Here is a 569,563-nt window from a genome sequence, read left to right on the forward strand (position 1 = left end):
AGTTAACTCTGTGCAGTCCATTGCAGCCCCCGCAGTCCTCCACAACAGTAGGTGAGACCCTGGCCTGCTGAAATCTGGGAAGTTTGCCACCAGCTTCATATAGTTAGATAGAGGCTAGGATTTCACCTGGGAAGACTGAAGGAACTGTCTCTTCTTGACAGCACAACATTTCCAGCTTTGCAGCTAGCCTTGCAATGGCTTAAATTTTTTGGAGTGCATTTTCCCTCAGTGTGGTCAAAGCTATTCATGCGTTTCATAAAACACATGCTCAGCTTTTAGAGCAGAATCCTCTGCTAGCCCCTAGCAGATACCCTTGTGCCCAGATTGAATTCCCTGGCGGGAAGAAAGGGGCTACAAAAATGCAGCATTTGCCAAAAGCTTTTTGAAAGTAGTTTCCAGGGGTTAAAAAGAAACCAGTCACCTCTGAACTATTTTCACCAGCAGAGATAATCTGTTGAAATGTATTCACAGATCAGGGAATAAATATGTGGTTAAGCAGATTCATAATGTGATCACTAGGCAAGAACAAAGTTGGCTTTTGCTGGATCTTCTTATTGGCAAACAGAGCTAGGGGGAACGCACACTGACTGGCAGTGTTTTCTACTACCATATCCGTTTCCATGGTGTAAAGCAAAATTCATCTGCCAACCCACTGACAAACTTTCTCCACTTCTAATTCAATTGAACCTGCTCTCCTTCCAGACACTGCAGCTGGAGAGTTAACCTGATGGAACAGAGCAGGAACCAGCCGTATCTGGTTCTGGATCACCTTTCCTTGCCCCCTTTCAGCTCACCAGCAGGAATGTGAGCAGGGAACAAACCCGAGATTGCTCTAAGTGATGTTACATGCCAAACAGCCCTTGGCTCAGCCCTGGGAAACAGGCAGTTACAATCCAGCTTTTCACTGAACATCAAAGGACATAGTAAAAGTGGAATAGGTATGGGAGAGAATGGCTGGAGATCTTCTGTGAGAGAAATCATTAAATGGGCTATGTTGCTGGAAGGTGGAAGACAGATACGTTCAAGGTCTATAAAACTACAAGGGGCATGGAGCGGGCTGTGAGGGGCAGGCAGTCCCGTGCAGGGCTCTGAGAGCTGCAAGACATCAGCTGGGATCGGCTGGAGGTGGGTTCAGAGGAGGAGAAGGGAGACAGGTCCTCACACATCTGCAGACACGGCTGAACTATGGAGCTCTGCCACGTGTCAGCCATTGACATGGGTTCAGAAGTAAGTTAGACAAAAACATGGAAGAAAAATCAATTGCAGGGCTATTAAAACACAACAGATACCACTTCTGGCTCAGTCTCTGAACCACAATTTTCCAGAGGTTGAGAGTGAACACCCTGAGGAAGTATTTATATCATCTGCCTTGTCTTTATACTTTTTCCTGGACATCTGCTATAAACTACCGGCGCAGACAGGATCCTTAAGGAACTGGGTATAAGAGCACATGAGCTATCATCCTGGGTCAGCCCAAAGATCCTCCCTAGTGGGAAGGAAATCCACCTATACTTTTAGCCTTTACATGAGGTCGGGCTGCTTTAGCATCTCTGTCTTCCTGTCCACCTCCCTTCTGATGCAGCCCGACTCAAGGAAGCAGAGATGGAGAGCTCAGTGGTGTTAGACATCAGAGAATCCACGCAGGGTGGGATGTATGGGGAAGGGGGCAACATGTGTTCTGCCCTCACACGGGGATTGCTTTTGTTGTCAAGTCAGCAGCAGAGGCCTGCTCCCTTTCCCCAGTTCAACCCACGCAGCTCCAAAGCCCTGTTTATGAAGACAAAAACGGGGACGTGGCGGCTGCCATGCAAATGTCACATTTTATGAGCAAGACAATTGCTCTAAGAAGGGCTTTTTTCTTTTTTTTTTTTTTTTTTTGGCAGGCTCTCAACCCATGGCCTGGGTCTCTGTGCCCCCCGGCTCCTCCACCACACAGCACAGAAATGGACCCTGCAAATTTCTGTCGGAGGCCAGCCTTGGCAACGCAGCCAACGAGAAGAGAAACAGCCTGTGCTCTAATAAGTAAAATATTTATGTCTTGCTTTGGCTAACATACCCTCTCTCAATAAAATATTTTTCCCAGGAGGAAATCTATGAAAGGGAGGGGGCTCCTTTATTATGTCCCCAAATCACTCTTTTCTGCTCCCCTTCAAAAGCCTCGAAATCAAAAGACGCTGTGCTCTGAAGCTTTTTGTTGCCATTCTTGACTTTGTTATCATTAGTTATTACAATCATTACATTGATTACCGTTATGAGTTCTCAAGGGGCCCTGGCTAATCAGCACCCCATTCCAGGAAACGCTCTGACAAATCTCTCGCAGCATATGCATACACAAAGCTTGTAGTCTAAAAAGACCAGCTTAAATGCCGTTAACCCGTTCCCATGCCAGGGAACTGCAGTACAGAAAACGCAAACTGCAGCTATGGTTGAAGTCTTTGTCAGAGGGAGCGAAGCTCTTAACTCTGGTCCTAAAGTGAAGAGCCTGGTCCTTTCTTGCTGGAGTCTCAGAAGACCTTTCTGCCCCAGGAAGAGATCCCAGAGATACTCCTCACCTGCTGAGGGTTCACTGATGATGCCATGCCCTTTGGCTCACCACTAACCTCGACAACCATCTCGACAAGTTCCTTCCCCCAGTTTTGCTGTCAGGAGATTAACATGAAGGGAAGCAGCAGACACCCCTGCTGTTGTAGAGATGCCTCTTCCTCAGAATGCTTTTTGTTCACTGCTTACATGGATTTCAGGCCAGGCTCACGTGCACTTCCATATAATTCTTCTTAGCCATCTATCTCGGGATCCTCATTTCCGTAACACCAGAAATCAGGTTTTTTATATGTTTATAACACTTATGTGAGATTGCATGAAGCTGTGTTCTTGAGAAAAACACCTGAAACCTCTTCCCTTTACTTGTCTCAGGCTTTTTCTGCAAAGCTATTGCACCTTGGTCTTCCAAATTTCCAAAAGGTAGATGTGGGACAGTCCAGGAGGCACAGCCGTGATCTGAGCTGGCCCTGATTATCTTCCCAAAAGTGTAGATGTGACAGAGATAGCAGGAACATCTCAGCCTTGCAGAAGGTTTCCATGGGGACTCACCTTATTATGTCCCAGAGAATCCAACGCAGTCATAAATCCCTACTGCCCCACGGCATGATATTTTGTGACAGGAAATCAGCTACAGCTCTCAGATGGCAAACCCCCGCGGATGTCACTTCCTTTGGCTCCATTTGAACTAATGACCTCAATGCAAAGGGATCCGCGCTTCCCTCCTAATCCGCAGCCTCGCTCAGGTTCTTCTCCTAGGTCACCGGCCTCACAGAAACCACAGTGGGGTGGGGAGGAGGAGAGGAGAACAACACAAAAAACAACCCCAGACTCTGTTAGGGAACGACAACGGTAAAAGTCACATGGATATCAATGGCAAAAACACACATAAACGGCAAGGGAAAGAGGAAAGAAAACCCTATTTGGGATTTTAAAAGAAAAGCTGAGCACGCATACACAATACCCTTTGGCAAAGGAGCCCGGGCCGGAAAGTGTTGCAACTCCAACATGCTGTGCTCAGAGAAGGTGTTAATGGTCCAGCCATCCTGCAGTATTGCACACAAACAGGAGAGGCCCTGCAGAGCCGTAGGGGTCTTTAAGATCCCCACCCAGATGGAAAGAGCAGAGAGAGTTATGTAGGATTAACGAGGGAAGAGGAAGGAAAGGGGTGAAGGAAAGGTAATGTCCCAAGCACTGGAGAGCTCTGAGCTAATGAGGCAGGTTTGCTGTGTCTCATGCCTTGGGATGGGGATGCTGTGCCTGCCCCTCTCCCACACCTTGGGGTCTGCTTCTCGCACTCAGGGCAGGACACCAGGGCTCCCCTCCTCTCCAGGACTCTGCGGGCCAGACCTGTGATTTATTGACCAGCTGCATTTAGGGTCACCAGTCCCAAACTCCTATGAGCTCCCAGTACGAGCCAAAAGCTTCAGGCGCTCTGCTCAGAAGGCACATGCATCACGTATTTGCAGCTGATGCCTGTTGCTGAGGTCTCGTCCTAATGTGGTCGGAGATCCTGGCTCTAACACGTGGGGAAAGAGATATTGGAAAGTTCATGACACTAGACTATGAATGTTTCCTTAATAAGAGCTAGCAAAATCCTCACACGTGCCAACCTTCCTGGCCCTACAAGCCACACACCGAAATCGTCACATGGCTACGGGCTCCCAGGCACAAAGCTCTGGGTGACAGCCAGGAGTGTACGTGCTTGTGGTTTGGGAATTTACATGCTGCACGGAATGGGTGGTATCTTCCCCAAAGCCTGCCACCACAAACACAATGGGATACCCAAGAGCTCCTTTGCTTTGCCAGTGATGCCGTAACAAGATCTCATGTCCAGAGAAAAGAATTGGTCATATCCCAGTACAGGCTACAGCTTTCTGGGTGTTAGTAGTGAGGGAGAGACGTTACTGGCTTGCACAGGACCACAGGGTGTAGCTGATTCTTCGTTGTCCAGAGGGTTTAATAAAGACCGAAGTTTTCCAAATCGGCCACAGATTAAAAGGGCTTACATGAGGGAGACGCTCAATGAAATTCTGCTAGCTAACCTCTCCGAAAGCCATTTGTGATAGTATTGAACACTCATCAATCTCTTCTGCAGCACATAAAGCCCAGGCATAACCTGGTAACCAGCTTCTCTGAGAGGTATTTCATGTCCAGAATAAAGCACAGCAGACAATTCTGACAGTGAGCTGGACTTCTGGAGAGGCCAGCACTGGCTTTCACATTTGCAGACATGATTCACCACTGCCATCTCCACAAGCATTCTCATCAGAAATATTTGGAGACCATTTTTAACTGGTCATTTGAGGGGCAGCTCCATGATTATAATCAACTGCACACTACTAGGCAAAGTGCTGGACTGTTGAACTCGTGTACAATTTTCCTGTGGATCAGATCAAATTCCTGATGTAGGAAAAACTATTAGGGCCTCCGTTCTGTTTTCACTTCTGAGAGCTTAACACACATGTTACTGACTTCAACCAAGTGATTTCCAACATATACCTGTGAGAATGCAGGATCAAACCACAATGTGTTATGTTTCAAAATATTTTTTCACAATAAGCTGGTTTAGTGAACTCACTTTTAACCCCTGGAGAGCTGACGGTAATGAGATCATGCAGAGAAAGGATATGGAGTTTCACCCCAATCTCCAGGAGACAACAGGCCATATCCAAAAATCCTCCCTCAAATCAGTAGTACGTTTGGCCATGGAGCAATACCATCTGTGGAGATAATTCGAAGAAAGGAGCAAGGTCAGATTTTCAGCTGTCAGAGAAAGATCTGAAGCATACCTATCTGGGATGCTGTACGGATATGCTTGCTCCAACACGGGAAGTGCTTTCAGCCTGTGCTTTTCCTAAAGCCTCACCTCCTGGAGTCCTGTGAATATCTGAGACATTTTTCCTATAGTCCTTTTTCTCACCTCTTTTATTTGAAAAAAAAAAAAAAGAAAATAATGCTATTTGGAAGTATATTTTCTAATAGGAACAGCTTCAGAATGAGTCATGAAGGTGGGACCACATTAAATATCGTACTTTGGATAACTCTGCTGTGACTTTTGCTTTAGCAACAGAAAGCATGACAGGTTGATTTGAGGCACCAGCTAGATCAAATCTGAGCTGTGTTGCTATAAGGAAATGAGACTCATAAAAGTTGCTCCCATAAAATCACGCAGCAAATTAGTGAGATCAGAATCCTGATCTTCCAGATCCTAGTCCAACACTGTAGTAACAAATCTGCAAGGGGAAATGTTTGTCCCTGCCCCATCTGCATCACGCCAGGATTTAACTGGTGTATTTAATCCTTCATTTTCAGCGCTAACATTTGACATTCAAGAAAAAAAGAAAAAAGTGGTGTTTGTCAGTTCTAATTAAATTATATGTTCTATTTTTTTAATTAAATAGCCTAAAAGGAAATAAACTGGAAGAAATATCCTAACAAATGATTTAGAAATATTTCATATGTATCTAAGAAGAGAGCCAAATATAAATTGACAACTTAGTGCAAGAGAACTTCAGTCTGGGTTTTATTGCAATAACAAAAGTGCGTATTTAAAAGCCTTCACACAGAGCATCTATTCAGAAACAAGCCCGAAGACAGTCAGGGAATTAAAAGGAGGATAGTGTTTTGAATTAATCTAGAACATTTTTGCGGATTAGTTTACAAGCACAGAATGCCTCAGGGGGCTAGGGAGAGCGCAGAGCACTGAAGTCAGAAGGATCTGTCTTTTTCCTGTTGCTAGTGATTAGTTCATATCTCTTTGACACCATGTTTACAAGCCCCTAATTGCCTCATTAATACCTCATTATTACTTAGAAAGTGAAGAAGCTTTTAGCTTTGAAGCTGCTTTGCTGCACTTGAAGGCAAATATAGGGTGAATTTTGAATGTGTTGGTACTAATTAAAGTTGAAGTCTGTTTCCTGTTGCTTGTGGGTGGGTGTTAATAGCTTCAAAGAAAAAAAATTAGTCTTCAATTTATATTATACACCTCCTAACTTACACACAGAGGAATAAGAGCAAGTAAGAAGCCCAGTGCCACAAACTGGATTTACAAGGGGACACATACCCAAACATCTACTTTCTTTTTGTGCTTTTTACAAGCAGACCAGACTCTATGAGCACTCCTTAACACCATGTTAGAAAGCCTGCAGCAGGCTGAAGATGGCCAGTACAGTCCATGCAGATGCAGCATGCAACCTCCTGTGCTGTCACACGTGTGCAGGGCACCACAGTTACTTTTTGCACCAGAACGAGAAAAAGAAACAGATTAACCACTGCATAAAATGGGCCCAGGTTCCTCTGCCTCTTACACAGGATGGTCACTGTTCCCAGGGTGAAGTCTGTTAGAAAGCAAAGCTAAAATCAGGCACAAAATGTGCATCCCATGACCTTTCACTTCCAACCATACGTACATATTACATATATATTCAAATATAGTACAAATGTGTACACGTAATGCACAGTGCTGCAACCACTAAGTGCATTTTTTCTGACTTGAGCCTTAAGCTGTGAGATCTTTGACCAATTTTCAGTTTTCAAATCGCTGTTGAAACACCTATTACAGCACACAAATTGCAACCAAACCAGCGACCACAACTATGGTTACTGGATTATTGCATAAATGAATACATGAGATGTTTAGAAGCTGACTTGGGCTATAGAGATGCACTAGCTGATAATGATTTTGAGGAATTTTCTTCCAGTTCCAAACAGAAGAGAGACAGAACAGACATTAACCACAACAAAATCATTTCCATGGGAAATTTTTAACAGAAATGTGCTTTCTTTCAATTATCTTGTTTTCAGGGGTCTGGGGGGTGTTGTGTATGGAGAAGGGGGGTGAAGGAGAAGGAAAAGATGCCCATTTTTGGTAAAAGCATTCAGTTTTTCAATAAGAATTTTGGACAAGAAAAAGAGTGAAAAATAGCCTTTGCGAAAAGCAAATGGAAAACCCTACATAGACTGGAAGATTTGGATACAAAAATAAAATGCTTTTCATACAAATTAAATTCCCAAAGAGGCGTTTTTCACCAGTATTGTTTTTCAGTGGTGGGGGCAGAGGGTGGGTGCAGGAAAAAATCAAGTTGATTAGGTTGAACATTCCCGAACGGAGTAGTCAGGACTTGGCTACCAGTCCCCAAGGCTCAGGATTTAGCCCAAAGGGCTCAGTGTCACCACTGATTTTCAGACCTTCTTCTTGCCATGGCCTGGGACAGCAGGGTCTTGGCTATCAGCACTCGCAAGGCACAGCTCAGAGCAACGCAGCCTCTCACGTTCCCCTCACACCTTGCATCTCCTCTAAGAGGACGTGAGTTAATACAATTCTGACATCATTTCATTTTTATATTAAAAACAATCTACGAATGTCAATGACACTAAATTACATTCTGAACTTGACAGCATCCCTTTACATACAGGACCGTAAAGAATACACGTATGAAACAGGAAATTCACCTAAAATTATTGGTCAGGAACCTGGCCTACAAAACGGCTGAGGGAGGACCCCCCTCCTCCCGAATTGTATTTACAATATCTTTGATTTATATCAAACATTTTAAAAAGTATTAAAACAAAAATAATTAAGGCAAGCCAAATCCTTTTCTTGCCAGCATGCAAGGCTTGTCCGACTGGACATATTGAGGCTATCAAAACGTGGTGTGTATTTATAACCTAGCGCTCAGACAGCTTGGAACGACAAACGCAAACAGCCACAAAGAAGTCACTTTGTTCGCTTGGCACAAACAAATCCCCAAGATGAAAAGCAGCCTGGCGTTTATTTTGGGCCAAGCTTCCTCATCTGGCAATCCCCGACGTGGCACGACAAGGGCAGTGTTACCAAAGGACACACAGCACATGGAGATGCATCATCAGAGCAAACACAGGCCAGAGTGCCAGATCTTGGTATTCCCGCTTCTTCCTTCCCAGAAAGGATGTCACTTTCCCTTCCTTCTCCTTCTCCTCCTTTTTTTTTTTTTTTTTTTTTTTTTTAAGGGCCAGGCCTGTCAGCACAGCCTGAAAGGCTCTAGCAGCTATAATTTAAAGCTGAATTGTGTTGATTGAAAACATGGCCAGCATCTGACTGCAGACATGTCTGAAGACTTCCACATGCGTAGCCAAATGAGGACTGGTGAAGACATGGTGAGATTTGCCAAAAACATTAAAGCAAGCTTAGTGGGAGACATGATCCACAACTGTGAAGCGGTAGTAAACAGCCTGGGAAATGCCAGTTCACAGATCTGGTAGGTTCCCTAAACCAGAGAGCCATGGAGACCCAAGACGCCTGGGAGATGCAAGGAAAAAAAGGACAGTATGGTAACAAATCTTTCTCAAGAGGTTTTTCAGAACACTGAATCCAAATCCAAGACAGGAGGAGGAAATCTCAGTGTGCTCTGTGTTGGTTTGATATTGGTTTCTCATTTATCCTTCCATGAACATGACCAAGGCAGAAGAGGTGCAACCGAGGAGAACAGGAGGGGTAAAAGAAACCCAGCAGAGGAGCTATCCAGGGGATATGCAGCCTATGGGATGAGTAACACATTTTTGGGGGGCACCAACCTGAAAACTACCAAAAGGTATTGAACAGTTTGCAGGAGACCAGGTGCAGTTTGGTTTCAGGAGTGCTGATATGTGTTGCCTCAATTCAAAGCGAGTATCTTACCATCTCCCATGGCTCCTTCAGGGGAGGAGCTGGTAAGGTTTGTAGTCCTCATCTCAGCACGGACACTGGGCCTTGAGTCACATTGCCCCATGCATGGGTAGCATGGGAGCTCAGATAGCTAAAGGCTTTAGAAAGTCTTTATAAAGCCTTAACCTTCTGGTGACTTTCAGGATTTGAAAGGAGGGTCTTAGGTGATCTTGGGTACTTCTCTCTCTTGCCACTTAAAAAAAAAGCATTTCCCACAGCTCCTTAAACACCGGAATAGATATGTGTGTATTTTTCAGTATACGGATTCAAATCCTTGGTTTCTTTGGCAAAAGGCCATATACATTCTCATGGATTTGTTATTGCCTGCTATAAATTTACTACTCAGAAAGAATAATATTTCATTTGCTTTATTGTCGGTGCCTCTAAAGAGGGTGAAAATAGATTTAAGTCTTTCACTGGTCACCTTGATGAGGGCAGAGAAGGAACAGAAAAAGAACCATTAAAAGGACGAGTTAAGAATTGATGTAAGGCTCCATCATTTACAATACAGTTGATAAACTTAGGTCTCCTTTGTAATGAGTTACAATGCCAAGAGATTTGTTCTGTAAATTCTGTCCAGAACTTGGCAACACCATTTCTAAGAAGGAAAACAATCTCCTAGGTCTAGCTCATGTAACCCTGGGGACTTGGGCAATACTTTCCATCTGAATAAGCAGAGGGTTTGATCTCACTCACGTTGGCTCTGGTGCTTTTCCGATTTTACACAGAGGAATATGGGCAGCAGAGAGAATTCACCAGCACAGGTGGGAACAGGACCTCAAACTCATGTTCAGTTTACATATTCATGATACATATAACTCAACTTTGTGGAGTTAAATCTATCAAGCTAAAGCCATTCCCCAGGCAGCTCTACTTACCCCATGATCCTTTACAGCCTCCACAGTGACCTCGTTTAGAGAATGCAGGGCAGTGATCTTATCTCCCTGTATCAGACCCCGAATGAGGTAGGCTTGGGATGCACAGACCAGGACCTGGACTCAAGCAGGGATTGCTCCAAGCACCCAGAAAAGTGTGCTTGGTTTGGGTGATGGTGTCAAGTGAAACCAAGCGTTCACCCTGTTTGTACTCTGGAGCTTGTCCCGAACTTACGTTCAGACCCAGGCTTGCCTCCGTTTATCAAGATGTTAGGCAAGCTTGAAAAGCCTGACCACATGGCTACCGTTATATTAGTATCTGAGTTATATTAAGTTTATATTACTGAACAAATTTATGACTTGAAAGCCTGACCCTTGTCATTGGGGATCCAAGATGTGGACAGATGAAGCAATTTGCACAAAGTAAAGCAAAGGGTGGGTTACGAAGCTGAGGATCAAAGCACAACTCCTGAATCCCACATGGCTGGCCAGCTCCCAGGGTGATCCTTTCTCCAGTGATTGAAAGATCAGTAAATTACTCTCTAAATGCTTCCAGCATGAACTCTCCAAAACACAGCAAATGGGATTTTTCACACTTTGACTAATGAAAACTTGGCACATGGCATGAAAAATAAAATCCTCACTGCCAGCAGTACATGTATATAAAATAATGTTTATTTCTACGGGGCTTGTGAATAAGCAAGACATTTTTCATCTGTGAAAGGCAGTTTCTGTGTGTATGTGTAAGTCAGCAACAACAACAAAAAGTGTGACTGACGATCCCAATGAACATTATCCTAGTGAGACTCAGTCATAACTTCTTGCTTCTGAAAAGAAAGTCTCTTTTTTTTTTTTTTTTTTATTTCACCCTGCAAACTTTTGGGTTTATTGTAGCTATATTTCTCTACTTTTGGCAAAAATACATACATAACCAGTCCTTTTGTCTCACCGCGGGGCTATGTACCAGGGCAAGGCATTTATAGGTAGAGATTCAATGAAAGGATGTGCCCAGAAAGCACAGCTCAGTTTTCACATTACCTGCAAGATCTACTTCCATATGAAAGCAAGGCTAGTTTCTGAAAAAGTGGGGATAGCTCACTCTTCTTGACAGTTTCTGATATTTTCCTTAATCTGTTATTTTTTTTTCCTGCTTTCTTGGTGCTCTCCAGATGACCAGTGCAAACATCAGAGAGATTAACCTAACTCCTCACACAGACAGACTGAAAGTGAGTAGCACAAATTGGGAGCAACGGTACACTGTAAACACCCTTTCAAAACAAAGTCAGTATTGTCTCTTTGTCTGCTGAAAAGGTTTTGAAAAAAACAAACAAAAAAAAAAAAAAACCACTGAAAATCATACCATCTGAGATAAACTGATATTGGTACCCTATTGGCACACGGATAAAAGGTGACCCAGCCGCAAACAGTCCTCCAGCTCACAGCTAACATTTGATACTCATAAGGACAGAGCTTAGTAGAGAAGCCCTTGTAGACTTTTTAGGGACTTGCAGAAGTGGGAAAGGTTTACTTTTTCTCAAGTGCAAAGGGATTACTGGGGCTATTGTAAATTTACTTCAAAGAAACAAAAAAAGAGTGTTACAGTTCTGCAATATTCAGAAGACATGTAAGAAGAGATAGGTAAGTTGTGATATGCTTTAGCATAGCAGAGCATCAGGTTTTATTTGATTAATTCTTCCCTACAGCTTGTAATGGATATACACAGTGTGATTTCAGGGCAGAAGTAGCTTCAAAGTACAGTCTGAGTATCACAGATTCAAGCAAGCACAGCTGGATCTCAAATATATAAACCACTTTGAGTTATGCAGGAGGAAGGAAAGGGGAAGATTACTATGATCTGAAATGTTAAAGCTTCTTTCTTGTGATTAAGTGCATTTACATGTTTTACTCAAACCAGCAGAAGCTGTTTCCAGTTGGCAGAAAGAATCAAGTACAAAAATTTTGCCACTCTACGTGTGTGGGTGTACAACACATGCATGGCCTGCTCCTCACCTGAAGCTTCACAAAGATAGTGCAAAACCCATGCTCGTTGATTTGGATAGAGAACTGGCAGTGTTACAAGGAAAATACAGGTATTGAAAAATGTCTTATGGGAGAGGAGAAGGGAGACAGTATGGAGAGGGGTAGGATTGCCTTCTAACAACCACCACCAGCTTTCATTGTAAGGGAGGCAGCCAAATTTCTCCTGCAGCAGATGTTCTAGATGACTAGGTACACAGAAGGTAATGCATACTGGCTGTGGTAGCTCCAGTAGCCCATTTGTCAGAAAACATTGCCACAGGCTGTGATTTACCCTGGAGAGAATACCATGCCCATGCTGACCCTGCAAACACCTTTTTGCAGTGCTGGCACAAACTAGCAGCCAGCTAGTTTAAACTCTCACCTCTCCCAGAAGTTTGGCCTAAAGCAGAGTCCTTCTTCTAGTCTAGTGATCTCACTATCCTTCTTTAACTTCTTAGGCAAATGTGTCATTCACCATTTTTAGCAGGCTTAGGATAATGTGAAGGTCTCATCAAGTATTTATGTAAAGGTCCAGAGGAGCACAAGTACACTTTGTTCTGGACCAGAATTAAAAAACAGTATGCAGATGACCAGATCCAAAAAGGCATCTATCTGGTGCCTGTGCAAGAGGCAGCCTGGCAGGAGTGCTCCTTTCTGTGTTATTTTATAAACAGGTACAGTCTCGACCATAGTCTCACTCAGGGTGGATCTTGGACTCCACTGTACTCTTGGAAGCATTGGCTGTTCTTGATTTGAAACAGCAGGGAGTCTGAATGACCCTTCTTTGAAGACACGAAAGCTTCTTAGTGAAACTTGGCAGCTGAAGAGTCCAGTCACCCTCATGGGGAGATCAGCTAGACCATCTCTGAGGAACTCCACAGATCAGGAAGGGAAAATGGCCATTACCTGAACAACTTTCCTAGAACCTGGCCATAGGCCCAGTCTTCTGCTCAGAAAAATGGGGACAGGGCATGAAAAAACGACCTGACGACCACAGGAAATATTCATATATATAATTGTATATTATTATATACAGTATACAGTTATATGCACTATGTTATGTATAGCATTATGATACATACTATATATTATGCATTTATAATAATATTTCCCATGTGTATATATATGGGAATTGTATCAGAAAGAATAATGTGGACACAGAGTTCCAGAAATGAGCTCAGTGGCTATTACTGAGCTCTAGCCATAGCCCCCACTCCTTGGTGGGACGGGGATCTGTTTGGGATGATAGTTGTCCCTCTGACCTAATTCTAGTCAGGCTAGATGAGATCCCTTCTAAATCAACTTGTCTATGATTCATGAAGCCAAGCACACGGACCCATATGGCACTTTGAGATTAGGGAAGCTGAGATCCTGGACAGTTTGTATTGTTGAGCTCACAAAACACTAAGATAAATAATGGAAAATGCTTCAGCTGCTATTTATTTAGGGCAGTTTTGCCATGTGACATCAGAAAATATTCCATGGTGGAATTTATTAACAAAAAAATGGACTTGGTGAGACTTTGTGATCTATTAAACTTCCAGCTAACGAGACTTTTGTTTATCCAATCGACAGATGGTGTTTTTCTGAACCAGTTATGTTGATTCACAGCACTGAAGTGGTTACTGGAAAAAAAAGGACCATGAGTTTAATAAGGAGCAGGCCCATACACAGGCAACAAATATGAGACGTGTTTCACCAGCTCCAAAAGAAAAAAAAAAAAAGTGGTTTTTAAACCAAATCACCAGAATATTTGCATGCCCACTATGCATGTTCAATGATCCTGGAACAGGAATGCCGTGGGTAAACCAGCTATTTCAGACACACGCACCAAGTTAATTGAATTTCCTTGGAATATTCTGCTCTGGGTTAGAAAAATGACAGTCATACATAGTCATACATACTCCTCCTTCAGAAGTGCTGTCTTGGAAGGCTGGTTTATCTGTTTTATAATAAAGACTCATCCCACTTATGAAACTCAGACTTCTCACTAATAAACACTAACAAATATAAAAAATATAAAGGCTGTAGAAAGCAATGGCAATCTAAAAACCAGGAAAAGAAAAACAAAGTGAAGGACAATAAAGAGTGGAACCTTTAAAGGACTCTGGAGCAGCTGAATTCCCAATCATTCTACAAAAATGAAGCGATTTGAACTGTTTATGAAATTAAGTGGAGCTTCTGGAACTGCACACTGAAGTATGCTGAACAGGAAGAAAACTCTTTGCTTACTAGGCCTCAAGGAAAAAAAAATCTGTTGTGCTACAGAAAAGAGATACTGCTTTTGTTGGGCAGCAGGGCGCTTACTCCTGCATGGGTAGATGAGTTGTTTTCGGACCTTTCTTTCACCATCTCTCTAACTTAATATGTTTAAGGAATGGAGTGGTAATGCCAGGGCTTAAGGTGCACACGGAAGGTCTCCAACAGTCAGGATTCACTGTGCTTGTAGTAGAAGAACAGCACTGAAGGGCAGGTGTCTTCCACCTCTACCTGCTCAAACCCAGAATATGTTTGGGAGAATAGGAGAAAAAAAAGCTAAAAAGCATTAACTGGAGTACTAATAGCACTCACCTATCCCATCGTTTTGTGCATGTGTAGGTGTATTATATATGTAAACACACTGATATATAGAAACACACACACACAGTTTCATATCCCTTCCTAGGTGTGTGCACATGTAATATTATATACATACACAAATTCAGACTAAACTTTATACAGAGGGAGAATACATACCAGAATCTGACACTGGGAAAGGTTTTCTTCAGCATATTTACACGCCTAGTCTCAGGCAGGATGTGGTCTGTCATTGCAGAGGCCACAGCACAAGGTGAGACTTCGCAAAATGTAATACAAGCTATTAATGCTAGTAGGGCTGCAAAATTCATACCCAGTCCTTAGAAGGGAGGATGTTAGGATTGAGAGGGGATTTTCTTCAAGAACTAGGTTGGTTGTTTCTGGGACGCTGAGACAAAAGGCGCTGAATTGGACACATGAGGACAAACAGGCAAGGAAATATAAGACTGAGTACAATGACTACATCATATTGGTTGCAATACACAGGGAAAAAAAAAAAAAAAGAAAAAAGAAAAAAAAAAAGATGTAAAACATGTTAAAACAGTTGTGATAATTGAGCAGTTTCAGTGTGACAGCCTTAATAAGCAGAGTGCTGTTCCTCTAGCAACTGCATGTTTTGAATCATGAATTGTATGACTGAACAATGATGTTATACACAAATACAACTGCTACCATCAAAATCAATCTTCGGTGGGAAAATCTGTATTTGCTAGACACATCACAGCACAGGTGTCATGGCAAATAACAGGTCGTGACATGATAGCTAGCAGTGCAACTGCTTTAGGCTTGTTACTTTCCAAGTCCAGGACAGCTACGTATAATGCCACCTGTGCATAGGACAGCAGAGAAATCTAATTAGGATTCTTACTTGGACCTCAGCAACCTGATCTGAGATTGCAGTTAACCCTGCTCTGAGTGAGGCCAGTTGGGCCAGAAAGCTCATGACATTCTTTACAACATGTATGATCTGCAGCATACAAAAAGAGGGATTCTCATTTGCCTTCTCTGGTTGGAGCAGAAGACACTTTCAGCTTCATTCATGAAAAAAAGACAAAGGAAAAGCTGGGTTCTGACTTCCAGTTTTGCCATAGGACAGCTTTTGGGAGAGCCTGTGGGTCAGCCATTGTCCTTTGTTAAAGGAAAGGCCTAAGAAATACAGAGACTGTGCTTTGAAATCCTTCAAATGAAAGTACAGCATGGCAGAGACAGAGAAATACAGATATGGCACAGGTTAACGGTATGAAATTTTTCCTGGTAGGAAGGTGGGAGGAGATGAAGAGACAAAAGGGTAGCTAGCCCTGTAAGGAGCATGTTCTGATAAAAGTGCTACACCTCCCTGCGTGCAAATACTGATCCTTCACAAGCTGTTTCCTCCAAGATCTAATGATCTTTACCTGTTGGAAACTCTCTGTAATCACAAGTTCCAATGCCAGTTTCTCATTAACAAAGAAACCTACCATGAGTTTTTGCTCTTGATGATTAAAGATATTGTTAAAGCCTCCACAAATATTTTTTGTGCCCACACGGGCTCCTTATTGAATCTGGCTGTTCTCGCTTCCTGTCTCAGTACAACTTACTTGTTAGTTGCTGCCTCACCGCACCCCTGAAGTGGTTGCCTTTAAGTGGCTGGTGAAATGATTAATATTTATTTAGGAAAGCTCTTTGAAGATGATACATGACATAAATATCAGCCAACGCTATTATGCTTCCAAAAAACAATACTGCTTTTGTAAGATTAAAAGCCTGTTCCCCCATTAGATTTCTTGAAATTTGTAAAAACAAAATAACGTAACCTTCCCTTTGCAGTTTATCCCTCTTATCTCTTCACAGTTTTTAATAGTCAGTATTTCCCATCTGATTACTGCTAATCACATTGTTATACTGCTTTTACAGCCTTGGAGTTTATTACAAAGCTTCTCCCTTACTCCATATAGGAACAAAACAGTAGCAGGTAGACAGCAGTATCCATTTTCCAAAGATCAGAACCATTATTTAATGTTTTTGTAAATATTTACTTTAGAAGCAGGCTAAACGTTACTTAAGATTCGTTCTAAACTGCTGTGTTTAAAGAAAAAAAAAATCAAGAGGACATATGGAACTCATCTGAGGGAGAAAAAAAATGTAACAATTACACAAAAGAATTAATTTCCCTTGCTGTTACCAAAGTGTTATCTTCATAAAAGCTTGTGGCATGCTTTTGAATCTTTGGTTGAACATTGTGATACATATCATGTGGTTTGTGGTCTCTGCTTCCTAATGCTTGAAGCTCTGGCTGGAGTTTCCCCAACCTGACTGTCCCACCAAATCGGTACACACCCACATCGCGCTCCCACTGGGATTTCTGCTCCTGTTCCTTTTTTTTTTTTTTTTTTTTTTTTTTTTTCCTTCTTCTTCTTAGTCATCTTACCCACAAGCAGCATAAATCAAGGCGAGGCTGTGTTTTCACAGCTAGGCAGTTCTTGCAACATCAGGGCTGAGTTCAGGGAAATGGCTGGAAAACTTGCTGTACCCCCCCACACCTGCCTTTTGGCTAAAGGAAGATGAGCACAGTGCCAAAGATGTTTGTTTATTCTTGCCCTGGGTGCTTTGATATGTATGTCATTGATGAGGGTAATCGCCCTACCTCACAACACGGCACCCACGACTGAACAGGGCCTCGCATCGCCTTACAGACCTCTTGGGCGTCTTCTCCGGTGTGTGAGATGTTGGGTCACGTCACTGGAGGTGTTCCTGCCAGATTTCTGATGAGGCCCCTCTGTGCTTCCACAGCTTTGGAAGAGGTTTGGGAAGGAGCCCGAAAGGGGACGACTGAGTCAAGGCCACACAGCCAGACAAAAGCACCCGTGTCCCATGGGAAGCTGCTGTGAACACGTGCAGCAGCCCCCCCATGCTATAGTATCACGACAGCATCAAGCTTATAGCTTCTAACAGGCTTGTGGCAGCTTTCTAGGGAAAGACCGTGTACTGTGTTGTGACTGGACATTTAGCCCTTGCGACACCACATTTGCTGGGACACGGATTCATCCAGACATCGTCTGAGCTGGGGGCTTGGCCACGTACGGTGACCACCCAGCACCCTGCATGCCCCTGAGTGGGCTGGAGGTGAACGCTGAGGCACGTTTGGGAGAAAGGTGGGGCTGCAGGAGAGAGTCATGGCGTGGGCACATCCAGCTGGGCCTGAGTCGTCGTCAGCAGCACGAACTGGGGGGCCCAAAGGCCCCAGGGTGAGTGGTGCAGGTGTGAGCTTGCTGCTGACAAGATGGCCTCGCTGGACTCCATGCCACAGTGAGGAGGCAGAGGGAGAAGCAAATGCAAGTCCACATTTCAACTGTGCTATCTGGTGCTGATGCTGTGGTTAGGAGTGTGCTCCTGAGTTTCTGGAGCCCAAGAGCAGAGTTGTGGCGATGCACATGTGGTGCTGCCAAAGCCTCTCCTCATGGCGGCCCGTGGCTGTGGCTGTTTACGGCAGCCCCAGCCCTCGGTGTGCCTCTCACACTGTTCAGGAAGCCACATCTCAGCCAGCCAGGCCCTGGCAGAATCCCTCTCGACTTTGCCCTGAGTTTTGCTACAGCAAGGGCCTTGCCTTGTACCAGCAATTAATACTTCTAATAAAAAGGAAACCTAGTGGCTTTGATTGTTCTCAATACAGCAAGGAACTTCCCAGTTTGGGGAAGGTTTTAGTCCTGGAGGTGGTGGACAGGCTGGGATCCCATCTCTGCAGTGTGCAGCGCCCTGAGAAGACGCTGAGGCAGCTCCTGCAAGCAGTGGCCGCCAGCCATTGTCAGCCTGTCCTTGCCTCAGAAATCCTCACAGCTTTAACAGAGATGGGCATTTGGGAGGAGGCTCGAGGTGCAGCTGACAGACTTGAGCACCTGTGGCAGTGACCTCCAAAGAAAGTTCCAGGCTCAGTGGTCATGGATGTGCCCTGGTCAGCAAGGACCAGCCAGGAGAAGGGCACTTTCTCCTGAGGCGTGACTGGGAGCGGGGCAGATCACCAGTGATAGCACTAGAGGGAACAACCTCAAGTTGCACCAGAGGAGGTTTAGGTTGGAAATTTGGATAAATTTATTCTCAGAAAGAGTAGTCAGGTATTGGAACAGGTTGCCCAGGGAGGTGGTGGAGTCACCGCCCCTGGGGGTGTTCGAGGAAACGTTGGACCTGGTGCTTTAGCATCATGGTTTAGTGGGTGATATTGGTGGTAGAGGGATGGTTGGGCCAGATGATCTTGGAGGTCTTTTCCAACCTTAACGATTCTATGATTTTATATCTAACCACCCAAGCACCCTTCAGAGGGGTTTTCTTCAGCCTTCCTGAGCTACTGAGGTGACAGCGGATGCCCAGGGTGGTGATGGCAGTGAAGATGGCTGAGGCCAGCTCCATGTGGTGCCCATGCTCTTGACCTGCCCTCCACCACGACCTCATCCAGGCTTCGCTGCCCCTGCTGTGAGAGGTCCATGAGGAGGGCAGCACCCATGAGGAGCGCGCACCCCAACCCCTCAGCGCCGAGCTCTCAGGAGCCAGCCCCGTTGTTTGAGCACTTCGGGGACATTTTGCGGAGCGGCAGCGCCAGAACTCCCCCGAGTGCCTCCATCGGGCTTTTTGCTGGGCTGAGCCCAGCGCCACGCAGGTGCCGCCGCAGCCCAGGGGTCGCCGCCCTCAGCCCGGTCCCAGCCGCCGCTGCTCTGGGGCGCGATCGCCCCCTGGCGGCGGTCCCGGCCCCGTCCCCGTCCCGGCCGCGGCGGCAGCGGGAGGCGCGGGGCGGCCCGGGGCGGCTGCGCGAAACTTTGCAGCGGAGCCCGAGCTCGGCCTCCCCGGCGCGGTGTGCAGCACCCGCCGGGTCCCGGGGCTCCGCGGGAGCTTCTCTTCTTCTCCGCCGAAATTTAGAAAAAAAAAAAAAAAAGAAATTTTTATTTTTATTTTTTTTTTAATTGTTGGAGCTATTTCTCTCCCCTCCACCGCACTCCCTTCCAAACCTCCTCCCGAACCGGCGGGGAGGGAAGGGAGCTTCTCCGGTCTGCAAAAATCAAAGCATGGCGGAGGCTGGCGATGAGAAGCGTCCTGCCCCGAGCATCCAGCGGCTCTGACAAGCCCGCAGCCAGCGCGGGTGGGGGTGGGAGAGGGCGGGAGGGGGGAGAGCATGGGAGGGAGGGGGCGGCCAGTCCTTCCCCCTGCACTTGTCAGATGCAGATGGGACTGGCAAAGTTTGTTTGAATAATAAAAAAAAAAAAAAAGCCAAAAAAAAAAAAAAAAAAGGGGGAAGAGCAGGAGGAGGGGGAGGGAAAAAAAAAAAAAAAAAAAAAAAAAGATCCTAGAAATCCAAAAAGGCTCATCTGGGAAAGGAGAGAGAGAGGAGGAGAGCGAGAGGAAGCGGGATGCAACTCAACCTGACGCTGATCTGCTTCGTCTTCGGGGGGTTCCTGCCCGACGCCGCGGCCCGGCGGGAGCAGATGGACACGGGGCAGTGCGACCTGCCCCGCTCGGTGAGCCGAGCCGAGCCGAGCCGAGCCGGGCCGGGCCGGGCCGGGGGATGCGCGGGGGGAGCCGGCGCCGGGAGGGCGAGGGGGGCGCGGAGCGGGGGGCGAGCGGGGCCGGGGGGGACACGCGTGGCCCCGCAGGTGTGGCGCTGCCCCCGCGGGACCCCCGGCACGGGAGCGCGGCAGCGGCCGGGGGAGGGAGAGGGGAGAAGGGGGGGACACCCTGGTTGTTGCCACGCCGCTGCCCGCGGCACCCGAGGGTCCCCGTGGGGGTCCCCTCGTGGGGCTGTGCTGTGGTTGTGTGCTCGCCGTGGGTGTCTGCTTGCTGGGAGCTGTGCTGTGGGGTGTGTTGGAAGGTGCCCCCCCCCCCCTACACTGCTCCGTCCCCACGGGCCACCCATGGGTGGTTTGCCCATGGGTGGCTGCCACCGGCACTGACCATCTGTCCCCTGCTTTCCTCCCGCCAGCAAGGAGAGCTCAACTCCTTCCTCTGGACCATCCGCCGCGACCCCCCCGCCTATCTCTTCGGCACCATCCACGTGCCCTACACGCGGGTGTGGGACTTCATCCCCGACAACTCCAAGGCCGCCTTCCAGGCCAGCTCCAGCGTCTACTTCGAGCTGGACCTCACCGACCCCTACACCATCTCGGGGCTGGCCAGCTGCCAGATGCTGCCCCACGGGGAGAACCTGCAGGACGTGCTGCCCCGTGAGCTCTACCGCCGCCTCAAGCGCCACCTGGACTACATCAAGCTGATGCTGCCCCACTGGATGACCCCGGACCAGCGGGGCAAAGGGCTCTACGCCGACTACCTCTTCAACGCCATCGCCGGCAACTGGGAGCGCAAGAGGCCCGTCTGGGTGATGCTCATGGTGAACTCCTTGACGGAGACCGACATCCGCTCCAGAGGGGTGCCGGTGCTCGATCTCTACCTTGCCCAGGAGGCCGAGAGGATGAAGAAGACGACGGGTGCGGTGGAGAGGGTGGAGGAGCAGTGTCACCCGCTGAACGGGCTCAACTTCTCCCAGGTAAGGAGGCTGCTGGGCCTCGTGGCTTATCCCAGGAGCTGGGAGCCATTCTCCTCAAATTTTAGTCAGTTTACCATAGCGAAATTGAAGCCTGTTGCAGTGGGGTGGGATGCTCGAAGGCTTCAGTGGCCTTTGCACTGGTCTGTCTGTTCCATCACACTGGTCCATGCTGCGTGAAAGAAAACAACTGTGATGTGCACAGTGAGCACTATGAGTTTATCATGTGTATTATTTATTTGAGAGGCAAATGTCCAGGGTGTGAATGTGTGTGTCTGCTGGCTTGTCACTTGTGAGGGAAACTTAAACGCCTCTGGTCAGTTTCTGGAGCTGGGTAAAAAGTGTTTTTTTGTTTGTTTGTTTTTAAATAAAGCAGCTCTGTGGTACTTGTCACGAAGGGGATAAAGCATGAACAATGAAAAAAGAAATTCAACATTGTTCAAATAGATTTAAGTATGTGCAAACTGTTGGTCGTCTTTTAGTAGTTACTCTGGGTCAAAACAAACTGGCTCGAGTTGTCCTCGTGGTCTGGGGGAAATTAAGTGTGTAATCTGCAATCTAAAGTTCAGAAAAAAAGAAAAGGATGTAGATTAAGAAAAAAAAGTTATTGGTGTAACTGAACTCCAGAATTCTTTCAGTGGATTTAGCTTTAAACAACCAAATACTAAGCCATGAGGTCTATTTCATTTCAGTGGATTAATCAGGAACACAGTCACAGCTATTGACTTTGCTTTGTGAAACTGTTTATGTGAAATCAGATTTACTAGAAATTCAGGAAATGAATGTGTGTGGAAGAAAACAAATAATCCAGGGGAAATTTAAGACGGTGTCAGTTACTGCTACGATATTTCATTTTTAACCTTCTTTTCGGCATTAATTTTAGATCAGTTATTTCCAGCTGTACCTTACTGTCCTAGTTTTAGCAAAAAATTGTTGGTGATGTGTGAGTAAGGATTAAAGGACTGATCTTTGGTGTGATTAAAATGTCCTTGGAGTGCCTTCAGCCCGTTCTTCCCTGAAGTCTTGTGGGAGCTGTCTTAAGAGCAAAAAGTCTAGCTTTCACTAAGAGTTGGTCCATCTGATGTCCTCCGCTAGAAGACTAACTCTGCATTCAGACTTCACAGGAGAAGATTGGTCATATACACTTTTTTTTTGGGGGGGAGGGGTTGTTTTTCAACAAAAATAATAAAAATTAAAAGCCCCCTGGACATTTTCATTAGTTGAGATACATGAAAAACATGGAATTTGTTTTTCCTTCTTCTTTTCAAAGTGCTTAAGTGCCTGTCCTTGCTATTGAACCGCTTCTTTAAGGTGAGGTAAAAATAATTAATCATTGCAGAGCTCTAGTAGCATTTGGTTGTGTTAGGTCAAACATGGAAGTTAGAATCGAGCATGTGCAAGCAGTTGGTTAAAGACGTACCTCTTGGAAGCCTTTTAAATATGAATCATATTGCATTCTTTTTATTTTTAGAGAGAGAGAGAAGGAGTGAGAGAGACAGGAAAAGGGACAGAGCATAAAACTCACTGCTGTGCTTACCCTAAGTCTGGTTTTCGCTCAGTCACTACCCTCTAAATAGTAGCAAAAATTTCCCCTTCATTTTGCTACATTAGTAAACTAAAAAAAGAACAGTGTTACCGCCATAGGCAAGTAAAGGACAATCATTCCTACAGGAAGTTTGAGTTGATTAAAAAATACATTTTAATTATTGCAGAGAACTGATATTACTACTTATACACATAAGTGTACATGAGGATTTTTCCTAGATTGAAGCTTTTTCTGGGAACGAGGCCACCAGAACAACATGAGACAAAATTAAATAAAACAAACCAGATATTTATTTTCTTGCTTCCTCTAGATTTCATGCATCCTGACACCTGGCTAGTTGTTTAACAATAGTAATTTGTAATGTTATCACACCGTCTGGCAGTCCTACTGCTTGGTGTATTTCTGTGCTAATTTAGTGGAGTGGATTACTATTGCTAGGTTTCACCTCCTAATTCCAGGTCTTAGAGCCTTCCTTAAGCAACACATAATTAAACCACACTAAAATGGAAATCAGAAATTGAGCAGCTTTTGTCTTGTGGGGTGTTTGCACAGTTTGATGAGAACATCTGTGATAAATTACAGTCCCGAATCTGCTAAGGGCATCAGCAGTTTTTACCTGTTTTCAGCATTACTGTTACAGGAATACTGCATGTAATTCCAGCATTTGGAGTTCAGGTTTTCAAACTGCGCCTCGCTGAATCATGTCAATGCTTTTGTTCCCTCTGTCCCCAAAGTCCAGTATTTTTGCCCTTAGCAAATTAAAAAAGAAAAAGGCTTTTTTTACTTCCCCTCAAAGGCAGCTTTGTGCTACTGCAAATATTTAATCTGACTACATGCACCAAATCTGTTAATCTGATACCGTGAGGAGGAGGAAATCTAGGAGTGGTCCCGGTGTGGTACTTGGTTTTGATCTGCTCTGAAAGAAAGCGGATACACTTGCATTTTTGACCAAGAACGATCTTTGAAACGTTCTGTGCGTCACTTTGAAATGTTGATTGTCTTAGCCGGATGAAAAGATTAAGGTGGCTCATATAATTGGCTGCTTCCTGGAGAGCTAGCTCTTGCAGGTAAGAGCACAGCACATTGTTTTGTTGTGTGGTGCGTGTGGTGCGTTTTTTCTTTCTTTTTTTTTTTTTTTTTTATTGTAAGCTCAAAAACTTTGTAGTTTGAGACCCTGTTTGCCCTGGAATTTCTGGTCAGTGTTTTGTGCAGCTTTCCCAGCTCCATTCCTTTGCCCTGCCTTCCTACCGCCTGGCTGCACAGCTCTCGGAGCATCCTTGCTTCTCCTGTGGCTCTGGCAGCTGCTGGGGACACAAAATCCATGTGTGGGCCCTAGGTCTTAAATAGCTGGTGGCAGGACTTCTAAGGTATAGGTAAGGGCTGGGATGGGAACCTGACAACAAGGGAATTCAGATCAGATTTAGGCCAGGTTGAAGTTTCATAGGTCCTTGGTTTAAGTAGATTCAGGGTTTCACTGAAGGCAAGACCAAAAAAGCTAAAAAACGCACAGAGAAGAAGCAGCAGACAACTTTTCTATCTGACAAGACAGACGTTTATTTATAGAGTGACCAGAAAAGTGCCACATCAAATGTCCCAGGACGGAGAAGAGCTGATAGAGGACAGAAGGAGTTCCGGGCCTTGTCTGTTTGGGATCCTGGCCACGCAGGCTGGCCTATGCATCCTACAAGGCCTAGATAGGGGAGGGCTTTCACCTCCTCTCTAGGACCCTCTCCCCAGACTGAAATATACTTTTTGGGCCAGGGGGATGCTGAAGGTAACTGCTGCAGCTGCTCAGTGTCCTCTGACAGCCCTGTCCCGTTGCAGAGGGCAGGTACTGGGCTGTGAGTGCTGTGGGGAGCTCCTGCTCATCACCCTGGCTGTGTCTGTCCTCGGGCCACAGCTCGTCCACACCAAGAGCCAGCGAGGCCAGCAGCAGCTCCACACAAACTGCTCGGCCCTGGGGAGCTGTGTGTAGTTCTTGTTTCACAGCTCAGGCCTACCTCTCAGCTGGGTTCCCGAACTGAGAATGTAAAGGTGTACGTGTCCCTTACCCAAAGCTGAAAATAAAACCTTCCTCCCGTCCCATCAGACTTCTCACTGCAGGGAGAATCTGCATGCAGCCGTGCCAGATGCCCTTAATCCCAAGCTTTGTAAGGGGAATTTGGCGTAGGGATCTGACTTTATCCTTACCAATCTGTCAGGGAAGTTGTTAGGCCAAAGGGGAGCCATGAGCAGCCCCTTTTCTCTTCCTCTGGTCGAGGTTTTCTAAGCTGTGACTGAGTATTCTCTGGCTGGTATCATTTCAAACTGCAGGGGGAGATGTTAAATATCAAACCGGTGTTGATTGGATCAGAGACTGCCTCAAAGAAAGAAACCTTAGACTGTGCCAGATTAAACTTCACACTTCACCATTCTTCCCCTTTCATTTCTTTGCCGCCTCATTCTCTGCACAAATAAACCTTGTCTCCCTACTTTCTACCAATGAGACAGCATTCAAGGGGCAGAAATTACTTTGTTAACAAAATCAGTCTTCATTTCCCAGGTCCTGCTGTTCCATCAAACCCTGGGACATAGCAGCTTTGATTACTCTGGTGATAGGATTAGAGGAGGAACAAGTGCTGTTTAATAAAAGGCCAATGGGTGGTCCATCAAGTTTGGTCACTGACAGATCTGCAGTCTTGAAGCTAGACCTTCAATGGCAAAACAGCATGACATTAATATATAGACAGGCCCACGGCTGTGGACTTGCTATTCCATCTCCCCTGTTCCCTCAAAAAAATTAAACATTTCTGTAATCCCAAAGCTGAGGTTCTGGGAGCTGACAGGAACTGGCATAACTCACTTCATGGGGAATTTGCCTGTTTGCATGAATGAAAGATCCAGGCTCCAAGTTTGCAGAACCAGATTAAAGGGCTCAGTTTCAGAGCTATCTGGCTTTTGACAGCCTGTGTAATTTAGTTGAGAGAATATTCTTGTTTTGTTTTATTTTATTTTACTTTATTTGTTAGGAAATATGGTATATGCCTAATAAAAACTATACCTTTTTGCTTTCAAAACATTTCAGTCCTTATCAAAAGGGCAAGAGAATCAAAAATAGTTTTCTATCATCTGTTTAGATTGCTGATTATTGTTGGAAGAAATGTTGTTAAAAGGCTTGATTATGCATGCGTGCACATAATTTTCAGCTTGCTGGCTCTAATTTAATTATCACCCCCTTCACCTCCCTCCCCAACCCCAGAGTAAAAAACAAATACAAAAATTCCCCACTAAAATCAAACTTGGGGTAGAAGTTTATCCAGCAGAACCAGAAATCTTTCCTCTGAGTACTAACGGTGCTGTTTTATGTCTGTGCCAGGGAACTGCTGAGGGTGAAACTGTGCAGGTATTAAAACAGGGGTAGCTGCAGAAACACCTGAAAGGATCAGCAGCTGGCGTTTTGTAGGCGTAAGGGGCTGTACGTGCTGCTCTTTACAGCCAGTTGCTGTGCACTTCTTCACCATAGTACCCTTGAAAGGCTCACCCTGGAGTTTGAGGCCTATCAAGAAAATAGCCAGTGAGTCAATGATGACTTGATCTGGCAGTTCATCTCCTGTAATTGTTGGGTATATACAAGAGGTGCATACAGAGCAGGTGAGGTATGAGCCCTTCCTCTCCCCTGATCCTTCACACCTCTCTTGGGAAGATTCAATTCTGCCGGCCTTCCACAAGGAGGCCCGAAGAGATCTTTGCTGGTTGATTTGTTTGCAAAATTATGGGTGCTGCTAGTAAGAGATTTTAGGCAGGAAGTGTATCTTTGTAAGGTGGGCTTTGAAAGGAATATACCCCAGAAAGCCATGGTGAACAAGGTGTGTTTGAGGCAGCTGAACGTTACCAATGTATACGAGCAAATTAGCAGGATTTGGGCATTTTTTTCCTGTGTGTGTGGTGAGAGATGAGTTGGGATCAGAGCATGGTCTGCCTCTCCACTGCAGTGGGGAGCCCTGAGGAGCACAGGGGACACCAGGGCACATGCTTTGCTCCCTGGGGGAGATCTACTCCCCAGGTTATGCTCAGGGAAGCGATCGGAAGAGTACTGATGGCCTGAATCCATCCCTGTCCTCAGGCACTAATGCTGCTTTCGTACTCCTGTGGGATCTTCCCTGGATAGTTTGTCACCTTCAAACTGCTCCCCCAGTGAGTGCAAAATACACCCCTTTTCAGTAAATGATATTCCTATGATGATTTTCTGTCCGTTTGTTGTTTGTTTTCTGTTTCTGATGCTCTTGCAAGAGCAGTCAGGATCCTGCCCTGGGCCCAGAGTGCTTTACTTATAAACAGAACGAACCATTGACCTTAAAAACCTCAACTTGAAGTATAGTGCAACCTACAGTCCTCAGAAAGTCTTTAACAGCCTCCCCTCAGCTCCCTGGTGAGTAGCAATCCACGTTATAAAGCCAGCCCACATCATTCAGGCTTGTCGGAGGTTCCTGTATTGAAAAGGCCAGAAATGATCTTAAGCAAGGGCACTCATTCACCTTGCACTCCTGTGGAGACAGAGATCAGTGGCAGGGCTCCTGGCAAAGCATATTTGGGAACTTCAGAGGGACATACTGTAAAATAACAGGTTTCCCCTGTGCTAGGCCTTACACTCCAAAACCATTAATTTCTTCACTGTCGTTAGGAGTTGATGAGACAGGTAAAAAACAGAAGGAATCAGAGAGTTGCTGCTTGAGCCACATGAAATTTCTTGTTATTTCTTTCATCTTTTGGTCCTGATTAAGGAGTTCCCTGCATGCTTGGATAAGGGATTTTAAGGTATTGTCCCCAGGGCACATACCATTTAGGATAGTACCAAACCTGAGTTTTTCATCAAGGACTGGTGTTCGGGAACTTCATTTTTTAACTTTCAAGAGTTAACATTATAAGAGCCTTATTTTGCAGGGAAACTTGTCTGCTTCATGCCCACATGCTTTCCCAGGTTTCTGTTTCAAACCTATAAACAATTCAGATCCTAGATGCTTCTAGATTTAAAATCCACAGAAAGCACTGCAGGGTGGCCACAAAGCTTCAATATCTTCCTGAACTTCTCGAATTATTTATGTGTGGAAGCCTCTTAAGACATTTTTCTGAATATTGTAACAATTTGTGGACCTAACATTCTTTCTCTAATCCATAAAGCATTATGGGTTCCAGCTTGCTTGAGATACCAGAAATTAAACTGGTGCATACAGAGCTTAAAATTGCAGATATCACTGTTTGAATGTAACATCCCAGTTCTTGGACTGGGAGTGGAACAAGGCTGTACTCTCTGCAGACTGGGAACAGACGTGCAACTCAAACGCATGGCTGGTTGTACCCACCACAACTAGTAATTATGGCATCTCGCTCATCTCCGCAGATTTGCTTTCTCTACTGTTTAAGAGCACAGTGTATCTGTCTTCTGTTACTGTTGTTTATTGGATCTAGTTGTCATTTAAATGCACAGACAATTAGAAGTGACACGGTTAATACCTGTATCAGAAACTCCAGCAGGAGTTAGTACAGATGACTGCTACTTTTATCACCAGTTATTCCAACAGCAGTGCTTGCCATTTGACTTTCCAGTTTTTAGAGCTTCTTCTGCAAGTCATTTCAGGACTTGTAGCACAATATAAATGAAAGTTGCTAAAAACTGTAAATTAAAACCATGTGTTCAGCATTTTGGGATGGATGTTGTGTGACTTGAGGAGGCTCATTAGCAGAAGTATTTTTAGTTTGAATAAGATCAAAGACCCGAGATTTTCCACTCTGAGGGTCATTTGACATAGGCCGAGACACCCCATTTCTCATCATACATAGATTCCCATAGCCAGTTTTGCCTGAAGAAATCATCATCCCTCAAATACTGTAATTATATTTATTATCAGTGAGTCACTGCTGATCACCTCTGTCCGGGCACTGCAGCAACAGTGAGGGTTGAAGAGTCCTGCAGATGTCAAAAGGGAGTTTTATTATTGACTTTTTTCAGAATCAGGATTGCAGTCCACAGCTTTGAATAGCAGTTAGATGTGGAAGACCACTGGGTATGGACCAGATCCTATATGTTGCACTCATTCCAGAGTGTCCCTTGAAGCCAGAGCTAACAGTGAACCATTCCCAGAAATTCCTGTTAGCGAACAGAGGAAAAGATTGTACAAAAAGAAAGCATCCTGATTTCTTCTTTTCCTAGGCTCTGTTAACATGGAAGTTATGGAGCCTTTCAAGTATGTTCCAGTCTAGAGGTTCTTCATGCTTGGTTATCCCTGCAGAATCACCGAGTCCACTGAGATGCTGATTCAGGCTGCTAAGCACAGCTCAGAAAAGCTAGCAATGCCAAAATGCTAGCTTAACAACACAATTAAGGGAGTAACACTAAATGCTTTATGTTTTCCCCAGCTTCATCAAACTTGCTTTTTTTACCCTAATTCTTGTATTGGGGTACCCACTGGGAGACATGAATATCCCCAGTACAGAAAATGGAGAAGGAGCTGCCTGTGTGGAGCAGAGCAAAATTCATCAGGCCCACCTCCTGAGCCAAGCAATGAGAAAAAGGAAACAGAAACCTTCAAGTTATTTTCAAACCTCTTTCCATTTTAATAAAAGTCAACTTATGAGGAACACAGGGAAAATATTTCTTTAAAGTAGGAGCTTCTATGCCTTGAAAGTACCCCCTCAATATTTTAGAGACTTTATTAAATCCAAGGTCTCCATTAGGCTCCCTCACTTTTGTTAACAATCACAATGAAGACTGATTATTCTCTGTACACTTTCTGCCACCACACAAATTTTGCTTTCCTTTGATTTCTTGCAGGCTTTTCCTATTACAGGTGACAGCATAATAGTGATGGGGAATATTTATTTAAATGTGAGACAGAATGCTCCCACTACAGGAGTTTGCAGAGTCAGCAGAGGGGGAGAGGGCAGAAGGGTGATTTGAGAGACATGCCCAACTTTTTGAAGGTCTTTGTATTTCTGGCATGTGATTGATTTACAGTTTTAGAAATAATCATCGAGATTAATGTTATTCCAGCAGTGAAGTATGATGAGATACATCCCAGTGTGTCCCATTGGCTCTATAGCACTGGTAAAATCATCACAGTACAGTTAATTGCAAAAGTGTTAAGCCTTACAGCACATGCAGAGCTGGTTCTAATATAGAAAAGACCACTGGGATCCAACTGGATGCTAACTTCGGTGGTTTGTTTTCAAGCTCAGGTAATGTTTTATTTTTGGGACATCACAGGAAGAAGAGGGGGCATGTATGCCAAAGGGTCTCAAAATGATTGTTTTTATGAGAGTTGGCTGTACAAAAAAAAGGCCTTTCTTTCTCATAATGACTTTCTTTCCTGATTAGTACAGGAAAAAGCCAGAATGAACATCCTCAAAAAATCTCATTATTTGCTTGCTGAAGGAAATAACTCATTAACACATAGAATTGAGCAAAACTGAGTTTCTAGTACCAAGTTATGGCCAAACCAGTTTTAATACAGCCAGGCCTTCAGACACTGGGATGCTCTATTGGTTGACAGCTGCAAGCAAACTGCAGTTCAGTGCCTTTGTCGTTTCTCCTTTCAGTTTGCAGAACAACAGGAAGATATTTTCTTTCCTCGAGGCTCTGAAAGTCAGGCCGTGAAACCAGGTTATACCAACCTGAAATAATCCTGTTCTTGTGGTGGCGAGGTGAAGTTCAGAGGGTCACAGCAGCAGGTATTCGCAGGCATGAAACAGTGTTCGACTTTATGGATTGACTTGTGGCTGTATGCAGACTTGTGCTGACTAGCTTTTTACCCAGCTAATTGTGTGAGGCCAGGGAGGATTTTCTTTATTAACTCAAGTGGCTTGGCTGTGAAATGAGACATACTGTACAGTATATAATTCAGCTCACTTTCAAAGGCGTTTTTGTTGGAGCTGGGTATCCAGAGAGACCCGAGCCTTCAACATATATGCATCTGAAACAGAAATTTAAGAATTTAAAGTCAGCTTTTACACTGGTTCATGTTCCAGCAATGGAATAGTGCTTGCTTTAAAAAATACCCTATGTTTTAGTGCAAAACAGTTGTTGGTGGTAGATTTTATTTATTTATGTTATTTTTGTTATTTTTGTTATTTTTTTATTTTTTTTTCTGATGCACTCCTGCCACTCTGATTATTTTCTGTGTGTTACTAGGGCCGGACAAGTTTGTAAGTGACTTAGTATGTAGGCTCTTCAGCAAATTATGGCTCTGCAGTTGAAAGGAAGCATGGGTGCTCACTGCAGTACTTGATGTACATTCTCAAGCCTCCTGAAGTACAAGTTGTTGAGAATCACTTGTGTATCCTTTTGTGTTTTGGGAAGTGCAAACAGCTATAATCTCCCAAAAGGTGTCATATTTTGGCATATTTTGGATGGATTTTGTCATTACTGACAAAGAGATCCCAGTGGAAGATATCCGTAGGAATGCAAAACACAATCACCCAAACCCACACAAGATCCCTTATCGTGCTCTCTCTAAAGCTGTTGCAGATTCATTTGAATTACACTGGAAAGATTTATCTCTTATTAATGGAGCGCTCTTCATTTTTTAAAATTGAGTTGTTGTGCAACACATCAAGTAACAATGTCATAACACATCATAAATCAGTTTGTTCTCTGAAGGATTCTAGATGAGTTAATCTAACATCCTGGACACAGTTCATGAGCAGTTAATTTTAGCAGTTCTCTTTGATATATATCAGTTAAAGCAAAGCAACTCCAGCCATTACGGGGAGTCAAAACTGGTTAACGGCAAAGCAAGTACAGACAAAGATTGTTCAGAGATAAAGCCTCTGGCAGATCATTCAAGGGATCTTTGCTTTTTATAGAACAATTGTAGCTCTAATACCAGCAGCGCAGACACTCTGGGACAAAGAGAAAACACACACACACACCAAACCACAGAATAAACCACACACACCACTTGGTAGTCGCATCGAACAAGAAAGTCAAGCTAAAGTTCACCAACCCTGACGTAGTTACCAAAGAACTCCATGGCAGGCAATGAGATGGGAAGAAATACCCTAAAAAAGGCATTCAGGAATTATTCCCATTGTTAGGGGGAGAAACTGAGAACGTTTGATTTGAAACACAAAGTCATCCGGCAGCCTGCCAGATGCCATTTATCTCAAGGTCATGCAATATAAATAACCCCAAGAGTTAGCTCTAAAGCGGAGGAGCAGGAGGTAGCTAAACAAAAATAGAGGAAGGGATTCCTCTCTCTTTCCTGTGGATGTTCGGCATGCTACTGACAAGGTTTCAAGGCCTGGCACTTGCAACGAGTGTAAAATATTAAGAGCAGTAACACACGCTCCAAACAGGGAGTATAGTTGAGCAGGGCATTGTGGAAGGGCCTGCGGTCTGACACCAAGCCACTAAACTGTCACACATTTCTGCAAGAATTAGTCAGGGAGCCTAATTAAAAAGGAAAAGTCAGCCAGAAAAAATTCCTCTTGGAAGTTTAAGTCTGAAAACATTGATCCCTGTTACACAGTAGAGACAACAAGTATTTATTTACTGTTTAGATTGGATGGCCATGTGCATTTTCCCCTTCTTCCAACACACCAAAGTGTCAGAGCCTTCCTACAATTTTTAAGAGAAAAATAGGCTTAACAACTATCAGGTTCTGTAATCCATCATCACTACCAGTCAAGGAAGGAAAGGATGTGCTTTGCAGTGATCTCTTGCACCTGAGAATATAGCTTTGAAAATACCAGTGCAACACTCCCCAGAAGGCTTGGCAGCCATTCTTCCATTCTCTGGAGCAAAGCTCGGTGTGGTTCCTGTTAAAATAAATAAGACAAGTATGTGGTCCTTAGATCTCTGGAGCTCAAAACCATATCCCTGTGCTCCTCAAAACTAGGCAACGTGCCTCCTACTGGTTTATACAGAAAAGGGTTTTGTGTAGCTAAATAATTCATGAAGATAACTAGGAAGAAAAAAATAGTCAATATTTGGCTAATTTATTTGTGATACAGTTAAGCTTAAAAAGCAGGCTGAGTGAAGTTACCTGTGGTTTCATGCTGAGTTGTTGATGCAATGAAAAAGTGACCTAAACCAAGTAAGCTGTCAGAAGGACAGTTTTAAACTGGAAGTGTTTTGGTTCATGTATCTCTTGCCTTGTTCAGCCAGCAATGGTAGAGATCACTATACCGAGCCCTTTGTATGGTCTGAGCTCTGGTCCTTCAGAACAGAAAGCAAGCAAGCTGGCAATCTGGTTAAGACTAATTTCAGACTAAAAACTAATTTCAGCAGGATTGGGGAACCCTGATCACTTTTATATTTATATCTGTATCTATATTTATATCTATACCTTACAATTTTATATCTATAGACTTTACATAATGAGTTGGAAACTGAAGTATGACCTCAGAAGCAGAAACATCCCATTATTATGCCTTGGGCTAAGACTGTGATTTATCCATCTATAAACTTCTCTTTTCAACTTACTTATGTCTCTTAGAAAAAGGTTACTTGTATGTGGCAGGATTGCAGTCAGTGAAGCAGTGATGTGAAGGGCCACTTACAGAAGTCCAGGCTGGTTGCCATCTCTGGAGCCCTGTAGTTCTGGCAGGAGTTGGAGGGACACTTCTACATCCTTTGGCAAATAGACCATCTCCACCCATCTTTGCACCTCATTTTAGTTCCTACTGAAACTGATTTTCTCAAACCCAAATGTTCTTTAAAAATGGCAGACAGCGAAGAATTGCATCATTAGCAATGAACCAAGGACTTTTGTGTTGCAACAACTTTTGTTGAGGGATTATTGTGTTGAAAATCCACAGATTTTGGCACAGGCTGGAGAACTCAGCAGCTCCACTATGCATGTCCTGCCATCATTCAACAAGCGGACTTTGTTGCTCGACGTCGCAGTAGGGCAGCCAGTTGGCTTCTCCCAACCTCTTTAGGTTTCCAGATGTCATAACAAAATGAGAGAGAGAGACTTAGCCATCTTTCATTTGTTTACGCTGGAGCTGCTAGGCAGAGACCAAGCCACAACACTGCACAGCTTTTCAAAAAGGACTTAATAGGCCTCTCTGTAAACAGATCTAAATATTTGCTCCAGTGACATTTATCGCATCACACGTCTGGCGCGAGTGTTTCGTCCTTGTTTTGCTTGCATGTTTGGATTCTCTTATAAACATTAATGAAGTGCTTGAATACAAATGAATAACCCCCCCCTTCTTCCCACCCTGAAGGGGAGGGGAATAGAAGGGCATGAAGTAATGATAGTTCAACCTTCAACCCGTAATTGTTCAGTACGTTTTGATGACAGCTTTTGTTCTCACATGCTTTAAAAGACTTTATTCGGCATGTACATCCATGCAGAAGGCATTGCACCTTTCTTCAAAGGCAGCTGCAGCTGGGGTTGGGCTGGGGGGCAGTCAGCACACAGCACTCTGTAGTTTGATGTTCGGTTGGTCTTAGCAGGTTGCCCCGCGGCTGGGTTGCCAACAGGCAGCATTGTGCCCCATTAAAACGCATTTAGTAGAGGATATATTTAATATAGTCATCTTGACATCTGTTTTTGGCTTTTGGCTGGACAGAATAATGGGCCTGAAACACCTCAGGGTTCATCTACCTCACGCTGGAGAGCTGAGGTGCGAGGTGCCTCTTTGCTGATCATAAGAGGGACGAAGTTCAGGCTGAGAAAACATTGAATATCTCATTCCTGCGTGGGAGCAGTTACAACACTATTCCTTCTCCTTGCCTAGTTCAAAATGTCACAATATCTTCCATGCACAAGGAATTAGCATCACCTTCTGCCAGGTCACGCAGTACTTTGCTCAGGACCTTGCTGAGCATCTTTAGTTTCCAGAGCTGGCCTTGTAGCAGTGGTGGTTTGGTTACTTTGGAAGCTGGTAGAAAAAGAAATTCTGTGTTAGCCAGGGGACTTTCTTCAGAAATTCCCTAAACCCATGCAACTAAGCTCTCAGTTCTTTGTTAAGAGCAAAACTGCTGCATTTATTCTGTGGGACATAAAAAAAGTCGTAAATGCCTAGAAAGTAATCAGGAGTTTATTCTTGAGATGATCTTTAAGAAAAACATCATGCTGTACAAGAAATCTGCGGGTTAGCTGTCTGCAAGAGTACTAAGTGGGAAGGATTTATTTCCCAATAATCAGGCTTTGGGAGGTCAAGATTAGTACCCAAGGAAAAAAAAAAAAAAAAACGTGTTTCCTTCATCTGAATGATTAGGTACAAAATGGGTTAAAAATAGTCCTGCCTTTGGATCAGTATGTATATGTAACCATTCAGTTTGCACATACTTGTGTAGTATTAGAAAGTGCCTGTCAACTCCATTAATTACCAAATTGCTTATTCATCCTATACATTCCTTGCATAAATCCATATCAGCTTGGCCTTTCGTAACAGTATTTGTTTATATGAACCGGAACTCTCGATCCTGAGGAGTCTTAAAACGCCTCTCGAAAGAATTTCTTCCTCCGCCCCTACAGGGACCCAGGCTAAGTGCTATTGAGAGGATGCTCTGTGGGGTGATTTACTGTTGGGTGGGTGGGAGCAGCGAAATTGTGTGCAGAGGTGTTCCCTTGTCACTTCTGTCCTGTCGGTAGTTGAAATGGAGAGCTGATTTTTACAGTCCTCAGCAGCTGGGAAGTGCACACCAGAAAAAGGAAAAGCTGGGGGAAAAGGACCAAAAAAAGAATTTGCTGATATTTTTGTCATCCTCTGCCTGATGTGCCAACACTAATGGAGGCTTTTTTTTTTTTCTCCTGATTTATAGTCCAGTGCACTCCAGGGTCCCTGTCACTCAAGCATTCTGCCTTTCGCTCATTTGCTGGAGCACAAACATGGAAGTGTATTTGGAGCTTTAAAAAAAAAAAAAAAAATAAGGCAAGCTGCCAGATCAGAACCTAATACACAACATATGTTTACAGGGTTATAGTCTCTTGCCATGCCGGCTTTAGCGGCGTTCCAGTATGAAATAGAGTAAATGCTTTCCAAGACCTTTTATCATCCATCGTGCTTATCAAAACAGTAAAAATATTGTTTTTATTTCAGAAAACGTGCCTTTCCTCTTGTCTGAAGCCTTTTGAATTCCCTCCTGCATTTGGGATCAATGGAAGAGCACGCCCTTGGTCTTGTTTCTCTAGTTCTCCTCTTCACAAGAGCTCATCTGCCTCGGAGCTGGCCGGGTTCATCCACCAGCTTTGCCAGTGTCCCTGCATGGGACCCCTGGTCTGTAAGGAGAGGATTCTGCCTTGTGCGTCTGTAGTGTGAATCATGGCACTCTACAAAGAGTCTGTGAAAAAGAAGGGGTTGTGCAAGTGTAAGGCACAGAGGGCTGAAGTGAGGGAGGTGCTTTAAGCCAGCTTGGGTAACCTCAGCTGGTCCAGGTGCAGGGGGTGCCACTGGTTAGCACTTAGTTCAGGCCACAGCCTACCAAGAATTAGCCAGCAGTGATTCAGTTTACCTTTCATCACCTTTTTTGTATCTTGAGCTCTGTGGTTCCCTCCTGGGCTCTGCTATCTGTGCCTTGCACGGTGCTGGTAGCTCCTCGTGGGGCACTGCCCTCCCTCAGTCCAGGGAAGACAGGAACATTGAGAATGAAATCTGCTGCACGGGGGAGCTGCAAGCTCACACCAAGGGCTCCTGTGACTGCCCCAGATTTAGGAATGGGGTGAAATGGACCGTGCACAGGGAATGGAAAACAGGGACTGTTACTCCAGGCTGCTGTCACCTCCTGTGGCTGCTCTGCCTGGCGTGCAGTGGCTGCAAAGCTGCTGGAGCAGCGGCTGGACAAGGCCTGCAGAATGGGTAATGAGTAACAGTACACAGAGCCCAGGAAAATTCAGCTTGAAGTGTCTGAAAATGTTGTGGCATAAGTCAAAGTCTTTTCTTGATGGGTATATACAGCTCTGAAAGAGCAGCAGCCAAAGCAGCGATAAGCCCATCGCTTTTTATTCTCCCGCTCATTCTTCTCATGTCAGATATGCCTCACACGATTTATGAAGCATGCTAGGCCACCTGAACCCATGGGATCTGCATGCACTCCTCCAGGCTAACCAAGGGCTGTGCTAGCACGCTGGATGCCTTAGCAGGAGGCAAGACTCGTCTGGAGCCTCAGACACAATCCTGATGCGGCTCTTTGTGTGCGTGAGAGATGGGCAAGATAGTAGAGCTATTTATTTTTGGAAAATCCTTTTTTTTTTTTCTTTTTTTTTTTTTTTTTTTTTTTTTTTTTTTTAACAGAAACAGTGCTCATGTAATTATTTGTATTTTGAGGAAAAAAATGTTACTTCAAACGTCTCAATTTCAAACTTGAAGTGTAGCTAGAAACACCCAAGAGCCTCATCAGCAAATCAACAGTCTGATGATTGACCCAAATGGACATTTTTGTGCCGTTAGTTCATAAAAACACAATCAAGACAGAAAAGACTGAATTCTTAACTTTTATCTGCGGGTACAATTATTGTTCCCTGCTGAACTGTGGAAAGCAACAGAGAGGTGAAAGTCTCTAGGCAGCTTTGAATGAGTATGTTAAGAGAGGAGAAAGTTCGTCGGGTGCTTCCTTCATGGGAGGTCTCTAATACAACCCCAGGATACCTCACTAGCAGGTCATTTGACATAGGGCAACTCCACCTCTACAGCTGTGTTCTCTGCTGACATTGGTAGAGTTACAGTGCTTTACATCTTGTGAGTTGTTCTTGCCCACAGGAAATTTCATGTGTATTTTTCATTGGATTTCCAGCAGGTCGGATTTCTCTAGCTCTGCTAACATTTAGTAGTGTCCTACGCTGTGAGCAGGCATTGTTCTTGAAGTAGTTTTGGATCAAAAATGGGAGGCAGGATGTGGCAGTTCCACCTCGACATCTTATCAGGGACGTCTCTCCTAGGTTGTCTTAACTAAAAGTTCATTTCAGAAATATAAATCATACGTATGGAAGTCACATAGACAAAAGTATAAATACAGATGTTGCGTCTCTTGCAGCTCAGGTGACCCAGATCTCTCACCTTTACCCCCAGCCACAGCCAGGCAGCTACTGGTTTTGTTTTAGGAGAGGTTGAAGAGGTGGTCATGGACTGGACTTTGAGTCCCTCATCTCTGTCTTTGCTCCCCAGAATTCTCCTCTTTCCATCACCAAGGAAATGAGCTACCTGTGTGCTTGGTTCAGCTTTTGAGTCAAACGTTTAGCCTTCTGCCTGAAATTCTTATTTGTCTTTGCTGCTTGGTTTTAAAGGAATTTCTGTATCTGTTCCCCATTCCATTTCAGTTATGCATAGTTTTATGTGACTGGTAGGCGCAGAGCAAAGTTTAAAGGACTCAGCCAGTAAAAGTCCATATTGGGTAATTCCTTGAACATGGTGAATGCTGGGACAGTGACGTTGCTTGGACATAGGCTCAGTTTCCTATATTTCAACAGTATTCTAGCTCCTAATCACTTGTTCTGTGCAGAAAGCTTTTACTGTATGCTCTGCTGCTGCCCAAATGCAGTGTAGGTTGCAGATTATGAGATTTCAGGTTCGGTGTATCAGCACGGGTTTTAGTCCTCCGGTGACACAGCCAAATACTGTTGTTATGATAAAATTCAGAATTCGTCTCCGAAGCACCTCTTGCTATTGTTGCCTCATGCATTCTCAACCAGCAACGTATTCCTTTGTCTAAGTGACTTCCAGTGTTGGAACTTTTTCCTAGCATATTTAAGGTTTTTCTTTACTACTTCCAGATGTAGTCTCTTGTTTTACCATTCTCTGACTCTGTAAATATATTTTCTCTGGTGTTAGTACCGCTCGGTTATTTGGACAGAGCTGTCGTGATGTACAAGATGTCTCCATTAGGAGATTTCTTTATTAAAGCATTTTTGCATAACTACGGTCAAACAAACAGGCTTCTCCAGAGACTGGATTTCAGTTTTCTTGTGTTTGTTTACCAACACTCACACACTCTCTGGGACAGTTCATAGAGACACCTCGTGGCTGTCAGGAGCTCTACAGAGCGCATCACAATCACATCAGGTTGATTTATACAAAGCCATCACGTGCAGAGACATTTGTGGAAGAGTTACAAGAGAGAAATTATCTAACCTGCAAATCTGTAAGGACTAGAAATGTTTTAAATTCTGTTTTGATGTAAACAAGTAGGCAAATCTGTTCTAAAGTAGAACTATACCCCCATCACCACCTGAAACAACACAACATATTGAGTGCAATTAGAATTATCAAAGAAAGTTTTCTATTTAAACCTAAAAAAAAGTTGGTTAGTTTCTCAATTTGTTTGTCCCAGTTTATCCTCCCACTCTTTCCATTCTGTACAAGTAATGCAGACAGCCCAGACTGCATGAATGCAATTTTTTGGTGTGATTCTTAGCTTTTTCGTGAAAAGCCACACTAGTCACTGTGAGAAAAGCAAAAAAACAAGCCCCATTCTCTTCAAACACAAGTCAAGAAGAGTGAATTAGACAGTAAGCTTTATGCAAGAGAAACCCAGACTGACTTCTTTAAGTTTCAGGTCATCCATTAATGTAGATAATTTAAACAAGGGAGTCCTGGTAAGATTGTTCACCAGGCAATAAGTCTTTCAAATGTTAAATGAGCAAGACTTTGTATCTGCTATCTCCCTGACTTGGCAAAGTATACAGCTTTTCTTGTTTGATAGAAACTCTTCCATGAAAGTGGTACTTTCAAGAACAGAAGCCCTTAGAGGAATAAAGTATATAACCAAGTAGTTTTACTGGATGTAATTGCTCTAGATCTGGCTGAATAGAGGCTTTGTGATTTTATTGATCCAATTATTCAAAATCATATCATATCAAAATCAAATTACAATGATGTACATATATGTGTTGAAAGGACAAGAAGGGAAGTAGAAATAGTCATGAACTGTTTGTCATTTCTGTTACTGATCCATTTCTCATTGAAAACTGAATCTTGTGAAATGTTGGAAACCGTCTTTCCATAACAAAGGAGAACGAAGTCCTTCGTGTTCTTTGCACAAGGCAGAAAGAGGCTTTTCCTGGAGAAATTAGTCTAAAGGTCCAAAGATTTCCTCAGAATTCAGGGGTTAGTTCCTACTCTCAGCTTGAGTAGAGAGGCAGAACAGAAACAAGATGTACAGAGGAATGGAAAGTATGAATTCAGAGCATTTTGATGGTAAGAGTCAATCCCCATCCTCACGAATATATAAACATCAGAACAAGAAGTGCCAGTCCACCTTTAAGATTTCTAGAGCATCTCGGGGGAGTAGGAGAGTGCCATTACAGAAAATGACAACTCCAAGTCAGTAGAAGGACTTTACAAAAACTTTTTAGCCTTAATCAGAATTTAAGACCACCTAATTGATTAGAGCTAGGTGTGTGTGTTGAGCATCATGCTTGAGCTGAGACCATATCCATATCTACGGGTACTTCCACACATTTTCTCTAAATGCCCATGTAGACTTCTCAGGTTGGGTGCAGCTAACTCTTCTTTCTATTCTGTGAAAAGCGTACGCTATGTAGGGTAACATTAAGGTCTTCCAAGCATTAAAGCTTAAAAAATTCACCATGTTTACTTCAACTTTCCCTTTCTGAATTGCTTTGACAGCCCTGTGCTTTTCTAACTCGTTTCAGGGAATATCCAGTCTGCCATTGGAATTATTTGAATTGTACAGAAAGAAAGGAGGGCCTGTTTTGCTCCGAATTCCATATATTGTGTCGCTGGAGCTTTTCATGTTCCATAAACAATGCTCTCTTTTTCTAACCCTCTCCCCCTCCTGCTCATAGCCTGACTTTCTATAATTTTCTTGACATGGACAACTCAGCATTTTTGTGAAAAGCTATGACTGATTTTCTGCAGCTTTACAAACAGGAGCTTGCTAGTGATTTCAGGAGGATCAGGTAGTTTGATGCAAGTGAGATTGGCTGGAGTCGCTGGAACTTCAAACACGTCTCAGCAGTGCATCTGGTTGTGAGTGATTGTTTTCCCATAAAACATTCACCGTCTCCCATTGGCACGTCTCCTCTCATAACTAAGGAGACATTTGGAAGAAGGTTGGTATTTTTAAATGTCTTCTTAATCCCTGTAGATCCCTGTCCGCATGCAAGCTAGTGGCTTCATTTTTCCACACACCACTTTTTTTTTTAGTTAATAATTCAGTTATTATCCAAGTGAAATCCCCAGAGGTACTCAAAGTTGTTGGAGCTCTGGAATTTAAGTTCATTTCAAGCTTCCTATGAATCTTTTAATATTTGAATGGTGTTTCATGGTCTGTCTTTCTTTGGTGACTTATGAAGTTGGATCCCAAGAGAAAAATCACAGCCTAGATAAGTTGCCATGGTAGATATTGCAAAACCAGTAGTGCTTCTGTAGCTCTTCAGTGGCTTGATACTTCAGTATTTTTTTTTCTTTCTTTACAAGGAAGATGGATAATTTTCCATCTTGCCAACCACACATGGGAGAGATGAATAACCAGGATTTGGGAAGGGTGTCTGACTGGTAACACTGCCATCTGGCTACACTTACCAGTGCATTTTGCATACCACTTCTGGGATACTTGTGCAGTAGTGAAGGGGTTATTGCAGCATTTGATTTCAACCTTATGAAGGCTTTAAAAGAAGTGCCAAGCTCCTGTAGGCTGGAAGCGGCAACACTGATCGTGTGCCATGTCACGAAGGGGAAAAAAAATCCCTTTCAGTGTTTGCTCTGAACATGAGTGTCACTTTAAAGCTCTAAGTTGCTTTTAAAACTGCCTTGCAGCCCAACTGCTTTGCGGTGGACCTGAAAGGTCTTGGGTTAATGTCATCTAATGCATCCTAATGGGTAGTCTAATTGTAACTGCCATTCCAGCTGTCCCTCGTGTGTTTAACTCATGTAAATGAAAAACACAGCTTTCCAATTTACTCCTCAGCTTGAAATATTATCTTCTCCGTAAGTAATGTGTTTTAATTGCAGAAGCAAGATACATTATATATGGGAAGAGTGGATGAGAGCATGAAGATCATATATAAATAGCAAGGCTTCTTAGCTGTTTCTTTTCTTCACCATTGACCTGTCTCAGCTGACTGCCAACTAAACAGACACCAAATGGGTGACCCAGCTGATCGAGAGGGAGGATAAAAGGGCAGGTAGAGATGTGCCATCAGTATCCCAGCTCCCATCTGCTGCAGGATGTCCAGACAGGTAGAGAGCAACAGCAACATACTGAAGCATGCACATGCCCACTTGATGTCAGTCCGGAGTGATTCTCCTGATTTACAGAGGCAGAGAAGATCAAAACCTGGCTTAAAAATTAGGTGGCAGAGGCAGAGACAAAAAAAAAAAAAAAAAAAGTCAGCAGACACTCGGAGGCTGGGAAAGGCTGCCAAACAAGCATTCCTGCCCTTGCTTACGATTCTCCCCCACATATAACTGGCTGTGTGCGTCTTGGAGCAGCCAGCATAGTGATCTATTCATAAAGGGCCAAATTCAGGAACCGACCTGCAAGGCTTGAGTACACTGACTACACACAGGGAAGGTGGAGAGAGGGCTCAGAGGGGCTTCTTGGAGTTGTGCGGGACAAAAATCCCCTTCTTTCCAGCTAGCTGAAAAGCCTGCACACCAGAGGGAAAGGCTGGTGTAGTGGTTAGGGGTTTAACCTGGGACTTGGGACAGCTCTCTAGTCCATCAGAGACTAGGTCAAATTTAACTTCTGGGTTATTTTCTTTCTGTCAGGACAGGGGAAGTATGGTTCAGCTCTCTCTTGGCTTAATATTGGCAGCATTAGGAGAAAACTTACGGTGTGTTGGGCTCGCAGCAGGAATGTGATGGCTGGGAGAAGCAGCCTGGGCACAGCCCCTGCCCCACAAATGGAGGCAGCACTGTGCAGAGCACCAGCTCCTTGTGCCCCCTGCACCCTTGCAGCACCCAAACCAGCTCGAGGCAGGGCTTTGCCTGGTCCCTGAGAGAAGAGACATGAGGGGTGTAGGCCGAGCTTGGCAGGTCGCTAGCAGACACTAGAGAATGTTTTCTCAGAGCATTTTGGTTTGCAGTGTTTTGCAGCAAGCAGGTAAAGATTAATGCTGTCCTGAAATGGGCTCCTGGCTCTCCTATCACCTGGGCAGTGCTCTCAAAATTGAGACGGGATTATTCCATTTAGTCATTCAGGGAGAGGCGTCTAGGCTTGGAAAGCAAAACAAAACCTAACCCCTGTTGGCATTTCACAGTGTGCACCTGGGCTGAGCTTCTTGAGTCATCCAGCCCTCCAAAAACCAGAAGGTACCAGCACTTCCAAACAGACAAGCCGGGGAATGACCTTAAAAGCTCCTGTCTGTGTTTGTGTGTCCTTTGACTGGAGCTGGAGGTGTCCAACAGGCAAATCACTGGGTGGTCCTAAAATGGTGGCTGTGGACACAGTGGGGCTGAAGGAGTAACCCAGTGACCTGAGATGCTTCTTGATTGCTCCCATCTGCTGAGAGGAGAGACAGCGTCCTGTCATCCCACAGGGGTTAGGAGGAATCTGGGAACAAGCCATGGAAGAATTCATGCACCCCCTTCCATATTATAAACATAAAGGAAGTTAAAAGGAGAAGGATATCAAAACACGAAACATTTCAGGAGATTTTGAATATACTGCTCTGGTTGAAATTGAATTAATGATGAGGACCAGCTGCTGGGCTTTGCACAGACACTTTAAAAGAGATAAAAAAATGAGATGCTGGTTCCACCCCATTTATGCAAGGTAGGAACCACCGTTCCCTATTTGCGTGGGGAACAGAAGGTGCTCACTGACGGTGGCTTGTTTGTGCGGACACACAGACAGCCTGAGCTGCCCAGGGTCAAAGAGAGGAAGGGGGCAAGCTCCTGTCACTTACAGGTTAATAGAGTAAAAGGGAGCAGCGCTTTCATTTTCCTGTGATCTGCAGCCACCTGGGTTTTTGTGATGTAGGTTAGAGCTCCTGCAGGGGTGCTCTAATCCAAATACTGCCCCACACGCACTGCAGATCTGTGGTTTGGTCCTCCCTGTGCTTGACTGCTTGGCCTGTCACAGGCATGGTCCCAGCAGGGCACGCTGTGGAAAAGTAGATTTGTAGAGCACATGCTGTCACCTAATGACAACTCTTTCTCTGTGCCATTTTGCAGGATTGCTTTGAGACCTGGTGTTGCCTTGATGTAGAGCCCCGGAGGTGGAAGGGTAGAGGTTGTGAAGGAGACAGGATTCTTCTCCAGATGTGCAGCTAGCTGGCTTAGCTGTCCTGGTCAGGGCAAGGGTTTGTGTTTTCTCGTTATGGGCTGTGTGTTCTTTGTCTCCCATCGTCCAGGTCATGCCAAGGGAAAACCGTTTGCAGTGCCACATGTTTCTGTGTCTTTTTTCAAGGCCTGGTACATATTTCCATCTGTAACACATACCAAGGCAGAAAGTTATAACATGGAGAGAAGGAGATTTGGGTAAAACTTTGCTATAAGTGCAGAAACAACACATGGCTCCTGGAATGAGATTTGTCTGGTTTTTAAACTCCTTTGTTAGACATGGAGAAGTGCAGGTAATACCACTGCACTAATGGTTGCAGACGGAGGGGGGAGATTTGTGAGTAGTTTGATAACCTGAAATGTGGGCAGGAAAGAGAGAGACATGTTCCTCCTTGTATGCATTTATTTCAAGCTATCTGCCTTTTATGTTTTGTTTTGTTTTGTTTAATCCCTGCTGTTAAATACAACGTGATCAGAAGTACTTTGCATCCCCTACAAACCAGTATGGTGAGGAAAAGCAGTCAAAGCCTAATCACATCCCCAAAACTGCCATACACTACAGAAGACCCTAAGAGTGTATATCGAGGAAACGGGTCCTTTTTTAGAGTTGTAACCTCCAAAATTGACATCCTCTGCACCTTAACAAGACTCTCTTGGGATTTGGGGTTCAGGCATGCCTGAAAAGGAAGAGAACACACCTTGTCCACACACATGGTAGCTTTAATCTCTTTGGCCATACTAGTAGCTTTTAGTGGCAACTGTACTGCAGAGGCAGGGAAGGATTTCACTGTGGTGAGAATTTTATAGCTGCAAGTGTGAGGTTTGAGACCATGCACTGTCCTCCTTGGGACCATAGGAGCCCCTAGGGAAGGACTGCACAAGCTCTAGGAGAGAGGCTCAGCCTGAGCATTTATAAGCTGTGCTTATAAAAGTTAAGAAAACATAGCCCTGCTCTACGGCATTTCACCATCAGGAGGAGGGGAATTAAGGCAGTTTCTTCCTTCTTTCAGCACTTTAGGCACAAACTGAGGTGAGTTTATTTGTGATCCAAACTGGACTGCCCTTATCCAATATTTAGACATCCCTAGCAGGGCTTCTGAATCAGCTGTGGCTTGAAAAGAATGTTTATTGGGAGTTCCAGCCTGTTTTGCTGCTCTGTTCGAGACCTAAAAGAGATAGCAAATCTGATTTCTGTGACTTGTGAGCTGTGTTAAGAAGAGACTTTAACATTTGGAGCTCATTCAGGAAATGTTTAATTTCTCCTGTTATTAGTTAGTGGTGTGTAATTGGTAACTGGTCACAGTGGGAACACCTCTAATTTGATTAGTTCCTACAAAGGGACAGAAGGACCAGGTGTGAATGACATTTTTTGCATGTGCCTGAAGAGTGCTTCCACTGTCCATGTCCCAGTTTAGGCCTGGCAACGTTGCTCATCTCAGATAGCTTCTCTTTGGTCACTTCTTCAGCAAAAGGGCTGCGGATGACCAGATCAGCACCTGAACATGAAAAAGCAGTTACCAGTGGTAATGTTCCACTGAAAACTTACTTGCCTTAGCTCAGTATTGGCATGTCCTCTTCTGTGTTTTACCGTGCATTTTGCTTGGGAAGAACGGCCAGTCATTGCACTGAGCAGGTGCTTCCTTGTATTTCAGCTGCTGGCTCTCCTATGCACAGGTATGAGTTCTCACAGGGTTATAGGGCTTTGCTTACAGCAGAGGAAGCCGACCATTTTTCCCGAGTGCTGTCAGCCGGGGCACTGCAGGTTTAATAAGGGAGATAATCACAAGGCACAAACGCTTCAGAAAGGAATTTCTTTGGTGAAAGATCCTGTGTATGTGTGCCTGGCTAAGCTGGATTTCTCCACGTGCTCCGTACAGAAATACCTTTCCTTACGCTCTCTCTGCCTGCATTTGTGACCCCCCTCTGTGGCTCCAAAGGGTTTCAGACAACCTGGATGCTTGGGGGCTACTCTCGCTTCTCTCATATGGTACAGCACTTCCCAGTACTTCCCATTTGGTCCTAGTAATAAGATGAAGACTTTTTGTAAGAGTTTTTTTCCTTAGGTGGCAGTTGCTGTGTAGGACCGTGCAGTGACTGGACTCCGTGCTGCAGGCAGTGCATCCTATTGCATCTGCACTGGTAGGTTCCACTTGAAAGTACAATCTTGTCTCAGGGTTTGCACACAGTATATTTAAGAAAAAGCCCACAAAATAGACAGGCTGCTTCAAATGCACGTGTTCACAAAATGTCCTGAGTTTCAGATCCCTAGAGTATGTCAGGCTCTGCCAGGCTTTAACTCTGGATGATATGAAATTAAGAAGTCAGTTCCTAACAGCTACAGCTTGATCACATCTGTACGCACAGAAGCACACATGCTGAGGGAAACTGGAAAAACAGAGCTACAAAAGAAGCGATTTATCCCGTTCGTTGTTTTCCTCCTTCGGCATGTGAGCACAGCTGGGAACTGTGCTCTGCTGGGTGTTTACAAGGGGGCAGGCAGTTCGTGGAAAACCCTCTGCTGAAGGTGAGCAGGGAGTTCGGATCTCAACTCCTCCACTCAGTGTGAGGAGCAGAGCTCGACTGACCTCACAACATGAGAAAATGAGGCTCCCTAAGCAATTCTGCTAAGAAGAATGGCAGAAGAAATGAAAGTAAAGAAAGCCTCTTCCGAGAGGAGCAGAATTTCAGTGGCCTGTTTTCTGCTCATTGTTAGAAGATTAACTACCGGTCATGTTCTCAGTTAGGCACTCTCAGAGCTTATTTGATCCTGGACAACAGGTTTATTTGCCTAATTTATTATTGCTCTTAGACTTTTAAACTCAAATATAAATTAAAAGTTTTTGTTCTGTGCAATTTAAAAGCATGTCCAGGATGGGGGAGCCCAATATTTGGCTTGGCTTCATGTTCTGAGATCTATTTCAAGAACTTCTGGGCATTAGTAGAAAGGTTTTGGAGATGGTGTTTGTTTTCTGAAGTATTTTGGTCCTTAGAGTTTCTGTATTAAAGGTCACTGCCAGCTGCTGAGGACTGAGGAAGAGCAATTGTTGGAAGGAGGCTGCCTGGCAAGCCACTTGTTGGGGGATAGCTTATGAAACGTGACAAGGTTAGGAGCTTTTATGCTATCACAGATAATTTTTGCAGGCATTAGGGATAATACACCTCTTTGGAAAGAAACATTTCCAGAGGGGTGATGAGTGAGTAAACCTCGTGAGTTACAGCTAAAAAGATCTGCTGATTATTCCCTAAGACAACTCAGAATGTTGCTGCATCCAAGAAACTGTGAATCCTTCAATAAGCTTAATAAATGTATGGGCAATGTGAACAGGCTGGCCCTCTGAATGACCTAAGATAAAGATACCTCCAGCAAAAAAAAATGTTAGTGTAATCCACACTGACGGAAGAGAAACAAGAATAAAATGCTGAACTGAGGTTCGGTACAAAATTAAGTTTTATTTTGGTAGTGAAAGCGTACTTTTTTCAGAGTTCCCATCATTAAAACAAGGAGGGTCTTACTTTGTACTTAATCCTGTCTTGGATGGGAGCATTGTGGGTCTAGTGGATCAAATGCTGAGCTAGGACTTAACCAGTTCATCCGTGGTTCATCATTGTCCTTGGCGTGCTGGATGACCCAGGGCAATTTCAACTCACAAATTTTGTTGGCTTACTGAAGAACACTGATTTTTTATGGATGGTATTTATATCCCCATTATGTGGGGAGATTGTGGGCAAGGAGATCACAGCTTTGAATCACTTCCACCCAACTGCATCTACCAGATTTGCTGAACTCTTCAGGGTACCGTGCCTCTTCTCTCTTTGAAGCTCGTCAAGATATCCTATCCCGCCAAAAAGATATGTTTGGGATGTCAGTTATTGGAATATATTGTTCTTGGCCCACAGGGAGTCTGACGCAGCAGCCCTAGCTTAAATATAGCGATCAGCCTGCAAAAGCCAACAAAATCCCACAGACCAAGTGATAACAACTGTTTCACTTTCTTAAAGCTCCCAGTAATCTGTGGGATGAATGAGCTTCGTAGCTGAGAATTGTTCTTACGTACAATTTACTGGGGTTTGTTTCTTAATAACCATATTTATTACATTTTTTTTTTTTTTAAAGAAAGTCTTTTCACAAGATTTGCCAAAGAACATAAAGGTTTGTCATAACGGATCAGATCACTTATCCCTCTAAGTCCGGTACCCCATATCTGCCACTGGTGACTTGGCTCAGCTTGAAAAATCAGCTTGTACTGTACAGCTGGGTGCAGGCGTGGATTTACTGCCGGGCTAAAGGCCTCCTTCCTTCCATCTCCTGTTAGACTGACCGTGGTAGCCTGGTGTCAGCATCCCTCTCTTGAGATTGCCGAGGATGCACTGCCTGTGGTTGGGAAAGGCTCGGGGAAGGCCAGTAATCTCCAGAGGAGCAGAAGTGTTGGGAAAGAGAAAAATAAAATATGAAATGCACTGGGCAGATCACAACTGTGCATAATAACTGCCAAGAATAATAGGATGGGTCTTGTTCTTTGAGTAATCTACAGGAAAAACAGATTGACTAAGAACTGCAGCAGTGATCAAAGGCTTTGAGCTGTTTCTGGTGTGGGTTGGTGTCGCAGGTGCTTCCTCCACTTCCCAGATGAAGCTACAGCAGCTAAAAGAAGGTATCACAAGCTGAAGGGACAACCTCACGCTGCTGTTCCTAAGGTTGCAAAAAGCCTGGAAAGTAGTTCTGTGCTAGAAATGTTTTTTTTTTTTTTTTTTTTTTTTCCTATGTGTTATCATTACAGTGCTATGCCATTATGGAAAACTAAGGTTGCTGTTCCAGCAAGGGACTATCTAAGTGCGTCTGTCCTGGTGCAGTCGGTGCCGTGCACGCTGGTGGGTGAAGGACCATTCTGAGGGAGGACATCCAGCTGCTCCCTGCTGTGCGTGGGCCACATAACCTTGGGCAGTAGTGCTCTTGTTTTCCTTCTTGCCTTTATCTGTATTCCACCATGCCGCTGCCCGTTGAAGGAGGCAGCTTAGCTTGCCATCCCAGGGAGATGCGGGAGGAGGAAAGAAAAAATGAAAATCCCACATGTATTGGATAGGAAAAAACATCCCAGTTGTGATCTACTGCTGCATGCATAGGTCAGGGAAAGATTACACTGCGGTTAAGGAAGAGGATTGTGTCAAGGGACAAGTCCTGTTCCCAGTTCAGCCACAGACTTCCTTTCGGACACTAACACTTAATTCTTTGTGACTTTGTTTACTCACCTGTCTGAAGGGAATAATACTGCCTACATCAGAGGCACATTGTGCTACTCTTTATGTTGATGCACGTGGTATTAGTTAGAGACATTAAAATGCTTTGAGATCGATAGAATCATAAAAATTAAGTATTAATGGCCAGGGCTGATGCTTGAGACTTAATTTCCAAGCACTCACAAATCAAAGCATCACCTTTTATTTCTCATTGTGGAGGGTTACGAAGCATCCAGTGGGCATAAGGCAACATTTACCTACAGAGAGCAAGTGCAAATTTTGGACATCCCAACTAAAATCTAGTTTTATTTTTTAAACTTTGTATATGTTCTAGTTTCCATAGCAATTTATTATGTTACTTTAACTTGATATTTACTTACAAAATGCTCCTTTGAGTTTATTATTGTTAGTTTGTTAGGTTTACTTATTTGTTGTCCAGTACCATTTGGTTCCATATGTGGTATTTCAAGACTTACATTACATCTCCCTTAGCTTTGGAGAACTAAATTATTTCCGTGCTAGTGAGATGAAATTTAGAAGGAACTTCAGATTTATTTATTCATTAAGAACATGTTTTTGTTACAGGCTTCACTAGCTCGTGTAAAAATCCTTTAAGGAAGGCACCAAACAAGAAGGTCATAGAATCATGGAATATCTTGAGTAGGAGGGGACCCACAAGGGTCATTGAGTCTAACTTCTGTCAAGCAGCAATTCATTAATTCTGCCTGATCTCAAGTCGTCTGATATTGGAGGTCAACTACAGAATATAACCATGTTCAGGGGTCTTCCTATTGTGTAAAAGGTGCAAGGTTTATAGGCTGTAAAGGTATATAAAAAAAGACAACTTTGGGACAGGTTGTCTAAGGTCATTAGGAGGGCTGTAGGTTTAGGGCCCCTGATTTAAACAACCTCCATAGTTTTAGAGCAGGGAGCGAGCCCTTTGCCCCTGACAGCAGCAGGGCATTGAGTTGCAGCCGCACCAGCCAAGCTCTGCAGGCAGCCATGCCTTGGGAGCAGCGAGTGCTTCACTCCATGTGCTGGGAGATGGGACACTGGGCTAGCCAGAAATTAGGCCAGCCTGTCTCGGGGCCACAGGGTGGTAACTTTGCATGAGCCTATGGCTGATAAAAGAAGCCCAGAGCTGGAGACAAAGCCCTGTTCACATCTTCACTGGAGATGGACAGCTGCATGGGGATTAACTGCTATTAATTGTAATTTCTCTTGCTGTGTTGACCATCGGAGGCCTAAGAAGGCAATGTGTTCGGTTTGCTTTCTCCAAAGATGACTTCCTGACATTTGGCTTTCTGTTACAGAGGCAGTATCTGTAATTTTTGTCCTACTGCATAAAGAACAGGGCATACAGATACTGGGGGGTAGGGTCAGGAATGATGCACTGAAAGGGGAAAAAGGTATATGTGCTTCAAATGGGTATGTTATAAAGCATGATTTGAATCATGTAAAGAGGGGATTAGCTGTAAAAGCTGTAGCAAAAAAAAAAAAATAGTTTGAACCTCTCATGTCTTTTTTTTTCACATCCTGGTGTAAAACTTTGGTTTCTTACAAATCTTTACTTCTAGGCTAAGCTGTTTAATTTCAATTCATTTTTCTTATCAGTTATCTTTGTGGATGTGAAATCGAGATTTCTGGGATAACACGTTGTCCCTTTCCTATCCCTCTAGCCAGCCTTGTGGGCTGTAAGCAGGGCTCACCTCTTCTACTTCAGCAGTCTCAGGGGTCTTTGCTGGCACTCACCAGGATCCTGCTGGAATTTCATACCACTGTTATCTGCTGCCTGTGTAAAATTAGTCAAATTTTTGCATGCTACCCTTGTATATAAGAGATACTTCCTTGGGAGTGGGGACAGGAAAATGGGGGAGGGACTGCGAGGGAGCGGGGGTCCATCCCTGTGGTGTGCCTGTCTGGATGCAGAGGAAAGCGATGAGGGAAGGGGGGAGGCATAGTTTATTGTGCTAAAGGCAAACAGAGAGGACATTCTGCCGGTGATTATTGACACAAGCCTCAGCAGTCACTCCAGGCTTCCCCTCCGGCTGTGAGTGACGGGCAGAACAGGCCGCTGCCTTGTTCAGCCGGGCCTGGCGCAGACAGGCTGCTGGATCCTCCTAGGGGCTGGGGGACACCACAGAAAGGCAGGGTCCTTGGGCTGGCCTTCTGGGCAGACATTTTAGAAAGGCCACTGCTGTTAAATTGGGGGCATCTTCTCCAAGGAGGCACCTTTGGGTTCTCCTCTAAGCCTGCCATTCTGGTGCTCAAAATTAGAGTTATTTCTGTCAGGGTTGGCCTTTTGGGACGCATCCAGCCTGTCACTGTGGTTCCTCACTCAAGCTCACCTCCATGGCCAGTGCCCCCAGCGCCTGGTTGCCTCCCGCTCAGCTGATGCTGTCACTGTTAGGAGTGACAGAAGTGGGCCTCTAACGCAGAGCAGCTCACGCACAAGGCAGAAAATGGATCATCCCTGACGTGCTGCTTCGATCTGTGGTCCTGCAGAGCCGCACCTCGAGGGCTGGGAATCCTCGTTCGAGGGAACCTAAACCACAGCCATGGATGTGGCACATCCTTGGTGCGTGCTGTGCCTGGACGTACAGCCAGAGAGTGCTGTTGTGCATTTAATTGTGGTTTGTTCTGTGCTCAGAAAAGCCCCCTGAACAACCCTGTGTGCCCTGGCAATCTATCTTGGCTGTTGTGAGCAATAAACATCCCGTTATAGATCAAGAAGGCTGTATGAAAATCTTACGGTGCTTGTTGTAGGACAGTCTTGTTGTAGGACTTTCCCTTGAGTGAATGGCTTCTGCAGAATGGGTAGAAGACTGTTTTGGCTTTACATGTACATCCACACATACCTTCAGCAGGCGTAAAATACATAGGGAGATAGGGAAGAATGGGGAATTAAGGAAGTCAAGATAAAGGAAGAAATGTAGGAGAAAGCACTTGCTGTGGCACTGACCAGTATTCAGGACTGTATTAATTGCATAGTGCTAAAAGAAAGTCACGGGGATGCTGAAAAATGAGATGTAGATCAGCTGGAAAAGATTTTGCCATTGAGTGGTACTTTGCTGGCTGGGCAGGTATATTTGGAGATGTGAGGAGCTCTGATTACAGATCTTTGTGTGCGGCAAGGTTCCTACATTCAGAGTTCACAGCCTGGAAGGACCATTAAATCAGCAAGTCCAACCTCTTGTTTTTCACAGGTCCCTGTGAGCATCAGTCAATTATTTCAGTGGAGAGGCCCACAGTGGTTGGGTGGCTGAAGCACATTTTCCAGAGAGGTGGCCAGTTTTGATTTTGATGAGATGAAAAGATGATCCACCTTTTTTTCTTGGGAACTTGTCTTAATGGTTAATCACACCCTCGTTTTAAAATTTGCACTTACCCTTGTGCAGATTTTTCAGGTGTTAGAAGCTACGGGGTGACTTATAGGTATCTCAGACAAGAAAAGGCAGGATGAGGGCAGCTGATGGCATGGAGAACTTCCTCAAAAGTGGAAAAATACAGGCAGCTGCCTTTCAAAGAGAACGGGTCCTTTATTAGAGGTAAACTCTGGCGCTGTCATTTCTGTGAACTTCAGCTGTGTGAGTCAAGACCAGTAAATACATTGCTCTGCCAAGGTCTGAGCTAATTGAGGGAATGCCCAATGTTTTTAGCTGACCTTGAGGGAACACAAGTCCCTTTCGGTTAGCAGAGTGCTATAGGTAGATGAGATCTGGGGGTAACTGAGGCTTTGCTGTAACCAACTTGGAGCTCATGAATGTGTTAAAACATCACCCTGAAGCCGCAGACATGTGGAGAAAAAACCCATTGTATCAAAGCTGTGGTTAGACAGGACAGTCAGTGAAGGTCAGTGGAATATAAGGCAAATAGTGTGTTCAGGAAAAAACATATTTTCTTGCTATTTGAAGCCAAGACCAGGGTGTTTGTTTTTGGAGAGGGCCATTTGCAAACAGGGAAGGGCTGCCAGAGATAGGAGAAGCATTTTTGATGCATAGCAGGTGCTCCTCGGACCTGAGCAAAGAAGAAGCCAACTGGGAGGATGTTTTTTTCTGAACATTGTGAACTAAAAGAAGATAAACAAGTTTCTAGTTCTGTAGAAAGTAACAGGAAAACAATGATTGCTGTGCTGGAATAGGTGAAAAGTTTGAGCCACATGATATGGGGTATTTAGCTGGGGCGTCCAGGGGTCGTGCAGTGGGAATGTGTACAGGGAGTTGTGTAATGAGCATGGGACTGATCTTCAGCTGAAAGAAGAAGCTGCAGAGCAAGGATTTTTAGAAGGGCTTCTCTGGGTGTGCGTGTTTGGGGTCATAACTTTTCCACCGCATCCTACCCACCAAATAAATTTTGTCTAGTTGAGGGTGCTTCATGCTGCACTGCTTAACAACTGGATTTTTCCTTTCATGGAGAATATCAGTATTTCTAAATAACTTTCCAAACAGGAGTGGGAAATCAAAATGCTTGCCAAGGAGGCAGAAGATTCAAAGAAATTAAAATTTCAGGAGAGTTTTGAGTTAGAAAAGTTGCCATTGGAAAGGGTTTAGTGTTTCAACGTAAATAAAATGCTTAGCTTTGTCAGGATAACATTACTCTTACATGGACATCAATTCCTAATGAAACATGCCAGTGTGCTAGAATCAGTCAATTTTGAACTATTTCAGTTTCAGTGCTGTGGACAGGAAAATAAATTAAAAGAAATGTGATTTGGAAATATATGTTTTTCCTGCTTGCTTACACTAGGTGAGAATTTGGCTCAGACAGCAGGTCACCGTCTAGTCTTATTGGGGGATTTAGGACTGAATGTCTCAGAGCACTGGACATATTTGAATCGAGGCCACTTGTGGCCTAAACCTTGAATTCAGTAGTGCTTTGCAGCTGCAGATAAGGATGAGGTCATACGCCAGATTGTGGTCTCCACAATACATCATTACCAGGATAATCACATCTGCAAGAAGGACCGTTAGCGTCATGCATTATTGAATGAGATCAGGTACTTGTATTTCTGAAATAAGTCCAAGACTATGTAATTTGCCTGCTTATTAGTTTTCAGGGTGAAGCTGCCAAGAGACCATTACCAGGAGTTATGTGAATTGACAAGGAAGGCTCAGAGGACAGTTTGAACCCTGTGATGGACAGGCGGAGGTTTTGCAGGCAGTAGGCTATCAGTCTAGTTTAAAAAAAAATAAATCATAGTCAACAGACGTTCAGTTTCTGGTATATTTGCTCTATCTTTTTCTTTCCTTCATTGCCTGATTTCCAAAGGCAGCTTTCTCTGATACCGACATTGAGGTTCAAATCCAACTGGTTTAATTGGATGCTGTTCATTCAGGACAAACAATTTTGGTGCTGAGAGAATTTCGTGTTTTAAAATGTCCGCTGCCTATTGAGCTCTTTGGCATCACTGGGGTCTGCCTAGAGGCAGGCCAGCTCACTTTGTCATTCTGCACGCAGATGCCAGCTCTTCTGACTGTGTTTGTACTGAACAGATGTTGTATAGCCGTATTAACTCCACTGCGAGTTTGAGACAATGTGTGATGGCTTTCAGCATGGTACACCCAGCTATATACTCACAGCCAGCATTTGTTTTGGAGCTGGCTCATGTCTAACAAATTTGGAGCATAAAGGAAGTGCAAGCCCACATCTGCTGCAAAATCCTTCTAGACATGCCTTGAGACAACAGGATTTCATAGATTGTGACACTGCACCTGAAAAGTAGGGTTTGGCATTTACTCTTTGTGCCAGGCATGCAAAGGATAACAGACCAGAACAGGAGGCTGCAATTTGGATGCCCAAGCCTAGGCAGTTGAAGCCAGGACTGCCAGAAATGGCTGCTTGTCCTGGTTGTTCCAGCTGCAATGGATGATGTGAATCCTCCTTAGGAAAGTCCTGACTTTTTTTTTTTTTTTTTCAGGCTGATTTCCAGCTCTTTTAAATCAGGACTTCTGAGGCATCCTAAAGGGAGCACTTCAAAATGGCTAGACTCTTTCCAGGAATGTAGTCCTAAATCCATTCTGTGGGTCCTAAATGAGTGGTTGGAGCAGCACAAATTCATGGGTTTTATAATCCTTAAAGATGTCTCTGGTTTAGCCTTCTGCATAAATGGTGAACCCTACTGAGGAATTAAGCCCGTAGCTTCTCTTCAAGCTACAGCAGAATGGAAAGACTGACGTCTTGATTTGAAACACTTCACTAGAAAGAGGATACGCCCTGGTTCCAGGGACAGCAGCGATGTCTTTGATCTCCTCCACTTCCTTCTCCTGGCATGTTGCAGTTGTGACATTTGGTGTCTCAACAGTGCCTCAAAGTGTATGTTTTTGGGTGCTGTTTTGTGGCTGGGGAGAGGGGGTGGCATATGGAACAAATGTTCTGCATTCAATCACTCCCCTGGGCTTCAATGCAGGCTCAGCACACTAGCAGATCTAGACAAAGGAACATGGTATTTCTAAATTCTGGGATTTGAAAAACTATTAAAGTCATTTTCCCACTATAATGTACAAGGATTCTTGAAACAGAAATAAGTTCCTGTCTCTGCCACTTACCCAGAGCTCTAGAGATGCAATCAACCCAGCAGTCGTCCCCTCGCCAGAAATAAAAATATCCATGATGGGGTTTTTATTTCCTTCTTCTGGAGACCTGGGATAAGCAACACATGATTTGGTGCTGCTGACATCTGGCAGCATCGTTCCTATTTACTGTAAACACGAGTCATCGCCCATGGAGTATTTTATTGCTTGTGGTTTCCATCTTGTTGTATGCAGCAATTATGCACATGGCGCAATCTTTCCGTCTCAATAAAAATGTTTCATTCTCAGCAAGGAACATAAGAATAAACCCAGCAATTCTGATGGGCTACTGTGCTGCGTTAAAGGCGATGTGACGGGGAGGGCAGGGGGTTTTTCTCCTGCTGGGTCTCTAGGTGGAACCCACGCGCTCAGGGGCAGCAGAGGAGGGCTGCTGTGTGCGGTCGCTTCTCCGGCCGGCGGCGGAGTCGGGGCCTCGCAGCCTTGCTTTGTGTCCTTGGCAAGGTGCTGTGCAGCAGGATGCCTCGCGAGTGCTGCTGGAGACATCCCCTCATGTTAATTTCTATTTCTGTCCTTATAAGTTCTTTTTTTCTGGTTATTCAGGAGTTTAGAGAAGTTTTTTGGTGAAGGATTCATGAGAGAATCTTTAAAAGGGACCACAGCCAGGGGAAAGTTGTAAGGATGAGTGGAAAAGCAGTGTTTTAAATTAGCGTGAAAACTTGGAGGAAGTCACTTCGGCCCAAATCCACATGCTGATTTGAGCCTCTTATTCCTGCTGAGGTATCCTGCTTTCCCTTTGGAGCTAGGCATCTACAGGTCTTTACGATCAAGCACTTACTCTTCATTCTTCCCTTGGCTTAATGGGAAACTGAGTACAACATTTGCCTGCTTTGGTGGGAGGTGTAGGTCTGGGGCTCCAGACACCGGAGCTAGTCTTAGCAAGTCACCCAGCCTCTCTGCAGTCGCTGGGGAGGGACAGGCTCTTCTGGGGTGATTCATCTCCACCGCAGAAAGGTGGCTGAGATACGTGGGAAGCATCGCTCCCTGGAGGTGCCAGCCTCTCTCCACTGGCTGTCAGTGGAGCCTAGCCAACGAGTTTAGGCTAGGCGCCTACGTTTTAGACAGCTAATGGTATGGGAGGTGAATTTCACCCCCAGGAGCTTTGGGTGGAATTTAGGCTGTCTGAAAATGACAGTTGTGCAAGCAATAATAAACAGTCTGTAGTTCCACGTCTGGAATCTCCTTATAAACAGGGGCATGCAAATCAATTAGATAAAAATCTGAACATTTTTTAATCTCCTGCCCAAACTTGAACAGAATCTTCTCTTGGATTTGATGAGAATCCCCTTCACTCTTCAAACCCTACGTATCTCTTGTTCTCCCACACGAGGAACCTTCTCCTTGGCTCACAGAGGGTGAGGAAACAGGAGCCTTGGGTTGCTGTCAGATCCTCTTCTCTCTGGACATCCCTGGCGTGGCCAGTACGGTGAGGCTCGGTGCTGGGAACCTTCTGGGAAGAGACGAAGATCACACTCTGGCGTGATTCCTGGCTGTGCTGCTGATCGAAGCGCTCCAGATAAGCTGGCTGAGATGTAGATAAGCACCCCAACTCCCAAGTGCTTATCCAAACCAAACCTTTCAGCGTTTATCCACCTTGACTGTACATGATTTTGCCCTTAGCAACAGAGATTACACCCACTTTTTTCTCCTCTGTTTCCAGCAGAGGAGCAAGAACCTACATGACGACAAGTAAAACACCTTAGGCTTTTAGGTTCCCACACCTTTCTTCTTTCTTTTTCAGAAACCAGTCTGTTATGTATTCCTTTCTCATTGTAGTCACTACCTGTGAAACTGCAAATTCTGGTAGAGGTGCTAGGGAACTCACTGCGAAGGTGGCCGCTTCCGAACTCCACTAAAATGGGGCAGGCCACTGCATGTGGGTCTCGTTTTCATCAGCATCAGTAACCAGTTCCTGGGGACAGGCCTGTAGGCTCATGGCAGCAGTGCACATCTTGTACACATCTGATGCTCATTGGATCTTCTGGCTGTCTACAAAGGGGGGACTTTTATTTACTTATTATTATTTTGTTTCTTCTTCCTTCCTAACTCGGAATGTTTTGTTGCTCTTGGTATTTTCCCACCTTCCCTTGAGATCATGGAGATAAGTGAATAGAAATGACCACAGGTCATGCATTGCTCCATTTGGTGTCTTAAAAATGCTCCGATGCCTTGTGGCTTTGTGGTGCTCGTGCACTCAGTATAAAAGCACCCATTTTACTTAGCGTCAGGAAGTTTTCCCAAAGTTAGTGACAGAAGCTATTCTTTTCCTTTTTCCTTTTTATTTTTTTTTCCTTTTTATTTTTTTTTTTAGTGTTTCCAAAGTAGCGTGGGGTATAGGCCACTTTCTGTGACCACTAGGCATTATCGCCTAACAAATTACCTGTTCTTGCAGAGACTTAGGGTTTCTTCTTTCTGCCTGTAGTGCATTGTATTTTTTTGTGGCTTTTGGTTTTTCAAATTAAAGATTTTAAGTTGTTATAGATTACGTGGAAGTGTTTTGTGGCTTGTGGTGTGTAGAGTTATGTGGAGTCAAGTTTGGTGGACCTTTCTGAATAAAGGTTGTTATACATCGACTGAGAGGGGCTGCATGTGATGAACCAAGAGATTTCTGTGCTCGGGTCTGGGAGTTCTTTGGCTCCTCCATTCATTTGGGTACATATAGTAAATGCACTGCACTTTCTTTCAAAAACTGCCTTAATCTTTACATTTATGGGGAATTCAAACTGTCTAGAGGTGTGAACTCACCAGGCAGCCTTAGACATTCATGCTCTCTCATTCCTTATTCATAGATCAAGCAACTCATTGGCAACAGTATAAGAAGCTTCAGTTCTTACCTGGAAGGTCATTTCTGAAAAGAGGCCTTTCTTTTTCCCATGTATCTCTCCCCTCAGCCTTTCAGTTAAGGAGGACTGGTTCAAGAACACATGTTTTTCACAGAAAACTGGAGTAGAAGTACTTATGTTCATAGAAAAAGATAGTTTTGTTTATTAACTAGTTAAAATATATTTTTGTATTGTATTTGTGGGATGTTTTATGTGCATTCTATGACAAATATTGAAAAGTTTCCATTCTGCATCCCCCTTTTTCTTTACAGTAAATGTTGTGGTTTCAGGCCCTTTTTTGATGTATTGGACAATTCTGATGCAAATGGTTTCTTTAATCCCATGAAGTGTTAATTTTTGTCAAAAGCCCACTTTTCATCAAGCGTATTTTGATTAAAAACATTTCAGCTATTCCTACTGTCAAGACTCCAGGCACAGATGCTAATTGGTATAAATTGTGGCAAGGCTGCGTATGTACAGCAGCTTATTTCCTGGAATCCTTTGAATGGGCATCAGATGGAAAAAGCCTTTAACCACAGCAACGTGACCTGCATTTGACCATGGTATCTAGAACCAGTGGGTCCATATCCTATGGGTTATCCAAGTTGGTTATATTTTCTTTTAAAATATTGAAACAGTCTCCTGAGTAAGTGAAAACTCTCACTGGCAGAATGTGCTGAAACACATGTGAATATCAGAGTACTGGACGTACACCTTAAAAATTAAAAGTGCAGTTGAATGCTTCATTTCGCTTTTGCCCAGAAACACAACCAGACCTGCTGAGAAAGGTTAAAGAGGGAAGGTACAAAGAATGTTTACAACAACAGCCTAAGAAACATCACAGACTACCCATGTCATGTCACTCTGAGCTTGCTTCTGGCTCCCTGCTTACAGCAGGGCTGTAACGTCAGGGCCTGCTCCAGGTGAGTGTTGGAAACCTCCAGTAGTGAATCCTTTCGTGAGTCCATTCCTCCGTGTTTTTAATGCACGTTCCAAACCAAAAGAGGTTTAAACATTCCCTAATACTCATCCTAACCACACAGAAGCTCTGGCCTCTTAAAGCTGTGACCTCTAAGGGCAATATTTGCAAAACAAAACTGTCTGACCAGGGCGGGTGTTGGTAAATGTTGGTGGTTTCTTGGCCTTGCAGACATTGACCAGGTCTCTCTCTCAGACAGTTTTGGTTGCAGGAAGCTTGCTTGAGTTGCTGTCTTAAGGATGATGGCAAAATGAGAGCATCTGGAAGTCAACAGAGTGGCCCTTCTTCGAGGGATGAGCCTGCAGAAAGCCAACACATGCTTGGGGCTGTGCATGGAAAACGTGTACGGCACTCGGGTGCTTGTGAGGTTGCAGCGAGAGGAACCGAAGCAGCCCTGCCAGATGCTTGCACAGCTGTGGGTGGGTTGGGGGGGATGTCTGACCACCAGCACATCCTGCTGTGTAATGTCTGCATTTATGTGCATGTATCTTCTCTATGTGGACTTCAGCCTTCAGCCTGGAGTGGTCAGGTCATCCTCAGCTGATGTGTGTGCCTGCCAGCCCCACAGAAATCAGAGGGGAATTTGTCCTTGTATTTTCTATTTTCTTGCCATGGGGTGAGAGCAACTCTTTCTTAGGCATAAAATTGAGCATCGAGGATAACTTGTGCACTCAGGAAAGCTACAAATGGCCTCTGCAAGTGCAGCTGGATGGCAGTCAGAAGGATCTATTTTTACTTGACTTGCATTTGCACAGAGGCATCCATGCACGACTTTCTGTTGTTCCTGAAGTCTTTCAAGCGTATGGTAAATAAAGTTTCAATGGGTTGGAACCTATTGCTTCAGGAAATGTTACAAATTGTTTTTCCACTGCAGTGCATGGAGGGTTTTTCATGCCACCCCCGACATGTGCAGCGAAATCCAAGTGGTCACCAGAAGGGAGTGACCAAGAGGGTTTTAGGTGAGGTGAAACCCATCAGGCTTGCAGAGAAAGTCATAAAGGCATCACAAAACATATCTTAGTGTAGAGGAGCAATGCTCAGAATGCAGTGAAAGCATGTTTCTCTAACTAGATTAGCTTACATCTTGTGGTACATAAAGAAATAAAAATTCCTTAGATTGCAGTGAGCCATGTTTTTCTAGCAAAATAGATTGACTTAAATCTTGTGGCAGGAGGGGAAAAAAAAAACTGCCTGTAAGACTTATATTTATTTAGTCCCACTTGCCAGGCTGGATTTTTTTGATGCCTGTGTTGTTTAGTGATAATCTTTGGCTATAGCTGTCTTTGGGGCCCCTTCTTTTTTGGTTAGCTGTTTTCCTTATATGCTTGTTGAAGAGAAGTTACCCATAAAACCTACAGGCAAAACATTTTTCTATACTGATCACCCTTACAACTGTTCTCCATCTCTCTCAAACCTTTGCCTCACAGGAACCTGTCTATTATGTAGGACATCTCTTGACCATGAAACATATGGAGACACAGGAAAAAACACTTTTTTCTGCCACATGAAATGTTCTCACCAATTTTTCCTAGAAAAGCTTTGTATCTGTTTTGAGAATGTCTTTCACGCTGCACACCCTTCAAGATGTCAAGGTCTTATCCAGTTTTCTTCTCAAATTAAAGAAGTTGATGTATATGGCAGAGATCCAAGGATTCCAACGTGTTTTCCATTTATACCATTTAGCAGATCTCATTTGGTGAGTTGAAAATGTGAGAAATTAAGCTGAATGCCCAGCACAGCAGACTGTTGTAGGTAGGACTGACGTGAAGGCTGGATGGAAAAGATGGACAGGTTTGCTGCTTATGGGAGACATGCAGAGACGTTGAACAGAAATAGGTTCTCACTTCATGGAAAATCTGAAGTAGGAAATCACAGCATTGAACTTTGATTACAAATTTTGGGGGGCAGTCTCCCTTCTGCTAGACCAAACCATCCATCAGCTTTTGTGGCATCACGCTTGTGGTCTGGGTTTGGAGGTAGGCAGTCAGTGGCCTGTTGGAGAATTAAAGGTTGGGTTCAGATCACAGACTGGCTGTTAACTGAGCACCACAGAAATCTCTGCATTGTCCTCTGAAGCAGCTGATAATCCTCATTGCCTATGATGAGATACTGGATGTAGGACTAATGTTGTGGTATTATCAGTCAATTCTGTTGTTTTGATAGCTAGAAATAGACAAAAACAAGAGAAAAAAGTTCTCTCCTGCAGTGGGTGTAGACTCAGAAATAATTACCTTCTGGCAAATTGTGGTGCCTCCAAATCCTTCTCTGCAGTTTGTTGGAATCCCATCTCCTGGGAGTCACCTTCGTATTGATGGGGTGTGTGCTGGATGTTAACTTCTGTTGAACATGGTAGGATGTGTAGAGACTAGCCAAATTCGTGAAACTCCAGAAAGTAAGTGCTCAACTTGTACCTGAAATGAAGACTGGGCAGAATAAAGCCGGAACAGCAAGGTATCTGTGTGGGTGAAATAATTAAACAGAAAAATCCATCTACCTTGAAAGCCTTCTTGAGACAAATAGAAAGCAGATGGAAGGCGGTTAGAAGAAATTCGGACTGTCTGAATTGCACTGAGTCAGATAAAAGACTTTACTAAAGAATATATCTTCCACTTAACTTAGAGAGGAAGTCCTACAACTCATGTGGGCTCCAAGTGCTGACATATGGTTCAAGTATCATGGTCCTCTTCTGAGCAAACAGCACAAAGGCTTGTCACCACCCTGGTGAAACATTCAGAAGGCTGTGACAGGACTGAGTCTATTCTCTTGGAACAGAAAACAGAGCCAAGGACTCTGATGACAGCAGATGAACAGAGATGATTTTTTTTTTTAAGGGAAACAGCGTGTATTTAGAGGCCTTGAACCCCTCAACCGTAAAGGATTTGCCCTTATATTGCATAGATACATGGCGGGTATTTCCAAATATTGACGTCTCTCTGTCGTCTCTGAGCTTCACAAAGGAAAAATTGGCCACGTACATCTTCTTCAGATCCCTGTTCTGTGGTGTGAAACGGCCTCCTTCATAAACACACGCAGCAAAATAAACCACATCTATGAGGAAATCTTTTATTTTATGGATTGCTTTTGTGAGGCTGTAAAAAGTACATGTCCTCTTGTTACAGCTGCAGTTTAACTCGTCTGAGTATGTGGATTGTTTTGGGGTTCACTGTGGCTACCAGCACGTCTCTTTGTTAAAACAGCAAGTCTGCGACAGTGTCCAAGTGCGTATGGATAACTGCTTTCAGGTTTGAAATGACACCTGTTGGTCTTGAAATTTGAGCCAAATTGGGACAATCATTTCTCACCTCAGTGCAGAAATACAGCACATAACCTGCCCGTTGAGAAATCTCAACTTTTGAAGATAAAATGAGCCCCCCAAACCGCCTGAAAGCAAGCCTCTGCCCCCGTTATCCCTGGCCCTAATTACTAAGGAAGAAATTTTAAGTACACGCAAGGCAGTTGAGGGTGTGTGTTAGTCACCCAAAAATAAACAGAGAAATTAACTAAAATAAAATGATTCATTATAAATTATTCTCCCAGCTACATTCATAATGATGTGAGAAATATTCCAAATAGTATTAGAAAAGCACTCCCTCCGCCCCTAGTATTTCTGGCACCTCTAGAAACAGCAAGTGCTGAAACTCCCACGTGAGGGATGTTTCCTGTGAGCTGCACTGCCAGATTGTACCTGTATTTTTGGATAAGTATTTGAACATTTGCCTGCTTATGGAAAAAGAGCCTGAAGCCTAAACTTTTCTGAGGGTAGCTGTTACCAGGTGGATCCCCACATTTCTGTGCTGGGGCCGAGCACAAGTAGATAATAGGAACGAATGCGGAGTAATGCCTAGAAAAGGTGAAACGTGAGCTAAGGCAGGATGAGGCTCTGGAGGACCACGATCGCGTGGTTGCAGCCCTGTTTAACTCCTGGAGATCAGAGTCCTCGCATTGATTTGACCTCTGGCTTTTTTAAAGGGCAGTGACATCTTCCTTCCCACTGGGCTTCCAGCGATGCGGCACTGCCCGTCACATCAGATCCTTTTACTTGCTCGTTGTAAAAAACAAGACATGCCTCCTTCCTCCCCCCAAAAAACAACCCAAAGCCCCCAGCCTGGTACGTGTCAGGGTCTCCTAAGGTGCTCTGAGTGAGTGTGTGTGTGTCTGTGTTACACATGTGTTTAATTCACATATTTTCTACTGGAAGGGATGTGAAAGTGTGAGTTTAGAATTTGAAACAGAACAGTTTGGGGTTATAAAAATTTAGCTTGGCTCAGAAAACCTGTGTGTAAGCAAAGGCTTAATTGACTTCTGCTGCCTCCGATGGGTCTCTGCCAGTCATTCAGGCTAGATCGACGGGCTGTCACGTAATCTGTGCACTGGGGGAGTTAGACCAATACTTCCACAAACCGGGCATTTATTTTAGGCATCCCAAGGGACCCCTGGAGGACCAGCCCCCAGGTCTGCAGCCTCTCTCGGGGCGCTGTTTGTGAGCAAGAAATTCACCTGCTCTGTGCCGCTGACTTTGTTGCTGATGTTTAATTTGCAGGTGTTGCCTTGCCTCTTTTTCCTTCTGCTGTTGTGTCTTGCAATCTCTTCTGAAACTGCTAAACAAACACTCTATTGCAATCTTAGAAGTTCCTGAAGAGCAAGCCTACCAAGTGCTCTGGAAGGAGAGGCTCACAGTGCTGCTTGAGGTGGAAAACAGCGCTCAGTAATTTCAAATTGGCTTAAGCAATAAAAAGGAATTCAATGGAGAAGCCTGATGAGTAATCACCATTGAATTCATAAGGCAAGTTTTATGATACCCCAGCTCTGTTTAGCAATACCTTCCCATAGTCTTTTTCTGCTTACGGTGGTCCTCATGTCATCAAACCCTTCAGACCTTCTGGTCCGGCATTAATGCCATAAAAATCCTAAATCCCTCCCAGCAGGGAGAGCCTGAGAAGTAATTTCAAGACAAACTCTAGGTCTCGGCTGGGCTGCGTATCTGGAGAGGAATCTCTCTAAGTTTACTGAAACAGTTTTTGCCATTCACTGAAACACAGCATTCATTGAAAAACAATGTTCCACCAAAACACTGAGGGGGAAGTTTTATTTTGTTTCATTTGTTTAAGACCAGGGATTTGGCCTGGGAGTTTTGTTTATTGAAATATCGAAGGAAAGTCTGTCTGGCCCCATCTTTGTAGTATCTGAACTCTTTCCAAGTTTTTGAGGGTGGGGATGCAAACTCAGTCTTCTCAAGCCCTTTATAATTTCTCACCCTAAAAGTACTATGACAGTATTTTTGCTGTGTCTTCGCTAGCATAATGGGGCGTGTTTTTACCCGGTGGTAACTCACACATCGTGATTACGTGCAACAAAAGTACATTGCAGCAGGGTAACTCACCTAGATCAGATAAGGACACGGAGTGTACAGAGCTCAGTATATCATGGGGAAAAAGGGCAAACAGCCTGGTCTTAGTTTAGGGGCTGTCATAGGTATGTATTATATATTAACAATCTCAGAGTACATTAATAGAATATCACAATCTGTGGAAAGGTGAAATTTTCATCACTATTTCTCCATATTGTGGAGGAAAGCCTTAGTATTTATATAGCATTTGGAAACTGCATGTTGAAAATAAATCATGGATGTGTGAAGAAGTGATCAGAGGGGAGCAGAAGGGTGAACTTCTGTACTTAATCTTGAAAATGGTGAAATCTGATACCATCTATGACAGCTGAGAATACAGATAACCAAAAAAAATCTAATTTTTTCAACTACTCATGAAAGATATTATATATATTTTTATTTGCTCTAAAATATTGCTATTTAAATTGAGAAAATGTTTTTGTTTTAATTTTATCTTTTTAGTTTAAAAAGGGTCTTCCATTTGCTTTTCTTTTAAACTTAATTGATTTATAATGATGAAAGCCCAAAACATTTTAGAAAATTTGTTTTCCATTACTGATTTTAATTGTCATAGTAACATTTTCATTATGTGTGTGTCTTTGCTGAAGATGACCCATTTCATTGAAACATTTCAGTGAAAATACTTTGATTGGCATCTCCTTGGCTCATCAGTGCTTGTGCCAGATGTAATTTCATGATCGCAAGATTGCTAGATAGCTAAGATATGTGGGGTGGGATCTTGTTTTAAAGCTGTTAGGGAGTTTGTTACTCAACTTCTTTGAAATTAATGAGAAAAATGTGGACTTTGAAAAGCACAAACACCAGTTTCCTTGCACTTTATTTTGACACTTGGTGGGAGGGATGCAGCCTTCATTTACTTCAACTGGAAAAGTGTTTCCATTGCATGAAGAGGATTTCCTGATCCAAAATCAGGCAAGAATAGTGAAAACAGTGTTAGGAAAAGAAAAATCTTCTTGGTCAAGAAATGAGGAGACATTCACTTCTCCTTTCACTAATTAATACAGATTTTTAGGTGCGTTACAACAGGGAAATCCTCTCTTGCAAACCTGAATCTCAGGCGAGGTTCCTTAGGGCCCCATGACCCTCTCAGCAAACCTGAGGCCATTTGGACACATGCTGGAAGGAGCTTGACCTGCAGTTGGCCTGGAATGAGTTACCTCTCCAGCTGGAAACTGTGCAAAATGTGATGGTTTCATATAGCTAGACATAACCCTAATCCAGAAGGATTGCTTAGGCTAAAATAAGCAACTGGAGATGTGGATGTTTCCTCCAAACCACCTTCCCGTGCTTCCTGAAGCTCATCCATCATTGTTGAGGTGTAAATATTCAAAACGCAGTAAATTGGTGATCTTGATGAAGAACAGAGATGGAGTTTGATATAAGTTGATACAATTCCAGTTGGTAGAACTCAGTTTGATTCACTTGACTGAATTTAACCAGAGTTAAGCTCCTTTGGAGGTTACAGTGATAAATCAGAGGAATTGATGATCCCAAAGATAGAGTTCCCCAGGTGAAGGAGAGGGAGTAAACCTGACTTGCCCATGGTAGAGGTCAGTAAGAGTGAATTTATATTGGGTTGCATCACTCAATCCCTTCTGGTCTGGTGCACAATATTTCTGTGAATACGTTGTGAATGAAACAAAAGCCTATCAGCATCTTGATGTGGAGACAGAGCAAATGGTAAATACAACTGTGTTTAAAGGGTCACACATCACTGAGACGAGTGGAGCTGCAGGTGGCAAACAACGCGGTGCAATGGAGGCTGGGCTAGAGCTACGTGGGAGCCAGCATAGGAAATGTGGGCTAAAAGCAACAGTCAGGAAATGAATGTGGAAATTATTGTTGAAACAGCCCAGGGCAAAGCTGCAGAACAGAAATGGCTGCTGACCTCCTAGGGTAGGTTGTAAGAGCCTGAATGAGTAAGCAGAGGAAAATACCTAGTCTGAAGATCAGAAACTGGTGCTTGCTCTGCCAGATAATTCAAGGACAAGGGGACATTTGATAAAAATGGAAAGGCGATGAAAGAAAACACATCTTCACAGGGTATGTAATTAAAAAGGGGAACCCGTTGCTTCAAGGTGTCTTTGAGATCAGGAACTTAGCAGGAAAAAAAAAAAAAAAGCAGCAAGACAAAACACAGCCCCCCCAAACCTGTGCTATTTCCATGGATAACAACAATATCCAGTTTTGTCAGCAGTTCTGCTTCATTGCATAAAGTCACCTCTGACTTGGCAGGGTTAATTCTCTCTTCCTATGAGACTGATACTCAGACTCCTTGCTGTTGGCTTTGTTGCTCTGGAAGTGCTGGCACCACCAGGAGTCAGGCACAGAGCGGGACCAGGCTGACTACTGATTTGGTGCAATATCCCCGGGTGATGCTTTTAAGGCGTCTGGCTCTCTGTCTATCCCAGTAAGGAACATTGTTCCGACTGGGGCCGCCGGACCACAGACAGGCATTATTGCTCTTGGAAGCCGCTGTCTGGGATAATGAGGTGATAGACAGTCTCCTCGAGGAATGCTTAAAAGATGTTAATCTCACCTAGTGAGAAGGGACTGCAAAACTGTGGCACATATCACGTAATTAAATAGCTCATTGCTACAGGATATTGTGGAGGCCAAGAGTGCAGATGGATCTGAGAGGGGAGCAGACATGTTCATGGAAGGCCGTGAGCACCTCCCAGTCCTGATGCGACCCCCAGTTCAGGCAGTCCTTAAAGCGACGATTTCCAGGCACCGGGAGGACATACCATGGAAAGTGCCCATTTTCTGTGCCACTTTTTCTTTTATGCTCTTTCCCTTTCAGTCAGTATGGAAGACAGAACAGTTAACTAGAGGGATGCACACCTCGATTCTTCCTTTGTTTTTATCTTTACTTGCTTAAGAGGGCTTAGAAATTCCTGAAGGGCAGATGACTCACGTTGGCAAGGGGCTCAGAAATCAGAGGATAGTCTAAAAACGCTGCGAAGCTAGATGGGAACGAGGCAGACGTACTATGCTCAAAGAGTGCTTAAGCATATGGAATAAGTTACTGGGGAATGGCAAGCGCTGTAAAGACATTATATTAAGACTTTAAGATGATACTTCAAGGCAGCACTTTCTAAGTTCAAGGGACACCTCCATCTCTCTCTTGAGGAGGAGCTTGGGAAAGGAGCAGCCTTACGGAAAGGAGTAGGATTAAGAAGATTGCTGGGAAATGGCAGGCGGATCGTGCTGGATGCCCTTTCCCTGTTCCTAAAATTTCTACCGTCCTCCTGAGAGGAAGAGAAAATAAACCGAGGAATGGTAATGCTCGGGGTTACATAATCAGGGTCGGAGGCTGCCGACCTTGCCGCTAATGGTTTATGGGCAGCCACAGGCGTCCGCCGCTGCCCCGTGTTTTTGTTACACATTATCTCGCTGTTGCCAAATGACTCTGTCCCAATATGCAGGAAATTACTCGAGAGCTATATTTAGCAAGATGAGCCCATATCTTGATTTGGCTGGAAGCTGAGGCAGATTGAATTAATCTAGGGGAAAGATGGAGCGTGTGGGGTCCCGGCAGAACGTTTTCCCCCAAGTTTCCTGAGGTCCTTTGGCCTCCACGGGGTTTCTATTGTGGACTAGCCCGAGTGCCATCTCTGTGAAGGTTGAAGAAAGGGGTGGGTTTGTGGGCTCCTGGTGCCTCAAGGAGGCCAGTCCCAGCCCTGCAGTACACTGGGGACAGCCGTGGTGAGAGTGAGTCCTCCCAGGGGACCCCTGGACATGGTCCCCCCGTTAGCCACGATGCTTCCTAGCACTCTGCCACCTCCAGCTCCTTGCTCTCGTGCTGCTCTGGTTCCTCAGCCTCTTCCTAAACACAGGGATCGAGGTCCCTGCTCTTCATGGTCACCATGAAGATAAAGCCGGCTACAAGGCTGGTCCTCCAGGAGCAGGCCTTGTCCCTCCCTGTCCCACCTGCCGGGGCACTGCCTCAGTCCCAAGAGAGAAGGCACCCATGAGGCCTGAAATCTGCACGTGGAAGGTTTCTCCCCGTGTTTCTGCCTCCCCAGAGCCATGCAGGTTGCCTGCCCTTCCTGCGGTTGTCTTCTTGAAGGTGTGTGGGGAGCTGTTTGCAGTGGGCCTGATTCACAGCCCGCAAGATCAGATCGGTTTGGGATCAGACCCCGTAAGGGGTTTGTGTTGTGTTTCGGCACACGGGAACACAAAAGAGTGGAGCCCGGTTATTTGCTCGGTAATTAGCAGCTTTGTCCCCTAAGGGAAGACAGATCAGTGCCGGGATGAGTCTCCAGCCGAGCTGCCTGACATTCCCCTGCAGCTACCGTGCGGCAGCCAGGTGTTGTGGTGAGGAGGGATTTTATCAGCACTGCGCCGCATTAATGGCATTTACTGTGCAGGAAGCTTCCAGGGTGTTACGCTGGATACAGGCTCGTGTGAGGCAAGGAAGGTGATCTCTGGGCTAATGCAGAGTCCTGATTTTATTGAACATATTGAGGTGTTTTGTGTGGCCTTCCGCACCGTGGTGTGTAGCTGACAGGAGGGAAACAGCAGGACACATACTCAGGGAGACAAGTGCCAGGGAGAAAAGATAAAGGAAAGCTTCTGGCTTAAAGAGTTACCTTGAAATGTCCCCATTTCTCTCCCTCGAGGGAACTTGAGGGAGACTTCAGTGAAACCTGAACTTGGGTGCTTTTGTGAGTCAGGGCTTTCGCTGCTTTCTTTCTTACCAAATTAATTGCTGAGATTCTTTACAGATGTCCCGTCGTTTTGGGGCATCTGCCCCTTGAAGCCGGCGGCGCAGGGGCTGCTCAGAGAGGTTGGATCTGTGTGTCCCCTGCAGGAAGCTGCAGCAGGCGGTGCCACCACGGCGCTGGGAAAGCCCACCCTGTGAGGACGTGGGTGGCTGCTGGCATCCGCAGGCGCCAGCTCACAGGCAGCCCGTGCTGCCTCCCGCCGTCAAAAACACACTCTTGGTTTCGGCAATCATCACCATTCGTCTCGTGTAATTCCGTTTTCCTGAGCACTAAAATTAAATCAGCAGTGACAGAATCTTTACAGCTCAGAAATATTCTGGACGGTTTCTAGAGAAGCTGTTTCCAGTTTGGTTATTTATGTTCTTTTATCATGGGTTTTATAGTGGGAATGGGGAACTAAACGGCAGAAAAACACATGAAACATGCAAAATGATTTCCTTCTTGAGCCAACCCTACGTTTGTGCTAGGCAAAAAGCTGCCGGTCTGCGTGCGTGCCGTTCGGAGCACCAGGACCATGGCCGGTGCTTTAGCTCATAGTCACGGTTTGCGGAGAGACGCCGACTGGATCCTCGCTGCAGCTCAGCTCTTCTGGCACGTTTTCTTCGTTTGGAGGTCACCACCATTTGCTGGAGAAAGGTGAACTTTGGCTTTGTTGAATTCAAAGACTTTGATAATTTTCCTCCCCAGTAATTTTGCCAATATCAGCATCCCTCTGAGGAACATTCTTATATTGGTATTTTATCACATAAAACTGTTCCTTATGCAAAGCCGACTATTCTCAGTGATAAAATCTCTTTACGGTTCCTATCCCGGTTTCAGTCTTAGCCTCTCCGTGTTACTGTAACTTTTTTATCGTGTGCTATAAATAAATAGTAATCATGTACAGAAGGAGTCTTGATCTCGCGAGGGCGTGTCACGATCTAGCCATGACGATGATGTATTGCCGGCTGAACTGATGACCCCGGTACTGATTGCAATTTCGCGCATGGCTTGCATCAGGCCTAGAGATACAGCCAGCCTGCCTTCCTGCGGGATTCCCAAATTTTCACATGGCAGTGAGCCATGGGACGAACTGTGTGCCTCGAAGGGCAGAGGGATGGAGCAGCTGTGGGGCTGGTTCGGCAGCCAGTGGAGGCAGCGATTCCCTGGGTACCCCCCTGCACCCACAACAGAGGCACTGGGGAGGCAGGTGATGCTCTGGCCATAGCCTCCTGCTGCATCCTTTCCTTGTGCCACCATCACTTTTCTTTTTTAAGGAGCCGCAGCCCCAGCACAAGCTTGCAGGAGGTGGTTTTTAGGTGCTGTCTGTGGCTCAGGAGGGCTGCAGATGCAAGGACTGACCGTGGCGTCTTTGCATTCTCCTTTATAAAGAACAAAGCAATCCAATGCTGATGATCCTTTTCAGGTTTTCCTCTTGATGGTTTTTGTAGCTAAAGCTGATTTTCAGGCCTGTCCTTTCCTGAGGTCCAAACAGCTATCCCTGAGATATTGTAAAGGAATCCTGTGCAGCAAACAGCACAGCGAGGGAGGCAGGGAGGGAGAAATAAATAATAATAAAAAGAAATTAAAAGGAGGACCTTTGTCTGCCTTTAATAGTCCAAGTGTTTCCTCAGACATTGCAGGCAGTCTGCCCTTCCTGCAGGCTGGCTGGCTGCAGCACAGGAGATAATGGCATATCTTTTTATAGGATGTTACAGACTGTAGGTGGAGAGCCCAGTTCAAAGTGCAGGTCACTGAGCTCCTATAAATCGTCCCTGACGTCCCTGATAAAACCCGTGCTCTCCCTTCCCCGTTGCGTCTTCTTTCGGCAAGGGGAAAGGGCTGGTAGTAAAGATATTATGTTTCCACTTCAGTCAATACTTTGATGTTTAAAGCTGTTTAATATTCATTAAAACTGCTCTTCAAATGTAATTGCAAGAATTACGCTTCCCTTTTTACGATTGTCTGTAAACGTTACGGGTCGGGCTGTTAAAACCATGCCCGTGACAGAGGCGTTCTGGGGAATGGTGCATCCAGCACAGAGCTTCCCCCCTCACCTCTCCTGCAGGGAAGCTGGATCAGGCCTGAGGTCCCCCTGCTCCCCTAATAAAGGTCAGATGTATGGGGCAAATAGATTATTTCCTGCAAAAAGCCTTTTTTGAGTTAATGGAGAGTATTTGGAAATCTGCGCTGAGTGCTGTCATCCCCGCCCTCCTCTCGCACACTTCATTCCTACCAAAAGTTTCCATTTTAATCTTTTCGGAAAGAAACATTTTGATTTCTTGTTTCACCACAAAATTCAGTTTGAAATTTGTTGAAAAGTTGTGTATACCTTCTTGTCTTTGAAAGGGTTTTGTTTAGGGGATGGAGAAACTCTGAGAGATGAAGCGAGACACTTAACAATCCCCAAAACAGAACTTTTACGTGACTAAAACTAAGAAAACTGGAAGGAATAATAAAAAAAAAACGGTCTTTTCTTGGCAACCTAATGCAATATTTCCCATTACTGCTGACTGGGAGTTTTTTTAAAAAAAATCTGCTGTTCCCCCACCTTGGAATGAGCTATTGGGTATCTTTGTCAAGATCTTTCTGCAGCTCCTGCAATTGCAGATCTGTCGCCCGAAGAACATCTCTGAAGATCCTTTCATGCCTCGCTGTGACAACGCATCTAAGCGTTTCACAACGCTTTCATCAGGACACACTCACAGGGAAGCGCTAATATCTCCATTGTTTGGATGAAGGAACGATGAGAGACTGATTTATCCCATCTAATTTTAGTTACCTAAGTGTTAGACATCTCGTCTAAGCTGCTTGTCTGAGGGCTCATTAGAGTTGACTTTCTCCCACTGCTAGATCTTCTCGCGGGGGCTGTGGAATGTGGCAGGGAGAACAGTTTTGCCTTTAGGAAATTTCTGAGCCGTATTATCCAGGGAGGAAGAAAAGTCAGGAACTGATCTATTTCTTCTGTGGTAGCATCATGCTCCAAATGTCTTCGGAGATGAGAATTTGGACTTGGTGATGCAGCTGGGAGAAACGCTGCTCCTCCGGCCATCTGCTCTTAGTGATGATTTGGCTGACGAGGCTGGGGAGACATCGCTGCTGGAAGGGAAGGTAACCGCTTGCTGTCTTCATCCTGGGCTGGGAGACATTTACTGAGGTGACCAGGAGACCTGAGAGGCTCGGATGGCCCTTGCACTATGGCTACATTTAAGAGAGAAGTTTGCTTACCAATGCGAAAGCTTTGAGACATTTAGACTCAGCAATTAGAGCAGGTGGCAACAGCTTTCAGGAGAGTATTTCCACCTGTGATGTTAAGCTCCCATTGGGATTTCTTTGCAGTCCGGCTCCTTGCTTCAAGAACTGTCATTCAGCTCCAAATACACTCCAAGAGCTACAAAAGAGCCACTGTCCTCTGCTTAATCCATGGATAGTATGTCTCTATTGGTGCCTGGCTGCAGTATAGTACACACAGCACTAATAGAAGCAATTAATGTCAATCAAATGATACCTCCTCCCACACACCATTTGAACTAATACAGCCATCTTAATTGCCTGAGTTTCTTTGCTTTCAGAAGTACGCTCCACTTAATGATGCCTTTTCTAACACTGCTGGTCTGTTGCAGCAGTCCTGTTTCTACCAGAAATACTTTTCAGCAACAATTCTCTCTCCCTGCTCCCTTTCAGTCCCTTAACTTTTGCTTCCTTCATCCCTGAGCTATGCACAGACCCGTTGGCTCCAGCCAGTGCTAATTTCCTTCGTTGTCCTAGAGAAGCACTTGCATAAAGGCTCTGACATTTGACAGGGTGGTATTGTTCTGCTTGTGTTAGCAAAGCTTCTGAGTTGTACAACAGCGTTTGGAAATGCTCTTCTTAGCAAAGGGAGACGTCCTGAGAAAGGAAAAGCGAATTGGCACGCAAGGAAAGAGCAATTGCTCAGGCACATTAAAGCTGAGGCAAAATGTTTCTTTTTAAAGAGCTTTAAAATAGTCCCTAATGTAAAAGCTTAGCAGCTGCAGCAACACAGAACCTGAATAATTTCCATGCATTTGCTGCAGCAACACGGAGCCCGAATAATTTCCATGTATTTATGTATGTGTGTGCCCACATGTGTGTGTATTTTTTTTCCAATCCGCTGCGCCAGAGCTGCACCGGGCGGCACAACATCACATGCTCTCAGGTTGACGCTGATTTGTTTGCCACTCAGGTGTGAAGAACAACCCGTTGGGTTGTGTCAGGCTGAAGTGGGCCATCTGATTTCAATTCCAGCTCCCAACAATTAATGCCTTGCACACTATTTCGGCACAATACCCAGCTTACAGCCTATTATGTTTATCATCAGACCATGAAGTATTAGTTACAGCAAGCCAAAATATGTCAGATACCCCTGGCTTTCTCTAGCATTCTTGAGAGAGAGTTAAAAAGAAAATGTTTGTTCTGTGAGCAGGAAAGTGAAGCTTTGAAACCCTTAAACGCACATGGTCAGCCTGTGAAATCTAGCTTCGATTCTCCTTGCCAAACTGGCTGTAATGGATTTCCAAAAGAAATTAAACTCCAGCACTGAATTAGAAGAAGGAGAATGATGTATTCTGTGCGCTAGATGGAAACAGGTGGATATCTAGGCGTAAGATAGGAATCACCAGGGAATTGGTTCATTCTTTTAAGCATGGCAATGCAGAATTCTCTAGGCAAAAAATAGGTTTCACTGTGTTCTGCAAAAAGGTGGTTATTTTCTTAATCTTGCACGTTAAATAACAGTACAAGGAGTGCATCCTGGCATCGTGGCCCAGTTGGAGGGGGGAGTTAGCATCATGTCTGTGAGAGCTGTAAAGAAGAACGGGGACATTCATCATAGGGACTTACATTGTGACAGTGAATTTTGCCCAAAGTTCCTTCTTGGATGTATGTAGTTACTCTTTTTATCCTAGACTTGCTTTTGGTATTTCTGGGAACTTGTGAACTAAAAAGTCTTGATTTATTGATCTGCAAGTTTAGCACTCTGCTCTCTGAACTGAGATAAAGTGTTGTCTAAAATATTCAGCACTATAGCACCGCTTTTTCCACATTTCATTCCAGGAAACGCAGAAGTATCGTACAAACTCAGCCTGAGCTCGTACTGAGTCTACAAGTGATCCCATGACTGTAAGAGAAGTGTTGAAGTATAGGTGGGTAGATGGATATGTTCATATGATGTTAGTGGAATGGGAGGAAAGCAGGTAGGTGATGGGATGCTGCAAGCCCACAGTGCAGAAAGTTTGTCATGCCCCTTAAAGCAAGTGTGAAGAGCCAAAGTCCTGTCCTCCTATTTGCTTGCTGACCTTTCAGTGTGGTGCTGCTGCTGCAGGACCTGAACACCTCCACGTGAAAGCAATGCAAAGTGCTGCCTCTGTGGGTTTGGGACTCTTTGATGAGACACTGGCACCCACAGGGTGCCTCCTGAGCTTCCCTTGTACATGGAGGAGCCCAGGTGTGGTAACATCTCACCACATGCAGCTTTTAATCTGTCTGTCCTTCAAAGAATTAGCTAAGAAATTGCTTTAAGTAATTTCTTTTATATATATATATATATAAAAAAAAGGAAGCTGAAGACATAAATCCTTGAAGTATCCTGTTCTGGATGGGACAAGATATACTCAAGATGTGCATATATTCACTTTATAAATGTGTATGTTTTAATCTCCACATATAAGAAAGAAATTCAAATAAATAAATAAATAAATAAAGTTATGTCCCATTCAGTAAGGAAAGAGTACATCTTACCAGGGCTAAGTATTTGTCTTGTCATTTGGTGGAAGTGGAGGAGGATTTCTCAGACACTGTCATGATACTAAGTATTAAGAGTTATTTAATAACAGATATTTTAGCAATAGTGTGGGCAATCCCAGCAATGTGTGTAGGGCACAAAGCTCTCATCAAATCAAGAGGATGCTTTGCAAGTAGATGACTAGTAGGAGACTTAAGGAGTTTTACCAGCAGTACTCTTCATTTTATCACATGGATTTTTGTTCCATCCGTATGTGTAAATAACCTTTGAATAAGCTATGTCTGCTTGGGGGGCTTATGGCTCTTTAACTCAGCTTGACGCGTTCATGCCTGTAGCTATGGATCTACCAATCCCCAGTTTTCCACTCAAGGTGGAGGCTATCATCTTGTAAAGAGATTGTGTGCTATGCGTCGGGTAATAGATCTCGAATGAGTCATTACCATGAAAAAGTGCTCTCTTGCCAATGTGCTGATTACTGGTGCTGCACAGAAGAATTTCAAGATCCTTGTCTGTGTTTTTTTAATTCCTAAAGTGCTCATCAATTCTATCTTAGCAAACATACACAAGCAGATCAGAGAAATGTTTGTAGGACCAGAACTGAGCCCTTACTGAAACAAAGCTCCTTGTGTCTGCAAAAGTGGATGTAACACTCACGGCAGCAGGGAATTGTAATCCTCCCCGTGTGCCCACAGGAACAGACTAACCATAGAATGATGGGGTAGCCGAGGTTGGGAGGCACCTCTGGAGGTCACCTAGTCCAGTTCTCCATCCAAACGAAGACCAACTCCAAAGCTAGATGGAAGCTAAGGTTGCTCAGGCTGCTCCTTGGTAAGGAGTTCCAAGAATGAAACCGAAGCTTCCTGCATCCTAGTGTGGAGCCCCTCAATTTCACCTCTACCCCGTGTTTTGTAAGTGGTTTAAAATGGCAGTTTAAGAACCAGGCTAACCTAGTCTGGGTTATGGGTTGGTAGCATCAGCTATTCACGAGTAAAGGGAGCAGTCAGGGAGAGGACACCAAGTCAAAAGAGTGAGTAATAGAAGGAGCAGAAGAAAAAATAGGTGTTTCACTTTGAATGCATCGGGAAAAAAGGTTTTAGAAAAATGCTGAAGGTTTTAGAAAGGCACCCAAATGCTTTCATTTTACACAGCTGATTACCTAATGCAGTGCTCCAAAGTTCAGGTTTTTACTAGCTGACTAATATCTAAAGACGTTTTCTGCTTGTTTTCTCTGCAAACCTCATGGCACTGACAAGAAATACATTGTCCATATGGGGTGAAGAATGGCATTTAAGTATCGTGTGTTGAAATCCCACTCACTTTTACACATTATGCTTCAAAGCCCTGCTTCCTGGATACAAAAGTAGTTGTGTTTCCAGCAGAACGTTTACATAGTTTAGCATGAAGTGAAAGCACCAGGGTATGAAGCCAGCCATGTATATAAACCATTAAACAATTTCAGCGCAAAGCTGCACAAAATGTCTATTAAATTTAACAGTACTATTAAAAATCCACATTTAAGCTTTCTTTGTTTCTAGCAAAGAGGCTTTGAAACATGGAAAAGTTGGTTAAAAAATCCCCAACAATAAACAACCCAAACCCAGCCTTTGCCTGGTACTTAATTTCATAGCAAAGACGAAACGTCCTGGTCCCATGCTTCCCAATTGGTCTTGCTCCAATCCTGAGCTGACTTTTAAGTTTTCTGCTGTGTAAATGTTCCCTTTATGAAGTGGGCTATAACCAATGCCCATGGAAGCCTCTCCTAAGGAGGTGTTATTTTAATATATGAAGGGCAGTCATTTCATTTCATAAAGATAGCTTGTTCCACGGAGGAAATAAACATCACACTTGACAGATGCAGGGACGCTCAAAGATCCTCAGCTCCTTGGGGGCAGGGAAAGGCCTATAAAGCTTTTCTGTATTCCCCGCATTATGGTGCATGGGGCTTTAGATGTCTTCTCTGAAAACCGACTCTGTGGTATTACTGCAACCACCTAATAATTTTATTTTTGCTTTAAAATACTACGCACGAGTGCTGTAGAATTCAAGGAGAAGCTTGATGTAATGTGGAAGGGTGCTGATAGTGAATGGAGAAGGGTCCCTGAGTGACTACACAGCCTCCTCTACATTCAGCTGTAGGGAACTTACTGGGAACTTGCACCAGCAAGGCTTGAGGTGCTCAAAACCAGCTTATGCCTCATCGGTGCCTGGGAGCAGCATCCCTGTTGGCTGATGGGCCTCTGCAAAGCTGGATTTTGCTCTCAGCAGTTTGTCTTGCCTTCTCTAATGATGGCACAGGAGTGGCAGATTGGAAAAAAACAACTGCTGCTACAAATTCCCCCCTTCTGAAGACGTATTGTCCCAGCATGTTGTGGATGACTGCCCCTTTCCGATACAGGCACAGATAAGTGTTTTTCAGATAATTTTTTTTTGGATCTTGCATTTGCTCTGGGCTGATCAACAACTCCTTCTGACTCCAGGTCTAGAGGCCAAAAAGCTGGCTTGGCAATGGGAGGGAAGAGTTCAGATGAAAGGGATGAGAAACCTCCTGCCTTATCTGTTAATCCAGTGCTGCATTTGTTATCCAGAAATTACGGGGAGCTGGCTGCTGAGCAGAGGAGAGGCTTATCCACAGCTATTCCAACCGCATTTCTCAACGTCATGTTTGTTGTGCTTGGAAGGAGCTGGCTAGCTCTGTCGTCTCTCTCCCTCACTCCCTCGTCCTGAACATAGTAGCTATACTATATTCTTACCGGAGACCTGTGGCACTTAATGGGGAACCAAAGTTGCTTCATTTTTCGCTTACTTGATGAATGAAGCTGGGGGTGAGGTGATGTGGGGGGAAGCAAGGAGAGAGGAAAATTCACCTTGAGAAAACCCAGGTTTCCTTAGTGATCCGAAAAATGTTACGCTGAGGACAACATATTTCGCAGGAAGTTTGACCAAAAAAGGGAAAAATGCTCCGACTTTTTACAGTGCTTACAACCTTTCTGCTCAATGCAAGCAAAGTATATTGGAGAAAAGAAAACTCTTGGAGAGTGAGCTTAGGTAAAATTCCCTCTGTGTCACCGCAGGAACCTATCTGCGTGCCATGCTGTCACTTGGCATCACTGCTGCTTGAATGAGTGCAAAAGAGAGAGGCTGTGCTGAAATCCACAGTGCTTTCTAAATAGAACTTATGCTATAGGAAAACGTCGTTTAATTCCCAGGGTAAATAGCTCAGATATGGAGGATTTTATTTTTATTTTTTTTTTGTGGGCAATGTATTACTTCCCTTGTAATAGAAATAATAATTTCGTTATCAGCAAATGCTGTTGTTGGCAGTGGTTTACCACTGCAGTAATGGTTCTGTGATAAAACAGTTTGTTATTTCTTTCTTTTTTCATTTATTTATTTATTTATTTAATGGTTCATAATATGTCGTGCACAAGCAATTGATTTTACCGGTAAAGAATGCAGGGGAAATGATGTCTCAAAATAATGTTGTGTGATGTATCCACTGGTGCCAGGGAATTCGTTATGGAAGTGCTGCCATTTTTACCTGCTTGAAGGAAACGCCACAAAATTAATTACGTAAAGTTTCAATTAGACTTCTATTTCCTTTTTTAAAAGCTTGCAGGAATGGCAGCATCCACTGTGTGTTTTTTTTCTCGCAAATTTTTATTTCCTCTTTAGATTTTGCTTTTCAAAAGTTTGTGTTTTTATCTAAATTGGTTCAAGCTGTCACCAATATGTATGTGCTTTTCATTTTTTTTTCTTCACACAGCCGTTTTCCCTAAGAAAACAATGCTTACTTCACTGCTGTGCATTTTTCATATAGATATTGCGTGCGTTATATCCCATGCTGTATTTCAGCAGCAGCCAGACAATACTACCACAGAAAAGTTTCTTTGTGATAGAGGACTTTTTCTGAGTTTGGGAAAAAATCTGGGGAGAAACCAGCCAGTGCGATTTGGCAGTTCCATTCTTCTTGCTTTTGTTCTCCTTGGACTAGATGATGGGTTTCTTACTCACTGGTTTCACTGGGGCTTCTTGTGGGGTACAGTACTACACAACATCAGTAAAATCATGACAATCTGTCCCTTCCAGTGCAAAGAGTTATTAAAAGTCCACTCCTCCAGGGGCTAAGAGAATTAGAGAATCTGCTAAATAAGGGCTTTGAAATGCTTTTTTCCTACTTATACATACTTGTTTTTAACAGGGAACTGAATTTCCTAGACTCTGGCGGTGATATGAAGGAAGGGAGGTGATGGGCCAGCTTTGCTTTCTGTCCCTATCCAGTCTGGGAAGTCCATTGTGGGTTAGGGTCTACACAACCCAAATGGGTCTGCTCTCAGGCATCACAGCCTGGCTCCTTGGTCATTCGTAACTGTGAAAAGTAAGGGCAAGGTGGGGGCACAAAGTTCTCGTTTTGGCCTAGTGGCATGTTTTTAGCAACCTATGTTTATTTTGCTCAGACATAAACAACAACACGAGATGTAGGGCACAGTGAAGCAATGCTAGGGGATTTTGATAGTGATGTTCCCGGTGTCGGTCTCTAATCCCTTTCCAACAAAGGCGAGATGATGCAGCAGCAAAATGGCTGCCCACACTGAGAGACACACCAGGACCATTCACAGTTGCCGAGACAGTGAAACAGTATTTTGGGGAAGAAAAAAAAAAAAAAAGAAAAAGCTCATTCCTTAATATATGGTCTTATAGGGTAAATATTTATCCAGCCATCTAAAGGCAGGAGTAATCGCTGCAGTTTTCCCTTCACTCAGAGACTGGAGATTTTCCCTGACTGCAGAAAAAAAAAAAAAAGTCCAATTTTGTGTATGTGAAGAAATCAAAGCATTACCCTTGAAATGGGTTTTTCAGCTGTCTCCTGGGTATTCTGGGGTTAGTTTTCACCACGTGAGGTTCTGAAGTGCATACTCAAAGGTTCAAACACAGGAAAATTGGCTATCACTGCCAGCTCTGTTGGGTGGGGAGAAAGCAGTTCCTTTATAGAAAAAGGAAAAAAAAAAAAAAAAAAGGAAAGACTTTTTTCTTCTTCTTCTTCCAAGGGACTATACGAGAATGAGCTGGAAGAAGTCTTGACTTTTATTATATCCTGTAATCAAATTTGAGCATCTTATTTGCTTCTTTTCTCCAAGACCACCCTGGTGGTAACAGTCCACACACACACAATTTTGGTATGCATAAACCCATAAATTTCATAACAAAATATAGGAGCTGAGGTTGTAGGAGGACTGTAAGGCAGAAGGTGCTGAAATGTAAAGTCTGTGTATGTTTGAAGGGATGTCATTTATTACATACTTCTGCCTTTAAAAAAAAAAAACAACCTTGCTGTTACCACACAGACTGTATAAATATATATTGCCTAACACAAGATGGTGTGGTGTAAAGATTTTATTGGCATGCAGTAGCTTAGCCTGAGCACTGAGGGCCTGAGCAAGCTCTGTATCACCTCAGATGTCTGCCAAGAAAACACGTCCTTGGCGTGGGCAAGAAGAACATCCCCAGTGAGGCTGCATAGGTGTAAATCTAATGAGGATAATAACCCGTGTGCTTCAGGGCATCGGCCCATTACTAGCTGCCTGGGATTTGGAAGGAATTTCTCTTCTGGTCGTGTGATTTTGAAGGCGTTGATGGTGGGGCTCCGCACACTGCTCTCCGAAGTCTCTGCCGTAGGGTCTGGGTGATGGCTGGAAGGGCCCGGCCTGGCAATTTGTGTGTTCCTCTGTGCCGCCACCTGCTTCATGTGGTTTGGGATACGTTCGGATGGGGCACCTGGTGCACATCTCTGCAGTGCCAGCTCCTATAAAGCTTCTTTCATAAATGCCTGGAATGAGTTAGGCTGGAAGGATCTGCAGATCTCCAGGCCAGCTCCCTGCTCAAAGCAGGATTGACTTCAAAGGCAGGTCAGGTTGCTCAGGGCCTTGCCCAGTCAGGCTCTTAAAATCTCTGAGGGTAAGAAGTTTGCTGCTTCCCTGTCTGTTCCGCCACGGGCGCCTTCCAGCATCTCTATCAGGAGTGGCAGGGGTACTTGTAGGTACATCTTACCCTGCTGGAGTTTCTCTCATCCTCACAGAAGCGTTTGAGAGCACCCTTGGCCCAAATTGTTTCTGGCAAGGTCTGTCTTTCTGCAGTGACCCTGGGAGGTGCACAGATGTCCCCATGAGATTTGAGAACTGTGTAGTAGGCAGCAAAGGTGCCTGAAAGCAGTCTCAGCCTGTGTCCAAATACAAAGTTGTCCAAGGAAATAGTGACAGCTTATGGCAGTGATCTCCTTTAATGTGGTGTTCTGTGCTGGCTGGTAAAAAAGCACACAAATACTGGAGGAGGCAGTTTCCTGGATTTCTAATGTCAAAAAACTCCAATTCCTGTCCTTTGCCTGAGTCTTGAAGGCAGCAAGTTGTAGATATGACTTCAAAACTGACCTACTGTTGTACACCTAAAATCAGTAAAGATTTATCCTATTGAAAACGGCCTTGGATTCCAACAATGTCAGCTGATATATGAAGCTTGAAGGTTTGATGTGGGCAGTCCTTATTCCAGCTGGTAGAAAAATGCAGACTATTGCTGTTTCTTAGGGCTGGAGAAACACATTTCAAATAAAAAGTTGGGAAAAGCACATCTGTCTATTAGGTGGCAAGGAAAAAAAAAAATGGGAGGAAATATTAGGAAATTCCATCTAATAGAAAAAAGAAAAAAAAAAGTCAAACAAAATCCCAAAATCTTCTAAAAGATTCTGGCAAGAAATCATTGGCAGCTGCTAAAATACCACCAAATTCTGGACTTCACTGATAAAATTTGCTTCCCTGGAACTGCTCTTGGAAAGTCCCTAGCCATGGTGCTTGCCAACAGAAAACAAAAACAGGGGTGATACCACTTGGGGAGAAGAGATCGCAAGATTTTGGATGATATTATTCCATTTCACTTCTCCATGCACTGCTGTTTCATTCCTTCTTTACTTTATGGATAGAGGCCTAATGGTTACATGCTTCTTTTGGTTTTGTGTATCTCAATAAGTCCCAGAGAATTTTGTGAGAATGAGTAAGGTTTTCCTATTCCAGCCTAAAGAGAATTAAAAAAATAAAGTCAAGAACAATTCCAAAAATCACTTTTTATTCCCATCTATGAAGCTTCTCTACATTTTATTAGGAAATCTAATTGAAGTTTTTCCTGCAGGGTAAACCCTCTGCACAGTGTCTTATTTTCAGGAGGCCAGTGGAATAAGTGGAGTGATGGAATCTGGAAAGGTCTCGCTGCAATTCAAAAAGCAACTTTCTCCTTCCTCCCCCACCCCACCTACCACTGCAGCAGGGGAAAAGTACGGGAGTAAGAAAAACAAAGCTCCTGTGATGCTAAAACTTGCTGCTCTGACACATAAAACATGCTCTATTTTTCTTTGAATTATACCCCCCCCAAAAAAGGGAAAAAAAGGAAAAGAACCAAAAGATTCATGTGTAATTATGCTGCCCAAATGGTGTGCCAAAACGGCATGGGCAGCCCATGCTGTGCTCTGCAGTTTTGGCTCCCCTGGGCTGGGTACAGGCCAGTGGGGCCATGGCTGTTGCCTGGTGGGCAGTGCCTGGTGCAGGGTGCTTTCTGCTCACCCCAGGCCTTTTTCTTTCTCAGAAATGGGGAAATTAAACAGGGGACAGGTCGCTTTTTAGTGTGGGAAGGGGTCTGCTTCTTGAAAGAGGTGTGAAAAAGGGTTGCTTGTCTTAGAAACCCTGGAAAGGAGGATGTTTCAGAAAAAAAAAAAAAAAAAAAAAAGTAGTGTTTCTATTTGGGTACATTTATATAATATTCCCTTTGGAGATGTAGCTTGGTTAACCTCTGTGGGACGAGCTCCCAGCTACAGAAACCTCTCCTTGGGCACACTGGCCAGAGAGCCTCGGCAAACAGCCACCCCCGCGTGCTTTGTGGAAGGTGCAAGCAGAGATTTGGGTTTGTGGGGAAAAGGGAACACAGCACGCCCAAACAATGACTGCGCCGAGAACTTTGCTTGTTTATTTTACTATATTTTTGCTGTGTTTTGTTGTTTTTTTTCCTTTTTTTATTTTTTTATTATTATTATTTTTAAAAGAAAACTATTCTTTTCCAATTAACTATATGGAATTAATATTCTCTTCCTCTATTTGATCCCCAGGCCAGTGCAACTGTGTTTTGCCTCTTTTTTAGAGGGACTGAAATACGGGGTTAAGGTGAATGTGCTCATGTAGTTTCTAACTGGAAGGGTGTTCAGTACTCTGCCTGAAAATTCTCCTCGTTAGAAAAACATTGCCTGAAGTCTCCAGATTGTCCTGCAGAGCCTGTCTTGGTGCTGCTGGTGATTTCTACGGTGTGTAACATGTGTGCATGTCTACAAGCTGTGGTCTTGGTCAAGGAGGCAGCTGGCTGGTGAATCTCCTTCACAACACGTGAGATGTCCCTGGTCACGTCTAATAACTAGGACACTGGGGTTGTGTGTGCAGTCCCCCATGGACATTCTTTGGTGGCCCTGGGTAAATCACCTCTAGTCTGCTATGGGGAGAAAGCCACTGATTTTCCTCATAAAAGTGCTTTAAGATGAACAGCACAATTTGAGAGCTAGGAAATGATGGTAATAACTGCAATAAGAGTTGAGGTTGGACTTGTCATTGAGGAATTTTAGGGATAGATCAGCTGGGGAGTGAATACCAAGTTTTAACACTATTTGATTTAAATCTGAGTTCTCAGGCTGTTAATGGGTGCTGTATCTGTTCAGCCCCTTTTGTCTGCCCTGTCTGTCAGTTATCTGGAACCTTCTGTAGAGCAGCAGACTGTGGTAATCTCTTTCAGATGCTCCCATTTCTGTCTGTCAATATCTCGTCCAGATCACGAGTGGAAAGGGTATCATCAAAACCAGAATTAAACAACACAGCAGCCATCCAGTGTCAAGTGCTGGAAATCTGAGGGTGAGAGAAGCTGAGTTTCTACTCGCTGTGGTGGTTTGTTTGTAAATGCAGAGGGCAAGTTGCTGCTTCTCAGCTGTGATTTGCTAGGTCACAGCGATCTGTGGCTCCAGAAAGCTGTGATGTAAGTAGGACGGGGAAGGAAATATTTTGTCAATTGCTGAAACTGGCCATATGTTGCAATCAGATGTGCAGGAATTAGGAAAACAGGAACAAGGAAACTTTGTGTACAGCATCAAAGGCAGAGTTGGCTCACACTTTGAAGAGTGGAAGCATGGCCCACAATTGTTTGTTGACTTTCTCCCAGTTTGCGTGCTTGAAGCACTTGAGCTCATGGGCATGTTAAGGGTGTGTTGACACTGGAAGGCAAAACCTGCGTCTCATGGGTGCAGCGAGCCTGTTGGGCAGCTGAGCTATCAGAAACGGGTTCAGAGTGCCTGGAGTCATGGCAAGGATACGTCTGGATAAAAAAGGTGACGTTTCAATGGGTGATACAGAACCAGGCCTGATACTTGGAGCCATGTGGCTACTGCAGGTTGTTACGGGCTCTCCCCTGGGCATGGCCTGTCTGTACACAGCCACGCAGGGCTCGGTTTGTAGATGCTGAGCAGGCTCCTTATCACCTTTTTGTTCTGTATCAAGCTTTTGTTGTTCTGTCAATACTTGACCTACAGTGACCACGTTTCTACTGGAAGTTATTTTTGGCTGGTTTCTGATTGTCTAGTAAGGCTTGATTCTGTGCTGCAGCCATGCTGTTTGGTTAGTGATTTTTAGCAGACTTCTTCTTCCCTTGTCTGGTTATTTCTCATCAAGAAAGACGTACAAGTTAGTGGCCTTACTCTCCCATTATTTTGATGAAAACTGCCTGGGTGTTTAAAAGTTATTGGAGAGCTACTGAGACAGGTAGACTTGAAGGGAGCACAGCTAGTTAGGACAAAAGAACTTAGGCTACAAAGAGCATTAAATGAGACATGCAAGTTGTCTGAGAAAAAACACTTGCACAAAAAAAAAATCTAATATGATTAAAAGTTGGCAAAGCATTTCCAAAAGATGATCAAGGTCTTACGCTGGGACGTGTCTGACAATGTTGACTATTGACAGTAGGTGGATGCAACATCCATGGATGTGTGTTAGGAATACAGACAGGTCCAGTATGCACTCCACCTCTCTTTCTACTTATTGATTCACATGTACTATTTCAAACTTCCCTGTTTTTCAAAGAGTCTGTAACGAAATGTCTTCTCCAAAGAATGGATTTTGTCTTTTGTGCTCATGAGTACACTCTCCGGAGTCCATGGAAGCTTGTGCTCTGGGGCACTCTAGACTGTGTGTTACCAGACAGTCTCCAAATATTTGCATGGATTGCAAACACCTCCCAGAGTCTATCAGATATGACCCTGCAAGTAACGGCAGCAGGGAAGGAGCACAACATGCATGGGCTGGGTTTACTGACACTCTTGAAGGTGCTTGAAGTGATGAAGATGGAGCTGCTAGGTCTCTAAAACCATGGTCATCAGTGATCTCAGATTGATGGCTGTGACTGAAAGCACTGTCTGTCTGTATTTTCTGAAGTTACACAGGAAAAAATGGGTAAGGTGGGGAGAAGGAAGGAAGGGGCACATGTTGCTTTCAATTTTCTTTTTAAAGAATCATCAGTTTTATTTAAGACTAAAAAAAAAAGAGATTTGTATCTATCAAAAGCAACATTGCTGCACAGCTAGATAATTAACATAATCATGTACAATTTCAGTATAATTAGCACCCTGTAATTAGAACAGTAGTTAGTATAATAAGAACAAGAATAAAATTAGTACAAAGCTATTTTAGAGAGAGGATCTGTTGCCCTGTTGGTTAATCTGACCTGGTCAGTAAGGCTGTTGCTGTCATTTTGTGTTTCGGGTGACTTCTGGTGCTTGTGCAGTTGCATGGCAGAGGAACTGGTGGAGGGTGGCAGGGGATGTGACAGAGCTGCTGCTCTCTGCTCTGGAGGCTTTGCCGGAGAGCATGGTGTCCGGGCTAATCATGTTCATGGGAGGATGCCCAAGTGTATAAATTAGCCCTGGGTGGATCAGCAAGATTTTCCTGCCTGCGTCCATCAGAGCGCACATTTTGGGGCAGGGTGTGTTGTGCTTCTCTGGATAAAAATTGTCCTGGATCCTGTGGTTCTTGTCAGGGATGTGTCGGTTTTCACCAGCTGAAGGCGTGACGGCCTTTAGAAAGGAGGCTGGACATTCGTTATTGGAGAGGTTAAGCTGCGTGAGAGCTATTTAATTACAGCCCCATGATGGCTTCTGCATGCTTTCCCTGGAATTGATTGTACATTCAGGAAGGTGTGTAAATCAAACAACCGGCACATCAAGCGGGGGGGCTGAGCAGGAGGAATTATTGGATGCCCTCATAAAACTTTAAAAGGCTTGAATGTCAAGTTTAAACTCTTGGGGCCTTAAAACTTGAGTCTCAAGGCACTTCTACCTGCTGTTTCATCACATAAGCTTTTCACTGTTCATGAGCTGCAAACCCAAGATGATTATGACTTCTATTTCCCTGCAGTGTATTTAATTTCCCTTTACTGTTGTCATCATACCCATGTCTGAACCACCTTTCATCTCCTCCTACCACTCATCATCCTTTCAGTTGTAGCCAGTGATGCATAGGCTTTTTAAATAGAGTGTTCCTTGTAGGCTCTTATATCAAAATCTGTTTAACCTCTGGTGCTTTCAAGCTTAAGGCAAAATCACTGCGTATTAGCAGTTCTAATGCCTAACTGCACTCAACAGGAGAGTTAGCAAATCTGCAGCGTGATAGCGCGGCGTGGAGGGGCTGAGCGTGCCGCCAGCTGCGCCTGGCTGCTCGGCTGCGCTCGGGCTGCTGGGGCCACCCATGCCCTCCTGCTGGATGCCACAGCCACCGGGCACCTCCTGTGGCCCCCTCGCTGTGGGTGCCCGCCCCGGTGGACCAGTCCTTGAGGTGGAAGGGCTGGAGGAGGTCCTGAACCCATTGGATAGAGTGAGGAAGGCAGTGGTCTTGTCCACCCTAACACCAAAGACAGGGTTTCTTTCTTTTTCATTTCCTTGCAATGCATTTTTCTGGGGAAACACCAAGTTTCTCGTCCTCTGTTGTTCCTGTGTTCCAGGAAGCCCCCTGCAGCCTCCCTGCTTGATCTGTACCTCCGTGTGTGCTCTCACCAGGGTGGTTTTAGATGTTGGGCCTCGGGAGTAGTATTTGATAGTAAGCGTATCATCCAAAATGTTTTACGTGATACTGTAAGCGATACGGAGATTTGCAATCAGATAAAAGTAGTGGCATCCACAGCAATAGATTAAATTGACAATGTAGTGGCCCAAATTTTAATTTAGAGAAAGGTTAGAGTCATACGTGGTTGAATCTCCCTTTCGTTTAGGGTTAGCTGGAGCACAGCAACAACATGTGACAGTTCCTAATGTCCCTGCCAGGAGCTAGCTAGTTAGTTCCTCCAGTTAGCTCAGATATTTCTTGGGTCAAAGCAGCAAGACCTGTGACAACACAACTTGCCGGTGATGGTTCAGTTTACAAAGTGTTCCATAAAATGCCCGCTCGGTGCACAATTCTTCAGTGAGCACTGAAGTCCAGGGAGAATCCTATCATTTGGTCATTATGCAAGAGGGAGAAAAATTCCATGCTAGACCTATACAATGCTCATTTCCTACAGTAAGGGAGCCTCTTGGCTCTGTTTAAGGTTTCTTGCCTATTTCCAGCCCACATATTTATTCTATCAGTCCAGTTTTATAACATCCTAGAAATAATTCACTCAATTTTCTTTCAAAGAGTCAGAAACCATTGCTAGGCATTGGATTGCAAAGTATCAGGATGCTTTGCTAATGAGAAATGGGCAAATGAATCTAAGGAAATAACTCCACTTTCCCTGAATATTTCCTCATGCCTGGGACCAAACCCAAAGTCAAACTGAGCCTTACTACTAGGATGGATTTGTGTTTTTCCAATGTTGTTTTTGATTGCTTCTCACATCCCATCCCTGCTTTGGAGCTTGGGTTTGGATGGAAGCAGCCGTGCTGAAAGGTTTTGAGATGGTTGTTTCCGTCCTGTCCCTGGCCCAGTCAGCCACAGAATTAGTCAGAAATTTTCGTGGAGCCTCTGAAAATTCATTTTCAGCCATGAACTTTGGGGAAGTCTTTGGATGGCCTTGGAGAGGCTGTGTTTGGGGGCTTTCAAAGCCAAGCAGCAAGGTTATCGCTTTGGCAAAGCAAACCCTAAACTGGAGATCACAGAGATACATCTTCATTTGATTGTATTTCAGCACTGCTGCTGAGGTGCGAGGAGTAAAAGGTTGAAGGAAGGTTCCTCATCACAGCCCATCACTGTGAGGAGAAAACGGGATGCTTTGATTCGGCAAAACCTCACCAGTTGTTATGATTTGGTTTTGCAGACCTCAAGCCTGGGAGCTTGGGGTCTGGCTTCCATTATATTCCAACCAGAAAGTTCCTGGAGAAGAGGCACTCTGCTCAAACCATCTTGAACTTGTCCTAAACTTCAGTTTAATCCCAGTAAAACCTGAACTCTCAGCTGGTTAAGGATCTGTTTGTCACTGTCATTAATGTGTTTCAAAATGCTGTGTAGGGTTTGATAGGCAAAGGAACTCTTGTAGGATATTTATCATACACACACACGCACGCACACAAATGTATGTATATTGCAGTATTATGAGGCTCTCTTTCATTTGACCACAGTGGTTTCTACTTAGCCACAGAAATCTCATGCATATACTGGCCAGCTCCTATTTTCACTTGTGCTGGGGTGAAATCAAAATCTGCTCTACGTGCATAGGATGCAGGCAGACAGTGTGGCAGCACCGTGCCACCAGGGGAGAGCTCTGCGCTGAATTTTGTCCTGTCTCTCTCTAGTCCTTGGTGAGCTGCAGGCTAAAATGGGCCAGAACGAGCAAAATGAGCATGGTGATTGTGTGCTAGATGTGCTGGATGGCAGCAATACAGAGAAATTTAAGCTGCATCCTTCTAAGTGCTCTTACAGTTTATGCACATGACTAAATTAATAGCAGGCATAACTCTTTTAAAAGTCACTTGACTTTAATTGACATATCAATATAATTGGCAATTATCTTAATTGATATACATGGCATAAATATTGTGCTCTGGAAACCTTCCAGTCCTTCTTTATTAGACTATTAAGCCACAACATATGCAGATTACATGGAAATACCACTGAGGCATTTGTTAAAAGAAATTCCTTTCTTATGTCTCTTTCTTATGTTTTGTATATATATATATATATACGTATGTATGTATATGTGCAGAAAACAGTTGTAAGGACATACTGAGCATTGTCAATACAGTCTTTTAAACAATTTCAAATGATTCCACTAAAGGGTTTCTACAAGTTTCACACTCTGCTTTTGTGGAAATCAGCTTTCAAGTCAGTCAGGCTAGAGATTAGATCCAAAGATTTAAAACCCCTATAGATCAAAAGCAGATGCTCTTAGAAGACATTTCAGCCAAGACAAGCCGTCTGGGGACATTGTTACAGCGGGAGAAGACAATTTATCATTAAAACATGAAAGCCTCTGTTCAATAATAACCAGATGTATTAAAAAAAAAAAAAAAAAAAAAAAAAAGGAAGAAAAAGAAAAAAGAGAGAAAGAAAAAAATAGGGGTGTCAAGGTCTTGATTCATTTGTCTCCCACTAGAAATCATCTTTATCCCATACTTAGGAAACGAGTGCAGATTCTTTGATGCCAAGACATAATATAAGAAAAATTGAAACATTTCACATTGTAAATCCTTGGCAATTGTCAAGGAAATTTTAATTATATAAAAATCTGTGATGCCCTAGGTAAAGATAAGGAGCAATCAAGTTAAAGAGCTGTTTCCGTGACTTATAGCAAAAAGGGGGAAAGATCCAATAGAAGCTTTTCAGACTCTTCTCTCTTTCTTTGTACTGGTTTTCACCTTTTCCCATCAACTGATCTTTCATTCAGAGCTCATGCAACTCGGTGATAGCACTTAACTTTAACCTCAAACTTCCCCTCCAAATATTTCGCAAATTTTGTTTCAGCCATCGCCGTATAGAAGAGGGATTACTGCGAGCCATAGACATGTAGGGAAACCAAGGCACAGAGAAATGGGATGACTTGCCTCTTAATATGCACCATGCTGATAGGAGAGACAGGAAGTGAAATTTTTAAGATTTTGTTTTTCCAGCCTCATTCTCTAACCACTAGAGAGCATCCCTTCCCAGTGAAATAAATGTATAGCTCTGCAAGGCAGGAAATGCATTTGCTGCCAGTATATGGGAAGTGGGAAGTCCTCTTCACTCCCTATGCTTGTTTTACAGGCCATGCTATAAGGGAGTGGGTGTGATTAACAACATTTGTTATAATATATTTAAAATCACTTCCAGGTCTGTGGTTAGATGTTTCAGGCAAAAGTTCTCTGGAGAACAAGTACATCTAAGGACTCCAAGCGAGCGATGTGAAGTCGGGACGTGTTCGTTGGCATTGCCACCAAGCAGGACACAGAGCAATCTACTGAGCTCCCTGAGCCACCCGCGAAGTGAGACACAAGCCTTACTGCTTTCTCGTTGGGATACAGTGAAACTTTCTGAGAGGCGTGTGACGTGTGCGTATCGCCAGATAGGTGGGAGGGAACTTGTGGAAACAGGTTCAGAAACAAAATTTTGGTCAGTCCAAAGGGGAGAACTGTCCATCCTCCACAAACCCAGAGAGGAACACACAGCTTCAAGGGTGTTTTAATACCTGCTCTGAGCCAGGCAGGTTTGAACTGAGGTCTCTGATTCCCTGGGTATCCCAAGGGATGGGTTCCTCTGTCTATGACTGTGAATAAAACCTTTGTCCTGGACTTGAGGAATCTTCCCAATAAAAGTGTTGTCAAAACTAATAAAGAGAGAGACTGCCAGGTTGGATAAAAATATGTGAACCTCTTTTATCACATTGAGTACCTTAGTGTATAATCATCTGCTTTCTGTCTAGCTTCTGCTTGTGGTGTCTTGATAGGGGGTTGGGAGAAGGAACCAACTGGTCAGACAGAAAATGTGATGATAAGCCATTATCATCAAACAGCAGTATTCGAGAGGGGAGGGAAGACAATTCAGAGAGCAGCACCCAGACTCTGTCACCAGAAACCTGGAAGATGTGGGACGTGGTAGTGTGTGGATTTCTGCTGCTCATGGAGCGCACAGCACAAGGCACAAGTCTTTTGTCTGGAGGTGGCCTACGGGTTTGATGGAGCCGTGCTTATGGGGTTCAAAATCAGGAGAACAAAAATGTTTTCCAGGGAAAGCATAAGGAGACTGTGCCAAGGTCTGGAAAGCATATCAGCATGCCTGCCCTCTAGGAACTGGAAGCCTTTAACAAACTAATTGCATTCCTTTTTCTTTGGATGAGAAAAGAAAGACATTACCATCCTCTAGTCCAACCAGAACAGCTCTGGTAGAAAGCCCTCAGCCTTCCAGAAAACTCAGCTTGGGTTAGCTGGAGAACTGTCACCATGGGAAAAAAAAAATAAATTCATTGTATTTTTGTTTCTTCTCTGTGTGCCAAGCACCATTCATTTCAAACAAATCTGTTTACTGTGCTTAGCATAGTAACATTGATGTAAAGTATCGGGAAAGCGTGAGGTAGGTGCCAGCTTTTGACTGTTCTGTTGATGTCTCTGAAGGCAGATGTGGTGGTTCAGAGAGCAGAGCAGACCTGCAGCCCCGGGGGATGACAGCGCTTCAGTGACACGTTTGCAACATGCAGCTATTGGCTGAAGGTATAGGGTCTGGTGTTGGGATTTCTGCTGTTTTGAGTGGGGTTCATCTCTTCATTCAGGAAAAAAACCCTGCGCATCTGCCTTGGAAGGCACGTGTTCGTTAGCAGAGCAGGATAAAGGAGAGAAATCAGGCCCAGGGCCAGATTTACAGCACCGCTGTCATCAGAAGGCTGAGCACTGAACTTCTTGTTCTGATTCACCACAGAAGATCTGACTTAATTGGATCCAGGCTGGGTCTGTACAAGGATTTGGAAACCCCAAAAGTCTGTGAGTTCACATCTGGGGTTCCTGCAGGAAAAACTGGAGAGAAGGGGGTCTTTGGCAGCGAGGGGAAGAGAAGATTTTTGAAAACAGGGCTGACAAAAGGGAATCACAAGTAGAAATATTTATCCCTTCATGGCCACATGATGTTTCTGTTGTACCTGTACGTTCTGGACACGTACAAGCTCACCTGTGCTGCTCTCGTGCCGGCGCCCTGCACAGCCCGTGGTGATCCCAGCGCCTGTTTGTGAGAAGGCAGAGATCCGCCAACATGTGGTTGTTGATGGCCCTGACACTGTGGTTGTTGTAGCTGTGCCTAAACAGAAGTTGCTCAAGGCACACCAAGTGGTTCGTGTGGCCACATACACCATTTACACAGTGTGGGAGATCACACACATAAAAGTTTAGTGCAGAAGTGCACAAGCACAGGCTCACACAACCCTCGGGCCTTTTCTGTTAACAATCAGACCCATAAAGTGCATTAAAATAAACCTATTTTTACAGCTCTGCACTGCTGTTCAACCAAGCATTTCAAGAAGCAAACAAAAGCACCCACTACTCTGGAAATATGAGACTTCATTCCTATCCAGGAGCACAAACTGTACTCAGGAGGGAGTTATGAAACCCTGTTTAAGTTCAGATTTGTATTCAGTTTTACATACCTTTGATTCACCCTTCTGTAGGAGGTGTTTTTACCTTTGATAGCTCTATACTTTTGTTGACAAACCATTTCCAAACAGTTTTTCCTCAGGCTTACGAGAACGTGTGGCAGAAACAAGTGAGTTTTTTTCTTTCCCCTTTTTCCAACATAAATAGATACAAGAGAACAGCATGTTCAAGCGCAGAGACCCTTCTTGCCAGCAATTTTCCAGCTGCCTACCCGCTGAATTACAGAGGGCATGAGAAGCCAGCTCCCTGCCCCAGCCCAAGACACACGCAGCACCCTTGGGCAAAACCCCTCCACATCTCATCCCTCCTGGTCACGCAGCCAGGGACTGAATTTCTCTTCAGGCACCCAAAACTCCATGTCTGGAGAGCTCCCATTTGCAGCTAGGGCCGCCTCGTAGCACAGGCTTCAGGATTTGGAGCCTAGCAAGAGGTGGCATTGGGCTGGAGAAGCAGCTACACTCAGAGAGGCATCCTCTGAGTCTCAGTTCCTAGCTCTAACACAAAAAATAGTAATTCTTTACGTCTTCAAAGCTGTGTCTTACAGCATCCAGAACAAAAGGGTCTTGATTCTATTCAGAGATCCAAATGCAAAACAAAAGAGCCTTTATAAGAATTGATTGTAAATGTAGAATTGTTTCTTCTTCTACTTTTTCTTTGATTTCCCTGCAATCCTTTCAAATAACATCCCAAATCCTTTTGTGTCTGTTGAGCTAAGTGAACCACTTATTTTTCCCAAACTTTGCTTGGCTGTAAGAGCTTTAAATATTGCAACACTTGACATAAAACAAAGGTTTTTGCTGATAAGCGTGTGTAATGGTTCAAATCTGTTCCAGCGAGCAAATCTGGTTTCTCAAAGGTAAATGATACAAAAAAAAACTGGCCTTTGATTAAATATTCCAATCATTGCACGCTAATGGTGCATGAAGCTGTGATTTATCAGCCAAAACAATGTGCTGGAAAATGAACATAATTCATTAAGCTTGAACCAAACTCCACTTGAGCTTTCCACTCGCAATAATTCTTAGGAGAGGGAGGCCGGTGTCATGCAGCAGAGGCCTGTTTGGAGGAGGGAGCCTTCCTCGTTTTTCATCCTGCCCTGCCATTGCGATGAGCACTTTGCCGCCCGAGCCGTGCTCGGCAGAAAGCAAACACCCAAGCGTCCTGAGCACAACGCAGCTCTTCCAACCATGAATGGAGATGACGAGGAGTTGTTTTAACTCATGCTGTGCAAGCGGAGAGCTAAGCATTACTGCACAGCATCAGTGGAGCCGGGCATGGCCCTCCTGTGGCTGCCTGCGGGAGGAGGCCCTGGTGGCAGATCCCCTTGCCTTGGCCTGCTGCCTCTGCCTTGCGAGAGCAGCGCAGTGCACGAGGGAGATAATTACTTGTCAGGCCACAACATGTTTATTTTAGGCACGCCGGTGTGAGCCGGGGACATGGCTTGATCAGAAGCAGTTTCATGCTCTTTGCTACCTCCGAAGGGTGTTTGACAATGCTCGAACGCAGGGCTGGAGCTGGTGGGGCTGCTGCTAGCAACACGTGCTGCTCTGTTTTGGGAACATCCTGGGGCTGGTTATCATGGAATAACAAGGGCCTAGGTCTGTTTATTAAAAAAACATGCTTGTTTTGTTACTGGGCCTTTACTACAAAAGTGGTTGCGGGAAGGAGAGGAGATGATGCCAAACTGATAGTTGGTGTAGCTCCGGAGGTTTGTGATACCGCTGAGGTATTTGTGCCATTAGATTCAACTCTTAGTGTAAATCAGGGTCAGGAAGCAGTTTAGTCTGTTCCCCATAGTCTCAAAACCTCAAAACCACCGTGATTAAGCTCCTTCTCACCCACTTTGCACATCCAGCCCAACAGCGAGGACGTAAACCAGAAGAATTTCCTGCCCTTCACATCACTTTATTTCTGTGTTCACACACACGGAAGAGAAAATAACAAAATGATTTATAAAGTTTAACCAAAACCGACTTGTCAAGCCCACGAAGCTTTAAAAGGAGACAAGGGGAGAAGGAGGAAGATATTTTTGGCAAGAGAGGTGTATACAAGCAAGAGGAATTCACGCCCCGGCTGATAGGTGGTCACGAGGCTGAAGCAGCAGCAGGGCTCGCTGGCTGCACTGCCCCAGAGGGCAGCCGGGTCGTTGCTGCTCCAAATGAAGCCAGAAGCCCATTAATGATGGGAAAAGCCCAGAAATGCTCGGGAATGTTGCCTGAAGTAGCATACGTGTGATAACATAGCTGCATGGTTGCTGTGTTTTGCCCACGTTGCTGCAGCACAGGATTCCCCAACTCCAGCCTGCCCCTGCCCTCCAGGGCTGAGGAAACAAACGTGGTGGTGGGGCATCACATCTACTGTGGTGTTTCTGCTCCAGAGCTGGCACGAAGGGGCCTCTTTGTCTACGCTTGACGATTTCCATCAGGGATGATGGATTGCCCTGCCTGTAGAAGTAGGTTACACCTGCGGTTAGCTGGCAGGGTGCACATAGCTGTTCTGGGAAGCTGGCGTGCCACCGCTGCATTAGCTCAATCAGACTGTGGTGTGATTGACTAATTTGCTTCTCCCTTGATGTAGCAGAAAGCACTTGACAATTTTGGAAGAGGGAAGAAGGGAAAATCCCTCTCACCTCTGCTGCGTTGTGTAAGCAGAGCGCTGTGGGCTGTGCTGATGGTGTTAGACCATGACCGAGTCCTGCCTCTTGGAAATGGATCAAAGCTGGCCTCTGCGGCTGGAAAACAAAGCGTGGTGCTAGTCAGGGAGTGGGACAGGTGAGCTCCTTGTTCAGCTTGGTTCAGGGAAATCAAAGGATGCTGCGGGCTGTGAAGGCACACCAGCAAATCGTTGCCGATTGAGGAGTTCATGGCACTGTAGACTCGAGGAGCACAGAGGTGGGGAGCGGGTTGTGCTCATGGAAAGCTGAAGTGGGTGGGTGGCCTGTAGCTGTTGTGTGGACACCGGTGTTCCCCTGCCTGCTGCGTTCCCTCTACTGCTGGCTCCCTTTGAGACTGGAATTAGATCCCAGGGTAAGAGCTGTGACCATAAGACGAGCCTGCTGTTTTTAGGGACAAGACCTCTATAAGTGGACAGAGTGCTCAAGAGGGAGGCATGAATATAGGGAAAATTATGATTAAACACTCTGGAGATCTAGGAGTCTTTCCAAGCTCTGGAAAACTCACACTCTCTATAAAACCTTTGGAAACTCCTGCATCATCTTGGCCCACCTTGAGCAGACTGAGTGCACTTCCTTTCATCCGCTCTTTATTTACATTATCAGATCTTCTGAGCAGATACCATTTTCTGTCAGGGTTTCTACAGTACCTCCCAATAGATACAGTGCCGTAGCGAGTTGCAAGCAGAGGCACGGGTCTTCCAAGGTGCTCAGGTGCCTCATTCCTGTTTAGTTAGATCAGCTCCTGTTCACTTTGGAGACTTGGGCTTAAGTCACAATGGACCACAAATGATCCTCCTGGCACGCTGCAGACTTCTGCAAAATAATAAAATATTTTTTTAACATTTAAAATCCACGTGCCTGCATTGCTAACCTCTCAGACACATTTTGATTTATTGGAGGACACAAATTTTAACCTTCAGCTTCCTTCTCAATATTCATTCATTACTTTTTCCATTGTAGTTTACATTCCCTGTTGCTAAAACTAACAAAATGTTCATGTTAACAGAATGCCTTCTCCCTGCTGGGCCCCAAATTAAACATTCCTGGAGAGGCAGGAGGCAGTTGCTTTATTCTGCGTCGCGAATTAACATGTTTGCATAACTTAATGGTCAGCGCATCAGACAGGAATTCCAGAACAGATCAATCTTCAGCGCCGTGTTTGACTTCATGGGCCAAGCATCCTTCCCTCTGTACGGCAGCGCTGCGTGGCCTGCTGGAATGGCCCCGTGGTACGGGGCTATCCATCACTGGCTTTGCGTCTGGTTTCTGTGAGGAAACCACAGAGGAGGAAAATACGTCAAGTGGCCTACTGAAAAGCAGACTTATCACTTCGCAGAGCGGTGTGCAAGTGGCAGCACATCCCATTGAGAAAAACAGCTCCCACTTGTGCAGAAGAGGACTGAATTCTTCCACCTTCGGTGGACGGACCTTGAGAAACCCTCTTTGCTTTGAGCTGCAGCACTCAGCACTGCGATACCCCAGCGGAGGGGTCTGGGAAACTCCACTCTGGTTCTGCCATCTCAGCTGCTGTTGTCTCAGCTGCAGCGTGTGAGCTGCTTTGGAGGAGGAAACCGCCCATGAGCACATTATTTCCTGCCCTGTGCTCTGAAGCATTTTCTTCTTTAAGAAAACATGTCAGGATTCTTCCTAAACGTACCCTTTTTTTTTTTCTCTCTCCATTTCCCTTGCCAAGTTGAGGCCCGATCCACCCTCAGTCAGATAAATGGAAAATACTCCCCAAAGGGCAAAGGTCTAAAGGACGGTTTGGATTTGAGAGAAGAGGAGGGGAGGTTACTGTGCTTACCCTTTTGACTGATGCACAAATTGCACGGAGTACCAAGTAGCATCACCAATATTTCCGAAATCCTGGGTGGTGCTACCAAGCTTGCAAGGTGCTGACTGAAATCATTACTACATACCTCGCTATTACTATTTATTTGTGTTAACAAATTGCTGAGGCAATCATGGGCAGAGATCCCAATATCTTAGCTGCTATACAAGCAAAAAGCTAAAAAAAATATAGCACAGAGTGCATAGTCTCTGAGCTAGGTTTATGCATATTTATTGCCCATGAGCACAGTCTCACACTACTTCTAGTTTCACTAAAGTCTCTGTGAGGGTGTGACAATGTCGTGGATATTATGTGCAGGGGATATTTGGGTTGGTAATTAAAATATGAACACTCTTAGGATCTGAAGCATATATTCCAATTGATGGAGCCCACACTTCATGTTGCCACGTAGATCTACCCAAAAATGCATGACACAATTTTTCATAAGATTTTGTAGCAATCTGGGAATAGAAAAGACTGATTTCCTGAAGAACTGATAGGGCAGAGTTATTAAATGGCCTCTTTCCTTCTTTGCTAGCAGATTTTCTTCAAAAGTTTAGGATTTAAAAAATTCCTGGAACTCACTGAACACACATTTTTTTGCCCCAGAAATATTCACACCGGTATCTTAGAACTGATAATAACTGCTCCAGAAAAATGCAACAATTCACAGGATGGTAAGATTTGAAACATTTTTACTAGTTCTGCTTCTTAGAAAAATTTCATTTTTTTCATATTTATCTTATATCCCCTGCATTATTTCTTAGATCAAGCTATTTCTGATCTATCCATCACATTCAATTTCATCCTAGTGTCATTTCAGTATTTATTTCCAGCTGGACCTCTCTCGCTTTTATCTCTGTGTCCAGTCACCTCTCGCAGCCAATCAAGTTAAAATACCAGGCATTTATCACTCTCTGGTAGTATTTTCTTACTGCTTTTTGCTCAACACCTTGTGTTTTTTCATGTGTAAGGAACAATGGTAGGCTTCACAGGCAGGCAGTAAACATTCTTCTTTTATTGTTCAAGTCCATTTAAAATCATCGCAATATGCTTAAAGTTTTTTTATTATTATTATTATTTTTATGTACATCAAAAAAAATTAAAGAATATATTGAAATTTGCAGGTAGGCAGTTATCCTGTAAAACTTGCATTGTCCTTAATCAAGTATTGGAGTTGACAGTTTAAGTTAACAAAATCCTCAAATATCCGGGATGTGCCTTTAAAAACCAGATACCCCATTTTCTGAAATTTACTGCAGAGGACTGAATTTTTTTAGTATATGATCATATATTTTCACTTTGTGTATTTAGGAAATATGAAACGAATACATGTTATCAGTGTGGAAGAGCTCTCTAAGTTCTCCTTTTTAATAAATTCCCTCTTATGCTACAAGAAATTGTTTTGTTTGGATGGATAACCACTAACTCCTCTCTGCCATATTGTAAATTATGAAGTGGTTTTGGATGTCTGCTTTCTAAATGAGTGTATTTGATGTAATAAATGCCCAGACATAACTGTTGTCTTAAACTGGTCAGATTATTCATTACAAAAAATATTGTTTCATAACAACATTAATTCTGCTCATAACTGTTCAGTGGACGATTTATGGGAATGCAGGCCGTGCCACAGATTAATTTATAAACTGTTAGCACACGCTTTTCATTATTTATTAATTTGTTATTAGTTGTTTTAATCATCTGATGTAGACTCTGTTATTTGATTGGACAACAAAAGTGTGATGAATAGGATAAAAATGAATCGTAAATTCAGATTTGTAATGCAGTAGTGTCAGGCACAAATTTATAGAAAAGGTGAGCTTTGCTCCAGAGGTCTTCCATTTGCCCACATTATGGGTGCATGCAGAGGAAGAACAGGAAAATGGACTTCATCACTGCACTGCTTTTAGTGTCCTGGCAGCCAAGCCTCTCGCCAGTTTTATTTCATGTGAAGAAAAGTTGTAAGACAATGACAGAAGACAATGATGTGTAAGAGAGACAGGAGAGACAAATTAATTAGTTTGTTTGAAAATGTAGTCAAAAGGTATCATGAGACAACTGAAAATATAAATTAACCTTTTGATACCAAATAAGAGATAGAGAATGTTCCTGAAGAGTCCTGGAGGTGAAGAAAATCAATAGCTAAAGAGAAGAAGACAGCAAAATAGAGGCATGGGCAAGCCCATGAGCATGATGAGTCTCATAGCAACAGTCTGGAGAATCATTGTTTAACTCAAGCTCTGAAAAAAAAAAGATGTTGTAATGACTCCAACATGAGATGAAGAGAGACAGGATTTGTAAATGTCTGTATGGAAGAGAAGGCTATGTCTTACAGATACTTTGCTGGGAAAATCTGGAAGATTTTGACTTAAGTTGGATGTGAAGACCTACAGAGTGGTCCAATAGATGAGGACACCCACTCATGCTGTGAGCCTGAAGGATGGGCAGGGGACATGTTGCTTACAGTGATAAAAGGAGAATGGAGAGGGCCTGACAGAAAAAGACAGCAAGCTGTGTCTAACCATAGTGAGCCTGACGCTGGTGATTGGACATCCTTAAGGAAATGCAGGAGAATTGGGCCAGAACTTCTCATAGCACAGGAAGGAATTACTCTCACCTACAGGACCCATGATTTTCCCCAGAAGGGAGGCGGTGGAACTGGTGTCTGCAGGTTGAGTAACATCTATTACAGGTGTTGTACTGACTAAGGGAGAAGGGAGACTTTTACAGGAATTTGGTGAGTCTGGTGGTGTAAGGTCAATTTTGTCTTAACTAAAGCTGGTCATGTCCTCAGCAGCCATCTGCTTGAATCTGATCTGTAGTGTGTGCATAATGCAGAGGTGTGTGAGGTTGCAAGTTGTATAGGCTTTCTTTCTCTGTTTACTTTCATCCTATCTATAAGTATGGGATGAAATACAGAAAATATATAAGTTAAATTTTGGATGTACACCTTGCAGTGCATGCAGTGAAAATAAAAGTATTTGTCCTAGGAAACAGCACTTGATTTTGTAGCAGCAATTGGGTTCTTCAGTTTGGAGATGCACACCCAAGCCAGCACAGACAGCAAAATATTCATTGTATCTGCTGGTCAGCCAGCAATGCAGGGGAAGGTTCAAGCCATTCAACAATATCTGTCATGAAGCTGCTATTTATTCATCTTTATTATTCTGAAGTTCCATGTGTTTTTGCTATTCTGTGAATATGCTGGTCTGGCAAAGTTCTTACAGATCCCTAAAAAGGTGACTGTTTTTAGAATTATGTGTTGTTTCTGGTTTCTTTTTTTTTTTTTTTTTTCTTTTTAATTTTATTTTATTTTTAAATAGCTAGAAATCAATTGATCTTTTTGTAACTGGCAAGCAGGGCTAAAGCATACTTAGAGAAAGCTATATCCCGTGGAATTCTTGGCTAGCTTTCTTAAACTGTGGCAGGACATCCTGATGCTATGAAATTACATGGAAAAAAAAAGTCTTGGAAGAAAAGGTTGGGATTAGTAGCTTTGTTACTGAATGGATTTGATGAGTTCCTGCTTTGATAGGAACATTATGATGTTGAAAAGTAACAAAATCTTTGAAGAGCTCTGGCAGATTTTGAAATGAAAATTGAATGCAAAACTCTGGAACGCTTTAAAGAATAGGCACTTCATGTTTATTAAGCCCCCTCCATGACTTACAGGTACAGAGCTTGTCTTTACAACAGAAACATCTGGCTTCTTTGCTGTCTTTATTAAATTATTCCAGTGATTCAGGGGGGAAAAACAGCACTGAGAGAAGGGGGAAGTAAAGCAAACAAGATACATTTATGGAGAGGGACAATGAATAATGCCGTAATTTCCCTCTAGTTGCACCCCAAATATTGCATGGGGTGAGCCTGACACGAGGGGGAAGGAGAGGGAAAGGGAGAGAACGGACATCTGGACAAGCAGTTTTTCAGATTACCAGAAATTTGTGACATGTTACTTGGAAAAGATGTAATTAAGATTTATTTATTTTTTGAATGCTCTGCTCTTTTGTATTGTTTTAGCACACATGGCATTCATATAAATCAATTATAATAATAATAGCCTATGAATATAGCGTCTCATCCACAGCCCACTGCAGTCTATGTGAGGCTTTCCATTGACTTCACTCGGCACCGAGTCAGGCTGAGAGCCTTTGATCAAGCAGCAACAGCCATCAAATTCCCCCACATCCCTCTGTGTGGGAGAGGTGGCAGTTCTCATTGCACATTTTGTTGTTGGACACGGCGGGGAAGAGTGTGTGTGGGTGACTGGTGGGGCAGAAGCTCAGCTTTTCCGTCACCTCTCCTTCACCATCGACCTTGCCCAGTGGTCAGGTTTATGTTGCTGGGCTTCGCAGATTCATTTGGCTGCTAAGGGGGTTGTGTCAAGGAAATCTTCAAAGGTGGGTCATGCTGACACAAGGGAGTGGGAGATACTGAAATATCTGATGGATCTTTCCTGAGGAAAACACCGCATCCTTAACCTTAACTCCAATCCTGACTCCCAGTTTTGGCATGGCCTAAGGCCCACCAAAGAACTGCTGAGGCCTCCTGAGGGCCTGCAGCTTTGGAGGAGCCCAGCAGAACATATGTGCAGCCAAAAAGGATCCAAAAGCTGCCAAAAAGCTGAGTTGAGTTACCACCAGAAAGGTTTGGCCACCAGAAACAGTTCTGAAGCAACACACCCAGCTTCCCAGTTGTGCTAAGGGCACATACAGCCTGCTATGGCAGCTCAGCTGACAGGCCATAATTGCTTTCTCTATGAGAGTACATTTGTTTCTGAATGTGGGACCATGTGTAAGATAAACATGGGGACTGGGAAAGCAGTGTTACAAAAGCGACATTATATTCTTGGTTTCAGCCAATCGGAAAAGCAATCAACTCATCTTTAGCTCAGCTATGACTTCTATAACTCATTCATTTAGCTACTGTCATTTCCCCAGTAAATGTTTTCTGAATGTAGAACTAGGAAAAAAAATCTATTGTTTAAAGCAAACAATTCCATGCCACATTAAACACAGTGGTTTTCTCTTCATTATCTGTTGATGAAAAGGGAAAGATGTCTCCCTAAGAAAAATACTATTACATTAAAATAAGAAATGATGGTAAAGGAGTAAATCACATTCCCTATGTAACCACACACCAGAAAAGAGTCCTCATTTCTTAGTGTCTTTCCATCATTAGTGAAATCCAGACTGCTTGGAATTACTTTTAAGCATATGCATTCATAAGTAGAGTAGGAATAATTCATTTTGTTTTGAACAATTGTGTTCCAAATAAATTCCATTCCACGGAGCTAGTAGTGGCTATTTGGTAAAAGAGAAGAGACAAAAAAAGAGACAGGCCTTGCTCAGGCTATGGGAATTTGGATTCATTTTCTAAAGGGTAAAGTTGTTTTGTGCTCTGTATTTGAGCCTGGAACAAACAAACTCAGACATGTTTAATGGAAAAGATATTACACTAGTAATTTTTACACTATTGATATGCCAGCAAAGCCCTAATCCAATGTCTGTTAATGCTGGTTCATGAGGCTTGGTCGACTCCAGTGGTCTTTGGAGTATACCCAGGACAGTTTTCTTGTACTTGGTAATAATCCTACTGCAGCGTAGAACCTGATACACAGAATTCAACAGGAATTTCCTCATTTATTTTCTTAATCTTTGAATCAGACCAATGTGGTGATGCTCACCCCACCCTATGTTAACAATCTCAGGATTTGGTGTCTCATCATTTAGGCTTACCTTATTATGAAAGGACAACATAGAGACATTCAGAGGGCGACTCAGCTCAGCGCTCCCAAGCTGCCGGCTCTGGCTGGCTCTGGCTGGATGCTTCCAGCTCTTGATGCACTGGGATGGAAAGAGCCTGGCTGGTGAGATGAGGCTATCACACAACTGAAATCAGATCAAATCAACCCCAACTCAGCTGATCACCATGTGGCTAACTAGGAGTGTTCTTAGTGCATAAAAGACTCAGACAAATTACTTGGCACTTGAAGGTCATTGGGAATGTCATAGAGAATCAAAACCATAACTTTAATTTGAATAACCACGAGCGTAATAGAAACAACAACACAAAAGTAATGAATGCAGTACTTTCCGTTTTCATCTAAAAAAACAACTAGTTGCAAACACATAAGAAGGAGGATAGGTCATGGACAAATCTTCAACATTTAAAAATAGTGTGAAATGTTGCCATCCTGAGAATTGCTTTGATTAGTAGCAGTATCAGTTTCTGATATGAGATCAGGGCTCACTGTAGATGGTACAATGTAAGTGCATGGTAAGGGATGTCCTCTAAAGAGCATGGAGAGTACTAAACAGAGATAGTATTAAGAGAAAGCAAAGCTAAGTGACTTGCGAAAGCTTGCTCCATTGTTACTCAGTGAGAAAGCCCAGACTAGGACCCGACACTCCCTTATCTTTTTCTGCTGCTCTGTTCTCTGATTTTTGGACAAAATTAAAGAACAGGGATTTCAATCCTAAATGCAATTATTACTTGAAATTGTTATGTGGCTTTAAAGAGGAACCTTGACTCATGTTTACAGTAGATGCTTATTTGTGCTAGTCTTTGGGATTAATGCATTCTGCTACTTTTCCTTTTCCCTTGAAATCATTTGTGTTGGTTTTGCAAGCATGTACAACTTCTCACTGGCCTGGAGCCATCACCGCTTGGGCTGTGTGCTCTCCTTATCTCCCCAGCTAGTCGAGTTCAGGCATGATCAGTCTTTATGTGGGAGATCGCCAAGGAGAATCCAGGGTGCCAGAGGAGCTGCTGGTGAGGTTTGCGAGGTGGGTTTTCTCCTTCTGAGTCAGCACAGAAGCTGTGAGTCAGCCCAGTGTTGGGGGGTGGCACATTGCCTTTGCAAGCGAATAATCCACTGGTGCTGCTTAATATCAAAAGGATGCCGTAAATTAAAAACAAAAACAAAACAGAACAACAACAACAAATAATAAGCCAAAGTGTCTTAGACTTTGCCTTAAATAAATACTTGCTGTACTGATACTTATCTTAGATGAGCAAGGGAAGCCGTGATGAAACACAGTGAAATATTTACACTGAAGTAAAGGTCGGTAAAAGTCTGCTCAGTCTTCTTGCTCAGGGCCCTGTGAATACTCAGGGAAAGCAAGACTGGTCTGAAAAATAATGAAGAGAATTTCCCTTTCCACATAAGATGTCATTCAGTAAGCAGTGAAACCAAGTGCTGTAGGAAGGTACCTGGAACATGACATTTAAAGAGGGCTGAAGAGGAGATCAGTGTGGCCGTACCAAGCTCCAGGGCTGTCACACCGAGGTGCTGCTCAGAGCCATCTGCTTTTGCACCAAGATATTCAAGAACACATGTCTCTGGTGAGAGGTGGGGTTGCAGGCTATTTTAGGCTGTGAAGAGTAGGTGCAGGGGTGATCGAATAGCACCCTATAACTATTTGAAAGACAATTACAAAAATGGCAGTGACAAACTGTAAGGAACGCCAGAAGATAAACCAGTGAGCAATAACAAATGACAGCTTGGGAGGCTGAAGTTACACATAAGGAAAAATTTTTCATTAGGAGGGTGGAGAAGCACTGGAAGCACTCCTGGTTACCCAAGCTGTCATGGTATCTCTCTCCTTGGCGGCTTTCAAGGCTTGGCTAGACAAAGCTTTGGCTGACCTGACCTAGTGTCAGCATTAGTCTTGCTATGAGTGGGAGGTTGGACCGAAGACTTGTAGAGATCGCTTCCAACCAGCATTTCTGTGATCTTATGATATCCAGTGTGGAATTTTCTTTAAATTATGTCATTAAAGGTCGACTCTGGGGGATTTGCCAGTCTCCATTACAAATCCCTTGTCCTGATTTCCCTTCTGCTGGTGTCTTTGATCACCTACACTGCCAAATCACATCATACTAACTTGCAGCATATCTCAGGCAATGCACCTACATAAAGAGCGTTCTCTCTGCTTGCTGGAAAAATCTTTGCAAAACAAAAAGCATGGGTGTGCTTTATGCAGTGCATGCACTGCCTTCTACAAGTCCATTTATCTGGCCAATAGCCTGAAAAATCGTTGTTGGCCCCCAGTTGGCATTGTTTATGCCAGCTTTATTTCTAGAGAAGCTGTGAAGTACTTCTTGCATATTTATCTGAATCCTTGGTTACCAGCTTTATCTGACAAAAAGACAACTCCAGCTTTAATCAGCCCTTGACCACACCATGGGTTACCTAGTACCAGTCCATTATGAAGTCCTGTGGCATGAAAAACCCACACCTATTCAGTGAAACTATGAGAAAATAAGGAAGATTTGAGACTGTATAGTTCTGGCTGCCATCTCTTGTTGCTATTGCCATAGAGACACAGCCATAGTAGGCCCCCATCTGAAGTGTAGCCAGACATATTTTATATAAGAAGAAGATATTTTGAAATATTTGGGCAGATAAGTGAAAAGCAAGTGGCAATCTACTCCATTTTTTTTTTTTTTTTTTTTTTTTTTTTTTGTCAGTGGCTATTTGCTTTCTGGGCTGGAATAATTTACTGTTCATTTTCTGTCCAATAGGAAAGATAAATGAGGGTGAATTCTTCAATGAGCAAAACATACATTTGGAAACATCATTTTAGTATCAAAATGAGATTTCCATAAGACCTTGCTGAATGAAGCTGTAGCAGTATGTCTTGATCCCTCACTAGGAAGAGAAAAACAGCCAGAAATTTCAGGACTAAATCGTCTTATAGTTCATCATCTTCTTTCTTTGTTATTTTTTTGTTTATAGAAGAAGTGAATTTATTGAGCATGGAAAAATACCAGATTGACAGCTCTGGAAAATAAAAACCTCTCTTAATCCAGAGTGCAGATGTGGCACAGTCAAGATTAATGCAAAATACCTCCCTGCTATCCAAAGAAATAATTGCAAGTTGTTTGGCAGAGGATGGATGCTTTACCCTGGTACTTATCCAAGCATGTTTCAGGGGCACAAGTGGCAGGCAGTGCTGCAGAGCTTAATATTCAGTTGTGCTGTGAGTTTCTCTGTGCCACTTTTGGTCCCAAGACGCTCTGCCAAGGGGAACGTGGAGTAAAGGAGAGGGGCAGGAGACCACGTAGGAGAGTTTATGCTTGCTAAGAAGTCACGTAAGTCACCAAACAGGCTGTCAGTAATTCACTGCGACAGAAATCATGGGGATCCAGAGTGAAACTGTAGGGCTGGCAGCATTTATAGTGTCTGCAGAGACAATGAGCAGGAAGAAGCTGAATTTGCCATAAGGCTAGGAGCTTGGAGAGCTCAGCTTCCAGCCTGGGGGCTCAACACCCTAATGGCTGTGAGCTGGTTGGCACTGGTTAAACAGGTACAAGGTGGCACTGGTTAAACAGGTATGAGGTGGCACTGGTTAAACAGGTACAAGGTGGCACCATCTGGCAGCAAGGCCGCGCGGCCTAGCACGCGGGCAGGGATGCAGGAGGCCTGGCTCTGCTGGTTTGTCGTACCACCTCCTCTCTGGCCCTGGGCAAGTCCTTTCCCTCGTGCTTCAGCGTTTCTGTCTGTAAAATGAGGGCGTTGACATTCCAGCCTAGAGGAAAAGTGACATTGCCTTAATCCCAGGAACATACTTCTCTCGTAATACAAACCTTAAAGTCCACCTGCTGACGTCTGCTGTCAGTAATACCACGCTGTCAGTCAGAATGGATGAGGGATTGTTCCACCAATACTTTTCACTGTATAGCATGAATACGAGACTTGGCATGCACCCACAAAGCTCCTAAGTCCCTGCCTGACTTGAGGAGCAGGAATTAATGTGTTCAGCAAATGCCACCTGCCCTTGGTATTACCTGTGTGCTATGGCTTTGGGTCCAGCATGAACCAGGGGGGTCTTAGCACCTGTATGGTCTTGGATATAGTGCACACGGAGAATCCCTCACCTCCGGAGTCAGGGAATTCATGCTTTTAAGAGAGGATCCAAGCTCTTGTCCAGTTTTTCCTCTTCCCCTACAAGCCTGTAGCCTGGGGAAAGCTGTAGGTGGTTGTCAGTTGGTTTTGGTGCAGTTGGTCTTTATTTTACATGCTTCAGGGGCACTCTGTTGTGTGGAGGGAAGGTTGTTTGTTTTTATTTTGCATTTTTTCTCTGAAGTATATGACTTTTTCATCAGGGTGAAAATCTGTCAAATGGCCATTTCAGACTGCCTAGAAATTATGAGGCTCTGGAATCTATTAAAGCATAAATGTCAAAAGAAAATTACTGCAGTTTCTCTGGCCTTTCTTGTTTCACTCCTTGATGTTAACTTTCCTTGTTTGCTGATGTGTGCTTTTTATGCAGGGATTAAAAAAAAAAAAAAAAAACAACAAAAAACTCTTCCGAAGAAAGATGCCACCATTATTAACTATTTCTCCATGTCCGCAGTGTGCATGCTTTGTATGTGTGTATATGTATGTAGGGTTTTCCATCAAGATAAACCGGATCAGAAAAACGCTGTGGTTAGAAGAAAAAAAAAAGGGGGGGGGGAGGAGAGAGAGACCGGATGCCAGAAAACCAGAACTAAATCTTTCTCTTTTTTCACTGTGAATATTTTTGAATTATACTGTAATGCACCATAACAACAAACAACATGTTTTCTTAAATGTAAGTAGATTTGCTATTGAGGAAGTCTGTGCCAAAGCTATTTTTAAGCAACAGATGTCAGGGTCCTGAACAAAACCTGAAGTGTGTATAGCCATTATGAATTACACTTGCATTTAGAGGTGGACTGAAGACAGAGCTTGTTAAATTTTACTAGATTGTCTATGAAAAGATGCCATTTAGATGACTACGTGGTATGAGCTTGATTATGGCATATGTGCCAGCCCCTTCCAAAGCTCAACCTACAATCCCTGATTTTCTTTTAAAGCACTTTGTACTTCCAATATACAGTTAAAATAAAATTCAAAGAAGGGTCAGATCCACAGCTGCTGTCAATTGGCATAGCTCAGCAGGGGTATTTCTGCTAGCCCTGAGGACACTGGACAGAGACTTGGTCACGAGTAGGTGTCATCAGGGGCTGTGGGATGTCCCAGGCAGAGGAAGACAAATGGTACCAGGAGCAAGTACAGGGAGGTAGCATGTATCCCTTCTACTGAAATGCTGGAAATAACTTCCATGTTCATAGCAGTCATCAGGAGTTACTGAGGTACACAATATTGGGAAAGTAATCTGTACAGGCAAAATAAAAGATCCCAGAGTTTCACTACACTGTGAACTCTATTTCAGTTTCTTTTGGGGTAGATGTGTTTAGCGTATTACATATTTGAATACAGCACTGGGAAAAGGTGTGGGACAGTCTGGAGGTTCCAGGGGTTTAAGAACTGGAAACCTACAATTAATTTTAGCTGAGGAATTACAATGGATTTAGATGTTTTAAGCAGCAAAGAATGAACTAAGGGTCCTGTGCTGTTCTGCAGGACTGGAGTAAGTCCAAGCACAATTTGCTGATGTGAGGGAAGTTATGACAATACCATGCCTGGACGGACAGGATGGCTTCTCAATTCAGTTCAGGAAAGCCTGGGGGCCTGATGCTCTCCTACATGAGGGCTCCCCTGCACTGCAGCGGGGGTGTTGATTATTGTCAGTAGGTTGCGATGCTGTAAGTGAAAATCAGACGTGTTTTACAGGGAACACTAGGAAGGTTGGCAGGAGACCCTTTTTCCATGTTTGCAAATAACATGATGTGAAATTCAGCAGCTTTGTGGCTGTTGAACAGGGCCGCAGAGAGTCTATTAGGGCACATGTGTTTCCAAACTTTACCAGTGCCGAAATACCTCCCGGTAGCTGTGTATCAAAGAATAAGGCATTAATTTTCCCAAGCACATGCTGTAGCACTGAGCTGCACCAGAAGGGAATTTTGCAGAGTTCAGTTTGGTTGGTGTAAGTCAGCGCAAGGGATCACTAAAACCCAGTAAGATAACCTTGTGATTCTTAGAAATGAGCTCATTTCAGAGACTGCAGTGATACCACATCCCAGTGCCACCTTTGATCATCATCCCTGTTAGGGCATCTGTCACTAGCAGATGTGGTATTTTGCCAGGAGGGTGTAGGATATGTCACATGTTTTATTATTGCCTAATCATGTATGTTGTAGGACAAGCTGTACAGAAAACTCTGCGGAGAAGATTTAGCAGTTTTAATATATGTATCACGCCTTGTTGTATGTACTAGCTCACTTGTTTTGTGATCCGCCAGCATTTGGTGTGATTACTCTTAGCAATAAAAATCTTCAAGGTCAGGCATCAGATCCCAGAGCAGGGCTACAGATATGCACCAAAAAGAAAAAAAAAAAAAAAAAAGTGTTTTTTTTTTTTTTCTTTAGCTTTTTGACTGTTAAATGGATGCTGAGATTCTCTCTGCTACTGCCTATCTGGCTTCAAAACTGGGGTGATGGCAGATCCAGTGCTAGATTTCATAAGTGGTATCTTTCTTTCTTGGAAGTTCTGTATATTTGCAATATATAACCATTTATACATGGGGATCTTTGAATTTTTGGAGAAAGCTAGTATTAGTCCTGAGTCTAGAACTGGAGTTGAATCTCTTTAGTACTGCTTCCAGTGAGTTGAGTTAGCTGGCATTTAGGCAAATAACTTCCTGCTTGATTGCTACCAGTGTTGTCAGTCAAATAAGTTGTTTGGGGCTGAACTCAAAAGGATTTTTTTTTTTCATATTCTGGATGGAATTAACCAATAGTAGCTTTAACACAAGGTTTTCCTTGACTTCAGACCATAACAATTGTAGAGTATTTTGAAAACTGTCTATTACTGAGATGTGTCAGTCTGAGAAACCAGATTTTATAATAACTTTTTAAGAAAGCCTTGTAGCAAAATGTTTTAAATTATTTTCCTTTTTCCATTGAAACACCTCAGTAAATATTTTTTATTATTCCTTTCTAAGTGTTAATAATTTAAGTGATGATAATTTAAATTGATCATATGCCATGTTCACAGTTTCTCAGATTTCTAAAAAGCAGACACAAAACCAAGAAATTGCTTCTTTTTTACTAGAAACTACATAAAAGTTTAGCTTAAGAAAATGCATGTTTAAATGCCTTGCAACACATCACTTCTAGTTTTTCCTTAGAATGACAAAATTGGTTTAGTAGATCTGGGCAAGAGAGTTCATCATCTAGGCTTTCATAAAATCCGTATACCTCTGAACAGCCCAGAGTATGAAGTGGAAGCCAGCTGTATTATCTGGGAAGAATACAGTGCATACCCTCCTTGCAGCTCAAACGGTACAAGCTGGGGTCATTCCACTTGACCAAGTGATCAAAGGAAAGACACAGATGAGCTAAAGGTACAGCTTCCCATCCTGATGCAGAAGGGAACATTCCCGAGCTATTCCACCAGCTGAAGTTGGGTGGAAAGGAACATGAGTTTCTCCTCACAAGCTCTCAACGGGAGCTAACAAAAAGAAAGCAAGACGATGCATGGTGAGGTCAGAAGGGATGTCTTCATCCTCTGGGAGGCCCAACAGTGTGGAAGGGGGTGGGGGCAGCAGGCCACTACCAGGTCTGGGGTCTCTGAGTGAAGGGGGACAATACGCTGGAGGAGGCAGTCTGGGAGAATGTAATGATAATAGCAGTGCTAGACCTAGGTTTGTGAGAGGAAACAAGAAGATTACCTCACAAAATAAATATTACTTATGCTATTCACTTAAGAAAGGAAAGTTAATGCCTAGGCATCATGCCTAAATATAAGAGATTTATCCTCCTCTTAGAACTGTGCTCCTTCTGCCAGAAGTTCTGCATTATTGCATTATGTTCTCCTGTGGGACTGCACCGCCATCTGGTTCAACCTATTGTTCTAAGGACTTCTAAGGCTATGTTTAAGTATCAAACATACGTTCTGTATACAGTTATGCACACAATTATTTATGCGGTTACACACGCACACACACTGTTTATTGAGGAGAGCTGAGGTTTATGATATGTAAGCAATGCCCTACAGGCTGCAGTAAGTGTTCACAAGACTTCCAACCCAAGGCACAATTGTTCCACTTATAAAGAAAATCCCTAGTCAATGTATGTTTTATTACACTGCTGAAGAATGCATTTTCCTTTCCAAATCTGATTCACTTTCACTTACTGTCTATTGAAACATCTCTTTTTTGTAATTCAGGGGGACTTGCAAGACCCTCTGCCAGTAGAAGGACTCTAATGAAAGCCATCTTGGATAAAGAGGGAGAGGTTGCTGCTTTAGTCTTTATCCCAGTATACAATGATATGGGGTAGAGTGGGCATGACTGGAGGTCCTTACAAGCCACCATGGGAGCTGCAGGCCCTTCTTTGGGGCTTGATAGAGTTGTGCTTGTCTGCATGAAAGTCTCTTGCGTGGTGGTAGGAATTCCAGGGAGCCTCAAGATGAATCTTACTACTCTGGCAGGATCAGTGGTTCGCTGGTCTTGGTAATTAGTGCTGAAGTCAGGGAAGTTTTCAGTATTGAAATCTCCCCTGGAGAACAGCGGCTGCTGATAGGTGATGGAAATGGTGCAAAAGCTCAGAAACACAAGTGAAATGGAGAAGTCGGCAGTGCCGGGACAAAGTCATGCGGGTGGCACGCCAGCTGATGGATCTGGATTTTCCATTAATGGAAAATCCATCATGCCATTGATGATTCATCCTGTAAAGCCCTGTCCTGTATTCCAACTGAGACATCCTGGCCATACATATGAATGGACAAACCCCCCAAATTCCATCTGATGAGCTGTCCCTGGGCCCCATTCTGTGGGCTGTGCTCCTCGGAGGTAGGATTTACTTGCACAGTGGGTCTGCAGGAGGTCGGGATGGATGATCAGCACTCCCCTGAGCTGAGACTTTCCAATTGACTTTCCCGTCCTGATATCCAAGGGCTTTCAGCCATCCATAATTGCACTTTAATTGTTTGTAATTTAGCTGGAGTCGAGGAATTGCTAGTCCACAAGACAAGGAGCTTGCATTTCGGTCCTGGCTGAGGACAGAGTTGCTTGTAGTAGATTAAACCCTCCAGGTGTTGAGTCACGGGGGTGGCCTTTGGAGGTCTGAGCAATGCACATCCAAACCCAGGGCACCCTTCCTGCCTTCAGACCTTCCTTTTGGCTGGGAACTGGTGGTAAATGAGCATCTCCTCAAGCTGGGGTGTGTGAACATCGTCTGCAGCCGGGATGGGAGAGTGCTCATCATCTGCTTGAGCATGTGTGTGAGTGCAGGCTGGAAAAGCATTGCTCCACTCACAGATGGCCAGGAGGGGAGTAACCACAACGCTGCAGAGAACCTCTTAACACTGTGGGCTAGAGCTTTACAAGCAAAAGAAAATCCCAACGAAAACAAACAGCCCCTGGGCTAATGATCTGCCGCTCATGTTGTGTGAATGAGGGTGTGAGACAAAGAGGCTGGAGAAGGGCAGGGTGGATATAGAGCTGTTCAGCATGCTCTGTAGCTGGGGGTCTTTTTCCTATCATGGCTCAGTCAAGCATAACCTCAGGTTTCAACAGCTGGTTAGCCACATCCATTCATGTTTTTATTTTATTTTTATTTTTATTGTTATTTTTTTAACCAGGAGGGCTGCAGTGATTTCCAGCACGCTGCCTCTCTGCAGAGCCTGTGAGCTTCTCCTGTCTGAAGTGAGAAGGAAGGAGAAACGTATTTGAAAAGAAAAAAAGAAAAGAAAAAAAAAGCGCTGGTATTGCTGAGGAATGCTCCCCACAATGCTGAAGTTGCATAAGTGCCGTCTTTGTTTCAATCAAAAATCTGCTTTTTGGGTTGAAACAAGGCCACCACTAACAAGGCCAGGAAAAAAATTTCCTAATGGTTCGAAGTGAATTTAGGATTTTGATGGAGCATTTGATTTGGGGTATGGTTCATCTAGCTGAAGAAACAGGAGTGCAGTCCCTCCGCAACAGCCAATCCATACAGAAATGCCAAAGCACAGACACAGCCCAGGCATCCTCGCCACATGGCTAATGGATCTGAAGGGGAACCGTATTCCTCTGTGAGCAGGGGAAATGATAAAGTGACAGATAAGGGAACTCAAAGAGAACGGCGTAAGGTATTTTGCAGCATTTGGGATAAATTTTATGGTGAGATGGATTGATTACAGGCACTGGGTTTTGGCCATACAAGTCCTCGATGGCAGTGAACCAGCCCAGGCTGAATTTGGCTTAGATAGTGCATTATATAATCCTCTGAAGTTTGCACGGAGCATGTTTTCCTATCTGAGGCTTTTTCCTTCATTTCCTTGGTCAGTTCCTGAAACATTCCCTTTTCCCTCTTTTAACATTCGTCCCCGGTTCGGGAGAAATGGAAAGCTCGTGTCCAACGAGCGTGGTGTTTTTTCTGCTATCGCCCTGCATGTCAATCAGATTCAGTGGTTCCAGAGGAGAAGCAGACGAAGTGGTTTGCCACAAAATACAAGTGCTTTGTTGTGCACCTCCGTTATTCAGCCTAACATCTTCTCTGGCTGTGGGCCCATCCCATAGCCACCCTGCAGGTAGTCCTTTGCCTCCTTGAGTCAACCGCGTCACCTGTTAACCTAAAGCTGCTTCTCAGAAATGGGCATGTTGCCCCTGTCGTGTTGTTAGTCCGCAAGAACGGGGTCAGATCCCACCCAGCCATCAGGCAGAAGCTGGTGCTGAACACTCAGCGTGTAAGTACAGCGATCCCTTATCTTTTCCCACGTGTTTCTGGCCAGTTTGGGGCAGACGGGCAACTTCCTGACCTGGAGGCTACATCTGCAACAGAGATCTCAGACCATTCCCAGCAGTAAAAAATACACAACTTCATCGTGACGTGTCTCTGAGTATCCAGAGCTGGCTTTCCCAGCAGCTGCTAGTCAAATTACACCACCTGAAAGCAGTGAAACCCCGAAGGAACAAGTGGAGAGATAGCAGAAAACCACTATCTATCGCTTTCACAAGCAACTCACCTTTTCTTCCTGTAACAAGAGTTTTTTTCTGTCCCAGGTAATTGGATTTGACACATTTTAGCCACGCTAACGTTCAGCTTTCAACACATCTCTCATATTGTGGTCAATTATTTTTCAGCAAGGCAAACACCATCTGCAGTTACACCAGTGCAAATAAAATCACACGGGCCATCAGTTCTCATGCTTCAGGGCATAAGCTCGCAACAGTTGAGGTCAGGAAGAAATCACACCACTCACAGCAGATCGAGGCTTTGACACCTTCTCCTGTAGCATCTGGAAGGGGCGACTGCTGGAAGCGGGGTTACAGCCCTGCTGGGCCAAATCCTGCTCTGATGAAGACCGGGTCTTTACGAGGCTTTTCCATGACAGAGCATTGTTGCACTTACCACTTCGTGTTCCTCCCTCATGAAATTAAGCCTACGTGATTGGCATTGATTACTTTTCGTTCTTGGCTGAGCGGGCAGTTGCAGCAAGAGCAGGTCACGCAGGAAATCTGTGGCAGAGCCAGAAGTAAAAACCCAGCTGCCTTGCCCCAGTCCTACGCGAAAGAACCAAGACCAGATTTCTGTCTCGCAGAAAAAGCCATTTTAATGAGAGCAGCCCAGAGGGGGTTGCATGTGTTGCAGATGAATGATTCAATGTGTGTCCCAGAGCGCAGATTTTCCTCGACCAAAAATCACGGATTCCATACTTCTTGTTGTGCTTTCTTCTGTGAAGCTTTGTGCACGTTTCTGCCTCAGTTTCCCCACCTAATAAAACCTAATCATCTCTCCCTTTTTTTTGCTCAGTGAATTAAGACCTCTAGTTGAAAACAACTGAAGTTTATTACATTGGTCCTTTTCTTGGGACTGGCATAGTGTGATTGACTTGCTTTATTGCAAGGGAGGAAACTTGCCTCTTCTTCTCTAAGCTTCGTGTCCTGATATATTGTGTCATGGCCAGGATGAGCGGTGTTGCATCATTGGCCATGCCAGATGGTTTCTCCTCTTGGACAAAGCTGAGTGGACTCATGAGATTTTGCCTACATCTAATTACTGCCCTCAGATGACATTGGAAGATTTCCTTCCCTTAATCATGTTGAAAGGACTTGACAGTCTGTATTATGGCTTTACAAGAACACAAGCTTGCAGGGAATTTTATGGATGGAATAAATTTCTTTAAAGGAATGCCAGGTCTGTAGGATACTCAAGATTTGGGGTTTGACTGTGTGTATATTTATTTGTATATATTTATATGGTTCTCCATTTCCACATGCCTCCCTCTGTGAAGTAGTAATGGTTTTGCAGATTCCCTGCTCTCATGACCACCAAGAAATGTTGATGCATTAGACTGCTTGAGCAAGATGCCGATGCCCTCCGTCTTCTCCTCTGGGGACAGACTACGAGGAACCTGGGCTTAACGGGGTGGCCAGCTGGTGTGCTGGTGTGAAGCCATTGCTTCCCCAGGGAGTGGAGGTTACAGGCCTAAAAAGCATCCAGCAACAAAAAGTGGATCTAAGAGTTTCTGGGTGGCAATATTAACACTTCGGTAATGGCTTAGAGGAAAGCCCTAAGTCCTCTTGGACCTGGCTTCTGCCCGGTTGAGAAACCACGGAGCTCAGATGAGCGTTGTTCCAGCTGGAACAGAGCCTCTGCAGTGCTCCGGCCTGGGGAGGGAGAGAGGCAAAGGCGAGAAAAGAGCCCAGTCAACAGGAAAGACAAGATGGAAATATCAGAAGATTTGAAGAGAAGCATGAACCTTGTTTGCTCTCTGGGTACTGCTGAGCTACCCCGTTCACCTTGAGCTGTTCTCAAGAGGAAACGAGAGGGAATCCAAAGTCGTGCTGGTGCCTTCGCAGCAGCTCCCAGAGGGCATCTTCTCACACACAGACACAAAGAGACACATGCACATTTCCAGTTCCCTGTCTTGCACACTTCACATACTCAGGAATGTCTTGCAGGATCATGGTGTCAGCGTTTCCAACAAAGACGGTTAATAAGGACTGTGCTTGCCAAGCAGTGTGTGCATATAGCTAGGAGAACACGTTTTTGTTTAAACAGCAAAACAAGCGAATAGGTTCCCCATTCCTTCCCTCCTCCTGTCTGCAATTCAAGTGGACTCCTAGTCCTGGGGTATTATTCCTGGCTGAGAGGGAAAGTTTATATGAGTCCCTTGTTACTGCTCTTGGCAGCTCATCCCACTATTCCTGTAACACTGCAGCACAGGTCTGGCCAGGCAGCAAAATGCAAAAGAAGATGGGAATTTGGGAGAACCAAGAAATGCTTCAGGTCAGGAGCAATATGCTGTGAGGGGAGATGGAGATGTGGAGATGGGGTGGACAGATGAGCTCCTTCAAGCCTCCAGTTCATGCCCTGAGCTGGGGGAGAAGCACAGAGCAGGAATAAGACAGTAATTGCCTCCTGGAGTGTTTTTCCTGGATAAAATGCTGTGAGTATATCCATTTTCAAGTGTAGAAGTTCCCGAAGAAAAACAAAAGACAGGAGTCAAATTGTTGCCCCTTGGCACAGAACACAAAGTACTAGGCTTTAGGTACAGCCCAGGAGAGTCGGGTTTGGCCTTGGTGAGGTCTTTCCCATCAGGAGAGGCAGAAGAGATGAGGCACGATGCAGAGCTTCCACCACAGGAGATTTTTCAGGAGCGATTAGACATGCATCTGTTAAAAACTGTTTAGGTCCAACTGAAAAGAGGGTCTGGTCCTCCCCTGGTTTATTGTCTGCAGTTCCACATTAGACCTAAAGATATCTCTGTGTTACAGACCCTAGGAGACTAAACTGCAGGCTGCAGGCTGACATAATGGTGACGGTTCCCACAGCAAGACTGCGTAGGTGATGCACACCCAGATAACCCTGATGGAGCTTTCTCCACCATCCCAGGCGATTTGGCTGGGGCAGGGTGGAGGGAGGTCACTGTATCTGAACACTTACACAGTGCACACCCGTCAGGCATCAGTTTCTACACCCAGCCCACAGCTCTGATGGAGACAGCTCAAGCTGTCCTCGTCCACTGGTACAGCCTCTCGTGCTTCCACACACAGGGCAGAGCAGAACTAACCTCTAGGCAATGTGTGCATGTGTATGGGGTAGGGCATCCTTCCTGATCTGAAGTCCTGAAACAGAAGGGTTTTGTCATATCCATGCTCTGCAGGCAGGGCTGGAATTAAGACAGAGTACATCAGAGTGAGTCCAGATAACTCTGTTCTCCTCAGCCCTGTTGAAAAGGTGAGAAGGGAAATGCAGAAAGTCGTTCCGGTTGCCAGAGAGGCTGTGGTGGTCATCTATCCTAATGAAAAACCTGAAGATGATTCAAAATGCACTTTCTCAATAAGTTATTTTTTGGTATCTTTCTGATCTTAAGTGCAGAAGACAGTAACTCCCTGGTAGCTCAGATTCGTGGCATGTTTCATGAAGAATGCAGACTTGAGACATTTTCTCCCAAAGTGCTAGCCTATATAGTCCATGAGTCATATTATCTTTAACGGGCACAATCCAAAATGACTTCATTGCACTTGTGAAGACTCTGGCCCGGACTTTGATACCTGTCATATACACGTAGAGTTTCTGCCTTTATATGGTTTAATTTTCAGTTTGTCCTGTGTGAAGCCAGGAGTAGAACTCGATGATCCCTGTGGGTCCTTTCCAACTCGGAATATTTTGTGATTCTGCAAAATGGGAATGGGATTCTGCAAATTGTGGCAATCACTGAATTTTGAAAGTGTTGCCAGCAGAGGTCTTAAAGCTTCAGTACTTTACCATCCAGGCCTCTGTTCTGTGTCTTTGGGAAGGATGCCTGACATCCTGAACTTCTGTTTTATAAGGGAGGTTTGCTTGGGATTAAGCCTGTGAACTTGTGTGGCTTTCATGGTAATTAATTTTAATACAAGCACCCCTGTGTATTTGCAGAGATGTAAAAATATGGTCGGATCAAAAGCATTCGATTTTGCCTTTGGATGAACGCAGAATCCAGTGCTTTGGGGAAAAAAGGAATGCTGGGTGTGCTCGGCGCGATCCAGCTTCCTACAAGATGCACTGTGAATATTTAGTACTATGAGAAAGGAGAAAGGAAATTTCACTCCCATGTAAATGGAGTGATTTGAGTTGTTGTAAAGAATGAAAGGCTGGGGCACGAAAGGCTAATCCTGTCTTCCATCCCTCCTGTTCTGCCCTGTTAGCACAGCCCGGGGTAGTACCAGGGCCTGGGCCACACAATGCAATAGCAGCTAGGTGAGGTCATGCTTGTATTCATTTTATTTTTGGAAACTGTGTTTTTTTCCACTCTCTTCTTGATAAAGCTGTGGTTCTTGCCTGACCCTAAGACTTGTGTGGGGAAAGGTGCAGTTTGGAAAGGCACTAGTGAGAGGGGCTGGGTTTGAAGCCCTGCCGGACAGCCTGGCCCTTGCAACTTGCTGACCTGTGACGTGCAAAGTGGTCTTAGTAGTGCTTGAAGTCATGATCTTTTTACGCCTATTCCTTGAAGGAGCCTAGTTTCTATTGTGCACGATCACAGCCTTCTTTTCCACCGCTTTTCCTCCTTTTCTGTCGTTTTCCTTTGGTTTGGTCCATCTTGCGGCAAGCCTGTGGGAATACGGGTCTGTAGACAGCTCCTGCACCACCGCATCCAGGCTTCTGCTTTCCATAGCAAGCAGACTAATTATTTGCTCATGATTGCTGTTAAAGTTATTGCCATCATATAAGTATGTGTGATATATAATTTTTCAATTAGCAGAATAATGGCACTAATGGCAGACGCTGTAACCCTATAAATACTACAGACAGTACTAACACTACCGACACTATAGTAAGTTAGTTCCCTTGCCGCTCCTCTTAATCAGAGCCACACAGACTTCTTGAGGGCAATACTCCAGGGCCTGTCCTCATGGAAACTGGTTTCAGTGAGGTTCGCATTTGACATGGGATTTTCTCTTTCTTCCCTCTCCACTCCCACACCCGGGCAAGAGAAACGCGGCAGGTCCCAGATGAGAAAGGAGGGAAGGAACAAATCTGGCTCTGTTCCCCTTCCTCTCTGAAGTCCTGTGTTGCAGGCACCTCAGGCTGAGCTTGGATTTTCCACCCTAAATCCCGTTAAGCCCCTGATCCCCCTCGCAGGGAGCAGCGATGACACTGTAACCCAGGGCAGCGGAGCGGCAGCTGGGACCTGGGCCTGCGGTACTAAATCAAAGGTTTCTTGCTGGGTTTAGGTAATCCAAATGGGCACAGTTCCCTTTTGTTAACCAACAGCCCCGAGGGGACCAAATCACAATTTTTTAACTGAACTAGTACAAAAAGATTTTTAGAAGAAATAATAATAGCCATATTAATAATACACGTGGACAGTATGTCATAAATTAAGGGATTGAATGCCTTTGGAGTGGGGCTCTTGCCCATGTGAAAATTTCCCTTTTGCCTTTCTTCTTCAGAGAATGGTTTGAGCATTTGAAATAAAAATTAAAAGACTTCCTGCTAGGAGAGAAAAGAGTGCAGAAGCCGCAAGAATCCCAGCTACTTCCTCTTGCTGCCGCATCTGCTAACACCCCGTCTTGCTGCTGGCTGGGAGGAAGACTTGAAGCCATCCCTGGAGAAAGCGATGTCCACCCCCATTTAGGAGGTTGTTTTAGGGCATTTCCAAATAAAAAGCCTAATCCTCCATTGCTGAAACGCCCTGAGAAGCTGGGGGCATTGTGCCTGGATGGAGTCCTGTGTCCTGCATGTGGTGGTGGGCTCCACCTCCCCGATGAAGGTCACTCAATTAAGTGACTCTTGCAGTTGCATGTCATATGTCTGATTGCATTCAAGCCACTTGTGGAGGACAGATGAAGTTAGGCTGAATTTGGGAATGTCTGAAGGTAACAACTCCAGGAAGTTTAGTTGCTCCGAAGCTGAGGCTTCGACACTGGGGGACATCTGCCTCACTTGGCAGCCAGGCTTCTTATACTGCAAAAATTTCTTGGAGCTGTAAGGGGGTATCTGATGGAAGACTGGCATAGTCTACAGCTCCAAAAATCTTTCCATCCCACAAGGTACCCATAGCCAACACTGCTTCCAGCTTCCTAATGGATCACTGGGTGGGAAGGATGTCTGTCCAGACAGCTATACTGCACGTGGGTGTATTTGATGTGCTGCCATCGAATGCCTTCTGATCAGAAGCCAGCGGGGGATCTATAATGTACTTTTGGCTTTACTTTCTAAGGCATCATTAACAACAAATCTGGCTTTTGCTAGAGCCGGACCTGCCTCCAGCTGGATGTGGGAAAAGGCGAGAACGCAGGTGACGATGGTGACAAGACAGAAGTTATTTCAGGACAGACTTCCCTTGGAGCAATTTTTACTCTCTGAAGTGTGTACAGGGGGAGAGAGCTGGTTGTCAGCTACCAATGCAGCTCACTCGGGCTGCAGCCAGCCTAGCTGGAGATGGTCCACATGTAAGGCAGAGGTGGAAATCCCTTCAGCCTTGCAGAATAACTTAGTTTGGAAGACATCTCCAGGGGTCTCTATTCCAATCCCTCACTGAAAGTAGGGCCAGCTTCAAAGTTGCAACCCCTGTACGTGCTGCCATGAGCAAGTGGTCATCTGAGTCCATCTCAATTAAGTCAGACGTGCTGTCTTTCAGATAGCGGTATGTGCTAGCTCTGCATGTTTGGAGAGCAGAGGTTTCAGGAGTGGTCTAAGACACAGCTGGGCTGGCTGGTTCCAGCATCACCTCCGGCATCAGAGAGGAGGTTATCTCCGGGCTGGAGCAGCTGCAGCTGGAGGGAAAGGCGTGAGCACAGCCATCGGGACCACCCCTGCCCTCCGAGGGCTGGAGTTAGACCGCCAACACAGAACGAAAACATGGAAGGGGAAAGAAGAGGTCAAGTAACATGCACAAAGTCCACCAGGGAGCTGGGAATAGAAAGAACAGCTTTTTGGAGCCGTGGGCCAGGACGTATGTGGTAGGCAAGGTTGCCTCGTGCAGCGCGCTCTGGGCCGTGCTCTTCTCTTCAAGCACTCCCCGATGTCCTGCATCCCTGTGCCAGCTGCAATTCAAAGCACAGCTTTGTGGCTTCTAGAAATAGGCCTCCAGGGAAAGATGAAGCATTTCTGCTGGAGAAATCCCATTTTATATCAAAAAAGTTTTTCGTCTTTTACAGGAAGCGGGTTAAAAAAAAAAAAAACGGGCAAGCAGCCCAAGACCAGGAAGCATGGGGGAGCGTTAGCCAGCACAGTGCTGGGGCTGGGGCTCAGCAGAAGCAGCTGCTGATACTGGCCGAGCATGGACACCTCCTGTTGACCTCCCGTGCCTCAGTTTCCCCATCTCTGGAAGCAACTCCTAGGCGTTATTCCTGTGTGTGCTCATTCAGGCGATGCGGGGCCCTCACATTTCATGATGTTCAGGGCCTCTCAGATCTCCTGCAGCTCAGACCTTCGGCAGGCCGTGAACACATCCATGAGTGTGATCAGAGCAAGAACCGTGCCTCCTGCAAGTGGTTCCCTCATCCCTGCACACTTCTGGTGTTTTCCCTAAAGACAACCAACACCTGGGTTTGCGTGGGGTGGCCGCCTTCCCACACCATCAGAAGACAGAGTCCTAAAACCCGAGAGCAGGTCCAAGCGATGGTGGCTCTTGGGTATTCTGAATATTACCAGGAGACAAGAGACATTGGGCACATGTCATCTATAGGGGTAGGAGATGGCAACAAAAGCAGTTAGGCTCTTATTTTGTTTTCTCCTAGCCGTGTGCTGTTTCTCTGTGATGCCCCCTGCCTCCCGAAAGCCCCGAGCACTTTTCGCTGAGCCCTCTCTGGTGGCTGAGCCCCAAGCGTGGCGCTGAGCAAACAGAGATTGCCGGCGGTGCTCGGTGACCTTCGTTCTGCTTTGACCTGTCAGGCTGGAGATCTCTTTGGTGAAAGTCTGCTATGTGTTAGCAAGTAACTGTTCAAACACAGATGCTGCCTGTGTCAAGGAGGTTTTTTTGCTTAGAAAGTACAGACAAATATTGATCCTCTATTGAACCTGGAGAGCAGGCTTGAGCAGCGCGGTGACATGTGATGGGAGCTGAAAGAGGTCCCACAGCACAGGGATTGAGGGTACTAAAGGACCTCTTATTTACCGATCAGGCAAAGCTTGACGTGCATCTAATCCCCCTGGCCAACGTGGTCACGGGGGTTTAGCTTTAACCAATTTCTAATTAAAAGTGTTTACAGATGAGCGCTTTATTTACCCAGCATTAATTATAAAGGACTTTGCACTAGCAAGGAGCAAAAGAGTTTCCTGTCTGCTTTTGCAAAAGCCTTGCCGGGACCTCGCTTTCCCCAGAAGGTCCATAATAAAGTTATTATAATGACAGTCTTTGTGATGAGATCCTGAGCAGATGGGGGCAGGAAAGGTGGAAGCATTTCCACTACACATGCACCGATTGTCACAGGTTTAGAAGTCCTCTATGACTGCTTTTTTTCTTTTTTTTTTTTCCTGCCTGGCCTCTTGCCAGTTGCCATCCAAGGTCTGGGCCCAGAAGTCATTAGTTTAAACCCCAGTGTAATCATTTTTAAGTTAGACATGTGTAAAATGAAAGCGGGGGGATGTTGGCCACGTTAAGGTGCTTTCTGCAGTCTGTGTGGCTGGAAGCTGGCTGTGTGCTCGGGGCTGGAAAGCAGAGGGAGACACCGGACCCCGGCTCCGTGTGTTCCTGTCTGTCCATAGTGAACAGCAGCCTGCCTCCCAACAGCTCCAATGCAGCCAAACCCCGAGTATTTTTTCATGTTTATCTGCTTATTTTGGCTCGAGGAAAACCAATTTTTTTCCCTTCCACATCATGCCCACTTTGACAAGATTTCTCAGAAGAAGAAAATCCAATTGGGAAATTTTCATTTCAGAGCAATTGTGATTTTTGGTTCTGTAAAAAAAAAAAAAAAAAAAAAAAAAAAAAAGTTAATTATAAATGTCAAGTTTAACAAATGTTTCATTTTCTTGGTTATTTTCTATATATTTTGGTCTGTGTTTCTCTACTGGTAGTATTTTATTGTGTTGTAACAGCCTGTAATTCTATACACATTTGTAACGAAAAAATTTCCAGAACCGCTGCTGTTGGGAAATTTTGGTTCATGGGAACGCAGGCCCCGGGATGTTGACATTTCCCACACAAGGTGCAGTTCTGGCAGGTTTTAGTGATAGCCACCATGGCGTGCAGGACTGCTAACACAGTGCATTGGAATAAGGGATCAGGTGGCAGGAGCATTACGCCAGCCTCAGCCTCCTCCCTCGACGGTGATGTCAGTTGGTTCTTTAAGAAATAAGGGGCTTTGTCAGACTTAGGGTTGCTCTGTCAGAGTGTTTGGTGCTTTTTAAAAGTGATTTTTAGCTTGTAAACAAAAGGTTTCTTTAAAATTCACTAAAGAAACTCCAGATACCTTATCCAAGAGCTGTCACAGAAAAAGAAATGCTAATTCTGGGCATTGCTTGTGAACATGGATGCTGAATTCAGTTTTCCAGAAGACCTGCAATAGCACTGTTGTGGTTCAACCCCAGCAGGCAGCTCAGCACCTCCCGGCCGCTTGCTTGCTCTCCCCAGGTGAGATGGGGGAGAGTCGGAGAGGCAGAAGTGCAGCAGGTGGTATGAGAAGCTGGGAAGGCCTTGGCTCTGTGCAAGCACTGCTCTGCAGCGACTGAAACATCAGTGTGGTATCATAAAAAATCCCAAACATGGCATCTTATGAGTTTCTATGCAGAAAATTAGCTCTATCCCAGCTAAAACCATGACAGACGTAATGCGCAGATAATCACGCACTTATTCCCACGTGACGGAGGCAGCGCTGTGATTCAGATGGCTTCTCTTTAAATAGCTGAGGAGCATTTACCTTGAGACAGACACTCGGGTAGACAAGCGTACTTGATCATGAACATGCATTTTACGAATGATCTGTAAACTTGGCCTCTTCTTCTTTGCATTTCCTTTGTACCGTATATACGAGCCTGTTCTTACCACAGTGCAGTGCTCAGCCTTGCAGCAGTTGTTTTCAAGCCCTCTCAGCGTTACTGCAAAACACCATCCCTTAATAACACGGGAGAAGGAGGGAGGGTCCGGGAGGCATCACTGAAGAACCTCATCAATCTGTGGATCGGAAACCACTTTGGATCACTGTGTTGCATTTGTTACGCTGTGTGCTAGCTCCTCCTCACCACCAAGGATGCTTTTAGCCAGCGTCCTGCGAGGATGCTTTGGGGTGACCACGTGCTTCTTCCTTGCCTGCACACATCCCCACATTGTCTGGCCCGTGGTGAGACTGGGGTTTTGCCCAGGCTGCCCTTCGCTGTGAATTTGCATAAGGCTTCATTATTCAGTCCTTCAGCTCCCCGGCAATCCTTGGGGTAAAGCCATGTTCCAGGCTGGTGCCCTGTCTGCAACGAATATGCCTGTGAAAGCCTGATTAATGCCAAATTATACTTAGGGGAAATCTTTACCTTCAGCTATGATATTGTAAATTATTGAATGCTGCAGAGAAATTACCACACAGTCCTAAAAATACCTACCTCTGTCATAGTCACAGAGAGCTTCAAAAGGTTTATTGAGGGGGACTGGGAGATTAATTTCCGTTAAAGATGCAATTTCCGTATTAAAAATAAATATATATATAATTTAAACGGTGCCGTAAAAGCTGAGTTAAAAATAAAAGGGGAATCTTATGAATTCAGGCCATGTGCTTACTGCAAAGCTTGCTAGACTTTCACCATTCTGAAGCAAGCAAGCGGAGGAGGGACGAGGGATCGGCGGCAAGCCGCTGTTTGCTGCGGTTGCGGTGCCGACAGATCCATCACCCTCTCTCCCAGCCATCGCTCCGGAGCTGTGTGAGCATCGTGCTGGGTGCAGCATACACACGGTGAGAGGTGGTCCTCCTGGCAGGAGGAGACAGCCCAGGGATGGATGGGGGAAGCCGAGATTCAGCTGGAGAGAATTTCTCCTCCAGGCCCTTGGAGGTTTCAGCTTTAGGCTCCCTGTGGGTGAACAAGCACCAAGCTGAAGGTGAAAGGTGTGATTTTACCTGGTTGAAACCGGTCCAGCTGCACAAGAAGAGGCAGACATTACTATCTGCAGAGTGAGGACAAGGTGAGCATATCAGTAAGACAGAAAGGTTTTTCAGACAAGCGAGACACTGGAGAAACATCTCCAAAGCCAGAGAAAGGGGCTGGGGCAAAGCATCTTCTGCACAAGTGCGCCTACCTCAGGGCCTTAGGAACTATGTGAATTGCAGAGAGTTGCTTGTCTCTTGCAAGAGAATTGCCCATTTGGTCAAAAGCATGCCATGAAAACTATCTCCAGTGTTCCTGGCAGCAGCAGCCAGGTACCATGGGTTATTCCCACATATTTTCAGCTGCTTTTTTTTTTTTTTCTTTCTAATCTGACATGGAGGCCCTTTAGCCCAAGTGAACCTGCGAGTCTTAGAGACTTTCCCCACCAGTTTATAGACTGAAAGTAATGTTTTTGTCAGTCCTTCATTATTGGACCTCAGCGACTGAGCGAAAATCCCTTCACATGCAGGTCCTTTATACATGTATACCCCAAGTGCCGTCTACGGCTGGTAGGATTTCCTCGATCACCCTCCACTGCCTCTCCTCTGCCTTCTCACTCATTATGTGATTTCATTTTAACCGATGGTGAAAGACATGAAAGCAGATATACACAGCAAGATGTAAACCCCTCCTGTCTGTCAGCATGCCTCCAAAAAAAATGACTGTCACAGGCAGGACCAGACTCTCATCTGTGAAATCTGGTAGCATGGAGTACAGGGAACTGTAACCCGAGAACTGAAAAATTCAGTGTCTTCAAAATTAGGGGCTAGCTTTGCTAGGCAGAGGGATGTTTGGACAGTGGTCCAAGGTTATGTTAACTGGAACACTCCCTGATGATGGCAGTGTTGAGATTTTGCCATGGCTGAGAACCAGCCTCCTTCCTTCTGCAAAACCAAATTGGAAATTTGAAGGGGATCCTGAGACTTTGCATTTTGACAGCACTTCTTCAGCTCAGACACAATCTCGGCATGAGTAAATGGGACCTCTTGATGTTTGTGCTGTGAGTAGAACTGGATGGCAAATGGATTTTCCAGTTTATTGAGGTTCTGGGAAGCAAGCAAAAGAAATTTTGCTCTGTGTTGGAACAAAAAAGCAGAATTGTTTTGGGTCATTTGAAACATTTTCAATATATTCAAAGCACTTCATTCAGATTTCAACCTCTTATATTTTAATAGAAAGTAGAGTCTATTTTAAAGAATGTAATTTTGTAGAAAGAAACCAAGCTTCTCGGTGGAAGTACAGAAACAGACCATTTAAGTCTTAAAGAACAGTTTCCTTGAATTTTTCCAGTAAAGAAATATTTTTATAATGACTATGATTTTATTTTTAAACCATTTAATTAAAGCAAGAGCTTTTCTAAAGAAAGCCGGACATCCAGTTGATGTCAGTTTTGTCCGTTTCTTGTCTTCCCAGGTTGTTCCCTTTCTTATCAGATGTAATGCACAACCGGAGCTAAATTTGATCCCTTGGGATTCCTTTCCTCGCAGCAAACATCCCACAGAGCCACCACGCTTAAGTGGATCTCCTTAGAGGTCCCTTTTCTCCGGGGACAGCTTTAGCCATCGGTCTATGGCTGTTGAAATTCCCTTGTTGGCTTCAGAATATTTTATGATGAAAGTTTAATGAAAACTGATGCATTTCCCTGGAAATTTTCCATATTAACAAATGGGTATTTTCCAACAAAGAACATTTTGTCAAAACACTCCTACCCAGTTGCGCCTGCCTTTTACCTCAATTAGTTTCTTAAGAAACAGACACAAACAGCTCATGTATAACTGGATAAAAGAAATTTAATAGTCTAATAGGGGGATAAAAATATGAAAAAGATTAGGAGAAAACAGGGAGATTAGTATTAGTTTAGAAGGAGGTGGGGGAAGGCGTTCAGAGCTGAGTAGTCCTGAAGATGTAAGATCTGCACTTCTCTGTGTGCGTGTTTCTGTGCGGGCTGCCACGTTCGATCAGAGAAATCACCCAGGTAGATCAAATTTATGAAGTTGCCCAGTGATGGGTCTGCATTGTAAATAAAGGCAAATTAGCTGGCAGTATGTTAGCACATATTTCACTTGTGTCACGGTGTAATAATGAACCTTGTATCAAAGTCTGCAACACCATCTGAGTTTTATATGCCCCATTTCCTACATGTTTTGAACAGTGGAACCAATTTATAATGTAATGATTTTTCCATACATAATTTCTTTCTTATGATTTCCATAACTTGGAGCTTTTACTATGACTAGGGCTGAAGGCAGCCTCGTAAAGGATATGAAAAGAGGGCTGGCTAAAGTGTCTCATAAAAAAATAGCTCGAGCGATTTGCTAGTTACTCTCTATGGGTTTGATTGTGCCTTGAATTTTGTACCATGCCAGGAGGCAGCAACCTGCATTTCCAGCCACACTCGCACTGCACAGCCTTTTACACCAGGCGCTCGGCATTGCTGCTTGCTGGCCTCCTCGCATCGGAGAGCAGGAGCCTGGAAAGTGGGATCCGTGGGCCAGGAGGAAAGGTAGAGCTTGGCTGCCTTTGCTCATTGACTGGCCAAAGGGGAGGAATAGAAATTTTCTCCTGGTTTAAGCCAATCTACGGGTGTGGTGATGAAGTGGCTAGAACAGCTCTGCACAGAGCCAGAAGTGCAAGTACATGCCCTGGGCTGAAGTCAGACACTGTCTGACGTCAAAGACAAAAATAAAAGCATCTGAAGATTAAAAGGGGGTTAGATGTGTTGTTTGCAATGTCACTGGGCACATTGACACCAGACAGTCTGAACTGAGCTGGCAAACTGGATTGAGCAGATGAAGAGGTGAACACAGCTGCCACAGGTGAGCAGGGAGAAATCAGGGGATGCCCCGTGACTTCTGGGTGAGCTCTTACAGCTAGATTTTCTCACCTGCCTAAAAATGGCAGGTTTGGATACGCTGACTCCTTAATATTCACAAAGTGATGCCAAACAGAGAAAATAGTTTGCTGTATGGAAAAAGATACAGAAAAGAGAGGGAAACTACCCGAACATTTGTTTCAGCCATTTCAAGACAAAATCCTTCTACTGTCCATTTCCAATTGGGAATTAATCATTCAGGAAGAGTTTTAATCTAAGCAAGTTTAGACAAGGAAAATCTTCAACACTGAAATACTTCATTTTAGGCACGAACAAAAAGGTAGCTTGACCCAAATGAAAAGTTTGCTTATGTTTTAATTTCATTGACCCCCTCCCCTGCTCCCGCTCCATAAATCTCCTCCAAAGCAAGCCTAGGTTGACCCAAAATGCTCATTTCATTTCCACCGGTTTCCAGCAGCAAATTGAAAAAACAGGGCATTATCTGTGAATCCCTGTATCTGCTGCTGCTGCTCCTGAGATCGTGCTGTATATCCACCATCCCTGCATGCTGAAAGGCACCTCTGAGCCCCATATATCAGGGCTTCCTTAAACGCTGCAGATGAGCTTTACCCCCCTCGCTATCCTTTCTTCCTGGACGCTTAATCCCTGCACAAGCAGACTGAACTGAAGCCACTCCAAAATTCTGCTTTGGGAACATGGTACTGCCCTTATCAAAGCCCTGACCTTCTATAATACCGTGGGAAACCTTTAATAGAGGGATGCTTTCTTTTTTCCCATCTGGGAAGAGGTTAGTTAGACACAGGTGCTTGGTTAGCTGATGCAGGTCTTTTGCCCAGAGCCTCCATCCTTGCACAGAAGGATGCTGAGGGATCAATCAGGTGAACAGAGGGGAGAGGCAGGTGGGGAATAGGGAACACCTGGCCTAAGAAACACCAGCCCCATAAATCCGGGCTGTTAAATCCTTTCATCTGTGCACTTTGTAGCTCTGCCGGATCATTTCTATCATGGGCCCAAGGTCAGCTTATTTTTTTTCTTGCTCTTTCTTTGTTTATTTGGTGAGCTCCCCTACATACAGTTCAGCTGGAAAACAATTAGGGGGTGCCATTTATTTTTCTGTACAACTCCCCAAGTCCTGGTTAACTATATATCAGAAGTGTATCCTGCTAGTACTGAAGTCTGCTCTTGTTGCAGGCAGAAGTAAGGAAACTGTCCATTTAGTACCTCAGATGATGTAGATTTTGGCCACAAATACTACAGAAAACAACACAACCAGTTGATAGACCAGACTTTGTAGTGTTGCCTCCTATTGTTTTCCCCATTTTTGAGTTCCACAGAGTTTCCTTTTGGAAGACTTGGTCCTAAGGCATCTCCTCTGCTGGGTTTAGAAATGGATGCGGACAGTGTGCTGGTATGAAGCAGGTGCTCCTCCTGATCAATGCATCTGCTGGCTGCTAATCACCTCCTTTTCCTAGAGATGTATTACTTTCAATCCAGATAAATTAGTATTGTGGGTTCACGCCACGTGGCTTTTGCCTCAGCTGGATAAATAGCATGAATCACTTTCCCCTTTCAAAGCCTCTCAGCTGCTCAGCTCAAAATACCCATTTAATCTGACTTTATAAGTTAATAAATCACTCATGATAATTAAGCATGAGCTCCACCTGCCAGCAGAATGCTAGGGAAGGGCTGGTGCGATGCTGTGTCTCTCAGTGTAGTCTGGTGCTGCTCCTCCTGCCTGTGCGCAGCCACAAGCAGGACAGAGCTGCCTGGGGAGGGAAGGACTTCACCGCAATTCTGCCCGAAATGTCCTGAGCAAGGGCAAACACCACTGCTCGTGCCTTGTGGATGCAGAGCTGCCTTACAAATCTTTCAGCACCAGAGCTCTCTCCCCTGGGGTGCTCGGAGCCCAGCAGTGCCGCCTCTGCTGGTGTTAAGAGCAGTGATAATTTACAGGCTGATGGCTGGCTGTTAAATGAGGGTACATCCTCCTAGGGATCAGCACTAGCTGGGGCTGTTTGCCGGAGGAAGAGCAGGTGGGTGGCTGTACTCAGGGAAGGAGAGCCCAGGGATCATGTCCTGGCCCCAGAGGGGCCTGGAAGCCTTCCTGTACCATGGGGTGGGAGGAGGGGGCTGTATCCCACCTGGCTTCACCCACTGAGGGGTTAAGGCAGCTGAAAGGACTTCTTCAGGAGGCAGCGAGGAGGAGACACATACAGTCCACATGCCTCTGACACGTTGAGAATATATCTGCTCTTACTGAGTGGAGGTGGAGCCTGGATAGCTAATCCAGCGTGTCCGCACTGTGTTTATGCAGAGCCAAGCTTGGGACATCTGCCCATAACTCAAAACCACCCTCACCTGGCAGCGTAGCTGTTCTCAGGGATTTAGGATTATGTGTAGGCTTATAAATTTGGTGGGTGTTCCAGTCTGAAATCAAGGTGATTTGCAGGGCCGCTCTGAGACTCTATCATACTCACCCAGGCTTATTTGGGTGTCTGAGCTGCTATGATCAGCAGATTTGTCTCCTCTGTCTTAGGCTCAGTGGCTCTTTGCCTTCTCCCATTCTGCAGCTGTTGTGTCTTTGGCCATGGGGTTTTGAAAGGGAACGTAATCTGTCCTTGAACTTGTATTTTCCATTAAAAAAGTGGTCCGTGTAGTGTAGCATTGGGCAATTGATTATTTATTTTTCAGAGGTGCCCAACATCCTGCTTTGCCCTGAGTCTCTGAAGATTTGAGCAGTAATTGTGGCCGCAATGGCTTGTGTCTCTGGAGTTGTCTGCCACTTACTTCCAGCTCCAAAAGCTGTAGGTGCAAAACCGTAGGTCACTTTTCAGTCCCAAAGCTTTTCCCCTGATACCACAACTCCCTCGTGCCTACCCCGTGTTTTTTGGCTTTGCTGTGTGCAGAGATTTATACACAGGAAATGGAGAATATGACATTTTGTTTGTGGCTCCGTGTGTGTGTAATATCTTTAATATGAAACTAGTTGCCACTTAATTATACAGGCTAAAGACCTCCATTCAGTGTGTTGTATACAATTTATGAGTCTCAGTTCTCCCAGACACATTACAGCCGTGTGGCAACACCCAGGTGACTAACATTCCTTTTTAATTTAATTTCCTTACATAAATAGCTTCATTAAGGATCAGTTATTTGGGCACAGAAAATAGTGGTGGAGTAGGGAAGGCTAAGCTATTGAATTTAGTGCCCTGCTACTGTTACAGCCGAGAGCAGCACCAGAGCTCAGTGTCGGCCTCCCGCTCGACAGCTGCCTTCACCTCTACACCAGGAATCTCTCGGGTGAAGGTGGTGGAGCTATTTCAGTCAATTCAATGTACAAGGTAGGATGGGAGTTTCTGGGAGAGCAATGTTAAGGAAGTAGTGATAAGGTGAGGGAAATGGCCTCAGGTTGCACCGAGGGAGGTTCAGGTTAGGTATTAGGAGAAATTTCCTTACTGAAAGGGTTGTGTGGCATTGGGTCAGACTGCCCAGGGAAGTGGTTGAGTTGCCAGCCCTGGAGGTCTTCAAGAAACGTGTAGATCCAGAACTTAGTATCATGGTTTAGTGGTGGACTTGTCCACCCTGTGCTAAAGGTTGGACTAGGTGATCTTAGAGGTCTTTTCCAACCTGACTCACTCCATGATTCCGTGAAGATGCTTTCAGTCTTAAGATCAAGTCTGACCCTTTTGCTGGGATGTCCAGTCTGTTCACTCATGTCTCATTGATAAAAAGAAGTTCCCTACATAGGTTCGTTATGTAGTTCCCTACATAGGTTCGCCTAGCTCTTGGAAAATTGATTCCTCTCTTTGATTATACAGATTTAGACCTGGAAACAAATGGCAGTCAGTGAGACATTGCTGAACTCCTTGGGAAGCTCCCAATGGTTACCTTGAGGCACTGCTGTGCTGCTCTCTGCATTTGTGGGATATAAACGTGGGGCTCGCAGGACTAGAGGCTGGGGAAGTAAAGGAGAAGCGCTGGAAATGGGATGAGCAGGTGGGTGTCTGTTCTCTGCACCCAGCGTTGGGATGCTTACACTACGTACCTGCTGTCAAAGCATCTGCTCGCTCTGCAACAAAACTTATCACAGACAAATTATCTTCAGACTGTTAAATTATTTTTTTTTTTCCTGATATGATGTTAACTTATTCCTTTTACACAATCAGAAATACTGTTCACATATCATAGTAACATAAAGATTATTTCCTGAGGTAGCCAAGATTTTTTCTCCCTCAAAACCCCAGTTTGCAAGCCTGCAGGCTCCCAGGTCCTGCAAAATTGGGAAGAAATGTTGCCAGAAAGGTGGCTATGCGGATGGCTTTGTCATTTTCGGGCCATCTCCACAAGATTGTACTGTTAAAAGTATCTTCTAGGAACACAGGAAAATGCAAGGGAAGTTAGACATTTCCTTACATAGTCTTACATGACACTGTGTAATCGTTTGTAAGTGGTGTAAACACTCCTTGTCCAGGACATAAGCCAAATCTTAACTGTCCACAGGTAGGACAGAACGCTCTCCGTGGACGTCCTGTTATATCATTATCTATTATGCTGAAGCATCTGAGTTTTATTACTCTCGGAGATAGGATGTCAGGCTCACAGGGCTGTAGGCCTGGATGTGTGTTGAAGGCATAGCAGTGGCTGTTTCTTAAAACAGCAGCCAAGTGTAAATCTTACAAAAGCCCTTTCGAGATGGGTGGTCTTGCTCGTTGGACACAGGCTTTCGCTTTTCAGCAGGGAAAGGGTTGAGTGATGATTATCTCTCACTTTTTCCCATTTCTTTTCTTTTAGTGATAAATAAAATGAGTCTTGCTTGAAGTGATTGCTTTTTAATGATGCATGTCAGATGTGAAAGCAGTATCTCTCCTGTTTGAAGAGGGCATGTAATGTAACAAGCTGTCTGAGTCTCATTCCCAAATCACCACTGCTCAGAAACATTCCCCCTATCAGCGTGGAAATAAATGAGCTCTCATTGCCTGCAGAGGCTGGGGAGGCCTTACCTTGCCTGGATATTACCTCCTTGTTCTCTGTGGGGGGAAGAAAGATATAAAATAGCAGACCCCCAACTTTTTTTTTTGATTGCCAGACGACCTCCAAGTAGAAAATGTGTGATCCCTGAATACCTGTCCAAGGAATTACATTTCTGTAGGCTCATAACGCTATTAATAACTGCAGTACCTCCCCGCGGGGTCCTGGCTCTAGTTTGGGTATTGCTGACCTAAAGAATAGGCTGAGTGGTTTGGAGAGAGAAATCTTAGAGGCAGCTGGACCTGTGGAGAAGCCCTGAGTAGGTCTTTTGTGTTGTCTAGAGGTTGTTCACATGAACACAAGGGACTGGGAACTTGCTGCTGCTCAAAGGTTTTCTTTGCATGGAAGCTGCTGCCCGCCAGCTGGCCTCCTGCTATTGATGGTGCTGCCATTCTGTGGCAAATACAGGGTAAAATGGGTTCGTCTGGAACTTTCTGGAGGACCATGAAGTGCCGCAGCTAAGGAGGGGAAGGCTACCCAGGGAAATCAATACCAGGTATGGATGGTGAGCATGTTGGTTATTTTCCTCAGTAAACTTCTCCAGTGCTGCGTGTGGGAGATAAGCTTGGGCTTGGTACAAACCATGAGCTATTTGCAGAGCACGCCATGGAAGATACCGAGTCCAAGAGGCCCAAATGCACCAGCTCCCCCCCTTCATCCTTCAAATTCAGTGCACAACCTCCCAGGAACTCGGATACTTTCCAATGCATTACCCACTCCAATTTGAAGTGACCCATGCGGTGAACCATCACTTCCCCTGGCAGCTTGTTAGGATGTTTTCTCCCTTTATCCAACTCATATTTCCCATTTCTTTATTTCAGCTCATTACTTCCCTTAGCCTGGCTGAGGGCAAATGTGCTTCACCACTAAATAGCCCACAGCAATCATGGCTTCAGTCATGTACCATTAATCCCCGGGGTACAGCAGTACTCGTTCACCCTGCTGCATGCTCCAGGAGACAGTGAATGATTGACACTGGTCATAAACGCTTATAGTGTTAATTCTTTAATGTCCTGCTAATTTTAATTTGCTGTGTTCATCTTGGGAGAGGTGCAGTAACAGATGCTGGGCAGAATACTGCCCCTTGTCTCCTGCTTATCACTGCTGGAAACATGCCTCTCCTATCATAGTTTGCACAGCCTCAAGGCATGGAACAAAAATGAAGGCTATTTTTGTGTAAATAAACACCAAACTGCACAGAGTTCTGCATCTTTGGTGGCCAAGAAAAGGGATCTCTGTGTTGGAATCTGCTCTGTGAAGTAGGCATAACCTTTCTCATGCCCCCTTATTATATGCAAGGGTTTTGCCTGGCTACTTAAACCCAACCTCATTTTTGGGAGGCCTTTATGTGCTGAAATCCTTTGGTGTTTCAGCTTCAGCCTTTGCCAAGCACTTACACAGGTGGAGCATGTTAAGGCCACGAGCTGAATTGCAGGAGATGGTTTTGTACTCATTGTTACTTTTCTGGAATGTGCTCTCAGTTCCCCAAACGAAGGTGGTTACATTGGATTCATCCTTTCCCTCAGAATAAAATAAACACTGACTGCACAAAGTTGCCTTTTTGGTTCGTGTACGTTGTCCTGCACACCTGGGAGAGAGCAGAGAGAGCTGCGTAGTTTGGATGGAGTTTGAGGTATGGACTGACCAGTGCAAGCTGGGGCGATCCCATCCCAGCTGTCACTTTGAGTTCGTACCTCCCCAGGGCTGGCTGCACCGTTTGGTCCTGTCATTTCTTAGCAGCCCGTGATGCAGAATTCATCTTTTCACAGTTGTCCGTGCCGTACTTCTCAAGCCCATCCCATCAGCATTTCACTCAAGACCTCGCTTTTTGCAGGCTCCAAGCCCCCGTCAAAACCACCAGACTTTTGGCAGAGCTGTGAATGAAGCAGTTGGAACTCGCCTTGTTTGCAGTGCAGGCAGTGGTTTGCAGAGGGGTCAGTTCGTGGCGGTGCGAGCTGAAATGCGTTGGGCTTGATTCGGGAGGATGAGCACCCCGTAGCGAGCAGCGAGTGCCCTCTGACAGGTTCACAGAGATGCAAATGCGAGTTTGGAATAGCAAGCTGGATAAAGAAATCATTTTGCCCGTCTCTGTTTTTGCTTTCAATTTACGACTAATCATAGATTTCCTTTGTATTTTCTAAAATACCCACTTTTAGCCTAATTGCAGACTATAAATCAAACCCTAAAGTAAGCAAGAATGTCTGACTGTCAGCAATTGCAAGGGGGAGATGTGACAGCGAACTGCCCTGTCTATCCAAACTTACATTTAAAAAAATATGTGGAAAGACTCGGGATGTGATGAGAGATGAATTCCACAGGTCACCCTGTACTTTTCTTTCCCTTTGAACAGCATCTTGCAAGCTCCAGGGGTAAAGAAAACATTCTTTAAAAAACAGCTGGGGGAAGACAGAAGCAGCAGGCGATGCTGGCTTATAGCTAATGGGGCTGCACGATTCCAGGGGGTCATTTTGTCACCGTTGCTCCTGCAAAACCTGAAGATGTCCCTGGTACCAGCGGAGAGGGCGATGTTGCAGTTTGCATCACAGCATCCTTTACGCTGCGGCCGCTGATGAAAGCAGCAGAAGGCCGTGGAAGTCTTCGTTCCTGAGCCCAGATGGCAGTAAATTGTACTTAGTAAAAGCATGCAAACCAGATACTTACAAACCCGAGGGGAAAGCCATGAAATATTCATGAAGCCTTTTCTTATGAAAGAGGCTTATTCATATATATATAAATATATATATGCGCACACTTTTGAAATCTATTCAAACCAAATAAGACTTTCTTAGTCACCTTGCGTAAAATAGGAAAGCAGATGACTTAGATTCTACCTCCATTATGCAGTCATTAGGAGACTGAAATAGCTCTGGAGAAGGAGCCTCTAGTGCTCTGCTGCCTTCTAAAGCTGTGTGCTTTCTTCTGGCTGCGTTGGTGTTTTCAGCAGAGAGCTGCTCTGAGGAAAATCACTTGCTGCTGCTCAGTGTAGTAAATAATTCAGCCTTTATAATTTATCACCTTCTTTGCAAAAATAATGCATAATTTCTCAAAGGTACCAATGGCAGGATTTATGTTATGGGGAGTGAACATTCAGTGTTATGCCTTGGTCTGAGCAGCGCTGCCGCCAGCATCCCTGCCCCCTCCATCCTGCCACATTGTTCCCAGCTCGTCCTGATTCAGGCTGGTGACTCCAGGAAACGTGGCTGTACCAGCACAGTTTGGAAAACCCGCTAGAAAATGTGGCCCTAAGTGTGCCCAAGCCACACAGAAACCCAACTCCTTTGCCAAGACCTTAAGCACAGAGACAGCCATCTTCTGTGCTTGTATTGCTTATGCTCGATCTGTCAATAAACAATCCAAGCTTTTCGCCTTCATCAAAGCCCTTTATAAAAACAAGAAAGAACAAGAAAGGAGAGCGAAGAGACTGTAAATAATAACCCAAAGATAATTTTAGGAGTTTTGCTTGATGTCTGAAAATAAGGAGCTCGGAATTAGACTCCTGCTTGCTTTTTAAAGCGAAGTCATCTGATTTAGAAAAGAGCCTTTTATTCTTAGCCTTATGAAAACATATGAGAATGTTTGTGGTTGCCTTTGCCAAGGTAGCCTCGGCATTTTCTTTTCTGGGAAATTTGTAAGCAAAGTTTGCCACTTGCTCCCCATGTATTATGACAGTGACAGGAACAGCAAGTTAGGAAGTGAAATTGCTGTGACATTACTTTAATAGGAAAGAAGCAGCTGACAGTGTTTCTGTTTAACACTGTCGGGCTCCCTTTCTTTGCTCCTGAAATGTCAGGTACCAGAATAACCGAACGGTTGAAGGACGGAAGGTATTATAACCAGGTGTATCAACATTTCCCTACTTGATCACAAGCTTAAGGGTCTCCTTTCCCTGTTTGGCATATATTCTAGACTGAAACTAGTTGACACAGCTTGCCCTTCGCACCTTTATCAGGGGTGGGGATCCCTGTAACGGGAATACAGAAGGAGTTTCTGCTCAGAGTAGCTGTGCTGGGTAGGGCATTTTGCCACATCTCCACTTAGCTGAATTTTTTCTTAATCTTTTAGCTTTCTTTCTGGTCCTCATCTTTCTAGACCTCAGCTGGTAAATATTTGTGGAGTTGTTCTAACATGTGCTAGCCAGAGATATGTCAACTTGCTGTCTAATTAATATGTTGTAAATTCTTCAAGAAGAGACCATTTATTACTCTGTTTGAAGAAAGTTAGCACAATGTTTTCAGTTCCCATGGGAGTTACCCTGCTCGCTGCAGGGAGATGTCTGGTCTGAGACGGTGACTTGGATTTTCTTTCTAACCCATGGACAGAGAGGGGTACCTGGAGAAGATGACTTGCTCCTGCTCTGCTTCGATGGGCATTGCTGCCGGCGGGGGTCTCTCCTGGCTCAGGTCAGATGAGTCAAATCCTGCAGCTAATTTCAAACCATGATGTCTCAGGTCGTGGGTTTTATGCTTTTATCTTGTCTTCAGGAGAACGTGTCCCAGGTCAGGCCATCGCATTGGTCTCAGTTTGCTTATGAAGGTCTGGCAGATGGAGGCTGTCCCGATGATATGTGCTTTCTTGGGCTGGGGAGCAGAGACAGCTGCACATCGCAGTGACCTGGTGCTTCCCCTCCAACTCTTTACTTTCTTTCTCCTAAAATCTTGGTTTTGATCGGTGTATTTTTTTTCCTTATAAACTTGTTTTAAACTGGTGTAGGTGTAGCATTCATGCAGTGGCTTTCCTGGGATGAATGGGTCTGGGACAAGCAGGAGAATGCAGCTTTGGGTAGTTGTTCTTCACTGGTGTAGCTTCAAGGCAGTGATTTGGGATGTGCCACAGGAGGTGGTGGCCGTGGGCTGTTGGGATCCATCTGCTCTGTCTCCTCCCCAGAACAGTTTTCCATTTCCGTGGGAAGTCTTTCTTAGTTTTTGTTGTTGCTGGAAGAAAAAGGGTCTGAATGAGGAATGTGAAGCTCCTGTAATGTAGGCGTGTGCAACCTGGCCTTGATGCGGTTCTGCGTCTATACAAAATTGGACAAGAGCAGAACTGGGGAAGAGCATAGCGAGCTGAGTTTGAGAAGTGCCTCCCTTGCCTCTCCAGATGGGATCAAGCCATTAAGGATCATGCCTGATGTGGCTTTGGATCTGTAATTCCTTGCGCACCTCTTCATTAGCTGCCGTCAGGTACTTAGGCAGAGCTCTCAATGACCACAGTGATTTCCTTTCCCTCTCCAGGTATTCTTCTGCTCACATTCCAGTCCACAGGGTTAATATCTTCATCATGTTTTATCTACGGCCAAGTTTGGCAGCCAAACATTCGCTCTCACCTGTTTCTTCATTTGTTTCACGTGCGCTCCATTTACAGAGAAAATATCACTGGCAAAAACAAAGTCTGACATCACCGTGCCTGGGGTCTGTTTATTTATCCTTTCATCACCTAGTAAGTATCTAGGACAAACAATATTGAACTGGAAGACATGTACGTACCTTTCATAACCTCTTCATTTTGTTTAAATGCCCCAGCCTTGGGCTGTATTTAACATGAAGCTCTGGGAACTGCATTCATAAACCAGATACTCAGCTGTTGTAAGTTACTGTAGCTGCGTTAAAGTCAGCGATACTGGGCTGATTTATAGTAGCTGACCTGTGCAGGAGCCAAGGAGAACACATATAAATGGCAGACATTCCAATAACTAAATTAAGCATGGGAAAATGCAGGCTGGCTCCTTGGAAAATACTCCTAACCAGAGCTGTAAGTGTTTGGAACAGGTACCCGAGCGAAGTGTTGGAAAGTTTGCCTTTGTGTGTTTTGCAATATGGAAGGGATGGAGCATTTTCAGAGCTAGGAGCTACCCAGAAATATATTAACCAGATGCTGCACATGCCTGGGTAGAGAGCGTAGTAATAAAATGACTTCACTCCTGAGAAAAATGCTTAGGTTTAAACCTGGCCATTTCATGGGTATTTCTGTACCGAGCCACAGCGTTTACCATGTGCCCCTCCCGACACTGCTCAACATAGCACATGGCAAGGGAGAAATAAGAGAAAAATTGTCATACCAGGTCTGGACAAAGAGCTGGCCAGTTCAGTTGCCAGTGGTCAGGTGCACGTTTATAGGCAGGTACGCAGCCATCCCCACCTACCTGCCTGTGCAGCTCACCGCCTCCTCCGATGGAGGCCACGTTTCCACTAAATATCACTTGATGGGATTTTCCTTCAGGTCTGAAATTTAAACATTAATTTGCTCGGCCTCCCACCATGCCGTGGCACTGTGCAGTAGCACTGCATTGGGGTGTAGCACATACTGTCTGTGCGGGTGGCCCCTCTCTGACACATCGCCCTGCTCAGCTTCAGTTCCCTGCTGGGAGGCAAGAGTGAAACTGTTTTCTCCATCTGACACAACATCATTCACAGTCCTTATTCTGCTGTTTGAAATTCATACAAAGCCACTTGCCCTGATAAGAGCAACATCTCCCCAAAAGCCCTTGGTGCATGGTGGTGCCATATGCTCCAGATCCTCGCTCCTCACCCTTCATTGCATTGCTCTGAGTGGAGAGCACACTTGCTGCAAACCTGCCAGTGCATGGCTGGAGGGAGCCTTTTCTCATCCTGGTCACCCTTTGTTCCTGGTGTTTGTCCCTGGAGCTGTGCCAGAATCTCCTCCTGCCTCTTCACAACCTCCCAGGGTGTCTTACAAGAGCATAGCCTCTTTGGTTTCAGCGTAAAACACAGCTGGGCTCTGTCTGGGAGGACTCACGTCAGTTCAGCATTTCTCACTGAAGCATATCCTGATGCCTAGACGCGATGCCTGGACGTTCCTGAGCCATTAATGGTGCCCATCATGCTCCCAGCTTTGCAAGCCGCCAGAAATCAGCCTGAAGAGTAGCACGTACCTAGCTGGACCTCTCAGGCAGCTGTGGAATCGGTAAATTCGCTGACCAGCAACGCTGTGCAAAGGTGTTTTGTCTGGCCTTGCCTTCCGCCGCTGTGCTGCTTTCCAAGTGCCATACCATTTTTCATTCCCGCTCTCAGCCTGGCAGCATGCAGTCAAGTTCTGTAATAACAAACAGTGAGAAAGGACTGGGCTTTATGAACTTTAGGAAGTAAGACAGAGAATAAAACATGGGCCATTAACCTGCCAGGAAAGATACATGGAAGACATAGGAACGACTCTTAAACCACCCTGCTAGAACATGAGGATTTTTTTATTTTTTTTTTTGCTAAACTGATTTCCTTATGAATTATTTTTTTACTGCATAATAACTACCAAGAAAAGTATGTTTTAGTTATTCACACTGACCTTTTAAACTTCCAAGAGAACTGCATATTTTCAGAGGCCCCATGTAGGGCCTATTAATAATTATGCACTCCCACTGAGCTCCATTGATTAGTTTGGGTCCTATTTCACACTGTAAAATTAAAAAAAAAAAAAAAAAAAAAGTCCCTAGTGTTTGTATATGTTTTTTCTTTTTATGTTCAGCTCTCCTCGGCTATAGATCAAGTTTTGCTGTTAGCACAGATTTCGGCCCATATCGATGCGTTTCTGTGCTGTGGGCTCTGAAACCCAGAGAAATGCAAAATCAGATGGCAGGGAAGAGGGCGCAGGGTGCGACCTGTGGTCCAGGAGGGACAGCTGGTGTGATAATGGGCAGTGTGAGCGACAAGACTGTGCATTACTATGCTGTGGTCCCACTCATGCCTACGTTTTCATTTCTGCTAGCAAACATTTCTTTGTGAATAAATCTACTTTCTTGGCAATGCTGTGTTAGTACTTTAGTTTCATTAAAGAGCCTGGAAACACCCCAGTGGTTCAGGCTGAGATATATAATACTGCTAACACAGATTTGTTTCATAACCCACAAACTATTAAAAATATTAGTGTCCTCCTGGGAGTTGCCTTTAAAGATTCCCTTTCTCTTTCTCTCTCACTTTCAGAGCTGGGCTAAGACAGCCAGCAATAATGCAAAGCAAGCTCAATTTATTCGGCTAAAAAAATAGATAACACAGTATTTTACTGCTTCTGAGCACTTTCTTAGTCTGAATGTTGCTTTGTGTTCCACTTCTTATCCAATGTAAATAGCCATAAAGGAGAGTTGCCGAGACAACGTGGATATTTCAAAAGGTAGACTTTACCCGTCCAAAGGGAGATGGCTTTTTGTTGGGAGTGAATTTAGTCTGGGACTTTGTAACGGGATATGCTGGTCCCTTCAAGACCGAGCAGGGAACTCCAAGTCCCTTCAAGACTGAGCAGATCTGTATGCGTGTTGGGGGTCTGACAAAATCGTAACTGCAGGAAAAGGAACGGTCCCTGGCGGGCAGTCAAGCGGTGACTGGGTCCAGCGTTCGAGGTGAGGCTTCGAGTGTAGGGGCAGCAGAGGTGTCTGGGAGCTGTAGTGGACAATTGGTACCCGTGGGGCTGGAGCAGGGAAGGGAGGCTGGCTTTGGTAGCTTGATGTGAAAGTGCCAGCACTTCTGTGTTGGTGGGGAGACAGCCGCCAGCTTATGTTTTGCTTTTAGTGTCAGCACTCTGCTGGGGAAAGAATCTGGAAAGCCAGTGAAAGTGCTAAGAGGAAGGAAGCTCCAGGTGGCTTGGAGTTGTGTTAATGCACCTTTTGGAGTGTTTGGTTGGAGTTTGCCACTGGGCATCTAGGCAGGAGATGAGATGAAGTTAACAAGGAGTCTGGAGCCCTGGGGGGCAGCTGGGAGCACCCTCCCTCACCTCCAGACAGGAGCCTGGTTCAAAATCAGCAGAAAAGCCCTGTCCTGGACGGGGCACTCTGAGGACCGTGGTGTTCTCTAAACACATCTCTTGGCATTGACACCTCCTTACTTTGTTCAGTTCCCCTAAATGCCACTGATTTCGAGAGAAACGGAAGGTGATTGTGATGTCTGTAGCACTTTCTGTGTCATGGGAAGAGGAGTGCACGTCTCCGCTCTGCTAGTGCTTGCAGCAGCCCCTTGGCCTCTGTGCCCGAGGGTGCTCCCGGGGCTGCTTCTGTCGCATCAGACAGCGTCACGGAGGAACTGGAGCATCGCTGCTGGAGACAAGCAGAAGTAACATTCATCAGAAAAGCCTGAATTTCAGGAGGGAAAAGCACATTTCCAGCTTTAATTTGGATGTTCAGTTAAGCATAGTGAACATTAGCTTTCCACTTCTCTTATCTCCTAGGAGAGTCATAAGTGGGGGGAATTATTATGAGAAGCTCTTCTTATGCTGCTTCTGTTATTTAATGCCCTTCACAATAGCACAAAGAGGACCTGGTAGAGATCAGAGCTTCCTTGCCCACCGTCCGCCTGTGTTTCCTGCTACTCTTGTAGCTTCTGCTGCTATTATATAGTTAAGGGCAAGAAAGGGTGCAGAAAAAGTGGGCTCTTTGTTTTACAAAGAGGGAAGGGAAGCACAAAGAGAAGCAATAACTTGTGCAAAGACATGTGGGGAGCCACAGACAGAGCTCTAGGAACTGTGATGTAGCTCTTTCATCCCAGTCAGTATCTTACCCGCAGAATAATCCAGTTTAGTTCTGATGAAAAAAAGCAAAATTTATAAATATTTGCTTAAATCCCAGCTAGTTTGCATAGCAACCGTATTCATATAGAAGTTTTTATGTAAGATTGGCGAGTCAGACCTTGGATTTTTTTTTTTCTGGGTCATTTGAAGAAAGTGTGAAGAAACTTCTGAACTGCCGAATCCAAATCTGAACCAAATTTTCCCCCCTTTGAACTCTGCTTATTGCAGACTGTAATAACATTCATCCACATTTCATAGGGTATCCTTGCAGATGGAAGGAAATACAGTAGCGCTGTTTGACACAGAAGAAATTAGATTTACGTGAAATTCCCTTTCCCTGTGTCCCTTGCTTTATTTCCAACAGACCTACAGTTAACAATCAGCAGTGTTTCACTTTCAGACAGTGTGGTTTTCATTACAGAGGCTAAGGGAGTTTAAAATATTCTCCGAGCGCACAGCACACATAACATCCTACCCCATTTCTTTTGATTTCCCTTTGCGGCACTAGCGTTACAGATGCTGTACAGAACGTGTTAGAGGACACTGCTTTTATTTGCCATCATTACAAGGAGGAAATATATTTAGAGCCATCTGTTCAGACTCTTTGATTTCAGCTGAATGTAAGACATCTTTGATGAAGAGCTGCTTTTGGAGAAGTGTGGTGTCAAACCTTGGCAGGCATACAAACCAAGGGAATATGGCATCGCGACATGCCTCCAGCCTAATCGGCAGGTGTGGACAACACAGCTTTACCAGGAGGGGGAATTCAAGCTCTCCCTCCTGTCAGTTACCTTTCCCCAGTTGGAAGTAAGCTCTTTTCAGGTTTCACTTGGGGTCAGCTCCGCACGGCGTGGAGGGAGAGGCGAGAAACCTGAACTCGTGTAGCGATTCCATATGTCGGAGGCTTCCCCGAGCTCCCAGCAATAGAGCAGGGAAGATGCGGTCCCTCCACCTCACTTTAGGAAGCGTAGGTATCCTTTTCCCAGATCCAGATCCTGAAATAAAGTAGGCACGGCGTTTTTAGAAAGTGAAGTATGCTTTTCCTAGGGATGGGAGTACTTTAGGAGGTGCTATAGAAATTGAGCTGGACAGAGTTGTGTGCCTGTTTCCAAAGGAATGGCGAGCTTTCAAAGACAACACTGGGGATTTTGAGAGGCAGGGAGAATTTTCAAGCATAATCCCTGTCTGTTGGCTGTCAGGTCCATGCTTGGGTGAAATCTAGAAGCAGTTGTTTTCCTCATAGGGGCTGAGAGACATTCACACGTTGGATTATACCTTGCAAGAGCTTGTTTCCAGAACAGCTCATTAACTGATGCCAACATTTGTAAGGATGAATTATATGGGGTTGCTGAGACCGCGAAAGGTGTGTTGAGACTCTGCTCCTGCCCACCTGATCTCTAGGTGGCCATATTATGTCCATAATAGGCAATATTACTGTCAACTATTCTCAGCCCTAATGGAAAAGAGTAAAATAAAAGATGTCGGTGATCTAGTGTTTTGTAAATAAAGGTAAAGGATTTTTTTTCCTTTTTTTTTTTTTTTTTTTTTTTTCTACACAGTTTAAGAATGTATCCTTGAAAGAACTTATGTCTTAAAGAATTTGCTTTCTGCATTTGAGTTCCATAAATATGACAAGCAATATTCAATTTATGTAAACTCTTCTTAAGCTGGCATACCACATGCCACAAATATCCTATGATATATGCATCATTGTAGGATTTGTTATAATATCATCTTTTTGCTGTGTGAAAACTATTTATGAGCATGAATTACATAGCTGAAGTTGTGTCTCACTTTCACTGATGTAAATCCATGGTAGCGGCAGGGAGGTGGCTAATGCTGAACTCACTTGTAGTCAGTATAAGTAGGATATCAGTCTTTGCAGCAGAATCATCAGAAATATCCTTATTTTTGTCAAAATAGGCCAATGTGGGATAAGAAAAAAATAGTTTTCAGAAGTTGTGTAAATCTAAGATTGTATCTTTAATTGCCAATGGCTGGAAATACTGGAAGCTTCATAGTTCAGACTTTGCAGTGAGTAGGGATGATCCAGCTCTTCATAAAGCTTTCTTTTACTCTCTGAAGTGCTAATCTCTTATACTGTTGCTTGTAAAAGCAGGGAAATCCTCAATGAAAATTTATCATCATGTTAAACAGTTTGTGGGACACTTCTTAAAAAAATAAAGGAAATCAAACACTTCAGAATATATATATATGTATATATATACACACACATGCACACACATCTATGTATAAATCAGCAACATGAGAGCACAGCAGTGTAGGTTACAGCTTTCCCTGGAAAATCCTCATCAGCAGAATGCCAGGCTGAATTATAGATCAGGGAAGATCCCTGGTGTTCTCTGCACTGAATGCATTATGGTGGAGTTAGTTCATTGACTCTAGTGTCAACACTGGTGACATATTCAATGCAGCTCATTTAAAAAAATGCTATCAAAACTTTTTTTGGTGGACAGTTGAGTCCTTGACAGTATAGCTTTTTGGGGTTTTCTCTTTTAACCCAAATGTGTCTGTTTTCTGTGAGAAGCTGGATCAATATTGAAAGCCCATTGGCCCAGCCTAATATTGTTCACTCCAAGAGACTTTGGTGGGTGGCCAAAGGGTTAGAGATATTTCAACAAAAGTGCAATATTTTCCATTAAAAAAATCCCCTATGATTTTCTGGGAAACTCTAGTACTTAGCTTCCCATGTATCTTCTCTTTGTCATCATTGTCAGGAACTAACTGGCATTTCTTGCTGACATTTTTAGAAAAGAATATTTATACTAGAAACAATGCAAATAAAAATAAGTTGGCAGAAACGAGTGACATTTACAGTATGATAGAGTCCTGACATTTTTATGCCACCGGTGGGAATATCTCCTGTTTGATGACTGATTCTGTCATTCTTCCATCATCCTGGTAGACCTATTCAGCTCAACACAACTGCCCAGCTAGATTCCCCTGTCTGTTCTCTAGTGAAACTCGTGGCTGGGAAGGGAGGTGAAACAAAGTCTAATGTTGTAGATAATGAGCAGTGCTGTTGACCAGCTGTGCTGTGGTGAACCTCGGCCACCACTTCAGTTGGAATAGCAAAATTTGGATCAGAAGTACTAATCAGTACATCACTGATTTTGTTGTCCAGCTCAGGGAAATAATTCGTTCATAATCTCTATGGAGTAGGCGCAGAGAAGGTCCTGCAGTACTTTATTATGTGTCGAAATCCTCTATAGGTGAAACTTCTCTTTATGCTGAGCTCTAGCACAAGGCGTATGCACAGGTGATGGGTCTTATTCGGAGATCTGAATTTCAGATAGGAAGAAGGATGACAAGTTGGAAGCCTTGGGAAAGACTTCAAGATGAGATTCAACACCTGGGTACTTAGTCCATGCCCACACATTCTATGTTCATAATACAAAATACATGGTTCCTTCTGATTTGGTGCTTCACGTGGCGGGAAGCATTTTGCTTTTTCAGAAAGCGTTATGAATCCTAAGTTTATGTGAATGCTCAGTGATATCCTTTCAATATTTTTTGAAGTTAATACATTTTTAAGGACATATTAATTACCTTGCTTCTCTTTAAATGTGAACAGCCTTTCCAGTCCAGCAGACTTATGGTTTTCTTTGTGGATTTTATTGCAGTTTGTTGGTTAAGAGAGAAAAGACCTGTGCCTGCCTAAGTGTTGCAATTCCTTTCTCAATTTCTCCCTTGTTTTGAGCAAAGCCACGATGTAAAGAGACTAAACCAAGCCACTGACCAAGAAAATAAATGCATAAAGAGATCTCATGAAACTGTGAAAGAAAAAATACCTCTCAGACTTTGTGCCCATTCATAACCTCTTTTTAAATGGTCTTCCCATGTAAAATATCACATTTTCAAGCAATTAATGTTCATTACCACAACCGGTCTCATTAAGACAGGTTGAGCTACATATAAAGGTTTGGTTTTGCATTAAAAGTAATACCTCTTCCTTCCCCACTGCTCCACAAAAGCTGACTTGTAGCCTGGATACTCAAGATGTGAATACACTAAGATTAGGATAATGGTGTGGCTGGCAGAGATGGTGAGCATCTAAATCTAAAGTATCCCAGCAACGTTTTGTAGCCTGATCCTGGACTCCAGTTGTGCATGCATGTGCGGATTTGTACAAGACAAGCAGGCAAGTGGCGTAGGATCTGCCATTGTTCCTTCTTGTAACGCCTTTATGTAAGAATCAGGGACAAGATAGCCTGTTTGATGCGTGTAGATGACTCCATCCTGACCCCATCAGTCAGGCTCGGTTGCCTGAGTGAACAGTGATGTGTGGGATAAGGGAAGGGGAAAAGTGCCTTCTTAAGGACAAGACAGAGTGTATAGGAGCTGCTCTTCTTACTTTGAAGCAGTGTAAGTCTGATAACTGTTCTACAGTCCAGACGTTTATTAAGCATGTGTTGTGTGTCCTGGGATGGATCGGTAGCAGAGAGGACAAGGTGGTCACCCTGAGTGAAGTTCACCTTCTCTGAACAGAGCTCATTAGAAGAAGCCACACTTCACTACAGCCAACCGCCCTTGTCTTATAATGCAGAAGGTGAGAGTCTAAAGCTGTTGTGACAAAAAAGTTTCCAATGAAAATTTGAGGGTATCTCAAATGCTTGCTATTTTTTTTTATTGAGGCGCCAAAATGCTTGCTTATTTTTTCCAAGTACCGCAACTGTTGTAGTGAAAAGATATTTTCTCTTTCAACAAAACTTTTCCTGTTATAAACCCTCCACATAGGTTTGTGGTGCTAAAGAAGATTAATGTTAGCATTATTCCATTAAGATACAAATAGGTCAACACCAGTGGAATCTGAGAAATGCTGAAAATTGATCAATTAAATTCAGACCAAACAGTTTTCCTTAAAAATAGGGCACATTCACTGATGTTGAGTATGATACATTGGCTTGTGCTGATTTTGATGGCAAGTGAATGATTTCATATTTCATTTTACTAATGCTATGGTATAGATTACCTTTATTGATTGTTGTTGTCGTGGTTTTTTTTTGTTTGTTTGTTTTCATTTTGGCATAAAGTATCTTCTCTATTATACTCTAGAATTAAAATTAGAATAAAAATGAGACATTGTTAGTCTATCAAATGAAAAATAAATAACTTTACTGTTATTGAAATAAAGTGCTTAAGCAGATCCAAAATGTATTGCTAGTTATTGTGTTTCCTTTTTTTTCCCAAAGTTTTGCTCCGGGAGAAATTTTGAAAACTTGCCTTTTTTGTTCTGAGTTTGGAATGAAGACAGGCTTTGTGCTTGGTCTCCAGCTGAATAGAAATGCTGCTTCCTTGTACTGCAGAGGGAGAGCAAACAATAAAATGATGCTGACATCTCTGGAGAAAACACCCTCCAGGTGAACAGATTTTAAAAGCTGGAAAATCAACATGCTTGGAGCGGGAATCATAATTCCAATCCATTTGGTCTGTGTCTGGTTACAGAACCAATAAAAACACATTTTGAACCAATGGCCTGCCATTCCCAACTCTTTTGCTCCACTCAGTGCCGTGAAATAGATGAAGAGCTGAGCTAAGGAAGCAGACAGAGGTAAATTCTGGCTCTGCGCTGGTTTGGTGACTGGGAGAGCACTGGCAAACAGCGCTGCACTGATTTTTTGAGGTTGGTTCTTGATCATGAGAGGCTGGACAGGGTTCTGTGAGAAGAAAAGGTCTGAAACAGGTTGGCTGAAGACAGACTCCAACCACATGCCATTTATCTGGTGGTTAGAAATTTCTGATTTTTTGAGGGCACGTGAAGCTGCTCACTTTGGTGAGACACAACAGGACACTGACACTTCTCCCGTGAGACATTTCTTCTCGGCCAGTGAAAGTTAGAAAGAAAAGAGGCCAGCTTCCAAATTCTGAGGCAATGAAAAAGTCAGGATCTGGAGGTGGGGGTGAGACAGTGTTGGATCAAACTGATTCAGAAGAGGTGAAGAGTTGATGTTCCTTGGCAGGTGCTGAAGGTTGCAGGGCTTTATTTTTACCTTTCTCTCTACAGAAACAAGTGCATGTTCAGGCACAGATTTTCAGAGGAATTAGGATTTCTGCTTTTAATCTTCCCATTCTCTGAGAAGAAAGAGATGAATAAACTGCAGGTGTCGAATGAGTTGGGGTCGCCAGTTAAGTAGCCATCAGAAAGAAGAACCCCTTTAAAGCCAAATTCTTCTAGCAAACCCAACCGTCTGCTCTGTAAAGCAACCCACAATTCCTAGTACGCTAAATTTTATAGCCCATAGGAAAAAAAGAAACACAAACTCAGGGAACGAGGAATGCCGCAGAAACTGTTTTGTTAGAGGGAGGTTTGACTTCTCTTCCAAAGCAGCGTTCTTGGTTTTGTTGTTTTACTTTCTCTCTCTCTCTCTCTCTCTCTTTTTTTTTTTTTTTATTTTTTTCTCCTTGTGGTAATGGCACCCTTAGCAGGTTTTGTTTCGTACGTGCCAGGTAGTAATTAAAATTAGCAATTTGGTAATCAGCGTCTTGGCCTTGGGTGCTAGAAAGAGATGCAGTAAATAATGCCAAAATTTGTTTCAAAACCAAAGGAGACTGATGGTGAGGACATGTACTGAGGCAACTTTTGGGTTCGGTGGTTCCAGTTGACTGCTGTGGGAAGGAGATGGAAATGTAGCCCAGCATTTAGGTTAAGTCTTGCTGCCTGCTGTGCCACGCAGAAGGCATCAGGTTGTGTGAACTTTGCTGTGACTTGGCCTGAAGTCTTGTGAGTAACAGCTTGTGATGGAGAAAATCACGTCCCTGAGGTCTGTCTGTGGAAATGAACCAAGCCATGCTACACAGCCCCGGCCCTAGAACACACTGTGCAGGCCATTTTGGGACATTAAGGTCATTTTTCCTGTAACTCCCCTGCAGTTCAGCAGTGGATGAGGAAACTCTGAGGAGGAGCTTTTGCTTCTTCAGGTAAAAGTTGGACTGACATCAGCTTCACCTCCACGGAGGAGAGGGCAAAGGAAGGAGCACAAACTCCACCCTCCCGTCCTGCTAGGCCTCTCCCACTGCCCTGCTGGGAATCAGGGGCAGGGACACAGCCATGCAGTCCCGGAATGGCTTCACACACACCACGCATCCAGGAAGACCTACAAAGGGACCAAAACCCTGCTGGCCTCCTGTTATGACCCAGCCCCAGAGTGATCTCCCCCTGACTGCTGCTGTACGGGGCTGTGGCTGTGCAGGCTGCTGGCACCTTCTCCTCCTTCCCCCCTTGGCCACCACAGGCTCCTCTCTGCTGGCCATCACCCCCCGTGCAGCCACATAGCCACGGCCCAAACAGCTGGGATCTGCTCCAGTGGGGCCAGCCAGCCCGAAACCCAAACTCTGCTTCTTTACTTGTTTTATTACAGTCCGCAGGAGCGGGCATTGGCTGTGTCAGGAGACTGTGGTCTCTCGGTGGATTGTGTTTGTGGTCAGGCGCTTGAGAGTCCAGATTTCTAGTCCTGGTGCTGCCGTGTGCTTGGTGTGTGGCCTTGGAAAACTCTCCGAGCGCTGCTGTGCCGCAGCTTTTCCTTCTGTCGGGTGGGGAAGTGACACCTGCTTTGCTGAAGGGCCAAACCGCAGCTGGGATAAACAGCGGTGTCTCACTAATGAGGACAACCTTTTGTACTAGCAGCTCAGAGGAAAGGCATTAAAATAAAGGGTGTTACATGCAAATCCTGCAGATTCTGTTCCAGGCAAGAAGATGCTGAGCTCACCGGTCATTCTTTGCCAATTATTTCATAATAATGTATATCATAAAATTGCACCAGCTACCAAAAATGAATACATTGGCATAATTCTTTCAGAGCAAGCTAACTGATAGAACACACTTGTGTTTAGCCAGGGGATGCTGCATGGTGGTGTGGCGTGGTGGGGGTCAGAGCTCCGTGGCTCCTCTTCCTCTTTCCGCAGTGCTCAGGAGCTGTGCTTGGAGGTTAATCTGTTTGGTGGGTCCTAATTCTGTCCTGAGCTGATTCTGCTCCCTGGGTACAGGTTGTGTGATGCCAAAAGGCCAGAGTCTTGACTCCTGCATGTTGGATGTGTTCGTTTTAGTGTTGTGGAAAATGGTGTCAGAATCTGACTTCGCTCATTAGCTCATTCTCATTTCTGAGAAAACTCAGAAACTAAACTGTGTTAAGACAGTCTCTGAGCACACTGCTTAATTAGAGACACCATGGTTTAGTTGACACAATGAGTAGGGCTGCATATGTAGAGAGAGTTGTGTGCCTCATTTTCCCCAATTGCAAAAGGAATTAGTGTTTTTTTGTTTGTTTGTTTGTTTGTTTTGTTTTTTTCATTACTCTGAGAAGAGGGAATTAATTACTTTAGCTTAGATCACTGCCTAGGTTAAATCCCTGGATAGAAACCTCTTTCCATCCACATTACCACTTACAAACCTGTATGACTCATTTGTCTCGAGCAGTCAAAGGCACCTGAAGACCTGAATCCTTTCTGTGAATAGCAAGCATTGCTGATGTCTCTGTAAGGATAAACGTCTAAGGTTAGAAACCAAGTAGCGGAGTGATTCCTATATGTGTGCATGTGACTTAGGAAGAAGCCTGCTTCTTTCGCCACAGGCAGGAACTCGGTGAAGCAAAAAGTGGTTCCACCATGTTTTTGTCTGAGAGTCTTCAGTGTGTATTGTCCTGTTCCCTGGAGAAGTGAAAGGAGGTCTGAGTTGTCCAGGTTCTTATTATATTTGGCTCCCTCCATGCCTGCGGCGGTAACCTCAGCAGAATCCAGCATCAGCTGCTGCAACAGGAGATCTTTGTAAGGTGTGAAGGCATCAAGCTGAAGAAGTATATGGTAAAACAATACCACATGTTGAAAGCACAATAGGAGTAAGTCCATTTTGGCACAGCCTTCCACATGAAATCCTTTTTAATTTCAGTGACGTCACGTTCCCAGTCTCAAGGAACCTATAGCAATATTTTCTGTGCCATAAATAAATCCACTTGGGGACTAATAAACTAAACTGTTGCTAATTTGTAATGTGCCACTTTTGCAGCAGTATCCAAAATTCATATGCACTAAGATTCCAGGGATGGAAAGAATGAGGTGGCTTGTCCCTAACCACTGGTTAACTTTTTAAGTTACACTGGTGAGTCGGGTGCAGTTTGGCTTTTAGTGAGACCCCTGGGGAAGCAAGGCCATCTTAGCCTACAGTCTTTAAAAAAAAAAAAAAAAAAAAAAAAAAAAAAAAAAAAAAAAAAGACTATTAAAATAAAAGCATACGTATAAATAAAATAAAATTCAGGGAAATGATGTCTTTGTGACCGAAGCAGGAACACTTGTGCCATTCAGGGGCCTTGCTTGTACTTCTGCCTATTGCCACTGATAAGCATGAGCAACCTTGCCTCATTTTATAGGCACAGGCAGGCCTTTATGTGTATGGGGTCTCTCTGTTTAGTGTGACTGTGTGGTTCAAGGGGGTTTTTGGGGGGTCTGGCTGGGAGGTGAGGGGACGGGAGTGTGACAGACATCTCAGCAGGGCAGGTTGGTGTCCCCAGCAGTGCAGATAGCAGCTAGTTGTTGCTCTCATTGAGCGTCCATGTGTATCTTGTTCTCCCCCTTTCACTCTTGTGTTTTGCTTTTGGGGTTTGATCTTAGATTAGGCTGAACTTTTTCTGTTGTAAGAGTAACAGTCCAGAAAAAAAAAAAAAAAAAGAAATGCTACATCTCCGGGGCAGATATGTGTTAGAGGTGTTAAAAGACTGTTTTGATTTTGCCCCTTTTGTTGCCACCGTTGAAGACACTGATAGATCTCTATTTTGTCACATCTGGAGTGGAAAATGTTGCTCTTTCAACTTTTTGGGCTCGTATCGGCATGAAAGCAAGTATCAAAGGACTGGGATTTCTCTCAGGACACACCACTTTTTTCTGACAGCTCTTTGGATGGTTCATGACTGGGAAGGAGTTCAAAGCAACCTCAGACAGTTGAGTACCCTCCTGTTATCACAAAAACATCAAATCCCTGCATAGCTTTGCCTCCTCTTTAAAAACAGTGTCTGTCCAGGGCTGGCCCCATCCTGCCATTACACTGATAATGCGCAGCATCTCTTGCAGTGAAGTGGCACTCTGTCCCAGGATGAGGCTGATAGATAACCCTACACAAGGCAAAACCCACATTAAACTAATAATCAGATACACCAAGAATGTGTTAGCTTTACAGTGGAAAGAAGGATTTGCCTGTTCTCCTCTGAAGGAGGTAGGGTCTGCCACACTTCCTATGTGGTTCTCAGCAAACCGGTTAAAGCATGCCTCTCTCCTGTGAGAAATCATCCCAGATCCATCTTTTCATCCTAATGTTGTCACCAGAAGGGTGCACAGTCAGTAGCGAACACACTGGGCATAAACCAACAAAACCCTCAAGGTCTCCTCAGCAGTACCAGCTGGGGCACTGAGCAGAAACACCGACAGTGAAGGTCATGAAAGCACTGCAAAGTGCCTGACAACCTGAGCTGACAACCAGACAAAAAGTGCTGGTTTTGTTCTGTTCCTCACTAGATAACAGCTCCTGTCCTGTTAGCGTTTCCCTGGAGCCGTACGGCAGCGCATGGCAGCCCTCCCTGAAGGCTGGGGAAGGCCTTCTCGTGGAAAATTTCTCTGCTTCCAGCACTTCTCCTGCATTTGCATCCATGTGGAAAAACTCTGCCTGTCCTACCTTGTGATGAAGCTCTGTCTTCTCACTTGGGCAGGGCCCACCAAATGTGGTGGCCCAGCAGATAAACCAGTATAGGTTTCAGGAGGGCCTAACAGTAAGAAGTATTGTTGAGTGTTTATTGCAGGGTCAGGATCTCTCCTATTAATCTTTCCCTTCAGCGCTGGCAACCCACCCGAAAGTAACATCTAGGAGTTCAGGTATACGGGGCCTGTGGGAACTCAGAAAGTTGCTGCCTGTCTGCAGAGCTACTCTAACAATCTCTCTTAAATGATGATTAAGTCAAGGTACCTTGTGTGCAGTTGCAGCGGGCTGGGGGTTGGCACAGGGACAGCTATTTACACTTTATCTGACATGCTAACGTCGCAGTAATTCAGCTGTGGTTTGTGTTCTTAGTGCATGAAACTCCTTCCTTACACCATCTCTCCCCAGCATGCTTAAAAACTATAGGGAGACACAAGCTACTCTCAACATGAAAATCAACTCGGGGGTGTCCACATCAGCATTTAGTTTGGATCAGGACCTCGCTTTTGCAATGAATCCCTCAGTCTTACCCCTGTTGCACCTTGGTACTCATTGTGGATTCAACAGGCGTTCCAGTCCATGGGACCAGCCTAGTGCTAAGCCAAAGTAAACCTCCTGAAATGTATATAGTGTTTATTATATCAGGCCCCACTCTCCTGATCCATTCCTGTCGGGCCACACTACTTGCCAATTTAGCCAATTCAGACTCTCATTTTTAACAGCTTCCCCCAGCCCTTCCTCCATCTCACACGTTACAAGAAACCCTTTTCATGCAGTTTCACTGTAGACAATGTGAGCTGGTGCAACTCACAGGAGCAGGATTTACTCACCTGAGTGAAGTCTGTGCAGCTGGCCTGTGAGCTACAGAAAATTATCTTTGAGTCTTTCAGCTGTAACCTGGCGGACGCTAACTTGCACCAATTAAATCTATTATTACTTTGCTAGCTTTATACTCGTGTTCACTCCTGTTTATCTATCAATATATTGTGTGCCAACAGCATTATTTCAAGGCCAGAGGATTATATGATCCAGGCTATCTGAGCTCATCAAGTCTTGCCAGTCTTATAAATCCTTCCTCATTAGTAAAGGATCCTGAGCGATTAGCTAGTGTGTGATTGCCAGGGCCAAAGTAAGCCTTCTTTCCCTGACATTATTCAATATACTAGGTAGAGATAGAGCCTTTTTCTTTTCCTTCTTCCACCTTCCATCTTACCCTTTCACTTTTTTTTTTTTTTTTTTTTTTTTTTTCCCTCCTGTCTTTTTCCCCCAGCCCTGCCATCTGGTCCTTGCTGGGCTGGAAAGTCACAGAAGCTGTTTTCTGTCAGTTTGTTGATATCTTCTTCCTCTCCTAGCCTGGCAGAGAATCTGCTTTTGTTAGTTTTCCTTTCAGGAATACATGTGCACTTCAGCATGAGGTCTGACAACCTTTACCCTCCAGGCATGACTAATTCCCATTTACAAGACCACTACAAAATCCATCAGATCAAAAATGTCAGGAAGCCAGGAAAACCCCATCGCGTACGGCCGGCTGGGGCTGGTCCCCCTGTGCTGTGTGACAGAGTGCGCTCTGCCGGCCAGGCTTTGCTGCGATAAGGTCAAGTAGAAGTGGCACTTTGAAGCGAAGGGGGACGGAGGGGAGGGAAGAAGGGATTCGCAAGCAGCCGGTGGTGTATTGTTTAATACCGTGCTCTTTGGAGCCAGATACTGTGGCTGTAATAACAGCCAGGGTTAAGGCAATGGTATAAATTGAAAGGAAGGACTTATGGGATGTCTTATAGTGTTGGAAAACCTGAGGTGGCGGCTTTCATGGGGTTGAGTTTGGAAGTAGGAAAACAGCAGTGCAAAGCCCTAATAAGTTTATTGGAAGTTGCCTTTAAAGTTTTGCCTTTATGTGGTTTAGGAGTGGTGATAGTGATAATCCAGGCTGGTTTTTTGATTTTATTTTTTTATTTTTTATTTTTTTTTTTGATACTATCTTTTATAGAAACTTGTCTTAGCACTGAGAAACAGGACAGGCAGAGTGTCCCAAATCCTCCTCTGGTTGCCTAATCCAACAGCTTCTTTTCAGCCAAACTCTCAATGACTTCAGCTTCTGGTGAGGCCAACTCTGAGGGCTCCTGAAAAATCCCTCCCTAAGGCAGAAATCAGTGTTACACCGACAGTCTGTGGTTGAATCTCTTGACATGTTCAGTCATAGCCCAAAAAGCCAGCGCAGATGAAGAGGAATAAAAATGTACACAGATGTGAGGTCTGAAAGAATGAGAGCACTCCGTGAACGAGACCTCAGGAAGCAGGAGGTGGCCTTGAATCAACCACGGAAGGGTTGGAAATGAGGTTTGTGTTTTAGCTGCCCAAAGGGAGCTGGAAAAAGGAGTGAGAAAGAGAAGGACTTGGGGGAGCAAACCCCAGGGAGAAGGCAATATTGAAAATAAATGAAAGATCTCAATTTCTGTTGTAAGCATGACCCTTTGACTTCAGCAGGGCTGTAGCAAATAGAATTTGGTTTTATGGACACAACTTGCTTACAAATCTGAGCTGGAGTGCACAATAGAGGCACATGGGCAGCTGATTCAGCAGCAGCTTTGCTGGCTTTTTCACTTGGAATTGCGTGAACCCCTTTTCATTTTTCCCCTTTGGATCTGAGGAGGAAAATTTCAACATTGTTAAAACCTTCTCAGTCACATCTCTGAAACCCAAACCTGGTACGAACTATGGGAAGGTGGTTTGTAGAGCTTCTGTTCTAACCTGGAAAGTTCTGAATTCTCTCTGTGTGGGCCTAATCCAAGATCCATAGAAATCAATCTTAGGCTTGCCATATACTTTAATAGAAATTGGACCAAATTGCAAAAGTTTCCTATTCCTCTGGTTGATTTCTATGGATTTTTGCCCACTCAATTTAAAAGAACAATTTATATCATGAAAAACAAACCACTTTCGTTGTGTTTTTCTATGTTTAGATTTTCTTGGTTAATGTTCTTTCCTTACTGTAACTGGCTGAGAAATGATGGCTATGACTTTTGTATTGTTTGAATGGGACACGAGGAGGAATACTGGTCTAAATACTTGCTGAAGGAAGTTTTATCACTCAGCTTGAAACTAGAAAGGTTGGTGTTAAAGAAGCCCCACCTGAGCACTCAGAAGGGATGAGATGCCCATCATTTGATGACCAATTATTATGCGGTGTCTGAGAGTTTTAGTCTGGAAAGCAGCTATGCCATGGCAGAAAATACCATGCTAATTGAAGACAGCTCCTGTCCGTGACTAGTTCTTACCACCTCTGTGCATCTCGGTCCTTTGGGACATGGGTTTATGAGGCTGCACCAAGTGACTCATCTCTGTCTTCCTGTTACCCTTTCACAAGAACGAAACTCATTGTGTCTCATTCTCCTCTTACAAAAGGGGATTTATCCAAGCCCACATCCTCTAAGTACAAGCTAAGTCTTTACCACTGGGCAAGAACTTTCTTTCCAGCTCCATTGCAAGTCAATACTGAAATACATTGGCAGAGCTCTTGTATGAATTAGGGCTGGAACAGCAGAAAAATTGTATGGGAGGTTGAGCTGAGGTAATAAGTTTTCATTAGCCGGGTCTGTAAATCTCCAGCATTCAGTATCCTGCAGCCTACTGGGGTTTCCCCAGCCTTCAGCACCTATCGCAGCTTTGGGCTACCCGTGAATCTTTGAGCTCTGTTGCATGTCAGGATCTGGTTGTGTTACTACATGTAGGGAATTTACACAGAAAGTATCAACTGCTAGCAGCCTGCCTGACCATGCTCCATGTTCAGCCTCATCTGGAAGCCCAAAAGCTTTGCTTGTGCAGGGCAGAGAGAGGGGAGGCATCAGCTCTCTGGGATTTCTCTCTAGGATGAAGTCCTACGTGGATTCCTTGAGGGCTGAGATTGCTGCTCAGCCTCCCCTTTGCATCATCTCTGCATTATCACCTTTTTTTGTAGGACTTGGAAGAACATAGTTATCTGGAGACCTGTACCTGGTCCATCATCAGCTTTGTATAAACAGGCGATAAATTTTGTAGCCTTGAACAAGAAAGCTCCCAAACTAACAGAAGACCAAATTCATTCATGGCCCCTCAGGCTTCCAACGCTTTATACACTTTATTTTCATGGGTGAAGAAATACTGTGGAAACCATCCACTTACTTCACCAAAGAGAAAATTGAAATAAACTTAGGACCATTTTTTTTTTTTTTTTGTGCTCTGAACTTTTCTTAGCTAATCAGGCTTGTAGTTAGCAGCTCATTTTGACAGCTTGTACTAGTAATTTAGTACAGCTTGCAGGATAAATGTCCACTGATGGAAATGAGGGCGATCCTTTACTTCAGTCTACTATATGCTGTATGTTTATATGTGAAGAGTGAGATGCCTAGGACTTTCCTCATCAGCCTTTTGTGGGTTTACAGTTTGGATTTTTTTTTTTCCCTCTTAATGTACTAACTCAGAAGTAATAAATATTTTAGAACAAAGTTGGAGGGACTCATTTAGGGTTAGATCTGACCATAGGCATGTGATGAATGGGCTTCAATTTAAATGCCAGTGGTTGGGGTAGCGGCAGGCGGTGGCTGCCACTCGAATCATGCAACTCGTACACATTCCAGCCACAGTGGACTGAGTTTAATGAAGCAAATTTAGTAGGGATTTAGCCTGACCTCTGGGATTTCCAAAGCTGCATTTAAGAACCCCAATTAAGGAGAGAGGAAAGATGTCTGAGTAAACGTGTCTCTCTGAAGGAGGTATCTCCATCACCCATAAGAAACTGTTAAAATTGCTCCTTTTCAGTTTGTCCCTTTGGTCAATTTTTGTAATGTATAAGCAAAGGCAGCAGGATTCCCTCACAGAGTGTGATCGATGGAGTGGTGTACCTTGGTGTGACTCCACGCACTTGAAGGAGTTACTGCTAGATTATACCAGTGAGAACCTGAAAAAATATCAGCTGTAAATATACAGGATGACTGATGTAAAGGCAAATGTTTGAAAACCTCCAGGATGCTGATTTAGCTTGTCTGTACTTCAGCCAAGCCAGTATTGGTCTGAGATGAGTTTTATTGACATAAAGCTGCTGCAGTGAATCAAGCTACATTTCTCTCTGCTGATAGGCAAGCAAGGAAGTATGTGCCTCTGAGCAGCAGGCTCTGCTAACGTGTAAGTGGTGGCAATTCTTATGTGAGCCTTTTAAAGGAAATGCTGCGTGCTTCTGGGTTGCATGGACCAGGACCTTCAAATATTAATTGCCAAGCTTACTATTACTAATCTATGACTCTTATTAGTTAGCGTGGTATTAACCAACAAAGTGATGGTGCTTAGCAGCAAGAGATCTAGAACATAATAATTGGGGATTTAATGCTTGTTAAATCAACTGTTGGAGGAAGCCAAGCAATTCCTGAGACTGGCTTTGCTATTTTCTTTTGAGTGAGCTAGTGTTGGCCTTTTTCAATTGAAAGCCATATAAGTCTTTTGGGAGGTAGGGGGGAATCCAACAACTGTATATCATTTTAGAAAAAATAAATAGACCCTGTCATCTATTACAGCACTGTCACATTGGTTTGCATTTACAACTGAAAAGAAATGAGGCTAAAGACTGTTCATTCCCATTATTTTCCCCTGATTTGTTTCTTTCTTTGCTTTCATGTGTGGGTGGGTTTTAAAAGTTTTTGTCTTGCTTCGTTTGGCAATTTTTGTGTGTGTGTCCCACATTCTGATGTGTTGCAGCTCATCTGCAGGCTGCAAGGCTGAAGCCCCCAAGGGTGGGCAGTGCGTAGTTCCTGCTTAGCATTCAAACAGGTTGTAAGTGGGTAGGTTATAATTTAGGGAGGAGGAGAAAGACCATAAAGATAAATGTTTCGGAAGTTTTCAAAACGTCCAATGAACACAGTTTGTATGTAGGAGATGTCCTTCCCTTCCTTCTCCTGCCCTGTTTCTGAATGATTTTGCAGAGTGGCTGTGAGTGAGGCTTAGCTAAACTGAAAGTGCCACAGCCTGGAATGACAATCAAAAGAGATGTGTGTTATTATAAACACTCAATCATTTTCCTTCTTTCTTGTGGAGTTGTTATTAAGCCCAGAGGTTCAGAAGTTCAAAAATATAAAGGAATAATTTGTACAAGAAAAGAAAGGAGTCTATTTCACAAGCCATTGATGCTTCCACTGGGAATTAGCAGTAGCTGTTTGAGTAGCCAGGGTCATACAGAGCAATGATGCATTCTGCTCCCACTTAGGAAACCCCTAATTTTTAACTTTTTAACAGCCATAAGCTTAAGTTTCTGTCAATGAAAAGTGGAGAGAATGTTTGAGGAGCTCTTATTAAAAAAATAAACTTCAAATGATGATTGACTCCCCTTTTATGTCTCTAGAATGGGGCCCATAAATCTCAACAGTTTTCTCTTCAATGGCTACTTGTTCTTTTTGGTTGGTGACAACTTTTATTTTAAGCGAGCTCAATTCTTAAATTAACCCTTGTGTTGACTCAAGCCTCCTTGTTTGTCTTTGCTTTGCCTCCCACAGATGGAGAAAAGCTTAGCATATGGTAACAGATCCATTCCCATTTCCTGGTTGACGTGAAACGTGGGCATCGGTGTCGCTTGAGGAGGGAGAAACCAGACCTCAAGAATTCTGCTTCCAAAGAAAGCAGAGCTCTCAGTTAGCGAGACGCCCCTTTGAATCTCTGGTGTAGGACTCCTGATAGACAGATGAGCACTAAAGGTTTAATTCATTTGAGAGCAGATACCCCAAGTCAGATGTGCACATTCAAACTCTCGGTCCCATTCCATACGGATGGGTTCTGGCACTCCCTCCTTTGTCATGCTTTTAATAGAAACTGTATGGATACAGCTGTTTTGCAGTCCCTGGATTTTTCCTGTGTTTAGAACTAAATCCAACCCTTGAAGCCTGCTAAGGAAATACCTAATATAAAACCCATAAAAATCTCAGGCAGCATCAGCCACTGAACCTACCAGAAGACACATCTGAAAAATCAGTTGAGTAGCAAGAGTGCTGTGCCCACGGGTGTCCAGGAGCTGGTGGGTCTCCTTCACAGGTATGCAAGCTCTGGAAGCTGGGCCTGCCTGTGTGTGGCCAGTCAAATTTGGGAGCTCTATCTTATATCTTTCTGTCAGTGACCTGTTACACAGTCCTGGGGCCTAATGCTTATGTCAACACGAGGTTAGGTTTCATGGCATCCTCAGCAGAGCAGGAATGTCCTGGCTTATATTCATCTCCCCAGGAGAGAGAGAGGGTGAGAGAAAAGCATTCAGCAGCTACTGGGCAATCTTCTGCCATTCCTTGACAGGCAGTGATATAAATCAGGGGCTTGAGTGGGACACGAAGGCAAGACCTTGTTGCTCTGTTTAGATCCCTATCAGCCATGATTAATTCAGTGCTATAGGTGGAAAGATAAACGTGGCTTCCTGTGATCTTAATTGTTTCCACCAGCCTTTGAACTGATGCATTCATCTGGTAGCATTTAGGTTTGAATACAAAAGACCAAACGATGCCCAAGACCAGCAGAACCAGTTCTGAGGTCTGCTGGTGCCATCTGGAAATCGGTCTCTTGGTCATGCAGTGCAACTGGGGCATGGGGACTTGAGTTAATCCTGAATAGGTGGCTAGGATTATCATATGGAAGCTTTTAGGTGCCAGAGGGGTCTGGATTTATTGCAGAGGAGATTGGCAAAAGTGGCTAGGGATGGCTAGGGATGGACCGGAGACTTCATATGATGCTACAGGGATTCCTGCTCTGCCCTTCCCAATGCTCATATGACAGGAGAAAACAGTTTGGATCGCTTTTCTTGAGCGATTCCCACTGTAATTGAAATAGTTTCTGTGGATCTTTAGCAGAACTACTAGTTTCTTGCATCAGGAGACCTTCCTCTCCTCCCAAGATTCTTTAATGGCTTAGGCCTGCAGTCTTCGCAAGTAACTGACTCACATTTCCACCCATCTACCTTCAGCACTGTGCACAGACCTTGACTTCACTTCGATATTCCTGCGTACAAAGGATTCCCATGATAATAACTTGAAAAATACCATGCTAGCTTTACTCTCTCTTTAACTTTGCTATTTACCTATGGGAAATTCTGAGAATGGCAACAATCCTGATATATTTAGTGGAGGGGGGTGCTTTAAAAGCAGAAAGATCATCGGCAAATGCAGCCTGCAAAGAACAGAAACAGTTTATTTCAGCTGACAGATTTGGAGAAAACCAGCATTGCTAAGTTTCAAATTAGTGTGGGTAGACACTAATAAGAAAATTTAGGGCTAGCAATTCAGAATGAATAGTTTATTGCTTTTTGGTTAATCCCTTTTCAATTGCTATCAGCATAGAAAGAGGAGAACTCTTTCAGTCATTTGTGCCCAAAGCAAAATGTGATGAAAATAGGCAAACTGAAATGTAATTTAGCTCCCTAAAAGCAAAGAGGAGGGCTCACCCCATCAAGAAAAAAAAAAAAAAAAAAAAAAGAGTCAGAATTTGCCATTTAAACAAGACTCCATGAAGCCTTTGTTTTAATTGTGTTTGTATTCTAACACTTTGAATCCAGTAACTTCTGGTTACCAGAGCTCAGTAAAGAATGTTTCCTGGGAAACTTCTTTTGCAATTTATTCAGTTTTCTACCCTGTATATTAACTGTCTGACATTTTTCTCAGATAGACTCATGCTTTGGAGTCATTTAATGAATAATTCCAGACCTATAGCTCATTTCTAAGTGGTACTGAGCATTTGCCATTCAAAACCCAAGCTAAGTTTTTTAGAATTTATTAATTATATCTCCGTATGTGATGAACAACTAAATGTCAAGCATAACTGCTCTTGTACAAAACATAAACACGAGGCAAAATTCCCTACCAAGAGAGTTAGCAGAGCATGGCTGGGGCAAACTAAGGTGACCAATTTACATCTGCGAAGGACTCAGTCTATAAAACCACCTGGGTACATTCTCCCTCTTGCCTACTTCAGGGAAGGTAGAAAGATCACTGCATAGGGAAGAAATGCAGAAAAGCTGCTGTCTTCAAAATGAGCTGATCTCTCACAGGTTTGTGAAGGGTGATATTTCCTTCCCACTGCATCCATCATCCAGGTCTCCTCCCTCAAGGTGATGCAGGCAGCATTTCAGCAGGTGAGGATCAGCACAGCTCTGCTGACATCATCAGAACTGTGCTAAATTACACCGGCTCAGTCTCTGGCTCTGCAACCCTGCTCCTAGGAGTTAGGTTTGAGAAGATATATCAAACCTGGAGGTGGTCCTCAGTGCTATACTTAGTACCACTGTTGCTTTGGGATGTTTGGATGTTTTTCCTACTGTCCTGATATAACTGAGTGGGCTGAAGCCAAGAGCTTCAGAGCCACAGCCACCCACGATTGTGGAAAAGGCTGCTATTGCCGTATAGTATTCCAGGGCAGCAGCAAAGAGATTTGCTTTGGGAATTTGCTTTTTCACCTTAGTGCATCCTGGACTTGCTTGAGCTGTGTCCCCATGTGCAATGTCAGCAACATCAGTGGGATTTCTGGGAATCTTCCTGGTGAAGCACAGTTTTAGGGGGAACAACCTGGTGAAAACTGTTTCAGGGGATGGCAGCATGTGCCAACTTACTGCTGTGTTTTACAGATTTACAGTGGATCAGTATTAGTCAGGCAAGGAAATAGAGGGGAGGAGAAAAAGTATTTTACTTTTTTTTTTTTTTCTCTCTCTGCTTTGTGGGGGGGAGTGCGTTGCCTGCCCAGAGGAGGAGATACATCTAAGGAGCAGGGAGATGTGGCTAAGGGGACATAAGATGAATCTGAGGCTTCTTTCTTTATCAGGTATTTCTCTTCTGTCTGAGTATATGAACCAGAATGGTGCTTGAAAACAGCAGTAACTCTGATACTTATTTGTTTTGTATTAACATGGGGAAATAGCCCACCTTCAAGGATATTTGAAGCTTTGCAAATAATGTTTTTCAAGGTCTTTTCTTACTGGTTAGAAGAAAAAGGAGAAAAAAAAAAGGAAAAAAAAAATAGCTAAATGAAGCGCTTTCCCCAGAACATGCCAGTTCATGTAAATTTTCACAGCAAAAATACAACATTTGCCTTTAGCATAAATCTGTGAAGATTCTGCTTGATTTCTTAACAGCATATCCCCTCCAGTAGCTGGTTTCATAGGCATTCTCTGACTGAAATGGAGACTGTTTAGCCTAGACATACAAAGGTTCAAGTAATGTGATCTTTTAGTCCCAACGGTAATGAAAATATGGTAGTTATAGCTGTCTCTAGAAAGATAACCTCCCATAGTTCATAAACAACAGAATTGCATTGAGGGAGACTTATATTAGTAGAAAATAGTGTCTGAATTTAACATTCTGACCTTGAAAGCTAACAGAGTAGTTTGTTTCAAATAATTATTTTTATAAATTTCTTCTGTCTTGGCAACTTGACTTGTGAATAGATTGCAGTTTCCTTTAACCTATTTGTTAGTGGAATTTATTTGCTGAATAACTGATGTAAATAACTCGGTGAATAGAAAGTAATTATTCTTGGCCTCCACTTAGTTTCAAGGCAAGCACCTGGCTGCAAGTAGATGATATGAGAAATTTGAGCTGCTGTGATTTGATGGGTAGGTCACCTTCTCTTCCTGGCTAACTGAATATTGAATAATCTTTATGCAACTTGCTGCTTCCAGGCAAGAGTCCTGTAAACTGCAACACAGCTGTAATGCTATACAGTGTATACTGGAGCTGCCATGCCATATTGGTAGCAGCAAGTGGATCTGGTGCATCCTCCTCTACCCTCAGAGAAGGCTTCCCCTATGTGCAGGCTTCCCTGGCTGTCCCTGAGCTCTGAAATGACAATTTGTGTCTTTGGGTGCCTCTGATTCTCCATTTTTTCTTTTCTCTCTTCCTCCAAAAGGCAGCTGAAGTGGGAGCTCCTGCATTCATATCTTGTTAAGCTCATGGACGTATCTGTAGGTTTTTCTGTAGGTCCCCTTGGCTTGCAGGGCATGGTGCAGGCTGACTGCAGGGCTTGCAGTGAGGGTTTCAGCTCCACAGTAAACATCCATTTATTGGCTGTATATCAAAGAATCGTAGAATGGCTTGGGTTGGAAGTGACCTTAAAGATCATCCAGTTCCAACCACCATGCCACAGGCAGGGATGCTGCCCACTGGACCAGGTTGCTCAGGGTCTCATCCAGCCTGGTCCTGAACACCTCCAGGGATGGGGCACCCACAGCTTCTCTGGGCAACCTGTTCCAGTGCTTCACCACCCTCTGAGTAAAGAACTTCTTCCTAACATCCAACCTAAAACTCCCTTCTTTTAGTTTAAAACCATCCTCCCTTGTCCTATTATTATCTACACGAGTAAAGAGTCCTTTTCCATCCTTTTTATAAGACTCTGTTAAGTATCAGAAGGCCAGGTGCAAAACAACCTGATGAGGTTATTTTGCATAACAAAATAAATTCAAACCTTTTCCTGTGCTGTCCCAAATCTTGATGTGCTTTTTTTTTTCGTGTTTGCCCTGCTGCTGAACTCGCAGGGACACAATCACCTTCAGGGTTAGGAAACATTCCCTTTTCTACAGATGCCAACTTGGTCATTCTCATGTGGAGACTGGGGAACCGAGCCAGTTGTTACCCCAAATGGTCCTTGGCCAGAGGCAGTTGGTTGCTCCATCTGGCTTGCTGGAAAGTGTACCCATTCCTAAAAGGCAGTCATTTATTCTCCAGCGTGCTGTTGTACATTGAAATTGGCACCTGTTTGTGCTGATACCTGGGGCTGGGAGCAGGAAATTCAGGTCTTTATGTCCCTTTCAGCCCTTCTTGCTGTGGGAGCAGCAGTCTGGAAAGGGGCCGTGCTGGCATCGTGAGGTGTTAAGCTGGGATGGCTGAAGGAGTTAATCTGCTGCCTCACTGTAATATAATAGAAAGAAAAACATGCCTGTGGGGCTAGTCCATTTTACTATGTAGCTTCAGCTGGTAATTAAAAAGAAGCAGTTCAAAATTAAGCAGTAATATGAATAAAACCCCAAATTAAATATACCCAGGACAGGCTGGATTTTCAATGGGTGGATGCATAGCATATCATTAAACCAGGCTTTTTTTAAAAAAATATCTCAGGCTGGCTGCCTAAAACCAGGAGCTCCCAAAGCTTTGCTCTATCCCATGAGGGTGCACCTTTCACTGTGGCTCTTGTGCCACCAGGGCACGAGCTGAGCCGTATGCCCCACTGGGGCATGCTCCCACATTCTTTCTGTTACAGTGGAGACAAAAAAGTAAAATTGAAACCCCAGATGGGCCCATAACAATCTTACTTGTGAGTCGAGAGCGCAAACGTGGTTTCAGGTTCTCGGGAAGGATTTCATGTGCCTCCTTTGAAAGTGGTGATCCCAGAGATGGGGACAATGTGCCCATTTAAGATGGAAGAAAGTGATCATGGGCAATGCCCTTTGGGTCCCAAGTGCCTTTCCAGGCTTCCATTTCAGAAATGCAACTGCTGAGCAAAATAGCAGGCTCAGCTGGGCAATCGATGTGGCCTTCTGCGTGTCTAGACAGGCAGCTGGCTGCTCCCGAATAAAGCACTGCATCCAAGCACGGTGGTGATTTGGGGGTAACCAAAGGGAGAGCAGGGAGGCGAGAGGGAAGGAGCGATATGAGAAGAGGCACTGTCAGCCACAAGCTCCCCACTGGGCTGATTTCCAAAAGATGGATGTTGTGTGTCTGAAGAAAGCTCACCCTCTGCTCACCTCATGTCTTACATTCTTTCCCAAACTATCTGTTACCGGACACTTTTGGAGGTGTTGGACTTATCATGGATGAGTTCTTTCATTTCAGTGACACCGTGGCACCTCTCCTGGAACACTGCTCCTGTCCACAAACCTGCAGATGAACTTCTAGCTCCCACAAAACTTGGTGATCATGGGGGTGGGATTCCACTGACATTGAGGTAGCACTTGGGTTTTTGAATACAGCAGTTTGCTAGGAAGTGGTGAGATTCCCACAGGTCAGGGAGCCTGGGGCCAAGACAGGCTTGCAGGGTGGTGGCACAAGAAGGGGCAGAATGGGGTCTGAGGGGTATGCAGGAGCCAGGCTGCAGCTCAGCCCAGGGCATCACCAAGTAGGCAGCAAGGCTGTGTCCGGTTTGTCCTGCTGGACCACAGCTTTTCTTGCTTGGGTGAAAATTGTCTCTCCTGTGCCTGTGGGTTTCATTTGGTCTGGAGGTCTTCAACAGTTATCATCAGGTATTGCACAGTCCAGCTCCTTTCTCCTCACGGAATTGGGTGCATTTACATCAGCAGAGTGCCCGAGCCTGTTATCTCTATAATGGTCTTTCTGATGCCTTTATTATCTGAAAATCAAGTGAGTCTGTTTAAAATCAAACCCAGTTGCCAGCTACTCAGCCCTGGAAGAATTGCTATTCCTCTGGCACAGACTGGTGTCAAATGTGTAAAGAAGTGGAAGAAAATTATTTACATCATAATGTCTGACTTCATTAATAACTAATACGTTTTTTTTTAGGTTAATAGTAGGAGGGGAAATCAGTTTCATAGGCAGCGTTTTGTTGTCTTGGAGGCTAACAGATTTTTAAGTCCAGGAACTGAATGGTTTAGGTGAGTCCTGGTTAGAAGCCATTTTCTTCGGTGCCACTTTTGGTTCAGCTATAAATAAGAAAAAAAAATATTGTCGCCCTTTGAGAGTGCTGTCTCATGCCAGAGGTATGAATTGATTGTGCTGTTGATTTACATTCTTGCTGACAAGATCTAAGACTGCAGCCCAGAAGCCTAACTGGCAGCACTTGGACCTGCAAGTCCTCACTGCCGGGCAGTGAGTCGGCCACTGCCACTTGTTGCACTTCAACCAGGAAAACACTTGCTGAATCAGGCTGCTTGGAGTGTGACTCTTTTATTGCAAATATTTAGACTTTGGGGTAGGTTCAGCCATCAAAATTCATCTACTGAACTCAGAACAACCTAGGGAATAACATTTTTCCTGTTAATCTTCGCAGGGTCAGGTCCTCAACCAGCAAATTTCTTAAACGTAGACCTAAAACCTCGAGGCTTCAGGGATAAATGGGATTTTAGTCACTTATTTACAAGCCTAACTGAAAAGGCCATATTTAAGAAATTAGATCTATGTAAGAGTACTGGATGCAAGTAAATCCCGCATACAAAATCCACAAAAGCAATACATTTAGACTGCAAATTTAACAAGTGTAATTCTATCCCTTTCAGTGTTTCAATTCTGATTAAGTTGCAAATCCTTCCTTCTGTTATTTCTTAATCTATTTGCCTAAGCTTGAATTTGGGCATTGACCAAAGCAGAGAGTAATCCTACCCAATTACTGCTCCCTCCTGCCACCGACTGAGAAAAAGAACCAAGTTGTTCTTGTGTCCCCAACATTTTGGGGATGTTTCGGCCTATTTAACATGTGATGTTTATAGTATATGTATTAGGAATGATAAAGTGTTTCTAAAGTACTATCAGGATGGAAATTAACTGAGCTTGGAGTTTTACTCCATTGTCTTTATTTTTGTCTCAACTCCCTTCTGCAAGGGAAGACCTGTATATAAGAGAACAAACTGAGGCTAACTGACCTGTATCTATCAGGTACCCCCACAAAAACCCTGCACAGCTGCTATCCAGGCTCCAAGTTAATTATACACACTCAAGCACTGATGAAACCAGAAACGTTGTACAGAAGCAGTATTATAGTACTGTCCTGTCCTTTACTGTCCTTTAGCCCTGGGAATGAATGAGAGCTGCTGTCGACCAGGAGAGTCCTCCCTGCGCTATGGCAATGGTGTGTTGCAGTCCTGGTGTTGAAGGAGTGGGGGACTCATGGACATTGCAGTGTTTTCTGTCAAGGAACTGTTTCAGGGTTTTTTGTTGTTGTTTTGTTTTATGCCTCGATTCAATGAAACACAAAGAAAATAAAAAATAAAAAAAATAAAATAAAATGGCTTTAGCACTTCAAAGTTCATCATGGGAAGTTTGTGTAAAGAGAAAGGTCAAGAGGTTGAAGCTAGTGCTAAGCTCCTGGAAGTCAACTTAAATACTTCCTCGGGACCTTTGGGTGTGCAGGGCTGAAAGCTGGAGCTCTTAGCTCCCTGCAGTATTCCCAGCACCAAGAAAATCAGTCGTAGTCTCAGGGCTGTGAGCTATTAGCACGAGTGTTCTTCACCAGGCCGTGTCTGCGTGTCAGCATTGTTACTAACCTGGTAGGATCTGCCATTGTTAGGGGTTTCTCCAGGCACCTTGGTCAGATTCAAACTGTTTTATTAAACTGGTTAATTGCTAGTTTGAAAGGGAGAGAAAAAAGCAGGGTCCTTAGGTCTCCCTGGTCAGTGCCAAGCCGCAGACTGTTAACTACTCCTGCCTTTCAGAAGCAATAACTGCGGGTTTGGGGAACATATGGAACCAACTAGCCGAAAGGCTTTTATGAGGAGCTTTAACAGGGGGCACGGTTTTGTGAGCAGAAATTCCAGTGGATGAGTTAATAGTTTCACTTTCCTTAGCTGTCCCTTTATAGGAACAACAACAACAAAGTCAGGCGCGTTCCTCCAGTGGCCCCGGCTGTACAATGTGCCGATGCATCCAGGATTTCTCTTGGACACTGAGAGAGTCCTTTATAGTTCCTCCTGGACCTGTTTTTTCAGAGCTATTTCCTGATGCTGACCTCATTAGGTGAGTTTCACAGCTCACTAATTCCTAGCAACAGTGCAAAAGATTCAAGGAAAGGGGAAACCCGTCTTCTGGAAACCAATGGAACTGAACAGATTTGGGCAAACACTTTTATTGCTTTTCATTAATCTGGAAAATCGGGGACTTGTTTTTTTCTTTTCATTTTTTTCCCTTTTCTCCAGGCCATTATTTTGAACTGAAAGAGTATATTTGATTTTCCATTTGAGTATAGAGAATGATAACAACAGAACAAGAATCTCAGAAGAGCAGTATAGCTCAGTACTTATGTTACGGTTTGTTTTGAACCAAGCAGGAGAGTGGGCACTTCTTTTCTTGAGTGGCAATGTGGGTTCTGATGGGATATAGTCACCCAAACGCTTCCAGTAATGCTTATTTAGTATTTGCCTTGTGGTGGCACTTGTCCAAAAGAGAGAGCAAAAGAAAACAATAGTTCGCTGCCCAAGAGATGACATCATAGCGTGAAACTTAAGTACTTGTTTTTGTGGTATTGTTATTAATCATGGTTCTATGCAGGGGTCATCCTGTAACTCCAGCTACTGGAGTCATGTGAATGTAGTGTTTATGGTTCAGCCTTCATAAGTTTAGGAATGGAAAGTGATTTCTCCATCACATAACAATGAAATTTATCTGCACACCAAAGTCTGGTGCAAGAGTTTTCTCAGGGTTTCCTTTCCTTCTCAAGTGTTTTCAATAGCAATTGCACCAGAAGAACACAGATCTCTTTCTTTTCAGCTTAATGCAAAGTTTATTTCTTTGATTGTAACATCTGAATTTGTTTTCTATTTTATTAGCAAAATAGTTCATAAGAATATTTGGGACCACTCAAGTATGTTACTATAGTATGGTAACAAGGCTTCCTTGTCTTATTTTAAGATGGCCCCTGAGATGCCACGGTGGCACCATTTGGGACTGTAGTCAAACTGAAGAACCTTTCCACTTGGTTAGAAATCCATAGTATTGCATCCTAGACAAAGTGATGGGCACGGAGTTGAGCTGTCATTAGAAATGAGGGAACTATAAATTTTAACAAAATAAACTGAGGTGTCCAAGATCAGTGGGGCCAAAGACCAAAGGTGTGCAGTGTGGCAGCACAGGTACTCTTGGGTAGTGGTGAGAACAGATGGCATGAATATAAGAAATGGAGCAGCCTCGTTCACCAAGAAATTAAACCTGAGGACCCTGCCGATCTCCCCCTTCCTGAGCGTACCTTGATTGCAGGTCACCCATAATGCCAGAGCTCTCGCCTTGTCCCAGGTCTGCCTCTGACCTTGCCAGGGAACTGCTGGTCTGGTACAGACCCCTTATCCATGAGATGGCAATAGGCTATGCAAAAGTGCTGCTAAAAAGTCTGCCCAGTGGTTCCTGGTGCTGTGTGGGGCCAGTGCTACCTGCTTTCTTCAGCAATAAAGCCGGACCCATGGGTTTGCCGTAAGGGCCGAGCTGGTGTCTCCAAACATGCTCATAAAATCCGTGTGTTGAATGCTTCTCTCCAGAGAATGACACCACTTGGGTGAAAAGGCTTCCTTCTGGCAGGGTGAAAAACCCCTCCTGTTGTCCGTGTTTGATCGCTTGGAACTCAGGGCCAGAGACAGCTGCACAAAAATGGCTTTCAAAGCACACAGATGTGAGGATCATAAATTGCGTGAATAAAAATGCACTTTCCCAGAGCCAAACCCTTAGCTTCCCATCACTTTCCAGAACAAATACTGTCTGCTGTATTTATTAGGTGGGACTGTGTACGGGCAGTCGCTCTAAGTGTGTTTATTTTGAAGTCATCAGTTGTTCGGTAATCTCAGGCACCTCTGGGAGATTTAACTCAGATAGAGGTTTAGGCTGGAGGTCGTGGGGTCACTGATATTAAGATAGGGAGAAGGAAAGGAAGCAGCATTGTTTTTGTGGCATTATCTGAACAGTAAGGAAAAATAAATGCAGCTTTTAAGATGGCTTTAACCAGACTCTGGGGGAAAAAGCCTACAAATCCAGCCGGCAAGTGACTGCTACAAGACTCTGCATCTCTTCAAGTGTGTTTTGGGCCACCCAACCAAAACCCATGGTGATTACGGCGTGATTAAGCAAGACTTCTCTAGAAATCTGCTTAGGCGGCTGAAATTTTGATTTAGCATATGCAAGAGCTTCAGTTTCTAATTTTAACTCCCAGCCTAGAATAAAATCTCTCGAGCTGCTTTTTGGGCAGTTGCTTGAACCCGGTGATTCGCTTCCCTGTGGTGTCAGCGGAGTGCCAGAGCTCTGCTGGCCACCAGCACTTAGGTCCCATTGCAAGACGGGGAAAGCGAGCAAGAACACAAATGTCCTGACACGGCCACTGCCACTAATGAACTCTGGGGTCCATCTCCTGTGGCAAGCTCTGAATAACTCCTTCTTTCTCATGGTGGTGTCTTATATGAACTCACACTGCGGCTTTTTCTGCAACCAGACGCTTATTTTCAAGGAAAATGCAGGCAATTTTCTTTAAGACCTCTAACCCTCTGCAAATATGACTGAAATCAGCTAATAGGTTCCAAATTTATTAGGAGGAAACAAAGAGACAAAGGCAGAGCATGAACGCAGAGCACTGGTTTCCTCAGGAAGCCAGAGTAACCCCCCAAAAAAGTCATTTGGAATAAAGGAAGGATTTGTTTATCATCTCCTTAATATTTTACCATAAAACACTCTGTCTTATCCTCAGGGTTTTTGTGGTTGTTTGTATATATGTGTGTGTGTGTGTATACACATTTTTGTATATAAAAATCCAGCAACATCCATTGTTTAAAAAATCAAAAATGAGAAGGATTTTGCTAAAAGCATTTTGGGAAAACCTCTACTCTCGGTTTTCCTGTCAAAGTTTTTCTAAGCTTTTATTTTTATTAGTCAAAATGTTTAGAATCCCCAGGAAATCCTGGGATGAACCGTTTCCTCTTTGAGCTGTAGCCCTTAGGGGAAAAAGAGAAAGCTCAGAGCCTTTCAAAGCTTAGAAATTTTTAAGCTGTATTTTTTTGCAGGTTTTTTAAATTACAGGAAAACTAAGTTAGGTAGATGCTTAACTGTAGGCTATGGTCCTGGGAAAGTTGGATCTCTTTGTAGAAAAGCCTGAAGAGACCCTTAGATCTGAACAAGGAAATCTCTTAGGCTTGGATCTTAAGAGGGAACCAATTGCAGAACTGCGGTGTAACAGGTTCTTTTGAAAGACCATCTTTATATTTTTAAAAAGTAAATTAAAAATAACATTTGCTTTCCCTCAACCAGAATTTGTGTATGTTAGTTAACATCTAACAGCTTCCTATTAAGAGGCTGTTAATGCCCTGGAGATACTTTTATTTTCTTATTCCTTTAAAAAATAAAAAATAAAAATAAAAATCTTGGATCATATTTGTTATATACCTGAGGTTTTGCAGAAGTAAATCCAATTGACAGTGTTACAATTCAATATATATGTTCATATTGCAAAAGGGTAGGTGAAGGGGGAAAGGCTAAGGAAGGGAGACTAATAGTGAATTTCCTAAAGTTTCTGGCATTAAAATCATTCAGAAATTCCCCTGCTACAACAGTGACTTCCTAAGTTTTTAAGATTATGATTTTTTAATTTTTTTTTAAATCTTCTAGCTTTATTTGGGCTTTGGATTTAAGCTAGCTGTCAGGAAGCAGAGGCAATAGAAGAGAAGCTTCCTACTTCTGGGACTTTTTCATTCCAATGTCTCTCACGTAGCCAAGTTCTGTGCAGAGATAAGCTAATTGTCCTCAGACCACTTGGCCATGAGTTCCAAGCAGTGTACGTATTATGAAATTAGACTTTATGAAGAATATCAAGGATCCTGTAATAAGGACTTCTATTAGAGAAGGGTGGAATTCCCTTCCAGTTGGGAATACCTAAAGATCATTCCTTACTGCTGTGGGCTACAATGGGTCAATAAACTTCAGGCACATAAGAGTTTTTAAAAGTTTAGTCTCTAAGGCTTTGCTTCTTTGATACTTGGTATCTTGAACTCCTCTCCTGTTTTTATTATTTACATTTCTACAGGTGCTGTTTGCTCTGAACCAAACTCTGCTCCAACATGAAAGTCTCCGAGCAGGTAGTTTGCAGGCCCCATATACCACTGAAGATCTCATCAAGCATTACAATTGTGGAGACCTGAATGCTGTCATATTCAATCACGACACTTCTCAGGTAAGCAAAAGTGTTATGGATGGGCCGGCTAACTGAGAACAAATCAGTTGTTTTAATAGCAGTGGTATTCTCCCTTAAAAGGCAGGAAGTGTTCTCCTGCCAAAGCCCCTGATCTAAAATTTCTGCGTTGGATACAGTGACCTCTGTTCGTTAAAATGCTTGGCATCTGTTTCTGCCAGATAAATGCACACATAGCTCCCCTCTTACAGGTATCATATGACAACAAAGTGTTTAATTCAGCTGATGAATAGAGGTAGAGAGAGGTTAAGAGCCTGGCAGAAGGCCTGTCAGGTGCCTATAGCACAGAGAAAAGTAAAACTCCGGTCGCAGGGTCATCACTTTATACCCCGTCTCCTCTTTTCCCTGTTCCTTTTGATGCCTTGTGTTTTCTTCTCTATATTTGCCTGGTGAGAGACTGGGGCTTCCTTGGTATTGCATTTGCTCTGGGGAAGTGACTGCCTGGAAAACTTTCCTAGGAATGTGCCTGAAAAAAAGTTAATTATGGATGTTTTTGGGGCTGTTGAATGTGGTCCCCTCATTAAGGGGGGAAAAAAAAACTTTGTAATATTTGAGCTTATATTTGGAGAGGAAGTGAACCTTATGTAAATACTCTATAAAGTAAATAACTTCTCAAACATGTCATAATTCAATAATTTTGTATGTGTCTCAGGCAGCCCTTCAGTCTCTGTTTATCTTAGTTATCCACTGCTATTAAAGACTCTCAATGGAGCAGAAATCTGCTTTCAGACTAGTCTGATAGTTCATGGCAAACTCCGGGATTCTCTTTTAATACTTAGGTTCCTCTTTATTCCTTCCCATTAATTCTACGGAAACTTGGTCTTTGGATGTCTTCTAGTTCTTTTTTTTTTTGATAAATGTCCCCAGGTTCCTGTCTCAGGTGCAATGACTTGCTTAAAGGGGACCTGTACAACCTTTGGCAGTATTATGTACGTTTTGCCAATGAAAGCCTATTATGTTATCTTGTGTTGCACAGGGCTCTGTGAGCTACTTTTTGCTCAGAGAAGGAGCTGAGAAAGTGAGGATGGCCCCAGTCTGCCTGTAATGCAGCCACCCTCCACAATCTGCATGCTTTCATAGTGGTCTTGTATGCCCCTCTTAGAAGTTCTAGGCAGATGTATAAAAGACATCCACTGCAACTTTTCTATGTCATCTATCACAGAACTAACCTGCCCCTCAATGGGCAGAAAGACATCAACTTGGACAATCAAAGATCATTAAATTCTAGACAAATGGTCGTTTCTCCTCTTTTTCCCTTACTGGTTATTATTTTCAAACAGTAGAAAGAATGATTGATTATAATGAACGGGATCAAATCTCTTTGCTCTCACAGTGAATCCAGTCCTAGAGAGTGAAGCATTGGTTCAGCATCCCTAAGCAGGACGTGGCAGCGTGGTTAACCTGGCAGTACTAAAGGAGAAGTCTGTGTAGCACCAAAGCTGCCAGAGCTGTTCTTTCTGGGCAGCCCTGAAAAGTAAAGGGAGGAACCAACTCAGGTAAAAACAGGTCTGTAAAGACGTGATATGTGAATTACAAAAGGCAGAGAGCTCAAGACTTTAGAAGATCCTGGAGAAGATGACTAACAATTCCTGTAATGTGAAGGCAAGCACATGAGATAAACACATCATGATTTTGAAGAAATCCTCCTGCAAGATGTGCTAATATATTTGCCATGGATGCAAAGAAATACCAGTCATAAAATCATGAAGACAGTCTTGATATCTGGATGTCCTGTGTCATCTTTTTGGGGCTATCAAACAATGTAATTTTGCCAGCGTTTTTTCTCAGCCTGGGTCCGCGAGACAAGTTATGGCCTTTCACACTGACTGCATTGACTCGCAGACATCTGTGATTTGTTGACACAATGTCCTATAACAGACCTGTGTTTTAGACTTGAGAGGCACAGAATGCTGTAAAAACTTTTTTATCCCTGCAAATTCTTGGATCAAATGTGAGTTTAAAAACAGTGTTAAAGGAAGAAGAAAGAAGCTATAACCAATGAGAGTTCAAGCAGTGGTGTTAGTCATGGTCCCAGAGTACACACAGTTGATAGAGATTATAACACTTACAGGCCATGGAAAATTAAAATCTCTGTATGTATACTAGTCCCTGCAGAACTCTAAATGTTGTGGAGTATTTTCATCTCTTGGGTTGTTGTTTTTAATTTGGTTAAAGAGGTTTTTTGTTTCGTAGTGTTTTTATAAACCAGCTTTATACCATTTATTTTTAATTGCATGCAGAACAGAATAGAAAATTAAAACCTAAAATAACTCTCTATGCAGGTCAACTTTTGCCAGTGGTAATTCTGAAGTTTATTCTATCTGTTTTTTGCAAGGATGATCTCCCTGCCACAAAGTCTTTACCATTCAGTTATCAAATTTGATTAACCTGGCTTAAATATTACATATGAAGCATTCCCCATGGCATTTTTCTTTTGAGCCATTAAATCTAAGCACAGGGATTTATCACGTGCCGAAAGTTTATTGCAGTCCTCTTCAGGTGACCAAACTGATAGGCCTGCAAGTGCAGAAAAACTTTGAATATCCCAAGTTGGCTGCATCATCACTTGAACTTCTGGGTTCATTTGAGGGCTGTTTATAAGGTTACTAGTGTCTGCTGGTTGCTTGAAAGTTAGTGGGAGCTGCAGGATAAAGGTCAGTCTGTCCATCAGTTCCCTCAGTTCAAAGCCGCTATTTTCGGTAACTGTAACATGTTGGAAAGTTTCCTAGACCAAAGCAGGAGTCCAGGCACTGGGTCAGAGGACAGCTCCTTCGGCACCCCGGGGAAGGAGATGGGGACAGGGAAGGGGACAAGGAAAGGACAAGATCACCTCAGGGATCTGTTCCCTGCCTTGGGGCTGGAGAGTCAGGTTTAGTTGGGTTGAGGTGGGAGCATGTCCCCAAATCTCTGCTGTTTTCCTGTCCTGGAGCAATCAACACTGATGAGCACTAAGGAAATTCTTCTCGGTTTCATTTTTTTTTTATTATTTTTTATTTTAATTAACAACAGTGAAAGTGGGAAACACCTCTCCTTTCCTGTGGTTATATTACATTCCTCATTCCTTTCTCTCTCTCTGTCTCTATCCCTTTTTTTTTTTTTTTAATTTTGTTTCCAACCACCATTTTTCTGAACATATAAATCCTTATTCAAACTTAATAAAATTTTAAGAGGCTGAGTTTATTCAGTTAGACTGTGACCCAAAAGTGGAGTAGGAAACATCTCTTCTGCTTGTACAGCCTTCTGCAAACTCTTGGTTCTCTTGTGACTTTTTCAGTCAAGAGACTTACATCGGAGTTTCTGGGCAGAAAGTCAACATGATATGGAAGAGAAAATATTCTAAGATAAAGATAGGATAGGTTTATTTTCCTTTATCTCCAGACTTTTTTCCCCAAATAAATCATAGTTTCTTTCTCTCCTTTTGAAAAAAAGTTGTCTACAAGTGAAGAGGCATGAGATTAGATCAGCAGCTTTAACTTTGGTATTGTCTGAAGCTTTTACAAAGGAATTAAGGTCAGCATGTCCAGATGCATTAAAACGCAAAAAGAAAAAAAAAAAAAAGTCCAAAATTAGAAAACTGTCTACCTCCAGAGAACACTTTCTCTTACCTAAGACAGTTAAAAAATTGCCTAATAAGCTGAAGCCTTGGTGAACAAGAATTAGAGTACAGAACAATTTCTCTTGTATTTTGTTCCCTAAATCTGATGTAAAAGTGTTTATTTAACTATGTTGAACTGGTACCTGTAGAGTTTTGGGTTCAGGGGTATCTTGTACCCATTAATTCTGTGATCAATTTTGAGATGTTCAATTGTTTAAGGACAGTTCTGTAAAGCAGCTTCATCTTTGCCAGCATGGATTTGCTGGTTCTGTGTTTCCTTATATTCCTTTCTATGCTTTATAAAGAGGGGATGAGGAGGGTATTTTTTCTCTAACCCTTCCCAAAGACTATACCCGTGATCTCCAGCTATTGTTTTTCCTCTGCTGTCCTCAATCATTCTTCTGACCTCAGGAAGGCTCCTGTCCAGGACAGGGTAGTTTCTCCTCTCTCTTTGCTGATCTGGCATACCAGAGGCATGTGGCTGCACTGCTTTTATTATAGACAGTTTTCTTCAAGCCAGGTCCCACTGCTTGCATACTTGTTATTTGCCTGTCCCGTTCAGGGTTATCGATACAATGCAAGGGTCGTACCTGCCATTTATAAAGCATCTTTCATCCAGAGACCTCTTGTGTTTTGTGTGTGTTTTGGGCTGTATTGAAATAATTGAGTGTATTTCCATATGAAAATGAACAAATCAAGCTAGGCCAGTGAATAACGCAGTTTATATGCTTTCTGTTCACCTGAGTTAACAATCTTCATGTTGCCAGGAGAGGTTATGTTATTGCTTCATCCTACACAGAAAGGCAGGCTATGCAATGAAGTTATTTGGTGATCACCTCAGCCTTGCAGATATGTCTCAACCCTTTTTGGGTGCTGAGGGCTCGTTGTGACTCCTTCTTATAGCTCTGCCCATCATAAACAACTGAGCTTTTTGTATAACTTGCTGGTATGATGTCACCTGTACCTTGAATTGGTTCTGCAGTTCAAAAGTCCATGGATTCATGCTGAAATGCATTGTTTGGGTAGTGGACATTGCCTTTTGAAAAGCATGTGGTGATCCTGATATTACAGACCCATATGATAGCAGCATGTCAGTAGTCAGCCTCCCTAAACCACAGAAAAGGTTTAGTTCATCACTTCACAATATACTTGCTGTTTATAAACAGGTTGTGTTATATACCTCTTTAAAAATGGTATCATTCTGCATTTAAACCTGTCCTTTAAGATTTAAGAGTCCTGATAATTCTAATTATATCATTAATTTGCCCCATTCTCATTTTGGATAAAATATGACTGGATTTCTGGCTCACTCCTCGAATCAATGAAAGCTATCTGTGGAATGCCCCAGCTTCAATAAATGCAGAAACACACAGCTGAAACCATTAGGTAGAGTGTTGAATGATAAGCAGACCTAATTTGTCCAAGGAATGGAGTTTTATCTATGGGAAAAGAAGATAAATCCTTAAACTGAAGGCACAGCTATTGTAACACAACACTTTGGAAGCATCTTATCGTTTTCAGCTGTAACAAAGTGCAGACGAACTGGCACAGTTTCTCGTCCTTCCAGGGAAAGTGATTATAGGCTTTTCAGCAAAGCAAGTGCAAGGTTGTCCCAGGCACCAAGTGAGCTGGTCCCAAGAGCTTCTGGGTCCAGGTGAGGGGTCGGTAACACTTCCACAAGCATAGGTTGCTGGTGAAACTGATGGCAGTCCCATCATTGCTTGGGTGTTTGGTGACATGCGTTCAGATCTGCTTGTGCTCCAACAGCAAGCAGAGGATGTCTCCCGCCTTCTTGTCTCTTGGCTGTAGCACAGGATGCTCTCACAGAGATGTTGCTTTCCCATAGTCCAGAAGAGCTCCTGATCAGCTGTGATGGGGTCATTCGTTCTTTCCACTTGCACCTGAGTCACAGCTTCGTGTATTGGTGTATTGTGAGCATTTGGAAGCAAAAAAGCAGAAGGGCGGCCAACGTTTTCAGAGTCTAATTTTCATATTATGTCAGAACAGGATTTCAGATTGGAGCAATATTGTATTTTGGCTTATGTGTTTTAGAAAATTGGTTACAGATCCAGATTGTGAAAGTCTAGTTGTTGATGACAGTGCTGGGGAAAACACTGCAGGAATTATATTTTTGTGAATTATCTGGAACATTCCCAGATAATTTTCATGCTACAGGTTTTGAAAATAGGTTCTTGCTTGGAAATTTTCATTGTATGCTTGCATTTAGCATTGTCTAACTTGGAAGTTCCTTCTTTCCTCTTTTCTGTTTCCATGGAGAAGGCAATGGGAGAGTGAGAGAAAGCAGGAGAGAAATTGGAACAAGACATTTAAAGGCAAAGATTTTTCTTTCAGAGACTGCTGTGTTACTAGAAAAGAAACACTTGCTTACAGAAAAGGGCTGATTTACATTAAGGACATTTAAGGATTGTTGACTACCTGTATTACTTAGTAAGGGAATCAACTATAAAAGAGCATGAAACTGACTGGGAAAAACATTTGGAGCTGAAGGTGGTAGCATGCTGCTTTCTGTGCATTGCTATATGTTTGCTGTAAAGCATTTACTGTCCCTTCTTTTTAAAGAGCTGGTTTATGAAGTGTTTCTTGGAAAGACTTCTTCAAGAGAAATGTGAAAGGCTTGTTGGTTTTTGAAACAATATCTTGTGAGTTGAATATACAAAATGTTTCTTCTCTCTTTGTGTTTTATCCAGAGGATGTGTTTGTCACCTCATTAAGACAGGGAGGGAAAAAATGGGGGGTCAATTTGGTTGTCCCAGCTGAATTGGCAGGATTAGTATCCAGGCATTATCTGAAAAGTTGTTGTTCTTGGGTACTCCTTGACACAGCTTTTCCTGGTCCAACACTTACTGTTCAAGAGTGAATAGTGAGCCCAGTAGATCAGGTTCACCAGTGTAAACTGGTTTTGCTCCCCGATAGCAATTTCAGACCTGGAGCTTCTTTTCTCTGGGGGAGATGATTGCTGATAAGCCCAAAGTCAAGCCTTGTACGGTTCTAACCACTTAGTAGTAAAACAGCTCCAAGGATAACTAAGTACGATTTGTCTCTATTTAACTGATTGCACCTAAATTATTCCTTACTTTTTTCCTGGTTGGTCCCCATTCCATTTTGAATTGCTTTCTTGGCAATGTTCTGCACCTTCGTGTCCTATTCTAGACCTCCCAAACATCCCCAGAGTCCCAATCTCACACTAGTTCAAAAGTCATCGTCTCGCCTCTGGTCCAGCTGCTGTTGCGTTATCAACCAGCGTTTCCCTTTTTGTTCTTTGCTAAGTTGTGTGAAATTTTGCAAACCATATCTTTTGGGTCATGCATCCCTTGGGTTAAAATCAGGTTGCAAACTTCACATAAGCATTCAGGCTTTCCCTAGCACCCTACCAAATGTGTATGGGAAGAAACTCATGGCAGAGCCCTGACAATATATTCTCAAGATGAACAAACTCGCGTTTGTACCCACTGCTGGCCAGCTGATCTCCCACTGTATAAGAAAAGACAAAATGAAAAATACCTTAGGAAAAAGAACTGCAATGCTTTAATAAACAAACCTTCTGGCCCCATTTTTTTTTTTCACTTTATTACCCTGCTTTGCCTTTTGATCAGTACCTTTGCTTGGGTGTCATGGCAATATAATAGGTGATGGTTTTAGTGTCAGAACAGAAGAAAAAAATCTTTGTCAAAGGAAACAAAGCATTTGGAAGGGAAATAGAAAAACTTGAACTTTTCCATATGTTTGCAAGCTCATGAAAGCTGGCCTCAAAAAAATCCCAATGTTAAACGGGTTTTAAGTGGGGCAGGAGTTATCAGTCGGTAGTTCAGATTTACCCTCCCCAATGAAACCCAAACCTTTATTTGCATACACTGCAGGCTTGTCATCCTTATTCAATTAATGAGCAGGTCCCTGTAATCTGGTCCTAAATATACACTGCATAGCTGGGTGAAGCTTGCAGAAAGGGGGCCGGGATCATTGTTCTGGCTGTTTTGTTAAGACTTCTTTAATCAAAACATTCGTTCAGATAGAGGGGCCGGCTGCATATTTTGGCATCGCTACCAAGGGGAGCAGGGACAGGCTTGGGGTGGGGAAAGAGGCTTTGGGGAAGGGGTTGGTGTTGCTTTTTTTTTTTCTTTTTTTCCCCAACTGCTTGGAAAGCAACTATTTAGCTGGTGTGGAAAAACAAATAGAAAACACACATGGAGGTCATGACTTTGCAGGGATTTGCTGAAAGTCCTTTTTTAGCAGGGATAAAAGTATCACCCCCCCCAAGCTGTTTGTGAGGTGCACAACCCATCCCTGTGGCCTTTCTCCTTTTTTTTCCCCCTTTTTTTTCTTTTTTCCCTTTTTTATTTCTGTTTCTACATTCAGGCCAGCAGTGGCTTATGAAGCTTTTGTTTCACCTGCAGATTATTTTTTTTTTTGAAGTATAATGTGCTATCTTTAGAAAATTCAGTAGTTCTCAGCCTACTTTTCCTCTCTTGGTCTTCTTTGATTTGTAATTTTCCTCCATTTAGAAGTTGAGATGCTCCTGTGGCTCATGGAGCTGAGCTTGCTAATTTGAAACGCAAAGATCTCCTTTTTGGACACTAAAATTGCCATGCCATGCTAAGCGGTACCCAAGCTAGCTTTTAATCGGGTAGGCCAATTACAGAAAGCTTGCTGGCGAGACCTGAAATGCATCTGCAACACACACATGAACTCTGAGCAGCGACGTGGGCGGGCGGGGGTTAGCTCACAGCCAGATGTGGCTGCCATGACCTGGTCCCAAGAAGCAGAGTTGCTCTTACACCAAATCTCTTTGTGCTCTTGGGCTTTGTCCTGCAAGTTCTTTCCTTCGCTCACTTTCCTTCCCCTCCATTTTGCTTTTTTTCCCCTCCGGCCTCATCCTGGTATTTTCGGTGGGCTTCTGGTGCTGCCCTCTGCCCTGCAGTACTGGGTTTTGGAGAGCAGGGGAGGCTCTTCTCCTCCTCTTCCTGCCATTGCTATTGCCAAGGAAAATGGTACAGCCAGGCTGCCTGCGCCGCTCGCCTTCTGCCCTTTTTCTTGGCAGCAGATGAAAGCAAGAACACATTGAAAAGAGCAGGGCTGAGCTTGCTGGCTTGCAGGTGTGAGACACCCCGACCTCAGCTGCTGCCCAGCAGCCCGAGCACCCATGTGCGGGGTGGGAACAGAGCTCCTTAGCAGTGCAACCCAGCCCTCTGAAAGAGAGGACTGAGAGAAGAAATGCTGAGAAGTGCAGCAACGTATCCAAGTTGCAATGAGTCAGGGCCAGAAAATAATTCGGGGTTTTTGAAGCCCCCTCTCCTTCAGCTCCCAGTCTGCTAGACCACACTTTCTGCTGAGGGAGAGGTGACTGCCCCTTGGCCTCACAATTTCTCAGTGCTGTTTCCTGCTGTCAGGGCTTTGGGACACTACAGGGTCTCACTAAGCCAAGGGACACAATGGAAAATCCATTCCTGTGGTGGAAAGGCTGAGCTGGTCCAAACCCCAGAGCAGATCCCAAAGGGGTCCCTGGAGCAGGGGTGGCCGCAACAGGGCAGCGTGGTGGGCGAGTGGGTGGGAAAGCGTGGGTGGGAGAAGTTCGCCTGCTTTTTGACATGCTCCCAAAACTTCCAGGCCGCTGGCTGCAGTGAGGGTTGTCTCTTGAGAACTGCTCTGCGTTCTGCAAAGGCAGTGGGAACAAAGTTGGATGAGCACGGATTGGGAATATGTTAAAGCTTTCTGTGATTTCCAGTCAGACCGTGTCTGTATCCAAGTTTGGTGTCAGGGCATACTTCTGGTAAACCAACTAGCAGCACAAAATCCACCAAACTGACACACCTATCCTGGCCCTGTCCTCCAAAATGTGCTGGAAGTGCCTCTGACCTCCCATCACGGGTAGATGTTTGCTGTGGGAAAGTAGAGAAATGGGGCTGATTTATCCTGAAAATCTAAGACTCCTTTTACAATCTACTCAGGCTTCTAATACATTACTGCAAATTGTGGTGCTTAAAAATTAGAAATTGTCACCTTAAAGCAGCAGGCATTGAAGGACGGGCTAATTGCAACATGCCTGGATCAGACACCATTTTGCAGTCCTGGTTTCCATTTTGCATAACGAACTGGAAGCTTGTCTCCTTGGCAGCTGCCAGCTTTGGGCTGAATCAGAAGAGCCAGACGTTTTTGGCCAAGGTCTCCATCAGGATGGAAACTCAGGAGTGCTGGAGGAAAACCAGCCGAGTCGGCAGCAGAGTTTGTCACTCCAGCAGCCACGTCCTCCTCATGGAGCTGCTTCCTCATGCAGCCCATTTTCTTTGCTGGATTTGAATTCTTCGTATCAGAGGCTGCAGTAAGTGGATATTGCTCTCCCAGATGCCAGAAGGGTTCATAAATCAGAGAGAAACAGGTGTCTTCCCAGTCCAGGGTAGTATATTTTGCAGCAATGCAATAAAAAACCACAATGCCCTGTCAAGGCTGGCTAACAGGAGGGTATCCTCCCTTCATAAACGAGTGATAACTGGAGCTCAGATGTCAGCCTCTGACCCAGCAAGTGCTGGTGTGAATTTAGGGCTGTTCAGTCTCCCGGAGGAGCTGGCGGGTTTCAGGATGCTGCTTTGGCTCTCCGGAAGCCCGCGTAAGCCGCGCTGTCAGCTCTTGAGATTCTTATCTCGGGTATTGCTCTAGACCATATAAAAGTTCCTGACCTGCTGGTACGGGGAAAATCTTGGGAAGCATGATCCTTTACTTGTCTCCTGGCCTCTGCCCACGTAAAGCTCATAAACCAGGCAGCTAATGATATATAATGGATATCATGTTAAATAAAGTGTTGGTGGTAGTGTAACAACTGGAGATAAGAATTACTAGCATGGAGGCTGAGCTGTCCTGTCAGGGGAAGACGGATGGGTTTTGTGTTTAGGTGCAGGACTGGAACTTGAGAAGCTGATGGCCTTGCCATGGTCTTGTCTCGTGACTTGGAGCGAGTCTCCTCCTGTTTTCTCTGTCTAGCCTGTGAACTCCCAGGGGAGAGAGGGGCCATAAGGCATTATTATTAGGAGATTCCCCTGCGAGGAGCAGTGATGGTAATATAAATGGGGTGGTCTGGAGTTCAATGATGCGCATGCCATGAGGTTGGAAAGCCATTAGTTGTCTGCTTACTGGGAGACAGGGAGCAAGGAGTTTCATCAGCTGAGAGGGCTGAGCAAGACAGAGGACGACAATGTCAGGCAAGGTTTCAGGAAAGGAAATTTTCTCAGACCATGTGCCTTGAAGCAATCAAACTTCACCTCAGCTGTGGCCTTTATTTTCTAGGGTACCAGTGGTGCCTAACCCCAAAAGAGGAAAAACACAGTGATGGGCTGTGTGGGCATACACTGATATGGAGACTGGTTGCTTCTGTATATTTGAAATCATTCTGCTCCTAAATGGGCTTTCTGAGACCACTGTATTATTTTCCATGGCAGGGATTGATTGGCTTCCCATTTCCCTACCTGAGCTTCTTCTCCATCTCTAGCTGAATTATGGATGAAGGTCATTTCTGCACACACACAGCCCTTTAACCTGATATTGGTGGTACTGATTTTCTGTTGACATAATCCTATTGTTTGAACAGACATTCCAGGAATAGGCTAGCATCACTGGAACAGAATGAGGCTAACAGGGGTTACTGAAGGAATGGGAAATGGGCAGAAATGTAACATATAGTAGTAGGAACAAAAACACTATTCCTCCACATCTGATTATGATTTGATACTGGACTGAATCTAGAGCAGTTCCACTGTAGCCAGTGGATCCAAAGCAGGGAAAAAATGTTTTACAAAGTTGAAGGTGCTTATATGTGTCCAAAAAATTATTTTCAGATCAACATTCACAGCTTTGGCATTGTGCCTCTGCCCAGAAAATTTGTCCAAATATTACAAAATAGTAAATAAGAAAATGTATTTAAATGTCATCCAATGTTTATGAAGTTTCAGCTGAACTTTGGCAGTCAGCCCTAACTGTGATAAAAGACCTTGCACCAATATATTTTTCTTTTCTCTTTTTTTTCTTTCCCTTTTTCTCTGTTTCTGTAGACAAAGCTGACAGCATAGCATAGATCTTGAGATACGGCTGATACATTTTTTCTAAGCTAAAGTATGTTGTTAGCTCTTATGCTAATGATTGCAGCAGAATCCCAGCCTCCTTCCACAAAGTATTTGTGGGAAGAGAGGTTACCGCTAAGCGTCATCTTTGATTTTGGATCTTGCTTTGGGTCCTGTCTTCTCCAAGTAGATTCAGCCAGTGCCTTGTATGTAACATCTGTTCTCAGGTCGGAAAGTCTTGCTGTCCCCATTTTACAGATGGGCTTTTGAGAGACAGGAGGAATAATGCCAAATGCTTCAAAGATACTTAGTGGAGGTTAAGTGCTCAGTTTGCTTTGAAGGTCTAAACCCAAATGACAAGTTTGTGATCATGCATGAGATTTGTATTGCCCATGGGAACAGACCCATTTTTTCAGGATAGTGTCATAACCACTCCACAACCCTTCCTCTTTCTTCTTCCTAAAGCTCCTACTGACTTCAAAGGTGAAGAATTATGGCCCGCATCCCACAGCACTGTAAGCTCGGACATGTGTGCAGACCTTTACCCACACATATATTCCATCAGGGATACTGACTCAAGTAAAATTACACAGACTTTGGGGGGGGGTATTTCTGCAAGACTGGGACTTACCCTCTTTTAGTGCTCATATTTCCTCCTTTAACTTTGAAAGCTTGACTAAGAAATGCACGGTGTACCTAATGACACCAAGGGTGACACCCAATGACTAAGTCTGGAGTCCATCTATACTGCACATTGGAGAGTTATAGTCCAGGGTAAATATGAATAGAAAAAAAAAAGTTCTAGTTGCCTTAGTCAAACAAACTATTCTTCCTTTTCAATAGCTGTGAGTGAAATATATTACTGAGTTTCCATGGGAAATACGTATTTTTGTGTGTGTGTGTCTGTATGAGTTGGTTGGATTCTCAGAAAACTGCATGGCTTGCAGAGGCTGACTACAGAACCTCTTTATCGCTTCTAACACGTATCAACTGCAAAGGGAGCCCAGGTGATGGGTTGCACTGTGCTTTTCTGCTGATACAACTCCTGCTTTCCTGGATGAACAGCAAAGTAAAAAGTTCAGATTTTTCAACAGTCCCATCATGCAGCCCACTATGCACTTGAGTACTGATAGCAGTAGTCAGCTATTATTGCAGAGGTGGTCAGTCCCTTGCCCTTTAGCACAGTGAATGTTTCATCCATTCACGCAGCTCAAAATGACAAATACCTACCTTTAAATATTAAAAATAATTCTTACACTGATTTGAAAGAAAATTATTTGATGAAATGGACAGGGAAGGTGCATCCCTTTGGTGTGTTCATCAGCCTATTCTTTTAAAACAACAAATTTTCTTCCTCCCCTCCCCCAAAAAACATTAAATCCCGACTGCGGTTAACAGCTTCCTAATTGCATGCGACTGTTTCTTGACTTCCTGATCCCTGTCTGGTAGTTAGGAATCCAAAGGGTTTCTTAAATCAACAGGAGCAGCTGCCTCCTTGAAGCCAGGCATGGTGTATGTCACCGGCTGTGGAAAGGAGCGGCGATACAGGGAGGAGCGGAGGTGATTAATGGGGCCAGTGTCGTAGCTCAGAGTGTGGTTGCACTACTGTGTACGGCCGTACTTACTTCAATCATTTATCTTCCAGCCTCTGCCACACACACGCACAAACATACACAGGCGCGGTCAGATTTTTGCCAGTGATGGAGCAGTCATTGGAAATACAGGAACGCACAAGGTGCAGAGGGATCCCTAGCTGGTGATGTGCCTGTGGGGTTGATGCCTTCTTTCCTCTTGTTCTTTGGACAAGCATGAGAAATGCTGACAAAACCCAGTCCTTTTTCTGAAATTTATCTCTCTGTCCTTAGCAAACTCTTTCCCACAGAAGTAATACAAAGGAAAGGAGGAAAAAAAGGCAAAAAACAAGGCAAGGAAGTGTCTCCATTTCATGGACTATATGTTAGGTTAGGTAAGGAAGGGAACCAAACTATGAGTTGAATGTGAATGTAGGACTGCAAGTGTATAATTTGCATGAGCTGAAGCCATTTGATCCCCAGTATTGCTGCTCCTGCCTTGTGCAGGTCGTCAGGCAGTGCTGTACCTTGCTCTCCCTGAAGCACTGCAGGTGATCCGAGAGCAGGTCCCCATCGGTTCCCAGCCTTCGCTTCCTTTCACCCAAAACAAGGGAGAAGAGACTTCCCTTTCGTGGGTGTCCAGCCTTCAGATGTTCCCAGAAAATGTCACCTTCCATTTCGGTCCCCCAGAGCTCCCATGACTCCTGGCTCAGCTACATCATCCCCTGAAACACAGGGTACAGAGGAATTGCAAAGCCTTGTGATGTCTGTATGGACCAACTGATTTACAGTTGTACCTTGCAAAGGTTATAGCAAGTGTAAAATGGCTATTTATTCCTCAAACGTTATTCCTACAGTAATCTCTCACTGCTTTTCACCAGGAATCAAAGCTGCTGCATCCTTTGCTATCGTAGCCAGCGATGTTTTACCCCTCTGACGCCAGCAGGTTGCTCCTGCGTCCCTTTGAGACAAGCACGGGCTCTTGCCAGACAGCGAGGCAGCTTCCTTGTGCATTAACAGGAAACTGGTGTCTCCAGTTGGTCTGGCTTAATGGGACTGTCGTTACTGAGTGCTGGCAAAGGGCTAAAATGAGAACAAGGTGCAAAGAACTTGCTTGCTCTGAGGACTTTACAATATACATTGGAGAAGCCAAGCCACCCTGGAGAGCCGGGAGGAAGGAGTGACTCAGGCTAATACAATTGAATCCGTAAGGAAGAACGTGCTGTGGGAAGTAGGGTGATTTGGCAAAGCAGGTTGGGGAATCACAGTGTTTGAACCTCAAAGGTCCACCTGGTCCTCCTGGCTGGTGCAGGTACAGCAGCAGATTGCTATCAGCAGCAGTGGGACTCTTGGCTCCGGAGATGTGGTGCCCATTTCTGGCTCACCCAGCTGGGTACGGCCCTTGGTGCAAATCCAGGGCAAAGCCTGGACTTGTCCTGCTGAATAATGCATGGTGAGAAATCTCAGCTTCCCCGTCCCCCACACACATCAGAGGAGTTGTGGCTGCAGTGAGAAAGTTTTAAGGAGAGCCACTGGGAAGGTGAAGGTTGGTTCTTTCCCTAAGACTTGCTGAAAGCTTCTGGAGAGACAATCTGAGCAACGAATGTGGGAAGAGGCAAAAGTCGTTGTGGTAAAATCATGCAGCCACATGGGAGGGTAAGAGGTGGGCTGAAAAAAGAAGAGTAAAGGCAGGTTCTAAGAAAATGAGTGCAGGAATCTGGTATAGTAGAAAACCAGAGGAAGAATTAAAGCAAAAGAGCCCTTGCATCAAGTATTTCAGCACACTGCTTGAGGGATGTTCCCCTTATGGACTGTGCTTGCAATACCATTACCACTGACTCAGATTAACACTGGAAATCCTGGCAGCTTTACATTCACCTGGGGACTCAGAAATCCAAATTGGGGTTTTGCAGCTTAAGCTGCTTTCCAGTGATGAGGCAAAGAAAATCACTGGAAGGTGCCTGGTCCTGTAAACAGTCACCAGACACTGTCCACCTACAGCACTTCTCTCTGCACTGTAGGCTTCCACGTTCTCGTGGAAGACCTTGGGCTCATTGTGTCAAAACAAATCAACTATCCTAAAAATCAGAGACTTCTGGCTTGTGTGTACTTTATAGCTGGGGTTTTGGCCCTTTCCTGGGTTTGCTGCCCTTGCTTGAACAACCCTAATGATGCTTTGGGTTTTCACCATGCTTCTTTGTGTGCGAACATCTCTCCTCCCAAAAGTAGGGACTAAAGGAGCACTTCTTGTGGAATTGCCTTCCTCTCCCCCAAAATATCAGGGATTTTCTAGGGACTTACATGTTGCAATTCGTGGTCTTCTCTAGTGAGATCTAATAGCATCTAAAACTGAGGGGAAGGTAAGGAGTTTTACCACATTTACATCTTTCTTTACATCAACATTTCCTACTTTTTTAAGTGTTTGGATTATTCAAAAGCAGCATATACAAGCCAAGTCTTGCAGCCCTTTCTTAAGGTCAAGGTGACTTCAGCTGAGAACAGATCAGAGGACTTGTTCTGTTATTAATTACCCAATGAACTGAGTTGAAAAAGCAGAGAAGAGATTTTGGTAAGTACCCAGGTGTAATGCCTAAAAGCTCAGTCTGCTGAAAGAATGGGGAAAAGTCAAAATGAATTTAAGTTCCATTTAGAAAACATTTGCAGCCTGCTGTTCCCTTTCGAGATGAAGAAGGGTACCAGCTACTCTGAAAAACTGCTTGTTGTTGGGGTTTTTGTTTGTTTGGTGATTTGTATATTTTTTGTACAATTCCCAGTAATCTCACATCCTCTGGTAGTTTTTTCAGCAATGTTCAGATGGCTCAAATAAGACTAGATTAAAACCTCCAGTGTTTTCGAGATTACTTAACTGTTGTCACATGTCCTTTTTGTAAGCCCATTGTCTTTAACGGAGCTTGGTGCCTCCAGCTGAGCCTGTGCCTGTCTCTCCACTGCAGGTCCCTAATTTCATCAACACGACGCTCCCACCCCACGAGCAGGTGACGGCTCAGGAGATAGACAGCTACTTCAGACAGGAGCTCATCTACAAGAGGAATGAGAGGATGGGGAAGAGAGTGATGGCACTTCTGAGGGAGAATGCAGACAAGAGCTTCTTCTTTGCCTTTGGAGCAGGTACAGCAGTGCTTGGTTTTATTTGGGTATTGTGATTAGAAATAAAGTGGTTTGAATGCTTTGGGGTTCTTCCTCTGGTCATGCAGGAAGCTTTCTCAGGGGATTTGCAGAAAGGCTTTTGTCTGTATAAACCTGGTTCTAAAAAATGAAGTGATCTGCTGCAGGAGGTGGGCCTGGGTCTATCTGAGTTGTGATAAGGCTGTGCTTTCTGTCAGTGTGTTTTGGTAGAGCAGTGAAGCTGTTAATACTTCTCACAGCATTGTGTTTGTTCCCTTCCTCACTCAAACCTCTTGGCTTCTTAGGTTGTGTTTGCATCATGGTTGTGTTGGTGGCAGTGGGTGTGGGGTGCTTGAAGAGCCTTTGAATTTGCAAGGTCAGGTACTGATGGCAGGGAGTCTGGGGGAACACAAACCTTGCAGTGGCAAGGCACCAGCATGTGGCTCTGGGTCCTGGGCTGGTGTTTCAAACCTTCTGGGGTTTCTGTTCCATGTGTTTCTTGATGTGACTTAGATGCTTTGGTGTGCCCGAAAAGATTGGATGCTTCTGAGCTTTGTACAAGTCTATGATTTACATGTATAGCTAAACAGCAGCATTTTAAGTCTCTAAGTAACACTCCACTGCATCCCTCTGCCTGTTTTAATTTTCTCCATGGAGAGCACAGAAAGAAAATGTCTCTAGAACTTCTGTACATCTGCAACAACACACACAACTGTCCCGTCTCTCTTTTTAATTATTTACCCTTTCAAATGGAATTCACATTTCTGTGTGATAAGAGCATAAATAATAACTGCTCAGGCCCCTGCTCGGCAGAATCCTGAGTGCCGGCTTCAGTGGTTCTTTAAACTGTCCTGACTTCAAGGCAGTTTGAGATTTCCATGCTGAGAACTGATCTGCTCCTCCTGCTCCATCTCGCTAACAATTTCTCATTTTTGACAGAACTTTGCTTCTCATCCCATGGCTCTCACTGTGAACTCTGGCAACGACTTGCCTCTTGCTACTCACTTTGGTGGGAATTCTGATTAAAGACTGCAGGCTTTAGTACAGATAGATGCATTTTGATGTATTTATTTTTTGAGTGGATTCAGACTGAATTTTCCCAAGCCTATTTAATCTCAAGCTTGCCTGATATTTCTGTATGAGGAGTCTTGCTCATCTGTTTTTACAGTAGGAAAATATGTCATTATGGTTTATAATTAGAAAGGGACTAAATCTGAGAAGAAAAAAAAAAGCTTGTCTAATCTGTGGAGCTAGGTTTATTGGAGGTTATAGTATGTGATGGGTCTGATGGAGTCTCCAGTTCAGGAAGTCCCTAAGCAGGTAACTCCTGGAGCCAGGAGAACAAACTGGGCACCGCTGTGTGTGGGGTTTGGGCTTTCAACTCCTATCGACATCTGAGAGCAGCTACCCGAAACAGCCAGGCAGCTCCGCTTCCGAAAGCTGCTTGTAAAGAGCAAGTCCCATTCTATCTTGTAGTGTCCTTTTTGGCTACGCTGGAAAAAGCTTTGTCACTGGATTGTTTCATTTTTCCAGCACAGACTGTAACAAGACAGAGCAGATGCATGTGGCAGAATTTATTGGAAACCAGGGTGGGGGAGAGGCTGAGGAAAGCTTTTTGTTTTGGGTGCTTTGTTCCACCATCCCTTTGGCCTTTCTCACTAAAGCAGTCCCTCCCTGCAGGCCATCCGTACTTTAAGTACAATTAATGCCTCCTCTCTTCTCCAGAGTTTTTTCTTCATGCCGTAAGTACTGAGAAAATTATTAATTCTTCAATGCCAAAACTTTTATGTGGCCTAAGTGCAAGCAAGTTCATTTTCTATTATGATTCAAAAGCCGTCTTTGTCCTTAAGGTATAATTGTAAGAGTGACTTTTAAAAAAAAAAAAAAAAAAAAAAAAAAAATCAAGAGGTAGATATAAGAATACAAAATGCCTTTTAAGTGTTTTTTTACGTGCTTTGGACACAAATTCAAGCTGTTTTCCAGGTCCTTGAGGGTTTGTTTTTGTTTTTTGTTTTTGTTTTTTTTTATGTATAAAAAATGGTGTTCTTGATGAAAGTTCAGGCTTTCACATATTCCCATGAACTCTTAAGTGCAAAATTTTAGAAATACACCTTTGATTAGGACAGGCATGAGAGAGCCCTGCTGGAATGTGCTTACTCTTGGAATAGTGCAAGAATTTATTTCACTTTGTTTGAAAACTGGTGTATTTAAGGCTGATGGGATAGAAGAACGCTAATTAGGGAAACAGTATTCTGGATGAAGTACCCCCAAAGGGTTTTCTTCTTATGTTAAACATGATCTTTTTATTAAAACATATATTTTAAGGATATTGGAGTTTATATAATTCAATTCTCATTTGTTTCGAGGTATACTGGTATCCAAATTTCATAATTTCAGTCGTGGTTTCTGGGAAGGGAAAAATTGGATAAAACTGTGCTGACAAATAAAATTAGAAAAACAAAATGTTTCCCTAAACATGAAACTTTCTCCTGCTACGTGAAAATAACTCTGGAAAAGCTTCAGCAAATGCAGTGTTGTGGTCTTGGGCTGCTGTAAGGTGACTTGCTTGGCCTTGGTGTCATCCTGTGTACACCTGGGGACAGGGTCCCACTCTGAAAATCACCCTCCAGAGGCAGGGTGCTGCACAGTTCATCCGATGGCGTCACAAGATGAGTGATTCCTTGTAGAAAGACTATGCTGGAGCAAGAATGTGGTGTCCCTGTTAAACTCTTGCTGTGTGCCACACAGAGCTGAGCTGCAGAGACATCAGAGTGCGCCGCAGGGGATGTGCTTTAGGGTGTCTGGTTTGTGAGTGAGCACAAGGCCAGGAAACATCAAGCACACAAGTACTGGGGATGAAGGAGTTGTAAGGGGAGAGGTAGCTGAATATCCAAACAAGATGAGATTAAAACAGGTTTTAGATCCATGAGATGAAGTCAAACCTTTTTACTCTGCTGAAAGGTTTTTGCTCTATTCAGAAATATTAAAACAACAACTAAAATGCTCAATTTTAGCTTGAGCTTTTCAGTTTTCTGACTTTATTTTAAATAGAAGGAACACTTTTCAATAGACTCCCACTTCTACCCTTCCATACCATTACTCATACTCTAAATAAATTGGAACAGGTCAAACTTTCAATTTATTCCTTTATAAAACACAAGTGAAAATGTCCATTTACTCTTTCCATTTTTTACTTCTTTCTCCTCTCCAAGAAAAATACAGGATTTGGATAAAATGGGACACAATTCTATACCCAGTTCTGTACACCGCATTCTTCTCCTTCCAGGGTTTACCATGGTCTGGCTTAATGTGAAAATCTCACCATGCCTATATGCACACTAACTGTACTCTAGTAAAGAAATGGCATTTATTGTTTGTGCAGTTAAATGATATTTTTCAGGTAACAGGCATGTTAATTTTTCTCTCTGAATGAGCTGAAGTGGTTAAATAGGGTACTTCTAAACAGAAAAAAAAAAAGATTTTTCTGCTTGCTGTTTTGTTTTGAAAATCCATCATGGACTGTTAGGAATTATTGATCAGTGAAGCCCCTCAGCCCTGATATATACATGTGATTAATAAAGGTCCATTTACAGTCAAGAAACAGAGACACTGCCAAGAGCACATGGGCTGTTAAAAAGAGTTAATATTTTGGCAACTAAGACTATACACATGAAGTCAATGTTTAAGAAAAAATCACTCTGGTTTATTTCATTTTTATGGGCAAATAATTTTCAAGTAACACTTATGATAACAGATGGATAAATTTATGTCTGCAGTTAATTTGAACGATAATTTCCTTAGGATGTTTTACTTAGTTGCATTTCTCTTTCTTTTATGAGAGCTGTCAGTTTTGTAACTGAGAGCTGGATTTATTGCTTCAGAAATTCGGATGCTGCTCCAGTTCATGATGTTTATTAGCAGCCAAGTCAGTAGGCTTTAAGATGTTTTTTTTTTTTTGGTTGGTTGTTTTGTTTGTTTGTCTGGAAAAAAGCTATTTTCCTGTGCTGAACTGTAAGCACCATAGTGGCTCCCATGGCAAGAGGGGAATCAAGCTGTATCTGGGGCTCAGTCCTGTGGCAGAGGACAGTTTTTGTGTTCCCAATCTGCCAGGTCTGTGCAGCCCCCTCCATCCCTGGTGTGTCAGAAGAGCACGCCTGGGATTTCCACAGCTCCTGGTAAAATCTGTGTACTGCCAGAACTCTCTACTTGACAAAACCAGGCCTCTTTCGTTCAGATGTCAACAGAGGTGGCTGAGATTAGGCTTAGATTTCTGAGATGTTCTGTAAGAGAAAAGATTGGGGCTCTGCTGATGTCTACATGCTCCCATAAAAGCAGAGGAATAACTCTTCTGGTGTTCCTACTTCAGTGGTTTTGATTGTTTCTATTCAGGAAAGGTGAATTCCTTCCCCATTCTGCTGAGGTTTTTCTCCACCAGTGTTAGGCTGGCAGCATCATCAGTAATGAGTCTGTTGTAAACTAGATGGTTAAAAATAATGTAATGCATGGTCTCCAAAGCCTTTTGCAATGCTATCTGGTCAGAATGTTAAATGCTATCTGGGACACAGAAGTGTGTTACAAGTCTTGTGGCTATGTTTTCACTTGCTGGAGAAACCAATTGCTGAGCTTCTCTAAAGGATGGAAGTGGTGTGAGAGCACAGGAGAATGCAAAACCTCCTGTCCCTAATCCTCAGCTCCAGCTTTCTCACTGCTCTCTACAGAGGGTTCCCAAGAGGAATTTCATCACACCTCATCATAGATACAGAAGATACCAAAGGCAGGGACAGATCCACCTCTCACCTTCTAAAGCAGAGTGAGAAGGTGGCTCAGGTCATGCGTGGTCTGGATCACTACAGTGATGTGCTTATTTTTCTCTGTAAGCTAAAGAGAACCTGGGGAGACAGCTACAGGTGATGTAGCTGTTCTGAACATTAAAATAAATAAAATAACGATAGCCATCACTGAGATGGAAGGTGGTGGATGTTAAATTTGTGTGAGAGGAAAGATGGGGAGAGGTGGGAATCTTTGTTATGGGAAACCACAATTCTGTTCAGTAGTTTAGGAAAAGGAATGAAGTGATGGATACTATAGACAGCTTAAACACAAAAAATTAAAATCCAGAGGGCCTTTCTGAAAGCTGTTAGCACCTGCCACAAGATCTGGCACTCAGGTTCACATATGTTACTTGAAAGTGATTTTTCAAAGGAGAAATGCCTTGAGGCTGCCGTGCAACTGCACACTGAAGACTGGGGATTTACAGACTTTGAATATGCAAATAGGTGTCTTGCACTCCGCACTGATGAAATATTGCATGCAAATCAGACACAAAGCTGCACCCACTTTTGTGCCATTGGGAGCTAACTCGGCCTCACATCAGAGGCCCAGTCCTCCTTTCTCCAGAAATTGTGTAGCTCTTTTCATTGCTGTTCTTCGTCTTGGATCCTCTATAGGACAAGGGAGGGAGAAATTAAAAATAATAATAAAAAAAAAAAAAAAACACCATACACTTGCAGGCTGGAATATAAAGGGACTTTATCCCCAGGGTCAGACGTCCTGGTCCAGCACTGATTAGTGGTGCTACTGACATCACTAGTGCAGTTCATCAGCGGGCTGTCTCGGTGGAACAAGAAGTTGGCGACCAGGAGATTGAACTTGGCGAGCCTACAAAAGAGGAAAAAAAGGGTGAATTAACAGTCTGCAGATGCTAGAACTCCCTTTGCTCGTGTTTATTTGGGCATCCAGATGCTTGTAGTGAGGTCGGCCTGTTTTTGTGTAAGGACGTTTTAACGTTAATTTTTAAGGTAAAGTATCGCTGCTTTTAAAAATATGCTTTAATGCTAATTTTGACCAAAAACATGTAATTGATTTGTTTAAAAGTCTGTATTAAATAGGCAGGGTCTGATTCCCTTTTCAGACACTGTTGTAAATCAGGAGTTACTCCACTGGGGAACCGCTTGTTCCAAGTGCAAATCCAGCCTGTAGCCTTTTTAAAATAAAATAAAATAATAATAAAAAAAAAAAAAAAAAAAAAAAAACAAAGCCACACAACTTCAGCAGAACTTTATGCACATTGATCTGGTATCATATGGAAGTTTGGAAATCTCTGAATATTTTCTTTTCACCTGAAGCTTAAATTGGCACAGAGAGAGAACCTGAGCTAGGGAAGCCAAAATAAACCTGCCTCCACTACCTTATTGTGAAAAGGGAAGTGCCATTGTGAAGGCTGATGCCTGTAATCCTGATCTGAGGAAAAACTCCTGCTGTGCAACAAGATATTAATCATAGAAATGCTATACAGTATACGTGATGTTTAGCTATCTTGAGGCTGCTGTCGCCTGTACCAACAAAGGAAGGTAGGATACCTAGCAAGTGAAAGAACAGATCTATGTCACCGGGCATGTACTTTGCTTGGGTGTCACCACCAAAGCTGCTGAGGGAAGCTCGGCCAGCCCTGGACTCCCTCTGGTCTGCTGGAGAATTCCTCATGCCTGGCTGCTTCTCTTCATTGCTCCCAATGAAGTAGATTGCAGCCCAAAATCCAGGCCTTCGTGTTTGCTAGTTGCAGGTATTTAAGTAAATGGTAAATGCAAATAAAATAGGCCTTGAAAAGTGCAGTGTATGCATTTACCATCTCTGGCGTAATTGTTCCCAGGATGAATGGGAAAACTTGCCTGTGCACAGTAGGATTTTGCTTTAAAGAAACGTGTATGTTAATGTCAGGTCCTCTGGGTCCCTGACATTTTCATATCGTATTTATTATTACATCTGTGCCAAGTTCTACTGTATAAGTCTAATTCTGCCTGTCTGTTGTCAAAGAAAAGAAAGCTATATTGGCCCCTTCTGTCCTATAATATAGAGATTTTGGCTATGCCCTAGCTGTATTTCTCCTCAAAATTTGAGATGTAAAAATGTAGACATAATTCAGGAAAATCTCTTATTGGAACTGCAAATAATCATGGGAGATTTACACCCAGGCTTAAGCGCTCTGCTGAACAGGAATGGGCTTAAACATAGGATGAAATGTTCTCCCCCCCAACCCTTAGCCATATGCAAGAACTTTCTGTGGATCTATAGGCCACCCTGTAAGCTCTCAGGAGACCAGCAGAGGTCCCATATAATTCTAGATTTCATAGCAGGGGTGTTGAAATCAATATATGGATGCCAGACCGTTCATCACTTTCCATCCCAAAACAGTCTCATCAGAAAGTTCCCAACCAGATCCAACAGCACTGTTAGCGAGATCTGTAAAAGGCTATGTGGAGAACCCCAAGGCTGGCAGTGTTCCTCCTACCACTGAGATTTCTGTGGGATGCTAGTGTGAAAAGGAAAATAGGATACAGATGGCAAAAGATCCAAGGATCTCGCCTCTGCAGTGATTATCCCAGCTGGTAGCACAGATTTAAGATGTTGCTCCACCCAAATGCACTTCCAGTCACCCAGCTGTGCGGTGGTGTCCCAGAGCAGAAGGAAATCTGGCAACTCAGCTGCTGAAGTCCAGAACCTTGTGTGTTAGCATAAATCCTTCATTAGTGTCTCATATTAACGCAGACTGACAGGGTTGATGTGGGTTCATGTTCCCTCCTGCCTGGAGGAACAGCACTGCCCAAAGGCAACCTAGACCACCATAGTTATGTCCCCTAAAGCTCCTCGGTCAGGAGGAGCTTTGTACTTCTGAATACTTTGTACTTCTGTATTTTGTACTGCTGAGCTTCTACAGCTTCAAGGCATTTCTGATCAGTGTTAGGGGCGAGTTGTAGGAGAACTGTGCGTGGAGGAAGTACCAGCGATCATCTTGATGGATTGCAAAGACAGGGCACGAATGCTGCTAGAGTTAGTTGTTCTGCAAAAGATACAGAACCGAAAGCCTTAAAAAGCCTGGCTGTAAATTATGTGGATTTTTTTGAGAATTTTTACTGGTATGGAAATTGGGACTGGAAATCTCATTAAAGTGGGCGTTCTTGAGAGAGTTCCAGGATTTCTTGGTCATGGTTATGCCAGGAATACCATCAGAGTGAACTTGCTGAGAAAGGATTTATGGATTTGGGATCAGATCCTATTCTCGCTGAATTAATGGGACTTCTGCAGCTGACATCAAGGTGACTGGCATATGCACCTGGATGAGACAATATTTATTTGTCATTCCAGTGCTTTAATCTAGGCTGTTACTTTCACATTACTGGAAGACATCCATACCCTCTCTCTCTTTTTAAGCCTATTAAATTCCTGTTCCATTGTTGTTTTCTCTGGTAGATCACAAGAGACGTGTCAAGGAAAAGAAAACGTGTGCACTATACATCTGCCCAAAAAAAATATTTAAATATCAGAAACGTAAAGTGAAGATAGAGTTACTTAGAGAGGCAGAGGGGAAATAATTAGAGCGCCAGCCAGCCAGAAGAGATGTCGTAAACTTCAGTTATTCACCTCTCATAGATGTTGAAAATAAACTCTGCCACTGTTCACCCATTTTATAGTGGTGTGTAGAAAGCAGCAGAGATCTGTGGACAAAATTGGTCTAGTGGCAACTACAACTGGGCTCAAGCCCAAGTCCAATAGCTGAGCTGCCATCTAAAACTGGAAGAAGATCGGATTCATTCTTGAATCTCGGATCCCTTTCTGGTCTGTGTAATAGACCTAATGAAATGTGAGTCAGGTCTAGACTGGTAGGGAGAGAGAAGCAACTCCAATCCATGGAAAATGTTCATGTTTCAGATTTGTAATTAACCTTTTTAAAAAAAAAACTTAAGAATATAAAAGGTCTTAACACGAGTAGAGAATACTGGAGTGAGTGCTGGTTTTGGTAGAAGCTTCAGAGCTGTGGCCACTGCAAATCTGCAGGTGACTGGCTAGGAGGTAGTGCTGGATTTCTTGCAGTTGGTAGACCAATTATCTAGAGCTGTGAACTAACTTTTTTAAATAAAAAAGATGTCTTCAGAACTACCAGCCTTTACTCCTATTGACTTCCAGACAGGCAATAAGAAAGGGGAGGCAGGTGAATAAGCAAAACATCAGATGAATGTGTTCTGTAACTTTTTCTGTCTCTAGAGGTATTCACTGAGACTTGCAGAGTACTTTGATTTTGATAAACTGTTTTTCACCAGCCAGTGACCTTTCTGCCAGAGAACCTCCAAACAGCTTTTTCATTTAAGTACTAACACTGTTGGAGTTTAGCTTTGGATCTGTCCCTGGCAGAAATGAAATCTCTGTCACTGTCCAGGAAAAATGTTGCAGGACTGAAACTTAGGTGACTTATATCTAAAATAAATAACATGGGTATTTTTAGTAATTTTCTGTAGTTTGTTATGGGAAATACCTTAAATTCTGAGGTTTGCAGACTTTTTTTAAATTGTATTTATATGCTGAAGGTAATTCGAGAGAAAAATCAAATGCCACCACTGGGTTAACTCGGTATGAAATTCAGCACCAGTTTTCAGTATTTACACAGAATTCATATTCACTTTGTGTTTTTCCTTAAGGTGTTTGAGGTATAGTGAAACTGCTGTGAGGTTCTTATCACTTAGTGATCTGGTCTGGTTCCAGTTGAAAATTTTGCAGTACCTCTCACTGAGAGGATTGGTTTAAAAGTAACAGGAGTCTGCCAAAGAAATAAAGACTTCATTATTGACATCAATGCTATTTTTAATCTGGTTTCCTAAGGAAATGAGGCTTAAGCAATCGTGGTGTTTGTGAGTGTCTGCATATAGGTGTGTGTGAATGTCTTTTCCCCCTTGTAAATTTTTAGTCTGTTGGCTGATTATAACCCAAGCTGACAGATGGCTAGAGACTCCAAGAAAAGTTCTTCCATGCTTCATGAAAATAAGTGATTGGAAGAGAAATTGGTGGTGCTCATCCACTGGAAGAGCACAGCATGAGCTGAACTTTTATTAGATCTCAGAAAATCTCTAAGGGAGGAGGAGGTGAAACCTCTCCATAGTCTATGGCACTTTATTGGTTCCTCTGCATGCAGGAGGTTGTAGTATGTAGTACATGTATCAGTCATGGCATGGTATGAACAGAATAATGCTGTTTAGAGTAAATAATTATCTTGAGCATCTCAGGATCCACGTATCTCTGGACTGCACTCTGAGCAGTTCATTCTCAAGGCCAGAGCAGTATTAGGTAGCAGCTTTGTAAATGTGACCTAGGCATGCCTCCAGGACTCTCTATAAACCTAATGAGTCGTAGGCACTCAAACCATGCAGCCTCGTTACTGCTAATTGGCCAAGTGTGCCATCAACCATGCCTGAAAATGTTCTTAAGTAGCAAAGGGGTGCAAAGAGCATCAGAAACTCTTACCAGCCCAAGAGGCAGCCTGGGGCAACATTCCTGTGTGCAGAGTTCAGGAACACTTGAAAGTTGTTCTCTCGAGACCTGAAAGGGCTTACTGGCAATCAGAAACAAATTCGAGAAACACAGTGAAGAGTAAACCATGAGCTGTGGGGGGAAGCAGCTTTGCAACCTTAGGTAATCAGAACAGGGGATAGTTTTTAGCAGTTGGAGAAGATGTGCTGAAAACGTGGTGATGAGGACGGTGTTTGGAACCTTTCCAGAGCAAAAAACAGATGGGAGTTGGAGAAGTCAAGCCGGAGTTGGTTCTTAATTATTTTTTTCTTTAGATTTCTGAACATTGTCTGGTATCTTGGTAACAGTGGTAATTGTTAGGGTGGGATGCTCCTTCTTGATCTGTATCTGAAAGTTCAACACATCTTCTGTGTAAGATCATCAGGTTCCTTTCACCCGTGAATCCCCACGGGACAAATCCTCCCACTTAGCTCAGATACATGCTTTAAGATGGAAGGAATTGCCCTCTGGAGACATCTTTCCACTGGCTACAGAGGAAATGTAGAAAATGGACCTCCAACAAATGCCTGCCTTTCTGGTGGGAGGGATTAACTGAACCCTGAGAGCAGGAGTCAAGAATTCAGGGCTCTGTCCTTACCTCTACCTGACCCTGAGCAAGCTGCTCAGCAAATTAAGACCTCCCTGAGCAACGTTTTGTGTTGCTGCTCATGGAAGAGCCATATTATTCCTGAGGAGAGTCAGCAAGCAGCTGGCTGGCCCAGGAGTGCTGTCTGCCACTTCTCGGAGAGCACCTTGGTGTGTGCTGTAGGGGTGAAGGAAGTCCTCTGCCAGTAGCTCTGGAAAACTCACACGGGGCTGGATTTCCTCCCCATGGGAGAGGGAGAGCTGTAATCCCCCACAGCACCTAGCAGAACAAAGGTTCCAAGTCTCACCATGTGATACAGTTGAAGCCCAATGTTGGCCAAACCTCTCGCTCACTGTTCAGATCCTTTGTTAGCACTAGCACTCAGCAAACTTTCCATCTCTGAGTGCGCAGAAGAGAGATTCAGACATGCAGAGGGGTGAAGCCTTTCCTTCTTTTTCAACTGTCATATCTAGGGAGGGAAAGACATTTCTAGTAGAAGTGCAATCATTCATAAGCTTGATATCTGCCTGAAACTGGGGAAAAAAAAAGAAACAGAACCACTTTCTATTCATCAAGGGTGGTTATCCTTGTGAGGGACAAAGCCAGCAGCCAAAACCAATTAATGTTTTGACATACCATGTGTTTGTTAGATCTTTGCTGTTTGCTTAAAGCAGCAACCAGGCCAAATAAGCAAGCGCTGTCAATGAGAAGCGATTCAGACCTTGAGACCCTCTGCAGCCTTCTGATATGACTTGTCTTATTGCATGCAAGGCTCAGGAGGGGTGGAAATTGGAGGGTGTGTGGGAGGGTTGTTTTTGTTTTTTCTAGTATTATGAAGAGACGTACCAGACAGTGTCCCCTGTGGAGCCTCTCATCAAGTCTGTAGCATTTATCCAGCATCTCCTTGAAACACAAAAAGCTCAGAAGTTGTCTGTCTGAATTTATGCTCACAGTTCAATCATCTCCCACACAATAAAAGCTCCAGTGTTGGCCTGCCTGTAACTCTTGCGCTGTGCGGTGCTCCTGTCAGAAGGGAGCCCGTCCTTCTAGCATTTTTGTTTTTCTTAATACCTGCCAATCACACGGCTTGCCTTTGCCTAAAGTTTGTTGTCTTTGCAGTTGGTCACAGCGTGAGCTACCAAAAACCTTGCTGAGCTTGACGGGGTATTCTGTTAGCCTAACCCTAACACATGATCTTGCACCTCCCTGGCACACAAAGGGCCTTTTCACTGGCCTACCACAGCTCGAAGATTTCATTTCATGTGTTACAATTAATCTGTATTTATTGCCACTTATCTTAAATGGCCAACAATATCAAGAGTTTAAAAAGTGCTTTTAATGTCAAACTGGGTCAATTAAAACTGTACTTAAAATATTTGCAAAACTTCTACCCTGAAAATTGCCCCCTCGATCTGCTGTTAAGCAAAATGTTTTAAACAAATATACGCAGTTTGAGGAGACTGACATTTGGTAAAATTCCCGTTGATATTTTAGCAGAATCAAAGATCAATTTCCTTCTGTGCTCTTGCTTTTTGGAGTAACAAGGGAAAAATGAATACTATTTCAGATAGTTATAAATATTTGGAAGACTTTAAAGCCCTGCTTTTGAGTCGACACCTATCAAAGATTGTTGTTTAAACTGCTTTAGTATTGTGTTCAGGCACAGGACTGGAAGTAGTAAATAACAAAAAGGAATTAAGGATTAAGGTGTTAACGTTTTTTTTTTGTTTGTTTTTTTTTTTGTTTTTTTTACTAGTCTACATTGAGGTTTGTTGCAAGCTGATGATGCCTAGAAGTTACCTTTTTTCCATCCCAGAAAAGCACCTAGTTCTGCCTTGAGCTTTTAAAAAGCTCAGTTTGCAGGATGTCCTCTTTAAATCCTGCGAAGTAAGTGCTGGTATGGTGCCCATGAGAATTCTGGCCTCGGGCAGTGCGGCCAAGGTTGTGCTGTGTTAGGAGGCTGACATCTGTCACATGGAGAAGTCCTAGGAGAGCCCCCTGGTCAGAGCTGGGTTCTGCTGGATGCAGTAGATGCACAGATTGAGATCCCAGGCCAGGGGAGTGAAATATCGAAGCGGAAGGTCTGTCCACGTGGAGCCATTTGGATGTTAAGCTCTGATCCTCAAACACTTACGCTTTTCCATGAGCAGTGACATTAATGAAGCCTGGTTTCCTATGTTTTTAGGTCATTTGCTTGGATTCCCAGTGGTCTAATACAGTTTGAACTGTAACTGAGGCGTTTCTGTTAATTAGGGCATTCGTATTATCTTTATGGGTCTCTGATGTCCCTAATAAGGCTCACCCTGCAACTTTTTTCTTCCACAGGAGAGTTCAGTGAGTCTCTGTCCAGTCATCTATTTTCATAAAACATGTAGGAAAGGACTGTCTTGGAGACAGCTTCTTCTCTGTCTAATAGATTTGAAACTTGCCTGTGGGTTCAGAAATATTTCAGGGGAGATCATAAAGACAAAAGCATCTACACAGAGGGACAGCAGGATCCTATAAGCCTCATTTATTTTTTTTTTTGGAAACAAGGTTAAAATGAAATTGCCATATTTATCTAGTGTAAATATTGCACAACTTGAAGTCACCAAATGTTTCTGATAATTTCCTTAGTCATTTTTTCTCGTAGAATATATAATTAAACAAATCTGTCTTTCGCAAGTGATCTAAGTCCATTTTTAAAGGTTTAGGGATGGAAACACATCTTGAATTCTTCTTGTATAAGACATAACATGAGAAAATATTTTTTGCTGCTTGCCACCCATAACGAGGGCATCATTACGTTAGTTTGGAGGAAAGCATTGTTTTCTGGAATCTGTGTTCTAATGAATGCAAAGATATTGGCTTGAAGACATGCTTTCATTGCTCATTAGTTGTTGCTTTTGTTATTTGTTTGTTTTGATTTTAATCTATTAACTGTATCAAGAAGCCAGATGACACTGATGACTAATTGTATCCCAAGAAAGACAAATAGCACAAAGTTAACAGCTTGCAAACAAATCATAGACTGAAATCTCTTCACATAAACTATTTGTTTTCTTAAATGCTTGCATGCAGGAATAGCGCAAGTTTCCCACTATTGCTGTCATCCTCAGATCACTGAGCTCTGTCAGCCTGGTTTCAGATGTGTGGCACAGGGCCTTACATGGACCTGACTCGTTTATATTCTCCTCTTGGATCTGACAATAACGCCTATCTCTGGAAAGGATTGGGTTTGAGATCTTTCTGAAGATCGTTGCCTTCAGCAGTGTGGAGTTAAGATCCTTACAGACCCTTATCTTGGACAAGGAATAGTACTTCAGATTGATGCTATTCACATCTTTCAATTACTTAAGGAGCCATTTGGAGACCGTATGTTAAAATTCAGAGCTTTTTTCTTCAGAGGTACCAAAGTGCTGTGGCTGCCTTCACAGGAGGCTGGTGATGACAAGCTGAGAAGTGTAACAACAGTGAGGTGAAAACTCTAATTTGGTGTCGCTGTGGAGTGAGGGAGGAAACTAGATGCAGTTTCTCGTGAGATGGACTGGCCTAGTTCTGCACATCTGTTAAGAACATTTGAACCCATAGGGTAATTTGCCTTGAATTTGATGGAAGGTGGAAGTTTCATAGGGTTATGTTCCTATTTGGAAAGAGGTGGCTTTGGCAAGAGGTTTGTTAATGTTCCCAGTCAGGAAAAGGCTGTGATGTAAGCTCTAACTCACTCCTTGCTAGGGATTGGAAAAGGAGCTCATTCTCCAAACAGATCCATAGCAAAACACCTTTCTGATGGTTTCAGTGATCAGGAAAGAGCTTGTATTTTAATGGCATTTTTTTACTGAACTACTGAATCCTTGTTCGGGATTCTGCAGCCTTGTCAGATCTTCATCTGTTTCCATTAGATCTAGAGAATGGAATAAGGAGACTTTACGGCCAAATTTTGGCTGTAAAAAGGGAAATATTTGATTGAGTCTCACCAAGGGGTCAGTAGCAGAGAGACTGGGTGGGAGCATTGCAGGGCATGGGCACTAGTCTGAAACTAACAAAATACAAACCCAGTTGTGTTGAACATCTCTTCCTGCTGGGTGAGAAAAGGAAATAAATACAGGAAAATAAAACTTATGCCTTGCAAGCAAAGGGGCTATGTTAAGTGCAGTCTCGTTACAACGATGGATCCCTGTAACTGTGGGAAAATGCGATGAGACAGTGTACCCAAGCACATTTGTTGTTTCTTGTTAATTCTGCACTGTTGTGCATAAACAGGCAATGATGGATTGTCCTGGAGCTCTATGCATAGTATCGAAGAGAGCTGGATTTAATTGTCCTGCATTTATTGTACAAAAGGAATGAATTATGAGCCACTTTACAGCATCTCCAGTGAAAGTGATTATCAGTGCTGTTCCTCGCCAGAGATATAACTCTGTCAAGTAGACTCCCTTCTCTCGTAGGTTCTTTGGAAAAAGCTTGTGAATCTGCTGTCTCCTGCCAGTTAAAGCTCAGGGTGAAACACAAAACCAAAAGCTTCCAATAACTACATATTCAGTTCAGATGTTGTAGGAATTTCTTACTCTTTTTTTCATTTATCCCTGTATGGAAGATCAGTCAGGATTTTTGGAGCAAGAAGCTGAAAAAGTGCAGCAAAATGTTTTCCCAGTTGATTGCTCTTTTGATTCTGTAGGTGAGCAGTGTGGCTGAGAACACTTGTCTGTTGGCTTTAATTAGCTTTGACCTGAGCTCATACACGCTAATAATACAATTGGTCATCATGCCATGGAAAGGCAAGCTTCATCCCCAGGCACCCGGCCATATCTCATAGCTGTTTTCACACTGCTCCTCCCTGCAACACTCAGATAACCCCAGAAATAGGTTTAAGCCGAGGCGGATGTATAAAAGGAATGTTATGAGCTCTGCCTCCGAGACTGGACAATAACTCATCTGCAGAAGAGCTGGGAGTTTTAATCTCTACGTTTTCTGTTGACTACTGTGGCATAATAAAGGACAGTGGAATGAATTTTGGGCCCCTCGCTACAAGAAGGACATCGAGGTGCTTGAGCGGGTGCAGAGAAGGGCGACGAAGCTGGTGAGGGGCCTGGAGAACAAGTCCTATGAGGAGCAGCTGAGGGAGCTGGGCTTGTTCAGCCTGGAGAAGAGGAGGCTCAGGGGTGACCTTATCGCTCTCTATAGGTACCTCAAGGGAGGCTGTAGTGAGGTGGGGGTTGGCCTGTTCTCCCACGTACCTGGTGACAGGACGAGGGGGAATGGGCTAAAGTTGAGCCAGAGGAGTTTTAGGTTAGATGTTAGGAAGAACTTCTTCACTGAAAGGGTTGTGAGGCACTGGAACAGGCTGCCCAGGGAAGTGGTGGAGTCACCATCCCTGGAAGTCTTCAAAAAACGTTTAGATGTAGAGCTTAGGGAAATGGTTTAGTGGGGACTGTTAGCGTTAGGTCAGAGGTTGGACTCGATGATCTTGAGGTCTCTTCCAACCTAGAAAATTCTGTGATTCTGTGATTCTGTGAATTGTAGGTACCATAACCTCCCTTGCCTCCTAGAAAGTTTGGGGGGAGTACTACTGACCCCAGTGTTGCAGAACAGCAGCTGCAAGTGTCTGTTTTGGTGTTTAAGATCTGCAGGAGGTTTTTCACTACACAATGTGAGCCAGCTCTCTTTAAGGTATTCACATGCTTTAGGGAGGTACGGGTCCTGTTCCCTCTGCTGGGAGGCTTCTTGGGGCTGCAGGCTTCCAACTTGCAAACAAACACGAGATTCCTGTGTGCTCAGAGATTTTCTGGGGGTAGCCCAGATAAACAAGTCAAACACACAAATAGAGAACAATTGTTTGCAATCGTGCAAATTCCTATAAATGGGTGCTTTTCTGTACCACCTCCGTCTGAACAGATTTCACATGGATTTTTGGACAGGTCTGCAGTTGCCAGAAAGTCTGTTCTTGAAAAATAAATAATTTAAAAATAAAAATGTAAATGTAAAAGGCTGTCAATTCTAATGGCACTACCAGGTAGCATGTGCAATTTATTTAACTGTGATTTTACAAATGTGTTAGCTCATAGCTGTGGTAACACTCATGGCAGCTGTCCCTGGGCTGAAAACTGTCCCGCTAATTAATAACAGCTAACAACAGAGGTTATACCACATGTCATAGTGACAGGTCATGAATCAGCAAGGAGCATATGTGGTCATGTCTCCTGTATGCAGAGAACTATTTTTGAAACAATTCCCTATGTAACTGTACTCATGCCTTTTGGTAAATCAGCTGTTTAATGCGCAAAGTAGTGATGATTCCTTCATTTCTTCCACTCTGTCATTCGGTTGATTTGTCCTCAGTCTGCTGACTCCAAGTCAGAGGAGTTTCAGCTGCACCAAGGAAAACTTTGGAAAAAGGACTTGGAAATTCACCCTGTGTTTTGCTGTCTGAAAGGACTGTCCAAATGATGAGCAGAGAGGCTGGGAGAAGCTGTAGGGTTTGGTGGCTGGATGAGCCTGCCATGGGGTGGGGAGCTGTGGGTGGCCACTTGTTCATCACCCAGAAGTAGGACAGAGCTTCCCCCAGGAAAAACTGGAAGACAGCTGTGTGACAAAAACGGGCCCTCACTCCAGAATGCCAGTTCATAGGGACTTCTTTTAGGAAAATAAGGAATCGGTTCTCCAGGGAGGGGTGGGAGTCCTGGTAGGATTAATATTTTTATGCAGTGAGACTTCTAACTTTTTCCTTGGCAAATAGCTCTTTGATGGCTTAGATTCGTTTTGAATGTGGGAAACAGAAGTTTGTGTCCAGACTCTTGAGTTAATACGGGGAAGTGAGTGAGTGCTTTGTGGTTGGAGCAGTTCCTGCAAGAGGAGGACAGCGATGGATGGAGCATCCCCACGAAGAGCAGCAGTGTATGGGTGGCACCTGTCACAGACATTTTAATTGCATGGCATTGCTCTTTTTAGGATTCAGTAGACGTGGATCCGAGGGCTAGATTTTCAAGTACCCAAAATTGTAAAATAGTTTGTCTCTTTACTTAAACAGCAGTTAAGTGCTCAGTAACCAGACTGAAAAGGCACCGCCGGGGCAGCGAGGCAGCAACCCTGACAGCAGGGGAATGCAGGATGGCGTGAGGTGAAGAAGGGACATCCTCCTCACTGACAGAGGTTTCCCCATAATAGAAAACGGGGGAAAAAAGCTTGGTAAGTCAAGTGGCTTGATTTGTAAGTGAACTTGCTCTGAAGTAAACACAATGCCGTGTGTGTCTCATTTGCCAATGAGATCATCTGTTTCTTTGTTAGGGGGGGAAAAATGTGTTTCCCTTCCAAGTCCAGGGCCACTCAGGCAATTTACATGAACAAATAAAGATGAGGTTTAGCAGCACTAAATAAATAAAATACAACTCTAAGTGGCCACCAAAGAACAGATCTGCTCGAATGGAATAGTGCTGGGACTTGAGCCAGATGGCTGCTGTTTGCCATGCCTGCTTATGATTCCCACTCCAAGCACTGCTCAGATGCTTGTTGCTGAAGTCAAGTTTATGGCTGTAGCAAAACATATATTGGGAGATAAACAAGCTATGCTAGAGATGAACAGCAGGGCAGAGAATATAAAGTAAATCTGTGTTTTAGTCATGGTCTTTACAGAAAGTAATTGGGCTCTTGCCAGAGCAGCATGGATCTAAGCTGACTAGGGCAATGAATATTCATCACTTAGTAGAAGAAGTAGATGGCTTGTTTCTGATATCTTCTGCCAGCTGTATGCTACAGTCACTCAAATGTATTAAATGAAGACATTCCTGGTTTTCTCCTCTTTGAGATTAGGATCTGGTCACCCCTTAGTTCAACGCTTCTAACCATGGAACAGGTGTATAAAATATCATGGATTCAGTTAACATGTAGATTCCTAAATGCTGTTGGTTCATTGCTATTTCCTCATCCAGCTGGTGTGTAATCTGCTCCAATTCAGTTCTCAATGCGATGGGACTTCCCTCCAGCTCAGCTCAGACTGCACGTCTGCCAGTTCAGTGCAGAACTGGTCACTGCTACTGGTGCACTCTGACATCCCAGGTCTCTTTCCTACAGCTCAGTCTTGAGTGAGACTGCACCCTAACAAATCCCCATTACATGCAAAATGATAGCAAAGTGCCTCATACCACTCACGAATCATGGGTTTTCTCACAACTTTTGAACTGATCATGGAGATGCACAAACTGTTTCTGCAATGGATTTATTTCAAATGACTTAACTACAGGTATTTCATCAATAGCTAGCAGAAATGTGCTCCTCCAAAGTTACTTCACCCATCACAGTTCTTCACAGTTCTTTAAGATGCCAGACATGAACCTCTGTCAGCATTTCACTGCCTCCTTTGATAACAGAAACCAAAATAACCAGCTTAAATTAGACATCTAGTGTTTAGTTAGACATCTAATGCTGGGTGGGATTAATCTCATCAAGACATCTAATCTGAGTTTCTTCTGTGCTCAGTTATCTCTGACTTTCTTGTTTGAAAAATCACTCTGCAATCTGACTTTTAGATGAAAGGCAATTAGCCACATGCTAAATTCTTCTTTCTGCATCATAGCCAGAGCATTGCTGAGAAACTGGCTTGTAGTTGTTATTATATATTCTTGCCATGATGGAGCTGCTGTGCTGACAGGCTGGGCCGAGGCTTCTGTTAGTTCTTTTATGTGCTTATTTATTTGTGCGGGTTTCAGGAAGAAGTCAGGTTTGACAGCCCTATCAAATCATCATTCAGTTCCATACAGAATGTTTAAGTAACTAATTTTAGATCCCATCGTTGTCCTCTTTCCCTCTTTTATTAACTTCCCTGCCCTGTCTCTTTTGTGCCTTCACACCCCAACCCCAATTAAAAAAAAAAAAAAAGTAAATTTAAAAGAAAACAAACACCCAGAGCATAAATATAGTATCAGACTGCACACACAGGCTGGAAAGAACCTATACTGTGCCAAAGTGCTTATTGCCAAGTACTATTAAACCAATGAAATCTTTCAGAAGTTCAGTTACTGTAACATAAATGTAAATGATGTGGAAGTCGTGGGCTGTAACCTATGTGCAGAGGGAGAGTTGGATAAGAAAATTGATGGGAAAGTCAGAACATGATGCTAGAAAGGCAAGTACTTCGCATCCGGATGTATTTGGCCTTTGGGTTTCACATCTGCTATGCTCAAGCATTGCCATGAATGCATATTTGAATTAGTTACTCCTGTCTGTAGTTCAGCAGATGGGATATACTCATTGAGAGCTTTTTTTTTTTTTTTTAAGAAGTGTTTTTTGTGTTAGCCCATTATTTTAAATATGGAGACTTGGAGTCATGGTAGCTGACTCCAGGTACTTTAGCACAGTAATTTCATGAAATATCAAGAGATTATAGGTTTTCTCATTTATATCTCAGGAGGAGGAAGTATACCTCTCTGGAGAAAGGTATAACTCTCTCAGGAGATTTATCTCACTGTGTCAGTCTCTCTCCATTGACTAGATTAGGGCTTAAGAAAAGTGCTATGTTTAAAAACCTAAAGTTAGGTGAAGTGAGGGCTGGTAATTGGTGTATCCCAGGGACCTTACAGGGGGACCAAAACAGCATAATTCTTTCTAGTTGACAGATAAGGGACTGAACTAATATGCCCAAAGCAACAACAAAGTCTGTGGCCGATTTAGGAACAGATCGTGGGTGTTCTGAGGTCCAGTTCTGGCGTTAACCATTTGCTCGCCCCTCCCACTGCACACAGCTGATGTTTTACACCCTCCCTCCCACAAACAAAATACAAATTTCTAAGATATTAGGATATACAATAATATAATCTTGGTAAGATACACCTGCACATCCCTGAAGTTGCAGGACCAGATGAGCATTATTGATACAGTGTTGTGTTTTTTTTTTTTTTTGGGGGGGGGCTCATATGGACAATGTAGCTATGGCTGCTGTTGGATCGGAAATGAATCCACTGAGGATTACTGTATCCAAAGACATCACCTGGCTTAGGAAGCCTGTGAGCTGCAGAAGGCTGGAGGCTGTGAGAGTTCAGGGGGAAAGGATCCCTACAGAGCTCTCCTATTTTCCATGCTCTTCACCAGACATCTGTGTTGGCCATCCACAGTGACGGGACGATGAGTTGTGTGGACCTTTAGTGTGATCCAGTACTATTTTTTTTTTTTTTTAGTCTTTTATGGCAGAAAATATTTATTGTTTGGGGGGCTTTGCCTAATCCTGACAGACACTTCGCATGTCACAGAAGACAGCTAAAAGTTGGCAACATAACTTGTGCTGTGCCCCCGGGACAGCAAGAAGAGCCCGGGTAGACTCTTGCAGCCTGCTCAAGGAGCATGAAGCATGAGCTCAAACTCTTGTTCACCTCTCAAATAACTGCATGGCCATGAATGCAGTCAAGAATCTAACATGAGCAATCTCGTGGGATGTTGTGATGCTGCTAAATTTAAAAGACAAAAGCTATTTTTAGCATAAACAGTTAAGAGTCCCACAAATCATGTTGAGAGGCATGGTTCTGATTATAGATCTGTAACACATTTTCTGTGATAAAAAACAGAGCTGAGTCAGGTGATCTTGTTAATACAATATTTGTACACTTTGGTAATAGATGCAGCTGTGGAAAAAAGTTTAAAAAAAAAAAAAATAAAAAAATAAATCAGCAGTTTTATTTTACTAGCAATTATTCATTTATAAACTGTAGCAGAGGAGTAGCCAGAATCTGAGGCAAGACCTGCTAGTCTGGAGGTCGGGAAAGACTGTAAAATGTGAAACATGTTCCACTCCCAGGACAGATGTCCTTTCCCCTTTGCTGATTCTCCTCAACACCTGCTGTACTTTAGACATATGCTTACCTTCAACTTGACTTCATTTTGACAGAAACACTGCTTAAAGTTTAGCGTATGCTTGTGGGCTTTGCTGGATAAAGATAGACTGAGGTGTGTGCCTAAAACTTTTCTTAAGTTGTCCTTCTAACTAATTTATTTTAAGAGTGATAAGAACTTCTGCTATTAGATTGCTGTTCTTGGCTCTATAAGGAGCTGAGTGTGCTGGGAGATGCTGGAAGTGCAGACCCTGGTCAGCCTGGTGAGTATTTCACACTTCTGATGGGCATTACTGCAGGGACTGCTTTCTTAGCCAGTGCATGTACAGTTGGCTATAGTGGAAGTTCACCTCTTGGCAGAGAAGTTCCTGTTGTAAAACAAGACAATTTTACTGGGGAAAGGCCCTGAGCATCTGAATAGGGCCCTGCCCACAGTAAGGCTGCATCTAGGGTAGGGAAGTTTGACATAGGGTAAGCCAGTATTTGCCCCAGGTCATTGGGCAACAGGGATGCTCACAGGTCTTAGCACAACTGTGGACAACAGGACTTCTTACAGCACTGGTTTTCAGATTGATTTGTTCTGGTTCCCCTTGGCTCCAGCCAGCTGTTTCTGCAACTTCAGCATGTGTTTGAATTTACCCCCAGACAAGACTGTGAGCCCTAAGTATTCTGAGTCTGGGGAGCATGGGGAAAAATACATGTAGAAATATTTGTTACTTACCTCACCTACTTGGTCCCCAGTCGGTCTAAGGATTTACAAGGAGCTCTCCTAAGAGCAGAGATCCTGGTTTTCATGCAGCTGAGTTCAGCAGTTTGAGATCAAACAGTGAGCACTCTTTCAGAACTTGTTTCAGATACTAAAGTTAAAGTTTGTTGGGGATTTGGAGGCTAATTTTTCTACTGAAGAGTTTGTTTTCCAAACTGAAAACAAGATCTGGCAGATTGAACTCTAGGTAATAATGTCATTTGCTTAAAATTAAAATATCTTTGCCAGATCAAAAATATGGATGTACTTTGGGAAGGAAGTTCAGTTGGAGGTATTATGTTCCATTAGTGGGACACCAACACGAGCAGTCCTGGTTTGTAACTGTAAAACAATCTTTGATTTTGAGCTGTGTATATGTGATGTTGTAAAATCAAAATTAGTTCACAAGTACACTTCAAAAGCTAATTTCATCCTTTTGGGCCCATGAGAAGCCTTTGGCATCTAGATATCAGTCTCACGTCTTGGCACTTCATTAGCAGCCACATGGCACTATTTAGTCAGCTGCTCTGAATGAGAGCTGTACAAAGAGCTGCTTCCTCCTGTGACATGTCCCAGATCAGCTCGTGCCAGACTTGCACAAACTCCCACCATCTCTGCAGCATAGCTTGTTCCTCTGGGCTGGACTTCCTTTAGGCCACTGAGCAATTTCCCAGGAGTTTTTCCAGTAAATGTAGATATTGGACTCTTTTCTAGATCATTTATAATCTAGATGTGCTTTCTGCCTCTTTCTTTGCCCTGTTAGAAGGGAAGTGTCTCGAACTGAGGTCCAGGTGTGACTTCAGGGCTGTTTGCAGGTTACTCATTGTGGTGCTGCTTGTGTGGCCGATGTGCTGCCAATCCCTTCTCAAGCCTGTTGCTTCCCATTCAGTAAACGTGCCTCAGCCTCCATCCTGTGCTCACTTTCATGTCTGCTTCCCCTGTAATTGGCCTGCAGAGATGTGTGAGGAGCACACAGAGCCCCTTTGGGATGAAGCCTGATAGCTCTGCACCCCCCCCTGCCTCTGCCCTGGAGACCGCAGGCAGTAGGCCAGCTCCACCTCAGCTGGAGGTTGTGGTTGTCCTCCAGCCAGCCTCCTCCTGCCTGGCCTCGGCAGCCAGCAGTGGGGTTTTGGGTGAAAGGAGGTGGAAGATGAGGTGGACCTACAGCAAGAAGGCAGGGCTCCACATGGTCGTGGTGTGTTGTTCAGGACCTGGTGGCTCTACGCCAGCGGGTGGTGGCGTGGTGCCAAGGGGACACGGCACGGGGCCCGACAGCTCACATCTGCTGAGACAGAACATGAGAATCCACAGTGGAGCCAGCCTCTCCCCCTTCCCATTTCTTCTTCCAAAAAATGGCTAATGTAAATAAATTGTCTGTTCACATGTGTTTTGGCATCTGAATGGAAACACTTGTCTGTGCACCCCCACCAGCCCTGCTCCCTCTCTCCCTCAGCGTTTTTGCTAAATGAGCCTTTCTTGCTCAGCCTCAGCTCAACTTGGAGTTATTCTGTTGGTATTTCCCTCATGGACTGATAACGAGCCAAAGGAGTGGGCTGTAAAGCTGGTGACATAGACCAGCCCTAATAATGTCCGGGAGCTAAAAGGTCCCCAAGCCCTGACTGATGCAGCAGATAAACATTCACCAGGGACCCAGGGGCTGCCCCAGGCCCCCAAAACCCGTGTGTCAGGCTCTGCAAATGGCTCTGCTTGGCCTGTTTTTCTGCAGGAGCTCAGGCTTGTTAAAAGCTCCTACCTTGGTGCTAGCGAAAGCATGGCAGTATCCATTGCATAACTTCTCCTAGCTCAAAGACCAGAATAAACTATGCCCAGAAATGCCAGTCTACTCACTGGGGTTTTTATATTAACAAAATATTAAAGCAGGGTCCAGCCCTAAGCTGTAGGAGATCACTATGTAGAACAAATCATCGTGATCGCCTACCTCGAACTTCTGCAGAAACCAGACTTTCCTGGTACAGTCTATTTTCCTCCTCAAAATAGACTTCCAGCTTTTAGACTTTCCCCCTTTACCAAGACTACAGGGGGGAAAAAAGGCAGAAAATCAGGGTTACTTTTCTATGTCCCATACATGTATTTCTCTATCTCTGTGATCTTGTGATTGGTTTTGATATGAGTATCCAAAGCTGTGGTTACAGGCTGTACAAAGGTCTGCTCCAGGCTGTTCTAAAGAGAGCTGGCTGCAATAAAGCTCAAGCTTGGATTGGCAGTCATCGCCCATCAGCTTGCTTTCAAACCAAGGGTGGTCTCCTGTCATTTCCAGGTGGGTCAGTTGGAGTTATTTGCAACTTAATTCTGGCACAGGGTGAGCAACAGAGAGGCTCTTCTGTCAATGCATCTGCCTCAGTAGTGATGTTGAACTTATGAGAATGTTCCCATGGCCAACCTCTTTTTCTTCCCATTAAACCTTATATATGGGCCTCTGAAGCTTAAAGTACTGTTGGACGTGAAGTATTCATGATTTCTGCACATGACTTTTTTGATTTCCCCACTCAACACAAGGTTTACATGAAAGAATCAGATGTGCATGCATGTGTATTAAGGGAGATAACCTCTTTATGTGATAGTTAGGGCTAAAAGAAAAATAAATACTCTTATACTAGAAACAGATGGTGAAAAATATAGTGAGCATAAAAGAGGTCAGTGCTTTTTTCCCCAGCCTTATCACCAGCTGAATCATCATGCTTCTGTGTCTATGGTTTTTCCTTGTCCTTTTTCCATGTCATGAAAAATCATACGATTTTAGTCAGGGTTTTTACTTTACACTGAAACATTAGTTTTGCATGGAAATTCTTCATGTGGCTATACCTTAAAAATCTTGTCAGCAAGTTACTGATGGGGAAAATAACATTTAATAATAGGACTTCATTAATAATACAAAAAGGTTATCGCATGGAAAAATGCTCATACAAATTCATTTTGACCAGGTCACTTTTTCACTTTGAGTTGTTTTGTACAGACAAGGAGAAGAGAGCCAGTAAAGTCACATATTGCAAAATGCTTCGCATACTTCCAGTTGGAAAAATAAATATTCAGGCAATTACAATGGGCCTTGTTAAAAGAGGAGATGGAAACAGATTGTCATCCTCCTCATGGTGCGTGTTTCCCGTGCTGCAGGATAATCAGCCACTGAGACATCCTTAATCTTTCTGGATTATTTGCAGCTGCACCTGCCTGAACTTTCTCTCTCCTGATTAACATTTGATTAAATCCACTTTTAAAATGCCAGCATGACTGCAGTGCTGGGGGGGTGCTTGCAGAGACTGTTTTGCTCTCTGTCTTGATTGCATCTGAATTAATTATGCTAAGTGCAATGACAGGAACAATATTGATGTAACAGAAGTTTATTAGGTTGATGTGGTCATCGAGACAAGAGGACTGTGAGCAGCTTCGCATGCTTCAGCTGTGGCCTCCCATGAGGAGAAAATGTCATCTCATTATTATTCAGATTGACCTGATTTGGGTAATTTCTTTCTGGGAGTTGAGGTAGTTCTGGAATCTCATTAGCTTACCGACATTTGCACGTGTTAATAGAGTTCTTGCTTGTTTCAGCCTTCTGTCCCTTCCTCACCATTGCAAATGGGAGTTGGGTGAAAGTCTGAGGGGAGGGAAGCAGGGAAGAAAACTCTAGATCTTGTTTTGGCCCTGCAGTGCTGCTTGCTGTTGTGTGAGCCATTACCTGTGCCAATAGGTGAAGAAGCCCTGGTTTGAGCGTAAGGGCATGTAGCATTTATTTGGTCAGTTGTGTGTTTTCACCTGTTTCACATACATGATTTCCAGTGTCTCAGGTCTATCTGAATTTGTCCTGTTGTATGAAAACCGAGGAGCAAATCCTGCCAGGAAACAAACTCTTGAGACCATAATCCATGTTCAAGTGCGGTTATCTGTGGCCTCAGAGTTAGCGGGCTCCTTTTTCAGCGGGTTGCGGTGTGATGTGCTATGCACAGACTTCTGGGGTGGAAAGGGGGCTTTGGGGGCAGTGTTTGGCAGCTCCTTGTAGAGCAATCCAGGTAGTGGGACACTTCACCGAGTTCCTTGCACACAAATGCACCTTGCACCTCCACCATGCAACCCAGAAGCAAATGGCCCTGGATCTGGTTACTCTACCCAGGTCTTCAACGGAGTATGCCCGGAGTGTTTTCAGCCTCTACAATCTAATACCAGGTTGATAAGTGCCTGGAATTCTTGAAGAACAGCAGCTTTACAGCAATGTTCTCAGGCCTCGTGAACATCTGTTTGCTTTGATTTCTTTCCTGCTCTTTTCACTAACAGATGTTTGTGCATAATTTGCTTACAGAAGTCTGAGCAGATACTTCTGTCTTGCTCTGGGATACCTGTCTCTCTCCCACTGGATCCTGTGGCCCATTGGTTTAAAAGCACAACTTTCTCTAGAAGCTGCAAAGCAGCTTTCCCATCATATCAGTTGATGTTTTGAACCTGTAACAAATCAGAAAAGGAAAAAATTGCTTTCTTTGGATCCAAGTATTTTTTCCAAATACGTGACAACTGTTCTCCCGAAAGTTTTTCTTTGTTGGAGTTTTCCACTCCCCTTTCTGAAAATTAAAATGAAGGCTGATAATTCATTAAAATAGAGACATGGGGAAGATTCTTGGGAAGGCTTTCATGGGCGAAATAGGGAATATATTTAAAATCTTTCTGCTGAAAAATGACCTATTCTGTGGCATGTGTGCCTAAAAATAATGCTGGTGGTTTAAAGAACACTTTTTAAAAAATTCATTTTCAGGAAAATTCATTTTCAGGCTAGCTGCAGATTAAAGGTTACTTTTATTTTATTTTTGCTTTGCCTCACTGTTTGCTGTATGCTCATCTTCCTTTCTACAGCAACTCTCTTCCTGCTGCAGAAGACCAGCAGTGCTCTTCCGTCATCGCATCCTTACTCGGACAGAAGGTCCTGTGGCAGGAGCTGCTTGGACCTACTTCTGCTGAGTGATGCCCCATTCACTCCTGCAGATCTCTGCAGGGACTGCACATTTGTTTCACCTATTTCTCAGGAATCTGGTGAACTCCCTAGGCCTAGAATCATAGAATCATTTAAGTTGGAGAAGATCTCTAAGATGGTCAAGTCCAAGTTAAAACCAGGACTTTTTAATCATTTCAGGAAGATGTTTTGACTAGTTGTTTGTATTGCTTAAAAAAGTTTTCTTGCCTGGTTGCTGGAGGCAGAATGGGTGAACAAAAACATCTGGGCCAAAAAAATAAATTGAAATTAAATTAATTATAAGCTATGTTTGGTGAATTACTGTGGTGTAGCAGAGTAGTGGTAACAATTAAAAGGCTGCAATGTCCTTATTTTATATGTAAGTTCAAAGTAAAGGAGATGTTCTGTACCTTTCAATCAGTTTTATGAAAGGACTTAAAACTGCAGGGATCCTCTAGCTTTGGCTACTGTTCCGGGGGAGTCCCTACAGCTGTGCCACCAGAGGAGAGCTCTCGATGGGCTTTTCTAAACTCCTTCCAAGACAGTGGTTGAAAGTCAGTGCAAATGAATGCTGTTATCATCACCACACGTGCAGGATGTTGAAAAGTCAGATTTCTCTTCCAGGGGAAGAAATGTGTTTGTACTCTAAGTTGAATCAAAAAAAGGAACGTTTAAAAGGTTTTGGAACAAAAAATTCCAGCCTGCCCCAACATGAGCCTCAGTTGAAACCCTACTGTGTTTCCCCCTTGATGGTGACCAAACGCTGCCAAGTAATAAAGATAAGAGGTTAGTCATCACGTAAAGGTATGATCTGTGGAATCATTTTGACATTGATGTTAATATTTCAACAAGGCACGACAGTCAAAAGTAATAAAATAAATGCTATTTGAAAGAAATGATGACAATTCTAACAATATGACAACCTCCAGATCGTCAAATCAGAATTTTCTCTTTCAGTAACTCTGTCAAAATTGATATCTTCTGCAAAGTGTTCTGGAGCTGAGACAGCATTTCCCAGCAGAAAAATGTCGCTTAGATATTCTTTAGTTATGCAGATTCAGTGCATGTTATAAAATTAATAGTTGTTTAGGTTTGTAAGAGGAAAACCATGTAGGATTTAATAGCAGAATGTTCTAATGAAGTGCATCTTTTAATCAACGAATTACTGAGATTCTGGCTCAACATCTTTCTCCACCTCCTCTAGCAGCTGAGTACCAGCTGGGATGGAAATGCTCTTGTTGATGTAACTGAATACAGACAGCTAATTTGGTAGAGTTTTAACCTACTTTGTACTTGTCTTTATCTTTACTCCCATTTTCACATGGCCTCTTGCTACAAGCCATGCACTAGGTGGTAGGACAAAGGGAGATCTGATGAACACACTTTCTTTTGCGGGTTTACAAAGTTGAGGAGCTAAAGGATTGTTTTCATTACTAACATCCTGCTGTATTAAAAAAAAAAAAAAAAAAAAAAAAAATCATATCAAATTTAATACATATGACAATTGTTATATTACTTAATCCACTGTTTGCCTTCTAATTTAGCTCGAGTTTGCCTTGTTATTTGGTATGTTAGAGGAAGGCTACAATTTAGCTATTTGGCACACCCTTCTTATCACATGTACTTTAATGTCATATGTTGATGAAGCCTCCAGCTGTAAGACGTCACGGGATAGCAATCTCAGCTTGTCCTTGCCGACTTGGGGAGGATGCATCTGGTGTCAATTTTGTCAGAGCTCTCCAATGCGGTTTGGCAGATCTTTTTGCTTACGGGAACACAGGTATACAAGATGCCGTGTACTGTGCATGGGGAGGAGGGTGTTTGGATGCTGGGCTGTGTGCTTGGTGCACAGACTGCAGAATGGGTTCATGCCTTTGGGGACCTCTGGTCCTATGGTGGTGAGCTGCAGCTGTGCTGTTTTTTTGATTATCCAAGAGGGTGCCTGCTGGGATAGCACTGGAAATCAGCAGAACCAGGTGCTGATCAGCAGGGACCTCCCCAAACTCATGCCCCTATACCATACTTCAGTCAGTATAAAATGGAACAAGTTTCATGAGATGACCGGTACCTTGCAAGGGCAACCAGGCGCATGGCGCTCAGGGTAGCTGCTTAGCCTGTTTCTGTTAAGCAGTGCGTGTACCCTTTGAGAACAGATCCCTGGTGGGAAGTGCTGAACCATAGCTCTTCTCTGGCTTTGGAGCTTTGTGCATCTGACATGACTCAAAGCTTAGGGAAAGCCACCAGACTCTGTGGTAAAGACCAGATGTGCAAGCAGCATGTCTGTGGATGTCAGTTCATGAATCTTCTGTGATTCTGGGTTACTGCTTTTTATTAAACTGGATTTTATTAAGCTAGTTTGCCAAACCTAAGAGCAACAGATTTTTTCTCTTCCATACTCCAGAAGGCATGAGAAGGTAGAGCCAGGCATTGTGCTACTCTGCCTTTCATCCCAACAGGGTAAATTGGCTTTCCATCAGCAGGATGCCAAAGTGAGGTTTGCTCCGCATGCTTGAGGACAAATCATGCGGAAGCCTTTCCCTGCCAAGCAAGTTCCACAGAAGGATAACTTCTGTGCAAGGTCCCTCTGAGGTTGTTGAGCGTCATCTGGTCAGTGCAGAGGCAAGTCTGGATACTGCTGAGAGGAGGAATTGCCACAGAGTAATCTGTGAAACTGTAGGATTTTGAGGTTGATAGGATTTGTGCCTCAGTATCATGAGTTGCTAGAAAGGTTTTGAATGGTACTGACCTTCGGTTCTCATCATTTTGGAGTCTTCTGAACCTCCTGTCTAATTCCAGGCAGGCAAAGTATGGATTCATTGAAGGAAATCGAGCTTGTGGGTCACTATTGCTGGGACAGTAGAGCACCACCCTGACTCAAATCAAATCCAAATCTTGTCTATTTTTTTCTTGTTTTAGTTAGATACAGGAATATTTGGTAAAATAGTTGCTGAAATTCAGGATAATAAAGTCACAGATTTTATGGGTTTGTTTTGGTTTTGTGGTGAACAAAATGATTCCGGTGGCATTTTAGGAAGAAAGTCACAGGCGAAGGTACGACTATTGGGCTTTCTCTTGTCTCGAGGATAAGCAGAATTCAGCCCATCAAAGGCGCGATGTTTGCATGTGGCCTTTTCGTTTGTGTGCCACACATGTGATCAATTTAACCGGGGAGGATTTAGGCAGGGTGGGGAGGCCGATGTTTCTTGTGACATGTGGAATGTTAAGCCACAAAAATGCAACCACAAAATCAGCAGATTAGAATTCCCATTTGTAAGGAATAAATAATCATTATGGTGAGATAGTCCATGAGGGATTAACTCGGCTGCTTCCAATTCTGTTGCTCTGTTGTTTGAGGTGCTGTGACACTTTTTTTTTTTCAAGCACATACCTCCCTTTTTTCCATCTTGTTTTCCTTTTACTCTTTTTTGTGGTGAGAATTGTAGTTGTCACAGTGATTTATGGGGATGACTGCCACTTAAATTTGTCTCTGTGTACCTCCTTGTTTTTCTTCCTACCAGAGGTTGTGTTATGCACCTGTTGTTCCCCCATTGGGGCCCACGTGCTCACAGAACTGATGCTCACATTGCAGTTGGTTTACTCACAGTTTTACAACACTTGTTAGTTACATCTGATAGATCTGTTCTGGCTTTGCGCCGAAGAGCTGCCTGGCAGCATAAATCATCTTAGCATCGAAGAGAAGAGCATGGTATCTATTTCATGTTCCCACCCACCAGAGCCTCATAAATCTACACAAATGTTTTGAGAAACAGGTTTGATATTGGTTGGAATGAGCTAATGCTGCAAAGCCCTTCCTAGTCCTGAACTGAGTCTTGGACTCTGACTCCTCCAGGCTTACAGGGTTAACTTAGATTTATAGGCTATGTCTACATCACTCTTAAAAAGCACACTTCAGAGCAGCACAGAGCAGGTTGTCTTTGCAGCTCCACAAGCTTCTCATCCATATGGAGGCCCTCCAGACAGCATGCCTTGGTGCTGAGTACCTGATGCTCTGTTAACCTGCTCAGCATATGCAGGTGTGTATCTGAACAGGTGTTGACAGCATTCTCAGGCCTTTTCTCAGATTGCAATGTGTGTGTATCCTTAACTTGCCCCTTTAGTGCAAAAACAAGGAAGGGGGCATGGATTGCTTTATTACAGTAGAGTAATGCACGCTGCTGAGAATGACCCTGGATGCTCTGAATTGCTTCCAGACGAGCCCCCTCCTCCCTTGTCTGGAGGGGAGCTGGCTTTCTCTTTCTGACCTGTAGGAGGTGATGTGAATGACAATAATCCCTGTATTTGCCTATCTTAGTGCTGTCTGACTTTCAGGGTAGCTGAGTGCTTGATGCAGCAGAGCACTTGCTGTGCCTAACTCTGAATGTGTGAGGAATCCCATTGACTGTTCCAAAACAAAGTGCTGTGTTTGGCATGGTGTGTGTTGTTGGGAGTGTGGCTGTGCTAGCTGAGCAGATTGATGTGATCATGTATCTGTTTTGCGTGGTTGGTTTCACAGATCAAATGGGGGCTTCAGGTGTTTCATGTTGGCTTGAAATGAACTCACGTGTCTTGGCAGCAGTGACTTGCAAGGCAAGATGCATGAGTGGTTACAACATTTTCCTATAAACCTCAAGGACTGGCTTTGACATTTGCTCTGGCCTTATACTAAAGGCCACTGCCGCTTGTTCCACTTTCAAGTGTGTAGACTCAAAACAGCCAGGTGTAATGCCAGAGACTTCACTCCATTTTGCACTTCAGACAGGTGCTTTTCTAGTGATGTGAAGGAGGTCTGGCTGGATCTACAGCATTTGTAAAGGAAAATATTAGTAGTAGCAAGCCTTTAAATAATGTGGGTCCTGTACCAAACTTGTAGATTGGAAAAAAAATAGGGAGTAGCTGCCAGATCTGAGGCTGCGAAACATCTGCAGTCCTCAAGTTTTCTTGAAAAACTATTCTTCCCTCTAAGTTGTATAGTGTATTGTTTATGCAAACCTCAACAAAAGAGAAGGACATGCAGTTGCAGACTGTCACTGCTTTGGGATAGCTGTGTCACAAAATGAGGGCACTGGTGACCTGCTTTCTGTTAATTTCTCTCTTCTTAGTGGATACATGTAAAGTTTTGACACGTTCATAAAAGACAGCTTCACCAGTGGCTCATTAAAGTTATGACCCAGCTGTAACCTCTGGTTCAGCAATTCCCTAAAGCAGAGAGTGTAAGGATATGCTGAAAAAATGCTTATCTGTGATATGTTTTTTTTCTACTAATTCTTCAAGCATAGAGATACTGGCTAGATCCTGGGCTAGAGTCGCTGCTGGAGGAAAATGGCTTTCTTGTAGATTTTAAAATATTAAATCCTCTGAGTATCATTTATGTTCTGAAATGTAGTAAAAGAAATGCTGGTTCTCTGTGATGTAACCTTTCCTATTTACAAACAGCTGTGTTACTGCCTTAAATCAGGATTTGGTATAAATTGATCAAAAAAACCTTCTTCCAAAATTAGCCTTGCAAAATTTCCAAGAAATTCCCTTAACAATTGCATGACAGAAAACTGGCTGAGTGCTTCTGTGATGCTCCCCAGCCTGTGATTTGGAGAGGTAACTAAATGAAAATACGACCTGGCTTATTTAAGTGTAGAGGACTCTTTCCTTTGCATGCAGTTGTTGCTATATGAGTGAAGCTGTGTCTCTGTCTCTGAGGCCATGAAGTGAATTTTCAGGCTCTGTAGTTAAATACTTCATTACTTAAATATGCATTGTCTTTGGGGAGCACCTTTCTCCTCTCCCCCTCCCTTCTCTAATATACTTCATCATAAACTTCTGCAAAAATGTATAAGTAAATAAAATAATCCAGGTTCCTTTTTCTTAAACAAAAATTTAATTAAATGGAAGTTGGATCCCTTTGGAATACAGAAAAACAGCTTTAAAGACACTCTAGACATTGGCTTTAAGGATTTCCTTCCCTCTTTTTGATTAGCAGAATGCAATCCTAGGATTGTATTTCTCTGCTTCAATGCTAAAAGAAGTCTTAAAAGAAGCCATATTCAAAGGCCTAACCCAGACATTTTATGGGATGTCATACATTTTCAGCTGTTCATAACATAAAAAATAAAATAAAATACTGCAGGTTACTTTATCAAAGAGAAAGCTGATTTGTAATTCCCAAGGTAGAATTATGAAAATACCTTGAGAGCATTACAGGAACAGACATTTATGAGAAGTAATAAAATTAGCTGACTGGAGTACAAATTTGCTGAATGCTTTTGGAGGAGAAAATATGTTCCTTCCCCCATTGCCCAAAGAAATTCAGATGAAAACTGTCAGTTTGAGAGGCCTTTTCTGTGACAAATCAAAGCCATTCTTTAGCGGAGTACTGTTTCTGCAATGTTTCCCTGGGAAGATGATGTAGACCTGATCATTCTCCTGCTGACATAATAGAAAAAGAGCTAATGGTATCGACAGAAGCAGTGCTGAGCATTAACAGAGCTTTCTGTATGAGAATGGAGCTGATTCTGGCCACCTTCCATCCCCAGGCTGTTGCTTCACTGGTTTGGTTAATTTGAGGGTGAAAAGGGGTGGATAGGAAGGAAGACTTAGCAAGGGGTCAAACACCAAATGGTTTTAAAGACATTGGGGATCTCTCTCCACTTCCCTTCGATAAGCTCTTGCAGTGGTTTTTACTTGCTCTGGCAAATTAAATAGATGAAGTACCTTACTTCTCTTTTGAATAAGTCTTATGTCACTTTTGACTGGGTTGTTCCTTTCTCTGCTAAACTAATTAATCTTTCCATGTCTATTGCTAATTTTCCTAGCAAAGATATGTATAACTGCAGTCAGTGCATCTCTGTCTTATGCTAAATTGACCAAGCTACTTAAATCTCCTTCTGTGAGGACTGTTTCCTGGTCCTTGAATTATTCTGTTGATCTTCTTTGTATTTGTGGTTTCTTAAGAAAACAAGGCTTATGTGGGTATACTGAAAGTGGATTTATGTGTCTGTCTGCTCCCCTCCCTCCCTCCCTCTCCCCATTAACCCTTGACTAATTTCACAAATACATGAAAAACATTAAAAATCTTTAGGCTGTGCATGCTACCTGAGAATACAAGGCCAGGAAGGGAGGGAAATCCTATCATTGCCCTGCTGAGGGAAAAGCTGGAGCATGTGTGCTCAGCCTCTATTAGACATCCAAAAATCCTACTAGAAACAGTCTGCCAAATTTTCTTGATTTATGCTGCTCCTGATGATGCTTGTTGTCATGGCTGGTCACTGGAGCTATACGTAGTGGTTCTCTTTTAGTCTTACTGTATTCGGATACTGGACCAGCCCACCGGGTCTCTGGGCTGTGCTCCTATCCACATCCAGCGCAGGACAGCAGCACACCAGGAATCTGGGTCTGTGGTCACTGGTGTATGTCTATACTCATTGTCTGAGGGCACTAGCCAGTATCCCCTGTCTGCAGCAGTCTTTCTCAGCACTGGCCATGTTCCTGCATGCCTTGTTTGAAGAGGCAACTCTGTGCAAAGGGCTCTGTCTTCATAATTCACAGTGCCGACAGTCTGTCTCGTGCATGTGGACTTCATCGTCAGTGTTTTGAGAACAACTTCCAAATCATGGATGAAAATGTTGACTAGTGCTGGGCTCACTACCAATCCCCCCCCCCTCCCCCCCTTTTTTTATTTTTTGGCTAAAAAATGCTCTGATCACAGATGATTGCCCATTTACAGCTACTTTCTGAAATCTTTCTGGATAGTCAGTTCTGAAGTATTTAAGATTTTCTGTGAATATTGCATGGCTCTAGTTCTGTAACCAGAAGCTTGATCCCCTTTGGATTACTGTTGTAAACTGATGCAGTTTTACCAACTAATGCTGAATAATCTCAAAGGATTTTTTTTGTTGACATGGCTGTTTTCTCTAACATCATACTGACCACCACAGATGATCTCACTTTTCTAAGTATCTTTTCTGTTCAGTGAGTACTCTGTCCGATATTCTTCTTTCTATGACTTATTCCAAACCAGTTCATTCAACCAAAGTCAACTGAACTGATTAAAAAAACAAACAAACAAACAAAAAACTAAATTTGAGTTTTTCTTTGTCTCTCCCGTATCCTGAGTACAGTTTGTTTGCTTGCCTGAAGTCTGTAGTGTAGTAAATAGCACTGAGAGAAAAAAGAGGATTTGGAATATCAAGTACTTTAACAGTACAAGAAAACTGAAACTTAAATGCATTTCCTTTTCTCAGATATGGATTTAATCTCCATTTCTGAGTCTGTGCCTAATTTATTTCAGAATTCTCTCACATGTTCAATTAAATTGTGAGTGTTTAGCAAAATTGCCTAAGTGAGAGAACATATGCCTTCCGGATATGTATGTTCCCTGGGCTGAGTATGATTTCCTTTTTGTCTTCCATTGATTAATCATTTTGTTTTTCCCTCTCCCTAAATCTAGCTAATGAACCAGCTTTCCTTAATCCCATGTGAAATTTACTGTATGTCCCATCAATAGCATTGTTCATAAATCTTATGTTCCCCTCTAGCTAATAAGAAACAACAGTTGAGATATCCATCATCTCCGCTATGGGCTGGAGCTCTATAGAGCAACGGAAGGAGGCTGGATTACTCCATCTCAACATCTCCTCCAAGCAGTTGTTTATATGAGGCAGAAGTTAAAAATGTGGGCAAGCAAACTTTCGTCTCCATGTACAATTATAAATGATCTTTAGGTTTGACTAGAGAACAGACTACTGTTAGTAACAAACTGTACAAATAACATGGGTTGCACCTCCAGGCACCAACTTTGTCTAATTTCTTTTGTAAATTGGAAAATTTTCATCAAATGCATCCTGGCATCATATTCCCTATTTAAACCTCTTGCCATTCTTCCTCAATCTACTGCTCAGCAGATAAGCACTGTTATGTTTTTTCTTGGTTAGGGCAGCTTCTTCCCCACATCACCGTTCATAGGAAAAACTTCTGCAGCTCCACAGAAAAGATGCTCTACATATCCCCACAGCACTGGTATGAAAGGGAACATGTAAAAGGTTTAGTCCATGAGCAGCTTCTGACTGATAGCAGAACCGAAGTCCTAGAAAAAGACTAATTTCACAGTTCTCTTCAAGAAGAAAAGAAAGGTAGGGAATATGTTCTCTACAAATGGGAAGACATTGAAAGGAGGAAGAACAACTTTGTAGCTCAAAGCAAATGTTAACAGGTATAGATTGGCCAGCAGTGAAGATAGACTGGATGCTTCTGCAGCATTTATTGGCTTAAGGGTAAAAATAGAATGTCTTTAGGAGAAGCACTAGGCAAAACCGGAAGGACATCAGGTTAATTGTGAAAAAGATTGCGTGAAGTCATGTCTTTGGTAAGAACCTCGATTTGTTAATCTGGATAGCCGCCTCCATTTGAAGCATGGCCCATTTCTGAAAGGCTTTCCTGCTCAGATCAACAAGTCTATAGGATTCTCTAATCTTCAGGTCAGCTACAGCTTTTCCACTTCTTTCTTAGTCATCTTCACCTTCCTTTGATGCCTACTTTTGTCAGAAACAAAAGATGAGTTGGGTGTCGTTTTTATTAGTGACATTTCAGTACAGGAAAATACTGAAAAATAGCTGTTAGAATCCAGTCAGTCTTCATATCACTTGAGTCTTTCTGTTAAGTGTGTGTATACATAAACATACACACACATTTTACATACACACATTATACCCATATATAAGTCATTTGTGTGTGTAAATGTTACATATATATCAATGTGCAAAAGCAGTTGTAAGGTTTTCTCCGCGTTCATATCTTTTGACTCTGCCAATTCCAGAAAAAAATATAATAATTTTTACTTCCTGCTTATTACTCCATTGCAAATCTCTTAGCATTTGAAAAGCTTTGCTGCTTTCCTCTGAGACTGAAAGCAATAACAAAGCCTTTCTATAGAGCAGCAAAACATAATCCTAAACTTTTCAGGGAAGGCTTTTGAAGTTCCTAATGTAGCAGTGGGCTTATCCGGTTCTTAGTGTGTTGCTGTTTCTATTCCTTGGTGTCCTTAAATTATTCCCAATCAGTTTTAGATTTAAGGTGCTCATTATTTCTATTTCTTGATGCACATTCAGTGCTTTAGATAACTTGCATGATTTTCCTTTGCTGTAGAGAGAATTCCTAAAAGTAACCAGATTCAATCCCAGTGCTACTCACACAGCATAATTGTGCTGAAAGTAGAACTAATTCTCTTGCTCTAAAATATCATTTTGTTTCAATTAAAACTATATAGTTTTGTAGACCCAACTTGGGTCGAGGGTGGCAAAGAAATAATTGAAATACATAATTTCTCCAATGTTCTGAATTTCAAAAACTCCTTTTTTTTTTTTTTTTTTTTTTTTTTTTCTGATGTATTCAAAATAAAAACACCTTGACTTTTTTTTTTCTCAAAAGAAAATTTCTGAATATTTTAAAAGAGGAAGCTTGAAACTCTGGAACGAAATGTTTAACTTGGAAGCATACATAATACATTTGGCTGATCCAAAGTAATTTTGGAAATACTGGTTTTGTTTGCCCAGAACAAATGCCTTAAAATTTATTTTTCTTTTTGATATTTTTATTTATTTTACTGAAATAGTTTCTGAACTGGAACAAGAAGAGTCAATATCTACGTACATTTACATACGCAATGCATATTGTCTTTCCTCATAAAAGAAACAACTGGGGATATGACAAATGATTTTTCATTTTTGTCATTGCTGTTTATTATTCTCATGGCTTGGCATGAAGGCCAAACTCTGGTTCATGGCTCCATTACAGTCTGTCATACTATGCAGAATGGGAAGTAGATCCTGTGCTAATATGGTTTTGAAAGACTGAAGCCAGAGTGTGTCAAGCTTCATGATGCATTTCAGTCAACTAATTGTGGTTCATTCTGTAGTCACAAGGAAAAGCGTTCAAGATATAACCTACAGTTGTACATATTTCTTGACCTAGAGGCTACAGGAATGAGGCTTTAATGCTGTTTACCACCTTGGGGAACATTAAAATGATGGGACTGGAAGGGCTGTTTAGGTTATAGCAATCTAATTATACCCAGTGGAGAGAGTACCAAAGTGTTCAGAACCAGCTGGTAGGGGAAATCTCCTGTGGATCCAATTGCTTTTTTTTTTTTTTTCAGTTAAGAAAAAAGCATCTTTAACTGAACAACTAAACTCTGCAGTTCTTTATGCAGTTCATATCCATCAAATGTGGGGAGTTCTGTGTTAAGTGGGTATCTTTTGGTGCTTCAGTATCTCAAGAAGTAAATTTCCCAAGTTCTGTAGGGTTTTCTGGTCGTTGTTTTTTTGTTTTGTTTTGTTCTGTAGTTGCCAGAAGCACAGCAGGTAGAGATTTATTTCATCTTAACACATGCAGAAGGGCTTTCTATTGGTCCACGTAATTATACCAATTTTAAACTGCAGATTGCTTTATATGATGTGTCTCTCTCTCAATATCTGTTTGCTGTTCCTCTCAGCAAACACTTGTTTTTCTTCTCAAATTCTGTGGCAGCTAGTTAGAAAATGAATGTAAGGTAGGACTCTGCCATAACTGTCTGATTGGTGTTAGATAAGAAAGGAGAAGCCTAAGACACCAGACACTGTGCTCTAATGAAAATAGTGAAGCTTGCTGGGGTAACTAGAAGTAAGGAAAAATGATTTGTCTCCCCTAGCATGTTAAAGTATTTCTGATTTGCTTCTGAACCTTACAAAGCTTCATTTGAAAATCTAAGTAACTAAGCTTAGATCTGGGTTTGTTTTCAAATGCTTCCTAGGCTTTTGTTGGGACAACCACTGCATTTTATCGTGTGTTTGTACATGTGCATAGATACAGATACAGATTAAACATCACCAATACCTAGTTCCCCAGGTCATGGCCCACTTAACAAAATGACTGTTCAATCCGGGAGTGCTTTCTTTAGGATAGGATTTCTGCCTGTTTTCAAGGTAAGACAGAACATTCAAATATTTATGAATGTTACAACATTCCAGATTTCCTTTCCAGGGCTACTTGAGGCCACTTGAAGAAGTAAATCTGTCGTGGTGATGGAGACAAGCTTCATTTGCACACTTCCTTTCATCTGTTTCCAAACAAATGGTTCATTCACACTTCCTAGGTCAATGGTAGCGACTGTGCTTGGTTTCTCTGTGGATTGAGGAGGACTGATTGTGGTCATTTACATGAATCTGGCCTATTAGTTAGGGAAGGGGTTGTACACTCTAGGTACATGTTCTCTTTGCTCTTTTCATGCATTTGATACCCTCAAGTGGACTACTAATAATTGAGACCCTGTGTTTACCCTGGAGTCAGGCAGACTGGGCAGTTAGCTTCCTTGCACGACTGTTCATCTACAGATCTTTCTCCATTAGAAATTATTCGGGTCTCTTCCCCACTGCAGTCACAAGCTACTGAAGTGACTCATGAACGCTGATTGCTCTGTATGAGGACAGATTTGAAGCTGTGACTTCAAGCTGAGTGACCTTTTTAGTGTCTCTCTAGTCCTCCCCCTGCCTGCACCTTCCATGCTTACATCAGTGCTTTCTCAATTCCTTAATGAAGTGACAACTCCAACCATTTCATAGTCATTTTTCTCTTGACCTCCCACAGTTGCTGTCAAGTTCAGTTTGACTTTGCTGCAGATGGGGCTCTATGCCTAGAAATCTCTTTCTAGCCCTAAAACTTAAGTCCCTCAGCGGCAGCTGAGGAAACTTGGCTGGATGCTGGGAAACTCTATCACCACAGGGCTGGAAGGAAACCTTCCTCCCAGCTGTGAAATGAGAGCAGGCTGGTTGTACCTCCCGTCTCAAACTAAGAGCCCCATCCCATGTCCTACAGGCCTCACAGCCCAGGAGGAGGGAGGCCAGCTGGAGAGCCAGCATTCCTGTGGGCTTGGGGCCTTGGTGTAGTCCTTCCTGATGAGTAGCTATCAGTGCCCCTTGCTATTATGCTTAGCTGGTTCCTCGTTAGCTTTCCTCAGAGGAGGCTGTGCTGTCATCAGGGAGTTAAGAGAGAGCTTGAGCGGCTGTGGATTTTCATCTCCAGCACTCATCTGGAAGGCACCTGTTATGTTGGGCCGGGGAGCTCAGTGGGGTCAGAGGTGGCTGGAAAGCTATGATGGGACTTGAGAGCAACCCCTGCTGTCTGGTGAAATCCCAGGTGTAGGGAGCTGGCAGCTGAAGCCATGAGGGAAACTCCCATGGGTGTCAATGGGGCAGGTTCCACATATGATATCCTCCTAGGAGAGGAGGTGACTGTGTGCCCATCAGCTTTAATGGGAAGTAAAATGAAGGTAAATGGTGGAGGGGGGACTGTGCAAAGTCACCTCCTGGCCTGCCCTCTGTGGAATCATGTCATTAAAAGCAGTGGTCACCTCTCCCTGGACTTATCTGATGGATGTTACAGACAGGACTTAGCACTGAAGAGCGCGTTGGGCCTCGCTGCCCAGCCTGATTCCCCAGCTGAGGCATGGAGTAATGTCTTAGCCAAATGTTCGCTCGAGCACACCGTAGCTGTTAGTTTCTCCTGTGTGAAAGAACTTCCTTCCCTTTAGGGTATTCCCTTGATTTTTGAAAAGTCAAGCAAATATTTAAGAGTGGATTAGAGTCTAGCTCAACATATCCATCATTCATCATCAATTATCCATGTCATTAATATGATTACACTAGGCTCTGGACTTCTCCATGTCTGCATGTATGAGAAGTTAGGAGGGACTAAAGGTAGAAATTTATAGCGAGAAATTTTCCCTCCCCCTCTTATTTAATGGCACGCAGGCTTTGACCTAAAGTGTAATTTTCTGCAACATTTAAGGCAGATAAAGTGTCTTTAGCAGCCAAAGGAAAGCTCAAAGGTAACATTATCTAACTAGCAAACAGATGGAGGATTTAACATTCTTGGTAGCTGAAATTTTGGACCGTGGCCAAACCATGTTAATGGATTTTTTAGCAGTCATTCTTTTTCTATGAAAGTGCAGGACACAGATTTAAAAAAAAAAAAAAAAAAAAAAATTAAGGAAAACTTCTAGCTATACAGGCAGGAGCAAGGAACAACACCAACTTGATCATGAGCAGTGTGTGCAGAGGGGAAAATAAAAGCTTGTGTTTCAAAAATTGGGGCATGGCTTGTAGGATTCTATTAAGGAAATACAATAGTTCTGAGAAGCCCCAAATCTGTGACTTAATGCAGGAGGCAAGCCTGTTTAATAGTGAGGGCAACTGTTATTCAGTGTTAACCTTGGCTTCCTATGACAACTGTAGAGAAAGATGTCTTGTGAAGAGCTCTTGTTCCAATGAATTGCAGGAAACAAAGCAAAGTAACCAAACTCCCCGATCCACCAATATGTCCTTGAAAGAGCATTCCAGCTCTTTGTATGCTTGCAGCAAGCCATGATGCTCCCTTACGGTCTCTGGTATTTTGCTGTGTTGCACAGGGCTTTCCCAATTACCACAGCCATAAGCCTTCTTACTCCATAGCATATTCTGTTGTGGTGGTTTTAAGTCAACCACTTTTCTGTCAAGGTTTTAAGCAAGACAGAGCAGGCCCTGAAAAAGCTATGTAGTGGAGACCACAGGGCTCAAGAGACAAGAATGCTTTCGAAGAATTATTAGTGAAAACTTTCTAGTGTACAAAGGGAAAATGAGGGTGTTTGTGAGCCTTGGGAATCCTGAGTTACCCGCCAAGTCCTATTGCTTACTTTTATCTGAAAATTGTGTTTTTATTTTTTAATGTCAGTATTTCATGGCTCTTATCTCAACACTTGTTGACTGAGTTTTGTTGTTATCCTCTACAAAAGATTTCAGTGTCTCTAGCAGGGAACTGGGAAGTATCGTTGCCAAACTGCCTAACAATCGATAGGAATAAAGATGTTAGTTCAAGAGGATTCGGTTGAACTGTCAGGCACTTCTGCAGAGATCTGGAACCATTCATTTTGCAAAGAAAAGAGGCTGATACTGTAAGGGTGAAAGGCATTTCCTTTGACTAGCCTTGCTCTTTTCCAAACAGAGGTTTGGGAGCAAATGGATGACATTAACACTACAGTGATTACAAAATGCTGAATAAATCATACAGAGGTCTAATTCTACCAGATCTCATTACCACCGGATTGAACTATTCGCTAGCTTGCATGACTCCAGTGATCTGAGTCAGCACATCAGCTCTGAGCATCCCAGGATTCGGGAACACTGGAAACAGATTTGGTTCCAAACACTGGCGCTCAAGAGCATTCTCACAAGTCATTTTCCAGCAAGCAAAACCAAAAATATTACAAAGAGAGAGTTGGAGGCCAGCAGAAACTCCAGCTGAGCACTCTGAGCTGCTCCAATGCCAGAGCATCCATCTTTCAAATGTTTAATGAGATGAATTTCCATCAGGCATTTTCACAACCAGGCCACCAGCAGCGGCCTTGGACTTGGTGTCTCACTCCCCATGGTGTGTGGACAGCAGGAACTGTGGTTTAGACCTCACTGCAAAAGCAGGATGGTGAAAATTTGTGAGAACTAATTAAACGAGACGAGGTTTTGCCTGGCAGGAATTCATGCCAGATATACTACATCCTGGGAAACCATTTTAGGCTTTGCCATAAAGCTCTTGGGGAGCGAGAGTGGGACGTCTTGCCAGACTTCACTTCAAATATAGTACTGCAGTTTTTCCCTTTGTTTTTCAGAATTAGTGTGGTCATAAATTATCTATTTAGCACGAGGTTAAACATGTGACAATGTGAAGCCTTCATAGATGAAAGGCTCCAGCATAACTAGGGAAGGGGTCGTACATAACATTATCAGGCTGTGCTTCAGCTGAATGCCCCGCTCTGCTGTGCAAAGCATGCTCTGGGGAGAGCTCAAGACATGACCATTGGTCTTAGGAGGCCTGTGTTCATATTTCTGCTCTGCTGCTGCCCTACCTGGGACAAGGTTTTAGCTTCTCCATACTTTATGTTCCCATCGGTAAATAAGAGCGGTACAGTTCTCTCCTCTGCTGTGAAAATACCACATTATTGCTGGAGGACTGCATCCAGGAGGGCGCAGAGGGGCTGAGCAGCAACACATTCTTCCCATGGAGACCTTCCATACCACCGTGTGGAGCCACGGCTTCCCCCTGCACACCGGCAGCTCCTGGATCTAACCAGGAGGCTGCAATGTCTCAGGGAATGGTTGCAGTGATGAGTGGCAGGTGAAATTGCAGTTGGTTTTTTCACTGAGGACCCAGCTTCACATCCTGAGTGAAGTTATTTCAAATCGTGTGAATCAAAGACGGGTGAAAGAACAAGCCGTTAGCAGGAATTTGCCTCTGCCCAGACACCCCAGCACACCTGCTCCTTGAGCCCTGGGTTACCACAGAGGAAAAGCCACTCTGGCTGTATCATTAAATCTAAACACAGTAGCAGGATGTGAGGAGCAGATTATGTTCCTTCAGAGCTCCTGGGGGACAGGTCGGGCTTGCTCCAAACCTGGCCCCTGCATTTGTGCCTGAGGTCTAGAAGTGGGAAATGATGGCGTATGTAGTTCTGCTCCATTTGTAATGCCGTGTTGGATCTCTGACTTAGGGGGGATTCACATCAGTAATTCCTTGGCTCAGAGCTGAAGGTGCAAAAAGATCTAGCTGATACTGAGGAAAGTTTCCATTGCAGTAGGTAGTAATTGAGCTTTCCAGAGAAATGAAGCTAATGCTAGCTGAGACTCTTAGCGAGAGATATTACTTAGACAAGATCAGGGTTGCAAGAGAGAGACTGCAGTTACAGGTCTATAATCTGATTATTGATTTTGTACAGATCTGTATTTGTCATGTTCTTCAGCTGCCTACAGCATTTGGAGCTCATCATAGGTCCAATTTTCTCTATTAGAGTCATAGCTGCCTTAGCTGTTGCATTGTATTAATTCACCTGTTTCTTTACCACGTATAATACAATTTAATTAAAGGCAGAGCTAAGGAGAACCTCTTCCAGAGAAAGAAACTTGAACACTTCTGAGCTGCATTTCAGAGGGAGCAGTGAGCAGGTGTAAGGAAAAGACAGATGAGTTCTGTGAATAAAATAGTGGACTGGAAGAGCAGTAGCACACAGACATGTTCACTGATTCATTGGAAATTAGAAGCAGATACAACGGTTTGGGGAAAAAGTTCTTCAACAAGTCCGCCTCTGTGCACAGACACACACGGTATTGTTCCCTGGTTCAGGAAGGAGAGGTTTTTGATGTTGTATGCCAGTCCAGACTCATCCAGTCCAGATTTTAGTCTCTTGTGGGTAGACATCAGTCGTAAACACATTGGAAAACCTAGACACTTTTCTTGGAAGGAAACAGTTTTTTTGGGGGTGTGTGTGTATGTTTTTTTTCTTTTCAACGCACCACTAATTTCAAAGCTGTGTGGTTTGGGCAATAGCCCAGAATTCTTGGTTTTCTGTTCTCCTTGTTCATCTTAAAAAGCATAAATATATATCCTCTACAGGAAAATATATACATGCTCATGTATATGCATGTATAATACATCTGCATTTGTGTGAAGGCAGAATTGTTAATATGAGTTTTCAGGATCAAGGTACTGGATGCTGAAAACAGCGTCATGGAAAAGGCGCTTGACATTGGAAACAAAACCGATCCCTGTTGTGCCAGTCCCGTCCTCACATCTTAGCCCTGCAGGCTGCCAGCAGCCCCAGTGCCATGGGCTGGCAAGGGGTCTTTAACACTGTCTCTTAATTGTTGACGGTTGGCGCAGGTTGCAGATGGAAGAACGCCAAGGCAGAGCAAACCAGGTGCTGGGGGAGGCTGCTGGCAGCTCAGAAGAAATTCTCTGCCTCGTGAATCAGCGCTGGCCGTTCCCCCACGAGCTGTCAGGGGACGATGAGGTCCTCTCCTTCCCAGTGACTCAGGAGCCTTAAGCGCGGGTTGCAGTTACTGAGGATTCAGTAGCATGCTTTGCAAAGAGACTCCTTTTGCTCTGATCTTGTGGCCAAATTCTTTTCTGGAAAATTGGATGGGATGAGTTGCTCCTGCAATTCAAAATGCACAGAGCATTTATTCCTTGCTACTCCTAGGCTGTCAGCTAGTCATGGTTAAGGTATGTTGTCTTTTCTGGGATCAGCTCAAAGATTCCCTGAATATATTAAGTATAAAAACAATATTTATAGAGTATAATAGAAAGAAAACTAGGTTGCTACTGCATAATAGTATGGTACTCATAATCTTTTGATAAAGTGTGCTGTATGTATTAGTTACTGAAAGGTAATTTCATTCCTGTCTCCATCTGCAAAAGCAGCATGCTGCAGAAAGTGTATTGCAGTTCTCCATAATGAGTGAAAAAATGGTGGGATCTGATCTTTTCTTTAAGCATAGTATTTACAGGAAAGCTGTTCTCAAGAAACACACAATTCATTGAATCTCAGTTCTTTCAGCTCACTTTCCAGCTATCTCTCCTTCTTTGACTGCTTTGACTGTATTCGATGCTCAGCCCAGATTTGGGCCTCATCCAAACAGCAGTCAAGTGATCAGAAAGTGGGATCGGTGAGTGATGGGGCAGAGGGTGCCCAAGCATGGGTGTAGCGTAACGCACAAGTGCAATGCAAACACTCTCACTGAGCTCTTGCACTCAGAGGTAGACTTCAGATAACGTGTTGACAGCATCAGTCAAAGAAAAATAACATTCTACCCAGCCCAGTGCATTTCGCACTATGTAGAAAATTGCCAAGGGGTTGTGAAAGGCGCTCTCTGTTGAAATAATACGGTGTACATAACCTCTGCTTTCTGCATGCAGTTGCAGTGACACAGGATAGAAGGGATGATAATACCACAAGAAAATCCAACCAACTCTGGACACAGCGGTAATGATACTGAAAAACAGTGGTTCGATATCTTACGTTACTATAGGGATTTTACTTCCAAGATTATAGTTGAAAACAACTTTCTTATCAGCAAGTTGCATTGCCTGTTGGTTCAGGCCAGGCTGTACGCAGCAGAAGTAGTCGTTCAGCAACTGACTTGTTGAATTTAGGCTACGTAATAAAACATGAGTATGTTGTAGATTGCCTGTGGACCTGGAAAAATGGTTATCTGTCGGTTCCAAGGTAGTTGTGTTTCTCACCAAGCAACAGGGTGTCCTGGAGTAGGAACACTCCAAGTTTCATTTATTTTAGTACAGCACCAGGAGATACGGTTGGACTGTGGCTTCGAGAAACAACCACAATATAAATCATTATAATTAAAATAATAATAATTGTGTAGCCACACATTAAACAGACTTCTGTGAGCAACCCTGCTTATTTCAATGGGATGGCTTTCTAATTAGCTTGCACTTGTTAAGTAAGGGTCACAGCGTTGGACCCTAATTCCTGTCCATAAACTGCTTTGAGATCTTCTGAGGCTGCACATGAAATTTTATTGCTATATGTAATTTACGTTCTCTGTTAATCCCTGCAGCTATTATTTGCTCACAGGGTGTTCTTGGTTGAAAGCTCCTCATGCATCAAGCACAGTTCAAGCCAGCTGGCAGTTGGCTCGAGATAACGATACTATGACAGGAAAGCTGACCAGACATCGCCAGAGCTATTAGATGGCACGTCTGCCTGCTTTATGCCAGGATCAACACTGTGCTGCCAGTTCTGGTCTTTTGATTGCAGAGGGAAACACCTTCCAGTGTAGGTGAAGTGGGCAACAGCTCTTCAGAGAGATGCAGGCAAACCTAAAGCAATGGCTTCAGTCAGAATCAGGGTGTTTCAGCTATGCTTTGTCTTGTTTGGGTTAGCATCACCACTAAGGGCAGTAATATATGCTGGAAAACGAAAAATGATCAAGTCTGTTTGACAAACCTGAAACCTGAATTTAGCCTAAAGGGAGTTTCCCTCAAACCATTTTGACAGGAATGTTTTAATTGGTTCTGTTTAGCTGTTAGCAATGAGAGCACACAAAGTGTAAGTCATTGAATGAAAGCTGATTTTCCTAGAGAAAAATAGCTGTTTTCTGCTGTCATGCTGATAGCGAGTTCCCAGATCTGGTTGTTAGAATAATACTGCCGACAGAGAGAAAAAGAGAAAGAGAGAGACAAGGAGGATCATGTTTCACGGGCCATAAACTGGGGCACACTAAAATAATCCTCTCTCATATGGTCAACTGAATATGAATCCACGTAATCTTGAACATACTCTGCGTGAACTCGAAATTAATCATTAGAAAAAATGAGCCCATGAATACAGAGCTAGATGTCAGGAGGAATATTTTGTTCTCATGGTGAAATATTCAAGATCAACTTGCGGCATTGTCCTACAAAGAGCATCATAAAAACTAACCCAAAAGATGTCATTATGAATTATTTGCTAGGAGCCTGACTATCCCTTGCTCGGTGTATTATGATGCCATGTGGCATTTATTTTCCAAAGAGATTAGGAAGTGCAAAGTCCGTCATTAAATAAAGCTCAGCTGAAAAACTGATTTTTTTCATGATAGCAGCCTTGGGCCCTCTAAGACTGATGCTCAGTAATCCACTGAATTTATACTTCAAACAATTTGAAAAGTGATCTTTGGTTCTCATACAGACAAGCCTGAAGGTCTGGTGGGGCTTCTCATCTTGGAAGTAGAGTTGATTATGAGCATTGTGGTGATGGTGGGAAAAGCATCGGTTGCAGTATTTTGAAGTTCATTCCAAAATTCAGTCATCAGTAATTTTATCAATATACAGACATGTAATGGGATAAATATGTCCTGGGAGGAAAGCAGATCATGCTGCTTTTAAAGATGGCATAGCAGGGGCACAGACCAGTTACTTTCCTTACTGTTGCTGAGGAAACCAAGTGACTGTTTCTTGAGAGAAGCAGTCCCTGCATCTCAACTACAACAAAAAATATTTTCAAATTGAGTTTTGATTCCAATTTTTTTCAAAAATATGAGGAACTTTGGGGCATTGCATTAGACGTAGATTCCTCAACCCTTGGTTCATTGCTACGTTGAATGTCTGGGATCTCTGTAAAGATCTCTTGACTTATCACCCTCTTTCTGGAGCCCCATGATATACCGCAGAAAGGAATGAGAGACGGAGAAAGTGAGACTTCTTAATGTGCCTTGGGAATTCATGACAGATCTTGAACCTCTCTAGGAATGTTTTTCTTGTTTCACTCCATTGGGAATTGGCTCTGACATAGTAAAAAACATTTTCAGAACAAGCCTCTTTCATTTTCTTGGCCTCTCTATTGCTCTTGTCACTGACCCAAAGCCTTTTGATTTTTTTTTCTTTTGACGTTCTTGAGCTAATTGGCCTCAATGAAAAGTGTTTTGTTTCCTGCAGAAACTTGGCTGTGAGAAAAACTGTGGAGGTTGGGAGAAAGCTGGGGCAGACCAGTGCCAAAGGGCTTATATAATAGCCCAGAATAGTCAGCCAAAATATAGTGTGAGAGCTCTATAGGTGGAGCTCAGTGGGATGAAAAATACTGCAGGGTTTGGATGTAAAAATGCCAATAGGGCAGGCAATGAATTTCTTATTTCAGTCAAGGATGATCTGAGTTTAATCCAGCAAAGGGAGCAGATAATTACTGAAGTGAAACTACGTGTTTGGCCAAATTTCTGCAAGAATAGTTATTCTTTTATACTTAATAACATGGGGCATTGTTTAAGCAAGAGTTTTCCGTTAATGTTCTGCTCACCTCTAAGTCCATGTCCTCAGTGCTCTGGAGCTCTTTCATCTTTAATGTAGCTGAAAGTCTGGAGAGTGAAGGAGATGCCTTCTAGGCACTTTTCTGTTGATTTCAGGGGACTAATGTTTAGATTATACACAAAGTAAGACTTGGCAGCCAAGAATAAAGAGTTAGAGCTGGACAGGTACACAGACCTGGAAGTTAATTTGAGCAGTTTGAGTTGAATTCAATGGGATTCTCATTATTAAATTAAGTGAAGGAGATGGGACATCCTACAGAGATTTTTGGATCTGCTAAGCGCCCATCCTGGCCCACTTGAGTTGAACCTCTTGTACCACTTGTCCATGGCTATGGCCTTAACAGCTGGGGAAGTTTCCACCATCATATTTAGGCTTTACAGTACTGCCTACATAGATCTTGAGAAGAGAAAGGCTAAGGGTTGGGAATTCATTTGCATTAACAGAGGCCTGTACTCTGTCTAGAATAGTAGAAATAATTTGTCTTGGTTTGTTGGCTGAACCAGATGATTGAAGGAAAAGGAAGGAAAATTGCATCAATGATGAACAAAAACTACTTTTTTTTCCTCACCAGAACAAAAGCCTGGAAGAAAATTCAGGTTGTGCAAAATGTTTAATTGTTTAATTTAATGTCCACAGTTGTGTTCTTTTTGAAAAGAAATCTACGTATATAACATTTTGTTAAATTATTTCTGAATGCTTTGAAACAAAACCATGATTTTTTTTTTCATTTAGGAAACAGCAAAAGACACTCAGTACTCTTAAATTATTAAACAAATGTAGTTCATGAGCAGTTTTGTTTGATCCCGAAATGAATTTTTAGGTGGATAAATTATAAAATCTGAACAGTCCCTACCCCATGATTGTACAGCCCCTAGCTCCATCATGAGCTCTGCATGGAAGCCTGAGACCCATTCACTAATCTGTAGGATTGGCAAATATACACAGGCATCCAGCCTGGGCACGTACAGAGGCATAGCTGCACCCTTCCTATAACATCCATCACAGATGAGGAAAAGGGGAGATGGGACTGCTGAGTTTATTCTTTAGGGAGCTTTTTCTTTTCCAAAAATCAGACCTTAACTGGGGAAGTGGTAACTTTTTTTTTTTTTTTTTTTCCCCCCTTAAAGAAACAGTCAGTGTTATCTTCCCTGTTACTCTAAGTGATTTTTATGTTCTGTCTTTTGTAATCTTTGGGCCAGTGCAATGATGTTTTAAATCACTGTGACTCAGCTAACACAAGCTTTTAACCCGTAGTGCTACAAAGCACGCAAGCCCTGACTTATCTGAAGCAAATGACTGCTTCCCCTGAAGTCAGCTCAGGCTGCTGGTGTTATTAAAGTTAAGCAGGATTCTCCGTGTTCAGCCGTGTTCAGGTTTAAACAGTAAGGTGATGACACTTCTCTTTTGTTATTTCTTGGGGTTGTTCTCCTTCCTTCTGGAATGTGTGGTTTAAAAGCAGTCCGTCATGTTGCAGACTCTATAAACCATGGGCTGCTTAATTTCTGTCATTCATAAGAAAAGAAAAAATAAAAAAAATAAAAATAAAAACAACCTTCACCATTCTTGGTATTACATCCCGCTCTATTATCCAGAGCATTGACCTTGACCAGCTAATGATAGGTATTTAATACATGTGCGTGTGTATATAGAGATATAAATATTCATTATGTGAGGTCTGGGAGGTTGGGATCACAACGGAATGTTGGCAGTGCCAAGTTGCGTTCGATGGTTCAGGCCTCCAGCTGTGCCAAGCTCTGGGCTCCCTTAATGTGCCATTAAAACAAAATCCAGGCTTTGCTTGAATGTCATCCAGCTTTATTAAGAGAAAGATCAAGCGTAATCTTATTAAGCTTGTCACTCAGAAACCATAAGGGTGCAGCCTTGGTGTGTCTATTCGGTCCACATGTGTGAACAATTTTGCTTCATGATAGTCAAACAGGGGCTGTTATTCTTTAATGAATGCTGTGAGTAACAGAGCTACAAATTGGAATGCGAGCTTGGTGATGTGTGTGCACACTTGTGTATTAACAGAACAGAGGCATAGGAATAGATTGTTTGCTTGGATTTTAACATATTCCTCAAGCGCGCTTGAACCCACGTAACCACAATGTTTTTCAAAATCTGTTGTGTATATTTTGCGGTTTCTAAACTTCCATAATAACTCAACTTCTGAACATGACCACCTATCAGAGTGGACATCCATGTCTTGGGGAAAAAAAAAAATCAAAAAAAAGGACCACTGGATTTCCCTCTTTTTGGTTTAACTCAATTTTGGCCCAGTGAGCAGACTTTACAGAAAGATATTCAGATAAAATGCACTTATCTCCATTGCTGCTTCTTTTCCTCCGTGTTCACAGCTCGGCAGCAGGAGATAACAGTGAAAACCACTAGTGTGTGTTTATACCAGCGTAAAGCTGGAGTAATGCAGTGGTGATTCAAATCAAATATTTCTACTTGCTCAAAATGTATAAACACACAGATTTTCTATTTACATACACATTTATACAGAAAAAAAAATCTACACTGAAATTAGTCAGGATGTTTGGCCATGTGGCTGAGAATAGATCTGTGTGGGTGGAATTCACTAAGACAAATAGTAATGGATGGAATGTAGATACACATTTGATGGTCTAATTAGGAATGTATTTGTGATATAAAAAAAGTACTCCACAGGCATAACATGTACAAATCAGTACTTCAGGAATACAGCTTCCCTTGATTTGGAGTCAATTAAATTTAACATCTGTGAGCAAGGTACCCTTTGTGCATGGGAATGTGGATGCTTGATGTGACTGCGTGCACAAGGCAGCTTACAAGTGGAAGTATTTGCAGGAGGAAACTCATCACTGCCATATTGTAACAGGCAGTATCCAGGACAGGTGGCATATGAGCTTGGGAGGGATATTGTTTGTATTCATACATTCACAGCTGAGAGTGGATCTCTTAATACTGTAGGACTGTTTTTATGCTTCTTTTCTCACTACAGAGATGGTCTCTTTCATAACAGATGGGATTTATTGTCCCTGCCTAGTAGTGGCTTTGTCATTGCCGGCTTGGAACCCCCACTCCTTCCACCATGGGACCTTTAAACAGAGGACTGTCCTTCCTTACCCTTGTGTTTCTTTTTTTTTTTCTGTTTTGCTTTTTTTAAAAAAGGAAGAAAACTCAAAACAAAAATTTCCTAACTTTTATCTAAAAATACTGCGGTGGTGATGCTCTATGGAGATCCTTTTTCTAATTTATATGAACATCCCTCAGAGTCAAAGCTGATCTGATCTATCATTCCCAGCTAGAGGTAATCTAGATTTTTGACGTTTAGAGGGATGAAAAGAGGTACTTTCTAGATCAATTTTCTCTTGTTCTGCAGCTTTAGGCATGCTTTGCACTTCAGAAGAGATGGATCTCCAGATGGATGCATTCTATATCTATTCCCTCAATGTGTGTATCTCAGGATCTTCCAACATCCTGTTAAGCAGCTTAACCAACACGTGTTGTGCATTCATGCCTTTATTTTCTCCTTAAGGGTAATAGTATATAAATCCACAAAACAAGGGAGATCAAAACAAGTTATGTTAGAGCAGGCACTTAGCAAGCATCAAGCCTTGAGTTTGAGTGGAAGACAGGAAGACCCAATGCTTAGCTCCTGAAATGCCACAGCAGCACTACCTGCACCTGGTAGTGTACCAATGCCCTAACCCCAGGGGCTGAGTTTGAAAAGTTTTTTTTGGCTTGTTTCCTTCTGCTTTTGCAGAGTCAAAGGCCGTAGTCTACAACCCCAAAGCACCCCTCAAGAAAGCCCATTTCCTACACTGCTGAGGTTCTCTGTGATAATGGAAAGACATCAGCTGAATTAAAAGGCTCAGGAAGGTCTTCCAGGGCAAGTTTCCTCTGTGTGGTTGAGCGCAGTTTGAAAATTCTTAGACTAATTCAGAGCAAGTAAATGGTCTATGTAACACAAAGCTGTTTTCACTGGAGATGCTAGCTCAGACCCTGAAAGCCATACCCTGTGCTAACCTGCACTTTTGGCAGGACAAGCTAAAATCACAGAGCAAGGCTATATACGATTGCTTTTAATCCAGGAGCAAGGGCAAGCTTGGAAACATGCTTGCTGTGATGTTTTCTACAATATGGTAGAAAGACTGAGCCCAAACTGGAGGGCGGGCTGGACATGTCGTGCTGAGCAGGGGCACAGCTCAGCACACGGAGCCAGAGGGGAGCCAGCAGGACGGGGGACGCCTATCTGTACACCACTGAACTGGGGTCCGTGAGCTCTGCACCCTGAGTTCTGCAGAGGACTTGCCTTCAGCTGATGGTAGAGACCTCAGCCATGGAGCATGCGTTGCCTTCAGTTGTTTGCACTGGCAAGGCAGCCTCCAAGTGCCACCAGCACTGTACCAGTTAACTCAAATAAAAGGCACTTCCCAGGTTTGGGTGACTTCACCTTACCTTATTCACAGCCTGATTTGTGAACTTTCTGCTGTGTTTTTCTGCAACAACAGTGACATCCAGTGGCCAGCTGGGTTTTTCTTGGAAAAAGATGAACCATCGATGGTCTTAAAAATGAAAAGCTTTCTTATATGTATAAAGGTACTGACTGAGGAGGCTAGGCTTTGATGTTATTGAAAAGTTTCCTTTTTGATGTTTTTTTTCCCCTCTCCCATGAAGTCTGGTAAAATGGCTTCCATTTTCCTATGCAGGGCACTGCGTAAGAAATTGGCTAGAAGGCATTGGTACTTTCTGCTCCTACACAGAGTTCGTCCTTATCCATAAACATCTGAAGGCCAGCATTTTTCTGAGGAATCACTGGTTTTGTGCTATGGCATTGCCATGTTTTTAACTTGTGAGACATCACGGTTCAATGCTGCTGCCACAATACCAGTAAACCACTAGAAAAGGGCTCCTGGAAAACATGAAGAAATCAGTGGTCTGTTAAAATAGTGAGGTCAAAACCAGAAAGAATAACTGAGGATTCATATCCTGTCAACTGGGAGCTTGGTTTTTACTTCTTGAGCCTGTTTTCAAAAAGAAAATGACACCCTGGCTGTAGTCTTCTGGAGTTTTTTCACAGATCTGTCAGAGCTGTGGACATTGCCACCAGCACTGTCCTGGGTGGTTTAATCTCACACTACAGCGATGTTATAGATGTTTTAGTTCAGTTTAGAGCCATACCTGTGCAGACTGTAGGTGCCAGGAGGAGCCTAATGATACGATCAGTGGGCAGATTCTTACCAGGGTCCTCCCCACTGTTTCTTATGGAGAGCTACTAAGCACTCATGCTGCTGTGGATGGGTTAAATTTCCTAAGCTTCTTTTGTATTGGCCCTGCCCATTGCAGAGGGGCACATGAGGGGCACAGGCAAATGCTTCAGTCCTGTCCACATGATTTTCTTCTTACAACTTTTTTGTCCCGGTCAATAGCTCCAGCTCATACAACAACTACCTTTTAGAAAAACAAACACCTCAAAGCTGTAGGCATTGTTGCTTGCTCACAGAGGCCCTTTTTCTTCAATTTATACATGCTTGGTCAGGAAGGAATACATGGTCAGGAAGGAATTGAACTCATCATACCTCAAACCTACAGAGATAATAAGGTATTGTGAGCTACTCATCCACCTCCCTCTGCCCTTTAAAATTGAATCCTTGATATACCCGTGAGTTATTTCCTTGAGAATAAGTACTGAGAGGGTCATGAAGAACTGTTGGACCTTCTGTCCACAGGAAATGCTTTTAATGCCACATAAGAAAAGGTAGAATATGAAGCAGCCCCAGAAGGTCATCAGGTAGAGATCAACACAAGCCCCCTTCCCTTGCAAACCCTGGTACAGAAAGGAAGGTGAGGGACAGGGCAGAAGAGGGAAGGATGGAGAGAAAGGATGGAAGGGCTCCATGCAGTATTCAGGAGCTTCTGGGTAGTGGTGGGGCAGCTTGGTGGGCTGTCGTATCACGTCTGATAGATGCTGAGGCTGAAGGAGCTGTTTAAACTCATGGTCGATAAAGAGAGAATTGCACAAAGGGCATGCGTCCTTCCTAAAACTGCTATTTGAGATGGTGAAATGAATTGCTCTGTGGAGGTGCCTGAGCTCTCCAGTGAGAGGGACCAACGCAGACTTCTCACTTCATTAGAAACGTATGAAGAGCGATGAACCCTGCTCTGAGTTCAGCTGTTGCTGTGGTCTGACACGGAGACCAGAAGATGTGCCAGGGAGGTGACCTCACTTCAGTTCTCGCTTATGTTGTTTTTCTTAACCAAAGTGAAACAGATGGTGTAGGCCTGAAGAGAGAACTGAGCTTTCTGTTGGGTGTTGGCTCTGCAGATCCACCCTGATGGCACCGTGTTGGGTCTGAAAGCAGAGAGCTGTGCCAGCACAGTGCCGGTCCCAAATCAATAAGCTGAGGGAAGAGGATTGTGCCCCATCCTGGGCTGGCCCCGTTGAGGTCTCCGTGCATCGTGCTTCAGGCTATTTCCAGAGGAGGTCTTCCAGTGTGTGACATTTATGTGCCTGGAGAATTCATGCCCTCAACAGGAGGGATGCTCAGGGAGGTTAAGCAGAGAGGAAGAGCAGAAGAGGGAAAGAGGCATGAGGAGTTTTTATTACACGGAGGAGCAGCAAGAAAGTAGAATTAGGCAGTGGGAGTCTGCCCCTCCTTCAGACTGAGATGCTCTGAGCATAGCCTTGCACTGCAGCTCTCCAGGCCTCCCCAGGGAATCACAAATCTCTGCTCCACTACCCTGCCGTCAGTCTGGAATGACCCCTCAACTTTTGGCCCTTCATCACTGCAGTCCCCACCCGGCCATGGTGTGGCCCTTCTCCAGAGCATGTCCTCTAAGTGCTCACGGGTAAGAGGGAAGAGAAGTGATTACATGCAAGGAAAGAATGGAGAGCCATGGGGGGATTGCTGGACGTCCAAAGTGCTGCACATTTTGGCCTTTCATGTTTTATTGCTTTGCTTCCCGTGACTGTCTGAAAGTGGCTGTGAGTCAGTTCCTCACAACTGCAGAGAATAACAACATCAAACAAGAGAGGGAAATGATTTCTCCATCTGCCTTGGAGAAGTGGTGGCATGATGTAAGGAGGCTATGATGAAAGCCTGCTTTACAAGACCATTGCACATGGTTTGTACAGAAGTATTTTTAAGGCACGCTCCTGCCAAAACATGGGAGGAAGAAAGGCTCATTCCCTGCACCCCCGGCTTTCCTTCCCAGCTTTTTGCGTAATACTGACATTTCAAAGTGCAAAAGCATGTCCTGCAGCAGGGGAAAAGGCAGCAATTTGGGGTGACAGGCTTCTGGGAAAGGTGAGGTGCAGAGTTCCCAGCTCTTTCTGAGCGCTGAGCACTCTCCTCTATGGGAAGGACCCTGGGCATAGCATCAGCAGACCTGCAGGGGGTGGTCTGAGTTGGCTAGGTTTTGGTTCATCCCTTCCATTGTCCATCGTGTTTGGGCACTGTTACTGCCCAGCGCTTGCCCCAGAGCATGCCCAGTTCTGTGCTGTATCTTTTAAAGATGCTTTCCCTTTGGAAAGCCCAACCTGCAGCTCTCAATTTGCACCTGAATACCAGCCTCCAGGAAGCCTTTGTTACATCTGGTCTGTTTGGGACAGAGGTAGGGATGCATTTGGGATGCTGATGAGTATGATGCATCCTCCATTCCCTGGCACTGAGTACAGCCTGGTTTGTTTCATGCAGACGTGGGAAGGAGGAACACTGGGGCCCTTTCTGGAAAAATCTCCTCGCTGGGTCTCCACAAGCATGAATTTTGTTTATGTTGACAGTAAAATGTAAAATCAAACTTTTCAGGCAGTCCTAGCAACATACTCATCACTAAATGCTTTATCACCCTTCTATCACCTACCTCATCTGTTAACCAGGTATCCTTTTGTTATATGCTGGTAAGATGCTTCACAGCAGAAGGATACTCAGGCTGGAGGAAACCTTCTGCTGCATCTAGATCCAAGTTGAAAAAGCAGGATGTGTGTGTAAATCTACCTCTTGCTCCTTGCCAAGGTGTGCTTGAGACAAGTAATCCTTGTCTCTTGAGTGAGATTTCAGATAAGTGGTTTAGAAAGATAGAAACAAACCTCTAGCAGCAATAGCAGTTTAAACCTGAGTGCGTCACCATAAGAAAAAGAAAAGTGAAAGATCCGCTAGTTTTTAAAGGATGAGGATGATACTCATTAGAAAAAAATGACTTAATGCAAGGATAGAAGCACCCATCGTGCTGGAGGCAGAGTGGATAGGAAATAAAAGTTTGGAAGGTCTGTTCACAAAACTGGTTCTCCATCATGGATCTGGGACATCTGCAATGGCAGGAAATAGTAACGTGGCTCCCCCAGGAAATTTGTGTCATTGTCCAGTGACCACTGGTTTAGAGTCAAACGATGTTTGGCAAACCCAAACAAAATTCACTGCCTGAACTGTTTGCTGCAGCTCCTTGCCGCAGCCTCCTCCTGACGTGTTCATCACTCAACCTCCCAGAATATTTGGTTGGACCATCACAGAATAAGAGAAATAGCATACTTCTAGAGGCAACATGCATAAGAGCAAGTAAATATTTGCCCCAGTTGTGAATGTGCAGCTTCTGGCATTTGCATTTTGCCCGCACTAATTCTTGTGAAGTCTAACTGCTATAAACACACCGGTGGTGCCAAGAGCCTTGAAAATCAGCGTTAAGAGAGAAACAGGAATAGAGACTGCTGCCTCCTGATTGCAAAGCAGCCTGAGGTCTAAATGGCAACAAAACGTTATACATAACGTCTGATTCACTGTGTGGAGAATGTAAAGAATTGAGACCTCCCGACACAGTTTACATTGGCCCTTTTTATGACTAATTGTGCAGAAAATAGCTCTGCTTGTAGTGTGCATGGAAACAGTTCAGGTTTCTGCTGTGTGTCAGCTAATGGGCTAGCAAGGCTTTTTTAGCACAACTTCAAAGGCTCTGGCAATGGAGGTCCTTTGTGAGGGAATTATCTCCTGCTCCTTTGTACCCCTTTATCCTGCTAAGCTATGGAACAAAGAATCGTGAAACGAAGAGACGAAGTAATTTGTAGTAGATCTCTAAACCTAGATAAAGTACATAACATTTGCTTAGAAACATTTTCCTGCTTCTGCCATCAAAACAAATTTGTATTTTTATGTGTAGGAACACCCAAGCTCATTTAACTTTTGAGGGATGAAATCTTATGCTTGGATATGCTATTGATGGGGTCACCAAGATGTCTGTGATGGTAAAGGAGAGCTTTAGTTTCTACAGTCAATTAGAAAATGCATAATTGTGACTGTTAAGAGTTGGCTGAGAAGTCTATTTTTCTCCCCACCCCCCTTTTGCCCAGCATATTCCACTAAGAAAGGAAGAAAATGTGCCTTTTCAGAAGCGTGTATACGTGTTTTAAGGAAAACATGCGTGGTTTGTTTTTTGCTTTTTTTACCTCTTCATAAAAAAACAAAGTTGCTTATTCTTTCTTTCTACCAGTGAAAAATGAAACCTTGGGGAGATAAGGAAATGTGTTACATGTATCTGCTTTGTGTAGTTCAAAACACGGTTCTTAATTAAAAAGAAAAAACAGGGATGGAAGATGTTTGATTAATGTTAGCAGCCATGCTGTATAACATGTTCTTCCAGTGTTTCCAGTCTTAGATCCTCTGTCTGAGAAAAACAAGGTGCAAGAGACAGGACAAAAATCTTGTCCTCATCAAATTTAACCTAGAAACTCCCACTGTGTGCAGTGAGATGCTCCAGCCAGTCCTCTGCATTTCTGTTCAAACTCTGAAATGTCTATTCAGTACTGGGCCTTGTCCTCAAGTAAGTCTCAGGAGTATTTCCTTATCCTTAGAGGGCAGAAGGACTGCATTCACACCTTTCTTGATAAACTGGAGCCAGTAACAGAGTAAATTTAAAATGTGTGTGTGTTTTTATATATATATATATATATTGTGTTCCAACATTTTACTTAAGTTTTACTTAAGAATTCATTGAACACTTGCGCAGTTTGCCTGGTATCATCATGAATTTCCTAAGCACAAACACGTAATGGACTGATGTCACAATATTGCATTTTATTTGCAGGAATTATTATTTATTTATTAAACTTAAACTGTTAGGAGAGGCTCTACTCGGGTACAGACTTCCACATCAAGTCCCTATCTAGAAAATCTTTTCTGTCTGCTTTCTCACTTCCTCCCCTACTTCCATACTTGCATGGAATTCCCAAGGTAGTTGGTGTTCTGACCTCTTGGATCCAGTTTTCATCAGCTGTCATGGTAAATTTGGTTAATACTGCAGGAGTATTTTATCCAGGTTTAGAATGAAGAGGGAATAGTGATGCAGCAGCAAGAGCATTCCTCTGTGTCTTTAAGTTATCTGATCTACCTCTGGATGAACAAACTTTTCAATAGTTTTTACTTGTTTGTGTGTGGTGAGACTTTTGCCTTTTGGAATGAAATTTCGTGGCCTGGCAGAGAAATCTTTAAAGTTTTCAGCAGAAGCAGATATATGCATGCACGTGCACATGTACATATACACATATGAAGAACAGTATGAGTACATGTGTGTATATATAAATAAAATCCACTGCTGAGGATTTTTCATCCCTTTTTATATATATAAAAAAATAATAATCTGGCAATTATTACATATTTGTTTGCACATGTTGGCAGCCAGAGGCAGGGACTTGATGTTTTTTGCTGACCTAATTCATGCTGAATGCGCTTCCCTTTCTGGTCCATCTTGTTTCAGCAATGAGTTGCATTTGGAACTGATGGCTGCTATATTGAGATAAGTCTCGTTGAACAGGTGTCTGCATAATAAATATTGTTGTTATGAGCTGTTCCAGTTCTGGAGCATTGTGGGGCTTTGCTGCCATATGGCCAAAAGTGAAATTTTGTGTGCATCCAGAACCAAAGTGAAAAACGTGCTGCTGGACAGTCCATGGTCTCCTCTGCTGTCATGCACAGCAGGTCACCAGGCCAAGAGGGTTATCAGCTTTCGTCATGGTCTCAACAGAGGAGGCAGGAAAGGAAGGCCAGCAGATATCACCTTTTGGTCCTCATCTATTGCTTGGAAGGGATTCACAGGCTTTGCTCAGGAGCTGACATTCCTGACAGGCCTGCCATTTTGTGGATGAGGAATCAGAGCTGTAGCAAGTTCCTTTTTTCTGGACTTAAAGCAGTTAAAATTGGATTCTTTTGTACTGTTATAATGTCAAAGATTTGCTGGATCCAGGACAGTTTTTTTTTTTCCATTAGGAAATCTCTTGGCATTTAGGACTGGTTCAGGGAAAGTAGAGCTCTACTACAGTGAGCATGGACACAGAAACATCTCTGACCTTGACACTTTTGACTTTGATTCCTCAGTGTCACTTTGCCAGTGTCAGAATCGGGGCCATTGTTTGCCTTGGCCACTGCATAAAAAAACAGGATATGATCAAATCCAGTTAATCACTCACAAATGTCTCGTTTCTCAAATCTCTGAGGGTATGTAACACGTTTTTGGGACTGCTCTCTACTCCTTTGGCTTTTGTTATAAGTAAGTTAGGGGAAAATCAAATTTTGAGTTTTCTTAAAAGGAAGTGGAGGAATCCTGGAACACGTTAGGGCTCTGCAAATGTACGTTTAATCATTTAAAGAAACGTCTTTTGGCTAAAAAGCTCTTACCACTGCTTGCAAGTTGCACTACAAGCCATACAGCTACATCATTCTCACAACTGATGCGAATTAGCGCCCTTGTTGGCAGTGTAAGCAGAGAGACGCAGGCTTAAGGAATACTGGAGACTGAATTACTCTCAAATTCATAGCGACTTTATGCAGCATTGGTGAAGTATCCTAGGGCTGACTGCTCATGGTTGCATCAACTCCTTACATAGTGGCATGAATGGGGAGAGACTTGGGTATGTCCCACCTGCCTTTTTTTTTTTTTTTTTTTTTTTTTTTGAGAAAAATGTTTGATTCTGCAGTGGAGATGGGTAGTTTGGCATCTTCTGAAGGCACATACTCCATTCGTAAGGCAAACACACACTCTCTAAACAGCAAGCCTGAAACAAGCCAGAGGAGTGCACTTTTGCATGCGGTAGAACTCACTGCTGCAAGACGTCATGGGGCAAAAAGTAGACGGAGACAGAGGCCTGAGCACATTCATGGTGAATTGCTCTATTCAGAGCTGGCAGCGAGACGTGATGACCTGGGTGTAAATGGGGGTCACCCAGCCATGCAGAGAGGGGAGCTAAAGGACACAATGGGGGAGGATTGTTCTATCTTTTCTATCTCTCTTTCATTTACATATTTATACATATTTAAAATTTACCATGGGCCACAGTTGGAGACAGGTGAGGGGGCTACGTGGACTTCAGTGTAACCTGTTAGTGGAGATCTTGTGTCCTTACTTTTGTTTTCAGGATGGGTTCGAGGTACAATATGGAATTCTGACAATAAGTTGAAAGCTTTGGAGGGATTACATTGCCTTATTGAGTCTGTACCCAAAGCCCTTTGAGGATTCCCATTGACTCCGGCAGGATTTGGTTCAGACCTCAAGTGTATAGGATTCCCTTAAGTAAACTCTTTCAAGGCCCATACATGCTGCAATACTTACTGGGCTCTTTGTTACTTCTGTGAATAGGAATGCGACCTTTACACTTGTAGCAAAGTGCACTGGTTTACAGGACTAAATCTTCACATTTGGGAAAAGATAAGGTTACCATCCCAGCTCCTCCCAGCCCTGCCGTGCAGGTGGCGGAGTGGTTGATGAAACAATTTCTGAACCGCAGCCATTTGAGGTAGATGAGCACTGAGTGCAGCAGCTTCAGAGCTTCTTCATAAGCAGATGTCCATGAATGATGATGGGCAGGGTGGACATCTGGGGCTGTAAATTGTTCCAGTTCATGAGTCAATGCCCAAATAATATTCTTTTCACCACTGTAGGGTCACTTGGATATCCACGTTAGAAGGACCTTTAGTCCATGCACATAATAAAAATTTCCATGGTAGCAATTTGCAGATTCCTGGACAATCAAGCGCTATTAAAAAAGAACACATTAAGGTTTGGGTTTATACGCCCAGTCCCTTGGTCATGTGAGGGTTGGGAGGGGTAAATAAGACAGAAGATCGTATCAGGTTGTATGCTGCCTGTTCCCCTGCTCATTGCCAAAGGCTGCAGTGGGCTAAGTGGTGAATAGTTGAGACAACTCCAACAAATTGCATAATGTGCCTTTCTTGCTTTTAGAGCTAGCCTAGCTTCTGGTAAGCTTACCTCCCAAACCTGTTGTTGCAAAAGGAGAAAGTCAAATGAGTGAGAGGAGCAGTTTAATTGACAGTGCTATTTTCTACCTGTATTTTAGGTCACTTCCTGGGTAACAACACTGTGATTGATGTACTGAGACAAGCAGGATTTGAAGTGGAGCACACCCCTCCTGGACAACCAATTGGAAAGTAAGCAGCTGCCTGCAGATTATTAATCATTTTCTTTCCTTTTCTTTTTTTTCTCTCCCTTTTTCTGTGACTAAGCAAAATTATTGCATTAGTACAGAAGGTGGATGAGGGCGTGAGGTACCTCCCTTTCCCACGCAAGTTCCAGACAAATAGTGCATTGTAAAGCATCTATGGCATGAGTTTGGAAACACAGGGAGCTTCAGTGGCTGTTTTTTTCACTTGTGAACTTTATTCATATCACAGCTGCTTAAAACTACTAGATCAGAGGCACCACAATTTCTTCCCGTTTTCCAGAAAAATTGTTCTGGTCATTTTCCTGTATAGTTGGTTTGAATTTTTCTCTCCATGGGGTTTTGGTTGCCCCTCCATCGCAGAGCAGTAAAGTGCCACCAGATTCATTTTTCAGGCCTCTCTGTAAGGCTGATCTTCTTCAGGTGGGATTTCAATTTTGCCTGAAGGACCAGATGTGATGTAGCAGATGCATCTTACACATTCTGGAAAGTGTGCTGAGTAGGTAAAAAAACAACTGGATATTCCCCAAGCATCTCTATCCATCTGATCAAGTGTAAAGCAGGAGAGGAAGATTGATTACTGTGCTCTGGGCTATCTTTGTTAGTATAAGCTAAAATATGTCACAAAATTGTCTTCAAGCAGTGAAACATTTCCTTCTTACCCTAGACTTCTCTTTCTTGGAGATTTAGATGAGGTCTCTTTCTGCTTGAGGTCTACAAATATCTCAGAAAATAAAACTGGAAGGAGTGGTGAGATACCATTTAAGTTTGCAAAGTTAACCTTTTCCTTGCATTCTGCAGACAAAAATTGGCTGAGATTGCTCCATTATAGGATTGTTATCCTCCTTAGGAGAAAGTCTTAGGAGCATGCGCCTGTCCCTGGTGGGGCAGACATGACATGGTCCAAATATGAGATGAGTTTCAGTATGGAGGATTAATTGTGGGGCTAGGAGACCACATCTGAAAAAGCTATATTTAATATACTTGGAAATTCTGTCTGATTCACCCTTGTTTGTGAAATACTCGTGATGATTCATAAGGAACACAATATGGCTCAAGTGTACATAAGTGTCTTTGACAGAGCATTTATCCTAAATGCTTCTTGGAATATGTTGAGCCATTAAAGTCCAGTCTTAAGTAACAATGGGGGGAGAAGAGGAAGAAAAAATCATCATACACAATGCAGCGCATATACTCAGAGGAGATTTAAAGAAGCACTTGTGACAGAGAGAAACATCAACGTGACACTGAAGAGCAGTAAATTCTGTAACTGACTGAAACTGGAAATTTTGGCTAAAATTAACCAAAATGCCTGTGTCTAAAAATACAATGTGACAGAAAGCCCAAACAAGCAATACCAAAACAGCTGAGTTTTGCAGTTTCTGCAGGAATATAGTTCCTACATTTCTGACAGAGAAACTTTCCTTTCAGAGAAGCAGGCACTTTCCATAGCAATTTTCATTTAGTTGAAAGTATCAGCTTCCCGTGGAAAGTATTTCAATTGGAAATTGTGAAACTATTAATTTATTGGCTGTTAGCAAATCTTTAAGAGAAAGATACAGTAGCGTGGGAGATATCCAGGAACAATCTTAGCTCTTTATGGTGTTGGGATATGTCTTTATTAAGTCATCACAGGCTGAAGTAACATGGTGGGGCAGGAAACATGAAACAATGCTACTACTTAATATTGACCTACTGGCAATGTGGGGTACCTCCATGGATCCATTCCCCAACTTGGCAGCAGCATCTATTGTTCATGATGTCTTGCCTAAAATTGTCAGTCCCTGGGGAAAACGTACCTGAAGGCAAGAGGACTTGGGCTGCTGCCTAGAATAATGCATATGTCCTCAATTGAATTATCCTACAGATGGTAGCTTCTGTACCCAGATCCAGAGCAGAGCATTTGGCAGGTTGGTCCCTTTGTCTGGACTAGGTCCCTAATTCTGGTGGTGTCTGTCCTCAACAGTGAACAAAACTTATATTGATGCATATCGTATATATCTATGTATATACAATACTGATGTGCATGTATTGGGTATGTTGATGTGCACGTGTACTGGACTGAGTTGAGAGAGGGCATATGGCTGTATTTCATAAAGATTAGATGCTCTTGATGAACCCGTATGTGTACCTATTGACTGATGATCCATGCAGATCAGCCCATCTTAAATGAGAATACAGAAAGAAAGACAAATGGCATGGTAAAGAAATACAGGGTTGCTACTAAATTGCATGGTGCAGAAACCGTAGAAGATTATAGAAAGTTTAAATAAATAGAATTTAAATATATGTCAGGGAAACATCTTGCTGCTTTTAATTAAAAAAGACTCCCAGACTAGCATGTCAGGACAGTTTTCACTGTCCTACAGCTGGGGCTGCATCCATCAGAAGTGCTTGGAGCTGCCTCTTAGAACAGAGGAGGATGCTTCAAACTATGCTGTAGCAGATGCATCTTAGAGTAGCCTGCATTTAACATTTTCTGGGTGAGATGCAAAAGAATCTAAGCAAGCACAGTAATGACAAAATTTGACAGCATATTCTGAAAGCATGACCAGTTAATTGGTGTAATTCTGGTCTTATGTTGTTATTAAGAGTCTTATGGAAACTTGCATCTTTGTCTGGGCTTCTGTTTTTTTTTTTTTTGTTTCTTTCTTTCTTTCTCTCCTTCCTTTTTAAAAGGTGAAATAAAAACATTTGAAAACAGCTAGAAAGGCCCACAAGAGGAACTGTTTTGTAGCAGTGGCTATACTAAGCATGTGTACACATACAATAAACAAGTAGAAGCTCAGAAAAAATGGAGCTGCTTACAATATGGATCATAGAGATGCAGGTGTTTTGGTCTTCATTCTTGTAGAATCATACATGAAAGAGGAAGTCTTTCTCTCCTCTGCTTAAACCCAAAGGGATGTTTCTGCTTTAATTCCAAGTAAGTTGTATAAGGGAGTCAGGCCTACTGCATTGCATTCTGGCACTGACAATTGAAAAATTGGATACTGTGCAGGGAAGATCAGCTGGACTCCAGTGGAGAGAATTGGGGGAGTGTGGACAGCACATGGAAAAAATGCAAGGATTGGAAAAAAAAAAAAAAAAAAAAAAAAAAAATGAAGCAGCTGTATGGTTATGTTTTGGCGAAGGGAATTCAAAACAGGATTTTTGTGCACAGAGTGTGCCCAGAAGGGCCAAGAGGAATGATTTGAGCTGGCACACAGGAACTTTTGGAGGTAGATCATATTGAAACTAAGAGGGGTTTTGGCTGAATATGTTGGCTATCAGGACAGTTAAGTTGCTGAATAACCTGAGAAAGATTGTCAGAAGCCTAGCTATTTGCAGCAACGAAAGCACCTTTAGCAGAATACCAGCACTGCATCCTAGTTACTAGCAATACTGTCTTGGGGAAAATAAATTATTATTTTAGATCGCAGAATCACGGAATGTTAGGGACTGGTAGGGGACCTTGGAAGTTCATTCAGCCCAATCCCCGTTCCGGCCCCCTCCCTCTGTCCGACAGCGACAGGGCAGGGGCTCCACCACCCTCTGGGAGCATCCCCCTGGTGCCCTTATCTCTGGCACACGAGGGGTTTACTCCACCAGGCAGTGTCCTGCTCACACACTCTGATGCCCCTCACTCTCTCCTCCTCCTCCTCCCTGTGCTCAACCACCATTTGAGCAGCCTCTCCCCCTAGGGGCAGGCAGTCTCTACGCTGACCTCCCCCCGGCAGCGGCAGGCTCAGACGCTCTCTGCAGCCAGAGGCTTGAACAGCCGCCACCCCGGTGGGCAGGGTCTGGGTCGCCTCAGCCTTTTTTTATTTTTTTTTATTTATTTATTTTTTCCCCTTTTTCTCGGCAGAGGGCCTGGGCGCAGTCACTGTGGCCTTGGCAACGCCCAGTCCCCGTCAGCCTCTCTCGAGGCCTGGTCACGCTCCCCATCTAAGATGCCAAGCACAGGTTGTTAGAGGGCTCCTCTTTGAGACAACCAAAGTGATTGCTTTGAGTCTCACTTTTCTGTTGTCTGCTGACAATCACAAATTTGATCCAAGCTCTTCCTTTCTTAACGAGAAAAGTAAAGTGAGGCCTTAGCAGTCTAGAAGAGAGAGCTAAGACATGGAGGGTTTTGGTGGCTCCAGAATCAATGAACTGGCAAAGAAAAGTTCATGTAAAGTAAATTTAACTGGTGTAGAGCTATCCCGGAGCTATGCCAGCACCTACTGGATTTCTGAACTCTGCTAGCTCCTGTTGATCTGCCTGGTGGCTCTGTGCTGACTTTTCTGAGCCCCTTCTAGAATCCCACTATCTGACTATTGGAAATACCTTCTTTAAAGCTCCATCCCTTTCTGTAAAGGACTCTGTTGTGCTCAGCATGCACAACAATGCTGTAAACACTTCAGAACTTACCCCCACAGTGGCTTCATTTGTTTATTTTGTTGCCTGAGGGAAAGCATCCTGAATCTGTTTGCCTGACAACCTTCAACAGCATTCGTGTTTTTTTCTTATTCTGTTGGCTGTCTTTGTTGTCCCCAAATAAAGGCAGTGGAAAATGAACAGCTGAATCAGTATCTCATTGCTTTGCCCTGAGATGAAAAAGGGTAACTTTTAATAGTGAGGTTTCTGCCAATTGGCTGTCCCCTGCCCCTCTCTTTCTTCAGAGAGCAGGGCTGTCTGCTTGGGGTGGGGAGAGGAGGAGATGGGAGAAAGTTTCCCTTTAGATGGATTCCAGTGAGTCAAGCAGATAAAGGGCCACAGCTGCTTCACATTTAATTGGAAACAGCCAAATTGCGAGATCAATTCAGGAAGCACCTGTGTCCAGTGATGACTCTCTATTGTTACTGAGTTCTCAGAATTGGCTCTGACCTTCTGCCATGCGCCAAGCCTTGACATACTGCACACAGTTTTCTAGGCCAGAAAAACACACGGCGGTGCTCATTTCCATCAGACTGCTCTCTCAGATATTATGCTCAATGCTGCCTTCTTTCAGAATGGGAGAATTCAGGACAGGCTTTTATTTCTGGCCATCTGAGAGTTTATTGCAAACTCTCCGAGCTCTGCTGTAGAAATTAATTACCCTTCCTCCTTATGGTTGAACTTCCTGGCCCAGTTGAAGCAACATGTCTTTGCTATTGTAGCTTCCTTTCCTTTTTCTGAAGCAAAGCACTTGCTTGTTCTCCTTTTCTCACAGCATTCTACAGGTGTGACCCTGGCTCCCCAGCATCAGCATTGTCTCATGATGGAAGTGTTTTTGCTCTACTGTAAATGTTTTCTTGTTCCCCATGGGATTGGAAGCACACCTGATCCACACAGCAGTGCAGCCTTTTCACTCCATCGGGATCCACGACCTTCAAAGGGTGGTGTGCAGAGCTGGGTGGAAAATTTTTGACATAACTTTCCCCATAGCTCCTACTTAGTAAAAGCGCCAGTTCAGTAGATACCATCCCAGAAACTTACAGATGCCATCAAAGCCCTCAGGCATCTTCCAGCAGTTGCCACGTTTGTTGGAATACCCACGTGTCTTGTCTGGGGTGCCAGCATGGCAGGGTTCCTCCACTTTCATTCTTCTTGGACCACTTAGCTGTAAAAATTTGGGATAGCGTTGGGAGAGCATTAAAGTTGTGAAATAAGTAAAGTTTTATTTATAAAAGAAAGAAGAAAAAATCGTGAGAGCTGTGGCACTTCCATTGGGAACAACTGAATTAAGGAAAAAAAAAAAAAAAGACCTGGGGAGATATTAGGCCATTCTGGATCTTGTCTCTTCTGAGACAGGGAAAAATGCACACTTTTTATTTCTGTGGGTGGAATAATTTGCCCATTGGGATGTTGCAATTCTTCTTAATCCTATTGTAAACCTTTGGATCTTTCACTTGATCTGAGCCTGAAGATCATACTCCCTTCACAAGCTTCCTTGCCCTCAGAAGAAAAGCAAACCCATTATTTAGGGGTTTTCTCTGACAGCATAATTTGCAGTAAGTGGTGTATAGGGATTAAACGGGGTTCATCCGCATGCATTGGCAAATTTATTGCCTCATCTAACATTGGAGAATATAACTGCTTAATGCTTAAAACGTTTAGTCATGAAAATATGCACAGTACATTTTCAAGGGTTTCCCGTGTGCCTTTAAAATATCCTCCTTTGTGATTTAATTTTCTTTGTGTCTGTAATTGCCTTACAGCCACAAAGCATAGGGTCTGAGCCAATCAAAGTAACTCGTAGGGGGAAAGAAATTGAAGGAAAGCTCCAAGTCATGGTAGAGAAGCGAAGTCAACTTACAAGTTCTCAGCCATAGAAACTTAATTATCCTGTCACTTCCTGAACAACACATTGTTTAGGGCCAGTGTGTCTGCATGTTCTTTAGGCCATCTTTAAACATTGCCTGCCTTCTGAAAGGAAATTACTACTCATCCTGCTCTTTCACAGGATAATTCATGATGTTGGTGAAAAAATATGGAACAGAATTTCTCAGGAATTTTGCTTGACTTTTTTTCCCAGTGGGCCATTCACTTTTCCCTATAATCAGATTTTATCTTTGGAAAATTTCTAGTTTATTTAGAAAAATTGTTTCATATTCTATATGATTGTATTCCTCGGAACTTGCACTCAGCGCCACTGGGGAAGCTTGGTCTGGCTCTGTTGGCTCAGAGGGCAGCTTGTTCGTTGAACTGTCATGAAACCAGCACTATGGTTCCTATCTTTTCAGCTGCCCTGCAGCCCATCCGTTTTAGATCTGGTTCTCATGCTCTATAAACTAATAGTCAGCTTAGAAAGCCTTGGAGACTTCAGAAGATCAGAGCTAGCTCTTACTTTATTTCCTAGCCAAATTTTGGAATTCTTGGTTCCAGAGGGAAGTTGATTTTTCATCCTCTTTCTGCTTCCAGCCAACTCTGATGCAGATCTGTTCACGCTAACATCGTTAATGTAAGATTAAAATCCTGACCTGTAGTTGCTAGAGATAAAGCTGATCCAAACTGTGCTGCTATCAACATCAAGGCTTCTATTTGTGCCAATAGCTTTACAGCAGGCATCGTTAACAGCGATTGTAGCTGATCATCTCCTGTCTTTGGTTGTGAGGAGCCGTGAAACAGTTAAAAACAGAGAGCTTGCTCATGTATTATTATTATTATTATTATTATTATACTCAATGTAACAAGACTGGCTTTCCTAGAGGAATGTCCGTGGGTGTCTTAGCTTGCTGTGCTTGCTTGCAGTAGACGTTTGGCTAGTTTTAGATGCTTAATCATTTTGTGAGATTAATTCCCCTCCTATTTGGAGGACTTGGGCTCTGTGTTCAAGTCAGACAATGTCATCAGACTCATTTAAGCCTTTGGAAAAATTGCACCATCCTCTCTCCAGCGTTACATTGAAACAGGGAGATTGTGTGAATTTTCTGTTTGTGTATTCAGCCTGCACTTGTCCTGTGGATTGATGGCCTCCATCCCAAGTGATATCAATCTGGGCTGAAGTGCAGCTGCACTTTGTAACAGCTCAAGGGGCACAAAGGTATCAAGTGGTATTGTGTGGTTTGAAAGATGTCGTTTATCTAAGGAAGTTTGTGGTCTGTTTGCTGTCACTCTGCCTAGGCAGTGCCGACTTCCCTTACCTTCACTATCACGTTGTCAGGCAAAGAGACCTCACACGTTAAGCCAGATAGCTTTTCCTCTTCCAAAGCTGACTTCTCTTCCTTCAGCCAGGAGGTCTGTGGGTTGTGCTGCCATCAGTAGAGCTACTTGATTTAGCATGAGTGTAATTACTTGTAATTCTGCTTGCGGGGATCTCTTTCACATGCATGAGTTCCTAAAAATGGAACAAAGCAAGTGAGTAGTCAATGAATTTTTCATTGACACTTTCACTCAAAACTCCTTCAAGAACACTGCCTTAAAAGGGAAAAAAAAAAAAAAAAAAAGTTTGGGAATATAGTTTTCTACATAGCACTACAGTGACAAATAAATTTTACATCTTCCGTGAATGTTCAGCTATTTATAGGGACATTTTTCACAGTCCCAATGGGGTTACAAGCTCTCCAGAGATTCAAAAAAAAAAAAAAAAAAAGGCAAAATTGTATGACTGGACTGGTGACATAGCCAGATGAAAACTTGCGGATCTTGTAGCAAGTTTTGAAATGTACTTTTCTCAATTGCCCCCGCAAGAAGATGGTCATTCTTACATACATATGAGATGAAATCTTCTGCCATTTCTTGTCTATTTCAATGCAAAATAGCCTCACTTTTAACGACTCGTGATATCTCTGCCAAACCAAGTGACTTTACTCTGGCCCTGAACCAACTTTGGGTCTGAAATCTCTGCCTGAGTGTCGCTGTAGGAGAACCATGGTGAAGGATCAGACTAAGAACAATGTGTATCAGCTGCTCCTTCTAGTTAAGTGCTAGGAGCAGGAAGGCCAAGGAAGTAAGTTCTTACAACATGACTAGTAAATTAAGAACAGTGAATATATGAAGCACTTGTCAGAGTGAATAACTTAAAAGCCAGAACATATTTTAAAGTTGTAATCATTGAATCATTTTTATTAGAAGTCAAAGTAAATTCCCATGTAATTTGTTATGTCGAGTTTAATTCATGCAGTAAATCATACGATGGGACTACTTTACCCAGCTCCAGATCAGATATACTTCAGAGAAGCTTTCAAGTTTTAAAACTCTTCCACGAGCTAAACTGATCTCCAGAACCTTTGGAGGTTCACCCTTCTCTGGAGCTTGTGCTCTGTACAGGCGAATGTCATGCCAATATGTTTCCCATTTCCTGGGAATTAAACTGCTGTGTTTGATGACTCAGGACTTCCCAAGAAAGCAACTCAATCACTTTGTCTGAAGCAGCCTCTGGTGTCTCAGAGGACAAGTCTTCTCATGTGCCTGACAGTGATTCATGATTGCAGAGCAGAGGATCAGTTCTCTTATTTTTTTTTCTTCCCACAAACTTAATTAATAAAACAAATTTGTATTAATGGGTGTTGAAAGACTTTGGCTTTCCACCTACACTCCCAAATGTTCTACATTCCAGGAAGAATGAAAAATGGACCTGTGAAAAGAAACAGGAGGGAGGAAAAACAGGTCAGATGCAGTATATGCATATAGAGGTAATGGGAGTCAGCTGATACAATGGAAGAACATCCTGCATGAAGACAACTTCCTACCATCGTGATTGCTAAAAATACACTGATACAATATTCTAATTTTAGAATTAATATATGCAAAGATTAGAGTGTCTGACAGAAAATGTATGTTTGAGTCTCAGCCTTGATTTCTTGTTCAGGCTGGTGTCATGTGGACTGCAGTTGTTGTGCTTGTGTAAAACGGCTCTTGTGCTACTGTGACAGATCTCTGAGCCTCCAGTTTGTCAGCAGAAGTAACTGGAGGATTTACACTATTGTGACCACTGTAGACCTGGCAGAGCCCATCTGTCTGCCTCAGCTGTTTTCATCAGCACCAGCAATTAGCCTAAATTTACACCTAGTGCAGCTGTAACTTCTATTGACCTCAGTGAGACAAGAGTTGCTCCCACCAGGCACTAGTGTTGATGTAAGGAGTAGCACTGGGATATTTCCCCTTCCTTCCGCTGTATGGGAAGTCACACCAGCTCACATCTTTGCGAGTGCCACTCTCTGCTGGTCACAGTTTGCAGAGCAAATGAGACCTAATTTGGTGCTCTCGGTTGTGGATAATAGCACAATGAATCCTATCCTTTGATTCCCATGAAACACGCCAACTCAAGGCAAGATTTTCCAACTACCCTGCAGCAACTCAGCAGCAAAGTCATAGAGTCCAAGCGCTTCGGTATCCAGTGTCCTGTCTGGCCACTAGATTTGAATCTCCCACCATCTGATCCCAGCTTCGCATTTCCAAACTGCTCTTGCAAAAATAAAGGCAGTCACAGAAATACCTCTGTCGAGACAGCACATCTCTGTTTATGTTTGAAGGGACGATACAAATCTGGAGTCCCCAGCGATCAAAGTGCACGTTCACAGAGATGAGCCCCATGTTGTGTTTGAAGTGAGCGCAGCACTTTGAAACAAGGATGAAGCAGGAATAAATCAGGATGAAGGATGTGGGGCATTAACTACTTTACATGAAATCCCTGCTGGAAAGACATGGCCCGTGTTCCAACGTTTTCCTTGGAGAGTGCTCGGAAGTTGCATACCAGCCTATTTGTGGAAAGCCAAACAGTTCCCCTATTGTCCTTGATATGAAACACTTCCCAGATAAACACATCCCCCTTCCATTGAGGAAAAACGATACAGCCTGTCCAGAGCTCTAACACAAGGGATTACACTGGGCTGCTGTTCAGCCTCTGTGATGTTGCTGGTTTCTGTTGGCACTGAGCTTTGCTAAAGGCTATAGTTTGTATAAATGCCAGTGTCATTAAGAAAAGGCTAAGTTATTGAGTGAGACTGGGATAATCTTCAAGAGCTTAATAACGTTGTGTGCCTGCATCCTTGCGTCTCTGTGTTCATTATACCCCTGGAATGTAAATCCCAATCCGCAGTGGCTAAGCGAGGTTCACATGGATCTCAAATACTTTTGTGGTATTGTCTCCTCCTCATTTCTGAAGGGGAAAGAAAACATTGCTAGCTGACATAAACTCACGTGGCTCTCTGTACAAGGAGAGCAGTAAACCTCTGGTGTTGCAGCGGGTTTAGATTGTAACATTGTCTGCATTTGTGGTGTTTTAAAACATTGCACGAGGAATTATTCCCAACATCCATAGAGTCTACGCATCAAATTCTAGCACTTGGGAAAATCCAGAAATCCCTGTGTGAACTTAGGAGATAAAAAGATTTCTGAAATCAGCAGGTCTGAGAATCAAAGCTGTCTAATGCCAGGGTAGTACTGGCGGTGGTACAGTCCAGGTGTAGGTGGCTCTTCCTCTGCGTCTCTTATCTTGACAGATGCAGATTTGGAGGACTGAGTTGTGCCCTAACCTCTGACCCAGCTTTGGGCACACACTGAGTTTAGCTGTGCGCCCCTTTTCTTCCTCTGCAGTACCACTCTGTTGCTCCAGACTCTGTTGCTCTTTCTTCCCTCAGAGGCATGTGATTTCTTGCTAATGTTAAATTAATATTTTGCATGTGTATCAACTTTACGTGTAGATCATGGTTTTGGTCACAAATGAAATGGGAAGTGTAACTTCTATTAACATTTACCAGGCATAGAGGTTTTAAATCCCTGAGGCAATTTTTGAAACATCCCCCTTAAGCAGAAAGGGGATATAGACTTGAAGCAAAGCAGAGTTAGCAGAGTTTTTTTTATAGTTTGTTTGTTTGTTTTACAAATACAGCCATGAATTCAAGTCAGTTTTTATGTATTCAAGCATTTATGCAGATAGCAATCATTGCTGAATGGTTAGCAATTCCCACTGAAATCAGTGAAAGAAAGCAAATGACATGCATAGGCAATCAAAGCTGTTTGAAATGAAGTTGTGGAGCAGGACACATTTTATTTTTTATCAGTGGCTGGAAGGCATGTCCTGTGAGCAGAGACTGCGGATGCTTTTTTTGTCTGGTCTGGAGAAAAGGCTGGAAATGACAGACCTGATGAGGTCTAGGTGTCGTTTGGGTTTTCTCATCATTGGACTCTGGTGTCTAGGAAAGGGCTGAGCTCACACCTGAGCCTTTCCTTGGAAGGTCTTTCTCCTTGCTGCATATTTTCATACAAATAAAGACATTTAATCTGTTCTGCTATCTGTGCCACTTGGGATAATTTGGTTACAATGGGTTTTTACTGGAGAAGGGAGTGGAGAGAGGGACAGACAGGCTTACGTGCAGGGTGTCATCATTTGGTTAGGAAACTGAGCTAAAAAGAGCAGTGCTCGAGTAGCCTGTGCTTCAGTTCGGAATAAACTTCTCTGTCTCAGAGGGCCCGCTGGGGCAGCCCCAAGCGCTTATTCTCGTTGCAGAGAGATGAGTCAGATGAATCATTCATTCTGCGGTCAGAATTAAAACATCTTGTGTGGGTAACCTCTCAACGACATGGGGACAGTTTTGCCGTCTGGCCCACGCTTATCTGTCCGTGTTGTTGACAAGACCCCAGCAGCTCAGCATCCCTCAACCTCTGCTGTGTTTCTTCTCACTATCTTCATGTGAGGTGGGGATTTATTCCCATGGAAAGCTGGGGCGTGACGGGATTTTTAACTCCCTGAGGGAAACGGTGACAGCACGGCTAGTTTAGCATTAGTTAAGCTACTAACCACTAAACCGCTGGGCAATCCCTGCCCTGTTGGGATGTGATGGGCCACGCTCAGGCCTGTCGAGAGAGCTGTAAAACCACTGGCAGCTGTGTGCTGCTCTGAGTAAATACAAGATACGTCTTGGCTACTGCAGAATATGACACAGGGGTCACTCGAGTCTCCTTTTCAGTGCCTGAGACTTATCAACACATTCTCGTACAGATGTTTCCTTTGTAGAGCTGCTTCTAGTGAAAGTAGAAGATTTATATGGGGCTTTTCTGTTTCTGATCTTAGTGTTGGCTGGTGCTTGCCTGTCAATCTCACACCTGGGGTATGGAGATACTGCCTATCCAGGACTGATCTTAGCTGCCAGGGCAGACTGCCACAGTAGAAAAAAAAAAAAAAAAAAAGTCAAGGGCTTTCTGTGTCTGATAGCAACATAAATTCAACCTTACTTCACCCTTTTGGTGAAGTCAACATCCCCAACCTGTGCTGCAAATTCAACACCTAGAGGGGAAGATAGTCTGGGGCAGGAGGAGCCCTCACTTATTAAATGGTGAGGGAGAAGATGAAGCCCCTTACAGGAGAACTAGCAAACAATGACACTCAGCGTGGATTAGGAAGACAGAGGCAGAAGCTGAAGGCAGGTTGCAAGCACAACCCTTGTTCCTCCAGACCCTTTGAAAATAAAGTGTATGTGCAGTGCAGGGCCATGTGGCACAGATGGCCTGATCCCATAAGGCTGGAAGAAGGGGACACTCTTTGTGGACAGATAAGACGGTTCACTTTAATAATATTTATTTATTTATTTATTTATTTATTTTAATGAAGCAAATTTAAATTACCAGTCTATTCTGAGAATAAAAGAGTGATTTTGAGGTAAAAAGCCCCCTATTAGCAAAGGAATATTGGCTTTCCTGTAACGTGAGCTGGGTTGGAGCACCTCCTCAAACCAAACCAGGTTTGGTTGTTCTGAAAACGTTCCAGCTTTCCACGGTGATAAGAGGCTAACAAGACTGCTAGAACCAAAGCCAAATGCCAGGCATAGTTTTGATGAGTCTCTGACGTCTGTTATACTTGTTAGAAGTGGTATTACATGCTTTTTGTAGCTCAGCAGTGCTACAAATGCTGGTCTGTGATACCCTCTGAGAGAACTGGCACTTAGATAAAGCACTTCCAGGCAAACAAACAAACACACACAGACTAAGCAAACACACACGCACATACAATGGTGGGAGGAGGATTCCTAAGTGACATACTGTGCTCTGGGGACAATAAAACAAGTGGTTCTCATTTTCCTGGTGTTTCATTTACTGCCACGTGGGGTTCTCTTCATGCGAGGAGAGCTGGGCTTGATTGCTGGTATTGTGTACGCTCGTGTGCGTGTGTGCGAACGGTTTGTGTAGAAGTTGGGTTTGCTCAGGCTTGTGACAAGAGCTATTTGTCACATTCACAAAGTGCCCCCAGTGAAGGTTTCAACCCCTGCCAATCCCCAGCCTAATTTACTGCTTTTCACTGACAAATGAAATCTCTAAAGACTACATAAAGAGCACCTGAGGGTGTTGATATGTCCCTGTCCAAGGAAGCCAGCTGGCTGAATTCCTCTGTTGGGGCAGCAGAAAGCTCTTGGTAGCCATGCATGGATGTTCCTTCCTTTTCCTCCGTGGGAAGATGAAGGGCACCAAAACACCCATCACTCTCTTTCTCCCTTTTCAGAGGCTCTGTAGAGGACCCAGGTAGGCTGATGTGTCTTTCTGGTTCTTATCCCTCGTCCTATATGAATTGTGCTGAGCTCTGAATACCTTTTCTGTACACATCTCACAGATGTCAGAAAAAAAAAAAAAAATCCCCTTTTTGGCTTTCATTTCCTGATGAAAGCATTCAGCGGTGCCTCTCAGGGTCCTCTCCAAGGATGCAAACAGCATCCTCTCAACATCAGAACTGGTGTCGGAGAGAAATGATGGAGCTCAGGAAAGCCCCCGCCTTGTAATGCTGCTGCAAGGCACCAGCTTGGGTCAGGAAGAGTTTTTCTTATCTAAGGAGAGCAAGACCTCAGCCCCCATGTTAGTAACTAGCTGGTGAGATTTGCCTGAATTCATTAAAAATCAATTTTTCTTGTGGCCTCAGATATTCCTAGATATTCAATCTGTATTTTAAGATCTAGTCTCATAGGTTTCAATTAACAACCAAAAAAAAAAAAAAATAGAATAAAGAAGCTACTTTTCTTCCCCAAGGCTTCAGCAGCAATATGCATGCTTCATTAACAAAGTATTATAATGAAGAATGGATTTGTCAGGCGGAAATGAGTATTTGATACAAGCAGTTTTATCAGCATGAGTTAATATAGAGTGGGAATTCGAGTGAAACCAGGCTAATATATAGAGAGAACTTATGTGAAATCTGTTAACGTTAGATTTGGTAAAACATCATTAGATGTTAAAGCAAGTGGAGTTTGGAGGAAGAATTCTTCTGCCTTCATTACGTTTCAAGGGCTCTGTCCATTACCGTGCAGTAAAAATGCCCACAGACAGGCTGAAGTGTTGTCTGAATAGGATTTCTGACAACTGTTTAGTTCTTTTCTTGGAAACACTCAGGCTTTGTGATAAAAATGATGCAAATGGGCTATAGCAATATTTTGGAGAACAGCAGCCTGGCTCTGGGTTCCTTTTTTTAGCTCAGCAGCCATTAATGGCTAAGCAGATCAGATGTTTTACCATGTCAGCTACAGAGAGGCAGAGTGGGTTTGGTGTAACAGAGATGTCGGGTCTCTTACAGGCATGATCTTCCGAGGGCTGTTCAGTTCCTCACTTCTGCCTGCTGCTCAGTTTAAGTGGTCCGTGTCTCTCCTCTTCTAGAGATAGCAGCTGGCTTATGTGCCTCCCTTATCTGTTATCTTTTAATGTAAGAGTCTGTATTAAACAAGGTACTTAAGGAAGACAATTGCCATGCTTGTACAGATCTGTGATCCACCCAGTATCTCATCCCTGCTACAGCCCAGCTTCAAAAACAGCAGGAGAAAGTGCGGAAAACAACACCAGGATATATTGAATAGCCTGCCCCTCATTTAAGTCTAAAGTCAGCAAAAATGTACTGAGTTAGGCATTTAGTACAGTGCTTGGTTGATGTCTCTGTAGAGAGTTTATTTTTAAAATGTGGTGAGAAATATGTATTCCTGCAGATGTTTCCCTCTCCAGAGGATCCAGCCTAGAAGGGAAATCTGTTTCTGAAGGACAAAATCTGGGAGCAGAATTCAATTTGGATAGCGAACAAGAAAGATACACAGATCGGTTACGTTTTAACAGTAATTCTATCAAGAAATTGGTTTGTTTGTTTGTTTGTTGTCAATCTTTTTTTTTTTTTTTTTTTTTTGTCAATCTGTTGCTTAATCTTGAAACTTGGATGACAAATACTGGGATGAAGTAAGTTCATCCTTTTTTTTTTTTTTCTCTCTTTTTTTTTTAATGCTTAAACAGAAGGTCAAGAATGGTTTGGGAATAACAACACACAAGACAAGAGACTAGTGTTTGCAACTGAGTCAGCAGACCTGCCTTTATGCATGTCCATACAGCTCAGTGCCCCAAAAGTTGACCTCGACTGGAGAGGAGCAGACAGCCACAGACATCACGAGTGCGATTGGCTTAAGATGAAATTAGGAGAGAGATGAATTTCGGTGACTATTTCTAGTTTGGTTATGGCAGCTGGGGAAGAAAGAACGATTTTTTCTAGGCCTCTTCTTGTTTTCTTGTCTCTGGGGTCTGAGTTCATAACTGTTGAGATAAGTCACTGGTATTTGGTCATCACTGTCTAGTTTCTAAGACTCTGCCCAAACCATAAATAAACTGTAGAAGCAGAACTGGCCCCAAACATAAACCTGAACCAAAACTATGGAAACATCAGAATTAGATCCGAAGGAACTTAATGTTGCGGATTGGGCTGAACTGGATAAAAATGTTATGCTTTGCAAAACCTATTGAATGATGGAATTTAATTTCCAGCACCTGAAAAATCTGCTGTGTATAATTAATATGACATCACCTCAAACTAACATAGAAAGCTCTGAGATTTTATAAAGAGGAAACAGAGATTACATTGCCCAGTAATAAGTCCACCATTCTTCTTTATTAAAGTAATACATGTGTGCTTATTAAAAAGTTAGGTTAAAAAAGAAAGAGTAATATGTTTGCTCTCGTTACTAATGGTTTTCAGGAAAAAAAAAATAAATGTGTGGAATAAACCTTGAAAATACTCCAGTTTAATAAAAATGCAAGCCTAAAATGTTGTTTTGTGGGGTAATCACATCACTTTAGATTCATCAGAAAAACTGTGTGTTATTGGAAAAATTGGCCAGAAGTTAGGATTTCCACTCCAGAGACAATGCTGACACTCCAGCATTTGTTTCTGTCCAAAATCGGGGAGGAAAAGCAAAAAATACTGTAAATTCATTGCAAAGTCAGCATGCAAAAATTCATTAGAAGAAGTTTAAACATTGTGCTTAACATTATGTGACAGGTCTTCCAGTGGTATGGACATACGGGAATTGTAATTTGAATGCCAGGCCCTTTCTGTCCTCTGTGGACTTCCAGAACAAACCAGATTTCCCAGGGCAGCCACGTAGCTACATGAGCCCATATTTAACCAGGATGCTGGAGAAGAAAATAGACTGTCTTGAGCTGTAGGACAGGTATTTTGTCCAAAGGGCTCTGGGTAAAACTTCCACGAGGCAGTGAGGTTCCAAAGGCAGCAATATTACGAGTGTTTTGCATAAACCACACTACCTAGGTATAAATAGCTTAACGCTAAACTGGTATGGTCATCAATAAGAGTGTGGAAATTTACAGAATAGAGTCCAAAGTGAGGCTACGAGCCCTCCTGTGTGCCACTGGGACACAGAAGGATCCTATTTACTTATTAATGTGCGAGATGGGAGCAAGACTGGAGAGCCAGCCCATCCTTCCTCTGTGGGCACAGCCCATATTCTGAGGCCGGAGCACACTGCTCATACAGCTTACGCTAGAGAAGCGTGAACAAAGAATGGTTTAGTTCAGGAACTGAACCAAAAAAAGGGTTGAGAAGGGGGAAATAAGTTCACAGCAAACTGAAAAGGAATATTCTGAGGACATCTTTGAAGGCAGGGGTTGGGTTTTGTCATTTGTATTTATTAGTTGGGTTTTTCTTTTTAATTGAGATCAATTTTTAAACAAAAAAGGACACTGTAGCATTTAAGTCTTTGAAAACAGAGGATTCAAAAAAAAATCAAAAGCTTTTGTTCAGAAATTGCTGAAATGAAACATATTGACTTTTCTCAAATAAAAGGCCATTTGAAAACGTGGAAATGGCACATTACAAATGTTTTAGCTCTCTCATTTTTTCAGTAAATTCAACCACTCAAATCACAAAAAAAGTTTACATTTCTTCTATGCTGCAGATCAGCTCCACTTTTAATGAAATGGAGTAGGCAAGAAAACTTCTACACACTTCTTTCATTTTATAGTTTCTCAAACTAGGAAGGAAAACATTAAAATCCATGGGAATAGCTTGACCTCACAAGCTTTTCGCTTTGTTTATGCACAGAGTTGAGTATTTGCATTTATATGTTTATACGGAGGACCAAATTCCCTCTCAGACTAAGGTCACAGTTCTTGAAAAGCAGTGGTTCTTCCCAGACAAATACTGTGATGTGGATTTTGAGTCCAGAGATACTGTCCAAGTTTTGGGTGGACTGTAATCTAATTTAATTACTTAACTTAATTTAACTGATTGTGAGTTGTAGTAGACTGGTGCAAAAATGAAAACAACTTTGTTTCCAAATTCTGTTAAGAAATGGCAATGCTTTAACCGTAGCATATAGGCCTAAGGCAACAGCACACTAAATAAAATAACCTCATTATAATTAAGGCAACCAGAGCTTTTTCTCAGGTGATTGAATAGCCAGGGATTTCACAGGTATTTTGTTTTGCTGTCTCTTAAGCCCAAATTCATCCTCAGTAATTTATGGCACTTGTCTGAATCAGCTCAGATAGGTTAGGACTACATGGTCGCTAAAGGAGCGGGGTGGGTGTCTCCAGAGAATCCAGATGCAAACACAGAGGATAAATCAGCAGCCTGAGTTTTCACCTTTTTCCCTTTGACTGTAGGGGAAGCATATGGTGATTGATTAAACAATTTGACTGGACACCTGAAGTGGTATCGGACAAATCTAGTCCTCAGATCTCTTCTTTGGAGTTACTCTCTTTTGCAGTAAGGAATAAATAAATCCACGCTTTCAACTTGAAGGAGATTAACTCCATGGTGGTATGTACTGGTGTCACCTGGTAATGTGAGAGACCATAGCCTAAATCTGTAATGTACATCAACAGTGAGAGGCCCTATAAGCTGTGCTGGGGTGGGTTAGGATTTCTGCCTGGTTTTCTCTTCTCCTTTTGTTTGCTGCTCTCCCAAGAGCTATGGAAATCCTGAGTTTCATCCTAGCGTGGAAAAGAAAGAAATGTCAAGCTTCTTGTGGGACAGGACATTCTGGTGCCCATCTTGTGGTGAGGATGACTGTTTTCTCTGAGAGATGCGTAAGGAAAAAGAAAAGCAAGAAGCAGATGTCTCTGTGGCCTGTGGCAAGGGGAGGCAAGATGCTTGTGAAGGACTGATGAATTCTTGCTTTGACAAAGACTCCCAAATTGGAATTTATGGGAATCCATCTATAATAAAATGTTCTTAACTTAGTGCCTGGCTGCAGTCCTGGTGCATCCCAAGAACGGTGGCATAAGGATAAAGCTGCCACATCACACATTCCTTGCTATCACCACAGCTTGTCTCTCGACACAAATTCTTTCCTTGTCTGACAGTCTTAAAAATTGAAGCAAGGAGCAAAGGAAAAAGCTCAGCACCGGCGCCTTGCTTTGAAAGTGCATGCAAACCATGGCAGTGTGCTGAACGGTGCTTTTCCATTTCTCACACCACAAAGACAAGATGCAAATAACAAATTGGCAAACTTGGGTTTTAAGAGATTCTGTGCATATCCAAGTGAACAAAGACGTTACCACAAAATTGCTGAAAAATAGATGAAGGATTTAGTTGTGTGGAAGGTAGCAAAGTGCTTTAAAAGTGTTGTCTTGGGGAGCAGGTTCCTTGTTGTTGCTGAGGAGTGGCTGAAGTGAGTTGGCTGTAAGAGGAGGTGCTTCTGTGGGGGCCTCTGAATGGCATCTCCTATCTCATGAGCTAAAGCAAGGGCAAATTTGTGGCCCTGTGGAGGAGGTGTTCCACTCAGGAGATGGTCACTGCCCTCTGAGCTGCAGGAACTGGACAGATGATGTGAGGGCAGGAGGGGTCCTTGCCTGGCGGGTAGGAAGGCACATCTGCACTCCCAGGTGGCTCGGGGTTGAGGGGAAGTAGGGCTAGAGCAATTATGAGCATGGGAATTATGAAAAGAAGCTATTACAGGACTTCACGATGTTCATTTTGTTTTTCTGACCAGATTCCCTCTGTAAGCCTGGCAAATCCTGATGATGAGTCAAATTTCTATGATCAGTGCCAACAGAGACACTGGAGACCACAAGGCAGAAAGAGAAATGCTGAGACAGTCTAATGGAGGGTACAACTGCCTAATCTACTTGCATGTCTTGTTTTGTTCTTTTAATTCTTGAAAAGAATTAGAAAAGGATGGCAAACCCACCAGAAGTGAAACAAAACCACAGGGGTCTTTGTCTGTGGGATTAAGCATTTTCAAGAATGAATAAGAACAAATGTTTTCCTGTTTTTACTATTTTCTGTACCATAGGATAAAGCAACTTAGGTTGTTTGCTGAGACTCCCTACTTTTATTATTTGGACTTGCATGATTTCAGGGAAATTGTTTTGCAGAACTGTGCATCCCAGGAAAGGAAATTAAGGTCAGAGATGAGAGAAACCCACCTAAGGGCCTGAAATATTTTTAGTTTCTCAAACACTGTCCCATGTGGGAATGATACATTTAAAAATGGGTGGAACCTCTGAGCTTGGAGTTGTATCAAGTTATTCATGAAAAATCTCCGAGATATTTGTGTGGACCAAGATATTTGGGTGGTTTCTCACCCAAGAGTTTCTCACTCCTTCTCGAGAAAAGGCACTGTGGCCTCACAAAGTGAAAACCAGCTCTGCTTTTCTGTGGCTTTAAAAATAGCTATGTATCTTGAAAAGCTGTCTCAGCAGTAGTGAAGGAGTGAAAAAAAGTATATTATATCCCCACGGTTTCATCCAGTACAGCTGTGCTAACAGAGTGCAGTGAGACTGAGACCAAAGGAAAGGCATGAAATAGTCCATGAAATCATCAGTGAATCTAATGGTAAAGCTTCATGCAGCGAAGGGATCTATTGCCCAGGTATCCTATTGCAAATACTGGGGGGAAGGAGGGGTCTTTTTTTTAGGGGGAAAATGCAGAATAGGAATAAATTCATTATAAATGTATTAATAAAAAAAATAATTAAATCAGTGGGAAGGTTATCATCTGATAGGCAGTCTACCTCGCTTTGAATTGAAATATCTTTATTCTTACAATGTATTTGGATTAAATGTGCATATTCTGCTGGATTAAAGGTTTTATTTTTACTTTTGGTTAAATGTCTGAAGGATGATGATCAGATTTGGAAACAATTAGCTCTCTAGGTTTTATTAAGTCAATTTCAAAAAACAAATCATTTTTAAATGTCTAAAACTTGACAACTGGCTTTTTTTTTATTGTCATTGTATCTGTTTTTTTTAGACCATTTTATTTTTCACATACTGTGTGTGATTTTGTTTTCATTTATTAGGAAGAGTTGTTGAGTCTGCAGATGTTTTTACCAAGGATATTTCACCCCTCTGATTCCCAATATTCTCAAGCTTCAGTGCTTCAACATAGCTTAAAACATATAGATGCAAACATGCATCAACATATAATCTTCAACAGTCTTTCTTAGGCCTTGGGATAATTATTAGTAGTAGAGGAATAATGGAACAAATATTGACCAAATGTAATATGCAGTTGCCACAATGGATATATTCCCTATGCGTCAACTCTAAAGAACAAGTGGTTAGTTTATGACCCTCTTTGGGTTACAACATTTTAACATTTCTTCAATGTTTATTTATTCTCTTCCCAAAGAATGTTCTGAAATATCGAGTTTACAACCTGTGGCTCATGTGATGGCAGTGGAAACAATTAAGCCAGAAGCTTTCAAAGCCACCATTGGGATTTTGATGCCCAAACTCATTAATTTTAATAAGAAGTGAGCTGCCAGTCCTATTAAGTGGTTTCTAAAATCTCAACCCTTAAAAACACCTCTCCACTGATTCCAGTTTACTAGGAGTTCAGAGCAAGATAAACATGTGTAACAAAATAGTAGGTGTTAAAAGGTGGAAAGTATGTGTTCAGATGTCTCTAAAAGCATTCAGGGAACCAAGTGGTGGCCCCAGGCTTTTACTGGCAGATGTCTGATGTGGGGGCTGCTCCTGCCTTGAGCATCTCGAGGAATTACTGATGTGATCTCACTGCCAACTGATCAGAGCGTGAGACATGGTTTTGGTTCCACAAAGCCAGTAGAAACAGAAATTTGGCAGCAGCTCAGCTTCAGGTTCTTGCATCTGCTTCATTCTCTTGCCTTCTGACCATGTTTCTACCCTCTGCAGCCTGGTAGCCAGGGTCGGGGCTTTTCACCTTGATGTGCATGTGGGTGGATGGCTTGTAGGAAGAGTGCATTCGCACAACACTGATGAGCAGAGGCATCCAGGGTAGTACCAGCACAATCTATCTTTGGGCAGTAGCAACCAACCTCTATTCCCATTGCTTTGGCATAAGTGCAGGAGGCGATGAGGCCAGGGATTTCTGCTGCCCACTGTTGTTGCAGTTGCCCACCTGCTGCTTGTGTACGGTTGGTCCAGGCCCTTCCCAGCTGCCCAAACCATCCTGCCAAGTTTGCCGAGTGTTATCTTCCAAGCCACCAAGTGGCTGCAGTTGCACGTTGATACCTCACTGGTCCACCAACATGATTGGATAAAAATTAAGAGTGTCTTCTGTGACCTGAAGGACCCATCCATTGGAAATCTTGAGAGCCTTTCCTTTCACTTGACTGTGGAGATGGTGTTGCTACACAGTCGTAAGTGCAGTGAAAAAGACATGAAAACTTTGGAGAGCTCCAAGGTCTTGCAAAGAATGTTGCTGCACTGATGAAAACTCATCCTCAATGTGAATCATGGGAGAAAGTCTTACTCAAAAAAAAAAAAAAAAAAAAAAAAAAAAAAAAAAAACACCTAGAACCAGTAGATCTCTCTGTGCAATAAAATCAGAGTGTGGAATGAGTGTGAATGAGTTCAAAACTGACTCGCTGAAAGTCTGAATGCTTGGAAAAAACAGGAAAGCATGGGACTTCTTGGTCTGTTATTAATGAAAGCAACATTGGAGAATTTTAGAATTTAAACAAGTGTCTTTCTTTTCTGTATCTGTCATATGATCTCTGAAAAAATTTCATTAATGTTGGCTATGAGTGACAAAGTTACTGTAGTTGCCAGTGAGTCTCATAGGAGTGATAATTAATACTCAGTAGCTAGTAAAGATGGAAGGACCTTTAGGTGAAACGTGATGCGGTGGAAATAGATACGACCATCCTGAGTGCTATTGTAATGGACATCAAAAATATCGAAAAGAAAAAAGCTGCCATTATTAGTAGTAGATGTGACTTTTTTGGAAGAGAACAAAATGTTCCGTAAATGAAACATGTGGTTTCACTTGCAGCACATTTTGTACATTGTCACCAATGAAGTTTAGGATTTCTTATTACTTTTTCATTAAAATGTCTTACTGGTTTCACTCAGGAGGCAAAGCTTTTCACGTGGCTTTAATCGTTTCTGTCATAAAAGTCATAGCATCCATGTAATAGAAATAGTTTCACAGACCACAGCTTCATATTGCCTATTATTTCTCTTCCATTTTCTCTACCTGCAACTCATTGGACCATCCTCTTTTGCAATTAAGACCAAACAGGAACTTCTACTGAAGTTCAAAAAAAAATAAAAATATCCCGTTGTGTCAGTAGTGCTTTATTAGATTTTTGTTTCAGATATCATAGCTCAAAAATGTAAATTGACATGGCCACATATCAAAGAAGAGAGTTTATATTGACTTTTTTTCTAAAATCCGTGAAACTCTAGAAGATGAAATCAATAGAAGACCTTTTGCTGCAGATTTACAGTCAGATGCAAGAGGTGGTAGTATTTCAAACAGCAGAAGTGAAGAGCTCTGGCAGTATTGTTTCATGGTGCCCCGGGAGAGGTCATTTACTCCCTTTTATGCCTCACTTCTTAATTATACAAAAACTGCTATAGTTTGGGTCTCACAAATCCTGTCCCAGCAGCCCAGCCATTAGACTGTGCTTCTGTCATCAGTTTGGGCTTCCCTATCACCAGTCCTTACTCAGATGCACTAATATAATTAGTGTTGCAGTCAAAACAATTATTTGTTTCTCACAGATGATATCAAAAGTTGAAAAAAAGAAGGGATCTAGTGGCACCTTATTCATTTAAGTTTTGCTTCTGTTAGGATATTCGTTAGTTGAAAATTTGTTTTCCTCAGTGTCTCAGTTTTGCCATTTAGCCTTCAGACCACTGCAGGATGTGATAGTAACCCATATAGGAGGCTCCAAAGCCTGTAAGAAACAGTTAAAATGTAAGAAATCAACAATGGTTTATCATCTGTCTCTTCACCCTTTTTCAGATTGGTGTTTACCTGGTAGTTTTCTAGGAAATGCACTGCTGTGTTTAGGCACTGCTCCAGAAAAAAGCCTCTCTCCTTGTACACCTCCTTAGCAGCTAGCAGCACCCACCAAGTAGTGTAGTCCTCTGTCTTCACCTTTTCTTAGCATTGCCTCTCACGTGTTCACCAAATGTTTAAATATGTTTTGCAGTTCAAGAACAACAAAGACAAGTCCAGCCTTTGAAGGGTCCTCAGCAACAGCCCTGCCTGCCCTCCAGCTTTCTGAGCAGGTCCCACTGACGTCTCCTTCCCTGAAGCCCCAGCAGATGGATGAAGAAGACAGCCTGTCTCCTCACCTCCTGTTGCCAGACAGTATCAGCCAGCTGGAAGAGTTTGGCCGGCAGAAGAAATGGCACAAGAAGCAGCACAAACATCATCGCCAGAGGCAATTCAATGACCTCTGGGTTCGGATAGAAGACAGGTGAGTCATAACTTTTATGGCTCTTGTCCTCATCCTTCTGTCTCCTAAATAGTTGCCCTTTACTGATCCCAGCCTTTGTTGATAGGCCATAAGAAGGGTTGGAGAAAGGCTAAATGGGAGAGATGGAGAGTGAGGTGTTGTTTTTGGAGCATAATGAACAACTTGGAGGAAGGCTCATAGGAACATTTAATCTACAAGTCAAGAGAAAGAAAGCTAATACTCAGAATATTTAAAATATACAGAAACAAACAGTTACCAGAGTAAAAACAGGAAAAAATGACAAGGGAAAATATTCTTTTTGCCCTACTCCCACTAATTATTTTCCAATATTTACTGTCAGTTTTCAGCCCAAAGACTGAGCCATTTTCCAACCATTTAGACTCCTCCTGGGAGTTTTCAAGATTTTGAGATATCTGACAGTCTTCTGTGTTCTGGGGCTGAAATGTTTTTAACACCTCAGGTTGCCTTGAAAACAACAAACTTGGAACTGGCTGCTCACCTGTACATATCATTATTGTCTCTCTGTTGGCATTAATCTTATTCCCATTTTCATAGCACCTAAAGTGCTTTTCCACAGCAATCCAAGTAAGTCAGAGTCTCTTGGAGGCTTCTGCCTTTACTAAGGAAAAAACTCTACATATTTGCATTCTTTTATTATTATTGTTACTAGTCATTCTTTTTAAGGAGCAGTTGCTGCCTTTTTTATTGTGGTTTGTTGTTTTCTTTTCTTGGGATAAGTGATATAAGGGTTGTTATTTCCGTGGTGTATAAAAATCTTCTGGTAACAAGGGTATGGTGGTGTGGCTCTCTATATTAGAGAGTCTTTCGAGGTTGTAGAACTCGAGGTTGGGAATGACAAGGTCGAGTCCCTTTGGGTTAGGATCGGCAGGGACAACAAGGCTAGTGTCCTGGTCGGGGTCTGCTATAGACCGCCGAACCAGGATGAGGAGACGGATGAGGAATTCTACAGGCAGCTGACAGAGGTTGCAAAATCATCAGCTCTTGTACTCGTGGGGGACTTCAACTTCCCTGACATATCCTGGAAGCACAACACAGCCCTGAGAAAGCAGTCTAGGAGGTTTCTGGAGAGCGTGGAAGATAGCTTCCTGACGCAGCTGGTTAGTGAACCTACCAGGGGTGGTGCCCCGCTAGACCTTCTCTTCACAAACCGAGAAGGACTGGTGGAGGACGTGATCGTCAGGAGCTGTCTTGGGCAGAGTGACCACGCAATGGTGGAGTTCACTATTCTTGGCGAGGCCAGGAAGGGGACCAGTAAAAACGCTGTATTGGACTTTCGGAGGGCTGACTTCGAGCTGCTCAGGACACTGGTTGGTGGAGTCCCTTGGGAGGTGGTTCTGAAGGGCAGAGGGGTCCAGGAAGGCTGGGCGCTCTTCAAGAGGGAAGTCTTAATGGCGCAGGAACGGTCTGTCCCCACGTGCCCAAAGACGAGCTGGCGGGGAAGAAGACCGGCCTGGCTCAACAGAGAATTGTGGCTTGATCTTAGGAGGAAAAAGAGGGTTTATAAGCTTTGGAAAAGTGGGCAGGCCACTAAGGAGGACTTTAAAGAAGTAGCGAGGCTGTGCAGGGACAAAATTAGGAAGGCCAAAGCTCATCTGGAGCTCAATCTGGCTACTGCCGTTAAAGATAACAAAAAACGTTTCTATAAATACATCAACACAAAAAGGAGGACTAAGGAGAATCTCCATCCTTTACTGGATGCGGGGGGAAACTTAGTTACAAGAGATGAGGAAAAGGCGGAGGTGCTTAATGCCTTCTTTGCCTCAGTCTTTAGCGGCAATACCGGATGTTCTCTGGATACTCAGTACCCTGAGCTGGTGGAAGGGGATGGGGAGCAGGATGTGGCCCTCATTATCCATGAAGAACTGGTTGGTGACCTGCTACGGCACTTAGATGTGCACAAGTCGATGGGGCCGGATGGGATCCACCCAAGGGTACTGAGGGAACTGGCAGAGGAGCTGGCCAAGCCACTGTCCATCATTTATCAACAGTCCTGGCTATCGGGGGAGGTCCCAATCGACTGGCGGCTAGCAAACGTGACGCCCATCTACAAGAAGGGCCGGAGGGCAGACCCGGGAAACTACAGGCCTGTCAGTTTGACCTCAGTGCCAGGAAAGCTCATGGAGCAGATCCTCCTGAGAGTCATCATGCAGCACTTGCAGGAGAAGCAGGCGATCAGGCCCAGTCAGCATGGCTTTATGAAAGGCAGGTCATGCCTGACGAACCTGATCTCCTTCTATGACAGAGTGACGCGCTGGGTGGATGAGGGAAAGGCTGTGGATGTGGTCTACCTTGACTTCAGCAAGGCTTTTGACACCGTCTCCCACAGCATTCTCCTCAAGAAACTGGCTGCTCTTGGCTTGGACTGGCGCACGCTTCGTTGGGTTAGAAACTGGCTGGATAGCCGGGCCCAAAGAGTCGTGGTGAATGGAGCCAAGTCCAGTTGGAGGCCAGTCACTAGTGGCATCCCCCAGGGCTCGGTGCTGGGGCCGGTCCTCTTTAATATCTTCATCGATGATCTGGACGAGGGCATCGAGTGCACCCTCAGTAAGTTCGCAGATGACACCAAGTTAGGTGCGTGTGTCGATCTGCTTGAGGGTAGGAAAGCTCTGCAGGAGGATCTGGATAGGCTGCACCGATGGGCTGAGGTCAACTGCATGAAGTTTAACAAGGCCTAGTGCCGGGTCCTGCACCTGGGGCGCAATAACCCCAAGCAGAGCTACAGGCTGGGAGAGGAATGGTTGGAGAGCTGCCAGGCAGAGAAGGACCTGGGAGTGATGGTGGATAGTCGGCTGAATATGAGCCAGCAGTGTGCTCAGGTGGCCAAGAAGGCCAACGGCATCCTGGCTTGTATCAGGAACAGTGTGACCAGCAGGGCTAGGGAGGTGATCGTCCCCCTGTACTCAGCTCTGGTGAGGCCGCACCTCGAGTACTGTGTTCAGTTTTGGGCCCCTCGCTACAAGAAGGACATCGAGGTGCTTGAGCGGGTGCAGAGAAGGGCGATGAAGCTGGTGAGGGGCCTGGAGAACAAGTCCTACGAGGAGCGGCTGAGGGAGCTGGGCTTGTTCAGCCTGGAGAAGAGGAGGCTCAGGGGTGACCTTATCGCTCTTTTTAGGTACCTCAAGGGAGGCTGTAGTGAGGTGGGGGTTGGCCTGTTCTCCCACGTGCCTGGTGACAGGACGAGGGGGAATGGGTTTAAGTTGAGCCAGGGGAGTTTTAGGTTAGATGTTAGGAAGAACTTCTTCACTGAAAGGGTTGTGAGGCACTGCAACAGGCTGCCCAGGGAAGTGGTGGAGTCACCATCCCTGGAAGTCTTCAAAAGACGCTTAGATATAGAGCTTAGGGATATGGTTTAGTGGAGGGCTGTTAGCGTTAGGTTGGAGGTTGGACTCGATGACCTTGAGGTCTCTTCCAACCTAGAAAATTCTGTGATTCTGTGATTCTGTATATCTGATGTCAATGCCAGCTTTGTTAAGAAGAATCAGATCTGTTTTGTTCTTAAGGAGTGTTCAGTGTTGGATCCTCTCTACTGAGGTTGCTTAAGCATGAGATAAAAAGCACTTGGTCCTACATAGTTCATTACCTCAAAAACAAGGGAATTCTGTATGTCTTCTACCTAGGACATACCAAATCGTGGTGTCCCACGATGGCCCAGTGTTCCACATGGCTGTTTAGGCCAGCTCACCTTACCAGTAATGTAAGTGGGGTGCTTAAACAGTCAGATCTTGCAGGATCCTGGCAGTTAGCCACATTCCTCCTGTCCCCTTCTTATCTATCCGGAAAGGATATTGGATATTGGGCCTGATAGGGCTATGGAAATGTGCAGCTGGGAGCTTAAAGCAGTGGTGCTTGCATAGCTTTGGCAGACTTTGTGCCTTTTGTTGTTTTTATTTCAGTAAGAAATATTCCTAGGAAAAGTCTTTAAAAGGGTAGCTCTCCAGGTTAGAGTTAAATTATTCACCCTGTGCTCGTGAGAGATTTCATCTGAATCAAAACCTTTTATCCCTTTTACTTCCATTTCATTAGGATGGAGATTGGGATGAGGAAACATAAGTTTCCGCTCCCACCACGCTGGTGCTGAACCAGACTCTGTGTGTAGCCTGCTTGCTGAAAGATCCCAGGGAGATATTAGTGGGAGATCACAGCCCTAGAAATGAGGAAAGGCTGGAATAAGAGAAGTCTGCCTTGGTGCTTTCAGATGGATTTAGTGCTTCTGCAGTTCTGGAGCAACTTCTGGTGTTTTCCTGGAAACAAAACAAAACAAAAACTACAAACTGTTCAGCTAAATCACAGACTCACTACCAGCTCTGGTTTCCCCATAAATTGGATAGGGTCTCAACTGTCATAAACCAGCTGCTGCATATTGTGCTTTTGGCAGTTGTGTTTCATCAGTATTAATTGCAAGCTGGACCTTGCACAAGGCAATAAACAGTGTGTTCTTTCTAACTGGTTCCCTCCTGATTGGCAAGAAAAGAGCAGAAATTTGTGACTGTCACCAGACTTTGTAGCACAACTGTTCCTGGGAGGAAACAGGTAGGAAAAATAATAATATGGGCAAAGCACGTAAGCTTACACTGTGTTGCCCCAATAAAGTTCACCAGCACTCAACAGTGAGACTGTTAGCACTCATTTTTGGAGGATAACTGATATACTGGAAGCTCATACTCTGGCCTGTCCACATATCCATTATGCATTTGCATGTACTTAAATTGGAGCCCCCCATCCTGTTTCTGGATGTAATGTCACTGAGTGGACTGAGCTCTGTGCATCTAGTGTTATGCTGAGCTGTGGCTCAGTCTCTCCTAATGGTTCTTCTTCCACTTTGAGTTTCCTAATTTACCTGTTGTCATCTGAAACTTGACTTTGAGACAAAGTAGAGGGATTTAGGCCATTATTATGTTTTCAGGGGGGCGTAAAAGCTGTATAAAATTCATTGTTTCCATGCAAGGTCTTCAGAATTCAGCTGTTTGAGCCACCTTTTAACCTGAAAAGTCAAAGGGAAATTTACAGGTGGAGGACAAATCCAGGCAAATTTAAACCAGATTATTGATTCTTGTATGAACCTCATTGAACTGTGAAATGACCACGGTTCATACAGCTCTTTTCCAACGCTTTATTGACCGTGGATTACAGGACTTTATGAGCCATGAACTGCAGGGATTTTATGGACTATGGATCTCTAGGCTATCTCCTACAATCCTATGGAAATCTTAAGGTGTTTTTTTAAGCTACCAGCACAGAAACAAAGGAAATGAACACAGGAGAACTATCTTAAAGGAACATCAAAGATCTGACTCCAGCCTATAAAAGCCAGGAAATCCATAATTAATTGTTCCACTAAGACTTCAGCTCACACAGTCTTTCTGGTCTGATCCGAGGTTATAGCTACAATCTGAAATGGCCTCATGAAAAATGAGTCATCATTTAATGTCACACATCATTATTAGTATTTACTTTCAACTATACCTTGGAGATTGTCCTTTCCTTTTTGTTCTGTCTTAACAGCTGAGGCATTTGAGTTGGCACCCCTGAGTGGACTGTGTTTAGATTTGTGTGTTTGAAGGTTAGTACCGCTGTGGAGGATGAGAAAGCTCCTGCTCTGCCTTCTCCCTGTCTCTGACAGAGCTAAGATTTGCTGATCTCCTGGGTAATAGGCTTCACTGAACAATTCAGTGAAGGCTATTAAAAAAGTAAAAAACTGATGAAATGTGTGGTTTCCTCTCCCATCTGCCTCCTTCCCTCCAAATCTAAACAAGATGAAAAAGCCCTGCCTGGCTACAACTCTTGTTTGAAATTGTTTGTCAAGAACCAGAATGAAATGGAGATTTCAAGTAGCAGGATATTTCTTCTAACTACTTGGTTTTGCAGAAAAGTGCAGATCTGAAGTCTGTCATTGGGAGGAATTTGAATGGAGACAGTATTAAGACCCTAGCTAGCTCTTGTAGCCAGAAGTCAGTTGGGGCAGCGAGGAGTAAAAGCCCTCGTGCTGTAAGGCTGTAGTCTGGCACACAGAGTATGTTATTGTTCCTGTTGACACTGTGTTAGCTAAGCTTCTCCTTGTAATATATAATTAATTACAGATCGCTCACTGGCTTTTCATGAAGAGCTGCTAAGTAAATTGAAAGAACAGAGATGCCTGTGATGTTTCAGAGTAGTGAGCAAAGGCCAAATCAGTGGCGCACCTTTGTTCTAGGTCAGGCAAACAGTTTAAGGTTACAGACAAGCAGCCCAAAACAATAGAGAACCTCTCCCAAGAGGAGTGGGAGCATTACAGCTCCCGTGGCCCTCAGCAGGGCGGGAGGGAAGCTCCCTGGGAAAAGGGAGGGAGGGGAGTTAGTAGCTGGAAGGATGCTTCAGGAGGCGTGAGGTTTGGAAGGAGCGATGGCAGCTGGAGGATGTGAAAGAGAGAAATGCAGTGATGAGAAGAAAAAATTAGGAAGGACATCATGGGCAAATCAGACGTTCACTCCAACTGCTGAGGCAGAGATCTGGGCAAAGACAGCATTGGGAAGACACTGAGAATGCACAGATGCTTCACTTGTATAGGAAAGAAATTCAAGGAAAAGAATCAGACAAGAGAAAAAGAGATTATTGTCCCAGGTGTAAGCTTAGCCCTGCAAAGCCTGCCATTAATGGGAAATAAAATGAATTCCCTCTGTAATTGGAAACGGCATTTCTCTGATAGCCCAGTGCAGACTGTTCAACCCCAGACGAATGCAATAACATCACAAATATCAATTTCTTCTGGAAGCAACAATTATTTTAGGGGAAAAAAATAAAAGTTATACCAATGATAGATGAAGGGAGACAATGTGTAATAAACTGCACTAAGTGTGCCTGTGTAGAGTGAGCCTTATCAGTTTGGATGGAATTTAAGCACTTAGCCTGTTATCCTTTCTTTCAAGACAATGCAGTGATGGAAAACAGAACTCTGTCAACTCAGACAAACTTTTAATTTTACTTAACTGCATCTGAAAGGTAAATTTCAGTAAATGAATCCAAATTGCTTCCTTTTCACAACACACGGTGCTGAAATACAGTACTTAACTTCATTAAAGAAAAGGCTGCTTTTCTTTAGAGGAGACCTAGACACTTTTGAAGTCTAACAGGTAAATTGTGGTCAGATGATTTCCCTCCATATGGTGGCTTTGAGATAGAAATTTCCATCACTGGGGCCTTGTTTGTTTAAATTACCCTCTCTGCCTCTCTGGTAAGGACACTGCACAGATTCTGCGTGCCCACTGATGTGGGATCCCTCCCTCCTCCAGCCTGTCCCCACGCAGCCAAGCAACCAGTTGCCACCATTGCATTTGCCCCGTGCTCAGCCTAATCTTAGCTAAAGGCTGGGGATTAGGAAGTGCTTCAGGAGCTTTCTGACTTCTTGCAGGGTCCCTGTCTCCCTGAGGGGCTATTCCAGCAGGCAGGATCAGAGGTGTGCTGAAGTCGCACCTTCCTCCTCTTGTCACATTGCATTTTGGGGCTTAGCTGGGGTGTGTGGCCCCCTGGCCTTCCTCCAGCACTTCTGTCTGCCATTTCCTTCGCTGTTCTCCTGGAAGGATTTCCTTTTCAGGAAGCTTTCACGATCACAATCCCTATCAGCAACTGCCTCCAGCCTCCAGGGCATGGCATAGAAATACCTACACATCAGAGAAACCTCGTGGTTTGATAGCTGGGATATGAGACACCTCCGTCACGCTGAGTGGTCTCAATACACCTCCTGGAGAAATTCTCCATCCCAGTTCCTCTGCAGATGGCAGCTTTGTATGTCAAACCAGCCTAAAATCTGCTCCTAGTTTGGCCAGTTTTCAGTGAACTCTTTTGGATATACAGGGGCAAGAAGATGGCATTTTGGCCACTGAAGCAGCGTGTCCATAGGTCCTTCTCTCTCCCCCCATTGCATGCCTCTCTTGAACATACCATCGTGCTTCTGGGAAAGGGTCTTCAGCTCCTCCTGAGGAAAACATGGCCTAGTCTGTATTTTCCTCTCCTTAGTCTCCTACCATTTCCATTCGATCCCCTCTAAGATGGGCAGATGGCTTGATGCCTCTTTTACACAAGCACCGATGTTGGTACCTCTCATCCTGCCCTTCACCCAGCCCGAAGCACTCAAGCCCTCCCGTGGAAGTAAAATAACAGCACAGGATAACTCGGATAACTTGGTGCAATATAAATAAGAGGCAAATCTCTGGACTGTAACATATGATACAGTGATGACATATCCCTCATCCCTAGATGTTTTCTGTAGAGGTTTCTTGGATTATCAGGTTGGTCAGAGTGCACAGAACGTATTAATTAAAGCTGTGAAACCCGCACTCAGCACAGAATTCTCCTGTGCATCGCAATAACGGATGGGAAATCTTGACATTTGTGTCCAAAACTCTAGCATCTCCATGCTAATAGACCCTCCCTGTCAGCAGGCCAAGAGTGATAACTTCTTTCCCCTCGTAAAGTCAAGGAATTACTTTGTTATTCTCCAGATGGGGCTGCAAAGATGTGCAGGCACACTTTCACCTGCTAGACCCACAAAAAAGATCTGCACATTTTGCTTCGTTCTGTTGATTTTACGTAGTTGAATGTTGCTGATGTTTGCATATTTATTTTCATTATGATTTGTCTCGTCACTGATATAAATGATCAGTATGTGTACCCTATGTTAATGAAAGCTAAAAATACGTGAAAATAAAATCACTAGATATAAAGAACACTGAAGTTTCTTGGAAATAGAGATATGATTGGGATATATATAGATTTCAGTTTTCTGTCATGAAACGAAATTCTTTATTGGTAATGTGTTAGGTATTTTATTTTCATAAAATTTAAGTCCATCACAAATATTAAATCCATATTTTTGAAGGCAAGCAAGTAACAAAATTGGAGCACATAAAAGCTAAGATTTTTGAGCAGTGAGGTATGCTTCAGCACTGGATATCCAAGAACACTTTCTGCTCCTTCCTCCTCAATGCTGATTAAGGTTGAAAATACAAGATGTTTTATGGAACCTATTAAGAGATTTCTCTTCTTTCTTTTTTTTTTTTTTTTTTGTTTGTTTGTTTGTTTTTTGTTTTTTGTTTTTTTTTTTGGTATATATTAAATAAAGGTAGTCCATATTCCATGTTTATATGTGCCCCATTTTTGTGTACTTCTGACTTGGACGAAATGTAGCCCTGCCATAGCAAGTCCTTTTAAGCCTTTTTGAGCCACTGCATCTGCCTGATGCAGCACAAATAAAATGTTTGCTTAGGATTCAGTTTCAAAAACGAGCAGCTGCTGAGTTATGATAATCTCTTCACTAGCACTGCTCAGTGATGCACATCCCCACTTGTTCCACTGTTTCTTTCAGCCAGCACGGTCTCATTTCCTTACCCACTGCCAGCACTCCTCTTAATCTTGAACAGCCTGTTCACTTTTCAGTTCTGTGGTTCTCCATTTTCTGCTTGAATTTTCTTTTTCTCCCATATTTTTTTTACTTGCCCCGTTTAACACTAGCTACATGTGGTTGGCATAGGCCATGGAGCCAAGTACAAAGGGACCCCTCCACCATAGCCATCTATAAATACACTCCCTAAATTGCAGTTCTTGATACAAAAAGAGGCTCTCCATCAGCAAGTTTATTTTACCTACAGTTTATTTTTATGTTAATATTAAGCTACCATGATTGAATAGGTTAGACTCTTTTGAGATTCCCATCCATAACTGCTCCACCATAAATATTAGGTTTCAGGATTGGAGCTCTCGTACAAAATGCCTCCTGTGCAGAGAGGCAAAAAAGGAGAATGTTTATTCCACTGAAAGAGTTAACACTAAATGAGTTTGTCTGTCTTCTGTGTTAATGCAAGGCTTTTTCTCCCTCTATTTTTAGTCTGTACCAGCAGCATATCCCACTGTGGTCTGGTATGCAAGAGCTTTGCTGTGAGGTTTGCACACACTTGTATTTTTGTGTTATGAGAACAGAGCATTTGTGTGTTGTTGGAGTATGTGTTCTTCAGCATCTGAAAGGGAGTGCAGGCTGTGCATGTAATCCATGCACATGTTTATTGTTGCCTGTGAATAACCATGTACAGCAAATGGGCTCTGGAAGAAAGCTTGTTAGCAGATGTCTTCATGGCCCTTCCAATTCATAAATATGAGCCTTGACATTTATATTTTCCATATTCAGGGCTTTCACTGGCCAGATGTTCAGAGGATTGTCTCCTTGGAGCATTTAATTATGGCTCCTCATGGCATATTGTCTATCGCACACACAAAAAAAAGAAAACTGTCTTTCTGACTCATATCAAATAGATAAGAATAAATGCTGTGGGTACCCTCAGGTAAATGGAAATCTTCTAAACCTGGAATGCACTTTAACACAGTTCTACAAAGCTGTTCTTATTCACTCAGCTGAAAAATAAGTTGTTGGGTTTAACAGGCAAAGAAAATTCAATACACAGTAGCACTTCTTCCCTGCTGTTTGGGTTGGGTGAAGAGTGTGGTTTGTGTTAAACTTGCAAGGCTGACTGCAGTCGCAGATGCTGTAAGAAGTGCTGAGTAGGCTTATGCCCAGGGTGAGCTGGATTTCTTAAACACAGAAGTGGGTAGTAAAGCACCTGCGCTCCCTAAATTGCAACACTTGATACAAAAAAAGAAGTTGTTCATCAGGAAGTTTTGTTTTTTCCCTATTTCCCATCAGCAAGAAAAGCTAATAGAGCCGTGTCAAAAGCTGGGCGTGGGTTGAAGGTGGGACCTCTGAAATTAAACTGTTTGTTGTGTTAAAGGCTGGCTGCCTCTCCTCTCTGACAATACACAGATATGGCAAAGACATCACTGGCCATATAAAAGCTAGCACAAACCTTCATCTCAAACACTGCAGCCCTGAGCTGAACTTAGGCATTTGAGTGACCTTCGTATTTAGCAGGTATCTAAGTACCGAAGAGTGCAGATGTGCTCTTTCTCAAGGTTAAGCTTCAGGCTTAGCAGAGCTAAATAAAATCCATAACATAGCAGAAATATCTTCTAGTGAAGGCACTTGGATACCATAAAGAAAAAGAAATCTGTTGTTAAAATTCCAGGGAGATGCACATGTGAAACTGTCAATGCAAGACCAGAGGAAAAGGGCAAAGGATAAGGGATTTGTTTTGGGTTCTGCCATTCCCCTTCTGAGTAGTGAGCTTTGTGCCCTGTGAAATTGAGTGAAGCAAAGTACAACAGAGAGGAAGATGACATTATTGTTGTGGTGGGCAGCTGGCTTATAAGAGGGGCTTAACCACAGTTATACTCTGGTAGTAGGTTTATCTAAGAAGACAGATTCATTGTAGAGTGAAATGGGAGGAAACCTGATTCCCTGCCACTCCCAGCAGTGCTGAAAACCCAGCAGGACCTCAGAGGGCAGCTGTGGTCTAAGTCCAGTTACTGGGATGAAGGAGAAGTAGGGTTTATTTAAATTCATATGGTTTTAATGCTATAAAAGCTGGGTTCCTGCAATTATGAAAATGCCAGGCCAAATTCCCATTTCACTCAGATCTCCCCTTTACAATTCGTGAATAACTTAACTGAACAAAGTAAGCATTATACATGGGGTCTGAGCCCGCCGCGCTGGAAAGCAAGGGAGCCAAGCCAATTTCTGGAGAGCTGCTGGATATCAGGGATGCTTCGCATAGCGCTACCATGGGGAGGCACGGTGCAGACCATGCTCACAAAATTCTTTGGCTCCGTTCCGTGGAGACACTTCAGGGTCCTGGTTATGATACCTGGCAGGGAAAGCTTTTGTGGCCTTTCCAGCACTTCAGGCCAGCAAGTGGCTTTTCGTGAGTCACCAGTGGCATCTCCAGGCCTTCAGGGGGTTTGGCAGAGTTTGTGGAGAAGGAGCTCGTGTTGCGTTGGTATCATCACAGTTGCTTTGCAAGCAGCAGGAAGAATCCCAGCCTTGTGGGCATTGCAGCAATTTAATGTCCTTCGCATTACTGCCTGGTAGATGTGCCCTATGAACCTTTTTTTATTTATTATTTTGAGAGCGAGTCTGCTGGAAAGAAAAAGAAGGCAGTGCTTTTGTTCAGTGGAACAAGCTTGAATTCAATTCTGCTCCAAATAACAGGTTCGAAGATCTGACCCAACCTTAATTATTCTTATTAAGAGAGACTCTGGAAAAATACAAGCAATGAGGAAGAAAGTGAGCCCAGTGAATTAGAGAGAAAAATGTGATACAGACCAAGCAGAGAGAAAAAAAAATGTTATATGGAGATGGAAAAAGAACAGGGAGAAGGAAAAAGAAAATTAAAATCAAATGGAAAAATGCAGTATGTTGGACATCCATTTAAGCCAGTTTATATTTTGGTTGTTCATTCTGTTCCTTAATACATTGCACAGGCATCTTCTTAGCTGAAATAATTGTGTGTCTTAGAGAACAGTCTTGGAGAAAATACTTAATTTGACAGGATGTTTTAGGTATTTCCCCAGTACTGCCTATTCTAAATCATTTTAAAATCTGGAGGGGAAAGTCGATATCTTTTACAGTGTTTAACAAGAAAGTGACAGGGTCAAATATATACATCTCTATGAACGTATGTGTTCCCCAAGCACATCTAAACATGCATGGTTAATTCTGTGCATCTGCAAAAAATATTTGAGCCATAGGGCCCACACAGTACCAAACAAACACTTCAGTGCACATCGGAGAGGGCAGACCGAGTCACTCTGTTTCTAATTAATTGAAAGGTTAAGCCCAAGAAATAAGATAGGGATTACGACTTTGACCACCCCAAAAATTGCAAATTGTTTTGTATGTTGGGCTGGTTTAATGTGAGGGACAGTTTGCGAAATACAGACAAAAGAGAAAGATTCTGCTCATGCTTGGGGTTTTGTTCAAAACCACCTGATTGCAGTACTATCAAATGAACCCTTTGCATGTTGTATATCAGCAGATTGCCCCAGAAACAGCACAGATTGCATCACTGGCAAGATTTTTACCATTCTAAGATCATCTGTATATTCAAACCTTGATGTTCTTGCTTACTTTGGCTATAAATACTGCAATCATTATCTGTCCAATGACCAGTGGAAGAAGTATTTGGTTATTTGAGCCATGATGATGAGTGCCTTAATTGCACATACAAATCAGGTACACAACCAGATGTGTACAGAAGGTGGGGGTGAGTTTGTGGATGTTTTTGAGGCCACATCACTATTCAGGCTCTGGCGAACTCATCCTGGCTCAGACGTCTGCGCAGAGCCCGTGAAACAAAGGGCTCTGAGCTATCCCCTGTAAGCAAGGGCCAGGCCCTGGGTAAAACTGGGATGCATTATCCTGGCTCTGTGATTGCCTCGTCCCAGTGCAGAATCACAGGGGGATATTCTTAGGATATTAGAGAATCATCAAAGCATTTCTTAGAAGGGCAAAGGAAAGAGCTAATGTTGTCATCTCCTGCCTCAGGACCACCCAGACACTCTACAACAAATCATGGGTCTTCAGCTACAGTATCTTGAATTATTGTTCACAGGGATTTTAAAGAATTTCATTTCTTTTTTTCTCCTTTTTTTTCTTTCCTTCTTTTTTATTTTTTTTTTATTTTTAAGGATGACATGTAGTTTCCTGACGGGCTGGTTTTAATAAGGTCAGAATCTTTGTTGTTGCCAAATCAGAGAGGAATATAACATCTTTAAGTCATTAGATGGGAATGGGGTAATTACTCAGAGGGTGTGCTTCAAAGGTTATTGGTTTTTACAGCATTCTGTGTATTTACACCACTCTGCAGTTGTCTGAAAAGGAGCTGTGGGCCTGATTCTGCTGCTGCCACGTGTGGGTGCAGGATTTGTGGGTGAGATATTTGCAAGGTTTTCTTACAGCATTTCAGGGCAGGAGGTTGAATAGGGCCATATGCACTCTCCAGTAGGGATGGGGGAAACCTAAACCTGACCACAAAGTACAAATAAAACTTTCCCACCTGCTGAAAGTTCAGTTCAGAAAAGTGCCTTTGGAGTGCCCTGTGCTGGAGATGCTTCTCACCTGCTCCATCCTTACCTGCTGATAACATGCACATCTCTCTTTGCACCACGCTGTCCTCATGCCTGAGGGACCCACAGGCTGTGTCACCGTGACAGCAAACTCTTCTCCTCACCTTTCCCCATCTCTGATGCAGCATTCCCCATGGCCTCCATCCCTCTCCCCTCCTCTGGCCCCACAGCATAAGATACGCTTTGCCCTAACAGGATGTCCCACCCATGCCTGGAAGGACCTTCTGCCTTTCGGGAGGTCCCTGTAGAATTCCGCCCCAATGCAGGTGGATGTCACAACAGGGCTGAATTTGCCATCACAAAGGTGTTCTGCAGGTGGCCACCTGGGCCTATAGATTGGAGCAAGAGCCTGAAAAGTCACTCCATGGTGGGTACGTGCTGGCGGTGTCACACTGAAGCTTCAAGGTCTCAACTCAGGTCAGAGTCAGGGGAGGAATAGAAGTGAAGTGCTTTAACAAAGTTTTGACAGTTCATTGATGGGTGTTGTGGGGATAAAAACCAAATCTCCCAGCTCCAGCCCCTGGCCCATCCACAGAGGGGGGACAAAACTGCTCCAGGGACATCAGAGACATCGTCTTTCTCCTAGAGATCCTAACGAAGAGTGGGGCTATCAGGAGATGCACTGCCCTTTGCCTGTACACGGGGCTTGGAGGCTCCCAAGCACCCACTTTAAAAGGGGGAAGAGCTGTCTGTCCATCTCCATCAGAGCCAGAGCCATGAAATAAAACTGGATCTGAGCTCCAAGTTGCTCTCAGGTGGGGATATGGTTCCCATTTGCATCTCGTCGGAAGGCAGGCTCAGATGGAGAGCGGCAGGTTGTTGAAATGCCCCCGATGTTGTTGCCTGACCCCTCTTATCGACAGCGTGGCTGCAGCTGCCTGTCAGTGACTCTCCGGCTGTGCTGCTCACAGGGAGGGTGGATTCTTGCTCTGTGGAAAACGACCAAAGAACTGGGGTCCCAATGACCCCAGGGTAAAGAGAAAATAATAGAGGTAAGGCTCTTCCTTGGCTCATCCCGCGTTCTCTGTTGGCCACAAAGCAGTGTGTGAGATAGCTCACTCATTGAGACATGCAAAGGCAGTTTACTACACTGCTGCGAACGCGTAGTGGCCTCCCCTGGACCAAAACCCAATTCTTTAATCTGATCCAGGTTGGATTTTTCTCCCTTTTTTTTTTTTTTTTTTTTGATGAACTGAACCTTGCCAAAGCATGAGCCTCTTGGCCTTGATCCCATAATGGGCTTTAGGACGTGCTGAGTTGTAGGTATGTGAAAACTAACCTTGCTGGGAGCACTCGTGCTTGCAGTGCTTAGCCTCCTGCTAGTCTGGGACCAGGAGACTCAGCATCTTGCAGGATTTATCCCTCAGGCTGCAAGAACAGTGTCCATGAGAAAGGCAGCAATGAAGAAAGACACAAAGATTGGGAAACTGTAGCTTATGCTGATCTAAAGAGCCCCTTCCAGAAACACATTGAATCTTAATCTAAAAATATCAGGAGATGGAGGCTTCACATTCCCTTTCAGAGGTTACAGTAATGGTCTTCAAATTTTAAACCTTGTAACATTTCTAGTGTGATTTTTTTTGCCCCAGCTTACTCTTTTTTTTTTTCCTTTTGGTTAAGCACCTACATTATTTTTTTGGGGGGGGTATTTTTTTTTTAGAAGGGTGGTGAGACTTCTTGCCAGGCAGTTTGTTTACATACCACAACAGGTTGGTCACAATGCAGATATATTTTTCAAATCTTGATTAGTAAGTTTTGGTGACATAAACAAGTCTGGTTAGTTACAAGAATAATTGTCTTCACTAGCAGGACGTTATTTCTGATCAGCAGAAAAATTATGTGATCAACTTCTTTCACATCTGTTCATTAAATAAAAAGGAAAAAAAAAAAGGCAAAATTTGTTTGAAAAGAAACAGGAAGCATATGCTTAATATCACTTAAAAAAATCATAAGGTTAACATCAAATCACAAATGCAAAACAGCCATTATTGTATTTACTCAAAAAATTTTCCTCCAGTTTACTAGCTCATTAGGGTTTCAGTTGAAAAATGCATGTTTTCAGGGTTCAATCTATGCTGGCACATCATCTTGATAAGCTTCTTTCATCAGATGTTGTATTGTAAGAAAGGCTGTCTGAGTCCACATTTGTTTACATTTATTAAAAATTCTTGTCATGTGTTTATATAGCTCCTTTGATCCAGAAAAATCCCCAAATACTTTGTAAGTTATGCTTAAAAAAGGCCACTTCCTCCGCCCTGAACAGAAACCATGTTGGGACTGAAAGATGGCAGCAGATTAAATGTGCATAGAAATATCCCTGTAATTGAGCCAGGGCTCAATCCTTCAGTGTACCACCAGTTTTCCATCAGCTTGAGAACAGTTACTGGGAGTATAAGGGTGGTTTGGGGGCAAAAAGCAGTTGAAAAAACATCTTCCTAGAGATTGCAGAGGGGCAGCATGTGAAATAAGTGTCTTCTAACTGGGAGCCAGAGCATCTCGTGCACTTTCTTTTGCTGATTATTATATTATATATATTAAATATATATTTGGCTGGTAATACCTCAGAGAGACCTACAGGTCCCAGTTTGGGGCAACTCACTTCAGAGAAGATGCAGATCAACCAGGCAGAGTCAGGGGGGAAGAGAAGAAAAGATGGAGGGAGAGCACGTGAGGACTTGCAGAAAAAGGCAGAGGGAATTGTTTGTTTAAATGAGAGAAGGCCGAGGTGAAACGTGGTTAAGTCTTCAAGATATGTGAAAGGCTGCTGAGAGTAGGAATGGAATAAACCTGCCTGTGGGGACAAGAGGAGTCACGAACTTGTGCTGTAGCATGGGATATTTGGTGAAACATTAGGCAGTAATTCTGGATGTCAAGTCTCTCTGCAGAGACTCTTGAATTGCAATCACTGTAGGGTTTTTTTGAGGCTGGATTAGACATACATGTCAGGAGGGGCTTAGATCTCATTCCTGTCTTTGGGACAGATGTGCCAGAAAGTCCCTCCTGGCCCTGTCTTCTGTGATCCTGATGCAGCATCACATGTGGTTGTATGTACCCTGCTTGTGTGAATAAACCAAGTCACACTAAAACTTTATTTGTGAGTTCCTTGCAAAGTCCTTGCAAACTAAACCAGAACAGAAATTCCCCCAAAGGGCTTTGTGTGTGTTTGTTTTATTTTTCAAATTTAAAATGCTCCCACATCATCAAGGTGCTTCAACATGCCCCCAGCGTAAAGGACTTGACTCATTTAATTGGATTCAGTAGGGTCTGTTCACGAAGCATGTGCCTGGGGCCCCATTTTTTGGGAAAGTTTTACACGTCCTAATGGTGGTAAGACAATGTATGACTAATGCACTGATTTGAAAAACTGCTCTATTATCTGATCAAAAGTACAAGCTCATGAATATGATACCCCAGGTCATTTGGCTAAACGGTACCTGGAGTCTTCCAAATTTTTAAAACAATCCCATACACAGAAGCAAAAAACAGGCATACGAACAGTGGAGCCAGTGGTTGCCTGTTCATCATAGCTCATGAGGAATGTTTTATTAAAGATGTTTTTATCAGACACAAAAACCTCAAACACGGAATATCCTGGGCTGGCAAGAGAAGGTGTGATAATAATTCAGATTATTATCCTCCAGATCTGTGATTCATTTATATTATTCTCTGAGTACATTTCAGGAATGATCAAAACCTCCCTGAGGACAGTGGAAAGTGTCCGGTTGAGTTCAGGGGTCTCTGTTTTTGCTTTCATCTGAGGGTCAGTGAGATCCTATGTACAGAGGCAAACAGGCTCAGAGGGAGTTTGGAGAAGCCATCTCCTGTCACCCGAGCCACCACTAGGATTAGTTTGTAATCTAACATGGCTCTCTAGACCTCCTCCATAGCCTGCAGGAACAGAGGGACCCCCAGCCACACTACGTACCCATAGGGACCTACACTGGAATGAGGCAGACCACCTTCTGGAGATGCTTCTCTCCCCATTTGCTATAGAAACAGCCAAGTTGCAAGCTTGAACCAGAGGTTTTACGAGGAGTTTTGTAGCATTTGTTAGAAGGGTCATTTGCTTTAATTATCTCTAAACTACCTTGGTGGTAGGCTAGCGTGCTAAAAGTAGAGCCGCATTTAAGGAAATATATGGCTAAACCAGGATTCCTTTGCTATTAGCATGCCTTGTACACATGCATGGAAACTCACTGTTATCCCCTCTTAAATCACTTAAGGATTTTTTAGTAACAAATAACTCCACCTAACAATATTTGTCCTAACAAAGAAGCATTTATAGAAATTTAATGTCTTGAAACCAACAAATGACCTCACTGACTGAGAAGAGGGGTCAAAAACTTCTCAGGTCTTTTGACAGGAAACCCTGGATTTCAAGTAAATTGTTTTCTTTTTCTCAAAAATACCTTTTTTTTTTCAAGGGAGGAAAGAAAAAACAAAAACAACTAAAAAATTTGACAAAATACTTCTGGCAGTTGACTAGAAGATGGAAGCACATCATACAGAAATGCAAACTGTTGATTTAAGGTTTCTTTAGGAATTCCTTAGAGGTAGTTGGCTGATGAATGGGCTCAGTTCTCTGGCCAGCCTGATCCCCTTCCCCAGACATCTCATACAGTACGTCCCCAAGGTGCAGAAAGGCAGTCTGTGCAAGGGACATGTTAGTCTCAAAGGCGGATGAAGCCATAGAATGAGTCAGGAGTAGGATATACCCAAAGTGTATGCAAGTCCCATATGGCACTGTGGCAATAATTTTTAAATTGAAGTTGAAAACCAGACCCTTCTTGCAGTCTGAAATTTAATTGAGGGCTAAATTGCTTATTTCTGTAAGTGACAACCTAAAGAAGATTACAAGCACCTTGCCCATACATACTAGGGAAAAGTGGTGCAGAGTAAGAACCCCAAAGCTGTGTACCCTCTATCATCATTGCTAGATCTCTGCACCACAATATCACTCAAAAGGATAAATGAGATCCGGATCAAAGGTTGGAGCATGACTGCATTTCTGTTGAAGTACTCAGCATGTGTAGTTTTGTCAGAAGTATGCTTTAATGATGCTTTATATTCGCTGTGGGTATGCCATTCATACTTGATGTTACATACATTACAGGAGCCTGAATAGACAGTACCTAATTTGCCATCATTTTTGCCAGCACTAAATTAACTGCTCAAAAACACTGGACAAATCTGAAACAGCAGCATTAACTTATCCCAGATCTATGCTTTCTTATTAAGTGGCTGCAGCAGTTTTGATGCAATAGCACAAGTTCTAAAGCTGTATGCCCTATATCATCAATTAAAGATATAAACCAACCACTTGTTATGGGAATTTAGATAAGAGCTTTCTCCAGCATGGCTAGATTTCAAATTCTTTATTTACAGCAGTTTGTACCTCTGGAACAAGTACCACTTCTCACTGTCAAGAAATAATGCTGCTTAGATGTATTATCTGCTCTCATGAAGCAATTCCCATGTCTTTAATTATAGACTGCCTTTTCTTTTTGCTCTAATTCATTACACATTAGTTAAGATCACTTCTAGCAGCATAACAACTGTCCCGCCCAGAAGATGTGGTGACAGTGTAAAGAATGAGGGAAGAGCTGAAATGAATTATTCCAAAACTCGGGGTGAAGTGTGACACGCAGTGATTGTCTGTTGCGTTTGATGTTGACCTGCCTGTGTCAGTGCCCTCTTCTGGGTGGACTCTGGTCTTCTCACGGTTTATGATTGACTCCATGCTTGTGAAGTGTCCAAGCTAGAAGCTCGAACCGATGGTGATGGCAATAGGCCATCTTATTAATGCTCAGGCAGAAAAAGACAAAAGCATTCACTGCTACTAAATTGTCTTTCTGCACATGGATCTGGAGCAAGGTATTGTTCCTTTTATCTGATGTTATGCAATACGCAGCCTTTTTTTCTCCAAGGTCTCAGATAAGTAGCTAAATAGTTATAGGACTGCATAGCTTCTTACCCCATAAAAAATGATGTGAGGGCTGTTTTAGTAACCCTGAATCCCCTCTATGGAAGATTTAAGAAGTAACATGGAGAATCTGCAAGTATTAGTGTCACATCTTGTTTTCAGAGGAACTTGTCTTTTTTCTCCTTGCTCCACAGCAGTGCCTTAACTCCAAAATCCACCTTGCGCAATCTTGCATGCTCAGTTATGCTGCTCCATGACAACTGGTGGATTATGGATCAGCTGAAGTGGGGTGCAAAGGAAGCATTTAATGAAATGGAGATTACAATTTAAAACTTCCTAATCAATTGCAAATGGATCTTTTTGACCTTCATTGTCATGGGAATTGTGATGAATTCCAACGTGCACATTTAAAGCAAAGTTCTGGCTCAAGCTACAATCAATAAGCACCACTACTGAGGCAAAGCTGCAGCCAGGGAAACTTCACATTGAGTCTGGTTTTGGCATTATGATAGGATCCAAAATGTCTTAAAGCCAGGAAAAGAAAAGAAGCTGCTTGGTCTCCTGTGCTCAAAGTTATCTGTTTTGTAAGGGGATCCTGGAAAATTCTTTATGGTTTTAAGACAGGGGAAGGAAATGTTTTCTGGCCCCTCCTGGACTTGGTATCCACTCCATGATGGGTAAGGCATGGCTGTGAGACAGGCCAAATTTTGAGACCTTTGTTGGTGAGAAAGTATCTAAGAACATAAGAGCTGGGTCATCCTGGTGGATTCTACCAGCAGCCGGAAGCTGAGGGACATCCTGAATCAGATCTGTTTCCAGACCATCACAGTTACTGTCCCCTGGGGATCTCTCTCCGTATCTAATACATGCAAATAATAATAATAATTGTGATTGTCATGGCTGTTGTTACTACGTATAGAATGACAGATCACAGAGCAGAGATAAGGGCTCTCCTGTTTAATTTCCTTCTCTTTTGTTTTCTTGTAGCACCACCACGTTGCCTTCCTACATCAGGATAACCAATGGCTACATCACAGTCAAACCTCCCATTTGGATTTCCAACCGGCTGGATCAGAGACCACACTCAGACCGCCCATCCCAGCCTCAGCCGACGAGCTCAGCTTCAGCCACCGTTTTATGGCCATCAATAACTTCTCCTCTCTGTGTGGCCATAGCTTCATTTCTTCTCAATCTACTGCAGCCTTCCTGACCGCATTAGGATTACGTGCAATCCCTTGGAATAGAGAAGAGAGATAATTTATGAATGAATTGGAGGTTATGACAACATTTGCAGACTGGACCTTCTCAGTGAATCAGTAGTGCCTTCTAGCTGATTTTGTCTCTTTGCCCAGATACGTTTTGAAACTCTAAAGCTTTATTGTAACACTGACTTACATCTTCTTTTTGTAGAAGGATCTTTATTTCCCATAGTGCTATGGGGTTTTGTAAAATATTCATGTTCATATAAAGAAAAAAAAAAAGAAAAAGAAAAAATGTATTTATTCGACTGGTAAACTTATTTTTTCTTGTTGTATATGTTAATAACATCCCTAGTAATCAGTAGTGATGGTGAAACAGATAAATTAATATTTCCTATATTTGTTTTCTAACTGACAACTCTGCAAATGCCTGAACTGACACCAGATGAATGGCTTTTTTCTTTAACCATTACTTTCTACAGCAACTATCCAATAAGTACATTTTGCTGCATTTCTGTATTTTTCTTTTTTAAAAAATTCTTATTAACATAACTGAAACTGAATAAAGCAGATCCTGCTCTCTGTGGCCTATGCCCATTAGAAAAACTTGTGCATTCTTAGCTCAAGTCAGCTGCTATAACCTAAAATTTCAGATATTTTTATATGATTTAGTAAGTCATTAGTCAAAATAACCCTCTAAGATCCCCTGTTGTCTTTAACTCAGCTATTTAACTTCTCTGGAAATTACCAATTTCCATCTTTGCCCTGGGATTAATTCATTATCTAACTCAAAACATCTTTTTCTTAATAAAATATTTCATTTTAAATCTGGAATTTTCCCAATGGAATTATTTTCTTCTCTCCCTCATCTTATATAAATAGAAGCCCACAGTCTTTCCCAGCATAAATGAGACCAGAATTTGGTCTGTTTATAGGTTATAAAAATGCAGTTTCCTGCTAATCTATAGAATTGCTTTGCACCAGTTATTAATGCAAGTGGGCAACCTGCAGGCGGGGAAAAAATGTCTAGAAATTCATCATCATCCTGCTATTGTGCTTAGAGATGGTATCTCCATGCTGAATTAAGATTTGTCCAAAATTATTTCAAGACCACAGGAACCAAGCCCCTTTTGTCATGGAGATGTGCAAGAACTTTCCTGTTTGTAGACTATGGTGCTTCTGTTGACTATGTTGGAAAAATTAAGACAATTTGCATGTAGTGCAAATTTTGCTCACTTTCCAAGCAGCTACTTTTCAGTAATCAGAAGAACAACATCTGTGGGAAAAAAACAAGTCCATCTTTAAAACTACCATGCTTAATAAGGCATGCTAACTTTTTCCCCAACAAAACAAGATGAAAAATCACTTTTGATACAGAAGTTTCAAACAGAAAATTAATTTTGCTTGAAATAGTCTTTTTTTTTTTTCCTGAAGTCATCTACAAAACAAAAATCTGAAATCTGTGATGAAAACATCTTAGTTAAAAAGAAAATTTAAAATTTAAATGTTTTTAAAATGTGATGCAAACCTTTTTTTTTTTTTTTTAATGAAAAAGTAGTGCTTTTTCACCATGAAAAAAATAGCAGATAATGATGACAATAACACTAATACTGGTAAAAATCTGACTGAAAACAGTCATGTCACTTTCCCACCAGCCTGACAGCGTGGTGTTCAGGACTGGAGACAATTCTATGTAATATTCAAGTCTCCTCAGTGAGAGATGGTTTAGGATACACGGTTAGTTTGTCATTATACCAGTGAATTCAAGAAAGGAGTTAAGGGAATTATTAGACTGTAATATTCACATGGTTTTATTTGAAACCATGATAAATATTGAGCTTTTTCACCATGCATCCCAACCCACTGCTTTGCAAAGGCAAGGGAGAATACAGATGGCTTTTTTGACCTACTGCACATCATGACCTCTAGCTTTTTTTCTACTTTTGTCAGAAGGATGTGTAGATTTGTGGTCAGTTTAAGTGGGTACAGCAGCCAGTGCTGTAAGCTACCCCTATATTTTAAAGTACAGCAGTTGATAAGGCTGAATGGAAAACTTTGAGCTTTGCCACGAATGTGAGCTTCAAGCACACCCTGTGCATACCTTTATATTGTGTATTTTGGCTAGCAGAAGATCAGAGATGTTAGTTTTGGAGAGAAGCCATTCACCTTGCATAATATTTATTGCACTGGGCTGGATATTGGAAACATGTTTTGAGAACTTTCATTTCAGTTTTATTTGCGCTATTACTCTAGAAATGCCTTCATTTGAATATAATAGCTTAACAGACCTTCAAATTCAACCTTAATGCGCTTAAAAAGATTGGTTCTCCTGCTGTATTCAAGACAGAGCTCAGACCCGAATAGTAATGTATTATTCATAAAAAGAGAGCAGAAAATAACATAGGCAAATCTTAAGGGTGATGATAAGTTACATAGTAAAAGCAAATAGCCAATGAACCGAAGCCCATTGAATTTTATTTGTTATAGTCTGATCAAGTCCAGAAATGATTCTATGGTACCATCCCAGAAATAGTTCCAGGTGTTGGAAAACTTACAGAATAAATAGGCTAGACCATAAAAAGATAAGAGAGAGAGAGAGAAAAAAAAGAGCAGAAAACAGAATCAAGTTGTCCATAACCATAAGGAAAACCACCAACAGGACCAAGACTGGGACTTGCAGTTCTCCTGTTCCTATCCTGTGGCTTTCTCCAAAGGCCTGTGAGGCTTTTAGGAATATGATGAGCACAGATGTCACCACACTCACAGCTGTCACTATGCCACACAGAATACTCGGTTTGTCACTAATGAGTTTTTTGTGAATCACTTCTCCATTGGACAGTAATGCTAAATACTTACTAGCTCAGATATCACGGCATGTGTGGATATCACAGTATGTAAATAGCTTGGATATCAACGTATGTTCTGACATATGTGCATTTCTTGGCATTTTGTCTGTAATTCCTGTGAAACGAATGAATGTTGCTGGAGGTCACCAAATTTCAATTGTGCTCGTGCCCAGTGTTTGTCATTCTGCAGTGCAGGTTTCAAAGCAAGGTGCCTTCTGGGTTTGGAGTCAACACACTTGACTTTTGCTAGCTAAAAGCATCTAGTGCACCCAGTCATCTGAGCTTCCTCTGGGTAGGGGAGAAGAAACCACTTGTGATAAATACAAGATTAAGTAGCTTCCCATAGATAGCTCAGGAACCCCACGTGAACAGCTGTAGCGCAGTTCGCTGACCAAGCATTTCTTTTATTCTGTTGTCTTCCCTAAGGTGTGACTTAGGGTAACTTTTGTTAATCCTTGGTGTGTAAGCATAGCAATACTAGAAAATGAGACCCTCACTGTGATTGATAGAGTATTTATTCATCAGCAATAGCAGCTCAGTATTAATTAAAATGCACCAGTACTGGTGTGTTTAGCACAGATCTATGCACATCCATTGCAATGGATCATGACTATATTCCACGTGAGTTTAGAGCGTGTATCAGATTTGATGCGAGCTCTTGAAGTAACACTGACTACCGGCTTCATGGGACTTCAGTTTTATTCTGTGGGTTTCTCAGAAAATGGGGAGCCAACTGGTTTGTCTCTTCCTAAGGGAAGCTCAGATTCCCATGTAATTGCAAGATTCCAGGAGCAGTGGATTTAAAAATAAATGAATAAATCCATGCTATATAAAATAACAAACTTTGATGGTACTATTTACCCGTGAGAAACACAGTCAAGAGAGTCGTGCAATGTGTAGCAATCAAGGACATTTTGATGTGGTCAAGTCCAAAGCTGAATGAATGCATGATTCATCCTTTCAACTCAGCTACAGCTGACACTGCTGCAGCACACAGTACCTGTAATGGTAACATTATAAAGGAATGCTAATTATCTGCCAAGCTATTGCCCCAGTAGAATAAATATCCCATACCACCAGCAATAGATTTAACTTCTGCTGTTTCATTGTTTTAATGCTTTTCTTGCCAGTGTTTAACTATAGATGCTGTATTAACATGCATTGCCACTTGAAGAACCAGCTAGTAGGCTGGGACAGAAGGTATGTTATATTTTACAACTGATGTAGTTCTCTGCAATCCCTTGGGCTGTTGAATAATGCAATACCTCTTCTGGAAATAAATGATGAACGTGATTTATAAATATGCTTTATACAGGTGTCAAAAATCTGCTTTGTTGAACTTCCCTTCCCATTCCTCCAAGCTCCGCTGTGATTTAGGAACACCCAAGGTACAGAGCTGTGTATTTATCTAAGTTCTTCAGTATACAGTTGTGGAGAGAGACAGAGGGGCAGGCGGCGGGGAAGTGAGAATTAAACCTATGTTTAGTGCATTGATTAGTCAAATGATATGTCCCCATCAGTCATTATCATGTACCACTGATAGGGAGGAATTTCCTATCATGTATTTACATTAGAGAAACCAAAGTGCCAAAGTCATTATCTCAGCATAAATGTTATCATTCCTAACTTTGCTTAGTACCATATTTCTATATTATATCCAAAAAGCATATGAGCTTGTCATATCTCTGAAGTGATCAATGTTCCATGGAGTGTGTTAGATTTCAGCTTCAATTTAGGCTTGTTTCAGCTTAACTGGAGCAGAAAGCCAATTTCCTAATTTTGAGCATATGGGTGTGGGTATGTGTGTCCGTGTGTCTGCGTGTGAGCGTGTTTTGTCCCAACCCAAATGCAAATATTCCTGTGACTAGCTTTTCAGGAGGTACTTTAATCTAACTAAAACCAGTGAGATCTTTCCAATTAGCAGTCGATACTTTTCTGCCACAGGAATGAACAACCACCCTGCAGATTCACTGAATTTTAAATTGCACATTTGTCAGTTTTCAATTCAAATGTATTTCAAATATTTTTTCCTGTTCCGCCTCCTGCTTTTGTGAACTGTTTTGAAGAGTGTAATAAAAAGATGCTTTCTAATATTATTTTGTCAAAATATTTTTGTAGCATAATATATTAATAAAATGTTATTATAAATCCATAGCACAAGAATCGTGTATGTCTGAGTTCTTTCTTTTGCACTACAAGCTAGGGAATCGCTGAAAAGGGGAATATTCAGTCTGCAGCATTTCCTTTTGTTCAAGACCAACTTTGATGATGAGGAATTAATTCTCTGGGGAAGGTTTCTTATAGAATAATGCAAATAAAAAAATAAAATAAAAATAAAAATGGACCTGTGTCTCCCTTGGGGATGGCTCAGAAGCTACCTCTCCACACCAAGGTGCAGTGACACAGAGCTCTGCTCATTTTTCTTGGCATATTCCTTTCTATTCCTGCATCCAAAGCCTGCCTCACAGCTGACATTTCAGACTTCTTCCTGGTCACAGGATTGTTGCTTGCTTATTAATTAGGTGCTAAATCATTTGCTCTTTAACACACTATTTTGGAGAGGACTCCACCAGCAAAGCTGGTCTAGAAATATCCACCACAGGAAACAGCGCAAGTACTTGAGCTAGTCTGAAGTGAACTAAGGCACAGGAAGGGATCGCCACTGAAACACAGAGAGGAACCTCTCTAAAAACATGATAAAAAAGACTCCATTGCTTAAAATACACCCAACAACCTCCACCATGGGTCTCTGAGCCAGTCCAGAGTCCACATGGTCCAGCCCTGGCCCTAACCATCCCTGCCCCTGGCCAGCCTCTCACTGCCAGCTATTCCTGGCCCTGACCAGCCCCAGTCTGCCAAATCCTTTTGCTCTTAAGTGTTCTGCTCAGCCACAGGTCTGAAAAGCTGAAAAACCTTCCATCAGCACAGCCAGATATTGGCTCAGTGGTGCAGTTTGCTTAAGCTTCTCCTTCCCTTGACCCCTGTCTGTACTCCTAGGCTGTAATTTGCAGCTTTCTACTCCAACGCGAGATTTTCTTGTTTATAGATTTGCACTGGGAAGAGGCGAAGCTGTGATGAGAAAAATTCAGGGCAGACAGTTTGGGTTTCTTGTGGGACAGCTCGGGATCTGTGCTACTGTCCAGCAGCCCATCTCCTTTTTGGATCAGCGCTTCCCAGGACTCTCTGGTTCCCAAATCGCCCAAGTGCCAGCCACAAGAGCTCCCCTCGCTGAAGGGGCTGGGTGTAGCTAAATGAAGCCTCACTGTGACTCTAGCTTTCATTTTGCTCAGCAGTTTCCAGGATTTTTGGCTTGTGAACTCATAGAAATTTTCCACTCAGAGTGCAGACCACCCCCTGCCCCAACTGACTTGTGATGTACAGAAGTGCCTTCTCTGAGTCTTCTGCTGCAAACGCTGCAGAATTAGGCCAGAGATCCCCAGGGGCCTGGGGACCACAGGCAGGTGTGCCTGAGCCAGCATCCTGCACCCTTCTTTTGACCAGGCTGAGGATGGTCATAGAGAGCTGCATGGTGCAGAAATAGCCAAATGCAGTCTGCTGTGATATATATCTCTTGATATATTTTTTTCCTTTTGATCACTTTGGGCTTTAAATAAAAAGCAGCATATTTTTGGTTCTCTCTGTCCGAAAAGCATTTAAGTGGGTGAAAAATATTCCCAGGAGAGATTTTGCTTTTGTAGGGGTTAGGAGTCATTTTCTAGCAAAGACCTCAAGCATAACTTGTGTGTGTGTCTTCTTTTGGTACAATGCCTTTTTTTTTTTTTTTTTGTCTGCTTTTCTTTGCCTTTTTTTTTTTTTAAGTGTTTTGTACTGTGAGCATCAAAGCTAATGAAGTCCCTCTTTTTTTTTTTTTTTTTTTTTTTTTGTCTTTCCCTTCTACTCCCGGTATTTATTGACAATTGATCTTATTAACTTACCCTGTACTAATAAAGCTTCCCTGCTGCCTATTGCCTGCTGCCTGTTCTTATGAGACTCCTAGAAATTATTATACTTGAGACCTCCAACCCCACGTAAGCAGTTTTAAGAATTGCTGGCCAAGGTGCAGTTCTAGAAGACAGTGATCACATAACCATTGGCATTCTAGAAATGAGTCCACAATGTGGCAAATGTATTGAGGCAACACATCTGAAGAAAAACACATCATTGCCCGTGCATTTAACCACTACTGAATCAAGGCAGAGGTGTTTTTATTGCACTTGATTTGTGGAGGGGCTGAACATATTTTACCACGCAGGGGGAAAGCTGGTGTTTAGCTTAAAGTTACGGTGGGCTGTGCCTCTAGCCGCAGATTCCACTGAGGACTTTCCCAAAGATGTGCCCACCTATTGCAGCCACGGAAAGGAGCTGTGGGGCATCTCCAGGGGCTTGGCTGGAGCAGAGGGGACTGCTTAGAAATATATTTAATGGTGAGAGCCCAGTTGGGTGTACAGATGGAGCCAAAAGAACAGCAAAAATCACAGAGGATATCCAAAGACAAAAATAACCAGACACCCATAAGTCTGCTGCCAGTAACTGAAACAATAGTAATGGAAAAAATAGTATGTGTATAGGTTGCTAAAGAGCTGGATGGTGGGAATATGATTACTTAATTTCACTGGGGTCTTAAACTGTAAAACACTGAAAGTTTTTATTGAGCATTACAAATTCTGTATTAGCTTTTTTAACAGACTGTTTCTCTCACTTTAAATAGGAGCCCTGCGGTGTCTCCCTGTGCATTCAGTGAGTGTCAGGCGCTGGGTTTTGGAAGGGCAGATAGCAACAGAAGTGCAAACACACACAGGGCCCGTCCCACCTGCAGCTGGGCTGAAGGTGCCTGGCCACCAGGCATGCCCCCCCTGCACCAGCCTGTGCCCAAGGATGTGCTTAGCAGAAACACCTGGAGAGCTCTGTGGGCTTCAAGCACCAGGACTTGAGGACCATGGGACAGACCTCAAGGCTCAAGGCCTAGCACTACCACCACATTTTGTGGGTGTAAAATAGGAGTCAGGACTCAAACCCCCAATATCTTTAAGTTAACCTGTGCCTTCATAACACCCCATAAACTTAACAAACCATTCTGCCCTTTCTCTGGGTGTAACACCTGGCAAACTGCATCATGTGTGCAGTGAGAGCCAATGTGCAGGCAGAGGCCTTCCCCTGACTGCAGTGGGCTTTGCACCAGGTCCTGAACACCTAAGGCATTTAAGCAGCGTGTCCCAGTCCTGCAAGTATAAACACCTTGCCCTAAGGCATGCCAGCACTTTGCTAGGTTAGTCGCCTCTTTTAGGTGAAAACCACCGTCCAAAGTACTTCAGTGTATTCCACTTTCACATTTAGCATGGATCAGGTTAAACTGGCAGAACAAATTACACAAGAGCCAAACCTCCATCGAGCTGATTTCCAGAGGAATGATAACAATAATAACAGCGACAGTGAGTTCATGCTAACAGCCCTCATTCACACCTGGAGCTCCCTGCCTTCGTGGAATGAGAAGCAGTTTGAACAAAGGGACCAAGATAATGTGAGAAAACATCAACAGCAGGCCGATAGAGGCAAAGTAAATGAAAGACAGATGTAGAAGGGAAAGTGGGAGCTTTCTGCTTTGATTTGCACAGACCCCATATCTTTATTGTCCTAAGGAATATCAGTTTGTTGTCCTAACAGTATCAGTTCTCCAGTCCTCTTGCATGACTTATGATGCACCTTTTCCTCCTTCATATGAAACCCATTGGTTTTAATTATAATGTGATGGATGCACAGCCCAAGATAGTGCTATGTGGGTGAATTATTTGAACAGCAGTGCAGTGGGCTCTTTTGCTTTTCAGAGATTTCTGCAGCTGTTTATCTTGGCAGGGGTAGGTTTGTCCCCAGCTTCATCCTGTGTGAAGTCCTTTCCACCCACTCAAGTTAGCCTGTGCATTCACCTCATTTTTAATGGGAGCATTATTATCTTCTACTACGCACTGGCAAAAGCATCTCTCAAAAGGGGATAAGGCAGAAACCCACACCTACCCGTCCTTCTTGAACAACTGTCTTCATTCCCAAAGTAGGAAGCGAGCACTTTGAGGAATCTGCCAGGAATTGTTTTTCTCTTAGCCTCAGTCCAGACCAGAAGTGGACACAGAGGCTGTGATATCATCGCTCAGACAGAAGGATCTTCTTGAAGACGCATTAGTTCAGATAATGTGCGCACTGGAAGCACAATAGCTGTGGTTGTGTGGTTGAATGACGGACAAAGCTAGTTGTGTTTCCTGGCTGTGCATTTGCCTAGCATGGCCCGGAGAGCAGGATCCAGCCCACACAGTGACCCCTTCCTGCTCCTGCATTTTCCTCCAAGGGAAATGCAAATAGTTCATGAAGATCCATACTTTTTTTTTTTTTTTCTTGGCCCTGCTTGTGGCCATGTGTGTTGAGTCAATGAGAGGAAAGAGGGTTGGGTTGGAGACTTTTCTCTGCTGACGTTATGCAGAGCCTGGGGCTAGAGACGGGGCTTGGTTGCTCACCACTGGGAGGATGATGAAGAGGCACCATCACCTGTGCCCTTCCACATGGCCAAGTGAGCCTGTAGAAAAACAGGCAAAGTGAGATCATGATGCACGTGGAGACAGTAAAATTCTGGGAGCTGGATGGATTGTGCCTTCACAACACTGTCCTTCACTTTCCTTGAAACCACAGCCTTCCTGGCTCATCGTCACACAAAAGCAGTAACTCTAAGGGAAGGGGGAGAACACTACAGTGCTGGTGTTAATGGAAGACTCAGACACAAAGACAAAAACGCATACCAGGCTTGGAGACTCTATAGCACACTGCCAGCAACGGGCCCTGCTTGAAAGGAAAGTACCTATCTCAGCATGCAGTCGAGAGGAATAATAAAACTCCAGCCATTCAGAGGCAGGGAAGAGGAGAAAAACACTCATAAATGTGCTGGTTTATGTTTCTCCTGAACTTTGAAAATAATTTTTCTCTCCTTCTCAGATATTACTCACAGAAGCACATGATACAGTATCTGGGAAAAAAGTTGGGTGGATGGAAATGATCTTTGGGGAGAAGGAGAGGAGGAAGGGAGCAGCCACATATTTCTCTGTGTGCCTTTCTCACCTTGCCCTTTCTCTGAGCCTGAACATACAAATGAAAGAGTTGGGGAAAAAAAATGAGCACTTGGGTCTAGCCTAAGGCCAGTGGGAAGCTTTCCACAGCCGTCTGGTGGGTTCAGGGAGCTGACCTCACAGCTCCACAATCTCCCAGTGCTCCCACTCTGCAAGAAGCTTGATTTCTCCCATAGGCACCAGATAAATGATTTTCAGCATATTTTCCAGTCTCAAAATGAAAGAGAAAAAAATGAGGGACTAATGAAAGTATGCTCATAAACAACACTGAATGGGAAAGGCTACGCTTGCTATGGCTTTAAAAATAAAAAATGCAGTTCTTCCAAGCACTTCTGAAGCCTTGAGTTAGACTTCACAACACCCAGAGGTGTCAGGTGAAGGAACAACCCCAGTCCCACCGTAATAAGGTGGGAAAATGAGGTGGACAGGGGATTTTATGACATGCCTGAAATCACAAGGGACAGGTGTGGGATCAGGACTCAAAAGGCAGCCTTTCCTCTATGGTACACTGTTCTCAGAAGCATGGCTCATTTATTTCAATTAATACAGCTTTATAAGAGCTCCCCTGCCTCCTTTTTTTGGCATGAACTGCTGCAAAGACAGTGAATTAAAAGCACCAAAGGGCATAATTTTTATTTAGTGTTTAAAGAAGCCATTTCCATAAAAGCAGAATATGTGAAATTTGCCCAGAAGAGTACATTTAGAAACAACCTAAAGAGTTGTTCCTAAAAAAAGTCTTTTTTTTATTTTTTTTTTTTTTTCTCGGAGAAGGCTGACCCAACAGTTCAGATCTGGAGTGGTCTTTCTGTGTAATACTGTCACAACTTCCACTCAAGCATTGCAGGAGCATGGGTGTCATGGGCATCTCCAACCTCATCTCATTTATCTTCATATTTATCTTCATTTATCTTCATAAATGAGATGAAACATTTTAAAAAGCATAAAGCTAATGCACGTAATCCACTGCCTCCTTATTTTCTCTCTTCAAAAACATTCAAGGTGGGATTCAGTTCACCTGCTGTGCTGTCTGAAGGCTTATCACACAAACTTCTGTCCTTCAGTGATGCCACCCAGAATTACTTTTACTTTAGCCCATTATCTCTACCCCATGTCATTTGCTTAAAAGGTGCTGATGTGCTTTGTCCCAGCCAGCTTCTGACCTGGGAACAAAATTATGTGTAAAGCTTGCAAAGGTACTTCACTGTTTGCTTCTTATAAAGTATGTCCAACTTCAAAATAATTTTTAAAAAGTGCCCAACCTGACCACAGCTGAGTAATAGTCAGTGTTTGTGCAGCTCTAGTGTTTGGCATGACCATGCAAAATCTCTCTGATGTGGCCAGGCTGTGTTAGGGCAGAATCTGCCAGGCAAGCTGGAGAGTGGACAAGGTGCAGAATGGGCCATAATCCTCACTTAAATTATTTGCCCTGCATGGTCTACCTGGAGCTCAACAGAGACAAAACTTAGTTTCCTACAGTTAGATCCCCTGCATCGTCTTCCACACAGTATATTTTGGTGGGAATTGCAGCACTGAGTGGTGCTGAGATATTCAGCAAATGACCATGCATAGTATATGTAAGGTAAATGTGAGATGTTCCCTATGAGACAGAATTGTGAAGTTTTTAACTTTGGCTTGGAAAGACTTCTTGTTGAAATGAGTTTTCATACTTTGAGTTCAGAAAGAAAAGGAAGAAAAAAAAAAAAAAAAAAGGAAAAAAAAAAAGCAACATGGCTTGGCTTTGTATAAAATTTATAATCCCAACTGAAACAATACCATTTTCGGTTCTCTGAATTTTTGCAGTGCCAAAATAATAATAATACATCTTTCACTGATAAGTAGCAGAAATGCTGAAATGAGAATGAATGGGGGAAGGGGGGGGTAAAATGACATTTGTACTCCAGATGAAAATGTTGCTAACATTGTTCCACTACTGACTTGCATCTCCCTTCTCTCCCAGCAGCAGCAGACCCCCTGTTTGCCCTAGTTTTGAAGCCAGGCCTGGATGTTACTTACCTGTTGTGCAGGGCTCTGAAAGTAGGGCATTAAGTACTCCTTCCTTCTGAGCTTGTTAGACCAGTCATTAAGAATAATTGCTAATGGATAGTCTCTATCCAAATCAAACCTGTTGCAATCCTCCCATGCTTCAGACTGCTGAAGACCTCAACTCAATTTTCTGTTCACAAACACGGTCCTGAATGCCATCTCCGTGTGGAGCAAAATGTCACTGCAATGTGATAATTTGATGATGATATTTCTGAAGTGCTGGGCTGCGCAAAGTAATAATCTTTGGTTAAACCATAATCACAGCACTGCAAACCGTTGGTTAATCATGGAAACTTCATATTCAGTGTGGTCTCCTGTGCTGTTCCAAGATGTTATGAGAAATGGCCATAAGCAGGCTGACAGGAATGTATTTATGCTGTTATTCACATCTTGTGGCATGCACACCATATGCCAGAGGTCATCGGATTTTGGTTTGTTTTGAAAAGCCGGGATCATGAGTGAGACTCAGTGCTTGAAGATGAAGAGGTTTGCAGCTCTCTGTCTTCTTCCACTAGGAGAAAAGGAGTGCCATGTCCAACTTCATTTAAATAAATTGCTCCCTCCTTTACCCATGATTTCTTCCAGGTTGGTGTCATGCCTAGAGCATTGTGTTGGGTTGTGCTACAAGGTGTAGGTGCTGCTACCACGTTCTGCAGATACCAAAAGTCTGCCTGACTTGTACAAGGGCAGCTCATGTCCAGCTCTGCTCTGTCTCTGCGTTCCACTGGGCAACACCCCCAGCTTTCAGACACCGACATGCTGGGGACGTGGCATCCACAGACATTCCCTGAAGCAGCATTTTGGCTGGCCGTGCTTCCCCCTGCATCTCCTCTCTGCTGGGACACGCACACACAAACCCTACTGAGACAGCTCAGCACTGAAGACGCAGCACAGAGGCCTCTTGCCTGGGTGGTTCCTGAACAGCTGTTTCAGCTATGACATAACTGCTTTTAAACTTAAAAAAAATATTAATAAATATATTTCTGAGCTGGCAACATATGGATCATTTCATAAAAAAGCAAGAGCAAGATTTAAACTGGCCATGTAGCAGGTAGTGGACACAGTGGAATTGCAGAGTACACACAGCATCCCGTCAGCCCTGTTGTCTGCTCAGCTTTCACTCCTTAGGGGTCCGATCCTACGGTCCTTTCTCAAGCAATAACCTCATCCATGCCATCAGGGTCTGCTGTTTCATCTGCTGGTAGCCTGGCTGGAATGTGTTTGCTTTGGGAGTGATTGTGTGCTTTGCTGGTGGGCTCTGAGCACAGATAAAAGGTAGTGCCCAGCTCAGCAGAGCAGTTTCTATTGGGGTGAATGAACTCATTAGTAAAAGATGCCTTTAAAAAGCTGGGTGTTTTGCAAAGCCAATGTAATTTAGGCCTCTTCAGGACAGGTGGAGTTGAAGCATGACCAGGCTCATCTCAAACCTGTTTCATGCTATTTGTCTGCTGCCCTGTGAAAACATGTTTCTTTCTGATGCCAGCTGGGGAAGCCTGAGAGAGTGAAAAAATCAGTCAGGCTGGGCCTGGAGGTCTGGAAATCTTACAACACTCAGAGGATGCCTGTCTTGTTCAGACAGTGTTGCTGCAGCAGATCCCACAGATGCTCTGTGTCACTGGATCTGCACCTGAAATTCTGACCCTCTCTCACTCCTCCCCCCACCCCCCAAAAAAAAGATGGAAAAGTCTTGCTGTAAAACCTGATTGTTTTCTTACTGATATATGCAAGGAGAAAGGAGGGATTTTGTCAAAAGCAAACACACAAGCCAAAATAATAATAATAATAATAATAATAATAATAATAATAATAATAATAATAATAATAATAATAATAATAATAATAATAATAATAATAATAATAATAATAAATCCTGTAGGGCTACATCACCAGTTTTCTGGACCACAAGCTTTTCTGTGTCAATTTCCTGAGAATGATGACTGGATGCTCCCTCTTGCAAACAGCCCTCTGAATTAAAGGTCTCTCCTTGAAGATCATCCCTCCTCTCCTGAGGTCAGGGGGCTGGAGGCATCTCAGGCACGTGAGGGTAGGTGCATGGGGACCTGCCACTTCCCTCCTACCTTGTAGAGCAGCTCCCCAGGCAGCAATAGGTGGTCCCTTCCTCCAACCCAGGGACACTGGGGACAATAAAACAGACAGCACAATCTGCTGAGTATAAAGTTGTGGTCTAAACCATGAACTGATGGTGCCAGTATGTACTGAATACCTCCTGTGTAATTAATATCTTTGTGTTAGGAAATAGTAATGACTTGAGAGAAGTCATTAAGAGGGAGGTTGAGAGAAGACTCTGATGTGAGTCATCTCAACACCTGTTGAAATCCTCCTGGCACTGAGCAGCCTCAGGTTTTTAGGGGCAGACTCACGAGCCAGGCATCCAGTGCTCCGTTAGGAGGTGAGCAAGTGAAGAAATCCTCATGCAACCAGCAGCCCTCAGGAAGGAGCAATTTCAAAAATGTGCTGGGAAATGTTTCAACATCACTAAAAGGGTTTGCTTGGAAGTCTTGCACTGCTGTCAGGTATTGAAGCTCCAAAAGATACTTAATTAGTCTGCAGTTAAATCACTCTGCTTTTAGATTAAGGATTGCACCCGGGAGTTGCTGTCCTGTAGGCTAAATATTCTCACTTAAGCGCACCCTGGCGTCAGAGATCAATCAGAGTGGCTTGGCAAGGAATTCATGCTAACTCCAGAGCCAGAGACTGTGCAAAAGAGCCACCCCAAGCTGTCCTTTGCACAGTCAGAGAAAATGAGTGATTCTCCAGTCCAAAACCACAGTGTTCCTCAAGCCTAATTCCAGCACGAGGGAATTGGGCAACTTTGGGTGCAAGTGGCCAAGGGCGTGCACAGGAGAGGGGCAGCCCCAGGGGCTGCCAGGCAGCGTGAGTCTTTGGTAGGGGATGAAGCCGATGGGGACAGCAAAACACATGGATCACCAGCCCTGGTGAACTTGAATTTCCAGCGTGCTGCCCCACAGAGAGCCTTTAGCAAGTACATCTCCTGTTTTTCACTTGCACTGTAATAGAAGGACCTGCTGCAGCTCTCAGACAGTGGCTGTCAGTGTCCGCATCACCACCTGCTCAGGTCTAGCACTAGGACTGGAGGTCAGACCCAGATGTGATCTGCACCATAATCTGTGGCATATTATTTGTCTTTTTGGCTATCAGGGATTGGTGTGATATTAATTTCCCTATAAAATGCATGCTCTGTGTAAGGATGGGGCATAGCTGTTGAAACAAAATTGCTTTAAAGTTACAGCAAAAGCAACAAAACAAGCACTCCAAATTTATTCCATATAAATGCTGCACCTATACAGTGAAAGCCTTCATTTATCTCTATGCAATTAGATTTGGTCTCCACCTTTTTTACAGGAGTGTTTTAGTCCAGAGAGAAAAATGAAACACATACAACAGCAGGAGGCCACAGTCAGAAACGCTCCCTTCATCCAGGGAAGAAAGGGCTCTTACATTGTGAAAGGGAGCCTCCTGTTGTTTTCCAACTGGCATTTTCTGGCCAGCTGAAAGCTAAAATAACCCTCCTTTTATGCTTGTGATACTGTGATCTAATAGCTAAATGGATTTTTAGTACAAAGCATAATTTCCTCCTTTGGTTTCACTTATCACTTAATGGAAAGGCCCCCTAATGTATTGATCACCAAACCATTCTGCTTATATCCTAGGTAGGAACTGCTCAGTGGAAGTGAAAAACAGGTTGCCTTATAACATTGCACTTATTTAATAACAACAACAATTATTATTATCATTATTATAATATATTGTGGCCTGAACCTGCTGCATGCTCACAGTGTGCAGGCAGAAAGCCATCAGCAGAAAGGCACAATTAATTTCTGCACGACACACGGTTCGTGTCTCCTCATGTTTTGCTGAAAGGCAGGCACTGTTTCCCAGCTCTCCCCACTCACTGCAGCAGAAGCATCGCCCCTTGGATGGGGCAACCATTGCAGGCGCAACACCACTGAGAAGAGGGATGGAGAATTGCCTCCTCCTCTGGGCATTCAAGTAATGCATCTGAAAAGGGAAGCTGCAAGATTGCACGCTTCACTACGAAAGGAAAATACCTTCTTGAACCTAAAATCAAGAACTTTGTGGAAAGAAAAGTCCTGGAAGCTCACTGGGTTCCTATCTTCCATTATTGGTCCCTATAAAGAAATGTTCCTGCTCCTTGCTTCACCAGTCCTAGGAGACTCTTCTGACCAAAGATGGGCATGTGCTTCAGCTTATTGCTTCATCCAGCATCGATGTTAACAGCCATAAATTAAGATTCCTCTAAAATAATAATAATTAAAAAGAATATGAAACAAGTGAAATAATTCATTGTTTTGGGAGAAAATATCCCTTGAGCCTAACTACTGAAAATCAAACAGCATTTGAAAAGCAGGACATTGAAGCTAGCTTGAACTTGTAAAACATTAACATTGTTCTGGCAAGAGCACAAGTGATTTTCTGATAGATGCCATAACAATACTGCAATTTCATAAAACAATACATAAACTGAAAATGCAACATCACCCTCCTGTTTGTACACTCCCTCTTGCTCTGTCATCCTCTTATTGTTAGCTTTTTAAGTATTGTCTCTCTTAGGTTTTAAATACGTCGTTAGCATGATTTGCCACCAGTCTTTTTGTCTTGAAGAAGAATATTTTTTTTCCACCAGGGACCGTAACAAAGCCAATTTTTAATGTGAGGGAGTTCAAGCTTCAGCGATAACTCCACACTCCTGATGGTTTAAGTGGGAAAGCCACAGAAAAGCACTTGATACTAGCAGAAGAATAACACCTGGAAACCTGGTGTGAGGTGGGAGGTATACAAAAAAGCATCCTTGCCTGTGGGGAAAAGTCTCTGAAATTTTTGTAAAGGATGATGGAGCTGAAACAGATCTGTCTGTGCCCTACTGCCACCTCTGAAGCAGGGCACCACCCGTACCTAGAGATGCTCAAAGAAACGAATCCAGATCACAAAGCTGGTTTTAACACACGAGAAAAAAAAATAAATAAAAATAAAAGTTGACTTGTTTTGATTGACTGTGTAGCACGCAAAAAACGGTGTAATTTCTTTCCCTCCCAGCCCAGGAAAACCATAGCTGAGGGCAGGAGCCAGCAGCCTCCCCACGCCTGGCCTGTTCCTGTCACATTTCTCCTTGTGAGACTCCTACTGCCATAGTGCCATCTACAGACAGATATAGAAATCAGAGATTCTGGTTGCTGCTGAGAAAGGCAGGGTTTAGTGTTGTTTGAAGATTTGTCTAGTTTTACTGCAGTAATAATTGTTGCTGACTAGTACAGCAGCCCTTAATTCTGCATTGTGCTCCAGTGATTTTGGTCCCAAGCCCCCCTGAAGCCACCTCAGAGACATCTGCTGGGCTCACGGCTGTCAGGATCAATCTCATCCCAAATTTGTGGGTTGGGGATCTCAGTGTGGTTAACTTGTTATTAGCATAAAGGTGCTGACAGAGCACCCACAGTAGCAAACAGCTTCAGGCTTGAAAGTGTGACTCCGGGGACAGTGATGCTTGAACTAAAAAATAATATTACACTACTGCAATGAATATATTTTCCCTAAAAACAGTGCAAACAGAGAGAGGGAGAGCAAATGCTGCTTGTTCTGGTATTTTAACATCATTGCATCTCTGTGACAACCTGAAGAATAGCAAGCATTTTGAAGGGTAAAAAAAGGGATGGCACAAAAGTGAAAATTAAAAATCTGGTCACACTGAAGAGAAAAATAATATGCTGTCTTTTAACCACCAGCTTTGCAAAGATAATATGTTTTATTCCAGATTTCCAACCGTATCACAGACAGTGCAGGACCTGGGACTTTTGAGCCTTCATTTCCCTGTTATAGAAAAACATAACACTTACTCCTCCACTTTTTTTATCTCTTTTTTGCTTTCAGATATCTGTATGGTTGATCAGTACCTCATTCATGGCTTACACTATTACAAAAGTAACTAATAATATTAATGAAAAAAAAATTTGCAATTGTCTCTCATCATAGCAAAGATTTACAGAAGATGTTTTCTTGTACTCCCAGCAGAACAGATTTACAGGCAAAATTAAGCTATTCAGTCAAAAGCAAATTATGGAAACATGCTGTATAGATAAGGAGAGAGGAATTACAGGAGATAAAATTGATGATCATCTTGCAAGCACTAAAACACTTCTTCTTAACCGTAAGGCCAAGGGACTCTGATGGCCAAACATCTATTTTTCACTGTAGCTGTGTCCCCTAAGAAGTAAAAGCTAGATTAAACAGAAGGCAGCAAAATGCAGATCTCCCTCAGTTGCTGCATAAAAACAAAACATTCATTTTCCATACATCCCTAAAAGAGCTATTATTACCCATCGTCATGAATTTCCCAATGAAAGAATTTTGAATTGAAAATATATTTTTGGTCATTTGGAAAGAAGATACAATAACAACATTGTCAAAAATCCCACTGACAGGCTGGTTTTGTTGGGGAAGGGTTTGTTCTTCTAGAATTGTACCTCGTCCAACAAAACGGGTCCACAAATAAATGCCTGCAAGTTTCTGTAGGTCAGAGTGCACAGAGACATGGTAAAAGCATCTGGAGATGTGATTTTTGAGCCTGGCTGTGACTGTGAGGCTAACATGGGTGGAGGCTGCTGTAGATGGGCACCTTGAACGTTAAAAGCTGGGCAGTTAAAAGTGAGTGGGTGAGTGGACGTAAGACTGGAAAATCACTCAAGAGGCTATACTAATACGGGTGTTGTGGAGTCCAGCACTACAAACTAAACTAAACTAAAATAAAATAAAAATAAAAACAATAAAATAAAATAGTAAAATAAAATAAAATAAAATAAAATAAAATAAAATAAAATAAAATAAAATAAAATAAAACAAAGCTGAAAATAATGGTAGGATTTTTATATTTTTTTTTTTACTTTTCAGCATTTTTGTCATTTTAACTATTTCCTACAAGTCATCATTGAACAATTACTCCATTTCCAAACACCTCTCACTAAAATATGGTAGTACAAACCACCTACTACACAGTTACAAAGAACACACAGCAGACTTTAAATTACCATTTGCTTTGGACTATGTGTGTTAAAGTGAGGTAATAAATCACTCCCTAAGCAGGTCTATCTCTGAGACAAAAATTCAAGTCTCTGACATTCGTGTGCATTTATTGACTTTGTTCCAAAACCCTGTGTGTGTGCAAGTGACATATAAATATGAGTCTGACAAAATGATACTTCCCCATGAGCAGACGTTACCCTCAGAGAATTCTTCCTAAAAAGCAACAAACCTATGAGGCATATCCTACTGCTGAATCTCCACCAGATCAAAGCAAAGGTGGATGTGAGGATCTGGTCCTTACAGAGAGTTCGGAGTATGGCTTGGAGGTGGATCGGGGGGGTTGATGGGGTGTGGAGAGAGCCTCCTGCCCTGACACAAGGAGTCTTTGTGGATGAGATGAGAAGCGTACGGGCCCATGCTGTCCTCTGGGGTGAAGAGCTCAGAGCTAGGATGAGGGACCTGGAGGAAGGGGATGGATGTGCAGCAGACCCACGGGGGGACTGTCCCCATCCTGTCTGCTGGTGTGGGGCTGAGTCCTGCTGCTGAGACATGTCCCACTGAACCCCCATGGGCAAGGCAGGCTGCAAAGGATTTCTGTCACGGCACTGCTCTGATTTGGCCTCCTGCAGCAAGCCACGGGCCTGGTGCAGTCATCAGGAAGGCTCCCCACAGCACTGCCTCATCCCCTTCCTAGGAAGGTATCCCCCAGCACCAGAGGGGCTGAGACCCTCAAAGGTGAGGAATAAATTCTTCCCACGTGTCTTCTCCAACGCAATGAAATAATGCAGGCCTTGCTGACATTGCTGTCAGAAAAGTGAGAAGATGGCTCTGTTTTAACATCGGCTCCGAGCTATAATTTCCTGTAATTGTGCAGCGCTTCAGAGGTGCTTGTGAACTTGGGCGGATTGCTCCTAACCAAGTTGATGAATAACCCGGGACTGACTCATCTCCTAAACAGACCGAGCGCTGAAGGAGGGAGCATGCAGAAAGGTTTTGCCTTCCATTAGCAACACTATCCAAACAACTGACCCTCTCCCTGAGAGATTAGTTCACAGCAGGTGAACTGTAATCTGCTCTGATCGGCAGGCAAGGAGAGCATTCATTCCAGCTGCATTGCAGCCCAAGCTTTTCTTCTCTCTCTCTTTTTTTTTTCTACACATTGTGAGCCCCCAACAAAGGCTCCAGCTATCAGATCAAGCAAACATTTTGCCACTTATTTGCAGAAATGGTTCTGGTCCTGAGTTGGGATGGTAACCAGCTAAAGACGGGGATGATGAGTATTTTTTCCTGGCATCACCTCCAGCACTTTCTCTGCTGGAAAATGGTCATTAGCTAATGTCCAGAACAATAGGCAAGCTTTTGATCAGGGTCAATTTTGTGCTGAGAAGCAGTTGCCAATTTATGATGTTCAGGATAATCTGCTGGAAACTATTATTTGAACATTACATGGTATTACCATCCATCTGATGCACTCAGTTGCCAATTGAAGGACATTTTCCACAAAATAATCATACCACCTCTAGATTTCTGGTTCAGACTTGCAAGAGAATCCTAAAATATACCATTAAAAGACAAGTTTAAATTCCCCAATTTGCCATACATTAGTGCTCATGGACTCATTAGTTTTTATGGCAGTTATATTTCCCTAAAACCAGCAGTAAACTCTTCATTACCTCACAGCCAGTAGCCATCCATCCCTCCTTTCCTGTTTCTTTCTCTCTCTCTTTGACCAACAATCTTATCACTTCCCTCCTTGCTAATGTCGATACCTCTTCTCTGCAGGTATCAATCAGCCTTTTTTTCCCCAGACTGAACACCTGACAAAACCAAGATAAACTCAGAGTGATTGTTCTCAGCTGAGATTTAGTCTGAAGGCAGTGGCTTGTATTTTTGGAGTGAGAAAGCTCTTGAGTATTTGAAAAGCTATCTGTTTGGGTCAGTGTGTGTTTGTTGTTTGTTTTTTTTTTTTTTTTTTCCTTTCCCACCTATACCTGCAGGTGGTCTAGATAAAAGGTGTCACCTCTGCTTGCACATGCAGCTTTGCTCTCCAATCCCCTTTACTACAACAGGGGATGCTCACCAGGGCTGGTGCCAGATTTCGGCCCCAGGAGCTTCTGCAGAGCTTGCGAGCCAGCTTGGGCCCAGTTCACCGGGCTGGAGTCACGGACGGCTTGAAGAGACATCTCGTGGCCATATCCAGTACTGCAAAGAAGTTATTTTGTGCATCCAACAGTGCTTGTGTGCAGAGGGGACAAGAAAGGCCTGAGTGTAACTAGTGACAGTGGGCCAAAGAGAGCAGAGGATGCCAAACCATACAACGTGCACATAATTCAGCACCCCGCCATTCTCTCCAGGTGTCTTCAGATAATGAAAAAATTGGAGACAGGCACATATTATGTTCCTGTTTATTTAGCTGGGACTTCTATGTATGTAGGACAGAAACAGCTTGGTGAGGGACTGCTGCAATGTCCTGAGACACTGGAAGAAGCCAGAAAGGCAGTAGCTGCTCACCGTCCTCATGCTCAGGACTCAGAGCCACCCGGGGAACACTTGGGAGCCATGTTCAAGCAGGAGGAGGAGGAGGCGATTCCTCCAAGCCTTCCTCCTGGTGAGTGTCTCAGAGGAAGGAATCTGAGAGCTGCCCAGAGCAGCTGGGAGATGCACTAACCCCTCGGCTGGGAGTGGTGAGGCTCTGGTTGTGCTGTGGCTTGTGGCAGCCATGTAATGATAGCCTCACTGCCCGTGGCTTCCTTGCCAGGGACATATGGCTAGCCTGACCCACAAACGTCCCCTCGGCACGTCCAACACTTGGCATGGGGCAAAGTCTGTGGCAATGCAAAGCAACAGTGCTGATTTGGGCTTTCCAGCTGGTTCATCCTCTCACTGCAGCCTTTCCTCTCGTGTGTGACCCAGCGGTGGGCAAGAAGGACCACAGAGGGCTGGGTGCTGGGAGGTGCAGTGCTCAGCTCCCACCACTGGTTTGCCATGCCCCAGGTGCATCCCCTGGGTCTGTTAGGACCTGCTGGAGGCCCAGCTCCATCCCTGTCTGGGGAGGATGGGAGGAAGGGGATCTCTGGCTTCACCTCCTGCAGTCCTTGTTCAGTCCTCATCCCCACCAGAGCACAGAGAGGCACCCAAAAATGTGTCCACTCCCAATTTGAAGTCTGTTCCCACTGCCCCACACGTTCTGCTGTGTGAGCCATGCCCCAGACTTTGGGAGATGCACTGCACAGCCCACAGCTCGGTAGGAAAGGGGTTTAAACTAATCTTTGTTGGTTCCTGCTAAATGCTTCCTCCGTGATTAGCACCAGAGGTGATTTTGATAGCAGGATTCATTGTCAAAATAGCTTATAAAACAATTCCATAAAACTGTGTAAATCTTGTGTTGATCTTGCGTTTTACAAGGAGTCTTAAAGCCATATATCCCAGAGCCATTTACAACGTTGTTGCAGGTGTGGGACCAGCCTCAGAAATACAGCTACTACTTAAACTGTATATTTTATGAGCCTGGGGAAACATCCGTTTGGACTGTAAAAGGAGCTTTCCAGCCCCCTTGCTGCTTTGTGTGAGAGACTATGCCACTGCCCATCGGACCTCAGTGCCTCCTGAGGCACAGCTAAGGTGCGGGGACAGGATTCCTTTGTCAGCACACCTCAGCAAAGTTTTCCATGACGTTGAACTTTGGCTTCAGGAGGAGCTGGGCTCCTCGGGCCCGGGTTTCACTGCAGGCCACTGAGCACGTTCAGGCCTCTTACAGACACGGGGCTGTTTTGCTATGGGCTGCAGCCATCCCTCCAGTGAGGCTTGCAGGCTATTTACTGGTGCTCTGGAGCGCAAGGAAACAGGTGGAAAAGGGAAGAATGAATGGCTCAATCATGTAAATCAGATAACAGAAGGCATTTAAGTCAGCAACATATACTGCAATTACAGAATAGGTATTTAATAGGCATCAGGCTGAGTCTGCTGGGGGTAAGGGAAGAGTCAAGTGATATTTTTCCCCTTGAGTTAAAATTTATCAGGATTTTAACCCTGTATTAATGCTCCCTTCTGCAGGAGCCCCTGGCTCTATGGCCTCTGAGCTCTCCTCCAGCTCCCAGCACGACAGTCATGAGATTGTTCATATCATGGGGACTGAGCCCTCATCCCATAGTGCCTATTAAATACAGCATCCATTAGGCATCAAGCCATCACATACCTCTGCTCTGCGGAGAACATGGGCAACCACCTGCCTCACTGCACTCCAGAAAATACTACACTTTTCAGATGAATACATGAGCTCCTCATTTGCAGTGTGGGATGCAGTGGGTTGCACTTGAGTTTGAGGCTCAGGACTCTAGGTTTGAACAAGGTTGTGTTCTTTGACCTTGGCCGAGCTGCTTATTGCTTCCTTTAAGGCGTGATGAGGCTTCTCCACCTGCATCTGACCTGGAAAGAGAAACATGGGCAAGCTGCAGAGTAGTGCCACCATTGTGACATGAACTATGGGCAGTCCTCTGCCCCAGTGATCCCACCTCATCCTCCTCACTGGATGCCCAGCACCTCCCTTCCCAGCGGATGTGTCTCAGCACCCTCTTATCTCCTGCTCATATTTTCTGTGTAAGACCAAATATTGACACTGTTCAGGAATGCCTCTTGGTGGTGGGCACATCTCCTAACCTTCAAGATAACCCTTGACCTCTCCCCTGATCCCTGAAATGCACAAGATAAATGCAGGAAGGGGTCACAGCAACGCACTTACAAGATGTTTTACAGCAGATGGAGGGTTAAGCCCAACATATGACTTCTGCGTTGCAACAGCTCATTCTGAAGGGGCTCAGAGACACGGGGATACAGATGGATGGCTCAGTCTCACGTCATCACCCCCCCCCCCAATGAACTGAGCTTCTCAAAGCTCTAATGCACGATGTCCCTCAGATTTAACAACAAAGAAAATCTCTCTCTATTTTCCTAAAATAAGCCTCTTAAAATAGCTTCCAGCTCTGGAATTTGACAGCATCATAAACCAGTGCGGTGGCTGGGACTTGTGGAGCCTGAAGAGACACCAAGGTGCCCACCCTGCCCCAGGAGCAGGGCCTCAGGGCACAGGCACTGAGCTGGTGCAGACCCTGGCATGAATCATCTCCTTGGCTGCCACAGCAAAATCTGGGCAATCAGGCATCAAATGGGCCTGGAGAGCATTTGGAGGGGCTGGGATCATCTGCAGGTTACACATTTGTACCTGGCACAATAGATTTCTTCCCTAACCTGGTGCTGTTAAAATGCTGTCACAGCGAAATTAATAATACGATGTCATACCAAACATTTTAGGTATTAAATTTAGTACACTAATTAGCCATGATAATACTTTACAGATTAATTTATGAAACCCCATTTCCTGGAATCCACTTGTGTGTGGCTTCACCAGGACTTGATAAAGTGCTGGGCTCATGCAGCAACCCTCCCTTCAGCCAGGGCACCGAGCTGGGGTCCTTCCCTCTCCCCTGGATATTTATTTCTAGGGGACATGAAGGAGTCTGATAGAAGTCTGCTCCATGCACAAACCTGGCTGAAACCTGCCTGCGTGATTCGGCAGACTGATAGACAGATGTGGGCAGAGCAATCACGCAACCCCCTGTTTCCTTTGGAAACCAGGCTAAAAATAGGGGAGATGTAGTAGAAAACCAGACAGGAAGGCAGGAACAGGTCTATCAATAGCCCCCCACTCCTGCCCTGTTTCCTGCCCATTAGTGTCTCTCGGCAGATGTCACGTAACCTTTAGAAACCCTCCAAAGAAGCATTCATTTATCAGACACTTCTTAAACTAAGAAGTTTTTTTCTTAAAAAAATAATATATATATAATAATAATTTAAAAAAATCTTTGTTTCCATACCCAATACAGCCACAGACCACCTGCTTATTTCATATTCCATTATTAGCTAAACTACCATGTCACAAAGATCCACAGCCCCACTCCCTTGGTGCTGCTGGGGCTCTGCCTGCCATGCCAAGCAGAGCAGGGGAGAAAATGTCTTTAGCAGCAGTGGTCTTTCCAGGACATTAAGTGCTTAAATTCTGGGTAAGATCAATCTGCTGTATATACAAGCTTGTCAGCAAGATGTTAATGACGGTGGGTAGGAGAGTACTGTATAGATTTCAGCATGGCGTGTTAGCGTGTTCTTTCAGAGGTGAGAAAAAAAGGGGTTTTCGTGGGGGAAATGGATCAGCCCTTCCTTCAGGCGCAGCTGCCGGTGATGGTGTATGATGCTCACTAGATGGCGAAGGCTGCCTTCCTCCCTGCACAGCAGCCTCTCCACAAAGCTCCGACTGAAGCAACTGGGGATGCTGCTGGGGATGGAGGAAAGGGCTTGGATTGAAGAGGGGAGATGCAGGGGAGACTTCTGGAGCCTGCTGGGTGCAAAGAGGAAGAGAGGTGTGTTAAGGTTCAAAGGGTGGGAAGGTTTTCCTTGAAGAGATGGTGCCACCTGTTTGGGGACTGCCCCTTGAAACAGAGCTTTAGGTGAGGTCCCAGCTGGTGAGGAGAGAAAGAGAGATACCTGTGTAAGCTTCTCCTGTGGATTTCCTCTAGCCTTCAGGAGTCTCCCTCTCTTTTCAGCAGCAGGACCAAGCTGACATGCCCTATTGTCAACCCTCAAATCTATCTAGGGAGAAGACAGGATGATAGAAATGGTCTGTGACCATCCCAAGTGCCTGAAGTGCTCCTGGGGCAAAAGGCATCCTAAAAGATGACAGCTGTCTAACAGAGGTGCTCCATGGCAGCATCCAGAAGCCACAAGAGGTCTTGGTGTGAGATTCCTGCTGCTGTCACGAGCAGAGCCCTGCCCAGGTAGCAAGCTTCGTGCCACCTTCACAGCACCCTTCCCCTGCTGCCCCAAGGGTGTTGGCAGACACGAGATTGCAATAAGGTGACCAAGAGAACAGGAGTGTGGCAGAGCCCGATTTAACTCCTTACACAAAGACTGTAGATGTTAAAACCAAAGAAATCTCATGACTAGCTAGGCTGGGGGACTCAGCTGCCCCAGGGACCTGCAGTCTCTCAGCCAGGAGTAAGGAGGCACGAGAGAGGACAATGGCCTATGCAGAATACTTGGCTACAAGCCCAAAGTATTCTGAAAGAAAGAAAGAAAAAAAAAAAAAAAAAAAAAAGAAGAAAAAAAAAATAGAGGAAGCTGTAAGCCAAGCAAGACTGTTTTGAAATGGTTCATCTGCACCAGTGAGTCATAAAACAACACAGCAGCTATGAAAGTGAGTTAGAGGAGGGTAATTTCAGCCCTGTTTTCAGCAGCTGCCAACTCACAGCAATGCCCCATTCTTGCAAGTCATCACTGTTTACAAAGCAAATTTCGCACCCGTAGCCAGTCTTTTATATCCTCAGCTATCTACAAATGGCTCCTCACCCATAAGTGCCAGTATTTTCAGTAGCACCAGCCTGAGCGGAGGAAGAAAGCCCTCCACAGACGTTTGCCTTGTCAGGTGAAGAAACACCTAAAGTATGCTCAGCCCTTTTACTTCCAGGCTGTCCACCTGCACTGCTGGCTTCATTTTGGCCTTGGCTGGTCTGTAATGCAGCTCCTCAACAGCCACATTTAGGCATGAGCATCACAGGTTTCCTGGCTATAATGGGCTGGAAAACCTCAACTCAGCTGTTCTCCTGGGGGATGCTGGCTACCTGGGCCCAAGTGTGCTCGAATTCACTTCTGGTCTGTCTGCCCAGACCACACGAGCACACAGCTGAAGTCTGCAGACAGGGGCAGAGTGGGTGTGTGCCCTCAGGAGCACCCAGCTTCGACATTAGTGCAGGGTTCATGGAAAGGCAGGGAGCACCGAACCAGCTGGTGCCAGCTCAGGCAGCCAAAATATAGCTTCACAGGGTGGAGCATCACCCATCACTCCCCATGAGATGCCCTCATGAGGGTGAGAGCCCATTCACACAAACTTCTCAGCAGCAGCAAGTGCACACCTGAGCCTACAGACAGGTGCTGACACACACCAGTGATGTGTGATATATGCCCGGACATGGGTATACAGGAGAGCCAACAGGTTTTTTGAACATCGCTCACAACCATTTGGCACAGACCTAGCCCTGAGGGTAATGTTTAGCAGCCTGAGTGTTTATATTGTTTCCAGGATCCATTATACCCCATCCTACATCTTTTGCAGAATAATGCAAGCAGCCTGCCATTCAGAAACCCAAGGCTGTTCCTTCCCATCTCGCTGGGATATGGAAATACCTGAAAGGTGGTACTGACATTTTTCCTGAAGCTCTTTTCTGTTTAACAGAAGCAAAGTCACGTTGCTGAGAGACCCCTTAGTAACAGGAAGCAGTTGTCCAGTTTAAAGAACCAGCTAGAAAGCAAACAGCTTTGCCTCCTTTTTAAAGCCCCTCAGGACAATATTTACCTTTCTAAAATATCATTGTGCCACGGCTTTGGGACTTTGCTTGACAAACTTGGGGGTCTCTGAGCAGTTCAAAGTGGGCTTGACCTATAGCTGAGCATGGAAAACAGGAACTGCATATAAATAACTAAATTACAGAGAGATCAATTCTCAGTCAACTCATTAGCAATGCCCGGCGTCTTTAAGTGATAACTCCAGTCTCTAAGACCTTTACGTAATTACTTGCACAAGGCACATTTTACCCTTTGGTTCGCAAGTTTCATAAATGAAGGTTAAGTTTACTTAACCACCCAGGATTTACCAGCCATGTTAAAGCATAAAATGCGCATGCTGCCAGGTGTCTCTGCAGAAACTGCCTTGTTGATTCAAAGACTCCAAGGTTAAATGGTGGCTCCTGAGTCCAAGTTAGCTTCCCACTGGGGAGCAGCAGGATCTGCACTGTAACATTGTACCACAGTTCAGCCGAGGTTGATTTAACAAGGCTTGGAGTTAAGATAGCAGTGATTGCAGAAACCTGAATGGAAATCAAGGGGTTTGCTGTGCACCGCACTCATAACAGGAATCCTGAGTATGTCACATTACAGTCTGTTTCTGAAAGATGCATTTATGCATTTTTGTCTAACTAGACACCCATTTCAGTCCTCCATCTCCCTATAGTATTCATACACATGCACATCTATAGGGTACATGTTTATGTAGCCTGAATATCTCTTAGTCCACACCGTCCATACAAATCCTAACCTGATGTAAATCAGCACAGTCATATTAACAATTTGGCAGGTCATATTAGTTAAAGATCAATTAATGTATTCATTCATTTATTTTTTCAGTGTGTTGGGTTTATATCTACGAGTTTGGTTAACTCTTCCCTGAGAGCATTTTGGGTGCCCTGGCTGTAACCTCCTCCTTTTCACACACATTCAGATTAGTTAAGATTTTCAGCCACTTTTGGAGCACCCAAAGGTTCCTGACAGGAGAAGGATCAGTGTATCCGCTCTTCCACTGCCTCCCAGTGGAGTGAGACAGACCACCCCAGTCAAAGGTTCGGTTCTTGTGGCCTTTCAGCCATACCATAACTGATCTGTCACTCAGAGCAACTCACTGGTGTTCTGACAACCCCATTATCACCCTCTGATCCTGGGGAAAGTGCACAAAAGCATATGGTAATGTAACCTGCCGCTCCTTTTTACCCTGACCAAACAGTGACTTGCACTCAGTCAGCCTCACAGCAGGAGAAAGCTCAGTTTTCCTCCTTTCCCAAAACTACAGAGAAGGTTCAGGCAGCTGAACCAGAAAAACATTAACTTAATCGTATTCTGTTCAAATTCCCACTGCTATCCTCTTTTTTTCTAGAGACCAAAAGAAGATCAATGAATGAGGGTTCTTTCACTGTGATTCCCCATAAGACTGACTGTGCAGGGAGGTCTACAGTCCTAATGCTCCTGTGTGTGAAAAGTTATGTCCAAAAATTTATTTATTAGACATCTTTTGGCAACTACATCCACTCACTGAATGTTGGAATATCACGGAGGAATTCATATATACCCAGTAATTCCTACCAACAATACAGGAGAGTTCTACTGGGTCTTAATTCTGCCTCCACTTTCCCCAAGCACCATGGAGTTGCAGTTATGACTAAAAGAGGATCTTTACCTCCAGGTTTCAAAGTAAGTAGATGACCACCAAAGCAAAACAGAGAGATAGCCTCCTAGCTCTGGGTGAAACTTCTCATGGTCAAGGAAAAGAGTCCAAATTATTTTGATTCAGCTTTAAAGCTTGGCTTTGTGACGTAACTAGGACTATAATCTTTTCCCAGGTGCTGACAGGTTTTTGAGCTATCTGGAAAGGCAGTTTTTAAGCCATGATGCAGCTGAACAGTGAGCAGAGTTTGGCCTCTGCTGATCTGGAAATGTAAGCTCTGCTTACACTGAGCTCACTGTTACATATTTAACATTATATTTAATAATCTATAGTCCCTGTTATTGTGATTATAGCCACTGATAAAACAGATTTCTTGTATCTCAACAGGATTATAGCATCTCGCTACCACTGATTAACCACATGTATCAACAAAAACTTGATAAATGGTGGGCAGTTATCCAGGAGCTGAACCTCCAGTGCAGTCAATGGGGAAAGGTCAGAACTTCCACCCTTTACAGGGTGTTTCTATGCTTAATGTTGTTCCCATCGGATTCTTGGTGCAGCCATCATGGTCTAGGAGTACAAGCAAAGCAATGTTTGCAAGGGGAGATAATATCTTTTGTTAGAACACAAATGGTTGGAAAAAGAAGGTCAATCTTTAAAGCATGAGCCCCTCTTCAAGTCTTCCATAATTGACAATCTCTGACGATTCTTACAAATCAAGTGCAATTTTAAAGGCAGGATGGAAGTGGTGGTGCAAAGATTTTGTAAAGGGCTTGACAAAATCAGCTATACGTTGCAATATCTAACCATTAATTTTGGGAAACAGTTGAACCTCTGATCTGACATTTTAGCAGCTAAGAGCTCTGGCTAACAGATCCCACTCTGAATTACTCTCTCAGAGCCTTATCAAAAGGAAATGGAGCCTTTTGAAATCACTGGCATCTCTGGAAGACTAGTTTATCAAATTTCCCCCAGTTCAAGCAGAAAAACTCTGTTTTCCTTTGCTCTTTAACCTCTTATTTTAAATGTCATTTTACTTTGAACTGTCAAAAAAGGCAGCAAGGGAAGCAGCTTGCTTACCATCAGATGGAGGTGAAAACTGAAACTTTACCCGTCCTTAGTGAGCTTATCCACATATCAGTGGCATGCTACACCAGTGTGTTTATTTTTGTGACTAGAGCATATCCCTTAACCTCAAAGATCCGAACATTTCTCTGGAATGTACAGACGTTTCATATCATTTATTTCCCAGTGGTCTTTCCCCATGCCAGTTACACATATACATACATAAACACACACACTTCTATTCACATTCTCTTGATCATGCTGGCATACACAACCAGACATCAGCTTTATACACACGCACATTCCTATCCATAGCATCAGTCTTATCTAGCCTTCTGTGTAAAATAATTGCACACATTCCTGTATTTAATGCACATTTACAATGCATATTTGAACATAAATGGGTATGATTTGTGCTGCATTTACTTATAGAAGCCTACATGCACATATAGGTACCCAAACATTTGTGTGAAAATGCACATGCATGGAAAACCAAGACTGCAAAGGGCACTGACACGCAACACTGAGTCTCACGGCTGCTCAGAGCCTTGTTGGATTGCTCCTCTAACCAAAAGAGAGCATTTGGATATGATCCAAACAACTTCCATCAGCTGAACATTTCAATTTCACTTACCTCTGTCTTTGTGTCAATTTTAAGGGGAAATCTACCTACTAGAGGTAATGACCAAAATAACAGGCCAGATTCCCCCTCAGAAACCCAATAGCAACTAGGATTCTGTGAAGTTCCTGCAGCATTGCTCTAGTATAACTATGCCCCCTTGCCATATTGACTCAGTATCTAATGGTTAGACTCCATTTTATCTGCTTGTGCTGTTTACCATGGGCCAGGGTCTTTGGCTGGGGTGAATCAGCACAACTCCACCAAGGCCATGAAAAATGAGGTGCGTAAGTTAAGCATCTGTCTCAAGGGCTGATGTTTATCTTTGCTCCCACGGCCTCAATTGCACTTAAGATGAACGTAAACCCATGAAAAAGGAGTTTAATGGGACAACGGTTTTCTACTGATCGTCTGCATGCAGCTGAATTTTACCCTATTTGTTTGCTAAACCAAGTTTAACAGATACGCATGTTACAAATAATCTGTCATGCTCTTAGGCGCGTTCCACCCCAGGCCACAAAATGTTCACAGTAATTGAAATATACAACCAAATTCCAAGCTAGCATAAATCTCCACTGATGTCAAGTCGTATGGAAATCCATATGATTTGAGGGCTGTAAAAAAAAAAAAAAAGAAAGAAAAAAAAAAAGAAAAGCCTTCTCCTAACAGACTTATGCAGCTCAATCTGATTAATCTATCACAAAGAAGATTAAGAGGTGACTTCACTGGTTCACTGAGGTGTCCAAGTACAACTGGAAAAAGAAAATACCAGGTACAGAGCGGGTCTTTAATGTAGCTGAGAAATGCCTACCGAGATTTGATGCCTGGAAGTAAATGCCAGACAAATTTGAATAAGCGATAAAACATAGATTTTTTTTTAACATGGAGTCATCGATCAAAGGATAGGGTGGACTCCATCGTTGAAAGTCTTCAGACCAAGGTCAGATGTTTTTCTTCATGAGATATTTTTGTCTAGCATAGCTAGTCGTGTTCAACACAATAATAATAATATCAGCTGTTTCAGCCTAAAATCATCTAAGGGGCTATGACTATTTATAAGTAGCTAATGAATTGAGATCAAGAAGAACCACTGAAGTATTGACAGGATTAAGTTTACTACAGATTGATTTAACTTCCTCTTGAAAATGCTTGCAGGACTGTGAAGTAAAAAGATAAAAGCTGATAAAATAGAGAACAGAAAGTCAAACTAATGATCTCTTATCTTCATAATTACTTATTTACTTTAAAGCCTGGTCAATTGGTTCCTGGAATCACATCAGTTTTAGAGCTGCAAAAACGAATTCTATTAATTTTCTTCCAATTATAATGCAGGTAAAGAGATGAACACTCTCAAGCCTGAAAGAAGAAATAGTACTTATCACACAGAAAGAAATCTGAATCCCACAAAATGTTCTGTATCTTCCTAGAAATGCATTCCTCTGTAGCAAAATCGCTGGTTTTCAATGGATCCCAACCGCCAAGTGCTGTGGTTGCTCCAAGTTAGAGCATTTATCCTAAGAAAGGCCCAGGTGCCAAGTTCATTTAAAAAAAAGTTTCCAAAAAATGTCTTTGCACCATCTGTTCTCTAGCAGTGGTGCATTCCTCAGGCCACGATGTCATCAGCTTCTCATTATTATTCTTAACGGTTCTTCTAAGTCAATCAAAATCAAAGACAGAACAACAGATTTGGGGTGTTTGTGCTCTGTTTGCACGCTACGTTGTGCAGGAGGTACATACAGTTATTTGGTTATTTCCATCCATGGCTCTTTGGCAGCAGAGCTTGAATTCAGAACCCCAGCTTGTCAAATAGATTGTGATTATAAATTGTAGATGAAAATCTAAAATTGGGATGGGGTGGGAGCAAAACCAGCTCACTCCAGGCAGCTTTCTAATTCGAGCAATTGATTCAAATCCCACCAAAAAACCCTGTGCAATACAGGATCCCTGAGTCTCTCGGGAACCAGTCCCATCCTTTTGCTGCAGTCAGTGGGATGCTTTGTTGTGACTCTGCTGGAAACTTGGGAAGGTTTTAAGCCAGGGATGCCCTGATCCAGGATGCACACTCACCCTTTGCAGTTTGTTATGAGGAACACTGGTGCAGACCAAGGGACTGCTGGTGCTGGGAACACGCATTGGCTGACTGCACTTCTGGGAGGGGAGATACCTGCAGAGGAAGAAAAGGTTGAGGGAAGCCGTGTTCCAGGTGCAGAAATAAAACCCACTTCCCAGCAGCAAAACCCCAAAGTCCAGACCTCATGAACACATTATTGGCTTCCCCGTGGCTCTGCTCAGCTAACAGCTGTGTGAGTAGCTGCTGCTTTATCTGGCCACACTCCTTAGCTGTGGTTTACGGAATAGACCTGTAGAGACTGGGATTAAGCAGCCAGGGTGGAGGTACAGGGCATTTCACTGGAATTAGCAGCTGCCTATGGGATTGGCTGGTGGCACCTCAATGCCAGATAAGGCTCCGCAGCACTTCTAGGACTGGAGGAAGACAGGAGCCAAACTCCAGATGGGGGAAGAGGCACTGCCCTTGGTAAAGGCACAGCCCCTGAGGACATTTTTGTGGTATTCACTGGCCCATAGCAGTGATGAATGTTGTTGGATAGAGCCATGACACAGGGCCTGAAGGACCATGCTTCTAGTGCCAAAATGAATACAGAATAGTCGTGCACATTTTTCCCTAGCAAGCTCAAGCCCAAGGCAGCAGGGTTTCTCCACTATATCGTGCTAGAAAGCAGAAGCAGATAGAAATCACTTCAGAGCAGAGACCATGGACTGCACTTGGCAAATAGGAGGTCTCCAAACACTTAGATGACAACAGTTTAGAGGATAAATGATCCTACTTTTCAAGTCCTTAAATGACTGGAAAGTAGTAATGTAACAAGTGTTTTTATTACAAACTCCTTATTCCTGAGCCCATCAGACAGATAAGCATTGAATACTTTACAGCATGTAGCTGAACTGTAGCCCCCTGGGGGATAACTACATGGCAGAAAGTAACTTGAAAAGTTTGTGAACCTACAGCAAGGTGCTGCACAAAGCCCATTGCAAACCCTCCTCTTAAGAGGTACAAGCCTGATTCAAAGGTTGGCAAACCATCTGGTTCCCTTCCCTCTCCCCCACCAGTTTGTTTTTGATTATTTTGCACAGGGTTCACAAGGGGAAATAAATATTCCTCATTTCACGAGAGAGGGGAAAAAAAAAAATAACAACATGCTTGATGGTACTTTAAAGAAACTTTTTTCTTTCCTTTCAAAAACAACGATTCAAGTAAATTAATAGGTCCAGTCTGATGAGTATGAGTCACTTTTGGTACAAACTAACCACAAAAGCTGGAAATCTGTTTTTAAATTTAGAGAAGGCAGAAAAGAAAAAAATAAATAAATAAATAGAAGAAATGGTTGATTTAAAAAATAGAAGAAATGGTGGATTATTTTTTTAAGTACACACTATTACCAGTGATCAGAAGAGAACTATAAGCTGCCAGCATCAGAGATTGTAATGTAACCTTTAAGCCATGGCCAAGCAATAAACAGAGCTCTTTAGTGACCAAATAATTACGGAGTTTGAAATCGGAAGATTATAGCATGTAACTAATGCAGAGAATAAACCCCACTCCACATTTTTTTACTGCTTGATACTCCATTAACTTGAATATTTTTTCTGTCAATTTGCATAGATTACCCTTTGAAAAATATCACCCTTACTGACTTCTCAAATTAGTATTTTTTTAAAGCTGTGATCAGTTGCTGTGTCGTTGCCTACCCATACCCTATATTTTTTTTCTGTATCTTATACATAGATATCCTCCCCAAAACATAAAGTGATTTGCTGGGGATGTGCATGTGTTTCCTATTGACAGCTGTGGGATCCGTGTGGGTGTTTGTCTGTGACATACAGACACGCACATGCAGACCCATATGCCCTTACCACTACCACTCTCTTGAAAACTTTAAGTGATTTCTCCAATACCATATAGGAAGAGGTATCGGAGACCAGGGGAAAATACAGTTCTCTAAAGCAGAAGCCCATTATGTTTGTTAAGAGATGTTTCCTTTCTACAGCCTGGAACAGCTACAGCAGAGAAAACTGAGCTCCAAAGGACAACTGTAATGTGCACCCCTGGCTTCAGATCACAGTCACTTTAGCAACATACAAAAAGACACGCTAGCTCTTCTCTTCTCTGGCTTAGCTCCCATAGATTTCTCCTCCTCCTTGTGCACTGGGTCACTAAAGAGACTGCAGAATGAAGCCTCCAGCTTTTTGCCCAGTCCTAGAATGGGCAAAATTCATACCCCAGAAGTGCAACCAGCAAGCTGGCTTTCCTTGGGCTCAGCTGCAGCTCCCCTCTAGAACTATTTTCCTTTCTTTCTTTCCTGGGTTTTTGGATTTATTTCAAAATCATGCACATCGCTAATAAAAAACCCTTCCCAACCTCAAAATTTTACAGTTCTACAGAGAAATCCTATCTGTATGCATATATAGTGACTTACATACACACACAATGCATCTTTGCAAAGAAATAGTCAATATATGTTGTGAGTACATACACGCATATATAAATTAGGGACAGGACACAGCATTTTCTCGTGCCTCAGCCCCAGAGACAGCTGATGTATTGGGGCTGAAAGATTATGTAGATAAAACCTGAGGCAGCAGTAGGGTGGGATAATTTAGTCCCAAGGGTTAATTGACTATGAATGATGTAAAGATCACTGAACAGCCTAACTAATAGCTTGTAATATGAGCTTTACCTACAAGGCACAGTACCTCGTGATGTCGCACACATTCCTATATTCCTGCATTATTGCAGTTTCAGTATTATACGGAATATGGCACATGTTTTATGCTGTGCATTGTTTCTCATGTATGTATTACATCTTGTGTGGCATATTCGTACATGTTGTGTAAATTTGTACATGAAGAAGACTGGTCGGTGCTGCTGGCACTGCAGCGGGCGGGGGGCACTGCCCTGCTGCCGGCTCGGGACCATTTTTCCCGTCTGCAGAAGGAGATGAGCGATGCAATTTTCTGCCTTGGTCCCTGGCTGCATCCAGCTTCCAATTTTCTGAATTTCATCAGTGGCTTAAAACAAAAACCGCGAGAGGATTTCGGCTCTCCTCTGCCTCAGGCAGTGCTGGAGTGGAGAGACGCCCTTTTTTTTTTTTTTTTTTTTTTTTTCCCAGGTGGGCAAGCAAAAGCGAAACGAGAGTACCCGAGACCAGAAAGCAGTCGGGTGCCAGCAGGAGCAGCTTTTTGCTCCCCCCAGACCCACCTAGCCGGTAGCCTGCCTGCCCGGGCTGGAAGAAATAGAAGGTTTTTTTCTCCTCCCCCCCCCGCCCAACAAAGCTGTTTTCCAAGGCAAGTGCCCACCGCAGCGCCTGCATTCCCTGTAAACTGCCGGCTCCGCGTTTACATCCTTGGGCAAGGAGAAAAGCGGGGCAGGAAGGGGGAGGGTTGCGGATTTCTGTTGATTTCGTGATTTTTTACGAGAGCCAACCCCCTACCCTACAATAACGTTTTCTTAAGGCGCATCGCCTCGCCCCTAAATCCTTTCCCCTGCGGGGGGACACGGGAGCGGGGAGCTGGGGGGGCACCACAGGAGGAGGAGGAGGAGGAGGAGGAGGAGGAGGAGGAGGAGGAGGAGGATGCGCGTTCCGGTGCCCGGCCCCCCCGCAGCGCCCCCGGCCGCCCCCGCAGCGTGTCCGCACCCATCCTTCGGGGCTCCCTGCAGCCGCTGCGGGTCGCTCGGAGCTACAAACACACGTGCAAATCTCGATATACATAGGAATTCAGGGCTCTTTTCTGTAAATATGGACAGTCCTGCACGGACGGCAGCGTGTTTTAGCCACTCTGCGCGCGTACACCGTGTGCATATGCACCCAGACACGTCTTAAGGCGGTTAAAAAATACCTTAAATTGTGTGCATCGTATACAAACGTAGCAATGCTACAAATTCTAATTCTCTTTTCTCACTGAAGAACACAATTCATGTAAGTATGTGTAATAAGTTTTACACTTAAATCAAGGATATACAAACATTTACTTCGATTTTTTTCTACAGTATGTAGAACGGTATATCAAATTTTCGAATGACATGTAACGCGTATATAATGTGCCTCGTACACACGAGGCGTATTTCATCGCCACGACAAATGCATCGTGTAATGAATTACGAATTTGTCATGTGTGTCATGTACAAATACACAGACACGGCCGTGCGTTTGGGCGCTAAACTTGTAAGTTACCGGGGAAGGAAGAGGACGAGGTAGGAAGCACAAACCCCGGGAAGCCATCTATCAAAGAAAACCCACCCTGGGGGACATAAACACGCTGATTTGGTTTCGGAGCCTGGCTGGGCTCAGAGGGAGAAATGCCGCTTGGAATAAGCACCGCGCCTTAGCCCCTGGTCCCTGGCACAGCTGCCCTGGGGCAGGAAGGCTGCTCCTCCTCCTCATCATCATCATCATCCTCTTCTCCTCACCCTTGTCCTCGGGAGGAGGACGCGCGGATGCCTGGAAACAAATCACCGCAGCGAAATTAAAATAAAGATGTAACAGAAACAAAAATAAAGGAAAAATCGTGTCGAAACGGAACCGGCAGCCTCCCTCGGCGGAGCCAGCCCGATCCAAAGCCCCTCCTTGATCGCAGTAAAAGAAATGAATCGATAAAAAATAAATAAATAAATGCTGGCTTTGGCTGACTCGGGAAAAAGGGATTTCGGCATTTCTGAAAAATTATTTTAAGCCAGCCGATGTGATTGTGTAAAAGGTCTTTCGGGGTGCAGCCCGCGAACGTCTCTGATGTTCCAGCAGCGCCGGGGGGGTATTGAAGGAAGGACTGGAAAATAAAAAAAGGTGTGCGAAGGTGCTGCTAAGTAGAAAGAAGGAGGGAAAATGAAAGATGCTAAAGTATAAAGGGAAAAAAATATATATGGCACATTACACGACCGGCAGTCAGGGGGGCTGTGCGGTGGGGAGGGTCGGGGTGACGAGCGGAGCTCCGGGATGACGAGGATTTCGCTAACTGTACAGGAAGGGTGAAAAAAATTATAGGAGAGGGAGAGGACAGAGAAAGAAGGGAAGAAAACTACAAAGCAGGAGGGCTCCGGCTCCAGCTGCGCGCCAGGTGCCGGCGGGCAGGATGCAGCCCTCGGCCCCGCAGCCCGGCTCCGAGCATCCCGGGGAGAGCGCGCCTGCCTTGGATGTCGCTCGCTAATGACCAACATCTTTCTTTGCTAATTAGAAGTGCCTGGCGATGCCGGCGCCCTGAGGCTCCGCCGGGAGGGGGGCACGGCCACCCTTCTTCCCCGGGAGACCACCCCGCTTGGGGCTCCCCGCGCTGGGTGCCCCCTTCCCGTGCACCTGCACCGGGGGCGGAGGGGGGAGCAGCACCCCCCGGCCACCCGTCCCCAGTCCAACAGTGTCACCCTGACATCGCGCTCACGAACCGGGCGTCGCTCTCCACCAAGCCTTGATCCAGCCCTTTTAAGCTAACGCAGTGAAATTATTATTATTTTACTTATTTTTATTTATTTCATTTTATTTTCGCCCCGGAGCGGCGCGGTTCCCACACAGCCGGTGCATTTCCCTCGGCGGGGCGCAGGGGGTGCAGCGGGACCGCACGGCGGGCCGGGCTCAGAAGAGCCGCTGGGGCTTTTACTCCTCGTTTATTTCCTGCTCTTTATTTACTTATTCCTCCTTTTTCTTTTCTTTTCCTTTTTTTTTTTCTTTTTTTTTTTTTTTTCGGCCGTCCCTGGAGCGAGGCGAGCGAAGCCGCCCCAACAGACACTTCTCCAGCCGCTCCTGAGCCCTGGCATCTCCTCCTTTTGGAAAGCCGAGATCCATGTTTCCAGCTTGGCAGCCAAATTCCCAGCAGCCCGACGAAATAAACGCTGGCACCTCCTGCTCCGGGACGGGCGGGTCCTCGCCACCCCCCCCCCCCCCCCCCTTGGTGAGGGACAGCCCTGATGGAGAGGCAGATTTATTGTCCCTAATCAGCAACTCGTTTAGGTCGTTACAAGCCCATTACCGAGGGACCGGGAGGGCGAGGAGAAACTTGGCTACACCTCTTCATGTGAAGCAGTGCCTCTGAAAATCAGAGGAGAGACCCCTGTAATCATTCTTCTGTGGGAATGCTCCCCCCTTATTCCTTCACCCTCATCTGTTGCCTCCTTGAAAAGGGTCCAGTCCTGCTACATCTGGTGCCCCCACCCCTGCCGAGACCCCTCCCAGCATCATTTGCAGCCAGGGAAATGCATCTTCCCAGTAAGGCCTAGGGAATGAGTCTGTTACAATGGTTCTGGTGGTTTCTTTTATATCACCACCATCCCTTTCTACATCCTTTTTCCCTTATTCCTTTCCTCTGACTGACAATAAAACCACCAGGGATCCAGTGCTGCCCATGCTGTGGGTAACCTGGGGGTTGCCACTCTCACACTTCAGAAGTGCATCCCACCAAGGAGGAATTTGGGGCAGATTAGGTCCACATGGATCCACACTAAGGATCCGGCTCAGAGGGAAGGAGAGGGGGCAGCTCAGCCTCCTGAAAATCTGGGCTCCTGCCCCCCATCCCTCAAAAGGGCCCTGGTGTGGGTGGCACCCTGCAGCATCCCTGGTACCTACCCTGGCCCCCTGTCACCAGCCACATGGAGCTGGGGGGGCTGCACAGATCTCCACAGCAGGGCCAGAGACACCCCTGTAGTCTCCCCCCTCACCCCTTTTACCTCCACCCTAGTAATTATGCAACCTCTCCTGACCCTGCTTTCTATCCCTTTTATCCTGGCCTCAGTGCCTGTTCGCCCAAGCAGGCAGTGCTGAGCCGTTGGAGATTGCTCTGAGGTCCTTCCATCTGGCACTTTCTCTCTGTTCCCCCACTCAATAAATAAAATAAGGGTCACCTTTTTTTTTTTTTTACTTTTTTTTCCTCCTTTTTTTTTTTTTTTTTTTTGGATCACACACCAAGGCCCATCACAAATGAGACCCCCGAGGCTTTGATGCCTGTGTTTGGACACAAGCAATTATCTCTAATTATTGTTTTGCTTTTCAGTTTGCCCAACTTTCCAACAGCCTTGAAAAGAAACTTCAAGGAGGGGGTTCAGCAGACTGAATGAGACATTTCTCCAAGAAAGCCCCTCCCGGAGCCCCCTCTCGCTACCATATTGAGAGAAACAAAATCTTCACAAATGTTTAAGTACAATATGGGTTTGGCAAGGGGGTTTCTTTTCTTTTTCTTTTTCTCTTTTTTTTTTTTTTTTTTTTGAAGATGATTTCTAAAGACACGGGAACATTTGTACAAATAAGGCGCAGATGGGAGTGGGGCGGGGGAGCACACTGGAGCTGAATATCTGGGAAGGGAGGTGAAATGGTTTTCAGCTGGGAAGGAAGTGGAGAAACAGAGATTAAAACCCCCTTAGACTTTCCCACCACTCATAAATAATACATTAAATTGCACTTATTGCTTTCTGCTCACTGAGAAGCACTGGGCAAAGGCCTTGAGTCCCGTAGAAAATCCTGGGGGAATGTCAGGATCAGGAGGTAGAAATGGGGGAAAAAGTGATATTTTGGGAAGCTGTCTGAAAGGATGGGTGACTAAAAATAACATGCCAAGCCTATGCTCATACATGTGGCACACACCTGCGTAGACACACACGGAGCTACATAGGCAGGTTTTCTCCTGCTGGCAACATGCACAAGGCCAGCCCTACCTACACACACTTAGGCACACAGACGTGCAGCCTGGGCACAAATATGCTCAAGGAGTGAAACAGATGTATGCACACCCAGAGATACATACAGGGGTGTAAGTGCACAGAGGGACGGGCTTTGGTAGTACGTGCACAGCCACGGGTCCATCACATCTGTATACACATGCACAAAAGGAGGTGGGCAAAAAATGCAGAGGAACAGGCAGATGCACTTGTGCCAATAGCCACATCCCCCTGCACCATACAGATACTTGATAAGTCACTAAAGTCATCTCAGTAATTCACTTGGTAACTCACTAAAGTCATTTAGAGTCGGGAAAGGCACACTGTAAAGTGATGATCGTAACAACTTTGCATCACAGGTTTTCAGCTGAAAATCCCCAGCCTCTGTGTTTTCACTGCTAACCCACCGTTTGTTTAGCAGCCCTTCAGAGCAAACTAAGCAAAATACGCACAGCCTGCTGAGAGCCATCTTCGGCTGAAGGACACCGACCTTTATCTGCAGCTAAAAATTCCTCCGCAAATCAATGCCATGCAGTCATTAGTTCCTCACGAACCGGCCTAATGGGCCATCACTTCTCCGCCCAAGAAAAGGAAAATACAGCCCTGCTCCTAACCCGGACCTAATTGCACAGGCCAAGAGTGGCAAAGGTGGGGGAGCCTTTGTTTATTGCTTCCATCCTTTGGCAGTAGCACCGCCAAGAAGTGTTGCTCTAAATATTTGTCTTTTTGCCCGGCTGTCTGTCAGCATGTATGTCTGGAGAAACACTCCAAGTATAGACACATAAACACGAAGTGATAACCATGTGTAGTTGTACACACAGTGCTCAAATACAGCGTATCACGATAGGCATGTGTGTGTGTATATATATATACACCAAAATAAACACAAGCATATATATCTCTTGGGCATTTTATTTTACCACCCGATTATTAGCAGTGGTAGCAGTAATAGACATATTTCTGTAGAGCTAGACCAGTAACATAAGAGCATATTATCCTTTTAGGAAAGTAATTAGCATCAGGGATCTGATTCCTTTTGCTACCCTTCTAATTAATTATACTTGGTAATGCCGTCATTAAGAAGAGCGGAGTGTTTGTTCTTTTAATCTCCGTGTAAGGGACATGAGTTGGGAACAAGCTGCTTTGGGGTAGGTTTGCTGCGCTCTTTATTCCACCACTCAGCCCTCTGCTTTTCTTTTCCTTTTCTTTTTTTTTTTTTCAGCCAGAGCCTGCACCCCCCCAAACAAAACAACCCCAAACAACTCCCCCCAAAACCTCGCTCAAACTCCTCCCCGCTCAAAAAAAAAAAAAAAAAAAGGAAAAACTAGGAAACACAGTGAATTAAAGGAGTCTTGACTTAAAAACGACCCATATGTTTGCAAATGCTTTCCAAATGATCCCTTTCTGAATCCGTGTGTTGTGCGCGGGGCGGCGGGCGGGGGACACCCCGCTACAGATTGCGGCTCTGATCCCGGGGTTTTTTCCTGAGCTCGGGGGCTGTCTGTGACCCTTCTGCCAGGGGTCGGTGCACTCGCCCCGAGGGCGGCTGTCCCCACTGCTCTGGCACAACCGCCGGCCCCGCTCCCACACGTGGGGTCCCGGATCTAAACCGCTAATTGCACGGGTTCACAGATCCTCCAGCGCAGCGCCTCGCCGAAAACCGGCTCCTCGCCGGGCCCGCATCTCTTGGGGACCACACACAAGCACCGCACAGAGCCTTTGTGTGGCAGAAAAAAGGGGACGCATAATAGAAAGGGCGAGAAAGAGAAAAAGAGTTGGTAAACACATTGGCTGCGGTACCTAGAAACCACGGCAGTGCGACAGGTTCCCAAGAGAAGATCAAAAGTTGGCCTTTGGGATAAGCAACTGAGCAAACTCAAGTATGTTTCTATAATGAACTGCACAAAAGCAGCAGGAGGGGCACTGTGCTGGATTCAATGAGCCACTCATAATGTGCTGATATGTATATTATATAGATATTCCTCTACCTGGCGCCTGCGTCCTGCCCAACATAGGTGTGTGCGTGGGCAAAGTACAGCACATAAATCTGCCATACGCCCCATGCACCAGGCATTATGTAAATAGATGTGCACCGCAAAGATTTTTGCATGCATTTCTCTCCACAGGGAAGTGGAGCCAAAAATTCAGAGCTATACCATGAGAGCTCAGTGCGGGTAAGTATACAACATTATGTTGTAGAGATGTGTGGGTTTATGGGCACTGGGTCTGTTTAAATAGTGCTGATGACACAAAATATGTGCATGTACATCACACATACTGAAAAAAAAATAAATCTATGCCTTTAAGTGCCCACTTTACCTAGTCACATAGTTCTGTGTATATATTTCAGTTGCAGAGATGTACAATTGATTCTGGGTGCAGCGTGCACAGATGACTGTGTGCATATTATCATTGTGTACGGGCTACTTTTACTTATCATAGAAAATATCACACTAACACTGCTCAAAAATATTGTATTTTTCACTCAAATATATATAGTGACAACTTTACTGAGAAGATGGGATGTGTTTTTGTATTACAAAACTTCAGAAGCCTGAAATATCATTAATAGTCATTTATCTGTCACCTGACATGACATCTGTCATGTCACTTAGCTTTCCATTAAGAAGAACAGGGAGCAGTTGTATTAAGTTATGTCCCAGCTATCTTCTTAAAAAGAAAAGCCCCCATTTGTTCCAGGAGCTAATATGCTAGTTTCCTTCACTGCTACTCACTGAGGCAGTAAGCATGGATGTGACAGCCAAATGGCTGATATAAATGCACATGGACATTTAAGGTCCAAAAGGAACATAATACAGTGTAATCCCAATTTAACATTATTTTAAAATAACAGGGAAACACTTGAACTCTCCCTACATAATCATACGAGTTTTGCCCTGGATACGATTACGTGTTTTTCAGGCATGGTTAGCCATATGTCTAAACTGAAATTAGACAAAAACAAACCAGGCAACTTAGTAGTGCCTCGTGCTGAGCTCAGCACTTTTTAAAAGGGACAATATTGAACTCATTCAACTGAAGTGTAGTCATAGCGATTGCTTCATTGAGAGAAATATGTTGTTAGAAAACTAAGTGGGCACAGGAGCTGAGAGTAGTCCATTGCTTTAGAAGGGGAGCACCTGATGTGACCTAATTATTTAGCCTGCAGTATAAGTTACAATCAGTTTGAATCCCATGAGGTAAATCTTTACCTTAAGGAGCACTGGTTTCTTAAAAACATAGACAGTCTCTTCTCTCTATTAGTTCATAGTCCTTCACTAAGAGTATGTCTCTCCTTAACGAAAAAAAAACAGTATGAACTTGTAAAGAAATATGCCAGTGGGGACAGGGAAGGGTCAATCCATGAAAACTTGTGTGGGGAGTATCTGAGCTGGACAGAAAAGAAGAAAACGGGTGTAGAGCTGTTGGTAATAGTCTTTTTTTTTTTTTTTTTTTAATAGTCATCTTTTAGTCTTTTTTTTGTCATTGTCTGCAGGCTCTTTTGGGGGCTCACAGCTCAGCAGGCTGGTTTAGGGGGGCAGCATGTTAAAATGTGCTTTGCATTGCTGATGGCATCAGGCTTCTAATGGAGACCGTCGTAGGAATGAGTGCTTAAAGTCATCTCCAGTTTGACTCTCTCATCTTTCTGGAGGATCCACCTCACTTTTGAGTGACTCTAGAAGGAGTCTAACTAACTAACTAGTTGATGCTAAGCAGTTTTCATATGTTCTGAATCCGCAGGTTCCCAGACCAATCATTTCAAGCCTTCAGAGGATGGACCACCTGCTCTCAGATGACTGTTGAAGTCATCTCAAAGTAGCTCCTAGGATCTTCACGCTGTGGTCTGAGAACCACGGGGGAAAGATGACTCCTTCCCCAGAAGATGTGGCCTTTTGCAGCTCTGCAGCAAAGGTTTCATGCTGCCTACCCAGAACTAAGCACACTCCTTGCTCTTGCTGGTCATCACCTTTCCTTTAACCACTCCTACAAGTGAGACAAGTTGAGCCAAATGCCAGCAGTGTGTGCAGTGGTACAAAGTCCTCATCAATAAGCAGCTTGGAAGCCACCTGCAGTCAAAGTGCTGTACCATGGCCTCAGCAGAAGCCACCTGAGAAGCACCTTGGCTTTTGGGGACCAACTTTACGATGCAAAGGACTTTGTCTGTGCCTCCCTGGCTGCACTGTTGGTTGGGTAGAGAGTGAGACTGATGCTTCTCTGGGTGATCTTTCCTGTGTGGGTTGCTGGGGTTTGTGTGCCTTGCACCAGCTGTACGAGTGGGCTGGGAAGGAGCAGCTGGGGGAGCAGAGGAACACCTTCAAGTCTCACAGTTGCCATCAGGGATAAGGCTACTCTCATGCCAGCCTTGGAGCTGTCACATGCAGCACTGGTGTCTGTTTATTTACAAGAAAAGAGTCTTTCTGACACCACTATGTGCCTTTCCTTTGGCTGACGGCTGAAGAAAGTGATGGAGCTCAGGCTGCCAGGAAGCTTGGGAGGAATTTTAGGAATGTGTCAATTAGCTGGAGAGAGTGATTAGCAGTGATTCATAGGGGCTTAGTGCCTCTTCCTCGCTGCTTTCTGGCCACATGACTCGACAGGTGAGTTTGCCCAACTAGTGCTCATTTTGGCCGTTCGAGCCCATTTTGCAGCTGATGACTTAAGAGGTGTCACTTCCCCAGCAGTAGCTGGGTGTGAGTTCAGCCTGGGTGTGAGCCGGGTGTGAGTTACAAGCTGAGAGGGAAGATGGAAGTTATTCCAAGTCAACATCCTCCAGAGTCTTTAAATACTCCAGTTCACCTCAGCCCCACCGAATACGGTCCCTTCGCTTGGCTATAGCTTTTCTGTCAGCCTCCCACACTCTGCATAAAACCAAACTCCAGCCCTCTGTGTCCTTTAAATTATTTGCCTTTATTGTACAAGCTCCAAGAACAAAGCTAAAGAAAAACAATGAAAATAAACAAATTTTAAACACAACCACATTTCATGCCCATTCCTCAAGCCAAGCTCTTGTTATTCCAAAGAGCGGGGCCACAAGTATGAAGGACAAAAAGTGATAAACGAGTTCATCAGACAATCAGCAGATCATGGTTCTTGCTCAAGAAAAAGTAGCTCACAGTGCTCTTTTTAGGTCATAGATACCATGAGACTTCATTAATGACTCACAAAGTGTGCAGAGAGCTTTAAATGAAAACTATTTTCTTTGTGTGCAAAATAAACTGATATTAATGGCTGGAGCAGGAACAAGTTGGCAAGCTATAGGCAGACCACAGTGTGGTCAGCACAAATTACTGTCATTTGCTGGAATAATTGCAGTGGCAACTGTTGCTGTTGTTGCTAAGTGTTGTTTTTTTATTTATTTATTTATTTATTTTATTTATTTTTTTTTTCCCTGTGTGTCTTTGTGGTGCACACTATTTATGGCTGGATTCTGCCATTCCCGTGGATTCAAAGCTGCCCCCTCTGAGATCTGGATCATCCTGGCTCAGTCTATTCTTAAGGGTGGACAAAACTTAATTCCCCCCAGCTACACTCACTGCCTGAGGCAGGTGACTCCATTCACATCAGATTTTGCGGAGCGTAGGAAGAGATTATGGCTTATTCTCTTGCAATTTAGTGGCTGCACCCCCTAAGTTGGTGGGCAGGAGGGGGTGGACAGTTGTGCAATGTGCCCGGTGTCCTGACACGTGATGGAAGGATGCCCCGTGCCATTTGGCAGGCATGTGGCTTGGAACTTGCGCAGAGCTGCTGGCTGTCTCCAGCGTCCTACTTTGGTCACATAGGACCTTGGTGTGGGGAGGATTCATGGCATCGTGCTGGGTGTTAGCGACTTCCCTGGGGGAGCAGAAATCAGAAGAGAAGGTCTAAAGCCTTCTTTCTCCTTTTACTTCTGTGTCCAAAGAAAAGTAACTAAATTGTGCAGGAGCAAAAGCTGATCACCAGAACGGAGTCTTAACAGAAAGAATGGAAGAAACACACATCGCAAACCAAAGAAAGGATTAAAGAGGCAAGAGCGTATTTTTTTTCCAGTCACTAGAAGCATTTTAAATATTGTGAACCAGAGAGCTGATTTATTAGCATCCAATTACCCTATGAGAGCAGAACAAAGAGCCGAAGCTGTGCCTGAAGGGAAGGTGATGCTTTCTAACACTGCTAGCCCCAAGCCCCCCCAGAGAAGTGTACCTGATAATTAAAATCAAAGAGGGCCAGGTGCAGCCTGGGCACAAAAGACAGAACAAAGAGGTGAACTGCTCCTTGAGTGAGAAAGTGCACATTTTCCTTGTTGCCTTTGACACAGCTTTATGCTCTCAAGTGATCTCTAACTTCTGATGTGCCAGGACTCTCCATCACACACTACAGGAATATGGGAGGTGCCACCTTTGAACTCTTCATGCTCATATTTAGGCTCACAATGACACCTCTCATGAATGGTGGATGCCGAGATCCCTTGTTTTATGTATCTCTGAACCTTTCCCAGTCAGGTTGCTCCCACTTTGTACTGGGGGTGCCAGATCAGAATGAGAACAAACCAGGACAGGTCTGAGCTGGGAGGTTCCCACTGCCTGTCCTGCTTGTGAAAACACAAGGTCAGAAAGATCTGAACGGTCTCCGGGTTTTGGTGGCTGATCCAGACTCAAATCTTTGAGTCTTTTTTTTTTTTTTTTTTTCCCCTGTGTGTGAGAAATATGAAAACTGACAATATGTTCCACCTCAAAATAATTCAGATGAATGGGTATCTGAAAACTGCGTGAGGAAAGCACAGCTTCAAAATCTGAAAAGCAAGCATTATGACTGAATCTTTATTTTCCATTAATAGTCACAGAATAATGGATGATTTTGACTTTTCATCTCAATTAATGACCACAAAAATACTAATATCCTGAAAAGTATTGCAGCACATAAACATCATATCCATCACAAGATAGATTAGAATGGAACAGATCAGAACTGTTCCTCCAGTATCGGAAATACCCTTCTCCATTCTCCCTAGAGGATCTGTGTTCAAAACACTGTCATTTTGCCTTCACATTTATTTCTGCATGAAAAATATCATCTGAAAACAAAGTAAAACAAGCTTTTGCTGCAAGTCAAGCTTTTGGACCCCAACTTATGCTGAGCCCTCCATTAGGAGCAAGGAGTGAAATGATTTCTCCATGCAGGAGATCACAGAGATCTGGCTGCAGCATCCTTCATGATGAATGAGTCTTTTTTGCTCCCTCTTCTTTCTCCTGCCTCCTCACCTACTTTTATCTGCATAAATATTAATACTACAACTCCTAATTAAATCCAGGAATATATTTACCTTCACAGATGAGATACTTAAGCAGCACAAGAGGGGCCTCTTGTTTCCATGAAACTTTGCAGCCTGTAAAATGCAGTGGTTCTTCCCAGGGTTATTGCTGCTCAGTAAATAATGGGAAAAGATGAGGAATATTTCTGAAATAGGTCAAGTACACTCCAAACAGAAACATGCTAATAGGGAGAGATGTAAGAACAATGTCAAATGTCAATGATCACAAAGTAGCTCCCGAATATATATTTACTGAATGCAATGCTTCTCCGCCGAACAGAGTTGACATAATGACATGCTCTTAGTGGAAACTTTCCTGGTTATTTTATCAGAGGTGTTATTATTTTATTTATTTATTTATTTATTACAGACATGCAGCTAGAAAGTTCCTACTCTCAGAAGACAGACTCTTTGAAAAATAATAATACAATAGAGGCCTGGAAGAGGCTAACAATGCCTGTTTTTCTCAGCATGGGTTTTATAAAGCCATCAGCTTAGCTCCATTTCTCTCCACACCCAGTGGAACAGTACAGCCTAACTGGTATCGACTAAACTATTGTTTGTGGGAACATCACATGGGCTGATGCCAAAGTCCAGATAAAACACCCCAACTGCAGCTTCATTGTCCACAAAAACTTATTTCCCTGTTATGAAAAAATCTAGACTGATTTGATATGAGATGTGATAAACCCATGCTGTCTGGTCCTTATCAACTGTGTATGTGCAGGCAGTTTGACTGATAAGCTGTTGTACTATTCATGCTGCAAACACTTGCAAAAACACTTCCAGGGTGGACACCAGTGGATCCATTTCAAACAGGACATGCTGAATGGGGTTTTGCAAAAATTTGTCTGGAGCCTGGCAAATCATTGCTCATGAGCTGGATGATGTGTGACGAAGCAAACCAGGAGGGCTGTTATTTCAGTAAGGCTGTGGGCAAAGTTCAACTTTTGTACTGTCCCTCCCTCTCTTCTATTCCGCTGTTCCTGATTGATCAAAAACCGGTGTAACATGTCAAAGAGAAACGCTCAGCATCATGCTCAAATTAACAAGCCAGGGTGTCTTATGCAAGACACATGAGCTAAGCCTGTCCCACTGCTCACTACCAGGAAGGCCTCCACTGTGTTTATTTTCTGCTGCTGCTTCAAAACTGCCACATCCCACGAGACCAATGGGAAAAAGTATCATGGGATTTGTTTGCTTTGGATGCAGTTCAACTCAAAACCACAAAGATGGCTCCATAACCAACTTTTGATCAGAGCTGATCAAGTCCAGGGATAGGCAGACTTGGAGGGAGGTCTCTGAGAAAAGCATGGAGCAGCTCAGAGCCAGAGGAGAGTAGCAGCCAAAAAACTTGGGTCAGAAATCTAGAAAACATATTACATAAGAAATGGCTGAAAATGAGTGGGTTTGTTCAGCCTAGAAAAGGCACACACTCGTAGTCCACAAACACATGAATGAGTAGAGGGAGGTTATAGAGCTTTGTGTCATCTATGGGAGAGGGAAAGCGGTCTTGTTTAGAGTTGCAGCAAGCGGGGGATGATGTTAGACATTACAGGGAAAACTGATCAAAGGGAAGATAGGGAAGGGCTGGAAGAGGTTGCTGAGGGAAGCTGTGGTACCTCCGTCATTAAGGAGTGTCAAGAAGAGGATCAATATGCATATGCCAGGAATGGATTACGTCTGACCTTGTAGGCCCTGGATGAGGATAAATTGACACCCTTGCAAGGCCGCTTCCCATGCTGTCTTCTAGGAGTTGATACTTTGAGTACATGCAAAAATTTCCGGCCACGCTTCCTCAGATACACGCACAGTTCAGTCCCCTAACTGCTGCCTCTGATGTCTGGAGGAGGCCTCACCCAAAGTCTCATGAGAAAAGCACCAGGCAGTCTGGTCAGTGTGAACTCCAACCCACCTCAATGCACTAAAGATGGCAGCATAAATTTATGTGAGGCTGAGCAAACTTCTTACCTTGGTGAATCAATTCTGGGATGCCTGGGGACCAGGACACAATATGGACCTGGCTCCATATCTGAACTGCCCCCAGGCCCAAGATATTTACATGCAAACTCTTGGTTGGGGCCTCCCTGCAACTTTCCCATGTCGGCAGTTATTGTGAGGCGCCACATGAGGGTTTCTTTTGTGTGTGTGTCAGGAAGCCTTTCAGGGATCCTTATTTTATCTAAATAAGGACAAAGAGCTTGTGCAGTGCCAGCGCTGCCCCACTGGAGTCAAAAGGCAGCTCTGCTCAAACGCCAGTGGCGTGAGGCCCGAAGATGTGCAGCTCCAGCGAGGACCCAGGAGGCGACAGCCTGTTCCTGCCAACCAACAACGTGGCTGTTTATCCAAAGGAACAGTGCTCTGTGTGAATGATGATAGGTTTATTTTGCAGTCAGCGTCACAAATTATGGCACTTTTCCATCTATTGTCCTATATGCTAAGTAAACATCATAAACCATTCTGTGCTATGGGCTTCTGAAAATCATAACGCAAGAGTCACCATCAAGGAAGAATGAGAGAGCAAACAAGGAAGCCAAACCATATACGTTAGCTTTGTTTTCCATATGGCGGAGTAGTGTATGACTTGGTTTCTCCTGTCATGTCTTTTATGGTGTTTTTTAAAGCTACTATGCTGTGTTATATGGCTCCATTCATAAAATTAAATTGTACAGGACAGGAAATCATTCCCTTTTTCATGATCGTATCATCTAAACCCATGCTGCAGGCGACAGGGAAAAATTACTAGTCCTGATGCATATTTAAGGAGTTTCTTCTGCTGCATGGATCCCACATCAATAAGAACCTCTGCACATGCAGCAAGGCAAAAACCCACGGGGTAGACTGAAAAGATTTTTGTGTGTGCGTGTGTGTGGTTTGGTTTAATTTAAAGATGTGCAGATAGAGTTTTCACTCAGCGCGCGGTACTGATTAGTGCAAGGCAGCAAACTTGCCTGGAGATCTTATGGCCCCAGAAATCAAGCTGTGGGCTGGTAGTGATTGGAAAGGTTTAGAGGGTGATGATTTGATAATTTCTTTAGTCCAGAAGCCTGCAGAGAACACACACATGCAAAGTCTGGTCTAGGGCTGCCCGATATCCCAACTGCCCTGAACACAGGTACTGAAGACTGGTCAGTATGGACATACTGACATGGGACAAACCTACCTAGGGGCATCTGCAGGCAGGCCCAGGCAATGGCACATATATTCCAGGCCTGTTTGGCCCATGGGCTCTGGAGGTGCTACAACCAACTATTTAAAACTAGATAAAATAGATCTTAAATGTGCAACAGCAGTTTGAAAATGAGGAGATGAAAGATAATGCCCATCCCTAGATAATAACCCAGTCCTATCCAAGTTTGCATTGATAAATGAGCAAGGCCTAGTTCCTTGTGGCTCTCAGTCACATCAAACCCTCATGTTGCTCTACTTGCCTAGGATGTGCACAGCACACATGGATTTCAGACACCCCACCAGCATCCAGGCTGAAGCCACATGAACTCAAAATTCTTCCCAATGCAAAATTTTCCTTGGAAAGGAGAGACAGCACGTCCTATATTTTTTATTTTAAAATAAAAATCTCTTCATGTTTTTTCTTACCTGCTGATTCTATCTTTTGGCAAAATACACCACCAGATTGAAATACTGGCTTTTGGAAAAGGGTGGTAAATCATAAATGAATGTTGTTTTCAGCATCACAATAGGGCATTTGGAGGGTTCTGTATGCTTTCCATATCCATGACATGAACACAGCTGTGTACTCACATATGAAAAACAAGCTTTCAGAACTGAACCGCAGAGATCATTTATTGTTTGGAGTCCTTTCTCAAGAGAGCTCATTACATTTTATAAATTTAAAAAAATAAAAATAAAAAAAGGAAAAAGAAAAAAAAAAAGAAAAATAACAAATCCTTTATATTTTAGCTCTGCTCATTTAATATAACTATGACAGAATACCAAAAATCTGTGGAGCTTTAAGTATAGTATAATATATTACCTTTATAGTTTAAAACTATTTCTCTTATGGTGTAAGAATGCTCCAACTCTCTTCTACAAATGTGTACAGCAAATACAGACTCAATTTTATGTTGCTGTACACTGTGCATTGAATATTTCTATATGTGCACAGCTGGAAATATTAATTCTTGAGAGTCTACTTATGAGCAAATGTAGATTAAAGATCTGCTACACATAGTGTATATTTACAAACGCACATCTCTCCTTACCCTGCAAAATACACACAGTTTGATCTTCAATCATTCATCTACCTGGTATGTCCCCTTTCCTAAGCTCTTCACTTCTCCTGCCATTGACTATCACACCAGGCAGAGCATTCACGGTGCTGGGCTGCCCTGGCAGGGAAAGGTCCCAGTTCTCTGCTGCAAAGACATCTGACCTGGTTCTGCAAAAATCACAGGGCTCTTCACTCTTTAACCACCTCCCTGGACACAAGCACTCAAGCACTGTCTCTAAACCCTTTCCTCCCTGAGTGTCCACCAAAGCCTCTGTTATGCCATGGGTGTTTTGCTGCACTGTTCAGTGAAGGCATGAAAATCTGTGTAAGTTAATACAGTGATTCTGAAACCCTTCCCGCAGGGTTTGGGCTTGTCACCAGTTAACCCAGCTTTAAAACCTTACTTAGCTTAAAGTGAGCACGATTCAGCCCTGAAGTGGGGGGTGGGGGAAAGAGAAGGAAAGAGGGTAGACAGTATTTATCAAAAAATTGTGCTAGGGTGGGAAGTGGAGGGAAGGGAAGGGATGCCCAACTTCTTCCCTGGGCATGAGAAGTAAAAAGCACTGTGGAAAGTGAGCGAAGCTCCTTTGCATTCCTGCTGTGCCCATCTCCAGAGAGGAGAGCAAAGCACAGATGTAGGAGAAGCAGCCAAACCGCCCGGGAGATGGAAAACTCAGCCCCCTGTGCCCCCTCCCTCCCCTCCCTCCCCGCTTCTCTCCTCATCTATGTTGCTTGGGGGCTGAAAGGATTTTTTCCAGCAGTTTTTCACCCCTGTCCCTGCTGGAAGTCCCAGCCGGGTGCAGGGGCTGGATCCCCGTGGCTCTGACAGCTCCGTGCGTGGGCACTCCCGCAGCCAGGGTCCCTGCTCTCCAAAACCTAAGCACGACACTGACAGCCGGGTTTTAATCACGCAAGGGCTGATAACCATCAAACGCCGCTAATTTCCAACAAATTATCTAATCCAGATGCTTGCTGGATTTGAGTAAACACTGCACCCAACAGGATCATAAAACAAATAAGCACAAAGCGGTTTAGGGTTTCAGCTCTCGCCTCGCCTAGCCCAGTACCCTCAGATGGGGAAAAATGCAAATCAGGTGATCCTGCCCTTGTGTCTGAAACCAGATCGGTTCCTGGGGGGTCATGTGCAAGCCCCCCACATGGTGTGGGTGGGCTGCGGGGCGCTCAGGATAGCTGGTGACAGAGCAAGAGGGGTGAAGCCAACACTGCTGCAGGCAGAAACAGCGACTGAGGCTGGGAGCACAGCAGCCAGGAGGCATTTGTGGTGTGAGCGAGCAGAGGGGATTTGCAAAAACCTCGTCAGGACCATGATTCAGCCCTGGCTCTCCCCCTGGCACATGGGGAGGTGGGACACCGCCAGCATCGCCCTGGTGGAGGAGAGCATCTCCGGCTGCTGGCTTTGCATGTACAGGCAGCTGCCCACAATCTGCCTGCCCGATGCCATTTGGCTCGCTGGCATCAAGCTGCCTCAGAAACCTCCCCAGCTGGCTTTCCAATGCAGGAAGGTATTTAAAATCCATGTGTTTGGAGAGCTGTGCACACACATGTGAACAGAGGAGCATGTTTTAGGCAGCGGGAAGCAGTTTGGGAAATGGTTAATAGTTTTTTTCCTGGCTTGAGACAAGAGACAGATCTTGTCTATTGCAGAAGAACATTTAAGCTTCAGTTTTGCAAGGGCAAAACTGTGACCTGGAGACAGACAAATGTTCATGTACGCACACACACACATGAAGCAGAGAGATTTTTCCCTTCCTCAGGACCAGACTATTCTCTTGACTGATTCTCCTGTAGGATCACAGGCAAGACAGCCCTCAAAAGGAAGGACGCATTTTCTATAGCCATATAATATTTTGTGAGGTACACATGACTAAATGCCCTTTCTGCAGTGTGTAGGCAGGGTACATGGTGTGTATATACATATATAAAAATGTGCACTACGTATGGTCTCGGACAGACGCTGTATGAACACACATGAAATAACCATGCTCTGCCAAGTCTGGGGTCTTATTTAAGTAAAGGATTTATTTTACAAATTTCCTTACACATAAACATGCGCACACACAAACACACACACACTGGAAACATATGGGATGGAAAACATTCTTTTGCATAAATCTGCAATACTGGATTTAAAGACAATTACCCAGAGGTTATGTAAGCTTTGAAAAAGGAGGAAAAAAAAAAAAAAAAAGAAAAACGTAGTATGTCTGAGCCGGCCTTCTGGTGAAGAAGGGGAAATGGCACCTCCCCACTCACAGCGTATTGTCTATTCTGTTTCAAATTGGGAAAAAAAATGTTTTCCCAATTCCATAAACAACAGCCATCCTTCTTTCAGCAATTCATGGTGGTCCTAGTTCACAAATGTTCATAAAAAAAAATAAATAGCCCCAAATATTCAGCTTCCCAACCTTTTTTTTTTCTTTCCTTTTTTTTTTTTTTTTTTTTTTTTTTGCCATATGAAGAAATAAACCAGCAGTGTTGCCTGTTCCCAAGAATTTTCCATCTTCCCCCTTCGCAGCTAAAGCAGATCTCTCCTTGCTGCTTCCCTCCCCTCTGCTCCCCCTCCAGCTCCTTGTATGTATAATCTCCTGCTCCCCTCCAAGTGTGTTATTTGGTTTTGGAATTATATCTATTTACCCGGAGTGGAAGTTGCACAACGGATGTGTTTATGCGAGAAAATTATATCACTGACAAACGCTGATTGGCATGTGGACATTGCAAGAGAAAACTACAGAGGACATTTTCATCAGCTTGGAATAACACAATGATTGTGTTTTCAGCAGAGCTAATGGATCACATACCCCTGCTCACTCTGATAGCTGTTTACACAAAGGACGGCTTCCCAGATGCAGCCAAAAGAAAAAAAAAAAAAAAAAAAAAAACAAAAAAAAAAAAAAAAGAAAAATAAAAAGCTTGGAATAAGAAAACCCATCCCAGCAAACACAGTAATAACAGCAATAATGGGTGATTGGGGATAATCCTCCAAAGGAGGAGGATGGGGCTCTCATTTGCACCAAGATCCCTTCACAGAGGGAAAGGGGCATTGAAGAGGGTGCAAAGGATGTGGTGCATGCAGGGCTGGGGGGGACGACCCCTCTCCCCAGCTCATGAGTGCCCCTGGTCCCACCTGGCTTCGGCTGGGTTTCAGGAGGCTTCCTCCAGCTGGGGACTTCAGTGAGGTTGGTGCTTGGGGCAGGGAACTTATTTTCTTGTCTTTCAGCAAAGAGAAAGTTGAATTTTTAACGTGGAAAGACAATGATACCGACCATCTGGTCAGTCTCCTCTCTTGAAAATACTCTCCCCATCTTGAAACAAAAATAAGGGAGAGAAGTGTACATGGGCACAGGAATCAGAGTCCCCTCCAAACCCGAAAGCCTCCTCCCTTCTCATCATGCACTTGGCCTTCTCTGAAACTCACCTATTTATCATGCAAATATGTATATCAGGAACAAAGCTCCCAGCCCAGGGAAGAGATGTTGTACACATTTCCACCACTGAGTCACCAGGGTATGCCAGATGAGATCAACAGAGAGAAATACTCATTTTTTTCAAACATTGTTTGGAGACCAGATCTACAACATCCATTTTACCTATCCCCATATTCTCCCTTCTTTCTTTTTCTTTTTTATTATTATTATTTTTTAAAGGTACCGTTCATCTAAAGATCAAACAAATGATGTCTCCTTGGAATCCAGACTGCTCATCTACCGCATGCTCCCAATTTCACATCTATTCCTGCCTTTGAGAAATCCAAATCTGCCACATGGTGTCCAGCGAAACCTGCCCGATTTTGCTCTTTATTGCTTTTTGCATGCCTTGGTGTTTAAAGAAGACCCGTCTTTTGAACAGCAGCTCACAATCTGATAATATTTCTCTTTGAAAAGTCAACATACTATCCTTGTTTCGAATTCAATTATACAGCAGGCTTTCTCTCCGTGGTATGCAAGCACTGTATTTAGGTTATATTAAATTATGTTTTAATAACATCCACTGGCTTTTTTTATCCACCTCAGTCTTTAAAAGTCTTAGTCCCTCCAAAGGAGGGGGGGAAGCAGTTTATTAATGCATCACTTCAGAATTGTTTTTTAATTGGAAACATTTTGCAGAGAAAAGACCATTAATAAAATTCGATTCCAAATCAAACTTCTCTGTGTATGTTATTTTTACTCTGCAGTCAAACGCTTTTATTAGATTTAAAACTTTCACTGTTCTTTTTTATCTCTAGCTGTATAATGTTCTACAATAAAAAATAAAAAAAAATAAATAAAAAAATAAAGGTCCTAGCGACTCCGAAGTCTGGCAAAATAATATACTTTTTTGGATGTCTGTGTATGTTGCCAATTAGTTTTGCTGTAAATACAGACCTCCATCCATCATCAGTCTCTGGGTGGCTATAAGAGATCTAATTTGTTTCAGATGCCTTGTGCTTTCCGAGCTATTCACCAACTCTGCTGACCTGCTGCGAAGACCAAAAGCTGCAGAAGGATGACTGACAAGGGAAACTGGAGCGAGACCTATCTGCTCAGGGCCTGATCCTGCCTCCCAAACAAGGAAGGAAGCGAGCTCCCCCCCTCCAGCCCCCTCCTTTTCTCTCTCTCCTCTTTTCAGAAGCTCGCAGCTTTGGAGAGGAGCGCAAAGGCGTAGGACCCACGTTAGGGAGGCTATGACAGGGTAATGGAAAACTCTCCTCCTCGATCCCTTCTCCCACCTCCCCTCTCCTCCTTTTACAAGCCGTGCTTCAAACCTCCCGTTCCCCAGGAATTTTACGAATGCCTGAGCTGAGCCAAAATAAACTCGTAAAGAAAAAGTTTCAAAAAAAGGTCACAGACCCATACGGCAAGTGCGAACCGGCAAATATCAAACCTTGGGCCAAGCAGCATGGGGAGGGAGCCCTAGGGCCATATGCAGCCCGGCCACATGCTGTTTGTCAACCCAAAGAGGATTCGATTCCTCGGTTCCCGCGCCCAGGCCCTGCCAGCTTTGTGTCCCTCCCCGTGGGCATCCCGTTGGCCCCAAGAAGGCACCCATGGAGGGATCAGCACCTCCAAAAAGGCACAAAGTGGGGACAACTTTTCCTCCTGGGACTTTCGTGCTGGGGAGGGCCAGATCAGAGCTGCAGGCTTGGGGGCTCATAGCAAACAGCCAAAAATGTCCCTCAAAATTGTTTTTCCACAGATAATTGGGATTCCCATTAAATGCATTGTTTGTGCATGTGTGCAGAACGTGTCTTCTTTTCTGCAGAAATAATCCCGACTTGTTTAGGGGCAATTAAAAAATAAAAATAATTTAAAAGAAAGAAAAAAAAAGAGAGAGGAAAAAAAAATTGCCAGACTGAAAAATGTGACCCTCATACCAGAGAGGCTCAGATCTGCGGTCCCCAAAGGGTAGGGCCTGGGTGGGAGCATCCCCAGCCCTCCTGATGTGGTCATGTAGGAGGCAGCTCAAGAGATGCTGGGATAAGGCATCAAAGGAGGGAGCTTGGCTCAGCAGGATCCGCTCAAGGGTGCTGGAGAGGAGTTCTGGGTGCTGATTGTTGTTGCAATTGCTGAAGTGTTTTGCATGGGAAAGCTGCTGGATAACAAACCGTGGTAGAAACAGTTCTTTAAGCTGAGACCAGAACAGCTGAGGAAGGAGCCAGCCTGCAAAGGACAGCCGCTGGGAATGAGAGCAAGGCTCTTGCTTCCTTGTGCTCCAGCCCTTCCAGCACAGGCACTTGCACACTCTGCTCAGTCCACACCCAACAGACAGGCTCCTCTACAAAATCCTTTCCCTTCCTTGTTTCCCAGTTCTGCTCCAGAGGTGTTTTTGTGATCCAGAACACGCGAGTGCTCAGGATCAGTGTGTACAGATCACCCCCATGAGGTCAAAAACTTGTCCCTACACAGAAAGCTGCAGACAGCCATTTGTGAGGCCACACAGTGAAGCAGACTGGTGAACTGATCCAGCAGAGAATGAATCCTGCTACAAAGAAGTAGAGTTTATGGGTGCATCCACCAGGAGAAGGGTGCACCTGGGAGTGAGGAGCAGAAGGAAGGGCTGGGAGGGCTTAAATTAACATCTTTGCTAAAGTGAAATGGAATGAAACAAAATGTAATGAAATGAGATGAAACAAAACAAAACACAGAATTGTAGTAGCTTTGATGATGCAGAAAGGTCTGTAAGTGCCCTACGGTGTCCAAGGATAAGATTGCTTTAGGGGAAAAGGATGCAAGTTGCTCCCTGCCCTGGCACCACGTGCCCTGGTAGGGGACATTATCAGAAACCCACCCTTGCTGGCAGTACAAGCAAAAGTGGGCATCGTAGGGGAAGCACCTGAGCCCCCAGGACCTGCTGGGACAGCTGGGGACGCTCATGTCCTAACCCATGCTAGCACTGCTGCCACCTGTCCAGGCACACTGTTACAGACATACTTGTGAAAATGTGATGGCACTTCTCGAAATGAGCATCACTGTTCCAATGCTCAGGGAGGGGAGGAAAGTGACAGGGGGTCCTCCTTTTTCTATTGCAGGGCATGCTTCGTTTTCGTTGTGCTGGGGGGGCGGGAGGGGGCAGAATTACTTTTACTCCAAACCATATGTAGAGCATCAACAAATGCACATCCTGTGAAGTTGGGCGTGTTGCAAGAGGGATTACAATGCAGGCAATTTATAGCAGCTGCCTTAGTAGCCTCTTCTTCCACGCATTATTCTGTCAACATTGTATTTTCCTTGGAAAAACATCTACAGTAGTTTAAATCTCTTTACTGAAAACAGATCTACTACAGGTGCTTTAGAGTTCATCCACGGGATATGAGAAGGTTGAACGTCCCCAAGAAAGGGAAATTTATGTCAGTAATGACTAATTGATTTGCTTGGCTTTAAAATCCCTAATGTATTTTCACATTTTTCCCTCCCTTCTATTTTACAGTGCTAATAAAAGAAGCTACATCATATATTTGTGTTATATGTGGGTTTATTCTGGGAAATCCTTACTTTTGCAATGTGTTTATGTTTTCCCTCATTTCCTTTTACCTTTCCTTTATAAAAGGGCTTGTTTTTATAGCAAATCAATAGGTTAAAGGTGAACATTAATGAAAAAAAAAAAAAGTGTGTTTGGAAAATATATGGTGAAAACAAGGCCAAACTGGAAACCAAATCTTTGTTCACTGGAAATTAAAGACACGCTTTCCACATTGAAGTGGTCTAAATGCAATATATTGTGGTAGGGCAGAGTGAGAACTGCACACTCTTCTCCAAAGGCTCCCAAACCCGCCCCCACCCCAAAAGCCTCCAGAAATGTTCTGATCCTCATAGGGATGAGGCGAAGGGTTAGTGCACCCCTGTTGGGGGTCGTTTATGGAAAAGGTTCCTGCAAGATCCTTTGCAAAAATAAATATTTTTACTAAATCCCTAGAGCTCCTTGCAATTCCCCCTGCTCACAATTATAATTTCCCCATTAGGAAACTTCCTTGAAAAAACCACTTTGGCTCAATAGGAATGTGTTTTTTCAACAAAGCTGAAACATTTTGATTTCAGCCTTTTTCTTTTTCTTTTTTTCACTTTGCTCTACAATCATTCATCATGCTCCAACACAGAGCATTCAACAACAGCAGAATGGCAATGTCACACAGAGGAGTCAAACCCGCTGCTCTGCTTCCATTTGGGGGGAAATATTGTTCCATTTTGAGGGAGGGATAAAAAATAAAATAAAATAAAATAAAATAAAATAAAATAAAATAAAATAAAATAAAATAAAATAAAATAAAATAAAATAAAATAAAATAAAATAAAATAAAATAAAATAAAATAAAATAACAATAAAAACAATAACGATAAAAACAATAACGATAAAAACAATAACAATAAAAATAAAACTGTGGTGACAGCAAAACAATTCCCTTAAACTTTGTAATTTCCAAGGTAGCAGAAATTGATTCTGCCAAGGGTTTTGTTAATGCTGTCACCTGGTGTGCCAGTCTGACCAGACATCCACTTGGACATGTAGACAAAGGCCCTTTTAAGACAACCAGAAATTTTCAGCTGAGTTTAATGCACAGAGATGGGCACAGACAGCTTTGGAGGTCTTAGTAGCTCTCCTATGGACTGAAGAGTCCTGTTGGACCAACTCATTTCACTGCGCTGTGCCTCAATTTCTATCTGTGCTCTGAGGTGAGCAATGGGAAACACCTTTTACAGCATATTTTGAGATTTACAAGTGACATTTTATCACAATGTGGTACAATGTTCAAAGTATCCGAGCATACCACATTTTCTGACTTCACACTATTTACAAGTTAAAATTACTGAGAAGGCTGTTAATAGTTAAAAGCACTCAATTAGGGCTGTAGTCAGCCCCACTAACCAAGCAGAGAACAAAATTATTTACAAAACCACTTGAAAGGACATCAAAAGAAAGAATTCGGTTGTCTTTAAAATAAAATCTTCAGCTCTGTGAAATTCATGTCATTCTGCCCAGAAAACTCTCCTTACTAAACATGCATTTTGATTTAAAATGAGAATACTGAAGGGATACTCCATGAATCACTGAAAGCCAGCTAGGAACAGAGGCATTCCTTTAAATTTAAGGAGTAGAGGAGAGACTGGGCTAGGGAACACGAGGTCTCCATATGTCTCTATATGTGTCCATACAGGCTCCTGCACACGATTTATAAACACCCTATGGAGCAGGGAACCTAACTTGCAAGCTGACAAAACCTGTGGAGGTTACAGAATGGATGGTTGCCCATTTCCTCCTGGGATCCTACTGCCAAGATCTTCTGGGATGCAATCCGTTCTAAAATCAATTAATTGTTACAAGGACCACTCCCGCTGAACCTTGCAATATCCATCCTTTGCCACTGTCTAATCGAGTTATTACCCTCAGGTCACGGGAGCTTTGGCACACCAAAGCGTGCACATGGTGGTGTGTGTTGCTGGAAGCTATTATCTCAGGGAGCTCACAGGATACGACAACTTGGGGATGTTGTTTCCACTGAGAACCAGAAATCACTTTCTGGGCTGACTGATGTTTGAAGAGGGGCCATCTGTGCTGCCCAAATTGATGCTGACAACTGTGTTTGATGTCTCTGTCTCAAATAGTAAAGAAAAATCACTGTTTTGTTTTCTCGACTCTGCATTTTCTAACTTTGTGTCAGTGGAGGATAAGAAGAAAATTGATAGACTCATGCTGCAGGAAAAGAGTTTTTGTAAAATATCAGGGAAAAAGAACAGCACTTTTAAACAGGAAGGGTTGTAAAAGCCTGGAATAGGTTGTCTGGAGAGGTGGTGGGATCTCTGAAAGCAAGGCCATTAAGAACAGGTTAAACAAACAACTGTCCAAGAGGTTTAGGCAGAGCCAGTCCTTGCTTGGGGCAGGAGGTGGACAAAGATGACCTCTGATGGCCATTTCCAACACTATTATCTGTTCTTAATAATGCTTGAATATCCTGTTGTGTTTTAGGTTGAGGGTCTTTCTTACAAGGCGCTTTCTCAAAATGCTGTCCAGAGTTAATTAACTCATACCCAAGGGGCTGGAATGGACATCTGTGAGAGCATAAACCCCTACTTCTTTACTCAAAGAAGCACAAGAGATAGCTGTGACCCACACATGTGACCCAGTGAGGAACTTTGCCACCCCAGACCTCACAGCTGCAGGACGGACCCATTGGGCATCCTGCTGGCAATGTTTGCAGGGAGCTGCCCCACGGCCCTGCTTCAGGACTACAACCACACGAGGCCTGGAATCAAGGAGCCATCAGACTGGACAAGAGCAGAGCCACTGCCTCAGAAAACAGGAGAGGGCTGTCAGACAAAGAAGCAGTTCAGGAGCAGAAAATCCAGAGGATTATTTTAAGTTACTGTATTAGGTTTCTGTGCAAGTCAGAATATCAGGTGCATGTTGCTCAGCAGCTTCAGAATCTCTGCTGTGGTGAGTTATTATAAATCACTGGTAAACTGCAATAGTGAATTTCTTTGGAGTACTTGTTCTTAAATACCAACATGTCAGGATTACCTGCTTCATGCTTGATGCTGTTTATAAAATCATTCTAAAACCAATTACAGAAGCTCTAGAATGATAATGGTTGATATTTATATTGCGAAAGATTCCACTCTCTGGGCTTAGAACAGGGAGTACATGCCTTGGTTTAGTTTAGTGATTTTAGTGTTTCAAGATATCTAAATGTTTTAACCCAGATTTGGCAGACCTCAGTTATTTTCAGTTATTTTTATATTTATTTATTTATTTATTTATTTATTTATTTATTTATTTATTTCAGATAGCTGAGTTATTCTCAGCTATCTAAAAATTAAGGATGCATTTGAAGACTCCTCTAGACTCGCCTCTAAAGTCAGGGGCAAAGGGTTTACCTTTCTGGAGAGCTCTTCATTCCTTCCTACAGCAGATACCTAGCTAGGTGGGATGAGAGCCTGTGAAGTCACCACACTTACCATATGGGTTATAGAAGCAGTTGAAATTACATGTCTAATGTCTATACATCTGATGGGAAGTGATATCCTATCCTTAGAAATATTTCTACATGTTAAATTGATCAGTTTAAAAATCCTTTCTGTCCCAGTGCTTTATGTCCATGACCCAGTGTGATGAGAAATTTGCTGTGTGATTTTCCTAAAGAGATAGAGCCAGAGCTCAGCCTGCTCCAAGCCAGCAGTGCCGTGTGGTCCTTGCTTTGAGGGGAAATGCTTTCTCCAAGACACCGGAAATCTTTGGTAACAGAAACACAGGGTTTGGGATGTTTTCTCGTGTTTCTATCAAATCGAGATATCAGATATGGTTGTTATTATTTAATAATGATAATAGTAACAATTTCTTAGATGTAAAAGTAACACAATAATGATAGGTTTCATGGAGCATAAAAAAGAAGACTAACAAATATAATCAGTTGCAGAAGGAACTGAAGAAAATGTGGGACATGAAAAGCAGAGTAACAACTGTTTGTGGTGAGCTGGGCTTTCATGATGGGGTTATCACAGCAGCAGCATAAAATGGAAACAGGGTCTACTGTAAAGCTATGTGTCCTCCAGATGGCAACATTGATTGGTATTTCTGAAGGAGTTCGGAAGAAGCAATCTTTCTCTGGGATAGCCAGATGAGTCTTTGACACAAACTTGCTGTAGTGCTGCCCTCAGGACCCTGGCCTTCGGCAGTAAAAGGGAATGACTTTGACAATATTTGTGTCACTAAAACGGAGGAGCAAAAGTAGGAGCCTTGAAAAATGGTGGAAATCAATAAACAATCTTCACATTCAGGCAGATTATTTCTAGGAAACCAAACATCATTTATGACAAGACTATCTGACAAAGGACAAAGAAAGATTTTAACCACATAAAACAATCCCAAAGAAGAGATTAAGACCATTAAAGATGAAAAATGACTGTTATTTTAAAGATGTTTCAGTGTCTTCTAAAATCAGTAGGATTTTGAGTCACCAGGGCTGCTGGTGTGAAGACATTTCTCATTTTGCAACAGCAATTTAACCTCTAAAGTCTAGAACTGCCAACTGATGGATGTGACAATGACACCAAGGACTGCAATAGTAATGGTATTTAATGTCCTTCTGAGACTTTTCATCGAGGATTTCATAACCATACAGACAGGAGATAAGAGAATGAGCTGTAGTGAAATGTGAGACTTGTATGCACTTGTCATGAACAAATTTTAGTCACTGATCTAAAGGCAGGTGAAAGTAAAGAAATGGGATAAGCTCTTTTGCTATTATTAGCTTTACTAAGGTATCATTTTCTTTCCAGTATGGTGCAGGTGAAGTTGCACTGCAACCACATGATGCAAATTCTGCTTGGATTTTTTGATCTGAAACACATCACTATCATCTCCTGACATCCTGCTCCCAGAATGACCTGGGTGCAAGATAAGGGTCCAATGTCATTTTAGCAGGGATTTATGGCTAAATGGCAGGCTGGTGAAAACGCTCAGCTCAGGTGACTACAATGGAGCGTCAGTAGGCTGAAAGAAATCAGTTTCTGTTTCTGGGTTAGTAGGCTGAAAGAAATCAGTTTCTGTTTCTGGGTTAGAAGAAGTGACCCAGGTCACTTGATAAAATTGGTTCAAATCTTCCATAATATTGCCATTTAGAGAGCAAATAAAAAATTAAATTCTATCAGTTTCTTACACAGTCTCCCTCTCTCCCTTCCTTCATCCCTTTCTCTCTCTGGTTAGTTCATATTAAAAATGTCTTGAGGTTTCTGTGACTCATCTGTCCTCTCTAATAATGTTGGCTATTAATGAAGGGTTTCCTGGAAAACAGAAGAGTTCAAAGTTTCAAAAATCCATTTTTCCATTGAAGTTTAATTTTTAGAATAATTTTCCACTTTAAGCAAGAATGAGACTGAAAGTCAGAAAACATTTTCCATTAAGATCTGCAGAAAAACTTCCTTTACTTTCTAAAAGAGGACTGCAGGGCTTGAAAGCAGCCCTGCTTTCACCACTGCTGCCAGAACAAGAGTTAACGTCTTCTACTTCCCTCCTTTGACTTACATCAGGTGTAAAAAACACCGAGTACTCATTTTCTGGGCACAGATGAGCCACTGATCCATTTTTACTTCCTTTCACCTACCTATGCTACTTGTGATAGTCACATTCCAGGCCTCACTGTTCCAAAACACTCAATATACTTGGCCCTACAGAAGGAGATGAAGTTAATCTCTTTGTCTGGTGCAGTTCTGTCTGGAATAACTCTGTCTGAAACTATTTTGTCCAGGGAAGGGTTAAGACCACAGTCATTGACTTTCTTCCTCCTTTTACCTATCTAAGGTGATGAAACTTCTTCCTTATCTGCACTCTGCTTCCCATATATTTTCCATGCTGAAAGGCTCACCAACAGGTTTTGTAGCAGCCCAGGCATGAATTCAGCCTATAATTTCTATTTGTTTGTTTGTTTGTTTTTATAGGTCAGTCCTGTTCCCAGTGGCATGAACAGAAAAAAATTAAATAAAATACAAAGTCCCATAGGTGCTCTTATGGGGACTCTAGGAGCACAGGACAATAGTAGGGCTTTGGTTCCTTTGTCCATCAAAACTGAAAGACCTACAATGCTTTGTTTTGTTTTGAGAAATATAGATTTTAGTAATGGAAAAAAAAATGGGCAAAAAGATTTGCAAAAAATATATTCAGATTAAACTTTTGAAAAATCAAGCCATATGCTTAATGAACACTGAGAACGGTTGCAGAATTTTTTTTTTTTCATTAATTAAATTTTCATTGAAAACCACCCAGCCAAATGTGCTGGCTTGGAGCCATTCTTCTCCGCAAGCAATTTGTCACCAGGGCGGGCCCGAACCAAGTCACGGGTTACATGTGGCACCTTCGCCCACCATCAGCACAATCTGTGCTCCAGCAGTGGGAGGGCAAGATCTGTTTCTTCTGCCTGTGTCATCCTCGCCAAAATTAAAACAGCATGATTTAAACCAGCAGTAGCTGACTCGATCAGATATGCTCTGGGATTGTAGATGGGAAATGATGCAGTGATCCTTCCTTATTTATTATCTTTGTAAGAGTAAGGCAGCCTTTAAAATGTGACTGATGTGTTTGCGAGCTAATGCCCGGGTATTAAAAGGGGATCGCTGTCTTTTTGGGAAGCACACGGAGAAAAAGACCCTTCTGATGAAGCCGCAAAGCTAAAATGTTAATCAGATGAATTCTACCTCTATGGCTCTGGAGTAAGAGGTTAACAAAATACTTTCTGTGCCAAGAAGCTGTAAAATAAGCTTCATTTTAGATGTGATAGGGGAATATCTTCTTACTAATTATACCAAGGTGTCTGCTGAATTAGCTGAGATATGATATATCAGCAGTCGCTGCAAAACCTCTGTGTGAAAACATCTAATCGAGTCAAAGAAACTAGCACTGGAATAGACCTCAAGGCAAATCAGCTGTGCCTAAACCTAAACCAGGCTCAGCAATGTCCAGTCACACGATCCATCCCCTGACCCAACGGAGAAGAGCTCTGACTGCATTCGTTCCTATTTACTCCTGCCAGGTCAGACATCCAGCAGTGGGCTCACTCAGAGCCCAAAGTTACCCCTTCCTAACTGCATGCACTGCTGTGATTATTGGTACAGAGGTGAAGCTCAGACTGAAACCCCATGATGACTTTACCTTTCCCTAGCCTCTGTTCTAAAAACCATGCAGAGAGAACCAGCTGGAAATACCATCATACCTGTTCTGCCGGTGAGCATGAAATAGCACAATTATTCCAGCAACTGTCCCACTGAGATATTGTGACCTGTCTGCAAAGCCAAGAGAGTGATGAAAGATTCAGACAAAGCATGGTTTCTCCATAACCCCAAACAGATGCAGTCATGAAGTCCTTAGCAAGGTGCTTTCCACAGGGGGTCCAGATAGCACCCTGGCTTTCTCCTCCCATTTTGCTTTTACCATGTCATAGTATGACTTATTGGTCACATTCATGTTATATCTTCAAAATTTGGGTCTGCTTTGGAAGTGTGGGTGGTCCTTAATTTTTTCCTCTGAAAATAAAGGATAATTTCCAATATTCTGCGTCTCTTTTAGCAGAAGAAATTGTATAGAGGTAGATTGTTCTAAAATATGTGTGTTCTTTTTCTTTTTCTTTTCCTTTTCCTTTTCCTTTTTCTTCTATTTTTTCCTCTGGGACTAGTAGTATGAGGCAATTTATATGTCCAGTGGAAGCCAACATTTATTTTCAGTAATTTCTCCTAATTATGTTTATCAATAGGTATCTCTCAGCAAAATGCCAAATCTTGTGAGCATGTTTGGAAAGTCAAATATGTTTGTGTAATACAAACCTATGTCATGTCAGGAATTAGTTTGACTAATAGGGCTTTAATTAAATCCTTGTGGGGTCTTGGTGTGAAGAATAGACCTAGCTTCCAAAAAATTTAATTTATAAGATAAATTCACAAATATATCCATCTAATAAATCTGTCCTACATCCAATATTTGTCACAGAAACAATAACGGGACAGATAATTTATTAGACTATTTCCTATTGCATTATAATGACTATGCTCGATACTTTAAACATATTCTTCAGAGCACTGGAATGATGGAGGCTATAGCTAATGAAGATAAAGACTTCCAGGGTGTGTTGATCCAGGGGAGACATACTTAGAGTAACTTCGAGACCTATATGTAATCACAGAAATATTTCCCTAGAGAACACAAATTATAGATGACTCTAAGGTAATATCCAACTGCCACTGGAGATACTTTGCAGAAACCACAACAGGAAATGTTTATTTTCTCAACCCTAATAACCTTTTCAATACAAATTATTTTAGATTTTTAAGAAAATTACATTAATTTCCAATTAATTTTTTCCTGCGAGATGCTTCACATTTATATACATATCCATTTTTTTCTCCACTGCCTTTTCTAAAGTCAGCTCCTCGATTTCTTACTTACATGACTGTTGTGTGGGAAATAAAATGTTACCTAAAGTGTCTCCGTTTCTCCTCCCTCAGAGAACAGCATGCTTGCAATACAGATGAGCACAGCAAAAGGTCATTTTTGCCCTGGTGTAAATACATGGGAATCTTAGTAACAGCGAACAGAACAGAAGTGACAGGTCCAAAATGGAGTCCCAGCAACCCAGAATAACATTCTGGTATTTGTAAACAGTCTGCAGAGTTAGATTTGTCCCTAATTGATTGAGGTACCATTCACCCTTCAATTTCAGAAAGATCAGAGGAAACATGCCCTTGCAGCCATCCCTCCTGCACTATGTCTGCTTGGAACACCCTCTTTCTACAGCGGAAGAAACCCCAGGTTTTGCATTCTTTACAGTCTATTTCTTTTATTTAATATCGATAATAATATTAACATTAGTTTTTCATACCTCACAAACCAGTTGCAGGTAAATCTAGCGAGAGACCATATGTCTGGCATGGAAACTGCACAGCCTTCCTGCTGATGTGAACCAATGGATGGCTTCACTTAATTTAGGCTAAGGGGGAGGAAAAGGAGTGAAAGACAACAGCTGAGGAAGGAGGTGGGTTATGTTTTGATCAAGCTTGCTGGAAGGTTCTTGAAGGCTCAGAAGTATTTGATTTATTTCTAATTGTATCGAGTAAAGTTCAGCTCTTAGAGCTTTCTCAGCACTACTCCTGCTTGCTATGCAGCCACTGCTCCTCAGCCTTTGGGACTTGTGTCTGGGGTCAGGCTGCTGCTCTGACTCCAAAGGCTACTGAGATGAACTCTAGACAGCCAGCTTCTCAAGAGTTTGAAAAATAAAATGTATATATATTAAAAAAAAAAAAAAAAAAAAAAAAAAGACAGCTTGGGTATGCTGATGATTTTTAGAGGAAAATCTGATTTGCAACCTGTGGTTTGGCTTTGAGCATTTTGTGTGCATGGATTTCATAATGGTTTCATAAATGAGGCAGTTAGCAACCTCAGCTGGAACCATCCCACTCTGGACAGACATGCTCCTGGGAAGTCTCACACCTCCCCAGTCCAAACACCTCTGCTCCAAAACTCTTAGCATGGGATTGCAGGAAAAGATCTTTGAGCAACAAACTCAACTACTGAGTACTAAAGACTTTTTTGAAGAACAAGATAAGGTTCCTTTCCTGCTGGTTTAGAAAGCCTATCATGCCTGAGGACTTGTTTTCATCCCAAATCCACAGACAAAGTGGGCACTTGTTTTTTCCACGTTTTCACATGCATCATGCACTAAGCCCCCAGCACTGCAAAGATTCTTATTTCCCTATCACACCATTTCACTTCTTGCTGCAAAGTACATCCCCACATAGGAATGGAAGAGTAAAAAGTGATCAAGTCCCCCACAGCTGCAAATGTGATGGAAAAGGAGGATATATGGTATTTCTGCTCCTGTTTCCCCTCTCATAAACACAAAGAAAGCTGCAAAACATTTTCCCCAAACTTGTAACAAGCTCAAAATAAGCTGCAGAGAAGACCAAAAGCCACAAATTGCAACATAAACCAGAAGGAGAGCAGGAAAGATGACAGGCGCTGAGATATCTTGGGGTCCTGCACATAGCAAGGGAATTTGCTAGGTGCTAACCCCCAGGCAATACCCAGCACCGGGCTGCGCTGTGTGCTGCAGCTGAGGACAAAGAGGCGACAGGTCCCTGCCTCTGTCATCTGATGAAAAACGTATGCCTGACCCTAAGCTCGATGATTTAAAGCTGGTCATGTGAGCAGGGCTCCTTGAGGAGGCTCCAGAGGAATTGCTAACACCAGCTGGAGCGCCAACACAACCAGCTCAACCTCCTGCCTCTGGCTGTGGCCACTTTCCAGTGCTTCACAAGAAGGCAAAGAAAACTCTCAGAAGCCAAGTTACGTAACATTTACACAATATTATAAACTAACACAGTTCTGGTTTGTTTTTCTGTTCCCATGAACATGATATGACTCAATGGAAACTACTCTGCAGGAAATAGGCACATTTTGAATCCTAAGTCTCCAGAAATAAGATACCACTCAAAGGAATTTGGAAGCAGCATACCTGTTGTGGGGATGAGCCCAGGTCACAAATTAGAGCTGAACAAAATAGAGTTTGGAAACAGTTGCGGAAAAAAAAAAAAAAAAAAAATCAATAACTCTGCATCTGGCCCAACTGTTGTAATCATGGTAGCTCTGGACTGAGCCAGGTCATATGTGTATATAAGTCATGAGTCGGTATAACAAAAATCGTTGTGACCTTCAAATAATACAGAAAAAAAAATCAATAGTGTGACTTTTTTTTTTTCAGAGTCCTTTTAAATGTTTGTACCAGTATTTTCTAAGTCTCCTTTCAGCTTCTAATTGTAATCTACAGTGTTGGTTGAAATCTGTCTCTGAATTTCAGGATGTGAAGCCAATTTGAATCCTGTCTCCCCATCAGCTCTCCTGACAAGGATAAAGAAGGACAAAATGTTATGCAGACTTGTTGATAGAGGTGAAACTCAGTGGTTGCCAAAGATGGTTTCTGGAAACAGTGCAAACCCTCCACAGAAACCTTACTGGCATGCAAGACAATCTTTGCTTTTTACTAGTAGGCCCAAAACTAACATTTTCATAATAATTTTCCAGTATCAAAGTGATAGTTTTTATCCAAGACAGCTGAATACTACAGAACTGTGTAACAACAATTCAGTGCCAAACATATGCTATGTATATATTTTAACACCTTTGATAATAATAAAAAATGCATGTTCCTAGCAGTTTTCTCAACTTTCATTCAATAACAACATCCTCAAGTTGATGCTTTTTGTTTTCCTTTCATATTATTACAAACCTGTGTTTAATTCTCAGTGCCAGTTTGGCTTTTTAACCTCTCTTTCTACATTCCACTAGTAATGTCTGATTAAGAAATTAGCCTTTCAAGTGCTATAAAAAAATCCAAGAAATACAGTAACACAATACCATGGAAAACTGATATAATCTTTTCAAAACTATAAAAATTGGTCACCCGGAGGAACATCTGCATGGTAAAAATTTTAAACAAACTGGAAGGGAATCAGATAGCTCATAAAGAACCGAGCGGCTAGAAGAGTCATTGGTCGTTTACATATTTTGCTGTCATCCTGACTTGGAGAAGACTATCATTTTGAAGCATGTTTCTTCAGTTTTAGTTACCAGCATCTGGAATGAATTCCAGGATGGAACACTGAAAGTTTTTAAAAGGAAACTCAACCTTACAATAATTATTCCTTAAATCATTAATATGGTGAAAATGCCAGATGTAAAAATATGAACAAAATAAAATAAAATATGCTCCCAGGTATCAGTCAAATCCCTAATGTACATCTGTCTGTTTTCTCAGTTCATTAATATCTGTTGTAGTCTCAGATATTTTCTTTTATGTAAAAATTTCCACTTGCTTGTTATGTCTTCTGTCTTGCATTAGAGTTATTGCCCTAACTCTGGCCGTGTACATTGTAGAGCTGTGGATCTACTGTAATGCAGGCTTTCCTCCAGCAGAAAATATCAGTGTGTTTGTCTTCTGTCCATCAGCATGGGATAGATTTGGACTGGTGGGTAATCAAGAGGGATCCAGGATCCAGGTTTCACTCACGGGCACAAGATATTAGGCAGAGAGACCTAGTTGTGAGGGACTGCTTGGCTTGCAGTGCTGGACGAGCACCACGACTTGGCAGTTCAGTCTGCACCTTCACGCCCTGCTTCACTTTCAAAGCAGAGGGATGAAAGCAGCAGAGGGAGGCATGGACGACACTGTAGATTGATACAAACCATTTGATGCTCCATTTGTTTCAGGATGACAACCCAAACCATTAGGCCAAAATCAAATTATTATATTTTTTATCCACTTGAAATACAGTAGCATTACTGTACAGACCAGTAGAGTTGTATTTAAATCATTCAGGAGGAGCAATTTCACTGGAAACTCCTGGAACACCTAGCTAGACCCTACCAAAGCCCCGGTCATTCATTCATTTGCACTAATGTCCTCCCTCCTTCCACAAAGGAGATGCCTCCTCAGAGCTCCACTGAGCACTCCAAGTGCCACTTAGCAGTTTTGCAGATTAATGCTCGTCTGAATGTTACTAATTTGGCCAGGCGACTATATAATGAGATGCTTACAAAGTTTATTCATCACTAAAAATAAATGTTAAGCATCTGGTTTGCAGGCTATTCCCATGTGCCATTCAGGTCTGCATGCTGGAGAACCAGATGGAGCTGGAGGGAGACCAATCACAGCACAGAGGGATTACATGTCTGAAAACCATGGTTAACTTAAATAAGCAAGTTGCCATCCCTCCATAAATCCTGCATCTACCACCAGATGTGTGACATGACTATTGCACAGGGCTTTCTAGCCCAGGCTCCCCTGCTCTGGGGTGGCAGAGGAGAACGCAGATCATTTACAGGAAGGGGCATCTCTCCCTTGAAAATAGCCCATTTGTCAGCAAAGCTACTATCCATTGGTGACCATCTGAAAATAAAGCCTGGATGACTCACAAAGCAGAAAACCATCAAATGGAGGGGGCTACGCTATGCTAGGTGAACCATCCTTCTGTCCCCGGCAGAGGTGGAAATGACTCATCCCCACTAAGCCTGGGGGCAAGATTCTCTCTGCTGTGTTAACCAAATGTAAAGTGGGTTTCTCAAGATGTTTTTTGCAGTGAAGCCATAGGTGATGTTTGCTTTCAAGCCCTGATTTAAGTACACAGAGTAGCACTAGATCTAAACAAAGACATTGTCCCTACTGAAAGCATTTACTGGCCTGTGTAAGTGCTGCCAGAGAAGGTTGAGCTGACAGATGGATATTCCTATTTTCCTTTTCTATTACTGTGTGATGCAGTGCAAGAAGAAGCACTTTTCTGGTGTCATAGGTTTCACATTAACTGGGAAAGTAAGATTAGGAGATCTAAGGTCCCCAGGATCCCAGGAGAAAGAAGGTCATTCCTCATCCAAGAGAAGAGAGGAGGAAGGGAAACAACCCAATTCAGCATTAGCAGAAAGAAGAGAACAAGCTGGGCTTTCCCAGAGCTGGCTGAATCAATTCCTCCTATACCTTTAGAGAGGAGGTATATTATAATGCAATGTAATGTAATGTAATGTAATGTAATGTAATGTAATGTAATAATAATAAATAAATAAAGGAGCTAACTTCTTCTCCTCAAAGAACACATTCTTTAAGGTAGCAACAACATGCAGCAGATGAGGGAGTAACTTTAGAGAGAAAGTAATTTCTCAACAGTTACAGTTTTTCTCTAGAAAAGAGCACAGGTTGATAAATTCATATCTAGATTCCAAGCACCCCAAAATTCAGGGTTTTCAGATTCTGGGGTTTTGGTATTCAGTACTTTACATTGCAAGGGGAAACATAATAAAATATGTTGCTTCCAGGAACCACAGAGTACAAGTAAACTATGTGGATGAAATTGTTATCATAAGAAAAATATTTCTTTCCTCTGAAATCAGAAATCAGTTAAAAAAAAAAAAAAAAAAAAAAAAAAAAAGCATCTCCCACTCTTTAAATCAGCTGTGAACATTTTAGCTACTGCTATTTGAACATTGTGTCTTGCTTTGCCATGTTTACCAGTTTGCCTTGAAATACCAAATGTCAGGATGGACAGAGTAAGATTTTCAACGTGTCTGATCCCCCCAGATACCAAGAATCTCAGGAGAAGCTGCAGCACATTAGAAGTGCACAGTGCCCCAACCTTGGACAACAGTTAATCCAGCTAGCAGATGCAAAGCTGCAGGAAACAGGACTTCTGAAGCCACACTGCTCACCACGCAGGGTGTTTGCTGCATGGTCCGGACTTCCTTTCCTGCTTGCTGCCACCCCCTGACACTGCAGAGTCCTTGATGTGGGGTGGAGAGGGCTAGGAAGAGCTGCTAGGGGCTACAGCGGATATGATCCACGCTTGTCTGCGTGATAATAAGCAGAGACACAACAGAGCATCAGGAAGGGTGGTTTTGTGGTTGTGTGGTTCGCCCACGGCCCAGATAATCAGCCTCCACCATAACATTTTTGCTTTATCGGAAGCAAGTGCTTTAATGTGGCTGTGGCTCAGGCCCCATCTGTGGTGATAACACATTAAGGGGATGCTGTGCTGATGGGAGCCACATAGGTGTGATGCACAGGGACGTGGACAGGCAGACAGACAGGCTGATGATCTCATGAAACCTCACTGTGTTAGAGCCAGGTTAGACAAAATGGGGTGGATTACGGACAGTTAAAGCAAAGCAGGAGAATATATTGGAAGGTTTAATAGCACTGGATCAAAACTGACCGTCTCAGGAGGGGAAGGAGCTTCTACATGTTTGGTATAAATACTATCTCTGGCTAACTTGAAGTAGTGCAGACCTCTTCTTTTGATATCACTCAGTGCAGGAGGAGAAGCCAGGCCATGTCCAAAAGCACTCTGGATCCTGGGCATACTGAGTGGTCCATATGAAAATCATATCTAAGCAAAGCACATGTTAGTAAGGTAGCCCAGAAAAAAATCCAGCTGTTCAAGGACTCAGGACACCCCCATGGCATTCTTCTTTATGGAAGGCCTGATGCCAGAACTGAGACCTCTGCTCCAAGATTTTGGGACTACTTGGAAGCACTGAAGTGAAGGAGAAAGCAATGAGTCATTGGGTGAGGAGTGTGCAACAGTGCAGTTGGGACAGTTTTACAGAAGGTCAGATTGCTCCTAGCAAAAATATTTTGTGGGTGACATGAAAATTGTCCTGCTGGCTAGTGTCCATTTTGACTGACAGAACTATCACTCGTTATCACCTGTGATTTTTGTCTTTTTTTTTTTTTTTTTTTTCCCCAGTTATGATTTATGGGTTAAGTTTAAAAAATCATAACTAATAAATTTTACCCACTGCTATTTCTGGATCCCTGAAATACAATTTGGGGGTTCTAACTACATGGAAGGTTTGAGATATGACTCTTGTCTTTTAGTCCAAAGGAAAGCGATTGCTCAAACAGAGTCAGGGTCTTGTGTCCAGTACCTAACAAATGGAAGGGGAACAGAAGTGAGACAGAGCACATTCCACAGCCTGGTATGTTTAAGGAAAGGGGTATAGCTTTCACTCTCCTGCTGTTAGACAATAATGCGCTGACTGAAAATGTCAAGCTTCAGTTTAAACAAAATAAAAGACTGGAGGGCCCAGGGCAGAGAATTTAAACACATATTAATTAGGGCTGGTAGTACTCTGACATTTGCTGGATTTTTAATAAACTGATGAATATTTCTCCTTCATATTTTAGTGACATGAAATTTTTGCAGCACAATTAATTTCAACGAGTTTTGGTCAATGGGTGCGGAAGGAAAATGAACATACAACATCATAAACTTGAAACAGAAGTACTCTCACTGAGTAACGAAGAAACTCATTGCCCTCTGCATGAGAAAACTGCAGCTCAGGATCTTGAGAGGAATTTATTTACTTGCAGGATGTGATTTATTTAAATACAAATAATGATACGAAAAGAAGAGGAAGACAGAGAAAAGATTAATAACGCTCCCTTAAGACTACAATGCAGCAGAGTGAAAGACAACACCAAATGTGGAAGTGCAACACAAACTTATGTTAGCATGAACTCTTAGGTTTCTATGTTCATAAATAGCAAACAGGAAGAAAGAACATTTTCTGGAAGACATTGGAGATTCGATTGTTATTATAGTAATGAGCACCAGAGCAACATCTCTCGACTAGTTTGCAATCCCTTCCATAGCACTCATGCAAATTTAAGGTTCAGGAGGTACCTACACCTAAACAGAGCAATAACACTTCCACACAACTGGTCGCTGGATGTCGGAGGTTTTCCTAAGTGCTCCCAACCTCTTTGGCACAGTTCCTCCTTTCTCTTTTGCTAGCTACAACAGTATTTATTTATGTAATGAGGGGCTTTATAGACTAGGTCCCTGTTGTGCAAGCTGTGGTTGCACTCAAGAAGCACAAGTCTAGCCCAGGGCCATCTGGGAAGTTCAGGCATGACTTATAGCTGAGCACAAAATGGCACAGCAACAACTTAAGCCACTGCACTGGCACAAATTGAGATACAGCACACAACTAGCGTCTGAAGAAAAGCAACTGGACAAATGCTACTTTTGCATCACTTCATGTGTTACAGAACACGTGCTCCATCACAGCGATCCTGAAACAAATCACATACACATGAGCATGCTCTCTTCCTACTAGTAAGTGAAATTTGTATGCATGTGGGGGTCTTAGCTTTGCTAAGAGAAACCCTAGGGTGCAGTTATCACAGAAAGAAATGGACTGAGAATGTATATACTGTAATAAAGAGATTTTTTGTAGCATTTAAAATGTTAGCTCTTAGACTAAGCACAGGGTGTTCAAATCCTGCACATAAAGACATTCAAGCAGAGAGTAGAGATGGACATTCTCTTTCCAGATTTTAGTGAAATTTTATATTTTGAAAATAGAGCACTCACATTTCTTCATATTTTTTCAGTCTGTGAATCTACAAAGTTTTGAAATTAAAAACTGAAAACCTTGAAATATAAATAAACTGCTGTTTAACAAAAAGTGGAACATTTTTCAAATAAACATTAAAAATTATTTATTTTTATAGTCACTTGGCTTCAAAATGACAGAAAGTGTTTCTGTGTTAGGCTGTGGCTATTATTGTTATTCCTATTATTATTATTATGCTCTTGTATTGCCAGAATTAATGAAATACTGGTATTCACTAAAGCCTAAGAATGTCTATCAGAGACTGTCCTGCTTTTGGCTGGGCTAGAGTTAATTTTCCTCCCAGTAGCTGGTATGGTGCTATGTTTTGGATTTAAGATGAGAATAATGCTGATACCACACTGATGTTTCAGTAGTTGCAGTAGTTCCTAAGGAGCTGGGAGGGGAGCTTTTGCACCCCCAACCCCTCAGTGGCAGGAGAAGCTGGAAAGGCCTTGGCTCTATGCAAGCACTGCTCTGCTAAAACTACACTGTGTTATCAGCATTATTCTCATCTTTAATCCAACACACAGCACCATACCAACTACTAGGAAGAAAACTAACTCTAATCCAATCAAAACCAGGAAGACCCATATGCTGGTTACTTTATTGATGATAATTTAAAAGATTGTCCTTGCCTCAAGCAAATTCTAATTTATTCTTGCACTCGGGAGAACACTGAACAGAAATAGTTGCTTAGCACAGGAACTGGATTATCACAGATTCCCAATGTCACAAAATACAGTAAAACCCAGTCCATCATCATCAAGAGTAACACAGGAGACCTGAGATGCCCCAGGCAAACTCAAAACACCACTGCAACTTGGCAAGAAGCAGATCCTGACCTAAATAATTTGCAGACTAGATAGGCTTGGGGATGAGAAAAAAAGAGAAAGGAAAATACTCACTCACTCTTAAAAATCATGAGGTTAAGAAATTTCAACAACAAGCTAGCAGAGCATGGCATACTGGAAGAGTTTCTCAAAGTCACTCAGATACAGCAGATCTCCCAAATTCCAGCCTAGATGTAGAACTACCAGAGCATCCTCTGCAGACAGCACAGCATGTGGCAGGGTGTCTGAGAAGAAAAGGCTCCAAGAGAGTTACTACAAGATTAAGTAGCTAACATGAATTAGGATGGCATTTAATTAGCATGACTCAATGAGCTACCAACACCCAGATGGATTATGGTCACTGAGGATATGGATGTTCAGCAGGTCAGATGTGCTGCGGGATGCCTTTGGGGAAGGATTTGCTGCTCCAACCTGTGTGGGCAGCATCAACCTCTGCCACTGCAGCCACCCTCAGTCCTAACCTGCAGCCCAGCTCCTCTGGGGCTGCTGGAAGCTCCCCACATCCCCATAAATGCTGGAGATCACCATCGTCGAGACACTGGAGGTCATGCCCATAACCCTGATATTTTCTGAGGCACACAAGAAGGAAGTTGAAGAACATTTGGTGTTTGAAGCTCATGGAGGTGTGTTTCCCCTCTTTCTCTGCTCAGTCATGGTGTGGGGGCAACGTAAGATCTGCAGGTGAGGAATGAAGATTGTTCCTGGCCAAAACAGCTTCCCTGCCTGGGGACAGTGTTCTTATGACCAGGAGCATCATTTACGATTGACCTAGCCCCCACAACTCCACAAATAATACGTAAATAAACTCCTTTCAGCTCAGCTGGGCATTAACAGCATAAATCCTGGCACACAGACTACAGTGGTCTAATTTCTACTTCAAATGAAGTCTTAAACTATGGGCAAAATGTGATAGATTTGTAGGCATTTTATTATGGATGGAGGTACTGCAAGGGATTGGTTACACTATGGGCTAACTACTGATACCTGAGTTTCGCAGAATGAATTGGGTTTCCAGAAGGAGCTTAACATGAAATATGTGGTGAAGGAGCAATACAGGCTGCAGAACTCACGGCAACCCTGGAGAGACAGATATGAAATGTAAATTACTGAGGCCAGCAATGACCACGGAAAGAATAGGGATCTGGGAAATATTGGAATATTGGATCCCAAATAAGAAGAGTTGAGTTCCTCCATTTCCTTTCTAGGGCAGCTCTCCTTGTAACCTGTGCAACGCAAGAGATAAGCTCCCTGTGATTGATGTTGGTGATTTCGGCATTAGATTTATAGCCTGTTTTACCGAAATGGGAGTCTGGAGACCTGGATTCTTGTATCTCAGTGCTATTGATTTCCTGCACAACCTTAGTGAGTCATACAGACCTCCTTTTCAACTGTGGCAGCCTGAAGTTTGGTGAACAACCCCATGGCCAGCCCCACAGCAAATCCCTCCTACAACCTGAAAGAACCACTCTGTAAACTGTGAAGTTAGCTTCAATTCTGTGAACCTGTTTCCTAAAATGTTGCTAACATTATTATCTTTCCATAAGGTCCTTTCAGGTGTTCAGTTTATAAATAAAATACAAATACAGAGATAGAGAAGGTATGAAAAAGCAACCCAGATAAAAGCATTGCCTGAAAACTGCACTATCTCCTCAGCAAGCAGAGCTCTTTCAAAATATGATCCTGTAAAGACTAGGGTCTGCTAAAGTTTTTCAAAACCAAGGGCAAAGGAAATAATTGTTTTCCCTACCTCCCCTCCAATCCTTCAGACAAACAACCCTACAGACACCTGATAGGAAAGGGAATAATTAAGTTGATCTGCTGATAGTTAGAAATAGAAAACAGCAACCCCAGAGGATTATCTAGAACTACCCCAAATAACCCCCCGGAAAAATAGGCTTATAAATAGTGGGTAATCATTCTGCATGTTTCATTTTATAATCTTGGGGCAGCTTACAATGTCTGCTTAGGGAGCAGCAGACCCAACATTTCTGAATAGCAGACTAAGTTAAATGACTAAATATGGTATTTTTTGATGAATTTTGAGCACCCACTTTGGAGTTCTTGGCCCAGGATTGATTCCTTTTGAGAACTGGTCCTTTGATCTTGCTGCTAGACAAAATAATTAAAGGAACTGAAATGCAATCAAAGTTTCTTTCCAGCTAAAAAAATACAATAATATTAATAATAAAAAATACTTGGACATCTTTTGTTGGACTCTTTAGATAAAACATCACATAGAAAAAAGATGGTGTCTCGATCTTATTCCATCAACTTCTTTCTTCTAAGGTTACATGTGAAGCTGCTCAGATCTTCTTTTGGGAGGGACAAAACATGGAAGTATAAGGTAACCCTGGGGGAGATGCTTGTCTTTGAATGAGACATATTCCTCTCTAAGGACCAGTACCTAAAATTCTATTTTCATACTGCATGGCCCTACTGGAGGATTTTGCTTTGAAAGCCTCCCCTGTTTGGAAAGAGAGTTGTTGTTTATTTTGTTGTTTCAGACACAGATCTGGTAATTTGCTTCATTTTTCTTGATTTGGTTCTGGCCAGCATGATTGATGGCACCATTTTAGTGGCAAAGATGATCTACCTGGAGGTTTTGTGGATAGAGCAGGGGTGAGATAAGGTCCATGTATGGGTCCAAAGGTACCAGTTGAAGTCTTACTTGGATATTATGCTACAAGCTGTCCCAAATTAAGCCACTGGGAAAGACACATAGTTGTTTGGTGTGAGAAGTCAAAAGCAGATGTGACATGGCAACTTCAGTCACCTCTCTGGAGAGCTTGGGTTCCTCAGGTAGGCTACATGACTCATAAGGACTGAAAGAGTCGCCTCCAGCAGTGAATTTTGATATCCACAGAGCAAAGGCTGAATGAAATCCACAAGGCTACCAACAATCTTATTTTGTCTCTTCATTTAAGCAAGTTTTGTGTCCTCTTATTGTAAACCAGTATTCATAAACTGGTGCCTGAAAGTCCTCAAAAACAAACAAACAAACAAACAAGAAAACACTACCTAAAAGTGCACTGTTTTTATCCTTCGTGCTCACCTTCTACTACGAGGAATACTTAATCCCCCCCTCCTCCCCCCACACTTCTTACTCTTTTGCTCCCCTTCTGTCCCCTCCAGTCTCACATTTTGAGATCCTGACAAGGTAGGAAGGCAGAAAACTGGATTTCCTCGTCACTGAGCCAATTAAAATGGCTATTTTGGTGATGCTCCCAGCCTCAGATATGTTGCCAGCATGAAGGCAAAACCAGTGTGACCACACACTCTGTGTGAGCCCTGGTCTGGCTTTGAAACCGTTTGGAGCAAGCAAATCTCACTCCTTGCAAGCATTTCATATGACATTCTTTCATTTTACATTTTGTTCTGTGGAAGTACATTTGTTATTAATCACTGGCTTGCACATTAGTGCAGTGTTTTCTAACAGTTAAACCAGATATTCCATCCTAGCAACTCAAATTAATATTTGTTTGAATAATCTATTTAAGATGATGTCTGGCCAGCAGTGTGGTCTGGCTGGCAGCACTCTGCTCTCCCAAGCGGACGTTTTCATTTGGTTTGTTCCATATTTTCTTCCTCGGCTCTTATTTTATATCATCCCCCAAAATCTTCCACTCAAATTGCTTTCTCTAGCAGTGGTTCCTCTTGCATTCAGTGCATGTAGGTCAAAGTACCTTTTTCACTGCTTGTCCTAATTGTTTTGGACAGATGGCTCAGCTGAAACCAAATATTTTTGAAGAACTTATTTTTATGGAGTTCTTTTGTGTTACTTAATATTCAAGTTTAGATATGTATTTGGAGTGCAAAATACATGATATATGAAACAAAATATGTGGTTTGCATGCATATATGTGCATCCATATTTGTTCTATTATTTTTCAACTTGGACATCGACTGTGAAATAAATCTGGCCAGTGTTTGTACATACCATTGTACTCATATTGCTTTAAGGATTGTCTTCCACAAGATCAAAGTCCTGCTAATTCAATTACTTTCTACTATGATAAAAATGATAAAACACTTCAGAATAATCAGACACTTTGAGGGGGCTGGATATAAATTCTCTTCTTTTTTGAAAGACTTGAAGTTTGAAGCCAACTTTCACAGCTCAGACTTCTCTCTAGAAAATACAAATGAGCAGCAATTCATGTCCAGTAGCAATTTCTCCACTGAATCATTCTCAGACTCTGGTCCAAAGGCCTTCTGTGTTCTGGGAATGTATGAAGCTTTTCTGGCTTGGGTTTGCCCCAGACTGCTTTGGAAAGCAAAATTTTCAGAACTGTTCATTTTCAGAATGTTACACTGGTAAAAATTCACTTTGACAACACCCCTCTGAGGTACAGGGATCAATGTAATGTGCTCTGACTTCACAAGATGCTGAGAACACAACCTGTGCTGTGGGAGTCAACTTTGCCCTGTCAGCTCTGGTCCAGGCCCACAGAGAATAAATGTATGGAAAGAGGCAAGAGCATGAGCCGGGGGAAGAGGTGGGACCAGTTCTCCAGACCTCAGTATTTTTCAGCCCCTAAGGCACTATATGTCTTGTGAGGTATTACTGCTTCTCTTTACTTGAGTATGTTTTCAGAAATAAATTTAAATCAATGGTGTTTGCAGAAAAATAGCTGTGAATGACTGCTTCCCAATGAAATGTGTACTAGGAAAATTAATATACCATATCATATAAAATGTTTCCCCAATCTAAAAAAGCATTTTCTCACTGAGATTAAGAGAGACGTTTCTTTTGCCAAAAGAACTAATTGTAATCTTCTCTAGATGCAAAACAGTGGATAAATAACAACGTCCAGTCTCAGAATTACCTCCTCAAACAAGGGAAATGAAGAATTATTCTGTTAACCATTTTAAAAAATATACTCACTTGTGATAAATTACATTTTCCTGAAAATCCATGTTTAAACTGATATCCACAACAAATTCCAAGAAGAAGTTTCACAAATCTTAACATCACAGATGATTTCTCTTTATTTGACCTCTTTCAAAAAAGTGATAATCCTGGAACTGATAATAGCTGATAAATGATAATACCATATGGAGCAAAACTTTAGCACCTGCAAGATATTTCTCCTAAAAGCCAAACAAGTTGGGAGGTTCCACCAGGTATTGATAGGTTGGTAGACCACTGAGCACAGAACACCTTTAGAGGTATATATCTTACATAAAGGAGGGATTTTTAAACATGTGCAATACCTTTTCATGTATAGCTATTGGTAGGATGTAACAATTTTACTGTTTGGGGCTTATGTTCATGACCTTGTCTTTGGTCTTGAGATTTGTCCAGGATAAACCCTTTCTATCTGCTCACTTCTGAAATTGAAAAGAGTTTTCAGCTAATCTTTGTACAAACATATTACAGTCAAATTTGTTTGGAACAAAAGCCGGTATACTATACTTTAAAAGCTCTTTTTGTCAATGACCTTGGTGTGAGAGCAATATGCTCCATTGCTATTTTTTCTCCTCTATTGTTTGTCTTGAAAAGCAGCTGGTCCTTTATGAATATCTCACTATTTGACTCAAAAGCAGAGTATTTTAACTCCCTTCAGGAGTTATTGTAACTCCTCTTCTAGAAGACTCTTCCTTGACCTCACTCCCACCCTCACCACTTACAGAAGATTTCCAGAAAGGTCAGAATGGAGATTTGCAAAATAAGCGGTGGAAGATTTTCATTCTGCATCACTAGATGGCAATTTCTAATTATTGTTAGGGCCAAGTCATACACAGAACTGACTGATCTCATCAGAAACTATCACTGATTTATGAAACTAAATAAAGGAGACAGAAGGAGGAAGGAAGAATTTTTTCATGAAAATCTGGTGGCCGTTTCTTTGGTGCTTTAGTTTGTTTTTAATAAAAACTTTGGAAAGAAGGCATGGGGCAACCGTTCCCATTTTTTTGTACTAACTCTAAAAAGTTTCTGCATTTGTTAAAACCATCTCTAGCACTAAGTCCTTGTAGCTCCCGTGTAAGTCCCTGGGAACTGCAAGCCCTTCCAGGACTGAACCCTCCAAATGCTGGCTCGCTGTAACTCACTTCACATTCAGCCAATTCCCGAGTCTTTATCCAGGTTTTACTCAGCCTTTACTCAATCAAAGCTCCCACTTAGGGGCAGTAAATAAGGACTTTAGGAACTGGCCCAATGGATAGGTTCCACAGCCTGCAAGACAACTATTATTAAGCGTGGGCGTTAGTCAGCAATAAGCCCTCCTCCACCTCTTAAACTTTTGGTGTTCCCACAAGGAAAGCTATTGAAAGCCTGTGCTTTGTAAGTTCAATTCCCTTTGCTGGCTTATAACACAGCTGCTATATATTATCTTATACATTTGACCACAAAGGTGCATTCTATAGGCAAGATTCATCCACTCCTGCCATCCCTTTTTATTCATTCACCGCTTTTCAGTGTAATGTTTGGGGACCCTGTTCTCAGCCACTTGTACATTTCAGCACTTGAAACACACCAAGAGGGACAATCGCTTGACTGATATCTCCATCTTAGTATCTATACCCGTCTCTCTGTTTCTCTAGCTTTCTACCCAAGCCATTGTGTGCGCCAATTGTGCTATCATAAAGCAGAGTGTTGGGCTGTTTTGTGATGATGAAGAACCATGCAATCACAAGCTTTATTGCATACCATCCCATCCAGTGACCCCTGTTCTTATCATGAGAGCCCATTCAAGGGGAAATTACACCAGACTTCAACGGGGAAAGTGTCCCTCTGTTTCCAGGCTATTCAGGACAAAAGGTGAGAACCACAGAACAAGCCTCTTCTGCTTTAATTGTGAAATGTTTCAAGCAATTGGAGGGGGGAAGGCAGGAGGAGGGGTAAGGGGGATGGGGAGGGAGAGAAAAAAAAAAAAAACAAAAAAAGAAAAACTCTATTGAGATCAGGTGGTCCCATTTCCCAGAGATAAACAAGTTCAATAATATACTGGTCAACAGAGTTACCCTATCTTCAACAGGCTTTTGTTTTTTAAAAAAGGACTAAAATAACCACTTGGAAATGTTAAACCAAGGCATGGCATTTTAATATGAAAATGGAGGCCTAGTATATTTTTGGTCCCTCTGACAACGATTGCCCTCAATTAGATCACTTATACTCAGTAAATTGGTTGCTGCAAGGGGTTTATGATCATAAAAATAATTCATACATGGCAAGTTGCTTTCAAACCTGTTCTTTTTTGTTGTTGTTGGTAGTGTTTTTTCTCTGCTTTTTGCTTATTGCCATAGTAACGACAAGTGCATATTTTGGCTTGCTTCCAAAATAATATTCAAGAATGTTCTTTTCGTCCGTTTTTAAGAGGAATCATTATGAATATTTGAATTATATTTTCCAATTAGGTGAACTGAAGTGTTTTCCAGCAACTCTGTTTTTTTCCCCTCATTTATAGAAAATGTGAAATTTTTATTACACCAAGGACTTTCAAGACAATAGCTACAGAGACTATTTTTCAGTACTGTTTGTAATATCTCATTCAGAGCTAATTTTTAATGGACAGGGTTCCATGGGGATTTGTTTGCAAATTTCATCAACTTGAGTTCCTGCTTCATTTGCTGAAATGCAGTACTTGGAATTGACCCAGCGAGCAGGAACACTCTCGTTCCTTTTAAAACATTACTGTATATTACAATAAACAGTGACTGGTTATCAAAAATAAAATGCTTGATTGTCTAGAGATTTAGAGCACACATTTTGTCTTGGATGAACTGTCGAGTTAGATTCACCACTGACACGGCTTAAACAAACACATATATTTTATTTTAAGCCTTGTGTTTCTTCAGAAGCCAATAGGATACGTTCACTTCAAAACATAAAAGCAATTTCATGAGGAAATGCTTCTGTGATGTACACATCATTTTGTGTCTAGCTATCTTTACTAAAAAGCTTAGCTGAATAAATCTCAGTACCTTCTCTCTGTCCTTACAAAACATTACTATTACCACTCATTTAGAGTCTCCAATGATATCGGTGTCTTGACCTTTTTTCTAGCATAGTTTCATATTTTCTCCTCTCACATACTCTTTTATATTTGCCCTGGTAAAACTCTCATTGTTCCTTATCCTGTGTGGATGAAGTGAATCCTTTTACCCACGCTTTCACCCTCCTTCAGCAGTAAAGCGTCTATCAGTTGAGATGGAATCCCAAGTGACCAAATCATTAGTGATTGATTCGCTCCTGTCTCTGAACTCTAGAAAAACACCTGGTGTTGGGCTTTTTGCTAGTGGACAGCAATGGCCATTTCAGGTGAAGAGAATAAACACAAAATAGAAGGAAGCATTTATGAACACAGGAGCTTATTTTAGCAGAGCCTGTTCCTGGTGAGTCTGTTGCAGACATCTAGGATTTGCTGAAGTGCCAGAGATGCCGGTCAATGGAAATCAACATTTGCAAACACTCCAGGCTAAAAATGTTGGGACTTGTTGGAAAATTTATGTATTTTCCACCTCTAACAGGGTAAATATGGTCAACGTGCTGTATATGCCTGCACAGGGGTAGAAATACCCTCACACATGCAACTCATACAAGACCCTTTTCCAAAACAGGCTGCAGGTGAAAAAGGTCCTGCAACTTCTGAAGTGTCATCCAGGGCCTCTCAACTTCCCTTCCCATCTCGGCCTTGATATATTATTGAGTCAGACTCGAAAGCTTTTGAAACTCTGAAAAGCCATATCTACTCATCATTGTTTGTGCCTTGTAGAAGCATCTTGTCCCAAGAAACCGTTGAGATGAAAAGTAGCAGAAATGTCAAAAGCATCAAGCAGCGTTTATGTGGCACTAGGGGAAGGAGAGGGAGCAGAGGAGGGTGATGCAGTGAAGGGGAGCGTGAGCAGCAAAGGAGTTTTACACCAAAGCGTGATGGGCTCTTTGCAAACAAAGGTGAAGGTCTGGGTCTGCTGAGTTCCTCTGATTTCAGACTGCAGTGAATTAGACCGACAAGCTCTGTTTTGTAGAGGTTCAGCTAGGCAGGCAAACAAACCAAAACACTGTGCTGTATCCATCCACTCTTTCCCTACAGCATGAAACAAGCAATTAAAAAAGAAAAACTACTTGGACATGTTTGATCAGAAAGCACTTAAGCAACACGGAAGGAATCTGTAGCTTTTGATATTACATTAATACACTAATATCTTAATCCTTTACCAGTGACAGACTACACATTTAAATCCCTAATGGGACCTGGTTTCCAAATTACATTATTTAATGTTTATTCAGTGAATAATCCAAATAGTATTTAACACCACTGAAGAAAAAACACACACACCCCCTGGGCGGATTGTCTGCTTTTCCTTTGCTTCGTAATTACCCAACCAAGGGCCCTATTAAATAACTCCATTTTTTATGATCTTAAAGTGAAACAAACCCTCTATTTGAATGTTCCACAGAAGAAACACTTCAGGCACATATGCAGTCCAGCTCCACATCCATGTCAAAAACTTTTCCAACGATCAAGACTGTTTAGGTCTATTTGGGGATTTTCTAGCCAGAACGATTTACTACCAAAGGACCTGATCCAGGCCCCACCCTAGAAAGAAAATGAAAGCAAGAGCCAAGAGAGCATCAAAGAAATAGAAATGGCTCATGAATGAAATCTGTGTGTGGAAGAGGGGAAGTTAATAGCCTGTAACATTATAATGTAGTTAAGGCACTTTCAATAGGAATTGTGCCACCAGCTGTGGACACGGCTGGCAGGGCTGTAATCACCCAGAAACGCTCTCCCTCTTCACCGCGGTGGAAGCTCAGGCTGCCATGAGGCTAAGTGAGGCCTCTGCATGACAGGGCTGGTGACAGCCTCATCCATACCCCACTGCTGTGCACCAAAGGGGTGGAATAGTCCAATTTTGGGGAAGGCCATTCCCACATTCAGCAGAAGTCACTTGTTTCCCTAGGGAAAGGTGCTTGGTTCTGCTAGTGAACAGAATACAGCCCCTTGGTAGCCAAAGATAAACCAACCTTCATTTCTAAGGGGCAATGTGTTTTCTTGACCCACGTGCTCCTTGGGTAGAGGAAATCACTGCTGACATATGATACGTGCAAAAACAGATGCTCCTGTTGCGGTCCCCACATTTTCATGCCTCTCCTTCAAACCTGTCTTAAATAAAGGCCAGTTTTGTTGTTGTTGTTTTTTCATGGAACATCTCTAATTGAAACCTTCAGTCTTTGATATATAAATCAACTTGAGTAGATTCTGAGGCTGTGAGTTAAAAAGTGTGTGTGGAAGAGGAGCAAAGTTGGGAAAATGAAGGAAAGGTATTTTTGCCTCTTTTGTGGAGTGAAGAATAACTTGGGATTTATTTATACCATTCTAAGAAAAACAAGGCTTTTTGAAGAGATCTGGGCTCAGATCTGTTTTATATTTGTCACAAATAGCCAATGGTGCTTGAATCCAGCATTTAACTGTTTCAATCTGCATAGTTTATAAAATACCCAGCACAATCCCAGATACACATGTTTTGACATCAGAGCTCCCAGTAATCTGTCAACATTTCCATTAAGGAGGCCTTCTTTGAAAACTGGACATATCAACAATTCCAAGAGCATATGGCTTGCAATAAAGACGCACATGTTACTGCCATTTGGGATGTAAAGGGATAAATGCAGGGATGCACAGATAGACAGGCAGACAGCTCCTCCTAGTAAGCCAGCAGAGTGATGCTCTTTCTGTATCAGATCATGAGTGGCTTTCTCCTACAAGAGCAGGAACCACCACAGCAGATTGAAGAGACCCAACAGTGGGTTCAGATCCTTTGCTTTACAATTCACAGCCCAGCAAAGTACCAAATGCAAGGCAGAGGGAAGTGGTGGTTTTCCCCTGTTAATTCACAGCCAGGGAAGGAGGGGTTAGTGAGAGGTTGCCCACCCCACACAGCAGCACAGGGGCTTTCAGGGGGATGCTGATCTAGAGACTGCATCGTAAGTGCAGAAACCCAGAGAGTGCAAGAGCATCTGCTCTCAGCATGAGACTTTGAACTTTCCTACCTTAATAATTAAAGGAGAATTTCACCCAGCATTACTGTTTGCATTTTTGTGACATTATTGCTAAAGGAATTTTCTTGAGATGAAGACAACTGTCTCCAAAACTTATACTTTTGCGGGGGCTTGAGAATGGTTTGTGAGTAGGTTTTTGTTGTGTTTTTTTTTTTTGACACTTGGCCATAGGGTGCATTACCAGAGGCAAGGAAAAGAAGAAATAACACACATTTCTTTACCTACAGAGCAGGGAACCTCAGTTATTAATGAGATACAAGGGATGACATTTATATAGGCCTCACTGTAACAGAGCCTCTCATAATCACCAGTGGATTTCATCCTATTTTTATGCAAAGCAGTGGATATTCATCCTCACTACACTGAGGGGGTACACAAGCACTGGTGAAGGATTGCCCCCAAGGACATCAGGCTGAAGAACCTGCCCCACACCTCCAGCACCAGCTCCAACCCCCTCTGCTTTGGATAGCACAGCTGCACTGAGTGATGCTGGGAGCCAACACAGGGTGTTGTGGGCATCACAAAAGGGAGAGGGAAGACAAAATGTTCTGCACGTTCTGAAATCTGAATTTACCGGCAGGGTCAGGGAGCTATTTTACTTGCTGCCACTGTGAACTCCAGGAATGGAATCAATTAGTATTAGTTTAAAACATCATCTGTTTCAGTTTAACAGAAAGCTTCTGTTCAATGAAATACAGGATTGGTAAATGAAAAAAATAAAAGTTGATCTGATTTTAGTAACTCCTAAGGTACTATTTTAGGTGTGTCAGAGGTATATCATACATCTGCCACAAATGCATATGACAATACATTACTCTTGTTGTTCTTCATCTCTTCAGATAAGGAGATCACTGTAAGTCATGCATGAGCGCAAATCACAAATCTGTGCTTAGGAAGATGTTTCACCAGCAGCTCAGCAGATGTGTGGCCAAGCATGTTCTCCAATGATAGTTAGGTAATAACCCTAATAATTTTAAATGGCAGTTTGCCCAGTTAATTTAAAATCATCTTTGAAATCACAATGGAAGGATTTCTTTCCAAGCACCATCTCTACCTTTAGAAAAATACAGTCTATACGTGCTTTTTTTTTTTCTTTTTTTTTTTTTTGTTATCCTAGATTTTTACAATTTATGAAAAAGAATTCATCAAAGATCTGCAGAATATGCAAATTTTCCAATGTAATTAACTTGCTCCAAGTAATATCGATTTTGTATTTAACAAAAGGTTTTTCAAGTACTATCATACCTTCCAATTCAAAAGACTTCTAAAATATTTCAGCTCCTCTGGGGCACCACCAACTTATTCTTCATCTAAACATCTTAAGAGGCAAACAGTATGCACTACTTTATAGGTAAAACAGAAGTGAAACACCTGGACTTATGTCACCCATAACAGGTGATGGCAATGCTGCTGGCTCTGTGCAAATCTTTTTAGGCTGTTAGTTATGCAATGCCCCATAAAGTCAGGGAGAGAAAAGCAGAGACAAGTTGGGTTTCTCTCAGAGAGGACAACCAAGTCCTCAGCAGCATGACAGAGAGCTGGTGGACCTGGAGAGGAAAGGTCAGCATGGGCCTCCCACAGACACCCAGCACAGTCAGCAGGTCAGCAGAAAAAGCCCTGGAGAGGTCTATGGAGGGAGTGTGGGGTGAGACGAAACAGCTGCTGGACTTCCTAACTGCTGGAAAATGGCATCACAGCCTGCAGCAGCAAGGAAATGCAAAAGTGGAAACTTATAGATATATTTTTACATGGTGATAATGATTTTAGCATCTGCATGACGTGCATAAGCCAAGGCCAGGATCCCTCCTCCCTTAAATCACTTAAAGTTCTGTTCTGACTGAAAGTAATAATCTGTTTGCTTTTATTGCTGCCTTATAAACTTTCCATCCCCATCTACTGATGAAATTAAGTGGCACTGGGACTGTCAAATAAATTCTTCAAGGAGGGTGGGAAGTTTGGGTTTGATGAGGCAGAGCAGCAGTAGCACATTGCAAATGTGAAGTCCAGAAGAGGATGCTCATTGTTCTTTGGGGCTTCCAAGGTTTTCCAGGCTTGGAAAACCAACCCTGAAGCATGACTAGCAGCTTCCTGCTAGATGTTTGCTAGGCCACCAGTAGACCTCACTGAAGGAAGACCGCTTTAAGTGGGGAGCTGAGACCTCCAGTGATGAAGTATTAAGGAGCTATTCCCTTTCCAGATGGTGTAACTGATGCTGATTAGCCCAAATTATGTCATGCAGCGAATGGTATCAACCCATGCTGAGTACACCATCTCATATTGCAAGAGAACAATGAGGAGAGGAAAACGAGACAATGGAGGCCATAGGGGTCTGGTACACAGCAAGGTCACAAGGTACAGAATGGAACAGGAAAATAGATATTTTCGGGATGCATTTTCCTTTGATGGAGATCTGCTTTGCTTCTGTGCTGCAGGAGAGAATGACACGGTGTCCTCGTGGGTTAAACACACTGTGAGGTAACTGGGAAAGCTGAGATGCGGTCGCACTTCTGTCAACGTTGTTACTGGTTGCTAGCCTTTTTAATATTTCTTTTCAGATTTTATAATAAATTAATATATTTTTTTAAATAAATTCAGACTAAACCTATCTTGGACCTGTCCAACACCACACAAAACTTAGTCTGTATTTGCAGCATTTGTATTCTCCACATTAGCTCATCTATGTTGCTATCCTCCAAAATAACCTAATTCACACTTATAACACAAATGACTGAGAAAAGTTGTTTGTTTTTTTTATTTTAAATAAAAAGAGTGTTTTTCACAATTCTCAGTATTTCTCACAGAACAAAAAGATCATTTTAAGTTTTTCCAGATCTATCTGAAGGGATAACTGGGGAGACAAAGAGGAAATCAAGCTCTGAGAATAAAGATGGTCTGATTGCTCTAGGGGTGAGGACATATGTATTTATGTGTATTTAGGTCTGTTGTTTATCATGGGAATATGTTGTGCAGGAGCACAAATCTGGAATATAGGGGGGAAAATAGGAGAAACAACAGAATAAAATAAATGGTCCCCTCGGGCATGGATCTGAAATGACTGACTTGGTTCATCTCTGCATGAAATTACTATGATTGCATTATTGTTTAGATTTCTAATGTATTCCACTGGAAAGCCTTCAAGTATTTAATTTGAACTCTAGTCCTGCAGGGACCAGTTGGTCCATTAGACACTGAATATGTAGTGGAGAATATCAAATACATTGCTCATCAACATAACCAAAGGGAAAACAATACTTGGTTTATTCCAACAAAAAGAAACCCTTGATGGTTATGATTTTAAAGGTCTTATTTTTTAATCCCTCTCCTAGAGCAGAACTGATGAATGTGTGATAACTGACACATGCAGGAACAGCGCAAAACTGGGGCATTCACAGACCACAGGGTGTTTATGGATAAATCCCATGCCTTTGATTAACATGGTCCTGAATCACCCGGGCTGTCAGTATAAACTTCAGCTTCCAACAAGCCTAAAATATTAAAGATGATTTTAGACATAATAACCTTATTCCCCATGTCTTGCACCAAATCCACATGCAGTCATTAGAGCACTACTTGCTGCGTTCCCATGAAAAACCATAACATTGACCGAGGTTAAATTAATCCATTTGTCAGCATCTGCTGACCTGTGCACCTGCGTTGGAGTTTGTAACAAAATCCTAAACTAGCATCACTGAGCTTCAGGTTCTGGCAAAAATGGCTTGCAGAGTCCATGCTACACTTCTTGAGACTTCCCCAGGGATGTGACTCAGTGGAGAGATGGATGGATACTTAGAGAAATGTATCCAGATCAGTTTAGCTAGAAATTTCAGAAGATCAAGTTCCCCAAGTGATTCCCTCTCTTGTTAAAATATGTTTTATCATTTGTTCCTATTAAAGCCTGTGTTTGATTTGTCATAAAAAAAGCCACTGTAGCATAAGCGGTACTCAGAGAACAAAGCAGCACAGATGGTATTAAAAAGAAGGAAAGAAAACAAAGCCAAATATTTGAATGAGACTGTTTTAAATAACACCAAAACTGTAACACAACAGCCAAATTCATACATGAGGTTGAAGAAAGGGGGAGCTAATTTCCTCCAGAAAAAAAAAAAAAAAAAAAAAAAAACCTACAGTCCTTCCTTTATATTATGTTATCCTGACTTTTTTCACTCAGAAGTGTTCCTGAACACTGTAGACACACATAAGTATTCATATTCCAAATATTCCTCTTGAAAAATTGTGTGTGGGAGGACATTGTGGACATGAGGCTGGAGCAATACCACAGTGAAAATGGGATTCAGGCCTACTAAGACATCAGTATGATGAAAGTCCTGGGCACAGGCTTTCACTTCTGCCCTTTTCATGGACTGTTATAGCAGTGACCTGAGATCTTTTGGGGATGGATAGACAATAGCGATGAAATGACCTGGAGACTAAAGAAATGTAAGGAATTCCCTCTGTCTAGCATATCAAGAAGTTCAAAAGTTGCCACAGTCTCAGTGGCTAAGCAGCAGAAATGTCAGGTGTTAAAATATTTTTTTAAAGAAAATGAGAAAGGCTTAAGAACCACCAAAGGCTTGGTATGAGGTCCAAGATAACTCAAAGAGAATCCGCATACATATTTGACACACCGGGTTATTTTCCATCAGACTAAAATAGCAAGAGAAATTCTATATTCTCAATTTTTTAAAAGTTCATACTAAAATCAAAATTGTGATAAAAATCTGGGCTGCATATATTCATCCACCAGGAAATGCAAATCCAGGACAATTTATTTTTTAACACGTATTTGCCAGAATTGTTGAGCTTTTGATCAAAACAAACCATATAGTATATGACATGGCAACAACGTAAAATGAGCCAGATGAGAAGCTGGAGATTCATAGATTTTCTCCAAAGCATTTGCAGAAGTCAAATAATCAAGTCCCTCTCTGGTAAGATTAAATTTAATAACCATTTTCTGCACTTTTCTTACAGGCATTTTAGGGGCCAACATTAACAATGGTTAAAAATGAAGCAATGTAATCCTTTTTTTCTTCAAAAATGTGACATAAAGTTTAATATTTTCTAATTCCATCACACCTCCATATCTATCAAGGTTTTTAATAGGTAGGAACAAGTATGGGATGAGTTTCCATGGAGGTGAAAAGAAAAGAGCAGTAGACTAGACCCAACATTTTCTCCTGAGCCTATCATTGGCATTTTTAAGCCAAGACATCTCATACAATATCTGACAAGGGAAGAAGGTTTATCCTTTATCAACTTCGTGGAATAATCTTAATCCACAAGTATAGGAACTGCAAGGAAGAGTGAATTTACCTGCTACCAAACCTGGCTTGGATGTGCCCAGGAGTCTTTGCTGCTATAACATGACTGCCTGTGAGCGTCCACATGATGGCACCTGGGGCAGGTTCTCAGCATATAAAACACATCAACACACCGCCAAAAAGCAAGAAAGCAGTAATGACAGTCAAGCAGAAAATCAGGACTTTCCTTAGAAAGCTAAAGCGATAACTGTTTAAGAAAAAATAAAATCTAGTAATGCTTGTCAGAACTGGTCGAAGACAAAGTCAGTGCTATCACACTTGCTGGGAAAGATGTTTCTCTGGATACTGTTTTGTTGTGCTTTCTTTTTTAATTTTTAATTTTACTTTGGAGAAACAAAAACTGTTGAAGTTATGATAAAATATAAAACCCTAATTTCAACAATTTTTAATAAAATTCCTTTTTTTTGTTTGTTTTGCAGGGAACAATATTTCTCCTTTTTAAATATATCTTATCATTAGATAATAAGAAATAAGAATATTTTTTAAAAAAAATTAAACAACACGTTTTATTATTTTTCCCTTATTTTTAGAATAAGATAAAATGTGGCAGGTAGGTCAAAAAGGATTTAGAAACCTACTTAAGTGAGAAATTTGAGAGTTGAGGAGTTCTTCTTTGTAAGCAGAATAAAGCCAAATTTGGATATTCTTTTTTTTTTTTTTTTGTATCTTTTTTGTTTTGTTTTGCTTTGTTTTGCCAGGCAGAAGACCTGTTCTCTGCAGAGCACCAGGAGTCACAAACAATTAACATTCTGATCAAGCTGTCCTGCTAAAAGTCCAATCCCTCCATCATATCTGAATCATTAACAGGCCACCCAAGGAAGCGAAAGAAAACTGGAACTTGACTTTCTAAGGATATTTCCGTTATTCCTGGTGGTCTCTGCCATTCTTAGGGTCTCATTTTTGCTAAGCAAACAAACTGGCATGAAAAGAAAAGCTTTTCTCATCCATAGATCGATTAGATTAGATCATATCAGATCCCTGTCGGTCAGCTGAAACCTATAGGGTGCTTTTACTCTTGGCCAGCTACGACTGCAGCTGATGAATGTTAGTACCAAAAAGATGACAAAAAAAGATCAATAAAAGCTTTTCTCTCTTCCTCTGCTTAAATATATTCAATCACACGGAGGAGAACACAAATATATACGGCAATATAATTATTTAAAACAAATATTTCTACCACTGGACATTTTCCTTAGAGACGTAGGAACTTTTCTATAAAAAGTGTGATTTCTATTTATTTCCCTTGAAAATAAAATAGTGGCGACAAAAAAAAAAAAAAAAAAAAAAAAAAAAAAAAAGTCTGCCCTTATGGAATGTCTTTAATTTTACATTACTTTTTCCATCTGTAGTCTTTCTATGGAAGTAAACCTCAATTCCAAGATGTTTTTTAAGATTTACATGTTTATTTCATTTTGTTTAATATCCTAATCGGTTCACAGTAAATTTGACCACACACACATACACAGTGCTCCCAGCTGGTTGATTGTGGTGAGCCAAGCCAACGATACTGTCAAGAATACAGCCCTACAGCTGAAAACCTTGCAAAATTATAAACAAGACCCTTAAAATTATGAACTTGGCATCATGCGCCATAAAGCAGGATGATAATGTCGTTTTGCAGGGAAACAAGCTAAAAGCAGTTCCCTGCTCTTTATGACTTCAAAAGTTAGGGGAAAGGGAAGATTGGCATATAAATACCATTGATGTACAGGCTTTCTCCTGATTTGGCCCAATGGTGTGGTTTCCAGAAGCAGGTCTGAGGATGCTGTGTTTTCCTTGTAGGTATGCGAAGGACACAAGTTAACATCTGAGTGAACCCTTCCAGCCTGTTAACCCTCTTCCTCTCTCTCTCTTTTTTTTTTTTTTTTTTGGCAGTTAATTCATTATCTTTTGCCGCTCCCTTCATTGTAAAGCCCAAAACAAACAAACCCGAGGGTTTGTCTGCAGCCTTCAGAGCTGCTTTCGGAAAAACCACGGGGAGAGATCTGGGGCAAGGATCTTCAAAAGTGTTGAAATAACAACTAAAAACAAACCAAAGCAAACAAACAAACAAAAACATTTCCCTGGAGGCATTTGGAGCATTCTGGTCCCTACCATGCTCCGTGCAAGGAAACCCAGAGCAAAGGGGAAGGTGTTGGGTGGGAACGAAAAAAAAATGAAAAGAAAAAATGAAAGAAAAAGGATTTTCAAACCCCCTTTTACCAGGGAACGCCCTGGGACTGAGCCTGACCACGGAGGGACAGATGAAAACACACAGCCTGTGTCTGCAAGCAGCCCGGGCTCTCCGTGGTGCGTGGATGCTCTTTATGGAGACCTCGATGAGCAAGGGTGAGATCAGAGGGTGCAAAGATCAAATACGCCCACGATCGGAACGAGATAATGACGGGAGGACACAGAGGCGCTCTGTGCTGGCCGCGGCACTGCTCTCCTTGCTCTGCCCGTGGAGCTAATCAAAAGCCAAGCTGCGCTGCGCTACGAGGCTTCTTATCAAGATTTCACATCTGGCCCACACATCTTAATTTAATGATGATACGGCAGCATCCCCTCTCCACTGCACAGCCCAAATTATCGCATTGCCTTCTGAGGACATAAATCTCATTTAGATGTTGTTCCCCTTCAAGGAGTTTTACAGGCCAGATAGTAGGAAAAAGATATCCACCAGGATGCGCATGGGGAACTTCTTATGCGGGCAGAGTCTGCAAAGCCGCCCATCCCCGATAGACACCACAGCTTTGCATACTTAATACCTTTCCCTTCACCCCCCTCGCCAGTTCCTCCCAGGGTATAAGCTGGCAGAAGGCCATGGGAGTTGATGTGCACCAGCTGGGAATGTGGCCCATCTTGTGCAGACCCCCCTCAAACCACCCGCCTGTCACTTCGACTCAGCCCTGTTTCTTAGGTGGTTTTTTTTCTTTTTCTTTCCTTTTCTTTTTTTTTTTTTCCTTTGTTTTGTTGGATTTTATTTTATTTTTTTCTGATAGAGACGTTGCAGAAAAATCCTGCTCCTGTTCAGTGGAGACCTCCTCTATTTTGTGCTCCTCTCCAGGCACCAAGCAGATGTGAGTATACGTAGGAGGCTGTGGGACTGGCCCACGGCGGAGGAAGAGCAGAGAACATCCCAAGACATCCCATAACAACATCTGCGTCCTGCCACCCTCACTCGTTGCTTGCCCCCACTTTGCAGGAAAACCAGCATTCTGGCTCAGTGAATAAATTCAATAATGAGGAAGAAATTCCCAGCGCCGTAACAGGGACAGTGGTGTCCGCAGACCCATTCTTTCCTGAAACTGTGTTATTATGGGATGGAGTGTTAAGGATCTGTCAGCATTTCTATTACAAACCTCAGTCTTTAGAGGTTTATAAACGCAGCCATTTAAAATAACACTGCATTAAAAAGTAGGTATGTGAGTTGTCAGCAGTGGTGTTTCTGTTTTCTTTAAGATGGTTTAAAGACGTTTTAGCAGATTATTAGCCTTAGAGAGGTCAAAAATAATCAGAGGTGGTTTTTCGGCTACATTTTTGGCTACCTCTGGATAAATAATGGTTTAATTTGAAAAACATTGAGTACATAATATGAACTGTCTTTAAGCAACAACAACAAAAAAAGGAAAAGCCTCAGTTAATGGCCATGCTATTTTTGTTTCAGAAACAGCTCCTGCACATGCACAGTGAATGCTCAATTTTTATAACTTTCCCTGTGATGTGGGTAATGCGATACAACAATAGTTACATTGACAGGGCAGTTTTTCCCATGTCCTGATCTCACATCCCTACCCCACGTCACCTCCGGTGGACAGGCCACCAGTGAACAAGGGCTGGCCCCATACAAGATTCTCAGGATGTAGCTCCAGGGGCTCAGGGACAGGGTAGGAGAGCTCCTCACTCCCTCCCATCTCAGCCCAATGTCCACCAGCTGATGCTGAACAGCTCTGCCCCTGCTTTGCAGCCCTGGGTAGACCAGGACTGGTCAGGAGATGAGATGATGCCCTGCCTGGTGCTACCAGTACCAGCACCTTCTCCTACACAAGAAAGCCCAAGTTATGGTCAGCTTACCACTGGCAGCATGGACATGGGATAAAATAGAAGATATTTTAACCTTCATCTAGCTGGGTTTTTGGACTATCTCATCTTAGCTGAGCAAGAAGCACACCTAAGTTCATGGTCAGAACGTTTATGGTTTAGGACAGGCCACTGCTGTGGACCACAACTAGATGAGGACACAACCTGGACATTTCACAGTCTATGAAACTAAGAGGGAACAGACTGGATAAGGAGGGCAAAACTGCCTCAAAAACTGCCTGTGTCATTAAATGCTGTTACCAGCAAAAAGTAAAAATGGCATTTTTTTTTTTCCCTCCATGAAGAAAATTGCAGGCCTGATATTTTGTTACAGCAATAATTGCCCCTGAGATTGGCTTGCAATTATTTTTGTGAGGCTGACCTTCCAAAGTGAAATGGCACGAACAGCACAGCATCCATGGGCCCAGGTAACAGCCAGCTTAACAGCTTCTAATTATTTCCCATCAACTCTTGATCTTCTTTATCTGATTGTTGCTTCAAAGTATTTCAGCAAAGAGAAGATGGCCTCAGCACTCTCTATTTATCTCAGTGTCTTGGGGAAAGTTTTGGAGCGCTTTCCCCAGGCAGAGAGCAGAGATGGCCTGTGTTGCCTGAAACATATTTTTTAACTAACAAAGCAACAGTTTGAGTGCAAAACTTACTATATTACTCAGACAAGAAATTTGAGGTTTTCTGATACTTAATTTTAATGCTTTTGCTAAAAAATCTATTTTCTTTTGAAGCTTATACATAGAAACTTGGTAAAAATCTTGACTGTGAACTATTTTCTTTAGAGTAATTCTGTCAATTTAAAACTTGGAGTGTAGTCATCTTATTCTGGAATAAATAACCAGATTTGAAGCTGGATAAGAATAAATGTAATGAATGTTACATTATGGACAATGTCTGCTTTGCCTACCCTTCACTTTGCAGAATCCATCTGTCAACAAGAATGTGATGAAGAACCCACTGCCTGCCCAGAGCAAGTGTAATAGCTTCATCTAGTCTACTCCTGAGATCCCATCACTTCCCCTAACCCTTCCATCCTTAGAGCCGACCAAACCCACTCTTGAAAGGGTCAGATAATATTGCCTCTTCCATCAGCTCCAGACACACGTTGGTTGCTGCCATGATTCTCATTTCTGCTGTCCTTTCCTCTCCCATGTCTTCTTTCTATAGTTTATTCCTTTGCTCTTTCTCTAGCCTGCTATATATATATTTATATAAAAAATCTGATGTAGGCAGCCGAGATTACATTGCTTCTTCTATTTATGTAGCTGTATTTCTGTGAGCCTGCAACCCAAAAGGCAGCAGGAGGCCAAGCCTTAAATATGCCTCTGCAGCACGGAGGCCTCGCCATGACTCAGCTCCAGAATCTGTCCTAGCTTTGCTCTACTTTTCTCTTTCCTTTCCATAGGTGTTTGTCTTTGGGACTTGGTTTTGCTTTCTCTGTCCTGAAAGCAGGATTGGACTCCAGCAATAGCAGTAGCAGAAATAGCGCTGATCTGCCTTTGTTAAAACAGCTTATTTCTGCAGAAAAGGCGATTCTGCCATCGCTAACACCATCAAACATGGTCAGAAAAGGGTTTCTTCAGGAAAACTGGTTGGTATTAAGGAAGCTCATTCAAGCGAGGGCCTTAATATTTTGCATTTGAGATTCCTTCGTGTCTTTTATTCTGCTTTCTGGAGTCAGAGATCTTTGTATTCAAAGCCCCAAATGTTATTTATAGCGCTTTATGGAGACAGACCCATCAGCATGCCGGCTCTCCAGACCCCTTCATCCGATTTTCGTTAGCACTGCACCGCAAGCCCACAACATTCAACAAATGAGAAACTGAGATGCAGAAGCACAACAGCACTGCTCCAAAATGAGCCCGTGCCTTCCCAAATCCCACACACGCATCCCAGCCGCTAGTGTCGCCATCCTCCCTTGGAGGAACTACGTTTTTTTTTTTGTTAGCAAAAGGCCCATTGTGCTACCTCCTTGCAGTCATCCACAGCATCTTCCCACCCACTGCTGCAGTTGATTTTTATTTTTATATTTTTTTGCATTCTATTGCTCTGCAAAAGCAGAATTTGAGGCTATGGCTTCATTTCATGCTGGTACCCAGCACCACCTCCTCACCCGTTCCGGACAAGGAAAGCAGTAATGATGACAAATGTTGTGGTAAGCAATGAGTATGGGCTCTCATACCTTCACCCCACTAATTTCTCTCTGTCGCAAGACTTTGGACAAATTTTGTTCCCTCCCTGGTGAATCTCCTGCTCAGACCTCAGAGGAGCTCGTGCCTCTCTCCCCTGACACAGCACGCAGCCACCACAGGCACTGGATCAAGCCCAGACCACAATCCACGGCCCACCTTGTGCAAGTGGATACATTTTGTATTTAATACCACGGTAAATTAAAAAATGGCAGACCACATCAAGCTTTTATTTCACATACAATAAAAGGTTTCCTCAGCAATAAAAAAAATGGGCAACGAGAGTGGGAAGAGGCCACCGCGCAACAAATTCCTGCCTTGCAGTCTTGAGAATTTGAGGGGGCGGGCTGGGGGGAGATTTGCCAGTTAATAAAATGTCGTGTATGAATTATACTTCAGGACTGGCCCTAAACGTGAACCAGACGCGGGCTGGTGTGCTGGGATCACCACGCCAGCACAGTGCAGGGGAACGGCCAGTCCTGCACGGACTCGCACGCGCGCTTATCTCCGCGTGTTAAGCTCCTCCTGTCCCCCCTCAGACAGCGATGGACATGTGTGAGCGTTCACATGCTGCAGGACTTAGCTTACAAAGAGCGCTTTGTTCTGCAAAGGTTGCCTACGCTGGAGGAAATACTAAAACAATATAAAACATCACAACTGTTTATCCTCTTGGCTAAAAAATTAAAAAAAAAAAAATGATGCAAGCACCTAAATATATTTGCCTTGTAAATGCATTTAGAATTTGTCCCACTTTTTTTTTTGTGACAGATTGGGTGCTGATGTTCATAAATTTCCATACACTAAATTCTCATACATCAGTAGAAAAAAATCCACTGGCTTAAACCCGGACTGCCTCTCTTCTAAGGTGAAACCAAAACTCATTTTAGAATGACCGTAGTGATGATACTGCCTTTGTAACAACTCAGGCGTTAGGTCCCCTAACCCAATAAAACATTTATGTGCTCTACATGTTTCTCACACCACTCAGTGCCCAGCAGCCCCAGGAGGGTGACAGTAAGTGATGCAGAGCCCTCACCCCACGCTCCTGGCAGTGCAGGTATAAAACCCACGATGGGTAGCAAATGACCCATGGTTAAGTCTATAGGAAAAAATAAAACAACCCACGTCAAGATGAGAAGCAGTGTTTTCCATCCCCAGATGCCCAGATTCATCTTTACCACGCTACACTTGCCCACCGCTGACAACAATTTGCCTTACAGAGCTTTTGGGCTCAGCAGCGGTCGCCTTCCAGACCTACATGCGGGACAGCCCCGGCAAAGCCCGGTGGCTCCAGCAGCCCCGTTTCCCTTCCCCGCGGTGCTCCAGGGCTGCACCAAGCCCCCGTGTCGCTTTTATCCTGCTTGCCGCAGCAGAAGAGGAACGCTTACAGCCGCACTCTGCAAACGAGACGTCACAAGCACAGCGCGCCGAGGACTCCCACCACTTCCACACCGCATACCTCCCATGCAGCCAGCCTGATAAATCCATCAGGGGAAAAATAAAAAAAAATAAAAAAATAAAAAAGGGGGGGGTGGGGGTGGGAACAGGATATTTTAATTGACTTGACACTAAATTCCACTCCCCGCATTGAATCAACCAAGCATTAAATTCATGTGTCTAGTATGGTATGTGCAGATGTGTCAGGGTGCGCTTGGAAGTGTTTCCACTCATTCACTAAGCTGTTGGTTTTTTTTGTTGTTGTTGAATAAAAATAATGGGAAACCCATTAAAGGAAAGACCAACAGAATTTGATAACACGATGCAACAGCTATCTAAGGGTTTTGAACAACCCCAGTAATTTCAGGCAAGAAATCTGACTTTTCAGCGCTTCTTCCTAATACTCACTAGAGGTACAGTATTTCCTGGGGTATAACTGAGGGATTATTTTATTTTATTTTTGAAAATGTTAGTGTATTAACATGCTCTTTTTGTTTGCTTTTGCTTGGTTTTGTTTGTTGGTTTGTTTTTTTTTTTTTTACAGAATAAAAAAAAAGGGGGAAGTGGAAAAAAAATCAGTGTTTGTTCTATTTGTTATTTTAAATAAGAGCCTTGATAATGCTGAAGCAGAATATTTTTTTCAGATAAGAAATGTGTTTTTCTGACTTAAAATATCTTCTAGTTAAAGTTATATCTAATAATCAGTAAAATTATATCTAATAACCATTAAAATTATATCCAATGATCAGTAAAACTGAAAGGAAAAGCCTCAGAATGCTTTAAATAATTTTTTTTTAATTGAGGAGATGAAGCACTTTCTTTTTTTTTTTTTTGGTACATGTGAAATTAAGAGATTTCAATGAGAAAATGAATAACATCTCAGAAAACTGTGCCAACAACATTCACAGGAGAGGGGAACCACAGCTCGATCGTGTCTGCTCTGAAGTGGGAGAGGGCCCAGCTCCCTGCTGGCACGATCCTAGCAAAGCGAGGGGCGTTAGGTGGGAGAGGACAAGTCCTGAGGAAAGAAAATGGTCTCCTCTCCCTGTAGGCAGCCCAGCAGAGGATGCAGTCCCACACATTTCAAGCGATTCCCATTGAAAAATGTCTGCAGGAGCCAGCAGGGCTTCGCAGCAGCCGCGTCCTTCTCCAGAGCCGGGATTTTTACAGACCGGGCTTTGTACTGAAATGAAAGCAGCGAGTCCCTTCTGGGCCACAGAAGTCCCTGAAGTCATCGCAGTCATCTGCATGAGGCTCATGAATTCTAAGCAATTCCTTTCTCCAATATATATATTTTTTTAAAATAAGATTTAAATGGGAGGAGGGGGGCAGAAAGCCACTCTGCTACCCGTCTGTCCCCGCGCTGGGGCTGGGGAGTGAGGGAGGGCGGCAAGAGCAGCAGGCACTGGGTCCAACATATTGTTATCTAAGTCACACGCAGCAAACAGCATCCGATATTTCCCTTGAATCCAAAATGATCTACCACAGCAATTTTCATTACTCCAAGAAAAAGAGAGAGAGAGAGGATTTAAAAAAAAAAAAAAAAAAAAAGACATTACTTCTCTGAATTACACGCCACTTTCATAATTCTCCCTGAAGTACCACACAGGGACTGTGTTGAAGGGAGGAAAATGAAAACAGCTGTGGAGGTTTTGGGTTACACTGCAGTTCAGTGCTGCCTTTGGCCCTTGCCCACCAGTGCAGTTTGTTCTAATCCTGGTCGTGAATGTCCGTATTTGTTACTGCTCGCTAAGGCGAGGCTTCTGCCTCGTGGAATAATAAAAACCCTTGTGCGCTTATCTGCTAAGCTGCCTCGACAGTTGCAAAAAGTCACCAAGTCAGCAACGCGGGCGCTGGGGCTGTCACTCAGGGGACTGCCACAGCACCAGCTGGGACAGGGATGGGGCTGGTGGCCATGGGGCTGGGGGCGATCAGTGTTGCCTGTGCCCCCCGGCTGGCATAGCGCCTGTGCCCCTGCACTCTCCTTCTACTCCCTTTTCTTTTTCTTTTTTTTTTTCCTTTTTTTTTTTTTTTTTTTTTTAATATGTGGTACGTATGCCTCAAAACAAAAAGGTGTATCCATCGGTAAAACTGGCTCCTAAAATAGGGCACATCATTTTGGGAAGGGATTTTGGCTCTTATATCCAGATTTTGATAAATATGAGGTAGCTCTGCTGAAAGCAAGAAACTTAGGGCCATAATTTGAAGCCAGGAGCCCCTCCTGTCCTCACTCTCGCCCCCACCACATCAACTGGGTCTCCCCTCTGTCCTCCGTCCTCTGCCTCCAGGTCCTCTGCACTGCCATACTATTTCCTGCCACTGTGCTCCTATTTTCTCCCTAATCCCTGACTTCCCCCACACTCTCCAAATAGTTCTCCTCAGCCTCGGCTTTATTAACTTAAGCTGTTTATTCTTCTGCCACTAGAAAGTAATTCTGCGCCTTCCCTTTTCCTCTCCTCCCTGCGTCCCCTGTCTTCCTCCCACCCCGTCCCCAACCTCACTGCATGCTGAGAAACCATTCACCCCTTTGGAGAACTGTGAATTTTTTTTCCCCGATGCGTTTGGGAAAGAAAAGTTGTGGGGGGGCTCCTGGCACCTCCCCACTGGAGGATCTGGTCTGGTTTTAATTTAGATAGTTAAAAATTGCAGCCCCGCTGGAGTCTGGAAGAGGAGCGTGTGTGCGTCGCTGCGTGTGTGGTTATATAGGCGCGCATTGTTTTTGTCTGTATGGAAATAGGGTGACATGTTTATTGTGTGTGTGCACGCGTGTTGTTTTTGCCTATGTGGGAACGGCGCGGCGCGTTGCCTGCGTGCTGCGTGCAGCTGCGTCGTGAGCCTGACATTTCCACGCGCACGGGAGCGTCCGAGGGAGCTGTCATCTGTGAAAGGTGCCACGTAGCCAGCTTCTGCCCCAAACCCATGGGATGTCCCACAGGAAGCCCAAAAACCTCCCCCAGAAAAGCCGGCTCCAGACTTATGTATAAAAAGACATATATGGGGTTTTATATGTATGCTTGCACGCCTAGAAAGTTTTCCATGTAACTCTCCATGCGTGTCATGGGGCTGTGGGAAGCACCTTGCTGAGATCCTGAGGCAGCGTGGAGGGGAGCCCAGGTAATGCCTCTGCCTCTAATGCACTTCACTTCCTCTCCGGATCCCAGCAGAAGTGACTTATTACGGGAGCTTATAAAAAATCCCCCAAAGAATAACTGCAAAATGAAACAAATTGTGCTAAGTGGTGGCCAAGAGCTTTGGCGGGGACGGGGGCCGTGAGACCAGCTGGGAACCTCGTCTCTTCTCTGCCTCCCCACGGCTGCAACAAGCCCTGTGGCAGGGGCAATGCAGTCTGAGCACACGGTTAGGAGGCAATTAATTGTGCCTCCATCGAAGGGGAGATGAAGTCAGCAACTGCTTTTGCTAAGGGGCTCATCACAGAGGAAATGCTTGATGGGCACCCACGAGCCTGCTCCGGTCACTTCACCATCCATCCAGACAAAGATTTCCTGGTGGATATGGAGCTGCAGCCACCAGCCCTTCTTGGGCCACCATGGCAAATCCCAGCTCCTTCGTGCTGTTTGTCTCTGTGCTCTTGGGAACTGCCGAGGGAACAAATTCCCTGTAGCTCTAACCAGTATTTTTGGCCTCTGCGCAACAGCTGACCCAAGAGAAGATATTCATGTGAGACCAAAAAAAAAAAAAAAGACAAAAAATAAATAAAAAATAAAATAACCCAGCACATTCCCTGCCTCTTTTCCTCCACCTCTCCAAAAATAAAATAAAATAATCACACAAGTGATGAAAAATGGGCCATGTGTAAAGAACAGCAGACCCCAGGGGCAGCTCGGGATTGAACTCCCTATTTATACATGGTTTTACATTATTATTTACTACAGTAATCAATGTAAAAACACTGCCTACCCTAGCAACCCCTGTGTCATATGGTGTGTATACATCACCTCTGGGAAGCAGGTCAGCTCTATAAAGAAAATCAGCCATATTTAACGTGAAACTCTGTAGTTTTTACAATGTTTTGAAAAATGTTTTACAACATGTAGAAATGCTTCCATAAAAGCAGACTTATTAATCCCAGTTTTAAGCTGTCTTTTAAAGTGTAGTTTTCTTACACAAATATTTTCCTTGTCTCCCCACCACTCCCCCCTTTTGAATAACGTTATAAGAGAGAAAGAACCAGACAGGGAAGGCGGTCCAGCACCAGTCACTTCCACAGACTCCCAGATTCCCCCTAGAAGATGTCTTATGGGGCGGGGGACAGGTCTTTTGCATGGTACAACTGCCCACCCCGGAGCAAGGATCCCTTCTGGGTGCTGTCAGCCATGGGGAATATCCGCAGGATTTTACATGTTTGTTTATGCTTTTCCCAAGGCTCAAAGTCTTTGCACCAAATGTGAGGCTCTCAGCTGAGACGCCTGAGTTAGGAACCTAACCGGGCCCCTTTCCCCACAAGAGAGGAATATAGACAACGCCGGTCTGAATTGCCCTCTGGAGGAGCTTGTCCCTTATTAATGCTGGAAAGAACCTAGTGCAATTACGTGCCTCATTTAGGAATGAGATGTAAACGAGCCCAGGCCCTATTCCTGGAGTCGCCTCGATGCTGGGTATCTGCCACCACACACCCCCTGCAGTCCCAGAAGAGCTGCCCAGCCCACCCTGCCCACAGCCCGCACACCCCTGAGCTCCCTGCCTTCGAGCTGGAGGCACCACGGGTCCAACCAAGACATCATGCCACAGGTCCAACCCATCTTCATGGGGCTGCCATGAAATTTCAATTCAGTCCTTTGCTCATGGAGAGGAGCAGAGACCCCAGCAATGCCCCAGGAGAGCACCAGTCCCAAAGCAGAGGCTGGGGGCACTGCAGCAGGTGGGCACACCACAGCCCTGCAGCTCCCCGCACACCTGCCCTGGGAAGGGGCTGGGATGCAGAGGGGGGACACTGCAAGCAGCACAGCTGAGCCCCTGCTCCTCCCGCAGCCTGCCCACAGGAGTGAGGACACACAAGGGAAGGCTGTTTTTCACAAGTTCATTGCTTAAATCTGCCCAGTAACATCTCTGAGGAGCACAGCATATCAGAAAACAGCCATACAAATGATGGTTCTGGATTATTGTTTTAGTGATAACTAATATAATAAAAAACAAACAAACAGAAAATATTGCTTTCACATTTCCATCAGGCACAGATTAATAAAAAACAGCTCTCGGATAAGATAAGCTGCGTCCTCTTCACCCCCAGTTTCTAATCCTCACAGCACACCCTTTTGAGTAACAGCCCATTTTACAGATGGCAAAACTGAGTGAGGGAGGACTTGGCAGCCTGCCCGAGGTCACACATTTTTCTAAAGCCTACCAGCTGGTGTTCAGAAGCAGCACATCTTTGCGCTCAGGACTGGATGCAGCGACATTTTTAAGATGGGGGACAGGAGCGTCGGTCCCTACCATCTGGCTAACTCCACGCCTGCCCGCCACTGCCCTCCTCCCTGTAATAAGCTCGACTGCTCAGAGCAGGGGATGCTGTTTGTCTTTCCCCCAGTGCGACCCCGCTCCGCAGCCTCTCTCGCGTGTCCTTCATTGGACCCAGATTTCCACCCCGCCTGCTGTTTTTCCAGCAGTAGCATTTTGGCTCCTGGCAGACTGGAGAGACGTTTCTGTCGGCAGCTCAGGAATTCCCTTTGTGTCTTTCCTGAGCTTAGGCTCACCTTGATGCTAGTCTCTGACCCCTCTTTAATGCAGAGGAATGTGTGAAAAATTTATTCCCCTTTTCATTAAGAACTCATTTAAATTCACCAAAAGGTGACCCAGCTCCCTGCTCTGTGGATATATTGTTCTCCGAGAAGCCGTTTTATTTCTGACTTTGAGTTCAACAGAAAAGTGAGATCTTGCTTCCACCGATCCAATACTTTAATTCTTTGGCATCGGCTCGGAATAAAACAATGCGGAGACACGTTTGAGGTACATTTCCCATGCTCATAAACAGTCTGACCAGCTACAAGGAGAGGAGGAAATATTGCGTGTCCCTGGGCGTAGTGTCCTCCTTTTAGCTTACTTAATTAGCGACTGTGGTAAGAATGGGAATCTGATTTTCCATTAAAAACTTAGAAAAATATTTGTTTTGTTTATTTGTTTCTCACAACACGCAAAGTGAAAGCCAAAACCCGTCATTTCTACTCTGGTTTGTTTTGTTTTTTTGACAAGTGAAAAATCGACAATCCTAGACTTGAAGTGTTTTGGGGGCTGCTCCGGAGAAGGTGCCAATGAAAATAACGTCATTCTTTGTGCAAAACTTCATCCAGTTAAAAATAAAAACAAGAAAAAAAAATAAAAAATAAAAAAGGGGAGAGAAGCCAATTTTCATCCAAAAAGCACTTTGGAAAATCAAAACCCAATTGTCGACTCACTTTATTCTCAATCTGATTCTTATTAATGGCCCTTAATCTCCGGAGCGCTCGGGGCTGGACGCGCTGCAGCAGGGATGTGCAGGGCTGGGTGCAGCACTACCTGTCTGGGGGGGCTGCAAGAACCCCTCACCTTCAACAATATCAGGGCAGAGACAGCAAGGGGTCTGTCCAGGCAGAGATACCCACGGCAATGCTCCAGCAGGCACCCTGATTGCCCAAGAGCTGCCGATGTCCCCGGTGTGCCGGATGGAGCCGCCTGCCCAGCGCAAGCCGCAGCCAGCTGCAGTTTTCTTTTTTGTGTCACTTGTGTATTTGGTTTGCAGAGGGGGGAGGAAAAGGCCCTAATACAATTTATTTTTTAAATGAACCTATTTAAAGCTATGGATGCCGACTTTTCAGTAGTCTTCTGGGGGCTGTTACAAAGGGGCCCTGGTTGAAATCTATCTGAAGGGAGTTAACCACAGCCCTTTGCTCACACATGTGGTATAATGTAGGCTCTTTATTGCTTTTCTTTACTCCCCCCCTTCTTTTGCCCCCCTCCCCACACACACACATTTAAGATACGCAGAGTAGAGCTTTTCTAAATATCTTACAAGTGTGTTTGTGTGTATGCTGGATTTATGGCAGAGCGGGGAGCGTACTTCTGCCCTCAATTAAGGAAGCCCGTGAGCAAACGGGACTCGGCTCCAAGCTCCACGCAAGAGCCAAGAGGGAGCTGCTGGAGGAGGGTGTAACACAGCCTGGTGACACTGGGGGATGACAAGTGCCCCAGTCTCACTGGGAGAACAAGCTCATGCCCCAGGATTTCAGGAGTGAGGGATCCCCAGAGAGAGAAGCTGAGCCTCCAAACTAAATCTGAGCCTCCAAACTAAAGCTTAGTCCTGCAAATGGGCACAGCTTGGGTTCGTCTGCTCCAACTTTTGGGCAGCCAGAGGAGGCCAACAGTCTGGGAGCATGGTCACCTGAGATACCTTCTGTGGTCAGAGGTTGGAAATCAGCTCCCTCAGGATCAAATAAAAGGCCTCAGACCATGCCCAAAACAACTAGCAGAGGTGTCTCTGCCTCTGCACTGCCTGGGCTCAGGCTGGGTGTCTCCAAGCCCAGCTGCACATCCTCTTCTCCCTCGGGCTCTGCTGCAATGTCAGGGCTTTGGGATACGAATGTAATGGGCCAGACATCATTTATCACAGCCAAAGCTGGTGTGCCGGGGGGAGGAATATTCAGACCACCTACCACGGCACCTAAGACAGATGTAGGTGTCAGCAATGACATCTGTGTTCAAGAGGGATGAGCAGCTCAAGCACCTACCAGCTGTTGATGCCAGATCCTGGCTCACCAAGCACAGGGAAGAGGCAGAGAGCTGTGCTTCAGTCATGCAATAATCATGCAAAAATCATGAGCTGTCACACCTACTTCACCCCCTTGACCACCAAGAGGAGCCAGGAGCCAGCATCCCTGGATGGCAGATCAACTGAACATCTCCTTTCTGACAAACCAGGTGTCCTGAGATGGTCTTAGATTTCCTCCAGCCGCCCTTCAGCTTAGCGTCAAGATTTACAGTGGTTTTCAATAGCAGCCTTTTCGGATGCCTGCAGATATCAAGCACCGAGGGGTGGCACAAAGGGAGGGAAGCTCAGCTGGGGCAGATAAGCCCCGACGGGCTGAAGTCACCAGTAGAAAACTTGGCCCAAAGTTGGCAACCCAATGTTTAAGATGCCACAAACTGCAAATCCAACCCCAATTTTAACTCTGTGGTGTCTTGTTTTGTTTTATTTAAGTCTTGCTTTGCTGCTCTAATGTGCTTTTAATGTTGTTTCTTCACTGGTATGTATGTTATATTAGCACACATGCACACGCGTACCCTGTATACACAGAAAGTCTATAAAACAGGGCACTCGTATAATTTTAAAATAGACAAATCAGTTTAAAGCATTAAAGCAAATCTGGTAAAAGAAAATCTCTCCTGGGTTGACATTTTGTTTGCCAAGTTTTAGCTTGGAATGAATTTTTATGACTGAGTTATAAACCCTCGAAAATAGAGGTTTATAATGGAAATCTTGACAAATCCTTAACACAGGCCCCATTGTAACATATTCTGTACATATCCCATTGATCTATGGTAATAACAAGTTTTATATAAAACATTTTAACCATGGGAGCGACGTGGTTATCTTCAGGCTTCCAAAAATATTTTTCAAATAAATAGGTGGCTTTTTCTTTTGGGCAAAATCAAGGAATTGAACATCGAAAATGACATCTAAATATTCATCTGGATTTAAGAAAAAAAATATCAGAATAATCCAGAACCCATGATGTTTCTTTGGCTGAGACGCAGCCACTGACTAAGCAGCAACTCTGCTCTGATACTACTCTCAGTGCAGGATGGGGTATTAGCCATGAGCAACAGAAATGACTTTCTTAGAGGATTAGCTGTTGGTCCGAAAAAATAAGCAACTTAATAAGCAAGCTATTCCCTGATCAGGGGAGCTGATAAAGCTGGGATTCAAAGGATTTGTCCCCAAACCTCTGTCTCTCCTGCAAGACGCTGGCTGCCTTGGCCCCACAAGTTGCCTGCCCCATCCCCAGCCATGCACAGACGGACAGACAGCACAGGGACGGACGCATAACTTCTTTCCCCTCTCAGGCCCATTGACACCATGAAGCTTAAAAGAAGAAAACATTTCCTGCATGTTGAAGGGTGGTTCAAGGGTGTCTCTCCCCAGCACCTTCCACCACCAAGCCTGCAGTGAAGCACCACGCTTGTTCCCGGACACACAACCCTAGAGTGTCCCTCCAGACTCTAAACCACGAGAGTGTCTGGATGGGCAGCCTCCCTGGGAGTGAGGATTTCTAAAACATGGATTTCCTAATAGCTGAAAATTGTGCAGTCTTCACTATTCATCCTGATGTGATTCTCATCAGATAAGGAAGTCAAGTTCACAGATACGAAACTGAAACATGATTATGAGGGGCTAAGGGTACTTCAATGTCTTCAAAGATAACTAGAAACTGAACTGGACATGTGATCACGGTGCTATAAGCTTTTTGTGAACTGCAGTGCTGTGGGCTTATTTGCTTTACAGTGACATATTTTGCCTAAGTGAGATGATTCAGAAAACCTGAAACAACAGGGACGAGTCGCTGCCTGGATGTACTTGTCTCTCTTTTCCTGATTACAGAGGATCCTGAACAAGCAACTTTTATAAGTCTCCTCAATAAGCTGAATGGCTTATCTTGGCAAAACCAGAATTTGGACTTGCACCTCTACCACCCTAGGCAACCCTGGAAAAACTTCAATTACAAACAACCAGAGGGCAAAAACTGGCATTGAGTGTGCATAAATGGGCACGCAAAACACAGCTATGCAAACACAGTTCTGTGCAAACCAACATGTGTGCCGATGGACAAGTACCACTGCCGAAAGTCTGATTTGCTCTCACAGATAAAAGCAACTTCCTTTTCATGCAGTCTGCCCAGACTGTAGGTCTGAATTCCTGCACTTGCATCCAAGGGAGCAACCCATTTCCATCTCTGATGCATTCCTCTTGCTTCCATTGAAACCGATTACTACACTGCTGCTTTAGCATGAACATAAATTTTTCCAACTTAACATGTTGCTTTAGGACTCAGTTCCACTCGACAGTAGACTTCCATATGTGCTGTAATGTTTGTGTTTCTAAGCAATGCCTCGGCAACCACATCAGGGTTGCCGAAATACGAAAACGAAAAGCCTGCTTTTTAATTTTCTTTTTCTGGCGATCTCAGTTGGAAACTCGAAATAAAAGAAGGTGGTCTATCTTCCCCAGAAGAAATGTGGCCCATAGGGCCAACCTGCTGTTAACACACACCAAAAACATTTTGGTGGCATGTGTCTATTTAAAAAAAAAATACACATATACTATGCTGGGATTAGTACGGAAGAAGAAATGTTAATTTGCTGACATGTGAGAGGCATAGCAAAATATCTTGTCCTTGTGGAAAATGCCAGCAGGTGTTGTCTAGGGATGTTATTTTTGTTTTGTTTTGTTGTTGGTTTTTTTTTTTTTTTGTCTTTTTAAATGCCAGAATATTTCCACACACACAGCCCTGGCAGCATCCTTTTGCATATTTTGCTGAACGGTTGACAAATTAGCTGCATAAACTTGCATGAATTCCATTCCTCAGCTATTCATGAGCAAGCAATAGTTTATTCAGATGCGTTGACCAGAGAGGATAATAGCTGTGTGTTTTTTTTTGTTTGTTTGTTGTTTTTTTTAAGGGCAAGATCTAATTCTCATTGAAGTCTATGGAGAAATGCAGAGGTTTTAGGATCATTATGAAAATCTGGTCCGACACATACTATACAATTTCACTCAGCTACCCCTGTAGTGAGCCCTAGAATTTATGCTCGACTAAAGACCCCATTATTTTGCTAGGCTTTGAGAATCAAGCATTTATGCCTTCATTCTAGAAAGCATTTAAACACATGCTTAAGTCCCTCCCTAGTCAATAAAAGCACTTAAACACATACTTTGTTCCTGCTGAAGTCAACTGGATGTTGACACAGCAAGTAGCTTGCTGGGTAGAGCAGACTGCTAACGGGGAGCCTTGGTGAGCTGCGTTACTGGATGCTGAAGCTTAAATTTGGTGATGCATTACTTCATTTTTATAGCGATCAAACCAGGGACTTTCCATCCCATGTGATGTTCAAGGATGTTAAGATTTGGTCTTGCATGGATCTGGGGTGCAAAGTCAAAACCCACAAGGGTCATTTTATTTTTAGATATATATATAAACAAAGCACAAATGTTCTCAGCTATTTCATGTCACTCTCAACAGTGTGCTTTCGCTAGGCCAGAGGGAGTCTGTTCAATGCTCCTGTTCAGTCTCTGTTGGGAGGTGTCTATATGCAATGCAGCCCAAGCCCATGCCAAAGTGACCACCTCCCACCAGCCCTCTGTGCTGTGGGGACACAAACCCACTATGGAAAGGGCACCCAACTCCCATGACATCTCCTTACACAATACCAAGCTGCTCTGGTGGAAAATACCTCCCCTGGTCCCCTTGATACCAAACCATGGGGTTCTCGCTGTCGAGCAGACCACCATAAGGCAAAGCACAAGGTCTTTCCCCGTGGCAGCTCCCCAGCCCCTCAGCTGCCCCCACCGCCCCCGGCAGCTGCTCTGTGCCTCGGTGATGCCACAGGATGTGCTGGCCACCTCTGCCTTTCCTCTCCCCTGCCCAGGAATTTATCCTAACCTCGGTGAAGTGGTTAGGGGTGCTTAAGAGCCAGCTATGGCTCATTAGAAGTGGTGTTGGGCTGTGGGAGCACGGAAGGTGCTGGGAGACGCTATGGCAGGTTTAATGGCATTTTGCTCCCCGCTGATGCTCCATGGATTCAAGGGGGCAGCAAGACCTAGAAAGCAGCAGCTGTTTCTTTTCCCTCATTGACAGCAATGGGTGATGCCTCCCCTTTTGAAGCCCAGCAGCCACAGCCCAAACCCAAAATGCTGCTCTGCGCCCCAGCTTCTGCTCCCCGATGCCCACGTGCAGGACAAGCAGGGCTTTCTCTGCCCACAGCACACAGCAAAGCCCCGTAGAAATGGAAGTCCCTGCAATTATAGCTTGCCTGAACATATGGTTTCAAAGCTCTTTCAGCGTGTAGAATGCATGAATATGTATCGTAACTAGATGTCACTGCTTCAGTTACATAATCCTGTGCAAACATATATTTAAGAAGGATCCAACATTCTCTCTTTTTTAAGGGGCTTTAGCAGTGATTAATTCTCTGAGCTTATTAATCACAACATGTGTTAGTGTTTGATAAATTGCCCAAAAGTTGCATTAGCTAATAAGTATAAGAACAAAACGAAATAGTTTCATCTGTTTTTATAATAAGACAAAGAGCATCATGGGAGCATACACGGTGGTCATGAATAAAAGAGAAACATTCATTTATGATAATTGGTTTCAGCTCCCCGTTTGGCTGGTTCTTGTGACCTAAATGTATCCAGTTGTTTCCTTTCTTTCCCGTTGGTTTTTGGGTCACTCCTAATGGTTTAATTCAACAAAAAATGTCTACCATTTCCTGTAACCTCTGTCTTTTTTCATTCCTCCTTCCAAAATGTTTTTTTTCTGTGCAGCATCTAGAGAAATCTCCCTCTCTCTCTCCCTCTGTTTCCTTCCAAGTGAACAAAGTCAATATTGTTGACAGAGAAAAGGTTTAACTCCAGGCAAAAGAAAAAAAAAAAAAAAAAAAAAAAAGTAATAGTCATTTATTTGTCTCCACTTTTGAGTTCACAAGGGTTTTTTGTTTGATCCTGGCGGTCAAGACTTTGACACGGAACATGCCCCCTCTGACCATGAACAATTTATGGAGGGAGAAAGAGACAAAAATCCTCATTCATGTTTAAGAAAGCAAAGGAAATGGCTGTAGATTAATATTTGTGCATTTGTAGCAAAATTTCTGATAGGTCTGTAACACATTCAACCACCCTGGTTGAGAAACACAAGAGGCAAAACTCAGCCCTGGAGAGTTGAGTTTTGTTACTCTTGGACACCTTTCAAAACATCAGCCCTCATTCTGCTTTTCTTAGGGCAGCTTTTTATTCCAGCAGAGAGTGAAAAATATTGCATGGCATTTGCAAGGATGAGGCACACGCTGGCTGGGTTACCTCGAAGCACAAACAGAGAGTGCTTGCTATGTTCGTGCATCTGTACTCATGCCTGATGCTCCCTGAATACCACAGGGTGGTTTTACATCTCCCATTCATTCTGCTCAAAGCAACAAGAAATTAGTTTTCTAGCACAACGTCCTCAGTTTTGGCTGGTGGGCGATGTGGCGCAGCACAGCACTGGGGAGCCAGAAGGTTGTTAGCACCTGGTAGAGATATCCTAACATGTGCCATCAGAAGTCCCTGCTCTGTTACATTCACCACCTTTAAGCTATTTGGGCTGAAATTCTCCTTTGCCAGGTGTCTGCCTCCAGCAGAATTTTCTAGGAAATTGCAGGGAGGGTGGGAGAGAGGAAGGGCTGGCGGCTTTCCAAAACTAGATTAGAGAAAAGTGCTTAGTCGATGTAAAAACAAATTCTAACAATTATTTTTTGGAGACTCTCTCACGCCTCCATCCTCTGGAAAGGGGACTGGAAATTTGGTGTCACCCTGGGAATGGGGATGTGCCTTTTGCATCCAAATTTGGCAAAGTTAAAAGCCTTTGAAAACATCCCACTAAAGATTTATTAGCTTTTGGGAGAGAAACCTCTACAGATTCTGCTTGCCTTGATCTTGCTCCATTTTGGGGCTTCTAGGGCTTGCTCAGGACTTTCCTTGCTATGACTCCCTTCCTGGCTGCTGGACACGGCTGCGGCTCTGGGCACAAGAAGAGAGAGCCAGAAAGCTGTCTGTCACCTCGGCCCCTGGGTTCTCCATGGTCCCCTGCTGCACAAATCACATTAAGGGAAAAGCAACAGGACTGCAAAGAAAGAAATGGGGGAAGGACCATGGAGAAAAATGTCTTCAGGAGAAACTGGGTCCAGCAGGACACTTGCTGCTCTATCAGGAAACGGGGACCAGGCAGAAAAATGAGGCAGGATGATTTGTCAATGATATATAATAAAAGCACAGATAAAACAAATGCACAAAGAAGTGGATGAAGGACACTGTTGTGTCCTTAATTCCAGTGTTTCAAGGCTTCTGAGTTTCAGTCTTACATTTCTCAAGCATTAGTGTTTGCATCTCCTATCGCTTCTGAGCAGCCTTCTCCACCAGACCAGGACAGCAAACAGCAAAGTACTTCGCTGTTACATCGACCACCCTTTGATATAGCTGACAGGCTAAAAAATCATGCAGGAAGATGTAATGAGAGAGCAGAGAGTCAGTCCAGAAAATGGTGTGATTTTGAGCATGTACAAGGTGTACTGAACACTGCAGCAGTAAATCAAAATCTGCTCTCAAAACGCTCACTGCTGTTACCCAGAGACCCTCTGGCTGGAAATCAGTTCCCCACAAAATCATGAGAGTGACTTAAATAGTCATGTGATTTTAACCATAGAATATCTAGGAAATTTTTAGCCCTCAAGAATTGCCATTCCTTTCAACTCTGAGCAGATGTAATTCCCGTATCCAGTTATCGAAACCCACCGTCCCAATTGGATTACACAGATCAGAGGCTTTCAGAAAAAAAAATACATATATATATATATATGTATATATATATATATATAAATATAAATCCAGCCTGAAGAAACTCCAGCTAAAACATGATCATCACCAACAGTTTGTAAACTATCTGTGCTCATTCCTAAGTCTTCGTAGAGGCCAGGAGTATAAATAGGTTCAAGACACAAGGGCACACATTCAGAGAGGATAGCTCTGGCTGCAGCTCGTAAATACAGAGGTTCAGGCACAAATCGCATCACAAGCACTTGCTGAAGGATGCTTTGGGAGAGACCTCCTGCTGTATTTGCCCTGTTCCTGGGGTGCACTGAAGACTACTGCTGGCAGCTGGGTACAGGCCACACAGCCCTGTCCATCCAGGCAGTTTCAGTCCTTCTGTAGGGCTGCTTACTGCAGCAGCAGCCAGCACTGCAAACCCCACATGCTCCCCTACAAGCAGACCAAGGCCTGTGACTGCAGGAAGAAGAGCACGCGGAAGGGCCAGAAATCTGCTTTCACGTCAGAAAACCCACTGTCTAGACGAGAGATCAGGAATTATCTTAGATTCCAAGCAGTGATAGGTGACCAAGGGGAAGGGTGGAAAAGGGGGAAAGGTTTTATTAACAAAGAGGATGACTCTTTTGGGGTTTGTCATACAAATGAGAGGAAACTATACTATTTTACTGTCTCAGTGCTCCTAAAAGACTCATTGCAGCAGGTTTTCTTTCCTCATCCTGCACTTCTCTATCAAGGAAAATCTGTCCATTTTATTATCCCATACAGTCCAAGTGCCAACATTTTCAAAGGAGACGGGCTTGTTACTGCCTGAGACACCTGCTTTGTGTCTATTTGCATTTGTCATGACTGAAAACATATTTTAAGGGAAATGTACATCTTTGACTATGACAGGCACTTACTTCTTCTTGTATCTCTTCAACAGCTTCAGAAAATTGTTTTTCTCTACCCTTATCCAACTAGAGGAGCTGGTGAAGCCAACTTTTATGGTGACCACATGAAAACAACTGCACCCTGGGCTTCCTGACAGAATGGACTGAGTCACTTAGCGGGGAAAGCTCACACGCTGTTGGATACTCATACTATCTGTGGATAAGCTTAACATCTAAAAACACATGTGATATTTGAAGTTTTCAATAATCTTCAAAATAATACACCATAATCACTGCATATACCTAGTTTCACTTCTAAAAATTGCTGATCACAAGCCTGCAATGAGATGAGCCCTTCCACTCATCCATCACTTGTAAAGATGTCAAAACATTAATGGGAGTCTCTGATCTTCTCTCCTTTGCCCTACCCCTCTCCTCACCCTCCTCCACAGTCACATCTTGGAACATGCTTTGTCAACCCAGCTGACAAACACCAAGCACACAGATCAATCAGTTTTTCATTTGAATTTTCTGCCTATTGATATTTAAAAATCCCTCAAAACTCTTCTTTTGTGAAAAATCACACTGCTTAGAGCAGGGCACAGTATTAAAATTCACATTTTTCTCCTTTGAGGAGCTACTGGTGAAGTCAATACTCAGAAACAAAACCATTTGGTAGGACAAATGCACCTCTAGTTGTTTTTGCAGGTGTCAGGTTAATTAATATTGGGTGCCTGTGATGAAGACTGTGGAAATCTTGCACTGTTCTCTTTGTTTCCAGATCTGCCTGACAATGATATCTACAGATGCTCCAGATATATAAAGGCATGTGTTAGCAACACACCCTGCTTCAATATATCTCAATTATCTCAATAACACCTAGAAATGATCTGCAGTTTTATGGGAAAACAGGACTTACAGTAAGTTTTGCATTACACATTATCTCTTCTACCTGTTTCAGATGAGCGCTTTTTGCTTTTGAGGAGGACTTTTAGTCAAATTCCTACTGCACAGGGACTTCCCTCTCCCGAGGTGCTGGTACAAGCTTTTCCACCCCAGCTGAACTGACTGTGAAATAAAAATGTCCTCTCCTTCCTGAGACTTGAAGATTTAGACCACTGTAAATAAGAGGTAGGCTGGATCTCGGGAGCCCTGCATGGTCTCTGCACAGTAACATACATCTTCTGCCTATTTTACAAAGAAACCTTCAGCTGGGCATTTGTCCCGTGCACACAGTAATAGCTGTGCCACTTTTCAGTGTCATCGCATCAGCCACATGCTCTTGTAATGGTTCCATTTCATTGTATCCCATTTCTTCCCATTTTGCTAGCTGTTACAACTAATTAAAGATATCTCCAATCTAAAAGGAATAAATAGTGATTTTTACATGAAGAGATGAGCACCTCAACCATATTATTTTTATTTTCCCCATTTGATGATCCTGCCTCTTCATTGTGCCTCCTAGCTCACTGAAGGGTGTGTTAACACGTGCAGTTACAACGTGATGGAATTTATCCATCACATTGGTGATGCTTATGGAAATATAAATTGCTTGCATTGCAAACCATGAAAAGGACTTAGTTGTCATTAGGACAGTGCAAGACATGACCTGGCAGGGAAAACCTAACCCTGCTGCAGGTGCCCAGTCTCTTCTTTCTATCAGGGGCTGAGGCTTAAGGGGAAGAAAGGGAGAAAGGCTCTTCACCAAGGCCTGTAGTGACAGGACAAGGAATAATGGTTTCAGATTGAAAGAATCTAGATATAGATACTAGAAAGAAATTTTTACCACAAGGGTGGTGAGACAATGAAACAGGTTGCCCTAAGAGGTTATCAATCCCCCTTTCTTAGTCGTGTTCAAAGACAGGTTGGATGGGGCTTTGGGCAACCTGAGCTGGTAGAAGGACTCTGCAGGAGTGCCCAGCTCCCTGAGCCAGCTGCAGGTGCAGCACCAGGGCTGCACCCAGAAAGGGGGCTGAACAGAGGGCAAAGTGCCAGTCCTGCTTCTTTACAGGTTTTGTTCTAAAGGTCTGCCGTTTTTTGCACTTCAGCCCAGCCAGGAGGACAGCAGTGTCAGCAGCTGGCTGTGCAAGCCATCTGCATGCAGGAATCAAGATTAGCACAGCATGAGCTACCAAGCTATCCCACTGCCCTACAGGTGCTGGGCAAGAAGCAGAAGTGACATCCTCAGCGGCATTTTGCTGCCCTACCAACCTCAGGTCAGACTTAAAACCCTAGCCTAAATACCAATGATAAAGCAAAAGCCTTTGCCAAAAACATAGGCAGGACATTCCTGCCAGAATATATGTTAAAGAAAGACACACAATTATTTTTTAGAGTTGCTGGCACAGTGCTTTCAGGAAACCTTTCCCTTTAAACACTAAAATTAAACAAACACATGAAACGCAGGGAGAAATGTAATTACTTTATAGCTTGACTTTGGTCTATTGCCTTGGATATCCAGTTCCTTTTCTTACTGATGTGGAAACTCAAATTCCCCCCTTACAGTGTCATTAATTCCTTGGCCTGGGGAGCCCAGCCTTCCTGCTGCATCGTGCACCAGGAAATCCCAGCCGCCCGCACCTTGCTCCCAGAGCTGCGGCTCTGCAGGTGATGAGGGATCTCCCGCCCCTCTCTGATTGAAACAATCAGTTTGACAAAAAGAAACAAAAAATAATAATAATAAAAAAGCACAATTATAGACCCAGGCAAAGATCTAGCTCCTCTGACCCCTTGTCCTCACAAAGCTCCCCTTGCCTGCCAAAAATAATGACAAGGGGTGTCTATTTCTGCTTGCCTTTCTCCTAAGAAAAACACCTTCCCTCTGCCTCCTCATCCCCCCTGCTGCTCTTCCCCCTGTACGCAGTTGGGACCGGCTGAGGTTGGCGCTAAATGGACGCCTGTTCCTAAAACACAGCCGGGACGCCGGCCAAAGGCTGTTGAGAGTCCCGCTGACGTGGGTGCATGCGGGTGCCTCCCGCAGACCTCCCTCCCCAGCTCTGGCACCCTGCAGACAGAGCAAACAGCCCAAAGGAGCCCTGTGGGAGGAGAAGCATCTCGCCCAGACTCACCTTCCCGCTGCCCTGCGTCCTCGCACGCGGATGAAATCCTCGCCACCACGTGCCCGCCCAACCGGGCGGCCACCCTGACTCCTTCCCCTTGCTCAAGCTGGGGCAGCTGCTCCTGAAAAAGCCTTCCCTAGGCACTGTGCAGATCCTCCCAGCTCCCTTCTGAGAGAAACCGTTTTGAGGTTGGTCCTGGAAGCAGACCGGTAGCAGCCTGCCCATTGCAAGCAGTCATGTAATTTAGGAGGAACCGAGACGGACTGTGTGAGTATATATACCACGGTGACACACGCGCGCACACACACGCTGAATGTGCCTGGCATCCGAAGCAGCCGATGCTGGATTTATCCCTTCCCTTTTTGCCAGTGACTGACATAAGTGCCGGGAACTCTTGGTGGAAAACTGCTTATGAGCTTTGGGACCGATCCAAACCCCGCTGAAGACAAAGGAAAGACTTGCGATTGCCTCGGAGCTGGCTTGGGATCAGTCCCATTATCTCTGCCCAGAGAGCAGCACACAAACAAAGCAGGCAGGCGCTGGGGCACGGTAAGCTTGTGCCCAGAGGCCCATCCTCATCTGGGACACAGAGAAGCAGCCAGGCACATCTGAGCCTTCCTTAAGACGTTTGTCCAAAACCTTGCTGGGAGAGGAGGCTGGGGACTGTGCGTGGCCAACACAGCTGCCTCCGCCCTGGGGGGAGCTGGCACCCACCTTTCTCTGCTATTAGCCATGCTACACCTCCCGAGCCAGACTTAAACTGTGGCTTTCTTTGCTATCAGCTGTGCTAAACATCCCAAGCCAGACTTAAACAGTGCCTGTCACCTATGGGCTGAGAGCCTTCATCCATCAGACACCACTGGATTGGGTGCTCCAGCCCTGAACACACACATGTATCTCAAAGGACACAAGGATCCCTATGAGCTCACTCTCTTTTTATATTCCAACAAGAGATCAGAAGAGTCATGTTTGCAGACTCCCTCCCACCTAAAATTCACAAAACCATTTGTTTTGTCAACAATTAGGCAGCAATTTGCATTCTTCCTAGGAGGCAGCCTGAAAAATGGTGTGACACCATTTCATTCCATTGCCTCTAGCAGTACTACCTTCCTCCCCATTTACTAATAAATAAATAACTGTTAAGTCATGACTTTAAGTCATTTGTTGTAATAATACAAGGCTCTTTTGTTTGTGTGTTTGTTTGTTTTCTCAGGCGGAGAATAACCGAGAACCATGAACCCCACCAAACCTACCTAAGCAAAGTACAAAACTAGCTTCTTTCCTAAGAGTACAGAGTTGAGGACTCATGACCCTTAACTTTGTTGAGTTTAAGATATGCAACATTTGTAGCCATAGAACTGTTTCCACTGGAAATAAGAGGTTTTGGTTTGGTTTGGTTGTTATTTTTTGGTTTTTGTTTTTGTTTTAAACCAACACCCTTCTACTAGTGACAATCCCTAGCGTGGGTATTGTTATATCATGACAGCTTTTCTTGGGAAGCTGGTATAAAGCCTCCTTGCACCCCAAGTTTAGAAACACATGTGAATTCCCACATTTTAACAGACTACCATGTGTCAGCTGAATGACAATAAACAGCAATGTGTGTGTCCTTCAGATGAGACGAGCATGAGCCAGAAGGACCGACTCTCAACTCTTTCTGCTGAGGCTGATGCTGTGGTCTGGCTTGCATCTGGGACAGGCTGAGGGCCGGCACACAAACACCTGGGTTTAGTGGTGGCTGGGGAGGTGAGTCCAGCTTAAACTACATTCAGGCACCCAGAACGGGGCAAATCTAAGAAACAGAGCAGCTCTTACAAGTTTCAAAACCTTCTGACATTTTTGTGTACCCAAACCCTGAAAATCACAGCTAGCATTGAAAGTCCTGAGCTCGAAACATGCAGCACTGAGCTACTTTTCAATCCTGGCCTGAACTGCAGCCTTGCATAAGCATAAGGCTCTAGGATTTCCCACCCCTTGTCCAAAGAAGTAGAGAATAGAAAGTGGGGATTTAATGGGAAATAAGTTAAACCTCATAGCATGCAAAATGAATTCCCTAACCAGAAGGGTCTTGCCACATCCTCTGTATGGTGTCACGGCTTGAAAATATGCCTTGTTTTCTAAGCTCATTTATTTGCTAGGAAAACCCAGCAACTAAAATATGTCTTAAAGAAATCCCTAGAAAGGCATCTGCAAACAGTTGCACTGAAACTTCAATTGCTGCTGAACGTAATTCACGGCAGAGCGAAACCCTGGAATCTCTGCGAGTGTGGGGTACAAATAGCTCAAGGAGGTGTTTGGTACGAAGGAAATGGTGATGCTTCTTCCATTTCCCATGAATATCATATGCACAGCTCCAGCCATATGTTGTGTTGAATCTGCCACATTCTTCGGTGGTGGGCACAGATGTGGACAGATCTGACAGATCAGGGTCTTAGGGTCACAAAGGAGTAAATTGGGGGCAGATGATTTGAGAGTCACAGCTTATTTTTAAAAAAAAAAAAAAAAAAAAAAAAAAAAAAAGGAAAGAAAAGAAAAGAAAAGAAAAGAAAAAAAAAGATTGCCAAGAATCATTTCTACCATGTGTCTGAACAAGAAAAGCATTTATCTCACTTACTAAAAACAAAGAAGAGTTTCTCTCAAATAAGGAGTTTGTTTTAAGAGGCTAACAAAGATTTTTCTATGCACTCTATAGATCACAGGTGCTTCAGAGAATATACTTTGCCATGTATTTCCATGCTTCATTACTGGGTATTATTTTCAGATGGTCTCCAACAATGTTCCATCTCTGCAGGCACAATAGCAATTTAACAAATCAGCAAAGTTTCTCCTCAATTGCCTGACTTTCAATATCCTCTGCTTGTTCTTCTGATTAGTGTTATTTTGCTTGCAAGTGAACTGTGGATGATAAAAGACATTAAGGAAATGGAAAAACCTTTCCTGAGAATAGAATCACTACTGGAAGGTGGAATTAAAAACAGGGAAAATGAAAATCAACACTAATCCAAAGCCTTTAGATCACTAAAATATTATAAAAAGGTAGCAGGCACCTGCATATCTCCTATTTACATGAACAGGAGTACATTGCAAACATCCTCTGTGCCTCCTGCTGTATGATGTTTAACAGCAGAGAATGAGGATGCAGTGTCTTGTTACTTCATCAGTCTCACAAACTGCACTGCTGAACATTTATTTGTACACTGTGAGGCTCTGAAAAACTAAGGAAAAACTCAAACCCAAACGGCATTTGCCAAAGCAGCTAAAGGAGTGTTTCACAACATGGCCTGCCCCTGAGCACAGAGATGTCCCTTTCCAAGGCTGCTTTGAGAAGGAAGACAGAAGAAAACCCTGGAACAAAGAAGATGGCTAGGAGAAATGCTGATGGCAGGACTGTCCCCGCCAGCCCCACCACCTGCATCTTTGCACAGTGCTTGAGTCCAGTCATTTACAGTGGATTTTTTCCAGGCCATCAGCTCAAATTACTGATGGCCAGCCTGGGACACTTTTATTTGCATCAAGTTGAAGCTTGACTTGGAATGTGCCATGGGTGCGAGTATCCCAAGCAAGGCCCCAGACGGGCTGGGAAATGCTCAGAGAACAATGACACCCTTTTGCTCCCCATGCTGGAACAGGGGGAAGCCACTGCTGAGAGCATAGCTGGAGCTTTTCCATTTCCTCTTATGAGTCACTGAGGAGTTCTAGGTGTGATCAGTCTTTTTTTTCTTCTCTCTTTTTTTCTTTTTCCCCCTATGTTTTTCCTTTCTGTTTGGCTAAGAGTAAAAGGCCTGGGTTGACACAGCCTAAACTCTACCATTGTCCCTGGGCCTCAAGGTTTCTTGCAGGCTGTTTCTGGGTCTTTGGAGAGGTCACACCGACTGGCAGAGGATTCAGATGGGGTTTGAGCTGTGTGATGCTATGCCAAAACTGTATGAAGTGTAGCTTAGTGATTAACTCTTTGCAACAGGGATCAGAAAGCCCATGTTTTTGGGTAAATACGGACTTTTCAGTGCAGCCATCCTCGCTCTGGGCAATTTGTGTCGCTGAAATCCTTTTGACAGATTGCTTGAAATCTACCACCTGGGCACAGTGCTGGAAAGGGTGGGAGATGGGGGAAGGGAAGGTGGTATTTTGCTGCTCCCATCCTTTGGGGTCTCCTTGAGCTCATCAGAGCTGTTTTGTGCTCCAGTGCCTACCACAACAGCCCAGTCAGGACAGCCAAGGGAGAATCAGGCATTTTGGGAGAAGCAGTCACTTCAAACTTGTCTTTCTATGGGATTCATTTTTAGTGAGGGGGGTACACTAACACAGGTAAGCACAGAAGGTTCTGTGAAAGCAACAGGAGCAGATGCCCAGTGGGAGCAAGAGGTGGGACCACCACTTCCAGAGGAAAGGCAAGATTATGAGGGATTAACTGGACACTAAACTTGAATATGTACCTATAACTTAGTGATGTAGGGCAATTCCCATTAGGCAAACAGACAATCAGGGACTGGACATTGCCTTCTGGAAACATTTACCCCTTGCAGGTGGGTTGCAGAGACTGGACACCTGTGGATCAGAGCAGCACCACCAGGAAACGGCAGCGTGGCACAGCCCAGGAAATGTGGGTGCTGCAAAAACACAACAGGCTGCAGTCACTCTGGGAACAAACCTAGGGAGCTGGGGTCCACGCATCCCTACCATCCCCTGCCAGCAGAGCTGCTTCCCACGAGCCAGGAGTTCAAACCAGTCTGAGACACTGGGAGGAAGGTTGTTCTTTGTTGGTGGCTTTTCTCCCTGACCACTGGTTTCAGCCATTTCTGTCTACCTGTCAGTTGTTTTTCAGCACATCAAATAACCCAGGTTCCACAAAAACTCCTCTGTCAGTGATTTATTTTTTTTTCCTCCAGTTGAAAACCAAGCTGAAAACCAGTACTAAAATGCATCACCTGTTGGCAGAAGGAGCGGTAATGTTTTATCCATCCTCACCTGCCCTTGTTTTCATATCTGATCACTTCCATACCTGTGCAAATAGCATCACAAAATAGGAGTTTTTGCAAGATAGTTCAGCTCCTAATGCTGTCATAAACTCCCTCTGAGGCCTTGAAAAAGTTGTGCTACTTCAGTAAGTCTCAGTCTAGGTCAATCTGCTGCTTAGGAAAAAAAAAATCTCTGCCTTGCAGGGCTATTCAAAGCTTAAACGAACATTTGCAAAGCTCTAGGAGAAATGGGGTGAAGGGTGCTTTCAGAGACACAAAACATTATCATCATAAAGTGTAATCTCGATGGTTTTTATGGGCAAGCATCAGCTTCCAGCAGTAATCTTTAAAGCAACGTCCATTATCCAGAAAATCGGCTTTCAGCTAATGGCCTGTTACAAGTCACACTTGGTAAAACTTCATGCCTTTCTTCCTTTTTTTCCCTAAGAGCACTTGGAAATCCCATGACAGCTGCCTGAGAGAAACAACGGATCCTGGCAGGCTGCTGGCGCAGAGCGGCACAGAGAGATGAGGAGGAGTGCACGCCTGCAGAGCTTTCCTCTGTGCACCAGGAAAATCTCCTGCCTGGGCACCCCAAACAGCTCGAGATGCCTCCCCAGGGCACAGATTCACACAGAGCTGCATCTGCCCCAGCACACAGGGCTGGTTTGGAGACAGATGCTCTGTATTAGAGCTCTGGATGGAGATGAGGATCTAACTCGGATGCCTCCTTACTAGGAAATTTGGGCAGCAAAAAGCAGAAGGGGGTGGCATTCCCCTAAACGGATTTCTTTCAGTTAAGACTCCCAGAAGTTATAACAAAAGGCCTGAGCCACAGTGTCTGGAGGTGGGGATGAAACCCCACTTGGCTCTCTGCCCCTCAGCACCCTCGATGCACTTCCTAATTCCTACTTCTCTGTCCAGAGATGGTGCTCTGCCTGCTGAGCAGGTCCATGAGGGTCACAACAAGGTCCAACAGGAGCAGAAAGCACCAGATCTGCCTCCACCTTCGGTCATTCAGCACCTACCTCCTGCTTTGACACCAAGCTTCTGTGGGGAGATTTTGCTGTCTGTACCATCAAATGCTGACAAGGGACAGCAAGCAATGGTCAATTGTAGAGAGGAGCACCAAACCATGAATCAGATGGTGGTCAGGGAACAGAAATAACTCCTTGTTTGTCTTGGAGATCCAGGCCTTCTCCTGGAAGGGTGAAGAGCTACTATTCACTGCCACCAATGCGTGAAGCCAAGAAAGCAGTTTGCAACTCAAACTCAGCAGCATATAAAGGCAGAACGGAAGAGGAAAGAAGACTATTTAATCACCGGGAGGTTATGCCTAGGGCCTTTAACCTGTCCTTCCTTGCCCTGCTACTCTCGGCCCTCTGCAGGTGGAGAGTACAAATGCCATCATGAGAGCCCTTGTCACCAGGAAGCATCCAGCAGGCAGAGGTGTCAGGACCACGTCTCTCGAGCAGGTATGAGATGGCCACGCTCCCACCAGGCTCTGCCATCATCCATGACTGCCCTGAGAAACCAGCTGGCTGAAGCAACTGGTTACTTTGCTGGGGTGCAGAGAGATCCCCATTTTTTTGGTATTCATGGCTTCAGGACATCAATTCACAGCCAGGAATGAATGGCTCAAAGAGCACAGATACAAACGGGAAAGCAAGAAATTTCCCACAACAGCCACAGAGATCTGGGACTCAGCTGAGGAATGTGTCTTCTTTCTTGGCAAAAAAAAATACAGATAGGATGGAAATAGTTGGGTCTTTTTGCTTGAATGAAAAAGAAAAAAAATTACTCTTCATTTTAATATTTTTTTTTCATGTTATGTCATGCTGCCAAAAATGTTAAATTTCTAGAACCTGGTCATTTTAAGGTTTTGGTTGCCAAAACCAATGAAAGCAAAGGGTGCTTTTCAGCATTCAAAAACCGAAGTCTCACAAGGAAAAATGAAAATTGTCACTGCAGATTTTTTCATATTATTTACTTTGCTAGAAACAACGTTCTAATGAAAAAGTGGTAAAAATGGAAAACAATAGTTGTGCAGTTGCTCACCCACCCTTTTCATGTATGTTCTGGATCTATCTGAGCAAAACACAGCAGAAATAAAAATCTGACTCATACCATGACAGGTCTTTCTATGTTTCTGAAAGTTTATGGCACCACTGTGGGGCCGGCTTTGTTTTTAAACAAGCAACAGCTAAACCCGGGTTTGAAGCCAGCTGAGACAATCTCAGAGGAAACAACACCACTCTTTTAAAGTGCTGTTCTGCTTCCTCCCTCTGAGGGTGGATTTAATGTCTTATTTATGATACCAAAGAGTGAAGTACTTCCATTTATTTTAATGACAAGCAAAGACATGGCTGGAGAGCGAAGGTAACGTGGTTTCTTCCCAGCTCTCTCAAGGATTACTGGGAGAATTTTGCTCCATAGCTCCAGGCTCTCTGCAGCAGCAGCAGGGTGAGGACACCCACCCAGCTGCCACATGGAAATCCATACCCAGTGTCAGAGTAGATCTGAAGGTCAAAAATGAAAAGCATTTCCCAGATTGCCTCCTGCTCCCAGCTGCAGCATCCCTGGGCCCTAATCTCCAAACCAACTCCCTCATAAAATTTGCAAGCAGACTATGAACCGATGGGAGCTGCAATGAGACCTCCTAATCCCAGCTCCCAGTTGCGATGTAAACCAGTGTCTACCATGGCTGCTGGCTGACACTGGAAAAACAAAACAGGAGGGAGAGACTTGAGACATTTCCAGCTTTTGTCTGGGCCAGGTAGTCCCAGCTGCTCTGTGCAAAGTCTGAGCCTCCAGGACTAAGTCTGGGGTCTTGGTGGGAAGGGAGCAGAGAGCAAAAGCAGCAGTGGTGTATGACTGACATGAGGAGCAAGGCCCTGCCATCTGTTTTGCCCAAGAATCTAAGGAGAAGAGAGAAAAAATAGATAACAGTTTTTATACAAGGAATAACTAAGCAAACAACAGGCTGAAAAAGAAAAGCACAAGGAAGAGAGAAGATTCAGTTGTACAAAACCTTGTGATTGGGTAAGGATCATGTATTCTTGATCCCTTCCAACACAAAATTGGGGTTGCTGGAGGGGCACCGACCAACCTAGCCTGTGGCAGGTTCAAAACAAATGCAAGGGAATGGCTTGGGTAGTTCAAATGCAACCTGGAGTTAAGCTGTGGGACTCTCTGCCACTGGATTTGTAACTAAAAGATGATAAAGATTGAAGGGAAGGCTGCACAAGTTCAAGAAAAACAAACAAACAACAAAAAAACAACCAACCAAAGCCAAACAAACACTAAGATTCATTAAAAATAAAAAAATAAAAATAAAAATAAAAAACAAATTAAACACCTCCTCTAGGTCAGGAGGTCCTTGGAGAGTGGCTGGGGGATGGACAATATTTGGAAATCTCCTGCTTGTCTGGCACCTTTCCTCTTCTGATTGTACCCACTTGCAGCCTCAGTCAGAGACAAGGTCCTGGATTAGCCAGACAGTCAGGGTGGCCACCTCTACATGCTGAGACCAAACTCTTGAAATGTCCCCCTGGAAGCCTGCCCAGACCTTACTTGCCCTCACTCCTGGACATCCTCCCACCACCTCCAGAGAAGCTGCTCAGCTCCAAACAAAGCGTGATGGAGAGCTGATGTGTTGAAGACGTACAGCTGCCACGACTGCTGCTCTGGCAAACACAGACCTGCACAGAGGCAGCTACCAGTTTCCTGACAGCTTCACAAACAACGAGGTATTTAAAATGAATCAAACCGACCATTGAACTTTACCCATAGTAGAAATAGATTTTTTTCCCCCTTTTTTTCCTTTTTTGAAAAGGCAGCACAAAAACAAGCCTGGGTGTGAGGAAGACACCCAGTCCCTAGGAGCACTCTCTGCCAGAAAACTCTGCTCAGCCACACACAGCCCTGCCCCTCCAGAGCCCTTCCAGCTCCTAGACTCTGCCGTGAAACTGTGCAGGACTGCGCTGAGGACCATGAGGATTAAGATTCTCACTGTGTATGGGTTGGAGGAAAGAAGCAGATGAGATGAAAAGTTTCAACTTGATTCCAGTTTTGAGGTTTCCGATTGCAATTACAAGCCGGGATTAGCAGCCCTACAGCAGACCACCACCGCAATCCTCCCCGAGAATCTCCAACGCCGTTTTTAGCTGTGCATGATTATCCTACTGCTACCCTGCTCCAGGTCCCAGTGCTTCCCCCAAACTCCCGTTCCTGGGGCCCAGAAAAGACCTCCTAACACTCCCGAATTCAGCTCTAATCTGGGTGTCTCATGCTTCGCCAGCACGTGGGAAGAAGAGCAGTCACCTATACACAACAGAGCTCGCAACGGGGCTCAGCCGGGGAAGGCGTATAAAACGACATTAGCAACAACTCGGTAGAAAGGAGCCATGTTGGTGTCATTTAACACAATGAAAAGCGTAATTGGTTACAGCTGACAAACACAGAATTGCATTAAACAGAACATTGGATGCTGGGCCATGGTTTACATCAAATTGTCAATCTCAATACAGCAGTCCCCTAAAGAAGCCGCTTTTTCTGTAAACCCTCAGGAAACATAGCAAATCATGGCAACATGTTTATAGTCCTCAAATGCCACACAAGGAACCTGATATGTATCTTTTATGGCGGGATATACTGGAGGGCGTTTCAGTGCGTCCATACTCATTTTCCAAATACATTGCACAGCTTTGTTAAGCCTTCCTGAATCTCCGAGATCTACTTTTAGATGTAGCTGTAGAGTGGGCAGTCCTCAAGGCCAAACTCGCTCAATAAAAATGAGATCACGTGCCTTATCTCTACGTTGTTTTCTCTCTTAGAGCCTGGCAATTAAGGCTGGAAACAGCAATGACGACGCAGATCTGTGCAGCCTGCCCCTGAACCTCACTGACTGCTGTTGCCATATAAACTGATGGCTGCTCTTAGACTTTGGCACTAATTTGCAACCAGAATGGAAGGACAACATTATTTATGTCCAAACAAATGTTTGTTTCTAAGTTTACAGTGGCTGGAATTTAAGTTATTCTAAGATACCTACTAACCATCAGTCCTGACCCCGAATCTTACAGGTATTTGCTCAACGTAGGTAATATGATTAGGCTGAAGGGAAAGAGTGCTTTATGGGTGGTTTGGCTAACATTCAGATGGCCTTTTCCAGGTCACTTACTCTGCCTGCTTGGCAGTGCTGAGCATAGGGCACTGGGGCTGCTGCCCATCTCTTTGAGGATCCTTACACGACAGGTCCTTGGGCAGTTTTGTACAGTGTCCAGTAAAACCAAGACCATGAAATGGCAGGGAGACACCCATGTTAAATAAAGAAAGCACCTCCAAAACAGGCAAAAGTGACTTTTGTTTGGGAAGATGCACAAGCTTCATGAGTGGCAGAACTTGTGAAGCCTGGTGTCCTGCAACATTTGTCGTTTAGACATTCTCCAGTGTCTAAAGCCACAGCTCTTTCAAGGGAATCTAATCAAAGCTGTTTCCTTCATCCATCTTTGGATTTTCATGCATCTGGTAAGAAGTTACTCTTTTTGAGACCTCCAACTCTCTGTCAGTTTTTCCACCAATCTGACAAACGAGTCAATGGAAATAAGGACAGACAAATAGACAGCATAAGGAAAAGAAAACACAAAACTCAGTACACAGAGTTTAATTTTCAACTTCAGAAGAAGAGAATTACTTAGAATTACATAGCAGGAAAAAAAATAAAAACAGAATGAGCTCTTTAAAATGACAATCCAAATTACCCACTATGTAGATGACCTACTATCAACATACCTTCAAGGTTTCTTGATAAGGAACTAAAACACAAGAGAGGCCTTTACAGCAGGATGGCAGCACCCTGAATTTGTTGGCAGTCTGGGTTTACTACTCCGAGTACTTGAACAGCCTTGCAGAAAATAGCTTTGAGCTAACTTTATTAAAGAACAAACAAGAAGAAGAGTCAACAAAACCGTTCTCTAAGTTTTAAATAGCAGGAGGAGAGGAAGCTTTATTGCTTTATGCTACTACATTACACAGATACAACAACAGCTGTCAACAATAATATTATCTGTATTACAGCAGAGATCCCAACTGAGACTAAGGTCTCATTGTGCTGGACACTTGTTTAAAAAAAAAAAAAAAAAAAGGAAGAAGAAAATAAAAGCACTCTAAGAAACCATCCCTGCCCCAAAGAAACTTAAGGCTAAATAGGATAGAAGAAAGAAGGGGTGAAAAAATATATGCACCTTTAAAGAATAAATGACTTGCCAGTGGTTGCAATAATATGTCTTTGGCAGAGCCATAACCAAGCCCAGATTTTCCAAATCCAACTCCAACGCCATCCAAATCCAGTAGCAGACTTTCCTTTAAATCAACCCTAACAGCATTACAATTGGATCTCACTTGTAATCTAAATGGGGAAATCAGAAACGGATATGGTTGTTCTTTGTTTTATTTTGTTTTAATTTTTTTGTTGGGGGAGGCGTTGTTTTTGGTTTTGGTTTTGTGTGTGTGTGTGTATGTTTTAAGAGCAATCTTATTTAGTCCATGCCATATTTTGCTTAGGACTGTAAATTCTTCACAAAATGGGTCCTTTGTGTCTAATTTTCTCCACTTAACCTAGAGGCTGCATTTCTGGGTGCTGTGCCAGACACAAACTTGTTCCAGCAACTGGGCACCCCCCTTCTTCCTAATGCTCCTTTGCATGCTCAAAGCTAACAAATCTGCTCCCCTCCTGCTCCCTCCTCTGCATCTGCAGGAGATACGGGGACATTTAACACAACTGACACGTTCCTGACTCGCTGATGATGATGGGAGGCTCCCAAACGAAAGTTCTCCCACAGCCCTGTAACGCAACGTGTTGGTTGAATGCTTAAACTCATGTGGTTAACGAGAGTCAACATGATAATTTGGTGTTCGTCAGAATTACCACGGTTGGATTACCCGTTTTTCAGCTTCTCCGGTTCTAAGCCGTCTTAGTGGCCTTGATTCATAAAAGACACAGATCTACCCATTTCAAATTGCCCCTTCATGTAAATACTGTCAGTACAAATAAAGTAATTACCGTCAAACCATCTGAAAATGATCAACACACTTCACTACGAAGTAAGTAGAGTGAAGTCCATAATAAGATAGTAATTTGCACCTTTTTTTTTTTTAATTTGAGGAAAAATTCACTTTCTTCAGTGCATAAGTTAAGCATGGAACATATTATTTAATCCTAATGCAAATCACACCAGCAGGAAATGTCGTAAAGAAAAAAGTAATCTTCTGAAGGAAAAATAAATTATCGACCACGTTAAGAAGGAAAGAAACATTCTCGAATAATTTCTTTCTTTGTTGGTATTGGCTGGCAGCATAATCCTTCCAAGTAAATTGTAATTTCCAAATTAGATTATACATTATGTCATATTAGTTTTATATTAGAAAAACAAACTGACTTAAAGGAAAAATGCCAAAGTCGACTTGCCTGGCAATGTAAAAATTTTGCTTTTCTACTGTGAAATGTTTAACGTTTCTTTTTTTTTTTTTCCTTTTTTTAACAAGTTTTACAGCAAACATAAAACCTAAATTAAGGCAAGATATTTACTTTACCTGACCAAGCCCTGTTTGAAACGTAAATAGGAAAAGGAAGACTGAGCATTTTCAGGATACCATATAACCATAGCAACAGCTATCTCTGTGTATAAATACATACAGATACTGGCATGAAAATTTATGAGTTATGCATCAATTTGTTGAAGGTATGTATTCAAAAATATAAGCACCTATTTCACTCAAAAATAACTTACATTTAGAGAGAATTAATCTCCACAGGTCAAGTGATCTAAAGTCTGGAAATGCCAGAATTAAGAATGTCTGTGTAACTTTTGCACAGATCATTGGCTGGCTATGTTATGCCAGAGTCCTTAAATACATCATCCTCTATTTGTGTTTTATTTCACACAGCCCCTGCTTTGGCCACCAGTCAGGATGGATGGTGTTTGATGGATTATTCATTGTGTCTTTATAATCTTCAAAAGCTGATGCTTGGCTCAACCAGTGCACAAGAGGCACTGCATCCTTGCTTTTCACATGCTTAGCCTATACTGCAGAAAACCTTAAAATACTGCTATAATGCTTTAGCTTCACTGTACATCAGATGAGGTGCAGAACCATGTGATGACCTTTCAGTAAGATTAGACAGTTAAAAACAAAGTGTAAAAATAGTCAATTAATCCCGGGTGCAGCAGGAACTACAAACCCACAGGCCTGCCTCTCCAAGCAGTTGGCTGCAGATACTCAGGAAAATGTTCCACCTGAGTGACACCTTTCACCCCCTCACCTGTGCTTCTCTCCCCATCTGACACAAGACTGGCTGCCTTCTTTTCCTCTCTGTTTGCAGCTCAGTGTGGGGTACCAGCAGACAGTATAGACAGCTGTGGTCTTATGCCCAAAAGTAGACTAACTACAAAAAAAATCCAGCTTGGACATTGAGTAAGCTTAGGGAGGCTGGACACAGTCAAAGCAAGGATCTTAATGAGGAAGCTGGGTAGATTTCTGACAACTCTTTCACGAGCACAAATTCCTGAGTAAGTTTTAACATGTGTTTTCTTATATACATATACACAGACAATTTGCTGAAAGCAGTTACTACTCACTAAGAAGTTCTGAAGTTTAAAGAAAAAAAAAATATTATTTTTTTTTCCAATGCAAATCCTCTTTTCTTTTATTGCATTTCCAAGTGCAGATCAGCCGATAAAAACAAATGCTTTGGTATTAATTGCAGAAAATGAAAGGTAGAGCACACACAGTACGTCTTTATACATACAAAGGGAAAGTAATCTGCAAAAGAGGAAGGAGATGTAAGAAAGGAAGAAAGATCTGCGCATCCCAGTCTAGCAGACTGACACCATCTATGGACCCTGACAACAATTACTTTGAAATTGTGTGTTTGGTATCCCAAAGTTACCTTTGCTGCTAGACTTTTCCCAAATCAACCACAATTGAAAACTGGCCTTTCTGTGTCCTGAGGAAATATCTGGACACAGAAGCATCTTAAAAGTTAGAAAAGAGAGAGAGAGAAATTTGGCCTCTAAAGACCATTTTGAACTCAAGTTTGAAATGAACTGACAGGGAGGCTTAAATGCAAGTTCTCACTTCATCTTAGCTACAGTCCCGCTACCCACATAACATATTATAAAATACAACAGGGTGGGTTTAGCTCAAATATATTTTTATATTGTCAGAGCTACAGCAACATTGCCATCATAAAACATAGACAGATAGACAGACATGTCTGTCTCACTTCCTGCTAAGGCTGCACTTATAAGTTTTTTAAAAGGAGCCAAGAGGTTATTATTAGATGTAATAATGTGGTGGTGAACATGAGAACTATGAGGTATAAACCATTACAAAGCCCTTAGCAAAAGGTAGCTCTAAGCCTTGATTCTACAAAATATGTTGGCTTCCATAATATTTTATAATCTTTTTTAAAACATCTATTTATCATCTGCTAATCCTTAACAAACTCTTCTAAATAGATTTGTCATAAACAGCACACATATAATCATGGGATTTTCTGTGAGAATATCACCCTAGTCACAGTGTCAATTGTAGTCTAAAGCAAGCAAGGAACCAAGTTGCATGGTCTCACTTCATTTGTATATTTGACCACATTGGGTGTAGGTGTCATGGCACGCCTACTTGGAGACTTTATACCCAATTGTCTTATTGTGCTAATCTCCAATGATGCATACATCCCTGCTAGTCTTGCCCAATCACATATATGCATGGTTTACATTTAGATGGCTAGAAATGGTTTACTAAGTTGTAACCCCATGATCATGTCAATTTTCACAATGGGCCACAGATACCACTTCTGCCAAAACCTCATCATAGTGACGTACAAACCCAGCTAGAGTTCATAGGTTATTTACTGTGGTTCTGATCTTAATCAGCTTCACCTATCTCATATTCATGTAGCCATCCTAAACAGCTCACCTAGAGCAACTGAGAATGACTTCACAGAATAATCAAATGTTATTTTTGCATTTTCTCTTTTCCATCACAACTGAAAAGAAGACAGTTGATGAATACACAAGCCTGCAAGATGCTTTATGTCTTGATTCCAAACTCAATTAGCCCATGGGACTTCCTTTCCCATGACAACACCAGATCCAAGAGTCCCTCTGAATTTGAAAAAAAGGATGACATACTGACAGGAAAAAAAAAAAATCTTCTACAATGTAGCAAAGGCATAAAACACAAAAATATAATGCTTCAATCTTCTATAAATCAATAAACAAATTATGTGAGCAAGAAATTTCCTTCACTGACATCTTGAAACAGAATTATCCACTACAGATTTTTTTTAACTCTACCTCTTTTATTGACCCCAATCAAAGAAAGGACTAAATGAGTGGTGACTGACATGGTGGATCCTTCTAACCCACTCTCTCTCATGCAGGAAATCAGCATTTGGTTTTGGTGTGAAGAATCTTTACATGTTTTCCTTCCCAGACCTGAGCCCAGGTATTCCTTTCTCTGATGACATTCCCAGAGAGGCAAAGGATGTGAGATCTGTTTTTCACACATTCATCAAAACGTCTTTTTTCATCTTTTCTTTTCTTTCTCTTTTTCCCTTTTTAGACAGAGCTCACAAGTATTTTGCCCAAGGACCAAGATCAGGTTCTAAACTCCATACTCAGAGCACAGCCCTTCACAAAACCTTTTGTGACACGCAATGCAAACGGCGGCTGGGAGGGCGGGGGGAGGAGAATAAAAGCAACAATTCTGAACACCAAAGGCTCTCACAATGTCCATAAAACAGCAGTTTCAAGAGAGTCAGAGTCCCAGCCAAGAGAGACAAGACACACACATACACATACATACACAAAGAGTCCAGGAGACCATGTCCAGAATGATATAATTGGCTTGCAGGCACACTTCAATCACTCCTTCATTTTGAAGACTGCCATTATTTAGCTTAATAGGAACTCAAAGAAAGGAAGGCGGAAGTTAAATGAAGTAACCTCCCACCCAGCCCTGATGTATTATACTGGTTTCCTTTATACTGGCTCATTTGTACCTATAGAAACTGTTCTCAATGACACAGAGACCAGGGATTATTATCAATAAAGAACCTGACTTGATCATAGTCACCCATTACCATGAACGCTACTCAACAGCTTCTTCTATTTAAGAAAAAATCCCTTTTTAATGTAATATTTGTCGTCAGGGAACTCCACTGGAAATACATATACTGCAAACATCTGCTTTTAAACACAGCTACAGCCTTTGTGCTGTGATTTCAGAGGAAGCCTGAAAGGCTCAGTCCAAGATAGTTATCTGGGGACACATTATTTAAATGAAGATCTTTAATACACCATGTCAGAAGGCCATCTTCAGCTGTGTGGTTCCAGTGAAGTGGAGGCACTGCACTGTGAAGAATTTGGCTCCTTACCTACATAAAATAAACAGCTTCAATGCCTGTAGGTCTCAAAAATAGTAGTAAGGGTTCTTTTTAATAATCCTCAGTCTGCTGTTTCAATAGCTAGACTACACACTGCATCTCCCTGTACGTATAATACAGCTGCTTTATGTTGGCCTTCTAACTGTTCATTATTTTTGTTTTTATAATAAGAAATGTATGGAAACAAATGATCCTTTCAAAGTGCCGATCTGTTAAAAGAAATAGCAAACAATCCCAAAGCCACAGAGACTCTTCTATTGGCACAACAACGGTGGCTCTTAGTCATTTCAGGCCCCAAATGAGATAACACTTTGAAACAACATTCATTAATGTTTGAAATCCCAATACAGAGCAGTTTAATTCAACGAGCTTTGTTCTTTAGAAGAAACCTAAAGGGGAAGGAGGGAAGGGTAAAAAGACAGCTTAAGTCATATAAACTTCCACCAAAGAACAAATCAAAACATCTGAGGTTCATTCAATAGGGCTAACTGGCCTCAGCAAGAAGAAGACAAACAAAGAAGCATTGTATTGTTCCACGGAGTGAGGTTTTTCCAGGAACATCCAGTCAAATGCTTTCCAAGCGAACACCATGCAGCTGAGAGTAGGTGGATTTGAAACAGTGCAAGATCAATAAAATCCAGCTTTCCATTTCACAGGAAGTCGACTTAAAACAGTAACGTACTTGTCCGTAGCATGTAAAACAGAAAGGCCACACAGAGGTTGGGCGTGAGATTACTGCTTGATGTGTCTTAATAACATGGCAAATACATAATGAACATCTTCCTTATCCCACCCTGAAAGCCTCAAGAGCCAAAGAGTCCAAGCTTTTTAAGCAAATGAACATGGATAATCTCTGATAAAAGGCAAAATTCAACCGCATTTTCCAAAAGAACAAATGATCCCATTTCCCCGTCAACCTTGTAAAGAGCTATTTAATACTGCACTTTGTCACCCTGTCTTTAACTCCCTGGGGCTCAGATACGTGGGGAGCAGAGGCGGGTCAGTAGTGAGGAATGTTACTGATGGTGTCCTGACTCACCAGAAGAGCAGTGGGTGGAGAGGGCATCCAGTGTGAAACCAAGTAGATTCTGCTGGTCTTGGTACTGTTTTACTTCTTGTGTGATCCCTTCTTCCTGGAGTTGTGAGTGGAAATCTGAATAAAAAACCCTGATGCAAATGATCTGTGCATGCACCCACATTTGGACCAGCAATGTGACAAGGATAAGACAAGGTCTTAAGTAGCTCCTGCCTGGGGAATAATTAAATAGATAATGACTTCTCAGATTGGAAGAGATGACTTAGATGGGGTGTCAGAGAGGTCTCTGGGACCCTGAGTAATCTGGCCACAGCAAGGAGGAATAGGTTGTTCTCTCTCCTTTCCAGCACAAAGCCTAGGAAGCAGAGAAGGAGATAGCAAAGAGCAGACTGAAAACATATGAAAGTAAATAGCTCTTTCCCTGGTACCTGGTAAAGCTACGGAACTCCTTGCTTGGGATCTTATGAAATGTATATGGGTTCAAAAAGTAATCAAACATTAATCTGAGAAGAAAAAAAAAAAAAAAAAAAAAAAAATGGCTTAAATACAAAACACCACCTGTGTCTGATGTGCCTTTGAGGGGTAAAATGCTGAAAAAATGTCACCAGATGCTTGCCTTGTGGTTGTAGTTTTCCTTTTGTGTACCCTGTTGATCACCATCAATGGCAGAGTAATGGGTTAGAGAGACCTTTGGCATTACCCAGTATAACTGATCTTACATTATGTGAACTACCACAGCAACCGCCTGTGTGTGTTCCTAGCCCGCAGCAAACATGAGGTAATTTGGATTAATTTAACCCACCCAGAAGGAGGGTTGAGTTAGGCTGAATTGTCTCACATTTGCCAATGACCAAAACACATATGCATGAAGTTATCTCAAGCTAGCCACCAGGAGCCAAGGTAGTGCCAAGCCCCATGGGACTGACTCTGCATGTTACAGTCTGGCCCCAGAGGATGAGTTCATCTCTGGATCTGCTTGTCTGTCTGAGCCTCCCACAGATCCTACCAAGCTGACAATGTTTCAGCCACAGCCTGATCTCCAGGGTTTGCTTTCCAGCCAAGACATCACAGAGATAACCCAGTTGGTTCTGACAAGACTTTGACTGGTTCACGTCTTAGGCACCCTGATGGTTTGGGACGTAAAGATTTTCCCAGAGAGGTAAAAGCCAAAATCAGAAGTAACAATTCAGTTCTGCCTTGTTGGCTGGGCAAATCCATCAGCTTTCCAGGTCTATTCCCAGGTTAATGTTTACAGATCCCAGCTCCGGCACCAGGCTCAGTCAGCCTAACCTATCATTTCGTTACGAACATTCAGCATTGTTCCAGTGATTTCTCAGGGACATATTGCTACCCCAGCTTTCCAGGTTTACTGCATGTGTAAATGTTTTTGCTTTTGAGGGATTAATCACACCATCTCCAGAACTTCAGGGCAGCTTTTTTTTCTTGCTCTGGTAACACTGCTGCAAGGAATCTATGCTGACGTCGATAGTCTCCCACAGGAATGCCGCTGTGGGAGCATCTGCAAGTGATTAATAACTGGGGAAGAGGCGAGATGAAAAGGTTGCAGTTGGTGATGAGGCTCCTTTGGACACTCCTGGGGTGTCAGAGCTTTTATGATGATATTTAGTCTTCTTATCACTATTTGCTTGCCTTTCCAAAATATGGATGTGAAGAACAGCCTGGAAGCATGAGTGAGAAAGATCAGCAGCCCCAGGGCAAGATGAAGTGACTGATCCTTCTGTGTCAACAGCCAGGTCTGCAAAACCTTGCCTGTAAAGTCTCATGGATCTTCTTAATGGTAAGGGGAACCAGATGCTCATTAGTCAAAGATGTGGCTGACGTTCAACCAATAGTGCACTGGTTGAGCTTTTAACCTGTGGGTTTGTCTGTCTGCAAAATGGCAATGGGACCCTCTAGCAAGGCTGGGGGAGTTAGCGATTCTGGCTCAGATGGATTTGTGCAAACTTCTTGCAAGAATACTTGACTCCTTAGTTCTCCAAGTCAGATTTGATCCTCACCTGGGGGCAACAGAGCAGTTCAGCTGGCTAACGTGGAACCAGGCTAACTTACACCAGAGGAGGTGGTGAGGGATTGAAATAAAGCCAGCATTTATAGCAATCAAAAAACCTGAGTTTCTCATAGAGATGGATCCTCCAAGGCCTCTGTGGAGGGAATTTCCACTGACTTCAACACACAAGGAGAGCTTAGAGGAGCAGACCCCTGAACTTAGGTCAAAGCAATGAACGATACCCAGTTCTGCTGCGAACGACATAAATCAGCCACATTCATTCCAAACTAGGCCCTGCAGCATGACCCTTAACCAACCTTTCAGTGAACCTGAGATATGGTTTTCAAATTTGTAATGAAACCTGAAACTAAGTGATTTTCACCTGGTTCTGGCTTTCACAGAAAACATTTCTCAGCAAGCTTTATTCCCTAGGTGTGATCCCCTAATTTCTTTGTTAAATTCAACCAGTTCTTTGAACCAGGAGAGCCAAAGAGAAACGTGATGATAATTACCTGAAATATATTAAATTTTGTGTAAGAATATGAGCTCATCAAAGTGGATGAGTTCCATGGAGTTCACCAAGGAATTTTCAAGACACTTCATTTCAAAACCACGTGCCTCCAAAAAATTAGAAGGATAAAACCTACATTAAATTTTCCTCCAATGGTTTCCACAACCAGTAACACCACCGAGAGGTTTCCTGGGGCAGGGAGCAATGAGGGAAGATAACAGCAGTTAGTGCAGCAGTCAGTGAACGTGAGAACTAGTCCCTTCAGGATGGTGCTTGTCTGCAGAAGGGCTTCCATGCCATAGGAACACCAAAACATGGAGTAGGTTCTGCGCCATTAACTTGGGCAGCTCTTATTTCAGACTGTCTGCTAGCAAAGATTCCTGAAAGGTCCTTCGACATTTTGGGAAAAAGTACATTTCGAAATGCAACTTCTGGTGCCTGAGCCATACATCAGATGAATTACCACTGAGGTTACTCATATCTTTGGGCACGGGTGCACTGACATGCAAAAGGAGAACAACAATGCTCAGGAACTCTCACAGCTTTGTGTCCCTCTTGCTTTGCAAATATTTGCTCAGCAGAGACGATCCTGTCAACCAGCCTTTGAACCAAGGATCCATGTGTGTTTTCTTTCACGCTCGATTCCTAGACAGGTAGCATTGCCTCATGTTTGATAATACCCTTGTTATAAAGGATACTAACCCATGATTTACTCTGTGAAAAGCATAATGCTAACTGAAAATAGCTTAGGAAGGATATAGCGTCATACCTAACACTACATTAAATGCAAACTGAGAACCTGATATATTTTAGGAAAATTCAGCACACTCTAGACTAATAAACATTTTACAATATTATTGCACATGTTCATTTCACTTTGTACAAATAATCATTCCCTTCACATCTAATAAGTCTGCTTGACACTTTTGTGGCCTTATAAAAACACCTTCAAGGGTCTTGTTTTGAGGCATTGATCATTTATTTATACAAAGCTCAAAGACAATGACTAATGATTTTGGTGGTATAAAAGTCTTCAACTGTAATCTTTGTCTTGCTGTTTGTTATCTCAGAACTGTAAAATAATTTAAAGGAGATTTTATTTTAATGAATGAAAAATGGCTTTTTTTTTTTTTTCTCTGGCAGCAGCATCAAATCAATCAAGGAGAAGGAAAAGACCAGACCTGTTTGCCTTTTAGTGTATTTCCAGGGCTGGAAATAGAGTGCACTTGCAATTCTGAGATCTTATTTGCAGTTTGTGCTGCCTACACAATTGACGGAGGTGCCAGAGGCTGGGAAAGCATGAACTGAAAATCAGGCCTCCAAACCTCACCTGTGGGGACATTTTGGGTAGACTTCACCCACTCTACAGAGACAGAGCTTGGTCTATCCTCACCATAAACAGAAATAACTGATGCTAATGGGTTAGAAGAGTATCAAACCTGTAAGTGTAAATGGGCTCATAAAGCTGGACACTCAAGATGGTTTGCCTTTCTAACCTCCTCACTGCAATACCACCTTCCTCCCTGCCTCTGGAAGCAAATCCCAGCTGCCTGTCTCTGGTGGGCCACATCTCTAAGGAATGCAGATGGAATCAGCAGCTTATGCACACATGAAATCACGTGGATTTAGGGTGGCAAGTACACTCATTTGCAGTAATGACTTCTCTGTGGCATGCTGTGACACAGCAGTCCTGTGCTGACAGACAGGAACAGTCACTGAATGTGCCATTGCTTTTCTAGGCTTTCTTTTTTAGCAAGCCACTAAAATGACAACACTTTCATTAAACTCATGATAGCTGATCCATGCTCCAGAGTTAACCAAAAGCAGAACCTCCATTCGTTATGACCTCAGATACATGTAAATTCAAATGAGGTGCCAGGGAAATATGATAGAAATAGAAGAATTATAAGCACTTACGTAACAATACAAGCATTCTGAACCTTGGTTTACAATTAAAATGGATATATAATTAACTGTATTTTACTGGGCCCAGATTATGTTCAAAGCATACTGAAGTAGATTAGCAGATTTATGGAAACACATGTTAACTAGTTGTACAAGACCAGGTTTCCCCCCCAGCCAACTCTCCATCATGTTTTGTTATCATTGCATTTAACATTGCATGATACCCTATAGCACAATACAAAAATTAAATGCCAGAAAATAAAACAGCTGCTAATCTTGGGAGATCTCCGAAAAAATCCATGGCCTCCCTTTAAGATATTGCACAAGGTTCATGTTGCTGTTAACTCAGTTTTCACTTTCTCCCAGCCCTAGCCAACTGCTCCAGGTACATCTCCATGGGGTACGACAGCACTACCCTAAAATGAGATTAATATTTAGGAAGAATACAAAGATATCCCTGCAGATATCCTGAAGGCTGCACGTGCATTTAGCCTGGGTCCTGTTGTAGTGTTCTTGGAGGGAGTCCCAGTGAGAGCTCTTGGTCCATGCTGGCACCAGCTGGGATTGCTCCAGGGGTGCAACAGATCCTCCCTCTCCAGGTGATGCTGCCTTAGGACCTGGTCCCTCAAAACCCTTCATCTCATGCATTTGCAAAGACTCACAAGCACATGCTAGCAAATCACAGTGGATCTGCAGCTCTCAAGGATCTGCTCTCACTGTGTTTATTCAGCCTTCTTTTCTGTGCTTGTACCCACTTTCATTTCTATTGGAAATTTACCAGAAAATGTACAAAACCCTTAAATCATACTAAAACCCATTAAACCTGAGATTAATTTAGTCTTAAAGGTTAGCTCCATTTTCTTACCACCATTTCTGTCTGCAATCTGTCTTCATCAGACACTAATTAATAAGCAGACACAGCTTTGGAAAACTGCCTTTAATCTTAGGAAAGTGTAAATACTCATGGTTACTAATGTAAAATCTCACTACACAATTCATCAGTAGATTGGAACATATAATTTTCCTTTATAACAGCTTACTGATTTAGAGGACTAAAAGCACAGGTGAAGCTGAAAAGAAATATTACTTTAGAAGTTTAAAGCATTTTGCTTTATTTTTTCCTCTCTGCGGTGCCAAAGCAGTTGTATTTTCCTAAGATGTTTTCATTTTTTTCTCAGGCGACGGGGTTAGATCCTCCTGTGATTTACACCAAGAGCCTTTGCTTGAAGTCAGGGTTTGTTACTCCTGATTTACAATGGTGAAAGTCATTTGGGGATTAACCCTGTCCAGAGCTGTGTGCAGAAAGGGGGGTCTGTGACAACTAGGAGGTAAAATATTGCTCTCCAAATTATATTTTTAATGATCACTTCCCTTCATAATGATGCAAGATTATATATTGACTGTGAAGAGCTATTTATATGCCATGACTAAGATATGTTTTCATCAAACATTTTTTTTCTCATGCTTAGAACTAATTTGTATTTGATTAAAGGTTTTCTACGCATTTACAGGAAAAGATTATTCACGTTGAATTGCTTTTCTCAACAAAACAAAACAAAAAGCTCACGAGTACTGCCAAAATAGCGGTTTTAAATACATCTCTTTTTACTCTGTGCATCACAGTAGGGATTTCTTAATCAATGCCACGTTGGCTAGCGCAGATACGCTTGCGGCTGGGCTAGGCCAGAGCAGCAGCCCAGCAGCAGCAGATGACAGACAGCAATCCCTCATTGCAATTGCAGCCTTTACCTGGACCAGAAATTGTCTTTTCTGGTGCACAGTGAGAGCCACAGATCCACAGCATCTAAACTGGAAGATGGTTTAGTATATATCTCATTGGCAAAATGTAGGAAAAGTTATTCTTATATCATTCCCAACCTGTATTGTAGACCCACAGTGGTGGCCACTCCTCTTCTTCATCACGCAAGCTATTTTGACAGGTACCAGCTTTTGGTCTCATTCTGCATTATCTTGGGAAAATAATCTGTGCTGGTTTATCAAACCATATCTGATCAGCTACAGAGACTGGAATAGTTTCTTTCTCCCTTCAAAACAACAAAAATTCATGGAGCTAAAAAGGGACTCACTGAAATCTGCCTTACCAGACCATCCAGAAAGTATCACTGCACTCTGCCACCCAGAGCAGATTGATAATTTATAGACTTATCTCTGCAAAGAGCCTTCAGGGAGTTGGAGGTAAATCCCAAATCACTCTCACGCACGCTGCCTTCAGTACCTGACCAAGCACTGGGGCCCAAACTCATCTGCTTTCCATCATTTTTCCTGAGAAACTGGGGAAAATGGGATTCATCTCAGCTGACCCCAGCCACCAAAAATACAGGTGTCTAATTCAAACTGGTCGTTTGTCCCCCACAATAGACACTGGGGAGACAAATGTCCCTCCCAGCAACTTTGGTACTTACCTTTGGATAATAAGGATCACCCTGTGGAGGTGCAGTCTCTCCCATTGATTCCAGGAGAAACCTGGACTAACCAAGACCAGATGCCTCCAATTAACATGTCTCTAAATATACAAGACCATTCTCACTGCATACCCTTCTGTGCCTCAGTTCCTCAGACAACTGAATCTCCACGAAGACCAGAACGGTTCAGAAAAGCAAAACATCCAAGGCAGCAATGCACCCATAACCCAAAGGGCATCATATAATGGCGAGTCCATTAAAAAAAAAAAAAAAAAAAAAAAAAAAAAAAAAAAAAGACAAGATGTAGGCAAATCCCATCATTTTTTCACCTCTTGCTTTCCCATTCTTTTTTTCCCTTTCCACTATCTCTATTATCACTCCTGCTTTGTGCTGAAGCAAAGCCACAATATGTTGAGCACATGGGGAAGAATTCTCTGCAGCAGCATTAAGAAAAAAAAAAAAAAAAAAAGGAAAAAATCCTCTGAAAAACGTTTTAGTTATTAAGACACTTGGATTTTTCAATATAAATAAATTTATTCGTGAGAGCACTTAAGACAAGTTCTAAGGTTAACAAACACTGCACTATGCAACTCACAGCTGCGACAAATATTTAAGAAATCTGATACAGCATGCCTAAAAATTATTCATTTGCAGGCCTCGTTGCTTTTGAAGATCAACTGTTTTATTTGTAATTTTTGACATTTTCCTTCTTTTCCTGTTTGGCCTGTGAATTTGAAAGGGTTGTAAACACGTACTCCAGCTCTCTGCCTGAGGCGCTGGGCTGTTGTCAGAATGCCAAAAAGGAAAAGGAAGCTGATAGGTCCTTTGGTACATACCGATATGAAGGGCTTGTAAAGATAGTATTTGTTTGTTTTTTTTGATCTGACTTTGAATCTGGCTGTAGTACCTACCCTTCAGGGAAAAGCAACTTTTAAATAAATGCTTCAAGATTGTGCAAACATTTCAGTAGTTTCGGAGTCCTGGTGTTCTGGGTCAGGGAAGGAAGAAAATACATGTCAGTCAATAGAGATGGAAACGATAAAAAATGGTTAGAGCTACAGTCATAATTTTTCCTGTGCCAGGTGACGGGTTCTTTTGGCTGCTGCATCACTCGCTGCTGCACTCAAGTGCGTTTTGGCCAGCCTATAAAATGCACTGTGGATTTTCTACATGCGCACACACGTGCTTGGAAACAGATTAAAAATGTGGTTCTTTCAAACTCATTATCCTTTAGGACCATAAAGATCTGCTAAAGTTGCAGGAAGAAAATACAAGCTTGCTAGTTTTTCAGTTTGTCCTCTGAGAGCTTAGGAATCACAATCTCCTTTCATCTCTCCATTTAATAGCCATGTTTCTGCATTTTTTTTTTAAATCCACTATCTGCTACCCAGCACCCGAGGACCCCAGCATGCTGTGACGTGAAGAATAGGCAGGCAAGTCGCACTAGGTGCACCAAGCCGTGCAGGGGGCTGCACGAGCTGCTCCCGTTCACCTTGGGAGCTGATAAGCTGGAGGGCCAAAGAGCAGGAGGAGGAACAGAAGGAAGTGAAATGGCTCATTCAAGGCCACAGAGCAAATCAGTAATAAATCTGGGAACACAAGCCACATCTTCTGGCCCTTTATCATAGCAGAGTAAATCAGCTTTTTCTCATTTGCCTTCTGTACTTCTCTCCACTAATTCCTAAATATTTCAGCAGATTGCAATGAATGTTTACAGAGAAGTATATTCTTCAAGGCAAAAAAACTGTTTCTTGCCTCATGGGTGGCTAGGGCAGCTGGAAGGGCCGGGGTCTGGAGGACTGGGAGTTGCGGGACTCACTGCCCTGGAAGCACAGAGCCTGGACTGCGCGCATGCAGCAAGGAACCGGGGCTGACAGAGGCACCTGGGCAAACACAAGTCCCAAATTGACACAAAGCCAGGAATCAGGTCCTCATTCACACAAACTGATTTGGTTTTTAAGTGGGACACATGGAAGATCTGGAAGCAGTGGGGCTCAGGGTCAGCTCATACTGGGGTTGAAACACTCCCAATCTACTGGTGTTAAGTCACATTAATAACACACTTTTCCCAAAACCAGCCCTGCAAGGCCTGAGATGCTCCACAACCAAGGCGCTGGGGCACATTTCTCCCCGTCAGCAGCCTCTGCGCATGAACATACCAGAGGTTTGGGCAAGGAGAGGGAGAGAAAGAAGAGAAAGAGGAGAGGACAGTTTGTGCATCCAGAGCATTTTTCCGTGGCTGGGACTTGCCAGCCCTACAAGCCCAACGCTGGCCATGAAATTCAAAGCAGCCCAGGTTGTTCCGCTACTGCTAGACCACCAGGCCAGCTCCACCGTGTGCTCCAAGGGAATCTTTCCACCAAATAAAACCCTCAGGCCGCTATTCCTCAGATGCTTGGCAGTGCGCTGCTGTCACGTTTTCATGGCAAGAACAGCCTGTGGGAGGTGGGATCCCAAGCGGAGACAGTTATGAGACTGTCAGGCATTTGTGGCACAAGCTGGGGTAGGGTTTTGTTATCCGGCATCTCGCAGGGTAACATGTCCTCTCCTCGGCCTCTAAGTGCCCCACAGAAAGCCCCGCTCTGTTTTCCCCTCCTCGCCCCCACCCCTGCGCATCCATCCCACCGGTGGCTGGGGTTTGGGGGAATTTGTCTCCAAATGGGAACCAGATTGGAAAACGGATTAGCAGGAATAAGATAAAGAATTAAACTCAATCAGCAGGCGACCGCGTTTTTAAAAGGCACAGATGCACGCGATTAGCTTGCAGCATGTGTTCAAGTCAGATCTCAACATCAGAGATGGGCTGAGAGAAAACCTCAAATCCCCCAAGAGCCCACCGGGGCCCTGGAGCCATGCCTGGGAAGCGAGGGGACTCAGACAGCCCTTCGGCTCCCCTTCCCCCCAACCTGTCCCCTTCGGTCCCCCTGGGGGGAGAGGGCATCGCATGCTGCACGCTCACAGCAGCTGGCAACCATTTCCATGCCCCCAGCGTGGGCTGCGGGACGCAGGCTGAAGTGGAGAAGTTTGAACAAAGCTAATCCCAATATCACAGTGCCTGAATATTCCCAGGCCGCATTTGGGAGGGGTGAGGGGGAGAAATTGCTTTTTTTTTTCTCCTCCGCACCCAGGTCACAGAGTGAGTCAGGGGTCAGGGAACAGGGGTGATGCTCCTGCTCCACCCACTCCCCAAGCAAGGCCAAGGAGGGTGAGAAAAGTTCAGAACAGGCTTCCCACCTCCAGCTGGAGGAGGCAATGGACGTTTCATTGTGCCGAGAGCCACTCCAGCGTCTCCTGGCCTCACACTTACTTAAGACCCATCCGAAAAGTAAATATTACCGAGAGACAGAACAGCATCTGCACACTATCAAGTTTTCCTGGATCTCAGGCAGCACTTGGGTTCACCAGCATCAGGGGGTGGTTTTCTACTGGGGAGACAGAGGTGGGGTGGGGAGAAAGTGAGGAGAGGGAGGAGGAAGGGATTGAGTTCGGTAGAAGGAGAGCTCTGATTTTTGGGAAGCCCTTTTTCGCTGGCAGAGCCTCACCATCGAGTCCTTGTTGCTTCGACATTCGATACAGGTTCATGAGTTCAGAAGGAAAACATGAAACCAGAAAGGGCCAAATTCTGACCCCAAGCAGGCAGGGAAAGCACTGGCCCAGCCCAGGGAGTGCTGTAATTTAGCAGCCAGACCACCCTATCGTTCCTAGAACAATAAAATAATCTTACTTCTATAGGACTAAATCCCGAGCCCAGCATGGCTCCTTCCAATTGGTGACAGCAGAGTCAAGCTGTGTGGTTTGCAGCGCCATTAGCCAGGGAGCTCTGAGCAGTTTGCAAATATTAATTCAGAGGCAAAAAAAAAAAAAAAAAAATCCAGCTGTGAGAGAGGGGACATTTCTTTCACTGCTCTTTGCAGCGGGGCAAGCAGAGGTCAAAGAAGAACCTGATTTCATGTGTACACCACCAGACTTTCTGCTGGACCTCACCCGGGCAATGCCTGAGCTGTCGTGGGAATTGCCAGGGTCGGAGTCTCAAATTGTCTCCTGTCCCTGACCATGGTCAAGAGCCACCTGTCTGAAAGGACAACACAAAGAGAAATCCCCTGGAAGTGGTACGTCTGGAACCATTTACTTGCAGGATGGGTTCACCCTGCTCTGGAGCAGGACTTCAACAAAGGATGGTTTCACCCAATGCGTTTGGCCATAGAGCACGTGTGAACAAGGGTGTTACCCAGTAAGTTACAGCCCTCCATCTGACACGAGGCAACTGGCAAATTTGCCACAGCTTTGCCATGTCTGGTTATGTGACATGAATCCTCCCCTCAAAGGCTTTTTAACGTCCTTTCATGAGGTCTGTGTGACCATATGTGCATGCATGGGGCCAGTTCCAGTGGATTTTGAGTCCAGAGACTGACCTCCAACACATCTTTACCTAGGGAGGGAGACTTTAACTGTTCATCATTTGCTGTCTTCTCCTCAACAATTTTTAATCAGTTAGCATAAACAGACATTATCGGGCATGTTTTAAAGAAATGCTGAACCAAGTCAGGTGAGTTACATCCCAAAGGTGCCCATCTCTCCCCACCAAGAGAAGTGGTGCTGACTAACTGCATGGATCCATTTTTTCCTGTAGCCAAGACAGAGGTGGATCACACCCTAAATTCCTGTGAGTTTTCTAAAAGTCTTCTTAGAGAACAGAGAGGTTCCCTGAAAGGTTAGGGCTCAGTCCCCAGTGGGACCAGCTCTCATATTTGTGGTCTTCTTGCCTCTTCATTTCATCTAGTCAACCCTCAACAACAAAGTCGCAAACACAAATGGCCTTGCTCAAGCTCCCCAACATGACCGGGCTTGGGGGAGCTGCCCCTCTTTCCTCCCCAGCTCCCAGCCCATCTCACCCCAGGGGAAATCTTCCACCTTCTGGAGCCCACACGGTCACTCCAGCCCCAGCTGGTCAAATCCAAGAAAAAGATTTGTTTAAGCTTTTTCCAGCATGTATTTCACTGCAGACATTGCTTTTAATAAAGGCTGCACCACAATCCTTTTCATAGTGGCACCAAGCAATCTAGCAATATCCTCATGCACTTAGAGAGTGAGTTAATGAAGGAATAGGTTAATTGAAATCGACTTCAGTGCTGTGCACGAGCGGTTGAGCTGAAACGTGGCATAAAATAGAAATGAAAAGAAAACCCAGCTTCTCAAGCCAGCCTGTAGCTTTCTGGCCATACACGGAAAAGAATTATTATTTCTTCTTCGTCTTCTAATATGTTCGACAGTAAAACCACCAATAATATGAAAATAAATTACACCTGGGGCAACCTTATATTGCACTAACAGTCTGGCTCTGATTAGCCTTGCCTTTATCATGCATGCATCGTATTAGTCCGTTTCAAAGAATTCGCGGAGAAATTCATACTTCGACCTTAAAACAGAGAGTAAAAACACAGCTGAATTTAATTACCCGCTGACCGCATGCACTGGGTTAGGTAATAAAATATAGAAGCAGTAAGATATGTAATGCTTTATTAAGCTATCTCAGATACAAGAGCATGCCTGGCAATTATGCCTGAAGGCTACTGAAGGCTACTCAGAATCTCCTGTGGACCACCCAAAGAGAGCTAAACAGAACCTGGTTCTCACCGCACAGTGAGGACATCCATAAATAACACAGCTATATGCAGGCGAGGTGCCTCCTTGCTCCTATCTCCCTTTAAATCCATATGTTTATCAAACACACATTGCCCTGGCATCAGTCTATTCTTCTCTGCCTTGCTCAAGACACGGGTTTTTAACGCTTACCCGGAGCGCTCTTAAGCCCGGCTTAGGCCACGAGTTTATGAACATTTAAATAAAACAGTCAAAAATTAAATGCAGCCCAGAAATGGCTGGATGAGAAAGGAAAAGCCAAGCCTGCCTCCCCTCCTCATTCCTCAAAGGAAACCTTGGCTGCAATTAAAATGGACAGGGGAGACGGGAGCCAGTCTGCAGAGCCACTCTGCAGATAAAGAAAATGTTTCAGAGCACATGCCAGTGAGAGGGCTGAGCGGGGAGGAGAGAGAGGAGAAAACAAACCCTATCTTAATTCCAAAATTAACAATTTAAAGGATTCCAGTAAGAGGCACGAGCTGCAAATACTGCTCTGACCAGATCAGCGTGTTCAGGCAGTAATTTTTGAATTACTCTAAACTAACATCAGCCCTTTTTATGTGCTTCAGCCGACCTTCTGCTGCCCATAACATGTAAATTTATGCTAGTAAAAGGGAGCTATACAATGAATAATGAAAAGGTTGTGATAAACAGAGAAAAAAAGGAAGAAAAAAAAAGTCCATCGAAGGATACATTGCCAAGGAATTGTACAATAAACTGGATAACCAAGTTTATAAAGAGATTCACATTTTCGGGCCCCCATCCAGGCAAGGGGCCCAGGTTGTGGGTTTCCAGGGGGAAAGACAGCTCTCTGCCCTCTGCTCCCACATCGCTCCCAGCCCGTGGTGCTGAGGGGTACCACCAAGAGCTGGTCACCCCAAATCACCGCCAGAGCTGGCAGGCGGCAGGACCAGCAGAGGAAAGGAGGAGCTGGGATAGGATCGGCAGAGATGGAGGCAGATTCCCCGGCTGGAGGGGAGTCTGAATCAAAACCTCACGTTCAAGCTTTTTCTGGTGACCACCCCTTTTTCTCTTCTTCCATTTCCCTTCTCAGTTGTTGTTGGCTTAGACTACAGACAGTTTAGGGTAGGAACACTTTTGCGTGTGGCTGTGCCATCCCTGGAGACACCACACTTGGTTGGAGTCTGCAGGCTGTATATAAATATAATCACTGCCATAAGAATCAAATTAGAGAGGGATCCAATATTCACATCTAGCCCCTCTCACTCGTAACCAGCTGAACCCAACTCACAGATCCCAGAAAATTTCCACCTCTGGCAGTCTTCTCCCCCATACTTGCCATGGAGGTCCACTCCTCTCTCTTTTCCTGTGACGGGAAACCTATTTCTTTGTGTATTTAAGTTGAGGTTTTAGCTTTTTTTCTTTTTAATAGAAGAATCAGTCCAAAGCAAGGGCCAAAATTTGAATCAAATCTTCGCAGGAAAAAATAAATAAATAAAATAAAATAAAATAAAAAATAACCAAAGAGAGAACAACCAACCCCAAGTTTGGGTCACTTTTTCCTTTCCCACATTCCCTGGCTCCTGTTCATTTGTTGCTCTTCTGCATTTCAAGCTATCTGGCCAGGATCAGAGGCAGACTTTCTTAAACATATTGTGGTGTGAAAGGCAGCTCTGGAAGGATTTCTGGCCACCACTCTCAGTGCAGGATGAGTTGGAAATCTCCAAGTAGAGCTGATTCTCAAAGACTTCCACAGCAATGCTGGAGGGGAATAAAGACCTCTGGAAAATGGCCATACTCACATCTCCAGGAGCTTGTGAACACTCATGGCAAAGGGGAACTGAGCAGCAGCTTCATCAAAATGACATCTCTCTCGCTGGAAGATTATTTACACGGATCACGGTTTGATCTGCAAAGCCCTTTAGCGGTCCTGGCTGACAAGTCTCCTACTCCTTGCAGCGCTTTTCCCACCTTCAAGCTGGACAAACAGGGAGCAATCGAGTACCTTGCCTGCTGCTGGTGGAGAAGAGGAGCCAGGCACTCAGATCCTAAACCCTGTTCACACCAGAGTCTGGGAGTTTCCTGGGGTTCTACATTTACCATAGGTTTCCTGAAATCTGTCCATAGAGTTTCAGAGTGGGGGGCTTGGAGATAAAAACCAGAACCTTATACGCCAGATCAGGAATCCTTGCAGAAAACGCCTGCACGGAGTGCCCTTGCAACAGGCAGTGGGGGAGCCCTGCTTGTTCGCATTCTCTTTATAAACAGTTGTTTATTTTATTATCTTTATTTGAAACAGATTATGCAGCAGAAGACTTCTGGAAAAATCTTTTCCATCTGACTACTATTTTTGGCAACATACGGTACAGGATAAAAATGCGCTTGCTCGTGTTTGTTTATTTGTCTTCATCCCAAAGGCTGCGAATGGGGAGAAGGATGTATTAGATGTAACTTTGGAGAGAGCCTGCAACGGCAACCGGTGCAAAAAGGGCTCAGGTGCAAATCAAAAGCCTTCACCCGGGGCTGCCTGTGGGCCATGTACAGCAAGACAGAATTAACCTTTCTTTGAGAATTCATTTTTCCTTCTATATCAGGTCCTTTCTGAGCTTTCCCTAGAAAAAGAACCCAGGAAACACAGCACTGAAGCCAACAATCCCTATTGCCAGCCCTAAAGGAGTGGCTCCTGCTGCAAGAAGCAGAAGACAACTGTGATCCCCATATGGGAACCAGAAATAAAGAATGAAAAAACATCTTGAGAACTGCCTATGATATACCTAATGCAGCAGTGGACTGCTCTATTGAATTAAAGGCATTACCACTTTTTCTAAAGAAATTACCCAAAATAGCTATAAAAAGCAGTACTAGATGATAGCTAGTGGGTCAGATTTTTAGTCAGTTAAAAGCTCTGATTGACCTCTGATATCAGAAGTCAGTGAGTCACAGGACAGATTCATTAATTTCAAGAAGGCTAGAGAATTTTCTGGATGATGTAATAAAATGAGGTGTAATAACACAAAAATGCAACCAATCACTTCTCGGCATATGTAAGAAATTTCAATGAAAATTAAAGGTGGAGGTCACTTTGTTTAAATGTCCGGGTTATTTTTGTTAATGCCTTGATTACTGAGGGCGGATTTTTTTCCTACTTACTAGTAATTTTCCCACACATACAAAATCTTTAATTTCCATTCCTCCATTCTGAACAGAAATGATAAAGAAAAGAAACAAGAAGAAAAGACATTTTAGAACAGAAATGGGGAAATATTGCTCGAAGTAGAAACCATCCTTTGAAATTTGTACTGAGAGGGGAACAAGAAATTATTTTCTGTCAAAAAAACATTTATACAGAGAAAACACCCAAAACCTCAGGCTTTTCCTTCCCATGTACATATAACTACTGAACCTGTCTTCATGATGTAGCCTTTCTTTATGGGACACGAACACACGCATTCGTAAGCCGTCAACAAGGCTTTCACACAACCTGCAGTGCCCGTAACGTCTCTATAAAATTTTCACTTAAACATTGTTCATTGATCTGCTTGTAAACTTCCCAAACAGCACGTCGCCTAATTAATCATTTTTATACTAGATGCAATTGTGTGTTTAAGCTGCAGAATGGTTTGCTGTGGCTAATCACATCCATGCACTGAGCAAAGACGGAGCTGTTTGACAATTGAATATGAAGCTTTAATTATTCTATTCAGAAACAAAGTTTTCATTAGAGGATCCCAGAGCAGCTGGTTACTGTAATGATGTCCCTAGTGGAATTACAAACAGGATGAAAAGGGTTGGACAATGTTATTTGACTTACAGCATCGCGATGTTCATTTTGAAAGCCATGAAGAGTTGGACAAGATTCTTTAAGCTTTCTGTTGCTGGTGCCAAAACCCAGCTGGAGTGTGTTTTCACGACACTCTCCACTTCCTATTGTTTTGCAAAATGCTTTTTCCACCTTCTTGAAAGGACTCTGAAAACAATACACCTCTGAGAGTGAAGATTTTCTGCTAGGAGGAGCTACTGAGCTGAGCACAGACTAGATGCCCTCTCTAGCTCCCAGCTGTCTATGTCTGCATGGAAATACAGCGCGTGCGGTTTCACTCTCCCACTTCCATACCCACTCAGGGAGCAGATGTAATGGGAGAATGTGACACTGCCATTAACACTACATGCTATGGCACGTGTTCCCCTGGATGCAACCCTACCTGAGTCAGATCCAAACGTGGATATTAACTGTTCAAAGATGTGGGTGCAGGGCCATGAGGAAGTCCTCGGTGTGAGCTGGACTGGTTCCAACCCCACATCAAGGGCTGGCCTAATGACTGAATGCCTACCTGGGAGAAAGAGGAAAGGGTGAGGGAAGAGCCTGTTACTCCTTGCGCCTGCCCTGCTTTCCATACCACTAAGAAAGCCTCAAGCCCTTCGTGGCCTTCACAGCCACCATCTCAGCACTATACTCCAACCCAGCCCAGGGGCTGGGAAATTTTGCCAGCAACTCTCCAAGGACACAAACGGGGAAGTGAAGGAAGAAAAAACAGAAAAGCAGCCTGTCATTGGGGCTCATATATAAAAGACCCCCACTGGAACAGCTCTTTGTGGTCAAAAAATCCACCCACTACAGAGTCTGACAGCAATCACAACCAACAGGAAATGGACAGCAAACACCAAAGGATGAGATGTGTTGGGATTGACCCTTCCTGTGGTGGCTACTGGCAACTAGGTAGGATATCACATTTAATAGTCACCAGTGGACCCATTCTTCATTCACCCGTTTTGATCCCCAGCCTCATTCCATCTACTATCTGGGTCTGTACAACATCCTGCAGCAATAAGTCTCACGGGTTCTCTCCTGTGCAAAGTTGCACTCACTTTTTGTTTTAGCGTGCACCCAACCAGTCCAGCAGCTGTCCTCCTAGCTCCAAAACTGAAAGAAACAGCAAGGAGTCATTCCTCATTCCTCTTCTCTTCAAGATTTTTTTACCCTAATACAAACCATGCAGCATTTCTCTTCCTCTCCAGCCATTCTTTCTCTACACACAAAGATTCCTAGAAATCCCAGGATTTTGTTACCAGGTAAGAGGGTACAATAAGACGTTGGAAGAGGAAGAAAAAGAATGAGACAAACTTCCCACACAACTGCATTAAAATTAGGACTTCTAGTGAGGCACCACCAGCTTCCAGAGAAATCTTCCCAATGCCACCATAAGCACTATTCCCCCTGAGAAATTTATCTCGGTTTGTCCCAGTATCTTCCTTTGTAGAAAAGGTGATAAAAATTAAGTTATTCCCTCTCTTAACATGTGCCCATCTTTTGTGGGGCTGGTTCCACAGGACAGGGAGAAGGAAGGAGGTTAGGTTGTCAGTGCACCAACATAAACTCTCATAAAAATCTAGTTGCCTGCAGGGGGAAAAACTTTTTTTTCTTCCTTTTTTTTTTTTTTTTTTCACAACCCCCTGAAGCCATACGTGCTAGTGTCCAGAATTAGGCCCTGACTATAACATCTCTATTGAATTCTCTCTTCCCTTGCTGCCCTCCCTCCAGGATTTCCCTAACCAGTTCAGGCTGTGGAGGTAAAAGTCCAAAGTCTGTTAGTAACGTCCCAAATGTAAGCCCACCATGAGAAGAAAAAAAAAGGGGGGGAGAAGGGGGGGAATGCTCATGAAGACATATATCCTGCTGAGCCACCAGAGAAGCTCCAGGAACATCAAAAACAGAACCAACTCTAGTGAGTTCTGATGTGGTTTCAATTTTGGATTCTGTCATTGGGAAAGTAATCAGGTCAATCAGAAATGTGGTGGAAACCCAGCTGAGAACATGAATTACTGCACATTCTGGACCACCCAAGACTAGAAAAGAAAAAAAAAAAAAAAAAAAAGGAAAAAAAAAAAAGCCCTATATCCTAGTAATACTATAGCTTTTATCATTAGGGGTAGAATTATAGTTGCAGTGAAACTATGGAAACAATACAGGGTTGTAAATGCTTCCATTGAAACCTACATTTATTTTTTAGTGTGTGTCCTATTGCTGTGTAAAACTACTGCAAAAGTTCAGTTGGGGCTGAGGGCTGGGGGTCACATCCTCAACGGATGCAAATGTGGAACAGCTCCAGCGCTGGGAGGACTCAGCCCTTTGTTGAATTAAGTTCCAGCTAGAGTCTGATTTTTTTTTTTTCCTCCTCAGTTTATAGAAAAATCTATTTGGGGCATTTGTGTGAGTGAGTGGATGTGATTTCTTCTTCAAGGATGTTTGGAAATGAGAAACTGAAGCACTAGAGAGGTCTCAAGATTTGTTAGTGTCCCTTTCTTCCACCCCCCCCCTCATGCAGCTGTGAAAATAGTCTAGCTGGAACAAACATGTGGATTAAAATGGAGATATTTCACAAGTACAACTTCTGTACCCAGGCACCGCTCACCAGTCACTCTGAACTCACTATAGCCTTGGTGTGACAAAGGGAGCGAATGAAGGAGAAAACTCCTTCCAGGCTTGGAGAGCACCTGCAAACACTCTCTATTGCTTACAGGTTCACTGCAATCTCACAAAACAACTGGCCTGTCCTTCAGGTGAGGGGAAACAGGAACAATCCCACTGCTGTAGCAGAGCCAGATGCAGATCTGGCCCAGCTGAGGCCAGAAGCACTCAGAGAAAAAGGAACATGAGATGTCTGAAATGCAAAGGGCAAGTCAAAATCTGCATCCTAGGAAGCCACATTTCAGGCACTGACAGCACCCAGGGAAGTCTAAAACTGCCACCTTCAATCTGGCCTCCGCTAAAAGAGGCCAAGGTATGTAATCTGGACAGCATTTGAAGATTGACAAACCAAAAACAGAGACTTCCTTTCACCCTCTTCAATTAAATCTGAAGAGTAAGGAAACCAGAAGTTTTTTTACATTGAGGACGGTCAAACACTGGAGTAGGTTTGCCAGAAAGACTGAGGAGTCTCCATGCCTGGAGATACTCAGAACTCAGCTGAACCATGTCCCAAGCTACCTGTTGCCGTAGCTTTGAACACCCTGCTTTGAACACAGGGGGTTGGAGTAGATGTTCTCCAGAGAAGCCCTCCAACCTCAACCACTGGGTGTGAAAACTTTGCTTCGGTCCTGCCCCAGCCTGAAAAAGGCTGAAGAGCTCCCTCCTCTTGGGGACATGGCCAAGAAATTTCTCGGAGGGCAGAGACTGGGCAGCCAGCAGCCTTCAGACTGCATGAATGAACAAGGACATGCAAATCCCCCGCCGCACAACGTCAGTAACACGGGACCCCAAACACCGCAGCCTACAAGCTCCAGCTAGATGCAGCCTGCGTAGCTCTGAGGACAGAAATATGTGGAATATTTTTTTTTTTCTATCTGTTTTTAGACAGGAACGTGGGGTACTGAGTAGCAGGGTCATGCTCTCTTCCTCCTGTGGTCTGCCTCAATCTAAACACTGGCCACAGTGGAGTCCAAAGCACGTTCTGCTATGGTAATAAAAAGATCATGGTCATTTCAAAAGCAATTAAGCCCTCGTAATTGATTGTGCCGTTACCGCAGCCATCCTTGCCCTTGAAGCACACACCCGAGTGGAGAGGAATCGACAGCCATTTTCACATGCCCTGCGTGCCACTCTAAAGGCTTCTCTTTCTATTTCTGGCTAGTCAGATCCCAAAAGACTTCCAAAACCAAAATGTTATAAAAGCAAATCCCTAAGAGGGGGATGCTTTTACTGCCTCATCACTGTCACAGAAAATGAGAGGGAGAAGACCACAGTGGTTCTAGTCATCCATAGCAAGGATAACTAGATCATCAGGGGAGGATTATGGCCCTGTGGCCTGGACCAGCCACCAGTAAAGCTGGGCTCTGATCCCATGGCAGTGGATCAGAATCCTCTCAAGGTTTATCATCCTTCTTTCATGGGGCTGGTGCATGCAAGGGGCTGCCCTCTCATGGCACCTTCACAGCCATTTCCAGGGGAAAGGAAATGTGTCCCTCCCATGCTTGGTGCTGAGCAGGTGCTCTGCGACGTGGTGCTGAGTCAGTGATAGTGCACAAGGCCTCGTGTTCAGACCTGATCCAGAAGTCTATGGGTTTCTTACTGAACAGGTAACATGGCCAAACAAAACCTGCTGAATTCAGCTGCAAAACTATAAGGTTGGCATCAACAGTGCAAGGCATATTTGTATTCCTTTGTGAGAAAGAAAGGAATATACCTTCCAGGTCTCCTTGCTGCCTTCCTCCATTTTGCAGCCCATGAGACACCACCTATGAGACTCAATTCAGGTCTCAGTAGATCACCTTCCTCACCAAGCAGTCACTGCCTGTCCTCCCCCAGCTTTCCCTGGCTGTATTTAAATCCATGATCCTCTGTCTGAACCCTCATGGGTGTGGACAACAGATTATTTCTTGCCACTGCAGCAGCCTTAACATGTTGGTAGGCTTGTACCTTATCTATTTTTTCTTTTTCTTCACCTTTTCTTTTTTGTGAGCACACCTTGGCTGACCCAAATTTTGTTTGTGCTGGATTCTCAATCCCAGATATATTTTTTTTTTCCTGCAGAGCTACTGTCTTGAGTTACAGAGTTACTGCCTTTTATATTCATGCATCTAATTTCTCCTACAAAATTTCACCCTTTACCAAAATTCCTCCTCTCAAATCATGCTTTGCCAAGCTCATTTATGTCCTATGCCTACTCCCACCAACTCCTCAGGGACACCTTCAAAATTAACAGCCAAGCTCCCCTTCCATCATCCCAGGTGGTAAGAGAACAATTATAGAGCAATGAGCACAGGACACAGTCCTCAAGATCCCCCAAGCTATAGCATGGAAGTTTGATAACGAAATTAGGACAATTACTCCCTGAATATTATCTCTAGACAGCCTTACAGCCTTGCTAGAGAAGATTTGTCTCAGCAAGGCTTTCCTAGATCGGTTATGAGGCAACAAAGCTCCTGTTTTCTTTCAAAGCCTTCTGAAAATGATAGTCAATACAACAGTCTTAGCCTTAAATTACTATGTATACATACATACATATATGTATCTAAATAAAATAATCAGAGAGTGAGTGAAAGCTTGCTGGCAGCCTGAGGCTTCCCTCTGACCAGATGTACCCAGTTCATTTCCAGTAAAATTCCATGAAAGCTGCTGGCAGCCCACTGGGATGTGCTAGGCCTGTACTAAGTTGCTAAAATAACACGGAAGATTTGCACGCATTCTGCTGTAATCTATCGCTTCTCACTTTTTTTTTTTTTAATAGTCACTACAGTATCAAAGCACAACATGACAGCACAGAAATGCAGGGTCACAGGGCAGCTTGCTCCTGCTCAGCATCCTCAACCTGCTGGGCTGGGTCCCAATAGGCTCAGCTGACATGCTTGGAAATTTCTTGGCCTCACCCTGCACCACCTGCGCTGAAAACAAGCTGGTGTGTTATAAGCAGAAGGGCCTGGGGAAAAGTCTGACTCAAAATCTCCAGTCCTAGATGCCCCTCAAATTTTTGTGAAATCTCCCCAGGGACCGACATCCAAACTGCCTAAATCCTGGTCCTGCTTTCAACCCCTGCTCCCTTGTGACGAGTGGGGGACAGGAGCACAACACCAGCTAAGTGCAAAGCGGAGCTGGCTGCCCTCGTGAAGTGTCTCTGCCTAGGACTCTGTCATCTCCTCCCACTCATTCATGCCCTCCATCCTGCAGCCTCATCATCCCAGACCCCTAATCACTTGATGCACACGCTATCCATAAATTAGGAGACATCACATTGTTATTTGGGGCACTGAACAAGATTACCGTGCAATTACACCAACGAGCCACCTTTATCTCCAGGCTTGAAATCATGCCTTTACTTAAAACACTTTAAATCAATAAAATTATACTGTAGCTGTCGACAGTACATACAGTTTTGCTTACTGCAATGACCCCCATTATGTTCAACGGGAGATATGTTTCTGCCTGATTCAAGCACAGCAAACAGACTTCAAGTAATGACAAATGTCAAGTGGTTTCAGGAGGAAGTAATTATAAATCATTCATGACACCCTGCTATGTCCTAGCTGTCGGTTGGCTTATTCCTCCTGATTAGTGCTAATTTGCATACGACTCAGACCAGTGCATCAGTGATGGAGACCCCTCCAGAGAGAGGAAGGTACCCTGGAGCACAAAGGCAGGTGGGTTGGCCATGATGGGAGAAATGCTGCAGAAGGGTGAGAGAGGTGCAGAAAATCCTGGGTAACACAGAGAAAGTGCAGAATAAAGGAACAGAGGAATGTTCTTCATGCGGTGTGTAGCGGAGCTGTGGAACTTCCCCCCGCCAGAGGCTACACAGAAAAAAGCTTTCTGTGGGCTTCATCTCCAGGGCCAAAATCAGAGCAAAAGATGGAGATGGAAGGCTGGACTTCTCTTTCTTCACAACAGCAGAGGAATAGGACGCAGACAGGTATCATCTGTAGCCTGGCTCCATGGCTGAAGGCACCACTGATGCAGTGTTGACACCACTACTCACGTCCATGAGAGCAGAAGGACGCTGGCACGGCTGCCACAGTGATGGGAGGCAGAGGATCTGCTCCCCAAGAAGCAGCCATCAGCCCCAAAGCAACACATATGAGACAGAAGCTGAGCACGACTCAGGCAGGCACTTCCAAAGGAGAGGACAGGGAACCCAACCCTACCCCAAGAGGCTGAGACTCTCTCCAGCCTTATTACACTGTCTTGGGAGGTGCAGGAAATCTGCAAGCAGCTCTGAGTAAACGGGGATTGTCTGACGCAGTGACAGAGCCCTGATTTAACAGGCTGCTAATTAACTTCATGCATTTGAAATTAGGCGAATGCTGAGCATCCCTGTTGAATCAGGGCCTACACACAGCACTGAGATAGCTTAAGCCTGAAGAAGTAGGCTGGAAACATCTAACAACAAGAGGATTTCCCATGATAAATCTGGTACTTCCTGCTTCTGGCTGTGCTGGGTTTACCACACAAATAGTCTTTCTCACAGTCCTTCGGCGCTGCTCATTCCATTCTCAGCTGGGCTCCAGACGCACAGAGGTGCAGGGGAAGGAAAATAATGAGACAAAGTTGGGACAGGCAAACCTCGTGGTGCTGGAGGCTTTTCAAGGCTCTCAGACGCTTTGGTGGGTTTGCAAACTGGGATAAGATTGGGAACCATTTTTTTTCCTATAATTTAAAATGCATGCTCTCCTTCGTGTACCACCAAGGGTGGCTCGGATATTAAAGGAAAAAACTTTTTTGGGGGGTGGGGAGAGCCTCTACCATGCCTGCGGGAGAGGAGAAACCTGGACCACCTACCCTTAGCTGGGTAGTCAGAGGATATTGCCTACAGTCCATACCCTGCCTTTTCTTCCCATGCTACTGCTCCCACTCTGCTGCCCATCTGCCATTGTAGCATCCCCATAGTTGCTCTATGCAAACATTCCTCATTTTCAAAACCAGGGATGATCCTAGAGTTGTAACACTCACACCCAGATCTGGAAATGATCTGGATTTCCCCCAAAGCCTGGCATCCCATTTCAGGTCCATTGTATACAGAATGACCAGAGTGAAGCCCAAATTAAACCCTTGATGTAAGCTCGAGTCTCACAGAGTGCCAGTGGCTTTGGCACTGTTTCCCAGTTCAAATTCATCTTCTGCTTATGCTGTTCCCAGATCCAAAAGATTTTTCTTTATCCTTTTACACAGCTGCATCCATACACGAGTTTCATCCCTTAATCCTGCACCAAATTCACCTTAAACGATTCCTTCTCTTCCCTTGTTTGTAACTCAGCCAATATTTTTCAACAGCAATGACTGTCCCTATCATACTGACTCTTTTCGCAGGCACTGTCTCGGCATTCCCCACAGCTCAGTCCTTCTAGCTCTTTAAACATGACCTGCTGCTCTCTGAAGCCTGACTCCTTGGTACCTTTGTACAACACCGAGAAGTCGGTGCTTGTTGTACTCGTGCCTACAGAAGGCTGCCACTCCAGGCTAGATGGGAGGTCTTAAAATAGCTATTTTGTTCCCTGCCTTTGGCACTGTGTTAAGAGCTTGGATCTCATCTGCTGCTATCACCTTAAGGTCACTTTGAGGCATATTGTGTTTCCAGCCCACCCACCCCCCACCACCTCTAATTGCACGAGTTAAGATTGCTTTCAATTTTAATTTCCTTCCTTTTGATGGTTTCATACCACTCTTAACATGACTTGAACATGGGTCAGGGTTTTTTGTTGCCTTTTTTTTTTTTTAGGCTTCTTCTGAACATCTCTGCTGACCAGTTATTGATTTAACCCACATTCACAACGTACAGCTAAGAAAGTGAGACTAAATGATTGAGCGTTCATTAGAAACAGATCAAGAAGAGACTATGTTAACATCCCCCTGACTGGTGCTTATACCCTCACATCTGGCCACTAAGTGCCTCTATAAATCAAATATGGCATAAAAGGATGAGGAAAGCTGTAGGGTTGCAGCAGGCAAACACTGTCTCTGCTCCTCCGCCGGTTTATCTCAAAGGAGCCTGAACGCAGCCAAGCTAGCGCCGGCTTTGTTGACTTTCTGCTGGTGCAAATATCTCCCTGCCTTTTCCTCAGCACCCCTTCAAATGATCCCTTCCCAAACTCACAGCCACCCTGCTGGGGGCCCCCCAGCATGGGCAGAGACACGTAAAGCAAAAAGCACAGCCCAGGCTAATTAGGGGATAGCTCGGGTTGGAAGGGACCTCAAAGATCGTCCAACTCCAACCCCTGAATGGTGAACCTTGCAAGGTGGAAATACCATTCTTACTCTCTGTACAAATATACACAGACAGTACTGCTCTTCTTGCTCAGCATCAGAGGAAAACCTTCCCATAATTGCCTCCCGTGGCTCCCTAACACCACTCTCTGCATCAGTTCTTCTGATGTCTTCAGCGTCTACAGCATTGCTCCAAAGAGCACCAGAAAGCCTGATGTTGGGCTGGGCCTCCCACCAAAGCTGCCCTCAAAACAGTGTTCCCATTTCTGACCACACACCCCAAATGGAGATCTGGCATCTATTTTGTCCACCACCACCACCAGGCTACATAACCAGCTGAAACAAAGAATCCAACCCCGGCCTGCAGTTACAGGTTACTGTCCCGTGTTAGGGCTATAAGTTCTTTGCCCATTTAGGTAGATAGCTATGAAGTTAAACTGGATGCTCACTTCCACTTCAATATAACATTTTGTATTTGATTCCTGTTATTAGAAGGAGCAAATCTCTTCGCTAATACTCTTTTATAGGCATTAAAACATTTGAGGACTGTATTCTCAATTTTCTACCAGCGTAACCCAGATCAGATTTGAACAACTGTAACCCCGGAGGCTTTCTGGTTACCAGAAATTTTCTCAAAGAGACACGATATTGAGGTACTAAAAAACCCTGAGCTTGCATTTTCAACCTTAACTTATATGGGTCCAAGCCAATTCAGAGTATTTATAAAGAGTGTAAAACCTCAATTTCCCTGCACACAATCTCTTGAAAATCATTGGCCCAAATGAAAGTGTGGCTCCTGTTTTCCTGTGGTTTTTTTTTTGTTTGTTTGTTTGTTTGTTTTGTTTTGTTCATTTATTTGGGTTTGGTCATTGTTGTTGCTGTTGTTGTTTTGTTTTGGGGTTTTATGTTTATTTTGTGGAAAGCCCTGTTTCTCCCTGATCATTTTGGTGATGTTTTCTCCACAAAACTTAAGCATTTCTAATTATTTTCCAGCATCTTCATGCTCCAACTGACTGTGCTGCCAGACACTTCCCTTCCTGGGTCCCTGTTAGTACTGCCCAAGGGCCGTGCATGCCTGGCCCTGCTCTCACGATGTCCATCCTGGCTGCTCTGTCAGCTCAGAGTGGGGATGGTGCACCTGGGGCTGAGCTGGCTGCCTGGCCCATGCTGGATTCCTCACAAACGTGCTCCCTGAGCCTGATGCCAGGGCAGCAAGGGCAAAGCCACGAGCAGTCAGGAGCGCCTTAGTGACAGCTGAGACTTGCTGCAGACCCAGGAAGGCAGACAGCTAGAGCAAGGCCATAAAATAAGGCTAAAAGCTGCTCTTAATTTATATATATATATATATATAAACTAATATAAAAATATAGTTTTATTGAAAGGGTGACCTAAATTAGCAAGAACCAGCAACTTTGTTCTTGCATTGCCACCCATCCTCCAAGCACTTCTCCTTTCCCCTTGCCCTGTCCTCAGCCCATGTTCCCCCAGCTGCTGTCTGTGCTGGGGGTCCGAGCAGCTGGGACACGGCCAGCAGAGGGAGGGTCCCCACTCCCAAGGCTGGCTGGGGACACGGGGCCAGCAGCCGGCAGCACAGGCTGGCAAACGCAACACCAGAGCAGCAGGGGAAACGGGCCACAGCCAGAAAAGCATTTGCCAAATGCCACCCAGCAAGCCTGGGGAAAGAAGGAAAAGAAACCATAGCCCAGTCCCCTCCACAAGGCAAAATCTCAGGGCTTTGGTAAGCCCCATGCAGCCAGATTCGCAGCCCCTGCAGAGCTCAAGCACGGCGGCACACAGGGATGGGGGGTGCCAGGAGGATTTGCGGTCTGATTCTGTGGACACCATTTCAAGAGAAATCCCATGTCAGAACAACGCAATGCAAGCAAATTTATGGAGGGTTTGTTGCCTCCCCCCACAGAAATGAAGAGGGGGAGAGAGAAAGAGAGAAGGAAACTTCTCTGTGCTCCTACTGATTAACCACAATGCAAACTTCATAAACGTGCTCCTGACCTCCACCACAACGCGCAGACTTGAGTCATTCCAATAAAAGAGGAAATGACACTTTGCCACAACATTACTAAGTCCACATCCCATAAAACCATTCAGGGAAGGAAGAAAAAAAAAAAAAAAGAGAGAGAGAGAGAGAGAGAGAGAGAGAGAGAAAGAAAGAAAGAAGAAGAAAAGAGAGCGAAAAGCAAGAGTAAAGCCAGGCAATTATCTGTTATTAACCCAGCCCTGAGTGGTATCACATTGCTCCTAAAAATAATGACAGAGCAACAAAGCTTGTTTGTGTCTCCTGTGTCCTTTGTGGGTTCCTCATTATTCTAATGAGCTGCTGGAAAATGCACTTCGGTTCCATCCCCGTCGGTTATTTCACTGATCACCCTGCTTTCATTTCCACCTGGCACCGTAAGATGTTTTACAATTAACACTTTGATCCTTGCTTTTCTTCTTCTTCTTTTTTTTTTTTTTTTTTTTTTTTTTTTTTTCCCTCCTCCAGCTAGCCCAGGGAGGAACATAGACACCCACTTTGGGAGGAGCCGGCAAAGCTCTCGGAGCAGGCTGCACCCATGTCCCATCCGCATGTGGTGCCCGCCGTGCATCCCTCCGTTCACGGGGACCAGGCTGGGCAGGGTGACAAAACATGAGCCTGCTCCGGTGATGGACATGGCCCCACGGCCAGTACCAAAAAGAAACCAGGAAGGATTTAAGAATAGATCGGCGTAATGTCTGCCACGTGGGTTCGGGAGCAAAATAAGGAAGGGATGGAGGAGGGCCGAAAGGCAGCCGTTGCACAAGCAAACACGCTGTGGCTTGGTTGGTTTTTTTCTGTCGCAGTGAGTCACGCTGCGCGCTGCAAGTCAGTGACCACCTTTCAGCACGTGGAGAAAACAAAAATTAAGAGAAATCTCCTTTGGTTCAACGAACTTCCCTTGCCATCCTGTAGCCCACCCTTTGCAGACATTACTCAAGCTGACCATCCCTCCAAGCAGGGGTGCATGCATGCCCCATATGTGCTCCTGGCCCCTTGCAAGGTGCTGGGGCACGTGGCGAGCATGGAACACAGCCAGTTGTCATGGGGGAAACCAGGTCCCCACTCTTCTGGCAGTGGCAAAAACAAAAACAAAAAACAAAAACAAACAAAAAAAAAAACCAACCCCATCCAGCCCACCTTCTGCCCTGGAGTAGTCAGCTCAGCAGTGAAGTCCCCTGGACTGGGAGCATCTTTGCCTAGAGCAAAGAGCATCTTTACCTCTTTTTTGATTAAAAAAATTGGAAAAGGTACCAAAATTGCTACAGAAAGTGTTTGTGTGCCCCAAACACCCCAGTCTTTAAAGAATTTGGAAGGGTTTCTTGTTTCACTTGTTGTTGGAAAAATACAGACAACACTTTAAGCAGCATTTAAAGAAAACAAATTCAGCCCCTCTAGAAAGTATTTGAAAAAAATTGTAGCTTCTTTTTTTTTCAGGAAAATAGATTTCTAGCTAGCCTGAATATTAGTGCTGGTCATAAAAGCGTTGACAAAGGACATTTTATCAGAGACTTTCTTGACATTTCACAGTTCTGAAAATCTAGTCTGATAGGAAATTCCACATTTGAGCTCTTTGGGGCCAATTCAGGACTTCAAAATATTTATTCCTGGCTATTTTATTGAGAAAATGTTGATTCTTCCAACACTTGAGTTAGAGCATAACTTTACTACGGTTGTATCTGAATGAGGGTATTTACGAGGGTAAACTCATGCACACACACTCGTGTTTACAGGGTTGGGGCTTCTGGTAACTCGCTGACATTCGGCACAACCTATAGTGCTGTACAATGCTCGCTTTATGTACACCAGACTTTGACCTTATTCATCAAAATACCCTTCTGACTTTGCTCCAAGAGCTTTCATGTTCTTTGAAAACAATAAAAATTCCCTTTTATGACATTACAACTTCAATTTCAAAGTGTGATGAGTGAATGTGTTGTTGTTCTGCTTATTAAGGCACAACAAGCTCGTATGCAGCGGCTCTAATTATTTTTACTTCGGGTTTACATAACCCTGATACGACATGCAGCTCGGGGTCCAAAGTGCAGTGCCAGGACACACGCGATCTCAAACCCCGCCTTCCAAAATGGACGATGACTTTGACCTCTGCAGCCATAACCCACTGCAGCAATTCCTACCCTGCCAGGGCTCCTTTGCTCTGCAGAGCCACCAGCTCTGGGGCACTAGGTGCTTTTTCACCAGTCCTCGGGTCCCGGAGTCACGGGAATGCAGGCATCACAGTTCCAGCCCTTTTAAAACATGACTTTTTATTCCCCATGGATGCAGCTGAGGCTTTGAAATACAATAGCCCAGTGGCGCAAAGGCAACGGATACCAAAATGTCTTTTGGGGCAAGGGGCTGATACTGAGCTCTCAATTCCCACAGTCATCAGTGCAGAGCAGGGAAGAGCGAAAAAGAGCCTGGGGCTCCGTTCAGCCCAACGCAAAGCTCTTTGCTCCTTGAATATTAACACAGATTTGCTCAAGGTGTTGTTTCTTGGGGTTTTTGTGTGTGTATTTTTTTTTCCTTGAAAATATTCTAATACAAAAAAAAAAAAAAAAAAAGGCAGGTTGTCATTATGAAAAACCACACACGCACACAAACATTAAGCATTAAGCTACCCAGACATTCTAGCTCAAATTTTAAGCATGTAAGTAACCTCCCTGGTACGAGAGTTCGAACAATGCCGATTCAGTTCCAAGGCCAAAGCTGCGTTAGTAATGGCTTGCTGGCACTGCTCGCGAGCCTACCTTCCTCAACTGGCAAAAGGGATGCTTCCGCTGGGATAATTTATACCAGTTTCCCTAAGGAAATCCACTGTAACTGCAAAAGTGCTGTTTTGCCAGGAAAAGCTATAACATTTATGCAGCATTTGCCAACATACATATATATTTCAAAAAACTTATGAGAAGCCGTGCCTCGCTGCAATGCTGTTCTACTGACAATGATTTGGCTTGAAGCGCCGAGTGGAGATACAAAAGGCATTATTATACGAGACTGGGGACTGGCTCCAAGCTCTGTAGAAGTAATTGAAGATAGGAAATGCTGAAAGGCAAACTCAAAGCATGTACACAATCCAGGAAAATGTTGCAAACCACTTCTTTGAACAATGGAAGAAACGCAGTCCTGAACTAGGTCCTCAGCTGGTTATGGGCTGTCAGAGCTCCACTGTGGTACATCGGTGAAAACATAGCCCTGAAAATTTCCTGTTTTCAGGTGTACATCTCTGGGGAGCTGTGTTTTATTAAATTTGGAGGGAGGCTACCTGTCACCTCTTGGCTCAGTATCTTCAGCTGCTGTGAGAAAAGAGGAGGAGGTGGTTCAAGGCTCCTGGGACCTCAAATATGATCAAATGAAGTCAAGATTTGGCCCCAAAGAGGACATCTCTTTGCAAGTGAGGATGGCCTTTAGCTTGGATCCCCTCAGTGTGAGTGTAAAAAGAACAAGAGAATGGACAAGAGGGAAAGAAGTAGTCACATTGGAGGGGATGGATGGTAAACAGAAATTCAGAGGGGAAAAGGAGATGGCGACAAAAAACAAAGGGTGAAAAATGAGGCAGATGAAGAAATAGGAATTAGAGGTGGAGGAGGGAGAAGAAATGGGATGGGCAGTGATAAAGGGAGCGGGGTTAAAATGAGCAAACAGAGAAGGCATAAAGAGAAGGGTTCGGGTTAAAGGAGCAATTGCCCTCTGGCAAACATACTGCAGAGTAAATGGAAACACGTATGTCAACAAGGAGAGCCCTGAGATGGGCTGAAGAGGAAGCAGTTTACATGACATGATCTTCTGCCAGGAACCACAGCAGCCTTCTCCCCCTGCCCCAGCACCGCCCCAAGTCACCCCCTTCCTGCAGAGGCTGATGCCCCCACTTCGGGCAGGGCACTGGCAGAGGGGTGCCCCAAACCCAGCCATGGCCCAAGGTATGCCAGGAGAAGCACTCCGGGTAAATAAACTCTTGTGTATGCTAAGGATTCATCCTTTTCTGTTGATGGGATCTGTGCACGCTGGTTTTTGTGGCCAGTGGCACAGAGGGAAGTGCAGTGACTTGGTATTTATGCTCAGATGTGTTTTCCTTGCCCATCAGCATCCAGCACAAGTTCAGGGCATGGCTCTACCCAATGTGTCAGGGTCACCACCCACCTGAGCAATACCTCACTGCAGTGCATTTACTCCTGCTCCTGCCTAACAGCCCACATCAGCAGAAACACATTTATCCCAAAATTAGGCCAGCTGTAAGCAGAGCATTGCACCATCTTAAAGACCCAGCAGGGCTGCAGAGATGATGTATTGGTACAGACAAGCTCTTAGACTACTGCACAGTTAATCTGTGCATCATCAAGGTATTGACAGCAGATCTATTAACTGCTAAGGAGGTTACTGTGGAGAAGCTGACATATGGTTACTTCTACAGCGCTAAACTCCTTACAGGGGCATGTTTAATACACAGCACATTGTGTGTTGTAGGTGGCTGTTCTCAACCACCATCCATCTTCGCTTGTGCTGCTGTGACTTCCCTTTGAAGTGTTAAGAAACACTTTTCAGACATCCTCCATCACTTTTCTGAGTACAAGATGTGTGACTGGCATCATTAATGTCTTTATGCAGAGGCCTTTTTGTCTATTAAAAATACCCTTCAAATGTGCAGGATTCAACTCTTCACATTAAGTCAAGCTTGAAGATGTTACAGAGATGGAGGGCTTCCTATAACTATAAACTGAGTAGATAGATGGACGTTCAGTCACAGGCACTGAATCTTTCTGACATTTTAACATTTTCTACTCCAGAACACATGACAATCCTTCAAACAACCATGTTGTTTTATTTTTACAAGGACACCAATTAGCCTGTGTTGTTTAGATTGGTAATACTCGCCATGTATAAACTTTCTTAGCACATGGCAAGTGAAAACAAATAACTTCCATCAGATATGCATTTTCTATGTCAAGAGGGCGAAGGAAAATTAAGTGGCATTTCTGTAATAAACTGCCTCTAGACTTCCTTCCCAGAATCTGGAGAGAAACTCTCAAAGGTAGAAACAGAAACGTACATAGTGGCCCCAAAGTAATTCTCCAGTGGGTACTTTCTCCAAACGAGTTGTGTTGTTGTAGCTGTGATGGTCCGAAAATAGAGGAATGAGGTTTCTAGACGATCTTTTCCTAGATCAGCTGATATAGCTAAAGAAAACAAGCTTTGGGCACACAGAGTTTTATAAATTCTATTCACATGAAGAATTCTATTCTTTCCTCATGAAGCCTTGATGCCAGCTCTCGAGGCTCTCTAGCCACCGAGATTTGACAACAGCTCTGCTTTTTTCTACAGTACAAACTGCCCTCCTGAGAGGGTGGCCTAGCTCTTCTCAAGACCCGGGTTCAATTCCCTTTTGTCACAAGCCACTTGTAAGGTTTGCAGAAAGTAACACGACAGCTCTAAACATCCATTTCTCCGTCAGCTACAAAGCAGGCTGGGAACACTCCCAGCCCAGCCAGGTAAGAGGGAGGCAGCAGCACAGAGCAGGCTGGAAGCAGATAAATCACAGTGCTGTAACTGGCACAGCTGGGGATGGGCCTCCTCTCGTGTACGCTGAGAGCTCTAAAATGATGTACCTGGACTGCTCTGGTCTTCCAGGCCACAGTAGCAGTCATCTCAGCTACCTGAAGTGTTCTGCTTAAGATGCAGATGCCTCACCAGGCTGCTGAGGGAGCCAGAGAGGAGGAACAGAAAAGATGCCTTAAGGGGGAGCAAGTTGCAGCCCTCGTAGTTTTAATGGGATTTTAACTCAGCCCTGAAGTTTCATCCTGCTGCTCTGAAGCTCGTAGATCAACTGAAATACACTGCTGCACCAGGATACAAGGATGTGTCTCCTTCCTACACCACAACATAGCCAAGGCAATAATTTCCTTTAATATCAGAGAGAAAAGACTAGTATTGCTGGATTTTAAGGCAATAGGTATACCACAAACTGCTATGAAAGGGAAGCTGGGCTGCCACTGAGTAACCAAGGACTCCAGCACTCACAAGCAATCTGTACACGTCACTTTTAAATAGACCATTTTCTGAGCACGAGATATCAGTCTCCTTTTAGAAATGTTAATGTGTTGTGTTACAGAACTCTTTCAAAGACAGATGCACAGAGCTGTTTGTTCAGTGTCCTTAAGCCAAACAAACAGTTGCATACTGTTACCTTCAATATAAGTCTCTCTTCTTAAGACTCCGGCCAAGAAAAATATTATCCTAGCTAGTTTGTTATGAAAATGTTTGAATAAAAGAAGCAACATCAATAACTTATGTAAAAACTTCAACCTTTAATCAGCTGAGCTTTAATAAGGTTTGAGATAACAGCACAAGCATTTTGCCAAGAGTATAAAATAATCATAAAATATTATAATTGATGTGCTGTTCTGGTTTATTACATCTCACAAACTAGATAGTTGATTGCATGGAAGAAAACATCTTGGACCTTATGTTAACATATTGCAATAATTAATAGCCATTATTTGCATTTGAGGAATTTCTGTGATTTTTTTTTTCCTCTCAACAGCTTGTACAAATTTGGCTAAAGACTCAAATCTCTCTGAAATCATACAAAACTATTTATGGTGCAGAGATTTTGGCCCACGGTGTTTTGAAAGAAGTGAAGATGGCAGAGCTTAATGCCTGCTCAAATTAAACCCTCAAAATAGAAGGAGAAAAAAAAAAAAAAAAAAAAGCCCCAAACTGCAAATAAACCCTTGACAATAAGTTACACCAAGTTGTTTCCTTTTTGGAAGGTAGTGAGCTGCAAATAATTGCTAATAAAAGGTTCACTGTGTTTGGTGAATACAAATCTTTATTTAGTGGCTGCAGAGCAAGTCTTTTTCTTGCTCTCTTGACAGTTTAACTACACGCCAACAATATTTGCTTAAAGTCTTTGGCTCCATTAATCTCAAACCCTGCTATGCAGATTGCCAAAGCTGATGACAAACCCCAGTTAGCATGGATCATCTACTTGCCCATGACAGTATTTTTCCCATGACATTAAAAGGATATTTTTTCCCCCCCAAAGAGGGCACAAGTCTACTGATTCTCCAGAAGGCTTGAAAGGATAAATCTGTGGCTTAAGGTGAGTGATCGAGATAGCTGGGGACTATGCGGAAACAAGGAGGAGGAAGAATACCCTTGCACTCTAATTGGCTTTTTTGTTTGCTCACAGTTGCTTCTAATATGGACAGATCTCCATAGGAAAACACAAAATTAGCACCTGTTAGGACAACTTAACCTTCAGAGAGAAAAGCAAACATCCTTGGGTTGTCAGGATTTTGAAACAAAGGTTACAAAGGAGGTGATTTTTATCTGGATTATTTTAACCCCTTCTTACAACACACTGCAACTCATTAAGGAAGGTCTTAATGAGCTCTTCTGAAATACTGTACATGAAGCAGCACCACAAAATGTGATACTAATCAACCACAGCTGCACACCCCAAGCATCAGATGGGGAAAGCATGTGCACGTTGAACTCATTATCAAGGGAAACTGAGGCATGGTAAGCAATTGCTTCTCCTGTGTCCCCTTCATGTCTAGGGAAGTTGTCCCCATTCTGAGTCCTACAGATAACAAGAGCTTGAAAGCCCCTCTGCTGTGGTTGGTTTTGGTCGCCCTCTCTGAGAGAAGGCAAATGGGGTTGGTTCGTTACCGTTTGGGCAGTCAGAAGTAATAGGACCAGGGGACAGGGAGAGGTGCCCCGGCCTCTCTCAGACATCCCGACCCCACGGTATTTATCGCGGCCACTTTCTCCTCTCGAGCCCTGCTAGGAAGCAGGCATTAGCAGTGTCCTTCCTCCAGCCAGGGAGGGCAGCACCACCCAGAAGACAACTGCTCTCCTCTGTCCAACATCCAGCTTGAGATCACCATGGGCTGCAAGGACACTTTGTGCCTGCTCACCCCGAGCAGCGCCGAGCTCCGCTGCCTCCCCAGGCAGTCAGGGCATCTCTCAGACTTCTCACTTTCTTTGCTTCCCTGCAAAGAGCCGAAAGATTTAAAACAAGCCGTGGATCACAAAGCAGCTCTGAGCCCCCCCTCCTGATTGACCAGCAGGTGTTGCAGCTGACACCGCAGTGGTAACAGTGTCACCTGTCCCAGCACCAGCTCCCACACACAGATAGCAAAATGCAGAATCTGGAGGGAAAAGCAAGAGAGCTAGTGGAAAATCAGGGGAAAAAAAAAAAAAATAGTGTTTCCAAGTGAAAGCAGTGGTATTCAGCCATGGCTGTGGACAATGCAAGAGGAGTACGTATTATGTGCACCTGGCTAACAATAACATCACCTCCACCGCCCAGCCTGGGGCTTGTTCTTGATAGACGATGACTTGTTTAAGCTAAGGGCCTCAGTGAAACTATTCAAATGTGAAAGCAGAAAGCCTTCACAGAACTCCGCAGGACGGTGACCTCCGTAAGTAAATTGAACTCAAGTGATTGTAAACGAGCTAACATCTTTCACTTTGCACTGCCTCCTGTTCCTCTCCAGCACAGGCACCAACCTCTCTCGCACTGGAATCTTCCACTTCTCTATCAAAACCACAAGCATCTCCCAATTTTTCTACACTTTAACCCCAAAGGGGTTCACACTGTAGCTAACAGCCTCTGAGAGGACCGTAATAAAAACCAAGCGAGCCTTTGTTCCGACTGCAGATTAAAGGGAACAATCTGCAGTACAAATGTAAAATAGCTTGCCTCTGAGTTTTCTTTCCTCCCCCCTTTTTGAATAATCGGTATCTGCATGCGAAGGTTCAATGTCACCAAACATGAAGCTTGTGTACAAAAGCAGTGATCCTTGACTAAAGCACAGCATACTTAACAGCTCAAAAGCAATTGTTGTAAAACTTGATGGAATTGTGCCTGGCAATCGTATTTTATTGTCGTTTGTATAGGGACGCTTCAACATTTTCTGGGCGCTTTTTTTTTTTTTTCCTTAGGGAAGTGATGGATATTTGATGAGGAAACTTGAGCTCAGGAGTTCACGGCCATATTTACTGTTTTCTCCAGAACATACGTACCTTACACAAAATACAACCCAGGTGTTGAGAAGAGAAACACTTTTCATTTATTCAGGTAAATATATAGCCCAAGGTCATACAAATGATCGTCACTGAAGTTTGCACAGACTATGGAACAGCAGATAAAGGTCCAGTTTGACACAGCACTGAATATTTCTGTGCTTTGTACCACGTTGAACCCAAAATCTTTACAAGAGCAAAGGTACAAAGGAAAAGAGAAAAAGAGAGAGGTCCTGCAGCCAGAATTCCCCTTGGGCATGAGAAACCCAGGGCTCTTTCCTTCCACAGCCTGAATCAGAGCAGAGATTCAAATTGCCATCCCTCTTCACCCCAGGAAGGAGCCTTCACTGCCTCACTGCCCTCTCCTGCTGCCTCTTTGCGGCAGGCACGGAGCCTTTTTGGCAGCTGGGTGGGTTATGCACATCCCATCTTCACTCCCTGCTGCCCAAGGGACAGAAACGTGCAGGAATGGGAAAGGGCAAAGACAAAAGGCGTACGGTTCTTAAAAACCTTCATACAACAGCATCGCAGAAGGGCTGTTTCCTTCTGGTAAGTGATTTGGGGATGGCCCATGGTACCTGCATTGCTCTGCCTGAGGCACAAACAAGCATTCAGGAGCAGGTGGCTACAGCTCTGCAAGCTGGCTGGGAAAGGAGTCCCAGGAAAGCTGAGTTTTGCTGTCAAAGTCCTGGTCTCCATCTGGGGTCAGACACAGCTGGGGAGGCGGGGGGGCTTCTCCCCCGAGCTGGAGTGCTGTGGAAGGGACCCCCCTGGAAAGCACGCCTCATGCATCCTCCTGCCTCCGCTCAATGTGCTTGGGAGCATACGGCACATCCACAGCCAGCAGGTTTTAATAGCACAGTTTGTTGTTTTGTTTTGGTTTAATGCTGGAATCTTTATCTGGACACCAGCTGTTTATGCACATGAGGGCTTAAAACAGCATTTCTGGCACTGGGAGCAACCACGCAGTGTATGTTTCTTTGCCTTAGTAGGAAGAACATATACATATAGGTGACCAGCTGAGGTAGTTAAATAAAGAGACAAAGTGAAATACATGACCAGAAAGCATTTCTGTCTGCCAAGCACCAACCGCAAGCCAGGACTGTCACATATCTGGGTTGTCCTTTATGCGCTCCTTTTTTAACCCCTGAAAAAGGTAATCTGGTCCTAACATCACAACGTCAGGAACCTCAGAATGTCCCTCAGCCTGAGGAGATAAGCAAATTTATTTCTTCTAAAATGCACATGCACTAATCAATGTGATCCATGTGCATACATTCTGTGCATCATAAATCCTGCATAGCCAGTACCTGTCAGCCATAACCATACACATGGGTATTTCTGCATCGGATTTTCTGCACAAAGGGAAACCTTAGTACTCAGTAAGTCTCAGCCACACAGCTGGAAGGGATCTCCAGACATCCAGTCCCTTCCACTGCAGCATCCCTGTTGTCTCCACATCCTCACCCACAAGCCTCTTGTGGTTAGATTAAAAAAAAAAAAAAAAAAAAAAAAAAAAACAACAACTCCTAGCTTTAGCAATGAGAAAGATAAAAGAGAAATGCCAAGATCCCTGATCCTAAATATCAGGGATGCCCATGGGAGCAGTGGTTCCTGGTGCCCACTACCATGGGCACTTGTAGTACTCACCCAGCACTCAGATCACTCCCATCTCCGTGCATCCCAGGCAGAGACTCAGCCTCCCCCCAAGTGCCAAAAACAGGGTCCAGCTGCATTATGTAGTGAGCACGTGCATGTGTACACCCAGATACTCATATTTATGTGCACACACACCTATATATATATATAAAAGTGCCAAAGACTTTCGGGGGAGGGAGGAAGAGGGAAATCCCTCTTTTAATCTGGACTTAAATGGGAAGACCTGGTTTGCACTGGAAGTGAGATTTCAGAAACGTAAGGAATGAATGGTCTGCTTTGTATCCGCAGCTTTGATATATCAGTTCCTTCAGTGACAGACTTGTTAATCTTTCCAATGTTGCTTTTTCAAAAAAGACAAACACAGTGGATAAATGCGAAGGGCCAACCACATCCCCTCCCATAGGAAGTCTCGCCACATGGGCAATTCTTCCAAGTAAAGAAAACAGCCCACTTTATTTACAGGGTAAATCATTTTGACTTATCTTGCAGGGGTTTGCTCATAGCAAACTGACAGTTTCCCCCTGTTGCACAGTAAATGGCTGACGGGGAAAATGTTTTCCTTCCCACCATGTAGAAACAACCAGCCAGAAGGGAGGAGGGGTCGGGGACTTCATTTTTCTAATACTCCATTAATGTTCTCCTGGCTGACAACCACTGCAAAGGCCTGAACTCACCACTCCAGGCAGCTTGAGCAAGAAACCTGAATCTCTACAGGGAGTTAGAGCTAAGTACATCGACTTGAGTTAGAACTTTTGGTCTTACAGGGTAAGGTAACCATTAGAACTATTTCCAAGTAAGTGGCATTGCTCGAGGAAAAAATAGTACCCAAAGTTTCTCCTTTTTTTTTTTTTTTTTTTCTTGTTTAAATCCTTGCTCTCAAAAGAAAAGAAAAAAAATTACATCTTTATTACCTGAAATGACAGGACAGCAGGGATAGGAACTTTTTAAAGGTGTAATATTCCCAAGCAGATTATTCAATGATTTCTTATACAGTTTTTCTACTGTGATTCGCTAATCATGACTGAATCAATCCACATTTTTTAAGAAATATTTTTAAAATAGAAAAGCAAATCTGGATATAATGCAAATTGGTATGTTTTGCAGATAAAGTTTGGAGCTTAAGGAATTGAGGCCAAGCTTTCTTCTATGGAAGTCCATGAGGTCTTAAGACACCACCTTCCAACAGCTCACTTCACCTGCTCCTCTCTGACTTACAGCAGCAGCTATCCCAGGTTTTCAAACACGACCCTGCAAGCACATTTTCCTTGTATTGTCTCATAAAGTGAAACACAAGTGATAAAAGGACTAAAAACCTGCAGGCAGGTGTGCATTTCTTACCATGCCCCATCTTTGCACGACACCCATCACGATCTGAACGTCACTGTCAGGTGAGCAACAACAGAGATGCTGAGAGTCCTAGCTTTGCCCCAGGAGAGTACAGGGAGAGACGGACAGATCAGAGGAGTGCTTAGATGCGCTTGCATTGGGACAGGAAGAGGAAAGCATTTCTCCTGCCACATGCTCATTCTTGCATTTGTGTAAGCCACGTCACAGCCTTTGTTAATGATCTTATCCAAATAAATTGGGAAGAACTGCAAGTGCTAAAGTCAGCCTTGCTGATTTCAAAAGCGATTGCAACAGGACACATATGCTTAAGTGTTGTCCACACCAGCAAACTCAAATAAACAAACAAATAAATAAGCCTAACATGGCAGTCATTGCACAAACACCACAGAGAAATCCACCAAGAAGTTTAGATGCCCTACGCATGCGCAAAGAAAGCAGGAATGGCATTTTGCAATCTTAAATACAGCAGGTTAAGAAGTGTGCATGTTCCACATCCCCAATAATGTCTTATTTAAGAGAGACATCAATCAAGGCTAGACCTCAGGCAAAATCCACATAATTGCGGTGATTTATACCTTTTGACACTCTGGTCTGCTGACACTGGAAAGACAATGAGCATCTGACTTTGCTGCAAATATTCACTAACACATTTTTCTGCTTTTTTCAGTTAGAAATATGAAAACATATGTTCTGATTTATAAACTGCAGGTCAAACATGCAGGTGTTAATGGCTTTTTCCCCGAGATTTTCAACTCCAGACAGGCCTGTGTATGAACAACCAATTAAAAAAAATAGAAAATAGCACAGCATAATGGTGTTCCCATCATCTCATAGTAACAAAATAGCACAGTGAAATTAGAAACACAGACCTTTCCACCAGGACTCAACCTCCAGGTAAGAAAACAACTTTGGATCCTGCTCGAATCCAACAAATACTTCTGCTTTGACCTTAAATGGTGTGATTTACTGTAATAATAAATATTTTAAAGACCCTTCCAATTTAAATGACTAAGAGTTGAAAGTTTTCACTAGTACAGTTAGCTGAATGATTAAAAGTAACTGTAACCCTGCTCGTACTAATGAAGGCTGCGCAAAGGTTCAGCTTGCCTAATAGGTACATTTTTTCCTTTTTGTTTTTCCTCCGTTGTTCTAATATCCCCTTTGGGTCCCATCTGCACAGGTAAATTTATGATGTTGAGGATTACCCTGAAATACAGGCTCTATCTGGGCTGGGAGCCCAGGCAGGTAAATGCAGACATATCACAGGACCTGGTGAGCCCAGCTGCCCTGCGCCCGGTCACCAGCTTCATGCCCAAGGACAGCACGGGTTAGGACCTCACCACTGCTCATTCTGCCAGTCCACAAGTAAAAAGGCACAATGTGAGAAAATTGATATAGTAAAAGCACCAGGGCCAGGACTCACCCTCTGATTCCCATCTGTGGTTCCATGAAAGAAAGCACCACAGGTGCTTTCTAAGCTACAGCCAGAGACAGTGACCAAGGGCAGCTCAGCTCCCTTTTTCTCAGATGAAGCTAATTTTGGAAGACTGAGCTGCTCCTTACTGCATTTTTTACTGCCTAGAAAGGAAACTCACACTTTTTCAACCAAGATTGGTTGCAAAACCCTACAATGGAAAAAAAATCATGTTTTTAGGTTCACATGCACATTACAGAGTGCAACGCACTGATATGTTTGCTGCAAGCTCAAGACTTCAGATCAATGTTCAGCATGTGGTGCACCCACGCTGTGTGGGAAGCTGCTCTGCTGTCCCCAAAATTGGGCAACAACCTGAAGCTTCTTTGGGTCAACACTGCCCCACAGCACACCAGAAGATGCAATGTTTGCAGATGTGATGGAACTGCAGAAGCACAAGTGTGTTGGCTGGAAAGGGATTCTGGAGGTTGCCCAGCCCCACTTCCCACCCATAGCGGGGTTACTGCCAACACCACAGCACGTCGCCCTTGCTGAGCCTTAAAAGACTCTGGGGATGGTGATCCCACAACCTTCCCAGGCACCTGCTCCAGCACCGCACCACCCCAAGTGAAGAAACTTATCCTAATATTCAAGAGAGGTAATACAAGACCCATGCATCCAGATGTGCAAGTAGAGCAGGGGAAATACTACTAAAACTGAACATTTGGTGATCAGGCTGATTTTTCATTTCAGCAGGTGGTTCACATCACAAACTCACAACTGCTTGGTAGGGTTTTTGTTTTGCTTTTAAAGGTTGGGTAGCCCTTTGGTTTACACAGGCTGAGAAACATTGCCCAAATGGTCTGAAAGAAATCCATGCACAGTTTCTTCCTGTTTTAAAGAGTATTTCTCCATCAGGTAACATAACTTATAATTAAGCCAAAGATTTGTGAAGACAGCAAGGCAGTATTGCCTCGAGACCACAGAATTGTTGAAAATTATTTTTTTTTAATGGGGATTCAAAGTGGTTTTGCATCATTTGGAATATATAAATCAGCTACATATTTTCAAAAAATGAACTGGCCACATAATTCCCACCAAGTATAGCTTCTAGCAACAGCATTGTGAAGAAAACACCAACGTTTGCAAACCCAGTAAAAACATGTTATATGTGGTAGAAACTACAACCAAAGAAAGCTAGAGTACATCCTTTAAAAACATTCCAGGCATCTTTCTTTTTCATGCCATGAGAGATGATTTTTCTATTTCTTGTGAGGCACTCTGCTGTTTTGCTTGCAATTCCTAAGGGAACGGTGACCTCATGAAGAAAAACAACCAGGACAGAATTAGCCTGTATTTATATATTAATAGCTTTACCTCCAGCAGTAGCAGATACAATTCTGAGTCAAAAATCATAATTTGTGAGTGTTTGGATAGCAGTGTTCCTGCGAAGTTGTGGTAGCAGGAATCATCAGGGAAGGCAGGGTTGCGGTTCCCAATCGCTGCGTTTATTAATGATTGGATCTGAAAATTAAGGGCCTACTCCAAAAGCTACGAAAGCCAAGAAGATCCTTCACATTCCCTGGATTTTATATCAAACCTTAAACACATACTGGAGTCGCAGCACAGCGGGGGACGCAGAAAGGGAATGCGAGACAGCAAAGCTCTTCCAACGCAAGCTCTCACAGCAGCGATAGCTAACGGGGTAGTGCTGGCTCAGGAGAACAGGGTGTCAAAAAGTCCCCTCCCCACTGCTGCCATCCCCAACCAGGGTCACCCAGGCAGGTGACCGACCCCTGTCTCCCCCCTGCCTGGTGAGGTGCCAGTTCCCTTGGCCTCCCTCCCCAAAATGCCCCTCCTGGGCTGCGAGAGGGAGCCTCCGCCCCAAGGGCCTGCAAGGCGGTGAAAAATGATACGGACCGAACGGCAAAACCAATATTTGGTCAGGCCGAGGGGGGACTATCGATTCTTTTCTCATGATATCCGTGTCTCCTGCACTTCCTGCTTCTCCGGGGCACTGGAAACTCAAGTCCCTCCTAGACCAAGGGTGGCCAGGCTTTGACTCTGCAACATCTGTGCCTCACAAGAAGTTCACGTGTGGTCCCCGGGGCCAACGCTCGTCCACATGAGTGGCAGCAGGGCCACGCTGGCACAAGGGCTACCGGGTAGGCTGGGAGGAAGGGGACCAGCGGGAGATGCTGAGGGCAACCTCACCGGGTCAGCGCAGGAGAGCACCATGTGGAGCTGCAGCCGCCTCCCGCCTCTGCCCTCTTCCTCACAACCCTGTGGCTGCACCGAGGTTTTAGCCTCTAAGTTTTCATTAAGTCTCCCCCACATCCATTTTCTCCATTTTTTTCATTCATTTCCTCTTGCTCTCTGTCCCAAAGGTCTCATTGTTTTGGGCAGGGACAGCCACAGGGCCCAGGAAAGGTTCCCAACCCTTGCATCCAGGTCCCATCCCAGCCCACATCCTGGTGAGAGTTGGGTACCCGACAGCCCTCATCCTCTCTCCTTATTTCCACAGGGGATGGGGACTCAGGGACAAACTGTGACACTCACCACAAGTTTGTACAGACACAGCCAAGAGCGAGGTCTGTATTCCTGTGAAGCACATTCACCTTTTTCTCCTGTTTCTCCCAGTTTCTCCACCACTGAGGGCCTTGTCACAGGGAGCCATGGCCAACACGATGGCCAGCAATGGGGACAGCATGTCCAACGGGAAGAAAAAACGCACCACTATGACTAAACAAATCATCTCATCTCAAACTCTGGCAGCTCTTTTCCAGAAAAGTTGCTATTTTAAGTCTCCTCTTCCCTTGAGAAAGTTAGGCTCTCCCTACACGTTACCCCAGATGCCTTGAACTCCAGGATGGAGAGCGACCAGTGAAACTTTGAACTTCTTACTGGAGCAAGGAGGCAGTGAAATGGCTCCCCACACCTGTGCCTGCTGCTCAGCACCCACAGACCCAACCCACACTGAATATCCGTGAGCAGATATCACAACAACTGCGGCCACCAAAGCACCACAAGCCATCCCCTCCGGAGCAAGCAAAGCAGGAATTCCCACATCACTGAGTTCACCCAGGGTTTGAACCCACAAGAAAACCAAAGCTCCTTGGCTGTCCACATGTTGTTCCTGCTGATTCCTTTTCTTGTTCAGATTGGGAATATGGAAAGCCCTCTAACCCCAGTCGTTCACACAATCCAGATACAGGAGACAACAGCCCTGCTGGAGCTGGCTTCTGCTTCATTATCTCCGAAGGCACCCCCAGGCTTTGTGGGCTCTTGGCCTCTCTCACACTGCCCTGTCCTCAGCGCTGCCCCAGCCAGAAGAGCCCAATGGAGGTGGAAGAAAGCCTGAGGCCAGCCTTGCTGAAGCACAATGAGAGAAAGACATAGGAAAGCAAAGGTCACCAGTGCTGGACAAAATGCACTGATGGAAACGTGAGCCCTGCAGCAAGACACTCGCCTGGGAAAAGCACAACCACGATGGCACATTGCTGAGGGCACCAGGTGGCACTCAGATGCCGCGGTGCCAAGGACAAGGTGACCCAGTGCACAGCTCTGCCTCAAAATAAATAAAATCAGCAGGCACCTGAATGAGAGCTGCTCTCAGTGCTCACAAGAATATGAAAAAAATCACCACCATGAATGATTTTTTTTCAGGTTGCATCTGGCAAAAAGTGCCTCGCAAGGGCTTGGGAGAGTCTATAGGGAAAGCACTCAGCCCACAAAGACAAATACACAGCGGAGTTGGCTAGGTGGTGGCTGTCCTTGTTAAACTTCACAGAAAAACACAACTTGTGCAAACCAAATTCCCTTGCTAACCTCTTCCCCTTGTTGAAATATTAAACAAAAATAACTTCTCTTTTTATCTTTGAGCCAGCAGGACAAATTCATCATTAATGGAACTTCACTGAAGTCAACAGGGATCTATCTGAGATGAAGTAATGAATTTGACCTATTGTGTCCCGTGTCCTTATGTTCTAGATAATAACTGAGTTGTACAGGCTTTTAATCAAAGGAATCTGAAAACCTGGCCAAAATGGCTTGCTTTCTTCCACCCAGTGCTGCTGTTACTTTCATATTGCTTTCTCTTTATGCAATTTTTGAAAGCTGGTATTTTCAGCTAATTTAATCACTTATTTATTTTTTTTCCCCCGTAAGAATATTGTCAAAATTGTAACAAAATTTTAATAAAATACTTGCATTGAAGCAGAAAATAAGGAGCTGAAAAATAAAATCTTAAAACGTTCAACATTACCATCAATGTTCACAAAAGCAACACCGTGGGTGTTCTTGGGCACGCACACTTGTTAGCACGACCCCAGCTGAAGGATGCCTCGTCTCACCCCAGGACCACCCTGAAAAATGCATGGATGAAAGCAAAAAGAAGCAGCAGCACTCCAGGAGAGCTCCAGGAGAGCACAGGCTCGTGAGGCAGGACATGAAGAACTCCAGGAGGAAGAGCTTCTCCTGGAGGAACGTGAAGATGATGAAAGAGCAGCTACCAACATCGGTGTTGCGTGGAAGATGCCTTTTGTGCATCGCGTTGTACTGCCTGCTGGCTGATGAGGGCCTGGCCCGCACTAACACATCACGTGTGCTCTGACAGCGAGCCGGGGTGAAGCAGGGTGTCAGGGTAAAGCAGAGGATAATAAAATCACTTTAGATTTATTCCTCTAAATTGGAAACTTCATGCTTACACCTGACTAAATCATCAGCCTGAAACTTTAGCTTGACTCCCACAGAAAAAGTATGAAACCTTATCCCATCTTTGTTTAACAAAGGCCAATCAAGCTCGCCTAATGAATTCTACAGATGGAGGCGACGCGACTCCTTTGGCCACTTTAATTCTGTGGGGCTTCATCAAACCCACCTCCACCGTACCCATCTTTCAGCAGCCGAGGAGCCCGGCAGGGACATTTCCGTACTGGCAGCCAGGTTGCCCCACACCAGCTGGGCATCAGCAACAGCCTCCATCAATCCCACAGATATCGAGGAAAAGGCATGAGCGGCTGGCTGCTGAGATGGCAGCGCTCAGCCCCGCTGCCCAGCGGGCACGGGAGGCAGGGCACTGCTGCACCACAAGCCTCCCTACTTGCCAAGTGCAAAAGGACTTCTTTAAAAAAAAAATAATAATAATAAAGAAAAAAAAAGCCCGGCATAAGGAGCTGGTTAAAAAACAATAAATCAGTGGTGAAATGTGGATAACAACCTTCTCTGTAAAATCAACATGGATTGTGTTCCTGCAGAGAGCTGTCTGACAGGCTGGTTGAAGCCTGACTGCTTGCAGCCAGATTTCCCCCTGTGCTTTTTTTTTTTTTTAAAGAAAAAAAAAAAAAAAAAAAAGGCTGGAGGAGTATCTTGGATCAGAGGGATGCAAGGAGGTCTCTTCCTTTTGTACGTGGTTTCATTGAAAATCAATAAGCACAGTCCCAACCCAAGTATAACTTCAGACATCGTTCATGACTCTTCAGGATCTTGTTCTCCCCCGCTCTTCCTTTTAAACGTACCCACCAGAGGGAATAGTGGTGGGGAGGCAAACCCTTGCTCCAAAACCAACATGCATCGATCCTTCCCAACAAATAGGAATCCAACCCGAGGACGAGCAAGTCTACGGGGAGCTGGGGTCGGCTGAGGTAGAGCCCAGCCCTGCAGGAAACGTCGGGAGAGAAACCATATGGAGCGTGGAGGTGCTATGGATTAATATCTGAATTCCTGCATTTTTTTTTTTATTATTTTTTTTAACCCCAGAGGAGGGGGCATCAAAAATAAAATGTACATTTTTCCCTCCATTCTTGTTTTAGCGCAACATTTTCTGTTAAATCCCATTTTTAAAAAAATAAAAATTGCTTTGCCACACATTTTCCCTCCAGCACACTCCTCAGGCTGGCTAAATTGGGTGATTAAAATATAGGAAGGCCTCCAGATTCCCCTCAGGACTGTTTTTAATATCTGTAAAACTGCCACTTTGTCTTGCCAAGGTAAACACCATCGCATGCGGTTCAAAGGTGAGCAAGCCTAAATGTTTCCCTTCGCCTGAAAGGAATCTGCCTGGGGACCCGCGGGCCGTGCCGGAGGGGGACGCGCCGAGCCCGGCCGCAGCGCGGTGGCCGGAGAGGCATCTGTGTACACAACGCTAACTTCTCCCACACAAATACTAAAAATTTCTCATTAAAAATTATTGCTGTGTCAACATGCGAGGCCACCAGCCCCCAGTCTGGAAAAGGCGTTCTGGTTTTTTCTTTTCTCTTTTGCTGGGAAACCGGCGGCAGGGAGGGGGGGGGAGAGGGATGGGACGTGAGACCAGAGTCATCTGCTGCTGACTTTGGATCTCTGTGCTCTCCCCTGTCACTCAAGTCGAGATTTCCAACTGTTCCACTTCATCTATTTTAGTTCCTTGCTACCCAGATATTTCCCTCTCCTCCTTAGCTGCCTATCGTGGAGCTTTATATGTACCTCCCGTGGCCGCGCTGCTTGGCGTTACTTTAAATGGAAATGCAATTTTAAGCGATCTTGTTGTTGTAGCGCCCACAGTGCCTTCAGAGCAAAAGATTTGCTGTTATCCAGACAAATCCACACAGATGCTGCTGTAAATCTGAGCATGCTCTACCCATCCACGATCTGTTCCACGGGTGGCCAGGAATTTATAGCAAAACAGCGCATGGACCGAATGTTTTTCCAGAGCCAACAAGACGAAGTTTGCATCCAGGTCAGGCTCCTAACTCTGCCCCCAAAACACCGGGCATTTTGCTCTGACGCACCAGAATAAAGCTTCAAAATATGCTCTGTTTTCAAGCGGGGTGAAGGATGGGAAGGTATCCTGAGGAATGAAAATATGGGACGGGGTGGGGAAGAGAGGGCAGGGAGCCAGCTGTGCGCCGTAGGAGCGAGCAGCCGCCCGTGCTCGGAGCATCCTTCCCAAGGGAGGGCTCAGCAGCGGCTCGCGGTGCCCTGCTCTCCAGCACGATGCCGTGATGCATGCAGGTCCGTGGCGAGCCAACATGAAATACAGCAACGTGCAATTAACCTGATGTAACGCTATATATCAATAAGTTAAAAAAACCAACAACTTGCTTTGAGGTCAGGCACCCACACACGCAACTCAAACAGTGGAGACCTAATCCAAATTTATTAGAGTTTGCAACAGCTGGACTTATGCCTCTAATACCTTTTAAGTGCCTCTTTTAACAGTGAACTGAGTGTGTCTTTCATTAAGGTGGAGTTGAAAGTATGTTAAGTTCATAAGCATGAAAATAGCCATTTAGTTCTCTTGGAGATTAATTCTGCCTTCAGTTTACTCTCATCAAACCCCATTAATGTTTGGGATTTGGTCTTTAGTGTCCCATTTGCATAAGCTCTGTTTATTATAAGGCCTCTTGATAATATGAAAGTATTAAAATATTTCTTTCCCCAAATATATAGGCATTAATCTTGGAATCCTCCTAATGTCCTCAATTTGCCATCAAATCCCACAACAGGAACAAATGCGCTTTCTAATCAGCAATCTTTTCTCGCTTATAGGCCCTGATCCAACAAGCTTTTAAGCAAACAATTTACTTTAAGCAATGAGTAGTCATAGTGGAACCAATGGAACAGCTCGTGTGTTATGATGGATCGGGGCCATAGAAAATTGCCTTGATGAAAATGTCAATGCTCCCAAGAGCTGCTGAAAATATATTTTTATTATAAACACGCAGAGGAACTGTTTTGATCTGAACATTATGGGGAACAAGCTTTGAACCAATGCTTTTTCACGGTCAGACCTAAACAGAAATTGAACACCGCCAGGCTTGGATGACAGTTTAAAAAGGCAGTCCAGAGCCAGATTGATGTTTGTATATAATGAAATTTAGTATTGATGTGATATGGACACTGTCCAGCCTCTAAGACTTGTTAGGGCAATGTACAAAATACGTGAAGGAGATAAAAATCAAAGGAGCACGAGGAAAGTAAGTCTCAACACTAAGAGGAAACATTGTTTTGAGGAGCTATTTTGCTGAAAACATTTTGAAGATAAGCTACAGCCAGATATAAAATACAGAAGTGACTGCGATGTCCAGGCACCCTGCACAAACATCTATCGTGCACAAGTTTAAGTCAGCAAATCAAAGCTGGACCATTAACCAGATGTGAGTTATTAACTGGAAAGAGGTTCACAACAAGAGCCTTGGCAGAAACATCATTTTGTCCCCATACCCATGTGTGCCCAGGGGCAGCAGGCAGCACCCGGCTGGGAGGTGAGGACATCCCCATCTCCCCCATCCATGGGCAACTTCAAACACAGCACCCTACTGCCAGGTACAAAGCACTACAAGAATGGGTGTTATGCAGCAGCACATGGGGCTGCCAGACAAGGTGGCAACAACAACAGCAGCTAAACCCCAGAGACTGGCACGGAGTTAATCCCAGATCCCCACTGCAGCACAGGGAATTGTCCCTTTTAAGAGCACCACATGCCCATGTGCTGGATTTCCATGGCATTGTCTGCTCTGCGAGCACCAGGGCTTCCTTCCACCAGGAGGGTAAGTGCACACAGGAGAAAGGGCTGACAACAGCCCCAGCTGGCCCTGCTCACCAATACCTGAGGGACAGGAGTCCTTCACCTCTGAGGTTCACCTTTCACCATGTAGGGTTTGATGCCCACAGAGGAGGAGAGGGACAGGTGTCAAGCCAAAATGAGGAACCTTATGGGAAATGAAAATGCAGGTCTTAAAAGCACAAGGGAGACAAGCTCTTCTGGGAAGGAGCAGAGATCTGCAAGACTAGCCAAAAAATGGCTTATAGTAGCCCTGACTTGCTGCTTTTTTGCAGCTTGTTTTTCCCATTTCCTACCAACCAGGCCCAGCCCCATGCAGGATGCTGGGTTAGGTTTGCCGCGGCCTGGCCCAGCAGAACGCACACTAAGTTTGCACCTAAAGGAGTGGGAAATCATACTTTCTGCTATGCCCTCCCTGTGCCTCTGCACTGGATGCTTGGGAAATGGAAAGCTGCTGGACGAGGGGAAAAATGGGAGGAGAGCCAGCGAGGAACAGGCAGCGTATCGGCCCCAGAGCCACATCCCGGCTGCAAATCAAGTGTGCCCACAGGTTGTGGGGTTGCAAAAGCAGGGGAGGGAGCTTGTTTTGCTTTGCTTTTCTTAGTAAACCACAGGGCTATTTCCTAGCACTTCATCCCGGGAATGACAGGCAGGGCCAGGGCTGCCGGCTGCCCAGGAAGAGGCTGCCAAGTCCCGAGGATCACCATTGCTAATTGGCTCCTCTGAAACGAGCGTGACAGAGCCACATTTTCTCACCCGCGGGTTTCAGGGTTATATTTAACCGGCCAAGGCAGAATTAAATGTCAGCCTGGCTGGAAGGGGAAAAAACAAAACAAAACAAACAACAACAAACAAAGTGAGAACTTGTCATTAAGCCGGGGGGGGGCTCAGCGCTAAGCGCGCTGCGGACGATGCCCACATGCAGGGCTGGCAGGAAGAGGCAGCCCTGATGGCAAGGAGGGACCGAGGCATTCAGCCCTTTAAAAACAAATACTTTAGATGCAGGTCATTTATTTTTGAGGTGTAAGCAACGCAGCACTCTGGGCGGGGAGGATCTGGGTGCTGGGGAACATTATCCCTTCTGATTTCTCTGCTGGAGGTTCCTACCCTGTGAATTTGACCAGAGCCACAGACTTCTGCACCACCGAGGGTAGATAGGGTGCCCAGCACAAAGGGGATGGGGTGGCAAAGAGAAACAGGGACAGAAGCCTTCTTGAATACATCTGAGGCCACTCCAAATCCTCCACTCAGCTAGCTGGAGGATGCTTCAAAGCCAGTATGGGCTTCACCCATCTGGATACAGAGAAGGAAGTGTTTGCCCTCTGCCAAGTCAGGGTGCAGGACACTTGCAGGAAGACAAGGCACAGAGGTCGAAAAGCACACCTAACTGCTTTGGCTGCTCCTCACTTGCTTTGTTGAGAAATAAGAGGACTGTCACTATGCTGTGCATGCAGCAAACCACCTAACATTGACCTTTCTGAGGTCAGGTTTACACGGGCAAAACCAGGAGTACAGCCAGGGAGAGGCACAGCCCCAGGACACGCTGGGCATTGCCAACTTTCTACCACCCCAAAAACAGCACAGCTGTGTGCCCCATCCAGGGCCATGGGCAAGGGAAAAGAGCAGGATCATGGGGAACAGTCAGAGATCTTGAACCATGGGGACTGACAGCTTTACATGCATTAGCTAATATGAAAATAAAACCAAGAGAAAAGAGGTCCTCGTTAGGATTAGGACCAAGAGGTCCTAGTTTTGCACTACAAGAAATTTACATTCCTTTCCTCCTCTCCACCAGAAAATACTGTTTAATCCAGGTAGTCTTTTCCTTTTCTTGCCCCCAAGCAAGAGAAAATGTCAAATTTTAACAAAGTAGAGCTCTTTCAGGAAAACAAAAGTATCGCTTCCCAAAAAAACAAAATGCAAGGTTTTGCTTTCCAGTTTGAAGCAAAATATTCCAGACCAAACTGCTCTTTTGATTTTAAAAATCATGTTTTTCAAGTCAAAATGGATACTGCAAATGGAATCATTTGTTTTGAGACAGTTTAACCTCTTCAGAGAGGAATGACAAGTTTAAACTTTTTGGCACTATTGAGTCAGAACTTCTTACTCAGGAGAGACTGGTTATTTTGGCTTTTTCATCTTAACTGGGGACCAAAAGTCTTGAAAACTCAACAAGATGTTGACACATCCAAATTTCCCTCAGGCTGGCAGGTCCATCTTCTAACCATCCCTTCATAAACGAAGATGGAAATATTAAGCCTTAGCTCATATGTCTACAGGCTTATTTTCTTTAGCTCCCATCTTTAAAATCTGGAGACCATAAATAGGCTGTTTTTTTTTTTGTTTTTTTTTTTTCCCTCTAGACTGCAACACAGCCTTTTAAACCAAACATTTGTAATCGTCACAGCTGTAATAAGTACAACGTTTCTTCAAAGGGATAACATTGGACTGTGGTTTTCAGTATTGCTCCGTTGTCTGTTGCGAAATCTCCTCACCATAAATTAATTTGATTCTATTATCTTTCTGATACAATCTGCTTTCTGACAGATCGTTTTTATCTTGGCTCATTCCTGTTTCTTATTGACAGCTCAGAGCACTGTTGAAGAGATGTGAGTTATTAACGTTGACAAGGTTTGTAACCAAATATCTTTTATCCAGCAACTTATCCTTTGTAATGTTTTTATTCCCCCTTCTCTGGCTACTTTAAGAGGCTAAACAGCAAAAATCAAACAAGCCATACAGCTAGACTTTCCTGGAACCCTTTTCAGCTCTTTCTGGAACATCTTTCTACGTCCACCGAGGATGTTATGGTATAAGGTGTTATTCATATTGGACAAAACTACTAAAACAATAACATACTGAAGGTTAAGTACAGTGCAATCCTGTTGGAAATCCAAGCACTGGATCAAACACAAGTTCATATTTTTACCAAGTGACGTAAGCCCATAATGCCAACCAACAGAAGTGGGGAGGAAAATTAGCAGGACAGCTTATGCACTGCCCAAGCTTCAGATGATACCTCCCTACTCACCACAGAGTAGGAAAGCAAAAACCACTGCAGATGGACTCAGTCCATTCAGTTGGAGGTGCTTGGCTGGATCTCTGAAAGTTAGACACCTATCTGCCTCCTGCACGCCCGACGTGCTGGGGCAAAGCAGGGGGCTGAGCACGTCTTCTCCATCCTGTTTTACCACTATCCTCAAAACCCCCTTCCATTCTTCATATGATTAATTTTGCTTTAAATGCCTATTAAACATATTCCTGAAAACATTAAAATTGCGCACAGAACACAAGAGAAGAATTAAACTGTCACTTCTCTCCCTTTGCACCTTCTCTGCTGAAGCAAATAAATTCCAGGCACCACAACTTCAGCAGTGGTGACTGCAGTTATACCAGAGACAGAGGATAAAACACCTCTAAATCGATGTAATTCTCTATTCAGTTTCCCCGCAAAAGCATTTTACAGCCACACTGGGTTCACACTGCACAAGATACCAGGATTTACGATTGGGATTTCAGCAAATCTAACTTCTAATGAATAGGAAAGGGCGTGTAGGGAGCATGGCCCCCACCAGCCTCCCTGCGGTTTCCTATCTCTCTTTTCAAGGTGTATCATGCCAGAGGCAGCAGAGGGACCAGGTGTCCAGGACTAGCTCAAATAGTCTCAAAAGTAGAGCAGGAACTATTCCTGCATCCAGAAAAAAAGCCTCAACAGCCCCACATTTCCCCCTGAAGCAGGCAGATTTTCCCAGTGGTCCTGCAGGCACTGTTGGCAATGCACCTCTCCCAACAGTGCAGCAGGGCAGGACATCGCCTCCTGCCTCTCACAGGAATTTGCTGCACTCAGGGCTGACAAATCCCCGTGCTGACATTTACAGATGGGGACTGTTTTCCCCAGATCTGCTGGTTTACTTTGACCAGCTTCCACCTTCTTATCTTACCTCCCAAACCATCAGGCCCCATTTCTCGGTATCTTTAGCAGTAGGCTCTTAAAGCTCAGGCGGCTTGCCTTCCAGTAAACTTAATAGTACCTTTTCCCAATTATCTGGAGCCCTCGAGAGCCCCCTGTTATTACTGGAGTGTTTTTCATTAACAGGGCTGGTTCCAGGCTGCAAGAGGATGGAGTTCAGCACAGGAGTCGAACTGTTCTGGACAGAGTGAATGAGAAATCCTGTAACACAATTAGGAGTACCCACAGGGTAATGTATAACTTTACTGTCAAGCCCTGAAATAACACGGCCAGCTAATGAAATAACAAAATAAACTTTGTTTTAATTAAAATTAAGAACATTTTTATCTCTCTCATTTTAGTCTTAAACAGGGGTAGTTCAAGAGTCATGCTAGAACAAATGGAAAAAAACACTTGCAAAGCGAGGGGCAAGAGGTGAGGGCAACGTGACGGGCTTAGGATTGACCCGTGCCAGACTCCTGGTGGGATCTTTGTACGAAAGCAGCCTACAGTGGATGCAGGTGAAGTGGATTCCTTAGAAGGATCTAAACCTAAAAAAAAACAAACAAACAAAACACACAGGGATGTTCACATGGGATCTTCCAGATTCAGACTGAGGGGAGGAGATGCCCCCATCACATCAGGGCCTGAACTGCTCAGAAGCCACCTGGACCCAAGAAGCATGACAGGACCATGTCGTTCACTTTAACCTTGAACTGTCCATCAGTGGACGCAGCACAATGCTACAGCCAGGCTGGATGGGGCAGGACAGGAATCTCCAGGACATCCAACCCCTCCTGGGCTAACCAGCTGCAGCCTTTCTGACTGCAGAGCCAAGCGCAAGCCACTACGGACCTTGCCTCGTGACACCCTGGTCCCTTGTGCCTGGGGACAGTAAGCTCTGCTCCCTGCAGGGGGTTTGGTTTGTGACAACGAGTTGTCTTCACCCATCAGCAGCAGCCTGCTGGCTGGCAACGCTCCCAGGACGCCAGCAGCCGACAATGCACCCTGGGCGGGTGCCACCCCACAGCCCGCGGTGCTGAAGGCAGGCCTGGCCCCTCACTCCCCTCACGCTGGCTTCTGTGAGCACACTGCTGGGTGCTCCCAGCTCCTGCTGAGCTGGGGGCAGGTGGAATGAGCCTGGATTCTCACTCTTCTCATTCCCCATACAGCACCCCAGTGCCCACCGTGCAGATGCTCACACCAACAGCAGGCACAGGCTCCTCCACAGCACCCAAAATAAATCCAAGTGCATGGCTTTGCTGCTCCCATTGCAGTCAAACACTGTTTCACAGCAGTCCTTATCCTCGTCTCTCCTGCTCTTTCTCCTACAACTGATTTTCTTAACCGTTCTCCAAAGCCTTGAAGGGGCACAGATGTATGCTTCAAGAGGGACACCGCTGTGCTCCCTGCACTTGCCATGGCTGCTGGGCACAGCAATGAGCTTGCCTCAAAACAGCCTCACAGAACAAGGTGTGTTGTAGAGGCTTTACGCACACAAGTGGGGAAAAGGGAGAGGTGGTACAAATAATAAACTTTCCTTTTACATATATACATAAACAGACATTCTGGCAAAAGGTATTGGGGCAAAAAAAAACGTTCCATGCTTGACCTGTTTTAATGAACAATGGAAGTATGCAGAGAGCTAGACTATATGATCAGAGTCTGATGAAAAGCAGAAATCACCCAGGGGAAACAAATCCTCTTGGTTGAGATCCCAGTTTTCTCTCAAAAGGTCTCCAACAGATTTTCAGCAGTTTCAATATAACCTTTTTAAAAATCAGTTTGATGTCTAGTCTTGCTGCAAATGAGACTCGAGGAACTTTCTGGTCTCTTAATGCTCTACGTATGTGCATATCACCAGTACATCCACCACGGATACAGATGAGTGCACCCACACAGGACACAAGTGCCAATGTAATTCCAGAAAGAGTCAACACATTTTTTAATGCATCCATCTTGTTCTAAAATTCTGCATAACCTCTGGACCACCACATCTGTTCATTGCCTCCAGACTTCCCTAGCTATTTCTGCATGCATAAAATGAATTGCGAAATACAGATCAGGACTAAAATGTAAGTTTGGCAGGGCAGGGCTATCAGTTGGTTGGGCTTTCCCTGCTCACAGCCCCATTCCCCCAGTCTGTCCTTAAGCCCAGTGGAAGCGTAGGTAAATAGCTACAATCCTCACACCCCCACATTAACACGAGTGAGCAATATTGGTGGCTGCTCAGTGGAGAGTGCTGGAGGATGGTTCAGAAGACAGGTGGCTCCTCAGCCCTACATAGAGAAATCAGGCCCCTCAGATCCAACAGATCTGCCACCCAACTCCCTCATTTCTCAGACAGACCTTAAACCACCTGCCCAAAACAGAAACCAGCTCACTGCAGAGATATTTGCTGTTTCCCAAAGAAGCAGGCAGAATCTGTAACTTGTTCTCAAGGTCACCAAATGCAGAATATAGAAAACAAAATCCCATACCAAAGAGGCAACATCCAAAACCAAGGGGCATGAGATCAGCTCTCCTGCTTTCCTCCTTTGCTTACTGCAGAGAGGCTCACTTGATCCGGAAGGTACCCACAAGATGGGCAGCCTTCTTTGGCCAGGAGTTTAATTTACCTTTGGATCGACAAAGGTTGATCAACCACTGGATCCAAAAGCCAGGACCTTCAGGTTACTGGGAAATCTGTCAACAACCAGGTAGAACTGGGACATGCAGCTGTGGTGGGATCTTCATGCTAGACTCAAAATTATAGATTAATTTTTCTTCAAGATCTAATCTCCAGAAGACCTGAGCCACCACACAAAGCAAATGAAGGATACTTCTAAAATGACCAGTGTAGGTGTCTTGAACTGTGACATGAGCAAAGATCTCCAAGGCTCTTTGATACTGCGGCCAAATTGCTTTCTGATTAAAAACAGCTCAAATTTGCTTACACATGCTACAGTCTGTCTACAGACTCTTTGTGGAAAGGGTATGCTGTCTATGACAAATATTAGATGACCATTAAAAGGAAAAGACTTCCAAAGCCAGAGCAGGAAAGATTAAGGGAAGAGGTGTGAAAGGAAAAGAACAGAGGAATGGGAATGAAAGCCTCAGAAGCAAACTCAGGATGTCAAGAAATAAGTGATGTAAAAATAACACACAGAAGGTCAATCACCAGTGATACAGTTCACAATTCAAGACCTGTGTATCTTAAACAATCTTAAACTGATGCAATCCAATAAAAGCAACAATTCTCATTATACACTTACTATAGGGAAGTATTATTTCAGCATTGGCTTACAAATTGTCTCCCTCTTTCTCTCTCAAACTCATCACAGTCTTAATACAAGTAAATCTCTGTGCATGAAATATGAACCACTGGCAGCTCTAAGACTCGCTTTTCATCCCAAGCCTAATGGGCAAAGCGCAGTGATTTCATTTCACGAGCTTTTCCAACTGAGCTCAGAGTCGATCACTTGCCAGAGCCTGACTCTTGCAAACAGCCTGCCGGAGCCGCTGAACTCATGGGTCCAAATCCATCAATGGTGCAACTCCAGCTAACCCGAGAGTTTAGGCCAGAGATCAGTTTGTTCCAAAGCATTAAAAAGGAGAAAGATACGTCTTCTGAGACCCATGATTACACGACATTGTCATAACACTTAAAAAGTTATGGTATGATAATTAAAAGCTGTCAAAATATATGTATGGCCCTGCCTGCGCTTCACTTGGATGTGCACAAGAAGCCAAGAAGTTAGTTTATGACAAGGAAACCTAAGCAGAGCTCCACAGCCCTACGCCAAAGTGAAGTGGCTCTCCAGACCAGCGGGACAGGCCTTCAGGTGGGAGCCGTGCTCCTGCCCCTCTCCAGCACAAGGTTCCCAGACCTTCAACAGAGCTTAGCAGTGCTCCCAAGCTCAGTCACTCCTTCCAATTCCTGAAGAAAAGCATGCAGTTCTCATCTTAACATCAGAACTTGGTGTCCCTCTCCAGGAAGGGAGATCTTGTAGCCTAAAAGACCTCAGAGAGCTAACTCAAAGCAAAAATAGGCAAAGAGCCTACGGGGCTTCAGAGATGCAGGATTTCCCGTATACCCAAGGGAAACGAGGTACCAAGTATTTAAACACATTTGCTACTGAGTTACGGCCATTGCCAAGATGAGGAACACACACCTACTGAAAGGCTAAGAGCTGTTGTATAGGAATCAGGAGTTATATGGGAGTGAATCAGGCTCCAAAGCAGTGTCCCAGGGTGAGTTCCCATCACTGAGCACAAGTTTACACAAGAATCTGGACCTTCAGTCACTTTCTCATTTCAAGAATATTTTGGACGTTTTGGAATTTTCTTCTGCAATTGGGAAGAGACAAGGCTATGGCAACAGAGACACGCCAGTCCTCATCCCCTTGCAGATATCCCAGCAGTCAGGTCCTGGCCCCACAGTGATCACAGCTGCGGGTCTGCAGACCCCAAAAAACATCCTACGGCAAACCCCTATACCCCTCCCAGAGAGACATCTGGAGCCTCCCTACAGCCCAGTTTCAGGTCTCAGCCAAAGGGCTGTTGGAGGGAGTCATTCCCCACAGAAATCACAGGGAACACAAAGTTTTCTCTAAAAGCTTCATTACTGACAGAGCTGTAATTTCCAAATGGGGTTAGTGGGACAGCAGCAGGTAAATGGGCTGTCCAAAAGCTCTCATAGTGCTTTATTTAAGTGCTTTGTTGGATCTGGATACAAAGGAATTAAAGGATGAAAAGTAACGACAACACTACAAAACATATTAGAAGAATTTAAATCCTTGGCAAAAGTATTTTGGTTCCCATTGTGTTTGATAATATATCATAAAATGTCAGTAAAAGCATTATATTATGGTCTGTGAAAATAGAGTTTTGCAAAGCAATACCTCATCACTGCTTTCTGCCCAACTACGCTAGAGCCACCAGCTACAAGAAAATGTGAAACGACGGCAAGCTAAGTGCATGAACTGGGAAATAAGGAGGTGTTGGATTGCTCAGCACAGCAACAATTATTAAAATTCAAGTCACAAAGATTGTACTGTGAAACCAACAGGCAAGAACTTTCCACTGTTACCGCAAGAATACTGTCATGATATTCAAGATGATACTCGGTTATTTCATTTTAAGCCAGTTATGCAGAACAACATTTGGGTGGGTCTGGGGAAGCAATATTTGTTTCCAGAAGGGCTGCATGCAGTATTTATTGACTGTTCTGCTAGGTAGCTCTCCAGTTATTTACCTTTTAGCAGAGAGCTGGCAGGAGCTAGCACTCAGAGACAGCAGGACTTGTGGCAAGGTTCCTGTTAAGCTGAATAATGGGAGGAAAGAAAATTAAGCCCAGAAATACATCAGAATAAAAACAACATGAGGGAAAAAAAAAGGAAAAAAAAAAGACTTCAATGCCAGAGTGTAGCACCCTGACCTGAGATAATCTTAGCCAAAAGAGCAGCGTTAACAACCACGTCACATGCCCTGTTTGCTCTACAGTAATCATTAATAGGGGTGAGCCTGGGAGAAGAGAGAGGTGGGACAGAGCTTCTCACATCCTTTGGACTCTGGGTTGCCAAAACAGCTCTGGACGCAAGCTTGAACTGCTCTGATTTCCAGTTGCTTTCTGTGGGGATGCTTCGCCCTGTCCTCCACAGTGGAAATGCTGCAGAGGGAGAGGACACCTCCTGGAAGGCCACAGTGGGGATGAAGGCACAGTAAAACCCTGTGAGGAGCCAGGACGCCCCTGGGAAGCACCAGGTTCAGAGCTCCAGCAGCTCCCTGCCTGCAGACGCTCGGAGATGCTCATGGGCTCAATGGGGTAAGTGCAGAGCAGTCCCTGCTCACAGCCCCCAGCCAGCAGCTTGTGGGTTTGCCATGGTCGCCCATAGGACAAACAGAAGAAAAACGTTCAGCTAGTGAAAGCAAGGGGCAGCTGGAAAATATCCCCAACTTCAGGACACTTGATCTACCAGCTATTTTTATTCCTCCCTCTTTGTTTCACCTAAATTCCTAATCCTGTTATTGAAATGGCAGAAGACAAAAAAAGTGATGGCAAACTGCACGTTTTTACAAATCTCTGCTGAACTTGGCAGCAGGCCCTGGATGTCCTCAGAACACTCAAAATTTAAGGGCCTGAACCAATTCCCACTGGAACCTTTCCACTCATTCAGCAGCAGATGGATCGGGATGGTCAGCACAAGGGCTGGCAGGGGAGGGCACCAGGGAGGGCAGCTGCCAGCTGGGATGCCTGGGTTGCATTCCTATCCCTGTCCCCAAACTCACAGCCCAGCAAGCCCCTGCTTCTCCCCGCAGCTCCTTCCCATTCATCCCCTCTTTGAAAGCAGCCCTCAACCACTCTAGCTGCTGCAGCTCTGCCCAAAATTCACTCATTTCCAAAAGGGTTTCCCTCCCACCCAATCTCACAGACCAGAGACAAAGCCTGGGAAATCCCAGCCCAGAAGGGAACATTTCAGAGAGGTATGAATATGTGAGGGCTGGGCAGGGAGGCTGCCTGGGCTTTGCCCAAAAATCAGACTGCCTGGGTAACTACATACCATTCGGCACCCCAAACTCCTGGAAAAACCTCTTCCCTTCTCCAGGATGCTCACAGCGGGAAGGTGGGAGGCAGCTTAAGCATTAACAGCTTGTGCTACGGGATCGGGGCCTCCATCGAGGTCAACGAGGCTCTTTATTCCTGGAACAGCTCCAGTCCTGGCCGCCCCTGAAACCCGGGAACATAGCCACCTTTGCCCCACCTTCCTGGGTTGCGCCAAGCCCGGGCTGGCCACCACCCAGCTTTGGGGCCACCAATTCTCATTTTTTAAGTGAGAGGAGAGAAGAGAGAAACCAAGAGATGGAAAGGTCAGGTGCCTTCGCCAAGGCTACACGGCACATCGGTGGTGGAGCTGGCATTCACGCGCAGGAGCGCCTGTTTTCTACGCCAGTGCTAAAACATCCAGACCACCCTGCTGCCTCCGAGACCACACCGCCTCTGTGAAATGTGTGGAAATTCGCAGGCATTTTCCCTGATTTTTACAGGGATTTTTTTTTGTTGTTGTTCCACACTTGGCTTACAGCTGTTTGCCAAAATCAAATTGCTGAGGTGTTTCTGTCTCTTTAAAACTTCATAAACAGACACTTGGACAAAAACCATCAGTGCATCGCAGCTGCAGTGGGGGATTTGGTTTAGCTGTGGTGGGCTGGAAGTGAGAAACCCAACCCGAGATGCAGCCCCGTCCCTCTGCCCTCCCGGGCAGGGGCTCACGGCCACACACAACCCCACAGGCATCACCCACAGCCCCTTCACCTGGCAGGAGAGGTGCACCAGAAAACCAGACTGTCCTTCCATTCTTCCCAAACAAACAAAACGTTTTCTGCAATGACCATTTTACTCCTTAATTCCAAAGGAAAAAGTCGGCAAATGTTTATGTTCCCACCTCCCAGTGCTACCTGCCTCCACTGCAGTTTGCTATCTGTAATTCAGCAGGACCCCAGAGCCTTCCCTGGACCCACACATTTCCCTACAGACCAAGCCCAGGACACATCAGGTGCATCAGCATACTGGGGAAAGATATCCAAGGCTTACCCAGGCAGAGCAACACTGCAAGCAAAGCACACGGAGATGCTGTGGCTATTTTTAAGTCCTTAAAAAAAAAAAAAAAAAAAAAAAAACAATCAATGCCTCTGTAACTTGCCACACAGCAAACAAAAGGTTAAGCAAACAAAGCCCAAGCAATGTCTCAGGCTTGCCAGATGCAAAAAAGCTTTCAGCCAGTGACATTTCTCCTTCCCCAGCTGTAGGTTCATATTTTTAATGTCAGATCGCAAAAATAATAAAAAAAAAAAAAAAAGCAGGGGGAGAAGGAAAAAAAGCAAACATTTAGCTCACAACTGGATGGGAAATGAACTGGAAGCCGGTGTTTGTGTATATTTCTCCCTGGCAAAGAAGCCAGCTGGTATGTGCAAGGTCCTGAAAACCTGTCCTGACATCGGCAGAAGTGTGACCAGCAATACCTCTCCCGTGCTGGCTCATGCGTTTTCTCCTATCTCACTTCATCTCTCACTAAGCTCAAGCGAGCCCGTGCTATTGCAGATTTATCGCCATCTGAAAAACATTAAATATCTCAGGGTTTCAAATATTTGCAGACAGCTGAAGAAGTGGCTGTGATGGAACTGTCTCTTTCTGGCATAATGCTATCAATTTTCCATGAAAGTTGAGGCCCGGATTTTTTACTTTATTTTATTTTTTTTACCCCTGGTAAAACACTGTAACAAATGACTTATTCCCCTTTTAGCAAACGCGAGGGAAGCGGTCGGTCATTATTACCAAATGTGTGCACACACAAGTAACTAAGGGAAAATAAATCCCATTTGAAGGTTAATTAACTAAGGCAGGGTCACAGCTTGACAATCTGCCCTCAGCAAAGGGAAGCACAACATCGCCGGCTCTACGAAGCAGAGCTGTAATGAATTGTGACTTGGGGCTTGTCTATGCAGGGCATTACCACGTTGCGAGCTGTGGGCTGAATTTATAGCCCTCGCTCCACATTTATGGCATTAGGCGCTTTGCGCAGACTAATTAGGAACTAGTTTACCTCGTTTACCTTGTGACAACTGCTGCTTTTGCACAGAAGCCCACAAGAGCCCCGTCAACTCCTCGTTTTTTGCCAGCACCTCTGGCTTTGCATGGCAATGAGCAAGTCCAAACTGAGGAACAAGGGAGGGAGAGGCTGGGGAAAACACACTCAGCCCCAGCACGTGAGCAAGAGCTGGGGCTTGCGCATCCCCAAAGGCCCCCAGAAAGCCCCTGGGTTTGGACATAAATAAGTTTGCAACAATGGGCACATCTGGTTCTTGGGAGAAGGCTGAGGCTGAAGCCATGGAGAAGCCTGGATGCATTTGTCATCACAGCTTCTTGTTCAGTTTGCTCCTCGCCCCATCCCTGCACATGGCTGCAGTGCCTCTTGCAGCCCTCTGTGCCCAACAGAGCAGGAAAACCTGTAGTGATTTAGCCAAGGAGGCTGCAGACGGCCGGAGGGGTGGTGGAGAGAGGGCCTCCAAGGAGCTCTGGTGGAGGGGAGCCAGGCTGAGCACCACCTAGATCTCTTCTAAAGGGATTTCTAAAGAGGACCAGCTGGCTCGTTTTCATTTTGCCTGGCTTCTCAGCCAAGCTGAAGGGCACCAAGCCAACACAAGGCCACCTCAGTGCTGAACAAACACACCCACCGCAGAGGTTTTGTGCAGGTCAGCTGTTCTGCTTGCTCCCCATTGCCAGGTGGTGAGCTCGGAGGGAGTCTGGGGTCAGCAGGCTGTGCCAGGCAGCAGCCAGAAGAGGGAACAAGAGTTGGAGTTGGTACATGGTGACAGCAGGCTGAGGGTGACAGAACCACACTCCTGCACATGGGGTGACAGCTCCCTGCCATCTAAAGCCAAAGTCCTTCGGGGTTGCTTCACAAAATCAGAGTCACACCTGCAAAACTAGTCAAGGCACCACATGCCAGAAGTGCTGGGGAAGGTCAAATATGTCATCACTGGTTAAAAATAATTAATAATAATTCTTTAGGCATTTGGGCCTTTTGAGGCAGCAGACAGACAGGAGAGCTCATGGGTTGGGATCTCCTGCCAGCCCCTACAGAAAAACTCAGAAGTCCTTTCACCTCCTTGTGCTTCCTTTTCCCTGCAACAGAAGGCAGCAGGTGACCTCCTCTGGGGGAAGATTTTACAAGTCTTAGGGGGTAGCAAAGCTCTGATAAGAAGCTGCTCAAACCACAGCTTCCTCGGTGAAGCATTGCTACTTTCACACCTTCTTTTCCCCACCTGCCAGAGAGGATGGTTGAGTTTCAGGGCACATCCACAAGGTGCAAAACATTTTCTTTCCAACAGGGTCTCCAGAGTGAAGCAGGCTGGCCAGTTGGGGGGACACGCCATGCAGTGGGCTAAAAGCTCCCCCTTTTGGGGAGAGCCCTTTGGAGACAGTTCCAGCACAAGGATGCTGTATTTCACAGACTTTTCTGTGCTAAAACCCAAGATTAGCAGTCATTTCTGCTCTTATCTCTCATCCACCCACAAAACTAATGAAAGGGGTTCACTATTAGCATTCAGTCACACTCCACCCCTTGGGATTTGGAAGTCCACTACCTCCCGTCTGTGACAGCAGGTTTTCACTTGCCAATTTATCTCATTCTGATTTTCCTCTTCCTAAACTGTGGGTTTCATAAAGTTTCCAAGACAGCTGCTTCACTGAAGAGGAAGTGCTTCAAGCCAGCTTGGCTACAAGGTGAGCGCTGCTGAGAGCACAAGTCAACTGGTGCAAAGACCAGCTTCTCCCTAGTGGCCCAGAACCCAAAAGATAGAGATAAAACCATCAGAGAAACAACTGAAACAAGAAACAGGCACACAGGCCACCAAAAGACAGAGCAGGCCCCAAGAGGCACTAAGCAAAACCAGATGGAAATCTCAGCTGAGCCATCAAGAGACGCATTCCTGCCCGGCGCCTGCCAGCGTGCTCTCCCAGCACCTTGTAGCAGTCCCCTTTCAGCACGGACACCCCAAGCGACCTGCCCAGCAATCACACCAAGCAAGCAGTTCAGCTAACATCTCCCAAGCCCTACGTGACCCTTCTATTTTCCATCTTCTGCACTGCTTTTTCTTTCCCCTTCCCTTTAACTTCTATGTATAAATATCCTTCCACTATACACTCTTAACTCATCTATTATCTCAGACTTCCCTTTCACCTACTCCTCTCTATCTCAGCACTGAAGAATCAAGTATCCAAAGCTTTCATGGTATTTGCAATCGACTACCAGCACTGGCCAGTTCCCTGGGAAATCAAGTACAAAATGATCTTCCATCACAACCCATCAGATGGGTCCTTTCACCAAAATGCTCAAGAAATTCAGGGGAAGGAGAAATGCCACTGGGAAGGGAACAATCTGAGTTTTTAGCCTTATTTTCAATGGCCTTTTTCAAAGAACAGATTCACATTCACCACTGGATATACAGATTACATCCCCATGAAAACGTAGATGGCCCCTTCTCTACAAAAAAACTGGTGAGTAAATAGGTATAAAGCTAAATACTCTGCAGGCTGGTCCATGATGTCACAGCCTGCCAATGTGTGCATAATCTCATATGTTTACCTACTAAAATATAAATAATATTTTATGTAGGAGTCCATTTATGGGGCAGTGTTTATGCAGAAATGGAAGAGTCTTTTCTACAGGAGAGAGGGAAGGTTAAAAGGGCTGCATTGCTGCACTGATTTACAGGCTGCCTGATTTAATTAATATTTGAATATGATTATTTTGGGGGCTGTGGGTGGTCGTTCACAAGGGAATGAAAATATCATCATCTGAAATCTCTTCATTTATTTCATATGTTCACGTAATTGTGTATGAAACTCAAGTACACGAAACTGCCACATTAACATTCTTTTCAGGTACGTTTGTATCGCACCTTTACTCAAAACACCACAAGAAACAGGAAAAAAAAAAAAAAAAAAAAAAAAAAAAAAAAAAAAAGGCTTTATTCCTCAACCTGCAAGGTCAAGGCTGCTACATCCATTACTCGGACACAAGTTTTGGGGGAACAAAGAGGTTTAGCAGCCTCTCCACCACAAGGAGGAAAGTGGCTTCCAGTGATGCTGTCCCCACCATGAGGCTCCCCTCCCTCACGCCCCCACCCTCCTCATATTTCTATGCTGTGTGTGCTCATATAGTCTCATTCTTATTTTAAGAGCATTAATATATACATTTGAAAACCCAAACCATTAAAAAGCAGTTGGCTCGGACTTTTACTGGAACACGTGCACAAATATGTTGTTTGGATATTTTTATGGCCATTAACTTTTCCATATATAACCCAGACCTCCCATTAGGTGTTGTGAACTGGATCGCCTCTTTACTTGCCAAGTTATATTTCAATTAAATTAAAGTCACCTTTGGTCCTAATGAACTCTTGTTGTTTGCCTAATGCCATGATTAATTCCAGCTGCAAGAAATGGTATTAGCCTGGGTGGGTACATAGCTGAAGATGCCGATTCTCCTCTGATATTTATGGGTGCTGGAGAAGGCTCCATGACTCCTTACTGTTCAGACAGTAAGCAGAGTTGATTTGTGTCCCCAGAAAGATGGTCACAATAGGAAGCATCTCGGCACCTGCCTGCAGCCTGGGGTGCCACAGAAACTGTGATTCACCCTAAATTTGTTCCTGCAGTTAGAAACTGAGCACATTTCTTTGGGCACTGGTGGCCATCTCCTTTCTTCCAAGACACAGCAGGGAGGCAGCCCAAAGATCTTGAACAGCTACATGGTGAAAAGCACCCTCCCCTGAGGAATAACACAGCCAGGAAGGATTGCAGCCTCCATTTACACCTGGTGGTGATCTCAATGCCATTAAAGTGGTCTTAGATCTTCAGGAGATGCAGACATGAGAAACTCAGCTGGGAGCCAGACATCAGCTATGTGACGAGACCTCAGCTTTCCCAAAAGGATGCTGCCTTGGAGCTCTTATTCTACCCAAATTTCTGGTACCCCAGCACTTAAGAGCAGAGGTCCATTCAAGTGCAAAAGTTTTCTGAAAAACTTCCTTAAGGGTAAAGATTTCTGCAACCAACAGATATAGATGAACTTGTCATCATGAGCATATCTAATCCCCTTTTCACCCCACTCAAATTTATGGTCACCATGGCATCAAGAGGCAGAGTCCCACCATTTTATTTCCTGTGGTGTAACAGAGGCAGGTGTCTGCCAGGGCACAGCATGGTGCTGGAGGAGCTTTATCAGTTCTGCCCATGGTATCTAAACTCTGACTATGCTATTGCACGAGATCCAAGAGAAGATTGCAGTGACCTAAAAAGGTTTTTTTCATTATTATTTAACAGGTATACAGGTGAATTATTTGTGGTCAGTCATTTTTCCACTCCCTTCTCATCCCTCCTCCATTTATTAATACCATAGAAATTGCTTGAGTATTCAAAAATATCACTAGATTATCAGTCCTTTCCTTTTATTAGTGCCAGTGGCAATCTGTCACCATGACCCTGTTTAACAACTTGCTTCACACCTTCCCAGCTAGCTTAAGCTCTCCCTGATCATAGTTGCAGTTCTCCAGAGAAGAGGGGGAACTCAGCAAGTCTGGCACCACAAGCCCAGAAAACAGCTCACAGCTCAGACTCCATCCAGAGACAGAACAGGATAAGAACAGACGGGATCTCAAATATATGAAATCTTCTGCCTTCTTCTCATAAGCATCATTACAGAAGAAAAAAGAAAAAGAAAATAAAAGAGGTTGTTGCCAGAACCCTGTTTCAGGATTGTATCTGAGTGAGATGATACCTGCTGCTGACATCCAAGGCAGTCCTTCCTTGACAATCAGCCCACAGGATCAGTTCTTAGGAGAATTCTCCTGTATTTAAGCCCAGATAGATCATGAATATCTCAAGCTGAACGGAGCTTAAGATAGAGAGGAGAATAAGGCCTATGATTTTAGAGGAGCTGGGTTAGAGGAAACAAATATCCATGAGTCAAAGTTTCAGAACTGTCTTAGTTTATTCAGCATTTCAATACAAATCACAGTCTAAGTACAACAAAAAAATATTTCTGTAATCATCATAGTTCCCATGATTTCCCTGGCATCTGCCTCACCTAAACCAGGACTGCATTTGAGCAAGAGCAAAAAGAGCCAAACCATATTACATATAACTGAAAAAAATAGAGGTTCAATAGGATTCAGACAAACCCAAGAATAACCATTACATTGTGGAAAGTATTTGCCATTAAAACATTTTTCATTAAAAGTGGCATTTCTGAGACTTCTATCCTGCTGAAAAGCAATACCAGCCTCACGTCAGAAAGTCTGTAAGAAAAATTTCCATTGCTATAATTAACTTCTCTGTTGAGGTTGCATTGTTCCCCTTTTGCAGAAAAGCTCAGCAAAGTTTCCATGGATTGAAAGCAGCCAAAAAGGTGTCCTGTCCCATTTTTAGGAGGAACTTGTGGTCGGCAAGGCATCTAGGAGAGCTTTAAGCTATACAGAAGATGCAGAGCAAACAAGTTCATCTACCCCACTGAAACCAGATGAGACTAAGCTCTGTAGGTTAGCTTCGATGCTGGAGCAGCTAAAAAGTATTCTGTAGGCCAGCAGCTGCCACAGGACCACAGCAGAGTCAGAGAAATAATGCAAGAACCTGGCTTGTACAGTATGTTCTTTCTCCTGATAGATTTTTGTCTGCAAGCTTCATTACTGAACTGCAAAATAAGATGTGAAGAGCCTACAGAATGAAGAGAGACCTCTGGAGGGAAACTAAAAGAAAACCCAAGATGTTCAAGCAAACCAGACCCCACAGCAGCCAGTGCTAACCCAGCATGGTTTTAACCCTGCCAGTACTCCAGCAGAGACCCTCATCCATGGATTGGTGCCATACAAACCCAGAACCAAGGAGCCCACACTGAGAGCACCAGGCAGGAGACAGTGGAGAGCATTGGTCTTGGCTCATCAACAACTCAGCTCCTGCCAGATACATCAGGCATCATTACAGGGGAAAGCTTTATTACTCTGATATTTGAAGGAAAATAGCAAAATAAAGCACTTTGGTTGTTAAAACACCCCCAGTTCTTAGAACGCAATCCCAACTGCCAACTCCCCTTTTTCAAATAGATGCAGCCCTGAATGAGGCCCCAGTATCTGCTTTTGGGTTATTAAGTCATGTGAATCATTAGACCAGCCAGTACAAGAACCTGCCTCACACGGCATGTGGCTGTGAAGCTTTGTGTTGCATTTCAGGAATGTGAAGAGGCAAGCAAGACCCTCTGGAATAACACCTACAACAGAACCCAACTCCTGCACTGAGCCCAGTAACTTCTAACTGGCCAGGACATAGAATCATAGACTGCATTCTGCTTTTTAAGACTAAAGATGAAAACTCCACCATTTCCCTCTGCAGCTTGTTAAAAAAAAAAAAAAAAAAAAAAACGGAACGTACTATAGTTTTACTTTGAGTTGGTTTGCTATCCAGCCATTGTTTTTCTTTTCTTTTTTTTTTCCCCCCTTTCAGGAAAATTAAGAATTTTTCTCTGGGTGATGGCACTTCACATACTAACAGTCATATCATGCTCCTCTTCCTAAGTTGAAGATATTTAACTCTTTTCAACCTTGTGAGCTAACACTAACAACACTGATGCAATAGCTCTGTTGATTTCTCCATTTCCTCTAAAAATACTGAACGCATTCTCCCACTTCTACCCCTTGACCTATCATTATTATAAAACTGTTGTAAATTGGGTGGGCTGTTTGCAGAAGCAAAGGAGAAAAAGAAAGCAAGCCTAGTTAACATCTCTCAAGAGAAAGCAAACAATTCTCCAGTGCTATGAACATGGAAATTCATGTCAGCCCCAAGACTTTGTGCCAGCTAAACACCACAAACAGCTCAGAAACAGATGTATCTTGTACATATTCTTGCCCAGAAAATCATTAGATTGGGGAATGAGACACAGCTTGGCACAAGGACATAGGAGTTGTAAAGGTTGCAGTGATAATGATTTCACTAGATTCATTGCTCAGGAAAGCCTTATTTCCTTTTGCCGTAGCAAAATTTTCTTACATTTCAGGAAACGGGTCAGAAACAGCCTTGCCGTTTAAGCTGGATATTTCCAGGATGCAGCTCTGTAGCTGACATGCCAGAGAGCTGGTCAAGAGATGACAAAGCAGTTGGTCTCATTCCCAGCAGAAGACATCCTGCCCAGATACAAGGCATCATCTCAGCTCTTCCGCTCCAAAACCAAGCACACCAGAAATGTGCTGAACCCCACTCCACCAGCCCCTGTTCCAGATCTAATGCTGCCTTCTGCATCAAATCAAAGCAAACTTGAGTAGCATCCATTTCTGTGGGCTCTGGTCTCCAAGATCCAGTACCGAAGTTGCCAGAGATTCCCTTTATAAAAGCAGTGCCCTGTTTTGCTTCTGAAACTTGGCCCAACAAAACTTGATCTTTGGCACATCTGCCCTCTCTCTGCCACTTAAATATCACTGACACATGTAATTAACACCAGGTCGAACATACCACGCTAGCATTTTACAGAGTCTGGTTTCAGCTGCTGTACTGAAGCTCCTTGATTGGGCCAAAGATGGGTAACAGACACCAGGACAAAGCAGGGTCAAGAAATAACTGCAGGAAGATTTTTACTCAATCAGTGAGGATTTTAATCCATGTTTTAGCACCTAGGTAAAGGACAAGGAGGTTGTTAGGAACACTGCCTTGTAGTGTATAACCTGTTTACACAAAATATGCCTCCTTATGATATATAATAAAATACAACATAGCCCTAAATGATCTCCCATCTAGAAACTGGGCCTAAAGCTGAACGGTTATTATCCTGGCAGTCTGTCAAAGAGACAAATCAGTCAAAAAATCAATTTCAGATTTCTTCCAGGCCTAAGCGTGTCACACTGAAGTATCTTCATTTGAGCCCATGCAGAAGGAAGAATTCCCACAAATCAGATGCTGCACGCACATCCTTCTCCAAGGAGAAAGGGAATATTTTCAACATAGTTTCACAGGGTTATAGGACCCAGCTTGCTGAGTTAGTGTTTGATTACAATTCCAGCTACACCTGATCTTCACAGCTCATTCACCACCCCCTGAGAAGTACCTGTAGCAAATCAGCCCACCTGTCCTAAGACAACATGACTGGGTAAGAAACACAAAATTGGACTTGAGAAACATTTCCCCCACCCTGGACCACTGTAAGAAAGTCAGACCCACATATGGTGCTCAGTAGGCTTCTTCCATGCGAAGCCTCAGATTCTGCTGCCTTACTGATCCCATAAGCCTACCTTAGCAAATAGAACAATTTAGCAGACAACCCAGTAAACATATCTAGTCCCTTATCTCCAGAAGGCCTCCAAATGCCATACTTGAAGGCCCACACAACAAAACAAGATAACATTTGCAGCAAACAATCTACTTTCCAATAAGTAGTTTGGAGGAAAACACACTTCAAAACACTTAAAATTCTTTGACACTATAAGTAGAAGTGACTGCCATCCATACCACATCAGTCCTCCGGTCTAGGAGGCCCATTCATCAGACAGGGAGAAAGTTAACCTTAAGCAGTATTACAAAGAACTCAGGCAGAATTAATTTGTAAAAACAATACAAGTAATAAAGGAACAAATATGAACATGACAATGTTGTGTGAAGCACCACAAAGCAATAAAAATATTTCAAAAATCAGCTCCAACTTTAGACTCATCTCTACAAGAATAGTAAATATTTCTCACCTGTGAGTCCATGATGTCTGGAGGTTTTCCCAAGCTTTCCTGAAGACAACACTGCTCAAGCTGGACTTTTTTTCTGCCTTGGCTTTAGGACCTCACTGGTGTTATCAGACACTCCCCAAGATGCTCCATTCCACCCAGATCCCAGTCACCCAACAGTCACCAACATCTTTCTAAAGTGGTGGGTACATGCAAATTAGACTGCCCTGGTAATGGAGGCTTAAAAGCTGCAGCCAACATCTTTGGAAATGGGTAGAGGAGTCCAGGACAGGTTCTTCTCTTTCTCAAATGACATCCCAGATGGAGTGTCCTCCTAGAGATGGGGGTTGACACCTCAGGCAGATTCTGTTAGCTAACACTTTTCACCTGGGATACTCATAACTAAGCCTAAAATGGATCTGCTGGCAGTGCTCACCCTTTGCTGTCATATTGCTGGCACCTGGCCCTACCCTTGAGCAATAAAGCAGACAAAAGAAAAGTGAAAATTACGGGATGAACTCTAGGAGTAGCAATAGGCTCCTGCTAAGGTTTCAGACCCTTCATTTGCAAATCAATTCTGGCTGACAGTATGGCAACTGGACCACAAAAGTCTTCCTTCTCCAAGAAAAAGAAAAATTACAGCCTCATTCCCATTGCTTTTTTTTTTTTTTTTTTTTTTTTTTTTGATGTTCATTACTAAAAGCTTTACCCAGACTACAACTATTTCATCACTGACTTACAGCACAGGAGGTTTGGAGGATCATCAGGAAAAAAGGCAAGCCTCTTCAGCAACATCTCTCCATTGCTCTGCCTAAAAAAAATAGATATCGGAGTTTTAAAAAGGTAATGGAAGGATTTCTGAGCATGCAAGGTGAATTCAACACACACACAAAAAAAAAAAAAAAAAAAAAAAAAAAAAAAAAAAGTGCAATTAAAGATATTTGGCCAAATCTTAAAATCTTTAAAAAGTCCCATTTTACCAAAACGCAAACTTTTTCATCCTATATATTTCACAAAGTAACAGTATTTATTCTCAAAGAAAACAAAAACAAACAAAAAAACTTTTATAAATACTTTGATCAATCAGACTAGGGGAGAGAAGATAGTTTTCTGATATTACCTTTTTTGCTCTCCTTTTTCCCCTACCATTTTAGTACAGAGAAAGTAAGTACTGGTTATATACAAAAAGTACAGCTCATGCCTTCCCTTCCCTGTCCCCCATTAAAAATAGCTCCAGAAAGTGAATAAAACATTTTTTCCTTCCACAAAAAAAATAAGATTTTCCAAAACAAATTTAAAATTAAAGCAACCCCCTAGCCAGCTTCACATACTCATTATTAACCTGTCTCTCTCTGCAATTAGGGCTCCACATTTAAAACTCTTCTGACAGAGGCATAACAAACCAACATTAAGCTTGTTTATTGTTATTGCTCACTCAAAATTTTTGCTTTCCAGCTAAAACACCAGCCTGGATTCTCAGCCTTAGAAGAGCTACATCCAAGGTCAGGATCCCTAATCTCGAAACCACCTCTAACTTTACAATCAACAAATCCAGCAGTTTTGAATATTACAGATTATTTTCCAAGCTGTGGAGGGAGATTTCTTTCCTAATTGGAGAACACAGAGGAGAAAACCTCACACAGGAGCTGCCAGTAACCTAAATTTCCTATTCTTTCCCCCCTGCAAGCAGATCACACACCTCCATCCTTTCCCACTGCCCAGCACCTTGTGCTGCACATAAAGGGCTATTTCTAGGAAAGCCCCCTGTGGGTGGGGTCTGTTGTGACTTAGTGGGGTCTATCGTGACTTGGTGGGGTCTGTCGTGACAGAGTGGGCCTAACACATACGCGCACACACACAGTTACAGGGAGGGTGGCCACCAAGCTGTGCTAGGTAATGTCAGGGGCAGTGCTGCCTCGGCTTTAGAGCAGCGCTACTTTTCAGGGCTCAGGTTCATTAAATAACCTGTAGGTACGTGGTCCAAACAAGTCACACCTACTGCTTTCTGTGTGAGGGTCAAAGCCAGGCTGGATGCTGGCGAATTGCTCAGCACTTCGCCGCAGCACTTGGCCCAGCTGCTGCCTCCCACCTAGGTGGGACCTGGGCGAATGATTTGGCTGGGACATTTGTCTCGACAGTGTTCAAGGAATAGAGGACTCCAGGCCAACTCCTGCAGCAATTAAATAAAGGCTTCGGTATTATGCCCAGTGGGATCCATGATAAAAGTTCTGCAGAGCCTCGTCCAAGTGCTGGTCTAGGAAAGCGGGAGAGAAATTCCCCTGTCAGTCTGCAGACGTTTGGTTTTAGTTCACGACGGCTGCAGATTTATCAGAAGAGATGGGAAGAGCCGAACCTACCTGGCTGGAGTCGTCATCCCCCGCTGAGCCCCTCAGCACGCGGAGTTTAAACCAGGTTGGCCTCAAGCCTCCTGGAAGCGAGCGTGGAAATTGCTCCGTGGCGGCTGAGGCCCAGCCAGGTCTCGGGCAGGCTGTGTGGTGTCTGTGGGGGCTTTCCACCCAGAAGGGATAAGTGAAAGCTGTGCTTATCGGTGTCTGCCTCCATCCTGCCACACCTCGCCGAACAATTTCATCTTCCCAATAACAGGGGTCTGCTTCCTCTGTCCCCAGAAGCACTGACCAGATATGAAGGCTGAAGGACCAAGAGATCAAAGGGGTCTCCTTCAGCTCCTCAAGGTTCTCCTGGATAACCCTGGGGGAACAGCCCTGAGCAGCCTCTCCTTCTGGTGTCCCCTCAGCTCAGGCACCAACGGGGTTTCCATCTGAACGCTCCTGAAGAAGCAAATACTCCAGCCCATCCTTCATTTTGTGAAATAAAAACTGTATCTACTTGCAAAAAAACAGGCATCTACTGCCAACATATATATCTGTACATTGCCCCTTCCCCAGGTTGTTTGGAAAAGTCACTTTTCTCCACAGCTCCCTCATAAGCATTGCATCCCTCTGAAGTCCACGTCCCATCTGAGCTAATTATTTCTCGTCAACGTTAAGCTTTAATAGGGCCCAGAACAGCTCACTGCTGCTGGAGCCGGAGGAAAACAAGGATGCCTTTTGGTGCTTGCTCTCTGCCTGATCTCAGAGCAGTGAAGATGCCATGGGAGCCACAGCCCCTGTGAAGCGTGCGAGGAGGTGTGGGCAGCAGAGAGTGGGGTTAGGGTGGGCAGCAGACACCAGGGGGTTTGTGCATGGCTTGGTGTCCAGCTGCCACCACAGAACCTTAGCAAGCAGCTCTCTGAGCCTTGAGCCAGCCTTGTTTTACAGGCGTGAGGTCTTCCTTGTGTTATTTCAGGCACCATTTGCTGAGGCACAGCTGGGGTCCAAATAGCCGTATTTACAACCAAATGCAAATCCGCCGAGCCTCGCTGCACACAGGCACTGCACACACATCTATTGGAGTGTGGTGGGAGGAGAAACGGGTCGGTGACTCACTCCCCGATTTGCATTGCTTAATGTGGGACATGTGTGCCGGCAGCATCTGTGCCTCCCTCCCCAGCGCATCCACCCTGCCTGCAGACACACGACAGCTCTGCTGGCTTCTGGTGGCTCTTGCAGGAGAAGATCAGAGGGTTCATTTGAGGCCGTCTAGACTATTTAAAACATACTACTCCGTTCCTTTATGTTACAGCAGCTTAGGAAATGCTGCTGCCCCGTCCCTGCGCAGCACAGCAGCTGTGGGCTCAGGAGTTCGAACACAGCTTGAAAGCATTGCATCAACTTCACTGGCTTCCCTCAGGTCTCTATCTCTGCTTGCTTCACACTGATCAAAGCCAAGGGAAGGAAGAACAGCACAAACAGTTTGGAAACGCTGGATATTTCTCCAGTTTCCACATGACCGCTTTGGGCTTGTCTTCTTGGTTTTCATAACTCTCCACGGACTCAACCATTGGTTTCATTCCACAGTGCTTGGCCTCTTCCCCCCTGCCCCACGACTCCTTGCAGCCAGGGGTCACTGGAGCTGCCGAGCCTCCCCGGGACCCCATCCCCATTCCCAACCCATGAGTCACTTCCCCTCATCAAACCTCACCTTTCAACATTCATTTGTCATCTGCTTATGATCTTCACTCTATCTCCACAGGGCTTCCTACCAAGCACCATTCAGCCACAGCCCCTTGGTCCAGGCAGGAGCGATGCTTCTGGTTTCAGCAGGAAACAGGGGTGAGAAGACACCACACGAATGTACAGGGCTCAACCTCCCCTCCATGCAACCTGGCACAAGTTCCTGTGAAGACAGGCTGTCCTGCACCAGCTGAAAACCCAAACCATGTTGCAGGTGACGTGGGCTTTCCCTTCTCTCAAGACAACACCATTGCTCAATGATCAAAAGTTGATTGGAAATGGAAACAAATCCACCTGGAAAAAAAAAAAAATCAGACTTTTTTCCACCTCGCATGCTTTGAAGCTGTCCCCTCTTCTATTATTTTCATCATTAATTGAAGTTATTGTTATTTTAGGAAACCTTTTGAAACGTGCCTCTTGGTGAGAAAATGTAGGGTCTGGCCAATAAAAGAATTACTACTGGGATTTCACATTTCATATTAAAGTCAACTCTAATTTCATTAAAAATACAATAATATAATTAATATTAAAATAGTTTCATAAAAATTAATTTTAAAATAGCTTAATTTTTTTTTTTTTTTTTGTATGTAAAACATCATAGACCTTCAGGTCATCGTGCTACGTGCTACAGTGTGGGATTTTTGCCACTCTCAGCCCCTGGCAAGCAGCACCAAAGGGACTTCTTCACTGTGGGGTCCGTTTGGACTGCCTGGCTCAGTGGGCTGTGCTGGACACATCCCCTCTGGCTTTGTCTCATTTGAAGTTCTCACTCTCATGTGGTTTGTGCTCAGCAAAGCAACCCATATTCTTCTTTCCCTGTGTGGAATATGAATGGCAAAATTCTCTGTGAACACAGTGGATGTTCAACCAAAGTGAGCAAAAGCATGACCAGCCCTGAGATTTTAGCGTGTGTAATAAGCCACACTTAGAGTCAGAGCAGAGGTAGTCCAAAAGATGTTTTTGCCCCTTCCAAACCCTCACAGGGTCTCTTCCAAAGGCCCCAGGCTCCAGCCAGCCATCTCCACCAGCTCTCTCTTCCAAGAGGCCAGAGACACCTGTAGGAACTGATGCAGCAAGGATTGTCCATCTACAGACACCCCAGGAGATAAGAGCATCCTCCTTAATTTATGCCACCTCCTGACTGTGAGCTCAGCCCCCACAGGGTCATTTGTATGGACTGGGAGCTACAGCACACGCATGACCTGCAGCACAGCCTCACATGGCCACCAGCCCAGGCCCTTGACCAAAAAACCTAGGCTATGTTGGTGCCTTGAACTGCTTTCCTGTGGCTCTCAGGCACCTCCATTTTCTCCTCCTCCTGATTACACCAACTGTCCCCAAACACACCTTCCTTCATACTAAAGCCCAAGCCTTTACCAGGGTTTGGTCTGATGACCATGGTTGGGCTCCTTCATCACCTCCGGCTTGGAGGATGCCGGTGAGGAAAGTGAGATCCCTGCCAGAGATGGGGACTGCTCGGCCAGGGATGCTCCTCTCGGTCCCTGGAGATGGGGGCCTGGGACACGGGGACACACAGGGAACACGGGGCCAAGAGAATTGGACAAGGCCTGGGAGAGTGCCCCGCGGCCCGCCCCAAGCACGTCTGCCCCGTCCCCACCTCAGCAAGCTGGAGATGAATTACTGGGGACAGCTGAGACAGGAGGCAAATGGCATTGCACTGAAGCCGAACAAGGCCTGTGACTGCGCGCTGTGGGATCCTAAATATTTTGAGAGCAAAGGTCAGGAGAACAGGACACTCCTCGGCAGTGATTTTCCTCCCGCCCCCGCCAGGCTGCAATGCCTGGAATGACCTCGGGCATCGGCCAGAGCCAGCGGTGGGGCACCAGGGCTGGTGGTACCCACGGGCAGGCCCTCAACCTCCACTACCAGCACCCAAAATGATGCCCACATGTATTTATGAAGGTCCCAATGCCGTGCAGCCCAAAGCCTGGAGAAAAGCACCCTCCGGCCGGCCGCACCCTCAGCAGGAGGTGGTGGGAGCCGATCTGCCCCACCACGTCCCTGCAGCCTGCTGGCCAGGCCTCCAGCCACTGCCAAAATAAACACTCGGGCACGGCGGCGCTGACATTTGCTGTCTGACAACAGGCACCAGGCGAAGGAGGCGGCCACGGTATTTTCTGCAGGCTGGTCACGAGGCAGAAGGCAAGCTGCTCGGCACAGGGTGTCCAGGATCACTGCCGTCCCCGTGACTTTGTGGCCATCCCCAGCACGCTGCTGGCCACCTCCACACGGCCCTCGGTCCCCTCCGTGCTGCACGTGACGGCACCAGGTGTCTCCACGGGGCTGAGCATCTCTTGCCAGGTTTTGCCCTCCTCATGCTGGCACCTTCAAGGGAGCTGGCAGCTCCCGCTGGCTCTTTGCATGCTTGGGAAGTAAAAAGGCATCTGGGGGGTGATTAAAGGGATGAAGAAGTTGATGGTGGGAGCCCCAAGGGCCCTGCGGAGGATGGGAGGGATAGGTCAATCAGCTCAGCAAGCAATGTTTCTCTGCGGATTTGCTGCTGAGCTGTCAGGAGGATGAGTGAGGCCAGCTGGGCGGAGGGGAGGCAGGCCTGGCACTCCTTGTCTGCACAGACGTCACCCCACAAGCTGCCTCACGACTCCTGTCCTCCCACGGAGGCCAGAGATGAACAAGGAGAGGATGCCAAGGTGCTCACAGCCCAGCTGGCTGCAGAAACAGGCCACCACCAGATGTCCGATGGAGGAGCAGGGGACAGCACAGGGGACAGGGAGAGGTTCCTACAAGGACCCCCAGCCCAGGGTGCCGGCTGAAGCCGCAGCCTTTCTCCTACGTCCCAGTTCCCTACCCTCATCCTGGCTGGGGATTTGGGAACCAGGTAAGGTCTGCTGGTGGAGCACCGGCGTCCCTGGGATTTCCCCCGGAGGGATGGCTGGGGACACAGGGGAGTCCCCGGGAATGCGGTGCCAGGCAGTTTTGTTCTGGGAGAGAAGCCAGAGCTGAGCACAGCTGCCGAAACACGGGCTTTCCTCACGAGCAAGCTGCTGTCCCACTGCCCCTGCCCGCTGCCAGGGGGAGAATTGCCACATCCACCTCACACCTCAAAACCCTGCACATCAGGGAGAGGAACCTGCCACAGTCCCAAGTGCCCAGGGTCTAATTACCCAGGTAATTCAGTTTGGTGTGAAATCAAGGGGGTTATTTTGTGGTTATTGCACCAGACAGGTTAAGGCATCCAGAAACAACTTCTTCATCGACTTCTTGTTCTCCCTCGGAGTCAGGGGGCTGCACATTTTTGAGCTGAACTGAGCATAAAACAAGTTGCAGCCAGTGACTTAAAAAGCACATCCTTATATTGACACTCAGAGAACACAGCAGAAATAGTCAGCATTCCTGGGGTGTAAAAGGGAAACTGAGGCACAAAGCAGCAAAGCATCACCCCAGGAACCGAGCACACCCCCACACCCCAGCCCCAGGATCACCCCAACACCCCCTCGGTTCCCATCCTGTCCCCAGCTCAGGGGGGCACAGGCGAGGAGGGCTGGGGGCACCGAGGGCACAGCCCTGGCACGCAGCGGAGCGGGCGAATGCCTTGAAGCTGCTGGATGCTTCTCGCAGCTGCAGAACAAATTCAATAACAATAACACGAGCGATGCCTTTTTAATAGGCGCGGGGTGAAAAGAACCCAGCGAGTCAATATTTGCGGACGAAAACAAAATAAGCCGAGCTGTTAGCGCAGAGGAATGCAAGGGAGGCCGGGATGCGGCCGGGGTAATTATTATTTCATCTGCCAGAGAGCCGTGGTCCTGCCCGGACACGGGGCAGGGGAGAGGCGAGGGCAGGCAGCTGGGGCAGAAAAGAGCAAATGTTTTCACTGCGGCAGCAGCAGGCGTGCGGCTGGGGATGGATGGCTCAGCGCTCCGTCTGCCGGAGGTTTAGCGCTGCCCTGGCCCAAGTATTTAATGTCAGCGGCTGGAATGTGCTTAACACAACATTTTACAAGGGAACATTAGTCAAGCATCTGCACTGACAGAGCAGGGCAACGATAAGGAGCCGGCGCATGGGAGCTGCAGGGGGACGGCTCCGGTTTCAGGCTCTGAGGAGGGAGCGCGGTGACGGAGGGCAGGGCTGCGGAGCTGGTGCTGAGGGGGCACAGCATGGGACACAGAGCCCTGAGGTCGGTTTGTCCCTCCTGCCAGGCATCATACGGGGTGGCAGTGCCACGCCGACAGCAGGGTCCGGCTTCCTTCACCCCCCAGGTACCGCATTTGCTGCCTCATGTTGTGTGAGCTGAGAGCCTTCCTCCGAACCACCTGCAAGGTGGGATTTGGGGAACTGTCCCAAAGCCATTCCCTGCCACTCTGTGGCCCTTGTTTGCAGGTGTAGCAGCTTGTGGCTGCCCCTGGGTACTAGGTGCAGGCAGTGCTTTGTGCAGCTCAGGCTTTGTTCCTCTGCAGCAGGGGCTCTCCAGACCCGAGGCAGCACAAGAGCAGTGAAGGCAGCCCCAGCACAGGAGTGTCTGCCCTAAGCAGCGAGAGGGAGATGTGCCACAGCCTGGAAGTCTCCCAGAAACCGGGTTCGGGAACCATTAGTCAGCTTTGCCTGCGACCTGAAAACAGCACCACCCTCCATCTATTCCTGGAGCTATCCCTGTTCATTAGCCTTCTTGGCCCCCAGGCTTTAAAAAAATCCCCCGGTGTCATGACTCCTTAATAAGATGTCATCTTCAGCCATGACAAACACGAGCGCTTGGTAAATAATAGCCCTGCCACGTAACGTCACGCCTCTCCCATCTGCCGGAGGATGGCTGTGCCTCTCACCAGCTCCCGGCTGCTCCTCCACGCCAGCCAAGCCAGCGCTGCCCGGCCACAGCTCAGCCACCCACCACCTCCTTGGCCCCGGGCAGCTGCTGGGCTCCGTCTGGGGGTAGGCACGGGCTCGGGGGGCTCTGTCGGGGAGGAAATGTGCTTCAACACAGCTTGGTGCTGGCACCCGCACAGGGAGAGGGTGAGCGTGCCTCCTACAGCAACAGGGCTTCCTCTCCTTCTCGTCTGTCCTCTTTTTTTATTTTCTCTATTTTTCTTACTATCTTCCTTTTTGTTTCTTTTTCTTACTATTTTCCTTTCCTTTCCTTTCCTTTCCTTTCCTTTCCTTTCCTTTCCTTTCCTTTCCTTTCCTTTCCTTTCCTTTCCTTTCCTTTCCTTTCCTTTCCTTTCCTTTCCTTTCCTTTCCTTTCCTTTCCTCTCTGTACCCACCTGCAAACCTGTCCCAGTGTCCCAGAGCAGCCCTGCTGCCGTAGGACTGGGCATCCCACACTGATCAGCTGTTGGCCCTTAACTTCTGCTCCCCAAAAACCTGTGTCCTCTGAGCCATGGAGAGGAGACACCACTGCACCACTATTAAAAACTGACATGCACTGATTGAAGCTGTCTCTAGGCAGGGGAGGGATTTCAGGACGTATAACGCCCTCCACCAGAAGTGGCTGCAGACGCTGCCTCTACGAGATGTCTTCTTTTACCCCTCCCTCTCCTGTCAAACTTGGGTTACACCAAGTGCTTAAGGGACAGCGGGACGTGGCATCGCTTCTTGCCGTGAAAACTAATAGGGCCAAGGCTGCTTTCATCGGGAGTGTAATCAGAGCCCCGGTTAATGTTTTAAAAGGCACAGCAGCTTCAAGTGCAAGCAGGGATTTATTAGTGGAAACAAAACCAGGCTCGAGCCCTTGCAAGCCTTATTTTAAGAGGCTGGCCGAGAAGGGAACGGGCTGGCGGCGTGGCTTTGCACCTGGGGGGCTAGCACAGCCTTGGCTGCCCCACTCAGCCTCACTGGGCTTCAGCTCTGCACATACATGGGATGAGAAGATCCCCCCCTGCTGCTGGGGGCACGCTTCTGTAAAAAGAAAGGGTCACTTCCAACCTCTGCAGTCCTCTTGGGGTCCCAGCAGGACTCAATGGGGTGGCCAAGGGGCCCCAAGGATCCCACAGGCTCAGAGAGCAGCTCTGGGACTTTCTGCAGCTCCAGCATCACCTCTGCCTCTCTTTCGGAGAGAGGAGGAAACCTGCAAAGAAGCAAGCAGCTTTGCACAAAGCCTGTTGGAGGGGCTTTCCTGGCCTCAGGTGCCCCTGCCATCTGCGCGCATAAGAAACCCTTCATAAGGTTCTCATTTCCTCTTTACCTTTTTTATATAGCCCATAATAAGATCCCTAATTTTAATGGACTGTATGGATCTCAGCAGCAGGAAAAGGCTCCAGCAGAGAGGCTTTAACCCTCAGTTTCATCACCATCGGCAGCTTGGCACGGGCAGGTGCTGGTGGGGTTCCTGTGGCCACCTCCACCCAGGCCAGGAGATGCTCAGCGTGGGTGCCCTGTGTAGTGCTGATGGGAACCTGCTCCTCTCCCTCAAATTCCTATGAAAAAGTGCAAGAAAAATTGCAAATACATTGCCAAATCGGAGGCATGGGGTGTGTTGGGATGCAGGGGGAGCTGGGCTTGTTCAGCCAGAGATGAAGGCATGACCCTGGGGGAGTGCAAGCAGTGTCCTGGCAGGGCACCAGGCCAGGTGTGGGTATGTGTGCTTAAATCCACGGGGCGGAGGCAGGGCAGAGCCCAGCCCAGCCTGGAAGTGGTGCTGGTGTCCCTTGTGTGGGGCACAGCTCCCCCGGGATGCCAGCAGCCCAGCTGGGACCGCAGCGCACGGGAGCTGGTGGAGCCACAGCGCATTACGGCCGAGGACGGGGAGCAAAGGCAGGCAGCAGAGATGCAAGGAGCACGTGTCAGGGGATCTGGTCTGCCTGCTGACAGCTCCCTTCTCCCGGAGCTCCTGGACAGGAGACAAAATGTGATTTCTTGCTCCTTCCACTCAAAGGCGGCTGTGAAAGTCTGATTTATGCTGAACGCTCTGGAAAAGAAAAAAGCTTGGCCGTGGAACCAAGCACAGCTCCCAGCCAGGAAAACCTTGTATGGGATCAACACGTTTTAACCATGCAAATCGAATTTGGGTCCAAACAGAGCCCTGTTTCATGACTCCTGCCTCTCCCTTCCTTGCTGCATGGGGCCAGGCTACCTCTTCCCCAGACAAGCCCCCACATCCACTCCCTGGGGCAGGGACACACGGGGATGCTGCAGACAACTCCTTTTGTCTTTTTTCTTTTCTTTTTCCTTTTCCAAGGTGCAGCCAAACGTGTCACAGCTCCATCTTTCACTGAGATGATTTCCAGCTGCCGAAATGCACTGGATGAGGCCCACCTGCCTGGGAGCCTGTCACTGAGCAAGGTCTTGTGCCGTGCGACCCCAGCAGCACAGAGCAGTGCACCCAGGGGGCTCAGGAGGCCCAGGACCTGGTTTCCCTGCCAGAACCCCCCCTGAAGCACATCCCCAGTGATCTGGCTCACAAGGCAGGTACAGCAGGGCCTGAATAAGCCCCTGAAGCCCCTTGACACCCACCAGCATTCAAGGTGCACAGTGACAGAAGGCGTGGCAATGAACACAAGCTGCAGAAGGAGAAGATTTGTAGACAGAGGGGAATGGAGAGGTGGGCACCTCCCTCCTTGGGGACATTTGGAACTTGGCTGCACAAAGCCCTGGGCAAACTGACCCTAGCTGGCTCTGCTTTGAGGGCTGTTGGACCAGAGACCTTCAGAGGCTCCTTCCAACCTAAATCATCCTGTGCTCTATACCCACAGCACTACCAGAGACGCTCCTGCATCATCTAGAGTTCGACAAGCCTGCCCAGGTATCCTTCCTGCCTCTAAATCAGCAGGATCCTAATCTTCCCTCGTGATTTTATTCCTTAATTCGTTTACCATAATCCCATAGTATGTGGCTGGAGGAAAAGGAAACGACACAGCAAAGCAAACAGAGAAATGCAAGCAGTGCCCCTGAGAATAGTATATTACTCCTCTTCTTTCCTGTTTGCCTTCCTGCCGTTCCGCTTTCATGAGCATTTGTGGGATTTCATCCAAAGCTCCAGTATCTCCTCTCCAGCCGTGGCTGGTGATGGATGCTTAGAAAGAAAACATCAGAAATGGTGAGCCCAGAGCAATCCTTTCCCCACTACACCCTGGCAGCCACTGGCAGCCATGGCTTCAAGGGCATCTGGCACTAAAAGCCACCTCGTGCGCTTGGTGGTTACCCAGAGAGCCACCGGCTGGAAACCCCATCCCAAACAACCTCTCTTTTGGGGCTGAGAAGCTGCTGGTGGAGTGAGAGGCACAGCAGAGTGAGTTTTATGGGGTGCCCCGGGGAAAGGCATTTCCCTTCCCCTTGTGAAGTGGGCTGCGTGCTGGGAAGGGACCAGCATCACCGGAGCTCTGCCCGCTGCTGCAGAAGCAGAGCCCGAGGGGGTTGTGCCTCTTCTCCCCGTCCTCTTTTTTTTCCTGCGCCCCTGGTCCCACCCTGATCTCAGGAATTCACTAAGAAAAGCCATCTCGGAGGTAAAACCCAAACTCCTTCCCCTGCCAGGCAGCGCTGGGACGCCTCTCGGCAGCGCGGTGACTCAGCCCGAGCCTTTGTTCGCCCGCAGAAGTGCCACGCGTCTCCGCCACGCGTGTTCAAGTTGAAGAGCCCTTTGTAGGCAATTTATCCCCCCGAGCCAGAATGGGAGCGTTTTACACTTTGCTCTCCCATTGTGCTGCCGGGAGAGAGCTCCGCACATGCACACGCGTGTGTACACACACACACACACACGGGGCAGAGCCTGCAGGAGCAGCCAGCACCCTGCTGCCTGCTGAAGGCATCGCGCCCTGGGCTGCCAAGGGTGCTGAGCACCCTGTCCCTGAGCCAGGATGCTGGGGGACGGGACGTGGGCACGCACGGTGAAGGGAGGCTGTGACCTGCAGGGAGCCCTGGTTCTGGGGGGGCTGATGGAGATGCTCCAGGTGAGTGCTTGGTCCAACCCCATGTGTGTCCGCGCCGCTCAGTCGCAGTCATGCGTGCCAACAGAGTGGGCTGAAGTGAAGCTTGGCAGAGGAAAATCAACCCCACGCCTGCTCACCACCACAGCCACTGGTGGAGCATGTGGTGGCCATGAGAATCCCCCCTCCGTGGCCTTTTTGGGCACACGGAGCTCACAGGGGAGGCGAAGATGCCTCCGTGCCCCTGCTCTGACATGCGGGGCTGGCTTAGACCTTGGTGGAGCCTTGAGAAGAGGTAGAAATATGTATTTCCCCAATAATCTGAACACTTCAGCAAATGTTTTCCCTCAGTGGGACGTAGCTGTGGAATCTGGGGACCGTGGCTGCTGCCAGCCGATCTGAGAGCAGAGCGTGGGAAGCCAGGCCAAGTGCAACAACTGCCAGGACAAGAAAGGGATCTGGAGGGGTCTGGGGGTAGGAGAGGATTTTTTAATTTCTTTGTCTCTTTGATGTCGTTTCTTTATTAATATTTACATGTCAGAACCAGCAAAGCACACCTCCAGATCGCAAACGGGATCTTTTCCTCCTTACTTGGGCAGCCGACCACGCAGGCCTGGCAGTTGTGCAAACCAAGAGGTGTGCCAAGCCCACCGCGCCGCCGGGAAGGAGAAAAAACTCCGGTTATTTGAAACACGTGTCCCAACAGAGGGGTTCGCCTCTCCCCTGCACTGGGTGGAAAGCCCTGCTGGAGCACCAGGCTAGCCCCAGCCCTGGCCCACCCTGAGCCACCCATTGTCACCTGCACTGCCACCTCCACCGCCACCCCCACCTCTGTTCCCCCTTTCTAATGCATTTACAAGGTTTCAGCCCGAATTTTTGAGGTTCTCAGTTTAGGATTAAACACTGTGTTCCCATCGTGGTGCTTTGTGAGGGGATGGAGGGGAGCTCGGGACAGCAAAGGGCTCGGCCACCCGGCCCCTGCACCCAGCCTGGCGTTGTCCCCACAGCCCAAACCCTGGTGCCAGACCTGCCTGGGACCCCCCCATCTCCCAGGGGATTTGGCGAGGCGATGTGGGCACCTCAGCTCGCAGCGAGGAGAGAGAGCAACACGGGGCCGCGGGAGGTAACGGGAGCCAGGAGATCTTCCCGACTGCTCCGAGGGCAGAGCCAAGTCCTTCAAATGAAAGCTCTTGAGGGAGAAGAGAGGATCTTCCCTCGAGTGTCAGGCGCATTTCAGCACCTTATAAATACTGACGGCCTCCCTCCTGGCTGCGTCCTCAGCCCCGCGCAGAGCTGAGCACCGCAGCTGGACTTGGCCAGGGGAAGGCAGGATCCAGCCTCAGGTGTGCGGGTGGCTTCAGAGCCTCCTCCTGCTGCCATCCCTTGGCTCAGCCAGCCCAGAGCAGCACAGCCCCAGGTTAACCCTGGCCCTTGCTCAAAGCTGAATAGGAAAGGGGATGGGGTGTCCTCAGTGGCCGGTGACCCCCACAGATCGGGGGGGGCTTAGGGCTGGTCTCACCTTCGCCAAGAAACAGGAGGATTTTAGCAGCACCACCACCTCCTGCCAGCTGGGCTCACGGCTAGTAAAAGCGTCTGTGTTTAGAAAGGGAGTAAATAGAAAGCTCCTCGGGCTATTTGGCACACGGGGCGGGGAGAGGGGGTGAGCACAGGCATTTTCCTGAGCATCCCCAATACCTCCGGCCTCCCCGCAGGGCCCTGGGAAGGAGAGGCACTTGCTGCTGGTGGTGGTGGCGCACATCCAGGCTGTGTCCCCTGCCCTGCCCGACCCTCCTGGCTCCTGGCACCTGCCAGGAAGGGTTAAACCTGGCTGAGAAATCCCAGCCTGCCTGTGAAGCACCTGGGGCCGGTGCTGCTGGTTTCCACCGGGATCCAAGTCTGCCTTTCCCCTGGGTCCAGCCCCCTTTTAAAGCTGGGGGATGCCCCAAAAGCCCTGCGAAGTTTGGGGGCTGCTGGATTGATCCCTTCCCTCCTGGGAAGGAAAGGGGCATCGCGGGAGGGAGGTGAGGGGAGCCAGATCCCACCCGGGGATCCTTTTGGGTTTGGAAAGGGGGGGGATCGCAGCCCCTGCGCCCTGATTCCTCCTTCCCAGTATTACCGAGGGGTCAGGTTACACCAAACAAATGGGGAAGCAAGGCAAAATCGGGGGGAAAAAAATAGAAAAAATACGAAGAGGGGAGCAAGGAGGGAGATTTCCAAGCCCTGCGCCAATGCCCCTGGCACAGCGATCGGCTGGGGACGGGGTTTGGGGTCGCTGCTCCCTGCTCCGGGCGCGGGGGTTTCTTAGGGCAAGTCTGCAAAAGCCATTAGGACTTTTGTGCCGGGGCACTAGAAAAGCAACGCAGACACCACTCACTTTTCTAAATAAACATTAGTCTTAAAAAGTTTGCACTGCTGACCCCCGCAGCTCTGATTACTTGTAATTCTCTGAACCATATTTTAAGACTTCAAACTCTTTTTTTTTTTTTTCTCTTTTCTTTTTCTGCTGGGGAGGAGGGAGAGGCTTTGGTCGGTTTTGCCCGCACCCGTGCCACAGATGTGCTGCTGGTGCTGCCTGCTCCGGGGGCGGGGGTCCTCCTTTTTTCTTTTTTTCTTCTTCTTTTTTTTTTTTTTTCTTTTTTCTTCTTTTTTTTTTCTTTATTTTGGAAGGATTGAGACCACGTTCGCGATGCGGCTGCGGCGATGCTGAGCTCCCCTCGGGCTCCCCAGGAGGCTGCGGCCCCATCCCCGCCGGGCTGTGCCCCCCCCGGGCCGCCCCCAAACCCCCCCCCCGGCACCCTTTTTCCCCCCTTTCCCCATACCCCCAAAGCAGCCACATCTCCTTGGCGCGGCGGAGGCAGCTGCAGCGAGGTATCATCAGTCTAATTGGAAGGGGTCACATGTTAAACCCTCGCTGTTGTTCGCGGTAATGTAGCTGTGTCCCTCGGTTGCACATTTCCTGATTTCTCTCAAACCAACCATTGTCACCAGGTTCACTCCACGAGGAGTGATCCGATGGGTTGCCACGGCAACTATAATGACATTAAAATAGAGGCGGCCACCGCCGCGGCGAGCAGCGGGGATGCGGCGCCCCCGGGGGCTCCTCTCCGCATCCCTCGACCCCCCCACCTCCCAAAAAAAAAAATAATAATAATAATAAATGGGAGCAGTCCCGGCAAAATAAATAAATAAATAAATAAATAAACCCGCAGCGTTCCGGATGCCCCGAAAATCGTAGCGGTAACCCGCTGTCCGTCCCCCCCCGCCAGCGGAGCCGGGAGGGCGGTTTGGGTTTCCTTCAGCCTTCCCCTAGAAAGCGGCTGAATTAAAGCAAAATAAACCCGGTCGGAGCGAGGCGAAGAGTAAAGAAAATGGTACTCCGGGTTGTAATTTTTTTTTCTTTTATTTCTTTTTTTTTTTTTCAGAGCAAACGGTACAAACGTGCCGGTGGCCAAGCCCCCGCACGGCACCTGCGGGTCGGGTGCTGGGTGCCTCTCCCTCGGGCCAGCCCCGCTCTGAAACTCACTTTCTGCAACTTCTTTTTCAGGGAAACGATCGTTTCCGATCGTTTTGCCACGATCAGTTCCCTTCGGCGCTGCCTCGCCGCTTTTCCCCATTTTTTCCCCTCGAAAGCGGGGTGAGAGGAGCTGCCTAAAAGAAGGCCCCGCGATCCCAACCAGCGCAAGTCACCCGCACGTCCCCACAAATATTTCCCAGTTGTTCCGTCCCGGGCGCATCAAGCAGCGCTGCGGCGAGCAGGCTGCGAGACAGGAGAAGGGAAATTCTGGGAAGAGCAGCTCCAGCATCGCCTGCTTCTGGCGGGTGGTCCCCGTGCGGGTGTTTGGCGTGGAGGAGGATGCTCTCTGCTCCTCTGCTCCTCTTCCCTCCCCACCAGCAGCGCCCGGCCCCGGGATTTCAGCGCCGCTCCCCAGCCCCGAGCGTTTTTCCCCGGGCAGGAAGAAAGGAGAAGAGGAGAGAGCTCCGCTCCGAGCTGCGCTTTCATTTCCTCCACCAACATGTGCCTGGCACCTGCCTGCGGTCGGGGGAGGGGGGCAAAACCCACCTCCGGGCAGCCCCCCGGGTTAGCGGGGGGCGGTTTGGGGCCGGTATTTGCTTTTGCGGCTTTTGTTTTCCGCGGTGGTTTTCTCTGTCCACGAAATCTGCAGCGTGCCCTTAGCTGGCTGGCAAGGAAAGAAAAGAAAAAAAAAAAGAAGAAGAAGAAGAAAGAAAAGAAAAAAAGGGGAAAAAAAGGGGAAAGGGGTCAGAGAGGGGGGGGTGCAAACCTCCCCGGAGCCGTCGGGGCTGAGACCCCGAGAGGGGCTACGCGGCCCGGAGCTCGGGGGTTGCGGGCTCCGGGGTGGCACCGCTCTCCCCCCGGCTCCTTGAGGGCTGCAGCCAGCTCCGGAGCTGCCTCCCTGGGCCAGAAATGGGCCAGAAATGCCCTCACGACCACCCGCCCCCCGAGCTGGAGGGCCGTCAGAAAGGTCCCTCCGAGCTGATCCTCTTGGCACAGGCTTATTGGAAGAGATACACGGAGAGGGAGAGTGCCCGAGGGGAGGTGTGAGCCCTGCGTGGCAGGGGAAAAATGAAAATAAAATCGAATTTAGGAGGTGAAAGAGAGGGAAAGGTGGGAAACGAAATTATCCTCCTTGGGAAAACGTGTCAGGCTTCTTCGGAGCAACTGCAGAAGGGAGGCCTTTCCACCAGGGTGGATAAATTTACTCGTGTCCCACATGACCGAGGATGGGGGGACCTGAGAGGGGGGGTAGAGAAAGGTCATGGGACTGGGATTTGGGTTGTAAGTCACAGAGGAGACGTGGATTTCAGTGCCGGGATCCGCGTTAGGTGACTTGGGTTTTGCAAGAGGAACAATTAAACCCCCCAAAAAATAAAAATAAAAAAAGTGGGGGGGGGGGGGGGGGGGGGGCAGCGGGAAAGGGCATTTAAAAATAACCCCAGGAAAATCTCGGGGGCTCAGCCGTGGGAAGGTGCCTTTGGGAGCTGCAGCTCTGGGAGACCCCAGCCCAGGGAAGAGGTTGGGGCCCCCCCAACGCCAGCCAGGGCCGGCCGGGGGTGCTCGGCGCTGCTCACGGCCCCCCCAGCCCGGCCGAGCCGCAGTGCCCCCGCTGCTCCTCGCCCCCATCCTCCTGCCCCCTTGTCCCTGCCGGGCGGCCCAGGCAGCGCGGGGAGCGTGAGGTCCGCGGGGCAGGACCCTGGCATTTTTGGCCCCATCCCCAGATGGGGAATTTTTCCCTTCTCCACCAATTTTGTTTAAATTTAAAGCGGCGGTGGCGGCCCCCCCCCGTCCCCCGTCCCCCGTCCCCGGCACGCCTGGGGTCCGTCCCGCAGGGACACCGAGCGCGGAGCTGGCACCGCATTCCCTGCACCCGGGGATTTGTTCCCCGTTCCCTCTGCCAAGGGATGGGGGGCACAGGGTGGGAGAAATATGAAATCCTCCCCCCTGCTCCCGCTCCGGGCAGGGCGCAGCGCTGCTCCCTGGCAGCCCCGTGGGCAGGATCCGGCCGCCGGGGACCACGGGGGAGGCTGAGCCCGAAGCGCAGCGGCCACCCCGGTTCCCCGAGCTGAAACGAGATCGAAAGAGATCGATCGCTTCCTCTGATCCCCTTCAAACAGGCACCGGCTCCTCGGAAAGGAGGCGAGGGGCCGGGTACAGCCACCCCGGGGGGACCTTTTCCGTCCCCGGGTAATCTCGTCCGGGGGAAGGAAAAAAAAATTCCCACGGCTTTTGCAGGGAGTCCAGCTGGAAATAAGCACGGTCCTGTGCCCAGCACAAGACTCCGACTGCTGAGGAGTGATTTTGGTGGGGAAATGCGGGGATCGCTCGGGTTAAATGGGATTTTCGAGGAGTCTCTGCTCGCCTTCTTCTGCAGGAAAAGTAAAATGAAAAAAAAAAAAAAAAAAAAGAAAGAAAAAAAAAAAGGAAAGGAAACAAAAAGTGGAATTTCTGGGAATTTTGCGGGAATGAAAGGAATCGCCGCTGTTGGTTTAGCACGTTTAAAATCCCCGGCACTAACGAATGAGGAATGTAATTTCACTTAAATGGCGAGTTAAAGCGGGGAAATCGAAATCTAATCGAAACGGACAGCGGCTGCCCCAAAAAGCGCTTCCCTGCCACCCTCCGCCTCGGAGCCCGAACCTCGCTATCCAGAAACGACCGGGGACGGGGAGAAAAAGCAGCAAACAACTAATTAGAAATATCGTGATGCGCCGACACGGAGCTTCCCCTGTAGGAACAGGGACGCCCAAACTCATTACACCGCTTTCGGCTCCCTCCCGACCCCTCGACGGGGAGCCGGCAGGTTTGCATTCGCTTTTTCGAGACCTGCTTTGGCACCCGGAGAGGAACATTTCTTTATTCATCACTCCTTGTACCCACACGGAGCTGGGCAGCGAGGTGCCCTTCGGGTCGTGGCTGGGAAAGGCCATCGGGGCCGCGCTCCGGGCTGCCCGGCGGAGCCGAGCCGAGCCGGGCCGGGCCGGGCCGGGAGAACCCGATCGCGGGCAGAGGGAGGGAGCAGCCCCGGCTCTGCCCCAGGGGACCGTCCATCCGAGGAGAACATTAGGATGTGGATGATGAGGAAGGGTTGGAAACGTGCGATCAGACCCTGCGGGAATGGTTTTTTTTTTTTGCCCGTCCCGGCTCGCAGTGTCACCTGTTGCTGCCAAGGGCTTGGGGAACCGGGGTGCGCCTTATTTAATAGCACAACGCGATCTGGTGGGAGAGGAGCAGCCCGGGGGGCTGGTGCTGCCCGCAGCCCCCAGTGGCCCCCCACGGGAGCTCTCCCGGCCCGGGGACGCTGCCTCCCGCCCTCTTCTGCTCCCCCCCGCCGGTACAAGGAGCCACGGGCCGGTCAATGGGAAGGACGGAGCCCGCGGGGAGGCTGCACCCGCACGGGAAAGCCCCGCAAAGGCGGCGTGGGGGGCAGCGCGGGTGGGAGGGAGAGCCGCGGGTGGGCTGGGGCGCGGGCGGCGGAGGTGAGGGCTGGGGACCCGAGCACAGCTTTGGAGGTCGCTTTTTTGGGGAAGCGGGAGGCACCTGGGACTTCTCCAGGGCTGTTTCCACTGCGTGTGGCCTGATGGCAGAAGCTGGTTGGGCCAAGGAAGGCACATATGCCCCGGGGGGACCGGCAGCCCGGGCCAGGGTGCTGGGCTCTGGGCAGGAGCCGGGCCACAATCCTGCAGGGCAGAGGAACCGCGGAGCCCGGGGGGTCCTCGCTGCTCTCTTCCCGGGGAAGAGGGGAGACCCCCCCGGTGCGGCTGGGCGGGCAATCCCCGGGGTCCGACGGGAGGGGGACAGAGCTGGAAAAACCCTGGGGAGAGCGGCAAAGCGGCTCCCGATGACCACGAGATGAAGCTGGTTAGACTGGAGAGACTGAGGCAAAGAAAAGTAAAGAGGGAAAGAGGGAGGAAAGAAAAAGAAAGAGGTAAAGAGGAAAAGAGGGAGTAAGGGTGATAAACAGGGAAACAGAAAGGGAGGAAGAGAGAGAAGCAAGAGAGGACAAAGTGAGAGATGAAGAAAGGAAAAAAAAAAAAGAAATAGAGCAGCAGAGTGAAACAGAAAGCAGTAAGTGAGAGGAAGAAGGTAAGAGAGAAGGAAAGAGAAAGAGAGAGAGGGAGAGAGAAAGGAAAGAAAGAGAGAGAGAGAAAAAGAGAAAGAAAGAGAGAGAGAAAGAGAGAGAAATAAAGAGAGAAAGAGAGAGAGAGAAATAGAGAGAGAGAGAGAGAGAGAGAGAGAAAGAGAGAAAGAGAGAGAGAGAGAGAGAGAGAGAAAGAAAGAAAGAAAGAAAGAAAGAAAGAAAGAAAGAAAGAAAGAAAGAAAGAAAGAAAGAAAGAAAGAAAGAAAGAAAGAAAGAAAGAAAGAAACGTATAGAGAAAAAAATGGAAAGAAAGAAAGAAAAACAACTAGAGGACAAGAATGATGAAAGAGGAGGAAGAAAGAGAAGCGCGGTGCCCCCCGGTGCGGGCTCTCCCGGCCGCGGCCGCCCCACGCAGCGGCCCCGGCAGCGTCCCCTGGGCCGAGGGGCAGCCGGAGGGGCGAGCGCGGGGCCCGTCCCCACCGCAGGCATCTCCGGGCGTGTTCCGAAAGCACAGACTTCATTTCCAGGGCAATTTTGCTGCGGCTGAGTCGGCTGCGACAGCTTCTCCCGCCCTCCCCGTGTTGGAAACCGAGATTTTCTTAAAAACCTCGTTTCTCTACTTTCTGAGCCGGGAAAGGAAAGAAACGAAAGGGAGACGGGGAGGGGAAGAAGATGCTGGTGGCGGCTATTTCCCAAAGTTAGGAGGCGGGAAAGTGTTTTCAGGTCGGACACCGGGGCACGGGGAGACTGGGCGTTATTATTAAATCTTAAATCCACCGTGAAAACGAGAGTTTCTCCGCAGTAACAGCGAAACGGCCCGGCCGGCAACGGAGAAAGCAGCGAGCTAGGGGATGAGATGCTCTTAGTACTCAAAGGTAGTTTCTACAATCCAGGTTCATTTATTTTCATTCGGGGCTGTGAGGAACTCGAAAGAGAAAACCAAAAAAGCTACCGGGGAAAGGAATAAGATCTTGACCTTCCCTAATTCTCCCGATCGGCAGTGATGGAGAGCAGAAGGTGCCAGGGGAGGAGGCAGGAGGCGAGGGGACGAGGGGTCCCGGCACCCCGCAGCCCGCACCCGGCGGCTCGGAGCCGGGCTCAACACGGGCTCGGCTGAGTGAAAAGAGAAAAAGAAATTGTCCCCCGTCCTGGCGGGGATATTCCGGGCCGGGATAGTTTTTTTCTGCCTAGATAATCAGAGGAGAGCCCCCTGATTTTTCCGCCCGGCCGTGCCCGCTCCTTACTCTGCGCACACGCGGAAAGCTGCGGCGGAATGAACACGCGCAGAGCACCGCGGTTTCGTTACAAGCCCTTCGCAGGACGCACAGAAAGGAGAGGGGACACGTTAAAAATACATAAATAAATTCCTCGGATGTACGAGCAAGGCCGGCGAGAAAAAGGGGTGGGAGCCGCATCCCCCCCAAGCCCTGCTCGGGAACAGAGAGAAAGGGAGAAGGGAAAAACCCAAACCGGCGGCAAAGGATCGGGCCCTGCGGCCGGTGCCGAGCCTCCGCCGGCCAGGCTTTGCTTGGGTTTTTCACGGACAAATATCCACCGAAAGCAACAGCAAGAACCGGAGGGATTCGCCTGCATCCTACCGAGGGGAGGGAAGGGAAATGCCAGGTCGCCTTTTTGGCCAGGGACCCCCAAAGCAGTGACTGCAAGAGCTAATTATTTTCCTTTCAGTGCTCGGTTATTGCTGGTGTCCCCCACGCCTCCCCCAGTAAATAAATAAAACCCTCCTTTAGGCAGCGAGGCGTGAAAAATGATCCTCGCTGAACGCTTAAAAATAATGTCCCGTGAAGATCGGAGCTGCGGAGCCAGCCAGCCCCGTAATTAGGAGCCATTATCCGGCCTGCCTCACCGAGGCAATATTTTCCCTGCACAACTGAGCCGAGCCGGGCGAAGAGTTCCCGGCCCCCCAGGAGCCGTCCCGGGCCCTTTCCTGCCGCCCCCGACTCCGGGGGGAGCGGTTTTGGGGGAATTCCCATCGACGCCCCCCTCCCCGGCTCGCCACTCAAGGCAGATATTTGCAGGCGGCGGCGTTTTGTCAGGAAGGGGGGCACGCAACGAGCTCGGGTGCTTTTAGGGGAATTTAGGGAGGGGTGAAAAATAAACTAAAATCAAAACACCGCCTAAAGTTAGAGCCGCTTGGGGATGTCCCCCACCACTACCAAACAACGGCGCCGGCGCTTGCAGATCCCCCGCAGGCCCGGCAGAGCCGAGCCGAGCCCGGGGGGGTCCTCCCGGGGGTCTCCCGGTTCGGGGGGAGATGCCCCTGGATCCCCCCCCACCCTGCTCAGCGCCCACCCTGGCCGGCGATCGCATCTCCCAAGCCCGCAAATGGCCCCGCAGCGGCGGCGCCCGGGGAAGGTGTCCCAGCCCCAAAACCACCGAGCCCCCTCCCCGTCCGTGTGGGGCAGGGGGATCTCCGGGGAAACAGCGGTTCCCTGCCGAGAGCCTCCCCCCCCCCGGCTCCTCCAAAAGACGAGACCACCGGCTTGGAGGACCCCTGCGAGCCCTGCTTGGGCGAGCCGCGGAGTTTTCGTGCCCACGGGCGCCGGCTGCGATTTCTTATCCCCTTCCTCGCACCCCCGGCTCATCTTCCTCCCGCACACGCTCAGCGATCAAATAGGCCCCAAAAAAATAAATAAAGGAGAAAAAAAAAATCGCTACTTTATATTAAAATGTGCCACCACGCCCCCCCCTCCAGCCGCACAGCAACCACCCAGCCTCAGTGCACATCGCTTTCTTCCCTCGGCTCCCGTCTCCTCAAAGCAGGCTCGGTTATTAAAGGAGGCTGAACAAAGATAGCCGAGAGCAGCTATCAGCGCATTTTAACTTCATCAAAGACTTCGGGGGAGAGGGAGAGGAGGGGTCTGGCACCTTCTAGTAATGAGCTTGTCAGGAACACCCCTGCCAGAGCAATTGAACAATTTGCGCGCAGCAAAAGAAAAGGAGCCGGGAGGGAGGGAGGAAGGGGAAATGCTACAAAAGCCCCTTCAATTTCCAACCATGTGCTTGGCAATCTGGAAAATAGATTCATTGGCCTCCTCTTTTCTCCCATGTCGAGTCTTGTAGCCCCTTTTGTAGGAGCTGGACATGAAAGGGAGACAACCAAGTGCCGGACACGAAGATCGCTTTTCAAAAGCAAATGTGTGTGAAGCGGAGATGTGAGACCGCTCGCTGCGGGGAGGCGGCACGCTCGGGAACAACATCAACAAACTGCGCGGAGCTTCGGGGTGGCACAGACAGGGGAAGGGGGAGAAAAAAAGAAGGGGGGAGAGAGAAAAGCAACGCCGCCCCCCCCCCCCTCCCCACAACCGGCGCACACCGCCCGGCTCCTGCCTGCGCCCGGCGGGCCCCGCACCGAGCCCCGCAGCGGCTCCGTGCCCCGCTCCCCGCCTCGGACGGCTCCGCTTTGCTCTGCCTCCTTCTCCTCCAGCTCTCTCGCTCGCAGCTGGGGCTGAAAGGCCTCGGATTCGTTAGCTCGGGTTCCCTGCCAACAGCCAAACCGAACAGCGTTTGGTCCCTGTAAATAAATAAAAAAAAATAAAAAAAAAAAGGGGGGGGGGGAGCGCTTAAAGATGTTTATTTACTTTGTAAGTCGTTGCAAAATTTAGGCGGAGATCAAGTTGCATTCGGTCATTCAAATGCTGCAGGCCCGAGGGGGACGTGTGTACATGGGGGGGGGGTGGGGGGGAATCCTCCAACTTCTTTTCTCCTGGGTCAACTTTTTCAAAGAAAATAAAGGGACGCGGAGCGGGGAGAGAAGGGGTTAGGGACCTTCCTCCCGGCCCCCACCGCCTCCCCCGGCAAAGGCATGGAAAGGAGCAGGGCTTCAGCGAGCAGCGGTGCGATGGGGGGGGAACCAAAAAGCGACCAAAGAAATAAAACCAAATCCAAAATCTGGGGGGGGGGGGCCCTTCCTCGCCGCCCGCGGAGAGGGACCCAAAGCGGGGACCCCCCCCTCGGCAGCCGGAGCAGCGAAACTCGCTGAATTTCGCCAAAACCTGGGAGCCCCTCGCTTCCCCGAGGCCCGAGCGGGGCTCTCGGCTCTCAGCGTGACAAAGGACATCGCAAAGAACCATTGGGATTATTTTTTTTTTCATTTTTTTTTTTTTTTTTTTTTTTTTAACCAGGTCACAAACATTTATTAATTTACACCACCGGCGGACAAAATTCTGTTGCCTTTTCCACATCAAATTATTCACAGATTCTCTCAATAAAATAAGATATGACGGATGCACAACCAGTGAAGGGTAAACTGGACTCCGCTCATTAGCTCCCGAATAATCTATATACAAATAATTACCGATACACCAAAAACCCACGCGTGGAGGGGGTGGGAAAAAGGGGATAAGAAAAAAAAAAAAAAAACAAAAAAAAAAAACAGTACGGGAATTCTCCTAACTTCCTGACGGATCAGATTTTCATTTAAACGTGCATTTGAATGTCTCATTGAAAAATAATAATTAAAAAAAAAACCGCAGTCCTGAGTTTCACCGACTTTTCTTTTCCTTAAAAATAAAGAAACACTAAACAGTGCCTTTTAAAACCAAAGCTTCAAAGAAACTGCAAAATAAGATGGAGCCGTTCAAACATTTTCCTTGAGAGAAGGGGCAGGAGGGACACCCCTGGCAAAGCCGCCAGGGAGAGGGGCTGAGGGCACCGAAAGCGGGCACGTCCCAAAGTCCCCCCGCGGACTGCATCTGGGGACCTGGCAGAAAAGCCCCGCAGCTCTCAAAGAAAATATTTCGGACCCTAAAACCTTTCTTTTCTCACCCCAAGACCCCTTCTTCCCTCCCTCCCCCTGCAAGACGTTGCTCACCCAGGTCCCAGCTTATGTTACGGCCACTTTCTGAATACGCTTTGGCGCTTGCGGGATGAAATATTGTTATTTTCCCCCTCCCGATTTTTCTTTTTCATTTTTCTTTCTCTTTTTTTTTTTTTTTTTTTTTCCGAGGAAAGAGACACAAACAGATTTGGATGCCACAGAGCCTGGAAATAAAGTTAAAAATAAAAATTTAAAAAAAAAAAAAAAGAGGAAATATTTCCTACCTTAAAACACAACAGGAGGAGGTTGGGGGGAAGGGGGAGAGCGGGGCAGAGGGAAGGGGGGCAGATTGGCGAGGAGAGCTGGGAAGGGGCCGTTTGGTTTGCGCCTCTCCCCCCCCCCTCCTCCTCCTCCCCTTCCCCTTCTCCTGGCCGGAGCCCGCTTTAAAAATGACAGCTGCTAAGGTTTGTGATTTTACTGGAAAAGTTCTGCGCGGGCTGCAGGAGCGGCTCGTGTGCCAGGCCGACCTGGGGCTGCGCCGGGGCCAAGGCGGGGCTGAGCATGGCCAGGACCGGCGCCGGGGGGCCCGCCTGGCCGGCGGGGTAGGGCGCGGCGGGCGCGGCGCTGGGGTTGGTGCTGGGCGGCGGGGGCACGGCCCCCCCGATGATGTTGTCTATGGAAAAAGAGGGCCGGGAGGGGTTGCCACCACCACCCCCGCCGCCGCCGCCGCCACCCGTGCCACCGCCACCGGTGGGCGAGGGGTCCGGCTTGAGGGTCTGCAGCAGGGCGGCGGGCAGGGCGCTGGGGCTGAGCTGGGGGTGGTAGAAGGATTTCCTGCAGTTCAGCTCGCCGCCCAGGAACGAGGGCAGCCCCGAGGCGGCGGAGAAGACGGAGGCGGCGGGAGGCGGCGGAGCCGGTAACGGGCAGTGCGGAGCCGGGAAGGGGAAAGCGCCCGGGGCGCCGCCGCCGGCGGGGTGGTGGTGATGGGGCGGGGGGTAGCCCTGCAGCTGCAGGCCGTAGTTGTAGCCGTAGTGTCCGTAGGCGAAACCGGGCAGGAAAGCGGCGGGGTCGGCGGCCCCGGCCCGCAGCAGCAGCTCGGGGTGCGGCGGGTGCAGCTGCTGCTGCCGCTTGAAGCGCTTCCTCCGGCGCAGGAAGCTGCCGTTGTCGAACATGTCGGCGGACTCGGGGTCCAGCGTCCAGTAGTTGCCCTTGCCGGGGTTGCCGGGCTCCCGGGGGATCTTGACGAAGCAGTCGTTGAGCGAGAGGTTGTGGCGGATGCTGTTCTGCCAGGCGGGGAACTTCTCCCGGTAGTAGGGGAAGCGGCCGCTGATGAACTCGCAGATCTCGCTCAGCGTCAGCCGCTTCTTGGGGCTCTGCAGGATGGCCATGGTGATGAGGGCGATGTACGAGTAGGGCGGCTTCACCAGCGGGTTCTTCCCCCCGCCGCCGCCTCCTCCGCTGCCTCCCCCGCCGCCTCCCCCTCCGCCGCCGCCGCCGGCCGTCGCCTTGTCCCCGGGCGCGGTGCCGCGGGCGCACGCCGGCTCCGAGCCGCCGGCGGGGGACAGGCGCTCCGGGGACCCCCCCATGCGCCCCTTGGCGGCCCCGCTCCGCGGCAGGGCGAGCCCCAGCGGATCGCCCTCGTCCTCCTCGTCGTCCTCCTCCTCGTCGTCGTCGTCGTCCTCCTCCTCGTCCTCCTCGTCCTCGCTGTACTTGCCCCCGTCCTGGGGCGGGCCCACCACGTCGATATCCGCGTCCTCCACCTCGGAGAGCGGCTCTTCCTCCGGGGAGCGCTCGGACATGATCCCGCAGCCGCCGCCGCCTCCTCCGCTGCTGCTGCCCAAAGTCATTGTTGGGAGGCCGGGGAGGGAGGCCGGGCTCCCCCCCCCACCTAGCGGCGGTTCCCGGGATGGGCCCGGGGCCGTGCCGGAGGGGCTGCGGCCGCCGCCGGGACACCGAGCCCCGCTTCGCCGCCGCTCCGAGCCCCGCTTGGCCGCGCCGCCGCTGCTGGCGGGGCCCCGGCACGGCTGCGGGGTGGTGGCTGCCGAGGGAGGGGCGGCCGAAAAGGGGGGGGGGGGGGAGACGCGGGGCAGGGGGAGGAGGAGGAGGGACGGGCCGGGACGCCCCGGGGGCCGGGCAGGGAGCTGGAGAGCGGCGGTAATAAATAATAGCGATAATGATGATAAAAGGGGAGCGGGAGAGACGGGGGAAAGGGGGGGGAAAAAATAATCTGTGTGTGTAAAGTGGGGGGGGGGCGGCGGGTCTTTGGGAGGGCTGGGGGGGGCAGGGAGGGAGGGGAGGGGGGCGGGGGAAAAGGGAGGGGGGAGGGCAGAAGTTGGGAAGGCGGCTCCCCCCCTCCCCACCCCTCCCGAGCCGGGACCCGGTGGAAACGCTCCCACTCTGCGCCTCCTGCGAGCGCTCCCCAGGCCTTTATAGGGCCGCCCCGGCATCACGTGGAGCCCGCAGCCCCGGGGGGGGCCGCGAGGGGCTCCCGGCCCTGCCCGGACCCCCCCCCGGTGGGGATGCTTTCGAGGAAAGGCGCTGCCCGCCCCCCCCAGGACCCCGGTCACGGCTGGCGGGGATAGGGGCTGTGGGACGTAGAGCCCTCCCGCCCCACACCTCCAGCCGTGCCGGAGGCTCGCAGGGTCCTTTAGGGCCGCCTCCCTCCCTCGCCCCCCCGACGGCTGCCCGCCCCCGGGGCTGGGGGCTGCGCCGCTGGGACCCTCTGGGGGGACCACGAATGAATCTGGGGGTCCCCGCTCCCCTTCTCCTCGGTCTGACGTCAGAGACACGTCAGAGACACGTCACCGAGCACCCAGCACGCCACCTCCCCCGGGGGGGGGTCGGGGGGAGATGCCGGGGCCCGGCAGGTGCGAGGAGCAGCCCCCGGCGACCTCTCGCCCCGGGCGGTAGCCACGGGTGCCCGCAGGGTGCTGGGACGGTGCCCGAGCCCCACAACCCCTCCCAACGGGGGCTCCCCGGCCCGGTGCCGCTGTTCCCCCCTGGCACCCCGGGGGAGGGCAGTGCCCCCCCTCCCATCCTTCTCCTCCTCCCCGGCCTCCCAAAGCCTCTCCGCTGCCTCCGCTCGCCCCGAGCTGCAGCATCCCCCCGAGGGCAAGGCCCCTGCGGCCAGCCCTGGGGGTCACGGCCACTGTCACCCACCGGAGGGGACTGGGGGGGGCCGTGCCAGCCTCCTGTCCCCGTCTCGCACGGGGTTTTGCTCGGAGAGGCTCTGCGAGCACGGAGCCTCGCTGCTTTTTCGGGGGTCTCCATCCCCCGGATTTGGGGGATGCGCGGGGAAGGAGGGAGGGGACGGGGCTGCCAAAAAGGGGATGCCAAAAAGTCTTTCGGGTACCACCTCGGAGGGGAGGAGGCCGGCTGGGTGCTCCGTTTTCTGCTCCTTCTTTCTGCCAGCAGCAACAGGCAGCTCCGTTCAGCCCTTGCAAGCCGGGGGGCTGGTGGTTGGGGAGGGGGGGTCTGTGCCGCTCCGCCTTTCCCCCCCCCACCCCAAGGCCGCGCTCAGCACTGTGAGAATCTGCGGTGATGGATTGCCAGGCGCTGCTGTTAACAGGTGCGAGCATTTGGTGATAAAATCTCCAGCACTAATACCGGGGAGCCGGGCCAAACAGCTGCGCGGCCCCGCTTCCAAATGCCGGTCACAATTACTCAAAGCCTAACGACTCGGTGCGCCGGGGAACCCCCGCGAGCGGGCACCCGCACCCCTCCCGCACCCCTCCCGCAATCCTCCCGCTCCGGAGCCGCGGTCCCGGCCGCATCCTCCTCCCTCGCTGCGATCGGGGCAGGATTTCCCTGAACGGCCGGAGAAATCGGTGAAGAAGCGGGCGAAGAGGGCTGGGGGAGCTGCTTTCCCGAGTCCTTTCACTTTTCTACCCTTCTCCTGCCGACAACCTGCACACGCATCCCCCTCTCCTCTCCACGCGTGTGTGCAAGCGGCTCTGTTCATCCTCTCTCTGCCTGCACGGAGAAACGCTCCGGCTCCTCTCCATCTCTCCCACCGCCGCTGCTCAAGCTCCCCGTTAGCCAGCCCGGCGGCGAGGCGGTGGGAAGAACAAATGGAAGAGGGGAGGGAAAAAAAGCCGAGCCCGTTTCCATTTTTATTAAGTAAAATAATAGTTATGACTCCCCTACATAAACGAAAGTGTCATAAAAAATTCCGAAGCAGCTGCCAGAGATTTCGACCACACACACAAGCGGGCGATTGAATTTCCACTCGGTGCGTTTCGGGGCAGAAAGGAACCGCCGGGAGCTGCGCCTTGTGCCTCTGCGAGGGGAGGGCAGGGGACAGCGAAGGGACCAGAGGCTGGGGACAGCAAAAGGACCAGCGGCAGGGGACAGCGGGCACCGGGGACAGCGGCACTGCCACCCCCCGCGACCCTCCGTGCCCCTCAGGGTGGCTGCCACCAAAGCGCCCTGCCCCGAGGCTGGCCCCGCCAGGAAAGCGGGGCTCGAAGCGAAACCAACGGGGGGGGCTGTGCCGGGCCCCCCCCGCACCCTGCCCGGTCCCGATCCCCTCCCAGGAGGGCAGCTCCGGAGGCAGCCCCCGGGAAATGGGGGCTCGGGGGGAGCCGTACGCCCCTGAGCGCCTCCGCTTCCACTCCGAAACTCCTCATGGGGCCGGGGGGGGGTGCATTAAAGGGCGTTTTTTGGGGGATGCTACCGGTGCCTTGCACCGCTCCCCCCGGCCCGCCCCCCTCCGGCAAGGCGCATCCCGAGTCGCAGCCGCTCGGGGAGCAGCACGTCCCCAGCAGCCGCTCCTGAGCCTATTTCGGCGTGTTTTTAGGGGAAATGTGAGCCCCAGCTGAGGTGGGGGGGCCCAAAGCGAAGTGACAGCGGCAGAGCCCCCGTGCCCCCATCTGTCCCCATTTGCCAGCGACTTTTGCTCTCCGAGCGGCCGCTCGCTGCGGCTTCGTCCCGCAAGATTGGCTGCAGAAACGAATCGAAACGAGAAAAAGTACCTAAAACCCAGCCGCCCTGAAACGATTCGGGAAAGGCAAACCCTGGAGTGAACCACACCAGACGGCCGGGTCCCATACGCACAGGCTGCCGGCCGTGCCGCCGGCCCTACGGACGGCCGCGGGTACCGGGGTCAGCGCTAATCCCGGGTCCATACACGGGGTGCGAAACGATGTGGACTCCCGGAACAGCCCCACAACCGATCGACCCGAAAAGATCGGCTTTGCCATCTCCCCCCTGCTCAGGGGCGGGAGGGGAGCGTTTGTTCTTAGGCGGATTTTTATTTTTTTTTTTTTTCTGCGCTCCTGTCTGGGATATTTCGTTACGGGCAGCCTCCCTTCCACCTCCCAGCCGCTTTCACCCGGCTCTGCGATACATTTCACGGGGAGCTGCGCCATCAAAAGTGCCTGGCGGGGTTCAGGGTCTCCAAAAAGTCTCAATAGCGAATAAAATAAAATAAAAATAAAAAAGACGGGGGCTATCTGCCGAACAGCATTTTAATTTTAACCTTTAAAGGGACTTTCGGTGCTTGTCCCACCTGTCTGTCGGAGGTATTTCCATGCCCTCCACCTCCCTCGGGCAGGGGGCTCCGGGCCGGCCGCAGCCTCCCCAGGGGCTCCCCGTGTCCTCCCTGGGGGCTCCACGCAGCCCCCGAGCCCGGAGCCCCCCACATGCTGCAAAACGCCCCCCCGACGAGGCACTGATTTTTTTTTCCACGGGGAAAATCTCGATCCCTGCCTGCCCAGCTGCTTTTTGCCCGAGGCTGGAGGGGAGGGAAGCAAGAAAGATGCCGGAGCAGCCCCCGGAGTTGGGGTTTATCAGGAGCAGAGCCCCCGGCCCCGCACCCTGCCCCCAGATCCTCGCAGACGACCGGCTGGGTTTGCGAGGCAGAGCCGTTGTTGTTTCCTCTGCCGGGCAGCATCTAAAGTCGTTTATTCTGATGAGAACCGCATCCACAAGTCCCCCAAGGCTCAGTGATGGATTTTCTGTATTACCTCGTTATCAAGCTCGGCTGACCTCTAACTTCTCTGAAAACACGAACAAGACAGACCTGCTGCTGCCTGGGCTGCCCCAGGGGGCTCTTTTTCCACTTATGTGATTTCCTTTGATATTATTTCTCTTCTTTCCATATCCAAGGCTCAGACCTTCAGTGCTCCCTGCAGTTCAGTCCCGTGATTTTTTTTCCCAGCCCCTTATTGCCAGCTCCCAGTTTGCGGAGCTCACTTGGCTCGCCAGGAGCTCCTGGCACAGGAAGGTGGCTGGGAACGGTGGTGCCAGGTAGTGCAGGATGCACGAAATTCCCAGTTTGGAGACCACCGATGTCAAGTACCTTTAGCTGTCCCTGCAGCGTTCAAATGTTGGATATCTCTGTTTGGTTGACTTGCATTTTCAAACCCAGATGTCCCAAAATCCACACCAAAAAAGGCCAGGATTTCAGGTGAAGGTTTCCCCAGGTGTCCCAATGCTCAGGGCTGAACCTTCTCATCACACACACACACAAACACACACATTTAGGTACCGGGATCTGAGTTTAGGACCTCAGCTTTGGACGTGCAGTTCAACAACTCTGCCTGCTGCTCCGTGTTCGTTACCAACCCCATCCCACATGGACATGAAGCCCACCAGGCAAGCTCACATGCAGCTTAACACTCAACTGATTAACTCTGGCTTGGCGTAAGCTTTTTTTCATGCTGTTCTTCAGCAATCTGACATGAAAAGAGACACACACACACTTCCATGACTCAGAGGAAGGCAGTGATTTCAAGCCATAAAGCACCAGGTGCACTTTTGAGACTCACCAAATCCAGCTCTCCTGGTTGCCATAAAAAACACATTAGCCAAAGGCTGATGCATGTGGAAGGCAATTACACTCTGGCACATGGCAACATGTACAGAACAGCCTGGTAACACTGCCTACCACACGAGGAAAAATATCCCTGTGAAAACAAGCCTGCTAAATCACTTCATTCTTCCCTGAATCCCCTGAAAATAAAAGGGAGGATTTGGGGGAGGAGAGGGAGACCCGTGAGGGAGGGAGTCACGTTTCCCAAATGTAGGTGCACCGTGCAAGACCTGATGTAAATGATGTAAAGACCTGATGACTGGGTTCCTGCAGATGCAGGAAGCTGTGAGGAGGTCTCCTAGTCCAGGTTTCCACGCCAGCACCTGACCATGCTCAGGTAGCTCCTGCTGCTGAGTCCTCTGCAGTCAGCAGCCCCAGTGCCCACCTCACCCACCAGGTCCACAGAAGCCCACCCCTGCCATGAACACCAGCTGAGGACCCTCAACATGGGGACAGGAGCAAGCAGAGAGAAGGTCTTCAAAGGAGGAAATTCCAGAAAAGGTGGAAAATTACTGAAACGTGGCTTGACTGGGAGAAAAAAATTCTTGATTCATTTTTTTTTTTATTCCTGCATGGAGTAAATGGCTGAGGATGGCATTCTTTGTGGCTGGAAGTATCCAGCAGTCTCCAGGTGGGGATGAGGTTGGGGTGAGTCTTGTAAAAGATTAGTCCTGCACACACGTGCTGACATCTACAGATGTGCCGGCAAAGAGGCTTGTAGATACATTTTGCCTCTTGGCTTCAAATAAAACTGTGCTTCAGTCAGCTGGTGACTGCTATGTTCCTCCTGCACAGGAATAATGCACAGGGTCCCTTTCCTCTACTCCCACCTCGGGAAGGAGCTGAATAAACAGTTGGAAAAAGTCTGTGACCTGAAGGCTGATGAGGGAGGGGAAGTATCTCACTATGCCATGCAGAGAAGCAGAGGCAGAGCCAAACACCCTAACCCCTGGCCCCTCACCCAGCAGAGGACAACCAGGTAGAAAAGAGGCTGTGAGGATGGTGAACATTTCATCTGGGTCAAATACCATTAAGCAAAAATACCGAGCTGGGAAGCACCAAAACAGCTCCGGCTGAAGGTCTGCAGTGGGGTGAATCCCAGCCTGGCTCCAGCACTTCCACACCTTCAGCTCAGGGAACCGAAGCTAAACCTTGCTTTGATGTGGGACTTTATGGCTGCGCCGGTGTGGCTGCAGGGGGCAGTTCTGCAGTCCTATAAAATAGGTGCACAGTAAGTAAAAGGGACGCACCAGATAAAAGGGACACACGCAAGAAACCCATCCCTGGCACTCTAGAGGGGCGTGAGCTTCTCCTGCACTGTTCTTGAAACCACCAGAAGCAATCGCTGCCCTGAGCTGCACGGAGGATGCGAGAGGGGAAACCTGTCAATGCACAGATTAAAATTAATGCTCGTCCTGGCTGAGACGAGGAAGCTGCACAGCTCGGGTGGAAGATGCAGCACCAGGGAGTGCAGGAGGAAGGGCAGGGCTGGCGTTTCACCTCTGGGTTTGCATTTCTTGGATAGACCCGACCCGTGCGGGGTGGGCACGCGGCGTCACCCAGCCAGCCGCATCCCACCGACGCTTATTTTGAAATTCCTTTGTTAAAACTTATTTTTATTACAATTTTCCGGACCTCGATGCCGAGTTCTGGCAGCAATACGGGGCCGGGAGGTGTCGGGGCACACCGTAAGCTCCCTGCTGCTGGGACGCGGGCAGGCTGAGCGCTGCGCCCGTGCTTCTGGCTCCCCAGCAGGCAGCCGGGGCTTCCTTCCCTCCCAGCGCAGAGATAAGCGTGCCACCTAGAGGAAATCCCCTTCACTGCCAGCACTGGCAGCTGAAAATTATCCAATAAAGAATAATTAACCTCTGGCTTGAGAGAAAATCCTCCTCCCGTGCCCTGCAGCAGCTCCAGGCTGCTGCACAGGCACGTCGCGGAGGGATGGCGATGCACCGAGGTGCCCCAGCGAGCGCTGTGGGGCCAGCCCGTGGCTTCCCATATCCCATGCTCTCTGCCATCCCTGCCTCTGAGAAACAGGCTGCATGTACCACGGGGCGAGGGGACTGTATATATCATATAATGCCCTCCAGTGGCAGCTAGCAGCAGTCTCAAGCCCACAGGTGTGAAGGTGAAGGGGGACGGTGGCGGTGTCACCTCCTGGCCCAGCAGCTCCCACCCCGTGGGGCCCGGGCACTGCTGGGGATGGAGCTGTGGCCCCATAGAGGGCAGATCCACGTCTGCACATTGTTCCTGAGAAAAATCTCCTTTGTGCTTGACTTGCCACAGGCACCCTTACCAACCCACCAGGCACCCGCGGGGCCAGGAGATGTGATGTGGGAGCAGGTGGGGCAGCAGGTGCCACAAACCTGGTGTCCTCTAGGATTTTTCCCTGCACCTCTCCTGCCCGCACTGCTCCTCACCACCTCGTGGCTGCTGTCCCAATGCTGGTGTCCCTGCGGCTGGGCACGGTGCTCGTACGGAGCAAAGGGCTTCACGGCACCACGCGGGAAGCTCGCGCGCTTTGCAGGCCTTTTATTTCCTGCCATGGCCGAGAGGAGCCTAGTTGTAATAAAAATCTGGGCTCCGATCCTACAAACACTTATGCCTAAGCTTAACTCTAAGCACGTGAGCCGTCAAAGGGGACTATTCATGTGCTTAAAATTTAAGCATGTGCTTAAGCGTCTGCAGGCCTGGAGTCTGTCAGTGCGGGGATTTGTGTGCTAAGCCCATATTCTGGGTCATTATCCTTTTCATGTCTTCTCTGGCATTTCAGAAGATGCTTCAAAGGGGAATTTTCAAGTTCTTCAATAAACTTTGCCTTCCCAAGCAGCCTGGATTCTTGCCTATTCTATGGGGCGATTCTCCTCCGCTGCACCCCCTCCCCCTGTCAGCGATAATCCTGTGCTATTTCATGCTTGGCCAGACAATTAAGCCCTCTTGCTGCTTGGCTCTGTCTTTGTTATGTATAATTGTTCCAAATAATTAGCCACTATTGCACGCTACTCTGAAACTACTTTGTATTGCAATTATACTTAGAGGGCGAGCATCAGCTGAGGGAGAACCCAAGCAGCAGACAGCCTGCAAAGAAAGGGCCGGGGGGAGACGGATGCGCGCCTAAAGCAGCACCGCAGGGCAGCCGAGGGTTGGGAATGGATAAATGGTGCTTGGGGATGGTCCGCAGCTGGTGGGGTCTGGCCAGAGAGCAGAGGGTGGGCTGTGGGACCTTGTCCTGGGCGTCACCTGGCTGCCACCTCGTGGTGCTGGCTCTGGAGCAGCAGGTAACGCTGCGGTGAGCGCGTTGGCCAGCTCTGTGCGATGGGAATGCAAAGCTGCTCTGGGATGTTTGGGGGCTGGCAGCAAAATGGTCCCTACTTGTGTCTGTGGGTACTTCTGGGGGGTGAAATTTGTGGTTCTCAAGGGTCCGGCAGCCTTCTGCTTGCTCACCAACAAGCTCACTGCACAGTGGACAAGCGCCAGACGGGATGCTCAGAAGAGTTACACCTCCACATGAAGCACCTTTTTTAGATGAAAATGCTGTGGTGCAGCATGGGCACCTTATTATTACTCAGTCTCTGATATTTCAAGCAGGGAACATCCAAGAAGGATATAACCAGGCACCTGGGTTGGTATGAGCTGTGCTGGTCAGTTAATTCCTCTGCTGAAACCTGGGGCCTGCCCTGAGCAAGGGCACTTCAGCAGTCCCAGTGCACAGACTGTGTCCCGCAGCAAATACCTAGGAAAAGGGTAAAGAAGAGTGTATCCTGAGAGATCCTTTCCCAGATTTGATAAATGGTGCTTTGGGAGTTTCCCAGCCCGACGTGTTTAGTGGTGACCCTCCCTGAGCAAACCCCATCTCCTCCTGGTACCGGCCGTGCCCCAAGTCCCTGTACCTACTAGGACAGCCCCCAGCGGGCCACACACGGAGTCCCCCCGTGTCCCCTTGCCCATTGTGGGGACGACGAGGATGATGCGGGTGCCCCCCGACGATCCGGGTGCCCCCTGAGCCCCCCCGGTCGCCGGCCGGCAGCGGCTTCCCAGGGCTTTCCACTGGAGGTCAGTGTTGGCCCGAGCACGGCGGCTGCCACCCCGGCCACCTCGCCCCTGCCACCGCGGGTGACAGACCCCCTGTCCCCACAGCCGGCGCTGTGTCCCCTGTTCTACTTCGTTAGGAATTCACCATCGGCCGGCGGAGCCCATTTCTGCCGGTCCCACCGCACCCATCGCCCCATCACCGGGTGGCCCTAATGGCTCAGTCCTGACCTTTTGGTCCCTTTGGGTCCCTTTGGGTCCCTTTGGGACCAAAACTTCTGTCCGTCTCCAAGTGGTGCGTGTGCACAGGACAAAGCATCACCTGGAATAAAACTTCCTTCTGATCTACAATTTCCAGCACCGGGACTGTCAGTGGACACCTGGCAGCATCCAGCCAGAACCCAACCCTACTGGAGGGACCGACCAATCCTCTGGGAAACGTGCTTCTAAAATTTCAGCTCATGTGTTTGTTTGCACCCAAGTGGAAAAAAGCTATTTGTAGCTTGGGAATAGCGCCTGAAAAGAGCAGTCAGCGTTGCTTGTTTTAACCTGCGGGGAAGCAGCAGGAATTTGGGGCACGCACGAGACGAGCAGAACCCGCCGTACGCAGGCACCCGCAGCAGCCTGGCCAGACCTCCCCGGGCAGCTGCTGTTTCCAAGAGAAAAACTGCTTTAGCTGTCAAAGGGGCAGCAAACCTTGGGTACATGGCTCCCAACATCCAGGCTGAGCGACCTGAATCCTGCCCAATTTACCACGGCATCCCTCGAGAAGCCATCTACCCGGATCTCCAGACAAACCTCTCTGGCACATCTGATCCCAAAGGACCACGCTCATTCCACCACGGAGAAGAGCAAACAAAGTTTAGCCCCTGGCTTTCTGGAGTAAGATGAGGACGGTTCTGCCTGCCACTACTTAATATCACCTGAACTCTCCGGCTGCTGCTAAATAAAGAGGGGAGGATTTCAAAGGAGACTTGGTTTCACAGCCAAAATCTGGGTGATAATTGCTCCCGTTTCATTCAAAATCCCTCTTATTCACTGAGCAGGGACACTGAAAAGACACTAAAACAGACAAAGGGTGCAGGTATAAACTTTACAAAGCTTAAAACTACTCTGTCCCAGCAAGGCTTATGCTTTACATGACACTTTAATCCTACTCATTTGCTAGATTCACCCTAACTGTAAACAAAGCTTTGAAATGAAAGCTTAAGAGCCTAGTTGGGATACATTAAGTTAACCAAGAAGACACTCTTAAGGCATTATTTTAATGACAATCCCAATACAAGTGCCAGAGGTTTGTGCATGTGGGGATTAATATCTGTAGGGAGAAGAAGAAAAGGGGTTTGTTCCCCGTGCTTTCAGCCTCTTTGGCAACACAGGGCCCGCTGCCTGCTGCCTGCAGGCGATCCGATAGCATTGAAAACCTTTTCTGACACTCGCTGCTCACCCTGCAAGGCTGTGGGGGGACTGGGTTGGAGCAGGGGGCCAGATATCCTAGCACCAAGCCCAGGGAGCTTCAGCATCACCTGCCCACCCCTGCCACCCAGCACCCATTCCCTTTTGTACCAGTGCCGGGCTGTGCCCCGCTGTGCGCCGCGTACAGGACAGCACTTTGCAGGCTTTCTGTAGCTAAAAAATCTCTACCCATAGATAGCTTTTATAGAAAGCAGAAATATTTTCAGGGGGTAAGTTTTCTCACCCAGCCCTTTCCGAGCAGGGCTGTCAGTAAGGGAGAAGCACAGAAGCTGCTGCTGGGAGCAGCGTGGGAGCTGAAAAGAGAAACCAGACAAAGCAGGAGCAGAGCAGAGCCGGGAGGTTTTTACAGACAGGTGAAGCCCCATTTTTAAGGAGACCAAGAAGAGAAAAGCCCTGACAGTGCCCCGCACACAGCTTTTGGTCACGGACAGCAGCCGGAGAATGAGATGCTCGGGTCTGCATCGCCACCCCAGTGACACCCAGCTCCTCCTTAAGGACTGTGGGAACCGCTCTGCTTCAGAGCACTCCCTGCAGCAATGGGGGAAATCAGTTGCTTTTACCTGGAGGGTGTTTAGACAAGAAAAGCTGAATCCAGCAACCAGTGGTGGGGAATCCTGCCTCCTAGCTTGGCTGAGCACTCTGGCTGGACAGTCCTATAAATAAAGAGCACCAGGCTGGGCAGTGAACAGACTGGGTTTTTAATCGATTTTGTGCCTAGGAAGGAAAGCTACGATCTCCTAACCTGATGTGCTAAATCACAGATTTACCTGCAAGGGATTTCTGGGAGGGAAGACATGCTCCCTGCTACACAGATGGAAACCATCGGGTCCAGCAAGAACAGCGTGGGCAAACCTCTCAGCTCCCTCGTGATGACTGCAACCATCGCACAGCTTGGCAGTGGTTAGTTCCCATTCATTTTTTATAAATCATAGTAAAATAGCTTTAAAAAGCATCACTAAAAATGTAGGACGAGGCGGTGTCAGACAGCAGCACAAGTCTGCCTTCCCCCGGTCACAGGAGCAATGGGTTTCCTCCAGGGAAGGCCTGGCTGGGGCCAGAGGAACAGCAGCACTGGACATGTTGGAAGGAAAAGCTTTATTTTAAAAAAGTCCTTTCTAACAATAAAAGTCATTTTTAAAAATAGTAAAAAGAAGTAGTCAGAATGAGGATTTTTCTTTTTTTTTTTTTTTTTCCTAGGGGGAAGAAAAGGGTAAGCATCTTAAATATTCATTTAAAATCCAGTGAATTGCTTTAGTAGTGGGATTTTTTTTTTTTTTTTTTTTTTTTTGGTAGCTCATTCCAGTTCTGGAGGAGGCACCCAGGGAAGAGAGAAAAAAGCCTCATTTTGGGACATTTTCTGCTCTCTGGGTTCCTACCTGTCCCACCACACACTGAGCTCCTGGGCGAGCTCTGTCTCCCCCGGGGTGCTGCGGGGTGCCCTGCTCCACCCGGGCACAGCCAGGTGAAAAACAGACTCCCCTGGGCATGGAGAGCATCACTGCCAGGAGGGAACGCAGCAGCAAAATCCATCCCCTTCTCTCCAGTTAAAAAACAGCTGGGAAAGAGAGGAGTTTGGCCCCCTGCACCATGCACGGGGCTTTGTGTCCATGCACAGCCAAAGACCGGGACCCCCCCACCCTACCCAGCCGATCCCACAACGGGGCAGTGTCCGTGTGTCTGGCCGTGCCCACAGCCACCTCGGGGCACCCGTCCGTGCTCCCCAAGCCCCATCACATGTACCGCTCGAGGCCGGCGGGGAAATTGGGCTGCCTGACGTAGGCGTTGCTGGAGCCGAACTGGCCGAGGGGCGACGCGGCAGGGAGCCCCAGGAGCTGCTCGCCGTGCTCGGCGCAGGCTGCGGGGCGCATGGCGGGCAGGGTCAGCCTGTTGGGAGCCCCGTAAAGCTGCGGGCTGCCAGGTGAATACCCGCCCTGCCCCACGGGCAGGTGGGGAGGCGAGGCGGCGTAGGGGTAAGGCAAGGTGTTGGGGCCAGGCCGGCCCAGCAAGCCGGGGCTGACGGGCTGAGGCTGGAAGCAGGGAGGCTCAGAAGCACCGGCGGAGCAGCTGGGGGCCAGCTCAGCCCCGGATAAACCCAACGAGGGGTGGCCCAGCTCGGCGGGCGGCGAGGGCTGCAGGGCCTGCTGCCCGCTGATGAGGCTGTCGATGCTGAACATCCTGGGGTGCTGCGCCTGCGGGGCTGCTCCGGCCCCGTAAGGATGGAAAACGGCTCCGGAGAGCTGGGGGCCGTAACCGGGTGAGCAGAGGGCGTTGGGGTAGGGAGCAGCGGGCGCCATGGGGCGGGCGGCGGGCGGCGGGGTGAAGGCGCTGGAGTTCTGCATGTAGCCGGGGTAGGTGGTGATGTCGGTGCGCTTGAAGCGCTTCCTCCGGCGCAGGAAGCTGCCGTTGTCGAACATGTCCTCGGCCGCCGGGTCCAGCGTCCAGTAGTTGCCCTTGCCCGGGTGGCCGGGCTCGCGGGGGATCTTGACGAAGCAGTCGTTGAGGGTGAGGTTGTGGCGGATGCTGTTCTGCCACTTCTTGGGGTTCTCCCGGTAGAAGGGGAAGCGCTCGGTGATGAACTTGTAGATGCCCCCCAGGGTCAGCTTCCTCTCGGCCGCGTTGGCGATGGCCATGGCGATGAGGGCGATGTAGGAGTAGGGGGGCTTGCCCCGCTGCACCGGCCGCTTCCTCCGGCGACCCCCGGCTGGTGGCGGAGGCTCCTCGGGGGGCAGAGGAGGAGGAAGAGGAGCTGGGGGGCTGCCCCCGCCGCCCCTCGGCTCCGGCTTCACCGGGGGCGCCTGGCAGGCTGGGGGCGACCCCCGGGGGGGCCCGGGGGAGCCGGGGCTGGCGGCGGGGCTGGGGGCCGGCAGCGTGCACATGCCTCGCAGGCAGGGGAAGCCGGCCGCGGTCATATACGGCCGGAGGGATGGGGGTAAGGGGGGGGGGCTGCGGGAGAAAAAGCCCCCCCCGAGGGCTGGGGGAGAGGGAGGGGAAGGGGAAGGGGAGAGGGGGCAGGCGCCGCGGCAGCTCCCGGCGATGGGGAGCCGGGCCCCGAGCTGCTTTGCAATATATAGGGCGGCCGCCCCCCTGCCCACCCCCGGGGGCGTGCGGAGCCCGGCCCGGCCCAGCCGAGCCCTCCGATGGGGGGGGGGGGGGGGGGAGAGCCCGGGACCTGTCTCCCACGGGCAAACCCCCCCGGCCCCTCGCTGGGGCCGTCTTTGGCAGCGAGGCCCCCGGGGGAAACCCGCTCCCGAGCGGGCTGCGCGATCCGCCCGGGCGCTCGCTCGGTTTTCCCGAGCTGGGGGGGAAATTAAACGGAGCCCCGGCGGCCAAACCCAGGGCGAATTTTATCCCACGGCCGGCTGCCAGCAGCAGAGCAGGTAAGGCTGTCCCCCAGCCCCCCCGCTGCCCGGATTTCGTTGAGTTCTTCCCTGGGAAAAGCGCTCCGAGGCGGCCAGGACGCAGCGATGGAGAGAGCCGGGGCTGCTCTGCCCCAAACCCTCCGGTTAGTCACTGTGCAGCCTCCTGGGTAAGGAAACCAAGCTTTTATTTTATGCTTTATTTTGTTTCCCCGTGGGAGAGTGGAAAGGGATGCGCAGAGCTCGGGGCTGCCCGCAGGTACGAGGGCTGCAGGGCAGGGATGGCATTTGGGGGGCGGACAGGGGAAAGAGGGGGCTCCATCACCGAGGCTGAAGGTGGCACTCAGGAAGCCCTGCTGGGTGGCAGATGGTGGCAGATCCCTCCTATCCTGTGAGTAGTAAAAGTTACAAAGTTGAAGGCTGTAACTTAATTAAAAGTATTTCCTAGAAGACAGCAGGACAAAAGCCTTTTTCCACAGAGGCACGGAGATGTGGCTCGGATCACACCATCATCTTCCTCTCCTTTTTGAAATAAAAAGCCACCGAGCTTTGTAAAATAAGATTCTCCATCCCATCTTCCTTAAGCATCTCCTAGTGGTTTTATTTTACAGTTCAAGCAAGAATTCATTGCCCGGTTTATTTCCCACTGTCACTTGTTCCCTCACTTGTGCCTGCGTCTGCTTTTGTTCTTATTTTCTCCGTAGACGTTCCTGGTTCATCTTCTGCCCTCCCCAGGGCTCAGGCAGGGCAGCGTGGGCTCTGGCAGAGCTGTGCTGGGTCCAGTCCTGGTCAGCCACTGGGCGTGCTGGGGTAAGCTGCATCAGTTTCCCTTCTGCCAAATGTGGGCAAGAATAGGGGCAATGGGAGGATTCAGGGGACAGAACGGCGCCTTTCTCCAGAGTTTGGTTTTACTTAGGTTGAAGGCAGCTCTTCAGAGAGGGAAGCAAAGCAAGAGCATGGCAGGGATCCTTAATTCCCTTGGGAGAAGAGGGAGAAAAGGACAAATACTCTAAATGCACACTCCTGGAGCAGTAAAGTTCAGTGTGTATCTGAGTGTCGGACACTTCGTGACGCACAGGCTGAGGATCTGACTTGCCCAGGCACCAGAGAAGGTGAGAAGCCCACAAAGGCTAAGGGAGTCATTAAAACCATTCCGTGAAGAACAAAGAAAATTACCCCCGGGGGCTCTAGGGGGATGGAAACCTTCAGCTTTGCAGGCATGATTTTTTTCTTTAATGCAGACACAAAGATTTTTGTGTATATCGATTTAGAGAGAAGCAGTTTGGAAGGGAAAAAGTTAAGGGGTGTAAAGAAGGAACAGCTTTTCTCGGTTAGTCTCACAAGCAATTATTATTATTTTTTTTAGGTGGTCTAAACATCAGAAAAATAATGGGAAATGAAAAACCCAAACTGTCTGGGTCTGGAGCTACCTGAGATGACATAAAGGAAAAGAGGTCTCATCTGCACAGCAGGAGATGAAGGCTCACCCTGGTCCGAGGCCCTGCTCCTGCGTAACGCTGGGCACCCCGGGAGAAGCCCTGGCCCTGTCTCATGCTCGGGACTGGCCAAGGCTCCAGGTGCTGAGCAGTTACTTGGAAGCTGTTGGCAGCGTTCAGACAGCTCCCAGCCTCGCAGGGGTAGGAGCTGGGTGGTGGAGCAGGTTTGACAGATGGACAGAGCAGGACAGAGGTGGGCAGGAGCCAGACCGAGCCCTACCGCTGAACGAGGAAAGCCAACACAGACAGACACAAATTCCCACCTATGCTTTCTCACTCCACGTGCTCTTTTTGCCCTAGACATTCTATAAAAAGCTGGAAGGCTGTAATAAAAATGGCTACCACAAGCGAGACCTGTCTCTCTCTTTAAAACAAGGCAATGCAGAAGGAATAAGTCAAGTTTGCTAAGCATGTGCAAGCTTTGCCAGCATCTGCTGCCTGCTCTGTCCTTGGCACCGTAACGGGACCCTGGGGAAGGGATGAGAGGACCCCACCCAGCAGCAGCCCACGGAGCAGGTGAGCAGCCCAACACATCCTCCAGCCTCTGGGCTATGCTCTAATGATACGTGTCCTCCCAGTGGGGCTCAAACCTGCCCCGAAATACCCCCATTTCTACCACCAACCACACGCACATGGATGTCCTGTGCTGGAAGCCACACAAGCACCGGCTGTGCACTTCTCCCACACACAGAAGGAGGTGACTACAGCAAACAAGCACTTCTCGTGGACTAACTCAGCCACCAGGGTATTTGTAGGTAATGGCGCAGCAACACCCAGGCAAATCATTTGCTCACTAACAGAATAGGTATGGTACAGGCAAAGCATTTACCAAACTGGGGAAAAACTTCTAAAGAATGGAACTTGTAAACTCTTCTTCACCCTCGTGGTGAAGTTTTTTTTCCACTTCAACTATTTAAGATTTTCTGCTCAGAATTATATTTCATATAAAAATTGAAGTTTTCTTTCATTCCTACTGAAATAAAGGGGAAGAAAGAAAAATAAATGTTTCTCTCCTGTTTTCTGTTTACAAAAAATAGTACTCTTAACAGAAGTATCTGTTTAAACTTGAGGGAAAATGTAAAAGATTCTAAAAGACTTTGAAAATCATGATCGGGACAAAGCTTGGTTTGGAGTTTTAGAGCTTTGGCTTCTAAAAACTTTGGTGCGTTTATGGCTTGTTCGTTCAAAGACAAATACCAACATTTGTGATAATCAATATTTAATTTTCCTTTTTCCTGGAAAAAGGAAAATGCCCCAGCTCCATGTCTCATGGCCAAAACCCAAGCCAAAGAAGAGGGCAGGCAGGAGGGCCAGGCTGAGCTGTGCCTCTCCCTGCTGGCTCTGCTGCCCTTCCCATTGCCCTTAGTCAAAAGAGGCGGTGGAACAAACCGTGACACAAATTCCTGAGGACAACCCCTGCGAGAGCAAATCTTTACAAGCAGCCTTGGTCTCCAAATTTCCAACCACCTCCTTAACAGCCATCCCTTCCCAGCAGAACCCAGGTGCGCACCATCCGGGTTTCTCTGGGGGATGCGAGGTAGGCAATTAAAGCTCAGCGCCCTGCAGGGCTGTTTCATGAGGCTCACACAGAACCGTAGTGTTTTCGCCATGTAAACAAGCAGCAGGTCCGTGGGAGAACCTGGCCCACCAGGTCTGCTGAAAGCCTCTGCAAACCCATCAGAGGAAGGTGAGAACAGGAGCGGAGCAGGCAGAACACAGAGCCCAGCCACAGGCACCGAAGGAGGAGCAGGTTTCTTGCACTGCCCCACTATCTCCCCCTCCCTGACCCCACACCAGGGAGCCCTGCTGCTGCCCCAGCACTCACTGGCTGCAATGCAATAGGCGAATTTGCTGCACAGACCATCTGCATCCCATCCCAAACCCACCGAGGCTTGCATTTTTCAGTCAAATCAAGGGACTGATGCCCAAACGCTGCACATCAGGGCTCCCAGGCAAGGATTTCACTGCAAAAGTTTCCTTTTCCCTCATCCTTCCTTTACCCTCCTGTAACTGCTGGACTGATTAGCTGCAAGCCCAGGCAGACAGGTAAAATCCCACCTCGCTAGCTCACTGCCAATTCTTCTTCCTCTGTTTAATGCTCCTGCCAGGAGCGATTCCATTCACTCCAAACACAATAGCCTTTTCCCTCCCCTTAGGCCAGGAGCACACCTCTGCCGTGGAAAATTTCCCTGTCTCATACCTCCTATGCGATCTGCCTGCAGCCAGCCTGGCAGGTTGGCTTCTTTCACACTGCTTAAAATGCTTGTGAAACAAAAGCCCTTTAATCCCTCCTGGCTGGGCCAGGCACCTCTGTCAGTCCCCTCCTGGTAGCGCAGGAGGAGGGATCTCAGCTGGAGGTGCAGGGTGCCCAGGAGTTGGTGGCTGGAAGCTGGGTAGGACATTGGGGATGGAGCTGGGAGCATGTCCCAGCAAGGGTGCAGAGCTGAGGCCTCGTGTCCATGATGATCTGGGGAGAAGAAGAGCAGAGATCCTCCAACCAGCCCCATATGCTTGCCTGGAGAAGTTTTCAAGGCCCACGGAGCTATTGGGGAGCCAAAGGCTGGCAGCCAAGCACACTGCTGGGCATCCTAAAGCCTGGCAAGAAAAGAAGTAAGTCCAGAAGCAAGGCACCTGCCCTTGTGTTCCCCAATGTCTCTTCCCAGCCCTCCTGCCCCAAATGGGGACATCTCAGCACACATCTGTGCTGGTGAAGAAAAAGGCTGGCTGGAGGGGAGACAACACGGCTCAGGTTGTAGAGACCTCGGATCTCTGACTCCACAGGTGTCCAGTGACTAAAATTTCATGCAGTGACTTCAAAGTGCATATGGTGAAAGAAAAGGATCTCCAGCCACAACAGGCCCATGTTCATCACGTAATTTCCTCGGGATAAGGGAAGAGAGATGATTCAGACTCTGATTCATGCCTGTCCAGTCTGATCTGAGTGTTATCACACATTGTTCCTTGCCAAAGCTAGCCCTGCCCTGTGCCACCTGGGGCTGGCAGAAGCAACCCAGAAACCTTTTTATTTGGGTGGCTCACAAGGATTCAATCAGCTCCTTCCCACCTACCACTTCCAAAGCACCTGTGGGCAGCGGGGTCCTCCAGTTGAGATGGGAATCTCCGTACCAAAGCAGCATTGGATGCAGGTGGGCAGCTGGCACCAGCACCCAGATCTGGGCTGCTTCTGTCAGTACCGAGTGCCTCTAGATCTGGGGTAGCTGCTCAGGAGGCCCACACCACGCTGCTTTTGCCCCTGCCCCGGCCCTGTCCTGCTGGGTGATGGGGCTGTGGTGGATACAGCTGCATCCCGGCTCACCAAGCTGTGGGCTTTGCTGAATTGCTTCTGCTTGGGTGGGAAACAGGCAATGCCAGGCAGCCTTAGCCTCTTTGCTGGAGCTCCAAGCTCACCCCTCTTTCTGGTGGCTTTCTGCCTTCACACATGCTTTTCCCCAACCTGCTTTTCCTGCTCCCAGCCCTCATCCCATGCGCTCTGACTCAGGTCACTGCTTTGCCCAGCTGGCGTCAGGAAATCCCCTTGGCCCACGCAGGGTTGGCACCCAGACCAGTTCCGAGGCCTCCTTCCCAGGGCTGCCAATTGTGTTTTCATCACAGGTTTCTCCGAGGGGGAAGGATTTGTTCACACTTCATTGTTCTTCCGTTACGCGTGAGCACTGCGATCCTCCGCGCGCAGCCCAGAGGGCAAAGGCAGTGCTCGCACTGCTGACGGTGCTGAAAGCAGACAGATGGCAAAAGCTCCCGGCTCCTTTTCAAGCCAGCCTCAAGAATTTGGCTGCCTGAGCAACCAGCCCAAGGAGTTTGGGGTCTGGGTTTGCCAGGAACACGGCCCAGTGCTGCCCGGACCCCTCGGAGGCAGCAAGGGCAGGCAGTGGACACAGCAGACACCGGAGCCATCGCCAAGGGCTCTCAGGGGCCACCAGCCAAGAGCTGACATTGGGCTAATTGCATCAAAATTCATTAGGTTACTTACTGCCTGCGTTCCCAAGTGGCTGGAGAGGGATGCCAGCAAGCAGCGACGCGTGCCGTGGCTGTGGGCACCACCTCCCCATGGATGGTGCCAGGACTTCAGGGAGGCTCTGCCTCCTTCCCTGCTGTTTTTCCCCTCCGTGCTCTCCAGTTACCAGCTTGGCAGCCCCACGCACAGCAACCACAGCAACACCCGGGATAGGACCCAGCCAGGACACAAAGTCACCATTAACCTCGTATATCTGGGGAGCTCCCCCTCAAACCATCTGGGGAACAGGATGGGAAAAGCCACAAGGTTTAGAAAACCAGTGGAGGATGATTTTTCAGGTGGAAGACCTTCGCTGAGCTACACAGGAGAAACACACCACAACCAGGACAGGTTCACGGCTACTGGCCATCGCTCAGCAGCATCACTTGGAGAAGAAGGATTAGAAACACAAGAGGAAAGCTTGGTTTTATGCCCAGGGCTCCAGCACCGTGCCTGCTCCCTCCTACCTGCTGCAGCATCATATTGAAAAGGGAGATAATGTCCACCACCTGCCTCAGAGGTGCATTAACTCATTAACCCATACAGACAAATCAAAGCGCTCAGAGCATGGAGAGCATCACTGCCTGATGCCAGCACCACTGAACGACACCCAAATTCTTGCAAACAACAGGCAAAAAACCTACCAGCAGTTATCCTTTGGCCTGGCAGCCTGGACCAGGACTTGGGGAAGCAGCAGCAGAGCATGGCGAGGCACTGCTGCCAGCCCACACCAAGAGAAAAGCAGCAGCCACATCACCATCAGCCTGGGTTTCACGTGTCACTGATCAACTCAGGTTTTAATTACGCCCCAATATCCCCCTGTCTCCTGAAACACAAAGCTCTCAGCCAGGCAGCTCCTGCCAGCCCAAGCTTCATAAAGAGCAGCCAGTGACCACGGCAGCCCAACCTTCGAGCCAGATGCTAACAGCTTTGGACAAGTGTGGGATTTTTACACCCCTATCTGCAGGGAAATCTGATGTTTAGTGCCCTGACTGCGAGCAGGTCACCCTTAAACCCCTGAACATCCCAGGCAAAAATAAAAAAAGGAAAAAGAAAAAAAGAAAAAAAAAGAAAAAAAAAAAAGCAGCGCCGGAGGGGAATTGTACTGGCTCTAATCCCTTCTGCCATTCTGCATATTCATGGAACATTGTCATAACACATCAGCGGGACAAAAGGTCTGTCGGCACCTCCTCCTCATGCCTTTGATAAAGCACGAGACAAATGCTGAGTAAACACTTGGAATCCATTCACTGCCCCATTCTCATCGGGATGAGAAAGTCCTCCTCTTTCTTGCAGGCCCAGAGCTGCTCAGCCTAATAAAGTACGGCCCACGGGCTGTGAAAAGAGAGGCCTATGGATGATGAAAACATGGATTATCTCATTTCACCCTCCTTGTATCAGACCCTGCTCACATTCTGAGTGCACTTGGTCTGACACGCAATTACACACGGAAAAAAAAATTATTAAAAAAAAAAGGCCAGAGGGAGAGGGTATTTGGAGAACAGGGGAACTGTCCATAAAATTTCACAGATGACCTTTCCCTAGTGGGAAAGTGATTTGTTCCTGCCCCGTGACCCAGCCCAGCCATCACCAGGACTTTTCACATCGACATCAGCACTTTCCTAAACGATGCAGCTCCAGACAAGAGAAGAAAGAACACCCAAAACGGAGCTTTGCAGGTCACTTCAAGGCCTGAGAGCCCAGAAAGCCCATGGGATGCTGCCAAACACTACAGATGGGGCAGGAGATGTCCCCTGTTCGAAGCCAACCAGCTCCACACCTACATAGGCATGGATCCACTGTTGCTCTCACCACACAGGTAGACAGAGGGACCAGAGCCACCTCTGCACATGACCAATAACCCCCAGAAATCAGCAAGGAGGGGTTCCTTACCTTTAGATGACTTGGCCAGGATTACTCAGGACATCAGTTGCCAAAATCTCCACCGGGCATTTCCAACACCAATGGCAGCTGCCTCCGTTGCCCAAATTTCTGGAGGCTTGAGCAAAAACCCCTGCAATAAAACAAACAAATAAAAAAGCTTACATAACCTCAAACAGGGCAAGGAACTGACTGTTTTGAAAGTAATCATCTGGAAGAAATATTTTCCATATAAATGCCATTCTTTATTTGGAAGAATACGGGCAGTTTTCAGTATGAAAGTTATGAACACTGTAATACAAATATATCTATAACAGAAAACAAGAAATAGATTATGAATTGCTGTCAAATGATGAAGAAACAACAAACATACTGCTGCTTAATGAGGGCCTCTTCTCTTTTAAAGAAGTGCCTTGTGAACCTGCCCACTCATTGAAGGATGAGGGAGCTGGCTGTAAACGGTGTATTCAACACTTTTGTCTCTGCAAAACCCTAAAGTTCATTGGTCTTGCAAACAACAGGCAAAAAACAAACTACCAGCAGTGATCCCTTGGCCTGGCACATTACCCGTGAATGCTGCAATTCAAGTTTTTATGCATTTTACAAGGTGTTTGTTACCAAACACCTCGGAGGACTCACGAGTCACTCGCTGGACTGGGTGGTGAAGCCCGGAGCCAACAGCTCCCGATGCCATAAGAAATTTGCCAGTGGTGCTATGCCCAGATCCTCCCAGATTACTTAGTCACATAACTCCCAGTCATTTCCAAATGATCTCAACCGTCCTTGGGAGCTGAGCCTCGAGCTCAGCGCTGGGCGTTTCTCACCGGCAGAAGGCTCTGGGCAGCTCCTCTGCCTGCCCACCCAGGGCCCCAGCCTGCAGGGCTTTGGAGCTGTGAATTCAGCCACGTTGGTGATAAACATGGGGTTTGAGAGAGCCAAAATAGCCACTAATCTCTTTTTTCTTTTGCTGCTGTGCCTGGCAACAAGTCACCCAGGGGCTGTGCCCAACCCCAGCTGCCCAAAGGATGCTCGGTGCTTTGCAGGGCAGGGCACTTCACCTGTCTCACTTCTCAGCATGCAATCTGGCTCCGCCACCCTCAAGAGCTCCCAGCCCCAGGGAAGGGTCAGAATTTGGCCCTGAAGATCGATGGGGATTTATTTATTTTTTATTTTTCCATCCATCAAGGCGGGTTTGGTACCTGCCAGGTCCTGTCAGCAGCACCGGGGTTAGCGCATCAAACCTTAAATCGACAGTGTTCCTCTGAAAACCCGATAAGTAATTGGGGGATCTGCTAATAGGGCTTGTCAAAATCAATTGGGGTTAAACACCTTTAGCTACAATAACAGCCACCTGACCCCGGGCTCCAGAAACCGCTGCTCTGAGGGACCCCGGGGGGTTACTCCTGGCTTCCCACCGCTTTGGGGCAGATAAAAGAGCAGACGATGCAGGGCTGGGTAATCCATTCAGCCCGGTGCACCGAAGTGACAGCTCCCAGAGTTTCTGCAGAGCTGATCCCTGCTGGGAATTGCGCTCAGGGGGAGGAATCCGCCCAACCAGATCTGGGCGACCAGAGTTTTCTTAAATTCAATTGCCTGAAGGAGAAGGCAAATAGCGTTTAAGCGCAGGAAAGTGCCTTAAAACCACATCGTTGATACAATGGTGATACAGCCCACTCCGCCGACGCCTGAAATGATAATATTTTTTTTCTTAAATAAATAGCTCAGCAGTACGAGCCCAGCCCCCTGGTGCAGGGAGGCTGCAGCGGCCACACTGCCAAAGGGCTCCACGCCGGGCTCACTGCCGAGGCTGGGCCAGCTCTGGACGGACAGACAGCGGTGCCCATGCCATGCTGAGCACCTCAGATCCCCCCAGGGGATCCCCACAGCACAAGGAAAGAGTTTCCCAGCCTCACAGCTCCCTGTAGCCCATGTGTCAGGTCTGCTGTGCTCCAGCTCCTGCTCACAGCTCCAGCAGCGCTGGATGAACCAAGGGGGAGTGACGGCTCCTGGATAAACCAGCACAGCTCCAGCATGCCAGCAATATGGAATAAAAGGGTTCATTCTGGCCTACATGGGTTTATGGGAATGCCAGGACACCTGGACTGTCACCAGCACAGGGTGAGCAGTGGCATGGATTCAGCCCAAATAGCAGCTGAGGAAAACATGGGGAAGAGCAGGGACATGGAGAGAAGCAACACTCCTTCCTCCCCAGAGATGGGATGCACTTCAACTACCCATGCACATTGAGTGTTAGTAGTCAACCAGCCCAAAGAAAGAAAATCGTGCTCTTCCCACATCCAGGATCATCTCCACTGCAGCCCAAGGATGCTGCTGGCCTGCACAGAGCAGCACTGGAGGCTGCGGGGCAGATGAAATCAATCTGCTGGGACGGCTTCCTTCCCTGGAGGACATCCAAGGGGACCCAATGTGCCCCTTTCACCTGGGCTCGTTTTTTCACCAAAAACCCAAGAGATATTAAACAAAGGAAACTCAGAGTGAGCTGAAAGACTCCACATGGCTCCCCTTTAGCCCTACCCTCGGGAGCCTGATGTCTGAAGCAAGCCTAAAACAACTGTCATCGGCCGGGGGGCGCCTTGTCCCGCGGAGCAGCGGCTGGTGCCACCGAGGAGGCATTCAGTCTAAATTAACTCTAGCCCTAATACCTGAGCAAACATTTTCAGCTCGAGACTTAATATCCCTGGACATGTCTGCTGTCTCCCAGGTGAATCCCCAGATAAACAAGGTCAGCTCAGCTCTAATGCGGCCGTAAAAGGCTGTCAGTCAGCCCAGGGGGTCTGCTCGCAAGGTCAAAGGAGTTCTGAAAGGCACTGGGGCCAGACCCGCCCCGCCACTCATTTTAAGTGCAGGAAGGTTTGTTTTCTCCTTACAATGTCAGGTATCCCAAATTTAGGATTAGATGTCAGCCACCACAACGCTGCTCTTTCAAAAGCAATAAGAAAATAAACACGTGCACACACACATCCCTGGCTAATTCCATGCACTGCGCCCACCTGCAGTTGGGGGGTGGAGAGAACCCCTTCGGTGGGTCCCACACACCGTGTTCCTGGCACAAAAGAACCCCAAAAGCAGCATCCCTCAGTCAAAACACACGTTTATGGTACCTCCACCAGAATAATCCGCTGCACAGGTCAGTTCGTGGCCAGTTTATCCCTTTTGGGGTGGAACCGTCATTGTTCTTCAGCAGCCCTCCTCCTCTCCCTGTTTGTTTATCTCTCCTAAGGGGTTTTGGCAACTCCTAGCAGCCCCTTGCATCTCAGCCAGGGGAGCAGGGCAGGTTGCCCGCTGCATGACCAGCTGCTGTGCCCTGGGACCTCCTAGGAGCTGGTGGCACCAGGCAGTGTCAACCCAGACCCATGGAAATGTGATATGAGAAAGTCTCTGGATCCATCTAAGCACTGCTTTACAGACACAAAAAATATATATAAGTGAAGGTGAATATGCAAGAGAATCCATCTCCCACGTCACCTTATGCTGGGCCCACACAGCAGTGCCCACAGCGAAGAGCAGGGGGGTTTCAGCCTCTCTCAGGAGGGAAGGATGGGGAGCAGGAGCTGCCCTGGCCTCTTGGAAAGAAAAAGAAAGACAAATGAGCTCCTTGGAGGGGGAATTATTTGACTACACACAAAGAGGCGAACCTGAAGAGACTTGTGCCAGGAATGCCTGCAGCGAGGCAGGCTGCTGACTGACAGCAGCACCCTCCCTCCACGGCAGGCCATGCAGCAGAGAGTAGGGGAGATGTGATCTTCTCCATACCTAACATCCCCGTGTGCTCGGCGAGGCATGGTGTCCCCATCCTCTGCCTGCTGTTCAGTTCACCTTATTGTGCTCTGGCCATCTATGGACACAAATGGACAAGGAGGACTTTGCTGCTGCATCTCAAAGACATTTATCAATGTCCAGCCCCAAGCAACCTCAGCAGAGGTGCCCCAAGCCACACAGAGGACCCAGCTCATGGCACTAGAGGCAGGTAACCACTGCCTCTTTGAGGCATCTTTGCTCCAAGGTTGTCAAAACAGCCTCTACACCTGCAGGTGTAGGTTTGGTCCTAAGTGGCTATTTCAACACAGCGTGCGCACAACTAGGGAAAGCATTTCAGCCACCGAGTGATTTCTGGGGAGAAATCATCCAAGTGGCTGAATATTCAGGTGTGACTGCGCAAAGCCATGGCTCTCAAGTCAAACCAGATTAAGAAACGGCCATCCTTGATGCCTGAAGCTCCGTGTTCACTGCTGCAGCTCCAGAAGGGATCAGTTTTTAACCTGGACCATGTGGTTATTCAGCTAACCACACAGCCTGATAAAACAGTCACAACTGCACAGCATAGGGGATGGCAAATTGTGGCATAGCTGTAAGCAGCTGGGCCAGGAATGGCTTTTTTCAGACGAAGCAAGTGAATTGTCATTGTACTTAAAACTAAACTGAGTCGACACCATCGGCTGTCTGTCCTGGAGCAAACTTCCCAAGTGGTATCTCCTGGTGAAAGAAACCAAGAAACCTCCAGAAAGCAAGCAGACAACAAAATCCCACTGAATACTAAGGACGACAATCCCTCATAGGCAAGGCTACAGCGTTTCCCCAGAAAGCTCCTCCTCCATGCTGCCCATCACAGGAACATTCCACAGCCAGTTAATAATATCTCAAGTCACTGCCCCCCCCCAAAAAAAATAAAAAATAAAATTCAAAGCAAATAAATCGTTTCAAAAAAAAAATAGTAACTGTCCTTAAACATCCTCAATATTTCAAAATTCACTTTGTTTCAACATTCCTAAAACAGTGTTTTTTCAATAATTAAACCATTAATCTTTTTTAAGATCCATTCACAACTCTATCTAGATACATTTATCTGCCTGAGCTCAAAGCCAAGGAGCAAGCAGGCATTTCTTTTTCCGGCTCCTAGAAGACAATACTGTCACAGCATTCACTCCCAGGCTATGAATGCATTCAGACATTAGACTTTCCTCATTGCAACTCAGCCTAAAATACGATTCTCAGTTTCATCCCATGACATCATGCTCTCAAGATCCCCCCTCATCTAACTAAAAATCACTTCTCATTGAAGGCTGTGAGAAATTCTCTCTCCCAGACTGCCCCAGAGAGGCCTCGGGAGCTGCTGTCACCAGCTCTCTGCTCTGCTGGAGATGGTCACATCCGCTGCAGGACAGGAGCGGCCCTCCCAGCCACCTGCTTTTCATCCTAATTTTAGGGTTAAACTGTTCTTGACGTCTGCCAGGCACTGGGATGCAGGAGCTGAGTTGGACACATGCCTGTCTCTGTGCCCCTGGGCTTGGCAATGGTATCCTCTCCCACTGCCTCATCCCAGCTTGTCCATCAGTGCCCTTACTCATTCCAACAGCATCTTACGTGTAGGGGCGGCTCCTTCCTCGCCTCTCCTCACTTCTCCACTCTTGGTGAGTTTCGGCTGAACCAAGATCCCCTCTCCAGCAAAGGCGCTGGAGCTCATCCTGATGCACTGCAGCGGTAGGGAAGCTTTGGCCAAGGACCAATTCCCTTCCCTTTCCCAAAAGATGTCATCCCCATCCCAGAGCATAGCGTGATGGATGTTTTCACCACTATCAACAAACGCAACACACAATGCAACACAAATGTGCTCACAGTTTAGAGAGCGTGTTCCTCCCCTCCCCTTCTGCCTTGCCTGCTGGAATTCAGAGATGGCCAACAACTATTAAACACATCAATATAAATGTTAGTAGATTGCTTCTAATAGGAAACAAAAATGTTTTGAGCAAAGCTAATTGCCGGGAAATAAGGTCGTTCCAATATTTCAGCGGGGGGTTATAAATCTCTTGGTTCCTGCCTCCTCCCAGCCTTAAGGTTTTACAGATGTTGCTGTCAGAAGGAGAAGAATGATTTCAGATGCTTGCTTCCACTTCACATTAAAAAAAAATTTACATGCATGCAGTAAATTGCATGGCGAATTTTCTTTCTTCAAGGAAAACGCTCAAATCACAGCAAACAAATTATAGAAAATCTGCATTGGGACTCCTAAAATCCTGTAATGGTACAAAATGCTCAACACATCAACAACTGTCAAACTTTAACATATAATTCAACTTGGCCAGTCGCACTGACTAACCAAATGCTTCTTCCAGCCCTCTGCTTCTTCTCACCCCTCTCCCCCAGCAGGTCTGTGCTGGGGGTAGAGGGACACCACAGGGAGGTCAGGAGCCAGTGCTGGTCCTTCCTGGGCTGGAAGAGGAGGAGAAGGTACTGGGCAGCCATGGAAGAGAGCTGTTGTTTTTGCAAAACCCTAATCTAGATCCACATCAAAATGTTCAAGAGGACAGAGAGAAGGAAGAAGTTACAAGAGGAAGGTTAGGCAAGAAGAGAGTGTCCATCTGTGCACGGGCTGCTCAGAGGAGTTAACCATTTCCTTGGGAAACACTCTCCTGTTGGCCCCATTCACCAGTGGGGTTGCCCAGCGCCCTTCTCCTTGCACAGAGAGGCTGCTGAGCTCCTGGGAGCCCCAAAAAGCCCAATGCAGGCACCAAAGGAGGACCTGAGCAGGCCTCAGAGGCCCAGGCCTGGCACTGCCATGGCAGGAGCCACATTGGCTTGTGTTGTGGCAGAGATGTGCACATAATAACACACCGATTGCTCGGCTTCAGCTCCCTGAAGCTCATTTCAGCCCTGCTGGGCACCACTGTCACACACTGCAGTAATTTAACGTGATCTTTATCCTAGCCCAGTGCAATCCCTTCATTCTCCTTTAACTTCACTTACCTAACTCCTCAATGCCACCCGAAGGGCAGGAGGGCTCTGCCTCCTCCCCATGTCCACCACGTGCCGTGGGGCTCAGGGACATCTCTCTGAGGCACCAGGCTTACCCCAAACACACCTAACACAAGCCAAGGGGCCAGGACATCTCACAAGAGGCACACTTTATTTTTCCAACCCAGCAGAAGCCATGCCTCCCCTGCTGAGATGCCTGGAGCCAGCTCTGAACACCGTGGGCCTGTTCCAGATTTACACTCTTTTTCCTCAAGCTCAGAGATCGCTGCCGAGCTATCTCTCATCCTGCTTTTGGCACCTCCTTGTATTTTAAGCTGTAGTCATACCCTCCAAACCCCACGTCCAGGGAAGGGAGCATCCAGTTCAGCTCCCTTTGCAATCTCAGGACAGCAGCACGACTTCTCCCACCACGGTGGGGTTACTGCTTGGATCTGATTTCAGCAAAACCCACATGGCACCCTTAAAAAAAAATAAAATAAAATAAACCAAGCCAGAAATAACTAGCTGGGACAGGAGAGCTGATGTCCAGCGTTTCTCTTATTTAAGCAGAGGGAATGAGCAGAGGGAATTGAGTCTCCCAGAAGAGGAGCATGGGTGAAGGAACAAGCCCGTGCCCACCTTATTGCTGCTGGCACAGGGCTGAGCTGTGACGAGGCAGAGGCCACACGGGGCCATATTCATGCAGCCCATGTAGCTGTGCTTCTTGATCCCTGCCACACAGCTGGGGGCTGCCTTTCAACCAGCTGCACCTGGGACCGAGCTACATTTGGAGAAGAGAAAGATGCCAGGACAGCCCGAGGCTGGACGGGCCCCTTCAAGGGCAGATGCCAGCACAGGGTCCCCATGGAGCAGCTCAGCCCCGGGGAAGCCCAGGCCCCGTGCCAGGTCCCCGCAGAGAAACCACAGGGCTGCCAGGTGTGCACCCCGGGGTGCCCGTTTTGGGACGGCTCCTCGGCCCCGACCATAAATACCAGCCCCGACCGCGCGGTCCCCAGCGGCTCGCTGCGTTCTTCCAGCGGCCGTGCCAAGACAAGCCGACGTGAGGCTCCGTAATCGGCGGTTTGTTGGTCCCCTGGGGCCAGTGAAAGCCCAGATTAGACTTTACAGCTGACTCAAATGCACAAGCAACCGGGATCTGCTCGGGCCACAAGCGGCTGCGGAATGATTTAAGAGATGGGCCCTTGGAGCTGCCAATTATTTATCTAGTTGATGACTCAGACAAGCAGTTTTACTGGCCAAGCCATGGGGAAAAACATATGGAACTAATCAGGTCGCGCTGAAAAGAAAAGCTCAAATTAATATAAAGTAAATTGAACGACGCACACGATAGCAAACCTGATTTTTCCTTCCAAATAGGCACCATATCTAAAGACTCTTTTGTTGCTTATTATTCCTTTTGCTTTTAAGAGGCAACACATGGCAGCAGAAGTCCTTTCTGCAAGCACAACAAAACAATCTCTTCACAAAGAGAAGCGATGGCTGTTTATTCAGCAGGTCCCTTCTAGTCATGACATCGCCATCTTAAAATCAGAATGTCATTGAGAGAAACAAGAAACCAATGCGTTTTTGTGATTACCCCAGAAATACACCAACTTTGGTGTTAAACCAATACAAACGTGTTGATGAGCAGGCTTTGCACTAACAGGTACCCTGAGCTGTTGCCTGTTAAGTAGGCTAAGGAAGAGATGGGGTGCTATGGGAGTTTAAGGTTAACTGAGATATTTGGGGTTGCCTCTCTTTTATGCCCCAGGAAACCTGGATGCCCTTGGGAAAGTCACTTCAGCTCAACCAGCAGGAGCTGGATGCCAAAGTCCTACAGAGATGCATGATTTGGGATCTCGTGGGCTTTGGGACCGCCTCACCGCATAGCAAGGTTTGGAGCTCTCTGCTCACCCAGCCAGGTGAGCATATACAGATAAAAAAATAATGATTTTTTTATTAAAAAAAAAAAAAAAAAAAAAAAAAAAAAAAACAGATTTTGCTGAAATCTCCTTTCCTGACAGACATCACCACTCCTCAGGACACTGTCCCAGAGACTCCCACCCACATCTCTGCCTCCTCCCTGGCACACAGCCCCTGATAACATCAGGCCAAGGCTGCCCTGTCCTCCCTGGGCCAGAAAACCAGATTTTCTGAGTGACCTGCCCAGGTCACCTCTCATCAGCCTCATTGCTCTTCCTCTCCGCAAGTCGCCAGGTATTGTCCAGAGCCAGACAGCTCCCCCCCTCCTCATTTCCACCCAAATTCTGACCACGTCAGTACTGGAGCCATCCCTTTCACACACCCTCCAGGGATTTATCCCCCCTTATGGCATCAGCTTGCTCTGAAACCTGCTCTTCCATCCTGCCCTTCCTGTTTGTGTTTTCTTCCTCACCGCTGCCCTTTGATTGATTTGTTTAAAGACATCAAATGGGCTGTGGTCTGAGGCCAAAAATGACCAGACCAGCTCAGCAGGTAGAGATCCCAGCTGCAAGAGTTTATTTCATCCCTGGCAGAGGGCTTACCCCACCTGAGATGCACAGCTTGCATCACAGCAACCCAATGCTCTCAGACACGCCACTGCTGGCCCACCCCCATGATCTTCCTAGCAGCTGAGCTTTTATTACTTCTGATGAGTATTTCGAGCAGTTTCACAGCTGTGCTTCCTACCGGAGAGCAGCAAGAGACCACTTTCCACCACCATCCAGCCCACAGCAATGCTCTTGCCCAGGAGGTGAGGGGCGACCTCAGGGCTCCTCCTGCCCATGAAGCAAGGAGGGAACCCACGGTGGCCTCAGTGGATATATTCACAGACCTACAGCCCTTCCTGCCTCCCCTGCTTCCACTACAACAACCCTCTCGTGGGGAACGTGCCTTCACCTGGATCATAAAGCAGAGACCAGGCCAATACTAAAGACAATGGGAGAGAACACACCTTAAAACAGAGCAATGACCTCATGCAGATTCCCAGAGACTTTTTGCTTTTATTAAGCAAGAGAGACAAGCAGCATTCAGGCCGACTTAAAAGATTGAGCAGCATGATGACAGCTCCCATTTCAGGGGAGAAAGGCAGAGGGAGAGGGGATTTGGATCTAGACTAAATCCTTGCGGCAGGTACCCATCAGCATGCACCCAAAGGTCACGCAGGGGAGGCAGCTCCTTTAAATAATAGGGCAGCTTGGGGCTTTTTTCACCTTTGGAAACATTTTTAATTTGTTTTGTCTGTGCTTCACCCCTGAAGACCTCATGGGATGCCTCTAGCATCACCCCTAAAGGAGCAGGTTTGGGGACTGTTGGTGTCCATATACGCAGGCAGAGTTGTGCAGGGCCCAAATGGGGATCCCACATCCCCAGGGAACCTGTCCCCCAAACAGGGGCTCACCTGCCACAGGCACCACCTAACAGTGTCCTGGGAAGTGTTCCCAGGTAGGGCACAGCGAGAGGACTGGAGCTGGAGGGAGTCAGTTTGGTTTTGTGTTGCGCTGGTTTTGGATTCCCTCTCCCCCTTTAAGCAAAACTCCTAAAAATAAGGGATGACATGGAAATCTGAGTCTGCTTTAAAAAGAAAAAAACAACTTTTCTACTCATTGTGGTTATTGGACAGAGACAAACAAACCAGAAAAAAAAGGGGAGGGGGGGAAATCAGAAAGCAAAGACAAAACCAAACCCCAGCTGATTTCTAACCTAATTTTGTGTTCTCGCAGCGCCTGGCAGGCTTCTCAGTCACGCAGACTTTGTGGCACTGGAGTCCCCTTGAGTGCCACCAAGCTCCTCAGCCAGCCAGGGGCTTTGAGATGCTCGCTGTGTTGGGAAAGGGAGCCCCAGACAGGACGGGCAGCCCGTGCCAGCTGCAGATCTCTGTCTTAAGGGACAGAAGTTTTACACTCTATGACACCCAACAAAACACAAGGAAAGAACTCAGCCATACCTTCCCGGCACTGCAAACCCCCCTAGCACCTTGCCTCTGGACAGCCCAGCGGCACTGAGAGCTTCACCCACAAGCAAAGCAAAACAAAACAAAGCAGGGATAACCAAACCCAGAGCGCTCACCTCTGCTCCTTCCCTGGATCCCAAAGCAGAGGCTGCAGGAACAGCCCTGCCCTACCAGGACACCAAAACCTGGGCTCCTAATTTGCAATTTCACACCACCTTCAGGGAAACCTGCCAGCAAGTCCCTGTCCTCACCACAGAGCCCTGGGCACCTGGGCTGGTTTCCCTGCTGGAACCAATGAAAGCAATTAGTAGCTAATCAGGGTCACCTTGTGGTTTTTGCCAAAGACCTTACCCTTTTGGGACCCTTCAGCATTTCCTTAGCTGCTCTGGAGGGCTCTCACCTCCCCACTTTTATCCCTTTCTTTTCCCCAGAGCTCATATTGTTATGGGACCGTGCAGTTCTGAGAGGGGACAGCAGTATAGATAAGGCAGGAGCTAATTAATTGCTCATGATGGAAAAGTGACAACAGAGCTAATTAAGGCTCTTAATATGCCTCCTGCCTACCATGGTTAGCTGCTGTGGTGACCCTCTGCGTACTGGGATGGCAGAAACCTACCTGCTCTCCCCCTAGGACTCAAAATCTCCCTTCCCCTCAGTAATTTCTGTCACACTGACAGTTAATGGATGAATCATTTTTCAACTAATTTTCAAAATGAAGGTTATCACCTTTTCTTATTACTATTAAGGTCATTTGTGCCTTATTTTAATTAAGTGATGTTCTTATTAACTTTTAAAGACACGTGTTATCTGAAGCATAATTATCTAGCCTTTTATCGTGCAGCAGAGCTGGACACAAGTACTGCGGGATGTCACACCCCACAAGGGGAAGGAGAATCCCAAGCTGGTTTTGGTTCTGACTCTGGCTGCAATTGTGTTAACTTGTTCTCAAGGCACTTCTCTTCCAACACGAAGCAGTGCCCTAAGAACACTGCACTGACGGGTCCTAAAGCACAGATCCTAAAGCAGGCTCATCCTGAAACTGCAGCATGGGGCAGCAATGGCAGGACGGCCAGTAGGTCCTGAGCTATTCTGTAAGCAATTAGCAACTAGCTTTTGTCAAGAACTATCATTCAAGAGCCAAAACAGTGCAGGTTTTGGCTGTGTAGCTACACATTTTCCGCTAAAATTGCCCTGTGGAAGGGAACCAGGTGCTTAGCGCTCAGCTTTTCCCAGTAGCTTCACCTCTGGTGCTCCCCGTGCCAGCTCTCACTTCTCAGAGAAGTCTCTCCATCAGCCTGGGATGAAGACACCAGGAACACACAGTTTCCAGGACACCAGGTATATGACTCTTTCTCTCATGGAAAGATCTCACCCAAGACAAGCTCAGAGAGTTCCATAGTTGTTTCAGGACGGGAATGACAAACCTATCACGAACCTGGTGGCACAGAACATCCGCAATAATTAAATTGGCACCATCTTGTTTTTCTCCTTAGATACAATTAAATAAACTGACACAAAAGCCTGATGATGTTCACTGTTGCCAAGTTACCAATATAGCAGATTTCTCCGCAACAAAACGCCATCCCAAAATATGTTTCCTTATGGGATTTTTTTTTTAAAGTTACATTATCAGAAAGAAAAAAAAATAAAAATAAAAAGGCTTTTTAAGGAAACTAGGTCTTTCAATGCACGGGGAATACTGCACAGCTTATGAACGACACTTGCAATCCGCGTCCTCTTCTCGGTGAACCTTGCACCCCTCCTTGTGGCACATTTAAGCAATTGCCTTGCGAGCACAATCCTACCTCCAGGAGGCTGTGGGGCCGCTTCCCAAAAAAGCAAAGCTAAACGCCCGAGACAGGCTTTCGCGTCTGGCTCCAAGCATCGTCTTCTCCAGGTTGTGAACGTCTACGAGCTGGAGATATAAACAACTCTCCCTCTCACTAAGAGTCAAATACAAGCATGTTTCAAACATAATTAAACTGGAGGGTGTAGATGTGTGTGACACATTGGAACAGTTAAACTATCCAATCTTAATGTTTGTTTAAAGGTTACTTTTGGATGAAAGCTGGTTATAGAATAAATAACAGATGCTGAAGGCATCCATTATGTATTTTTGCAATTAGCAGAAAATCTTGGTACTTTTCTTAAAGAACATACATAATTTTGTGGGATGTTTATTGCTGGAAGCAATCTGCTCTTGCTGGCAGGAACAGCATCCAAGAGCCCAGGGAAGCTTCACAAGAAGTCACACATGGTGAGCCAAATGCAGTGCTCGCTTCAGGAACAAGCATTTCAAATGCCGAGCTCTGTGTCACAAGGAAGCGGTCAAATGCACTTTCTTTCCGCAGAAAACTTTAAATGAAAAAGAATACGGTAAAATTACCCCTATGTCTATTTTCCATGGACATTCTGATTAGCCAGCAAAAATGTGGCTGCTGATTACACTTTCATTTGTGAAATGTATCCAGGATGTTTCATGACATCGTTGTCTCCTGTGCCCAAGGGCTGCTCTAACTCTCCAGCAACCATCTCCCCTCTTGGGGTAGGGAGGTGCTTTGCTGCTGGGAAAATTTGTCCATCCAGGGTGAGTGGCCTGGAAACTAAAATGGAAGTAGACAAGCCACTACAACACCCACAGAACATCTCCCTCCCAAAGGAAATGTGTGTGTGCGGAGTATGAGGTGGGGCCAGCAGCTGAGCTTTGTTCTGTGCCAGTCCTCCCCTGAAAAAAAGGCACTGATGATTTCCATCAGAGCAAACGTAACCCCAGGAGGTACTCGGATGACAAGAGGTATTTGGGTTAGAACATATCATTGGAATATTTGGTAATCACAGCAGGGGACTTCAGCTGGATCTCGCTTCGAAGACAAGAGTGGCAATGCCCCAAGCAGCAACCTGAAGAGACAGCTCCATGAAGAGGCCACCACGCGTTAAATTGATCCTCCAAGTACCTTGACAGATTCTGGTAGTCCCTGAAGTCCCCCATGATAGATTGAGCTTCATTCCAAAGACTTGATCCAATTGAGAAGTCATCCCAAAATACCTTTTCACGTCTCACAGCACTAAACGAAAACGTGTGCTGAGCACAGAGGTTTAGCTTTGTGCAAAGGGATCCGCTTTATAAGATACCATTTCCATATACCATCGTATATCATACTTACTCTGAGAGCTGCCCAGCAATCCCGCAGTCTTTGCTGTTTCTTACCATAAAGGAACTGCATTGTGCTAAAAAGCCCTCCAGAATAAAACAGATAATATCTTTTGGGATGGCGCCTTGCATTTTCCAAGAGTTGTCTCGCTGCAGCGGGCTATTACATGAAACTAAACCAAACCCTCCTATTTGTAAATTAGAAAGAAAAAGCACAACTCAAACTGTTATTTGGTTTAGCATTGAATATTTTGCACAGTACTTAAGGAGCATTTTAGACAAAAGCAAGCTTTCTGCCAAATATTTGAGGGGGAAGAGAAGATTTCTCTTTTGCTGTCTGAATACAGTTATAAACCAGGATGACAAAATAGCCTGGCATCGCTGCTCACAGCGAAATGAGCTGTGCATCTAGCTCTTCACAAGAATGGCTCAATTTGTCTTCATTCTGCCCATTTTAGAATCTACAGCTTTACCCCGAGGTAAATTCCTGCCACTGTAACTCCTGAAATTCAAGGTGGCAGAGAACAAGCAGAGACAGCCAACTTCTAGGCAGGGAGCGCATTTGTATGAATTTCTATCCAGCATAATTGTGAAAAGATGAGCTAGAGTAAATCCAAGCATCGCTGCCGCGCAGAACAGATAGGTATCTAAAGCCGGAGTGTGATTAGTGGAGCAGAATTGACTGAGCTTCCTTAAGTATCTTCACTCCCCTCCTCAATCATCTCACTTGCTCCCATCGAAGCATGACAGGTCACTGCTAGTTCAGTGTCTACTGACTGAGGTTTTTTCATGCAATTGCTGCTAAGCACTGTGCTGAAGCAAGATGGGCACATCTGATCTCACAGGAGAAAAGAGCGCAGGTACTACAAAGATTTTCTATAGTTAAAAAATAGCACAACACGCTTTATTATCAGTTTTGTAATAGATTATGCACCAAGCTCGCTGGCAGAAACAGCAGTAGGCTGGTGGTACTTAAAGATTTTGCTGCTTTTGCAAGGAACAGATTGGTAAGAGCACCCCTTCGCCATCCCAAAGAGTATCTGCAATTCAGAAAGGTAAGGAAAAGACATTAAAAGGCAGAAAGCAAAGAGGATAGAGAATACTTCAGCTGAGCAGATTAACAGACTCAATAAAGACATCTATTGTTACCAACAAATACTCTACAGACCACAGGCTGAAAACCACCATCTTAAACTAAGCAATCCATGAAAAATAGCTGAGAGCAGCAGGATTAAATTCATCTATGCTCCCGTATCTCCACTGGAAGATTTGTAAGGGTCTGCAGATCAAAAGAGGGCGAGAGCTGCTGCTCTATGCAATCTAAAGTCTTAATATTTTTGTTGCTGTCTCCTTTGTTACCCGATTAGCTGAATCATCTTTGCATCGTCTTGCAGTTTTCACTATTAGCCAGCCGTTACTCCGGGGATATTCAGGCTACAGCAAGCGCACGGCCCCATGCGAGCAGCCCCTAAGCGCTGCACCTCGAAGCAGTAATCTGCTCTGCTCTTCTTCAGTGTGTCGGCCCCACCTGAGCAGAAGGCCAACCGAGCAGCCGCAGTTCACAGCTTTCAGAGACATCTGCTTCACAACAGGGACCGAACTGGTACTGAACTTCAAACTAAGCAGGAAAGTAGCCCACTAAGCTGTAACTTTCCTAACTGCTGGCAGCTTCGAAACTGCCAACAGATAACAACAGTTGGCAGCTCCAGACTGAGCCAATTTTTTTTCCCATTTTAACTCTCCCATTCTCCTCAATTGAGCCTGGGCAGCAGCACACGGATTTCCCTGCTGTTTTGCATAAGATCTTGGAATTCCCTCACAAACCACCTCTTTTTATTAAGGACACATGTTGTCAGTGGGGAAAATCTTATACTGCAGCAATCCTCTGCTCCGTGCTTGCAGTCTTCGCCACACCAGTCTCTCCTGCCTCGCTCCCCTGACAAATCAGCACCTTTCTGGCAGGGATTTTCGGTTCAAGTCTCCTACCTTTGGGAGAGGAAAGCTTGCTTTGGGACAAGCTACCAGAGTCTTACCCTTGTTGGTCTGTCCCCTAGGAGACTCCACATCCTCAGAGTAGGCTTTCAGCAACAGTTTTTAAAATAACATTTGGTTACACAGTTTTACCAGCAGAAAGCTACCTACACAGGTTGGAAAATTCCCTGCTTTTCCCATTCCTTTCAGGCCAGCTGTGCAAATCTTTCCAGAGTAAGGTTTCAAGTTCAACATGTTGTTTACTGGAAACCTACATGTGAATAAACAACTCATTTGTGACAAACCTCTCTGTGAAATATGAAGACTTAAAATAAGCCTGGCAACCTCTCCACTTTTTTTTGTTTGTCTTCTAAAAAAAATAAAAATAAATTTAAAAAAATTATGCTGCACCAATCCTGCTTCCACCAATATCCAAAACAGTTTTCAGTTTGTCTATCCTGAAGGGCAATCATGACCAGTGTCCAAAAGCAAGTTCTTAACTGATGCATCTAGACTAAAAATACCCCAAATGGAAGAAAAGCTCCTTTAAGAACACAATCTCCAGCAAAGCACATAAACTTGTGATGCAGAGTAGCAGAAAAGCATCCAAGAAGTCAGTGATTGAGCAAGGAAGCAAGGAAAATGAAAAAAATATATA

At 44.9% G+C, this 569,563-nt stretch overlaps 3 protein-coding genes across 3 annotated transcripts; 1 reads left to right on the forward strand and 2 right to left on the reverse strand.

Annotated features, from left to right (window-relative positions):
- Window positions 1-19,970: 19,970 nt before the first annotated feature.
- TRABD2B (TraB domain containing 2B) lies at window positions 19,971-297,960 on the forward strand. Its single transcript, XM_032191910.1, has 7 exons — window positions 19,971-20,174; window positions 20,636-21,196; window positions 173,225-173,371; window positions 189,573-189,747; window positions 252,109-252,199; window positions 276,276-276,545; window positions 297,460-297,960. Exons 1-7 carry the CDS (start codon window positions 20,067-20,069, stop codon window positions 297,680-297,682), a joined length of 1,575 nt encoding a protein of 524 aa, XP_032047801.1. The 5' UTR covers window positions 19,971-20,066; the 3' UTR covers window positions 297,683-297,960.
- A 232,490-nt stretch (window positions 297,961-530,450) lies between these two features.
- FOXD2 (forkhead box D2) lies at window positions 530,451-531,951 on the reverse strand. Its single transcript, XM_032192453.1, is given in 3 exon segments — window positions 530,451-530,994; window positions 530,996-531,033; window positions 531,036-531,951. Coding segments are annotated over 3 exon segments (1,401 nt in total). The 5' UTR covers window positions 531,883-531,951; the 3' UTR covers window positions 530,451-530,478.
- A 12,133-nt stretch (window positions 531,952-544,084) lies between these two features.
- FOXE3 (forkhead box E3) lies at window positions 544,085-545,230 on the reverse strand. The gene has a single exon (XM_032192732.1). The coding sequence runs from the start codon at window positions 545,228-545,230 to the stop codon at window positions 544,085-544,087; it is 1,146 nt and encodes a 381-aa protein (XP_032048623.1).
- Window positions 545,231-569,563: the final 24,333 nt, after the last annotated feature.

This window comes from Aythya fuligula, chromosome 8 (genome assembly GCF_009819795.1).
Source record: "Aythya fuligula isolate bAytFul2 chromosome 8, bAytFul2.pri, whole genome shotgun sequence".
NCBI lineage: Eukaryota > Metazoa > Chordata > Aves > Anseriformes > Anatidae > Aythya > Aythya fuligula.

What these genes read in the sequence shown, in the direction of transcription:
- TRABD2B (XM_032191910.1), top strand. Translation starts at nt 20,067, where the DNA reads ATGCAACTCAACCTGACGCTGATCTGCTTCGTCTTCGGGGGGTTCCTG. An exon ending in ACGGGCTCAACTTCTCCCAG is followed by an intron (nt 21,197 to 173,224) that starts GTAAGGAGGCTG and finishes ACATTTCTACAG; the next exon opens with GTGCTGTTTGCTCTGAACCA. An exon ending in CCTGGACAACCAATTGGAAA is followed by an intron (nt 252,200 to 276,275) that starts GTAAGCAGCTGC and finishes TATGTTTTGCAG; the next exon opens with TTCAAGAACAACAAAGACAA.
- FOXE3 (XM_032192732.1), bottom strand. Translation starts at nt 545,230, where the DNA reads ATGTGCACGCTGCCGGCCCCCAGCCCCGCCGCCAGCCCCGGCTCCCCC.